The 576,716-nt window shown below is 41.8% G+C and overlaps 4 protein-coding genes and 2 non-coding genes across 7 annotated transcripts; 2 read left to right on the top strand and 4 right to left on the bottom strand.

Moving 5' to 3' along the window:
- The first annotated feature begins 108,455 nt into the window (after window positions 1-108,455).
- On the top strand, window positions 108,456-389,297 carry cacng2a (calcium channel, voltage-dependent, gamma subunit 2a). Its single transcript, XM_051934466.1, has 4 exons — window positions 108,456-108,709; window positions 330,357-330,440; window positions 364,327-364,467; window positions 388,326-389,297. Exons 1-4 carry the CDS (start codon window positions 108,484-108,486, stop codon window positions 388,859-388,861), a joined length of 987 nt encoding a protein of 328 aa, XP_051790426.1. The 5' UTR covers window positions 108,456-108,483; the 3' UTR covers window positions 388,862-389,297.
- Window positions 389,298-434,946: 45,649 nt separating this feature from the next.
- On the bottom strand, window positions 434,947-468,306 carry ift27 (intraflagellar transport 27 homolog (Chlamydomonas)). Its single transcript, XM_028815128.2, has 7 exons — window positions 468,025-468,306; window positions 460,789-460,868; window positions 454,834-454,893; window positions 443,042-443,101; window positions 442,388-442,505; window positions 439,276-439,385; window positions 434,947-435,308 (listed from the first exon to the last, which is right to left on the bottom strand). The coding sequence occupies exons 1-7, from the start codon at window positions 468,056-468,058 to the stop codon at window positions 435,210-435,212; spliced, it is 561 nt and encodes a 186-aa protein (XP_028670961.1). The 5' UTR covers window positions 468,059-468,306; the 3' UTR covers window positions 434,947-435,209.
- Window positions 468,307-471,197: 2,891 nt separating this feature from the next.
- rpl3 (ribosomal protein L3) lies at window positions 471,198-482,988 on the bottom strand. The gene is made up of 10 exons (XM_028815127.1): window positions 482,922-482,988; window positions 481,006-481,198; window positions 480,186-480,354; window positions 479,377-479,512; window positions 479,004-479,190; window positions 477,181-477,341; window positions 475,149-475,250; window positions 473,244-473,339; window positions 472,882-473,001; window positions 471,198-471,324 (listed from the first exon to the last, which is right to left on the bottom strand). Exons 1-10 carry the CDS (start codon window positions 482,922-482,924, stop codon window positions 471,280-471,282), a joined length of 1,212 nt encoding a protein of 403 aa, XP_028670960.1. The 5' UTR covers window positions 482,925-482,988; the 3' UTR covers window positions 471,198-471,279.
- On the bottom strand, window positions 474,998-475,093 carry LOC114663301 (small nucleolar RNA U83B). The gene has a single exon (XR_003718115.1). It is a non-coding gene; the product is annotated as a small nucleolar RNA U83B (small nucleolar RNA).
- Window positions 475,980-476,073, bottom strand: LOC114663300 (small nucleolar RNA U83B). Its single transcript, XR_003718114.1, has one exon. It is a non-coding gene; the product is annotated as a small nucleolar RNA U83B (small nucleolar RNA).
- Window positions 482,989-490,533: 7,545 nt separating the features above from the next.
- LOC114661898 (synaptogyrin-1-like) lies at window positions 490,534-565,640 on the top strand. 2 transcript variants are annotated; one of them, XM_028815126.2, is made up of 4 exons: window positions 490,534-491,386; window positions 546,591-546,828; window positions 559,587-559,732; window positions 559,886-560,979. In XM_028815126.2, the coding sequence occupies exons 1-4, from the start codon at window positions 491,288-491,290 to the stop codon at window positions 559,973-559,975; spliced, it is 573 nt and encodes a 190-aa protein (XP_028670959.1). In that variant the 5' UTR covers window positions 490,534-491,287; the 3' UTR covers window positions 559,976-560,979. The 2 variants fall into 2 exon arrangements, with proteins under 2 accessions (XP_028670959.1, XP_028670958.1); XM_028815125.2 differs by lacking the exon at window positions 559,886-560,979 and adding an exon at window positions 563,046-565,640 and having other exon boundaries at window positions 490,641-491,386.
- The last annotated feature ends 11,076 nt before the right edge of the window (window positions 565,641-576,716 follow it).

The raw sequence follows: 576,716 nt of genomic DNA, 5'->3' as shown, positions 1-576,716 counted from the left end.
ATCTATCTATCTATCTATCTATCTATCTATCTATCTATCTATCTATCTATCTTATCCTGCCTACTATCCTAAAATTAACATCTACCTCACTGCCTGTCTCCTCCTTGTACTCTTTGACTTATTTGTAATAATCTTATATAGTGCTGTTCCTGTCTATCTACATCACCACCCATTTCAGATTGGGAGAGGTGCTTCAGACCTAAATAATCATAGCCCTATCGACCTGGTTCACTTTTGTCCAAGTGTTATTCAGGCTTGACCCCCACACACTCACGCCGGACCAGTTGAGAGTTGCCAGTTGTCTTTACAAACACATCTTTGGGGTGTTTGATCAAAGCACCCCTAGAACACTCCACACGGACAGTCAGCAGAACATTTGGCCCAGTCTCCTCTCCCTATATAAGTCATAAACACTAACCTCATGTGTTGTTCATTTTCACAGCCTGTTGTATTACGTGCAGATAGATTCACCCCGTTAAACCACAAGATGGACAGGGGACTATCCCTAAAATGAGGACGGCATGTTCCTTCTTATTAACCACATAGCTGTTCCACTGGTAGTGAAGCCTGGCAGTCGGGTGCTTAACAGCTTAGACAGACGAGGGGCGCATTAGCTACAGTTTCAAGCTTCAGAAGTCATCCGCTGGACTTTCTCAACAGTGTTATTCACTCGGGCCACACGTCCGCTGCTTTATGACCAATGCGCATGCGCAGATCTGAAGACGCGCCGTCCTTTGAGGCGCTCCTCAGTTCTGAATGGAGCTATATATCTTTAAAGATGACGGCTTGTGCTAACTGCTGGAAATCTGCCCGATTTAAAAAAAAAAATCTCCGGGATTTAAATTGGTTAACACTCTTCTTTTCTCGTTTGAGGTCGTCTCATTGGACACCCCACCGCTGTCGATCGATCGAGCGCGCTTTGTGTGTTTAGAAAGAGGGAAATGTAAATATATTGATCTGTAAAATGAGTTTTCGAGGGAGTCTGAGATAACGAACAGATCAGCAGCGGTCGATCAGTGGGAGACACAGGGATGCACAGCTGAAAACGGCTTAAACTGCACTTTTCTTCTTTAAAAAAAAAAAAAAAAAAAAAACAGTTCAAAATAAGAGGCCATTGCCTGCGCTTGTTGTAGGGCGCCCCCTGCTGGTGCGAACATATATAACAGCCCAGCATGGTATGGGCAACTCGTGAACTCCTCCCAAAGAGATATTTCAAAGTGCATCCATCCATTATCCAACCCGCTATATCCTAACTATAGGGTCACGGGGTCTGCTGGAGCCAATCCCAGCCAGCAAAGGGCGTAAGGCTGCACTCATCCAGTTACGACTAATTACACATAAAACGAAATCCTCCTTAACAATAATCTTAGTGTTATTAAAGCAGACGAGTATTGAGAATAAGTTGTAGTAACTACAATCAGAAGTACAGGGCGCAAGGCTTTTTTAATATTTGAATTCAGCGTTAATGACATATTCTCGTATTATACAGAGCCGTTTTTAATCCACCGCATTACAATGTATTAATTGAACTGCGGGATTGGTAGTTATATGTTCCCCTTATTTTATGGGGCACTATTTTTGTACATACAGCATATGCAGAAAGCTTTTATTTGATCCAAATCAAAGGCTTTTACTTGCCCTCACCGATTCCAGGAAAGAAAAGCTGGAGCGGCTGTCGCACGCGTTGCCCGCCAGGCTCGATTCCCTTCGGACGCCCCTGACAGTTACCTATTGATCCCGCCCACTCTCTGACATCATCGATCTCTCTGGCGCATCCTGCCTCCTTGCAGACAGCAGCAGGGCGCCGGCGTCTAACACGCCAGCTTGCCGCACTCCCGGAGAAAAGGCGTTCAGAATCGGCGAAGAGAGTCCAAGCTTGTAGAGCGCCCTCTGCTGACCAATGGTGGGTTTTGTTTGAGTCGTCAGTTCACATGGACGGCCTGATGAAACGTTATTCGTGGTGCGACGCTGTTCCTGCCTTGAGATCCTGCTCTGGTTTAGAAAACTGAAGAGTGAGAATGGAATGGATGGAAGAGCAGAAGAAGTCGCTGTGGCCACACAACCCTGAAGGGTTGGGATGGAGGCGATCACAGTTTAATGTGCTGAGCAGCCATCCCCTGCGAGATAAGAAAGAGCTTCTCATAGCCTCCATTACTACTGGTAGGGTGTGAGCATTTGGAAGTGTTCTACCATCGTGTTCCCACTAGTGGTCAGAATGTAGGGTTGTTGATGTGGAAAGTACAAAAGCTTGTCAAATGTATTGGAAGAGAAAGACAAATAAATATCAAAGTCCTCTGTTATGGAAGAAGAAATCAGAGAGGTGTGTGTGTGTGTGCGATCACCCTGTCCAAGCCCTGGCGTCATTCTTGCCTCATTCCCAATGAAACCTTTGCACAGGATATGCAGGTCTGGAGAATGGAATGGACGGATGACATCAGGGATCAAGAGCAAAGTCCTCTTAGTTTCAAGTGACTTATTAAACTTCAAGATGATGAAGTCATGTAAGGAGCTATATCAGTGTGCCACCCTTTGGGGTCAGGACTAAGTGATGGGGGATAAACATACGACGAGCATTCAATAGCTCATTGACCTTACTAAGAAAATAAAATCTGATGGTCAAACTCACCTCATTACTACTCGGTATAATCCCCGTTGACTTCAACCCACTTCAAGCGATTTAATCCCTTCAGAATAGAAGAAGTCATCTTGGTCCTCCAGCCAACTCGTTGCCATCTCATTGAGGTCGTTATTATCAAGAAATCTCTATCCACCTAGAAGTTTCTTCAGGTTTTGAAAGAGAAGATAATCTCTTGGTTGGTCTGGATTGTACGGTGGATGATTAAAATCTACTGTATGAAGCCACATTCCCTGATAACATCCTTTGATGTTTGGGGATTTGTAGGATGGCGCATTATCGTGAAGCATCTACATGCCTGCAAACAGTTTTCCATGCTGTTTCTGTTTGAAGGCTTCAGGTGATGACTACATTGTGGTAGCGTAGGTTTCTCCAGTGATGGCTGACTTGTGTGGCATGAATTCCAACAGAAGAACCCCCATACAGAAAATGAAGCCATGATGATTTGTTTACTGAAAGAGTTGTGGGAACCTGGAAAAACCTACTGAGATGTGTAGATAGATTGGTAGGTATAGATAGGAAAGGCACTATATGAGACTGACAGTCAAACAGGACATGTAGGAAAGGCACTTCAGTGACAGATAATTCTTGATACACTTTACAAACAGCTGACAAGAACGAAAACTAAACAGACTCCCTCACGAACCAGGTGTCCTATGTTAGATTCTCATGCCCTGCTGTTGTCCTTGTGCAGTCTGCATGTTCTCCCTGTTTCACATAAAACGTTACTCCCGCTACTTCAGTTTTCACTCGAGTTTTCATAACAGTTTTAATCGCGCACCCCTAACATTTTTTTGAAAGGAGCCCTCTAATACCAATTTGTTCTTTTCAAATTAATGATATATCATAGATGCATATTTTATTATACCTACATAACTTTTATCAACATTTATCTAACTCTATATTTATTTTTCTAGTATCAGAATGTAGTTTAAGTTAATTTGTTATGGTTTCAATAGTTTTATTTTTCATATTTTCGATTCTTTTCTTTTTTTCACATCTTCGTGCCCCTCTTTTTGTTACTTCACGTCCCCCTAGGGGGCCCACCCCACAGTTTGAGAACCACTGTGGTATAGTATGCAGGAACAGATAAATAGATAGATATGACTTTAATTTTAGTATATATAGATAGATAGATTTGAATTTTAGTGTAGTAGGCAAGATAGATAGGTAGATAGATAGAAAGAAAGAAATAATTTGGTATAGTAGGCAGGATAAGACAGATAGATAGATACATAGAATTTGGTATAGTAGGCAGGATTATAAAGAAATAAAAAAAAGAATTTGATATAATGGGCAGGATTATAAAGAAAGAAAGAGAGAATTTGGTATAGTGGGCAGGATTAGATAGACAGATAGAATTTGGTATAATAGGCAGGATTAGATAGATACATAGAATTTGTTATAGTAGGCAGGATTAGATAGATAGATAGATAGATAGATAGATAGATAGATAGATAGATAGATAGATAGATAGATAGATAGATAGATAGATAGATAGATAGATAGATAGATAGAATTTGGTATAGTAGGCAGGATTAGATAGATAGATAGATAGATAGATAGATAGATAGATAGATAGATAGATAGATAGATAGATAGATAGATAGATAGATAGATAGATAGATAGAAAGAAAGAATTTGGTATAGTACTCAGGATTAGATAGATGGATAGATTTTGGTATAGTAGGCAGGATTGAATAGATAGAAAGAAAGTAATAATTTGGTATAGTAGGCAGGAAAAGACAGATATATAGTTGCATAGAATTTGGTATAGTAGGCAGCATTATAAAGAAAGAAAGAATTTGGTATAGTGGGCAGGATTAGATAGATAGATGATAGAAAGAATTTGGTATAGTAGGCAGGATTAGATCGATAGAAAGAAAGAAAAAGAATTTTGTATAGTAGGCAGGATTAGATAGATAGATAGATAGATAGATAGATAGAATTTGGTATAGTAGGTAGGAATATATATATATATATATATATATATACACACACACACACACTATAGTCTGAATGCACACCATATTGACTAAAACAGAAGAAAATTAAGAGGAAAGATTAAGTTCTGACTTGGCAGTGCCAGTCACAGTGAGGTGTTATGCAGCTGTATTCCTGTTGGTATAAAGGAGCCCCTGTTTCTTGACAAACTTGTGCTGAATGATTCTTTTCTTGAAAGCCCTCAGTGTTGGTGTGTCAGAGAGAGGATGTGCAGCATTGTTCATATAGGCACTCAGTTTTGTTTAAATTCTCTCCTTTGCTAAAACCTCCGAGGGGGTCGTGAGTGCATCCCATAACTGAACCTGCCCTTTAAATTAGCTGGTTGATTTGGTAGGCCTTTCTTGAAGTGATGTTACCAGCCCAGCACACCACAGAGTAGAAAAATTGCACTGACCATCAGAAGAGTTGCAGAAGATGTGAAAGATTTCACTTCCTATATTAAAGGAACACAGTCTGTAAAACATCAGAGCCTGACCTGCCCCTTTCTTTCATAGTTCCTCTGTGTTCTCAGACCAGTCCAACTTGTCACTGATGTGGACCCCCAAGTACTTATAGCAGTGCACTCCCTCAATACTGACCGGGCATAAAGGTTATTTGGTTTTACTGAGGTTAAGATGTAGACAGTTCTGCACCAAGAAACAAAGTTCTCCCCCTTACTCCTATTCTCTGTATGTAGTTGAAGAAGAAATCTTGACAGCCATTCAGAAGGATCTGGATGAGATATTCGGACAGTGTAGCTATTAGCTTAACAAACCAGACTGATGCATTGAACGGTATCCCCCTTGTTTGTCAAATTTCTGATGTTCTTGTCTTATTTTGCTTGTTAGGATTCTCTAGTTCTCCAGTCTCCATCCATCCATCCATCCATCCATCCATCCATCCATCCATCCATCCATTGTCTCCCGCTTATCCGAGGTCGGGTTGCGGGGGCAGCAGCTTCAGCAGAGATGCCCAGACTTCCCTCTCCCCGGCCAATTCTTCTAGCTCTTCCGGGAGAATCCCAAGGCGTTCCCAGGCCAGTCGAGAGACATAGTCCCTCCAACGTGTCCTGGGTCTTCCCCGGGGCCTCCTCCCGGTTAGACGTGCCCGGAACACCTCACCAGGGAGGCGTCCAGGAGGCATCCTGATCAGATGCCCGAGCCACCTCGTCTGACTCCTCTCAATGCGAAGGAGCAGAGGCTCTACTCAGAGCCCCTCCTGGATGACTGAGCTTCTCACCCTATCTTTAAGGGAGAGCCCAGACACCCTGCGGAGGAAACTCATTTCAGCCGCTTGTATTCGCGATCTCGTTCTTTCGGTCACTATAGCTCATGACCATAGGTGAGGGTAGGAACATAGATCGACCGGTAAATTGAGAGCTTTGCCTTATGGCTCAGCTCCTTTTTCACCACGACAGACCAATGCAGCGCCCGCATTACTGCGGATGCCGCACCGATCCGCCTCCAGTCTCGTACATTGAAATTGGCCTGTTCTGAGGGACCGAGTGTGCCGCCCCATTCGGTGTCACAAAACACCTAATGAGCATCCCTTTTTGTGCCATTAATAATGTACAGTAGATAGAACATTCAGGGACACTTCTGCCTCCTGGATCCATTATCCTGGGTTGGACTGACAGTTGGTGCCTATGTGGAGTCCGAATGTTCTCCCAATGCCTTTGTAGCTTTTCCACCAGTTGTTCGTATCACCAAGGTGCAGGTTAGGGTAACTGGCAACACTAATACATAGGAGAGATGGTGTATGTGAGTGGTCTCTGCTAAGGGTCAGCACACCATCCGGGGTTTTTTCCTGCCTTGTGCTCACAGCTGCTGGGATAGTCTCTGCCCCCCCCAAAAACCCTGAATTTGATTTTTTCAGGTTTGACAATGTTACATCATGAATTGTAGGTTTTTTTTTATGGTAGTGTCGACTACACCAGGTGCTGCGTGAAGCTGAATTGGACTAACATGATTGTAATGAGACTGTCACATTAATTACTTCAAATGAAGTTCATGAAAGGTTGATGAATCGATTATTTCTGAAGTAGTGTTCACGGTGAAAGAAAGACAGGCCAATTATTAATATAATGTGTTTTGTGATAGAGCTCAGTGTCGAGGGTAAAATAAAAAATGACTTTTGTTCAATCAACCTAATAGGTCTGCTGCCTTATGGTTTACAGAGTCCAGAGTTGAAATCCCATCCTTGTTGCCTACGTGGAGTTTACATGTTCTTCCATGACTTCCTGGATTTTCCTCTGGGTATGCAGGTGTATAATGCATTGCATTTGTCATTCCAACAGATGGTGCATCACAAACATTTGATGGTTACCAAACTGGGTGACACCAGCCCTAGTGACGCCGCTAAAATTTACCTATCCATCCAATATTTTTAAATAAAGAATCGTGGAGAGCCCACCCAGGTAATGTCGAGTGGGAGCAGGCCATCACCTGACATCCCTCAGCCCGAACACGCAAGACTTTGCAATCCCAAGCAAAGCGCACAGCCAAAGGAGGAGGACGCGCCAGCTCAGCGCGGGGATGGAGACATTCGGCGCTAACTACTGCGCCCCCTATGCATTAAATATAAGTAAGTAAGTCGATTTTTCTTTATAGCATGCTGGTTGCCGAGGAAAAGGAGAAATTAACAATTTGGAATTCCCTCTTTCTGGCTGACTGGTGGAGCGCTGCCTTACTGGCAGCACCCCCTAAGACTTATCTTATCCACACGCACAAACCCGCATCAGCAGCGCATGGTCTGTCCCGACGTAATTGAACTAGACGCGCGGTCAGTCGCTGCATGGCGGACACCAAATGCAATGAAAGCCGCAAATGAAAACATCACTAGTTAAATACGAGAGGAGGCTGACGGTTTTCTAACGTTTATTTTGTATTCCCGATATTTAAATTCCACAGACGCGGATTGGGGAAACGGCGCATTCGCGCCCTGCAACCGCATCTCTGCATTAAAGAAGATGGTGTCAATTGTAAGGTTTTTACATAGCAAGAGCATGGCGATTACATGCGAACAACAAAACAATGTGGTTTAGGTGAGCCAAGCCTGCAGTGTCATTACTAGCATTGATGACAGATTTTCATTATGAATTCCCGATTCATCTCCAGGCGTTCTTCAGATTGTCCCCCCTCACTAAAGCGGCTTGTCCGCTGTCAGCGAAAGGGTTAAGCCTGTGAGCCGCGCAGCTGGCAGGCCGGAGGGACTTGACAGTTTCCTTTCCCTTCTTAAATCCAAATTGATGTCACCTGCTCCAGCTAATTGTCTCAATGTGGCTGTAAAATCGAGGACAAGGAAGGTCACCCCTCCTTAAATATCTTTCTACTCTACGTGAGAAGCCTCGAGCAACAACTTGGTCTGTCTTGGCACAGGAGTTCTGTCTAGCGAAGGCTGACCCCGCCATGGTGGCTGCTTTCCTTTTTGGGGTAAAGGACAGCACTGTTTGAAGACCCTGTTCGCCGTGACCTCATGGGAGGAAGACTGTGGAGCATAAAGGAAGGTTCACGTGTGCCCGCCAGGGTGCGACACAAAGACCTGCACGTGGTGCTCTCATCGTCCTAGTTTTAACTAAGGGATAACAGTGACCCCTAGTGGACATATTCCTGACAGTAATAAAACTAAGATAAATTAGTAAAATCCGGGCCCTCGGTCCTAAAATAAAATGCAAATAAACACCGAGGTAAAGATAAGGAGTTCTCTGTATGTCTCGATTTTTCTAAATAGTCACTTCTTGCAGTTGCTGTAGAAATCATAATGTATTTTATTACTTCTGGTGTGTTCAATACTTTCTGTCTTGGCATCTCACTCTTATGTTGTGAAAATTAAAAAAGTGCAGCTTGACGTTGACGATTTAACTTAACTAAGCAGCGTTCTTTAAAGAAGCTGTTATGTAACGATGTACAATTTTGATTATTTGATGATCTTCTCTACTGTTGCTGTGCAATTCTCCCTTGTTCTCTTTCTTCCACTTTATCTCAAATGCCCACGAGCCATCGTGTTCGCCTGATGCTGAATTGCTCTGAATTCAGGATCAAGTCTTGCTTGTCAATATGGCTTTGCCTCTTATTTTTTGTAACTTAATCACCTTCTGCAATGCGCCTGACACTCAGCAGATGTATTTTCTTTTTCTTTCTACCTTTATGGCAGTTAGCACTTCATTTTGTGATTACTTTGCTGTAAGCACATGAGCACAGGTCACTTTGCTATCCTTAATTTACATAAAACTCCATGTTGGATGATCAACAAACACAATGCTTACACTTGATTATGATTTTTGAACACACACGTACCATGTCCTGGGTCATCATCAAGAGATGGTCTTGATACAATAACTTGAGTGACCACCAGTAAAACAGCCAGCAGGTTGCCATGACCTTTTTGTTTTGTGAATTTCAAGAACATTTCAGGCTTTATGCGTTGTCTTTTTGTTCTTTCTCATTCTTCATCAATTAATCACCTTCTGCGATTTGCCTGATGCTCAGCAGATGTCTCAAGTCTTCTTCTTTAGTCTACCATTATGATGGTTATCATTTCGTGTTGTGATTACTTTGCTGTAAACACATGAGCACGGGTCACTTTTCTTTCCTTAATTTACACGAAGCTCCATGTTGGATGATCAGCTGATTATGAATTTTGATCACACACGTACTGTGTCCTGGATTTTTATTAAGAGATGGTCTTGATAAAATAAACTTGTGTGGCCACCAGTAAAACAGCCAGCAGCTTGCCATGACCTAGTTTTTTTTTTTTTTTTAATTTCAAGAACATTTCGGGCTTTAGGTGTTGTCTTTTTCTTCTTTCTCATTCTTCATCACTCGATCACCTTCGGCAATGTGTGTGGTGCTCAGCAGATGTCTCTACTCTTCTTTTTCTTTCTACTTTACCATTATGGTGGTTATCACTTTGTGTTGTGATTAAATTGCTGTAAACACATGGCCACAAGTCACTTTGCCACCCTTAACTTTGGTAAAGCTCCATGTTGGATGTTCAATAAACACAATGCTTATACTTGATTATGAATTCTGAACACACATGTACCGTGTCCTGGGGGATTATCAAGAGATGATTCTGTGACAATAAACTTGTGTGGCCACAAATAAAGTAGCCACCAGGTTGCCATGACATACTGTATCAGGCTTTATATGTTGTCTTCTTGTTGTTTCTCATTTTGCATCACTTAATCACCTTCTGCGATGTGCTTGACGCTCAGCAGATGTCACTGCTGTTGTTTTTCTTTCTGCCCTAATGGTGGTTGTCTCTTGCTTTCTCCATCAGTTTCAAGTAAACACATGACCACAGTCATGGCCACTAGATTGTCAATACCAACAATTTTATTTTCATTTCCAGAACATATCAGGTCATAAGGCTTCGAATAAGAGCACTATCAAGGTTATAGCACCCCATTAGTTTGAGAATAATTACATGACAGACCTTAGCCTTTTATGTATATATGCAGATGTTCTCCAACACACTGGATCAAATTCAGGGAGTCAGGCTCAACAACCTCATGTGCAGGGCAGGAACCATTGGGCATCAGTCATACAATAACACAAATAATAACTTTCATGGGTCACCGCTTATGTGTAATGCTTTTGTGTAATGGTGTATGGGCCGGTAGGCCGGCATGGTGGTACAGTGGGTAGCGCTGCTGCCTCACAGTTAGGAGACCTGGGTTCGCTTCCCAGGTCCTCCCTGCGTGGAGTTTGCATGTTCTCCCCGTGTCTGTGTGGGTTTCCTCCGGGTACTCTGGTTTCCTCCCACAGTCCAAAGACATGCTGGTTAGGTGCATTGGCGATCCTAAATTGTCCCTAGTGTGTGCTTGGGGTGTGTGTGTGTGTGTGCCCTACGGTGGGCTGGCACCCTGCCTGGGGTTTGTTTCCTGCCTTGCACCCTGTGTTGGCTGGGATTGGCTCCAGCAGACCCCTGTGACCCTGTAGTTAGGATATAGCGGGTTGGATAATGGATGGATGTATGGGCTGGTGCGCTGTCACGGTGCAAAATGCTGTTTTGCATTGTCATAAGCACAACAAAGAGCCACCATTATATTGTTCCTGGCTGCAATGGATAACGGTAAGGAACAGATTGGTTCAGCCAACAACTGAACTGATTTACTGGCACAGAGATGGTGGTTTGAAGGGACAGTGGAGGAAGAGACATCATCACTGGGGCCAGGACCAGAAGTGATGTCATTGGGCCATGGACCGCATTTGACGTCGTCACTGGGGGCGGAAGTGGCGCCATTGAGACCGAAATTGGAAATGAAGTCATCGGGGCCAGGTGGAATTTCCCATAACTGGTCAGCACAGAAGTGAGACAAAGAGTTAGTGCAGTGCGCCACCCCCTGGTCTGGCATGGAATTCCTCTCATTCAGGCCCTTTAGCTGCATCCCATGTGCACGTGTGTGTGACAGCATGCATCCCTCCTAGATGTCTTTCCTGATGCTTTCCCGTTGACACCTCAGCCCATCAGTGTAATGTTGTTGATTGACAGTCTGTTTACGGGAAATAAACTCTTTGTGCCGAAAACACGATTAGGATTGTCTCTTGAAATTTTGCCACGGTGGCTTGAAGAGAAAAAAAAAATGACCAAAGTTACATGTATGATTATAGAATTAACACCAGAAATACGCACTCCATCAACTCAGTGGACGGATTTACCGGACCGTATCCATACGATACCTAGTGGCAAATTCAATAACTACACCATACCCCCCAGTATTTACAGCAAGTGTATTGATCTATTACTTATTTGAATACTGGAATATTGTACTGGTGATACTTCTTATTTAGTCCTTCTTGAGTTGTGAGGTAAATTACACCCATTTTCTCATCGACTCCCCCAAAAACTGAAGGGTCACTTAAGCACATTAGAGGATTTCCTTACAGGTTCTGTCGAGGTATGTAATAACCAGCAGGCATGAGAGAGGGCGCTAAAGCTAACATTGTTATCTCTCTCCACTGAAACTGCCCAGTGATGGCAAATCTCTCTGCCCCTTCCACTTCACCCCCCCATAAAATCTTTGGCTTCCCGGAAAGAGGGGTCATCTGGTCATCTCAATTCTATTATTAATGCACTTCATATGAGCAGTCATTGAAAACTGCAACATACAGACTGAGGGCTGACTGATTATTCTTGAAATGCAGTTATTTTCTACTGTCTGGTGGACCTTCAGGGCAAATACTCTGGAATTTTCCAGTCTAATCAGCTCTTTGTTGGTTTAGCTAATGCATTGTCGTTCATGTTTCTAGTTTAGTTCCTTTGTTTGTTGGTGAAATGAGGATCATTTCGTTGATACCCTGCATTTTTACACTCGGCGGTGACACCTATCCCTCCATTAGTCCAAATTTTAATAGTAGAGATCGGGGTGCTGGAGCCTTTCCATACAACATTAAGTGACAGACAGCAAACAGCTAGTGGGGTGCCAGGCCATTGCTGAGTCACACTGCTTTCAGAGTGTTCTCCTTAGCTTATATTTATTCTTCTGCTTTGTGCCTTTCTTGTTTATTTGAATTACTATTTTTATTCTAATTCTTATCATATAACATATACAATATTGTGAATAGCTTCTTAATGATAGTTCTTAGAAGGTATTCATTCCTTTTTCCCATATTTGTATTACTCCATATTTCCAAATGTCATCAATAAGAGTGTTGCTTTCATTAAACCTGCACAAGTTGGCTTAATGTGTTAAAATAAGACATTTGAACTCTTAAATGACACTTCAAACCTTCTACAGTTAATGAAGCCAGTGAGGTTGCATGTGTGCTTTACTTGTTGGGATTTGTAATAAGGCAAGGAAGGTGAAGGAGCAGGCAACATAAATAGAAGGGAAAGAAGGGAACAAAACTGGGGAGAGCAGGTCAGACAAAGCTGACAACCGAGAAGATGAAGGGAGAGATTACAAAGTTAGTCCGTCATTAAGACCTTCAGAAATGTGTGACCCCCGGGCTGAAAATGAGCTTTGCTTCTTCTGGTCATCTTTCCAAAGTGTCTTTGAAGCCCTGTGAAAGAGCACAGATAAAGAGAATACTGGGGCTGCGATCGAGTGATGTGAAGTGATCCGATTTTTAAAAGCTCAAGCAGACTCCCTGAAATGGTCAACTATCCCTGCTTCAGCTATGTAGACAGTTAGAGACGTCCTACAAGAAACGCAGGAAATACAATTTTTTTAGTCTGGCAGGAGGCTCATGTCTTAATATTGAATTTAACAGATGGACCAGATACAAGGTGTTGTTGGTCACATATTTGCAAGGGACACAGTGGCCCCTGTTACAGCTCAGAGTGCTGGCAGAGGAGTTTGCAAAAGGTAGGAGGTCAATGGAATAAAGACTCCTGTGGAAGGACGAGTCTGTTGGATGACTTGTGGGAGAGTGGAATTGGAGGACCAGCGGGACGTGAGTATCATTAATGAGGTACTTCCTGAGAGCCCTGTCTACATTATAAGAAGGGCAATCTCTACCAAAAAAAGAAACTCCTCATTCTGAGTGCTTCCTTACAAAAGTCAACCTGAACATATCTGAACATCTATCTATCTATCTATCTATCTATCTATCTATCTATCTATCTATCTATCTATCTATCTATCTATCTATCTATCTATCTATCTATCTATCTATCTATCTATCTATCTATCTATCTATGTTATCCTGCCTACTACACTAAAATTCATTTCTATCTATCTATCTATCTATCTATCTATCTATCTATCTATCTATCTATCTATCTATCTATCTATCTATCTATCTATCTATCTATCTATCTATCTATGTTATCCTGCCTACTACACTAAAATTCATATCTATCTATCTATCTATCTATCTATCTATCTATCTATCTATCTATCTATCTATCTATCTATCTATCTATCTATCTATCTATCTATCTATCTATCTATCTATGTTATCCTGCCTACTACACTAAAATTCATTTCTATCTATCTATCTATCTATCTATCTATCTATCTATCTATCTATCTATCTATCTATCTATCTATCTATCTAATAATATAATATCTTTATTATAATTATGTTTTCAATTGATTTTGTTTTAGTACTGTTTAGTTTCTATGTATTTTTTGCACAGCCCTCCTGTGTTGCCTGTTGTTTTGGGGTTGAACTCAAGAGGCGGGGCCACAATGACATCACTGCTGAAGCTCCGCCCTCTGCCCTTATATTCAGAAGCTGAGAGCAGCTCCTTCAGTTGGGTCATTGAAGTTCATGGAGTGTGTCTCAATGTATGTACCAATTTTCTGGATTTATTGCTTCTGTGTTTGACTTTCAGTTTTTATGTTGCCATTGGGATTTGTTTGCTTTGGTTTGTTTTCTTTTTGCCTGCTTTTGACATTTTGTTTTGTCAAATCAAAAAAAATGTAATTATTTCCTTTAAATGTTCTATTTAATTTAAGATTTTTTTTACTTGTCAGTCAAGCCAGAGCTTATGCAGTTCTTTTGCCTTCTGGACATTTACGCTCATTTTTGAAACACTATAGTTATTTTGAAGTTTGACACAAAATAAACTTTTTTTAGGCCAGTGTAGGCCAAAGCCGACCAGCAGGGGCTTTACTAGCTTATGATGGTATTTGGGTCTTAGCCTTCTTTAAGGATTTGTGGTATTATTCTCAACTGAGCTTTTGCACCCACATTCAACCTCAGAACGATATCTTAGTCAGTGATTAAAATGGAACCAACTTACCTTCGCTATTCTGTGTTTGTTGGTGTTCCATTCCTCCAGTTTATCCATTTTATCCATCCAAATTTTATGCAAACTCTTAGCCGAGTTTCTGTCCGCCTTGACCTTCCAGTGTGTTGATCTGCACATGCTGAAGAGCAGTTGGTTGTCCCCTTTGCTGATAAACATAACCCCAACACATCTGATCTGCAAAACACACATAGAAGGGCACTAGCAGACCACACAAAGTCCATACAGCTGATGAACTTGGATTCCGGTCACTCTGGTGCCCATTAGGAGGTGATGTACAGTGTCATGCACCAGGGAGCTGGTGAGGCCCTCTGATGGAGGCTCAAAATGGTGCTTAACTCAGCAGCATGGTCACTGCCACTCTTCTAATGGACATTTTACACATTTAGCTGAATGCAAAAGCTAGCATTGCAGGATTTGTCCATGGCTCAGTGGGAGAGTGGGTCCACATTTCATTTGGAGTCCAACAAGGCTCTATTGTGTCACAAGTATTTTTTAACATCTTCCATGAGCATGCCATTACTTATGCCCTCAAAGATCATCAGGGTACCATGAGCATAGCAGGGCACACTATTATAAACCTGCAATTTGCAGATGACCTTGATGGACTGGCAGGAAGTGAAACCGAACCTGTCCACTTGGTGAAACACATGGAGAAAGCAGCGTCGAAAATATGCCGAAAGTGGAAAACCAATGACAACGAGGACCACAGGCCATGAGCATGACAGGGTGACTGTTCAAGCATCTGGGTTCTGCCATCGGCTAAGTGGGCTCAAGAACTGATTTCTTATGGAGGGCTTGCCAAATTGAAACCAATCTGGAGAGACAAACGGATCAGCCTTGGGACCAGGGTGAGATGATTACATGTCATGGTCCTTTCAATATTTTTTCTTAAGAATGCGAATCCTGGAACTGGACAGCAGAACTGCAGTGTGAAATTCAAGTGCCGAAGGTGAGGTGCTGCGGAATTGTTCTGAGGATTAGTTGCTTTGGTCGTGTTGCCAATGACGAGACCCGTTGAATCACCCACCTTCTCATGACAGTAAAGAGAAGGAAGCTAAAGTGGTATGGTCAGGCCACAAGATCTGAGAGCTTCTCCTAGACAGTCTTGTAAGGAGTGGTCCAGGGGAAAAGGAGAAGAGGCAGACAAATATAAAAGCGGATGGACGACACCTTTGAGTGGACCCGACTGTAAACACTAACTCAATTAAGGGGATGGTGTGGCGACAGCCGGCTGAATGTTCAACTATGTAGCACTACAATAACTACAAAAACTGATAAAGAGATAGAAATGAAACGCTATATATAATGAAGACAGAGAGAGTTATCTATCTATCTATCTATCTATCTATCTATCTATCTATCTATCTATCTATCTATCTATCTATCTATCTATCTATCTATCTATCTATCTATCTATCTATCTATCTATCTATCTATCTATCTATCTATCTACACTAAAATTCATATCTATCTATCTATACTAAAATTAAAGTCCTAACTAACTGCCAATATGAAATACACTGCACATCCTCTCTCTGACACACCAACACTGAGGGCTTTCAAGCAAAGAGTCATTCAGCACAAGTGCGTCAAGAAACAGGGGCTCCTTTATACCAACAGGAATACACCTGCATAACACCTCACTGTGACTGGCACTGCCAAGTCAGAACTTGATCTTTCCTCTTAAGTTTCTTCTGTTTTAGTCAATATGGTGTGCGTTCAGACTATTCCTGCCTACTATACCAAATTCTATCTATCTATCTATCTATCTATCTATCTATCTATCTATCTATCTATCTATCTATCTATCTATCTATCTATCTATCTATCTATCTATCTATCTATCTATCTATCTATCTATCTATCTATCTATCTAATCCTGCCCACTATACCAAATTCTTTCTTTCTTTCTCTTTCTTTCTTTATAGTCCTGCCTACTATACCAAATTCTATGTATCTATCTGTCTTATCCTGCCTACTATACCAAATTATTTCTTTCTTTCTATCTATCCAATCCTGCCTACTATACCAAATTATTTCTTTCTATCTATTCAATCCTGCCTACTACACCAAAATCTATCCATCTATCTAATCCTGAGTACTATACCAAATTCTATCTATCTATCTATCTATCTATCTATCTATCTATCTATCTATCTATCTATCTATCTATCTATCTATCTATCTATCTATCTATCTATCTATCATGCCTCTTCCTGTCTCTATTGCAGATCAAGATGTCTTCAATAGTAACTTGAAGACCTGACAGAGCCTGGTGTTGTTTTCCACAACCTTTATAATGCTAATAATTGCCAATTTCCAATTTCTGGCCCAGCTCATTCACATTGGCCTTGTCTCTTTCTTTCAGGCAGTCCTCCGTATTATCGAGTGATGGGAAGGGCGCTACATTAAACAGACTGGAAAGACACTCCATAATAGACACTACATAAATCAGCAGGTGACCCCTGGCCCTTTTCTTTGTCTCTAAGGATCTCTAATTTGCCCACAGAGAGCCCTCCAGTTATTTTTACCCAAAATTTGTGCTGAAATGTCTTATGCAAGAACTCCGCACCAGGTGAGACGCGTTCTCCTCCTCTTTGACTCGGAGCAATTCCCAGTCCTGCCGGGAGTTTCAGGAGCAGATGGCAGGAGTGGATGCTGAGGATACAGAAAGCTGTCACAACCTGAGGGACAAGTGGCATTGGCGTGCCGAGTCAGAACACCAAGATAATTGCCTTCCTGTTCATTGTCGATGGTTTGAAAGTCTTTCTGTGATGAGCCCTTCATTTGATAATCTCCATGTCTCTCTTTTTTTTATTTTTTTTTCCTTACCTTGCACAACCCACCCCCCCCCCCCCCCCACACCCCCCCCCCCCCCCTTAACTAGTGGCCTGGTCAGAAGTTGTGCTGCTGTCGGCCGTTGCCCCTCCTGTGTCATTCCATCCAGGGTGATACGGGGAGTGTGGCATGATGTGACAAGCTCGCATGTGCCTGTTTTTCTGTCTGATCCATGGCAGCCGGGCTTTTCTGCTCCCTTGCCCTTGGAATGGACATTGATTTAGTGCTCACGGCTGTGAGAAGCACTCAGGCTGATGGAGTCCTGTATCTCAGCGCCATCCCATCTCTCTCTGGCTGTCTCATTGCTCTCCTGATCCGCTTAATTAAAATAAAAACACTGCCTCCCCAGAGCCCCCCCAGACACCCAACCATCCACTTTTAAACTGCAACCAAGGATGGAGAGCTACAGGCTCTTTTAAAATCTATGAAAATCACAGAAAGTCCTAATGAGATGGAGGGGAGCCTGGCATTACGCTGAGAGCTGAGAATCGAGCGACACCTCTCTGATGACCTCGGTGTACCCAATTGAGGACTCAAAGCCTCACATTTATTTTTGGTGAAATTCTTGTAAAGTGCAGCATTAGTGGCCTTGAGGGGGCGCTGTTGAAACATCACTCAAGCCCCTGATATCACAGCACAGCTCCCCACCCCATGCTCAGTCACGCTGATGCATTTCCTAATCCGTGGTGCCCACTGTCAGCCTGGCATTGTCCATGTGTCTTCTGATTGAATGGTGCAGGTTCTTAGACGCCAGGTGCTTTGTATCTCACAGAATGGCTGTAAATGTATGACACACTGTCCATTGTGTCGGAGTCGCCACGCTGTGCAATGTAGAAATGGCCTCCCATTGTTTGTGGCCTACGGGAACAAGCAAACCTTCAGATGTTTTGGGCGAGATTTCATGGAGAAGGACTGGCTGGCATAGGGAGAGGCACTGGCATCATTGTGGCGGTGAGTTTTAATTGTCTCTGCAAAGTTAGTATGTTACCATGAGAATCTGCTCCTTAATTTTCTATCTGATCTCAAGGGTCACAATTCAGAATTCTTTACTGTTATTTCTTAATTTTGTTTTTAGCAGAACACCAACATTTTGTTATTTTCTGATTATAAAACATGAGATCACAAGAAGTTCGACCAGTGAGAGGAGACCATTCAGTCAGGTCAGGTCAGGTTGGGGAGCATGCACAGGTAAAGTGCGTTGCCGCACCCACCACACGATGAAACAACTCCGGATCCTGGTTGGCAATCCCCCAGGCAGCCACGAGGTCCAGTCCCACCCTCCAAAAATGACCCTCTATCTGCCGCAGCCGGGTGTTACCCTTGGCCTGGTCCAGCCACTTGGGTCCTCAGCAATGAGCCGGATCATCCTTGGGTAATGACGTCACATGGTCATAGTACAGTAACTGACGCTCCCTCACAATGCAGGTCATGTGCCTCATTCAGGACCTCGTGAGCAGCACAAAATCAAACCAGTGGTACCTGATGACCCTCTGAAGAGACACAGTACTGTAGGAGTCCAGTCTTCATTTAAGGCCACTGCATAGCGTCCATGTCTCGCAACCATATATCAAGGCAGGAAGCACCAGGACTCTAAGGACTTGGACCTTCATCCTTTTGCATAGATATCGGGAGCACCACACACCCCTTTCCAGCGACCTCATGACCCCCCATGCTCTCCCAATCCGTCTACTGACTTCATAGGAAGAGTCACCAGAGACATGAATGTCACTGCCGAGGTAAGTAAACCTCTCGATGAGGTCAACACTCTCTCCGCAGACAGACACACGGCTGATGGCCATGCCCAAGAGGTCGTTAAAGGTCTGGATCTTTGGTTTTATCAGGACACTCGCAAGCCCAGACACTCGGACCCCTCACTCAGTCTCTCAAGCGCACTGATCAGAGCCTCCATTGACTCCGCAAAGATCACAGCATCGTCATCAAAGTCAAGATCAGTGAATCTCTCTTCACGAACAGATCCCCCCCCCTGCCGCTGGGCCCCACGATCCTGCCCAACACCAAGTCCATGAAAATATTGAACAGAGTAGAACAGAACACACCGCTGACAAACCCCAGAATCAACTGGGAAAAACACAGAGGTCCTGCCTCCACTCCACTCTACATAGCACTCCCAGTACCAGTGTACAGGCCAGCCATGATATCCAGAAACCCTGAGGAGATCCCACAATCCCTCAGGATGTCCCACAGAGCAGCTTGATCAATTGAGTGAGTCCATCGAGCTAATAGCTAATCTGTCCCATTCTCTCATTCAGACACTGCTTGAAGGTTCTCTGGGTTTCTGGTTTACCTTCATATCTCATTAGCATGTTCCAGATTCTTGCAACTCTTTGAGTAAAGAAGTTCTCCCAGGATTAAGTCCTAAATGCTCTTCCCCTTAATTTCCATCAGTGTCCTTGAGTACATGATTCACTGTTAGGTTGAAAGAATTCAGCTGGATCTGCTGTATCAATGCCTAGGAGGTCTTTGAAGATCGGGATGAGGTCCTCACAAAGTCTCCTCAGCTAGAAACTAAACAGGTTTAACCCACCAAACAAACTGACTTTGGGCCAGCGTGGGCAAACATATTAGCCCTATTTTGGTAGCCAACAATGGGATTTACATATCGGAGCAACTTTGGCCCCAAATCTCTGCCTCCAGTGTGGGCAAAAAGACGGAAAACTCAAATTTAGTCATGAAACTGAAAAAAGTTCATACCTTACTCGTCTGTCCGTCCGTCCATCCATCCATCCATCCATCCATCCATCCATCCATCCATCCATCCATCCATCCATTTTCTGTACTTGCTTAAGCAGGGTGGAGTTGCAGGGTACCTCGAGTGTATCCCAGCAAGCAGTGGGCACAGGTAGGAACAACCGCTGGACAGGGCTACCAGCCCATCACATGGTGAACACACACACAATACAGGGCCAGTTTAGCACCACCAGTTCACCTAACCTGCATGGTTATGGACTATGGGAGGAAACCAACATGAACACGTGGAAAACATGCAGACTCCCCACAGCGATGTGAATCTCAGTCTCCTTATCCAAGGTAGCAACACTACCATTGTGCCATCCTTTACTGGTCCTTTTCTTGAAACTTCCTTTTACTGTTGAGTTGTTAATTAAATTTTGTGTCATGAAGGGCCAGGGGTTTTGGTGGTTTCCCATTTCCTTTAATGAGCTTTGCATTTCCAGCCCAGCCTTTATTTGTTTTTGGATATACAAATGTGGACAAATTTGTTGGTTCCCTTATAGCTCACTGAATAAGTGCAGTATGCCTTGTGAAAAGTGAGGACGTAAAAGGCCCCTGTGTCCCTGCACGCCTTGGATATATCATCGAGTAAAGTAAAGCAAGAAATTCTAAAATTGACCTGGATACATTTGTTGATACCCTTAGGAATGATCCTAAATAATTGGATTTTGTGTGTTTGTTTACTTTCTCATATGCAAAATATAGAAAAAGTATTAGAATTGTCCAAAGATTTGATGTCAAAATTTTGATGAACCTCAATGTTTTAGACTTCCCTGACTTTCTCGTATACGAAATATAGGAAAAGTATTGGAATCGTCCAAAGATTCGATGTCGAGATTTTGGTGAACCACATCGTTTTAGACCTCCCTGACTTTCTCGCATACCAAATATAGGAAAAGTATTGGAATTGTCCAAAGATTCGATGTCGAGATTTTGATGAATCTTGACATTTTAGACCTCCCTGACTTTCTTGTATACTAAATATAGAAAAAGTATTGGAATCGTCCAAAGATTCGATGTCGAGATTTTGATGAATCTTGACGTTTTAGACCTCGCTGACTTTCTTGTATACGAAATATAGAAAAAGTATTGGAATCGTCCAAAGATTCGATGTCGAGATTTTGATGAATCTTGACGTTTTAGACCTCGCTGACTTTCTCATATACGAAATATAGGAAAAGTATTGGAATCGTCCAAAGATTCGATGTTGAGATTTTGATGAATCTCAACGTTTAAGACCTCCCTGACTATCTTATAAACGAAATATAGGAAAAGTATTGGAATCGTACAAAGTTTCTATTTTGAGATTTGGATGAATTGACATTTTAGATCTCCCTGAGTCCGAAAATTATGTCTGTGTGTCTGTCTGTGTGTGTGTGTATGTAAACACGATAACTTGAGTTTGCTCTCTCTTAGGTCAGCCAAATTTTACATACAAGTATTAGGTACAAAACATAGATTTCTATCAACTTGTGGGCTATTTCCACTAACCGGAAGTGGTACAGTGATCCCTCACTATATCGCACTTCGCCTTTCGCGGCTGAACTCTATCGCGGATTTTATATGTAAGCATATTTAAATATATATCGCAGATTTTTTGCTGGTTCGCGGATTTCTGCGGACAATGGGTCTTTTAATTTCTGGTACATGCTTCCTCAGTTGGTTTGCCCAGTTGATTTCATACAAGGGACGCTATTGGCAGATGGCTGAGAAGCTACCCAACTTACTTTTCTCTGTCTCTCTTGCGCTGACTTTCTCTGATCCTGACGTAGGGGGTGTGAGCAGGGGGGCTGTTCGCACACCTAGATGATACGGACGCTCGTCTAAAAATGCTGAAAGATTATCTTCACGTTGCTAACTTCTGTGTGCAGCTGCTTCATGAAGCGACATGCTGCACGGTGCTTCACATACTTAACAGCTCAAAGGGCACCTATTGATTTTTCACTGTTTTGTTTTTCTCTGTCTCTCTCTATCTCTCTCTCTCTCTCTCTCTCTGTCTCTCTCTCTGCTCCTGACGGAGGGGGTGTGAGCTGCCGCCTTCAACAGCTTTGTACCGGCGGTGCTTCGCATACTTAAAAGCCAAACAGCTCTATTGATTTGTTTGCTTTCCTCTGTCTTTCTGACAGTCTGTGCTCCTGACGCGCACTCTTTTGAAGAGGAAGATATGTTTGCATTCTTTTAATTGTGAGACAGAACTGTCATCTCTGTCTTGTCATGGAGCACAGTTTAAACTTTTGAAAAAGAGACAAATGTTTGTTTGCAGTGTTTGAATAACGTTCCTGTCTCTCTACAACCTCCTGTGTTTCTGCGCAAATCTGTGACCCAAGCATGACAATATAAAAATAACCATATAAACATATGGTTTCTACTTCGTGGATTTTCTTATTTCGCGGGTGGCTCTGGAACGCAACCCCCGCGATGGAGGAGGGATTACTGTACTTTACCTTTTATTCATGCAGGTGCAGAGTCCGATTTATTCAACTTTACTTTTATAATAATTGTTCAATATATTATTCATTTGATTTGATTTGTTGCTGATGGTCTTTTAATGTACATAATATAAAAATATAATCATTGTCTTGTGGTTTACTCCTCAAATATCCATCACCATATCTGAGTCTACGAGAAAGTCGAGGGGAGACCACTCCCGATTTCCTCTTTTCTTTTTCAAATTCGCTGTTTCCTTGAATTCGTATCACACATGTCCCCAGTCATGCAATCAGACATTCGGCCAATTGAAATGGAGTAAAGTCGTCACTCTGCTGTTTGGTGTCACCAAATGTCCCTCAACCTAACATGGACCAGAGAAAGCCAAGGAGAGCATTGTGTAAGAAGATCAGAAAAATAATCGTGGCTTAACTGCAGCAAGGAAGCTAACAATGGCGCTGAAACTAGAGAGCTTCACATCTCAGCTTGACTTTAGTTTGAGCCCGTCAGATGAATGGGAATTGACAGGCTAAGCCAGGCTGAATGGTCGATTTTTCCTTAAAATCTTTTCTTATGTTGTAAATGGTGCACTCATTACGCATTGTGCCTTAAGCAGAAAGGAGAGAAGCTGTTCCCAGTGAAGCAGAGGTACTTGTCATTATTCACTTTAGCGTAAGGGCAGGTGAATGCTCCACGGTGGTTAGAAATGTCGCCTTCCTTACAAAGTTTACAAGAAAGCATTCGGCACGAAAAAAGGCAAAACTGGGTAAATATGTAGCATTTGTGTTAAGGTTTAAATAAGCTGCTGTAATATCTGTGCAGTAAAAGTCCTAAGACATTAGTATAAATGTTGAAATCGCTTGCCCTGCCACTCTGCTTTGGAAAATATCATTAAAAATGGACTGGTAAATTCAAAGTGTTTAGCTCAGGGTCAGTAAATTAATTCAGAAATATCAGACATTACATAAGTAAATGCTGTCACACACATGTGCCTTGAGGACAGCTATAAGCCTCTGGTGGTGCTAATTCCTCGCCAATCCATGGTGTGGCGCTGTATCCTAACACCTCTTCACTTCTCTTACTCCAGCTACAGGTCTGAGTGATTGACAACCTCACTACCTCTGATGTCACTTCCAGTGCCTGTCCACCTGGACCCGCCTCTTCCTGCTTGGCCTGGCATTTAACTGGAATTCAACTTGGATAGTCTGATCTGAAACTTGCATCCTTAGTGACTTTTTGTTTTGATGAAAAGCTGCATTTGTTTTTGCCTTTACAAAATATGGGATCGCGGTGTCGCCCCTAATCTTTATCTTTGTCTTGTATTCTATTACAATGTTGTTATTTTTGGACTCTTGGCTTGTATTTTATGGTTCTGATTTGTGGTTTGGCACATTTAGTTTAGTTAATTTTAGGATTTTACCTTTTTCTTCAATATTTTGGCTTTTTTTATTGTTTTTTTATATAGTTTGGTTATTTTTTTTTTCTAAATTTGAAATGTAATCTTTATTTTTGGAAAATTTTTGGCTTTCATTGGCATTTTGAATGCTTGTTAGGTTTGCCATTATTTATTATAATAGACTAAATTAGGTATTAGATTAGGGTTAGGGGATATGGCCTTATAGGCATGCTCTGGCACACTTAGTCTAAAATAGCAGAATTAATTTTATAGAAGGTCTTAAACCAGCCTGGCTGTCTCTTTAAATAAATAAATATAAAGCTTATTTTTTATGATGTGCATAAAACCCTCATATTAAAATGTACCGTTTTTATGTCCCTTTTCACTATTAAATAAAGGTTATAAGAGAAGAATCTAAAAACAGATATCCCCTCACCTATTTGCCTTAATAAATTAATTTAAAAGATATAGGATATATTATACAGTAAAAGCTATTAAATTCTCAATAAATAAATGAATAAATAATTATCTTCATATACATTTATCAAATAATTAAATTAGGGTTATAAAAAAAGAAAATCATTAAACTTAGTGGTACCAAAAGAAAAAGGAATAAAATTAAAATCACAGACTTTACAGTAGGGACCTAATTCAGACAAACCTTTAGGTAAGGGTTAGGTGTAAGGTGTAGACCTTATTATTTTTTTATATAAAAAAAGACAGATTGTAAGATTAGGGACCCTATAGGGAGTCCTATTAACATTTGGGATCTTTTCATACAAACTTTGAGGTTCAGGGTTGGGGGTAGGGTAGACCTTAAAATAATATTCTTATTAGGTTAGGGTTATGCATACAACAGCAGAAAAATAAAAACAAAGATACAAATTCACAGGACAAATAATACAGCCAATCAATCAATTGATATGTAAATAAATAAATGTATATGTGTTCATATATAGATCTTGTTCATTTGGGCCAGGGGTTTTGGTGGTTTCCCATTTCCCTTTTTTAGGCCTCGCCTTTCCAAACCTGATCTGGATGTACAGACGTGAGGAAATTTGTTTTCCCCCCACTTACAGTTCATTGAAAAAGTGTTCTGCCTTCTGAAAAGTGATGACATGAAGAGCAGTTGCCCCCTGCATTCCTGCAAGTCTTTGATACGAGTAAAGCAAGGTAAGTGGTCTAGAGATGAAGTGGTGCTTATTCTACAAAGATACTCTGAAATGGCCTGGGCACATTTGTTGGTACCCCTAAAAAAGATCATAAATATTTTGAGATTTGAGTGATTTTCCAAACAATCTGTTTTCTTGAATTCATATCATACACGTGTCGCCAATCGTGCAATCAGTCATTCAGCCGATTTAAATGGAGAGAAGTCGTCACTCTGCTGTTTGGTGTTATCGTGTCCCCCACACTGAGCAGCGACCAGAGATAGCAAAGAATAGAGTCATCTGAGGAGATCAGAGAGAAAATGACAGACCAGAAGACCATCTCCAAGCAGCTTGATGTTCCTATGACAAGAGTAGCTCAAATTATTAAGAAGTTTAAGGTCAATGGGACTGTGGGCAACCTTCCAAGGGGAAAACCTGACCCAAAAATGGGCAGAATGATAGTGGGAATGGTAGACAAAATAAACGAGTAGAAAAAGAGATACATGCCGATTTCCAAGGTCGAGATCCATCAGTGTCTGAGCACGCTGTCTGTTGCTTTTTGAGTGACAGTGAGCTCAATGGAAGAAGACCCAGGAGGACTCAACTAATAAAAGAAAATTATACAAAAGCCACACTGGAATTTGCTAAAAAGCATATTGACAAGTCGGAGTGCTTCTGAGAGAATGTCCTTTGGACAGATGAGACGACTGCAGTGGGCTGGCGCCCTGCCCGGGGTTTGTTCCTGCCTCGCACCCTGTGTTAGCTGGGATTGGCTGAAGCAGACCCCCGTGACCCAATGTTAGGATATAGCGGGTTGGAAAATGACTGACTGACTGACAGATGAGATGAGACTGGAGCATTTTTGGCAAGTCACATCGGCTCTGTGTCCACAGGTAATAAAATCAGGAGTGGTCTCCCCTTGACTTTCTTGTATACTCAGATATGGGGATGGATATTTAAGGAGTAAACCACAAGACAAGGATTATATTTTTATATTGTGTACATTAAAGGACCATCAGTAACAAATCAAATCAAATTAATAATATATTGAATGATTATTATAAAAGTAAAGTTGAATAAATCGGACTCTGCAGCTGCATGAATAAAAGGTAAAATAGATAGATAGATAGATAGATAGATAGATAGATAGATAGATAGATAGATACTTTATTAATCCCAATGGGAAATTCACAGTATCACTTCCAGTTAACGGAAATACCCTATAAGTTGTTAGAAATCTGTTTTCTACCTAATACTTGTATACACAATTTAGTTGACTTAAGTGAAAGCAAACTCAGGTTATCATGTTCACACACACACACACACACACACACACACACACACACACACACACACACACACACACACACACACACACACACATAATTCCAAAAATGGTATTTTCAGACTCAATGAGGTCTAAATCATCGAGATTCATCACAATCTCAAAATCGAATATTTGGATGATTACAATACTTTTCCTACAAGAAAGTAAATCGAACTCAGGGAGGTCTAAAACATCGAGATTCATCAAAATCTCGAGGTTTAATTTTTTGGATGATTTCAATACTTTCCCAATACTAAGTATACGAGAAAGTAAAAATAAAAAATAATGTCATATTCGCAATCACTGAGCTTGAAATATTCTATGACGATACGCCACATGCTTAGGTTTGTAAACTGTCATTTTTAACCTTCTGGGGGAGACTCTTATAGGGCTGGGACCACCGGTAAAGAATCAAACATAACAAATATGATCATATTTATTGTTGCCAGTGTTGATAGAAATCTGTGTTTTGTTACCTAATACTTGTATGCAAAATTTGGTTGACCTACGTGAAAGCGTCCTCAAGTTACTGTGTTTACATACGCACAGACGCACACACACAGACAGACACACAGACATAATTCAATTTTCGGACTCAGGGAGGTCTAAAACGCCAAAATTCAATAAAATCTCGACATCTAATTTTTGGACAATTACAATACTTTCCCTAAACTTTGCATCTGAGAAAGTAAAAATGAATTTTTCAAAGGAAAGGACACCAGACCTATTGTGAAATATGGAGGATGCCCGGTTGTGTTTTCGGGGCTGCCATGCTGCCTTGAGTCTGAGCAGGAAACAATGAAATCTTGAGACCAGCAAGACATTCTTAAGTGAAATGTACTGCCCAGCGTCTGAAAGGTCAGCCTCAGTCATAGGTCATGGATCCTCCAGCAAGATGATGACCCAAAATACATGGTGAAAGCATTGAAGAATGGCACTGGACAGTTCTGAAGTGGCCTTCTATGAGTCCTGATTTGAGCCATCTCTGGAAAGAAGTGAAACATGGAATCTGGAGAAGACCCCCTTCACACCTGGCCCAGGTGGAGTGGTCCAAGCAGGTACAGGTGCAGATGGCTCATGGGGAGCTCTAGGAGTTCCTTGTGTGCACTAATTACAAACTCTTAACGGTTGTGAAACAACATATTAGGTGAAGGGTCCCTCATCTGTGCCGATGGCATTTTCATTTTTTGTTATAATTTGAAATATCCCGTTGAATCAAAACACTAAGGCAAAGTCTGATTTTAGTTAAACATGGAAGAAACAATGAAGGGTGCCATTTACTTTTATCAGTGATTGTGGGTTCTTCTTATTTGACGCAGGGGTACCAACAAATGTGTCCACTTCTGTACATTTTGCCCGAACGGCACAAAACTCTCCGCTCCAGAAGATGAGCATGGTTCATAAAATCATCATTCATTATGCAGGCTGCTCTAATATAATAATACTTGGGGTTATAAAAGTCCCGTGTCTCCAGTTATTTTTTTTGGGCACTGAGAAGATGAGGACTTTTTTTTTGAGACTTTACGGGTGGGGGTTGGGGGGCTTTACTCAGATTCTGCCAGCTGGCAGAAGAGGCATTTGAACGCCGCTATGCCCGCTCTGCGCTGTCTCTCTGCTGACTGATGTTGCGGGCAGCCCCCGGCTGTACATGAAATTCTGTATGCAATTAATGTGAACACAGGGATCTAAAGATCAATACGCTCCTCGTTACCGTGCACCTGAAGTAATCCAAGGTTTCAGTGACAAACCTGCTGGGAGACGAGAGCGATGCAAGTTGAGCGCCTTCAAAACTAAAAAAAAAAAAAAACAATTCCCATCCTTCTAGTCAAATGATGAAGGGCATACAACGTTCGGTGGTACGGAGAGACAGGTAGGTAACCCTTGAAGCTTGAAGCTCTGATGAAAGAATGTTGAAAGAGAATGAGTGAAGCAGGGGGAATAGAGAGAAAAAAACGGGTGTTGAAGAAGACCAAAGCCCATTCTTAGTTCTAGGGAGCTCAGTCCAAATGTGAAGGTGGTGGGCAGCTATTGGCTGCAAACTCCTGCCCATCAGCAAAAGATTCAAAGGGCACTTGTTTTGTTAGTAGCCCTGGTCATTTCAGCAAACCGGGTGTTACCTGGGCACAATTTGGAGGGCCACAGCAAAGGGGTCTGAATACTTAACGGGAATGAGAGATTGCGGTTTTTGAGTGTCAACAGAAACCTCTCATTCCTTTGAGTGTTCGCACCGCTTGCTGTGGCGCCCCAACGTGAATTCAGGTGCATCCTGTTTACATGACTTCTCCTTGTGATGCGCCTAGAATTTGATTGTGGCAAATTAAATCGACTGGCCATCATCTAGAATGGCACACATGTACCTGTCATCACACCCATGTGCATGGGAGGCAGTCGATGGGCTTAACTGGGCATAAAAACGCGGAGTCTTTGCCTTTTCTCCTTCCTCTACAGATCACCTGAAGGCAAGACGAACTAAACCCTAACTAGTTTCCTCATCTCTCTCCAGACCACGCCCTCCTACTGACCTCACTTCCGCCACCTCCCTCTTGGACCCGCCTCCTCCTCCCAACCATTTATCCATTTCCTTCAGTCCCGTTTTTGGACTCAGTCCTTTGTGATTTCTCGTTTGCTACAATATACAATATACTGGGGGGGGGGGGAGTTTGGGGGGAGTGGATCCCCAAACCTTTTCTGTCTTTTGTCTCTTGTAGTTACATTGTATTTGGAGGGTCCCACAATTCACAAACACCAAGCCACAAAGTCCAAGGAGCTCTCTGTAGACCTCCACGATAAAACCATAGTGAGCCGTAGATCAGAGCAAGGGGATACAACAATTTCTAAAGCTTACAATCTATGAATGAGAGATTTCGGTTTTTAATTTTTAATACCTTTGTAAACCTTTCTGAAGACCTGTTTTCATTTTATCATTATGGGTTATGAAGTGTAGATTGATAGGCAAAAAAAAAGTAAAAAAGGCAAATGTATCCATTTAAAATGAAATCTACATCACGATAAAGTGTGCAGAAACTGAAGAGTGTATTCAAACACTGAATGCTGGCAAAATTTTTTTTTTGTAGTGTCATGGACACCAGGCGTGGGCTGGCATTCTGGCCAGGATGGTTCAAGGTACTTTAGGCCAGTTTAACAGAAGGGCAGGGGGAAACTAATTGCATGGACTGTTTGCTCTGCCGAAACGGTAGGTGGCAGTCTTTCTAGGTTATGGCATCTGCATGGATACCAGCAGGGTAGGCTGGGAATTGCCGTCCTGTTAGACAGTCCTGTTGTGGTCCACGGGTGCCACCAGGGGGAGCTGCAGGAACAGACTATCCTCATGTTAAAGAATTTGTGCCTGACCCAGAAGCATTTCCCAGATGCAATGTGGCGGCACTGGAAGTACTCCTGGGTCTGGCATAAAAGAAGCTGAGCTTTCTGTATGGGAGGACAGAGAGTGGATGAGGTGTGGGGGGAGACAAAGAGATTTTTGTGGAAAAAAAAATTATATATATATATTTATATACTACTGCGGTGGGTTGGCACCCTGCCCAGGATTGGTTCCCTGCCTTGTGCCCTGTGTTGGCTGGGATTGGCTCCAGCAGACCCCCGTGACCCTGTGTTCGGATTCAGCGGGTTGGAAAATGGATGGATGGATTTATATACTATATATATATATATATATATATATAGTATATATAAAGACTTCATGACCAACACCTTCCAAAGCCCATCTTGTTAATTTGCGTCTCTGCCGCTCGCGTATGGGGCAGCGGAAGTACAATTTAAACAGATTGTTATTTTCATGGGAACTGTTACATATCAATAGAACTAGCTATTTTACATTACAGTGAGTAATTAACCACAGTTAAAAATAATAAAATGTAATAAATTGAAATAAAATTATGTTTCATGTTGCGTTAGAGGTATTCGTTGAGTTTTACGTTTTCTTTCTGTTTGGCTTTGAAATTAACACACAAATACTTTTCAAACTTCTGTCTTTGATATCTCCGTCTTTCGAAACTATTATCGTTGACAATTTGTCACATGTTGGTTTATTATAAATGCGAGTGTGATCTTTCAGAATCATATAGAAATCCAAGAAAACTTCTTTGTATATGTTTTGCAGATAAATTTCATGTAAAGTGCGATACTTTTGGATTTATGGATTTGTATCCATTATTGGTTGTAGAATTTCTAATACATCCGATCGTTTAACTCTTTCGATTCTGTGTTGCATCGCTTCTCTATGATCATAAATAACCTGACTGAATTGTGGTTGTTTCGGAATTAATCTTGTAGTAGCTTTAATTGTTGCGGGACCACAGATTCTTGTAGTGTATGGTCCAGAATCGTGTAAATCTAAGTTTTGAGCATTGAATGATGCGAATGCAAACAGATTATTATAGATTCTGATATTTTGTCTGTATTGTTTGTGGATTTCACTTTCACCAAATAACAAATCTTCTAGTTCTCACCTCTTCATTGGGAAGAAACACTACTTTTCCCTGATGGCAACAAAAATTAGACCAGCGTTTCTCAACCTTTAAGTATTTGCGACCCGAGTTTTCATAACAGTTTTAATCGCGCCCCCCATAACGTTTTTAGAAAGGAGCCCACTAATACCAATTTGTTCTTTTTTAATTAATGATATATCATAGATGCATATTTTATTATACCTACTTAACTTTTATCGACCTTTATCTAACTCTATATTAATTTTTCTAGTATCAGAATGTAGTTTAAGTTAATTTGTTTTGATTTCAATAGATGTATTTTTTATATTTTCGATTCTCGTTTTCTTTTTTTCACATCTTCATACCCCCTTTTTTTGTTACTTCGCGCACCCCTAGGGGGTCCCGCCCCACAGTTTGAGAACCACTGTATTAGACGATCTACAAGTCTCTGACTTAAAGTTTAAAGCCGAACAATATCTTCATACTTCTGTCATATCACCTATGTCCATATATTCGATTTCTTTTTGCTGTTCCTTCATTTCACCGAGTGATAATTTCCATTTGTTAGCGCTAATGTGATCTTTACTATCAGTTTTTTGAGACTTTCGAATTTTAGTACTTTCATAATCTCTAACCCACTCTGCATGTGTATCGCACCAACGTTTTTTGAACCTCTTTACGACGTTCTACTTTGTCTTCTACTCTTTTTCTTTTATTTCCGACCCTGCTTGGACCTGATGGGTTTTTAATTCCACTTGGTCTGAGTTGATTATTACTTTCCTTATTTTCCGAATTTGCACTTAGATTATTATTGTTCTTTTTTTGAATTCTTTTCTATCCAATGCATTTGGGCTTCTTTGTGACATGCTGACCTTTCTTCTTTGCTTAGTCGTTGACGTGTCATCTAGAAGGTATAAAATAATTGTCCAGAAAAGGACTACATCAAAGGAAAGAAATAGATTTTATGTCTAAAAATACTGTTCAGAAAAGCTACTTAGGACTTTTCATAAACGACTTTAAATGAGGAAAATGTAAAAATTTATAAGAACTGAGAGTGCAGGAACTGTGTCTGACAAAAGCATTCACACGAATGAGAGTTCAGTGGACTGTAAGTGTGTTTGAAAAACAGTTAAGAGGAGGGCGGGGCTTGAAAAAATCTCATGGCTAAAGTCTCATCTCGCGGGACTTGAAAAAATCTCTTAAAAAGTCTCGTCTCGTCCTAGGATTTTACAGTATATATATATATATATAAATATATATTTACATATATATATACAAATGTATATATATATTGATATATATATATATATATACCCAGGACTGTGTTGTGTAATTGTATGTGGTGCCCTACTGGTCACAGCAGTGTGAACATTTTGTAGGGCCGAGATTTCTGTAAAATTTCATATACACCTTACGTAGTTTGTGAACACATCATTTTAAAAACTCTGATGCTAATGACTTCTGTGTTCAATGAGTGGATCTACAAATAAAAGACCGATATTAAAAATGTTTGTATTTTGTTATAGATGCTAAGCCATTATAGGCAGCGTAACCAAGTTCTGTCCTTTAATTAAAACAGTTTAATCTAATGATAATGCAGAGAGAATTTTAATTGTATGCTGAATTCATTTGACTGATACCAACAGCACAGCCATCTACACTTCTGACCTTTTTTGATGACTGAATGATTGGCAGTGCAGCTGTCATTAATTTAACTGTTAAATTATGGTAATTTAATAAAAATTGTGCATTGCATTCAAATTGAAACAGAATATACCGTAATGTTAAAGTGCCTTTGCAAAGTCTGCTAAAGGTCACAACGTCTGCACAAAGACCCCTGCGATCCCTAAGCATTGTCGAAACCAACGCATTGTGCACTGGCCCAAAAGAATAACAGAGGGCACCATTTTAAAAAGACACTCCTTCAGTGCACATGCAAAAGTGAACTGCATTTAGCAGTGTGATGAGACGAACCAGCATCCCAGCTGGTATGGCCCCCTCTCTCCTACCTGGCCAGGAAACCCCGAAAATAGGAGGTCATGGAAGGGTGTGACAAAGCTTTGGTGACGTCAAAAATTTCAGACCTGTGCAAGGTAGAAAGATGCCATGGAACTGATGCAGCACCTCTCAAGCTCCATCAGGTTGGATGGGAAGCGTCGGTGCACAGCCATTTTAAGATCTCTCCAGAGATGTTCAATCGGATTCAAGTCTGGGCTCTGGCTGGGCCACTCAAGGACATTCACAGAGTTGTCCTGAAGCCACTCCTTTGATATCTTGGCTGTGTGCTTAGGGTCGTTGTCCTGCTGAAAGATGAACCGTTGCCCCAGTCTGAGGTCAAGAGCGCTCTGGAGCAGGTTTTCATCCAGGATGTCTCTGTACATTGCTGCAGTCATCTTTCCCTTTATCCTTACTAGTCTGCCAGTTTCTGCCGCTGAAAAATATCCCCACAGCATGATGCTGCCACCACCATGCTTCACTGTAGGGATGGTATTGGCCTGGTGATGAGCGGTGCCTGGTTTCCTCCAAACGTGACGCCTGGCATTCACACCAAAGAGTTCAATCTCTGTCTCATCAGACCAGAGAATTTTCTTTCTCATGGTCTGAGAGTCCTTCAGGTGCCTTTTGGCAAACTCCAGGCGGGCTGCCATGTGCCTTTTACTAAGGAGTGGCTTCCGTCTGGCCACTCTACCATACAGGCCTGATTGGTGGATTGCTGCAGAGATGGTTGTCCTTCTGGAAGGTTCTCCTCTCTCCACAGAGGACCTCTGGAGCTCTGACAGAGTGACCATCGGGTTCTTGGTCACCTCCCTGACTAAGGCCCTTCTCCCCCGATCGCTCAGATTAGATGGCCGGCCAGCTCTAGGAAGAGTCCTGGTGGTTTTGAACTTCTTCTACTTACGGATGATGGAAGCCACTGTGCTCATTCGGACCTTCAAAGCAGTAGAAATTTTTCTGTAACCTTCCCCAGATTTGTGCCTCGAGATAATCCTGTCTCGGAGGTCTACAGACAATTCCTTTGACTTCTTGCTTGGTTTGTGCTCTGACATGAACTGTCAACTGTGGGACCTTCTATTGACAGGTGTGTGCCTTTCCAAATCATGTCCAACCAACTGAATTTATCACAGGTGGACTCCAATGAAGCTGCAGAAACATCTCAAGGATGATCAGGGGAAACAGGATGCACCTGAGATCAATTCTGAGCTTCATGGCAACGGCTGTGAATACTTAATGTACATGTGCTTTCTCAATTTTTTTATTTTTAATAAATTTGCAAAAACCTCAAGTAAACTTTTTTCACGTTGTCATTATGGGGTGTTGTGTGTAGAATTCTGAGGAAAAAAATGAATTTAATCCATTTTGGAATAAGGCTGTAACATAACAAAATGTGGAAAAAGTGATGCGCTGTGAATACTTTCAGGATGCACTGTATAAATACGATGGACTCTGCCTTGCACCCCGTACTGCCAGGATGAGCTCTGGTCCCAGCTACCTTGATTTGTTTGAAGCAGGTTCAAGAATGTTATGCTATAAATTTGTATTAAAAATTTACCAGCACTAGGTAAACAAATGAAAATGACCTTGCCTTCTCATTTTCGACTGTCCGATAGAATTAAGGGGTTTACAATGGAGAACGTCTGCACTTCAAATGAGAAATAAGAAAGTGCGCTTTGCCGATTGGAAGGAGGATATGATTTTTGCATGGACTGTCCTCAGCCCAGCGGGATGTGCTACAATCCCAGCCACCCCGGCCAGCGCGCCATCAGGCCGTCCAGCGTGCTGCCCGAGATCCCACAGCAGCATTTAAGTTTCTTGCTAATTAGGATGCGAGGGAGTGAGCCGCTGCTGCAAATTGAAAACATATCGATTTTTCTTGCCTTTCAGTCCTGTCGTTTCGTGTGCAGACGGATTCAGAGCCCTGGGACCTGACTGCTGTGTGCTCAGCCTCCATTCTATCCAGTGTGAATGATAAAAGAGGAGAGGAGTGGACTCACTGTGAAAATGACTGTGACGGAGAAGCGGCAGTGCCGGGGTAAAAGCGCAGTTTAGAGACGGACAAAACTTAAAAGGCTTTCATATCAGATAATAAAGGCTGTCAGGTTGGCAGGGGCATTTCGGAGGTCCAAGTACCCCCGACACTTAATGTAGCCTTTCAGTTCCATGGCATCTTTCTACCTTGCACAGGTCTGAAATTTTTGACGTCACCAAAGCTTTGGATCTTTCCCCTTCAATAACCCGTGCTTGCAGATTTGAGCCCTTTAAGCTTAACTGATTCTGGCAGATCTTTCTCGCTTGCATCTTTATCACCTTAGCGTCTGATCTTTTCAGATCTCAGCATCCTGCGGATATATCCCTGGAGGCCTGATCCAGTTACATTTTTCAGTGGCGCAGAATTTCCTCTTTTGAGTGTTATCTTATTATTATGCTGCTTTTTTCACCTTGCTCCGAAATAATCTCTCAGCATTATGCGGGGCTGAAATCCACGAGCCTGACCAAATCTACAAATTTTGCACCTCGAGCCAGATCATGGAGACGCTCCGTGGGACTGAAACTCGCGATTCTAAGTGAGATCTCCTCCTTCAGAGACTAATTCAGCGAGCTGTCAGTACTCTGTAGATGTGAAGCGTTCTCAAACCTGGTCACGGTAGACCTTGATGTCCTGCAGATTTTCGTTTTAGAGCCTGATCCAGGGAGTTCCTTGTGGGCTGCATAATTAGCATTCATAATCCTTGGTGACGTCACCATAATCTGCCAGTTCTGACAATTTAACACTCGAAGTCTGATCCTACACCATCATACACCAGTGCCTCCCAGTTCTTTAGTTTATAACCTTTAGAGTCTGATCTCGTTAGCTCTCAATATGGTATAGAATTATCATTCATAAGAGTGATCAAGTAGGATAACCATATTCTGCAACATTAATCCTTACAGCTTAATTTGATAAGATTTCATACCCTGTAAGATTTGCATTTATATACCTTAGTGCTGTACAAATGTGACATTTAGAGGCTGACTCAGTAAGCTCTCTGTATTCTGCATAATTAGCATTCATGATCCTAAATGAGAGCAACTTATTCTGAGGATGTAACCCTAAGAACCTGATCCAGTGAGCTCTCAGTATCCTGAAGGATTAGCATTCTCAAACCTGGTCATGGTAGATCTTAGCATTCTGCAGATTTTCCACTGAGAGCCTGATCCAAAGAGCTCTCAATATCCATCATGATTGGCATTCACAATCCCAGGTGAGGTCAAAGAGCTCTCAGTGTCTGGTAAGATTAGCATCTGTAAGCCTCATCAAGTGAAACCTCCATGTTCTTCAACTTTACCATTCAGAGTCTGATCAAGTTAGCTTGAACCTCCAGATGCACAGTTCCAGAGGCAGAGAATGTAACACAAGTGGTGACTTCAAAGTGCCAGGTGCTTCAGCTCTCAGCGTCCATGCTCTGTGCACTTGTAAGGTCCACTGCTTTGTGGCTGAGCTGTTGTTTCTCCTTGACGTTTCCACTTCACAATAAAAGGTCCTTACAGTTGACTGGGGAAGATCTAGCAGCAGTGACGTAGCTAGGGACGGGTGGAGGGGGTGGTCCACCCAGGGCGGCACATTTTTGGGGGCAGCATTATTGGCCAAAAGGCTCAGAACACTTCACGTGTAAGCAGCAGGGTTCGGAAAAATATCAGTCATGAATGAAAAAAAGTCAAATTCTCTGATTTTCATCCACAAATGCTTCAAAAATAATTTTCAGACGGTCCTTCTGTGACGGCATCAGACACGGCAGTTGAAATTTATGAGGCAATAACAAAAATAAACAGAAACATTACACCGATAATAATTTCTAGGAAGATAACTAATTTACAATGAATAATTTCCTTTCGTTATCAATCCGAATGCATTTTTGCTCATCCCCACCTATCTCTTGTACACTACACTGGTTCTGGTTTTTGCAGCGTAATTATATTAAACTAATAATCAGAACACGGCTTATCAGTGCATCTGTACTATATTCTTGTCTAGTTGATGCTTATAAATAATTATATGTGAAAAAAATATTGCTGTTTCTCTATATATAAATAAATCTATGCAAAATGCATCTTAATTTTTCTCAATACGTCATTTTAATTTTCTATATAAATAAGTTAACATATTCAGATACGTTGCAGTGTGGTAAATTGAAGCCCCGTCCCGCCCCGAGTGGCGCGAACTCGAGTTACGCCACTGCCTAGCAGAGCAGAAATTTCACATACTGACTTACAGTATAGCAAAGGTGGGATCTGATGACAGTGCCATGTTTAAAGTCACGGAGCTCTTCTTCTACTGCCAATGGAGATTGCATGGCTGTGTTCTGATCTTATGTACCTGTTAACAATGCAGGGGGCCGAAACACCTGAACTCAAATATTTGAAGGGGCATCCACATTTTTTTAAATTATTTTTATTAATAATTATATTATATTATATTATATTATATTATATTATATTATATTATATTATATTATATTAGCTGTGTAAGCCCGTGCTGTAAAAAGGCCGGGGTCCTAGAAACTATTGAAATCATCAAAAAAAACTGAAATGTAGAGATGTCTGGTAATTGAAAGGAACTTCTCTGGACGCCTCTCTCCTAGGCTTCATTGTGCCGATGTGCTTGCCTCGCTTGTGTTATTAGCAGCTAAACGACTTTCTGTTTCCTCAGAGGTGGACCCTAACCCTGACTCCACCTCTCACTTCCCAGGCCGGACTGACAGACATATACACTTCCATCCGTAGATGTTTATATATAAGATTACATATATATATATATATATATATATACGCAGTGGGTAGCGCTGCTGCCTCGCAGTTGGGAGACCTGGGGACCTGTGGTTCGCTTCCTGAGTCCTCCCTGCGTGGAGTTTGCATGTTCTCCCCGTGTCTGCGTGGGTTTTCTCCGGTCGCTCCGGTTTCCTCCCACAGTCCAAAGACATGCAGGTTAGGTGGATTGACGATTCTAAATTGGCCCTAGTGTATGCATGGTGTGTTTGTGTGTTTGTGTGTGTCCTGCGGTGGGTTGGCACCCTGCCTGGGATTGGTTCCTGCCTTGTGCCCTGTGTTGGCTGGGATTGGCTCCAGCAGACCCCCGTGACCCTGTGTTCGGATTCAGCGGGTTGGAAAATGGATGGATGGATATATATATATATATATATATATATATATATTTATATATATATATATATTTATATATATATATATATAATATATATATATATGTATATTATATATTATTTATCTATTATACATCTATTTATCTACATATAAATTATCTATATATTATATTATACCAGTAATGGTACACTATACAATAGCATGCAGTGAATACACTTGACTTATAATTTTCCTACGGTTTCTCTGTACATTCAGCATTTGTTTGCTAAGAGGTTATCTATTATCTATCTATTATCCATCTATTTATATATAAGAATATATATATATATATATATATATATATATATATATATATATATATATATATATATATATATATATTATCTATTAATTATATATTATACATCTATTTATCTATATATAAATTATCTATATATTATATTCTACCAGTAATGGTGCACTGCACAATAACATGCAGTGAATCCACTTGACTTGATCATTCCTAGTTTTCCTCCTCTTTCTCTGCACGTTTACCATTTATTTGCTCAGAGGTTGATGCCCTTGCTGCTTCCTGAGCAGCTCTTCTTTTCTCCACCCTAGCAGTCCGCTGCTTCTCTTCTTTCATCGACATCTTTTCACGTTAAAACTGATTAAGTCAGTGTTTGTGTTGCAATTACTTAGTACGTTTTCCTTAATTTTTCACTTAAGCTGGCACTTAAGTCTTCAACCTGCCTCAAGAATGATTTAAGATATGAAGAGGTGGAGGAAGTGATGGTGAAGGTGGTAGGGATGAGAACGGTGCCCATACCCATGCCCCGCACAGCCACCCGCTGGCCACTGCTGAGAGTTGATTCTACACTAAAATAATATAAAAATATAAAGAGGAATAATCTTGGAGGACAGTCATCACCCTGAAAACTGACAGTAGAGGTCCTGTAGTATATGTGTACCAAATTTCAGGTCAATAGGTCAAACGGTTTGTGAGCTACAGGTGATTTAAAATCCTGGACAGACAAACGGACGGCCGCGGTAGCATATTATATTATATTATATTATATTATATTATATTATATTATATTATATTATATTATATTATATTATATTATATTATATTATATTATCTCTTTATAAGTATTATTATTATTATTATTATTATTTTAGAATTTGATTGATTCTAATTAGAAACATTAAATAACATTCCCTATAGCTAAGTCAAATTTAACAAATCAAAGCAAAATTCAACCCCTAACCAAGAGAAAAAGAGGAGTCAGCAACAAGTGATAGTGCTCACCAAGAGACCTAAGAGAATTCTGAAAAGTGATAGCAGATCTCGGCCAAGTGGTCAAATCCAATATGATTGATCCCATAATTATTTAATATGACACCCCTAAATCATCAATGGTGCAACTCACTGGTTTGAGAAGTCACCAAATTATTTTAATAGAGATTATCAGTCTGGTGTTTTGCACCTTATCAGGAAGGTCCAACTTGTGGTGAGTCACTGTGGTGGCCTAACTTACACAACGAAGAGTACAAGAACACTCCGAGCAACTCAGCTAACTGAAAAGCACCAGTCAGGGAATGGAGAAAATGTCCTAGACACTTAAACATCCACTTGCATAATATATTAAGAAATGAAAAGAGCACTGGACAGCTGTAAATCTGCCTGGAGCAGGCCATCCATAAAAACTGAGTGATCGTACAAGAAGAAAACAAGTGATGATGGTCACCAAGAGACCTACGAGAATTCTGAAGGACTTACAAAAAATAGAATCATCGTAAGAAGAGAAGAAAACAAGTGAGGGAGGTCACCAAGAGACCTATGAGAATTATGGAGGACTTGCACAAAACTGAGTGATCATATGAGAAGAAAACAAGTGAGTGAGGTCACCAAGAGAGCTATGAGAATTCTTAAGGAGTTACAAACTACAAGTAACCATAAGACATTTGACAAACGACAGGAGACCATTCAGTCCATCAAGCCCGTTTGTTTAGTTGATACCTAAGCTGTCCCCATAACTCATCTAGGTTTTTCTTAAGGGTTGTCAAGGTTTCTTCATCTCCATGTGTCTGTAGTTTGTTCCAGAGTCGCACAACTGTTTGCATGGCTTCAGTCCTAAAAGATCTTTCCCTTATTTTCCACCGATGTCCTCGAGGTCGAGATTCACCCATAAGCGAAGTAGCTCAGACTGGAGAGACTGTGTCCAAGAGTTTTACCAGCCGCACCTTTATAGGATAGCGGCAAAGAGAAAAAACACAGAGATCATCCATCTTTGGAAGAAGACACATAGGAGATTTTGAATTCACCTGGAAGAAGTCAATCAGTCATTTTCCAACCCGATATATCCTAACACAGGGTCACGGGGGTCTGCTGGAGCCAATCCCAGCCAGCACAGGGCGCAAAGCAGGAACAGATCCTGCAGGGCACACACACCAAGCACACACTAGGGACAATTTAGGATCGCCAATACACCTAACCTGCATGTCTTTGGACTGTGGGCCTGGAAGAAGTGAGACCTTTTTTTTAAGCTTTTTGTACCTCAGACTAAACTGTGTTTGATTTTTACACCTTTATCAAAAACACCCACCATGAAGCCTGATATTGGCAGTAGCAGGCTGTGGCGATGCTTCCCTGGAAGGTTTGAGAGGGGAAAATGAAGTCACCAAAATAGAAAGAAGTCCTAAAGGAAAACCCAATGGAGTCTGCAAGGAAACCGGCACCTTGGGTTGAAGATTTGTTTTGCAGCAAGATAACAAACATAAGCTTAAATCCGAAAATACCCAGGAACGGAAGTCCCAGAGTCCCTTGAGCACGGAAAAGGTGCTATATAAATAGAATGTATTATTATTATTATTATTATTATTATTAGAGTGGGCCGAGTCAGAGTCCAGACCTCAGTCCATTTTGTGGCAGGGCTGTCGACTCGCAGTCCTCATTGCAACCTGACAGAGCTTTTGTGAAGAAGAATGGGAGAAGACAGCAGTGATAAAGAAAGAGAGAGCTGGCCACACCGTCTCAAGGCTGTCATGGCTGCCACCTCCTAAATGCTGACTTGAAGGGGGTCGATACTTATGCGATCAATGATTTAGTGTTTTCTATTTGTAATTTATTTAGATCTTTGGCAGAGATCTGTTTTAAAGAGCCCAAATAATTCCACTTTGATTCAATGTTGTATAACACAAACAAAAAATGCGAGAAATGTCCAAGGAGGTGACTACTGTCTGTTTCAAATGTCCCGTGCTGTCCATTCAGGACACTGCATTGTTAATTTGAGGGTCGCCTCCTCCTCCTCCTCCTCCTCCTTCTTCTCCTCTGCTGACAGATTAGGCAGCAGTGAGCAAAGACGGATGAGTGTGTTAGCTGGCCGAAGATGGATTGTGGCAAGCAGGGCGATGAGAGGAGAGGAGAGGAGAGTTATTTGTGAGAAGTGGAGTGTGTTGGTGGTGTGGATGGGGGGGCTGCACACGCTCAGACTGGACCGATCAGGACATAATAGGGTTACGCCTTAATGAATGGGGGAGGCTACTTCCAAACTCTTGGTTAATGCTCGCTGGCCTTCACGTCTTTTGCTGGTTTGAGAGCCGCAGATCCTCTGCACACCTCGGTACTCATTCTACTGGGCACTTCATCATTCAGCGCAGCAGCAGCAGTGCAGAGGCCCTTTGATCTGCCAGGAGGTAAACAAAGATGAAGTGATCTTTGCACCCTGTCTACCTGTCAGACTGAGGCTCTTGCATGACGTCTAAAGAGCAGGCACATCACTTGTCAGTTCGGATCTTTGACATATGTAAAAAGTGACATGGCGTGACTCAAAAAGATACGGCTAGTGTCAGACAGAGGCTCGCACACATACAGCGGCTGTCAAGAGCAGTCACTCACACCCATGGCATGTCACGACGAGTGCCACACAGGTATGCAATCAAAGTCTCCTACACACACAACATGTCAAGTCACCTCACGCACATAGAGACAAACCGAGCAAAACGTGTCCCCCAAACGGGAAAAGATGCTGAAATGAGTCATGCACAAAGGGGTCGTGAAGATTAAACAAAATGCCAAAGAACGTGAATCTGCATCACATCAAGAAACGGATCATAAACCAGCAATGTGAGGACCACACAAATGAGTAAAGTCAAAGAGAATCCCAAACCAATACACACAAAGTTTGAATCTGTGCCTCACACTGAAAGTGCTAAACTGTCCGATCTGCTCTCATTTAATAATAAGGGTTTTTTAGGAGATGTGAACTGGGGGGAGGGGGAGGGGGGGTCGCTCATGAGCCAAATCCTAACTCCAAAACACAGACCCAGGGGCCCAAAGTATTAAATGAAAGGAAGTTTAGTACACAGACACACAGAGAAAGTAAGAGAGCAGGAAATGACAAAGTACAACAAAGAAGTGAAAGGATGGACATCTGTGCCAGGAGGCCCGCCTAAAAAGCAGAAACCGTCAAAACTCAACTTGATGTTACTTTGGAGGATTTAACTGGATAGCACTGGCAAGCTTTGTTGTGACTGAACAGCCTGATCTTGTTTAAATCTTTTTTAGTATTCTAACAATAGTCGTCATTTTCTCCTCTACCACCAGTGCACTTCCTGCCTGCCTTTCCAATACGTCGTTCAATGCTGGATCTCGTATGTCCGTTTGCCAGCAAGAACTACCAGCTGCCTCCACACTCTACATTTCTCCCAAACCAATTAGCCTTATAAGTTGTAAGAGGGATGTATTTTTGGGTACCCCCACAGTAAGCCCTTTTAGTTAGATTTTCCTTTCTTTTGGTAAGATATCCGCAAACTTGGACAACAAAGTGACTCCAGGAAAGAAAAGTTTTACCCTGCGACTCCTGATGTTACTTCATTCTGGATCTTAAATTGTGAGAGGGCTGTATTTTTGATACCCCACAGTAAGCCCTTTTAGTTAGATTTTGTCTTCTTTTTGGGAGATATCCGTAAACTCGGACAACAAATAATAATAATAGTAATTCTTTGCATTTACAGTGCATCTGGAAAGTATTCACAGCACATAACTTTTTCCACATTTTGTTATGTTACAGCCTTATTCCAAAATGGATTAAATTCATTTTTTTCCTCAGAATTCTACACACAACACCCCATAATGACAACGTGAAAAACGTTTACTTGAGGTTTTTGCAAATTTATTAAAAATAAAAAAACTGAGAAATCCCATGTACATAAGTATTCACAGCCTTTGCTCAATACTTTGTCGATGCACCTTTGGCAGCAATTCCAGCCTCAAGTCTTTTTGAATGTGATGCCACAAGCTTGGCACACCTATCCTTGGCCAGTTTCACCCATTCCTCTTTACAGCACCTCTCAAGCTCCATCAGGTTGGATGGGAAGCGTCGGTGCACAGCCATTTTAAGATCTCTCCAGAGATGTTCAATCGGATTCAAGTCTGGGCTCTGGCTGGGCCACTCAAGGACATTCACAGAGTTGTCCTGAAGCCACTCCTTTGATATCTTGGCTGTGTGCTTAGGGTCGTTGTCCTGCTGAAAGATGAACCGTCGCCCCAGTCTGAGGTCAAGAGCGCTCTGGAGCAGGTTTTCATCCAGGATGTCTCTGTACATTGCTGCAGTCATCTTTCCCTTTATCCTGACTAGTCTCCCAGTCCCTGCTGCTGAAAAACATCCCCACAGCATGATGCTGCCACCACCATGCGTCACTGTAGGGATGGTATTGGCCTGGTGATGAGCGGTGCCTGGTTTCCTCCAAAAGTGACGCCTGGCATTCACACCAAAGAGTTCAATCTTTGTCTCATCAGACCAGAGAATTTTCTTTCTCATGGTCTGAGAGTCCTTCAGGTGCCTTTTGGCAAACTCCAGGTGGGCTGCCATGTGCATTTTACTAAGGAATGGCTTCCGTCTGGCCACTCTACCATACAGGCCTGATTGGTGGATTGCTACAGAGATGGTTGTCCTTCTGGAAGGTTCTCCTCTCTCCACAGAGGACCTCTGGAGCTCTGACAGAGTAACCATCGGGTTCTTGGTCACCTCCCTGACTAAGGCCCTTCTCCCCCCGATCGCTCAGTTTAGATGGCTGGCCAGCTCTAGGAAGAGTCCTGGTGGTTTCGAACTTCTGCCACTTACAGATGATGGAGGCCACTGTGCTCATTGGGACCTTCAAAGCAGCAGAAATTTTTCTGTAACCTTCCCCAGATTTGTGCCTCGAGACAATCCTGTCTCGGAGGTCTACAGACAATTCCTTTGACTTCATGCTTGGTTTGTGCTCTGACATGAACTGTCACCTGTGGGACCTTCTATAGACAGGTGTGTGTCTTTCCAAATCATGTCCAGTCAACTGAATTTACCACAAGTGGACTCCAATGAAGCTGTAGAAACATCTCAAGGATGATCAGGGGAAACAGGATGAACCTGAGATCAATTTTGAGCTTCATGACAAAGGCTGTGAATACTTATGTACATGTGATTTCTCAATTTTTTTATTTTTAATAAATTTGCAAAGTCCTCAAGTAAACTTTTTTCACGTTGTCATTATGGAGTGTTGTGCGTAGAATTCTGAGGAAAAAAATGAATTTAATCCATTTTGGAATAAGGCTGTAACATAACAAAATGTGGAAAAAGTGATGCGCTGTGAATACTTTCCGGATGCACTGTAATCAGAATAATATGTTTAATGTCACTGTGCTCTGTACAAAAATTATTTTATAAATCCACTCACATGTACAGGCCACGGGCTCTCAGCATTTAGAACTGCTAGGCAAGCATTCGAAGAGAGAAAGGTACAACTACGAAAATGGCCATTGTGCTATTTCTGTATGTTAGAGATGAAATTGAATCCTCTCCTTGCCTTGTTTGGAACCTAACTAAGGGCCTGCACGTGGAGAATACAGTATAAAAGACTGCAGCCAAACATTCTGAAGCTGACGGACGGATGGGTGATAACATCATCCGTCCCGAAAAATCCTTTCATTGCAGCGACGAAAAATGGCAGACTGTATACATCAAGATCCCACCTTGGTAATGTCTTGCTATGGCTTCCTTTATCTGTAATGCCGAGTAAATCATCATTAAAGAAAGCTAAGTTATTTTCTCTTATGTGATTTCTTACCGCCATATTACTATGGGAGAGATATGGCCTTATAATATTATATCTATAGAGTTTCGGGTTACTTAAAACGCTGCAATTACAAAAGAACTTATTCCAACTGGGGAGTTAGCGCCCCCTACAGGAAATATATGTGGGTTAGACGGATGGATAGACAGAGTGATTGAGTTACCGTAATCGTGTGTGGATTTTCATGGCTTTGGCCTTCCTCGTTTGGGTGTGCTCACCACCTTCCTTGTAGATGCCACCACTTTTATTTTTTTTTAAAGGTGGCTCCATTCATCTGCAAAGAATTCCCAGTAAAAAGCTACGTTTCCTGAGAGATTTTTCTTGCATTTTGTTCCACTTTGTTGGTGCAGAGAACTGCAAGGGGTTAAGTGCTCTGGCCTGTTTAGTTTTCCCATATTGATTTCTGTCAATTAGGACAGGGAGGGGGCGTCTGTGTCTCTGTGTGTGTGCGTGTGTGTGTGTGTGTGTGTGTGCGTACTCCGGCTCAGCTTGTGTGAGTGTTTTCTCTGTGTGTTCAGCTAATGGTCTGCACTCATAAATTTACTGCTCCAGGCACCTTTTCATTATTTCAAAGTTAACATTTTAGTGACACGTTTTGTTGTTATTTATTTACTTATTAATTATTTTCCCAAATCCTATTGTGTGCCAAATGTGGGACAATCTGGCAGCCATAGTGTTCTTATCTTGAACCTCTCTATTTCTGCACTGATTATAGGTGATGAACAAACGGACTGTTGGAAATGTGTTTAGCGGAATTAGGAGGGTTTTATGTATGAGGGAAAGAAAGCTAAGTGGTGTCCTCCATATTTTAATGTATTGCGCTTACCCACAGTCAGTTTGGATTTGGTTTCTTTGAGGGAGTACTCTTTATTGTCATGATTGCTTATTTTGATTGTTATACTAAGCTCACCGGACAAGAAGATTAATCAAGAGCCATGTGAGTGGTGATACATACCTCAGTCACCAAGAGGGGGCGCCCCAGTAGAAACACCATCCTACAAATAGCTGTGTCGTGTGTTACACAAAGGGTTTGGATCTTCCCATGAAGAATGGGTGGCACAACAGGCCTAAATGGGGTGTGCCAAAGGGCATGCTGTACAGCAGTGGTCTCAAACTTCGGTCCTGGAGGGCCGCAGTGGCTGCAGGTTTTCATTCTAACCCTTTTCTTAATTGGTGACCAATTTTTGCTGCTAATGAACTCATTTTCCTTTCATTTTAATTGACTTGTTTTGTAAGATTGGTTCCCCTGAATTTCTTCACTGTTCCCCTGAATTGCTTCATTTCTGTCCTTAACGCTTTGAGGGCTGAATGTTCCATCCATCCATTTTCCAACCCACTGAATCCGAACACAGGGTCACGGGGGTCTGCTGGAGCCAATCCCAGCCAACACAGGGCACAAGGCAGGAACCAATCCCGGGCAGGGTGCCAACCCACCACAGGACGCACACAAACACACCCACACACCAAGCACACACTAGGGCCGATTTAGAATCACCAATCCACCTAACCTGCGTGTCTTTGGACTGAGGGAGGAAACCGGAGTGCCCGGAGGAAACCCACGCAGACACGGGGAGAACATGCAAACTCCACGCAAGGGGGACCCGGGAAGCGAACCCAGGTCCCCAGATCTCCCAACTGCAAGGCAGCAGTGCTACCCACTGCGCACCGTTCCTCCCGGGGCTGAATATTTTTTTCCATAAACCACAGTTCTCCGAAAAGCACACAAAGCAATGTTTTCACACCGAAATCAACATAAAACGTCAAGATAAAATGTTGCTGTGTGCCTTGACTGCCAGTGTGCCAGGCTGTCTTCGTGGGCCTGAGAGTCATTGGCTGAGCTTACAAAGTAGCAACTTCCTTTTAATATCTGACATGCCTTATGGAAACTGTAGGATTTCAGCAGTGACATTAAGTTTATTGGATTTACAGAAATATGCAATATGCATCATAACAAAATTAGACAGGTGCATAAATTTGGGCACCCCAACGGAAATATGACATCAATACTTAGTTGAGCCTCCTTTTGCAAATCTAACAGCCTCTCGACGCTGTCCTCCTATAGCCTCTGATGAGTGTCTGGATTCTGGATGGAGGTATGGTTGACCATTCTTCATACAAAATCTCTCCACTTCAGTTAAATTTGATGGCTGCCTAGAATGGACAGCCTGCTTCAAATCATCCATAGATTTTCAATGATATTCAAGTCAGGGGACTGTGATGGCCATTCCAGAACATTGTACTTCTCCCTCTGCATGAATACCTTTGTAGATTTCCAACTGTGTTTTGGGTCGTTGTCTTGTTTGAATATCCAACCCCTGCGTAACTTCACCTTTGTGACTGATGCTTGAACATTATCCTGAAGAATTTGTTGATTTTGGGTTGAATTCATCCGACCCTCGACTTTAACAAGGGCCTCAGTCCCTGAACTAGCCACACAGCCCCACAGCATGATAGAACCTCCACCAAATTTGACAGTAGGTAGAAGGTGTTTTTCTTGGAATGCTGTGTTCTTCTTCCGCCATGCAAAGTGTTTTTGTTAGGACCAAATAACTCAATTTTTGTCTCATCAGTCCAAAGCACTTTGTCCCAAAATGAATCTGGCTTGTCTAGATAGATAGATAGATAGATAGATAGATAGATAGATAGATAGATAGATAGATAGATAGATAGATAGATAGATAGATAGATAGATAGATAGATAGATAGATAGATAGATAGATAGATAGATACTTTATTAATCCCAAGGGGAAATTCACATACTCCAGCAGCAGCATACTGATACAAAAAACAATATTAAATTAAAGATTGATAACAATGCAGGTAAACACAGACAATAACTTTGTATAATGTTAACGTTTACCCCTCCGGGTGGAATTGAAGAGTCGCATAGTGTGGTGGAGGAACGATCTCCTCAGTCTGTCAGTGGAGCAGGACGGTGACAGCAGTCTGTCGTTGAAGCTGCTCCTCTGTCTGGAGATGATCCTGTTCAGTGGATTCTCCATGATTGACAGGAGTCTGCTCAGCGCCCATCTCTCTGCCACAGATGTCAAACTGTCCAGCTCCATGCCTATAATAGAGCCTGCCTTCCTCACCAGTTTGTCCAGGCGTGAGGCGTCCTTCTTCTTAATGCTGCCTCCCCAGCACACCACCGCGTAGATGAGGGCGCTCGCCACAACTGTCTGATAGAACATCTGCAACATCTTATTCCAGATATTGAAGGACACCAGTCTTCTAAGGAAGTATAGCTGGCTCTGTCCTCTCTTACACAGAGCATCAGTATTGGCAGTCCAGTCTAATTTATCATCCAGCTGCACTCCCGGGTATTTATAGGTCTGCACCGTCTGTACACAGTCACCTCTAATGATCATGGGGTTCATGAGGGGCCTGGGCCTCCTAAAATCCACCACCAGCTCCTTGGTTTTGCTGGTGTTCAGGTGTAGGTGGTTTGAGTCGCACCATTTAACAAAGTCATTGATTAGGTTCCTATACTCCTCCTCCTGCCCACTCCTGATGCAGCCCACGATAGCAGTGTCGTCAGCGAACTTTTGCACATGACAGGACTCCGAGTTGTATTGGAAGTCCGATGTATATAGGCTGAACAGGACCAGAGAAAGTACAGTCCCCTGTGGCGCTTCTGTGCTGCTGACCACAATGTCAGACCTGCAGTTCCCGAGTCGCACATACTGAGGTCTGTCTGTAAGATAGTCTGCGATCCATGCCACTAGGTATGAATCTACTCCCATCTCTGTCAGCTTGTCCCTAAGGAGCAGAGGTTGGATGGTGTTGAAGGCGCTAGAGAAGTCTAGATGAGCATTGGCATACAACAAGCGACTCTGTTTGTGGTGTGAGTACAGAAAGGGCTTCTTTCTCATCACCATGCCATACAGATGTTCTTTGTGCAAATTGTGTTGAATTGTAGAATGATGTACAGATTCTTGCAGGTCTTTGGAGGTGATCGGTGGGTTGTCTGTAACCATTCTCACAATCCTGCTCATATGCCGCTCCTGTATTTTTCTTGGCCTGCCAGACCTGCTGGGTTTAACAGCAACTGTGCCTGTGGCCTTCCATTTCCTGATTCCATTCCTGACAGTTTAAACCTCTGAGATAGCTTTTTGTAGCCTTCCCCTAAACCAGGAGACTGAACAATCTTTGTTTTCAGATCTTTGGAGAGTTGCTTTGAGGATCCCATGCTGTCACTCTTCAGAGGAGAGTCAAAGGGAAGGAAGCACAACTTGCAATTGACCACCTTAAATCCCTTTATATCTCATGATTGGATACACCAGTCTATGAAGTTCAAGGCTTAATGAGCTCATCCAACCAAGTAATCAGCATTGAGCAGTGACAGGCATTCAAATCAGCACAATGACAAGGGTCCCACATTTGTGCACAGCCAGTTTTTCACATTTGATTTAATTTCATACAACTAAATACTGCGTCACTAAAAATCTTTGTTCGAAAAACACCGCAGTACTCAGATGTTCCTAGGAAATGAAACACATACCACTGTTATCTTTTCTGTTGAAAGGAGAGTCAATTATTATACAGGCTGAGAGGGGGTCCCAAACTTTTTCTTATGACTATAACATGCAAAATGTCGTCCACGGAGTATTTTGCTTTATGCATTCAGTTTGATCTCTTGCCAGATGTCAATGCCATTTTTTTCATTGTTTGCTCCTCGCTACTGACACGGGTGTAAGGAATCTCAGTCAAACCAATGAAACTAACTTTACTTCTAGTCCAACTAAAACATAACGGCGGGTTTTGTCACCATTTACAGTTGCTTACCACTGTCAACGCCTCCTTTTGACAAAAGTCGACATCCGCACTGACAGAGTTAAATGGCACCCAAACAGAAGTGAAATGTGAAGTGAGGGAGCCAACAGAAGACCCACTAAGTCAGGGCCTCAAACTCCAACCAGTTTCACTCCAACCAGCTGCTTAATTAGGAGCCAATTCTTGTTGTTAATTAAACTTGTTCTTTAATTCTGTGGCTTGTTGCTGTTTTCATTGTGCAACAGCAGACATTTCTGACATTGTTAATTTCCTTTTTTCTAAGAGCACTGGTAAAATGTTTTGTGGACCTGAGCAGATGAACATTCCTGAGACCTTCATCTTTCTTTATTTTCAGATATTGTATGATGATCACAGTTTGCTGGTCACGTTTTGGTTCATTTTGTATCTCATTATTGTTTGAGAGATAATTACGGAAAAAAAAAACAATTGAGGGGACTGAATCTTCAAGAACAAGTTAATTAAAAAGAATTCAAAAGAAGTTAATTAGCAGCAAAAACAGGTCACTAAATAAGAAAAGGGTTAAAAGGAAAACCCGCAGCCGCTGTGGCCCTCCAGGACCGGAGTTTGACAACACTGGTGTACAGGAACTTGACGACTTTCTGTTATGTCAAAGCATACCGTCCAGCAGTGGCGTCCATCACAGTCAACGGAACTGAGGTTGAATATTATTGCTCACAGACAAGGGCCGTGGCACGTGTATTACACATTGTGACACTAAACAATTCCTTTAGGTGTTCCAACATTTGTTGATTACTTACAAACCTTCTGCCTTTGGTCGGACAAACTGTGTTACCTTTTGTGCTTCATCTCCAGAGTGAACAGAGAATGTCTAACGTAGTCTTCCAAGATGACAAATAGGTGTCGTAGGCTCGAAGAACGTTGTAAAGCATTCTCGCACTTCAAAAGATTTAAATCCCATAGAAAAATCAGGGGGACTATTTGGAGAAACGAGTGAAACGCCAGCAGAGCCAACTGAGCAAACTTGGCCTGAAACATGGGATTTTCACATGAATTGTTTCACTGTTGTTATTGCATACAACTTGAGAGAGTGGCTTCCTGGTGTTGGGCAGGTAAGATAGACAGAGAAGGCTACTGGTGACACAGCTCCCATTGCGTGTTCCTCTAGATCGGAGGAAGACTTTGCTGGTAAACTTTGATGTCACTTCCGGCCTACAGCTTGAAACTGGACCCCTTCTTCCCTCCATCTTCTAAAAGCCAACATACCACCAGAGGTCAGAGTTTCCTTTAGACCCCGATCCCAACAAGGACAGACCTGTTTCATTAAAGGCTGGACAGCCTGTTATTAATGGTTGACGTTCGCAGAGTTTGGTTTCTTTATCATTGTATTCTTTAGTTAATCCGTCCCATTTTAAAATGGGGCTTCCCCCATGGCCCTCCGACACCTTGACACTATCCTTTCTCTTCCTTTACGCTGTATATACGTTTGAGCTCCACTTTGCTGTAGCCATTCCTGACTTTAGTTTTTCCAATTGGGGTTTGTTTTTCACATTCTTATACTGTGTATTTCTCCCGTGACAACATATCGTTTTGCTAGGAAGTCGCAGGTTTATTTAATGGTTGCTAGTGGCTTCATCGGAGGTTACCAATGACTCAGTGTCAGGGGTTACAGGGAATTGTCCTGTCTAAAAGACAGTTAGGGGACTAGGAGAAAGGCATAAACCAGAGACTCACAAGGACTGAACACCAAGAATCAAACACATCTTTCATCAGAAAGTGGGAGAAACAAGAATCAGAGTTCCCGAAAAATAAACCTGTAAGAGGCATTTCCTAGTTACATAAGATTAATAAATGTTTTACTAAATGATAATGTGCATAATCTATGGGAGGTTCCTATAACCCCCTGTGATAAGTGTAATTCTTTAAAAATAAATAGAAGTGCCACAATAACAAAGTTCTGGGGATCATCCTGTATAATGTCCGTAGGACAAGAAAAAAACACAAAAAAGATGATTTAGTAGTGATCAAAAGCATATATACCGCAGATGAATGGTACATGAGAAAATGGCGTTTTTATACAGAAAACAAAATAGAGATGGGAAATGAGTTGGCGGGATATGACGTTGAAGCTGTGGGACGGATACGACGTCATCAATATAGGACCGGAAGTGATGTCATCAGAATGAGTTGGATGTGTCGTCATCAGGAACTGCCGGAGTGATGTCTTGGTGGCCATTTTGCAACCCGGAAGTAAGTATTCTATTTTTCTTTGGATTTCCTGATGAGAAGAACGAGAGAGTCAGGTTAGTACCTTATGTTAACCCTTTGTCTCATGATGTTTCACTCACCTTTAGGCTTTTTGACTGCCTCCTAAGCGCACATGTGTGACACTCCCATAAGCAGAATTGAATTGGTATATTCCAGCTATTTCTAACTGCTCTGACTAAACATTATTCTCAGTTAGTGATCAGCCTTGCCATGTGTAAGGTGTAGAGGGCACAAGGTTTTAAACCGGGCCTCTCATGCCTTTTGAGCATTGCATAACTTGTGTGCGTGTTTTGTGTGCTAAGAAACATGTAAGACAAAGCACTTAATTGAAAGTGTGGTGCCCTACGTTTAAAGCATACAGAAGAAGAAATTAAGAATCTTTAAGTATAGAAGAAGAAGTTAAGAATCTTTAGAAGAAGAAGTTAAAAATCTTTAGAAGAAGTTAAGAATCTTTAAGTGTAGAAGAAGTTAATAAACTTTAAGTATAGAAGAAGAAGTTAAGAATCTTTAGAAGAAGAAGTTAAAAATCTTTAGAAGAAGTTAAGAATCTTTAAGTAAAGAAGAAGTTAAGAATCTTTAGAAGAAGAAGTTAAGAATCTTTAAGTATAGAAGAAGTTAAGAATCTTTAAGTAAAGAAGAAGTTAAGAATCTATAAGTATAGAAGAAGAAGTTAAGAATCTTTAGAAGAAGAAGTTAAGAATCTTTAAGTATAGAAGAAGTTAAGAATCTTTAGAAGAAGTTAAGAATGTTTAAGTATAGAAGAAGTTAAGAATCTTTAAGTATAGAGGAAGAAGTTAAGAATCTTTAGAAGAAGAAGTTAAGAATCTTTAAGTATAGAAGAAGAAGTTAAGAATCTTTAAGTATACTGTAGAAGAAGTTAAGAATCTTTACGTATAGAAGAAGTTAAGAATCTTTAAGTATAGAAGAAGAAGTTAAGAATCTTTAGAAGAAGAAGTTAAGAATCTTTAAGTAAAGAAGAAGTTAAGAATCTTTAGAAGAAGAAGAAGTTAAGAATCTTTAAGTATAGAGGAAGAAGTTAAGAATCTTTAAGTAAAGAAGTTAAGAATCTTTAAGTATAGAAGAAGTGACGAATCTTTAGAAGAAGTTAAGAATCTTTAAGTATAGAAGAAGTGACGAATCTTTAGAAGAAGTTAAGAATCTTTAAGTATAGAAGAAGTTACGAATCTTTAGAAGAAGTTAAGAATCTTTAAGTATAGAAGAAGTGACGAATCTTTAGAAGAAGTTAAGAATCTTTAAGTATAGAAGAAGTTAAGAATCTTTAGAAGAAGTTAAGAATCTTTAAGTATAGAAGAAGTTAAGAATCTTTAGAAGAAGAAGTTAAGAATTTTTAAGTAAAGAAACAACTACAAGAAAAGCTAAGTTTAGAGAAGATACGTTTTTCCTTTTTTTTTTTTTGCCTTTTATTCTACATGTGTAACAACTTTTTTCTTTATTCTTGTGAATTTTCACTAAATATTTTGAAACGAAATTTTAGACTGTAAGATTTCTTTCGGCACACATTTTACCCGCGCTTGAACTCACCTTACACTCCGGCGGCTACAAAAACTTAAAAAAGAAAAGCACGAAAACATTTTGAGGAGGCGTTAAAAAAAAAGAAGTAAAGAAATCAATCACGACAGGAATAAACATAGTTAACATCTTCATTATGAAATGGAATAAATTATGTGGCTAAGTATAGTGCAGCGTTTTGTGAACCTTTGTGAACCTGATGCCAGTGGGATTTGCTACAACTCTAACCATTGGGGAGAGTTGGTGTCAGTTGTGGGCTTGGGGATGAGGATGCCAGAGTGTTTACTGTTGGGCCTGACGGACGTGTCATGGACCCAACTCAATGAAACACCAAGGAAGGAGGAAAGACCCCCACTTGATAACCCCCTGAGAAATACCAATGGTGACCCTTGAGGGGAATGGTAATATTTCACTTGATACTGTTTTTTGGGAGACTTATGACGACAATGTCTGATGTTCACCTCTTGGGTGAGGGTACACGTGATTGTAATGGGCTTTATACATAACCCCCTGATAGTTTACACAAAGGGATTAACATCATAGCTTATGTAGTATAAAAAAAATAAGATGGACCAAGGAGTTCAACTGGATTGTATTGATTGTTAACTTCTTCAATGGCTACCTGGGCTTGAATTCCAGCCTGCTCATTCTTTTTGAAGAGTTTGCACGTTCCCTTTTGTGTTGGGTCTTCCTCCTACATCCCCAAGACGCACACGTTAGGTACATGGATAGCTCTTTATAAATGAGTGCGGATGTGCCCTGTGTTAGGTAGATGCCCCTTCTGGTGGGCAGGCGCTGTTGCTGCCTTACATCGGATCGCATCACTTTGGACTCTGTGACCTTTAATTGGATTCTTGAAAATGGACGGAAGGTTTTTGCCTGATTATCATAAAGCGAACAGGATCTGAACTGACTTGACCCATGTGGAACGTGAATGAGCTAAATGTGACCTGCACTGGAAGGACAGAAGTAAACCAATCGAGTCAGAAACAAACATGGCATGAATTAGCAGGACAATGAAAATGCAATGAAAAACACACTTGGAATAAAAATGAACTGGCAGGTTGCAGAGGAAGAGTGTACTGTCAAGAGAAGAAGGCATGGAAATGAATATACTGTAGCGTAGGAGAGACAGAATGAGAGATCAGCGGTGCTTAGGGCAATGGGTTGGGGAGGAGGGAGGGGGGTCAACATGGCCAGCCTTATGTAACACGGAACTGGTAGAGAAATGCCCTTTAGTCAAGTCAGGAGTTCAGCCATCTACACTCTTTGATGCTTCCCACGGCCCTCTAAGGCTGCTGTGCCCGTCTCTTATTGGTAATCCCCTGCCACCAATGCATCACAGTGACGGTGCGGAGGAATGAGCTTCAGCTGCATGGCTTCGTTTTTTTTCTATTTTCATCATTTCCTATTAACCTCGATTGCTGTTTCAACACACAGTTTTATTTCAGAGCTCTAGTCATTACAATCGCCCGGCTTCGCTGAGATTTTCCAGGTTACTTCTTGAAGAAATCACTCATGGGAAAAGATGCTTCCAGAATTTTCATGCTGAGGTAGAGAGTGGGGATGTGTTATGTGTTGGTGGTGCAGCCAGTGGGCGCCGACCCCAGTTGAAGTTCTCATTTTGGCTTTTCTGAGTAGGAAGAATTTCAATAACGGCGTTCCTAAAACGTGTAAACATAATGCCACAGAAGTGCTTCTTATTGTGTTTTAGGAGTAGCAAAAAAGAACGTCCTCTTAGGAACTTCTTTAATAGCTTACAATACAATACAATACAATACAATACAATACAATACAATTTATTTTTGTATAGCCCAAAATCACACTAGAAGTGCCGCAATGGGCTTTAACAGGCCCTACCTTTTGATAGCCCCCCAGCCTTGACTCTCTAAGAAGACAAGGAAAAACTCCCAAAAAACCCTAGTGGGGAAAAGATGGAAGAAACCTTGGAAAAGGCAGTTCAAGGAGAGACCCCTTTCCAGGTAAGTTAGGCATGCAGTGGGTGTCAAAAAAAGGGGGGGGGGGGGTAAATACAATACAACACAATACACAGAGCAGAACACAAGTAATCCTCAATGCAATATAATAGTACAGAGCAGAATTCAACAGTAGATGATATCACATAATAGGATTTGGATTTGTTCAGAGTCCTGGAGACCTCAGCCATCAAGCTGCCTCCCCCTATTGGCCACTCCACAGATGAATCAGCGCTGGGCCAGCCAATCTGATGAAAGGACCCCTCTACTTGATGATTCCTTTGATCCTCCATCAGAGATGACTTTACCTTAGGCAGGAAAAACAACTTCGCAGGTGGGCCGTGGCACCAAGTGGCACATTTCAGTAACCGAGAAGAGAAACAGAAGAGGTGAGGGTTAGTAACAATTCTAATTATCATGTTACTTATGTTTTAGTGCTAATGACTAACAGCAGAGATGCAGTCTGTACAGTTAATCAGCAGCTCTAGTCAGGGTGTGCTAAACTGAAGTAACACTAATCTCTCTATATATAAAATCCAATGTATGCCTGTCTCTATGTCTGTTCGCTTTTCACGTGAGAACTACTTAATAGATTTAGATCGGAATTTTTTCAATAATTTGCTTCAACATTCCGGTTAATCTTGCAACTTCTCTCATCGTGCTAAGTATCATACAGTATCTCACAAAAGTGTAATTTTTTAAATTTTTGTAAATATTTTATTCTATCTTTTCATGGGACAACACTAAAGATATGACACTTTGATACAATGTACAGTAGTTACAGGTTGCCACTGGGATCCTCTTCCACTCCTCCATGATGACATCACTGAGCTGGTCGATGTTAGAGACCTTGCGCTCCTCCACCTTCTGTTTGAGGATGACCCTCAATAGGGTTTAGGTCTGGAAACATGCTTGGCCAGTCCAGCACCTTTACCCTCAGTTTCTTTAGCAAGGCAGTGGTCTTCTTGGGGTCGTTATCATGTTGGAATACTGCCCTGTGGCCCAGGGAGGGGGTCATGCTGTGCTTCAGTATGTCACAGTACATGTTGGCATTCATGGTTCCCTCAATGAACTTTAGCTCCCCAGTGCCAGCAGCACTCATGCAGCCCCAAACCATGACACTCCCACTACCATGCTTGATTGTAGGCAAGACACACTTGTCTTTGTACTCCTCACCTGGTTGCCACCACACAAGCTTGACACCGTGTGAACCAAATAAGTTTACCTTGGTCTCATCAGACCACAGGACACGGTTCCAGTAATCCATGTCCTTAGTCTGCTTGTCTTCAGCAAACTGTTTGCGGGCTTTCTTGTGCATCATCTTTAGAAGAGGCTTCCTTCTGGGATGACAGCCATGCAGACCAATTTGATGCAGTGTGTGGGGGGCGTATGGTCTGAGCACCGACAGGCTGACCCCCCAATCCTTCAACCTTTGCAGCAATGCTGGCAGCACTCATACGTCTATTTTCAAAAAACAACCTCTGGATATGACGCTGAGCATGTGCACTCAACTTCTTTGGTCGACCATGGCGAGGCCTGTTCTGAGTGGATCCTGTCCTGTTAAACCACTGTATGTCTTGGCCACTGTGCTGCAGCTCAGTTACAGGGTGTTGACAATCTTCTTATAGCCTACGCCATCTTTATGTAGAGCAACAATTCTTTTTTTCTGATCCTCAGAGAGTTCTTTGCCACGAGGTGCCATGTTGAACTTCCAGTGACCAGTATGAGAGAGTGTGAGAGCGATAACACCAGATTTAACACACCTGCTCCCCATTCACACCTGAGACCTTGTAACACTAATGAGTCACATGACACCGGGGAGGGAAAACGGCTAATTGGGCACAATTTGGACATTTTTCACTTAGGGGTGTACTCACTTTTGTTGTCAGTGGTTTAGACATTAATGGCTGTGTGTTGAGTTATTTTGAGGGGACAGCAAATTCACACTGTGATACAAGCTGTACACGGACTACTGTACATTGTGTCAAAGTGTCATATCTTCAGTGTTGTCCCATGAAAGATATAATACAATATTTACAAAAATGTGAGGGGTGTACTCGCTTTTGTGAGATGCTGTAGTTCGTTTGCTGTGCCGATTTATTTGCGCGAACCCGAGAGACACACAGTGGGTCGAGAGGAGAGGGGGCAGGCCCTCCTCACTCACGCATGCACACACCAGCCTCGGGGCATATCTTACATTAGGGTTAGGGTTACATAACAGAACTACGTAACAGATTTAGACTGGGTTTTTTTCTAGAATTTGCTTGAACATTCCAGTTGATTTTACGACTTCTCTCATCGCAGTAAGAATCATACTTCGCTTGCAGGAGCAATATATTCGTGCTAATCCGAGACAGAGGCTGCGGGCCTAGGGGAGGGAGAAGCATGACATCAGGAGTGGGGCACCAGGCGAGCCCTCCTCACTCACGCACCAGCCACTGTTCAAATCTCTCTATCTCTCGCCACGTTTTTAGAGCGGACCTTGCCTCCACTTAGCTAGCGATACCTGTTTGTTTATTGATTTTTAAAGTTTGTCCTGTTTCACTACAATGCGGGCAGAGCCGCGGGGACCGGCTAGTATGTAAAAATATGGACACACTCTGGACTCCCTGGAGGTCGTGGCAAAGTAGAGGATTAAAACAAAAGTGAGTGCCATTATGAACAATATGGTGCATCCTCTTTGTGACACGCTAGCACTGAGGACGTGTGTCAAAAAACGCAGTGGGGGGGCTCCTTTACACCAAAAGCAATACGCCTGTATAAGGCCACACTGGGACTGTGTGACTGCCAAGTCACAAGTTTTCTTTCTTTTTAAAATTTTCTTCATTTTTAGTCATTGTGATATGTGTTCAGACCATAGTGTGTGCGTGTGTGTGCGCGTATATATATATTTTTTAGCTATCTATTTATGCATTTATTTATTTAAGTGGCATCTAAAAGAGAAATTTTCCACTGGGGACAAATATGCAATAAAGTTGTGATAGGAAATGATAATGTGTGCACCATCGTCCAGTTCTGTCTGGGATGTTGAGAACAGTGAGCACACCTTAAAGTAGGTCAGCACCCAGACCTCCTCCTCTTCCTCTCCGGTGCCTCCACGGTTTCATTTTGGACTGTGAATTGTATTAGCTTGAGAGCTGCACAAGCTGTGAGTTTTTCTGTTCCCGATGGGGTACAAAGAGCTTTTTTATTTTTAAATTGTCCTTGGGGGAAAAAGAAAACAAAAAAAAAAAGAAAAGATTCAAAGATACCGTAGGGGAAGAAGGAGAGAATAATAATAATAATTATTATTAATATTACTAATGACTACAATATTATGACTTCATGGTTATAATATTAGAAATATCAATAGGCCAAACTGAGCTCTGTGTTTTCCATAGTAATGTTTTAACCATATTATATAATCACATACACGAGGAGACTGGCATTTTATTACAGACGTAGCGTTTATAATGACGGAATTATTAGATACAATGTTGTTCAATAATACACTTTATTTTGATTACTGTATATATACAGTATTATTAAAAGGTTAATTAACTATACCTGCACATCCGGAAGCAAAAATAGAAATTAAAAAAAATAAATAAACAGTACTAATAGTTATAATAATCATCATCATTATCAAAATAGAAAAATGGTTAGAGGAGATGGAAAATAAAACAGAATTATTATAAAAAATATAATTATGAATTATTAATTTCAAAATAAATAAATGCATTTATTTTGATGGGCGGCATGGTGGCGCTGCTGGATCCAAGTAATGGAGACCTTGGTCCGCATCCCGGGTCATACTTTTGTGGAGTATGGATGATCTCCCTGTGCCTGCATGGATTTCCTCCGGGTGGTCAGGTTTCCTCCCACAGTCCAAAGACATTCTGGTTAGTTGGACTGGTGACACTAAATTTTCCTGTGTAAATGTGTGTTTGCTCTGTAATGGACTGGCACCAAGTCCAGGGTCTGTCCCTGCCTCATGCCCTTTGTTAGCTGGGATAGACTCCAACTCTCCCCACAAACCAGTTCAGGACTACGTTGGTTAGAAAATGACTGACTACAAAAATTAAAATTGATGCCGATTTCCATCTGTACTCCGCATCTCATGCTTCTCGTTTCCAATGATAGTCAGCCAGCATTGATGGAGTCCACCTGCCCCAATACAACTTTTCAGTTGTTGCAATACCCTTGTTGACCTCTCACCGCCACAAATCGTGGGGACTCAGATAGTGAATCTTTAGTGACACTTGTTGAATCATGTTGTCAAGCAGCTGGGCATAGTTTGGTGCTCTCTACATACCGAGAAAATTCTCAACAGCATCCCCTTGAACCTAGGGCTCTAGAACAGCAAATCACTGCAACACCACTTCCTTCCAAATCCAGAGATAGCTATCTGATACTAGCAGAGTATCTGCAAGTCTAACCGATTAGCTACACGCACCATAATTTGAAGAAATCCAATCCCCATAAATGTAATCAGCAAATTCAAGGAGGGCCAGATTTGTGTGGAATTGCTGCATTTCTTGAAATCAAAGCTGTTTACAACGATACTCTAGAGACCTGCAGATATGTTTTATATTGTTGCAGTTGGTACAGCTACTGTTGTTGTCATGGTGACAGAAGCAGTCAAGAGTGAAGGGTACAAGGATCAAAGTTAAGAACAGAGGTCATGCAGCGCGAGATCAGTCTTTAAGACACAAGACACACAACCAGGTAATCGGAATTGGTCCTTTATGTCTCGCGAGTTGGAGAAGTCGCAGCAATGCCCCCTGAGAGACACGTCTTCAGTAAAGAAGCGTCTCTAAAACGGAAATGGCGTTAACCATCCTCTGCACACATACACCGAAGCGCTCATGTAGTGGCAAGAAACAGTATGTGAACACTTTGTGTTTATGTATAAATGTGCTTTAAAATATTATCTCATCTTCAGCTAAATTACAAGAACAAACAATCGCCATCTGTTTTAACAAATAACACACCAATTATTGCATTGTTCTTGAATATAATGAATTCATCATTCAAATACTCACAGGTGTGGAATGGAAAAAGCCTGAACACCTAGGCTGTTAACTTCAACATAAGCTAATTGGAGTCAGGAGTCAGCAAACTTGGAGTCCAACCAATGAAACAAGACTGGAGGCGTGGTTTAGAACCACCTTGACCATTTACAAAAGACTAAAACATTTTGTCTTTGCTGTTCAGAAGAAGCACCAGTTGATGTGAAGCATGTCTTACAAAAAAGGAGATCTCAGAGGATCTACACACAAGAATTGTCGATTTGCATTAAGCTGAAAAAGAGTACAAAGTCATTTCAAAGAGTTTAGGTATTCATTAGTTTACAGTTAGACAACCTGGGCTCAGGTGGAGATGAAGATGGAATTTAGTTCGATAGATAGATAGATAGATAGATAGATAGATAGATAGATAGATAGATAGATAGATAGATAGATAGATAGATAGATAGATAGATAGATAGATAGATAGATAGATAGATAGATAGATACTTTATTAATCCCTAGGGGAAATTCACTCTCCCTATGAATGATCACCCAGCCAAGTTGACTTAAAAGGCACAACAATGAACGTTCAATGAGATAAAAAAGAAGCCCAGAGTAACAGAAACAGAAAAGGGGTCTACCATATGCAAAACATTAAACAGGCGTAGTGTCCATGGCAGGACTCCAAAGAGAAAGCTGCTGCTATCCAAAAAAAATAGCATCACTGCATGCCTGAAGTTTGCCATCAGCCATCTTGAAAACCTCCACAATGCCATTGTGAAAATGTTTTGTGAATGGATGAAACTAAGGTTGGACACTTCGGGAAGAATACACAACATAATGTGTGGCATAAAAAGGACACCTCATAGCAACATGAAACCATCAACCCAATGGTGAAGTACGGTGGAGGAATCATTATGACTTGCAGATGCTTTGGTGTCTTGGGGCTTGAACATGTTGACAATATAGAGGGGCAAATTAATTCAAATGTTTATCAAGGTATCACACCTGCCACTGGGAAGGCAGCTAAAGGGCTCAAAAGAGGGTAATATCATGCCGGACCAGGGGGTGGCAGTGTGCACTAATTCCTTCTCTCTTTCTTCTGCAGACGCTCCAAGGGAAATTCCACCTGGGCCCCGATGACATAACTTCCGCCTCCAGGCCCTGATGTCACTACTTCTGTTTCCGGCTCCGATGTCACCACTTCTGTTTCCGGCTCCGATGTCACCACTTCTGATTCCAGGCCTGATGACATCACTTCCTCCATCCGGCTTTAAAGATGCCATTTTGTTAGCCATACACCAGTTATGTTCTGGACTCAACTCTGTAAAGAGGTATTGACATTTTACTCCTTTTATCACCCAGTCTTCAAGTATACAGGGTGGCCACCTCAAACCCTTTTCTGTGTTCCTCGCTTTATTTGACAATAGATAGAATTTTATTTGTCCTGTGGGAAATTTGACTTTTTATTACCCTCATCGGGTCGAGTGCGTCCCATAATTGAGCCTGCCATTTTAATTAGTTTGTCAATTTGGTGGACCTCTCTTGAAGTGATGTTACCAGCCCACCGTGCCACAGCATAGAAAAACACACTGGCTATCAGAGAGTTGAAGAAGATGTGAAGGATGTCACCACCCACATTAGAGCAACACAGTCTCCGAAGAAAAAGAAAAATAATTCTGACGTAAGCGTCGGTAGGCTTTGAGCCCCAGGAAAAAAGTTACCCATATTCTCTAACATTTCAGTAATTATTTATCGCTCTGATGCTGATCTTTCTGATCATAAACTAGGTCATTATGATAGCAATTGACAAGAAGAATTCATAATTAAATCGCCGAATTTTGGTATTTGAAGGCTCCCCTAGAGTGTCTCTTTCTCTTGCACGATTTGGCTCAAAAACTAATCAGCCCGTCATCATCTCACAGCTGGCTTAAGTTTCGAGTTTGGTATTTTTCCGTCTAGCCATTTTAGCTCTGAACTGTCCTTAAGGAACTGTGCTACACAGACACACAGACACACCCATCATCAAGATATCGATGTTTTCAGCATCAGGGAACCCTAAATCATCGGATCCGTTGAAAATCTGAGATTGAAATTTTTCACAAATCTAAAGCTTTCAAATAGATGATAGGTTATGGTGGGTGTGGGCGCAAAATAATAATGTAACGATGGTTGAAGATAAGTAGAAGTTGGGTGATGCAGCCATACAATGACCTTAAACGTTAAAGTAATTCTACTACAGAATAGCTTTCAAAAATTGAAAATCCATCTTTTTGGAGATGCCCAGTCAGATCCCAGACCCTAACCCAATAAAGATGTCCTCAAGAGAGCAGTTCACACCAGACGTCCTAAGGCTATGGTTGAGCGTAAGCGGTTCTGTAAAGAGGATCGGCCCCAAAAAACCTTTTACAGGACTAATTTGGAGCTATCGGGACCTCTTGTGTGAGGGTATTGCTGCCAAAGGAGGTTCAACCAGTCATTAAATCCCAGAGTTCACTTGAATTTTTTCCCACAGCACACTGTGCATATATGATGGGTGTTGTCAATAAAGACAGGAAAGATTTTACTTGTTTTTGTGTTATTAGCTTAAGCTTTGTCACACACATGTGTATGGAAAACAGCTAAAGGGCCTAAATAATAGTAATTCTACGCCAGACCAGGGGGCGGCGGAGTGTGCTAACTGTCTCTCTCAGTCTCTTGCAGGCCGTTCTCGGGAAATCCCATTTGGTTCCGGCACCAATGATAACATCACTTCCGGGCACGAAAATGCCACTTTCGGTTCGGGTGTCGACGATGACGTCACATCCGGTTCCAGCGCCGATGTCATCATTTCCCATTCAATCTGTTAAAACGGCCATCTTGTATCAATGCAAGTCAGTTCTGTTGTGGACTCTGTTCTATGCACATCGTGCTTACTTCAATTCAACTTTTGCAGCCAGATAACAATATACGGGTGGCTGCCCCAAACCTTTATGATATCTCTGAGTCCTTAATATGACAGAATATAAGATATAAGAGGACTGGAGATAAACAGGGAGTTGAGGTTTAACTCTTTGAGGGCTGAGTATTTTTTCGGCAGTTGGCAAGAATGCGCAGCAGAGCAGTTGCCAGCCACTGGAGCTAAAGGCGGATCTGGCAAGAGAGATAAGCGAATGTGCAAAGCAAAATACACCGTTTTGCGTATTATTTCTGAATCGGACTCTGATTTTTCGTGCTCCTATTTTAATGCTAGGGATCTGGAGATTGAAAACGAATGTGATGTACCAGAATCAGGGGATCAGTCACCAGCTGATCGTCGTGCTGAATGTGTTTGTGTAGCGACTGGCAGCTGCGTGTAGACACTAGTATATGTCGTTATAAGTCAACACTTAACCTCGAAAGAGTTAATGGTGATCAGGATTCTGAAGTTAGCCTGCAGGGAGAGAGCTTCAAAAAGAACGGGTAAGTTTAAATATCTAGGATCAGTGGTAACCCAAAGATGGACACTGAAAAAGAAATCGGTCTCAACACACGAAAAAAAGGTTTTGGGCAGCCACCTTTATATTGTCCCTGGCTGCAATTGGGTAATGGAAAGATAAGCACTGTTGCTCTGTTGAGTTCTCAGGTTGAACTGATGAGTTTGAAAGATGGAAGTGATGTCATCTGGCCAGAACCGGAAGTGACGTCAGTTTGGGCACCGGAAATGGAAGCGATAGTAAATCAGGCCAGATTTCCCATATTTGGCCTACAGAGACAACAGAGGTAGGTTTAGTGCACCCCACCACCCACTGGCCTGGTGGATAATTACCTCCACTTGGTCCACTCAGCTCCTTCCTAGTCGCACATGTATGACAACACTTAGATGCAGAGACAACCCATAGAGTGCAATATGGATGGAGCAATTGGAAGAAGGTGTCAGGAGTAAAGAATTAAGAAAGGTTTTTAAGATGGTGGTAAGACCAGCAATGGCATTTGAAGCTGAGGCAAGGGCAGTGAAAGCAGCACAGGAGAACATGTTAGATGTGTGAGATGGATGTGTGGATTTCTCAAAAAAGAACAGAAGAAAAAATGAGACCATCAGAGGTTCTACAAAAGTGGGAGAGACAGATATCTAAGAAAGTACATTGAAGTGGTATGGACACGTGATGAGGAGAGATATGGACAGAAGAGCGATGGCAATGGAAGTACAGGGGAACAGAAAGTGGGGAGGGTTCCTGAACTGGAGGTGGATGGATTGAGTAAAAGAAGGAAGGGTTTGACTTGGGAGGAGGTGCAGAAGAGGACCTCATGGAGAAGGTTGATCAGGCACATTGACCCCACACAACAGCAACATTTATTTCTATTGCACATTTTCAAATAAATGATGGAGCTCAAAGTGCTTTACAAGATGAAGAAAGGAACAAGAAAAAATATAAAAATAAAATCAGGCAATACTAATTAACAAAGAATGAAGTAAGGTCTGAGGGCTGGAGAAAAAAAACAAAATCTGCAGGGGTTCCGAGGCCACGAGACCACCCAGCCCCAACTAGGCATTCTACCCAACATAATGATCTCCATCAGTCCTCATTGTTTTCAGGCTTCACATGGAAGTATTAGACGATGATGATGGTCATGTGGACCTCTGGCCTTCAATCACACACAGAGGAAGAAGATATTGTCTGTGTATACTTATGAATTGGATGAAGATCTGATCACATTTTATGACCCAGGTCATTCCAAGGGGCTCACATACCTTTTCTTGCCACCATTTTTGCTCTTATGAACACATGTGGCATACCACTGCTTAACAGCGCCTCCTTGTGGAGCGAGGTATCAGGAGAACATGGCTCACAACAAACAGAGGTAAGTTGTCATAGGATACTGCCCATAACAAATGGATCAGGCTAACGCGCCTTTGAGATCGGACCGTCATGCAGATATTGGTTGATCTTCCGTCTCATTGTCCCATAGTGGTAGACTTCATCACTGTTTAATTCAAGTCCCCAGTAATTACAAGTTAAGCCTCCTTGAATTTATTTCATCATCTATGAATCCTCAGGGCAATATTTCACCACTTTCCACACCCCGATGCCCTTTGCATCCCTGAAGAGCTGCAATCTTCTTCGTTCTCTTTTTTATTTATTTATTATTATTTTTTTTTTAGCCTCTAATGATTTTTTTAATTTAGTTCCCCGATTTTAATGCTGCGTTTGGTGACTGATTTCAATTCTTGGTTTCTATTAATTTTGTTCTCTGTTGCTGGCAGTTCTACACCCATGGGCTAAAACCTTAGACATCTGGCTGATTGCCTTGTAATTCGGGCTCCCTGAGTCAAATTGCCTCTAACAGGCAGTGTTAACAAGGGCTTTCGAAGAGGATTAAAGGAAGAAAAAAAAAGAAAATTACCAGGATGAAGAAGAAGAAGAAGTGTGGGATGGGAAACCTCTCAGATCAGCCAGCAGGGGCCACTGTGGTACCCTATGCCTTCTCCCCGAGTTAAGGACTCCTCTGGGTTTGCGTCTCTCTTTCCTTCCACTTCATGTGCTCGGTTTGTCTGTTTGCTTCACTCCTTCAGTCTCTTCAATGCTCCTTTCCTGAACAACACACTTAAACTGAGCAGCTGAAGACGAGCAGAAGCATAAACACCTTGAAAAGGAGAAGCTTAACCCACCCTCTGAAAAAACTAACCATCCGCTGATCCACTTTCTAATCCACTAATCCAGTTAGAGGTAAAAATGTATTAAGAAGGAATAGATGTACAGTAGAAGGAATTAAAGGAATAGAAATAAAAGTGAAAAAGAAACAAAGCAACACGCTGTCATTTCTATTACTGTACAGCATACGATTATTTTCCTCGGCTACATGAGTGTAAGCAGGCAGACCTGGCAGATAAATGTGGTGCTTTTTAAAGCATTTGTCACAGTGCTTGTTATGAAAGGCACTATATAAGACAAATGTTTGTTGATGGACTGATCTCCTGGCCTGAGGTGGCTTTAAACTCCCTCTTAGGGACACTCCTGGCAAAGCCGCAGAATCACTTCAGTGACATAGCCAGGAGATTTGACCTTCCAGTGCTACCTGATGACGATGAACAATGGAGCTTTTAAAGAGTCTGGTCTCTAAGAGAGCTGGAGAACTGCCATAAAGAACCAACACACCACTCATCCATGGAGGGGCCTGCATACTGGCCCCTAATATAATATTAATGAAATACTGGGCTCCAAAATTTTTATTGACTTTGCTGTTGAACCTGGTTACAGATTCTTATACCCTATTTAATCCTGGAGTATATTGTTTGTGATGTCCAAAAGGGCCGCTCTTGCTATTTTCCTTTAAAAGCTAATGAGGGATAAGGAAGACACCAGTGGCCACCAGGAGGAGTTTGTCATTGCCCTTTACACTTCAGAGGTCCTGGTGTTGATCTTTGTGTCTGGTGGACTTTACATCTGCCCTGTTCTACCTTGTTGGTGCCTGTGTTCCACCAGCATCTCGTCAGATGGGTCCCCTTATAGATAGATAGATAGATAGATAGATAGATAGATAGATAGATAGATAGATAGATAGATAGATAGATAGATAGATAGATAGATAGATAGATAGATAGATAGATAGATAGATAGATAGATAGATAGTGTGGAGACTGGCCCGGACACAGACAGGCAGACACTCTTATGTCACCCAACACACGTTTATTTACAATACTATTTACAATTATTGTGCCACAAACCCCAGCCTTCCCCAAAGTCCAGGCCAACCACTCTGCCTCCTTCTCTCTTTCTTGCACCTTGTCCTGCTTCCACCCGACTCCAGCCTCGAATGAAGGGAGGCGGCCCCTTTTATCTGTACGCGGATGTGTTCCAGGTGTACACCGGCAATCCCGCGGACACACTCCAGTGTGGCGGAAATGCCGGCTGTCCTCCCAGAAGCACTCCGGGTGTTCCCTCTCTTCTTCCCCCCAGCACTTCCTGGAAGTACTGGGGTCCAGGGTCCTTCAGGCAGGGGGATGCCCCCTGGCGGTGACCACGGGCCCCTACAGGGTTGGGCTTCCAAGCCCCGTACCCGTGGCCTCCAATACAACCAGGGCGGACACCCCCTTGCGGTCTGGAGGAGGAATGAGCCCTCCTCCTGTCTTCCTGGGCGTCCCAGCCGGGCATGAGCCCCGTCTGAGTGCCACAATAGATAGATAGATAGATAGATAGATAGATAGATAGATAGATAGATAGATAGATAGATAGATAGATAGATAGATAGATAGATAGATAGATAGATAGATAGATAGATAGAACTGTTGGTATAGCTGGCAGGATAACACAGATAGAGTTAGCAAAATTACAAAATATAAGTGAAAATGAAAGGTGCTATACAATATAACATATAGATAGATGGGTATTATCTTTTTAAGTGTAGCTGGCAGGATCATAGAGATATTAGATAGATATATAGGTAGTATAACATAGATCAACAGATGTTCATTTTAATATAGCTGACAGTAAAATAGAGGCAGATAAAAATTAGCTTTGGTATAGTTGGCAGGATAACATAGTAACAAAATTACAAAATATAGGAGAAAATGAAAGGTGCTACACAGTGTAACATATAGATAGATGGGGATTAACTTTTTTAGCATAGCTGGCAGGATAATAACTAGATATTAGCTATACAGGTAGGATAACATAAATCGATAAATATTAATTTTGGGATAGATAGATAGATAGATAGATAGATAGATAGATAGATAGATAGATAGATAGATAGATAGATAGATAGATAGATAGATAGATAGATAGATAGATAGATAGATAGATAAAGGGCAGCAGAGTGAAGTAGCTGTCCCTTTAGCTGCTCAGCCTGGGCTGTCCCCTCACGTCTATAAAAATGATGTGTGTGCGGCTGCAGGTGCTTTAACAAATAATTTAATTATGGCCTGAGTAAATTGTTAGCTCTCTGCTCTCCTGCCGAGCTAATGGTCAAACATCTATTGATTGTTTTTTGCTCTCAGAGTACATCGACCCGACTCTTAGATTATATAACGTGGTTGGGGGTGGGGGTATGGGGTTGATGGGACTGTATGGGACTGTGAGAGTGCTGTCTTTAAACTCGGTGACCCCTCCTCACATCATGGACTTCTTTCTCTATTACCTCTTTATCCTTCGTCCGTGTCTTGAATGTCTCCTACCTCATTTTTCATTGATTTAAATCTTGAACCTCATTTTTTTTTTGACAAACTTTAAATGTTGTTTAGTCTTTTACTAGGTGGGGTAGAAAACATCACCTTTAGATCTTGCCTCCTTCTGAGACTTCACAGAGTGTTTCCAACAAAGTTGAGTCGCCACTCATCAGCACCTCCAACAGACATGCTGCTAATATCAATTCTGGGTCCAAATTGGTGATTTAGGTGTCGAGGGATTCAGTAATGTTAGAAAGACGATTCAAAGTTCATTCATTCAGCATTGATTAAAAATTGCTACATAAAGAAGGACAAATGGGAAAGCATAAGGATCTGAGTGACTTTGACAAGGGTCAAATTGTAATGGCTACATGACTGGGTCAGAGAACCTCCAAAATGGCAGGTCTTGCGGGGTGTTCCCAGAATGCAGTGGTTAGTACCTGCCAAAGGTGGTCTGAGGAAGGACAACTGTGTTCATGGGTGCCTAAAGATCTTTGATGTGTGTGGGAGCTAAGGCTAGCCCGCCTGGTCAGATCTGCCGGAAGAGCTATGGTAGCACTAATTGCTGAGAAACATAATGCTGGCCATGAAAGAAAGGTGTCAGAACACAAGTGCCCTCAGAGCTTGCTACAAATGGAACTGTGTATCTGCTGACCCCTGTCCACTACCAAAAGCACCCCACAATGGGCACATGAGCATCAGAACTGGACCATGGAGTAGTGGATGAAGGTGGCCTGGCCTATTGAATCACATATTCTTTCAGATCACGAGGACGACCGGGTTGCATGTGCGTTATTTAAATGAGGAAGAGATGGCAGCAGGATCGTGCAGTATTGGCTTCAAAGTCTAAAATTATAGGCACCTTATCATAAAACGGACTTGAATAAATGTCTACCATTAAGAAAAAGTTTCTAGCAACATGTTTAGTTATTCATTTTTCGCCATACTCTGAATAGCATGACCTAAAAATCACATTTTATTCTGTTGTATCATGGCTTCTTTCTATTATATTTAGTAGCGATATGAGAGTGTCAGAAAGCTCAAAACGTTAAGGTTTATTCTAAATAAAATGTAGCGTAATCAGTTAATTTCCAAGTTATTGTCACGTGTACACAGTGCAATGCAATTCCTACCTTCACCCTTCCTACCATTCTTTGCCATCACTGTCCTTAGCCGGCAGGCTGAATTTTGGTCCGTTTGTTATGTAATAAAAAAATAGGCAGTGGGGAGAAAAGCAGCCAAGTTTTCTTTCGCATACAGTTTTGCGAAATTGACACGTAACGATTCGCATACTATTTTACCACTGCAAAACTCACTCAAAACTCAAAAGTTTCTTGATGGGTTGAAAGAAAGGGATTTTTCTTCTTAAGGGGTTTGCAACCCTCTTATACCCCATTTTGGACCTTCTTTATCTGTCAGAAGAGAAACAAACAGGACAAAAACAGTCCTCTGGAGATTCAACTTGAGGTTAACACAAGCACGAATGGCGTAATCCAACGAGACATTAAAATGGTTATCCGGATTAGTTGAGAAGAAACTGCAGTACCTGCAGTCTTACATTAGATTTCCCCTTTAGGTGGTACAAAGCTGTGGGCGTGCTGGTAATGGTGTCCTGCCATCAGTGACGTCACCAGGGTTGGTTTTTAGTCAGTGCGGTAACCAACACCAAGATAGGACCCCCACCGGCGACTGAGTGACTTGATGAATGGTGTTCCTTAACAGACAGTTCATGATACTTGAAACAATCCAGAGTGTGGACACCAGGCCATTTAATGCGCCATGGTAATACCTACTATCAATGGCACATGGACAATCCATCGTTTCATCAAGTCAACTCATGCCAGTGGGTCCTCCTGGTGATTTCAGCACAAATATGTTACAGACAGTCATCTGGGTGTCTCCACCCCCTCTGATGATGTAACCATGATGTGTGGACCATGTCCCCTCAGTGACGCCAATGCTCCCATCAGCCACAGCACACTCCTGCTGCCTGATGGTTCTGTCGGACTGTGTTCTTTGCTCTCCCTTTAAGTTCTCTTTCAATGTCTTCTCTTTGTAATTTAATATTTCATGTTTACGTATTATGGTTATATATTTTAGTTTATAATCATTTTTTTATTGTGTAGTTTAGTTTCTATGTGTGCTCAGATCTTCTGTTCTCTTCCACGTGTTTTGTGGGGTTTTTCCCAAGGAGGCGGGGCCACCTGTCTATCTCTGTGTGGAACCACCCCTGGACCTATAAAGGCCGGGAAGACCACCTGGTCAGACGTGGTTTATATGAAAGAGCTTGGTGGTTTCAGTGAGTTGCAGTGATTGTTATTATAATTATTATTATGACCATGCTTTTGTTTTGTGGAAGTACAGGATTTTGACCTCTTGCTCAGTTTTTTGACCTCTTCTGGATTTATGTTTTTGGGACTTGTTTGCCTGGGGCTGCTTCTGTTGTGTTAGGCAACTCCTGCTGAGCCTTTTGCACTGCTTGGAGCTTTTCGTGTAAAGAAATATTTTTACTTTGTCATATACAAAAAATAGTGAAAGTATTGTAATCATGCAAAGATTTGATGTGGAGATTTTAATGAATCTCGAAGTTTTAGACCTCCCTGACTTTCTTGTATACAAAGTATAGGGAAAGTATTGTAATCGTCCAAAAATTCAATGTTGAAATTTTGATTAATCTCTACGTTTTAGACCTCCCTGACTTTCTCGTATATGAAGTATAGGGAAAGTATTGTAATTATGTAAAGATTTGATGTCGAGATTTTAATGAATCTCAAAGTTTTAGACCTCCCTGACTTTCTTGTGTACGAAGTATAGGGAAGTGTTGGAATCCTCCAAAAAATCCATTTTGAGATTTTGATGAATTTCAATGTTTTAGACCACCCTGAGACTAAAAATACCATTTTTGGAATTATGTCTGTGTGTCTGTCTCTGTGTGTGTGTAAAACACGATAACTTGAGCACGTTTTCTCTTAGGTCAACCAAATTTTGCATACAAGTATGAGGTACAAAATGTAGATTTCTGTCAACTTTTGGGCTATTTCCGCTAACCGGAAGTGGTACTTTACCTTTTATTCATGCACCTGCACAGTCCGATTTATTCAACTTTACTTTTATAATAATTGTTCACTATATTATTAATTTGGTCTGATTTGTTGTTAATGGTTCTTTAATGTACACAATATAAAATTCTAATCCTTGTTTTGCGGTTTACTCCTAAAATATCCACACCATATCTGAGTACTATATATGAGAAAGTCGAGGGGAGACCACTCCCGATTCTTCATTTTCCCCTGGGTTGAATTTTTGACGGTCCCTTCCTCTTGTGACAGTTTTGGGACTTTATGATTGGGTACTCCAAAGATCATGACAATGGGAAATGTAGTCCGGGCGACACCACTGCTCATGTAGGTTTCCACCTTTACGTCATATAGCCTATTGACCAACGCGCATGAAACACTGTGTGAAAATCGGTTCCTTCATTGTTTCTTAATCGGCGAACAAACAAAGAGACAAATGAATAGCTTACGATTTTATTAATGTACATAAGTTTCGATGACATTTGTACGTAGGGTTACCAGACGTCCCAAATATATATGACATGTCCCATATTTGATCATTTTTTTCCCTTATCCCATACTGACCTTTCCAGGACACCTAAATGTCCCGTATTTAGTTCATTTTCAAATTTCCTAATAAACATAAATTTTTATTACCATCACGGAACCTTAACTGCCGATGTAAAGAATTTTATAGACAGGTGTTGGGATTAATAAAGTATCTATCTATCTATCTATCTATCTATCTATCTATCTATCTATCTATCTATCTATCTATCTATCTATCTATCTATCTATCTATCTATCTATCTATCATTATCCTGCCTACTATACTAAATCTATCTATCTATCTATCTATCTATCTATCTATCTATCTATCTATCTAGAAAACAAGGACCTGTTAACAGAAGCCAAATCATCAGTGAAATATAACTAAAGGTACAAGTTCAATTCTCGTGCGGTCTGTTAAGAAAATTTTGCATATAAATTTGTCAGTTTTGTTTCTTTTCATACTCTCCATATGAAACACAATTTTCAGTTAATTTTCTGCATTGTTTGTAGTAAATAATAATTTTCAGAATTATTTTCCTTTACATTTTTATATTGTCTCTATTGAATAAGAATTCTGCAATGATTTTACTTTCTCCGAATTTCTTTTAGTTATCGGTATTGCCTGTATTAAATAATAATATTTCTCTGTTGTTTGTATTAAATAAATATTTTCAAATGATTTCACTTTTACAGAATTTTTTTAGCTCGTATTAAATAATTTTCAAATGATTTTACTTTTGTTTTCCTCATAACTCATTAAAATCCTTGCTTTATGTTTTTAACTTATGTCTCTACTTTTATATAATATATTGGTTTGGGTGTGTAGGGGGCATGTATAAATTTATATATATATATAGTAATATAGAGAGAGATTTTAAGAGTCTGCGGTGGGCTGGCGCCCTGCCCGGGGGTTTGTTTCCTGCCTTGTGCCCTGTGCTGGCTGGGATTGGCTCCAGCAGACCCCCGTGACCCTGTAGTTAGGATATAGCAGGTTGGATGATGGATGGATTTTAAGAGTGTCCCGTATTTCTAATTTTCTAATCTGGCAACCCAATTTGTACGTAGACGTCACCCTTTAATGTGGAGCTTGCAGGTTGTTCCCTGCTCCTCCTTCTCCTTCCACATCCCAAAGACGTAAAGATAAGTTGCACTGGCCTCGAATCTGCCCTGACGTCCCGGCCTCTGCTATTTTCTGTCTTAAGCCTAATGCTGCCATTAGAGGTGGATGTGTAATGACAGAAGCGTATTTCTGAATATGAATGAATGTTCACGCCAGATGCATCTGCATAAAAACACTTTATTATGTATTTCTCTTACGTTTCCATGTAATTGTCTCCCTAAATAATATTTTTTTTTCAATAAACCTCAACATTTTAAACTAACCAAAGAACTCACAAGTGACGGCTGCATCTTAAAAAAATTGCTGAGTTGCAGCACTTAAGAAAAGACATTTTTTAACACAAAAGTGCTATCTGGGTAATTTTTTTTTTCTCGTGAATCGCCTCCAATCCCCGGCAGCTCTTCTGTAGCGTGTTAACTCAATGGTAGGTTTATCAGTTATAAACACATTTTACAAGCAAAAAAGAGAAGAGGGGGAAATCTAATTATGAAATTACTTTCCAAAACTACTTTATTTTTTTTTTCCTCAGTATATTCAGCTTTGAGGAGAGACAGAAAAAAAAAGAAGAAGTTCAGATATGGGAGAACGGCAGCAGGGGGACGGAAATCCTGTTGCTCGGAAATGAAGTTTGGCGGCGGCCCCTATTTTATTTTATCGTTTTTACACTTCGTTCATTTTTTTTTTTTTTTTTGATTCTTAAATCAATTTGGTTACGTTAGTCGGTTCTTTCCTTTTATTTGAGTGCTTTGCTCCATTTGCATTCCGGCTCCTTCTGTGTTGAGACCTGCCTGCGTTTATCCAATCAGCAAAGCAAAGCAGTAAAGAAGCCTGGTCAGCAATCCATGTAGTGAATAAACACGCATATCCAATGAAGGATTTGCCACAAGACAAGAAGCAACCCTGGACGGGGTATGGAACACGTTGGGCCAGTTTAGAATCGACAGTCGACCAACATCCATTAACGTACCATAAAACACGGCCAAAAAAAACGTCTGAATGTGTGTAAGCCGTCCTAATTTGGAATGTCCATAAGACATATAATGATTTACTTCAGCAGATCCAATCACATTTTATTCATCACAATCACATTATCCTCTTTAATAAAATCCCTGTGTGCGTCCAGGTGTCCGTGTGTGTGTGTCTTCTGGTGAAGTGCGCATGCGCGGGGCACGGTGTCATGCGCGATATTACTGTCAGAGAAAGTTACAGGCGTTTTACAGAAATATAAACCAGCATTACTGTGAGAGGAAATTAAAGGTACACAATACAGTGATGCATATTACAGCCACATACAAGCCAGTATTACTGTCAGAGGAGATTAAAGGCATATTACCGACACGCACGCCTGTATTACCGCCAGAGAAAATTAAAGGTATATTACGGACGTACAAGCCAGCGGACGTACAAGACAGTGTTACTGTCACAGAAAATTAAAGACACACAATACACGGCGGCAGCCCACGAAGAACAGTCACCTCAGCAAGTAAACATCAACAAAAGAAAGGCTGAAAGAAAGAAAAATACGACCAACAAAAAGAATGAGGTCAAAGTCCCTTGCCATTTAATATAGACTGTTCCTACTAATGTTATGCACTGCTGTTCTAGCGCCCGTTAATGTAACAGGCTAAATGACTAGTACATACAGAACAATATGGAGTGAAGTCCTCAGTTGGTCAACTCCAGTGACTGCATTTTTAAAAATCGGGAGTGGTCTCCCCTGGACTTTCTCGTATACTCAGATATGGGGATGGATATTTGAGGAGCAAACCGTTATATTTTTATATTATGTACATTAAAAGAACCATTAACAACAAATCAAATTAATAATATATTGAACAATTATTATAAACGTATATAAATCGGACCTATACATGAATAAAAAAATTTGCAAGGATAATTTTATTTGGGCCAACAATTCAGGTAAATTACCACTTTTAGTAAGCAGAAGTCGTCAAAAGTTGCAAGAGACTTTAGTAATGTGTGTAATGTAAGACTTGTACACAAAATTTTGATTATGTAAAGCAAAAACGTTCTCAAATATGTATTGTCACATACGTGTGCATGGGAGGCAGCGAAAGAGCTTGAATCAAAGTAATACAATCCCAGACCAGGGGGAGGCGATGTGCATTGACCCATTCTCTCACTTCTCTGCAGACCAGTTTGCGAGAAATTCCGCCTGGCCCTGATGACGTCACTTCTGGTTTCCGGCCCCACGGATGACCTCACTTCCGGTTCTGACTCCAATTATGTCATTTCCTCTGGTGGGCCTTAAAACCGCCATCTTTCCCACACCTAATCTGTTTTGGACTCGACTCTGTACACATCAGTGTGCTTAATAAACCATTTGCAGCCAGGAATAACGTAGGGGTGTCTGCCCCAAACCTTATTTGTGACTCCTTGCCTTGCCTTTGACAGGATGTATTACCATTTCAACGTCAAACGGAAAATTGAGATTATCTCGAAAACTGGTCGATTTCGAAAAAAAGCTTAGAATCTGGTGGTTTACCATAATCCATCCATCCATCCATTATCCAACCCGCTATAACCTAACTACAGGGTCACGGGGGTCTGCTGGCACCAATTCCAGCCAACACAGGGCGCAAGGCAGGAAACAAACCCCGGGCAGGGCGCCAGCCCACCGCAGGGCACACACTAAGGACAATTTAGAATCACCAATGCACCTAACCTGCATGTCTTTGGACCGTGGGAGGAAACCCACGCAGACACGGGGAGAACATGCAAACTCCACGCAGGAAGGACCCATGAAGTGAACCTGGTTCTCCTAACTGCGAGGCAGCCGCGCAACCCACTGCGCCACCATGCCACCCGGTTTACTATAATATGATGTGAAATGATCCATCCATCTATTATCCAACCCGCTCTATCCTAACTACAGGGTCACAGGGGGTCTGCTGGAGCCAATCCCAGACAATTTTTAATATTTTTGGGGAAACATTTCAGATAAAGTACCACTTCCAGTTAGCAGAAAATAGCTCAAAAGTTGCTAGATATCTACGTTTTGTATCTAATACTTGTATGCAAAATTTGGTTGCCCTAAGTGAAAGCGCACTAAAGTTATCGTGTTTACAGACACACACACACACACAGATAATGGCATTTTCGGACTTAAGGGAGGACTAAAACGTCGAGATTCATCAAAATCTCAAAACTGAATTTTTGTACGATTCCAATACTTTGTATGCGAGAAAGTAAAAGAGAATGAGGTAGAAGTACATAAGCAACAATAACAGTTTGGTCAAATATTTGAAATGTTAAAATGTGTCCAAGCCAATAACAGGCTGATACAACAGCAAATATTTGGTGTGCCAACCTGGCTGTCCCTGTTCACTACTAAGGAAAATAACAATGCCCGGTGGCATTGAAAAAAATAAATAAACTAAAATAACAAGAAAGGATGCCCTGTAACACTTGGGCTAGTCTAAGCGGTATTATAAGACTAACACGTGCAGGCTTTTGCTTAGATTGTTTAAGTGACGTCTCCTTTCGGGTGGTCTCACTTTTATGGCCTGGGGATCGGAAGGGGCAGAGTCAGTTGCCCTCACTGGGCAGCTTCTCTGAGCTGTGGACATAAAAGAAGACCAGGCAGTTAATGGTGGCGCCCCGTCTCAGCTTAGGGTGGTTGCGCATACCTGTGAAAAACTTGGAGAGTGACTCTCAAATGTTTATTGCATGACATTTTAACCCTAAATATTTTCAGTTATTGTAGTATTAGGGTGCTGTACCCTGTTAGCCATTATGAATGTAGTGAGAAGTCAAGCAAAATGACATCTTTTATTGGCTAACTAAAAAGATGACAATATGCAAGCTTTTGATCCCAGCCACTCCCAGAAGGTTAAAAATGACAATTTTTAAACATAAGCAACTGGATTGTGTGACTTCATCTCGCCCAAAGAAGGGGCCTGAGTTGCCTTGAAAGTCTGCATATTGTCATCTTTTTAGTTAGCCGGTAAAAGGGGTCATTTTGCTTCAGTTATTATAGAAATGTGTAATTTTTCACTCTCAGATAGAAGTCCATAGCTGAGATAGATCCCCACTAAAGGATCGAAAATAAAAACTTTTTCGCAAATGCTGACCTTGAAATAGTCTTAAACAATATCCAGTTTTTTATGTTTAAAAATTGTCATTTTTAACCTGCTGGGAGTGGCTGGGACCACCAGTAAAGAAATCAAATATCGAAAATTTGATCATACTTGGGATTTGCAACATAAAAAAAAAATGATACTTCACTTGCCTAAATTTCCAATCCCCGTATTGTTTTGTGAAAAGGAGTAATTCGGACCCCTCGTACTCCATTAGGCAGTGAACCCCTGGGGTTGGTGGATGTGATGTGCAGAACTTCAAGTCCACCTGATCGTTTTTTGTTGAAGACTCTTATTGGTTTACTCTTTATCATAAGAGTGTCATTTCCTGCATAAAATATGGTTCAAAAATGGTCTAAAAATGAGGGCTTATTGGGTCTAAAGGTCTAAAAATCAAGGGGGGGGGGGGGATATTTTCTAGACATCAAGACGAGTCGAACGATATATCATGTGTGAGGGTTCTCTCCTACTGATGAGTCAGGAGGTGCTGGCAAAAATTTGATTTCAAGTAATTCTTATGAACATGTGAGACAAACAAAACAACGTTAAACAAAACCAAACAAAACAAATACAGGATGGCGTTACAGGACTGAAACAAAGGCTGCAGCCAATGATTCTGCTTGGTTCAGCGGATCTTGTCTTTTTTGTGGAGCTCCATCCCTTTGTCTGACTCGACTCAAAGTCTGACACCTCCTTCTGGGGATGCCTGGCTTTATAGGACCTGGACCACAAGGGGCGGAGTCAGTTGCCCTCACTGGGTGGAGTCTTCTCAGAGCTGTGGAGGTAGAAACATTTGAAGAAGTTAGCAACAGCACCCCCTCTCATTCTGGAGTGGTATTGCAACCCTCTGACGCGCATGTGTGACACCGTATTACAGCATATACAGTATCAGGCCAGCCTCATTCAGGGACAGTCAGTCAGTCACTCAGTCATTTACAAACCCATTATATCCTAACTACAGGGTCACAGGGGTCTGCTGCAGCCAATCCCAGCCAACACAGGGCACAACGCAGGATCAAATCCCCAGGCAGGGCGCCAGCCCACCGCTTGGCACACACACACACACCAAGCATACACAAGGGACAATTTAGGATCACAAATGCACCTAACCTGCATGTCTTTGGACTGTGGGAGGAAACCCACGCAGACATGGGGAGAACATGCAAACTCCACACTGGGAGGACCTGGGAAGCAAAGACAGAGGAACATAGTTTCAATTAACTTCCTGAAGAATTTTAGCTGGAGCCACAGCAGCAATTGACACACACACTGTACTCCTTCAGGGCTTCTGGTAGGTGCCCATCAGGATGATCCTACTTTACACTGTGCATAAAATGGCATGTTCATCCAAACGCTCCTTTCATTTTTTAAAGCTGCCCCATGTACCTCTTTGTCCTGATTAGTATAAAAACAAGTAGTCGGGCCCTAGAGAGAAAAAAATAAATAAACTAGGGTCCTAGTGTGAAAATTACATTCACTATTACCATTTACAATTAAAGGTACTCTCGCAATAAATGAGAGATTACAGTTTATCATTTTTAATACATTTCTAGACGTTTCTGAGATCAATGTTTTCACTTAGTCATTATAGATTATTGAACATAGACTGATGGGCAAAAATGGCACATTAATCCATTTAAAATTAAATGTACAACACAATAAAGTGTGCAGGAAGTGAAGGGGTCTGAATATTTTCTGAATCCACTTTGTAAATCTTGTTGGGTTGCTAGAATTGAATTGAGCCATAATGATCCTTTAGAGTTAAGTCTAAATACTTAATAAAAATAGTAATAAAAAATAAGCTAAATTCAAAGAAATGTTATAATCAGCAAATCAAAATAATCTGCCTGCAAACCAACTAACATGATCTTGTAAGTTCCCTTGGATAAAGGTGTCAGCCAAATAGATAGTAACAATAAATAAAATACATTTCCATTATCCTCCGCACGCTATGCAACAGGGACAGCAGTCTGACTGGTAAAGCCCCTCTCTATTAGAGTATATCTGAAGAGTAATAGGATGCCCAGGGGCATAGTGCTGCCAGAGGCAGCAAGCTGTGCAAAACTGAATAATGGCTGTTATAGTAAGTATACAAGAGTGAAGTCTGAAAAACACCTCCTAAAGGGAGCTTCCGGGGTGCATAAGACCTGCATGGCATGAGGCAACTCAAATCAGAATCTTCGATAATAAGAGACATGCCACGGTACATGCCAACATGCCAACATTACTCTTCTCAGAATAAGAGATTGGAGGTCAACTTTATATGCAGGAGTGTACATCCTTCTGGGGAGAGTAATGGGGGACAAATAAAGTGCTATCTATCTATCTATCTATCTATCTATCTATCTATCTATCTATCTATCTATCTATCTATCTATCTATCTATCTATCTATCTATCTATCTATCTATCTATCTATCTATCTATCTATCTATAAGGGGACCCATCTGACGAGATGCTGGTGGAACACAGGCACCAACAAGGTAGAACAGGGCAGATGTAAAGTCCACCAGACACAAAGATCAACACCAGGACCTCTGAAGTGTAAAGGGCAATGACAAACTCCTCCTGGTGGCCCCTGGTGTCTTCCTTAGCCCCCATTAGCTTTTAAAGGAAAATAGCAAGAGCGGCCCTTTTGGACATCAAAAACAATATACTCCAGGATTAAATAGGGTATAAGAATCTGTAACCAGGTTCAACAGCAAAGTCAATAAAAATTTTGGAGCCCAGTATTTCATTAATATTATATTAGGGGCCAGTATGCAGGCCCCTCCATGGATGAGTGGTGTGTTGGTTCTTTATGGCAGTTCTCCAGCTCTCTTAGACACCAGACTCTTTAAAAGCTCCTTTGTTCATCGTCATCAGGTAGCACTGGAAGGTCAAATCTCCTGGCTATGTCACTGAAGTGATTCTGCGGCTTTGCCAGGAGTGTCCCTAAGAGGGAGTTTAAAGCCACCTCAGGCCAGGAGATCAGTCCATCAACAAACATTTGTCTTTTATAGTGCCTTTCATAACAAGCACTGTGACAAATACTTTAAAAAGCATCTACAGTATCTACAGTATATGAATGTAATTCTTCTTCTTCTTCTTTGTCTTCTTCTTATCATAATAATAATATTATTATTATTATTATTGTTATTATTAATAATAATAATAATATGTGTTATCCTGCCTACTACTCTAAAATTAATAGCTAATGTTATCCTGCCTACTATATAAAAATTAATATCTATCTATCTATCTATCTATCTATCTATCTATCTATCTATCTATCTATCTATCTATCTATCTATCTATCTATCTATCTATCTATCTATCTATCTGTCTATCTATCTATCCTCTTCCACTTATCTGAGGTCGGGTCGCGGGGGCAGCAGCTTGAGCAGAGATGCCCAGACTTGCCTATCTCCGGCCACTTCTTCTAGCTCTTCCGGGAGAATCCCAAGGCGTTCCCAGGCCAGTCGAGAGACATAGTCCCTCCAGCGTGTCCTGGGTCTTCCCCGGGGCCTCCTCCCGGTTGGATGTGCCCGGAACACCTCACCAGGGAGGCGTCCAGGAGGCATTCTGATCAGATGCCCGAACCACCTCATCTGACTCCTCTCGATGCGGAGGAGCAGCGGCTCTACTCTGAGCCCCTCCCGGATGACTGAGCTTCTCACCCTATCTTTAAGGGAGAGCCCAGACACCCTGCGGAAGAAACTCATTTCGGCCGCTTGTATTCGCGATCTCGTTCTTTCGGTCACTACCCATAGCTCATGACCATAGGTGAGGGTAGGAACATAGATCGACCGGTAAATTGAGAGCTTTGCCTTATGGCTCAGCTCCTTTTTCACCACGACAGACCGATGCAACGCCCGCATTACTGCGGACGCCGCACCGATCCGCCTGTCGATCTCACACTCCATTCTTCCCTCAATCGTGAACAAGACCCCAAGATACTTGAACTCCTCCACATGAGGCAGGATCTCGCTACCAACCCTGAGAGGGCACTCCACCCTTTTCCGGCTGAGGACCATGGTCTCGGATTTGGAGGTGCTGATTCCCATCCCAGCCGCTTCACACTCAGCTGCGAACCGATCCAGAGAGAGCTGAAGATCACGGCCTGATGAAGCAAACAGGACAACATCATCTGCAAAAAGCAGTGACCCAATCCTGAGTCCACCAAACCGGACCCCCTCAACACCCTGGCTGCGCCTAGAAATTCTGTCCATAAAAGTTATGAACAGAATCGGTGACAATGGGCAGCCCTGGCGGAGTCCAACTCTCACTGGAAACGGGTTCGACTTACTGCCGGCAATGCGGACCAAGCTCTGACACCAATCGTACAGGGACCGAACAGCCCTTATCAGGGGGTCCGGTACTCCATACTCCCGGAGCACCCCCCCCACAAGATTCCCCGAGGGACACGGTCAAACGCCTTTTCCAAGTCCACAAAACACATGTAGACTGGTTGGGCGAAGTCCCGTGCACCCTCCAGTACCCTGCTAAGGGTATAGAGCTGGTCCACTGTTCCGCAACCAGGACGAAAACCACACTGTTCCTCCTGAATCCGAGGTTCGACTATCCGACGGACCCTCCTCTCCAGAACCCCCGAATAGACTTTTCCAGGGAGGCTGAGGAGTGTGATCCCTCTGTAGTTGGAACACACCCTCCGGTCCCCCTTCTTAAAGAGGGGGACCACCACCCCGGTCTGCCAATCCAGAGGCACTGTCCCTGATGTCCATGCGATGTTGCAGAGGCGTGTCAACCAAGACAGCCCTACAACATCCAGAGCCTTTAGGAATTCCGGGCGTATCTCATCCACCCCCGGGGCCCTGCCACCAAGGAGTTTTTTGACCACCTCGGTGACCTCAGTCCTAGAGATGGGGGAGCCCACCTCCGAGTCCCCAGGCTCTGCTTCCTCATTGGAAGGCATGTTATTGGGATTGAGGAGGTCTTCGAAGTACTCCCCCCACCGAACCACAACGTCCCGAGTCGAGGTCAGCAGCGCACCATCCCCACCATATACAGTGTTGACACTGCACTGCTTCCCCCTCCTGAGACGCCGGACGGTGGACCAGAATCTCCTCGAAGCCGTCCGAAAGTCGTTCTCCACGGCCTCCCCAAACTCCTCCCATGCCCGAGTTTTTGCCTCAGCAACCACCGAAGCCGCATTCCGCTTGGCCTGCCGGTACCTATCAGCTGCCTCCGGGGTCCCACAGGACAAAAGGGACCGGTAGGACTCCTTCTTCAGCTTGACAGCATCCCTCACTGCCGGTGTCCACCAACGGGTTCAGGGATTGCCGCCACAACAGGCACCGACCACCTTACGGCCACAGCTCCGGTCAGCCGCCTCAACAATAGAGGCACGGAACATGGCCCATTCGTTCTCAATGTCCCCCACCTCCCTCGGGACATGGTCAAAGTTCTGCCGGAGGTGGGAGTTGAAGCTACTTCTGACAGGGGGCTCTGCCAGACGTTCCCAGCAGACCCTCACAACACGTTTGGGCCTACCAGGCCTGACCGGCATCCTCCCCCACCATCGAAGCCAACTCACCACCAGGTGGTGATCAGTTGACAGCTCCGCCCCTCTCTTCACCCGAGTGTCCAAGACATGTGGCCGCAAGTCCGACGACACGACCACAAAGTCGATCATCGAACTGAGGCCTAGGGTGTCCTGGTGCCAAGTGCACATATGAACACCCCTATGCTTGAACATGGTGTTCGTTATGGACAATCCGTGACGAGCACAGAAGTCCAATAACAAAACACCGCTCGGGTTCAGATCAGGGGGGCCATTCCTCCCAATCACGCCCTTCCAGGTCTCACTGTCATTGCCCACGTGAGCATTGAAGTCTCCCAGCAGAACGAGGGAGTCCCCAGAAGATATGCCCTCTAGCACCCCCTCCAGGGACTCCAAAAAGGGTGGGTACTCCGAACTGCTGTTCGGTGCATACACACAAACAACAGTTAGGACCCGTCACCCCACCCGAAGGTGAAGGGAGGCTACCCTCTCATCTACTGGGGTAAACCCCAATGTACAGGCTCCAAGTTGGGGGGCAATAAGTATACCCACACCCGCTCGGCGCCTCTCACCGGGGGCAACTCCGGAGTGGTAGAGAGTCCAGCCCCTCTCAAGGAGATTGGTTCCAGAGTCCAAGCTGTGCGTCGAGGTGAGCCCGACTATATCTAGCTGGAACCTCTCGACCTGGCGCACTAGCTCAGGCTCCTTCCACTTCAGAGAGGTGACATTCCACGTCCCAAGAGCCAGCTTCTGTAGCCGAGGATCGGACCGCCAAGGTCCCCGCCAAGGTCACCACCCAACTCACACTGCACCCGACCTCCTTGGCCCCTCCCATAGGTGGTGAGCCCATGGGAAGGGGGACCCACGTTGCCTCTTCGGGCTGTGCCCGGCCGAGCCCCATGGGTGCAAGCCTGGCCACCAGGCGCTCGCCATCGAGCCCCACCTCCAGGCCTGGCTCCAGAGGGGTCCCCGGTGACCTGCATCCGAGCGAGGGAAAACGCCGTCCAAATTTTTTATTCGTCATAAGAGGTTTGTATAACCGCTCTTTGTCTCATCCCTCACCTAGGACCAGTTTGCCTTGGGTGGCCCTACCAGGGGTATAAAGCCCCAGACAACAGAGCTCATAGGATCATTGGGACATGCAAACCCCTCCACCACGGTAAGGTGGCGGTTCGAGGAGGGGCTATCTATCTATCTATCTATCTATCTATCTATCTATCTATCTATCTATCTATCTATCTATCTATCTATCTATCTATCTATCTATCTATCTATCTATCTATCTATCTATCTATATTGTTATTGTTGATTAATCTGTGGAAAGCACCTTGAGTTGCATGTAAATGTATGATAAGGTGCTATATAAATAAAGTTATTATTATTATTATTATTATTATTATTATTATTATTATTATTATATGTGTTATCCTGCCTACTACTCTAAAATTAATATCTAATTTTATCCTGCCTACTATACTAAAATTAAAATCTATCTATCTATCTATCTATCTATCTATCTATCTATCTATCTATCTATCTATCTATCTATCTATCTATCTATCTATCTATCTATCTATCTATCTATCTTTATTGTTTTTGTTGATTAATTTATGGAAAGCATGTTGAGTTGCATGTAAATGTTTGATAAGGTTCTGCAGTATATACATATAATTCTTCTTCTTCTTCTTCTTCTTCTTTTTCTTCTTCTTCTTCTTCTTCTTCTTCTTCTTCTTCTTCTTCTTCTTCTTCTTCTTATTATTATTATTATTATTATTATTATTATCTGTGTTATCCTGCCTACTACTCTAAAACTAATATGTCCTTTAAGCTGTCCACTATATTGTACTGATTGAGTGTGGCGGTGACCTGAGCACTGCCCTTGGAGGAAGTACAAAGTGAGGTGGTTTAGTGTAAAGCAGCACTTTGAGCTGAGCAAGTGGAGAGCAATGTTTTTCATTTGGTCGCCTTATTTAAAGGCTAATCATTATTTTAATGTCAGTTTGATCGCTGTTTTATATTTCCACCTGACTCCTACACTCTGTCTCATCCCTTTTATCAATTCTCCAGCCTTGTGGAGCAGACAGATAATTGCATCCTCCTCTCCAATCCGTGTCCCATAGGCACACTGCAGTGGGTCCAGGTGGTCTACTACAAGAGGACCATATAGTCCAGGACCATCCTCTCAAAGATTTTCATGATGTGAGACATAAGTGCCACTGGTCCCTTGGCAGATACACAGTGTCTGGTAATTCTTTAGAGTCATCAGCTTTATTTCAAAGTAAGGCCGAGTGTCAAGTTTTGGTTTTGATTCCTCTTTTGGGTTTGCCCCTCGACTCTCATTTTGTCTTTTTAATTCCCCAGTTATTACAATCTCCCAGTTCTCATTTCTTGCCTACCCTGATTATGTTTAGGCTGTATTTATCGTCTTCTGTTTCTTTTTCACTTTCTCGCCCCAATTCTTGAACAGACCTGTGTCCCTTCACATTCACTTTTATCCCCTTTGATGTGGCTCCCCTGTAAGGCACTCGGGGGAATTCCAGTCGCCAGAAGGCATTTCTCGGTCTCTCGGGGTGCGGAGGGGTCAAATGTGTCCTTCGGATGAGTCAGGTGACGCCTCTAGCGAGCCGCAGGAATGCCTGAAAAGCAGGTCAGCTGTTACTTCCAGGAAGTCTCGATGGAGAGTTAAGAAGGAGAGCAGGTCAGAGCATGATGGGAGCTCCAGGAAGGTAAGGCAGCCTGAGGAGCTGTGAGTTTTTTTTTGTTTTTTTTTTACGACTTATTGATATCCTCTGGAGTAAGAAAAATATAAATAATAAAAATAAGCACAATAAACTGTTTAAAAAAGAATACAGCCTCGATTTCAAGCACAACGAGTAATGTAGGCCGTTTCGCCACTCGCCAGATGTGCTGCTCCTTGAGCTCCTCAAACTTCAAGCCTATCTTTAGATCGCTTACATCATGAATCAAAGTAGGCCAGCTTAGACACTGCAGCACACAAGTATGAGGCCGACGCCGGACTTTGTGGGACTCGTTTTTTTTCCTGCGATGCTCTGCTTTAGACTTTTACTTGTGTGATGTAGATTAGGGTTAGGGTTAGGGATATTTATCACTTGAATCATGTTTTGCAAAATGCTATTTACAAAGTATTTAGAGGCTTAAGGAAGGAAACAGCTTCCTTTAAGCAAGTCATTGTGACCTGCCCAAAGATTTAGGAGGGCTATGACTGATCAGAAACCTTCTTGTTAAGTGTGTTGCTTTGGGAGTGTAACTTGCGGAAGCATCCATCGTTCTACTTTTGCTACAAATCAGTGCAGGACATTCTGCGAGCCATCCTCACAGGTAGGCCCTAAACTGGCCCGCTAGTCTTAGATGAAGGGGCAATCCAACTGAATGGAATGGCATAAGGGTCTTACCAAAAACAAGAACTGGCATGAAGCAGGGTCTGGGGGACTAAGGTGTGGCTGATTAGGAGGGCAACTCCATACCACAACGCCATATTGGTCGATGACGTGTGACAGGAACAGGCAGTTCAGACTGTCATCCTCTGTGTCTCTCATTCTGCCATTTTCCGTCCTAAAAGAGAGCAATCTATAGTGCCATCCATGACGTTTGGGACAAAGTCACATTTTTACCTTGATTTACCCCTCTGGTCCGTAGCTTAAACTTATAAATCAAACAATTCATGACATTGTGATTAAAATACACATTGTGGACTGTCATGGAAGGGGATCTGCATACATTTCAGTCACACCATGTAGAAACGACAATGCTTTTCATACCCGGTCCCCATCCCATTTCAGGCCACCAAAATGTGTGGGACAATTGGTGATACAGGTGATGGTGATTACTCAGATGGGCTTCATTCATGCAGGCATACGGTGTCTATGAGTCACAGACACATACATCAAAGAACTAAATACAACTGCTTGAATAAACCTTCCATTGCCACGTCCCAAACGTTATGGTGCCCTTCACCTCCACTCCAGGTGTGCCTTTGTCCTTCTTCACTCCTGACTCCAACTCTTCTTCTTTTGAAGATACTCCTGGGGGTACTTCCACCAAAAAGTGTGCCCCAATAGCATTTCTGGGGTAGCGATCTCCACCTGTCATGGGAGTCTACACATGGCGGCCCCATCCAGTAGCACCCAAGGACTCCAACAGGGCTGCTCATTCTAACTGAAACTCCTGTGCAGCCCTTCTGGTGTCCAAATAGGAGCGTCGCCACAGGAACGCCCCCACCCAGTTTAAAGGGGAGCAGACTCTCATTGTGCTTCCCTTCCTCTAGCCTCCCAAATGGGGTACGCAGACCACCAACCAACCTGGCAGAGATGTCAGCCCATCCATGTGCAAATATTTTTTCACTGGACTGTACATATGTACGTACTACTGGAACACAAGGGCTTCCACATACTAGAAATCAGTCAGTCAGTCAATCCAACCCGCTATATCCTAACACAGAGTCATGGCCGTCTACTGGAGCCAAACCCAGCCAGCACAGGGTGCAAGGCAGGAAACAAATCCCGGGCAGGGCGCCAGGCCACCGCAGGGACCTCACACACACCCACACACTAGGGACAAATTAGGACTGCCAATGCACCTAACCTTCATGTCTTTGGACTGTGGGAGGAAAATGGAGCATCTGGAGGATACAAGGAGGACCCGGGAAGCGAGCCCAGGTCTCCTAACTGTGAGGCAGCAGCGCCACCGTGCCGCCCTCATACTAGAAATGTTCTCCTAAACGGTAAATCAGATTATTTGTTCTCAGTTTCATGATGTTTTATATAACAATGTCAAAATCTAATAAGGCCAAACCAGGAAGAAGGGTGTCCTGAAATATTACCCCATTGTCCATTGTCACACACATGCGCATGGGAGGCAGTTAAAGGGCCTAAGTGAGGGTGGTTCCACGCCAGACCAGGGGGTGGCAGAGTGTAATGACCCTTTTTGCTCTTTCCACTGCAGACTGATTACGAGAAATTCCACCTGGTTCTGGGGACACCACTTCCGGTTCCCGCCCTAATGACGTTACTTCCAGTTCCCGCCCTGATGACTTCACTTCCTGTCTTCTCCTTTAAGACCGCCATCTTTGCCTCATCAAGACAGTTGTGTTCTGGACTCAAATCTGTACTCACCTGTACACAATACTTCACTCTTTTGCTGCCCCAACTCTTTTTGTGGCTCACTTGTCACTTCTGACACATTTCATGACTTGCCGGTTCTTTGCCAGGGCCAGACATAAATTATATAGCAACGTCCTGAGAAGAGAGAAGGACAGCCTGTTCCTCATCGTGGTGCCTTTGAGACCATTGCTCAACTTCATTCTTTGGTTCCCTGGCTTTGGCCCTTCTGGTGTTAGGGTTCAGTCAGGGTACCCGGGGCAGGGGTTTAATAGATGGTATCCTTTATGTCTGTTTTGTTCATTTTTTTATATGTGAACACTGTTCATCATTTAATTTCTTAATGTCTAAGTATGTTTGCCTAGGTGCCATGTGTTGGGTGTGTGGTGCCCGCCAAGAACTGAAGACGCCTGCCCATCACCATCAAGGGGCTGGCGTTCAGCTGTTTAAAGGCTGAAGAAAACCCACAATCCCTTGCAGTTCATGGAATGTGCTGGCGTTGGAAAGTTTTCCTGGTGATTATTATTATTTCTGGAGTTTTGACCGATGTGCTCTGCTCTGGGATTTTGTATGTAAACAATGTGTTTCTTTTAGGATTGTCTATTTTGATGGCATTGACTTCTGTGCCATTGGGCTCCTTGGAATTTAGGTTGTTCCACAGAGCACTTTTGGATTAAAATAAGCAATTTCATTTAAAAAGAGTCAACATCTGCACTTTTTTGTGTCCAGCCAGGGATTTTGATGAGCCCCACCCTCTGTAGGCATTTTTAGGACTTACTGTGCCCCATGGTCATGACATTTGGGCCATACAGTACATTCACACTGCATGCCACCCTCTGGTGGTGCCCTTCCTTCTGCCCTGGCATGACGACATTTCCCTTTCTAGAACCTTTCCGGTGCTTGTTCATGTCCAGTGCCACACTTCCCTCTCTGGCACTACTTCTAACATCAGGCAACCTATAATAATAAAACACTAGAGTATTCAGGTATTTAGTTAGACACGAGAGAGATGAAGTGTAAATATATTTTTAGGGTCATTCGCTCCTCAATTAGAAGTGGCAATGAGAGTAACAGTCTGCAGTTTTTTTCTCAAGCTTTGCTCAGCATGCTGTCGGCATTTCAATGAACATTTGCAACAGAGAGAAGGCTGTGCAATTTAGCAATCAGCATGTTGATTCCACACAAACATATGGCAGGGTTTCCTCACAAGAGGGAAATCAGGAACTTGCCGGGAATTTCACCAGGCCAGAACTTTGGAAAGGATAAGATGGCAGTGAGGAAAGAGGCCCAAAGGAATCAGCAGCCCAACCCTTGTGTATGTAAGTTACGAGGGAAGTCAAATGAAAAATAAGAAAGAACAAAAATGAATCGCATAAGTGAGGTATTTAACTGAGGAGAGCGGCATGATGGTAGAGTGCTGGGCGGCGCTGCCTCACAACGCAAGAGACTCTGCAGTCAGATCTGACCTGGTGAGTCTCTGTCCCCTCGTGTCTGTGTGCTAAAACTTCCTGCTGTGTCACAAAAACAGACCGAAAAAAGGGAGTTGATCATTCATCCTTTGGCGTTACTGCTCCGATAGATATTAGTATAGTAGGCAAGAAAACATACATACTGTAGATAAATAGATAGACAGTGTGGTGACAAACAGTATTCATCAGTTTATTTACACAACAATTTAAGGGTTTTCAAAGTCAAGGATTATATATACAGTATATATACTATAATATATATTGTAAAATAAACACAATAACACTGTCAAAGGTTAGGGGGATACCCCATATACTGTCGGAAAAAAAAAAGGAAATGACATCTTTACAGACAGAGTTCAAAATGGAACTGACACAAAAGAAAATCAGGATAGTACATATAGGTGGGTATAGAGGAGGTGATGTTATGAAGAGGCGTGATCTGGAGGGTTGGAACCGGAAGTGATGCTATTGGGTGATTTCTTCAGTTCTGCCGAGAGAGAGGAAAGAAGAGTTAGAGGGCAGTGCCAGTCCTCGGTTCAGCGGGTAAATGTATCTATATGAGCTCGTAAACTGTCTCCTGAAAGCACATGTGTGAATATATATATATATATATATATATATATATATATATATATATATATATATAGTCACACACATATATACAGTAAATAAAACATTTTATTATTATCTTTCAATGCCATTCTGTTTTATTATTGATTATTTTATTATTTCCCAAAACACTCTGGAACTGTGCTATGTGTGATGTCATCACAACAGCCATATAAAGATCACCCAACATACCTCGTGGAACTCATATTGGTTTAAAATGTTGTTGGTGTGCAACTCTTCATATAGTTAAAAGGACTTCCTGGTATTCTAACTTACTTCATTTGTTTAGACATTTGATTTGGCCTTGCGTTTGTTGCATATATTGGGTAATACGAGTGTAATGGTGACTAAAGGGTGTTATTTCATGTCTAGAGGGCTCTAATAATGTTAAAAAACGTATTTAGAAGGTCGTAAACAGGTTTTCTATACTCTAACTGCGAAAATATTCGATTTATAAATAATCCTACTTCACGAAAATTCATTTATCACGGTTGAGTCTGGAACAGATTAACAGTGATAAACGAGGGTTCACTGTATACTGTATATAGCCCTTGGTGCAAGTGCATTGCAACTCTCAACTGAATATTCCCAAAGGCTGGTAAGTATAAGAGTAGGCCAACATGAATTGTGATAGATAGATAGATAGATAGATAGATAGATAGATAGATAGATAGATAGATAGATAGATAGATAGATATCCCCCATTTTGGACCTGTGAAGGCCCTGAAGCCTACTTTTTGAATTTGGGGTCAGGCTGTCAGGAGTGAGCACTAGTTTTGGGTTCAGACATACTGAGGTCTGGCTGGTGGTATCTGGGAGCCTTTTCACTTTTAGATAGAAGACAAATACATGATAGGGACAATAACAACAACAACAACATTTATTTCTATGGCACATTTTCAAACAAGTGATGGAGCTCAAAGTGCTTTACATGATGAAGAAAGAGAAAAATGACAAGAGAAAAGATAGAGAATTAAAATAAGGGAAACTAATTAACATAGAATAAAAGTCAGGTCCGATGGCCAGGGAGGACAGAAAAAACAAAAAAAAAAAACTCCAGATGGCTGGAGAACGAAAATAAAAGTTGCGAGGGTATCGAGGCCACGAGACCACCCAGCCCCCTCTAGGCAGAGCTCTTTTCTTAGTTAAGTCAATCACAAGTGAGGAACTCATAACAATCCTAAACGAGAAGCTACAGTGATAGTCATACCTGGGTGACGTCTGATGGTAGTGGACTACAGTGATCCCTCGCTATATCACGCTTCAACTTCTGCGGCTTCACTCTAGCACAATATTTTCTCATACACTCTTGCGTCACTACGCATGCGCTTTCTGAGAACTTTTATCAAAGCCCCATGATGGCTCCTAAACGTGCTGCTTTTTCTAAGCCTTCTGACAATGAAACTAAGCGCCGGAGGAAGATGCTTACCATCCAGGAGAAGGTGAAACTGTTGGATATGATCAAAGATGGCAATACCCTACAAAAGCCTCTTCACGCACATGAAAAGACAGCGCCAGCAACTGCCTATCAAGATGTTCTTCAGCCGCGCACCCAGACACCCACTGCCTACTCCTAGTACTCCTTCAGCGGAAGAAGACAACGACGCACCTGCTGAAGATACGGCACCACCTGAAGACTCTCAAACTGAGCTCGTGCCTTCATAGGTTAGTGGTTGTGTGTAAGAACTGTGTGTGTGTGTGTAGTTAAATGTACAGTACAATAATAATAATAATATGATATTTGTAACATCTAATATGTTATATAGATAGATAGATAGATAGATAGATAGATAGATAGATAGATAGATAGATAGATAGTGTTATGACCAGCATGTTTTAAATATTTTTCTTATGTATCCAATTAGGAGTTTTAGAACTCCAGCAATAATGAATACTGTATATGTATTTTTCCTTCAAGGCTTTCTGACAAAGTTGTATTATTGTATTTCTATTTTGCAAAGCCATTTTTTTTCTTTTGTTATTTTGGGTACTATCATTTTTGTCTCTTATATTCTTGTGTTGTTTGCTGGACCACACAGGAGTGACGAAGTAAAGGTGTTACTGCACAGTATCTGAGATTGGATAAAAATGGTGTTGATGTGCGATTCTTTCACAGTTAAAAGTCCTCCTCAGAGTTTTCTTCTTTCTGTGGACCTTTGGTGTTACCTAGCATTTTGAACTTGACAATTGATTGGTTTGCTTATATATATGTTGTGAAGAAAGCAAACGACACAGCATAAAGTTTTAGGGTTTTAGCCCCGTATACTGTAACCAAAAAAAAGAGTAACGTCTCTACTATACAGAAATATCAAGGTCAACATAAGACATTGCATGAAGGGAATGGGGACAGTTTATACAGGGGGACCGGAATTTAGAAGGTGGAATGCTGGGAAAACTGAGATACAGGATGGGTGATTCATGTCATCATAGCGGAACTGGAGGGTAGAAGGGAAGCCGGAAGTATGGCGGCGTTTTGTTTTGTCCGGGCGTTGTTGCGGTGGCGATTCTTCGTTCTGGCTGAGAAAACAAGAAAAGAAAGGTTAGTGCGCCGTCGTTGTCCCTCGGGACGACCTGTCGTGATGCGGCACAGGTCCTTAAACTTTTTCCCATGCGCTCGTGCGTGACAATATATATATGTATTGTCACACATGCGCTTACGAGGCAGCCAATAAGTCCTGAGGTGAGTGAACTATCGCAAGACAAGGGGGTGATATCAGGCATTAACGCCTCTCTTCTTCTTTCACCAGAGCTGCCAAAGGAAAATAATAAAATAATTCATTCACCTCCAGCAGTCCCGAACTCCCTAAACGGCTTACATTCCATCTTATCACTTCCTCTTCCAGCACCTGAAGATGATGTCACTTCCGATGACATCACTGATGATGTCACTTCCGTCCTTCAGTTATGACATCATTTCCATCAGTACTTCCTTCTGGTCACCAGTTTCTATAAAAAGCCACATCCAGCTTTTGTGTGGTGTCAAATGTTATGGTTTTGATCAATTTTTGCAACCAATTTTTGTACAAGATCACCGGACATTACAGTATAAGATGACAATTTCCCAACTCTTTTTGAGTCTCTTGTCCATTCAATTTTCCCACAGTATGTATGTATTAGTAATAATATTAGTTTTCTTATGCATGTGTTTGTGTATTTTTGGATTTTCGAATGCGTATTTCCATTTTCATTGTGATCTTGTTCTGAAAGGTTGATTTTGTCTGTCATCTTGTTTTACTATTTACTCGATGCTGCAGGAGGCACAGCGAGGCCCCATTCTGTGCCTTAATAATGTTGAGGTGGTGACCTTAGAAATATGCACTGGTTTCTGTATTCGCTCTCCTTCACTGGATAAAACAACATTTAGTTTAGCATATTCTTTTCACGTAGGCCCTAGTGATTAGATGATTTTTGGTTTCCTGACTTTGAATTTTCAGCTTTTGTATTCTGGGTTTATTTCAAGTGTCTGATTATGACTTTGTTTCTCATCCCCGACTTCATCAAGTTTCCATTGAAGTTTCCTGGCTGGACAATATTTTTGCGTTTCAAGTGGCGTATGATGGTTCATGCATTTTGCCTTTTTTGTTAGGTATTTTTAGAATTGAGAATCTATTTATGGACATATTTTTTGCAGTTTAAGTTTCTTTTTGCTTATCCTGTTGTTTGTTTACGCAGCACAGGACAGTAGTCATGTGACCACAAGTAGTGATGATCTGAAGATGGCAGTAATTGCACACTCTAGTATCCTTTGATTGGCGAAACAAAGAAAGACTTTGGAGTAGTTGGTATCAAAACAAGTAGGCTAATTGTTTCAGTTTTTCCGTTTGTGCATTTGACATTTCAATTCTCTGGTTTGCCCTTGTATCTTGTTTGCTCGGCTCCTCTGATTATTTTGGCTCTGGACACCTTTTCTGTCACTCATTATGTTTAGCCTCACATTTTGTTTTTCCTGGTAATCTAAAAGGTCCTATATACAGTAAATGTATTATTTAATTATTATTACTATTATTACTATACCTGGAGATTAATGTCTCACTACAGTTAGTCCTTTAACAATTCCTCACCTATTTAAGATGGCGGTACACAGCAACTCTGAGCACTGGATAATTTCTAATAGCAACTATGAACATAAGTGGTAGCCACCAAGATGGCGTCCTTGCAACATGCCCACAACATCTTAACTGGTAACTCTAAGGCTCTTCTGGATTGCTGAAGCTCTCACCCTGCAGAGAAACTCATTTGAGAATCACCTTACCACAACACCTCATGTTGCTTAGACTTGCAATGTCATTGTTTTGGTCATTACCCACAGCCCGTGACTATAGGTATGGATTTGGATGTAGTTCGACCAGTAAACATGTAGCTCTTGGCAGCTCCATCAAGGTTGTCTTGTCACCTCTCCAATTTGTGGTTCTCCTGAAGAGGATATCGAGGCACAGCCGAGGATGTGAGGGTGTCCAGTCGGACAGGTTAGTTAGTTGTTGCATTATGCAGATGATGTGGTCCTCTTTGCCTCATCTGACTGTAATCTTCGGCACACACTCGAGCGATTCACTCCTGAGTGTGACACCGTGATTTCATATTAAAATTTCTCAGGCCTTTGCCTCCTTTTCAAGTGCCGCGCTCCATTATTTTGAGTAATTAATGAATTATTTCTTGATGCCTGACATCCTTTGTATATCTCTGATGATAATTAGCTTCCCTTTCTGCTTTGCTGCCAATAGCTTCTGCCAGTGGATTATTAATGGAAGGGAATGGGGGGTATGAATTGTTTGCAAAGTGATCTGCTCGTTTACTCAACTCTTAAAGCCTTGTAATCCGGAAGCAATCTGTTTGCATGCTTTCTTTCCATCAGGTTGCGGTGTAAACACAGAAATGGCTCTTTTTCAGCTGTCAGCCAGGAGAGTGACTAGAGAACGAGTCTTACAGTCCTGGCCATCCTCGCAGCAGCCAGCGTAAGAAACAGAGAGCCTGCTGGTCAATGGCCACAAAGACTTTAAGAAGAAATGTGCGATGATAAACATTCAAACATTCAAAAACATTTTCTGTTTTTAGAACACTCTAGACCAGAACGGGCCATTCAGCCCAACACAGCTCTCCAGTCCTCTCCACTTATTTCTTCCAAATAAACATCAGTTCGAGTTTTGAAAGTTCCTAAAGTCTTACTGTCTACCACACTACTTGGGCACTTATTCCACGTGTCTATCATTCTTTGTGTAAAGAAAATCTTCCTAATGTTTGTGCAAAATTTACCCTTAACAAGTTTCCAACTGTGTCTCCGTGTTCTTGATGAACTCATTTTAAAATAACCGTCTCGATCCACTGGACTAATTCCCTTCATAATTTTAAACACTTCAATCATGTCACCTCAGTCTCCTTTTACTTAAACTGTAAAGGCTCAGCTCTTTTAATCTTTCCTCATAATTCAACCCCTGAAGCCCTGGAATCAGCCTAGTCATTCTTCTCTGGACCTTTTCTTGTGCTGCTATGTCCTTTTTTGTAGTCTGGAGACCAAAACTGCACACAGATGAGGCCAGTGTGTTATAAAGCTTGAGCAGAACCTCCTGTGACTTGTACTCCACACATCAAGGCGCTAGCATTCTGTTAGCCTTCTTAATGGCTTCTGAACACTGTCTGGAAGTCGATAGCTTAGAGTCCACTACGACTCCTAAATCCTTCTCATAAGGTGGACTCTCGATTTTCCGACTGCCCATTGTGTATTCAAACCTAACATTTTTACTTCCTATGTGTAATACTTTACATTTACTGACATTAAATTTCATCTGCCACAAATCTGCCCAAGCCTGTATGCTTTCCAAGTCCTTCTGTAATGATATAACGGATTCCAAATTATCTGCTAATCCACCTATCTTGGTATCATCTGCAAACTTAACCAGCTTGTTCCTTATATTCCTATCTAAATCATTTAAATATATTAAAAATAGCAGCGGCCCTAGCACTGACCCCTGTTGGTCACCACTCTTAACATCGGCCAGTTCTGATGAGATTCCACACACCATAACCCTCTGCTTCCTGTGTCTGAGCCAATTCTGCACCCATCTACAAACATCACCCTGAACTCCCACTTCTTTTAGTTTGATGCCCAACCTCTCATGTGGCACCTCATCAAATGCGTTCTGAAAGTCCAGATAAATAATATCATCTGCTCCACTTTGATCATATCCTTTTGTTGCCTCCTCATAAATTTCTAGCATGTTAGTAAAACACGTCCTCCCTCTTCTGAACCCATGCTGACTGTTCCTAATAACTTCTGTCCTTGCCAGGTGTTGCTCAATCTTATCCTTAATAATTCCTTCCATTCATTTTCCTGTGATGCACGTTAAGCTTACTGGCCTATTGTTGCTTGGATCTGCCCTGTCACCCTTTTTATATAATGGGATGATATTTGCCATTTCCAGTCCTTTGGAATCTCTCCAGTGCGCAGTGACTTCCTAAAAATATGTGTCAAGAGTTTACATCTGTACTCACTAGCCTCCTTAAGAACACGAGGGTAAATATTATCTGGTCCTGGTGATGTGTTTGATTTCAGCTTATTTAATCTGAGCAGCACTTCTCCCTCAACAATTTCCAAATCCCTCAGTACCTCCTTAGTAGTCCCTGTTACCGCTGGGAGGTTATTCACTTGCTCACTCGTGAACACCTCAGAAAAATGTAGGTTTAGGGCATCCGCTATTTCATTGTCTGCATCTTTTAATTCCCCTTTACTATTTCTGATGCACTTGACCTCCTCCTTGACTGTTCTTTTGCTACTAAGATACTGAAAGAATGTCTTAGGGTCGTCTTCTGCCATATTGGGGCGGAGTGGTGGCTCTGCGGCTAAGGTTCTGTGCTGGTATCCAGAAGGTTGCCAGTTCGAATCCCCGTCACTACCAAAAGAGATCCAACTCTGCTGGGTCCTTGAGCAAGACCCTTAACCTGAAATTGCTCCAGGGGCGCTGTACAATGGCTGACCCTGTGCCCTGACCCCAAGGGGTATGCGAAAACTAAATTCCTAATACAAGAAATTGTATAAGGTGAAATAAAGAACAAAAAAAATTAACAAAAACATCTGCTATATTCCTCTCCAACTGTCATTTAGCCTCCCTGATATCCTTCTTAATGGTTGCCGTCATGTTCTCATATGCTCTACGATTCACTCTTATACACCTTATAAAGCAGTTTTTTCCTTTGCAACTTCTTTTTTAAATCTTTATTAATCCACCGTGTTCTCCCCGTGTCTGCGTGGGTTTCCTCCGGGTACTCCGGTTTCCTTCCACAGTCCAAAGACATGCAGGTTAGGTGGATTGGTGATTCTAAATTGGCCCTAGTGTGTGTTTGTGTGTGTCCTGTGGTGGGTTGGCACCCTGCCCGGGATTGTTTCCTACCTTGTGCCCTTTGTTGGCTGGGATTGGCTCCAGCAGACCCCCATGACCCTGTGTTTGGATTCAGCGGGTTGGAAAATGGATGGATGGATTTTTACTCAATACAATTATTATTATTATTATTATTATTATTATTATTATTATTATTATTATTATTATTATTATTATTATTATTATTATTATTTTTAGTAGTAGTAGAAGTAGTAATGTGCATTCCCCCAACCTATGAGCTTGTTATGTATATTAGAAGATAATGTGGACAGCCAGAGTCTATCATGGAAGCAAAGTTGCAGATAAAGGACTAGAAAACGTGGAGACCGTTGGTCCTCCCAAGATCAATGTCCCAGCCCCTGCAATTCATGAGTACCAGCAGGTTGCCACACCACACGTATTAAATGTGTGGTGTATGTCGAGATTGTCATTCTTTGTCTTCCTTTCCTGTCTTTCTTCGAGCCTTAAATAATCTGCTCCACCCTAAATTTCAGAATGTCTTTCACCTTACACTCCAAATCGTAACCTTAGATCTTCAAATGAGGGTCTGCTTAGAATTCCAAGAGCTAAACTTAAAAGAAGTGGTGAGGCGGCCTTCTGCTGTTATGCACCTAAAATCTGGAATAGCTGACTGATAGAAATTCACCAGGCTAATACGGTGGAGCAGTTTAAAAAACTGCTGAAAACACATTACTGTAATATGGCTTTCTCATAGCTTCATCTGAGTTTAATCCTGATGCTCTGTATACAGTAATCCCCTACTTATCGCGGGCGGCCGACCGCGATAACTGAATTTCCGCGAAGTAGGGACACCATATTTATTTAATTATTTAACGTGTATTTGGACGTTTTTAAACCCTCCCTGTATTGTTTACAATCCACCATTTACTCTATTAAAAACAGGGACAACTGCTAAGCAATATGAAATCGGTAGATAAGTTTACACTTACTGTATAGCGTAGTACACGTAGCAGCTTGTAGGCTGTCATGACGTCGTCGACCTTGTTGCAAAGATTCCTAAAGCAGATTCCATCCAGACTACTGCCTTATCACGTCCACTTGCAACTTGTTTTGCGCCCTGGTTAAAGGACACTGCGGCCGTAGATCTTATATGCTTTTCCTCCTTTTTAACCCTTTAACCGCCAACTCCCTAAATATTCCCCACGCCAGGCGAAATCTGAACAATTTTCGTTTTTTTACTTTTTTACATTTTTTTTACATTTTTTACATTTATTCAAGCAGTATTGACCACTAAATGTTGTGCAAGTTGCCAGTGTATACACGAAATCTATAAATGTAACCTGAATTCTCAGCTAAGCAAAACATCTTGATACCAAACCGTGCCCTTTTCAATGGTAGATACTGTCGAAACTGTAAGCGGCCCTTCCACGACAATAAACTTTCATCAACTGCAACTGACGGTCCTGGCATGTAGGGCAACTGAAATGCTTCAAATAAATGATCAATCAAAGGACGTAGCTTGAACAAGTGGTCGCGGTTTGGATCTTTCTTATCTGGCTCGTTTCTGTTGTCATTCAAATGAAAGAATTTCAGCAGCAAAGAGAATCGGTTACGTGTCATGACAGCTGCAAAAATAGGTGTTGCATACATAGGATCTGTAGACCAGTACATCTCAATATCTGGTTTTCTGATTATTCCCATCAACATCAAAATCCCAATGAATTTTTTCATTTCGTTTTCATCAGTGTCAAACCAAGCACGAACACAGGAATGTGGAGGTAAATTGGGATTTTTCTCAATAAACTGTGCTGCATACAGATTTGTCTGATGAACAAAATGTCTGATCAAATCAGGTGACACAAACAGCTCATAAAACTGCTCAGCAGTGTAATTGTTTACATCAACAATAAAGCCACACGTTCCCTCAAACGAATGCAGAAAAGGTAGTTCACCACGGGCAGCAGCCCAGCTGAGATGCTGGGGATACAACCACTCAGCGCCGTCATCCGATGCGTCTTCATTCATAATATCATGCAGCGCACGTTGCTGCTCATCACTGTCACTAAAATCTTCTTCAGAACTGCTACAATCATGATCAGAACTGTCCAAAATCGCCTGCAAAGCCTCACTTGAAGTCAGTTTACGTTTCGCCATATTCACAGCTGTTACATGCGAATCACGTCACATGACCGGCCAAAACAACCACAGACTTGTCGAAATACAACGTAGTAATAATACCCACGCCAAACCGTCAGTTATACTACTTGCCAGGCATTCATATAACCACAGGCAAATGTGCCGGATAATTCCGGCAGTATGGCGTTAGCAATAAAACAACGGTGCCGGATATATCCGGCAGAGGGCGGTTAAGGGGTTAAATAAAAAGAATCGATGTCCTGCAGCGGTGTAGCTGTTCCCTTCCTTAAACATATCCAAAACTTTTACCTTTTCTGCAATCATTTGCATCTTCTGTTGGTGCTTGGACACGGCCCCTGAAGCAGTAGCACGTTAATGATGAATGAGTGAGATGAGACTTCCTGGTTAATGCAACACTCCGTCGCTGAGCCAATCAGCAGCACACAGGAACTTAACTGTGTGCTCTGATTGGGTAGCTTCTCAGCCATCCGCCAATAGAATCTCTTGTATGAAATCAACTGGGCAAACCAACTGAGGAAGCAAGTAAAAAGACCCATTGTCCGCAGAAACCCGCGAAGCAGCGAAAAATCCGCGTTATGTATTTAGATATGCTTATATATAAAATCCGCGAAGTCGTGAATCCGCGAAAAGTGAACCGCAAAGTAGCGAGGGATTACTGAATTCAATTAATTATCATTATTATTCACGGTGGCTCCAAAATCTTTACTAACCCCTACTTTCTCTTCTGTTCTTTTTCCAGTTTTCTGTGGTGGCGACCTGCGCAACCTCCACCTAATCAAAGCACCGTGATGTCCTTACATTGATGGATTAAAGGCCAGAAATGCCAGATCAGAGAGCAGTTAGCTTACTAAGATGGTTACCTGAACATATTTAATGCCAAGACTCCACCAAGGTTGTATTTGGATATGATTCGTCACACTCCTCACTTTGCTTACATTTGAGGTACATTAGGAATGTTAAGGAACCTTTAATGCACGAGTAAAAGTTTAAACTTTCACTTCCATTTGTTTTAATTTGTGACAGGCAGGCAAGTGTAAACATATAAGGGCTATTGAGAGGACGTGGGACACTCTGGTCAGCCCTTCATAATAAAGAGTCGAAAAGTTAGAACAAGGTAACCCAGAGACTCTTCCATGTTTGTCAAGTTATAAAATCAAAATTGTCCTGTTGGCTCTCTTGAAGTGCATTATCACGGGGAAGGGTTCTGGAGACGCCTCTCCTTTATACATAAATCCACATTAATTAATAAAGTATCTATCTATTTATTCTTGCATACTATACCAAATTATTTCTATCTATCTATCTATCTATCTATCTATCTATCTATCTATCTATCTATCTATCTATCTATCTATCTATCTATCTATCTATCTATCTATCACAATTCATGTTGGCCTGCTCTTATACTTACCAGCCTTTGGGAATATTCAGTTGAGAGTTGCAATGCACTTGCACCAAGGGCTATATACAGTATACAGTGAACCCTCGTTTATCACTGTTAATCCGTTCCAGACTCAACCGTGATAAATGAATTTTCGCGAAGTAGGATTATTTATAAATCGAATATTTTTGCAGTTAGAGTATAGAAAACCTGTTTACGACCTTCTAAATACGTTTTTTAGCATTATTAGAGCCCTCTAGACATGAAATAACACCCTTTAGTCACCATTACACTCGTATTACCCAATATATTAGACTAAATAAGAGAAAATAAGACATATTAGATGTTACAAATATCATATTATTATTATTATTGTACTGTACATTTAATTACACACACACACAGTTCTTACACACAACCACTAACCTATGAAGGCACGAGCTCAGTAGGAGAGTCTTCATGTGGTGCAGTATCATCAGCAGGTGTGTCGTTGTCTTCTTCCGCTGAAGGAGTACTAGGAGTAGGCAGTGGGTGTCTGGGTGCGCGGCTGAAGAACATCTTGATAGGCAGTTGCTGGCGCTGTCTTTTCATATGCGTGAGGAGTCTTTTGTAGGGTATTGCCATCTATGATCATATCCAAGAGTTTCACCTTCTCCTGGATGGTAAGCATCTTCCTCCGGCGCTTAGTTTCATTGTCAGAAGGCTTAGAAAAAGCAGCACGTTTAGGAGCCATCATGGGGCTTTGATAAAAGTTCTCAGAAAGCGCATGCGTAGTGACGCAAGAGTGTATGAGAAAATATCGCGCTAGAGTGAAGCCGCGGAAGTCGAAGCGTGATATAGCGAGGGATCACTGTAGTCCACTACCATCAGACGTCACCCAGGTATGACTATCACTGTAGCTTCTCGTTTAGGATTGTTATGAGTTCCTCACTTGTGATTGACTTAACTAAGAAAAGAGCTCTGCCTAGAGGGGGCTGGGTGGTCTCGTGGCCTCGGTACCCTCGCAACTTTTATTTTCGTTCTCCAGCCATCTGGAGTTTTTTTTTTTGTTTTTTCTGTCCTCCCTGGCCATCGGACCTGACTTTTATTCTATGTTAATTAGTTTCCCTTATTTTAATTCTCTATCTTTTCTCTTGTCATTTTTCTCTTTCTTCATCATGTAAAGCACTTTGAGCTCCATCACTTGTTTGAAAATGTGCCATAGAAATAAATGCTGTTGTTGTTGTTGTTGTCCCTATCATGTATTTGTCTTCTACAACTGGCCTCATGCTCAGCTGATGTTGCTGCCCTTCTTTTTCTGTCTGTCATGTCACCTTCTCAATCAGTTTGCTGTCTGAAAGTTATGAGACTGGAGCTGTCATTCTTCTTTTTCTTCTTCTTCGTATCACATAATCTGCTTCTGCAATTTGCTTCAAGCTCAGCAGCCACGTCACCTTCTTGATCATTTTGCCTTTGAAGTTTGTCGTAAGAAAGACACAAACCTCGATAACTTTGCAGAGGAGTGGTCATTTATCTTCTTCCTTTGACAAAACTGGATTCTGCAGTTTGCTGCACCGCCAACAGCTAACACCCCGGTTATTTTCCTGTCTGCAACGCCACATGCCCGTTCTTTCTCTGTCAGCTACGGTACGTAGCCATGCCATCATTTGCTGTGAGAAGGTTCTGAAGCTCAATTACATGGCTGAGGTGGTATGCATCTTCAATTAGTGGGTTGTTTCATGTGTATCGCATTATATTCTCTCCGTTAAGACCAAGATCGAGGTTCAAGATCCAGTGGTTCATCATTTTTTGCATGACAGAAGTAATCGAAACTTATTCACAAGATATATGAATGGAGTTTGGACTGGGCGCATGTAAAACAAGTTATGTAGAGAAGGGAAGGTGAGGATACCCTTGAAAATGTCACTCAAACTGAGACCATTGCAGATGACTTGGGTTCCAACGGGACAAACGTATACAACACAAGCAAATTCAATATATGACTATTACACAAACATATACATCATGTCTTTCACAAGTACCAAAAACGCACCTATATTCACACCACAAAATTAAAGCCATCACACTTCACACTGATCTTCTTGTACTCCTCCAGAGGTATTCATTAGTCAGAAACAGGCCTACAACACGAACACAATTCACAAACCACAAAGAGCAGCACCCCAACATAGCCATAGAACCACTTGCTCTCTGTCATGCTGATGGAGGAAGGGCTCTCATAGACATCATTAGTTTACACAACACACCGATTCATAATTTATGAAACTCCTTCCACACAAACCAGCATCCATCATCAATACACAGAGAAACAGTTGATGTAGACACAAACTACACCTCATTTAACCTTCATACCACGGATGACATAACAATCACACATTTCATAACAGACATCCTCATGAACTTGACCAACTTTGTATGGATAAGACAGTGTCAAATATCTGGCCAAGCCAAGGTGATCTGTTTGGTGGGACAGAAGGGTTTGTGCTGGCCATACAAGATCAAGTTAGAAACATTACAGACAATCCAGGCAGATCCTACCACAAGGAACAAGAAAAATGCAGCTGAGCACATCGGGATGTAAACTTCTGACGCAGACCGGTGACTTGACAGACACAATCCAATGGCAGGTATTAGACATCAAGAACTGGCACTGCAACAAAAACTAGCAGACACAGACAAACCAGGCTATACCAGAGTGCTAGAAAAAGCCACACACAACCTTTACTGGGACAGAACTAACCACCATAACAGACCGGACACAACACTGGTAGAAAAGACAAATAAAATGACAGATAATATTGACATTGCCGTGCCAAACCCACTCAACGTACAACACACACACACAAACGAAATGCTGAAGTAAACAGAACTGACAGAAGAAATACGTCACTTATAGATAGATAGATAGATAGATAGATAGATAGATAGATAGATAGATAGATAGATAGATAGATAGATAGATAGATAGATAGATAGATAGATAGATAGATAGATAGATAGATAGATAGATAGATAGATACTTTATTAATCCCAATGGAAAATTCATTTATTGGGAAATGGACAAGATGATAATTGTGCTTGAGCGATGTTGTATCCTTCACTTGTGTCATCCCACATACAAATGGCAACAGATATTACATGGAAACCAACACAGTAAAAGAAAGCGGCCATTTTTAACACATATCACATAGTGAGGACATTTCTTAGCACAAACACAGTCCTCTAAAACATATACAGGCATACGCACACCACATGAAATGGCTCAGGAACAAGACTATTCCAGAATAAACTTTGAATAATAATAAAAAATAATTTAGCATCTCCAATCCACCAAACCTGCAAGTCTTTGGACTGTGGGTAGAAATCAGAGTACCTGGAGGAGCCAGCACGGGAATCTCAGTCAGGCATAAAGATATTAATAATAATAATAATAATAATAATAATAATAATAATAATAATAATAATAATAATGTTTTATATAAATGTACACTCTCAATGATACATTACATGATAAACTTATAATGTTATGTCATTCCCTCTCTTTCAAAAACAGCATAAGTAATTATGGGGAAATGCACAAAATCATATTTGGAAATAAAAATAAATGTATACAGATTTTAATTCAGTATTTTAACATTGAAATAAGTAATAATAATGAGATTTATTTTTATAGACTGCCAACATACTTTTCATTTAAAATGAAATAACATAACAAATAAAAACTTCATGCTTTAATATAATAATTACCATAATAATGCAAAATATATTTTGATAAAAAAGAAAAGGAAGAAGACAAAAATAGACAAAAAATGCATAATATAATATAATATAATATAATATAATATAATATAATATAATATAATATAATATAATATCTGCGGTGCGTTGGCGCCCTGCCCGGGATTGTTTCCTGCCTTGTGCCCTGTGTTGGCTGGGATTGGCTCCAGCAGACCCCCGAGACCCTGTGTTAGAATATAATGGGCTGGATGATGGATGGATGGATGGATGGATAATTCCAATGATACTCTTTTTGAACAAGTAAGTTTGTCAAATGAATAAATAAAAAATATTAATATGAATAATTTTGATCCTCTTCAATTTCATTATTATTATTATTATTATTATTATTGTTGTTGTTGTTGTTGTTGTTGTCGCTACTGCTGCTGCCGATGATGATGATGATTGTTATTATTGCTTATGTTGGTATTATAATTATCATTATTTTTATTGTTGTAGCTATTATTAAGCTGAAACTTATCTCAGAATTCAGTGTTCAAGGCAGGAAAAACACCAAGTAAGAGGAGCAATTATTATTATTATTATTATTAAGAAGAAGAAGATTTGAATTATTGCTATCATTATTATTGTTGTTTTTGGTGTTTCATTCTCATTATTGTTATTGATGTTTTTATTATTATTATTGTGTTTGTAGCTATTATTATTATTATTTTATTATTATTATATAGTTGTTTTTTTTGGTTATTATCCATTCATCAATTCTCAGACCCACTTATCCAGAGATGAGGTAAAACTGGTGCTATCCCAGTAAGCAATGGACACAAGGCAGAAAAACACATGGTCACAAACCCAGTTATGATGACGATGATGATGATGATGATGATTGTTGTTGCTCCCGTGTTTGGATCCTGGGGTTTGTCCTGGTGACATCAGGTGTTTAGTGCGCCCCAACACTGGGTGAGACCCGACTCTGTGTCACCCCCCAGAGTCACACGGAGCCTCTTCAGAGTCATTAATAAACTTAAAATAGACGTCCACATGCAGAAAAGGGGCAGTAATCAAGCCGGGATTTGGACACAAGACGCGAGAGGAGGCATCAACACGTAGCACTGAGCAATTATGCATTGCTTTTAATATTAAGTTTAATATTTCGGATATTATGTCAGACGTATTGTTATCATTATTATAAAACACACATTCTCACACAAATACAGAATAGCCTTTTCTTCCATTACTATTCTTGTTATCGCCCTCGTCGTCATTGTGCTCTTCATTATTATTATTATTATTATTATTATTATTTATTATTATTATTTTTTTATTATTATAACAATTCTCATCGCCATTATTCCATTATTGGTGCCGTGCTTATCGTTCAGCATTAAACGGCACCCTGCTGTTGCTCAATTTTTCCCCAGCAGTGCCTGGTCACAGCTGATGTGTGCGCCGCCCGAGCCCGTGTGTGCGTCTCACTGAGTCGAGTCTCGATGTGATGCGTTGCTCCTGCATTGGAAGCGCTGTGCACGTATTGCCAGAAAGAGAGGAAAGAGGAGGAGGAGTAGAGAGGGAGAAATAGAGAGGAATCAGGCTACGCCTTTCTCTCAGCTCCGTTAGCCAAAGGGGAGCTCTCATCCTAGAAGCCCAGGGATCAGGGCTGAAGGAAAGAAACGGGGAAGATTGGATGAGAGGGAGTGTGGTGTGTGCGAGGCGGATCGAGAAAGCAAGAGAGAGCGACCGGCGGGGCATAGAAGACAAGAAAGGACGACGTTAAGCGAGAGAACTGGGATATTATTGTTATTTTAGAAAAGGAAAAACATCATCATATCCTTGTTTAAGAGGGTTTTTTCTTTTTTTTTTTTCTTTTTTTTTTTCTCCTTTCTGGATCCCGTGAGAAGGGTCGTCGCCCTCACAAGCCTCAGCGTCCCGATCATTCTCGTTGCTTTCCAAAGGGGAAAATAAATCCATAACAAAATAAGAATTAAAAATTGGCAGATCACAGACGAGGAAAGAAGGAGGACGGAAAGAATATTTTAGAAGCTGCAAAGATCTGAAGCACCCGGAGGAAAGGCTTTGTCTGTCTGACAGTTTGCCTAAGAAGGTATCGCCGGAGCTGTCCGTTCAGCACCACAACATCAGCAAACGGACTGAAGCGAGAGACGGAATATTTGACACCGTCGGGACAATGGTGACCGACTGTCGTTGGTCTGCTAGTGCCGGAGACAAAATTGGCTTTTTTAGCGGAGAGACGGCGCATGCTGGCTTGTAGTCGGATACAAGGACGGAGAAAAGCAAGAAATCACTGAGAGAAAAAAAAAAAAAAAAAAAGGCATCACGCTCGTGTTAAATGTAAGGAGACGTTAGAACCGCTAAGGGAAAAAAAGGTGAAAAGCGAGCCCTCCCCCACTTCTCAAAAAGAAGAAAAAAGAAGAAGAAAAAAATGGAATTAATATCATCAACGTTTCGCCAAGCTCTTTTCCCACGACACGCTTTTGATAACCTCGTCTGTTGCAACAAATCCCAGGAAGGGCAAAACAAATACAAGCTTTTGAGCTAAGTAGGGTGGCATTTTGTTATTCTGTATTGACACATACTCTGATAGAGTATCTACCCTCCTTCCACTTTTTTTTTTTTTTTTTTGTGGCGTGGGCTATTTCTGATGACAATAACAACCAATTTTATTGTTATGACCATTTTATGAAGGAGGACCAAGGGATCAAAATAACGGATTTTCATGGCGCAAGCCGAAGATCTGGACCAGCGACTTGCTCTCGGAAGAAACTCGCTGCCAGGGACCTGCTCCGGTGGATCCCCTTCATTAAATGTCGAGTGATGCTCGCCTCGTCTTGGCTGCTGTTGCTGCTGCTGCACTCTGCGTTTGCATTTCTCATTTCTCCGTGGAAAGCCACTACAATTTAGCCGTTACATATGGAAACTGGGGATCAAAATTTTAGGAAAAAGGATTAACGGCTCTCTTTGACTTTTTCTAATATTTTTCTCTTATTTATCCATTTCTTTACTTTTGTTTCTTTTCTTTTTATAATTTGTTTTCATTTGAGAGGAAAAATAATCATTTAACTTATTTTCTTTTTATTTTATATATTTCTGTTACGGGGGAAGTGACCTCTATTTTCCTGTTTCTCCCTTCTCACCACCCAACACAACAGACAGACAGGCAGATAGACGAACAGACAGACAGACAGATAGATAGATAGATAGATAGATAGACAGACAGACAGACAGACAGATAGATAGATAGATAGATAGATAGATAGATAGATAGATAGATAGATAGATAGATAGATAGATAGATAGATAGATAGATAGATAGATAGATAGATAGATAGATAGATACTGAAGGATTATATCACAACCAAACTCGTTGCTGCTGATTTTTTTCCAAACTAGACAATGTAATTAAGATTTTTTTTTCTTTCATATTATGTTTATTAATTATTAGGTTTCCTTTCTGCCAGGACATTTTACTTCTATAGTGGTACTCGACAAACCTAACTGGCACTGATTAAGACCACTAAGTCCGATCTGAATCGTTGATTTCACAACTGCATGTGTACCCACCCGGCTGTGACGGGACAGGACTTGTAGAGAAGCCCCCGTGTAGAATTCATTTCCTGGACCCTCTGTCGCTTTCCCCCCCTTCCGTCCGTCCCCTGTTCTCTCTCTCTTTCTCTCTTTCTCTCTCTTTGCCTTCCTCCCCCTTCTACAGGATTTATTATTATTATTTTTTTTTCTTTCTATTTCTTTTCACTTTAATTTTCAAATATTTATTTCCTGTACGTCAAACGTAAAGGGGGTCCCCCTTTCATGGAATGCGGCAACATGGGACTTTTTGACCGTGGTGTTCAAATGCTATTGACGACCGTGGGCGCCTTTGCCGCTTTCAGCCTGATGACAATAGCGGTTGGCACTGATTATTGGTTGTACTCCCGCGGAGTCTGTAAGACCAAAACCGTGAGCGAGAACGAAACCAGCAAGAAGAACGAAGAAGTTATGACTCACTCTGGGTTGTGGAGAACGTGTTGCTTAGAAGGTAAGACGCTTTTTTTTTTTTTCCTAATTTGAATTGTTCGTTTACTAGCTTATCCTATCTCTTTGCATGAGCATCCTAATCTGAAACTCAGCAAATGTATCGAATGTTCAAAGCTCGTCTCGTCCCAGGGCTCGCGGTGCCGACAGCCACACGCACAGGCCTCTCGCGCTGTCTGCGTGCCGCTCGGGCTTCAGAGCGGATGGGATGTCAGCTCACTGTCATGCAAACGTAGTTGGAGTCGTTTCTCTGAAAACAGTGTGCATATGCATTTGTTTAGTGCTTTTAGCTTGTATTTATTTAGCCCGCGTTGAATTTGGAGGGTGCTGTGTATTGTAGTCAGGGGAGGTGCATGGGTGCTGGCGACTTTACGAAATTCTTGACAAACTTCACTGGCAGTGCGGGGAGACACTCGGCGGTGTGGATTCCGAGATAACGGCACTCATCTCCGAGACACCGATGAGCTGAAAATGCGAACCGTCCGGCTTGCTTGTGAAACGGAAGTAGCGCTTTATGTTACCTGAAGCAATAATGCAGAGCCATTAATGCATCAGCACAGAATATCATACTCTACAAAACGAACGGTCCAAAGGGGGTTTTGATTTTAAGAAAACCCTCACACCATAAAATTACACAGGCCAAGTTCAGGCTTCTTCATCATCACCCCCAATACTCAGCCTTTAAAACTTCAGTTTAGCCAACTTTTCAAGGCCAAACCCCCAAACCAATTTAAATTTACAAAACGACCCTTGCAGACTGAAAGGTTTCTTTCTAAAGCAATGAAACCACACGACCCACTAAAATGCCATTAAAGAAGCAACATTTGAGAGAGTATAGGAGGGCATGGTGGAGTCGGAAAGTTCAAACAAAACGGAAGAAAAGAATGAAAATGAAGAATCTGAATGAAGAAAACCGCCTAATAGAATAAATTTAATAATAAGTACAATAATAATAATGAAGAGCACGATGACGATGATGGTGATAAGAATAGTATTGGAAAAAAGGCTATTGTATGTGTGTGAGAGTGTGTGTATGCTTTTATAATAATGATAACAACATGTCTGACATAATATCAGATATATTAAAGTTAATATTAATAGTGGGAAAAAACAGAGTAATGATCAGAGCTACACTATTAAAATATTCAGGTAAAGAGGAGGTGTAAGAGGATGAAGAATGATACACATATATATATATATATATATGTGTGTGTGTGCTCTTTTGTATATATATTGTGCCACCACCATCTACCCAAAGCACCATGATGTTCCAACAATGATGGATGGGTTAAAAGCCAGAAGTCTGTATAACCATCAGCATAAAGTGACTCTGTGAAAACCCGAACTACAAAGAGGACTATTTCATTTATGTTAGGTAGAATGCCCAAAGGGGACTGGGCGGTCTCGTGGCCTGGAACCCCTACAGATTTTATTTTTTTCTCCAGCCTTCTGGAGTTTTTTTTTGTTTTTTCTGTCCACCCTGGCCATCGGACCTTACTCCTTCTTATGTTAACTAAGGTTGTCTTATTTTAATTTCTTATTTGTCTTTTATTCTTCTTTTCTTCATTATGTAAAGCACTTTGAGCTACTTTTTGTATGAAAATGTGCTATATAAATAAATGTTGTTGTTGTTGTTGTTGTTATATGTATAATTCTTCATCCTCTTACAGCTATATATATATGCTGTACTGTATATATATGTACAGTACAGCGCATGTATATATACAGTATATATATATGTATAATTCTTCATCCTCTTACAGCTATATATATATGCTGTACTGTATATATATGTACAGTACAGTGCATGTATATATACAGTATATATATGTATAATTCTTCATCCTCTTACAGCTATATATATATGCTGTACTGTATATATATGTACAGTACAGCGCATGTATATATACAGTATATATATGTATAATTCTTCATCCTCTTACAGCTATATATATATATATGCTGTACTGTATATATATATATGTACAGTACAGCACAGTATATATACAGTATATATGTACAGTATATATATGTATAATTTTTCATCCTCTTACAGCTATATATATATATGCTGTACTGTATATATATATGTACAGTACAGCACAGTATATATACAGTATATATATGTATAATTCTTCATCCTCTTACAGCTATATATATATATATATATGCTGTACTGTATATATATATATGTACAGTACAGCACAGTATATATACAGTATATATATGTATAATTCTTCATCCTCTTACAGCTATATATATATATGCTGTACTGTATATATATATATGTACAGTACAGCACAGTATATATACAGTATATATATGTATAATTCTTCATCCTCTTACAGCTATGTGCTGTACTGTATATATATATATATATGTCTGTACAGTTCAGCACAGTACATATATATATATATATATATATATAAAACCACAGGTATGATTGTTTATAATCACTAATACACTTTAAAAAAAGAAAGAAAACTTCAGAACGATGCCATTGGGGAACTATTCTGGGTTCCAAAAAGAACCCTCCACATGAAGGTTCCAGAAAGAATCTTACTGTATTTACATCAGTAACACGTTTCACAAATAGCTATGAAGAGGTGATAAGAGATTTGTGAAATCCCAGTGGGTTCACGTGAAAGTTCCAGAAGGAACCTCTATTGATTTACATCCATAACAAATAGCTCAGAATAGATCATGGATTTGTGAAATTGCAATGGTTTCCTGATTTTTAAAAGGACTCTCGCTGCACACAGTCACATAGGCTAAGTTCAGGTCTTCTTCATCTCCTGCTAGGCAGTCCACTTTACATTAAAGATTTCTATTTTTCCCATATACAGTATTAGGAACCTTTACAAAACCATTCCATAGACCATAACATCTTCAGACCCCACAAGTCCAACAGAAACAATCTCCTATGTCAAGAACCCTTCCCAAGATGAAATGGTTCCTTGAGAAGCGATGGCTCTATGAATAACCATGAAGAGTGTAGAAGGTTTGGCTTTGCATGGATAGGATGAAAGGAATGCGAATAAAGAATCGGATTACTGTACTCAGCACTCATTCAAAAAAACTGCCTAATAAAGCAAGGCAGGGCAAACGTATCAATGGCATAGGCAGGAAGAACGTAAAGTTTGTAACCATTTGCATGTTGTTTGCGTCATGAAATCTATGCTCTGTAAAAGTTAGGGACCTGTGAAAGACCTGTAATCCCACTGGTGACTCTGTGTGAGCTCGAGCAAGTCACGTCAGTCTGCCTGTGCTCCTGCTGGAATCACGGAAGGAACGGAAGCAAAGGTACCTCTCAAATGCTGTGAGTCACCTTGGATAATAATAATAATGATAATTCAGGAAATGGATGAATTACATAATTTAATAATCCAAAACAATTAAGTCAAAAAATAATAACAAAATAATGATAATTAAAATAATATTTTCCTTGAATTCCTAATAAGTGGATGGAATGGAAGATAATAAAACAAAAGTAAACAAAGAAGTAAAACTAATGATAACAACACTAATAATTGGTTAAGAGGATTCAGGAAGTGAGTGGTTGAATAAACAGATGGAATGAAGGCTAATATATATATATTACTTATCTTATATATAAATGTCTACGCATGGAAGTGTGTCTGTCTGTCTGTCTGTCCGGCCCGGAAGTGAGAGGTGGAGTCGGGGTGAAGGCTCCGCGTCCGAGGAAACAGAAAACTCGCTTAGCCGCTAATAACACCAGCGAGGTCAGCACGTCGGCAAAACGAAACCTCAAAAGAATGACAAAGTCGCTTAGCCGCTAACATCGGTTAAACGGTATCCCTTTTACTTTTCCTCTCGCCGCTAATGCACAAGCGATGTGAGCACGCCAGCAAAACAAAACCTCCTCGGAGAGAGACGCCCAGAGGAGTTCCTTTCAATTACCCGACATCTCTACATTTCAGTTTTTTTTCAGACAATTTCAATAGTTTCTAGGACCCTAGGGTTTTAACAGCATGGGCTTACACAGCTAGTATGTATATAAAATGCTAAGTGTTGTTCATTTGTTACGCAAAATCTCACAAACCATTGGACCTTGAACCTCGATCTTGTTCTTAATCGAGAGAGTATGATGTGAAACACGTATTACGACCCACGAATTGGAGATCTGAGCTACCTCAGCCATGTAAGTGGGTGTTGGGTCCTTCTCACAGCAAACAGCAGGACATCTAAATGCCATACTTGACGGGAAAAGAACAGCGGTAAACTGCCGAAAGTGAAGCAACTTGCAGAAGTCAATTACGTGAAAGGAAAAAGAAGAATGGCTGCCACAGTCTTGTATCTTTCGTATGGCAAACTGCATAGGTAAAATGAGTGAAAAGGGGACAGGGTGGAAAGAAAATGAAGAGCTGCAGCATCTGCTGACCACGAGGCAAATTGCAGAAGCCAATTACATTATAGGAAGAAGAAGAAGAATGACAGACATGGCATCCACTGCTTGTCAGATACACATGGCATGGCAACTCACAAATTGCTGGGGCTGGGACATTGATCTTAGGAGGACCGAAGGTCCTCAGGTTTTGTAAAACTTTACCTGCACTCTTTGTTTCCATGATAGATTCAGGCTTTCCATATTATCTTCTTGTATACACAGTAGGCTCATAGGTTGGAGGAATGGACATTACTACTACTACTGTTGATAATGATAATAATAAGAATAGTAATAATAATAACAACAATAAAAATAATATGATGCTACGCACAGAATTCACTCGAGCTCCATATGTGCAAAGCATTCAATTATTCAACTTAAAATCTTTTATCGAGCACATCTGCCTCGCTTAAAATTGTCCAAAACGTTTCCAGGGCAAAATCCAACCTGCGAACATTGCAATCGAGCTCCAGCCTCATTAGGCCACATGTTTTAGGCCTGTACCGAATTAACATCATTCTGGACCAAAATCTTTTAAATGCCGTTCAGACAACCCTGGTGTCACAATCCCTTCTAATCCACTAACAGCTGTGTTTGGTGGGCTCACAGAGGGGCTTAAAGTGGAGAAGGACAAACAAACTGGAATTGCCTTTACTACGCTATTGGCACGCACACTTATCTTGCTCAACAGGAAGAATCCTAATTCTCCTCTCTTCAGTCAGTGAGTAACTGATGTTATATACTAACATATATAAAATATATATATATATATAAAAATCTAATTCTCACTTAGAGGATCTGTGCAGAACTTTTTCAAAACTTGGCCTGAGCTGATAAATAACATTTTTGAATAAGCTTTTAAATTGGGAAATTGGGGGGAAAAGACTCCTTTCTCTCTTTACTACTCTCAATAGTTTAACTTTGGCTGTTGGCCTTCCTCTCTTTCTCATGGGTGGGGGATGATTTGAATTTAGTTTTGACTTGATCATATGGAATGTTATATGTTTTTAATAAATTCAATAAAAGATAAAAATAAATACATAAATTAATTAATCAATTACTTAATTAATATTATGTTGCCTTTTCCCATGCTACTCTGTAATGGAATGTATGAGCTGGGAAACATACAATCAAAAACTATAAAGGTGATAAATGATAAAGGTGTCAGGCAATTAATAATACTAATACTACTACTACTACTACTACTAATAATAATAATAATAATAAAATAAAATAAATAAATAAATATAATAATAATAATAATAATAATAATTTTAGGGGCGGCACGGTGGCGCAGTGGGTAGCGCTGCTGCCTCGCAGTTGGGAGACCTGGGGACCTGGGTTCGCTTCCCAGGTCCTCCCTGCGTGGAGTTTGCATGTTCTCCCCGTGTCTGCATGGGTTTCCTCCCACAGTCCAAAGACATGCAGGTTAGGTGGATTGGCGATCCTAAATTGGCCCTGGTGTGTGCTTGGTGTGTGGGTGTGTTTGTGTGTGTGTCCTGCGGTGGGTTGGCACCCTGCCTGGGATTGGTTCCTGCCTTGTGCCCTGTGTTGGCTGGGATTGGCTCCAGCAGACCCCCGTCACCCTGTGTTTGGATTTAGCGGGTTGGAACATGGATGGATGGATGGATGGATGGATGGATATTTGAAGGTTTATAACAGAATACTAAATTTTAGGAAGTGAGGTGATGATTAGTGAGCAGCAGGATGGTTTCATGCCAAGAAAGAGCACCACAGATGCAATGTTTGCTCTGAGGGTGTTGATGGAGAAGTAGAGAGAAAGCCAAAAGGAGTTACATTGCGTCTTTGTGGACCTGGAGAAAGCATATGACAGGGTGTCTCGAGAGGAGCTGTGATATAGTATGAGGAATTCGGGAGTGGCAGAGAAGTACGTTAGAGTTGTACAGGATATGTACGAGGGGAGTGTGACCGTGGAGATCTCCTGTAGGAGTGACGGATGCATTCAAGTTTGAGGTGGGATTACATCAGGGATCGGCTCTGAGCCCTTTCTTATTTGCAATGGTGATGGACAGGTTGACAGACGAGATTAGACAGAAGTCCCCGTGGACTATGATGTTTGCTGATGACATTGTGATCTGTAGCGAGAGTAGGGAGCAAGTTGAGGAGACCCTGGAGAGGTGGAGATATGCTCTAGAGAGGAGAGGAATGAAGACCAGTAGGACCACCAAGACAGAATACATGTGTGTGAATGAGAGGGAGGTCAGTGGAATGGTGAGGATGCAGGGAGTAGAGTTGGTAAAGGTGGATGAGTTTAAATACTTGGGATCAACAGTACAAAGTAATGGGGGTTGTCAAAGAGAAGTGACAAAGAGAGTGCAGGCAGGGTGGAATGGGTGGAGAAGAGTGTCAGGAGTGATTTGTGACAGACGGGTATCAGAGTGAAAGGGAAGGTCTACAGGACGGTAAAGAGACCAGCTATGTTATATGGGTTGGTGACGGTGGCACTGACCAGAAAGCAGGAGACAGAGCTGGAGGTGGCAGAGTTAAAGATGTTAAGATTTGTATTGGGTGTGACGAGGATGGATAAGATTTAAAATGAGGACATTAGTGGGTCAGCTCAGGTTTGACGGTTGGGAGACAAAGTCAGAGAGGCGAGATTGTGTTGGTTTGGACATGTGCAGAGGAGAGATGCTGGGTATATTGGGAGAAGGGTACTAAGGATAGAGCTGTCAGGTAAGAGGATAAGAGGAGGGTCTAGGAGAAGGTTTATGGATGTGGTGAGAGAGGACATGCAGGTGATGGGTGTAACAGAACAAGACGCAAAGGACAGAAAGATATGGAAGAAGATGATCCACTGTAGTGACCCCTAACGGGAGCAGCAGAAAGAAGAAGAAGAACAGAATACTACATTTTAAAAAATGAAGGTGGAAAAGGGGTTCTTCAGAGTGGGCTCCTGTCTAGGATTCCTGACCAAGCTCAGGAAAGTTCAAGATGGGTCCTCCATTTACTTCGATCCATAATAAATAGCCAAGAACACATAATAAGTGTATAAGATGCCAATGGGCTCCAGATTTTCCAAAGAGCTCTTGCTGCATACAATAGCACAGGCTCAGCGCAGCCGTTCTTTAACTCCTGCTAAGTAGAAAAGATTTCTGTTTAGCCCCCCAACCAGAGAGAGACCCTTCCCAGACTGAAGTTCATCTTCGTGAAGCAATGGAAGCACACAAGCCAGTAAAGTGCTGTTGAAGACCCAGCGTTTGTAACAGTATAGGAGGCTTGACTTCACATGGTAAAGTGGGAGAGTTCAAACAAAACTGAAGAAAAGAATGAAAATGAAAAACAATCATTGAAATAAACTGCCCTAATAAAGTGAGGTGTGGAAGATGTATGGCTCGGGTAGGGAAAATAGAATAATGATCACTACTACACTCTTAAAATGAAAGGTGCCAAAGTGGTCCATAGGGGAAGATGGTCCTCAACGTGAAGATTCTAGAAAACGTATGAATGGAGTAGAAAGAAGATTTAAACTTTGTAACCATTCACATGCTGTTTGCTGTGACTTACAGCTTTTGAGATACAACTGGTTCCGTTTCTTTTGTTTTTTTCCAGTTGGAGTGCAGGCAGGTGGAATGACTCACTCGGGGTCACAAAATGTCAGTCGCAGGATTTGAACCCACAACTTCGGGGGTTGTTATTAACAGATTGTTTGCAAATAAACAGGAGCGGTAGGAGGAGGACAAAGAAGTTTCTATATTTCGCTGTGGGTATTTAGGAACTTGATGGTTTATAATAGTTAGTGATCACTACTACACTCTTACACTTATAAATAAGGGTGCCAAAATGGGTCTTTGAAGAAATGCCGAAAAACAATTTTTGGTTCCCAAAAGACCCATCCACATGAAGGTTCTAGAAGGAGCCTTTTATGTATTTAGATCTGTAGCAGGTTCCATAATTAACCACAAACAGACAATAACAGATTTGTGAAACACCAACAGGCTCCCAATTTTAAAAAGACCCCGGCTGTCTTTTTTAGTTGGGTGAAGCCCCCCCAAATATCAAGTCAAGCCCAGCCCATCCATACTGTCATGTGTAATGATATTCGGTGGGTTTATCAGATCATGTCCTCAAAGTATTAATATTTTGATCTGGATTTGGAGCTGCCTATCAACACCCTGCTAGGCAGCTCACTATACATTATACAGATTTCTGTTTTGTCCACAAATTAGGAACCTTTTCAGAGTCCAAAGAACTCATCTCATATGCAATGGGATGAAGAGATGTTTTAAAAGCTCTTTGAGGAACCACACAGCCCTGTAAAGTGACTGTAGAGTAAGTGGCTGGACTGAGGTCGGTATCATCAACATCATCATTATCATTAGGGAAATAAACGATCAGGAACACTTAGGGTAGAGGCGTCAAAGGAATTTGAAAATACCTAAAGTATACATCTAAAAATATACAGCACCTCCCATATGGGAGTATTATGAAAATAATTTGTGATCCTCACTGCTGAACAAGTCAATCACGTAGTCTTTCTTTCATAAAGCACAATCTTAACATCCTATGATACTCAAGTGCAATTTAAAAAGATACATATATATATATATATATATAGAGAGAGAGAGAGATAGTGTATATATAGTATAAATTATTAGGAAATCTGATTGTGGCCTAAAAACATTCCATGCAGGGAGTTTAACATTTCATGTTCAGCACTTTTACTTCCCTGTCCATATTAGACTTGTTTCAGCGTTTCTGTTCCTGCATGTCCTTTACACATGTACATCATGAATATTCACAAAATGCTACCAGTGCCAAATTGTATGACTCATACTAGCACTCTCAAACCAAATACTGGAAGTGGTTGGGTTACGATGTTATTTGCAGTCACGGCCTTGAGGGCAAAGTAAATGCAAAAAAAGTCACATAAGTGAAAATGTAAGAGTCAAAGATAGATAGATAGATAGATAGATAGATAGATAGATAGATAGATAGATAGATAGATAGATAGATAGATAGATAGATAGATAGATAGATAGATAGATAGATAGATAGATAGATAGATATTGTAGTATAGTAGGTAGGATAGATAGATAGATAGATAGATAGATAGATAGATAGATAGATAGATAGATAGATAGATAGATAGATAGATAGATAGATAGATAGATATTGTAGTATAGTAGGTAGGATAGATAGATAGATAGATAGATAGATAGATAGATAGATAGATAGATAGATAGATAGATAGATAGATAGATAGATAGATAGATAGATAGTTTTAGTATAGTAGGCAGGATTACAAAGATAAATGGATATTAAGTATTATATACTGTATTTGGAAATATATATATATATAAATTGTAAGTCTCATTTGGGTACCAATTTGAGGATGAACTGGAGAAGGGATGTCTCACAGTTGTTCCCCCAGTTTCCTCTACTGCTCTGAGAATGAAAGAGAACATCACTGAAGGAAAAAACTGACATAACATCTGCTCCACCTTCAATCCCACTTCCGGGTAGAAAGGATAAAACACAAGTGACTGTTCTTTGATTGAATAACTATCTTCTTGAGCAAATGGTGTCATTTGAGACCACTACTTTAAACCACTTATTTTTAAAATCAGGTTATAATACTGGGGCCACAACTCTTCATATTTTTGTTGTTTCATTTCTTTAACAATGGATAGATGTATATATACTGTACATTGATAGATATTAGTTTTGGAGTAATTGGCAGGATAGATAGATAGATAGATAGATAGATAGATAGATAGATAGATAGATAGATAGATAGATAGATAGATAGATAGATAGATAGATAGATAGATAGATAGATAGATAGATAGACAGATAGATAGATAGATAGTGAAGGCGACCGCACTCACTCAAGTATGTCTCAGTAACGGTGCTCGACTTGCTTAAGAGGAGCGCCTTCTTTTTATGAGCTACCGATAATATTGCTTGCAGAGGGCAATTGCATTTTATGGGTGGCGTTGTGAGCTTCGCTTTTTACTTCTAATCGCTCCGTCATGCACACGATGTGGAGATTAAAGCTAACCGTGGCCGATGATTTTGCCTCAATTCCTCCTTCGCTCTTTCTTGCTCAAACCTCAGGCTCTTTCTATTGAACGCGCATTTTTCGAGCTGTCGGTAGTAGAGAGGAGAAAAACAAAATGCGAGAATGTGGTTTGATCAAAATAACGCAGTGTTAACCCTAAAATTTCCCCTCCCCCAAAACACATCCAAAACCCCCAGACCATCCTTTCCTTCTTGCTCCGTTTTCATTCATGCTTTCCCCATTAAGCGTCATGATACCTGATACGACTGAAGAAAAGAAAAAATAAATAAATAAGGCGCCAATCATCTTTTAATTGACCATGTAACAATAAGGGGATTAGTAAATATTAACAGAGGGCATCTGCGGCTCCGTTTTATCCCAAGCCAGCACACGGATCGCGCATTTCGATGCGCTGTGCTCGCTCGTTCGCTCGCGTGCCTGCGTGTTTCAGTGTAGGTGTGCGCGTGAACGCGCCTGTGCGTTCATTTGATCTTCTGCGCGAAGGCAGCAACATTTAAACCACAGCAACTGCGAGACACACTAGAAGCCGCACACTCAGCATTTGCATCTCCTTGCTCGGTGTGTTTGTAATTAAATATACAGCGCCTTTTTAGTGTAATTACCGCCGTTTGGTTCTTTACGTAGTAAACATGTTTACAGCATAATAAATTAATGAGAAAACAAGTAGGACAATACTGGTGACAGATTTATCAAAGGGGATAAACAAAGAACAGCAGCATTGTCCGGTTTGGACAGAACGGCACAGTAAAATGCTCTCAGTCCACACAATGAAGGATAGAAGGATTCTCAATTTGTAATGTAATGAATTGCAGCTATGAGAAGTAATGAACCGGTCTGGGTTTCTTTTTAAATTTGACGAACCCAATACACAGTTCTCCCGAGCAAACGACGCGCTCAGGTGTGAGGGAATACGGGAAACGTAAAAGTCAATTGATGATTGGCCAGTTGAGAATGGGTGTGGCCGCAGCGCTTGGTCTGAGTGCAGACTGACTGTAGCACTCCGAGAAAGGGGGGGGGGATGGATCGTTTGTGAGGAGGCCGTCATTCGAGCAGCGCCGCTGAGAGATCATTAAAGCAGTGAAAAGCTTTAAACATCAGAGAGGTAGCTTGAAAGCATAGCTAGGTGATCGCACAACAGTTTGAGTGAAGTCAAGACGCGAGAAAAGCCGATCAGGCTACTGTCGAGTATGATTGCATCAAGCAAGTCGAGGCTTTGCTCATCTCTTTCTTTGCTTTTCCTCTTTCACTGTCACAGCATCTGTCTGAAGTGTTACAGGCAATCCCTTCTTTCTTTCTTTCTTTCTTTCTTTCTTTCTTTCTTTCTTTCTTTCTTTCTTTCTTTCTTTCTTTCTTTCTTTCTTTCTTTCTCCTTCAAGCATTGCCTCCCTCCCTTCCATATCCTGCATGTGAATGGCAGCAGGGGTGAGTCAGCCTTTACATAAGGCAGGTCGCAGAGGGCAGCGAGGCGTTGTGAGAGGACCTGGACAGTCAGTTGTTGTCAGCAGGTGCCTGTAATTTGTTGGCCTGCGCTTTTTTCTTTTTTTTTTTTCTTTCTGGTAATTAAAGGCACTGCTTGGAGCAGTCATTTGCCTTCATTTCCAAAGATGCTTTGAAGCTATCCATCTTCATTCATCTCCATTCTTCTTTCAGTTACTTGCTGATCAATGCTTCGCTGTCATAATGTCAAGACTGGGACGCTGTGCCATCCAGAGCATTTTGCTGAAGATGGGGAAGGAATAAGACATTCAATTAATCATTTCCGGCTTGTTAAAGTATACCGTTACTCTCAAGCCATGGATTGCTCTTTTATGTACGCTGGTAGAATTGCTGCTGGTTCCCAGTTTCACAGTTTCCCACTGTAGGAACAAAAATATCCGATCCTTTCTTCCAAGTATCACTTTCTATGTCCACTTACAGCTGGTAAAAGTAATTATCTGCTATTTCTGTAGACTAGGCTAGCTTCTTAATGAATGTTCTTAGAAGGTATTCATTCCTTTTTCCCATATTTGTATTACTCCATATTTCCAAATGTCATCAATAAGATTGTTGCTTTCATTAAACCTGCACAAGTTGGCTTAACGTGTTATTAAAATAAGACATTTGAACTTTTAAATGACACTTCAAACCTTCTACAGTTAATGAAGCCAGTGAGGTTGCATGTGTTCTTTACTTGTTGGGCTTTGCAATAAGGCAAGGAAGGTGAAGGAGCAGGCAACATAAATAGAAGGGAAAGAAGGGAACAAAACTGGGGAGAGCAGTTGAGACAAAGCTGACAACCGAGAAGATGAAGGGGGAGATTACAAAGTTTGTCCGTCATTAAGACCTTCAGAAATGTGTGACCCCCAGGCTGAAAATGAGCTTAGCTTCTTCTGGTCATCTTTCCAAAGTGTCTTTGAAGCCCTGTGAAAGAGCACATATAAAGAGAATACTGGGGCTGCGATCGAGTGATGTGAAGTGATCTGATTTTTAAAAGCTCAAGCAGACTCCCTGAAATAGTCAACTATCCCTGCTTCAGCTATGTAGACAGTTAGAGACGTCCTACAAGAAATGCAGGAAATACAATTTTTTTAGTCTGGCAGGAGGCCCATGTCTTAATATTGAATTTAACAGATGGACCAGATACAAGGTGTTGTTGGTCACATATTTGCAAGGGACACAGTGGCCCCTGTTACAGCTCAGAGTGCTGGCAGAGGAGTTTGCAAAAGGTAGGAGGTCAATGGAATAAAGACTCCTGTGGAAGGACGAGTCTGTTGGATGACTTGTGGGAGGGTGGAATTAGAGGACCAGCGGGACATGAGTATCATTAATGAGGTACTTCCTGAGAGCCCTGCCTACATTATAAGAAGGGCAATCTCTACCAAAAAAGAAACTCCTCATTCTGAGTGCTTCCTTACAAAAGTCAACCTGAACACAGCAGAGGCAGCAGAGGCTAAGGAACTGTGAGTATGCCTGGGATGGAAGGAGCTGTGGAGAAGGTCTCACCCTCACAGTGGTCCCATTTGAGACTAAACAGACGTCTATACTGATATGCCCTTATATATTCTGTTCTGCCAACTAAAACAAAATATCTATCTATCTATCTATCTATCTATCTATCTATCTATCTATCTATCTATGTTATCCTGCCTACTACACTAAAATTCATTTCTATCTATCTATCTATCTATCTATCTATCTATCTATCTATCTATCTATCTATCTATCTATCTATCTATCTATCTATCTATCTATCTATCTGTCTGTCTGTCTGTCTGTCTGTCTGTCTGTCTGTCTGTCTGTCTCTCTGTCTGTCTGTCTGTCTGTCTGTCTGTCTGTCTGGTGAGAATACAGAAACAGGAAATCAGAGATTACTTTTCCCATAAAAAAGAAAATAAGTTAAATAACTTTTTTCCTCTCAAATCAAAATAAATTATAAAAAGAAAAGGAAACAAACTAAAGAAATTGATAAATAAGTGAAAAATATTGTAAAAAGTTAAAGAGTGCCATACTTTTTCCTAAAATTGTGATCTCCAGTTTTCATGTTATCCCACCTACTACACTAAAATTCATTTCTATCTATCTATCTATCTATCTATCTATCTATCTATCTATCTATCTATCTATCTATCTATCTATCTATCTATCTATCTATGTATGTTATCCTGCCTACTACACTAAAATTCATTTCTATCTATCTATCTATCTATCTATCTATCTATCTATCTATCTATCTATCTATCTATCTATCTATCTATCTATCTATCTATTTATTATATAGTGCCTTTTCTATCTATCTATCTATCTATCTATCTATCTATCTATCTATCTATCTATCTATCTATCTATCTATCTATCTATCTATTTATTATATAGTGCCTTTTCTATCTATCTATCTATCTATCTATCTATCTATCTATCTATCTATCTATCTATCTATCTATCTATCTATCTATCTATTTATTATATAGTGCCTTTTCTATCTATCTATCTATCTATCTATCTATCTATCTATCTATCTATCTATCTATCTATCTATCTATCTATCTATCTATCTATTTATTATATAGTGCCTTTTCTATCTATCTATCTATCTATCTATCTATCTATCTATCTATCTATCTATCTATCTATCTATCTATCTATCTATCTATCTGTTTCTTTGTCTGTCTGTCTCTTTTTGCTGGATACTTACATTTTAATTATATATTAATATCACTTTATATTACTTTAGGAAAATTATTAAACATTTTGCCAAAAAGGAATCCAGTCCAATTCCAGTCACTAAGTCAATTAAAACATTTCCTCCTAAAAGTAATTTTTGTGTTTCAAGTCAGTGTCTGACTAATGGAAAACACTGAAATGCGACCTTTGAATAAGTCCTGTGTAAGAAGAAAGGAGCAGCATCAACGCGTTGGGGTAGCAGCCTGATAGCCCTGTTTAATACAAGATATTTAAAAGGAAAAGTCCATGATAAAGTAAATCACAAATGTCCTGTGGTACTCTATGGCATTCAGAGTGATCAAAATAAGGTCTCTGGGGAAGGAGGGTCCACATTGAATACTCACGATGTCCCAAGCACGTGTATTTTTACTGAACTATTGGTGAATAAACCACAAACAGCTGCACAGACCAGCACAGGCAAACACAGAAGTGTGAGGGTGAAGTTTATACCCTAAGAAAACTTTTAAAATCATCAAAACACGTCTGTTTTTCAAATTCTGAAATCACCTGCAAAACAAATTTTCCACTCAGTTTCTCAAATGATTTCTTTTCAGTAATCATTGTCAGGAAGGTCAGAAGAGTTTTTAATAAACGTTCTGACTTGCATAGAGTGAAATGCATGCTGTAATGTATTTTAAAGAAAAGCAAGAACATCAGGATGATACACGGGCCTGCCGTAAAACAAGAGCTGAAAGCCTGTAGACTTGAATGTTATTTAAAGTCTGTGGACTTTGCACACGAGTTATGGGACTATACATCTCGAAGCTGAATACAGAATGCTGAGCATTTATGCATTTAAAAATCCCTGGAGCTCGGATGTCATTGTGATACATGACCCTAAAATAAAAGCTAAATATCTGTGGATCAGGAATATGTATTTAATGTTTAAACAAATGGTGTACTTAAAGTTCTGTAGAAGCAGAATGTGGCATGTGGACGTACGGTGGAAACAAAAAGCTACAGGTCTGTAGACGATAAAACACTAAACTGTCAGTGGCGCTACAAGATGAATGTGATGAGCAGGCCTAGCAGAACGACTGGAAGTCTCTGGATATGCAATTAAACAGCTGGGCTTACATCTCAGATATCAGAGCAATGTGAGTCGTCAGAGTGATTGGAAACACCGAACTCCATGATTAGTTAGCCCTGCTAGTTTACTTATGCAGTTGTGGATCTTGAGTTGACTTATGACGTTATAGAAGTGAGGGGTCAGTTAGCCGGTGTAAGCAGAACTGTTATTTTGTCCGTTATAAATAGCCGTGGAATCCCCAGAATTCTGTAAACTAGAGATTTTGTGTTCCTCTCCTTCATTGTCAGTTGGCCATATCTCATACACGTATGTTGGGGTAGAGACAACTTAAAGTATCGCAACAGTCATGAAGACGCTCAGATTCTCACTGTCTTTAATTGTGATTGGTTTATCTTGCTTAGGTACACCAGGAACACACCCAGCCTTGGCCCAGCTCGCACACTCCCACATACAGAGACGCAAGAAAAGCTGCTCAAAATGAGTAAATGAAAAAGAATATGTTAAACAAATAAAGAAAGAAAACAATTATTAAACAACTGAAGCATACGCAAAAGCCATCCCCAATTCCCAGATAATGCTAATTATTAACTAACACAGAATACAGTAAATCTCGAATCAGAAAATGGTTAACAGTGAAACGCTCACCAAATAATCCACAAACAGTCGCGTTCCGGAAATACAGTAATGGTGAAGATGAATCGAGATGCCGAGTGAACAGTTTCCTGAATGTTATGAAAGTTCTGTCCTACTATGACCCAGTTGTTCTTTATTATTTCGCCTTATACGCTTTCTTGTATTAGTAATTTGTTTGTTTTCGTATACCAGTTGGGGTTAGAGTTGGTTCTGTTTTGGCAGTAACGGGGATTCAAACTGGCAGCCTTCTGGATACTGGCACAAATCCTTAGCCTCAGAGCTACCACTCCGCCCTAGATCTGAAGAAGTTAGGAGCGTTCCCCAGAAAAAGATGTTTACCAACCAAGACAAAATCACATGAAAAAGAAGCCACAGAACAAGCACCTAAATCCAAAAAGAAACCATAATGCAGAGTTACGGTGAAGTGTAGAAACGCAAAAGACGGACAATCGACCTTTTTTGCTAGGTTCTTCTGGTGCAACTTTAAAGGCAACACCATTGTTATTTCTCCCAGCAACCCCCAAAGCTGACCACTGGTGAAGGACTACCAGGGCTGCTGGGATTTGTAGTTCATTGAAGTAGAGCTGCTGCATACGTCTGACTTTCTTAATACTTAAGCTTACTGTTTGTTGACTTTAACATTTGTGTTTGGGTATATACAGTGGCTTCAGACTGTTTTCAGATCCCATCACCTTCTGCACATTGTATTGTGTTGTGAATTTTAACTGAATTTGCCAGTTTTTCCCATCAATCTACACTCTATAGCCCATAATGACAAAGTGAAAACATGTTTTCAGAAAGGTTTCCAAATTTGTTAAAAATCAAAAACTTAAAAAAAAAAAATCCCCCAAACCACTTCTAGAAATACACAGAATCATAGCATAACCAAACAGAGGTCTATATACAAGAAACAGAAGCACTCGTAACAGTCCAAAGTTGAAAACTACAAAATTCAATAAAACAGTATGAGGTTTCTGAACTATTTTAGGACCCCCAACAACAGAACGACAAGCCGAAGCACACCTGCCGCGTCTTTGGAGGACTGCTTGTCCATCACCGAGGCAACCGCAGGTTTGCAGCGCAGCAGCATAGCACATCGGAAACAACTCAGAGCCAATCGAGATTGCGCTATACACTCCTGTCGCCAAATGGTGATGCAAGGCACATTATAAATGCAGAGAACAGTATAACTTGGCCACGACTTTGCCCATTTGCTGTGTCAGTGTCTAGGAGAGTGGTAGCTCCTGCTGCAATAAATAACCCTGCTGTTCCTGTTCCAAGTTGAGTCAAGCTGGTTTTGCTAAATTTCTGAGACTCCTCCTCGTGTTTTAGGGTGCAAGACAGGGACTCACGCGTCTCAAGAGCTAAACAAACAACAGTGAATGAGCAAACTCAGACTAAGGCAGGCTCTCTGTAGGACATGGCTACTGTACAGGGGGGGCCCACCTCCTTGGGCTCAAGGTAAAAAGAACAGTGTAACGTATATACGGTAATAAATAAACCTAATGAAAACACAAACAGAAAATGTGCAAAATAATATTTACCAGGAAAGGATCTGTAAAAAGAAAAATCACTTAAGCCTAGGGATGAAACCCCAGCTGTGACATAACACATTTGATAGCGAGCTCTAATATGGTTGCATTAAACAGTAAGTGTTGAGAAGTAGTAATGACAAACTAAAGAGTGTAATTCACGTCAAGCACGATTTCTGAATTGCCAAGCAACAAACACCGAAACGTGTCAAACAACACAATGCTTGCGGGAAACGTAGCTTATGGGCGAAGGTTTTGAAACAAAAAATCAAACTCTACAGCTGAACAAGACCCTTCATCTGCTAGTCATCCAATAAATGAATATGTATTTTATAAAAAAACGCAGAATCCATAAAGTACAGGGAGATTCACTCGAAAGAGGCCCTGAATATTCTGTAATAACTCTCGCTAGGATGAAACAACATGCAATGAGCTCCTCAGTATATGGACTTTCGAACAAGCCAGGATGCCCCTGCGTCAGAGCGATGAGGTAGGCACCGGGCAGCTGTCATGACGTTTAACCTCCGTTTGCAACTTCTGGGTGCATACTGCCCGTACCCCTTCACTCAGTCACTCGATGGTGGTGTACGGTATTGAGCAGCTCATCTTCACAAACCTATTGGGTCACCAATTCGTTTAAGCGATGTCAGAATCAACTGTTAACGGAAGGTTACTTCCAACAAGATGGAGCAACGTGTCACACGTCGGCAAGAACTTGAGTCCTTCTTCGACAACAGGGTAATTTCAAAGGGGCTTTGGTCACTGTGGTCGCCAGATGTGACACCACCAGACTTCTTCCTTCGGTGTATGCTCGACGGAAAAGTCTATCGGATCAAGCCTCGCATTGTGGGAGATTTGAAGGAAAACATCTCACGTGAAAATGCTGCTAAACCCGAAACGTTTGCTGACACGTTCAGGAACATGGAGCGCCGCATCGAAATGTGTCTGGCAGAAAATGGAAACCACTTCCAGCATCGCATGTAATGCAATCGATTACACGTACGTCAAGGTATTAAACATATTATGTTTGGTTCAGAGCTAAACAAACATCAGTGAATGAGCAAACTCAAACTCTGGCAGGCCTCTATAGGACATGGCTTATACAGTGCATCCGGAAAGTATTCACAGCACATCACTTTTTCCACATTTTGTTATGTTACAGCCTTATTCCAAAATAGTTTAAATTCATTTTTTTCCTCAGAATTCTGCACACAACACCCCATAATGACAACGTGAAAAAAGTTTACTTGAGGTTTTTGCAAATTTATTAAAAATAAAAAAAACTGAGAAATCCCATGTCCATAAGTATTCACAGGCTTTGCTCAATACTTTGTCGATGCACCTTTGGCAGCAATTACAGCCTCAAGTCTTTTTGAATATGATGCCACAAGCTTGGCACACCTATCCTTGGCCAGTTTCTCCCATTCCTCTTTGCAGCACCTCTCAAACTCCATCAGGTTGGATGGGAAGCGTCGGTGCACAGCCATTTTAAGATCTCTCCAGAGATGTTCAATCAGATTCAAGTCTGGGCTCTGGCTGGGCCACTCAAGGACATTCACAGAGTTGTCCTGAAGCCACTCCTTTGATATCTTGGCTGTGTGCTTAGGGTCGTTGTCCTGCTGAAAGATGAACCGTCGCCCCAGTCTGAGGTCAAGAGCGCTCTGGAGCAGGTTTTCATCCAGGATGTCTCTGTACATTGCTGCAGTCATCTTTCCCTTTATCCTGACTAGTCTCCCAGTCCCTGCCGCTGAAAAACATCCCCACAGCATGATGCTGCCACCACCATGCTTCACTGTAGGGATGGTATTGGCCTGGTGATGAGCGGTGCCTGGTTTCCTCCAAATGTGACACCTGGCATTCACACCAAAGAGTTCAATCTTTGTCTCATCAGACCAGAGAATTTTCCTTGTCATGGTCAGAGAGTCCTTCAGGTGCCTTTTGGCAAACTCCAGGCGGGCTGCCATGTGCCTTTTACTAAGGAGTGGCTTCCGTCTGGCCACTCTGCCATACAGGACTGATTGGTGGATTGCTGCAGAGATGGTTGTCCTTCTGGAAGGTTCTCCTCTCTCTACAGAGGACCTCTGGAGCTCTGACAGTGTGACCATCGGGTTCTTGGTCACCTCCCTGACTATGGCCCTTCTCCCCCGATCGCTCAGTTTAGATGGCTGGCCAGCTCTAGGAAGAGTTCTGGTGGTGTCGAACTTCTTCCACTTACGGATTATGGAGTCCACTGTGCTCATTGGGACCTTCAAAGCAGCAGAAATTTTTCTGTAACCTTCCTCAGATTTGTGCCTCGAGACAATCCTGTCTCGGAGGTCTACAGACAATTCCTTTGACTTCATGCTTGGTTTGTGCTCTGACATGAACTGTCAACTGTGGGACATTATATAGACAGGTGTGTGCCTTTCTAAATCATGTCCAGTCAACTGAATTTACCACAGGTGGACTCCAATGAAGCTGCAGAAACATCTCAAGGATGATCAGGGGAAACGGGATGCACCTGAGATCAATTTTGAGCTTCATGGCAAAGGCTGTGAATACTTATGTACATGTGCTTTCTCAATTTTTTTATTTTTAATAAATTTGCAAAAACCTCAAGTAAACTTTTTTCACGTTGTCATTATGGGGTGTTGTGTGCAGAATTCTGAGGAAAAAAATGAATTTAATCCATTTTGGAATAAGGCTGTAACATAACAAAATATGGAAAAAGTGATGCGCTGGGAATACTTTCAGGATGCACTGTATGTAGATAAATATATATATATAATTATATTTAGGGGGCCCACCCCCTTGGGCTCAAGATAAAAAGAACAGTGTAACATTCTTTGCTCCATCCTCATGGTAGTTACAACAGAATATTCAGGGCTCTTTTGAGTGAATCTCTCTGTACTTGTAAGAGCCCAAAAGAAATATTTGGCATAAACTAATCTAGGGATGGGATGGCTTGCTAATTAAAAGACAGGCAAGGACGTCATAGGAAATCCACCCTGGCCTTTCATTTTCATTGCAAGGCAGTGAAAATTAGCTGCACCAGATTGGAGGTACCAGAGTTCGCCAGACTGCCCGTCTCCCTGATCACCCTGAACGTTTGATTGCTGAGAGAGCTGCAGGATGCATTGATTAAAAATGGCCTCCTGGTTTGTTTACCGGGCTATTTTATAATCTGCAACAAAAGAGAGAAAAGCAATATCTCTCTTGGACGATTTCGCTTTTCTATTGAGACTCTTAAATCCAAATCTCAATCAGCCACACGCAAGGGAATTAAAAAAAAAAAAAAAAAGTTCCAAGCAGGCAACATTTGGCGCAGTACAAACGTGTTAATGTATTGCATATTTGCTGGAGTAAGAAACGCATGGAGTTTATATTAAATGCCTGATTGGGAAAAAAAAGAAGGAAAAAAAAGGCACAGATAGTGTTACAACACCAACCTCAAACCGTGTCCTCTGTAAACACCAGCGACGAACTGTCAACTTTCAATAAAACAAGCTGTTAGCAGACACAAACTGCGTCTGTTTCAAAACACAAAAAACAAGAGGCGGCTATTAAAATAAATGAGTCAGCTCTCAGTGCAAACTGCGATGCGCCGAGACGCGACTGCAGCCGTCTTTAGCCTGCAATGAGAAGCACGCTTGGCACTGAGCGTCGTTCGCTTTGACCGGGGGTCCAAATCTTGTGAGTTCAGCACAACGGAGAACAGATCAGGTGGCTTCCACATTTGGTAAATGGCGCAGAGGTCTGAGATGGATGGACGGTTTGTCTGCAGGCTCGCTATTGAGAGATGAGGAACGTAAGCAAGCGGGCTCAATACTTAATTTGAGCTATATGGTCTCGCTTCTTTAAAAGAAGGGTACTTTGTAATGTAATAAAAGTGTGTTAAAAGCCTAGTGCTTACTAAATAAAAATACACACATGTAACTAATGGGTGGCACTGCTGCCTGGCAGTGTGTGAAGACCAGAGTGTGTGTCCCAGGTCCTCCCCATGTGGAGTTTGCATGTTCTCCCAGTGTCTGAGTGGATTTCCTCCCACAGTCCAAAGACATGCAGGTTAGGTGAGTCCTAGTGTGTTGTTTGAGTGGGACTGTGTGTTTGTACTTCGATGGACTGCCGCCCTCCCCAGGGTTTGTTTCTGCCTTGTGCCAAATGCAGGCTGGGATAGGCAACCCTCTTCAGGACTGAGTGGGTCAGAAAGCTGACAGACTGATTGACGTGTAACCGATTATTTATTTTTAGGTTGAGACAGCTGAAAAAAAAATTAATTATCCAACATTCACTTTTGTTCTAACCCACATCTGCATGTTAGGTGCCTATCATATCAGCACTGGGCACAAAGCAGTAAGGCACGTGCCAACGCGTACACATTTCAGGTCAATTTAGAATTGTTGATTCAGCTTTTGGACATGGGTGGAAACCAGAAAATCATACAAAATCCCATTCGGACCAGGGGTGGAACTTGCTTTAAAGAAGCAAAAAAGAAGATTCAAAGCCAAAAGTCCTTGATGTGTGAAACAGCAGTGCCGTGCCACCCAAATTGTTAACACCATCAAAAACACACCAGACACTGAAGCAAGAAACACGAGATGCAAACTACAAGTCGTATTTAGAAAGCAACAGCTGGCCTTACAAATCATTGCCACTCCTTTGTCATATTACAATTTTTTTTTACTGGACTCCCTTGTCTTTTACTTTGACACATTTTAGGCTTTTTGGGTGCCCCATTCAAACATTTTGAGAAGTTGTTGTTATAAAATGAATTAGGGTAACCCTAACCTTAAGCGTAACCCTAATTATACAGGCTTGAGAAGTGTTTGCAGAAGCTGGCTACGCGGTTATGTTGGTCTCAATCAGGTATTCCAGCATAAAGTCTATACAATGGCTGTGTACCCAGTTCTAATTCCTCCTAGGCAGGAGTCTTTGTACTTCAAACACTTTTACGCAGATTGCATACCTGTAATGCACCAGTATATCCTGCTTGTTCACTCCCAGGAAAGTCATTACTAGCGTCTGCAATGGTGTCAGATCAGCAGAATATCTGTGGACGGAGTGGGGAGCCATCTGATGCTGCATTTTGTCTAGACTAGCACAGGCTGCACTGTATGAAAGGCGGGCATTGTATAGAATGCCTGGCGTTTTTGGGCAAAGTATGAAATATCCAAATTATTTTAATATTATATGTACTTTCCCTAGGCATTGTATGCAATACCTAGGTATTATATAGAATTACGAATGCTATTTAGGCAAAGTATTAAAAGAGAGTCATGAAAAGGATTTGATTGAAAAGACGTATATGAAAAAGAAAGAAATACAAAATAAAGTATAGGACTTTCTTATTGAGGAAAACAAGAGAAAATAAAATATGAGCCTACTTGTTGCAACAAGGAAGGAAAACATTTTACTTTAAATTGCACTGAAATGCAATTGGGGAATTCTCCATCTGAGGCGAGCATCGAAAGTCACGTGACATTAGAAACATCATTAGCGGGAGTACTTTATACTTTGTCTTTTGGCTTTGCATAGAATGCCTAGGAAATGTGTAACAAATTAATTGTTTCATACTTTGACGTCCAGTTTTTGGCATTCTATATATCGCCTAGGCATTCTATACAATGCCTGCATTTCATACATTGCCGGTAACATATATATATATATATATATATATATATATATATATGGGCGGCACGGTGGCGCAGTGGGTAGCGCTGCTGCCTTGCAGTAAGGAGACCCGGGTTCACTTCCCAGGTCCTCCCTGCGTGGAGTTTGCATGTTCTCCCCGTGTCTGCGTGGGTTTCCTCCGGGCGCTCCGGTTTCCTCCCACAGTCCAAAGACATGCAGGTTAGGTGGACTGGCGAAGCACTTCCTGGTAATCCTGACAGCCAGGGCTCTTCAGGCATCTGGGCACCCCCTTAGAGGTGACCACGGGCCCCTATAGGGTTGAGCTTCCATGCTCTGTTCCCGTGGTCCCCATACCAACCAGGGCAGCTGCCCTCTTGTGATCCGGAGGAGGTGTAGTCCCTCTCCCGGTCCTTCCAGGTGTCCCGGCTGGGTACCGCACCCAGTCGCTTGCACAATATATATATATATATATATATATATATATATATATATATATATATATATTATACCAGTAACTGCGCACTGCACGATAACATGCCGTGAATACACTTGACTTGAGCATTCATAGTTTTCATCCTCTTTCTCTGTACGTTTACCATTCGTTTGCTCAGAGGTTGATGCGCTTAATGTTTCCTGAGCAGCTTTTCTTTTCTCCACCCTAGCGGCCTGCTTCTTCTCTTTCTTTTGTCGGCATCTTTTCACGTTAAAACTGATTAAGTCAGAGTTTGTGTTGCAATTACATTTCCTTAATTTTTCACTTAAGCTGTCACTTAAGTCTTCAGTCTGCCTCAAGAATGATTTAAGATATGAAGAGGTAGGGGAAGTGTCAGCGAAGGTGGTAGGGATGAGAACGGTGCCCATACGCATGTGCCACACAGCCGCCCTGCTGGCTGATGCTGAGAGCTGATTCTATAATAAAATTAAATAAAAAGTGGAGTAACCTTGGAAGTCAATCATCACCCCAAAGCGGATAGTAGAGGTCACGTAGTATATGTGTGCCAAATTTCAGGTCAGTCGGTCAAACGGTTTGCGACCTACAGGTGATTTAAAATCCTGGACAGACAAATGAACAGCCACGGTAGCGTATTATATAAATATATATATATATATATATAAATATATATATATATATATATATATATATATATATATATATATATATATATATATATATATATATATATATATATATATTGTGGCTAGGTGTGGGAATGACAGGTCTCCAGACAGCAAGGAATTTTTGCAGTAACAACCGGGTCATCCATTTTATTGTCCATGGACAGTGAAAAACTAAACAAAAGAAATTATGTTCTTTGGCGTATGTCCCATGTGCAGGAGTTTAGCCAAAGAAAGAGTAGCAGGCTTGCAGTCACTGCCAGTGGAGCTCCGTCCTGTGGGTCACTTGAGCCTGTAATGATGTCTCGTTCTCTGAGTTTTTTGGTGATTGGACTGGAAGGAGTGGAATCAAATGGTTTCAGCAGGAAGCTTGTAGGCACTCGTGGGGATAGAAGGAGGATTAGCAGCAGCACACCCTGTCCCCACTCGTCTCAGTGGGCTACTACATACCTTGACTGAGCCTGCGAGGAGGTCCTCTGATGCAAATGTATATATATGTGTGTGTGTGTGTGTGTGTGTGTGTGTGTGTGTGTGTGTGTGTGTGTGAGAGGGATGTTGAAAAAGGTTCCACACTTTCACATTTTCATTGGAAACAGTGAAGGTGAGAGGAGTACTAATTGGGCATTATAAAGTTGGTACGACGTAGGAAAATTGCATCACAAAGGAAGGTGACTAAGTAAAAAAGTGTTGACATTTGTTTTTGAAATTCTTAATAAATAGAGTTAAGAAAAAGTGCAGAAACTTTTTGAACATCCCTCGTATATGTGTGTGTGTGTGTGTCTGTGTATGTGTGTGCATTGTGGAAGACAGAGGACCCCACTGAACACCAAACCTCAGACGCATCTTACATGCACACAGTCACAACGGATTTGATTACCTCCAGGTATCTTCTAGATAACAGAGTACATATATTGATGGTGAATTCTTCCTTTTCTCTTCTCCCTACTCCCTACTGTTTTATGAGGCTTTATAACACACTGGTGAAGATTCATCTGGAGTCCTGTGTGCAGTTTTGGTCTCCAGACTACAAAGACGACATAGCAGTACTAGAAAAAGTCCATAGAAGAGCAACTAGGCTGATTCGGGACTACAGGGGATGAATTATGAGGAAAGACTAAAAGAGCTGAGCCTTTACAGTTTAATCAAAAGGAGAGTAAGAGGAGACCTGACTGAAGTGTTTAAAATTCTGAAGGGAACTAGTCCAGTGGATTGAGACTGTTATTTTAAAATGAGTTCATCAAGAACACCGGGACACAGTTGGAAACTTGTTAAGGGTAAATTTCACACAAACATTACGAAGTTTTTCTTACTCAAAGAACAATAGACATTTGGAATAAGCTACCAAGCAGTGTGATAGACAGAAGTACTTGAGGGACTTTTAAAAGTCAGCTTGATATTATTTTAGGATCACTAAGTGGATAAGACTGGTGAGCTTTGTTGGACTGATTGGCTTGTTCTTGTTGAGATTGTTCTAATGCTCCAATGTTCCTCTGCCTCCTGACTCTGACTTGCTGAGTGAAAACACCGCAGTACTCAGATGTTCCTAGGAAATGAAAGACGTACCACTGTTATCTTTTTTGTTGAAAGTAAATTATTATGCAGGCTGAGAGGGGTACCCAAACTTTTTCATATGACTGTATATATATATATTATATACATATATATATATATTATATATATTGTGGACGCTAGGGGTCGCTGTTGTCACGTGAAACCCAACAGACAGACGTCCAGGACACACGTGTAAAAGCACCAAGAAGAATTTTTAATTATTTTCTTCAAATAAAGTGCACAAAGCACCACACACGCCACAATTCTCCAATAATCAATAATCACTAAATACAATAACAATAATCCTCCACTCCCAGCAGCTTCGTCACCCAACCTCCCAACTCCGGCTCTCCTTGCTGGGTCTCCAACAGTCCTTAATATATTCCATGATCCTCTTCTTCTGGGTCAAACGCCACATCATCCTTCATTAAGCATCCTGGAAGTACTGTGGGCTTCCGTCCTCATGACTCCGAAGTACTTACGGGTTGTAAGAAAAGTAGGAGTCCCCAAGTCCGTTATTAGCTCCCCCTGGGGGCACCCACGGCACCCAACAGGGCTGAGAAAATGGACTCCATGTCCCATGATGCTCTGCTGGAATCCAGGGTACATTTACTGTCCAAGAGAGCTGCCACCTAGCGTCTTAGGGGAGGCAGTGTCCTGGAAAGGCCGCCCTTCTCCACTCTTCCCATTCTGGGACGTTCCAACAAAATGCAAAGTGAGCGAACAAAAGAAAAATCTAAATCAAATCAATATTTGGTGTTACTACCTTTTGCCTTCAAACCAGCATCAATTCTTATAGGTCCACTTGTACAAAGTCAGGGATTTTGTAGGATTCTAGTCAGGTGTCTGATCAACCAATTCTACCAAACAGGTGCTAATGATCATCAATGTCACACGTAGGTTGAAACACAGTCATTAACTGAAACAGAAACAGCTGTGTAGGAGGCTTAAAACTGGGTGAGGAACAGCCAAACTCTGCTACCAAGGTGAGGTTGTGGAAGACAGTTTCATGTCATGGTAAGATTGAGCACAGCAACAAGACACAAGGTAGTTCTACTGCATCAGCAAGGTCTCTCCCAGACAAAGAGTTCAAAGCAGACTGGGGTTTCAAGATGTTGAGCTGTTCAAGCTCTTTTGAAGAAGCACAAAGAAACGGGCAACGCTGAGGATCGTAGACGCAGTGGTCGGCCAAGGAAACTTAGTGTAGCAGATGAAAGACACATCAAGCTTATTACCCTTCGAAATCGGAAGATGTCCATCAGTGCCATCAGCTCAGAACTGGCAGAAATCAGTGGGACCCAGGTACACCATCTACTGTCCGGAGAAGTCTGGCCAGAAGTGGTCTTCATGGAAGAGTTGCAGCCAAAAAGCCATACCTCCGACGTGGAAACAAGGCCAAGCGACTCAAGTATGCACGAAAACATAGGAACTGGAGTGCAGAAAAATGGCAGCAGGTGCTCTGGACTGATGAGTCAAAATTTGAAATATTTGGCTGTAGCAGAAGGCAGTTTGTTCGTCGAAGGGCTGGAGAGCGGTACAATAATGAGTGTCTGCAGGCAACAGTGAAGCATGGTGGAGGTTACTTGAATGTTTGGGGCTGCATTTCTGCAAGTGGAGTTGGAGATTTGGTCAGGATTAATGGTGTTCTCAATGCTGAGAAATACAGACAGATACTTATCCATCATGCAATACCATCGGGGAGGCGTATGATTGGCCCCAAATTTATTCTGCAGCAGGACAACGACCCCAAACATACAGCCAAAGTCATTAAGAACTATCTTCAGGGTAAAGAAGAACAAGAAGTCCTGGAAGTGATGGTATGGCCCACACAGAGCCCTGATCTCAACATCATCGAGTGTGTCTGGGATTACATGAAGAGACAGAAGGATGTGAGGAAGCCTACCTCCACAGAAGATCTGTGGTTAGTTCTCCAAGATGTTTGGAACAACCTACCAGCCGAGTTCCTTCAAAAACTGTGTGCAAGTGTACCTAGAAGAATTGATGCTGTTTTGAAGGCAAAGGGTGGTCACACCAAATATTGATTTGATTTAGATTTCTCTTTTGTTCATTCACTGCATTTTGTTGATTGATGAAAATAAATGATTAACACTTCCATTTTTGAAAGCATTCTTTGTTTACAGCATTGTTTCACACCTGACTAAAACTTTTGCACAGTATATATATATATATATATATATATATATATTCATTGCATTCGTAGTCTGTGTCACAATCTGATTGTATGGGTGGTTACCTACCAGGTAACGCTTGTGGTTGGTCAGCAAGTCGGCTAACATCAGCCACGATGCCCTCAGTTGTGAGAAGCAGATCAGAGAATAGTTGAAATAGTTTTACTGTCAAATAATAGTTTACTGTCTTTGCATTATTTGACAGTAAACTATTTCAACCATATATATATATATATATAGAGAGAGAGAGAGAGAGAGTATTTTTTATTATATATATATATATATATATATATGGCTGAAATAGTTTTACTGTCAAATAATGCAAAGAGTACGCGACACGTGTTTCGCCCCTAATTCTGGGCTCATCAGGCGTACACACTCACTGCACCCCCTCTCGGGGATCGAACCTCGGACGTCAGCATCAGAGGCGAAGCCACTTTATGTTGCGCCATGGCGTGTGGTTCATTACCAGGTAACGCTTGTGGCTGGTGTGCATGTCGGCAATTATCCACCATGGTGCCCTCTTCAGTTGCAAGAAGCAGATCATATATATATATATATATATATATATATATATATATATATATATATATATATATGTATATATATATATATATATATATATATATATATATATATATATATATGTATATATATATACAGTGGTGTGAAAAACTATTTGCCCCCTTCCTGATTTCTTATTCTTTTGCATGTTTGTCACACAAAATGTTTCTGATCATCAAACACATTTAACCATTAGTCAAATATAACACAAGTAAACACAAAATGCAGTTTTTAAATGATGGTGTTTATTATTTAGGGAGAAAAAAAATCCAAACCTACATGGCCCTGTGTGAAAAAGTATTTGCCCCCTTGTTAAAAAATAACCTAACTGTGGTGTATCACACCTGAGTTCAATTTCCGTAGCCACCCCCAGGCCTGATTACTGCCACACCTGTTTCAATCAAGAAATCACTTAAATAGGAGCTGCCTGACACAGAGAAGTAGACCAAAAGCACCTCAAAAGCTAGACATCATGCCAAGATCCAAAGAAATTCAGGAACAAATGAGAACAGAAGTAATTGAGATCTATCAGTCTGGTAAAGGTTATAAAGCCATTTCTAAAGCTTTGGGACTCCAGCGAACCACAGTGAGAGCCATTATCCACAAATGGCAAAAACATGGAACAGTGGTGAACCTTCCCAGGAGTGGCCGGCCGACCAAAATTACCCCAAGAGCGCAGAGACGACTCATCCGAGAGGTCACAAAAGACCCCAGGACAACGTCTAAAGAACTGCAGGCCTCACTTGCCTCAATTAAGGTCAGTGTTCACGACTCCACCATAAGAAAGAGACTGGGCAAAAAACGGCCTGCATGGCAGATTTCCAAGACGCAAACCACTGTTAAGCAAAAAGAACATCAGGGCTCGTCTCAATTTTGCTAAGAAACATCTCAATGATTGCCAAGACTTTTGGGAAAATACCTTGTGGACTGATGAGTCAAAAGTTGAACTTTTTGGAAGGCAAATGTCCCATTACATCTGGCGTAAAAGGAACACAGCATTTCAGAAAAAGAACATCATACCAAAAGTAAAATATGGTGGTGGTAGTGTGATGGTCTGGGGTTGTTTTGCTGCTTCAGGACCTGGAAGGCTTGCTGTGATAGATGGAACCATGAATTCTACTGTCTACCAAAAAATCCTGAAGGAGAATGTCCAGCCATCTGTTCGTCAACTCAAGCTGAAGCGATCTTGGGTGCTGCAACAGGACAATGACCCAAAACACACCAGCAAATCCACCTCTGAATGGCTGAAGAAAAACAAAATGAAGACTTTGGAGTGGCCTAGTCAAAGTCCTGACCTGAATCCAATTGAGATGCCATGGCATGACCTTAAAAAGGCGGTTCATGCTAGAAAACCCTCAAATAAAGCTGAATTACAACAATTTTGCAAAGATGAGTGGGCCAAAATTCCTCCAGAGCGCTGTAAAAGACTCATTGCAAGTTATCGCAAACGCTTGATTGCAGTTATTGCTGCTAAGGGTGGCCCAACCAGTTATTAGGTTCAGGGGGCAATTTCTTTTTCACACAGGGCCATGTAGGTTTGGATTTTTTTTTCTCCCTAAATAATAAAAAACACCATTTACAAACTGCATTTTGTGTTTACTTGTGTTATATTTGACTAATGGTTAAATGTGTTTGATGATCAGAAACATTTTGTGTGACAAACATGCAAAAGAATAAGAAATCAGGAAGGGGGCAAATAGTTTTTCACACCACTGTATATATATATATATATACATATATATATATATATATACACACCCACATATATTTTGGTAATGACAATCACAGGACAGAGCTCCTGTTTCGACCTTGGCTTCAGTTATCATTACCTCTCCCCATTTCTCAGTCAGCCTTTCATTGTACAAATCATAACGCATACCAGCTTCACAAATCTCAAGGGTTTCACCCTAAAAATTAGGCTTGAAAACTCTATGATACCTGGAAATAAAAAGTAGGCCTTCAAAACACAAAGTAAGTCTGACCCTCAAAGTCAAGAAGCAGGCACAACAACAACAACAACAAAAGAAAGGCAAACTAATAAGGGAGAGGGGAACTTTGGAAACCCTAAAAAAATAAAGGCAAAGCTTCTAATAATTTACAAAAAATACAAAGTAGTGAAAATACAAGAAGGTTGCATCTAGAAAGGAAAATTCCCTATACAGAAAATGAGATATAAATGTGAAATCCTTAAAAGAAATGAGAGTCTATAATTAGAAAATCAAAAGAACAATGTATTGTTACTGTGGAACAGCAAACAACATGGCTAAATTGTGAAAGACTTCAAGAAATACCAAGAAAACAGGCCAGTGCCCTCCCTAGTCTGCCCAGAAAAGCTTCACCAAAGGCAGTCTGACCTACTAACTCCACATGCTGGCTTCAGGTATGTTCAGGGCCCAGCAATGAGGAGCAGGCTTTTAAAATTCAAATTACTTTAAATGTCCCAGAATGTATCAAATTGCATCTTAAGGGAAAGGATAACCATAGAAAAGAATGTTTGTCTTGTGAAATTAAGTCAAGATAATCTTTATAAAATAAGAAATAATTTATTAAGCAAAGAAGAACAAAAAAAAAATGGCAAAAACAAAAAATAAGGCTAAAGGATTTGCCCTCATAGGCAGTCCAAGTCTATCAAACCAAAAGCAAACTCCATGAACAAAAACAATAATTCCAGAAACTGGAAAAGTCACAGCAAACTCCAAATGACAAGGAGCCACTGAAGGACCTGCTCACAGCTTCTGAAGATAAAGACAGGGGGCATCAGGGTAGGCCTGACTCTTGAGGCTCCATCAACAAAACACAAGGAACACAGAGGAACATAGCACAATACATAGATACTAAATAATAAATAAACAGAACAATATTAGCAAAAATACACAATTACAATAAGCACATGAACATTCATTTAAGAAAAACAAAGAAGGCACAGAAAGGCAAATCCTGGCTGTAACATAACACCTACAAATGTTAAAGGGAACTCAAGAATGAGCCCAACAAACACAAGCAGCTGAACAAATGTCTTGGCACTGAACTGAGGCCTCCTCAGACTTTATAAAGGACAAGGCTGCAATGTCAGAGGGCCCCACCCCTTGGGCTCAACATATAAAAGTCAAGGAACAGCACAAACACAATCACTGACAGAATCTACATAATATATAAATAAAAATGAATAGTAATCAAGATACTATTAATTAACATGTTGATTACCAGGGTGAAACTCATTAAATTTGTTCTTGATGTCAAAGTAAAATCCAGGTGTTGTTTTAATATGCTAATTAAAGTCATTAAATGCACCGAGCAAAGTTCACAATCAAAAATTTTCTCTAAAAAAATAAATCAATTTCAGTTACCTCGTAGTTGACTCATGAAAGAGAAAATTCTTCAGGCAGGTGAGATAACTTGGCTGGGTTAACAACTTTGATCTTGCATAATCTGTGGCAATTGAATGTTGCAGTTTCCATTTGAACTTTGCAGTGCTGAGACACTAACTGTTAGGAGATATTGACATGGTTGTGGTTTTAAATATTAAAATTATTTGTGTGAAAAATACTTTTTAATCCAAAATATGGGAACTAAGAAAACTCAAACTGAAAATGAAATACAAAGAGGATGTCAAACATGTCTGGTAAGGTGGCCTACACATTAGATAGATAGATTAATCAATGGTGGTATAGTAGGCAGGATAGATAGATAGATAGATAGATAGATAGATAGATAGATAGATAGATAGATAGATAGATAGATAGATAGATAGATAGATAGATAGATAGATAGATAGATAGATAGATAGATAGATAGATAGATAGATAGATAGATAGATAGATAGATAGATAGATAGTGTGAGATGTGGCCGGCTTTTCATTCCGGCCAATACCCCCAGGCCGCCAGGTGGAGCGTTCCCTGCAGCATGGACGTGCCCCGAGTTCCAGCAGGGACTCATGGACTATGTAGTTTTTATGCACAGCCCTGCTGGATTCCTTGGGGACCACCAGGAGTCGCTGTAGGGAAGCCCGTCGACTCTTATATGCCCTATAACCCGGAAGTACGTCATAATCCCAGGACAGGAGAAAACGGTGTACTTCCGGGGTGAAGAAAAGGACTGTTTACCCTGACCTGGGAGGAATAAGGACTTGTGGGTTGTGCCAGGAACCACTTCCGGTTCAGGGAATATAAAGGACTATGGGAAAGCCCAGTACGCCAAGCTGAGCTGGGAGGTAGGGTGGCGACGTGTCTGGGAGTGGTGGTTATTGTGTATGGATTATTGTTTATTGATTTGTTATATGAGTGTTGTAGAGTATAGGGTGCTTGGTGCACATATTGGTCTAAATAAAAGTTATATTTGGACTTTTATATGGTGTCTGACGTCTGCTCAGAGGGTTCAAGGGGTCACGGAGACCTCAAACATTCACAATAGATAGATAGATAGATAGATAGATAGATAGATAGATAGATAGATAGATAGATAGATAGATAGATAGATAGATAGATAGATAGATAGATAGATAGATAGATAGATTTAGTATAGTAGGCAGGATAATGGGATAATGATAGATAGATAGATAGATAGATAGATAGATAGATAGATAGATAGATAGATAGATAGATAGATAGATAGATAGATAGATAGATAGATAGATAGATAGATAGATAGATAGATAGATAGATAGATAGATAGATAGATAGATAGATAGATCTTTATTTGTTCCCAGAGGGAATTAATTACACAGTAAAAAAAACAAAATATTTTCAATAAAATGAATTTCATTAAAAATGTCAATATATAAAAGGGGGAGAATCTTAATCCAGTGATGGAGCCCTCATTGAAATTTCATAAGATAGGCTTTTGATCTCGCTCTGGTTTCTGGTTTTGGATTACATTTTAATATTGATGTTTTGTCTAGTTGTTTCTCGCCATTTTGATTAAAGCTACGATTCACCATTCTGTCCGTTGCCTAAACTCTGTCTCTTGCTATTCATTCATTAGTTAGCAGTCTGTCGTGAATTTATGTTTTGATGGTGGTGTAATTGCAGTGCCATACTGGACAGGTTTTTCATGGTTTATGATGTTTTCTGATGGCTGTAGCCACGTTGTTCATAGTGAACACATCCATTGCTTGTTTTATGAATGTGCATTAATAATTTCAGAGATGATTCAAAATCTTCTGTGTTATCAGTCCTTCGTTTTTGATCTCACTGCAGTGTAGGAAGCAGAGGTTGAGCTTCAGACAAGGAGCAGGGAGTTGTGATGGTGCTCTTTACCTCTAGTTATGCAGCACTTTCTCTCAGAAGTTGTTTCTGGCAAAATGAAAGTATGACACAACAAGCCAGAAGGCTTTAGCTATAAATTGGGTAGTTGAAGTCTTGCATCGCTGATTAGAATTGGTAAATCTTCTTTTAGGGCAATTAATAGCTTTAAAGAGGAAGTCCAAGGCTACAAACGATTTAACGTCATTCATGACAGGAGCTGAGCTTTAAGACGCCTCGTTTGTCAGGCACATGTTACCTTAATGAACCCACAGCCCCTTTTGCCCCTGCAGGGTTAGCTGGAATGTCCCAACAGTGCAGTGTGATATGGTAATATTGCAACTGTGGATGAGCCAAAAGGAGAACAGGCATTGCAAGAAGACTGATTTCAAGTTGGTTTAACTAGCAAGTCCATTTTATAGGAAAAGTGGTCAAAAACAGGCAGATGGTCTTATATGAGCAAAAGAGTGACAGGACCCAGAAATGGCATAGACACTACCTGAGTCCTAACAGCAGACAGGCCATCATAAGACTGGATTAAATTTATTACCCCACTACACAAAAATCAAAAAGAATGAAACAAGGGGAAACCGCAAAAGCATTAAGGAAAAAGCCAACAACAGAAAGATACCAATGCACAACACTCAGGCAATGCCACCATTTGAGCGTCTATCATTTAGCACTGCTGCTGTCTGTGCCAGGTTTCGCTCAGATTGTGTGATTCATTTTTGAGTTATTATGACTCACATCCTGACACTCAGACAAACAAACATTGCCGAAAACTCTGTTCAAGGATGACTAAAACTTAGACTTTTACATTTGAATCGGAATACTTTGCATGTAGCTCTTCAGAAAGTATTCAGACTCCGTCATTTTCTGCACACCTTGTTTATTGTGTAATAAATTCATTTTAATGGATATGTTTGCCAATCAATCCACACTCAATAAACCCAGAATGACAAAGTTTGCAAATGTATTAAAAATCAAAGATTGAAACCTCTCAATTATTTTAAGTATTCCGACCCTCAATTCATTACTTTGCAGAAACCACTTTGGCATCAATTCCAGCTTCCAGGCTTCTTGAGTTAAGTTTCTGCAAGCATTTCACACTTGGATTTGGACAGTTTATCCCAATCTTCCCGGCAGATCCTCTCAGGCTCCGTTAGACTGGATGGGAGACATCTGCAAAGACCTCCATCTTCAGGTCTCTCCACAGATGTTCTATGGGGTTTAATTCTGGGCCACTCAGGAACCCTCAGAGACTTGTCCTGATGCCACTCCATTGTTGTCCTGGCTGTTCACGTTGGGTTATTGTCATGCTGCCATCACCCCAGTCTGAGGTTGTGTGCACTCTGGAGCTTCAAGGACCAAAATTCTGACCAGTCTTCCTGTCCCTGCCACTGAGAAGTGCCCCCATAGCCTGATTCTGCCACCACCCTGCTTCACCCTAGGGATGGTATTAGACGGGTGATGAGCAGTGCCTGGACTTTGCCAGACGTATTGCTTGGAGTTTTGCCCAAAGAGTTTTTGTCTCATCAAACCAGAGAGTCTTTTTCTTCATCCCCTCAGAGTCCTTTATTTCCCATTTGGCAAACTCCAGGCAGGTGTTAGGCAGCCTACCATAAACGCTTGATTGAAGTAGTACTGCTGAGATGATCATCCCTTTGACTGGTTCTCCCATTTTAGCAGAGGACTCCAGAAGCTCTGTTAGAGTGACTGTTAGATTGTTGGTCACCTCCCTGACTAAAGCCCTTCCTGCCCGGTTACTCAGTTTGTCCAGATGACCACCTCTAGTTTGTTCAAACCTCTTCTGTTTCACAATTGTTGAGGCCGCTGTGCTTCAAAATCTTTACAAAGACTCTGATCTCCTTGCCCTGATCCATAGTTCAACACAATTTGATCACGGAGGTCTACAGAGAGTTCCTCAGACGTCATGGCTTGGTGTTTGTCCTGACATGCAGAGTGAATTGTGGGATACTTCTACACAGAGGTACACGTCTGCCTTTCTGAACGATGGCCAATTCAGCTTGCCACAGATGGGCTACAATCAAGTTTGAGACACATCTCAAGGAGAGTTAAAGCAAACAGAACGTACTTAAACACAATTTGGAGTGCCACGGCAAAGGGTCTGAATACTTAGAATGGAAGATTTGTTTTTCATTTGTAATAAATCTGCAAAACCATTCAAAAAACACGTTGTTCACTTTTATCATTATGGGCTATTGGGGTAGATTGATGGCAAATGTATCTATTTAAAACAAAATGTGGCAACACAGTCATATGGGTTGCAAGTGAAGGGGTCAAAATACACCGTACATGCACCGCAGTAGAATCCACACATGGACCACAGTGCAGTGCTGATGGCCTCACACACAGCTTTTCCAGCAGTAAAGCCAAGCTTCCCTCAGTGGTCTTCCATCAAAGTACTGGCTGGGCCTAAACATGTTTATTGTCCGGTGGATTACCTGTTCTGAAGTACAGGGGGTATGGCTGGTGGCTACGCAGTGAGGTGTGCACAATTAGTGTGTACCCTAGTCTGGAACGTATTTGGTTTATGGAGATTGCAGACGGTCAGAGCATTAATAAGCAGAGGTGCTAGCCACTCTCATGTTCTCCTTCTTCTTCTCCATCTCCTTCTTCTTCTTCTCCTTCTTTTTCTTCTTCTTGTTCTACTCCTCCTCCTTCTTCTTCTTCTTCTTCTTCTTCACCTCCTCCTCCTCCTCTTCTTCTTCTTCTTCTTCTTCTTCTTCTTCTTCTTCTTCTTCTTCTTCTTCTTCTTCTTCTTCTTCTTCCCCTACTTTCTCTGCTGTTCTTTTACCGGTTTTCTGTGGTGGCAATCTGCACCACCACCACCTGATTAGGGCACCGTGCAGTCCCTACATTTATGGATTGAAGGCCAGAGATCCACATGACCATCATTAACTAACTCTTCCACGCGAAGCCTGAAAACCATGAGGACTGACTGAGATTATTTATATTAGTTAGAATGCTCAGCTGGGGGTTGGGATTTTGATGAATCTCGATGTTTTAGACCTCCCTGAGTCTGAAAATACCATTTTTGGAATTGTGTGCGTGTGTGTGTGTGTGTGTGTGTGTGTGTGTGTGTGTGTGTGTGTGTGTGTGTGTGTGTGTGTGTGTGTGTAAAGACGATAACTTGAGTTCACTTTCACTTAGGTCAACCAAATTTTGCATACAAGTATTTGGTACAAATTTGGTACAAAACGTTGATTTCTTTCAACTTGTGGGCTATTTCTGTTAACTGGAAGTGGGACTTTACCTTTTATTCATGCAGCTGCAGAGTCCGATTTATTCAACTTTACTTTTAGAATAATTGTTCAGTATATTATAAATTTGATTGGATTTGTTGTTGACGGTCCTTTAATGTACATTTGTAATGTATACAAATATAATCATTGTCTTGCAGTTTATTCCTCAAATATCCATCCTCAAATCTGAGTATACGAGAAAGTCGATTTTTTTTTTGTTGTTGTTTTTTCTGTCCTCCTTGGCCATCGGACCTTACTTTATTCTTTGTTAATTAATATTGCCTAATTTTTATATTTTTCTCTTTTCTTTCTTTAACTTATAAAGCACTTTGAGCTACATCATTTGTATGGAAACGTGCTATAGAAATAAATGGTGGTGTTGTTCTTGTTCTTCTTATGCATCAATTATACAATATTAAGCAATCCCTTACAGTGCTGCACCTCAGTGGTGTTGTCACACTTTCTTTCTTTCTTTCTTTCTTTCTTTCTTTCTTTCTTTCTTTCTTTCTTTCTTTCTTTCTTTCTTTCTTTCTTTCTTTCTTTCTTTCTTTCTTTCTTTCTTCACAAACATTTTTATTGATTAGAAACAACAAGCTCTGCACCTCAAGTCATATTGTTCAAATCAGACCTCAAAAAAAGCAAAACGTCTTAAGACTTTGGTTTCGGAAGCCGCTGCCGAGTACATTGCTGCAAATGCGCCTCTTCCCCAATGGCCCGACATGCTATTTTATTTATTTCTACTTAAGAGATGAACACTCTCATACATAAATTCCATTGCCTCGCTTTTCATTAATTTGGACAGCTAGACACTTGGTGGATCAGCACTTCCTGCCGGCAGGGAAACAAATCAGCTAATCAAAGACAGCATAAAATCCATCCATCTGTCCGATTTCACTGCTGCTTATCTAATTTGGGGTCTGTGGGAAGGGGAGAGGAAGAGTTGGGCCTTGCTGGGGCAGCGAGAGTCACAAAGCAGGTGTACTCCCTAAAAATGGTGGGCCGCCAGAGATGGCAAGAAATCTTTGTTGTCAAAACCACTTGGCAGAGATGAGGCAAACAGTCATTTTCTTCTTGGCAGCCTCATCGGGTAATCTGAACCCAGAATTGTTTGACTTGAACGTGGGGTAAGGATAGACTGAGAGGTTGGCGACTCTCCTGGCTGCAGGTTTAGGTGTGGATGGACTTCACTTTCATGAGCCCACATTATCTAGAGGTTTGAACCAGAAATGGCTGGAAAGTGAGGGGATGACTGAGAAGGTGTGAAACATGGTGAGGAAGGGCAAAAAGAACTTGTGTGTGGTGGAGAACACAGACACAAAGGGAAACCCTGAATGGTGACTGGTAATGATGATGGGACAACGTCCCGTGAAGCTTTTGAGACTTCTTCCTGATTGTTTTGGAAAAAGAGAACACAGCATAAGGATAGACAGAGAGGTTGGCTGCTCTCCTGGCTGCGGGTTTAGCCATGGATGGACTTCACGTTCACGAGCCCACATTGCATGGTTGGATTATCTGGAGGATAAATCAGAGTGAGTGAAACGTGGTGAGGAAGGCCAAAAGGAACTTGTGGGCGGTGGAGAACACAGACACAAAGGGAAACCCTGAATGGTGACTGGTATTGATGATGGGATGACATCCCATGAAGCTTTTGAGGCTTCTTCCTGATTTTACCCTAAAAACAGAACATGGTATAAGGATAGACAGAGAGGTTGGCTGCTCTCCTGGCTGCGGGTTTAGCAGTGGATGGACTTCAGTTTCATGAGTTGACATTGTATGGCTGGATTATCTAGAGGACTGCAGCAGAGATGGCTAGAAAGTGAAGGGCTGACTGAGAGTGAGTGAAACGTGGTGAGGAAGGCCAGAAAGAACTTATGTGTGTGGTAGAGAACACAGACACAAAGGGAAACAATGAATGGTGACTGGTAATGATGGTGGGACGACGTCCCGTGAAGCTTTTGAGGCTTCTTCCTGATTGTTTTGGAAAAAGAGAACGCAGCATAAGGATAGACAGAGAGGTTGGCTGCTGTCCTGGCTGTGGGTTTAGCCATGGATGGACTTCACATTCACGAGCCCATATTGTATGGTTGGATTATCTGAAGGATGACTCAGAGAGAGTGAAACGTGGTGAGGAAGGCCAGAAAGAACTTGTGTGTGTTGGAGAATACAGACACAAAGGGAAACAATGAATGGTGACTGGTAATGATGGTGGGACGGCATCCATTAAGGTTTGGAGGCTTCTTCCTGATTGTTCCTAGCAAAAGACCTGAAGTGTGGAGCTTTGAAAAAAATGCAATATGGTGTGCTGCAGAAGTCATAGCAGCCATCAGTTCGAAACAGCGGGAGAAGCTCACAGAAAGCCCCTTGCTGAGTGTATAGTTTCAAACCAACAGGTGCCCTCAAAGCTGTGTGTTCATTCTGGTCTGGTGATGACAATGTTGTCATTATTATCTCATGTACCTGTTAGCATTTGTGACATTTTTCAACAGTAAGATAACGTTTAATTGTGTCATCCAACAGTTATGAATACATTATGAGCCACCAATGATTCATAATTATGTAACTCTTTAATTTGAGGGGATTTTTGTTGTGAAGCAATGCGAAGGATGGATATCTGTCTGTCAATATTTGGAGAGTAACAGTACTAATGGGCAGAAGAAATCATAATGGGGTTTAGGGAACAGCCTTGTGGAATGAATGCATTTCAGGAAGTTTAGTAAATATGCCTACACTTACCTACAGCATTAATGCCACAGTACAAGCCAGTGGTCTCAAACTCCAGTCCTGGAGGGCCACAGTGGCTGCAGGTTTTCATTCTAACCTTTTTCTTAATTGGTGACCAATTTTCAGTGCTAATTAACTCCTTTTCCTTTCATTTTAATCGCCTTGTTTGTTTAAGATTTGTTCCTCTGAACTGTTTAATTTTCTTTCCTTAAATGGCACCCAAACAGAAATGAAATGTGAAGTGAGGGAGCCAACAGAAGACCAACTAAGTCAGGGAGTCAAACTTCAACCAATTTCATTCGTACCAGTTGCTTAATGAGGTGCCAGGCCTTGTTGTTAATTAAACCCGTAAACTTGTTGCTACTCTCGTTGTGCAATAGCCGACATTTCTGAAATTGTTGATTTTCTCTTTTCTAAGAGCACTGCTTTGGGGACATGAGCAGATCAGCATTCCCAAGACCTTCATCTTTCATTATTTTCAGATAACCTACGGCCACTGCAGCCCACCGGGACTGGAGTTTGAGACCACCGGTGTAAGCTCTGTTTCAGAAGAATAGCAGAATATTTTCGTTATTGTTAGAAAACAGGTCAAAATGTTCCCACGCTCTTTTATGCTCATTTCCACTTTGGCAGTCCGTATTTCATTCAAGGTCATCTCTGTATAAAATACGACTGGTCATTTCACATCCCCTCTAATAGCCTGCAGAAAACTTTCAGGCAGCCTGTCCGCTCCCGATGTTTCAGTGACGTCCAAAGCTTTGGACGCCATTGGTCACATGGCGATGGGGATTTCATACAGGCTCCACCACACCAAAAAAAGTGAGTGGAGCCTCGATGTCTAACGTCTCATCCCTCGTGACTGGTGACAAGGCCGGGCAGCCCAAAACTGTGAAGGGTCACCTTGCTATTCATGTACACGCTGATGGTATTGAAGGAGTCTTCCAAGATGTCAGGATTCTGTAGGTGAACCCCACCAGAGCCAACCTTAAACAAGAACGGGCATCCCAAATACATGCTTATGAAGACTTAAAGAAGGAATGAATGATAATAATGATAGTGGTGATGAAGAAACATAAGCCATAATATTCATTAGCTCTTTCTGGACTGATGTTGACTTTTGTCAAAATTCAAGGGTAGAGGACGGTAATCAGCTGTAAACTGAGACAAAACTCTCCCTTACGTTTAAGTTTGACTCTCTTTGGTAGAAGGAAAATTAAGTAGCTTTGTTGATTTAACCTCGATTCCCTGCATGTGTAGTGAAGAGCAAACAACCTCTAAAATGGAATCGACATCTGGCGAGAGACTAAATACTCCATGGATGTTTTACACATTATCGCTGAATCGGACGCTGACTTGTCAGACTTGGAATTTTATGCAAGTTATCAGGAGATCATCGAAAACGAAAGTGAGGTACCAGCATCAGCTGATCAGTCCCCAGTTGATCATGGTGTTGAACACGTTTGTGTAGCTAATACACCTACAGCTACGTTCGCCTGGGAGGACCACCACTTATGATGACAAGAGGTACAAACCATATTGCGTCGCACTGTGACTGCCACCGCTGCCCACCCACTGTGTGACGACAGCCAGGCACTGCCACCAGAGTTGCCAAACATGCACCAACAGCAGCCACAGCAGGTAGCAACAGACGATAGATAGATAGATAGATAGATAGATAGATAGATAGATAGATAGATAGATAGATAGATAGATAGATAGATAGATAGATAGATAGATAGATAGATAGATAGATAGATAGATAGATAGATAGATAGATAGATAGATAGATAGATAGATAGATAGATACTTTATTAATCCCAAGGGGAAATTCACATACTCCAGCAGCAGCATATTGATAAAAAATAATATTAAATTAAAGAGTGATAAAAATGCAGGTGTAACAGACAATAACTTTATATAATGTTAATGTTTACCCCCCGGGTGGAACTGAAGAGTCGCACAGTGTGAGGGAGGAACGATCTCCTCAGTCTGTCAGTGGAGCAAGATGGTGACAGCAGTCTGTCGCTGAAGCTGCTCCTCTTTCTGGAGATGATCCTGTTCAGTGGATTCTCCATGATTGACAGGAGTCTGCTCAGTGCCCGTCGCTCTGCCACGGATGTCAAATGTCCAGCTCCATGCCTACAATAGAGCCTGCCTTCCTCACCAGTTTGTCCAGGCGTGTGGCGTCCTTCTTCTTAATGTTGCCTCCCCAGCACACCACCGCATAGAAGAGGGTGCTCGACACAACCGTCTGATAGAACATCTGCAGCATTTTATTGAAGATGTTGAAGGACGCCAGCCTTCTAAGGAAGTATAGTCGGCTCTGTCCTCTCTTGCACAGAGCATCAGTATTGGCAGTCCAGTCCAATTTATCATCCAGCTGCACTCCCAGGTATTTATAGGTCTGCACCCTCTGCACACAGTCGCCTCTGATGATCATGGGGTCCATGAGGGGCCTGGTCCTCCTAAAATCCACCACCAGCTCCTTGGTTTTGCTGGTGTTCAGTTGTAGGTGGTTTGAGTCGCACCATTTAACAAAGTCATTGATTAGGTCCCTATACTCATCCTCCAGCCCATTCCTGATGCAGCCCACGATAGCAGTGTCGTCAGCGAACTTTTGCACGTGGCAGGACTCCGAGTTGAATTGGAAATCCGATGTATATAGGCTGAACAGGACCGGAGAAAGTACAGTCCGCTGCGGCGCTTCTGTGCTGCTGACCACAATGTCAGACCTGCAGTTCCCGAGACGCACATACTGAGGTCTGTCTGTAAGATAGTTTCATGTTGATTTATGTGTGAAACCATTTGTGTGGGTTTCAGAAAACTGAGTTTTTTGGAAAAAAAATTCAGCCCTCAAAGACATAATAAACACTGATGGACCCCAAATTCTTCTTGAATTGTGAATCAGATCACAGCATATAAAGAAGCAGTGTGACTGCTCCCAATGTGTCAGTAACGTTCAATGACCACAACAGTCAGTCGGTGACCACTTAGCTAGACCCGAAGCATCACTGCTGTTTGTCACCTACTTTAATTCATTTTAAGGTAAACGATTTCTTGTTTTATGCTTCATCGTATTTTTTGGGAACTTTTTAGCATTTGTACATGTTGTAATGATCCCACTCTTATTAGTAGATGTGATTGGAGCATACAAGCTGAAAGAGGGTATGTGTGAGAGTGGGGGGGGGGGGGGATACGCAGGTGTGGATGTGTGGGTATGACAGGCTGTGCCATTCATTGGGGGTGCCGAGTATCATCAACATCAACAACAATAACAATTTATTTTTTGTGTAGCCGAGAATCACATAAGGAATGCAGCAATGGGCTCTAACAGGCCCTGTTTTTTTGACAGGCCCTCAGCCTTGACTCGCTAAGAGTACGAGAAAAAACTCCCCAAAAAAAGAGACTCTTACAGGAAAAAAAATATAAATATATATCTATATATAAAATCCAACGTCAGTCTGTCTGTCCACTTTTCACGAGAGAACTACTTAACAGATTTAGATTTTTTTTTTTCTATAATTTGCTTGAACATTCCGGTTGATTTAGTGAATTCTCTCCTCGCGCTAAGTATCATAGTTCGCTTGCGGTACTGATTTATTTGTGCAAATTTTATGAGAGACACAGCAGGACGAGAGGGGGTGAGGCCATCCTCTCTCACAAGCCAGCCTCGGGACGTGTACCTTGACCTCTGCTTAGCTAGCAAATGAGAGAACTACTTAACGTTTTTTTTTTCTATAATTTGCTTGAACATTCCGGTTGATTTTCCGAATTCTCTCCTCGCGCTAAGAATCATAGTTCGCTTGCAGGAGTGATATATTTGCGCGATTCTGAGAGAGAGGCAGCGGACCAAGGGGCTCCTCACTCAAGCGCCAGTCTCGGGTTGTAACTTACCTCCATTTAGCTAGCAAACGAGAGAGCTACTTAACGGTTTTTTTCTATAATTTGCTTGAACATTCTGGTTGATTTGGCTACTTCTCTCGTCATGCTAAGAATCATAGTTCGCTTGCAGGAGTGATATATTTGCACTAATCCGGGGAGAGGAATGCATGATGTAAGGAGTGGGGAGCCGAGCAGGGCCCTCCTCACTCATGTGCCAGCCTCCGTTCGAGTCGCTGTACCTCTCGCCCCATTTCAGAGTGTACCTTGCCTCCACTTAGCTAGCGATACCCGTATTGTTTATTTGATTTTTAAAGTTTGTCCTGTTTTACTACTACGTGGGCAAAGCTGCGGGGGACAGCTAGTATATATATATAAATATATATAAAAATAAAAGTCAATGTGAATACTGGAATACAAGCTGAAAGAACACAGAGGTACAAAGGAAGAGAATGGGAGTAAGGACAATGGCACAAGGGCTTGTGCATCTATGAGGCAGTGAGAACACACGTGCTGGTTGAGTAGCCGCGTGTAAAAGTGGGGCATCTATACCACTACTGTCCTACATGTTGTAAAGGGCATGATTGTAAAGGGATGAAAGTAAGCAAGGTTCATGGTGAAAGGGACTACGGAAAGAAAGATGGCAGAGGCGGGCATGCTCACTTGTGTGAGTGTGCTATTTTCAGTGCAATCTAAGAAGCAGTAATTAGGGCTGAGTCAAACAGAACACAAAGCTGACATATTAAAATCAGCAATAATCCCCCATCCCACCCTTCGACCCCAGTAATTAGATCAGCCCAACTGCAGGGTGATTATCATAATACGTTTGGATCGTTTTTTATTGCCGGGTGCCTGAATTGAGGAATACTGTCGGGATGTTGACAATAGCCGAAGAGCAACCAAAATTGAGAGGAGCCATTAAGCCACCTGTTTAAGCAATAATATCCCCACCACCACCACCTCCCCTCCCCATCCAATTGTCATATTAATCTGCATTCGGGGAATGGGACAGTGATTGAAGGGGCTCAAGTTTTGGCTGAACGCTTTCGTCTCCCTCTGGGGAGCTGTAGCCATTTCAGAGTGGTTTGATATATAATGCAGCGTGTGTCTGACAGACGTCGTCAGCAGGCTAAGTAAGAGGAGGAAAGAAAGAAATAAAGAAATAATAGACGGGTCCCAATGGCTGTGCTGCGGTGGCCGCCGGTGCTGGGATTGAGCCACAGATGGGGGATGTGGGGTCATGGTGGGGACAAGGAGGAGGAAAATATCTGCTCTGACTTCTCAGCAGCAGAGCTCAGGAACTCATTGTAGAAAACTGGAACAAATTCCTCTAACTTTTCACACATTAAATTGGAATTCATTCCTTAAACTAGGTATGCATTAAATTAGAAGAAATTCCTTATACGAGGAACACATTACAGAATAATCAGACTAGTTTTGAGCCAAATTCAACCTTTCTGAGAATCGCAAGCGGTCGTCGATTTCAGGTAGGTTTGTAATCGACTGTCTAACCTGCTTATCGTGTAATCTGAGGTAATTAATTTGAATGTCCGCAATTAACTCAAAAGCTGATCAGAGTCATCCTGATCTCAAACCGAAAATGTGGAAGATGTATGAATTCTGGTAGGTATCTTTTTTTTTTTTTTTACTTTCTTGTATACGAAGTAAAGGGAAATTATTGGAATCGCCCAAAAATTTGATTTCGAGATTTGATGTATTTCAACATTTTAGACCTCCCTGATTCCAAAAATACCATATTTGGAATTATGTCTATGTGTCTGTCTGTGTGTGTATGTAAACGCGATAACTTTAGTACGCTTTCATTTAGTTCAACCAAATTTTGCATATAAGTATTAGGTACAAAACGTAGACTTCTATCAACTTTTGAGCTAATTCCACTAACCGGAAATGGTACTTCACCTGAAACGTTTCCCCAAAAATTTTTAAAATTTGATCATTTCACATCATATTATGGTAAAGCACCACATTCTAAGTATTTTTTTGTCTTTGCATTTTTTCGGAAAACCACTAGTTTTCAAGATAATCGCAATTTTCTGTTTGACGTTCAAATGGTAATACATACATATTTGCTTTACGTAAACAAATTTTGTGTACAAGTATTACATTACACACATTGCTAAAGTCTCTTGCAACTTTTGACCCATTTCCGCTTACTAAACGTGGTAATTTACCTGAATTGTTCGCCAAAATAAAATTATCATGGCAAATTTTTTATTCATGCAGTTGCAGAGTCTGATTTATTCAACTTTACTTTTATAATAATTGTTCAATATATTATTAATTTGTTGTTGATGGTTCTTTAATGTACATAATATAGAAATATAATCAGTGTCTTGCGATTTATTCCTCAAATATCCATCCTTGTATCTAAGTATACGAGAAAGTCGAGGGGAGACCACTCCTGATTTTTTTTATATGCAATGCACCTTGATGTCACATGATAAGGATCGATAGGCAACGACAGACGATCTGAAGAATTTCGCTTTACCTACTTCATTTTTTCTTTTCAATTAACCACTAGAAATATTCATAAAATATCTGAGAAAACTGAACTTGACTATCGTTCACCGAGGTTGTTTCAAAACCACAGCTTTGTTAGTGAGAAATTCTGTGAGATTCCAGGGTTGGAGAGTGGGAACCCTTCAAATCCTGTCAATTTGCAATGTTGGTCGTAGATATAATCGTCTAATGTATGCGCCAATAAGTGAAAAGGGATTTAGCATTTTATAAACGTCTAGTCTGTGCCAGGCATTATCAGACATCAACACATTACTTTTTCAGGTTTTTGATCTCAACTCTGTCTCTTCCTAGGTGAAATTTGCTTTCTTCTTGTATTCTCTGCATAATAAACCAACAGCATAAGAAGAATTTAAAGTATTAGAGGACTTCTGGTACAACCCCCTAATAAATGAACAACGGCCACACTGGCGGTACAGCAGGTAGCATTCCGACTCTACAGCCTTTTGCTCCTCATTACTGAGTTGCTTTTGACTTTTCTCATAATCATGTTGGGTGTCCCCCCGACCAATACGGTGACAGGTTAGTTAGTGACGCAAATCGATCCACTGTGAGCATGTAAGAACTACTCTACTCTTTGTCTTTAATTTCTGACCCCGCTTGGAGCTGATAGCACAGGAACTGCATGTCTGACATTAGCATTCAGATGAATGAGGAGTGACTGGACCGCGGGCGTGGGTGTAAATGTTTGAGAGGGGGCGGGACTTGTCAAAATCACTGGGCATAAAGTCCTATCTCGTGGGACCTGAAATGATCTTTCACAGGAGTTGAAATTATCTCTGAGAAAGTGTTGTCCCAGGATTTCCTTTTATTTTATATATATATATATATATATATATATATATATATAATATATATATATATATATATATATATATATATATATATATATATATATATATATATATATATATATATATATATATGTAAGGAGCTATTTTAAAAAGCCAAATGGCCCCTGGGGACAAATACATTTTTACATATTTGAAATGTTATTTAAGGTTTGCATGTCAGTCAGACATGACAGTGACAGTTTCCCCTGTTCTCTGTCCTAATGACAATAACCACAATTCATTTACATATTTTTCCAATTATTTATGTGCTTGTATTTGTTCAATGATTTTTGAAATATTTTACCCATTTATTTATAATTTTATTTAGTTAATACTTTTATTAAGCAAAATTTCCCCTGCAGACAAGTACAGATTTACCTATATTATCCTGCTGACCACATTTACTGTATGTCAATATCTATCTATCTATCTATCTATCTATCTATCTATCTATCTATCTATCTATCTATCTATCTACACTAAAATTAATATCTATCTATCTATCTATCTATCTATCTATCTATCTATCTATCTATCTATCTATCTATCTATCTATCTATCTATCTATCTATCTATCTATCTATCTATCTATCCTGCCTACTACACTAAAGTCACTATATGTCTGTCTGTCTGTCTGTCTAATGTGTAGCCCACGTCTTGCCAGACATGTTCGACATCCTCTTATGTATTTAATTTTCAGTTTTAGTTTTCCTATTACCCATATTTTGAATAACATTTATTTTTCTCACAAATAATTTAAATATTTAGAACCACAACCATGTCAATATCTCCTAACAGTTAGTGTCTCACCACTGCAAAGTTCAAATGGAAACTGCAACATTCAATTGCCACAGATTATGCATGATCAAAGTTGTTAACCCAGCCAAGTTATCTCGCCTGCCTGAAGAATTTTCTCTTTCATGAGGCAGCTACGAGGTAACTGGATTTTTTTTTTTATAGAAAATTTTTGATTGTGAGCTTGCTCGGTGCATTTAATGAATTTAATTATCACGTTAAAACACCTAGATTTTACATTGACATAAAGAACAATTTTAATTTATTATATAGTGCCTTATCTATCTATCTATCTATCTATCTATCTATCTATCTATCTATCTATCTATCTATCTATCTATCTATCTACTGGACTGATGGCATTTTGGATTGTATTTTATTATAACAATCCGGTTTTGATTGTAGTATTGTAACTCTTCTGTTGTAATGCATAATTCCAGAAATTTCATTACAAAGATAATTGAATGCATACACAGTGTAATTTATTTGTAATATAAAAATACATTAAGTAAAACAGATCTGAATCAATAAATTCATGATGGAATGAACATATGACCAATTTACAATACCCTGTAACAAGAAGTGAATTGATGAAAAGTTCAGCCAGTTATAAATCGCTGAATGAAAATACAATGATTTGTAAAACTGTACAGTGTAAATGAATAAAAAAGGACCAACTAAAGAACTAAATCAGTATAAAAATGATTGACTGATATTACAAATGTATATTACATGAGTCAATTAACTGAAAAAAAGTTGGAGTAATTATAAATTATTGAATTAAAATGGGGTGGAACAGTGGCGCAGTGGTAGCGCTGCTGCCTTGCAGTAAGGAGCCCTGGGTTCGATTCCCGGTCCTCCCCGTGTCTGCGTGGGTTTCCTCCTGGTGCTCCGGTTTCCTCCCACAGTCCAAAGACATGCAGGTTAGATGCATTGGCGATCCTAAACTGTCCCTACTGTGTGCTTGGTGTGTGTGTACCCTGCAGTGGGCTGGCACCCTGCCCGGGGATTTGTTCCTGCCTTGTGCTCTGTGCTGACTGGGATTGGCTCCAGCAGACCCCCGTGACCCTGTGTTAGGATATAGTGGGTTGGAAACTGACTGAATAAAAATGCAATTAATTTGCAATATAAACATAAATGATTACAAAAAGATCAAATGAACTGTGTCAAGGCCTGTATAATTGATTGCATTTTTAACAAATCTTAAAATTGTCTGAATAAGCGTAAGCCGGCCTAATACTTCATGAGGCAGAAGTACATAATAAAAAAAAATATTTGCATCAAATATTTGAAATATTAAAATGTGTGTTTCAAATTAAATGTTTCAAGTCTAAAATATTCTCAATTGTAAATATACATTTTTAATTTTATTTTTGCCCTCTGGTTGAGGTCCCTAGAGGCCTAGTTCACTAGTAAAGATCAAAAATCACCACATCATGGCCGTCTTTACAGCACTGCACTGCGGCTCCTACCTACACAACCACTCAGCAAGTCACAATATACGCACATAGATTAGCATGGGGACCCTATGCTCGTGGGACCCCCGGACAAATGTTAAGACGGCCCTGTCTAGCATGTCTTTGGAATGAAGGATGCAAACTGGAGTAACAGAAGAAAAATCCCCCATAGATGCAGGGAGAGAGTCGTATTGGAGTTCACAGTTTATTCAGACACTTATGGCCAGTGTCCCTCTCCATTTATCACTTGCTAATGTTCAGTTCTCAGTTGTTTTATGTACTTACATGTCACCAGCTGTTGCTTGGTATCTGTACAGCACCATAAATAAAGTTCACAGGTGTGTCCCTCAGAATAAATGCTCAGAAACAACAATAAATGGAATTCGGCGGAATTCCACTTCCTGAAACGCCAATTCAATTCCAATTCCATCTCCTTCTTTGAATTTTAATTATTGCGTTCATTCTTGAATTGACCCCCAACCCTGCCATGCGTGCAGAAGCATAAGCTGCGACTTGGTCAACGGGAACTGAAACGCAGAATCAGCTTTCATGACCTCCCACCCCTGACGATCTCAAGATGACAACACCCTCAGGTTTTTGTCGGGATCTGTAAGCCATTCAGACGAGGTCAGATATACATACCCTCATACCTTGACGTTACAATCTTTAACGACGTTCTTGAGATTTTGTGTTGATTTGAAAAACCAACTTGCTCCATAATCACCTAGGGTGGCTGTCCAAACCTTAAGCCCCATTTTGTTTTGGCATGGAGACTTTCAGGAGGAAAAAACTGAAATGGGATGAACGCCCAGACTCATCGCTGACCTGACATTCCATAATATTTACAGGCCTCTGCCTTCCAAAAATATCACAAGATATGATTGCATAATGTTGTATTTACAAAATCCAAGCTGTTACTTTGATATGTGATCCCTATGATGTTTAAATCTATAATGTTCTGCTTCTCTTCTCTCTCTCTCAGTCTGTGTCTCTCCGGCTGTCTGTAGTAGTCCTGAAAATCAATATCACATCGCCAGCATTTTACTAAAGAGTACTCTAATATTTACACACACAAAAAAAAGATTTTAATCCAGATAGATTTGAAGAGGTAAAGTTGGTTGCAGTTATATTTGCGAATGATATCATGAACATGAATGAACGTCTTTTAAGTTCAGTGCATTAAAATTGAATTTGTGCTTCCACTCTAAGTCAGGCTGGACTGAAAATGTTCTTGGTCAAATGACGAATGAAGACGCAAGACAGATTATCTTTGGTGCTCCTAAATGAACAGCTCTTTATTTCTTTACCGCAGTCCTCTTGAATCTGACATATAATATGCTACGAAAAGGCATATTATAGCTAACCCTAACCCTATCCCTACCCCTAACCTGCTTCATGTCTTGGGTTATTACTGTATAGCACCCAGTGCAGCTACAACAGGCCCCAGCTCCTGTGACATAGCGTCCATACACCGTATTGCAGCATACACTGGTACGAAATGGCATTCCCCAGGACCACAGTGTAACATGTACTCAGTGGCCACTTTATTAGGTACACCTGTTCAACTGTTTGTTCAGGCAAATATCTAATCAGTCAATCACATGGCAGCAACACAATGCATTTCGGAGTGTAGACAATGTCAAGATGACCCGCTGAAGTTCAATTCGAGCTTCAGAATGGGGAAGAACGGGGATTTAAGTGGTTGTTGGTGCCAGACGGGCTGGTCTGAGTATTTCAAAAACTGCTGATCTACTGGGATTTTCAGACACAGTCATCTCTAGGGTTTACAGAGAATAGTCCAAGAAAGGGAAAATGTCCATCGAGCGAAAATGCCTTGTTAATGTCAGATGTCAGAGGTGAATGGCCAAACTGGTTCCAGCTGATAGAAAGGCAACAGCAACTCAATTTAAGAACTCGTTACAACCGAGATATACAGTACAGAAGAGCATCTCTGAACAAATAACATGTCCAGCATTGAAACAGATGGGGGGCTACAGCAGCAGTCGACCACGCTGGCTGCCACTCCTGTCAGCTAAGAACAGGCAACTGAGGCTACAATTCTCACAGGTTCACCAAAATTGGACAATAGATGATTGGAAAAACATCACCTGATCTGAGTCTCAATTTCTGCTGTGATATTCAGATGGTAGGGTCAGAATTTGGCGTCAACAAAATGTAGGTATGGATCCATCCTGCCTTGTATCAACAGTTCAGGCTGGTAGTGGTGGTGTAATGCTGTGGGGGACATTTTCTTGGCACACTTTGGGCCCCTTAGTACCAACTGAGCATCGCTTAAATGCCATGGCCTACCTGAGTATTGTTGCTGACCATATCCATCCCTTTATGATCACAGTGTGCCCATCTTCTGATGGCTCCTTCTAGCAGAATAATGTACCATGTCACAAAGCTCAAATCTGGTTTCTTGAATATGACAATGAGTTCACGAAGCTCAAATGGCCTCCACAGTCAGCTGATCTCAATCCAATAAAGCACCTTTGGGATTTGGTGGAATGGGAGAATCGCATCATGGATGTACAGCCAACAAATCTGCACCATCCACGTGAGGCTATCATGTCAATATGGACCAAAATCCCCGAGGAATATTTCCAGCACCTTGTTGAATCTGTGCCACGAAGAATTAGGGATGTTCTGAAGGCAAAAGGGGGTCCAACCAGGTACTAGCAAGTATACCTAATAAAGTGGCCGGTGAGTGAATACATAAACACAGGACACAAGTGCAAGACAAGTAAAGAATTCAACCGTAGTATAAATAAACAAATCAATAAATAAATAAAGAAATAAAAAAAACAAATAAATAAATAATAACAACTAATAATACAAACCACAGTAGTAACAAATATACTGCATATAAATAAGCTTCTAGGAGCAAATCTGAGGACAGGGGGCAGCACCGAGTTCAGAGTCCAGACCAGCCAAGAAGTAGAAGCTGTGGCAGAACCTGTTAGAACTGGTTCAGTTGCTAGGATACCTTCTGAGAAGATGGAAGTGGGAGAAAGAGACCATGGGAAGGGTGGGAGATGTCCTCCTCAAAGCTGTGCCTTTAATGGGGGGGGGTGGAAGGATCCCAGTGATCTTTTTCTGCTAATTTGCACTGTCCATTGTCAGACCTTATGATCAGAGTCACTGCAGTCCCCAATCTAGACGGTGATGCTACTGGTCAGAATGCTCTTGACGGTGACATTGTTGTAAATATTAGAGTACTCTTTAGTAAAATGCTGGCCATGTGATCTTGATTTTCAGGACTATGATGGAAAGCTGGAGAGAGACATAGAGAGAGAGATAGAGAAGCTGAACATTATCTGTAGAAAGTGTTGGAAATGGAGGGAGGTAGCTTTGTCTTTTTCGGCTGCCAAAGTAAAGTGGAGATGCCACTGTGCCTTCTTGGCTATGGACGTGGTGTCAACTGACTGAGGTCAACTGCCAGGTGCTCTTGACAAATTTCACTGCAGAGCTGTTGATGTGCACTGAGGTGTGGCTGGCATGGCCTTTCCGAAGTGGACAATCATCTCTTTTGTTTTGTCTATTGTTAAGAGTCAGATTGTTGCACTTGCACCAGACCACCAATCATTCTGTATGCTAACTCATCCTCAATGTGTCATCGACAAACGTAATGATGGTGTTAAAACTGTCCTGTCCACAGCCGTACAGTCATGAGTCAGCAAAGTAAACAGAAGAGGGCTGAGTACGCAGCCCTGTGGGGCACCAGTGCTCAGAGTGATGGTGTCTCTGATCCAGACTGTCTTGGTGGGGCTATCTGTCAGGAAGTCCAAGATCTAGTTGCACAGGGCAGTGTTGCAGCCTAGCAGACTCAATTTATTTATGCTAATCAAGGTGGGCCGTAATTGGATTAATGAGCTTGATAATGTTATGTTACACTACAGGGTGGCACACTAAAATGTAACCCAACACATGATAAGGACTTCCATCCTGGCTTCAACAGCAGCTAACATAATCAGGTGAAGCTAGCAGGAAGTGTCCAGGCACATTTGGTTTGTTTCGTTAGTCCTGTTATCTGTACGCTTGCTGGTGTGAAGACGTAACATATTCATTGGAATGGCAGGTTTTGATTATTGACGGGTTTGACAATGCAGACTCCTTCACAGATCTGTGACAGATCTGTGGAGCAAAAACCTTTTTGCGAGTGCCGCTGTGAAATGTACAATTCAGAAATTGGTGAAAAAATGTCGTGTAACATTGAGAAACCTCCCCTTCCACCTTTACCCCAGGGGTTATCACCAACACTGCGAATCTTACGAAAGTCAACAAGGCAATTATCACAGGACGGATGTGTCGCAACAGTCATGTCTGTGTCTGATCCATAATTTGTGGGCTGCTTTATTTTATTATTATTATTATTTACTTGATGGATAAAGCTTGTTTCTGGGATTCTTTGTATATTACAGAATGAGGGTCTCCCGGTACTACAAAATATGTAACAGGGATTTGGAAGACTGTGCATATCATTTAACACATATATGATGCCTGGCATCCGCCTCAATAAAAGGATAAGTATATGTGTGTCTGCCTGCTTGTTATGTCTCTGTCATTTAAACAGGTGGTGCATCACAAGCATTTATAGTAATAAAATGCATTGCTCTTGCCATTCCAACAACATTAACACTGCTTTTATAAATCCCACACCAAGTGGCATATAACAGGGACGTATGCATTGCATTTAGCGTTCCAACAGGTGCCACAAATCACAAACATTAGAAAGATTTAGATGAGAACAGGCCATTCAGCCCAATAAAGCTCGCCAGTACTATCCATTGAACTCTTCTAAACTAACATCAAGGTGAATTTTGAAAGTCCCTAAAGGCTGACTGTCTACCACACTACTTGATAACTTATTCCGCGTGTCTATGATTCTCTGTGTTTTATTCCTACAAATGATTGTGATGCACCATCTGTTGGAACGCATTCTACTACAAAATTCATTCCAGTCGATGGTGCGCTGCAAACATTAATGCTGATGTCTACATTGATTAGTCAGGTTTCAGCCTGTCTTTGATGGGTAACAAAGCTAGCATTATATAACAGCCTTCTGCAGTTCCTTACATATCTGAAAGCTAGTATCTCTTGGTTTCTTACATAGGGGGGCCACGGGGCATCTATTCAATATCAAGAGTCTCTGTGGGATGTTCATGTTATATAATGAGTGTCTGGCATTCCATGCATGTTATATATTGTCTGTCTTATGCATTGCTCAAAGTATGTATAATGGGAGGGCGGGGGTCACAACAACTTACATAATGGGCTCCTCTGGGGTTCCTTTCATATTCTATTAAGGATATCTGGGGTTCTTTTAATATTTAAAAAGACATTATTCATTACGTATGGCATAAAAGCATCTGTGAAGATCCTTGTGTATTCTGTAATGGAGATCCGGGGCCCCTTATATACTGCACATGTGTCAAGAGTTCCCCCAGTAATGTTGAATCGTTTTTCGGCATTCCGTGCATATTGTCTAAGTAGTGTGTTTGTGATTGCTTTCTAATTATGTAGTAGATGTCTCCAGGGTTTCTCGCGTATTATTTGACGGGATTCTTGGTTTTCTTATATGTTATGTAACAGACACCACTGGGGTTGTTATGGATTATGTTCAGGATGTCTGGGGTTCCTTAAATGTTATATAAAGAGTCTCTCTGGGGTTCCTTAAGTATTATTTTAAAAGTATCTCTAGGGCTCCTTACAGTATGTATTACATAATGTGTGACTGAATTTCCTTACATATTATACTATTACATTTACATGCATTTTCTTAGTAGTTGCTTTTGCCCAAAAATGACTTATGAAAAGGTCACCGTAATCATCAATGCAGGGGGCAATGTTTGGAAATAAGGGTTACCTGACAAGGCTACAAAAGTGAGAAGCGCAGAATAAAATACAATTCCGAGATAATTGAAAACCTAACAACTCATATCAGTCAGATGGAAATTCAAACAAAAGAGTCTTCAGACAAGTCTTAAACACCCTGTGGGAGTCCGAATTCCGAATGGAGGTTGGCCAGCTTGTTCCATCAGCTAGAGTCTGGGCTGAGATTTAATACCACAGAGAGGTGGCATCAGCAGATACCTCACAAGTGTCTCCATACATAGAGGTGCACCTCTCAATGGTCAGCAAAGATCCAAGTCTCTCGTGTAACTAACCAGCTACCACATTGCTCAGAGGCATGGTGTAAGTATATCCATATTGTGACTGCTGCTGCCGGGGGACGTGGCCCGCCCTTCAGAAACCCCCTCTTAAACAGTTTTTCAATGGGAAGACAAACACACTCTTCAGCTCCTCTTTGCGGGATCTGCTGCTGGCATGGCTTCAAACATTTAAAAGACCGAGCCGCGGCCGTCCTGTGTTCTCACTCTCCTGTCTCTCTGCAGACTCCCTCTGCTCCGGCTGCTGCTTCCAGGCCGCAGTACCCTCCTTGATGAAGAAGACTTTGTGTTCTTTTGAGCAGGAATTGGAGCCGAAGCGTCAAGTTTGACAGCTAGACCTTGTGAAAGAGACTTGTGTTTGTACCCCCAAAACAGGAATGAATGGTTTAACAGGTCGAGGGAGGCCACTGACAATTTTCCCTCCTCATCTGTTTTTTCACTCGTTTTGCATTTGGCTATGGTCAGTGTCACTACTGGTAGCATGAGGCCATACCTGGACCTTACAGAGCTGGCACAGGTAGTCCAACTTCTCCAGGATGGCACATCAATACCATGTGGCATTGCCAGAAGGTGTGTTGTGTCTCCCAGCACAGTCTCAAGGGCACGGAGGAGATTCCAGGAGACAGACAGTTACTCTAGGAGAGCTGGACAGGGCCCCTCATAGAAGGTCCTTAACCCATCAGCAGGACCCACCGGTACCTGCTCCTTTGGCCAAGGAGGAACAGGATGAGCACTGCCAGAGCCTACAAAATGACCTCCAGCAGGCAGGCCACTGGTGTGAATGTCCCTGATGAAACAATCAGAAAGACTTCATGAGGGGGGCCTGAGGGCCTGACATCCTCTAGTGGGCCCTGTGCTCACTGCCCGGCCAACACTGTGGAGCTCAATTGGCATTTGCCATAGAATACCAGAATTGGCAGGTCCACCACTGGCACCCTGTGATTTTCACAGATGAGAGAGCAGGTTCACCCTGAGCACATGTGACAGACGTGAAAGGGTCTGGAGAAGCCATGGAGAATGTTATGCTGCCTGTAACATCATTCAGCGTAACCGCTTTGGTGCATTTTGAATTGTCTGTAGTAGTTTGGTGACGCGTGCTGGCAGAGTTGTAGTAGTCCAGACGTGACAAGACCAAAGCCTGGACTGGGTGTTGTGCTGCATACTCTGTCAGAGAATATTGTAAAGAGTGAGAGACCCTATCAATAGGACAGCTGGTCATCAATCACCACCTCAAGGCTGCATACCGACTTGGCAGGTGCTGGTGATCAAGAACCAGGCGGAACGGGGAATAAGCAGATGTGCAAGCTGGGATAACAAGAAGGTCAGTCATTACCATACTGAGCTGGAGGTGGCGTTCCTTCATCCAGATTGCAGTATCAGTGAGACCTCTAACTGAAGCTGTGTGGTCCTCTGCAGGGCCCAAAAGGTAGCAGCTTGAATCCGTTTTACTTTAACTGGGTGTTTAGGGTTCTTTCCATTTTATTTAGTAGCTGTGCTTCATTTTTACTGTTAAGCAGGAGTCAAGTGTTCCTTATCGATTATTTAATCAGCTATCAGGGGTTTCATTTGTATCATCATAAAGAGATAATGGATTGCTGTAGCTGTGTCTTTTCTAGGTTGCCAAAGTCAACCAGATACTGAGATGGCAAGGCAGGATCCAGTATGAGTCAAATGCGTGACAAATAAATCTCTCAGTCCAAACAGGTTTAGTTCAAATTTAAAAAGGAGCAAATCACACAAATTCAGAAAAAGGCAAAGCAGGTCTCTTCTCTGTTTCATCCCAGGTCAGGTCAGGAGCATGCACTGGTACAGCACACTGCCGCAACCACCACACAATGAAAGAGCTTGGGATCCCAGTTGGCAGCCCCCCCAGGCAGGCATTCAGTACAGTCCCACCCTCCAGAAATGACCCTCTATCTAACGAAGCCAGGTGTTACATGGGCGACCCCTTGGCCTGGTCCAGCCACTCCTTTTGTCATCCACGCAGAGACCATTTCAGAACACTGAAAGCTGAGCCCTCCCTCTGTCTGCGCAAACCTTTTCTGTGCAACGTCACCACTACAATCCACCTATCAAGTCAAGTTGGAGAGCATACACTGGTACAGCGCATTGCCGCCCCCACTACACAACCCCCCAGGCAGACACGCAATCCAGTCCCAACCTCTGGAAATTACCCTCGAGCTGTCACAGCCAGGTGTTACGTGGGTGACCCCTTGGCCTTGTCCAGCCACTCGGGTTCCCAACAATGAGGATCTTACCAGCCAGATCACCCTCGGGGAAAAGCGCCACATGGCAGTAGTGCCGTAACTGACGCTCCCTCACAATGCAGGTCATGTGCCTCATTCGGGACTCCATGAGCAACACAAAGTCAAACCAGTGGTACCCAAGGACTCTCCGAAGAGACACAGTACCAAAAGAGTCCAGTCTTCGTCTCAGGTCACTGGATAGAGTCCATGTCTCGTAACCATATAGCAAGATAGGAAGCACCAGGACTCTAAAGACTTGGATCTTCATCCTTTTGCAGAGATATCGGGAGCGCCACACACCCCTTTACAGCAACCTCATGACCTCCCCATGCTCTCCCAATCTGTCTACTGACTTCATAGGAAGAGTCAACAGAGACTTGAATGCCACTGGCGAGGTGGTGTTTCATTACAACATTAGCTTTCTCCCGTTAAACGTCAGTTACTTTCCATTCTTAAAGATTGTCTTATTTCTGTATGGCAAAGTTGCACGCGCTTCGCTTAGTACATTCAGCGCGTTCGTTATGTGCGACACATATAGCTTGAAACTGCTTGCCCTCCATGCCTGACCAACTGCAAGGCAGATCATAAACCGGAACTTCTTTGTAGTCGGAGGGACAAGAAATAATTTGAATACTCGTGGGGTTGTATTAGAACCTTCCATTCACTATGAGGTAATATACAGGCAAAGATTTTAATGTAAATAAAAAAATATTTCTAGAAACTTAACCTTACCTAACTAACAAATGGATCCTTCATATTGCTTATGTATTATGCCAATAGTGTCTCAGCAGTTCCATATATATACATTTTATATGATCAACCTATTCTGGGTTCCATACGTAACAGGTGCCTTAGGGGTGTCTTATGTGATACACTAACATTTTCTGGGGTTCTTTTTATATTAAACTAGCCGTCCCTTGTTGCCTCTGTCCACGTAGTAGTGAAACACGGCAAACATTAAAAATCAATAAAAAATAAAAATATAATTCTGACCAAGCTGAAGGTCGGTACACTCTGACATCAAACGTTGGCACTGTATCTGATCGTGTTCAGGTCTGATGGGACAGTGTCCCCCGAGTGGGGAGAAGAGCATGTGGCCGTGATATCTCTGCCAATGAGCAGGTACCCTCTAAAACACTCGTGGCTCTGATCTCTCACTCATAAATGTCAAACGTTACTCCTTAACAATCTGTAGATGATATTATCTGCTGAACAAACAGGTATCGCTAGCTAAGCAGAGGCGAGGTGCACTCCAACACGTGGCAAGAGGTAGAGCGACTCGAACAGAGAGTGGCCGCGTGAGTGAGGAGGGCTCCACTTGGCTCTCTACTCCTGAGGTCAGGCCTTCCCTCGGCTTGCAGTCTGTTTCTCTCGGATTTGCGTGAATAAATCAGTGCCACAAGCAAAACTATGATACTTAGCGTGATGAGAGAAGTCGCCAAATCAACCGGAATGTTCAAACAAATTATAGAAAAAAAAAATAAAAAACAATCTAAATCCACTAAGTAGTTCTCTCATGAAAAGCGGACAGACAGACGTTGGATTTTGTATATATAGAGATGAAGAGTTATGGTGTTTCTTACACATGACGTATCGACAAGGCCTTCAGAAACTATTCAGACTCCTTCAGCTTTCACACATTTCATTTATATTGCAGCCGGATGCTAAAGCTGTTTAAATTAATTTATTTTCTCATATCAAGCAACACTCAATACTCCAAGAACAACAAAGCGAGAATGGGATTTTAGACAATTTTTGCAAGAAAATGAGTGAAAAAGATGGTTACTCTTTTGTGCCTAAGCGTGCATTGTGTTAAAACCTCACTTGATATCGGTTGATGATAACGAACCAAGGTGAAGAGGTGGGGGCACTGGGATAACAAGAAGGTCCATCTTTGCTCAACTGAGATGGAGATGGTGGTCTTTCATCCAGGTTACGGTATCGGTGAAATGTGCAGAGATCATAGCTCATAACTATGCAGTCCTGTGGTGGGACCAAAGCGAGAATTTATTCTGCTATAAAATGGGTGGTTGTGGCTCTTTCTGTTTTATTTAGCAGGTGGCCCCGGGTGTCTTTTTTACTGTTAAACAGGAGTCAGGAGTTCCTTATCAATTGTTTAGTCAATTTTCAGTTATTTCATGTTTAGCATTATAAGCAGATAATGGATTGCTTATGTGTTATGCCATCAGTATCTCAGCTGTTCCATGCATGTGTATTATATGATCCAAATATTCTGGGGTCCTTACATTACTGGTGCCTTTGGGGTGTCTTATGTGTCACACTAATATTTTTTAGGGTTTTGGTGTCTCTTATACCTGATGTGGCTACAGGGCCTCCAGAAAGTGTTTAGAGGCCTGCGCTTAGTTATACTGCAGCTTGATGCTAGATTGTTTAGAAAGAAAGAAAGAAAGAAAGAAAGAAAGAAAGAAAGAAAGAAAGAAAGAAAGAAAGAAAGAAAGAAAGAAAGAAAGAAAGAAAGAAAGAAAGCCTTCAAATTACAGTGAGAGAGCAGAGAGAAAATGTGTGCAGCCACTCCGGCGGCTTGATGTAATCAATCCATGAATTTGAAATTAGCCGTAGCCCACTCTTAGCATGCTGCCCCTGCGTGTTGTAACACATGCGCTGCTTAAGAGGAAAAACAGCCACATCCCCATTGAGATGAAACCCACTACATTGGACTTAAAAAGACCCCCATGATCCTGTAAATAGTGTTTGGTTAGCCTCATGCTGGAAGTATCTGAAGACTTCCCAGTAGGGTAGCAAAACTCTTTTTGGAATAAAGGAATATGTGTTAATTTTTTTCTTTAAATTTTCAAAGCTGTTATACATTATTTTTACATGTTTTTTTTTTTTTGGTTGTTAAATACATTTCCCTTTTTTGTGACCTCACTTGCCCCCACCACCTGTACCAAGTCCAAAAATAATTTATTCATAAAAACGATTTTGTACCTGTAATGAAGAAACATGCAGTAATTCAATAAAACTGATATTTGAAATTGGTAGATATATTTTGTATGCATCCACTGAATCGTGAAAACCTAATTAATACTTAGCCCTATTCTGAAGCAATCTAATTACAGAATGAAAGCAACAAACAAGCGTGTGGGGGGATGTTGAGTCTCCGGGAATATAAATAGAGAAATGCTGCTGTCCCCCCTCTCCCTCTACACCTGGGCAACTGTGTGGGCTAATAGACAAATGTAAATGACACACACGTTATGTACTGCATATATATAATTCATATAATGTGAAGCAAGAATCTATCTATCTATCTATCTATCTATCTATCTATCTATCTATCTATCTATCTATCTATCTATCTATCTATCTATCTATCTATCTATCTATCTATCTATGTCTTTTTTCTTTTAGCAAATTTTTATTTCTATACAAGTTTTGACACGCTGCAAACTTCAGTAATTGTAATACCAAATAAACTCAAACAAACTGCAAACAAGAAACACACTTGGGTAAGACTTTTGCATTTGTAAATGTTCAGCCATCCCATATGCTCTGCGCCTCAGACAAGGTGCATCACTTGCTGCCGCTCTCTGATAAGCAGGTGCTCTCTGTCTCAGTGGGGGTGAGTCGAGCAAATGCATTAGAACACATGATTGATCATTTTTTCCTATCTCTGGCAAAACAAATGCCATGATGAATTTCACTCATTAAGGACTGAGTAAAAAATGAGACAGAACAAATGGTACCAAGTGTTTTCTACACAAAAAAAAAAGAAAACTTTAGAACAATTTAATTTGTTGCAGTTCAATTCCATTTTGATAAAGTGCCTATGCAACTTTAAGTCCAGCATCATTGTAGAAACACAAATGCATATAGTAAGCATTTCTTACAATATTAAACAAGAATCTATCTATCTATCTATCTATCTATCTATCTATCTATCTATCTATCTATCTATCTATCTATCTATCTATCTATCTATCTATCTATCTATCACTTGTATTAAAATTGTTTATTAAATAGCAAAAAGGTTGAAAATATCACCAGCCAGACCCATGCCTCAAGATGTCTAATCCCAAAACTAGGGCTCACCCCTGACAGCCTTGCCCCAAAATCAAAATGTAGGCTTCAGGGCCTGCACAGGTCCAAAATGAGGGCCAATGTTTTGGGTTTAATATTTTTGGCACACTGATCTTTCAACTCAAGGCCCTTTCTTGTTTCAGATCTTGCTTTTTTTTTTCCTCTTTCCATCTTCTGGTACATTTTCATTTAATGTGTCCGTTTCTTGTACCGTCACCATCTTTATTCTGTCCGGCTCATGCCGACTCACCACACCTTTAAATGATCTCCTTTGAAATATATATGCCTCACTCAGTGAGTAGCTATGCTTTCTAAAACATTTCAGCTGAAGACTGTTTTACTGATGCTTGCCTCGTTTTACTGAGATGAAGCCAAATAATTATTTTACAGGGAACATATGGAAATATCAGAATTCATGATTAGAGCATAGCATTACACTATGACACATCAGCTACCCAATTGCAGAACTGTGACCTATCTATCTATCTATCTATCTATCTATCTATCTATCTATCTATCTATCTATCTATCTATCTATCTATCTATCTATCTATCTATCTATCTATCTATGATCCTGCCAGCTACGCTAAAAAAGTTAATTCAAATCTATCTATGCGTTATACTGTTGAGCAGCTTTCATATTTACCTAAATTTTGTGATTTTGCCAATTCTACCTATCATATACCTAGATCTATCTATCCTGCCTACTATGTTAAAATTCAAGCATGTCTATCTATCTATCTATCTATCTATCTATCTATCTATCTATCTATCTATCTATCTATCTATCTATCTATCTATCTATCTATCTATCTATCTATCTATCTATCTATCTATCTTAGGTACTGCATTAGAAGATCTTTTTACGCTGTTACATTAAGGACTCAAACATATTAAACACAATGATAGGATGCCTGGGTGTGTTGAAACTTAAAGTTATATGATGTATGTCTTTTATTTCCCTTCTTTTTTGTAAACTGGACTTGGACCAAAAAAGATGTAAAGACATTAGCTCTCTGTAATTCTGTCAGAGCAAAAGTTGCAGTTTTGGAGAGGCCAGTTACTTTAAAGCCAACTGCGTTGCTTCACTTTTTCATAACACATCTGAGGAGGTTTAAGAACTTCTGCTGGGTCACTGGATCTACTCCCGAGTTGTTCACCATCCTTTTTTTTCTCTAACCCTCAAATATAAACATAAAATATGAATTTTACATTCTTGGCTGATCCTATATGTAACTAAGCTTTAGACTAACAGCACGACTATGGATAACATTAATATGGTATAAGACATATTTCACATGGGCAGTATTTGCTTGCTGTTGCTATTTCATGAATTCATCATTCTGAGTTCTAATTCTGCAAATGTTGCCCTTTTGAATTTTCTATGTTCTCACCATGTTTGCGCTCTCTGGTGTTCCTCCATCATTCACTAGAGATGTTCAAGTTAGGCTGAATGGCATCTCCAAATGACGTAGGTGTGTGAGCCCCTGGCATAGATCCTGATCCTCCTACCTGGGTGGCTTCTTAAGGGCGCACTCTCATAAAGTGGTTCACTGAGCACAGCTGATTTCTATCTTACATCTAACAGTAGAAAGAAAGAAAGAAAGAAAGAAAGAAAGAAAGAAAGAAAGAAAGAAAGAAAGAAAGAAAGAAAGAAAGAAAGAAAGAAAGAATATATTAGGATAAAATCATATTCCTTGGACTCAGTGATACCAGAATAGGTTCCAACACCTGGACCCTCTCTTGGAGGAGGCTTGAAAATGGAGAAAATAACAAAATAGTCCGCTAATCATACAATAGTTCCCTATCTGATGAAGGTCATGTTTGTCTGGATTCAAGCTGATGCAGACATAAGAACAATGCAAGCTTGAGCACATGCTGGGATTTTTGGGTGCCTGACTCCTTCAGATGTGGGGAATCTGTTGCCTGATCCAGTTAATGATAAGAAATCCTCTGCTAATCCCAGACACGGGAAAGACTTATTTTATTCGTGACTGACTCTTCATGCAGCTATTTCAAGTGTCCGCAGCTTGTTCTTTCTTTCTTTCTTTCTTTCTTTCTTTCTTTCTTTCTTTCTTTCTTTCTTTCTTTCTTTCTTTAGCAATCGATATTCTGCACACGCGCGCTCCCCTCCAAACCCGCCGCCCCGTTCCCACTTCGCCTTCCTACAGAAAATGGTTTTGCCACGAAGGCTGCTTCTCTAACGTGCTCCGGACTGCTTGTTTTTTAACAACTGAATGGGAAGAGCGAGCGAGTGAGTGGGCGCAATCGTACGACTGAGAGCGTGAAAAAGAAAGGAAGGAGAAGAAGACGAGTGAGCCCAGAGAGAGAGAGAGAGAGTGAGAGAGAGAAGCGCCACGGCACTTTGACGCATCCGAACTGCAATCGCCGGTCTTTTTCTCCGCGAAGGAGCGGCTGCTCCGCAGAGAAGTGTGCTCATGAATACTGGATGCTTTCTCATGCTATCGTTCTCGCAGGCTTGCCCTCCCCCATCTCGCTGTCTCTTGGCCCCCCTCTGTCACCCACTCCCTTCCTCCCTCTCTCTCTCTCTCTCTCTACTCGCAAATCAATAGCCGCAGTTTAATCGTGGTGGCACTGGCGGTTTGGAGAGTATGAGGGGGAGCAAAAGAGTGTGGGTGGAGGTAAACGCAACCGACGCCATGAGAAAGAGCGAGAGAGAGAGAGAGAGAGATGGTAGAAACATAAAGAACTACGCATTTATAATTCTAAAGTACACTTTACACAGGCGAGAGTGCGCAAGTCTGCACAGTCTGAGAAGGGGCAGCGTGGGGTGAAGGGACGGGCATGGGGGCACCGCAAAAATAACATGAAGTTGGATCGCGCGCGCGCGTGTGTGTTGCTGTATCGGTGTAAGAGAAAAAGACAGGGCTCAGTGACTGAAAAGCATCAAATTGTGGTAGGATGAAGGTGAGTCAAAAAAAAAAAACTGATGCTAACATTAATAATGCATCAACATGCAAACACGTACTTAACTGGTAGTGGGTGGCACAGGTATTGGATTTTTTTAGTGTAGAGTGGGTGGCTATGCTTTCTAAAACATTTCAGCTGAAGACTGTTTTATCGATGCTTGCCTCCTTGTTTTACTGAGATGGAGCCAAATAATTATCCGTTTTACAGGGAACGGATGGAAATATCAGCGTTCATGATTAGAGTATAGCATTACACTATGACACATCAGCTACCCAACTGCAGAACTGTGATCTATCTATCTATCTATCTATCTATCTATCTATCTATCTATCTATCTATCTATCTATCTATCTATCTATCTATCTATCTATCTATCTATCTATCTATCTATCTATCTTTTCCTGCCTACTATACTAAAATTCAAGTCTATCTATCTATCTATCTATCTATCTATCTATCTATCTATCTATCTATCTATCTATCTATCTATCTATCTATCTATCTATCTATCTATCTATCTATCTATCTGATCCTGCCAACTACTCTAAAACTACTCTATCAATCTGAAGCAAGTGCTTAAACATTTTTATTACAAATTTTAAACCCTTTCTGAAAAAGATCTAATTGCTTCAATGAAATACATCTTGGGTGGCATAGTGGTAGCGCTGCTGCCTCGTAGTTAGGAGACCTGGGTTCGCTTCCCGGGTCCTCCCTGCGTGGAGTTTGCATGTTCTCCCCGTGTCTGCGTGGGTTTCCTCCGGGCGCTCCGGTTTCCTCCCACAGTCCAAAGACATGCAGGTTAGGTGGATTGGTGATTCTAAATTGGCCCCAGTGTGTGCTTGGTGTGTTTGTGTGTGTCCTGCGGTGGGTTGGCACCCTGCTTGGAATTGGTTCCTGCCTTGTGCCCTGGGATTGGCTCCGCAGACCCCCGTGACCCTGTGTTCGGATTCAGTGGGTTGGAAAATGGATGGATGGAAATACATCTTTCTGTTATTAAGCCGTAAATGAAGGTTTCTTTAAAATAAATAACATCTATCTATCTATCTATCTATCTATCTATCTATCTATCTATCTATCTATCTATCTATCTATCTATCTATCTATCTATCTATCTATCTATCTATCTATCTATCTATCTAAGCACTTATATATTGAACAAATTGTTCGAATACAAACATGTTGTTCTCCTCCCAGTTACAAATACCACTGTACAAAAATAAACTGAATTTAAAAATGTGTGCTTATTTGATTTGATTTGATTTTTGCAATCTAAATAGCAGCATCAGTTTTTCTATCTTGAAATGAGTTCAGTTCTGGCAAGGTGCTGATTTAATGAGATTTGGATAGAAGCTAATTAGAAAAATTAAGGAGAGTTGTCTGTAAAATTAGAATATCATACAGTTCTAGGTTATGTGCTTCGAAACCGTATAAAAATGTCTTATTATATATTGGATGAGCTCTCTCTTTTTTTTTTTTACTTAAGTAATATGTGACACAAATTTCCTTTCAGAGTAATAAAACATGGAGGCATCTGTTGAATACAGCTGCAGTGAGAACCTAATTAAAAGCAGGCCATTGAAACAGAGCAGTCAGCAATTAGGTGACATGTTTAAAATAATAAAGAAGAAGGTTAAGAACGGAGGTTAAGTCAGGCACATTGGAGGGTGGCCTCTGACTGCAGCCAGCTGATGTAATGGGATTACAAGAGTCTGAGCCCGGACGGCCTTTGAAATGACATGTCAGCTGCTCAATCAGATGGCGAGACGCTCTGCGGTTTTGCTGTCCAGCGTCCACTGCACTCTGAGTGCTGATAATTAGGGCAGAAATACCTGCATGAAGCCAAGAATCATTATTAAACTGCAAAAGGTCAATTTTGCACTCTTCGGCTTAATTATTTTAATATATGAAGTTCATTTTTATTTGAACACTGTTTTGTTAGATTCAGTGATATTTATCTAGAATTCTGAACTAGATTAATGGATGGACTGATCTCACTTGTTTGAAGTAACTCATTGAATATTTTGGTCTATAGTTTGACATTTGATGCCATTGTTACAACCTGCAGTAATATATGGGAACACTCAATCATCCCAGTTTAAGACCAAGTCAGTGAAGCTTCAGGGATATCAATCTGCCCACTTAGGAAGCACAAGTAATTGTGAATCAACTTCGTCTGATTTGGTGCAAATGAAAGTGACAACAGGTGACCTGCAGTGGTGGCCACAGACAGTTGTTCTCCCTCCTTATCCTTCCTGACTGATTGTCCTCTAGTTTTGCATTTTGCTAGTGTCCTTGTCACTACTGGTAGCACTAGGCTATACGTGTAGGCAAGTAGTTCAGCTCCTCCAGGATGCCACATCCATACGTGCTGTCACAAGAAGGTCTCAAGTCCATTAAGGAGACAAAAGGAGATGGGTCATTTCACGAGGAGAGCTGGGGGACATGGAGCACAGTCATTGGAATCAACGCCTTCGTCCTTCAGGAACTGCCAACACACTCTGGCCACATGAGGCCTGGCATTGTCCTTCACCAGGAGGAACCCAGGGCCCACTGCACAGTGTAAGGTCTGACAATGGCACTGAGGGTACCTAATAGCAGTTAGGGTACCATTGCTTAGCACGCAAAGGTCTGTGTGACGCTCCAAGGATACACCCCTGTAGACCATCAATGAACCACCCGCAAACTGGTCATGCTGGATGATATCTATACAGTAGATATATATATATATATTGTGACAAACTTGACAAAAGCCACAGAAAGGTTTGGGGCAGCCACCTGTATATTATTTTCTGGATGCAAATTTGGATGAATTATTGTACTAATGTGTACAGATTGGTGTCCAGAACAGAACTGATTAGCGCTGATCAAAATGGAAGTTTTAATGGCAAAAAGAGGAAATGATGACATCAATGGGGCCGGAACTGGAAGTGGTGTCATCAGAGTTGTTACTGGAAGTGACGTCATCAATGAGGCCGGTACTGGAAGTGACATCATTAGGGCCAGGTGGAATTTCCTGTAACTGGTCTGCAGAGGAGTGAGACAAAGAGTCCATGTACTCCGCCACCCCCTGGTCTGGCGTGGGGTTACGCTCATTCAGGCCCTTTAGCTGCCTCCCATGGGCACGTGTGTGATATATCTTATATGTAAACGTCTACGGGTGGAAGTGTGTGTGTCTGTCTGTCTGGCCCAGAAGTGAGAGGTGCATTCGGGGTTAGGCCTCTACCTCCGAGGATACACAAGCGAGGTGAGCACATCGTCAAAACAAAACCTCCAAAGAAAGACAGTCACTCGCTTAGCCGCTAATATAGAAGTGAGGTGAGCACAACAGCAAAACGGTACACCCTTTACTTTTCCTCCTGCCACTAATAACAAAAGCGAGGCGAGCACGTCGGCAAAATGAATCCTCCTAGGAGAGAGATGCCCAGAGAAGTTCCTTTCAATTACCTGACATCTCTACATTTCAATTTTTTTCTGACGATGTCAATAGTTTCTAGGACCCCAGGCTTTCACAGCATGGGCGTACACAGCTAGTATACTGTATATATATACACACACACAAGTGCAAAGAGTTGTCTCTTGTCAATTCATTTCTTCACAAAGCTTATTTTTGTCGATTAGGGACAGCTTGCTTGCTTGAGGTCGCTCCATTTCATTTGTACTTTTACTACATACATACTCTTCTGCAGGGCTCTTAACTCGGTAAGTGATTAGTAAATACCGTATATACTCGCGTATAAGTTGGGTCTTGAATCCTGAAAAATTGATCATAAAATCAGACCCCGAATTATATGCCCGTTCAAAAATACGACCCTTAAATTTATTATTTTTTTTTTTTACATCTTATTGCCTCTTCCAATCTCACACCAGTTTCTCAGACACATTGAATTTTGTTGCAGCAGCGTAGTTACCGATTTCTTTCGCCACTTCGATGACTTTTAGTTTAAAACCAGCTTCACATTTTCTTCTGATCGAACACTCCATCATAGATAAGGGATGCTCTTACAATAAAGGTGTATGAGGGTGTGAGATACAAAAAACACAAAACAGTGCAAACGTCACTTCAGAATAGTTTCGGGTATTATCGTGTGGTGATGTAGGCACAATACATAGAATAAAAGGCAGAGTGCTCCGTGGTTACTCTCTCAGGCAGGCGTTAGCATATCGTAATCTCTTGGATCAATAGCGTGAATTTTCCGCATTCAACTTATACAACCGACATTATAAAATACCGGAAATTATACGGTAAAATCAAGTTCCGACTCATCCACAGGAGAACTTAAACGCGAGCCTATACAGTAACAACAAAAAATTAAACTAAGGCCATTCTAGAACTGAGGTGAAGTTCCCAGAACATTCTAGTTGCGAGTGGAAGTTTCTATTTTTGCCCTTTTTGACATCAGCATCTGAGTAGAAACAAAGGAAAAGATGACGCGAAGCCACCATGGCCACTGTTAGCAGACGTAAGCTGAGAAATGAATCTGAACAGCTGATGTTGGAGGATCTGGTAAGAGGAAGAACAGCAACCTTCTTTGATGTTCTCATGGAAAAAGGCAAAGAAAGGTCTCAGTCGTTTCTCCAGAACCCCCCCAGAACAGAGGAGACAGATGATCCAGTCTTCAATGAAGTTTTGGAACTGTCAAGCACACATGACAGAAGTGAATGACGCCTCTTACCGTCTAATATATCCCTGACTTTGACGCACACCACTGTTATGAGATAGTCAATGTCATATGGGAGCGACTGTAATGTTTTGGCTCATCAGCGTATGTTTGCACAGATTTCAGTCTACGGCTTTTGATTAAGTGTGTAGACCTGAATGAGGACAATATGATTGTGCTGAATTAGACGACACTCGTTCTTTACGTCCTACTCCAATGAATCTTTTGCTGTATTCATCCATGTTTTCTTTCTTCCTTCTCGGCTCACTTAGTCAGTCACAATCATGAAATGGCTTTGCTCTATAGGATTAATCAAGACGCGTTTGGCAGGATCTGATTGGAGTTAATTTATTGTAAACACCGCAATGCCATTTGATTAGATCACAGTTGATGCTTATGAAGTTGCTTTGGTCTAATTCAACGATGATTTCATCTCACTGGATTAGATTGCTTTACAGGGAATACAATTAGTGTGAAGGCATTTTGATTAAGCGAGATTAGATTAGATCGTGCTAGATTAGCGTCGATTGGCCTTCTCTCTTCTCGTTCTGAATTTTCATAATGTGTGAATATTATCGTAGCTCTGGCCGGTTGAATCTTTCACGTTTGTTCCACAACTGGACTGTAGGGTTCCAAAATGTTGTTACCTGAATTACAAATAGCTTTCCTCTCCCAAGATATGCACTCAACCAACATTGGAAAGTCTGCTGGAGGGTGTTCAGCAACAGCATTTTTGTACAGTTTGTTCGATAAGATTAAATTTTGTTAATGGACGTGGAAGGCATTGCATCAGATGCCCTTCTAGGATCTCAAATAACCGTTGAATCGTGATCCTATACTGGTGTCAGGTCAATCATACGGATGTGATGTTCATTGAGTTGGTTGACCGAATGCACTCCCATTCTTGAAGGCTGGAAGTAATCACTCTGAATTATGAAATAGTTTTCCTTGTCTGAACCTTGTTGTGTAGGACCACCAAGTTTTCTTTGGCTGAACCAAGTAGTCGTGGCCTTATTACAGTTAATTCTCTTTATCAGAGAGGGTTACGCTCCTGAAAAACCACAGACACTGAAGAATTGATCCTATGGGAGAAATGGGGAGAGGGTCCAACGAGATGGTAGATCGGGAGGAAGACTGGCGGGAGGAGACCAGGTCGTACAGATGCTCTTGCCCCTCAATCCTTGGTAATGATCCTATTGCAGTTTCATCTACAGAAACCTATTTACGACTTTTACTCGCTCTATAGACAAGTTTGGTCAACTTCTAGTTGTTTTACCAGAGGCCTCAGGAGGATCTCACAAAACCATCCAGTCAGTAGTACAGGAGCTGATGATCAGCACTTATTGGGAATTCTTTATTTGTGGGGAACAACCACAAGTCCCAGTCCCCATTACGAGCGTGTTTCAAAGGCTTACCCATGCCATGTGGAGTTGGGCGGACACACATTGTTTCATTCACTGTAGCGTGCGTGCAGCCCCAGACATCTAAGGGCATCACAGTCCTGTTATTGCTCAATGTCACATTTCACTGCTGCGCGATAGGCCTCACCGAATTTGGAAATACTTGAGATTAGACTGTTGTGAAACGTCTGTAAAAGCAGATAAGCGAGTCTGTGGGAGCGGAATCCGCGGATAACGAGGACTTACTTCATACTCAGAACGCATACGCGCACAAATCATGGCTGCCACGCTTTCCTTTGACGCATCCTCTGTGATACTCTGAGCACATCCTCAGAAATTATTGCGAGGAGTTGCAGTACCAGCAAAAAGGCGGGTGGCGCAGTGTGATAAAAGTTGGAATGTGATGTCAGAGTCTCTGTTTACTATCCACATGTGACAGAAAGCCGCTTTGAAGATCCTCCGGGATCGATGTGCCTGCTTCGATGTTTGATGAACGTTTCGATGTGGTGAAGCAAAATGCCGACATACAAATGCATTTGTGGTGCTTTTATATTCAAGCGTCGCATATTCCCGATCGTAATGAAATGATAGATTTTAAAGGTCTCATATGCCATCTTCTATGTCTTCTCTTTCTTTTTTTTTTTGGCACCTTCACAACAGCATCAGAACGTACGGCAGAGTATTTAAGCCACTGTTGTGATGTGAGATTTTACATATAACTTGAAAAATATTTTGTATGTCTTTATTTGTAATTTAGGCAAAGCAATGTAATTTAGTTTTTACCCCATAACCCCCCCCCCCCCCATCCTTAGGAATGGGTCTGTTTGAATTTTACGACAGGATTTGGGGATGTGTCTTAAACCAGTTTGCCGAGTGTTTCTTTGCTAAAGTCATTTCTACCCCCCCGCAAGTAGGCTAAGGTGTACTTTAACATACGGTTTGGGGGCAGGTGTTAAGATGTTCTATTCCCCCATTGGTCTGAGGTATGGCTGTTTGGAATTTGTTTGTTTCAGAGTCCTTTAAGTACCATGATGTCCTATTGGCTGTAGGGGTTGGACAGAACATCTATAAATGTACGTTTTTAATCTCACAATCTCTCTCTTGCTAACCTGTGATGATGAAGACAACACAATGAAGAGCACAGCTCAGCAGCCATTTTGAACAGACATGTGGCTGAAAGCTGAGCACCAATGATGCCTTAACTAGAGACATTTAAGTAACTACAAGTCTGTGTGCCGCGTGAACTACACATCACCATTTAATCAGGTTGTATGGTTGCCAATATTCAAATGTACTTTGCATTTTGTTATTATTTATGAATATTATCAGTAATACATTATTTTATGTGTAACTTAACTTCTGCTTGTCTTTTTACTACATCTAATTGCCTGAGGTTATAGATATAGAAGGGAAAGTGGGGAGAAGTTAAATACAATAATACCTTATAAACAGTGGTAAGTCTGTGAGATTAGGCATTCTGACAAAGGCTACATATTAATGATACAATAGGGGAAAGTAGAGCAATATATTACTCTACCAAGACAAAACAGCCACAGAGAAAAAAATTAAGGACACGGTGAAAAGGTCTATTTTGTGATTAAAGTGGAAATTTCGGCTTTAATCTTGAAACGTTCACTTTAACCTCGAAATTTACTTTATCATTGATGTAGACAGTCATAAACGTCATTTTAAAACTGACCCAGTTGTTAATCGCTAGGTGCGCTTCAGGGGTTTCCTCTTGACCTGACTGCAGCAATCGCCACCCAGAACACATTAAATTTATGATATTCCAGCTCTCTGCACATTTAGAATCCTTAGATTTATACTTGATATCACTTTCATGATGAAATGCATTAAACTAAGTATATTACATTTTACAGATAAATCGCTACCTTCATTTAAATAATGAATACTGATAATACTGCGGTGGGTTGGCGCCCTGCCCAGGGTTTGTTTCCTGCCTTGCGCCCTGTGTTGGCTGGGATTGGCTCCAGCAGACCCCCGTGACCCTGTAGTTAGGATATAGCAGGTTGGATAATAGATGGATGGATGGATACTGATAATAACTACACATGTGGGGATGGCACGGTGGCAGAGCAGTAGCACTTCTGTGTCGCAGGGAGTCCTGTCCCTTGTGTTCCCTGCCTGGAATTCTCATGTTTTCCTGGTGGGTTTCCACATTCTGCTCCAGTTTCCTTCCAAAGACATGAAGGTTTGGGGATTTGGTGGCGTTAAAATGATGCCATTGTATGTGTATGCTTGTGTTCACCTTGCGATGAGCTGATGCCCCGTCCAGGGATTTTGTTTCTTTCTCACACCCGATGCTTGCTAGAATGGGCGAATCCCTTGACTGATGGCTGTAATCATTAAACATCTATCCTTTTCAGAGATATTGTGGTGTCCTCGGAATTTAATGGATGTTTCGGGCAATTCACAACACAGCGAAGCCGAATGTTTGTTCACCGTAGTGATATTTCGCACTGCCACCTGGTGGAATCTTCCAGATTTATATAAAGTAATAAACAGCACAACACTTGCGTAGAAGTAGTGTCCGCTGGAGCGTTAAGTATAAACCCGGCCTTATGGTGTGTGTGTGTGTGTGTGTCTGTTTGTGAAAAACACCACGATGACTGTCGACCATTTTCTAGCCCGTTGCTTGAGCTTGCCACCCGACAGTGCAAGCTCTTAAGCTCATTCTCATGGGTAATGAGAGGTGCATGTGCTTTGCAGTCGGTAAGAGGAACCAACGCTTGTACCAGGCAGTGATCCATACTTAATGTGAGTGAAGCAAAACATGGAAAGAAAAAATGCACTTGCAGGTGCAAAAGGGTTGGCATCAGCCATTTCAAACAAAATAAGGGCCGGGGAGACGTTCCATCCTTTTCTAAGTCTCGTTGTTTGCTGAACATCTACATCTGGTGGGTTTGAGATCTTTATATTGCTATCCAGGAAGAGCGGGGCTTCCCTGCAGAAACTGGGTCACTCGTCGTCTGGCTGGTGAGCTTCTAGACTGTGGATGGAAAAGGAGATGGAGTTAATGATAATGCCGCCTCTCCACTCAGGGTGGGATTGCTTACCTTACCGGAGCCTTGAAGGCGTCCTCAAAGTGCTTGACAAGTCATATACTGTAGTAACTGAACTCATCTTTATTAGATGAAGATCCTACAACTGATTTGAGATTTTAGCTTTAGCAATCATAGTCACAGACAACAAGGCCTCTTCACACGCATCCTCATCCTGCTGATTGCTGTGAGCACCACCATCAGCCTGTGAATCGACCTATGATCTTGTTAGTCAGGAATGATGACGATTCTCATCTGAAAGAAGAAATAAGCAGTTATGTCTTGATAACAATTTCAGGTTCGACTTGTTCTCATTAATCACTAAAAATATGTGCAGTGGCAACGAGTGAGGAAGAAAGTGGGAAAGAAATAATCATGAGAAGAACCAACCAGGAAAGGAAAAGTCGGAGAGGAAGTCACAGAGAGTCAGAACACGGAAATAAAACAAAAAAGGACAATCAGCAAAGCCCTTAAACTCGAACAGGAAACAGAATTCTACCACTAAGATCTTCTTGATAGCTCAGTTTAGGTTTCTCTTTCACTAATAAGAAAGAAAGGTTATGTCAGAGAAAGTTCAAAACTAGAAGAATAAAGAATATAACCAAGTAAAGCAAGAGCAAAATCAAAGCCAACATCCAGACTGAAGCAAAGCATAGCGCTCGGCCTACCTGAGTCAAAGTTAATTATCACTAAAGATTTTTTGATTATTCAACTAAGGGTAACTTTTGGATGGCATAGTTGCCTGGTAACATCACAAACATGATGATCGCACTTCTGTGATGCACCCACTGCATCGCACAAACAAAAAATGGGACAAAATATAACTATTTTTAAACCTCCTCACTGTTCTAAAGCTCCAAAAATTTGTTCTAAATAAGGAATTGTGATGAGATGGACTTTTAAACATGGTGAAGTGGGGTCGAGGCCTCTAAAAAGAAGTTGGGAAGCAAGCCAGATCCTTAACTGGCCCAGCCCAGAAGAGACTCCCCCAGTCCACTCAGTCCATTATGATCTGTAGGCTTTCGATTTAGGAGCCCCCAAACGAGGAAAGGCTTAGAAAATTTAGAAATGTCTGAAAAATAAAACAAAACTCCCACAAGGAGGAGGGTTACCATAAACCACAGGCCTGTGCACAACAGGGCAAACAAAGAATCTTTATAAGTTAAGATTAGAAAATGATAAAGTAATGCTCAAAAGAGCAAAAAGAGGTGACAACAACTTGACCGAAAGGCGATTCTCAGCAAAACAAGTCCCAACACACAATCCAGAAGTCGTAATCCGTAAACCTAAGCAAGACGTCAACAAAACGAGAGGAAATCAAAGAAAAACAGAAACACTCACAGAACTCCAGTGAATAAAATGTTCAGTGCTCTGACTTAAATAGGCAGAGGGAGGTGTCAGGAAGTGACGATGCCACGGTGGCCCCGCCTCCTGGGGGCTTGTGGTGTTGTGGGTCCAAAGCTCTCTTTAGAAAAGCCGTTTTAAATAAATAATCACCGCGCTCGCAGCTTAGCGAGGGGGTGTGGTAGTTGTGGCTAGAGCGGGTCTCAGGACGATCTGCGGTGTGGGCGTTTCTCACCTAGGTACACAGGTGAGAGACTGCCCACATCCGTGATTGTTCCTCAGACTGCTAATGTGCTGCAGATGCTATGCCCTCTCAGCATATATAGAAGCGTGAGTCGGCTAGAAAAGGATGGAAAAAAAGACGAAAGAGAAAGAAAGACGGAGGTTGCTAGAGAGTAAGGAGCAGGAGAGAAGAGAGAGAGAGAGCCGGTGCGAGTGAGTGAATGCTCGCAGGCCGCTGAACGGAAGCCTGGGTGTTAGGCCGACACCCGGGAGTCGTAGTAGTGGTCGCTCCAGCTGAGTGATCGAGTAGCGGGAGTGACCAGTGAATGGCGACTGGCCGCGTAAGGCCGGGATGGCAGCAGGAGTCGGGAGGCTTGGTGGTGAAGTCCTTGGTGTGAGCATCCTGGTCATCAAGGACTCCAAGTCTCAGGCCTGGGATGAGAGCGCGACCGAAGCCAGGATCGGGAGGCCTCCAGACCTGTTTGGAAAGGAAAGGCGGACAGCTGCAGAGAGAGAGAGCGTCTCGCCTGCTGCAGGGCCCAAATGGGAGAAGCAGGTGAGACGCTAGTTTAAAAGAAGCACTGGGCTCGTCATTGTTTTAAAGGACTGCTTCCAGCATTGTTTTAACCTCGGGTTTTAAAGGATTGTTCTATTGTTGCCTCACTGTCTAGCTCATCTCGGTAACATTATTGGCGGTGTTGGGTTCAAGGGCTCCCGGACAGCAGATGGGAGCATGGAGCAGAACCCGAATCGTCACAGGGCTCCACCCACAACGCATAAGGAACGGCAGAGCATCTCAAATGACAGTTCATAATCGGAAATGTAACAGAAAATTCATAAAAAGTGCAGCTGTCTCCGGCAGATAGAATGTCGTTTCCGGAGGGTGGGACTGCACCGCGTGGGAGTTGCTAACCAGGACCCTGAGCTGTTTTGTCGTGTGGTAGGTGACTTGGCTTGACTTGACTTGATACTTCCTCGCCTGATACCCCTTTTTCTATTAGATCCCCCTACACACAGTTCACTTTCTCTTGGGTCTTCCTCTTCTACTCTGTCCCAACACCGCCATATTCATGATTCTTCGCCTCACGTTGCTGGCCTCTGTTCTCAAGACATGCCCGTACCACCTTTAACCATCTTCCTTGTGTTTTCATTGAGATTTCCCCCAACTTTAACCAAACCTGTGATTCTCTCATTCCTAGTCTCATCAAGTGGTGTTACTCCACACACACACGCGTCTCAACGTCCTCATATCTATAGCGCTTCATTTCCTTACATGAAGCAGGCATGAGAATGCTGCGCTGTATTATATTACATTGCTCATCAATAAACTGTTAAGATTTGTTCACATTTTCTAAACAAAAAACCCCTACTGTGATCTTACACGTAATAATAAATCTTTAAATGTTTTAAAAAAAAAAAGCAAAATGCAGGCACACGAAAGAGGAGTCCAGTTAAGAAACTATTTCCTCCAATGGTAGAAAAGCAGGTATCGGGTTTAATGAAAGAAAATGACATTCTGGGCCTGACCTGACCTGACTTGTATTATGTCCCCATGCAGTTTCTTCTCCTCGAGACTAAACAGGTTTAATTCTATGATTCTGTTTTCCCTGCCAGATCCCAAAGACATGCATGTTTGGTAGTCACTGGAAATTCTACACTGGCCCAGTAAATGTGAGATTGCCTTCCAAGCAGGATATCTAATGCCTTAGAACTGCCTGTGGGCATTAAGTGGTTTGGAAATAAATGGTATGGTATATGGCCGGCCAGTCATCCCGGCCAATACCCCCAGGCCGCCAGATGGAGCTCTCCCGGCAGCATGGAAGTTCCCCGAATTTCAACAGGGCCTCATGGACCTTGTAGTTTTTATAACCAGCCCTGCTGGATACCATGGGGACCACCAAGGGACGCTGTAGGGAGGCTCAGGGAATACTACGTGCCCTATAACCCGGAAGTGCGTCCTGGTCACATGGACAAAAGGAACGACGTACTTCCGGGATGAAGAAGAGGATTTTTATCTGACCTGGAAGTGATAAGGAATCACATGGACTGAGGGATTGAACACACTTCCGGGTCAGGGAATACAAAAGGACCATGGGTAATCCCAGACGACGAGCTGATTTGGGAGGCAGGGTGGCTAAGCGTCTGGGAGAGTGGAGGATCGTGTATTTGTATTGTTTATTTGAGTATTGTGGAGTGGAGGGTGCTTTGTGCACATTATTATTATTATTATTAATAAAGTCATTCTGGACTTTATTCTGGTGTCTGATGTGTGGTCTGAGGGTTCAAGGGGTCGACAGTGCCTCTATCTGTCACAATGGATAAATGGATTCCAAGTTGTTCATATAGAGCAGAGAAAGCTTCTATCAACAATTAAATATCAATTTTCTTCTCTGGAATTAGTCTTATTTTTTAAAATCTATGTTTTATGGAAAGCTGCAGAATTTAAACAATTAATGAAGCACCTTTCTTTTGAAGAACACCAGAGAAACCATCTGGTGTAAAATGAGCGGGCACAAAGCTCTTCTTAGATAACAAATGCTGTGTAGCCTTGTTTTAATCTCCGGAAAACGTGGAAGCAATAATGCCACATTAATTAAGGACTTGCTTTAGAGAAACGAATTAGCCAAAAATTAAATGCTAATCTTCAAAAGGAGCTTGTGGCCATTGATGTCATCCAGAGGCAGAGAGTAGGCACTAATCGTGAAGACATGCAGTAAGTGACACCAGCAGCAGGTCCGCATGCTGCTGCCTAGAAGGGGGCAGTTTATGCTGTGGGAATGTTTGGAGCTGCCAGTTCTAGAATTTCACCTTCTCTCTTCGTTGTCTGCATGTGAATTTCCATGTGGCATTTCGGAAGAAATATGGGGTTGCTGCTTGGTGCTAATGAACCACAATTATCCCTAAGCTCCAGTTTTGTTTTTTGTGAAAATGTTAAGCAAATTAAATGTCAGTTGCATTGCTTCAAATACAATTCTACCAAAAAGATTGTAAAAGGCTTCCACAAGACACAGAAAAAGGCTTGTGGGCAGCCACCCATATGCTTGAAAGAGGCGGCCAAGTTTGAAGAGTTTCAGTCCAACAATCGAATGAATACAGACAGGCAAACATGACGGTTTAAAAGTAGGCCAGGGGAAGTGACGTCATCGGGCCCAGAATCAAAAGTGACATCATCGGGACCCGGGAACCAGAAGTAACGTCATCGGGCCCGGAACCAAAAGTGACATCATCGGGACCTGGGAACCGAAAGTGTAGTCATCGGGACCTGGGAACCGAAAGTGATGTCATCGGGACCTGACTTGAAAGTGACATCATCGGGACCTGACTCGAAAGTGACGTCATCGGGACCTGGGAACCGAAAGTGATGTCAGTGGGACCTGACTCGAAAGTGACGTCATCGGGACCTGGGAACCGGAAGTGAAGTCATCGGGCCCTGACTCCAAATTGACGTCATTGGAACCTGGAAACCAGAAGTGACGTCACCAGGCCTTGTCTTAAAATTGCCGTCATCAGAACCTGGAAACCGGAAATGACGTCATTGAGCCCTGACTCAAAATTGACATCATTGGAACCTGGGAACCGGAAGTGACGTCATTGGGCCCTGACTCAAAATTGACGTCATTGGAACCTGGGAACCGAAAGTGTAGTCATCGGGACCTGGGAACTGAAAGTGATGTCATCGGAACCTGGGAACCGAAAGTAATGTCATCGGGACCTGACTCGAAAGAGACGTCATCGGGACCTGGGAACCGGAAGTGAAGTCATTGGGCCCTGACTCCAAATTGACGTCATTGGAACCTGGAAACCAGAAGTGATGTCACCAGGCCTTGTCTCAAAATTGCCGTCATCAGAACCTGAGAACCGGAAGTGACGTCATCAGGCCCTGTCTCAAAATTGACACAATTGGAACCTGGGACCCGGAAGTGACGTCATCGGGCCCCGACTCAAAATTGATGTCATTGGAACCTGGGAATCGGAAGTGACGTCATTGGGCCCTGACTCAAAATCGACGTCATTGGAACCTGGGAACCGGAAGTGACGTCATTGGGCCCTGACTCAAAATTGACGTCATCGGAACCTGGGAACCGGAAGTGGCGTCGTTGGGCCTTAACTCGAAAGTGGCATCATTGGGACCTGGGAACCGGAAGTGGGCCATGACTCGGGACCTGGGAACCAGAAGTTACATCATCTAGCCCTGGGTATCGGAAGTGATGTCCTCAAGTCCAGGCAAAATTTCCCATGGTTGGTCTGCCAATGAAAAAGAGGAAGGATTAGTGCACTCTGCCACCCCCTGGTCTGGCATGGAATCATCCCCTTCTGAGCCCTCTAGTTACCTCCCATGCACACGTGTGTGACAAGATAAATATTTCCTCTCACCCTGGCAGTTCATGATTTTATTTAACATAAGCGGTAGTCCCCCTTGTTGTCGGGCACAATTGTATAATAGGTTAAGGTAAGAAAGCAAATATTGATGTTTTCTTTTTTTTCAAATGTTGATCCTTTTGTCTCTCTGAAATGCTGGCCATCCCATCCATCATCACCACTACCTCTCTATTCATGTCTCAGCTCTCATGAGTTGAGAATTCGTTATTTGTTTGTACGACTGGATTCCATAATTGCTGTAATTTCCTTGCTGGCCTGGAATGGTGAACGCTATTTCTTCATATTTTCTGATCTATTCTGGTATGAAGAAATAAATGTTTAATCACAACTTAGTAAACTGGGTGGCTTGTTACATATGTGAATTTATGAACCGCAGAAAGCCGGGCAGATTGGAATTCACAGAATTTGCTTCCAGTTTCGGATTTATTACAGGAGACGGCACCAGTGTTGGTGTTTGATAATGTTATCAGGATGATTCAAAGTTGATTTAGATATACTGTACTACTAATTATGACATGATAAGCCTAAAGTTATATGTGTCTCATCATAAAATTGACTTAAATAAATATCGACCATCAAGAAGCAATAAAGGTTACTAACACAATCCTCAGTTGTTCTCTTTCTACCATATAGGGAACAGCGACTCGGCCTGCGCTAAAAAATCACATTTCTTTCTGTTTTATCCTGGCGTATCTCTAGCAACAATATCCAAGTGTGTAAATTATGGGCTTTTTCAACAACATGAGGTTCGGCATTGATAACAAAATGTAGTCTTATTGTTTTATTTCAGATTTTTTGTGATGGGTACAATTTTTATTTGCACGTTTAATCAATGAGTACCATGCCACTATTGTTCTTGTTTGGTGGCCCTTCATTATGTGCAGTCATATGGAAAAGTTTGGGAACCCCTCTTAATTCTTTGGATTTCTGTTTATCACTGGCTGAGCTTTCTTTTAATATATGACATGTCTTATGTAAACAGTCGTATTTCAGCAGTGACATTAAGTTTATTGGATTAACAGAAAATATGCAATATGCATCATAACAAAATTAGACAGGTGCATAAATGTGGGCACCCCAACAGAGATATGACATTAATACTTAGTTGAGCCTCCTTTTGTAAATCTAACAGCCTCTAGACGCTGTCCTCCTATAGCCTCTGATGAGCGTCTGGATTCTGGATGGAGGTATTGTTGACTATTCTTCATACAAAATCTCTCCAGTTCAGTTCAATTTGATGGCTGCTGAGCATGGACAGTCTGCTTCAAATCATCCCATAGATTTTCGATGATATTCAAGTCAGGGGACTGTGACGGCCATTCCAGAACATTGTACTTCTCCCTCTGCATGAATGCCTTTGTAGATTTCGAACTGTGTTTTGAGTCATTGTCTTGTTGGAATATCCAATCCCTGCGTAACTTCGTGACTGATGCTTGAACATTATCCTGGAGAATTTGTTGCTATTGGGTTGGGTTGAATTCATTCGACCCTCGACTTTAACAAGGGTGTTTTCACCATTCAAAAAAGACTTTGAAATATCATCGAAAACCAATGCAGTTATCACTGCAATTCTCCATTAAAATTGCCCAGACCATGGAACATCTGTTACATAGTTGTAGTTACATGCCCTAATGTTTTAATTACATTTTGAAAGTACAGATACAATGTAACTATGTAAGTACACTTGTTTTGGATCAGTGATAAATTGTTACATTGTAATTATATAAACTGTGGAATAACAATGACAACTAAGTAATTAACTATAACGTTACTTTGTATTACGCTGCAAGTACGGAGTAATAACTTATAGTTACACTGTACTTATACAGGTAATTACATAGTAGTTACAGTGTAATTACGGTCACTTAATGTAAAGTGTTACCCAATATTCTTCCTTAGTGGACTGTTTCAGTCGCATTTGTTGTTCTCATAAATCTAAACAAATTCTTCAGGTTCTTTTTTCTGAAGGGGGAATGAATACTTCAAACAATTGCTCTGAATATGTCTGCAGAGAGTTATAACAAATGAGCATTGTGAGACAGTTTACAAGTAGATCGATGCAAAGCCTTCTCCCCCTCTCCAGTTTTGTTGCTGGTCTGTTAATGGCCTTTCATCTCAGCTCACCTGTATTCCCCTAGGCTAGCTGGCCAGTCATTTTCTGAGATTTTATCATTACTAGTTTTAACCGGCTGTATGTTTTAATCATAATACTATATATTCATATATACTTCCTTAGAAGGCTGGCGTTCCTCAACATCTGCAATAAGATGCTGCAGATGTTCTATCAGACGGTTGTGGCGAGCGCCCTCTTCTCCGCGGTGGTGTGCTGGGGAAGCAGCATAAATAAGAGGGACGCCTCACGCCTGGACAAACTGGTGAGGAAGGCAGACTCTATTGTAGGCACGGAGCTGGACAGTTTGACATCCGTGGCAGAGCGACGGGCGCTGAGCAGACTCCTGTCAATCATGGAGAATCCACTGCATCCACTAAATAGTGTCATCTCCAGACAGAGGAGCAGCTTCAGTGACAGACAGCTGTCAATGTCCTGCTCCACTGACAGACTGAGGAGATCGTTCCTCCCCCACACTATCTGACTCTTCAATTCCACCCGTGGGGTAAACGTTAAAATTATACAAAGTTATTGTCTGTCTGTATGCCTGCATTGTTATCACTCTTTAATTTAATATTGTTCTTTATCAGGGGCGGCACGGTGGCGCAGTGGTAGCGCTGCTGCCTTGCAGTTAGGAGACCCGGGTTCGCTTCCCGGGTCCACCCTGCGTGGAGTTTGCATGTTCTCCCCGTGTCTGCGTGGTTTCCTCCGGGAGCTCCGGTTTCCTCCCACAGTCCAAAGACATGCAGGTTAGGTGGATTGGCGATTCTAAATTGGCCCTAGTGTGTGCTTGGTGTGTGGGTGTGTTTGTGTGTGTCCTGCGGTGGGTTGGCACCCTGCCCAGGATTGGTTCCCTGCCTTGTGCCCTGTGTTGGCTGGGATTGGCTCCAGCAGACCCCCGTGACCCTGTGTTCGGATTCAGCGGGTTGGAAAATGGATGGATGGATGTTCTTTATCAGTATGCTGCTGCTGGAGTGTGTGAATTTCCCCTTGGGATTAATAAAGTATCCTATCTATCTATCTATCTATCTATCTATCTATCTATCTATCTATCTATCTATCTATCTATCTTAATATTATTGACACATCTTTAGCAAGGATAAAACTTTCTGCATGCTGATAACGGTATCCTCCCATCAGACCCAGCGCACTGGGGACACCAATTGAATATCCTACATGGTGCCTCTGCCTCCTCTGAATCTCCGTTCATTGCAATTTATTCATTTATTGATCAGATAATAAAAAAACTGCTTAAACTATTGCATTATTTTAATTTTTCACAGTGTAATTCTTCAAAATTAATGCAGATTGTAGAGAATCAGAGTCGGTATTAGGCGCAGAATGTCATCTCTGGCGAAGGGAGGATCCGGAGGTGTGTGCAGCCAAGCTTGAAATTAAAATGTTCTTGCTTATTTGTTCACTGGGTCTGTCCAACTGTTCGTCTGTTTGTCTGTGCTTGCGTTACTCCCTCATTTATGGGACACTGTAAAGGATTTAGATGTTTGTGTGTTGTTTTATTTTTTTTGGAATTGATGTAATATTTTGTTTTGTGGATTATATAGTGGTGGTAAACTCCTCTGTGGTGGGTTGGCACCCTGCCCGGGATTGGTTCCTGCCTTGTGCGCTGTGTTGGCTGGGATTGGCTCCAGCAGACCCCCGTGACCCTGTGTTCGGATTCAGCGGGTTGGAAAATGGATGGATAGATGGATGGTAGACTCCTTATTATTGAGGAAAAGAGTCCCAAATTAAAAATGGACAGATGACTAAGTGAAATGTTTGCTAGAAACTCAAAGTTTGAGCTGTTAAGTCTTCATTATGAATGTGCCTAAAATAGAACAAACAGATAAGATGTACAGGTGAGAGATACAGAGATGGGGAAACGCGGTGGATATCTAAAGGAGGAGAAGAAGAGTGGATGGCCAGAATGAATGCTAAAGGCAGCCATCAGAGAAGGTGAGGTTAAACAATTCTGTAGTCGTTCTGTGGTGGGGATGGCACAAGCATAGTCTAAGAAAAATTTGAACTTCTTCCGTTCTTCATTCTAGTGTGTTTTTGAATCCATGTGACAGAACACAGACAAATCACTTGATATGATCAAGAGAAGTGAAATGTGTTCCAGAAAGCATGTAGGGATCTTTGAGTGTGACAGCTCTGACAAGTTTCTTTAAATTTGTAAACTGAATGACACTTTCTGCAAGAAATCGAGTGAGGTTTATGGATACACAAGACCCTCTGTGTTAGATTCAAATCTCTAGATTAAAGAGATATTTTAAGATATGACATGACCTGGTTGTGGATCCAGGATGTGGATAGTAGTTTGAGATTGGATCAGACGTTTGCATATGTGAGGTATTTGGTAGTAAGGCATCATGGGTGGATTTAAGGTTCCCGTGGAAGAATAATCTTCAAGAGTTAGTATGGTAAGGAAGGACCGTTCTGTCTCAGCAAGAGATGGTGAAAAAGATTTAAATTTAAGGATCAGGAGATGAAGTGTAGTCAAAAAACAATCATGCATAAGGTTTAAAACCAAGTCAAGAGTATTTATTGTCATTTCATCCATATACAGTAGTACAGCATACAGTGAAACGAAACAACGTTCCTCCAGGACCATGGTGCTACATAAAACACAGGACAACGAAGAACCCATGACACATAACATAAAGACACATAATATATAACAAGGTACATGTGAGTCAAATGTGCAAACATGTGCAACCATGTGCAACACTGCAGAACAGAACACATATATCAGATATCAGTCCGGTCCATGAGTGTTCAGAAGTCTGACTGCTTGGGAGAAGAAACCGTTACACATTCTGGAGGTGAAGGCCCAAATGCTTCTGTAACTTTTTCCCAATGGCAGGAGTGTAAACAGTGAATGTGAAGGGTGTGTTGGATCTTTCACAATGGTGGTGGCTTTGCAAATGCAGCGTGTGGTGTAAATGTCCATGATGGAGAGAAGAGAGACACTAATGATCTTCTCAGGTGTCTTCACTATCTGTTGTAGGGCTTTCCGATCCCTGACCGTGCAATTTCCAAACCAGACAGTGATGCAGTTGCTCAGGATGCCCTCTATGCTTCCTCTGTAGAATATTGTTAGAGTAGCTGGTGGAAGATGGGCTTTCCTCAGCCTACGCAGCAAGTAGAGCCGCTGCTGGGCTTTCTTGACCAAAGAGCTGGGGCCTCATGCATAACGCCGTGCGTAGAATTCGCACTATAACATGACGTAAGCACAAAAGCCGAAATGTGCTTACGCACAGAAAAATCTAGATGCAGGAATCTGTGTGTTTGTCAACTTCCGCGTTCTTCCGCTACATAAATCCCACTCAGCGTGGAAATAAACGCTCGTACACGCGCCTTCTGTCCCACCCCAACTCCTCCCAGAATTACGCCTCTTTGAATATGCAAATCAATATAAATAACCCTTAAGCCCAGCGTTCTGTGAAAAGGCAATGGCAAAAGTACGAGGAACAATAGAAGAATTTCAGCGAATACCAAATGGAGGCAAAGAATAATGTACTATTTGTTGGTTTAAACAGTTATATAAGCAACAAAAGGAAGTTTATCGAGTGACATAGCATGTCGGAGAAACTCGAAAGCTCAAGTTCACAAAGTCGCACAGTGCCCGAAATAAAAAAGTTGTCACATATCAAAGTCGCCGTGAAAAGGCGAGTCATAGCCCACCGTCTGAGTGTCATATGAAAGCTTATTAGGGTACAGTGAAAAAAAAGGCACACAGTGTGAAAAAAGCACGAAATGTTAACTTTAATCTCGGAATTTCCACTTTAATCACGTAGTTTATTTTGCCATTAAAGTAGAACATCATAAACTTCATCTTAAAATCGTTTAATTTACTAGTTTCTCAAATCAGCATTGTCATTAGAACATTCTAGACGAGATCAGGCCATTCAGCCCAACCAAGAATCAGAATCTGGAGGGATCATTCAAACAAGTAACTTAGTGGGCTTGGGAGGTCCATTATGCCACTTCTTGTGTGTGTGGCTCATTTTCTGGTCTACAATATCCATTATGGCTCGTCACTTGAGTTGTCAGCTCTTGTCCCCATCAGCTCCGTATCTTCTAGATTGTAACCACAGCTCATTAGGCTCTTTATTTTAGGGTGCTATACGTGGATTAAACTGGGATGGAAAACAGCTTGAGGGGTGGGAGTAGGGGAAGCACATAGCTGGCTTCTTTTTTCTCCTCACAATGGGTTTTGCTGGTCTTACTTGAATTAAGCAGCGTATTTTTCAGAGATGTGTTTAAGAACACGCGTTGACTGTAAAGTGCGCCGATGTTTGAATCATCAAAGGCTTCTTTTTTTTTGCACTGAATATGCTGACAATAAAGCGAGGAAGGAAGAGAAGCTTCAATTTCTATAGCTCAATTTTGCACGCATTCATTTCTCAGAGGGCTTTGCAGTCATCAGACATGCAGTTTATGATAGAAGGATCTGCAAGTGGCGGAGATTATGGGAAGGTTGTTAACTCTTTGGATTCCTACGTATCCCTCGTTTGTCTGAAAATTCTGACTCTCTTTAACTTAAGATGTCACCCCTTCGATTCCCTGTTCATTACACACCAATCGGCGCAGACAAATTACTGAAATGCTGGGCACGTGTGTTTGTGCGCAATGTCTATAAGAAGGATTCACCACCTTGGGATTTTTCACTTAAAGCTGAATAACAGTGGATTGAATTGGGCTTTTCTGATTGACTCCGATCATCAGAAAAAGACTCCTTAATGTTAAAGTGAAAACAGATCTCTGCAAAGTGGTCTAAATTATTTACAAATTTTAAACACAAGATAATCAATTTCATAAATCAATGCCACATGAACTACCACATTGAACAGGTCATCCACGTGAAGCAAAGCATGTTCTCACCCAGCCGGGAGACCAAAGCTTGGTTTGCTGCTGGAAGCGGTGGTGGTGAGGTCAGCAGGGGCTGCTTACACTGTGGTCTGAATGTGGATCCCAATGCAGTGACGAGGACTCTTGTTCTTGTTGTTGTTGTTGTTCTTCTTCTTCTTCTTCTTTCAGCTGCTCCAGTTAGGGGTTGCCACAGCAGATCATCTTCTTCCATATCTTCCTGTCCTCTTCATCTTACTCTGTCACACCCAACACCTGCATGTCCTCTCTCACCACATCCATAAACCTCCTCTTAAGCCTTCCTCTTTTCCTCTTGCCTGGCAGCTCTATCCTTAGTACCCTTAGCACATGTCCAAGCCAACGCAATCTCGCCTCGCTGATTTTGTCTCCCAACCATCCAACTTGAGCTGACCCTCTAATGCCCTCATTTTTAATCTTGTCCATCCTCGTCACACCCAGTGCAAATCTTAGCATCTTTAATTCTGCCACCTTCAGCTATTTCCTGTTTTTCGGTCAGTGCCACCATCTTCAACCTTGGATCCGGAAAAATTGCCCCTCACATTTCGCCCTTGATACAATTTTGCCCCCCACATTTCGCTCCTCACACTTCACTCCAGATATTTCTTCTATCACCTACCCGGATCATTTAAACTTTTTTTTTTTAATTATTATTATCTGTATTTTATTGTTTTTTTGTTAAATTATGATTCTATTTTAAATGTCAAAATAGCATTCCATAGAACTAGAGTTACTGGATTTTGCAGTTTTTTCATCAGCACCGTTACTTAATGTGTCCGAACATACTACGGCCGTTACGCAGTGCACGTTTGCTGTTTTCGACACCTGACTATCGGTGGTGCATCGCAGTGCTGAAGAACAAGCAGCACGTCGCAGACAGTGCAATATCAATATATACGCCGCCACACCACGCACCGCGCCGCATAATATGAAAATGTACAATGACAAAAAGAGTTCCGTCAATACGAGGCAAAAGAAAATTGGTAGATGCTGACAACCACATTTATGTGTTTTCAAAGAGAACGGTAGATGAACAACATGGAATCTGGGTTTGTGCAAAACGTTCCACCTGCAAAGGGTGTTTTTAATTTTTTGGCAAGAAATTACAAGATATAAAAATAACTAGGTGCATTTTTTTACATTTCTGTCACCTACTCATTATCTACAGGGGGTAAATTGTGGAAGGTGAAATTCGGTGGGGGTGAAATGTGAGGGGCTAAATGTGGGAAGCGAATTATTGGGGTTGATATGTGATGGGCGACTTTTCCGTTAACCCTCCAACCCATATAACATAGCTGGTCTCACTACCGTCCTGTAGACCAGGGGTCCCCAACCCCCTGGTCCACGGCCCACTACCGGGCTGCAGCCGTCTGACAGCCGGGCCGCGAGAGAACTGCCGGCAACGGGGACTCGCTCAGACTTTTCAGAACGCTTGGCGTGCAGGGCTTTGCAGCGGTGCAGAGAGAGGACAGAGACTGAGGTGAGAGACTATTACAACAAAGTGTTGTTATGGTCCCGACAATTTCCCCATATGACACGAGTCTATAGAATTCTCATTACTATGAAGTACATTCAGCAGATACTTCTATTACAACGAAGTGACCTTGAAATGCTTGAATGAATCATCCACAGAGCAGTTACATCTGTGGTCGCAGCTCAGTTGCGCACAGTTTGAACAACGATCCCCAAATAGATACATTGTAATAAAAAATTCTTTCTTCGAACTTTCCTCGTACTGTTTTTTTTTGTTGCTGTTTTTGTTTTCTGTGGTTTTCAGTGATACCTTTTGCTTATTGCTTGTCAACATTTGATAAACATCCATTGGAATTTAACTCATTGTCACCCTCCTATAGAAATGGCAGACACGAAAAAATGATAACAGTGTTAATGTTTGTGATGTGCAATCTGTTGGAATGACAAATGCAATGCATATGTCTTTGTTATATGCAAAAATAAAGAAAAATCTCGGGTTGCAAACGTATGCGAACTGCTTAATAACTTAATAATAATAGAAATGTTATGTAAAGTGTGGATAAAACTGCCCTACGAACCCACCCCGAATCCTCAACCCCCTAGTAAAGTGGTTCTTGCTGTTAAAAAGGTCGGGGACCATTGCTGTAGACCTTCCCTTTCACTTTGATACCCGTCTGTCACAAATCACTTCTGACACTCTTCTCCACCCATTCCACCCAGCCTGCACTCTCTTCCACAATCCCCATTACTCTGTACTGTTGATCCCAAGTATTTAAACTCATCCACCTTCACCAACTCTACTCCCTCATCCTCACCATTCCACTGACCTCCCTCTCATTCACACACATGTATTCTGTCTTGTTCCTACTGACCTTCATTCCTCTCCTCTCTAGAGCATATCTCCACCTCTCCAGGGTCTCCTCAACCTGCTACCTACTATCACTACAGATCACAATGTCATCAGCAAACATCATAGTCCATGGGGACTCCTGTCTAATCTCGTCTGTCAGCCTGTCCATTACCATTGCACATAAGAAAGGGCTCAGAGCCGATCTCTGATGCAATCCCACCTCCACCTTGAATGCATCTGTCACTCCTACTGATAAAATGGTGGACTTCCTTTGGATGAGATGTAAAAGCAATATGCTGACTCTCTATACTGGGTATCCTTCATAAAGAGTACCCCGATGTGCTGTCTAAATTACCCACCTCAGCCTCATCATTCTGACCCCCTAATCATTCCCTGTCTCTAACTGGTTTTCTCTGTCTCTCATCACGTCAACACCTAATAGCTCGTGTGGTGAGTGCTCTGGCTCAGTAATGGCTGCTGTCGCATCATCCAGGTGGGTGCTACACATTGGTGGTGATTGAAATGGTTCCCCACTCACTTTAAGTAGTGAAAAAAAAGCACTATATAAATGTAAAGAGTTATCATTACTAAGTATTCACCCCACCTTTAAGTCAGTAGTAGATGCACCTTTGGCCGCCATGATGGCCTTGAATCTTTGCAAAACTGATATTCAGTGACTTGATAGATAGATAGATAGATAGATAGATAGATAGATAGATAGATAGATAGATAGATAGATAGATAGATAGATAGATAGATAGATAGATAGATAGATAGATAGATAGATAGATAGATAGATAGATAGATAGATAGATAGATAGATATCAGCTCGCCACAACCGTCTGATAGAACATCTGCAGCATCTTATTGCAGATGTTGAAGGACGCCAGCCTTCTAAGGAAGTATAACTGACTCTGTCCTTTCTTACACAGAGCATCAGGATTAGCAGTCCAGTCTAATTTATCATCCAGCTTCACTCCCAGGTATTTATAGGTCTGCACCATTTGCACACAGTCACCTCTAATGATCACAGGGTCCATGAAGAGTCTGGGCCTCCTAAAATCCACCACCAGCTCCTTGGTTTTGCTGGTGTTCAGGTGTAGGTGGTTTGAGTCGCACCATTTAACAAAGTCCTTCATTAAGTTCCTATACTCCTCCTCCTGCCCACTCCTGATGCAGCCCATGATAGCAGTGTCATCAGCGAACTTTTGCACGTGGCAGGACTCCGAGTTGTATTGGAAGTCCGATGTATATAGGCTGAACAGGACCGGAGAAAGTACTTGTGTATGTTCTTGTCTCCATCCCCTGACTTTGCTTTTCCTGGAGTTGCTTGGAGTGTTTTGTCTGTCCTCACCGTGGAGGTTTGTCTGCCATAGTGAGTCACCCGAATTTGGCCCTTCCACATTGATACAACGATTAGCTGAAATCCCAGACATCGAACTAATTATGGGACTTCCAGAACGAGATTCGTTCAATGGGTCGCCAGATGGCATATCCTGAGTGACATCATCAGCACAACTCATATAAGCTTGTGGTATTAAAGAAAACAAGGAAACAACATAAAGGTTTGGGGATTTCACCCCGTGTACTTGTCAAACAAGCAAAGAGATTTGGCAGCTATGTCTTTACAGCCTCGAGGTCACAAGAGAACTGATGAGAGGCGTAAAATAGTTGTCAGATTTATGCAACAGACAGGAAGAGGCGGGATTAGGGAAGTGATGAAGGTTGAGGACGGAATCCTGGGGAGCAGAAGAGGAACTGATGTCATCTGAAGGCAGGTTCTGGATTGTGGGAAGAGGAAGTGATGTCACCGGAAGAGGCAGGATTTAGGGAAGTGATGAAGGTCAAGGGCAGAATCCTGGGGGACAGTAGAGGAAGTGATGTCTTCTGAAGATGGGTTCTGGATGTTTGAAAGAGGAAGTGATATCATTGGAAGAGGCGGGATTAGAGAAGTGATGAAGGTTGAGGGCAAAATCCTGGGGAGAGGTAGAGGAAGTGATGTCCTCTAAAGGTGGGTTTTGGATGGACGGAAGAGGAAGTGATGTCACTGGAAGAGACAGGTTCTGGTTGACTGGAAGAGGAAGTGTTGTCTGAATCCTGAGGACCGAATGAGTGGTTAGTGCGTGGAATCTCCTCCGATTTTGCAGGGGAAAAGGAGAAAGAGTTAGAGGGCAGCGCCCACCAAATGAATACGTATATTTGAGCCATTAAGTTGTCTCCTATGTGCACATGTGTGACAGTGGATAAGCATAATAGCCAGCTTTTGTTGTTTGAGCATTTAATAGAACCTCTGGTTTGGAACTCTTTTCTGGGCCTCAACTACGATTTATGTGTTGCGTTCTGCCTTTGGCTCTGTTCAAGAATACTGGTGACTCTAAACTGACCCAGTGTCAGTCAATGGTCCCTGCTTTGTACTGCTAGGGTGGTCAGTGACTCTCTTAATGGTTAGCCATGTAGTAGCGGGAGCTGCTGCTCTCTGTCAGTTGATGGTGAAATAAGCTAAACTCACTTAAAACTGACGAGAATTCCAGACATCACCCTATTTACTTTAGCACTGCTTATGATAAACACGATCATTTAGAGATTCACCGAACACGAGCGTCTTCAAATGCTTCTTTGAGTCCAAATTTCAAATGGAGGAGGGCATCTCATTCTACCAGCCAGGAGTTACACATGAAAAGGGTCCTGACTGAGATTTAATACCACACAGAGGGCACCATTTATCGGCAGACCTGCGTGGTTGAGATGGAGCATAGGACCCCAGAGGTGTCTCCATATATATATATAGGTGCTAACCCACCGATGTAAGTATCAAGGATTTCAACTTAATACTTGCTGCTACAGGGAGTCAATGTAGTGACCTGAAAAGAGATGTGACATCTGCCTGTTTCGGCTGGTTGAACACCGGACATGCCACTGCATTATGAGACACCTGCAGTGGCTTGGTGACACATCCAGCAGAGAGCTTCAGTAGTCCAGACATGACAGGACCAAAGCTTGGACTAGGAGTTGTACTGGATACTCTACCAGATACAATCTGATCTTGCAGTTGTTGTAAACAGCGAATCTGCAAGACCATTTGACAGCATTGGACCCCAGATACCAGAATCCTTAGAGGCTCGAATGTACAGCGTCCTGCAGAAGTGGGGCAGGAAAGCACCAGCCTCACATGGACACTATGCTGCTAAAACTCCATAGACTGGTCTCGTTATTCTCCTGCCCTTTCAGTGCACACTTCATCCGAGGCGCCATATATTAAGACTGAGCAGCTGATCTCGGCTCAGGTGCTCATCCTTCACTGTTCACTTTCATTCCAAATCAAACTCTTTGCTGCTAAAAATGATCATTCCGACTGAAGCAGGCTCTGCCCTGACTACACTGTTTTCATTCCATCTGAGTTCATAATCATTGATTAATGCCATCCTAAAATATCCAATCTGACCTCGGATGGCTGCACTTTTTTGCCATTGCTTCATTCTCTTCATGCTCCTTGTCACTACAAATGCCCATTCTGAATGAAACAGTGTTTAGGACCTCCGATTTTCTTGTATTTGTGTCTTTACTGGTTTGCTTCCTTTTAACAAACCTCCAAACACTGTGAAATGCGGCGAAAGGCCGAGTCCTCCTCACCCAATGCTTTTGATGGAGCTGGTATAAACCTGGCAAGGTGTGTAATCTCGATCTGAGGATGTTGCACCTCTTTAATATCCATCTTTTTATTTAATGTCTGTACAGCCTTGGTAGGAGCAGTTGACATGACACTTCTTAGTTAACAGCATGACATACTGACGTATAGGAAAGTTGATTAGGATGGAGAGCGCTGGGCACAACAAGCTGGGCTTAGACCAGGGCAGGGGGTGATGGCACAGACTGTGAGTCAGGCTCTTTGTGTGATAATCAAAGTGGAGTTTACGTATACTTGTTCACTTCGAATGATTATAATGCATAAAGTAAATCTACTGAATTTAATTTAAATAGATTAAATATTACTGAGCAATTTAGAAGAGATCCAGCAAATCTCATATTTTATACAACCCCTTACATAATGAGCCTCAGCTCCGTCAACTCTACAGTGCCACTTCACTTCTGATTCTTGAGTGACTTGATGAGTTGTTGAATTGACAGAGTGCTGGTCTGCGAGGTTAGGGAGTTCAGCAGAATTGTGGAGGAACTTAGGATCGGAGCCTAGAAGAGTGCATCTGCTTAGCCTCAGCAGCTGTCGTCAGCTCTTTGTCACTTCACAGTAATGGTGTTCATCACTTTCCAAGGCATTGTTCTTCTTCATGAAGCTGCTGCGCTTCTGCACTATGCCATTTGAATCATTATCATTTTTTTTTCCTAATTAATTCAATTTGTCTGTGAGCTATGATAGTGCTTTCTAGGAGCCTGGAAGACAACTTGGACTGGATGTGTGACTCTTAGCACGTCATTTAAGCACTGTGTGAATGCCAGCTGTAGCAAGGTGTCTCCAAGACTTGCGATCTAATAATAATATAAAATGCTAAATAATGGTGTTTGCTGGAAAAAGTGCTAAAGTAAATACTGCACTGCCCTCGGGAGTAACGTCTGGAATTCTTGTCAGGGGTTTTCAGAGACTGCAGCTTATTCCCATTTCACCATAAACTGACTGAGATGGAGAGCACATGTGGGAATAGCTGAGTAACAGCTTCATGATATCAAGTGTAACTTTTAAATACATCTATCTATCTATCTATCTATCTATCTATCTATCTATCTATCTATCTATCTATCTATCTATCTATCTATCTATCTATCTATCTATCTATCTATCTATCTATCTATCATATAGTGCCTTTCATATATCTATCTATCTATCTATCTATCTATCTATCTATCTATCTATCTATCTATCTATCTATCTATCTATCTATCTATCATATAGTGCCTTTCATATCTATCTATCTATCTATCTATCTATCTATCTATCTATCTATCTATCTATCTATCTATCTATCTATCTATCTATCTATCTATCTATCTATCTATCTATCTATCTATCTATCTATCTATCTATCTATCTATCTATCTATCTAAGAGTGAAAAGGCTCCCAAATAGCACCAGCCAGATCTCAGTATGTCTGAACCCAAAACTAGGGCTCACCCCTGACAACCTTACCCCAAATTCAAAAAGTAGGCCCCAGGGCTTTCACATGTCCAGAATGGGGGCTAATGTTTTGGGCTATCTATCTATCTATCTATCTATCTATCTATCTATCTATCTATCTATCTATCTATCTATCTATCTATCTATCTATCTATCTATCTATCTATCTATCTATCTATCTATCTATCTATCTATCTATCTATTTATCTATCTATCTATCTATCTATCAGAATATTTATCATGCATCTCAGAATTACTCCTAGAAATTGCACCCATAGTGTGACTAGGATAAGAATTTGTTCCACTCTAGAGTAACTCATAAGAAACATCCTACACTTACCTCCAGCTTGGAGTAAAACTTGTTTGACAGTGAATGACGTTATGATTTTATGGCACCCGGAGTTGCAAAATGGCGCTCATAAAGGTGTTTTGTAGTTTCTTTGGATCACCTGATGATGTTTTGTAGTTTTCTGATGCTAACGCTAAGGCTGCACCAGAAAGATAATAAGAGGAAGAAGAAGAAAAATAGAAGGAACTCTTTGAACTCGGGCCACTTTGCAACAACATCAAGAAAAATGCAGTTTGCATCAATGACTACCCATGTGCTGATACTTCTCTATGTATGTATCGTCAATCACAAACACAGCTTGATTTAATATGACCTCACAAGGTAGTGGTAAGGAAGTGTACCTCACGTGTTGTATGGGCGTTCGAATGTAAGTGGTTGGTTGTGACGTACCCAAGTCATTACTATTGCAAAGCTTCATGTTATATGTAACATTAGCAACACTTAAGTAGCAGCAGCCTAGCTGGAGTGATCACGTAATGTACAAGATTTATTATGAATATTACACAATCTCTGTCAAATCATTATCTTTTTTGCAAGTTCAATGTTGTCCAGAGTTTAAAGAACATTCCTGCCTTTCTCAGGATGTGTGTGCTGATCTCCACCTGAATGCTATCTTCTCACAGCTCCTAGCGTGTTAAGGCATCTCACACATTCTCCTTAATCCTGGTGAAGTTAGGAGCAGTTTCCTAAATTACTAAATTTGCTAAAAAACCCCTGCGGTGGGTTGGCACCCTGCCCGGGATTGGTTCCCTGCCTTGTGCCCTGTGTTGGCTGGGATTGGCTCCAGCAGACCCCCGTGACCCTGTGTTCGGATTCAGCGGGTTGGAAACTGGATGGATGGATGGATGGATAAAATGATTTTGCTCCTTCTGCTAAGACTTAGACCAAATTTGCATCACTTTGAGAGTTTTTTGGCCAGTTACGACCATTTCCCTTTTCTGAGACGTTTGATAAATGCGGGCACCGGTTTCCAGTTTACTCTTAGGACAACTGGACTTCTTTACGTCACCAACTCAACATGGCATCAACACTGTGGCACAGGAAGTTCAGCCTAGGTGTTGTTACACACATGCGAATGGGAGGCAGCTAAAGGGCATGAATAACATCAATTCCATGCCAGTCCGGCAGGTGGCGAGGTGCACTGAATTTTTCTCTCGATCCTCTGCAGATCATTCATGGGAAATCCCACAGGGTTCTGACACCCATGAAGTTGTCACATTCGATTCTGGCGCCCATGAAGACATCATTTCCAGTCACGATGACGTCACTTTCCGATTCTGGCGCCCACAAAGACGTCACTTCTGGTTTCCGGCGTCCACGATGAGAGCACTTCCGGTCACGATGACGTCTCTTTCCGATTCTGGCGGCCACGAAGACGTCACTGCTGGTTTCCGGCGTCCACGATGAGAGCACTTCCGGTCACGATGACGTCACTATCCGATTCTGACGCCCACGAAGACGTCACTTCTGGTTTCCGGCGTCCACGATGGGACACTTCCGGTCACGATGACGTCACTTTCCGATTCTGACGCCCGTGAAGACGTCACTTCTGGTTTCCGGTGTCCACGATGACAGCACTTCCGGTCACAATGACGTCTCTTTCCAATTCTGGCGTCCACGAAGATGTCACTTCCCGTTTCCGGTGCCCATGATGACAGCACTTCTTGTCACAATGACGTCACTTTCTGATTCTGTCGCCCACAAAGACGTCACTTCCAGTCACGATGACATCACTTCTGGTCTTGGCCTTTAAACCCTCCATCTTTACGCATTGGAATCAGTTCTGTTTTGGACTTGAACCTGAACACAACTCAACGAAAATAAACCCATTTTGCAGCGAGGGCATATTATATGGGTGACTGCCCCAAACCTTTTGATGTCTCTTGTCAATTCTTCTTACAAGTGTATACCAAATTTTTTTTTTAACATTGACCGATGGAGGTTTTCACCCAGGCATAGCTGAATAGTTTCCACCCAACAGATACTAAACTGGACTCTGATTTCGTGGTTTGGATGGTCGCTGCATGAAGATGAATTATCTGTCACGTTCCTGTAGGCCACTGTTGAACCTTCATAGCCTTGTAGGACGGAACACCATCCTAGTAAAGATTCAGATGGGCGTAGCTCTGCCAGGAAGTTGAGGAACCTGATTGTTAGATTTCCCCAACCCCCCCAGAGCATTTAAACTTCTGCTCTGCTCCCTTGCACATCTCAGAACTGTTGTTATACGTTGCGGTTTTTGTGTAAGCTTAGAACCCGGATCAGTGCTTTTAAGTGACAGACCTGCTGTTGCGTAGTGTGTGCATCACAATGCAGGAATTATACTCTTCGAGCCTTTATTTTGTAGCGTGTGTCAGCGTGGGTGTGTGGGACCGTCCCGACGTTCCAGATGCTAGCAATTAAGTGAATGTTAAATGAGTTAAGGCAACCTGCTTCCCCTCCAGGATTACCTATATCTCCTCTCGACCAGCAGGTAATCACTTAAAAGACCTATACACTCTGGAGGGATAACTCCTGTCTAAGAATAATTAATACTACATTTCTTTAATGAGTTCTTGAGGAGATTGCAGAGTTTTATTAATCAATCATTTCATAAAGCAGTGAGATTATTGCTTGCAGCTTTTATTTAAATAGTAGAGGAGCCGTGTGTTGGTTTCAAGAGGGTACCGGAGCTCAGGGAGAAACAGAAGAAGCCATTCTGGCTGGCTTAGCTGGGATATTGTAAAGCTAGCACTCCTAGAAATCCTCTCGGGTGCCACCATCAAGGAGTGCGGAGAGTAATAAATGAAGGGACTTCTAGAAGATAATGCAGGAGGCATCCTTCTGTATTATTACTGATGTTTAGTTGCATATGCCGCTTGTCAAGCTGCCCATTTCTTGAACCTGTTTGGAATCAGGAATCAGGTCCAGATAGGGTGCCACTCAGCTTTCTCATACTTGGCCAGATTACGGAGCAGATGGAATCCACTTCTAAGTCAGGTAGGTTGAAGCCTATTCCAGAAGCTGCAGGACGGAGGTACGGGCCGGGTTTCATGCAATCACTTACCTCAGCGCCATTAGACACAACATGGACACCTAACCATCACACCACACTGTGAGCTTCTGGAGTATCCCATTGCAAAACCATAAGCATTGATATGGAGTTGAGTGAGTAGACTCACTTGGCAGCTGTGACAGCCACCACTCTTCTGGGAAGGCTTTCCACAAGATTTTGGAGGAGTGAGTCTATGGGAATGTGGGCCCATTCTGCCAAAAGAGGGGTCAGGTGCTGATGATGGACAAGAAGAACCTGGCTTGCAATTGGCATTCCAGTTTTGTCCTAAAGGTGTTTGGTAGGGTTGAGGTCATGGATCTGTGCATGCAACTCATGTTCCTCCATGTCTTTATGAACCCAACTTGAAATTGTCATTCCAGTTTTGTCCTAAAGGTATTTGGTAGGGTTGACAGCGTGGATCTGTTCTTGCTACTCAGGTTCCTTAATGTCTTTATGGAACTGGCTTGCAATTGTCATTCCAAACTTCTCCTTAAGGTGTTTGGTAGGGTTGAGGTCATGGATCTGTGCATGCAACTCATGTTCCTTCATGTCTTTATGGACCCGGCTTGAAATTGTCATTCCAGTTTTGTCCTAAGGTGTTTAGTAGGGTTGGGGTCATGGATCTGTGCTTGATACTCAAGTTCCTCCATGACTTTATGGACCCGGCTTGCAATTGGCATTCCAGTTTTGTCCTAAAGGTGTTTGGTAGGGTTGAGGTCATGGATCTGTGCTTGCCACTCAAGTACCTCTATGTTTTTAAGGACCTTGCTTGCAACCGGTAATCCAGTTTTGTCCTGAAGGTGTTTGGTAGTATTGGGGTCTGTGCTTGCCACTCAAGTTCTTCAATGTCTTTATGGAACCGGCTTGCAATTGTCATTCCAGTTTTGTCGTAAGGTGTTTAGTAGGGTTGAAATCATGGATCTGTGCTTGCCACTCAAGTTCCTCCATGTCTTTATGAATCTGGCTTGCAATTGTCATTCCAAACGTGTCCTAAAGGTGTTTGGTATAGTGGAGGTCATGGATCTTTGCATGCAACTCATGTTCCTTCATGTCTTTATGGACCCGGCTTGAAATTGTCATTCCAGTTTTGTCCTAAGGTGTTTAGTAGGGTTGGGGTCATGGATCTGTGCTTGATACTCAAGTTCCTCCATGACTTTATGGACCCGGCTTGCAATTGGCATTCCAGTTTTGTCCTAAAGGTGTTTGGTAGGGTTGAGGTCATGGATCTGTGCTTGCCACTCAAGTACCTCTATGTTTTTAAGGACCTTGCTTGCAACCGGTAATCCAGTTTTGTCCTGAAGGTGTTTGGTAGTATTGGGGTCTGTGCTTGCCACTCAAGTTCCTCAATGTCTTTATGGAACCGGCTTGCAATTGTCATTCCAGTTTTGTCGTAAGGTGTTTAGTAGGGTTGAAATCATGGATCTGTGCTTGCCACTCAAGTTCCTCCATGTCTTTATGAATCTGGCTTGCAATTGTCATTCCAAACGTGTCCTAAAGGTGTTTGGTATAGTGGAGGTCATGGATCTTTGCATGCAACTCATGTTTCTCCATGTCTTTATGGAACCAGCTTGCAATTGTCATTCCAGTTTTGTCCTAAAGGTGTTTGGTAGGGTTGAGAGCATGGATCTGTGCTTGCCACTCAAGTTCCTCCATGTATTTATGGAACTGGCTTGCAATTGTCATTCCAAACTTGTCCTAAAGGTGTTTGGTATGGTTGAGGTCATGGATCTGTGCATGCAATTCATGTTCCTCCATGACTTTATGGACCCGGCTTACAATTGACATTCCAGTTTTGTCCTAAAGGTGTTTGGTAGGGTTGAGATCATGGATCTGTGCCTGCTACTCAAGTCCCTTAATGTCTTTATGGAACTGTCTTGGAATTGTCATTCCAGACTTGTCCTAAAGGTATTTGGTAGGGTTGAGATCGTGGATTGAAGAGGCCTGGCCCAAACCATCACAAACAGCCCCAGACCACCATCATCCCTCCTCCACCAAACTTTACAGTAGGGACAAAGCAGTCTTAAGGTAGCATTTTCCTGGCATCCACCAAACACAGATTCATCCATCAAACTGCCAGATATTGAAGTGTGATTCATCACTCCACTGCTCCAGAGTCCACTCCAGTCGACACTAGCATTGCACAATTTGATCTTAGGCTTGTGTGCAGCTGCTCAGCCACGGAAACCCATTTTGTGAATCTCCTGACACACAGTTCACATGTTGATGATGCTTCCAGAGGAAATTTGCAACTCTGTTGTGACTGATGCCACGGAGGGTAGGTGATCTATGGCACGGGATTTCCTGCGGATGGTCTGCAGAGGATTGAGAGAGAAAGTCAGTGCAGCTCGCCACCCCCTGGTCTGCTGTGGAACTACCATTATTCAGGCCCTTTAGCTGCCTCCCAGTCACACGTGTGTGACATGTGAGACACACGAGGTGGAGTAGAGGTGTAGGAGGCACGCTGAGAGTCGTCTTCAATGATGGGGAAGTATAAAAGTAGCCGGGAGGCGCCACAAATTGAGAGAGTCTGAGAAGCAAGCTTTAGGTTCAGACACATGAGGACATCGAGGAAAGGTGTTGATGGTACTGGTAGGGAGAGACATATTGTAATATTCTGAAATGTATTCTATTACCTGTATTGTTTCTAGCCTGTTCTGATACTCTTTTTTGCTTCTTGAGGTCATAAATATAAAAGGTAATGTAACATGTGAGGGCCATATCAGGAATTTGGAGGCATTTTGGTCAGGTCTACATAGTGGAGAGTTCAACAGGGAGAATAGTGTCACCCTACAAAAGTGGCATTGTGGTTACTTTACAAATCCACTACCCTAGGTTTGAACGCTTATGTCCACTAGATGTCACTATGGAGTCTGCTCATCATCCCCATTTCCGTATGGGCTTTCCTCCACCGTTCTCAAAGACGTGCGTTAGCCTCATTGGTGACTAAATCAACCAAGTTGAGAATGTGCAAGAGAATTTGCAAGCAGTTCCCTTTCTGGCACCCATTGCTGCCCATGTGGCCTCTGCCTCACTGAACTGGATTACCTGGTAATGAACACACTGGATTAGTAGTTGAAGGAGATAAGCGTTTAAACAAATTGCCTCCCTTGCTGTGTGAAAGCACAGTTTCCACTATGGCTGCTCGTTGGCTCGTGCAGATCAATGGGAGTTAATGGCATGAGCGTTTTGCCTTGATATAACCTTAAAGGAAAAAAGGTCAACAGATCGGCCTACGTGTGGCCTGGCGAGTACCGATTCATTAAAGGGTCTCTGAGGCTGGCATTGGGTGTGCGGTGAAGGATGTGCAGTCAGTGACCTTACATGAGGGCCACACTCATTTAGAGACACCACATGACAACTCAGATGACTAAAATGCTGAGGCCATTAAGGCTAAGTTTATATGATTTATTTTTCATTATGTTGCTAGCTGTTAGGCAAACTAAGACGTTCAGAATTCAATTCAAGATTAAATTATTGTTTTGTTCAATCAGTGCATTGATATTCTTACTTGCGTGTCTCCTCTGAACACAATAAAACCGTTCCAATAAAAAACACAAATATACAAAGCACATATATATGACGGGTGGCATGGTGGCGCAGTGTTGGCACTGCTGCCTCGCAGTTAGGAGACCCGGGTTCGCTTCCCAGGTCCGTGGAGTTTGCATGTTCTCTTCATGTCTCTGTGGGTTTCCTCCCACAGTCCAAAGACATGCAGGTTAGGTGAATTGGCGACCCTAAATCCAACCATCCATTATCCAACCCTCTGTATCCTAACTACAGGGTCACGAGGGTCTGCTGGAGCCAATCCCAGCCAACACAGGGCGTAAGGCAGGAAACAAACCCCAGGCAGAGTGCCAGACCACTGCAGGGCACACACACCCACACACCAAGCACAATTTATGATCGCCAATGCATCCAACCTGCATGTCTTTGGACTGTGGGTGGAAACCCATGCAGACATGAGGAGAACATGCAAACTTCACGCAGGAAGCAAACCTGAGTCTTCTAACTGCGAGGCAGCAGCGCTACCCACTGTGCCACCATACCTCCCAGGTTAGAAAATGACTGACTGAAATATATATGACACTGAGTGACCTGTCTGTGCTCCATCTGTAAACCCAAAAGAAATGTCACCAATTGAATCATCAAATGTTATAAGCCACCTTGGATGAGCCAAATAAGTAAATGCAAATAGATAGATAGATAGATAGATAGATAGATAGATAGATAGATAGATAGATAGATAGATAGATAGATAGATAGATAGATAGACTTGAATTTTAGTATAGTAGGCAGGAAAAGATAGATAGATAGATAGATAGATAGATAGATAGATAGATAGATAGATAGATAGATAGATAGATAGATAGATAGATAGATAGATAGATAGATAGATAGATAGATAGATAGATAGATAGATAGATAGATAGATAGATAGATAGATAGATAGATGCAATAAACCATAGAATGCAATCAGGTTGGAAAATCTGGAAGAAGGTATTAGGAGTGTTATGGGACTGAAGAACCAGCACAAAAGTGAAGGGTATACTAAGTAACATAGGTTTAAGGTTTCTTTACATGCTGGTCAGACCAGCATCCTTTAATGGATCAGAATCCTGGGCAGTTAGAAAAGCACATGAAAGGAAACAGGACGCTACAGAGATGAAGACATTGAGATGGGGGTGTGTGTGGAGAGTAGCAAAGCTTGATGAGATCAGGAAATCGAGAATCACAGGCACAGTTAAATTTGGGGAAATCTCAAACAAGAGAAAGTTAAAGTGGTCCGGGTATGTCACAAGAAGACAGGTGAACAATGGCGGGGCATAAGAATTATGGATATGGTGGTGTCAGAATGGAGGGGTAGATGGACTAAATGAAGGGGGATCTGAGTCGTGTGAGGCTAGAAGGTGGGACAGAAGGAGGAGCCTGGTCGAATTTAGTGATCCCACATGAAAGTTTGAGAAGTAGGAGAAGAAGTATATTATGGTGTTGCTCCTGCTGCTTATTGTACTCTATAAGGTCTGGCACAGGTATGTCATTTCCTAACCCGCTTAATCCAGATCAAGGTTTGGGGTGCTGGAGCCTATCCCAGCTAGCATAAGGCACAAGACAGGAACAAACCCTGAATGGGGTCCAGGTGGCCACACACACACCAAACACAATTTAGTGTTGCCAATTCACCTCACCTGTATATTTCTGGATGGTGGGAGGATACCTGTTCAAATATACACGGACACGGGGAGACCACCCAGACTCCACGCAGGGATGTGAACTCTGGTCTCCTTACTGTGACACAGCACTGCACCACTGTGATATTCTTTTTAATTAATATTATTTTTAATGCTTAGCATAGTACCTGTTGAAGTTCTTCACTGTGTAGAGTATTTCCTAGTAGAGCCTTAAAATGTGCAGCCCATGCAACGGTGGTTTCATCTTATCAGTATTGCACCATAGAGAAAGAGCAAATAAAATAAATAAATAAATAAACCAACACTGTCTGTAATTTCAGCACTGCCAGGAGCACAGAGATAGCCTGCTGTGCATTTGCATGCATCAACACACTTCTCTTTGATGACCCCATTACTTTGGACAGCACCAGGATAGCCAGTGACGTGCCAACGTTTATAAGAAGGAGCCCCGTTTCCACTTGATGATCTCAGCACTTTGGATAGTACCAAGATAGCTTGTCACATGTATTCTGAACAAATACATTTTTTTTTATTATTTTTTTGATGATTTCAGCACCTTGGATAGCTTCAAGACAGCCTGTCACTGGCTGTGCAAAAATCAGTAAGTCCCATTTTATTGTTTCAGCACCCTGGATAGCTCCAAGGTAGCGTGTCACTCACTGCCAGTAGAGGCCTAGTCAGCTTACACACCTCAGTGCCTAGGACAGCGACAGCGTTTTCAGGACTGTACCCCTGCTGTAATTCAATTATACCAAAACCTCTCTGGCACATATCTCAGGATATCTCTTTAAAGATGCATGCATGAATTTTGACTCATTTCACTGTGTCTACACTCACCCTTTGGATGATTTCAGCACTCTAGGCACTAAAGATGCAGCAAACTGAAGTGTGCTTTAAAACGCATTTCAATGTGCTGCTTCTTTAGATTTGTATCTCATGTTCATTGATTGACAGTTGAGATAGCGCATTCATTCTAAATTGATGTTTTCACCTTCTGTCAGCTTCACCCACATTTTATATCCACCGCCATTAAATCACAATTGTTTAAGCAGATTTAAAGACAACATGTCTGCTGGCACATACCTGACACACCGAAACATACAGGGATATATTTTGTGTCAACAATGCAAGGCTACATTTGCATTCTCGTTACTTTCTTTTTGCTACCTTAGTGCCATCCAACAAATAACGCAATTTTGCATTCATTCACAGTATTTACTAATACAACACAATTTTACTAGTTATAAGAGATTCAGTAAACCCTAAACAGGTATAATTATTTGGGAATGTTGGTGGATATGAGAAGCAAATCAAACAGTCAGAAACTATTTCGCCTGTCACCTTTATCTAAGGATGAATAGATTGCAACAGTTTTCCATTTATGGTTGAAGCCCAGGAAAGCTGAGTAAGTTCTTAAAGTTTGCAAAAAATGGCCAAAGCACGAAATGAACCAGCAATGACGTTAAAATCCACCACCTTATTTACTACACCTCATAGATAGATAGATAGATAGATAGATAGATAGATAGATAGATAGATAGATAGATAGATAGATAGATAGATAGATAGATAGATAGATAGATAGATATTAACATTAGTGTAGTCGGCAGGATAGATAGATAGATAGATAGATAGATAGATAGATAGATAGATAGATAGATAGATAGATAGATAGATAGATAGATAGATAGATAGATAGATATTAACATTAGTGTAGTCGGCAGGATAGATAGATAGATAGATAGATAGATAGATAGATAGATAGATAGATAGATAGATAGATATTAACATTAGTGTAGTCGGCAGGATAGATAGATAGATAGATAGATAGATAGATAGATAGATAGATAGATAGATAGATAGATAGATAGATAGATAGATAGATAGACATTAACATTAGTGAAGTCGGCAGGATAGATAGATAGATAGATAGATAGATAGATAGATAGATAGATAGATAGATAGATAGATAGATAGATAGATAGATAGATAGATATTAACATTAGTGTAGTCGGCAGGATAGATAGATAGATAGATAGATAGATAGATAGATAGATAGATAGATAGATAGATAGATAGATAGATAGATAGATAGATAGATAGACATTAACATTAGTGTAGTCGGCAGGATAGATAGATAGATAGATAGATAGATAGATAGATAGATAGATAGATAGATAGATAGATAGATAGATAGATAGATATTTACTTTAGTGTAGTAGGCAAGATAGATAGATAGATAGATAGATAGATAGATAGATAGATAGATAGATAGATAGATAGATAGATAGATAGATAGATAGATAGATAGATAGATAGATAGATAGATAGATAGATAGATATTAACATTAGTGTAGTCGGCAGGATAGATAGATAGATAGATATTTACTTTAGTGTAGTAGGCAGGATAGTAGATAGATAGATAGATAGATAGATAGATAGATAGATAGATAGATAGATAGATAGATAGATAGATAGATAGATAGATAGATAGATAGATAGATAGATAGATAGATATTAACATTAGTGTAGTCGGCAGGATAGATAGATAGATAGATATTTACTTTAGTGTAGTAGGCAGGATAGTAGATAGATAGATAGATAGATAGATAGATAGATAGATAGATAGATAGATAGATAGATAGATAGATAGATAGATAGATAGATAGATAGATAGATAGATAGATAGATATTAATGTTAGTGTAGTTGGCAGGTTAGATAGATAGATAGATAGATAGATAGATAGATAGATAGATAGATAGATAGATAGATAGATAGATAGATAGATAGATAGATAGATAGATAGATAGATAGATAGATAGAAGGATTACAAAATTAAGATAAATATGAAAGGAGCTATGCATTATAATATGTACATAAATGTGCATTAACTCTTATAGTGTAGTTGCCAGGATCATATAAGTTAAGTAGACACCACTAGGTCTGGAGGGTAAGGAAATAGGGAAGATGAAATCAAATGGGTGAGCTGCTTCATCATAACAGAAGGTGGTCAAAACATATACTTACGTTTGGCATGTATAGATTTGGCATATATTTTCTTGTATTTTATCATTTGGCGCTTTGTAATTGTTTGGAAGTTATAACCTCTTTGTCATTTGTATTATATTTAGCTGATAAATTACTGAGTAATAAGTCACAGATTCTGAAACTGTTTAGTCCCATTGGGGATTAAGCTTGAGTCTATCTTAACAGAAGTGAACACAAGGTATAAACAGATACCAGCATACTTCTGGATACACAGACACCAACTCTACAGTCACCATCCATCCATCCATCCATTATCCAACCCGCTGAATCCGAACACAGGGTCACGGGGGTCTGCTGGAGCCAATCCCAGCCAACACAGGGCACAAGGCAGGAACCAATCCCGGGCAGGGTGCCAACCCACCGCAGGACACACACAAACACACCCACACACTAATCACACACTAGGGCCAATTTAGAATCGCCAATCCACCTAATCTGCATGTCTTTGGACTGTGGGAGGAAACCGGAGCGCCCGGAGGAAACCCACGCAGACACGGGGAGAACATGCAAACTCCACGCAGGGAGGACCCGGGAAGCGAACCCAGGTCCCCAGGTCTCCCAACTGCGAGGCAGCAGCGCTACCCACTGCGCCACCGTGCCGCCCTCTACAGTCACCAGTTTATACAAAATGTATTTCTTAAGAATGGAGGAAGAAAACTGGAAAAGCAAGCAAAAAAACACATCATGAAGCCACATAGACAATATGCCATCTTCTTACAGTGATTGACCAGCCCAAGGTTTATATTATTTGCAGCAGAAATGGTGCACCCAATGTACAACTAAGTTGCCCAAGTAGTGGAAAGAATGCTGTGGCACACCAACCCGTCCCCTGGTAGACCTCAAGCCACAGGAAATGGTGTAATAGATCTTCACATTCACACCCAAGTCACTCCCAACCAAATTGCATCCCATCTCGCTGCACTGATCAAGGATAGAGGAGCTTTCATCAGGCTGTTCCATGCTGGTCTTTTACTTTGTGGACCACTTTTTGATATCCATCTTCAGTTGGTTTCTATCTTCATGGATCTCCTGTCTTCCCCTCATGGTCTTGCCACCGTTGTGTTTTCTAACATGATATGGTGGTCTAGTCTTTATCTCCATCCGAAATGACTAACGGCAGTCCTTAAATGTTGCCTGCGCGGCCCTTCAGAATCGTTGAATTGTGATTTGTACCGTCATGGCCTGCAGAATTTCTTCTAGAGGCACAAAACACGTTGGAGTAGGAGTTGGATTTTCTACATATCATTCTCCAAAAGGAAACGGATATTCATGTTCAGGCCGGATCAGCCTGGCTAAATCCTGTATTTTCCCCACTCCAGATCTTTAAGAAGAGTCAATTGGGCCCCCTTCCAGGCTTTTTGAAAGCCTTTTTCTCACACACACAAACACAGTGAGGAAACCTGGGATTAGTAATGCTAGACTGCCAACAGACTCGAGCAAGATTCATCTGTTTTGGAACACGACCCAGCAGATTTACAGAGTGAAGGCAGAAAGGCACCTACATATGTTGTGTGTGTGTGTGTGTGCAGCAGGAAGCATGCATACACGCGCGTGTGGCGGTGTGTGTGTGTGTGAGCACACGCTCGTTTTGTTTCAAACGCGTCTGCCTAATTTACTCCCTTTCTGCTTCAGAGCAGAGCATTGTAGCAGAGAAACTGGGTTGTTTGTCAGTGTGCGATGCCAATAGCTATAATTACTTTGTACAGAAACATGCATGCAGACTGAGAAAAACAGTTTGGCAACATACAGTCCATTATTTTAATGACATCCTGGTGGAAATCAGGGAAACACGGCTTTTGTTCGAGGCCTACAATGTCGCCGGGACTGCAGCGTGAAACAAGTGCACGCGGTTAACGGCAGACTTCAAAAACAAAGCGTCTGCTCTTTATAGGTAATTATACTTGTCATACGCCGAGTTAGAGAGGGAGAGGGGAAAACATTTCCAGGAATAAAAAATATAGTGACGGAGAAAGTAGTCTGGAAGATCCTTCATTCATTCATTCAATCGTTCATTCGCTCACAGGCCTGTTTAATCCAAAGCAGTAGCACTGGGCTCCAGGATGAAACCAGCCACGGACAAGCGGCACGAGGCCAAAAGCATTGGAAGACATACTGTGTTCTGTCATACAAGTACACAAGCATCAGTTTAGAGCAGCCATGCAACAACTGGACCTGCGCATCTTTAGGATGTAGGAGGAAAATTTATACTCTGTAAGCCGAGGAAGGAGAACCCCACACAGAAGGTGCAGGAAGGAACACCAGAAGTGATTATTATTTGGTGCCATCCCATCCAAGTTGGGCTCCTGCCTGGCACTCTCTAATTCTAAGAAGGCTTCTGGTGCCCCTCATCCCCATCTTGGAAAATATATATATATATTTATGAATGGCTGAGCTATAGCATTGTAATGGGGGGGGTGGTCCTAGGCCTGGCCTCCTCATGCCCAAAACACCCCGTCAGGGAGACCTCCTACAGCCTCGGCTGGCCCTCTTCAGTTTCGTGATTTGGACAGCCTTGTTTGTTTTACAATCAGAGAAATAAACAGCTTAACCGACTTGTGCTAAATTTTTCCAGTAGGTTGCTGTTGGCCCCCACCTAGTCATCCCAAGTGGTCACCCAAGTCTGCCTCCCAACTCCAAAGTATCGCCTATGTTCTTCAGATAAGGAGTTCCCCCCTTTTAGCTCACCCTGAAGGAGACCATTTCTGAGTCAGATGTTGGTGCTGACCACCAGCAGTTCACCACTGTGCAAATCTACAGACTCAGAGGCTTCGTGGTGTGAGTCCACCACAGTGCACGTGGCGGCAAGGCTGGGATTGGGTGGTGTTGGGCAGAAAAGGTGGGGGAAGAGTTGGGGGGGATTAGCTGATGTCACCAGAAGGTGCGCCACTTGCAGTCCTCAGAAGCAGACTCAGCACAGCTGGCACGAGGAGTTTCTCCTACAAGTTCACACTATGAGGAGACCACTTGTGAATCGGGTGTAACAGGTCCACGGCTGGCCGCGGTGCAAATCTGCAATCTGAGACGGTTCATGGCACGAGTGCACAGAAGAACAATCTATTGAAGGCCAAGCCAACCCCAGGGTACCTACCTGCTCATCTGATGAGGTGACAGGAAGACATAGGTCTTTACCGCCATCGTTCAATTTGGAGTCTCCGCTGTTGGTGTTCCCACTTTTCCATTGTATGGCCATCTGCCGTACTGCATCACCTTATTTGTGCTACCATGGAATTCCCTTCCTGCTCCTCCCTTATGCCATCCATTATAATAATAATAATAATAATAATAATAATAATAATAATAATTATTATTATTATTATTATTATTGTTGTTGTTGTTGTTGTTGTTGTTGTTGTTATTGTTGTTGTTCTCGTATTTAGTAGATTTCCTGCTGAAAAAGAACACGTTTTCCACCAATACACCACTCTGGACTGAACTATAATATAATAACACTACACACCACTTTTCAACAACACGATAAACTGCTTCACACCACTATACAATAACACTATACACTGCTATTCAATAACACTGCACACCATTATACATTACTATACAATAACACCATAGACCCAAATCCAATACCACTGTACACTGCTGTATTATAATATGCTACTCAATAACACTACACACCATTACACATCAGTATTCAATACCACTATACACATCACTATACAATAACACTATACACTGCTATTCAATAACACTGCACACCATTATACATTACTATACAATAACACCATAGACCCAAATTCAATGCCACTATACAATGCTACACACCACTATACATTAACATTATACACTGCTATTCAGTAACAATACACACCCTTATACATCACTGTGCAGTAACACTACAGTCTGCTACTCACCATTATAAAATGACACTTCACACTGCTAATCATTAACACTGTACACCATTAAACACCGCTATACAATAAACTATAAACACTAATTCAATACCGCTATACTCTGCTACGCACCATTATACTGTACATTAACACTATATACTGCTAGTCATTAACACTCCACACCGTTATACATCACTATTTAATACCACTATACACACCACTATAACATAACACTATACACCGCTATTCAATAACTCTGTATACTATAATGCATTACTCTACAATATCTTATAAACCTTATATCAATACCCCAATACACGCTATACACCACTACAGTATATAATAACATTATACACTGCTATTCAATAACATTACACACCATTTTACATTGCTGTACAGTAACACTATACTCTGCTACACACCATTATAAAATAACACTGTACACCATTATACATCACTATACAATAACTAATAAACCCTTATTCAATGCCACTATACACTGCTACACACCACTATACAATAACATTTTACACTGCTATTCAATAACAATACACACCCTTATACATCACTGTGCAGTAACACTACAGTCTGCTACTCACCATTATAAAATGACACTCTACACTGCTAATCAGTAACCCTATAAACCATTAAACACCGCTATACAATAAACTATAAACAATAATTCAATACCGCTATACTCTGCTACACACCATTATACAATAACTCTATATACTGCTATTCAATAATACTACACACCCCTATACTTCACTATACAATTCCACTATACTCTGCTACACACCATTATACAATAACACTATACATCACTATTAAATAAAAGTGTACACCATTACACACCAATATACAATAACCTATATACCCTAATTCAATACCACTATACACTGTTACACACCATTATAAAATAACACTACACTCTACTATACACCACTATTCAATAACACTGCACACCATTATACATTACTATACAATAACACCATAGACCCAAATTCAATGCCACTATACACTGCTACACACCACTATACAATAACATTATACACTTCTTATCAGTAACACTGTACACCATTAAACACCGCTATACAATAAACTATAAACACTGATTCAATACTGCTATACTCTGCTACGCACCATTATACATTAACACTATACACTGCTATTCAGTCACGCTGCACTTCATTCTGCACCACTATATAATAACATTTTTTTCCAGGCTGGTGTGGCAGTGCCAGTCCAGGAGACTCAGGGGGTTTCATGCCCATGCCTTCCTATCTATGCCTTTATGGGTTTTTCTCCAGGTGCTTTAGTTTTCCTCCTATGCCACATGTAAGTTTAACTGGGATTTCTGAATTGTCCAAGTGAGCACATGTCCCATGAGAGACTGACACCCATGTCAGGGAAGATTCCAGCCTTATGCATGGAACTACCAGAATACGCTACAGCCTCCCATTTCTCTAGAATTAAGGACATTTGGTGAACAGATTAAATGTTTTACTTGTAATGTCGATCATCTCATGTACTATCACATCTCAAATCTTCAACTCTTTCCACTGGCCTGAGCTCACCAGATTAACGACACCTTTCTGTTGCCCCACCAATCACTTCTGATTCCTACTCTCCGTGGCCTCTCTTAACTTCTACCCCTCACCCTTGGTGTTGCTGTCTTTGTCTCTTGGTAATTCTTGGTTATTGCTCATTGCACTTTAACTAGAACCTTCATTGACACAATAAGGTCACATTATTGTTTGCTCAATCTTGTAGACTCTGATTGCTCTCAGAATTCAGGTCCTTATCTTCAATTCAGTACATTTGCTTATCTGTGTTCTTCTTGGATGTGAGCACAACATTTCCATATATTACCATATTAACTGAGTAAGCACTAATGCTGAGTAAAACTGGAACACTAACAAGTAAATTGCATACAGTGAATCGATAATGAAGATGAAACTGGGCACAATTAGCAAAAAAGTCACCCATCATTCCCTTCAATTTTTACTCCTTTGGATGGCATCTTGGGTCACAGTGATTCCTGTCCATAGAAGTGACACCTGCTGTGAAGCAGTGAATCCCAAAGAGAGTCTCAGTGTTGGGGTCTTCCATAGTGTGCCACATGAATATGAATGAGTGCAGTACTAGGAGCCAGTTTATACCCCTGAGACTGACTTTGTTAATAAGCACCCAATGACAATTTGACTTCATTAGTACATTCAATGCTATACAGCCCACCTGCTGGGGGACAAGCTCTGGGCCAATGGGAGCTGATTTTATCACAGTGTCCTGGATAATGGACAGCCTAACAGGTGGACCACAGTTTCTGTGGCTCAAGAACTGTGCATTGGACAGGGAACTGCATATTCACAGGGAACTGCGTGGATCCCTTCCTGTTTACCCTGCACACCTCAGACTTTTCTGATGACACCTCCATAGTTGAGTGTATCAGCGGTGGGCAACAAAATGAATACTGAGCACCAGTGAAGGCTTTTGCTGAATGATTTAAACTGAGCCGACTGCAGCTCAACATCAGTAAGACAAGGCAGGAGGGTCAAGCCTACTCTGCCCTCTTTGGCCAAGGCGGTATTATGCTCTGGGTGCTGAATGGTACTGAGCTGGTGGAGCAGACATCTTAATAGACAACGACACCATCTGCAATATACTGTACCAACATACTGTGCCAATGAATTACTGTACATCCTGGACTGTAAGTGATAAGTATATGCAACTGAAATCACTTTACACTTAGAAAATACCAATAGTTATAGATCACTCATGTTATATGTGTAATCTTCTTAACACGCTTAAGTTTAAAATTCTTGTTATATAGTAAGTCAATCTATCTATCTATCTATCTATCTATCTATCTATCTATCTATCTATCTATCTATCTATCTATCTATCTATCTATCTATCTATCTATCTATCTATCTATCTATCTATCTATCTATCTATCCTGCCTACTACACTAAAGTCAAAATCTATCTATCTATCTATCTATCTATCTATCTATCTATCTATCTATCTATCTATCTATCTATCTATCTATCTATCTATCTATCTATCTATCTATCTATCTATCTATCTATCTATCTATCACTTGTATTGAAGCTACAGTTTTAGATGGCAAAAAGATTGAAAAGACTCCCAAATACCACCAGCCAGACAGACCTCAGTATGTCTGATCCCAAAACTAGGCCTTCTCCCTGACAGCCTTGCCCCAAACTCAAAATGTAGGCTTGAGGGCCTGCACAGGTCCAAAATGGGGGCCAATGTTTTGGGTTTGATGTATTTTGGCGCACTGATCTTTCGGCTCATAGTTGTTTCTTATTTCAGATCTTGTTGTTTTTTTTTTTCTCTGCATCTTCGGCAACATTTTCATTTAATATGTCCCTGTTTTTTATGCCTTCACCATCTTTATTTTGTCCAGCTCATGCCACACCTTTAAATCGTCACCTTTGAAAGTCTCCGTTGTTTCACCCATAAGCCTCACTCATTGAGTAGAGAACAAACTGGTAGCTTGTTTTACTTGGCCACCCACTCATGATGTGTCGTGGAGACTGAAGTGAGTCAATGAGAAAACATCTGAGAAGAGGAGTGATAACAAAAGCATATGGGGTTGTAGCCAGGTGATAAATAATTGTATCCTTTTAAAAGGTCAGAAAGTGGTCAAACTGAAACTAAAGGTTAAAGACACCCAGACAGTAAATCGAGAACAACGGGCACAGACTCTAAGGGTTTTGAAGACACACTGCGGGAGTCACACCTGAGGATTTGACTCTTATTTTATTCCTTACCTCTCCCACCACTTAACTACCATGTAGTGTTGCCAAGCAACAGAACTATATGGACAGGATTAGAGGAAATCATCAGGAGTAGTCGTGGGAAGAGCACAAGTTCTGCAAGTTTTTCTCATTCTACCGCCTCATAACGTATCTTCGATTGTCAGAGGCTTTTTGTCACAGGGTTTGTTTTGAGTGCGGTGTTAGTGTGGCATGGTCCTAGGGTGACCCTACTTTAGGCCTTAACAGAATACTCCAAATCACATCCATCACCCTTGTATGTTTATTATTACTAGCCTGATTTCTGTCAGGGTGGGCAGCTAAATGCAAACTCCTTTCTTATACAGTACATTTATGACCACAGGGGATTAGATGAGTGTACTAGGACAGGCCCATACTGTAGATTTCTGCAAGATTTTCAATTGTGCCAAAAATCGAAGTGGTGTGATGATAGTATTAACAGAATCTGGATAATAATCAGTTCATCGTGCTTAGGCTACCAGGTGGCTCTCTATCTTAGTTCGTTGATTGGTCTTTACTGATTTGACCCAGCATGGCTCTTGGATGGACATCTGCATGAATTGAGTCAAAAGAAGAACCAGCAGGCACCAATCTAGAAGCATCAGTTTAACCAGTCCATGACACACCTCTTGGACAAGTGGGCTTTGTTCATTGTCTTTCATTTCACTCACAGGCCTGGCCTTTCAACTCAGCCACCTGTATTCCTCCAGGCCATCTTGCTGCACACACTTCTATAACTTGTCCTCCTTCTGGAAGCTCATAAATTCAACTTTTGATAATACAAATAGAGTATCAAAGCAGCAGCTGTGCATTATCTTGGGGTGCAGGTGAGCCTTCAATCAGCCTGCCATAAATCGCAGCACCTAAGAGAAGTTCACATCTGATCTAGAAGGGTCACAAATGCACTCCAGCAAACAACTCACTTATCCAATTTCCCTGCCAGTATTTTAAAATCAGATATTGCTTGGCATTAATAAAACCCATTATCAGCCTATGTGCTAGATATTACTCTCCATTACAGTCCTTCCTCGTACGCATCATGCTGGAGGATAAATTTCTTGGACCGAGCAAATAGGAAAGAGAAGCCTCAATTATCGTGTTCTGTAATATGTGTTCTGTTTCAATTAATTTATATACTCTGTAAATATTTCCGTATTGTTTTGTTGTGATCATTTTTGTAGTCAAATGTAAATATTTGGGCTGTGTGGTAGTTGCTGTGGACAGCGTTGCTCACGTCATGCTGGATGAGCATGGTGTGGTCGTTACTGAAGATGGTGGCTTGGGATCGTAGACACTTTGGGGAAATCCTCTAACCAAACTAACTTTGTACATTGCACCTTCATTAGTTTAAGGTTTATTTTTGGTGTATAAAGTCCTGGCTTCTGATATCGACCTTGTTAAATATTCTTTCGGGTTTGGACAATCTGTACTGTTGACTTGTAATGTTATGCCTGTTCCTGTTCATATCTCCAACCTTATTTCATTTATTTATTTATTTATTTATCAGATCGGTGCGGCGTCCGCAGTGATGCGGGCTCTGCATTGGTCTGACATGGTGAAAAATGAGCTGAGCCGCAAGGCGAAGCTCTCAATTTACCAGTCGATCTATGTTCCTACCCTCACCTATGGTCATGAACTATGGGTAGTGACCGAAAGAACGAGATCGCGAATACAAGCGGCTGAAATGAGTTTCCTCCACAGGGTGTCTGGGCTTTCCCTTAAAGATAGGGTGAGAAGCTCAGTCATCCGAGTAGAGCCGCTGCTCCTCCACATCGAGAGGAGTCAGATGAGGTGGCTCGGGCATCTGTTCAGGATGCCTCCTGGACGCCTCCCTGGTGAGGTGTTCCGGGCACGTCCAACCGGGAGGAGGCCCCGGGGAAGATCCAGGACACGCTGGAGGGACTATGTCTCTCGACTGGCCTGGGAACACCTTGGGATTCTCCCGGAAGAGCTAGAAGAAGTGGCCGGGGAGAGGTAAGTCTGGGCATCTCTGCTCAAGCTGCTGCCCCCGCGACCCGACCTCGGATAAGCGGAAGAGGATAGATGGTGGATGGATTTATTTATTTTTTTATTTATTTGCCTAATGGTGTTCTTACGCCTCTTAATAAAATCACCACAGATAAATCATTATTATTATTGTTGACCCCGACTGTATTTTGTCTACCATTTGTCCCAATCGTTGGTGCTTCCACGTTCTATGATCCCGGTCTGCTTTTCTAATTACCATTTAATTCAAATTGTCTCCAACAGTTATTTAATTAAATATCTATTTTAATTGGATCTGTATAGACAGATGAATGTGATCTCAAAAATTAGTAGATAATCTGAAAGGATTTGACAAACACAGGAAAAGCTTTGAGTGCAGCCGCCCGTATTTTTGAAATAGGCGGCCAAAGATGAAAGTTTGGTTCAATGAACAACAGGTCTCAACAGTCAGGCAGGGGAAGTGATCACTGGTGTAGCTAGGGGCTGTCCGCCCCGGGGTGGCACATTTTTGGCGGCAGCATTATTGGCCAAAAGGCTCAGAACACTTCACGTGTAAGCAGCAGGGTTCGGAAAAATATCACTCATGAATGAAAAAAAGTCAAATTCTCTGATTTTCATCCACAATTGCTTCAAAAATCATTTTCAGACGGTCCTTCTGTGACGGCATCAGAGACGGCAGTTGAAATTTATGAGGCAAAAACAAAAATAAACAGAAACATTACATCGATAATAATTTCTAGGAAGATGAACAACTAATTCACAATATATAATTTCGTTTCGTTATCAATCCGAATGCGTTCTTGCTCATCCCCACCTATCACTTGTACACCACACCGGTTCTGGTTTTCACAGCGTAATTATATTAAACTAATAATCAGAACACGGCTTATCAGTGCGTCTGTACTATATTCTTGTCTAGTTTATGCTTATAAATAATTATATGTGAAAAAAATATTGGTGTTTCTCTGTATATCAGGGGTGGGCAATGTCAGTCCTGGATGGTCGCAGCGGCTACAGGTTTTTATTCCAAACCAATTGCTTAATTATAAACCAATCCTTGCCAATCTCAGACCTTATTTAATTCTATGGCCGGTTAGTCTGCAATGTAAGGTTCTTATATTGTAGATTTACTCCTTTCCAAGGATGTCATCCAAACGACTTGAAGCCTAAAACGGATCATTTTAAGTGTTTTATTAAATCAAACAGTGCATGATGAACACACACACAGATGTAAATCGAAACAAGCTAGATGGAGAACTGCTGGCTGCTTTGTCATTTACATCTTATTGCTAATAAAGAGCCATTAAAACCCTGAATACAACTGTTTCAGATTGAAATAAGCAATTAAGGGTGGGGAACCTTAACAAGCAAGACCACTAAAATGAAGCATCAAAATGTCACTTAAGCAATAAGTGCTCCATCAGCAATAATTGACATCTCATTAAGAAACTGGATTGGAACAAAAACCTGCACATACTGCGGCCCTCCAGGCCTGACGTTGCCCACCCCTGCTGTATATAAATAAATCTATGCAAAATGTATCTTAATTTTTCTCTATACGTCATTTTAATTTTCTATTTAAATAGGTTAACATATTCAGATACGTTGAAGGGTGGCAAATTGAAGCCCCGCGTCGCCCCGAGTGGCGCGAACTCGAGCTACGCCACTGGAAGTGATGTCATCCGGAACTGACGTTCTCCACTCCAGGCGAAATTTCCCGTGGTTGGTCTCCTGATGAAAAAGAGGAAGGATCAGTGCACTCTGCCACCCCCAAGTCTGGCACGGAGTTATCTGCTTATGAGCCCTTCAGCTGCTTCCCATGCACACGTGTGTGACAACAGATACCGAACTGTCCCTAGAGTGTCTATGTGTTTAGCCTGTGGTGGGTGGGCTGGTGTTTCTGTTGTCCCTACCTTGACCCCACTGATAGGCTCCAGCTTCCCAGCGACCTTGCCCTCGATAAGTCCATCCATCCATCCATTTTCCAACCCGCTGAATCAGCGGACCACAGGGTCACGGGGGTCTGCTGGAGCCAATCTCAGTCAACACAGGGCGCAAGGCAGGAACCAATCCTGGGCAGGTCGCCAAACCCACCGCAGGCCGTCGATAAGTGAGTTAGCAAAGTGAATAGATGGATAGAAGGATGAAGACCAAACTGTGTCTTCAGATGTGGCTACATCATAACAAAAGGTGTAAGAAGTACACCATTTATGGAAAAGCATTCAACAAAAACAACAATAGCATTCTGCTAGAGTTCAGAATTCCTAAATTTTCCATTTTTAGGGGATTTTGTTCTTCTACTACTCTAAACCATCTCCACTGTTGGACAACTGGGTTTAGGGTGTTAATTCCCACCACGGGGTCCTCTGCGGTGTATGTGTCTCAATTCATTTGCCATTTTCACATCAAATTGCCGTTTAGTTTAATTAACACTTTTACCGGCTTCTTTAAACTACACAGTATTACCAACATGTACTGAAAGTGCTGATATATTATATACATTGTGGCGGACGGCCGGGTCCCATGCCTGGCCAGGACGCCCCTTCGATGTATGTCATGGGCTGCTCAATACCTCCCCCGGGACGCTTGGTGGCAGCCTCCCTGGCTGATGGTGGTACCTCAGCTTCCCGCAGGGCTCCATGGGAGATGAAGTTCTCCACAGCCCTGTTGGGATCTGGGGTGGCCGCCAGGGAGCGCTGCATGGGTCCCTGAGCCCGGAAGGACAAGTCTTCAGCCTCACCTAGAAGTGCAACCAGAAACAGGTGATCAAGCACCTGGAGCACTTCCGGGTGGGCTATTAAAGGGGCCAACAACCACCACTCAGGGGCCAGAGTCGGGAGGAGGAGGATGAAGCTTGACAGGAGGAGTGATGGTGCCAGAAGGGAGTGTTGGTGTTTGTTTTGTTCTGGACTGTGTTGTGCCTGTGGGGTTCACGGGGAAGACGTGCCCCGCAGGTGAAGAAAATAAAGTCTTGGTTGTGTTTTTACACATGCCTCCGTGTGAGTCTGTGCCAGGTAGGGAGCAATACAGCACCTATTTTACAACATATATATATAAATATATATTGTCTAGGTGTGTTTCAGTATTGGTGAATATATTTGATGTTTTAGATAGATAGATAGATAGATAGATAGATAGATAGATAGATAGATAGATAGATAGATAGATAGATAGATAGATAGATAGATAGATAGATAGATAGATAGATAGATAGATAGATAGATATTTACTTTAGTGTAGTAGACAGGATAGATAGATAGATAGATAGATAGATAGATAGATAGATAGATAGATAGATAGATAGATAGATAGATAGATAGATAGATAGATAGATAGATAGATAGATAGATAGATAGATAGATAGATAGATAGACTTACATTTTAGTACAGTAGGCTAGATAGATAGATAGATAGATAGATAGATAGATAGATAGATAGATAGATAGATAGATAGATAGATAGATAGATAGATAGATAGATAGATAGATAGATAGATAGATAGATAGATAGATAGATAGATATTTACTTTAGTATAGTAGACAGGATAGATAGATAGATAGATAGATAGATAGATAGATAGATAGATAGATAGATAGATAGATAGATAGATAGATAGATAGATAGATAGATAGATAGATAGATAGATAGATAGATAGACTTACATTTTAGTACAGTAGGCTAGATAGATAGATAGATAGATAGATAGATAGATAGATAGATAGATAGATAGATAGATAGATAGATAGATAGATAGATAGATAGATAGATAGATAGATAGATATTTACTTTAGTATAGTAGACAGGATAGATAGATAGATAGATAGATAGATAGATAGATAGATAGATAGATAGATAGATAGATAGATAGATAGATAGATAGATAGATAGATAGATAGATAGATAGATAGATAGATACTTTATTAATTCCAAGGGGAAATTCACAAAATTTTAGATTTGCTGCCATAATTCAGAATGGTTGTCAGTGCTTCAGAGAGTCCAGATGGGAGCAGCTGTTACTTACAATGGCAGGAGGAGTTGCTAAGAACACATATTTTTTATTTTCTTTGGCAGAATAAACTGTAGATTGTAATTGGACATAAATCATAATAACAGTAATAATTCTTTATATTTCTATAGCACCTTTCTCACTAGTCAAAGCTCTTTGCACAGTGAGTGGGGAGCCACTTCAACCACCAGTAATGTGTAGCATCCACCTGGATGATGTGATGGCTGCCATTTTTACGCCGGTACGTTCAACAAACATTTAGCTATTAGGTGGTGAAGTGGTGAAAGAAACAGCCAATTAGAGACAGGGGATGATTAGGGGGGCAGAATGGCCAGGCCATAGAAGGCGATTTAGCCAAGACATCAGGATACACACTGCCTCATTTCAAAGTTGATTCAAAAGTGCTGCCAAATAGGGCCCTGTAAATGACCAGTCGCCCACTGCCGGTGGCCCCAGCAGGATTGAGCTTCCATGCTCATAACCCATGGCCCCACTATAGGCCAAGGGGGACTTGAAAATACTCTCTCTCCCAGTCCTTCCATATTCAGGGCAGTCCCGGCTGGGTAAGGGCTCCGGCCGTCCATCACGATATATATTGAGTTTGGGGCAAGGCTGCCAGGGAGTGGCTCAACACCACTTTGCTTGTTGATTTCAGATGCGAATGACAGATGCTGATCTCCAAGGGGGAAGCTCGTCACTTTTATATGTAATCGCAAGCATGCCAGTCTCCAATGGGATCCCCCCACTTTGTCGATTTCAGTTAATTGCGTATCTAAAAGAGGAACTCTATTTTGGATGCTTACTAAGGGTACAATGTACCCTACATATTCTAAATGAATAGAAGATAGATTAATAACATGAATATAGTACAGTGTCAATCTGGAGGATAATAGTAAACTATAAAAGTTCTGAATCTCCTCTTTTGGTGAACATTACTGTAACCACCTGTGGTCTATGGTCATCATAAAGTGACTTAAAAACTTTGGTAGTGATGTTCAAAATTTAACAGGGAAGAACGCAACGTCGTGGTGAGAGACGTATCAGATCTACAGCAAGGTGGTTGAAATGTGGTTTGCTGCTTAACATCTTCACATTCCCCTGGTCTTTACCACAAACTTTAAACACCAACCATCTCTTGTAGAAGCTGTAGAGCCTCAAAACACCACAGTCTGGTGGTTTCTCGCGAACACATCCCAGATGTTTTTAATGTGGTTGCTCTAATTCAATCAGTTTAGTAATGTGTGACAGACAGGCATAGCAGATCCATTAGCCTTCTTCTCAGTCTTGCGGGTCCTGCACTGTGATGGATTCCTGGATGTTAGGCTCTGTCCATTTGTGGAGGTTGTATCTATTTTGAATAATTTACATAAGAACATAAGAAATCTGACAGATGAGAGGAGACCATTCAGTCCATCCATCTTGTTTGTTTAGCCGATAGCTAATGGGAGCTGATTTTACAGCACGTTGCCAAACCCACTACACGACGAACCACCAGGAGAGCTAAGCTGTCCCAGTATCTCCTCCAGGTCCTTCTGAAAGGCTGTCAGGGTTTCTGCTTCAACTCCATGTCTCAGTAGTTTGTTCGAGATTCTCACAACTCTTTGCGTAAAGAAGTGTTTCTTGGCTTCAGTCTTAAATACCCTTCCCCTTAATTTCCAGTGGTGCCCTTAAGAACGCGATTCACAGTTTTGTTGGAAAAATTCTGCTGGATCTACTTTATCGAGAATTTTGAAGACCTGAATTAGGTCTACATGTGTGTCTCCTCTGCTGGAGACTAAACAGAATTAATTCTCTGAGTCTTCCATATTAGATCACGTCCTTCAGTCTTGGGATACCCTTATGGTTGCTCTCCTCTGCTCACCTTCAGGTGATGCTCCGTCTCTCTTCTAGCATGGTGACCAGAATTTCGAGATGAGTCCAGCTGCAGACCTCCACAGCTCCTGCGATTCAGTAACTCCACTGGATTGCAGATTTACTTGACTTGAATCAGATACCTCCAACCCTGAAATGGGCTCGGGGATGAGAAGGGGATAGCAGTTTGTCTTTTGGGATGATTTAACAATTGAAAAATTGTTGGAATTTCTTGAAAAAATCAAAGTCCAACCACAGGTCAAAAAAATGGTTGTTTTGGCAGGTGTGTCGGATTTGGTGCAAAGCCCGTTGGAGGACTATGACAACATTATAATAATAATAATTCTTTAATGTTCTCACTACTCAAAGCACTTAGCAATCGCAGGTTAAGGACCTCGCTCAATGGCCCGACAGAGCAGAGTCCCTTTTGGCATTTTACGGGATTCGAACCGGCAACCTTCCGATTGCCAGTGCAGATCCCTAGCCTCAGAGCCACCACTCCGCCTACATTGTCACCCAGATGATTAAGGGCATCATGAAATATTTCCCAAACGCATGATTGCTTTCTCTCTTTGATTCCCCTAGCTCCTACATCGAAGCAAAATCATTTGATTCTGGAGTTTAATAAGGCTCTGCAAAGATAGGCGAGTTTGGTAGAGGGCGCTTGGCCCAATGCTTCTCTGGATTTGCACAGGGTGCCAGGAAACCTTGTTTGTCTGACACGAATAGATGCCGGCCGCTTGCATGGCTCATGGTGAAGTAGGGTTTAGACTGGCCTGCCCCTACCGCAAACCCTGAACTTAAGGTTCGTGGGGGTCCCTGCTGTTAAAACCCAGACTGGGCACCTAATCTTAAATAGTCTAAGGGTGCCTAATCTTAAATTTATTGTCCTCCTTTAATTTTTGGTAGAGTCCCTAATCTTAATTTAATATCCCAAAACCCTACTTTTTAAAATTTTGAGAACCCTAATGCACTTAGAATTATTAGTTTATTTAATAATCCAAAAATATTTATTTCGGTATCTACAACTTTGACATATCTTATTTATTCCTTCTCTTATTTTGCTTTTTAGACCGAATGAATAGTTTTAAGTAAATCATTTTTTAACTGTCTAAATTATGCAATTTTAAATATTAATATATTTTGATGCAAATTTTGTACAGTTGTTTACAGAATCATATTTCTAAATTTAAAAAAGGGTCTTATGGCAATTTCTTTTAAGGTGTTTATAAGGTATTTTAAAAGTTTGGATTTTACCTAGGGTCAGTGTTGTTAGCAGGGAGGGGAAGTATGGTTTACCCACACAGTGACGTGTACCCGTACACCTATTGTCCTTTATTGTTACCCTAACTCAGTGTTTCTCAACCTTTAAGTATTTGCCACCCGAGTTTTCATAACAGTTTTAATCACGCCCCCCCACTAACGTTTTTTTGAAAGGAGACCACTAATACCAATTTGTTCTTTTTTAATTATATATCATAGATGCATATTTTATTATACCTACTTAACTTTTATCAACATTTATCTAACTCTATATTTATTTTTCTAGTATCAGAATGTAGTTTAAGTTAATTTGTTTTGGTTTCAATAGATGTATTTTTCATATTTGTGATTCTTGTTTTCTTTTTTTCACATCTTCGTGCCCCCCTTTTTGTTACTTCGCGCCCCCCTAGGTGGGCCCGCCCCACAGATTGAGAACCACTGCCCTAACTTAACCATAGTGTAACCAGGTGCTATCACTGACATACTCTATAATGTAAAGAGGAGCTCTATCTATCTATCTATCTATCTATCTATCTATCTATCTATCTATCTATCTATCTATCTATCTATCTATCTATCTATCTATCTATCTATCTATCTATCTATCTATCTATCTATCTATCTATCTATCTATCTATCTAAATGTTGTTGTTGTTGTAGTGTGGTCTTCAAATTTCACACATTTACTAACTTTCCCAAAATCCGTGTCATTAATATAAATCAGAAAAAGTAACAGCAGCAGGACAGACCGTTGCTGGACTTCACTAATGACGGCTCCTCTCATCTGCACTCTTTGTCTTCTGCCAGTTAACCAACTTGAGATCCAGTTTTGTAGGTTACCTGTGATGCCAGCGGCTTCGAATTTCAGAGTTTCCTACCTTGGCCTTGTGATTGCCATTGGGATCAGTGCAGTCTTTACTCTCACCAACAGCTGGGCATATGCGGGAATGGTACAAGGAGGAATATGGAGGAATGGGACCACTGGGGGGTCTCGTTTGCATTCCTCAGCCTTTTCCTCTTCTTCTTCGAGTTTGCGCCACCATCTCTTGTTTTCCCTTACAAGTTCCCAGTCGCGCCTACTGAAGAAAACACTCGGGAGGCAGCGCTCTTGCTTCACTGCCTTCCCTCCATGAGTCAAACAATCGGTTTCTGTTTGATTGTGTACCATTCAAATCAAATCCCATCTTAATAAGCGTTTTAGTCTGGAATGTGTTGAGTTAACTTTCCTTAGGGTGTCTCTTCAGAACATTTGTGGAGTCCCTCAAGTCATCTGTGGTGATGGTGTCCTCTCTTTTGCCAGCTGTCGTAACTTGATCCTTCTTCTCTAAATTGACCCAGACAACTTCTCAATTTTCTGCTTCAGCGACTCCAGTTTTTTAGATATCATTTATTTATGCAGCAACATTCATATTAAGTATCACCGTTCATGTCTGATGGACAGCAGGGTAGATGGGTAGCTCTGACACACGAGCTGACCACCTCAGGAGAGCTGTTTTAACTCGACCCTCTTCCTGTTCTAATACAAGGTGAGCCAAAATGAAGTACCCCATTTCTCAAGTGGGTTGGGGTTGGAGGTCCTTTGAGTGGCGATCCCTTGTAGTTTTCAGTCGGCAAAATGCCTTGGTCCAGTGCGGACTGTGCTTTCGCTTTTGAATCATTCTTCAAAAACAACAAATCCATCATCACTACACAACGCTCTTCAGCATTTCCGCTAATGGTGACGTCCCAAGTCGGAAAACAATTCTTCAGTGGGTGGCTAAATTAAGACAGACGGGTACAACATTGAACAGAAAATCTCTAGGCCGTCCTCGGACTGTACGAATGCCTGAAAACAAAGCAGTAAGGGCAGCCATTTTTCAGTCTCCTGGGCGTTCAGCGTGCTTCTGCCTTTGGCATTTCCAACACGTCTTTGAGGAGGATTTTGCATGAGGACCTTCATTTCCAACCATACAAAAAGATGTTAGTGCAGGAACTCACTGAGAGAGACAGGGAGAGCCGTACAGAGTTGTGTGCCAACATTCTGCCAACCGTTCATCGAGATGCCGTCGTCACGTGCAGCGATGAGGCACATTTCCATTTGGATATTGCTATTGCTATTGGGCTGAAACCAACCCTCGTGAACTCATCAGAGACCCCTGCACAGTGAGCAGACGTGTTACAGTTTGGTGTGTCGTTAAAGAATTTGGCATTGTAGGCCCTTATTTTTTTGAGGAGGGGGGGGTGCAATGGTCACTGTCACTTCAGAACGTGACATTGTAATGCTAGAGAACTTTTTGTGGCCTCAACTAGAAGAAATAAATGTGGTGGACACCTGGTTTCAACAGGATGGCGCAACAGCTCATATCCATGCAAGTTTTGCGGGAGATGTTTCTGGGGAAGTGGATCTCCTTGCGCGGTGATGTCAGGTGGCCTTCACGTTCACCTGATCTCGCTCTGTGCGATTTCTTCAAATCGAAGGTAAACACACACCAACCTCAAACCCTTGAAGCCCCTCAAGGATGCCATTCGCCACAAAATCGCTGCTATTCCTCTTGAAATGGCTGAACAAGTCATGCAAGCGTTCAGAAATTATCTCGAAGAGGTTATCGCTAATGGTGGCCACCACCTTGAAGACAGTGAAAAAAAATCTATTTTGTATACCGTTTCTTGTGTGGTAATGAAATTTATTGTATCTTGTGGCATCTGTGGTATCTTCTTTTTGGCTCACCCTGTGCCATCTCAGATATGTCACATTGAGATGAAAAGATTGGAAGCTCAACAATCCATCCAATAAATCAATCTTTATTTTAAAAAGAAGCATCATATCAAATATTTGTGGGGTAGACTCTCTGGGTAACTCACACTGGAGGCCATTAGTTAGGTTCAAGTTGGTGACCAACAGCCTGCCTAGACACTCGAATCTGTCTGCCATCTGTCTGGAGGACCTCTCAGTGCCCAGCATCACGTGCTTCCTGTCTTTGACTACCAATCAGTGTTGTTAACAACGTACGTTATCTTATATATAAACGTCTACGTGTTGGAAGTGTTTGTGTCTGTCTGTCCGGCCCGGACGTAAAAGGTAGAGTCAGGGTGAGGGAAGAAACAGAAAACTCACTTAGCCACTAATAACGCAAACGAGGCGAGCACATCAGGAAAATGAAACCTCAGAAGAAAGACAAACTCGCTTAGCTGCTAACATCAGCAAACGGTATCCCTTTTACTTTTCCTCCCGCCGCTAATGCACAAGCGAGGCGAGCACGTCGGCAAAACGAATCCTCCTCGGAGAGAGACGCCCAGAGGAGTTCCTTTCAACTACCTGACATCTGTACACTGTCGATTTCAAAAGTTTCTGGGACCCCGGGTTTTTTACAGAATGGTCTTACATGGCTAGTATGTTAAATATGACTACACTTGCAGGCTGGCTGGGTAAGTATTCAGCTCATATTCGGGCCAAGTTGTCCCCAAAAAGCAGTTTGCCGTCACCTCTGTATACTCTCACCCGCTTGTTTAGTTCTACGGTTTGCTTTTGCTTCTTGGTTATCAAGCCCACCAGCCCCTCTGTGGTCAAAGCATGACATGTTACCAGGAGAGGATCGCATTTCCAAAATTGAGATGTTTATTAAGCAGAGGAGTCTGTTGAATTCTGTCAAGATGAGGATGATTCATTGCAGACGGCTGTGTGAGTGAGTGAGTGAGTGTGTATGTGTGCATCGTTTTAAAGTTCACTTGAAAATGTCAGGAGTTTTTGTGACGACACTCTGCTTTTCTTGCCCCAGGATGATGTGCGGCTATTTTTGTAAAAGCCGTCTTGCGTCCGGGTGAGCGAGCGGGAGGCTGTGTTTCATGTGGAAGCCTCCTTACTTGTCACTTCTGGAGCTGATCAGCATGCATTCAGACAGGCGGGCACACTCGAATGTTTTGTGTACATTTTGTGTTTTCATTTCAATACCAAAACCGTCTGCGTTTCTTGCCCTTTTTGTCAGCAGTGGTGAGGGCCAGTCCCATGCTCCTTCACAAGATCTGGAATCTCTGCATGCAGAGAAAATGACAAGGTGAGACAGCACTCTGGACCGGGAACGTCACCCAGAGGTGGACCATCAGTAAGGGCAAATGGCAAACCAGAAACTTAAACACAAAAACTACGATAACATAGGTAGCACAGACACGCTGAAGAACAATGAAAATTGACTCTTATTTTACAACAGGTAATGCATCGTATCAACCAATCCATCCATTATCCATTATCCTAACTAGAGGGTCATGGGGGTCTGCTGGAGCCAATCCCAGCCAACACAGGGCGCAAGGCAGGAAAAAAACCCTGGGCAGGGTGCCAGCCCACCATAGGTATCAAGCAATCAAACTGAGCAATGAGAAAAGTGACAAACTTCAGCACATCATGGTACAGCAGGAAGTGCATCAATAGAAATACAGAATTGTATTGGGTAATGTATCAGATAATAATAATCAGACAGAAAACAGAACAATTACATCAAAATGACTCACAGCTGCACAACAGTCAGTCAAGCTGGTGTGCCAAACTAATAGATAAATCATCTCATCCTGAACCGATTTGATTTTTCATTAAAAGTTGATTGGCGGAGGTCCATTAAGGGCAAATCACGGAGAGTAGTTTGAAAAGAAGGGGTCGATTTCCTAAAGGTCGAAGGAAACAAATGGACAGGACATATTAAACAAGTGAAAACCAACCATTGCACCATGAGAGCAACATTAAGTCATGGAATTAATGAATGGGTTTAACTGTGTGATAATCAAGAGTCCAAGACATCATAAAGGTTTGGGGCAGCCACCCGTATATTGTTTTTCCCAGCTGCAAAAGGGTTGAAATAAGTAGCATGATGTGCATATAACAGAGTCCAAAACAGAACTGACTATAGTAGCGCAAGATGGAGGCTTTAAAGGCCTGTAGAGGAACTGATGTCATCAAAATGGCCGGAACCAGAAGTGACGTCAGCAAAGGGGCCGGCTTTGGAAGTGACGTCAGCAAAGGGGCCGGCTTTGGAAGTGACGTCAGCAAAGGGGCTGGCTCCAGAAGTGATGTCTTCTGAGGCACCAGAACCTTGCAGGATTTCCCGGGAAAGGTCTGTAGGGAACTGAGAAAGACAGTCAGCGCACTCTGCCGCCCCCTGGTCGGATGTTTTATTACCATTACTCAGACCCTTTAGCTGCCTCCTACTCAACAAGAATCGGTGCATAATTGAGCAACTGGTTGGAGTGAAATTGGTTGGAGTTTGAGGCCCTGACTTAGTTGGTCTTCTGTTGGCTCCCTTACTTCACATTTCATTTCTGTTTGGGTGCCATTTAAAGAAAGAAATGAAGCAATTCAGAGGAACGATGAAGAAATTCAGAACATATGAATATATATAAGAGGTGGCAGAGTTAAAGATGCTAAGATTTGGGGGTGACGAAGATGGGCAGAATTTGAAATGAGTACATTAGAGGGTCAGCTAAGTTTGGAAGGTTGGGAGACAAAGTCAGAGAGGTGAGATTGCTTTGGTTTGGACATGTGCTAAGGGTACTAAGGATAGAACTGCCAGGCAAGAGAAAAAGAAGAAGGCCTAAGAGGAGGTTTATGGATGTGGTGAGAGAGGACATGCAGGTGATGGGTGTGACAGAGCAAGATGACGAGGACAGTAAAATACGGAAGAAGATGATCCATTGTGGTAACTCCTAATGGGAGCAGCCAAAAGAAGAAGAAGAAGAAGAAATTCAGGGGAACAAATATTACAAAAAACAAGTCAATGAAAATGAAAGGAAAAGGAGTTAATTAGCAGCAAAAACTGGTCACCAATGAAGAAAAGGGTTAGAATGAGAACCTGTAGCCACTGCGGCCCTCCAGGTCTGGAGTTTGGGACCACTGGCATAAAGTGTCATCAAGCCATCTTTTAATCCTTGGTACATAAATTAAGTTGCTTGCACTTCTTACCTTTATAGAGATAAACATGTCACTCGCCTGCTCTGATTTCAAGGAACGGGTGAAGTGTGTTGTAGCAATTGAGGTTTTCACAAATGCCCATGAGGGTGAGATGGGTTGGAGGAAGAAGTCAGATTGTTAGCATATAACGAGACCTACCGCTGCATTCTGGTAACGGATCACTACTTACCTTGTACGGAGATGAATAAATAAGCAACATCATTACTACTATATTGAATAAATAAAAAATATCATTATTACCAAATTGAAATGCACATCTAAAGTTGTACATTTCTTATATGGTAATATTTGGTCATCCAACCCCACCTCCTTTTGACCTCGGCCCATCCCGTATTCAGCAGCTTTAGCACACACTTACTGCTGTTATTTCACTGTTTTGCCATCAGGAGTGGCTGTCAAATGAGTTAAAGAAAAAGTATCAAAAATAAACAAGTCGAATTTACTGCTCTCAAGGTAAATTTGAAACAGTAAAGTCATTTGCAATTGAAGTCAGAATGTTTCTCTGGTTTAAAACTGAGGAGTTCACAAATTTTTCAATGGGAGGTTTTGATGTGTACAGTGTTCTTTATTCAAGATATCTCAAACAAAAAACAATGTGACAAAATTGGTCCATTGGAAGCTGAGTTGTTTCATGCGAACAGAGAAACAGACAGACAGGCGTGACTATTGCAGTAGGTGCTCTTCTCATTATACGCACCTCAGAAGACAAAGAGACAAGAGAAAGTAATGAGCAGTAATGAATTCTGTAAAACTCCTGACAACTCATGTGACAAATCTTCAGTTTTCCCAGGGTTTAATCGGTCACATAGGGGAAAAGAAACTGTTCATGGGGTCATATACAGTATGACTGGCCGACATGCCTTAACAGAAATGCAAAAGAAAAGACTGAAAATAATTCTTAACATAATTTGTCAGGATGCCTGTAGAGCTGGCGGTGACACATCTTTCTTTCTTTCTTTCTTTCTTTCTTTCTTTCTTTCTTTCTTTCTTTCTTTCTTTCTTTTCCCCTTGCCAGATGACTTTAACTGCATATTTTTTATCCAATTTTTTTTATCATTTCTTCTCACCATTAAACCAACCCCCTTGAATGTGACACTTTTTGATATACTTGGCTGCGGCAGAGAAAAAACTATTTCCAAAGAGGTTATTCAGTTTAGAGATGCCAAGGAGTCACTTCAGTGAGCCTGACCTTGTCATATCTGAGCGGCGCCCCCTGTCAGGTATGAGCCACAGTCTCAGTCACAAGCCCAGCAAGTGCACAGATGTCAAGTACACATCTCGCTTTTAGTGACAGGACCAAGCTGAATCAATATCTGCTCCTCGTGTGTTAGTATTGCGTTCCTTTTCGAATATGCACCTGGATTTAAATTACTTGAATGTACTGATGTGGTTAATCTGGACCTCCTGCTGGGAAAAATACCTCAGATGTTTAATAAAGAGAAGAAATAGGCAGTGTAATTCAATTGGAATGACAATCGAGATCAGACTTACTCTTATTGCTTGATACAATTTTGCCCTTTCATTCAGGGTCCTACTACCGATCGGACACAAAAACGAGTAAACGAGAACATTTAAAGATCTTCGGACTCCTACATGTTAAGCATTGTTGTTGTCTAATATAGGACGGTGATCTTTCCATAAAAGTTGACTGGTGGAGGTCCGTTAAAGGCAAATCGGGGTCGATTTACCAAAGGTCTATTGAAACAAATGGACAGGACAAATTAAACAAGTGAAAAGCAAAAGTCAGAAAACAACCTCGTAAACAGATTACCAGAAAAAACAAATTTTCTAAAACTAACAAAAGACCCTTCGCCTGAAACACAGGTAGCGCAATAACGGAGCACATCTTAAATAAGGCGGCAGCCGTAACATCCCAAGCACGCGTGGTCACATCCTCTAGTGAAGTAATGCCCTCTAGCAGTGTGTGATATCACACTAACTAAAAATGAAGAAGACAGAATGATTATGTTATAAGTGGGAGTCATAGAGTTTGAGGTGTACAAACAGACATGCAAAGCAGATTAATAATGATAATAATTAGCAATTCTTTACATTTATATGGCACTTTTCTCACTACTCAAAGTGCTTTACATAGCAAGTAGGGAGCCACTTCAACCACCAGACGTGATTAGGGCCTTCACTGGCCAGTCCGGAGAAGTCTCACCCCAATCCAGCAATTCCTTTAAAGACTAGCAGCAATTATGGCAGCAAAAGGAGCTTAACTTATTCCTTGTGTCTGTGCGCCTCCGTGGAAAGAAGAACCTTCTAACCTTCTTGCAAAATTTGCCTTATACAAATTTCTCTCCCCCGTCTTCTCACTGTAACTAAAATCCAACCATCAAAGTTACTTGCTTTGATAGCACTCTTACAGTGTATACTCTCCACCACGCTCCACATTAAGCCATTACGCGCTCAGTGAAGGACATGTCAGCTTTGGAAAAACTGAGATCGGGTATTCTGTAACACACGTCTTTGAGATCGTACTTCGCCGTAGACCTGATACACAATTGACATTATTGGCTAAAATTTTTTTGAAACTCATTCTTTTAGCACCCATGTTGCTACACTTTAAAAGACTTTCATGCCCCATTAAATTTACCATCCTCACTGAGTGGCATCTCCCATCTCTAACAGTCCTATCATCTCAATACCATCATTTGGATGAGACGTAAAATCAAGGTCCTGACTCTCTAGTTTTATAAAAGATCTCTGGGCATCCTTTGTAAAGAGTACGGTGTATCCCAATGGCCAGGCTAAATTGTCTGCCTCAGCCTAGTCATTCTGGCCCACCTAATCATTCCCTGTCTCTAACTGGCTAACTATCTCTCACTACTTAACTGGTATTACATGCTGGTGCAAAGATGGCTGCCATCTCATCATCCAGGTGGATGCTACACATTAGCACTAGAATTCCTGAAGCCTATTTAAAAACTCATAATCCTGGCACACCTTAAATCCCTTCGCACCTCTCCATCAGCGTCTTTTGTTTTGTAAATGTCTACATTTTGCCAGTTATTACTAAAATATGAAAAACGTTTCTTTTTTAGTTATGTGTTCAACAATTCCTGCCTCGCATTTCATCCCATGAGTACACAGATTGCTGTAGATATGGAGCACACATGACATGTAGGTATTCCAAATGATGATATATTATTTACCCTATTCAACACCAGGTACCTCACACGCAGATAAGGAGCCTTGGCTTGAGCTGGGAGAACTTTTTCCTGAGGTAAACTCCCGTGGGGTAATAGGATAGCAGGCTGCTTGCTGCTTGTGCTGATCGACACAATTACAAAGCAAAAGACGCTGATGGAGAGGTGTGAAGGAATTTAAAGTGACTGGGATTACGAGTTTTTTTGTAGGCTTCAAGGATTCTAGTGTTAATGGTGATTGCTGTGGCTCCCCACTCACTACATAAAGCACCTTGAGTAGTGAGAAGAGTGCTATATTAAGGTAAAAAATTTTATATATATATATATATATATATATATATATATATATATATATATATATATATATATATATATATATATATGGTTGAAATAGTTTACTGTCAAATAAATGCAAAGAGTACACGACACGTGTTTCGCCCTCATTCTGGGCTCATATATATATATATATAAAATCTAGCATTTGTCTGTCTGTCTGTATGTTTTCATGTTTTCTTGTGTAAACATGACTAAATAAAGAAACCTAAACCTAAACCTAAACCTATGTCTGTTTGCTTTTCACAAGAGAACTACTTAACGGATTTAGATTTGCTTGAACATTCCAGTTGATTTTGTGACTTCTCTCATCGTGCTAAGTATCATAGTTCACATGCGGTACCAATTTGTTTATGTGAATCCAAGAAAGAGAGAGAGAGGCTGCGGGCCGAGGGGCGGGGCCTCAGGAGTAGGAAGCCAAGCGGGGCCCTACTCACTCACGCGCCAGCCCCAGTTCAAGTCGCTCTACCTCTCGCCACGTGTTGGAGTGCACCTTACCTCCACTTAGCTAGCGATATCTGTTTGTTCAACAGACATTATCATCTACAGATTGTTAAGGAGTAACGTTTGATGTTTTTGAGAGAGAGATCAGAGCTCCGTGTGTTTTAGAAGGTAGCTGCTGATTCCCAGAGATATCATGACCACGTGCTTTTCTCCCCACTCGGGGGACGCTCTCCCATCAGAGCTGAACACCATCAGTGTCAAAGTTTGACATTGGAGCGTACCTACCTTCTGCGAGTTCATAACACAGCCATAGACCAGGTCCAGCAGATTAGCTCAAATTTTGTTAAATCCTCTTATCAGACGTTGATGTGATCTGTGGTGGCAGGTTAGTAGCTTTCTTATATAAAAAAAAAAAATCGACACTTCAAAGTCTCTTAAATTCTCACTGGGTACATTTGTTGCCCTCAGTAAACATCACTCCCTGCTTTTGGCACCACTGTAACCAAGTAAAGTTTTGCTCTTAGCACCTGCCATGGCTTTTCTCCTACGTGCCATTTGAGATCATAACTTGACCCCAGGATACAGTTGCCTGCTCACTGCCTCGCATCTTCAGAATCCTTTGAATTAAGCATAAACGTAATCTCTGGAGGTGGGCTTGTGACTGCACTGACACAGTACTCTGATATTTCCCCCCATTATGTTTGCCATCCTCACAGAATCTCTAACAAATTTATAACCAGTGCATAATCATGGTTGATTCCGGAAGAAGCCTTTCAGTTTACAGATTAAATCGACTCATTAAAGACCATCCATAGGTATCACAGTGAGGACCCCTGAGGTCTGCAATGTCGACAGTGCACTGCCAAAGATGGTTTGATGTCCTCATAGAATGGCATTTCAATTTGTAAACCCTTTGTAACAAGGACTCGAACTCGCAGGTATCTTAATGCAACCACAAGTACAATTTTCCCACTACTGACAAGTGATCAAACTCTCATTAAAGATCTTCCATGACCAATGCTGTTAGAATAGTTGTGATCTGAGGCGGTGGGGAAATAGAAGGCTGGTAGAAACTCCATTACTAAATGGCAAGAAGCATTCCAAATGTTGAAGTCTTATCAACATTTTTGTCTTGGTAGAGTTCTCTATTACTCATCTTTCCCCTTTTGTATTCTTTATTGTGTAGCCTTTGTCAGAATGCCTCAAATCCCATAGACGTACCACTGTTTATAAGGTATTGTACTTTATAGCTTCTCCCCACGTTCCCTTCTATATCTATAACCTCAGGACATTACACAGAGTTAAAGACAAGCAGGATTTAAGTTGCAACTTTAAATAATGTATTATTGATAATATTCAGAAAAAAATAACAATAAGCAAAGTACAAGTGAATATTGGCAACCATACAACCTGATAAATGCTGATGTGTCATTTCAGACAGCACACAGACTTCTTAGTTACTTAAAATGTTTCAAGTTAAGTCATCACTAGCAAATCATGCTTGCGAAAATAAAAGCGTTAATGAAATGATGATGAGGGAGAGAAGAAAGTCACACATTAAGCAAGAAAGATTATTTTAATAAGATAGATAGATAGATAGATAGATAGATAGATAGATAGATAGATAGATAGATAGATAGATAGATAGATAGATAGATAGATAGATAGATAGATAGATAGATAGTGTAGCTGCTGAAATATAAGGTGTCATCAGGCACGGGTAAGATGCATGTCAAAAGAATTCACAGAGTCCAAGAGTTCATTTTAAAGGTTTTTTAGTGAAAGTTAAAAGCAAATAATGCAAACAAGAATAAAAGAAAAAATAGTTACACACGTAGAATAAAAGGCAAAAAAAAGGGAAAAAATGTATCTTCTATAAACTTAGCTTTTCTTGAAAGACTTTAGTTATTTCTATACTTAAAGGTTCTTAATTTCTTCTTCTCTACTTAAAGGTTCTTAATTTCTCCTTCTCTATTTAAAGGTTTTTAATTTCTTCTTACATTTACATCATTTAGCAGACGCTCTTATCCAGAGCGACTTACAACAGTGTTTGTTAGTTTTCGCATACCCCTTGGGGTCAGAACGCAGGGTCAGCCATTGTACAGCGCCCCCTGGAGCAATTACAGGTTAAGGGCCTTGCTCAAGGGCCCAGCAGAGTAGGATCTCTTTTGGCAGTGACAGGGATTCGAACCGGCAACCTTCGGGATACCAGCGCAGATCCTTAGCCTCAGAGCCACCACTCTGCCCCTTCTTCTGTACTCTTTACGTACGGCACAACACATAAATTAAGTGCTGTTTTCTTACATATTTACTTCTCACACTCAAAAGGCTCGTAAGCCGGTTGCCATATAGGCAAGTGCCCAGGCACGGTAAAGTGCGGTCACGGTTAAAAACTGTATGCCTCTACACCTTATACAAGGCAAGGCTGTCACTAACTAACTGAAGAATAATGTTTACTCCAAGCTATTAGAAATGGCAAGAATATACCAATACGATTCTATTTACAGGGGTTATAGGAACCTCCCATAATTTATGCATTGTCATCTAAGAAATATTCATGAATCTTATAGAACAAGGAAAATGGCTCTTACAGATAGATAGATAGATAGATAGATAGATAGATAGATAGATAGATATAGATAGATAGATAGATAGATAGATAGATAGATAGATAGATAGATAGATAGATAGATAGATAGATATGAAAGGCACTATAGATAGATAGATAGATAGATAGATAGATAGATAGATAGATAGATAGATAGATAGATAGATAGATAGATAGATAGATAGATAGATAGATAGATAGATAGATATTTTATTAAGGGGAAATTCACATTAAGCAGTGACTTGTGAGAGGACTCCATATTAGAATAGTCACATGATTAATATGGGATGTTATTATAGCCATTTTCAACAGCACGAATATTTACAATACAAAGTGTAACATGAACAGGTTAACAGAACATATTGGATAAGAAAGGAAACGCAGGGCACATGTGTGGCAGAATGTGTGAAGTGTGGCCGTCAGATAATGTACGTCTATAATAATTGTCTGAAAACGCAATTTGTTGCAGAAACATTACTTTCAGCGAAAATATTCCCCAGTGTGCAACCCGCAAATACCTGTACGTTTAACCTGGGTTTCGATGTAACTCTGGAAAATGTAGTGTACAACTGGCCATGGGTGAAAACAGGGCCTGGCAAATAAACTCTGACGTTATTAAACGTTTGTCGTTGTGACTTGGTGATAGTCATACGATATGCTAAATGAATGGGGAATTGCGTATGCCGTAATATACAGTAAAACGAATAACTTGTTTGGAGTTGTCTGTGTTATGGAATCCCTGTAGTTTTTCCGTCGTAATGTTTATTATCGTCTGGCAGTTTGTCACTGCTCTTCAGAAAGGTTGTGTGTGTAATTCGTTTTTCGTTCACTGTCAAGATGCGAGACTGCCGCTGATCTTCGGATAATGTCGCTCTGTGGTCTGTCATACGTTGTCTTTGTTGTTGCCTGTGCTGATTGGTCTGCCGTGATGTCGATGTATCTGCCTCTGTGTGTTGGTGCGAGTATGTAGGCCGGAGAGACCATTTCTGTTGGTCACAGGTACACTGTATGTGCCTCTTCATTTTATCGGGAGGCTTACGTTGAAGTGAAGGAAAGATGGTGGTGTCATAATGTGGTTTCGGTCAATAACAAAGTATGCACCGAATTAACAATAAAAAACCACAGTCAATAATTGGTGCCTAAGACCAAAACACTGCCAGGAACATGGATTCCTTGCTATTATTGTGGAGGGAGACAGTAGTTGTGGTAACCATTGTTTATATAGAGCACAGACGGACACAAGTGAAATAGTAAAAGGATTTTTAGTCAACTTTCTTGAGGACAGGCCGCATGCCTGTCTCAGTATGGCTGCCAAGATGTGCTTCTCAGTGTGGTCTTCTTTTCAGTCCATGGTGTGTGAGATGCTCTTTCATCATGAAGGTGTGTGAGAGAGAGATGGAGAGGTAAAGCAACTGAATTTATTCATTATTTGTCCAAATCCTTACACCAATAGGGCGTCGTGCTACAGAATGGCCTCTGATTCAAAACCAATCCCAAACAGCCAGACTTCAGACCAGTGGGGGCACACAATACCTTTCACACCTGCCCCCCAAAACCATTTGTTAAGCTGATGCTTGAATGCCAGCTAGGTAGTCTGGTTTTCGTGTGGGGGATGACTGAGAGAGTCCTGCAGAGAAGCACTGGCCAAACTGGTTTTAGGCAGTTCCCCCAACACTGACCTAAAGACTGGTTGGGGGGGGGGGGATTCATAAACATTGAATCATCGCTGTTCTTCTCAATGACATAACACTAATATTACATTGCTTTATCTAAGTTACAAATAAAGACATACAAAATATTGATCAACTTATACATAAAAATTCACACCACAACAGCAACCAAAATGCCATTGGTGCATAATGTGGCTGGTCTCCTGCTTGTGATGTAATCATCCGGGACCCTCACCCTCACAGCCCTGCTGCTGATCAGACACTCAAGGGACACAACTGACCATCGGATTAAGGTCTTCTGTAAAGTGAGTAGTGCCATTTGCTGTGGGGGTCAGCGAGTCAAGATGGATGACCGTTGTGATTTCAGCTATTTCTGCTGCTCACACTCACACAGCGGTAAAGACGTTTAGAAGAGAAGAAGTCCGACAAGTGATAGGAGACCATTCAGTGCATTCCGTGCTCGTTTATTTAGTGTGAGACATGCCCGGACACCATCAGACTGACACCACATCTTTATCAAAACGCACACGTTTATTAATCTCCAATAAACACAGTCCCGCACAGCACACTGTGCTCCCAGCACCAGTCACCCCGACTCTGGGCTTCTTTCTCACTGTCCGTGGGCCGCCTTTCCTCTCTCCCCCACTCCCGACTCTAGCTCCCCGATTGTAGGGAGGCGGCCCCCTTTTATACTCACCCGGACGTGTTCCAGTTGCCTGATGACATCCTTCCGGCAGCACTTCCTGGTGTGGTGGAAGTGCTGCCCTTGCACCCGGAAGTGCTCCGGGCATCCCTGGAAGGCTCCTCATCCATCTTCCCAGGTGTGGTGGAAGTAAATACCTCCCGGACTCTCTGAGGCTCAGGGCGCCTCCTGGCGGTGGCCACGGGCCCCAACTGGCTTGAGCCTCCTTGCTCCTCTCCCAATCCAGGGTGGTTGCCTCCTCGTAGCCCGGAGGACGAACATGCCACCTCCCGGTCCTTCCAGGCATCCCAGCTGGGTCTGTCCCCCAGCCGCTTGTGACACTAGCTAATAGCTAAGCTGTCTCAATGTCTTATCAAGATACTCCTTAAAGGTCGCCAGGGTTTGTGCTTCCACTACATGGCGTGTTCTAGATTCTCACAACTCTTTGAATAAAGAAATGGACCTTGGCTTCTGTCCCAAATGCACTTCCCATTTAATTTCCACTCGTGTGCTAAAGTACTGGAGGTGATTCACCGTTTACTTGAAAGAATTCAGCTGGATGAACTTCATCGATTCCTTTGAGAATGGTGACAACCTTTAGGGTTTATGGTTAGTTATGTGTTAGCTAGTGTGAAGGGACACAGGTATGAGCGAGCGATCCACCCGGGATTGGTACCATTCCCTTAACAGGCTGGAAATCTAATATGACTGAACAGTCTCAGAAATATATGCCACCCCAAACCGCTAGATGGCAGCATCCCTGGACTTCAGAGATGCAAGGCATCATGGGATTTGCAGTGCCATGAGGCAACCCTGCTGGGGTCCATGGGTGCCACCAGAGGGTGCTACAGGGAGTTACACTCCCTGCTTTGGGGAACTTCCAATTGACCCCGAAGTACTTTCATCAGGCTATGCCCTGGCACTGGTCTAACATTAAAGGATCCACTTGATGTTACTCAAGTTAAGGCGAAGACGGGAGGAAGAGGGCAACGCTTGTGGGAGGAAGAGGAATTTAAAAGAAGCAGAGAAAACATAGAAGAACAGTGCACCATTGTGACTGTGAAAAGTTTTTGGAGAAATAGAAAACCTTTCATTTGAACCCTCCCAGTGTGTGACTCACTTGTGTCTGGGATTTGGAGCTCAGTGGTCTTCCACACTAGACTTGGTAATTTAGGAACATATACCTCTCTGGGTTAGTACAATTATAATAAACACCTCACCACCACCACCTGCCCAAAGTCGAGGTTTATCCACTCTCCTGACCAGCAAATTAGTTTCATGTGTGTTTAGCTCTGCCTCTCACCATTCACTTTACAAGTAAGCCCGCGATTCGCTAGCGAATCGTAAATCCTAGAATGGCAATCAGTTTCTGTTCCGTCCGATATGTGAATGGATGACATATCATGGAGGACGGGTGCGTCTGTGGAAATGTCATTGAATCCAATAAGCATATCTGTACTAAAGCGGTTTCGTTTTGTGGAGACGTGAGTCTGTTACCTGTTTGGGGGCCACCTACTGACTCTGGGAAGCCGCTGTGTCTGACCGTGGGGCGAGCGCTACAGTGCAATATGCGCCTCGGTGGGAAGCCGCTGCGTGAAGACATATCATGGAGGGTATATGTGGTGGTGTGGGCGGTTGTGTCCGGGCGGCTGTACAACCTGTCATGCACGCTTTACCTCAGGTGTAGTTCACAGGTCGTAGTCTCGTTTCTGTGTTTTCTTTGGTTTGAGCCGTGACTCCTTTCGCAAGTGCGTTGTAGGCGCACGCGGCAGGCGCCACAGCATTTTGGGACGCCACTGCGTTTGACTCTGGACTCTGGGGCGGGCGCCAAACTGAATGACCGTTATGTGATCTACATTACTGGCACAGTGGATTAGAGCAAGTGTAGTTTACAGGTGGCGGGTTCGTTGCAGTGCGGCAGTGCGCGTGACATCCGGTTTACAACCTTCTCATTTCTGTGTTTTCTGTGCAGTGCAGCAGTGCGCGTGAGCCTCGATGTGCCCAGCGCCCTACGTCCATATCCGGTTTACAACCTTCGATTAGTAAGATGGATAATGGCCTTTTACCATATACTAGGACAGGCCTGAGATGTTTTGTCCCTAGTTGTTTTGTACTAGATATCCGGCCCCTACCTCAAGAAGGTAGAATGGTTCAGGGGTCTCCTATCCATGGGTGCTACTGTATTGGCATGTAAATTCTGTCATTCTTAAACCGAGTGGATACCCTCAAGTGGGAGGACTTCACTCTTACAGGTTCATGAGGTAGGACCTGACAGCAATTTGTCTCCCATAAGGACTGTAGTTGTTAAATTTTGGCCTACCCAGGGACCTATTACTGTTGCTGGTGTATGTCCTTCCACTTAAATCCTTCCTCAGTGTTCCTTACCAAGAATATGCCACTTAGGCGGAGTGCTGGCTCTGAGGCTAAGGATCTGCGCTGGCATCGGAAAGGTTGCCAGTTCAAATCCCGTTACTGCCAGAAGGGATCCCACTCGAGGCCCTGAACCTGAAAATTGCTCCAGAGGTGCTGCACAATGGCTCACCCTGTGCTATGACCACCAAAGAAGGTCATGCAAAAAGACAATTTCTCCTGAGGGATTAGTCAAGCAAAATGACACCTTTGATTGGCTAACTAAAAAGATTACAATATGCAAGCTTTCGAGGCAACTCAGGCCCCTTCTTGAGGCAAGATGTAATACAGAAACTGGAATTCTGTGTTTATTCAGACACCAGGAAAACTTTAAGTGAGATATCTTAAATGTAAAAAGGTTAAGATTCATTTACCCAGAGAGGAGAACAAAGTATGGTGAAGATCTGTGGATAAGATAACTGTCCAACAAAGTCTTCTGAAGTTTCTGATGAGTTTTTCAATACAATGTGAGGAGACCCTGGAGAGGTGGAGATCTGCTCTAGAGAGAAGAGGAATGAAGGTCAGTAGGAACAAGACAGAATACATGTGTGTGAATGAGAGGGAGGTCAGTGGAATGGTGAGGATGCAGAGAGTAGAGTTGGTGAAGGTGGATGAGTTTAAATACTTGGGATCAACAGTACAAAGTAATGGGGATTGTGAAAGAGAGGTGAAAAAGAGAGTGCAGGCAGGGTGGAATGGGTGGAGAAGAGTGTCAGGAGTGATTTGTGACAGACGGGTATCAGCAAGAGTGAAAGGGAAGGTCTACAGGATGGTAGTGAGACCAGCTATGTTATATGGGTGGGAGACGGTGACACAAGAGACAGAGCTGAGGTGGCAGAGTTAAAGATGCCAAGATTTACATTGGGTGTGACAAGGATGGACAGGATTAGAAATGAGGACATTAGAGGGTCAGCTCAGGTGGTACGGTCTGGAGACAAAGTCAGAGAGGCGAGATTGCATTGGTTTGGACATGTGCAGAGGAGACATGCTGGGTATATTAAGGATAGAGCTGCCAGGCAAGAGGAACAGAGGAAAGCCTAAGAGAAGGTTTATGGATGTGGTGAGAGAGGACATGCAAGTGATGGGTGGAACAGAACAAGATGTAGAGGACAGAAAGATATGGAAGAAGATGATCCACTGTGGCAAACCCTAACGGGAGCAGCCAAAAGAAAAAGAAGAAGAAGTGGGTCTGTAGTCAGATTGTCTGTGTCAGTCCGAGAGATGCAAACAATCTTCATACCTGGCCATAAAACTCTTGTCTCTATTTAAACCAGGTTGTATTGAGAAGACTTTGTTGGACAGTTATCTTATCCAAAGATCTTGACCATACTTTGTTCTCCTCTCTTGCTAAATGAATCTAAATGACCTGGAGAGCTCTATTCATTTTTTTACATCTAAGATGCCACACGTAAAGGTTTTCCAATGTTATTTGTCCTAATGTCTATATAAACACAGGGAACTCCAGTTTCTGTATTACATCTTTGCCTGAAGAAGAGGCCTGAGTTGCCTCGAAAGCCTGCATATTGTAATCTGTTCAGTTAGCCAATACAAGGTGTCATTTTGCTTGACTTCTCACTACATTCTTAATAGCTAACACGGTACAACACCTTAGTCCCTCGGGGATTAGTAAAATGTATCAAAATCAATGAATGAGCTCAGGTAAGTTACCCCAAAGCTCACCTGGCTATTTAATACTTCATCCTGTGTTCATTATGGGCAACCCTGACTGTTTATTTAACTTTATGTGCTCCAAGCAGGCTGAGCAGACCAGGCCACTGGACCAGGCCTCTTGACTTTGTGTGAATTCTAAACCAATTGGTGGCACCAGTGGGGTTTTGGGGTATCTTATTAAAGTGGGGGGGAATACCTATGAGATCAAGTATTTTGCGTTTTACATTTGTAATCTATTTAGTCCACATTTAGAACTCAGTGTCCACTGGGCTTCAATGTTGTATAACAATAAAATGTAATAACGTGCAAAGGGGGTGAATACTTTCATGGCCACTGTTCAAAGAGTAGCCCTGCCGATGTCCAGCTCCTGAGGTCTACATTCGTTTCTAAGTCCAGTCACCCATTGTGTGGGGTTTGCATGTCCCCCTCGTGTCCGCGTGCGTTTCCTGGTACGTCTGCTTCCGTCCCTCATCCTAACAACATGTATGTGAGGTTAATTGTTGACTCTCTTAATCTGAGTAGTGAGAGTGGATGTACCCTGTGATCGAGTTGATCAGATTTATCTCTGCCTGCGTAAAATAAAAGTAGACTACCTGGAGAGATGGATGGAGACAGAGGGACTTAAATGACAAGTTTAACTAGTTCCACACCTGGCATGCTGTCAGGGTCACCTAATGAACCAAAGCTGAAGTTTAAACCGGTGGTCTCGTGACTAACGTTCCAGAGTCGCCTGGCCCCCACGGTCTGCTGAACAGACAACTAAACGCAGCTTGTGACTTTGCTCATCTTTCCACAGCATCTAGTAAATCAATGTGCTCTCACCTTTCCGAATGACTTTGAACCTCAGGAGACCTTTCGTTGTTTTGACAGATGTTGTTCCACTCTGTAACAAAGACACAATGGTGCTCATCCTCCTCATCACTGACCCCTCTCTGAAACGCTGCCTTCATCTGGCTGGCAGTGTAGAGCTGCAGCTTATTACATAATCTCCATTGCCATAGGGACCATGAAGAACGCCTACTGTTACAGAGTGAGCCAAGGCTCGCCTTTCAGAAGTTGATTTAACACGTTGGCAGCGCACAGGCACTCGTGGTGGAGTGTGCTCAGGTGGGGGAATTGTCTTCTTTAGTGGAAAGAGAAAGAGCGAGAACAATGACAGAAAACAGAGGGTGTGGGGGCCGGAAACCGACACACAGATACCACATTTAGGACAAGAGGGGGTCCCGGACACAAAAAAAGTGATAGCAGAACGTCTCCTAAATTGGTTAGCCATGTGACTCTCTTTGTTGGTAGATCACATATACATATGAACATCAGATTCACATGTTGTTTCATGGCAGCTAGTAAAGGATCAATTCAGCAGGCTGATGCTCCACACCACAATGTTAGGATAGTCTAAGAGTGATTAATGGGGGATTCTGGTAAATGCAATGGCCTACTCCTTAACAAGGTCTCCTGGAGATGAAATGGAGCAAATTGTTTTGAAGGTTGGACTGGCAAACCGGACCGGGTGGTCGGTGGTACCTTGTTTCCAGATGTTAAACCCGAGTAATGGATGAGGAGGGGAGGACTGAGTGCCAGGGTACTCCTGGGTGGCAGGATGACATTGGCACTGCTCCAGTTTGGACTCCTTGAGCGCATCAATGTCAGTCGAAAAGTAAATCAAAAGCTTTGCCTTTCAGGTCAGCTCTCTCTCCACCATAACTTTTACAACTGGATAATCACCCCAGTCCGCCTATCGATCTCTCTCACCCTTCTCCCTTGACTCACGAGACACTTCAACTCCTCAAATTGAGGTAGCACATCCTCCTCAACCTGAATAAGGGCACTTCATCCTCTTCTGGCTGAGAACCCCGTGATCTCTGACTTGAAGATGCCAATCCTCGTTCCAACTGCTTCACACTCAGCCACCAACTGCTCCAGTGAATGCACTCAATCACCACCAGTACTGCCATTTGCTGTGGGGTTCAGCGAGTCAAGATGGATGACCGTCACAATTTTAGCTTTTCCTGCTGCTACAAGTACAGGCTGACACAGTGGTAAAGACGTTTAGAAGAGAAGAAATCTGACAAGTGAAAGGAGACCATTCAGTGCATCCCGTGCTCGTTTGTTTAGCTAATAGCTAAGCTGTCCCAATGTCTCATCAAGATACTCCTTAAAGGTCGCCAGGGTTTGTGCTTCCACTACATGGCGTGTTCCAGATTCCAACAACTCTTTAAATAAAGTAATGGACCTTGGCTTCTGTCCCAAATGCACTTCCCCTTAATTTCCACGGGTGTGCTGAAGTACAGCAAGTGGTTCGCTATTTACTTGAAAGAATTCAGCTGGATCAGCTTCATCGATGCCTTTGAAAATTGTGGCAGCCTTTAGGTTTATAGTTAGTTATGTCTAGTGTGAAGGGACACAGGTATGGACAGGCGTCCCACCCGGGATTGGTACCATTCCCTTAACCAGCTGGAAATCTAATATGACTGAACAATAGATGGAGGCTCAGTCTCAGAAATGATATGCCACCCCAAACTGCTAGATGGCAGCATCCCTGGAATTAGGGGATGCAAGGCCTCATGGGATATGTATGTTATCCTGCCACCTGCCACTTGATGAAACCAGCTGGATCCCATCTTCTGTCTCATTTAAAAAAACTCTAATCGTAAAGAATCGTCTGAAATCGAAGTTTCCCTTCTAATGACTGAACTCCTGGCATGGGTCTTGACAGCGATCGTTTCTCATTTTCATGATTTTCTTTTTTCACTTCTTGCTCCTTTTCTGGCATCTGCATGCATTCTGATAGCATCATTTCTTCACTCCCAAACTAATAACTCTTTACATCTCCTGGCCTTTGTATTATTGCAGTCTTTTCCTTGCCTTAATATGATGTAATTTAATTGAATCTTTACAATACAAACTCCAGTTTTTCCCTTCAATTTCAAAAATGTGCCCAGAGATGCACTAATATGTGGGGCCACTTTGGTGAGTCATCTCCAAGACTTTCCAAAAGTGTTCTTCACCCTTGAATTAATTCAATAAACTGGCCCAAGGATATGAAGTACAATACGGGGTCACATTGGTGGGTCTTCTCCAGGTCTTTCCAAACGTGTTCCTCATCCTTGAATTAATTTGATAAACTGGCCCTGGGATGCAGTAGAATATGGGGTCACACTGATGAGTCTTGTCCAAGTCTTTCCAAACATGTTCGACATCTTTGAATTAATTCAAACACAGGCCCAGGGATGCCATATTATATGAAGCCGCATTACTAGGTCATCTCCAAGACTTTCCAAATGTGTTCCTCATCCTTGAATTCATTCAAAAACAGGCTTAGGGATTCAGTAATATATGAGGACACACTGGTGGGTCATCTCCAGGTCTTTCCAAATGTGTTTCTCAACTTTGAATTAATTTAAAAAAATGGGCCAAGGGATATGCAGTAGAATACAGGGCTACTTTGGTGGGTCATCTCCAAGACTTTCCAAAAGTGTTCCTCACCCTTGAATTAATTCAATAAACAGGCCCAATGATATGAAGTAGAATACAGGGTCACTCTGGTGGGTCTTGTCCAGGTCTTTCCAAATGTACTCCTCATCCTTGAATTAATTCATAAACAGGCCCAGGGATGCCATATTATATGGAGCAACATTAGTGGGTCAACTCCAAGACTTTACAAATGTGTTCCACAAACGTGAATGAATTCAAAAACAGGCTTAGGGATTCAGTAATATATGAGGACACACTGGTGGGTCATCTCCAGGTCTTTCCAAATGTGTTTCTCAACTTTGAATTAATTTAAAAAATGGGCCAAGGGATATGCAGTAGAATACAGGGCTACTTTGGTGGGTCATCTCCAAGACTTTCCAAAAGTGTTCCTCACCCTTGAATTAATTCAATAAACAGGCCCAATGATATGAAGTAGAATACAGGGTCACTCTGGTGGGTCTTGTCCAGGTCTTTCCAAATGTGCTCCTCATCCTTGAATTAATTCTTAAACATGCCCAGGGATGCCATATTATATGGAGCCACATTAGTGGGTCAACTCCAAGACTTTCCAAATATGTTCCACAAAGGTGAATGAATTCAAAAACAGGCTGAGGGAGTCAGTAATATATGGGGTCACATTAGTGGGTCTTCTCCAGGTTTTTCCCAAAGTGTTCCTCATCCTTGAATTAATTCGATACACTGGCCCAGGGTTGCCATTTTATACGGGGCCGCTTTGATGGGTCATCTCCAGGACTTTTTCAAATGTGTTCCTCATCCTAGAAAAATTCTGGTTACTGTATCAGAATTAACTACTAGGTAGAGCTGAAAGGTACTGGAGGACTCTACAAGGACCCCGCATCCCTAGTAGTTACACTGAGTTAGATTAGCTGGCCAGTATCGGTTCTCTTTTTTTTGACATTCATGGATGTCCCTTTATATGTTTTGGTTTAATAAAACTCCTTTTTATGTAATGTGGCATTTCATTACCCTATCTCTCCCCCCCCCCCCCAAACTTGCTTTTTGGGTCTTAGATAAGCTGGTGACATAACTCTCTGTGCCTGCAGTGGAGTCATTGAGGAGGTCTGTATCTTTAACTGGACCCTTGTAAATGTGCTCTTCCGCTTTTTGTGTTCCACATTAACCTGCCTAGAAAGTCGAAAATGTCCTTCACACGTCCTTTACAAACAAGGGCAGCACAAACGGCGAGCGCTTTCCAGCAAAGCAATTCCTCGTTCTTCTTCTTCTTCTTTTTTTTTTTTTTTTGATTAGTGGAAAGCAGAGAAATGTCCCAGATAATGAAAATCTGCCTGAGAATAAAATGTCATTTTTTTTCTCCCATTCTTCTTCACTTTTTTAATTATTGTTTTGATAAAAGGAGCACAGAGCCTCACCGGCGTATCAGCACATGAGTGACGACTCTTTTGTGAGATTCCGCCGACTGTAGGCGCAACACGGAGGAACTGGAAGTCAGACAAAGCAGAAGGTGCCCTTAACTCATTTGGGGAGAAGCTTGACCCCTTAACAAATCACGCTAGACGTAGTCACCATGCCACTCTCACTCTCGATCGCCCCCCCACCGCCGTACCTCTCTGCCCTCCGTTAAAGACATCTTTGTCAAGCATGGCATCCACAAAGCCTATGACATTGTGAAGGGTCGCCCCCAAAGCTCCCGCCGTCTCTTTGTCCCATCTGGCAGAAGGTACTGTCACATCTGAATGGGCTTCTGCACCTTGGCTGTCTGGACCCCGACCTCTGTGCTGCCCTCCCAGCCTCAGATGTGTTCCAAGTAGTTTATCATATAGTACATTTGCTACTAATGCTGTTTTTTTATTATTAGTTATTATTGATTTATTTATTACTATCTATTTCAAGTTATTACTCTCTATTCACTTACCTTTTATTACTTAATTATTTATTTAACTATTTGTAACACAGTATAATCCATCCATCCATTTTCCAACCCGCTATTTTCCTAACTACAGGGTCACGGGGGTCTGCTGAAGCCAATCCCAGCCAACACAGGGCACAAGGCAGGAACCAATCCTGGGCAGGGTGCCAACCCACCGCAGGACACACACACAAACACACCCACACACCAAGCACACACTAGGGCCAATTTAGAATAGCCAATCCACCTAACTTGCATGTCTTTGGACTGTGGGAGGAAACTGGAGCGCCAGGAGGAAACCCACGCTGACACGGGGAGAACATGCAAACTCCATGCAGGGAGGACCCGGGAAGCGAACCCAGGTCCCCAGATCTCCCAACTGCGAGGCAGCAGCGCTACCCACTGCGCCACCGTGCCGCCCACAGTATAATTCTATACTCTAATAATTCCTTACCTGTTTATATATATATTACAATGCAGTCCTGTGGAACGTTATTTCATGCCTCAGTATGTTGCCCTATGGTGTTTGGGTAATGCGACCAGTAGGGGGCGCTGCAGCACTCCAAACCCCAGACACAACCTCATCAATACAAGTCCCGGTATAATAAAAAGGCTGTGAAATTACAAATAACACAATTCTTTCTCTCTGTTTCTCTCTCTTTATTCCTTCATCTTCTCCTTCCACTCCTCCCAGGTGAGCTTTGTCCTCCACTTCCACCCAGCTCCCACCCCTCTGAGGTGAGCCCATTAATGGCAGACCCCCGGGAGTACTTCCGGTGTTACAACACATCATGTCGGAAGCACTTCCAGGTCAAGTGGAAGTTCCTAAAAGAATTTAAAGGGGGCAGGCACCATCCTCACCACCCCACCAGGTGGCAGCTATAGAACCCAACAGGGACTACAATTCCCAGCCTGCCCTGGGAACCATAGCCCAGGGACACTGCCACCTGTTGTATTGGGGGGAGCAAACAGTCCCCGTGAGTGGACTCTCCCTATCTTTCCTTTAAACTGGCCTCCCTGCCAGGTAAGGAGCCTTGAACTATCCCGGCCAGGACGCCAGTCCGTGCTTGGTGCCCATGACAATAAAGCCACTTGGCCTGATTAGTAGATAGATAGATAGATAGATAGATAGATAGATAGATAGATAGATAGATAGATAGATAGATAGATAGATAGATAGATAGATAGATAGATATTTTATTAATCCCAAGGGGAAATTCACATACTCCAGCAGCAGCATACTGATACAAAAAACAATATTAAATTAAAGAATAATAACAATGCAGGTATAACAGACAATAACTTTGTATAATGTTAACGTTTACCCCCCCGGGTGGAATTGAAGAGTCACATAGTGTGGAGGAGGAACAATCACCTCTGTCTGTCAGTGGAGCAGGACGGTGACAGCAGTCTGTCGCTGAAGCTGCTCCTCTGTCTGGAGATGATCCTGTTTAGTGGATACAGTGGATTCTCCATGATTGATAGGAGCCTGCTCAGCGCCTGTTGCTCCGCCACAGATGTCAAGCTGTCCAGCTCCATGCCTACAATAGAGCCTGCCTTCCTCACCAGTTTGTCCAGGCGTGAAGCGTCCTTCTTCTTAATGCTGCCTCCCCAGCACACCACTGCGTAGAAGAGGGCGCTCGCCACAACCATCTGATAGAACATCTGCAGCATCTTATTGCAGATGTTGAAGGACGCCAGCCTTCTAAGGAAGTATAACCGGCTCTGTCCTTTCTTACACAGATCATCAGTATTGGCAGTCCAGTCTAATTTATTATCCAGCTGCACTCCCAGGTATTTATAGGTCTGCACCATCTGCACACAGTCGCCTCTGATGATCACGGGGTCCATGAGGGGCCTTAGTCTCCTAAAATCCACCACCAACTCCTTGGTTTTGCTGGTGTTCAGGTGTAGGTGGTTTGAGTCGCACCATTTAACAAAGTCCTTGATTAGGTCCCTATACTCCTCCTCCTGCCCACTCCTGATGCAGCCCACGATAGTAGTGTCGTCAGCGAACTTTTGCACATGGCAGGACTCCGAGTTGTATTGGAGGTCCGATGTATATAGGCTGAACAGCACCGGATAAAGTACAGTCCCCTGTGGCGCTCCTGTGTTGCTGACCACAATGTCAGACATGCAGTTCCCGAGACGCACATACTGAGGTCTGTCTGTAAGATAGTCCACGATCCATGCCACCAGGTATGAATCTACTCCCATCTCATACTATGTATACATCTCATCTCATAGTACTGCTGCCCCACAGCTCTAGGGACCCTTGGTTCAAATCCCAGCCTGGCTATCCACTTTGTTGAGTTTATTCAGTCTCTACTCAAGTCTGGATTCGCTTCCTCCTGCACCCCAAATATGGCTAAGTGCAGGTAATGGAAAGCAAGGCTGGCCTGGCATTCTGGCTGGGAGGGAGGCATCTCTGACCAGGATTGATGGTTGCTGGATTATTATATAGGCAGATATGGGCAAGCAGGGGTCCTAGCGAGAAGTGCACAGAGAAGACCTGTTGACTGAGGTATTGGTTAATTAATCAGGCAACTATGGAGGCAACATAAAAAAAAGGGATCCTAGCTTTGAGGTACATAGAAGAAGCAAGTTGATTTGGGGTTTTAAATGTGGTTACGTGTTCTAATAAAGTCCTAATAAATTTGTCACTGCTAGTCATTGGAACATTACAGTGGTGTTTTCTTTCCCACTGTTTTATTAAGGTAAGGTCCTAGATGACCCTATATTACTTTGTAGTCTTCTGTTATGTTCATAATATAAATGTTGCGGCCTGCAGGGGGTGCTCAGCTCTCCAAACCTGCAACAGACACATTCAGGGTACAAATTCAGCACAACACGTTTTTTAGATTTTGGCTGTGGGAAACGCTTCCCTCGCTTCCTACCTTCTCAGCACAGTTACAGCACAATATGCAACACACAGCAATGTCTTTTTCTTCTTCCTTCTTCTCGCTCTCTCTCTTCTGCCTCCATTCTTCCTCCAGCCAGCTTTGTCTTCCACCTCCTGACTCTGACTCCCCAATTGGAGTGAGGCGGCTCCTTTTAGAGAGAACCTGGAAGTGCTCCAGGTGTTCCGTAGTCTCCTTCCAGCAACACTTCTGGGTGTGGTGGAAGTGCTGCAATAAAGGGCTCTGCATTTCCTACAGCACCCCCTGGTGGCACCCACGGGTTAGAGTTAGGGGTAGGGTTAGGGATGTACCAAACTTCAACTCCCAAAAAGCCCTGTGGGAGCAGCAGCAGCCCAGGGGAGTTGCTCTCTAGCATTCTCTAGCATGCTCTCTTTCTCAGTCCTTCCATTAAAGAGACGTCCCGGCCAGGTAAGGGCCCCAGCCATCCGATAGATAGATAGATAGATAGATAGATAGATAGATAGATAGATAGATAGATAGATAGATAGATAGATAGATAGATAGATTACAATACAATACAATTTATTTTTGTATAGCCCAAACACACAAGAAGTTCGCAATGGGCTTTAACTGGCCCTGCCTCATTACAGCCCCCCAGCCTTGACTCTCTAAGAAGACAAGGAAAAACCCAAAAAAAAAACCCTTGTAGGGAAAAAATGAAAGAAACCTTGGGAAAGGCAGTTCAAAGAGAGACCCCTTTCCAGGTAGGCTGGGCGTGCAGTGGATGTCAAAATAAGGGGGGTCAATACAATACAGATACACAGAACAGAACACAAGTAATCCTTAATATAATAGTACAATAGAAATATTACAAGTACAGAGGAGAATTCAACAGTAGATGATATCACAAAATACGATTTGGATTTGTTCAGAGTCCTGGAGACCTCAGCCATCAAGGTGCCTCCCCCTATTGGACATTACACAGCTGAGACAGTGCTGGGCCAGCCAATCCGATGAAAGAGCCTCTCTAACCTGATGATTCCTGCGATCCTCCATCAGAGATGACTTTACCTTAGGCAGGCAACAACTTGGCAGGTGGGCAGTGGCACCAAGTGCCACATTTGAGTACCGAGAAGAGAAACAGAAAAGGTGAGGGTTAGTAACACATTATAACTATAACATTACTTATGTTGTAGTGGCAATGACTAACAACAGAGACGTAGTATGTACAGTTAATCAGCAGATTAGTCACTATATGTTTAAATGTACAGTTTATAACCAATCTATAATCATGGTATCTGTCTTGCCTGTACTCTTCCGTCTACTGCCTCTAGTCTCTACTGTCAGACCCAGCATCTGCCACTCTGGCCTAATTTAGATATCACTTCTGATTAGCCCCACCGTTGGAGTTCGCAGCTTAGCAGAGGGGTAAGGACAAGCTCCTGGCACTCCAGCCGAGAGGTTCAGGTGTTCCTGACAGCAGGCGTGAATCTTCACTGCTGAAATGAGCAAATCTTTCCTCAGGTGGACCAAGAGACTTTAGCAGCACATCCCGACTGTTACACAGTGATAGTGGTTTTTGGCATTGTGAGATTGCCCAGCTCCAGGGAAATAATAAAGCAAGACGTGACTTTTAAACTGCTGCAGGAGAAAGCATCTTCCTTGCCTGTTGCCCTTCACTGCCCAGCACATAACGGTGGTAGATCGGGTGCTGCCATGGTTTTCTCAAGGCATCTGACACCGGCGGCCTGTGATTCTAGAATGGTTTTTAGTTTCTCTTTTCCGTTGCTGGATTTAGAATGTTTGTGATCAATAACAGCTCCTTTCTGTCTGGGAAATCTGTAATTGTTCTTTCTTATAAATACGGAGACCTACAGTAGATTAAGTAAGAAATCCAGGCTTGAAAACTTTAATAGCTTGCTTCATCAAGTCTCAGCAGAGGTTGGAGTCCTTGAACAAAGTCAGGAAATCTACCAGTCAGGATGGTGACGGCTTGGGCACACCAGTTATCACTCAGTTATTTTAAACTGAAAACAGGGAATGTTTATGTTAAATTGGGGTATCAAATTAAAGACGGTGGCACCACTGTTTTCTCTGGTATCCTGTTATGTGGCACCAAAACAAGTATAAAAGCTTCTTCTTCTTCTTCTTCTTTCGGCTGCTCCCATTAGGGGTTGCCACAGCGGATCATCTTCTTCCATATCTTTCTGTCCTCTGCGTCTTGTTCTGTTACACCCATCACCTGCATGTCCTCTCTCACCATATCCATAAACCTTCGCTTAGGCCTTCCTCTTTTCCTCTTGCCTGGCAGCTCTATCCTTAGCATCCTTCTCCGAATATACCCAGCATCTCTCCTCTGCACATGTCCAAACCAACACAATCTCACCTCTCTGACTTTGTCTCCCAAACGTCCAACTTGAGCTGACCCTCTAATGTCCTCATTTCTAATCCTGTCCATTCTCGTCACACCCAATGCATCTTTAACTCTGCCACCTCCAGCTCTGTCTCCTGCTTTCTGGTCAGTGCCACCGTCTCCAATCCATATAACATAGCTGGTCTCACTACCATCCTGTAGACCTTCCCTTTCACTCTTGCTGATACCCGTCTGTCACAAATCACTCCTGACACTCTTCTCCACCCATTGCACCCTTCCTGCACTCTTTTTCACCTCTCTTCCACAATCCCCATTACTTTGTACTGTTGATCCCAAGTATTTAAACTCATCCACCTTCGCCAACTCTACTCCCTGCATCCTCACCATTCCAATGACCTCCCTGTCATTTACACACATGTATTCTGTCTTGTTCCTACTGACGTTCATTCATCTCCTCTCCAGAGCATATCTCCACCTCTTCAGGGTGTCCTCAACCTGCTCCCTACTATCGTATAAAAGCGATTATAGTCAAACGAGCAAGCAACTGTCAAGTTCTGTAACTATTGTAAACCACTTGCCATTCTGAGAACTCCCTTTAGGGTTCCACTTTGACACATCACAGGAAACGAAGAGGCTTCTGACACAGGATCCGAGTGTTAGTTTCATACCAGACCAGAAGAAGAAACGTAACACGAGCTGAGAGTCAAAACCCAACGTCAGTTCTATTCACAATTAAAACTTGAAGTTCATAAGCAAGACGTCAATCGAAAGCATAAGTCAAAAACTGGGAAATTTTCTGTAATAAGTAATGCGCGCATGTTTTGTTTCCTTAGAATATTCACCGACTTGACCAGTGATGCAGCCGACGCACTGATGATGTCAACAGCATAACTTCCAGGGCTTACATGCCATAGCAACCACCATCATATCATGATAATGGTGACATAAAATTGTTCTGCCCACAGAAACGCAAAATGGAGATGAAAGTAAAACACAATATTTTCTAATAGCTGAGAATAATTTCTATTATCAGATTCAGTACCTCATAAACCATTAAGATGAAGGGCAGAAAAAGTTTGCAATTGTTCACCACGAACAAGGAATTCCCAGGAAGTGTGGGTCAAAAGCTCAAACTGACAAAGTCCCTGGACTTTGAACACATCACCTATCACTATTACTGATTGGATGGCTTAGTGAGGTCCTCAGATTGGTGGCAAAGTGCCTAGAAGTTGATTGGACCTGATTACAAAGGAATGTGTGGAAGGACAATCACTGAATCTCGAGGGAAAAAAGCAAAGGTCTGGAACATCCAATGACCCTATCGGTCTCCCCGCCGAACCTAGAAACTAACCCCATTTTACCCATAAGATCAATACTTTAAAATTCACAGTTCCCGTGAGTTCTTTCAGGAATATATCTGTCGCAGATAATGAAAACTGACTGTGTTGTATATTTACACCTTGTTCAGGAAGTTTTGTTTTTCCATCTTTTTTGTGTTTAATGTTCCATCTTTCTATATATAAAATCCAACGTCTGTCTGTCCACTTTTCACGAGAGAACTACTTAACAGATTTAGACTGGGTTTTTATCTATAATTTGCTTGAACATTCTGGTTGATTTTGCGACTTCTCTCATTGCACTAAATATCATAGTTCACTTGCAGTACCAATTTATTTGCACGAATCTGAGAGACACTCACATGCCAGCCTTGGGCCGTGTACCTTTACCTCCGCTTAGCTAGCAAATGAGAGAACTATTTAACGATTTGGCTCGGGTTTATTTCTATAATTTGCTTGGACGTTTCGGTTGATTGTGCGACTTTGCTCATCGCGCTAAGAATCAAAGTTCGCTTGCAGGAGTGATATATTCATGCTAATCCAAAACAGAGGCTGCGGGCTGAGGAGAGGTGGAAGCGTGACGTCAAGAGTGTGGAGCAGAGCAGGGCCTTCCTCACTGTCCTGTTTCACTACTACGCAGGGGATGACCTGTGTTATATATATATAGATGTAACTGTATCATTTATTCACTTCTGGTTCTGATTTAAATTTTAGGGTTGTGGTGTGCATTATCAAATGGTGTGTAAAATGGGGCTTATTGTAGGCCTTGTCCTGTTTGAAACTCATATTATAAAGTAGCTCCCAACAGAGAGGTGCCATTAATTGTGACTGCTACATTATGTGACTAGCAACAAGCAAAGTAACTTTAAACAACAAGGCAGCTGCCATGAAAATCAACATAAAATGGCAGTGACCATACCAAAACAAGAAACAAAATTGCGTCTCTGGGGAGTCGATGAAATGAATAAACAATTAGAAAATGCTTTCAAAAATTCATGGAAAGAGAGAAGCTCAGTTTAAAGGTTACAGAAACTGAGCAAGAATGTATCTATGAAGAATTTTCAGATTATCTGCTAAACACTTTGCCATTGTAAATTCATTCCTTGAAATGACAAGGATTGAGTGAAACAAATTAGAAAAATGGAAATGTACATTTCATTATCAGTTGTTAACAGAACCATCACTAAGTAACAGGGAATCATATTGTAATCATTATTTAATAGTGTCATTGACAGACAGATAGTAGAGAACAGTCGTTTTATCATCTTATTAGCATCATTTAATGACACTTCTTTCAACAAATGGATTGATTACACATTTGATGAAGCTTGTCATTTTAACAACAACCTCTCAAATGATGCCACTTGCTCGGATGTCAGCCGACAGTGTAGCGCTCACATTGAATAGGATAATTTCTGACCTTCTTTCACATTTGTTTCCCATTCACTAGGCAGTTACTTGATGTCCCTTTTGTGTCTCTAACTGACATCTAAAATTCCTGCTTTGCGATTTCTTAAACAGGCCATAAAAGAAGGCAACCAAATTCCAAAGAATATGATTGTCTTCATTATTCAACAGTCTCTTTGGTTATTATTCCTTTTTCATACCACTGATTGATTGCATGCTTTGCCGAGGCTGTCATTTTACTGGTGACAACTCAAATGATGCCAGCATCTCTAATGTCACTTCACAATGAAGTGCATAGAATCAAAAAGACATTTTTTTTTTCTTGAACCTTTCTGTTTGTTTCAGAAAATACTTTCTCATCATTAGATTTGTATCTCACAAAGTTTATCCACTAATACATCCAAGTGCTGTACATTCATTGTGATGAAATTACAGTTTATCATTAGCAGCGGGAAACTTTGACAGTGAATAACAGCCATAATAAGCTTTGAACATAATGGGTGGGCAAGGAGTGGAGAGCTTTTCAAGTAAAAGTCTTTCGATACGGCAGGATTCAAAATTCCTGTTCATGATGGCGAGAAGAAATGGTATCTCCTAGCCCAGAAATGACTATGGCATTTACTGATCTTGACCCCTTAGCTGTCTTATTATGAATGTGTCATGGCAGGGACCTACGATCTATGAGTTGTGAAATGAAAACAAGCGATCACCGGTGGCAATGAAGAATGCACAGCAGTTTGTGCTGACAGAGGTCCCAGTAATGGAAACCGGGATGGGTAGGGATGAGCAAAGCTTCAGAGTTTAATTTCGTGTGCAGTTTCATCCAACTTCTCCCTAAAATTTGTGAAATACAAAACTTACTAAAATGAGGTTTTGAATTGAAGGAATTGTCATTCATTTATTTTGCACTTTCTGAGTGCATTCCACACAATCCAGCCATTGAATCAGGGGGTTTTGATAAACAAGATTTTGGAATACCAGAAATGGTGTATCTGGCTTATTTAGGAAGGTATATACTACTTTTAGAACACCTGTTTTTCTTCTGATTTAATCTGAAGGAGCTAAAATGGTGCAAACAGCAAACTACCAGAGGTGTAAATTTAAAGTACATTTTAGCAAGAACTGAAAAAAGAGGAAATCTAAAAATATTACTAATAGGTCTTAATCAGGTAACAACTAATAGCTTACAACCTACAAATGTTCTTCAATAATTAAAGTATATGAGGTCTTGCAGGTTGAAGCAAACAATTTGCACAAGTGTCCCATCTTCTGTTGATTACTTAAAAAGCCTCTGTTTTAAAGCACAGTTGGCACAGACTGTGTTACTACACCTGCTGAAGTCCTACTTGGACAATATTTCACTCTAGAAAAGTAAATTCCAGTGATAATGGCCAGAAAATGGCAATTAACAAATGAAAGGAGACAGAGCATTATTACTCTTAGAAGTGCAGGCCTTTCATTTAGAGAAATTGGAAACAAAAAAAAATCAAAGTGTCAGTGAGTCCAGTGGTGTCCTACATAATCCAAAGGCAACGAAGAAACTCTGATAGGAAGAGATCTGGCAGACCCAAAAGTCAAAAACCAATCAGAAGACAAGTTTCTGAGGGTGACCAGCTTGTGTGATTGGCACCTAACAGCACAAAAGCTACCAGCACAGCTTAACAGAGCAGGTCGACAAAAGCCAAGTTTCAGTTTCTACTGTAAAGAGGAGACTTTGTGCAGTAAGATTGATATGGTGAGCCATTCTTTAAAGGACAAAATAGGATCTTGAAATACCCCCTGTGGACTACTGTAAACTGGACAAAGTCTATGTAATTGTATTTATTGCCTGTTTTACCATTTTGCATTTATTGATTTCCCTATCCTATGGCTTTTGTAATTGCCAGATGTCTAAGTCAAAGTCAAAGAGAACTTTATTGTCATCTCAACCATATACAAGTATACAGATAGACGAAATTGCGAAGCTCAGGGTCCACAGTGTAACAACATGAAGTGCAAATAATACATTCAAAATAAATTAAAAATAGAATTAAAATTTAAATTTAAGATTAAAACACAAACAAGATAAGACATTGTGAAAAGACAAGACAAAGAAGTAGCAGCAATATTGACGTGTAGTAAGCAATGTATGGTATTTGCATTCTAGATACATAAATATAGTCAATAGATATGTAATATAATAAATAAATAAATAAAAAACATCGATAGTACAGAAATTATCAGTTGTAGCAGTAGAAGCCCCTATCGACCTCTTGAACCCTCAGGTACCACGCCAACCACCGGGTAAAAGTACAATGATTATTTATTTTATAATAATAACGTGCACAAAGCACCCTGCACTCTACACTACTCATATAACACAATAAATCAATAAACAATCACCAATCCTCCTCTCCCAGACGCGTTGCCACCCTTCCATCCAGATCAGCTCACTCGTCTGGGGTTTTCCAGAGTCCTTTATAGTCCCTGACCCAGAAGTGGTTCCAGCCCTGCAATCCATAAGTCCTCATCACTTCCGGGTCAGATTAAAAGTCCTTTTCTTCAGCCCGGAAGCACATCGTTCCTTCTGGTCATGTGATCAGGACGCACTTCCGGGTTATAGGGCACATAGCACTCTGCAAGCCTCCCTACAGTGGCTCCTGGTGGTCCCCATGGTATCCAGCAGGGTTGTTTATAAAAACTACAATGTCCATAAGGCCCTGCTGGAATTCTGGGAACTTCCATGCCGCTGGGAGGGCTCCATCTGGTGGCCTAGAGGTGTGGACCGAAATATTTGGCCGGCCATCCCTCACACAGTGTATGATAATAGTTGTTTAAAACGTGTAAACAATGACAGGTCAGAATGTTTCACAGCAGAAGGATATCAAGAATGTCAAAATACTTAAAGGTCAGTATGAGATTTTCAGTTCTTTTTACATGCACACTCGTCTTTGCAGGAAAGTGGCTTGCATGTATAAAAGTTCTGTTTTTAGAATGCTCCCCAGCATTGGAGCATTGGAGTGACGGCCAGAAAAGTCGTCTTTGGAAAATTTTGAGTAATCAAGTTTTCTGCTTTTGCTACGTTCAAAAACTTTACTTTTGCCCTTCTTGGTTGTTGGATCTCTGCTCCTGTTCTGTTGACTTGAATTTTTGATTCTTGCTTTGGTTTTGATGCTCAGTTGTGTTGTCTACTGATTTTCACCTTTGGTCCGGTTCTTTGGTTACAAGTCTACTGATCGGTGTTTTCTTCGAACTGTCAATCGCAAATCAGTACAGGAATTTTGCTCTCTGAGGGTTATTCTGCACTTGAAAGCACTATCTGGATCCTCAGTCAGCCCTTAGCTCCACCCACAACTCTTTGCATGTGACTCCACCCACTCCCATTTGGCTCGTGCGTGCCTTGTCTGTACACTCACACCACCAGGCGTGTCTATTCGTTTGGGTCAGAGATGGCACCATCTGCCATCAGTTTCCACATTTCCCTTAAACTGATTAAACTCACCGGAAGCCACATTTCCAGGCCGACAGATTTTAGCAACGGAGCAGTACTTGCAGATGCATAATCCGTAGCGGTGCCCCCAACCTTCAGCACTCTGGGCCGTAATAAATGGGGTAACACTTTTGATCATGAAGAAGAGAGTTGCAGATGAACTACTGATTCACTTGTGGAAAAACACAATTTCCTTTATGAATTCTTTTTGCAAAGTGAATTTATAAGTTTCATTGAATTAATTCACTCATCACTATTAAGCAGGCAAGATGGGTCACCTAACAATTAATCACATCTTTATTAGTAACTAATGACAATACTCATGAAGTGCTTCAAGAAACTCTAAGTTTTGCTATAAACATGACGTCACACTAGTGATAGGTAAGCAAGCAAGATGGGTCACCTAACAATTAATGACTCCTTTATTAGTCAGGCTCCAAAGAGATAGTTATTGATGACAAATCTCAAAATATTGATAACCATTTCAATAATAATAATTAATGATTACATTTACATAGTACTTTTTTCACTACTCAAAGTGCTTTACTCCTCAATCAACACTAATGTGTATCATCCACCTGGATGATGTAACGGCAGCCATTTTGCACCATACGCTCACCACTGGTGGGAGAAAGATAGTTAGCCAGTTAGAGACAAGGGGTGATGAGGGTGGCTAAAATGACTAGGCTGTGGTGGGCAATTTATCCAGGACATCGGGATACACCCTACTCTTTAGGAAGGATGCCTAGGGATGTTTTAATGACCACAGAGAACTGGGACCTTGATTTTAAGTCTCATCTGAAGGAGGATGACACCATTGTTATAGCACTGGGTCATTGAGATCAACATTCAGCCCACAGGGTAAGCCCCCCTGCTGGCCTCACCAACACTTCTTCCAGCAACAAATCCAACTTTTCCTGCTTGGCCTCCCACCCAAGTACTGGCAGCTCCCAAATATGATCACCTTCGGGTAGATTTCTTTTTCTGACGTGCAGGTGATGTAGCTTTTTTTTTTTTTTTCAAAGAAGCTATTAGTTTCGCTACAAATACAATGTTGTGCAAATCACTTTGCTTTTCACTAGTGGTAGGTAAGCAAACAAGATGCATCACTTAACAATTAATGATGCCTTTATTAGTCAGGTTTGAAAGAGGCAGTAACTGATAACAGCATTGAAGAAACACATGACAATTTCAACAAACCATAAGTTTTATTACAAATACAATGTTGTGTGAATATTTGTGTTCTTCATTAGTGATAAGTAAGCAAGCAAGATGGGTCACCTAACAATTAATGGCATCTTGATTAGTCAGGCTCCAAACAGGCAGTTACTGATGTTAAAACTAATACAAGATTGGAGAGAAACCAGGCAAACCTTTCCAAGATACCAGAAAATTATTGGGTAGCTTATTTAAGTTCCTGGAGAATCAGGTATTTAGCAGTTTATTGACTAGTATTTTGTTAGTTTTACACCTATGGTTATTCCACTCCAAAGCAAATAGATATAATGCCAAAGTAACTTTAATACTAAGTAAAGCCACATAATATTAAAAACTATTTGTTTTGACCAAAAATTATTTAGAGCCACATAATTTCTTGAAGCAGCCATTTTAACCTCATTGCAACACATGAATGATCTTATTTATTTTCAAAATAGTTGTGACCAATCAGAGTCATGGGAAACCCAGGACCTATATCAGTAGTGTGACTAAAAATATAAAGTAAAAATAATTAATAAAGTATCTATCTATCTATCTATCTATCTATCTATCTATCTATCTATCTATCTATCTATCTCTAAATAAATAAAAATAATATTGCTATTATTACTTCGTACTGTTATGAATAGATATCATGAAAAACATTGTAATCATTATTTAATAGCAAAATTAGCAAACTGCAGTGAATACTTTCCATTTATCTATGAGTTATTTTAGATTATGCCCTTATCCAAAGCAAATAGATATAATGGCAAAGTAACTTTAATACTAATTAAAGCCATATAATATTTTTTTAAAAACTATTTGTTCTGACCAAAATAATTTATAGCCAGATCATTTCTTGAAGCAGCCATTTTAACCTCATTATGACACATGAATAATCCTATTTATTTTCAAAACATTTCTGACCAATCAGAGTCATGGGGAACCCAGAGGCTATAACAGTAGTGTGACTAAAATTCAAAAAGGAAATAATAATAATAATATTGTAATTATTACTTTGTACTGTTATGATTAGATAACATGAAAAATATTGTAATCATTATTTAATAGCAAAATCAGCATACAGCTGTGAATACTTTCCATTTATCTATGACTTATTTTAGATTATACATTTGTCCAAAGCAAATAGATATAATGCCAAAGTAACTTTAATACTAAGTCATATAATATACAAACTATTTGTTTTGACCAAAAAATATTTATAGCCAGATCATTTCTTGAAGCAGTCATTTTAGTCTCATGGTGACACATAAATAATCCTATTTATTTTCAAAACAGTTGTGACCAGTCAGTCATGGGGAAACCAGTAGGCTATATCCGTAGTATAACTAAATATATAAAGGAAAAATAATATTATAATTATTACTTCATACTGTTATGAATTAATATCATGAAAAATATTGTAATCATTATTTAATAGCAAAATCAGCATACAGCAGTGAATACTTTCCATTTATTTTAGACTAGCAAAATACCCGCGCTTCGCAGTGGAGAAGTAGTGTGTTAAAGAGGTTATGAAAAAGTAAAGGAAACATTTTAAAAATAACGTAACATGATTGTCAATGTAATTGTGTTGTCATTGTTATGAGTGTTGCTGTCATATATATATATATATATATATACATATACATATAGACATATTATATATATATATATATATATATATATATATATATATATATATATATATATATATATACATATACACATATATATATACACATATACACATATAATATATATATATATATATATATATATATATATATATATATATATACATATACATATACACATATATTATATATATATATATATACATACATATACACACATACATGCACTTACAATAACATAGAAATCAATATACACAACATTAACATCATTATCATATGAGAATATGAAGTAATATATAAGAAGCACATTTCATATAAATATAAATTATTAAACAGTAAAATCTTCTTCTATAATTTGCTACCGTGGCTATTGGTTTGTCTGTCCAGGATTTTAAATCACCTGTAGCTCGCAAACCGTTTCACCTATTGACTTGAAAACTGGTACACATATAGTACGTCACGTCTACTATCCGCTTTATGGGTGATGATTCTATTGGGCGGATGCGTATAGTGTATTCACTCCATGTTATTGTGCATTGCGCTGTCACTGGTATTTTGATAAAAGAATTTGAAGAACATATAAGAAGCGTATAAATTATTAAACAGTAAAACATTAACATTTAAGAAGTAAAGTTACATTGAGTACTACTGCAGTGCCTTCGGGTATACCTCATTTTTTGTTTGCCCATTACATGCTTAAATGTATACATTTTTTGTTGTACCTACCCGAGAACACGCGACATATAACCGAGCGTGGGAGAAGCATGGATTTTAAACACGCGTTGAGTTCATCTTCTGGTCTCCCTCATGGAATAACTGGTAATGTTTGACTAAAATCTACAGCGAGTAAAACGACATTACCTCCTTTTTTTTTTTTTACGATCTCTGAGATCTTGCTTTTTTCGGTTCAAGGCTTCATAAGCTCTTTTGTGTTCCATGGTGTACTTATCCCAAACCATCATCTTTGAATGTTGCAAGACTTTCGCCTTGTATGTAGATCGGGGTAATTACATTCATTGCATTCCTAGTCTGAATCACAATCTGATTGTATGAGTGGTTACCTAGCAGATAACGCTTATGCTTGGTCATCAAGTCGTCTAACATCCGCCACGTGCCCTCTTTTAATTGCGAGAAGCAGATATATATAGCCAAATTCTCGTGCTTCGTTGCGGCGAAGTACTGCTTTTAATTTTTTATTAAGAAGAAAAGAAAACCTTTTTAAACGGATCGAAAATATACCAATAACAATTTGTTAAGGATCTGTTTTTTTGTGAACCTCCCTTTTCACAGCTGTCGCGCTACGGCGTGTGTTTCGTTTATTTGACAGTATGTAGATCATGGTAATTACATTCATGGCATTCGTTTTCTGAATCACAATCTGATTATATGGGTGGTTACCTGCCAGGTTACGCTTGTGGTTGGTCAGCAAGTCGCCTTACGTCCGCCACGTGCCCTCTTTCTGTTCCCAGAAGCAGATCATAGAATGGTTTTAATTGTTTACTTTCAAATAATGCAAAGAGTATGCGACACGTGTTTCTCCCTAATTCTGGGCTCATCAGGCGTACACACTCACTGCATCCCCTCTCGGGAATCGAATCTCTATCGTCAGCGCCAGAGTTGAAGCCCCTAACGTTGCGGTCAGCAAGTCGGCTAACATCCGCCATGTGCCGTCTTTCAGTTGCGAAAAGCAGATCATAGAATGGTTGAAATTGTTTACTTTCAAATTATGCAAAGAGTATGCGATACGTGTTTCGCCCTAATTCTGTGCTCTTCATGCGTACACACTCATTGCATCCCCTCTCGGGAATCGAATCTCGAACGTCAGCGCCAGAGGTGAAGCCCCTAACGTTGCGCTACGGCGTGTGGTTCGTTTATACCTCGTGTCTTCTCATTAAACTTTTATCTCGTGAATATGTTATTGCAATCCGCAGCGGGAGCGTTTCTATAAACTTAATTTAAACTTACGTTTTACACCATGCTTTGTTTCCCTTATGAAGATGCTTGTATGCTTCAGTCGCTCGCTTCTTATTGTTTCACTCCCTTCTCAATTGTTTAATGAATTTTTTGTTCTTCGCTGTTTGCGGCTCTTCCTTCATTTCTCCCTATTGCGTTCACAGTCTTTTCACGTGATTACGTGGGAGGCGTGATGACGTGACACTCAACTCCGCCTCCCACGGCCATTGAGCTGCCGTCCATTACAGTATATTGTCAAAAAAGAGGTTCCAGTTATGACCATTACGCGTTGAATTTCGAAATGAAACCTGCGTAACTTTTGTAAGTAAGCTGTAAGGAATGAGCCTGCCAAATTTCAGCCTTCCACCTACACGGGAAGTTGGAGAATTAGTGATGAGTCAGTCAGTCAGTCAGTCAGTGAGTCAGTCAGTCAGTCAGTCAGTGAGGGCTTTGCCTTTTTTTATTATAGATTATGCATTTATCCAAAACAAGTTGCAAAGTTTCATATGTGAGCACTCTTAGGTGAAGTGAATTGCTGAGGAGAGGGAGAGAGAAAGAACTTCCAAATTCAACGGGTGTGGATTTTATATATGAGGCTCAAGCACTTGCCATTAATCATCCTCGAGTTTTGTGCACTCTTGCAGTTGATTGCATTTTAGAGACTGGATTGAAGGTTGAAAAAGTAAGTATATCATTCCCTTTTTAAATTCTTTTGAAAAAAAAAATTGTGCTGTAGCAAGGCAATCAGCCTGGCATATGGGGGTGGGGGGGGTGGGGGGGTAAGGTGAGGAGACTTCCCCCTGCTCCTCCGAGCCCTTTGCCGTTAATAGGGGGGGGGGGGGGGGGTTGGGGGGGAAGGTGAGGAGACTTCCCCCTGCTCCTCCGAGCCCTTTGCCGTTAATATTCTGCACTTGCAAGGTGAACTTTTTCAGTTTTCAAAGGAACCGTCTGCCTATTCAGCGGTGAACCGCTGGAGCCGAATCAATAGCAGGATTAACTGGGCTCCAGCGACCCATGTGAAAATCCACTGCGGTTAGAATGCAGCAAGGAGTTTGCTGCAGCTCTGGAGATGTGCGGTTCACATTTTTAACCCCTAGTGCCTCTCCTTCTACCCTACGGTGCAGCACATGCCAAATCAATTCAGTTGCTTTCTCCCAATGAGTCGCAATGGTAATGATCATTTTCCCAAATGTTTTCTAATTGACTGTTTATACACAGCATGCATTTATTAGCGGTTTGTTTCAGATAATCGAGTAAAATGAGTTTGCAAATTGAGTTTAACTGATGAATAGATTAAAAAAAAAACGAAAGTGCTTTCAATAAAAAAAGAGGGTTGGTGTCAAATCTACAATTGCAAAGGCAATTCTAATCATCATTCTTGATCCCTGTTGAATAATCATAACACATTCATTGCTAATTAGTTTATCTTTGATTATCTTACAGTTGGAAAAAGATATTGCTCGTCACATTCAAAGGAGCTGTTAAATATCAATGGAGTGCAAATTAGCCCACTGATTATTAGTTTAATAGGACTTGTAATTGTCAATCACTTAAATAGTTGTTGCCCATAAAGCAGCTCAAAGGGGGCAGTCCACAAGTGTTGGCGTAGTTAATGGGGGCGTCATGTACCAGAGTGCAGACACTTTCAGTGGAATCCTGTGAAAAGGTCGATTGTCCTGGATGGTGTGTCTACCCAGAATGCTTCAGTTAGTGCAGTGGATTTGCAATGGTATTCAGACTCCTTCACTTTCTGTACACTTTATTGTGTTGAAGATTTAACTTTAAAATGGCAAGCTAAACTCAATGACCTATATTGACAAACTGAAAAAAATTTTTTTTTTTTTAATAAAGGTTTCCAAATGTATTAACAATCAAAACATGACATACAGTATCTCATTTCTATCAGTATTGAGATCTTTGCTATTTTCTTCTTGTTCATCCTTTCCTACTTCTATGTGGGGTCGATGTGCTTGATCAACCATCTCCAAAACAGCCTGGTCCTGCACTTCCTCGCCCTTCTTTTACTTTATCCTTCCCACCTCCACGTTGGCCTCCCTTGCTTTCTCTTCCTCTGTACTTCCATTCCCATCGTTCTTTTGCCCACATATTCATGGTCTCTGCCCTCATTACATACCCATAGCACTTCAAACTGCTTTCCTGTGCCAGTCAAGCCCTTCTTTTACTTTATCCATCCCAGTTCCTTTTTGACTTCCCTTGCTTTCTCTTCCCCTGTACTTCCATTCCCATCACTCTTTTGCCCACATGTGTATGGTGTTAATGTGTTGAAGCTAGGGGGTCACTGTTGCCCCTTTTAACCCCAAAAGACAAATGCAGGACACAGGCTAAAAACACCAAGAAGTTATTTAATTTCTTCCTTTTTTTTTAAAGTGCCCACAAGTACCACAGCCATAAATAAATAGGCAAGTGATCACTAAATAGCACAATACAATTCTCTCTTTCCTCCACCACACCTCCCATTAAGCTCTGTTCTCCACCTCCCAGCTCCAGCTCCCTGCTGGGTTCCCAACAGTTCATTAGTCTTTGACCCGGAAGTGCTTCCGTTCTTCCAAACACGTAACTTGTCCGTATTTCCAGGTCAGATGGAAAACTCAAGTTTCTTCTTCAGAAATACTTCAGGGCTTCAGTCCTCATGATTTGATTGTACTTCCAAGCTATATAGAAAATGGAGGTCTTTGTATGTTTCTGCAGCATCCCCTGGTGGCGCCCAGCAGGGTTGCAATACCGAAACCCAAAGTCCACACTGCCCTGCTGGAGTCCGGGGCACCATTATACTGTAGGGACACTGTCATCTATCGTCTTGGGGGAAGCAGTATCTCAAATTAGTTGCCATCCTCCATCCTTCCACTCTTGGGGTTCTTGGACGTCCCTCACAATGTCGGACGTCCCTCACAATGGTCTCTCCCTCATAACACCTCAAACTACTTTCCTGTACTTCCTTAGATCTCTCTCCCACTTTTGTTGTACCTCTGATTGTCTCGTTTTTTTTTTATTCTGTCCTTTATTGTAATGCCACACATCCATCTCAACATTTTCATTTCTGTCACATCCAACTTCTTCGCCTGTACGTCCTTTATTGCACATATCTAAGCTCCATACATCATTGCTGGACCTTCACCTCTTGATTCACTTCTTCCAACTGTTGCATCCATCCTTGGGTTTTCTCGGCATCTAGATTTCCATCTTGGACTACCACTGATCCCCAATATTAAACTTATCCACTATTTTCTGAAGCTCTCCCTGCAGGCTAACTTTGACATCCTGATAATCAGTAAACCTCATATATTCTGTCTTCTTCCTGCTTATCTTCAACCCTCTATCTTCCATTCTTCCAACATCCTCTCCACACCCTCTTTTCTGGTGCTACACAACACAACATCATCAGTACACAGCTTGCAACAGGATGATTGGCCTTTTATCCCATGACTCAACACGTCTATAACCAGATCAAAGTTGTAAGGACTTCAAGAAGATCCCTGGTGCGGGCCTACTCTAGCTGGGATCTATCCCTGGTGCGGGCCTACTCTAGCTGGGATCTTACAGTATCTGTTACCCCAACACTGCTTTTAACCAACTCCTTGCACCTGGACAATCCTCACACACGTCTCTGGTCCTTTTTTCTCTCTCATGGACATCCAGATCTCTTGACGTGACACTCTGTCATAAGCCTTCTCCAAATCAATAAACACCACATGCAGACATTTCTCATTTTCTCAATGCTTCTCTATGAGTTGTCTCAATGCAAAGACTGCATCAGTTGTCCTTCTCTCTACCATAAAGCCAAACTGCTAATCCCCTATGGTGGTCTCTTCCCTAACCCTTATCGCTGTAACCTTTTCTGAAATTTTCACTGTGAGTGACATCAGCTTTATTCCTCTGTAGTCCTTCTCCTTATAAATGGGTACAATCCCATTGTTCCTCCACTCCTCTGGTGTTCTCTCCTGTTCATAGATCTTCTGCATTCAATCCCACAACACATCTCCTCCTTCTTCCCCTAAACTCTTCCACAATTCTGCTGGTATTTCATTCTGTTGCCTTTCCATTCTTCCTGCTTTTCAGTGCCTCCTTTTACTTCCTCCCTCCTTATGCTCGGTTCTCACCCCTCATTTGGGGCTCCATCCCCAAATACTACCCTTGGATTTTATTCATTCAACAGTACTTCTTCCGTCTATTCTTGATCCTTTGCTATGGCACTCCAAATTGTGGTCAGGTGCATTCTGTTTGCTTTAATTCTCCTTGAGATGTATCTAGAACTTAATTGTAGCCCGCCTGTGGCAAATTCAATTGTTTGGACGTCGTTTAGAAAGACTCACACCTATGTATAGAAGATCCCAAAATTCACACTGCATGGCAGGACAAAAGCCAAACCATGAAGTCCAAGACACTCATTGTAGACCACCCCAATGGAATTGTGATGAGGTAAAGATCAGGGTGATGGCTAAAATCAATTTGTACAGCTTTGAATGTTCTCAGGTGGACAGTGGCCATAATTATTGTAAAATTAAAAAAAGTTTGGAAAGGTTTTCTTTGTCTTTTTTATTCAGATTTCAGCACTATCTCTATTAAGTTTGCCATCTTTTATATCTCCCCTTCTCTGCTGTGCTTTAGATTACTCAATTACATGGCGATAATGGTCTATTTGATTTTCAATCTTTGCATTCAAGATCTTTGCATCTCTCATCGTTGTTGTAGCTCTCTCTTCTCTGTATTTATAATCCTCAGAGGCATTGATAAAGTAGATCCAGCGACATTCTTCCCGCTTAAGAGCGAATCACAAATGCGGGACATCAGTGGAAATTAAGGGAAAGTGTGTTGACAACAGAAGCCAAGAAGCACTTCTTTAGGAGCCAAAGGAAAGAAAGTTAGCACGAGTGGACCTGAGATGGTAGTACTTACTTCAGATGAGCCCAGAGAGTGACCCACAGACGTGACGTGAGCTGATCGGCTAACTCATCCAGATGCTTCCTAAAGGTTTTTAATGTTTCTGGTTCCACTCCTTGACTAGGTAGTTTGTCGCAGATTCCCACAACTGTTTGCATAAAGAAGTGCTGCCTGACTTCGGCCCTGCTTCTCTTTCCCTTAATCTCCACTGGCGTCCACCAATATGTGATTCCTCGTTAGGTTGAAAGAATTCTGCTGGATCTACTTTATCAAAGCCTCGGAGAGTTCTGAAGACCTTAATGAGGTCCCCACACAATTGAGACTAAACAGGTGTAATTCTCTGAGTCTGTCACAGTACGACATGTTCTTAAGTCCTGGGATGGACTTGATTGCTCTCCTCCGCACAGCTTTACGTGCTGTTATGTCTTTCTTGAAGTGTGTTGACCCAAACAGCACTTAGGACTCCAGATGGTGCCTCCACTGGTGCATTATACTGTACTGCCCAAGCATAACATCCCTTGATTTATATTCCACAGTTTTGATGACGTAACCTGATATTTTATTTGCCTTTTTAATGGCTTCTACACTTTACTTGATGATAAAAATGTGTCACCATAAACCCCTAAATCCTTTGAAGAAGGTGCTTCCTGCATGACAGTGTCTCCCCATCTTGCCTTTCCAACTGATGCTTCTTTTGCAATGTGTTGCACTTTCCGACCTTAAACTGTGTTTTTCAAGTGGTTATCGCTTGTCCAATTCTTTCTGCTGCCCCCCTCGGTGTCTACCACTCCTCCATTTTAGTTTCATCACAATACACCGGTAATCTATGCCATTAAGATAAATCAGAAAGCGTAACTGTCCCCCACCCTGAGGGACTCCACTGATGACCTCACTCCATTCTCCTCTTTGTCTCCTAAACCAGCGGAGCTCCAGTTTTGTCTGCTTCCAGACTGAATCTTCGGGGCGGGACTCAATCAGTGGGCTTTGCCCTTCCTCATTTTCTCTTCCATTTCTCCAAAGTCGGGGTCTGGCTTTCTGGAATGCCTCCTTTGGCTTTAATGGTTTCCCTTCCTTTGTGTGAATTTTGTCCCGTGTGGAGTTTGCGTTAGTGTTCTGTTCACCTCATATTAAGAAAGTCCGGTGCACTCGGGTCCTGAGTGTGGTGGGTGCACTACCCTCCTCCTCCTCCTCCTCCTCTCCCATTCCCAGCATGATGCTTTCTGTTTCGTAACGTTCACCTTTTCGTATCGAGCTTTGCTGTCTTGCGTCTTTGTAGTGTGATCTCTGTCACGGCTCTCACGCTTTGGAATTTGTACGTGTCTGTTTTTTTTTTCCTCATTAATTTCCCAGTATCCTGAAATGAACTTCCTGAAATTTAAACCCACCATTCGTTTATTTTCCATTTTTTTTCTTCATCTTTTTCCTCTGTCTGCTTATCAACTCTCTAGTATCAGTTGCCCCTTTATGGCTTGCTATGTTTTTTTATATTTTTGCTGAGAGGGGGTCAATGGTGCTGTTGCTGTTTTACTGGAGTCTCATCTGACCTACAGTACCCTGTATCAGCAGCACAGCCAGTGCTTTTCACAATTTTGACATGTTTTGGTGTTTTATTTACTTATTTTTGCCTCAAAGCTGTTGATTGCCATGCATTTTTCAGTCCTCCAAAGACTCTCGAGCATTTTCGCATTGCCGATTTACTCTGAATGTGGGACTGAATAACGTTTTAAGCAATCAGTATATTATACAAGCAGGAAAAAATTGATATGTGTCAAATGATCCAAATTCTCAGCAGTAGTTGGTTTTCAGCTTCCAGTTGTACTAAATTACCGTTACCCTCATGTGCTATGCTAACGCAGAAGTAAAACTGACAAAAACACATTCCTTATCTAAAATAAAGTTCACGGCTCTGGGAGGCTGGAGCCAATCCTGGCACCATTTGGTGCAACGCAGGGGGCAACCCTGGACGTTAAGGTCAGGCTCGCAATTCCAGTGTCTAAATTGGCTCCACTGTGTGGTTGGGGTGTGCGTGTGTGTGTGTTCACCCTGCAATGGACTGGCACTCTGTCCAGATTTGTTCCTGTCTTGTGCTCTGTGCTAACTGGGATAGGCTCCAGTACCCTCCGTTAGCCTATTCAGGACTAATGACTAACAGTTTGCAGTTGGAAATTAGATTTTCTACACCAGAACAAGCATAAAGCTGACCTTTTAAGACATGTGCAGGAGAATGGTGTCCATCGTGTCCATGTTCAGAAGTTAAAAATGCCAGAGTAGCTAGTACCAAAGGCGAAAACGGAGACTCATGTCTACATTATTAAATGGGGCTACAGTCAACAGACTGTCATGCATTCCACCAGTCTTGTCTCTACCAAAACTCCCAGCGAGGGGTCTCACCCACTGCCTCCTCTCAACTCTCTCTTTGCAGAGAAGGCTTGATCTTGAATTCCTCTATAGCAGGGGTGTCCAACTCCGGGCCTGGAGGGCCTCAGTGGCTGCAGGTTTTCATTCTAACCCTTTTTCCTAATCTGTGACCAGTTTTCACTGCTAGTTAACTCCTTTACCCTTCATGTTAATGGCCCTGTTTTTAAGGATTCTGTCCTCTGAATTGATTTGTTTCTTCATTAAATGGCAGCCAAACAGAAATGAGACTTGAAACGAGTCGACAGATTGTGACGTCAAACCAGCTAGTTTCACTCCAACCACTTTCTTAAGGAGAAGCCAATTCTTGCTGTTAATTAAAGCCGTTCTTGAATATCGTGACTTGTCACTGCTCTCATTCTGCCACAACTGACTGTTGATTTTCTGTTTTTTCTAAGACCACCGTCAAGATGTTTTGGTGACCTGAGCAGCCCAACATGACTGAGACCTTCATTTTTCTTTATTTTCAGGTTAGGCTTGTTTTGTGTCTCATTATTGATTGGTTGCAAAATTAAGGAAAAAGAGACAACTGAAGGGGTCTGAGTCACGTCAATTTAAAATAGTCAAACAAGTTAATCAGCAGCAAAAATGGCTCACCAATTAAGAAGATGGTTAGAATGAAAACCTGCAGCCACTGGGGCCCACCAGGACCAGAGTTCGACACCCGTGAACTAAGGGGTCTGAGTCTCGTCAATTAAAAATAAGGCAAACAAGTTAATCAGCAGCAAAAATGGCTCACCAATTAAGAAGATGGTTAGAATGAAAACCAGAGTTCGACACCCGTGAACTAAGGGGCCCGAGTCTCATCTATTAAAACTAAGGCAACCAAGTTAATTAGCAGCAAAAATGGATCACCAATTAAGAAAGGAAAGAAATGAAGCAATTCAGAGTAGCGATGAAGAAATTGAGGGGAATAAATCTTAAACAAGCGAATTGAAATTAAAGGAAAAGAAGTCAATCAGCAGCAAAAACATCTCACTAATTAAGAAGTAGTTAGAATGAAAACCTGCAGCCACTGCGGCCCACCAGGATCAGTGTTCGACGCCCGTGAACTAAGTGGCCTGAGTCTCGTCAATTAAAAATAAGGCAAAACAGGTTAATTAGCAGCAAAAATGGCTCACCAATTAAGAAAGGAAAGAAATGAAGCAATTCAGAGGAGTGATGAAGAAACTGAGGGGAACAAATCTTAAAAAACAAGTGAATTAAAATGAAAGGAAAAGGAGTTAATTAGCAACAAAAACTGCTCATCAACTGAAAAAAGGGTTAGGAATGAAAACCTGCAGCCACTGTGGCTCACCAGGACCTGAGTTCGACACCCGTGAACTAAGGGGCCTGAGTCTCGTCAATTTAAAATAGTCAAACAAGTTAATCAGCAGCAAAAACGGCTCACCCATTAAGAAGAAGGTTAGAATGAAGACCTGCAGCCACTGCCACCCACCAGGATCAGAGTTCGACACCCGTGAACTAAGGGGTCTGAGTCTCGTCAATTAAATATAAGGCAAACAAGTTAATTAGCAGCAAAAGTGGCTCACCAATTAAGAAAGGAAAAAAATGAAGCAATTCAGAGGAGCGATGAAGAAACCGAGGGGAACAAATCTTAAAAAACAAGTGAATTAAAATGAAAGGAAAAGGAGTTAATTAGCAACAAAAACTGCTCACCAATTGAGAAAAGGGTTAGAATGAAAACCTGCAGCCACTGTGGCCCACCAGGACCTGAGATGGACACCCCTTGCCACCCCATATCTTAAAAGTATTTCTTAATGTGGGGTTCTGCTTTTCTGGATGTGGTGGATCCAGTTCCTAAGTCTGGAGCGATAGTAAAGGCCCAAGGTGGTCACTTAGAATTCTCCCAAGCGCCCTTTGGGTTTCCTCTCTTGTCCTCTACTTTCCAGACAGAGAAAGCAACCCCTGAAATAGCCCATTTACGTACTGACGCCAAGTTCCTCAGCTTTCAGCCAAAAAAATAATACATCAGAGTCAGTGACTGTCTATTTGCACGCATCTCTCGCTGTTTGTTGCGACACCAGAAATACGTGATTCAAACAGAATCGCTAAACAGGCAAAACACAGCAGGAGGAGCTCGCCGAGGATGGCAAGGGAGACGGAGCAAGGAATTATCTTCGGGGCGATGTAGCTTGTTGGGCTCCGTCTTTGATCCGACAATTAAGGCAGCTCCCTCACTGGGTGTCTACACTTGTAGCAGGTCTCAGATCCTGGGAAGGCAAAGTGATTCAGCCTCCTCGAACGTCACGATGAATCTAAACTTGAGGAGTTACAGAAGAAGGCTTTTCTTCCTCACAGACACACATAAGCAGAGAGGCGGTGAAGGGACAGCGCTCGGAAAAAGAGCCCCGTGTTTCTAAATTAAGAGTTTGGAGTTGCTGTTACACAACCAGTACCTCCGTGAGTCATCCGTGTTTGCAGTCTCACCACAGAATACAAATATAGAACTTCAGCTCCTGAATCAAATGTGTTAACTGTTTATTCACATTTGCCGATCCTATGAGAGCATACATTTAAAAATAAACAACATAATTGCAGTTGCGTGCGTTACACTTGCTGAGCAAGGACTCCACTGTTTGGGGAAGAGTCATTTAGAATGACATTCTCTGCGGGATGCCCAAGTCATCCAATTAAATCTGAGGAACTTCATGGCGGGGCGGCGTCAGTGCTACTGTACGTGGAAGATGCATTAGCTACAAGCGGCTGGCAGCAGGTCAAAGATTTCTGAAAGGAAAAAAATTTAGAATGCATTTAAATAAAATGTCAGATAAAAAAAGGAGAGCGGTACATCAAGGAGGATCTGTCATCCATCCTGGTAGAAACTATCCCGGAAGAGAAAGGTTTGAAGGGATGCCAGGTGTCAAATGAGCAAACCGTTGCTTCCCATGACCTACTGACGTTGGTTTCGATATTGTTCTCTGACTCGTGTAGTTTTAAGCCTCTCTGATATTCCCTCCTCGGTTGTCCAGGGATTCCTTTTAGAATGCACTTTTAAACCCATAATCTCCTGGATCATGGACTAGCTGACCAACAGACAGCAGTTTATGAGGCTGAGGGGCTGTGCGTATCAGAAACGGTGGTGTGTACCTCAGGGAACTGTCCCGTCTCTCTTCCTGGTTACCCTCAACATAACAGACTTCCAGCACAAGACCAGTACTTGCCATCTACAGACATTTTCAAATGACTTGTCCATCATAAGCTGCGGAGACGAGTCAGAGTACAAGAAGGTTTGGGAAGACTTGGTCTTGTAGTGCAGGGACAAAAACTTGCACCTCAACATCAGCAACAGAAAAGAGCTGGTCGAGGACTTCTGACATGCCAAGGAGCCTCTGAGACCAGGCACCATCCTAAGTGGTGTAAAGCTAGAAGTACCTGGGGGCCCACATAAACAACAAACTGGACTGGTCTAACAATACAGTCGTGCTGCACAAGAAGGGTCACAGCAGACTGGGCTTCCTAAGGAGACTCAGGTCTTGTGATGTGTGCAGCAAACTGACAGAAGCTCCATAGTAGCCCCTGTGGTGTTCTGCGCTGTGGTCTCCTGGGGAAGCCACCTGAGCACAAAAGAAACACAATGTCTGAATAAACTTATCAGGAAAGCCTGCTAACCCTGGACACACTGTTTGGAGGATTGGATGCCATTATGAAAAATCCCCTCCAGAAGGCGCTGAGGTGGAGCACTTTTAGCCACAGGCTCACTCCAGCACGGTGTGGTAAGAATCGCCATTGGGGGTCTTTTCTAGGTGTCAGGCAATTGAATGCTTCTACCTGATTAAGTTTATTTTTGTTTATTTATTTATTATAGATTGATTGGCAGTATTATCTGTGAGTCTGCATCTTTGTTTCTACTTTCTCGTATACAAAGTATAGGGAAAGTATTGGAATCGCCCAAAGATTCAATGTCGTTTTAGACCTCCCTGACTTTCTCGTATACGAAGTATAGGGAGAGTAGTAGAATCCTCCAAAAATTGCATTTCGAGATTTTGATGAATCTCGACATTTTAGACCTCCCTGACTTTCTCGTATACGAAGTGTAGGAAGAGTCTTGGAATCCTCCAAAAATTCAGTTTCGAGATTTTGATGAATCTCGATGTTTTAGACTTCCCTGAGTCTGAAAATAATATTTTTGGAATTATATCTGTGTGTTTGTGTAGACGCGATAACCTGAGTACACTTTCACTTAGGTCAACCAGATTTTGCATACAAGTATTAGGTATTGTAAAAGATAGCCCGGCCACAGACAGACACAACAACACAATGTCCACCACATACATGTTTATTTACACATATATTATATTTACAGTTATTTAGAGTTCAGTCCTTGGTTCTCTCGGCCGCCTCCACTCCTGCCACACAAGCTCCGTCCTTCTTCCACCCGACTCCGGCTCGCTGATTGGAGTGAGGCGTCCCTTTTATCTCATCCCGGATGTGCTCCAGGTGCCTGATGATGTACTTCCGGCAGCCCTCCCCAGTGTGGCGGAAGTGCTGCCCTTGCACCCAGAAGCACTCCGGGCATAAGCCATCCCTGGTCTGTCAGCACTTCCTGGTGTCCCAGAAGTGCTGTCCCCCAGGGAGCAAGGACCAGCCGAGTGTCCAGGGAAAAGAAGTGACACTCTCCCAGTTCCTCCTTCCTCCAGGCCTCCCGGTGGGGCAGGGTTCCTGGCCATCTATCACACTATAAATTGTAGATTTCTATCAACTTTTGGGCTATTTCCATTAACCGGAATTGTATCTTACTTTTAACTCTTTTAGGGCTAATTATTTTTACTTCCTTTTGTCCCAGGGCTAAATATTTTTCCAAAAAACTCTAAAAAGTACACAAAGCAAAGGTTTCACACGTAAATCAACATAAAATACTTATTTATGACAAATGTCACTCTTTTTTATGTTCCAGGAGCCCCTACAGTAGGCATATTCAAATACTTATTACCTACGTGTTTGTCCCATCACTCATAAGCTGAAAGGCACGTTCAGGCAAAAAATGGCTTGAAGTAATCGAGTCGCTGCTAAACCGTTGTATCCACCAGCAGGCCGCCTCGTTTGGTGAAGTCCAGTTGCCAGCTTGTCCATGTAGTCCTCCCAGGGAAAACGTTTTCGTTGGCACGTCATCTACACAAGCGTGTCCAGCACTACGACCATTCAGGGACCGGTCAGCTGATGCAAGTACCTAACTTTCGTTTTCAATCTCCAGATCACTTGTATCAAAATCGGAGATCAGAGTCCCATTCAGCAATAATACGCAAAAAATAAATGAATAAATAATACACACCGAGTATTTCACTTTGTGCATTTGCTTCGCTCTCTCGCCCAATGTCGATGCCATTCTAGACGTTACTTACTTTACGATTCGCAACGTCAAGTCAACAAGTCTAACAGTCCTCCGAGCAAAGAGGGTCGCCCTCTGCCTCGGATATCCATTCTCAACCCCTTGTGCCAACAGAAGTCGACATCCGCCCTAAAAGAGTTAATTCATGCAGCTGCAGAGTCCGATTTATTCAACTTTACTTTTATAATAATTGTTGAATATATTATTAATTTGATTTGATTTATTGTTGATGGCTCTTTAAATAATATAGGGTGTCCCAAAATTCATGCAAGAAGTCATTTTGATTGAGAACACAGGTTTTTAATTAAAAATTGTAAATTTTTAATTGATTCATAAAGTATACAGTATAGGTTATGTATGGAATAGCATATCGGGTAAATGGTCTCCACAGCTTTGCTGGCACATACGCACTCTTTTGTCGAAATTTTCCATGACCGTTTTGCATAAATGTGGCTGAATTTCGTTGATACAGCGCTCAATTTCAAATTCACTTGTTGTTGTTCCAAAATCCATTCAACGAACTCTCTTCGCTGTACGTGGTCAGTAAGCTTCAGTTCTTGACTCAATTGAACTTTGTAAGGATAAAGATGCAAATCTTCCGTGAGAACACGCTGTAGAGAGCTTCTGGAAATGTTCAATTCTTGACCACGGTGCCGAATTGATGTTCCTGGACTCTCAGCAACACTCTCACGAACTGCTTAGATGTTTTGTGTTGAACGACTTGTTGAAGGACGGCCAGAGTGTCTAAGATCGCTAATTGATCCAGTCTCCCTGGATTTTTTAATTAATCTCTTCACAGTTGATGAAGTTAAATCACTATTCCGTCCATATTTTGTACGAAAATTGCGAACTGTAGCTGCCAAACCTTCATTATTTTAAAAATATTGCTCAACAGTGAAAACGCATTGTTCTTTCGTGTAGCACTCCATTTTTAATAACCCTGAATTGTGAGCTGTCACGCTGTCTTTTTTTTTCGTTGGCAACACTTTACCGCACAAATGGCACCAAATTCAAATCTTGCGTGAATTTTGGGACACCCTTTTATATAAGAATATAAAAATATAATCATTGTCTTGTGGTTTACTCTTCAAATATCCATCCCCATACCTGAGTATACGAGAAAGTCGAGGGGAGACCACTCCTGATGTTTTCTGTATGCATCTGAATTTCCCCTTGAGATTAATAAAGTGGGCGGCATGGTGGCACAGTGGGTAGCGCTGCTGCCTCGCAGTAAGGAGACCTGGATTCGCTTCCCCTGCGTGGATTTTGCATGTTCTCCCCGTGTCTGTGTGGGTTTCCTCCTACCATCCAAAGACATGCAGGTTAGGTGCATTGGAGATTCTAAATTGTCTGTGTGTGTGTGTGCCCTGCAGTGGGCTGGCGTCCAGCCCGGGGTTTTTTTTCCTGTGTTGGCTGGGATTGGCTCCAGCAGACCCCCGTGACCCTGTAGTTAGGATATAGCGGGTTAGATAATGGATGGATGGATTAATAAAGTTAATCTAATCTAATCTTCCAGTTGCCTGAATTCCCTTAATTCTCCCAAAGCTCCCTACTTCTAAACTGATGGACATGTGCCAGTTCACGACAGACAGAGACAGGACACAATCGGACCTCCCACTCCGTCTCCCCTAAACAGAGTGCATTATGGTTCCAAGCAAAGCACATGACATCTTTATCTCCGGAACAATTCCTCCGGCCCCTGGCGAGTTTTCTTAGCAAAGCCACTCAAGAGAGATTCTGCGCAATGACTCTTTATGGCCAACGCGTATTCCCTCCTGGAGATCCATTTGCCACAACCGGTCTGCTGAAAACAGCTCATTAGGGTATTTATTTATTTATCTCTCTCTTCTTTTTGTCCTTTTCATATCAGGCCAAGGAATTGTTCTGCTTTGTATTTAGTGTGTGTTATTCTCTATAAAATAATAGGCAGATTAGCAGAGTCTGAGGGAGCCCCTTGGGATAAGCAATAAAATTTGGGATTTGTAGTTTCAGTGCATGAGTGAGCAGGACTGTGTGTGTTTGAGGGCTGGCCGAGTCCGGGTGGACCACATAGAGCCAGAAACACAAGACGTCCCCCTAGAAAATAGTGACACGCAGCTCATTTTTTTTTTTATTTCCCATCCCTTTCCCGTTGTGTACCACACTTTCACACATATAATATGAAAGGTTGGGGGTCCCAGATGGAACGATCCCCATGTAATGTTAATCCTGTCAGATTGAAGGTGTGCTGGTGCTCTGCTGGCAGCCATTATCACTCGGCTGGAGCTTTAACTCTTGCAGGTCTTCACACTGCCTGCCTTTTATTAGTCAGGTTGGAGTCACAGTTCTTCGTTCAGGGTGGGGGGTGAAAATGGATAACTGTACAGGTATCACACTTCCAGGTTTAGCCATTGCTCCTTCCTGTGCCCCCCTGAAGCGCAGTAGAATGTCCGCGTTTGAGAGACGTTTGAAGGATCAGGTCTGCTGCGACAGCTGGCTCTTTTATACTCAACACTCTTATTGCATGGTGAAGCGGACATCGCATTACGTGACTTCTAGTCGTGGGGTAAATCAAGCTTGCTGACAGAGGTTGCTGATCCCGTGATGGACTGGTATTAAACTTTTGACTTAGGTATGGATATCAGCTTTCAGAACTGAGTACCAGTACCAAAACAGTTCTGAACCAAATAACCAAAACTCCTCCTCGTGTTACTCCAGCCTCCCTGGTGGGCCGTATAATTGTTCCATTCCCTGGTGCACACCATGCAACTCCTCCCTCTTGGCAGCCGTGAAGACCTGATTGCTTTAAAGTAATGTAGGCGGAAGTTCAGGTCGTGTTGGAGCAATGGTATCCCCTATCTCCTTGAAGCAATAATTCCCCTTTGGTGTCCCAATCCTTTTGAGGCAACAATAGGAAAGGAGGGTGCTGGGGTCCCAGCATGGCGACATGATAATATGACAGAACTGGAAGGGTTGGAGATGCCATGAAGTCCCGATCGCTCTAAAGCAACGTGGGGCTGGTGGGATGTGAAGCAGTGGTGTCCCACCATGAAATTCTGATTTTCTGGAAACAATTATTCCCCTGTGGAGTCCTGATCTTGTTGAAGCAACAGTGAGTGTTGGAGAGAGGGTGAACTGGGATTCCATGAAGACACAATCGCATTGAAGAACTGGGGCGCTTGAAAACAACGTGGGGGTGGTGGAGTGTGAAGTTCAGATCACGTTAAAGTGATGGGAGTCCAAGGTGAAATTGTGAATTCTGTGGAGTCCCAATCTTGTCGAAGCAATAATGGGTGTTTGTTGGGGTTCCATGAAGACACCTTGAAGGTGCTGGGGTCCCACACTGAAAAAAATAAGGTGATGATTCACACTTACTATTTTCAATCTGAACCAATATAATTCTTTTTAGCTTATTGATCCCACAATTTTTAAGTTGAGGCAAATCATTTAGAAGTGATTGGGTGCAATTCACTTGTTTTGTGACTGAAGTAAATTTATTTTTTAAGTTGTTCTTCTTTTTTGGCAGTTGGAAAGCCATCACACTGGAAAGTTCGACCGAAAGAATATACAAACGGCCCCTCAAACACAGCACATGAACACCCTAAAATATTAAGTTAACTGAAATAGGATTTCTGTGGTGGGTTGGCACCCTGCCCGGGATTGGTTCCCTGCCTTGTGCCCTGTGTTGGCTGGGATTGGCTCCAGCAGACCCCCGTGACCCTGTGTTCGGATTCAGCGGGTTGGAAAATGGATGGATGGATGGATGAAATAGGATTTTTACGTTTATTCCCTCCACCATAACTTACTTTGGTACAAACAAATTTATTTACTTTGATTGAGATCTGAAACCAAATATTTCAAGCTGCAACACTAAATGACTAATCTTAAGTTGCTTGAAAGAGAAAATTTACGTTGAATGAACAACATCAATGTTATACTTTTTTCAGTGCATGGCGACATGATAATATCAAAGAACCTGAAGGGTTGGAGATGCCGTGAAGTCCTGATCGCTCTAAAGCAATGTGGGGCTGGTGGGGTGTGAAGCAGTGGTGTCCCCCCATGAAATTCTGATTTTCTGGAAACAATAATTCCCCTGTGGAGTCCTGATCTTGTTGAAGCAACAGTGAGTGTTGGAGAGAGGGTGAACTGGGATTCCATGAAGACACAATCGCATTGAAGAACTGGGGCGCTTGAAAACAACGTGGGGGTGGTGGAGTGTGAAGTTCAGATAACGTTAAAGCGATGGAGTCCAAGGTGAAATTGTGATTTCTGTGGAGTCCCGATCTTGTCGAAGCAATAATGGGTGTTTGTTGGGGTTCCATGAAGACACCTTGGGGGGGGGGGGGGGGGGCTATGGAGTCCTGATCACTTTAAAGCAATGTGTGTGTGTGTGGGAGGGAGGGGAGAGCATGACGTTCACATTGTATTGTATTGTGTGAAATTCAGATGTCCTGAAAGCAATAATTCCCCTTTGGGAAGTATGGGGGGTTGGGGTAAACAGGGTCCCATGAAGACCCACAATCGCATTAAAGAATTGGAATTGGGGGGGTTGTAAAGTCCCGATTGCACTGAAGCAATAGGTGTTGGGGTCCAGATTGAGTTGAATCCCGTTGTTTCACCTACAACAGTCTACGAAACAGACGTTTGTCCACAACTACAATAGCGATTGTCAAGGGAAGGGATTGTGGGGGATTGAGAGGAAAGATGACATTTACCTCTGGTACCGAAAATCCTGAAATGCTGGTAACCATGCTGTTTTATTATTTGTTTTATTTTTTTATTTGAAGATACCATTTTCAAATTTGGGTTTTGCTGTATTTTTCCAGTACTGGTTTACCATTTAACCCTACGCCAAACCATGCCAATTTAAACGACTGAAAATCACTTTAGGGACTGTGTGCCAACCTTCCAGCACAGTCCTTCTCGCCCCGGTTTGTTATGGCCAATAATGTGTTTCCTGACGGAGCTGGCGCTGTACGATGGGTTAACAGGTTGTAGATAGATAGATAGATAGATAGATAGATAGATAGATAGATAGATAGATAGATAGATAGATAGATAGATAGATAGATAGATAGATAGATAGATAGATAGATAGATAGATAGATACTTTATTAATCCCAAGGGGAAATTCACATACTCAGCAGCAGCATACTGATACAAAAAAACAACTTTAAAGAGTAATAAAAATGTAGGTAAAAACAGACAATAACTTTGTATAATGTTAACGTTTAGGAGCCTGCTGAGCGCCCGTCGCTCTGCCAAAGATGTCAAACTGTCCAGCTTCGTGCCTACAATACAGCCTGCCTTCTTCACCAGTTTGTCCAGGCGTGAGGCATCCTTCTTCTTTATGCTTCCTCCCCAGCACACCACAGCATAGAAGAGGGTACTCGCCACAACCGTCTGATAGAACATCTGCAGCATCTGCAGATACTTTATTAATCCCAGGGGGAAATTCACAGGTTGTGGAAAATATTCGGACCCGGGACACAAACAAGCACACACGTTTTATTGTGCAACACACAATAACACCACAAACGGTGCACCAACCACCAGTCCTTTAGACTTTCTCGCTCTCTGTCGCCTCCACTCCTCTCTTCCAAGCTCTGTCCTCTTCCACCCGCCTCTTTTATAATCACCCGGACGTGATCCAGGTGCTCTCCGATGAACTTCCAGCGGCACTCTGGGTGTCCCTGGAATTTCTTCCTTCCAGTACAGTGCTGGCCTCCAGGGCTCCACAACTGTCCAGGCCCCCCTGGCGTTGGTCCTCCTGTATTGTCCCTCTTCTGGTCCTTCCAGGCGTCCCGCCACAAGGTATGGAGAGTTCATCCGCAATCTCGGTCATCTTTTGTTTTTTTCCATTCTGTTGTGGTATGTACAACACAAGACAACAGACAGAGGAGCTGCTTTTCGGTTTATTGTATTTCTCATCGCAGCATTCTATGCATTGGACGTCCAGATGATCGTTCAATGCTTGTCAGCTCTCTCATGCACACACAGAGCCCACCGCTACAGCTAACGACAAAATCAAACCTGTTTGATGTTATCGTTTCGAGTCGTAGACCAGTTGGTCTGAATTGCTGGGAATGTCACATTAAGTGATAGATTTCACGGGAGCGCACCACAGACTGCCACCAACTCACTGACATTATGTATGTGAATGGGAAAGGTGCTATATAAATAACATGTATTATTATAATGTCTAATGTGATGTGGCCTTTGGACATGCTCCTCTGACAAAGAGTGGAGAGAGGAGAGGTTAGGAGCCCACGCTGATACAGCGCATTGCCGCACCCACCACATAACAAATCACCTCAGGATCCCAGATTAGAACCCGAGTGCAGCCATACAACGGGTGACACCTCAGCACCACACCAGTTCAGATGGAATGGACCAGTGGAAGGTTTGTCATGGTGACTGGAGTGTCAGGTCTGCCACCAACCCCGAGGTTGAAGGACCTACATGCAGGGCTGGATGCAGATTAACGTCATACCCAGGACCAAACAATTGCTAGGCCTCTGGCAAAGTTAACAGTCAAATTGGCGGGATGTTTAAAAATGTTGTGCCAGGCAGACTGGATTCTTTTCGTGTGAAGGTGTGGTCGTAATGGACATCATAACAAAACAAACCATAATATAATAAGGTCTGTAATGGCACATAATGCTTAGCTTAATGTTGCCCTGGTATGGTGGCCAGTCAGAAAATGTCCTCATAGTAAGTACATGACAGTCGGCATGGCAGCATGCTTTCGTGACCATTCGGCATGTAGCGTGACATCCCCAATGACTCGTCTGACACACAGGTTTCGTTTTGTTGTAAGTCCTAGGGGCGGACTTGTGAGTCTGTGAGAAAGCTGACAACCAATGAGCACAAAGCTGGAAGAACCATGCAGATAATGCAGCTACAAAGAACCTGACAAACGGAAGTGAGACTCGTCTGTCTGATGTCACGTGGCACCGAATGGTAAAAACAGAAAAAAAATAAAAGGGCAGAGGTTGTAGTTGAACTCGCCGTACCTCTAAAGCCTTTACACGGTTTACACAGCTGGCTGTCAGGAATGTATTGTCGCCATCTGATTTGACTTGCACTGCATGATATGGTTGTGTAATCTGACATCCTCGGGCAGAGCGATCAGCAATGACAGTCGTCAAACTAGACTAGAAATGTGAAATGTAACATTAGCGTAGCTTCGCCCCATCCTCTACTCTCTTCACACTGTAAGTAGCCTTTGTGGTTGGATACTCCATCCTTTTCATAAGAATTGATACTCTGATTTCTATCATATAGTGCCTTTTTTGGAGAGGAAGAATCTAGAAGTTTCATGGTAAGATCCTGTGGAGTTCGGACCTGGACACAAACAGACACGGATGCCGAATATCCCAACACGCTTTACTTATTCAGCACACAATGCACAGACAATACAGTGCTCAAATCACCGTCAATTCAGTCCTTTCTTCCTCTTTCCTTCTCTTTCTCTTTGGACTTCCTTCTGCCGCCTCCACTCCTCCCGTCGCAAGCTCTATCTTCTGCCTCCCGACTCCAGCTCTCCGAATAGAGTGAGGTGGCCTCTCTTATAGTTCACCCGGATGTGCTCCAGGTGCTTCCTGATGCTCTTCTGCCAGCACTTCCTGGTGTGGCGGAAGTGCTGCAATCCAAGGCTCAATAATCCTCTGGGCGCCCCCTGGTGGTCGCCACGGCTCCGACAGAAATGAACTTCCAAGCTCTGATCCCGTGGCCCCCATGCAGACCAGGGTGGCTGCCCTCTCGTGGACCAAGAGAGGTATTGTCCCTCTCCCGGTCCTTACAGGTGTCCCGACTGGGCAGGATCCCTAGCTGTCCACCACAATCCGTATCTTCAGATGGTCCCTCTGTGGGTCCTCGATTGAGTAGCTCCGCTAGACAGCCAATTGGATTACAGGCTTCTGTCCCGTGGTTTACTCAACTTGACCCCCCCAACCCTAATCTTGACCATACGTTAACCAGGTGTTACCGACCTCAGGCCTGGGGAAGCCTGGGCCAGGTACAAGCCACTGTTGCTACAGGGTGTAGCCACAGTGATATGGTGGAAAAGCATATCAGAAATAGGCAGCAGTCCCAGACCATACTTCTCTGTTCTCCTTTATTCTCCTTTACCCAGAAATATATACCGCATTTACTCGTGTACCACGCGCCCTCGTGTAAGACGCGCACCCTAACTTTTACAAAGAAAATCACAAAAAAAAAAAGTTTCCCTGTGTACGACGCGCGTTGTGATTGTATAGGAAGACTTTAGGGCACGTTTTCCGCGAAATGCCCTTCTGTTTTTGTTGCATGACGAAAGAGCAAGCAAGCAAGAGAGGGAGCGAGCGCGCGCGCACGAGTGAACAAGCAAGAGAGACAGAGAGCGCACACGAGAGAGCGAGTGAGAGAGAGAGAGTGCGTGAGCAAGCGCGCATGAACGAGCAAGAGAGAGAGAGAGAGAGAGAGTGCACGAGCATGAATGAGCAAGAGAGAGAAAGAGAGAGAGCGCGCACGAAGGAGCAAGAGAGAGAGAGAGAGAGCGTGCACACGAGCGAGCAAGAGAGAGAGAGAGTGTGCGAGCATGAACGAGCAAGAGAGAGAAAGAGAGAGAGCGCGCATGAAGGAGCAAGAGAGAGAGAGAGAGAGCATGTGCGCGACCGAGCAAGAGAGAGAGAGAGCGTGCGCGCGCGCGCGAGCGAGCAAAAGAGAGAGTGCGCGTGCGAGCGAGCAAGAGAGAGAGAGAGAGCACGCATGAACGAGCAAGAGAGAGAGAGAGCGAATGAGAGAGAGATAGAGAGTGAGCAAACGAGAGAGAGAGAGAGAGAGAGCGCACGAACGAGCAAGAGAGAGAGAGCGAATGAGAGAGAGATAGAGAGTGAGCAAACGAGAGAGAGAGAGAGAGAGCACGCATGAACGAGCGAGAGAGAGAGAGCGAATGAGAGAGAGATAGAGAGTGAGCAAACGAGAGAGAGAGAGAGAGAGCACGCATGAACGAGCGAGAGAGAGAGAGCGAATGAGAGAGAGATAGAGAGTGAGCAAACGAGAGAGAGAGAGAGAGAGAGCGCGCACGAACGAGCAAGAGAGAGAGAGAGCGCTCACGAACGAGCAAAAGAGAGAGAGAGAGAGAGAGAGAGAGCCGAGCGAACGAACGAGAGAGAGAGAGAGCGAGCGAACAAGAGAGAGAGAGCGAGCGAACGAGAGAGAGAGAGAGCAAGTGAGCAAGAGAGCCCAAGCAGAAGAAGTAAACATTACAGAAAAAAAATTTCCTCGGGTATGACGCGCACCTGATTTTCTAATGCTAATTTTCGGGAAAAAATGTGCGCGTGGTACCCGGGTAAATACGGTAACTGCTTAAATTTCTATATAGATCAACATGGCAATCAGTGAACACAATGGTGCAAGCCAGTTTCCTCTGCAAAACAAATAGTGTAAACACATTTACTTTGAGTACTTGATTAGAAACCAATGTCCCCAGAACTCGTTAATTTTCCAAGGAAGCAGGCAGTTCTGTATCCCCACATTGTGTGTAGATGAGATGCTAACTCAAAGTAGTCTGACTATTCAAAGCAGGTGACTCTTTAGCAAGACAGGTAAATATTTATGTCCTGCAGATAGCCATCAACAATGACCTGTAGCAGAATTTTCCAGAAATTCTGCCTTTTCTTTAAAACACTGGTTTATAGCCCATTACACTAAGCAACACACAGAAATGTCATTTTCTTTAGAATACTGAATTCTAGCCCATTACACAGGCATATCACTGACGTATAATATAAGGCGACAACATCCTCTACCGTGTGGAGCTCTGGAGGTCTGCAACTGGAGTCTACTGCATATCTGACCAGTTACAGTTGTTAATAATGACTCCACAGGGTGCCAACATCTTGCGTGTACATCAGGGATGCAAGTAAAAATTTTGCTGCATTCTTTGTGGATAAGTTGATAAATCTGAACTTGATGTCTTCTGAGCTGGCAACATACTGACATTACTAGGACTTGAATTTCAGAATATAGATATGTCTTCACGTTTTATATCTCTAAACATCTCTACAAACATCTGGTCTGCTTTAAAACCTGCAGCTATGGAGTGAGTGAGTGTGTGCGCGAGTGAACACTGCAATGGACTGGCACCGTATCCAGGGATAGCTCCCACCTAGTGCACTGTGCTGCCAGTATAGGTACCATCTCCTTGTTACCGTTAGTCGGAATAGCATTTAGAATATTAGTGGATGGATTTTTTACAAGAGCTGGTACTCCACCCCAACCCCAGTACCGGACTATCTCACTTGCTGTGCACCTTCCACTCAGCGTAGCCATGATGGACATCAGCTCCCTCCAACCCAGAGCTAGATGCATCTGCTAGAAAGTGAATGGAGGAAGCACAAAATCCTGCTTTCGTGCAGCTAATTTGAATTATTATCGTGTACAGACACTTCACGTATTCTCATTAGATGGAGATTATTTGAGGTGGGACCCCATCACACTGCCTGCCCCCAGTCTACGGATCTCTCATGAATCACAATCTATTCCTATCTTTCTTTTATGGCTCCCTATGGGCATTTTCTTTGCTATAGTATACTATAATAAATAAGTTAAAGTCGTCTACACTAATTAAATTAATTTTCAGAGCTTTGACCTCTATTCCCCAGAAGCCCAAATTTCTGCATATGATAGCTTAATCTAAATGGCCCGCTCTACACAGTCAAATTTGTTTTTTAGGCTTCTCTTAAATTTGGGATTTAATTTAGCTCATTACCATGTGGGGAACTACTCACTGAAGACAAGTGTCCCGTATTTATCAAGCGTCTCAGAGTAGGAAAGCAGTCCCCAAAACTCTCAGGGTGACGCAAATGTGGTCCGACTCTTGGGAGTAGAGTAAAAGTGTTTTCTCAATTTTCCTAAATTAGGAAGCTACTCCTGATTTCACCAGGATTTAAGAAAGTGCGTGAGCTCTCCTAACATGGTCTCGATTGTGGTTGACCGAAGAACCAATGAGAAACTGAACAGTCAGACCAAAGCCAAACTGACCAATCAGATTTTTGCAGAGGGACCAAACACACACACATAGATGGCAGTGTTTGATTATATAGTAGATGCTGTTGTGAAGTGGCAAAAATGAAGTGCAATATCCTACCATATTATGTTTTCATTCTTCTTCTTCTTCTCCTACTACTTTGAATATTATTCTTATTATTCACATTATTAAGCCAGCAGCCATGCCACATGCACTTCATCCACCTGAAGCTAAGCATATTTGGGCCCAGCCAGTACTTGGATGGGAGATCATCTAGGAAAAGCTTGGGTTGTGGCTGGAAGAGGTGTTGGGGAAGCCAGCAGGGGGCGCTAACCCCGTAATCTAAATGTGGATCCCAATGCCCCAGAGCAGTGACGGGGGCACTGTGCTGTGGAAATGGCGTGCCAACACGGATAAGATGTAAAACTGAGGTTCTGACTCTCTGTAATCATTAAATTATCACTGGGCATCCATCATAAAAAGTATCCCGATGTCCAGGCTAAATTGCCCTGCATGGCCCCCTAAACATCTCCTGTGTCTAATTGTCTCTCAGTCTCACCTCCTATTAGCTCATGTGTGGTGAGCATACTGGCACAAAAATGGCTGCCGTCGCATCATCCAGGTGGGTGCTACCCATTAGTGGTGGTTGAAGCGGCTCCACACTCACTATGTAAAGCCTTTGAGTGGTGAGAAAAGCGCTATATAATTGTAAATAATTCTTCTTCTTGTTATTATTATCTTCATGATGACACCTTAGTGTTAGTTACAAAACTTCATCGCAAGTGCCATTTAGTGTCTAGGGATGTCATTCATTCTCTCCGCTGGGAGTGGGTGCAAGACGCTTCATAACTTCTTCTAATATCCTATGCTGGGGTGGCACAAATTCTTATCCTATTCAGACTCTTAGTGCAATTCCTAGGACTAATTCTAAAAAACTTGATAAATACAAGCCACAGGTCAGAGTGATTATTACAGCATGGAGACAAATGAGTCCTTTCCACTCGTCGATCTGTAGCCAAAGCCAGAATATCATTATAGTGTCTGCCATCGTCATGTGACACGACACTTCACCGTAAAATGAGGAGCTCAAAGCAGCATCTCGTTTTGCTGTCACTATGCCGCCTTGCCTTGTGTGGTTGAAGGACGGTCAGAGACCTCATCGGATTCTCATGTGCCGCAGCCCCACTCTGAGGTTGTATTGCTGACCGACTTTTCATGTGGTGGTCCTGTAATGACCTGCTATTTTGTTTAAAAGGTTTCGACTGCATTGAGAAAAAAAAAAGTTGTCTCTCGCTCTCTTTTTTTTTTTAATTTGGCTGCTTTGCCTCGGCTAATTGAAAGGGAAGGCGAGTGCGGCAGAATCTGCACTCTTGTCCGCGAGGCTTTATTGATTTTCTGGGAGATAAGCAGACATGCGCGGTATGTAGGATCTATGTTTAACTGGGGGAAAAGTTACGCATGTGTTTGGCCACTCACTCGATATTACCCAGCATCAGCTTAGTCAGGGCTTCAGTAATGGCTTTCGCTTAATTATCTTGTGCCGGATGACACTGTACTGAATATATGCTGTAGTAAGAAGAAACGCCATTTATGGTTGTGACTCACTGCAAGTGCTAGGCAGGGTTATTTGGCATCCCATCCGAGATGTGTATGGTACCCTAACCCAGACAGGAGGACAAAACAAAAGAGCAATAGCGGAAGGATGCTATCTGGGAATATTTGTATCCCCCATCCACTAGATGGCAGCAACCCAGAACCTCAGTAACCTTGTGGACACCTGCATGGCATGATGGGAGTTGTAGTGCTCAAAAGGCCCCTTGCCATCACGGGCCCCAGGATGAGCACCCTCCATCCACCCCAGAGGCATGAGCTAGGGATAATATCACTATGTAGGTGAGCCCAGATAGGCCCTTTTGTCATCTATCTATCTATCTATCTATCTATCTATCTATCTATCTATCTATCTATCTATCTATCTATCTATCTATCTATCTATCTATCTATCTATCTATTATATAGTGCCTTTGAAATTTATCTATCTATCCTACCTACTATACTACAATATCTATCTATCTATCTATCTATCTATCTATCTATCTATCTATCTATCTATCTATCTATCTATCTATCTATCTATCTATCTATCTTATAGTGCCTTTGAAATCTATCTATCTAATCCTGCCTACTATACTAAAATGAATATCTATCTATCTATCTATCTATCTATCTATCTATCTATCTATCTATCTATCTATCTATCTATCTATCTATCTAATCCTGCCTACTATACTAAAATGAATATCTATCTATCTATCTATCTATCTATCTATCTATCTATCTATCTATCTATCTATCTATCTATCTATCTATCTATCTATCTATCTATCTATCTATCTATCTATCTTATAGTGCCTTTGAAATCTATCTATCTAATCCTGCCTACTATATTAAAATGAATATCTATCTATCTATCTATCTATCTATCTATCTATCTATCTATCTATCTATCTATCTATCTATCTATCTATCTATCTATCTATCTATCTATCTATTATATAGTGCCTTTGAAATTTATCTATCTATCCTACCTACTATACTACAATATCTATCTATCTATCTATCTATCTATCTATCTATCTATCTATCTATCTATCTATCTATCTATCTATCTATCTATCCATCCATCCATCCATTTTCAAACCCGCTGAATCCGAACACAGGGTCACGGGGGTCTGCTGGAGCCAATCCCAGCCAACACAGGGCACAAGGCAGGGAACCAATCCCGGGCAGGGTGCCAACCCACCGCAGTCTATCTATCTATCTATCTATCTATCTATCTATCTATCTATCTATCTATCTATCTATCTATCTATCTATCTATCTATCTATCTATCTATCTATCTATCTATCTAATCCTGCCTACTATACTAAAATGAATATCTATCTATCTATCTATCTATCTATCTATCTATCTATCTATCTATCTATCTATCTATCTATCTATCTATCTATCTAATCCTGCCTACTATACTAAAATGAATATCTATCTATCTATCTATCTATCTATCTATCTATCTATCTATCTATCTATCTATCTATCTATCTATCTATCTATCTATCTATCTATCTATCTATCTATCTATCTATTATATAGTGCCTTTGAAATCTATCTATCTAATCCTGCCTACTATACTAAAATGAATATCTATCTATCTATCTATCTATCTATCTATCTATCTATCTATCTATCTATCTATCTATTATATAGTGCCTTTGAAATCTATCTATCTAATCCTGCCTACTATACTAAAATGAATATCTATCTATCTATCTATCTATCTATCTATCTATCTATCTATCTATCTATCTATCTATCTATCTATCTATTTTTTGCTGAAAACGTGCACAGGGTGGCTACCTTTCACAGGCGCTGTATGTGGCATGGTGGCGCAGTGCTCTTGTCAGAGTTCTTGTCCCTGCTTCTCCCCACGTGTTTCCACCCACTATCCAGTATATGCATGTTAGGTGAATTGGTGGGTGGGTGTGTGTGTTTGCCTCGTGGTGGTCTGATACCTTGTCCAGGGTTTATTTCTTGCTTTGCACCCTATGCTAGCTGGGATAGGCTCCAGCACCCCCCACCCCCTGACCCCCCATGAGAGACTCTGATCGGGATTAAGCGGATTAGAAAATGTCATGGCCTGCATGTGACTGTCACCCTTGTCACCCTAAGCTTTTTTTTTTTTTTTTTTACAATTCTACCAAGCCCAGTGGAAGTGTTTAGCTCAAGGTCACATCATGGCTTGGTAGTAGGAATTGAACCCGCAGCCTTGTGGCTTCACCTCCAGGGTCTTAACCCCCCCACACACACCTCACACATATCTCCACATAAGCCGTTGAGACCTCTGAGTGCCCTCCGCAGGTTTTTGGTAGCTTCAAGTCGGCTGCAATAAAAGCTGAAAGTGATCAAATATTAATGAGGCCGGTTTCCTTGCAAATCTGTACCCACGTTGTCTCTGAAAATGATGATGATGTTCACTCAAGTGCGACTGTCAGTTGGCAGAGCTTTCTGATGTCCTCTGCTTCTGTAGGTAGCTCTTGTTTCTATTTTCGCAGAGCAGTATGGCAGTTTTGAGTCTGCACAGCTAATGGGTTGCGGTTTCCATTGAGGGGTCCTTGCCTGCCGTGCATGTGCACTCTGTGCTTCTGATGAAGGCACTAAGTACCCTTCAGTGAGCTTCTGCCTCCTCCTCATGTCAAAAACGTTATGAATGGAATCCATTAAATGCCCACATTAAATTTCTTTATCAGCTTCATTGCATTTTTTTTGGCCCTTTGTATGAACGTTTACTGCTGATCTGAAATGACTAACGTCCCGCCACTTCAGGGGAACTTATTTCCCTTTGACACCCCCAGTTCACCGTTTACTCAAGCAAGTTGTCTAAAAGTGATGCTAACTCAGGGCAGCCCGTGAGTCTCTGTCCGGTACAGCAAACCAGAGATGATTGTGAAACCTAATTCTCCTTCCACATTCCCAAACCCTAAATCCCACGCGAGGTTAAGCCTTACACCCAAATCCTGGTCCAGCCAAGTGCTGCAAACCAAGCGGCGAGTACAAGAGCGGACCCTTTAATTGAGTGCATCATAAACCTCCGGCGAAGACTGCATTCGCACATCCGATTCCTGATAAACGTCCCCATGTGAGCCCCCTGCACGCGTAAAATGCCGTTAATGAACTGTTAGCGGCTGCATCAAAGTCGGAGGCTCGTTCAGCCCGCGCCACATCCCTACAAGGTGATAACGCTCACTGACAGACTGCTTTATGTCTTACTGCGGGCAGACGGCATTCTAATGTCTTTAATTATTTGCAAAGTGTCAATAGTCACAACAGCGGAGAGGTGTGCTGGCTTGTCGTGCGCCTCAGACAAGTTGAGCACATCCTTCACGCAAACTCACAGAAGGCTACGTCAAAAAAACAAAACAAAAACTCTTCAGTATGGGAGTGAAACGGAGCTTGATGGTGTCCCAGTCTGGGCAGATCAGCACTTTCACATACAGTCATATGAAAAAGTTTGGGAACCCCTCTTAATTCTTTGGATTTCTGTTTATCACTGGCTGAGCTTTCAAAGTAGCAGCTTTCTTTTAATATACGACATGCCTTATGGAAACAGTAGGATTTCAGCAGTGACATTAAGTTTATTGAATTAACAGAAAATATGCAATATGCATCATAACAAAATTAGACAGGTGCATAAATTTGGACACCCCAACAGAGATATGACATCAATACTTAGTTGAGCCTCCTTTTGTAAATCTAACAGCCTCTAGATGCTGTCCTCCTGTAGCCTTTGATGAGCGTCTGGATTCTGGATGGAGGTATCGTTGACCATTCTTCATACAAAATCTCTCCAGTTCAGTTCAATTTGATGGCTGCCGAGCATGGACAGTCTGCTTCAAATCATCCCATAGGTTTTCGATGATATTCAAGTCAGGGGACTGTGATGGCCATTCCAGAACATTGTACTTCTCCCTCTGCATGAATGCCTTTGTAGATTTCCAACATTGTCTTGTTGGAATATCCAACCCCTGCGTAACTTCAACTTTGTGACTGATGCTTGAACATTATCCTGAAGAATTTGTTGATATTGGGTTGAATTCATCCAACCCTTGACTTTAACAAGGGCCCTAGTCCCTGAACTAGCCACACAGCCCCACAGCATGATGGAACCTCCACCAAATTTGACAGTAGGTAGCAGGTGTTTTTCTTGGAATAAGGTGTTCTTCTTCCACCATGCAAAGCGTTTTTTGTTATGACCAAATAACTCAATTTTTGTCTCATCAGTCCAAAGCACTTTGCTCCAAAATGAATCTGGCTTGTCTAAATGAGCATTGGCATACAACAAGTGACTCTGTTTGTGGTGTGAGCGCAGAAAGGGCTTCTTTCTCATCACGCTGCCATACAGATGTTCTTTGTGCGAATTGCACTGAATTGTAGAACGATGCACAGATACACCATCTGCAGCAAGATGTTCTTGCAGGTCTTTGGAGGTGATCTATGGGTTGTCTGTAACCATTCTCACAATCCTGCACATATGCCACTCCTGTATTTTTCTTGGCCTGCCAGACCTGCTGGGTTTAACAGCAACTGTGCCTGTGGCCTTCCATTTCCTGATTCCATTCCTTACAGTTGAAACTGACAGTTTAAACCTCTGAGATAGCTTTTTGTAGCCTTCCCCTAAACCATGAGACTCAACAATCTTTGTTTTCAGATCTTTGGAGAGTTGCTTTGAGGATCCCATGCTGTCACTCTTCAGTGGAGAGTCAAAGGGAAGGAACCACAACTTGTAATTGACCTCCTTAAATACCTTTATATCTCATGATTGGACACACCGGTCTATGAAGTTCAAGGCTTAACGAGCTCATCAACCAACCAGCATTGAGCAGTGACAGGCATTCAAATCAGCACAATGACAAGGGGACCCACATTTTTGCACAGCCAGTTTTTCACATTTGATTTAATTTCATACAACTAAATACTGCTTCACTAAAAATCTTTGTTCAGAAAACACCCCAGTACTCAGATGTTCCTAGGATATTAACGACATACCACTGTTATCTTTTTCGTTGAAAGGAGAGTCAGTTATTATGCAGGCTGAGAGGGGGTCTCAAATGTTTTCATAAGACTGTATCATAGCTTGAGCGGGTCAGACCTTGGTAATTTGTAAGGCCTGATCCGGTTACATCTCGATGAGATGCATTAATATTTAATCTCAATAGCATGGCGAGCTGCAATTCAAATGTCAGGAACAAGCATAAGTACACCACAGCCATATTCAGTCCGGATTTTATCATCAAGAACCTATCGAACAAGAGAGCCTGATCCTGTCAGATTTCAATAACATGAGCCTTCTTAGCACCAGGGACTGATCTCGCCAAAATGCCAGTAACTTGCTAATCAGGACCTCATCCTGTTAAAAACTGTTAAAAACGAGGATCCTCCTCCTGTCATTAAGATGTGTTACTTTATGAGATCTCTGTAACGTGTAGAATTCTCCAAATTAAGGCCTGATCCTGTTAGGTTTTTACTATAATTAACATTAACATTCTCCTCACCTGTTTAATCTGGTCGAACCTTAGTAGTGTAAGGAATCGCAAATTAAATGAGATGATCTCAGTGACAGATGTATGCTCAACAATAGAGACAAATTGGTCAGGCACCTATAGAAGGACAGCCTGATCCTGTCAGATCTCAATCACATGAGCCTTTTCAGCACCAGAGACTGATCTCACCAAATGCCATTCACTTGCCAGTCAGCCTGTTAAACATTGGCACTTTGTAGGAAAGTTAACTGCTGATCGGAAATGACTAATGTCACACCACTTCAGGGGAATTAATTTCCCTTTGATACCCCCAGTCAGATAAGCAGAAGAGGATGGATGGATGGATGGATGGATACCCCCAGGTCACCATTTACTGAAGCAAGTTGACTTAAAGTGATACTAACATCAGTGGAGCCTGTGAGTCGGTGTCTGGTACAGCAAACCAGAGATGAATGTGAAATTGTTCATTGTAAAACTTGTCAAAAAATGAGGATCCTCATCCTGTCATTAAGATGTGTTGTTATATGAGATCTCTATAATGTGCAGAATTCTCAAAATTAAGGCCTGATCCTGTTAGGTCTTACTACAGTTTTCATTCACCTCACTTGTCTAATCTGGTCTAACCTCAGGAGTGTGAGGAATCTCAGATTAAATGCGATGATCTCAGTGACAGACGTATGCTCAACAGTAGAGACAAATTCATCCGGCACCTATAGAAAGAGACAGATGGATCCTGTCAGAGCTCAGTAATGTGATCCTTTTTAGAAGTAGGGGTTGATCTTGCCAGTAACTGTGACAGCATTTGGGACTAATCCTGCCATCCCTGTCAGACATGAATGAAATGCGTTGTCCTTTGAGATCCCCATAATGTGCAAAACTTCACAATTAAAACCTGATCCTGTTAGGTCTTACTACAATTCGCATTTGCCTCACCTCTCTAATCCTGTCTAACCTCAGGAGTGTGAGGAATTTAAGATTAAATGTTCCATCCATCCATTATCCAACCCGCTATATCCTAACTACAGGGTCATGGGGGTCGGCTGGAGCCAATCCCAGCCAACACAGGGCGCAAGGCAGGAAACAAACCCTGGGCAGGGCGCCAGCCCACCGCACCCACACACACACACACCAAGCACACACTAGGGACAATTTAGGATCACCAAAGCACCTAACCTGCATGTCTTCGGACTGTGGGAGGAAACCCATGCAGACACGGGGAGAACGTGCAAACTCCATGCAGGGAGGACCTGGGAAGTGAACCTGGGTCTCCAAACTGCGAGGCAGCAGTGCTAAGATTAAATGTTTCATCTTTCAAATCTCAGCGGCAGACATATGAGCAAAAATAGAGACAAACTCATCCGGCACCTATAGAAAGAGAGAGGCGGATCCTGTCAGATCTCGGTAATGTGATCCTTTTTAGAAGTAGGGGTTGATCTTACCAGTAACCGTGACAGCATTTGGGACTAATCCTGCCATCCCTGTCAGACATGAATGAAATGCGTTGTCCTTTGAGATCCCCATAATGTGCAAAACTTCACAATTAAAACCTGATCCTGTTAGGTCTTACTACAATTCGCATTTGCCTCACCTCTCTAATCCTGTCTTAACCTCAGGAGTGTGAGGAATTTAAGATTAAATGTTCCATCCATCCATTATCCAACCTGCTATATCCTAACTACAGGGTCATGGGGGTCGGCTGGAGCCAATCCCAGCCCACCACAGGGCACACACACACACCAAGCACACACTAGGGACAATTTAGGATCGCCAATGCACCTAACCTGCATGTCTTTGGACTGTGGGAGGAAACCGGAGTATCCGGAGGAAACCCATGCAGACACGGGGAGAACATGCAAACTCCACGCAGGGAGGACCCGGGAAGCGAACCCGGGTCTCCAAACTGCGAGGCAGCAGCGCCAAGATTAAATGTTTCATCTTTCAAATCTCAGCGGCAGACATATGAGCAAAAATATAGACAAACTCATCCGGCACCTACAGAAAGAGAGAGGCGGATCCTGTCAGATCTCGGTAACGTGATCCATTTTACCATTAGGGGCTGATCTTGCCAATAACTTTGACGGCAAATCTTCTCAAACATCGTTGAAATGCGTTGTTCTTTGAGATCTCTGTAATGTGTGGCACTTCACAGCTAAGGCCTGATCCTGTTAGGTCTTACTACAATTTGCATTTGCAACAAGGACCTGGTCTCTTCTGATCTTAGGGATGGGCAGACTGATCTTACTAAATGCCAGTCAGCTCTATTAAAAAGGTGTGTTCCAGTGTGGTGCTGAGGTGGCACCCACTGCACTCGGGTCCCAATCCAGTAATTGTGTCTGCCTGTCTGTGGCGGGCAGGGTAGCTTGTACCAATCCCCCCCCACGGGCATCATACTGTCTAATCTCAGTTGTGTACAGTTACATTTATTTAACATAATCGAATATTTGATGCTTTCAGCTTTTGTATGCATCAGCCAGCAGTTGGTTTTCCTCTTCATGCAACTGTACGGCAAGAGAGACAACAGCAGCAGCCTCTTAAAATTAGGAACAGACGTCATTAGTTTGTAAAAGTTCCGCTTTTCAGCCCTTAGTGTGTGAAGTCTCCTTATAGTCCATCGCCATTTCCTTACACTACCATATCCCTCATTTTCAAATGAAGGTCTCATTCTGTCAAGACATTCACGGCGGCTATAACTGCGTCTAAATCTGAAGCGAAAATCCATCTGAAGCGTTTGATCCTTGAGGAGTTCATTAATATCTAAAACATCACCATTGAAGCCTGATCTTATGATATCTCATTGTTATTGTGGTTTTCAGAAATATGTAGAATTTCAGGCTGAAGGACTGATCCAGTAAGATTTTATTATTAGTTCAGTGTCCGATCCTTTTGTAAATCTCAGCAACATACAGCACATCCGTTGAAGTATTTGATGCTTGGACCATCCAAGGTTAGTTCCTGCCTTGTTCCTTTACGTGTATTGGCGTAGCAGACACTTTTATTCCAAGTGATTTGTCAATGAGTTCAACATAATCGAGAAAACATCTGTCTGAGGGACAAGTATGACGGGACAAGGTCGCAAAATTGACCCATCCCAAGTGAAGAACTCAGAACAAAATACAAGCTGGTTACACATCACCAAGTCATGAGACACTTAGGAAACACAAGAAGGGGGTCCGAATTTGGAGTACGAGTTGGGCAGCTCATCCCACCAGTTAAGCAGCTACATATAAAAAGAGTCTGGACTGAGACTTGGAGCTGGCATCACCCGGTCATCAGGGGCGATGGAACCTCACAAGGGTCTCCATATTCACAGGTGTCGACCAGTTGACAACTCGGTAGGCAAGCGTCAAGGATTTGCACTTTACATGTGCTGTTACAGGGAGCCGAGGCAGTGATCTAAAAAGAGGAGAGTGACTGGCATCCCCCTCAGCTGGTTGAGCATCAGATGTGCTGCTGCATTTGGACTCATGTTGGTGACACTCCTGCCAGCAGAGAGCTGCAGCATGGGACAAGACCAAAGCCCGGACCAGGGGCTGTGCTGCATACACTGAAAGAGAAGGCCTGATCTGGTGGATGTTGTACAGAGTGAATTGGCAAGACCGAGAGACCATTAGATAGATAGATAGATAGATAGATAGATAGATAGATAGATAGATAGATAGATAGATAGATAGATAGATAGATAGATAGATAGATAGATAGATAGATAGATACTTTATTAATCCCAATGGGAAATTCACATTAGGACATGGTTAGCCTGGTCCTCAGTGCGGCTGTAGGGTTTTGCCTCCATTACGTTGAATTGGACCAGCAAGTGAATGGATGTTGTGGATGTTTGACTGCTTCCATCTCAATGACACAAATGCACGCAGCAGTTAGGCTGTGCCTGGTCATATTTCAGCATTGTTCACCTCTCTCCAGCAGAGAAGACTGATCCTGTGAGATCTCAGGAGCATAAGCCGCTATAACAGGGGTGTCCAACTCTGGTCCTGGTGGGCCGCAGTGGCTGCAGGTTTTCATTCTAACCATCTTCTTAATTAATGAGTCGTTTTTGCTGCTGATTAACTTGTTTTGCCTTCATTTTAATTGACGTGACTCAGGCCCCTTTAGTTGTTTCTTTTTCCTTAATAAGCAGCCAAACAATAACGAGACACAAAACAAGCCACCACATGACCAGCTCACCTGAAAATAAAGAAAGGTGAAGGTCTCGGTCCTGTTGGTCTGCTCAGATCATCAAAACATCTTGACGGTGGTCTTAGAAAAAAACAGTAAATCAACAGTCTGTGGCTGTGGCAGAATGAGAGCAGCGACAAGTCACGAACAGCTTCCATTAACAGCAAGAATTGGCATCTCATTAAGAAACTGGTTGGAGTGAAACTGGCTGGAGTTTGACGTCACAATTTAGCTGCTCATCTGTTGGCTCGTTTCACATCTCATTTCTATTTAAAGAAGAAACAAATCAACTCAGAGGACTGAAACCTTAAAAACAGGGCAATTAAAATGAAGGAAAAGGGAGTTAATTAGCAGTGAAAACTGATTAGGAAAAGGGTTAGAATGAAAACCTGTGGCCCACCAGGACTGGAGTTGGACACCCCTACTCTATAACAATACGGTTCAATTGTGTTAGATATCGTGTAACATTTCAACATTAGGGTCTGAACCTGTCTAACCTTTTCGAGATGTATTGTTATACTGTCATCCTCTCAGGTCTCAGAAGTTTAATTTAAATGTCTGATCCTTTGAGATCTCACTAACAAGCCATATGTTCAACATTAGGCCGGCATCCCACCACATTTCAACGTAATGCACCTGTACAGCAATGGAGGCTGATCCTGCCAGACCTCAGAAGCATGAGCCTCTATAACATTACAGTTCAAATTTATTAATGATTATTTCAGTATTAGGGTCTGATCCTGTCTAACCTTTTCGAGATGTATTATTATACTGTCATCCTCTCAGGTCTCAGAAGTTTAATTTAAATGTCTGATCCTTTGAGATCTCATTAACAAGCCATATGTGCAACATTAGGCTGGCATCCCATCAGACTTTAATGTAATGTTCCTGTACAGCAATGGAGGCTGATCCTGTCAGATCTGAGGAATGCTGAGCCTCTATATCATTACAGTTTAATTTTGTTAGATATTATTTCAGCATTAGGCTCTGATCCCGTCTAACCTTTTCAGAATGTATTGTTATACTCTAATCCTCTTCTACTGTCACACTCTCAGAAGTTTAACTTAAATGTCTGATCCTTTGAGATCTCATTAACAAGCGTATGTACAACATTAGGCCAGCATCCCACCACATTTCAATGTAATGTGCCTGTACAGCAATGGAGGCTGACCCTGCCAGATCTGAGAAGCATGAACCTCTATAGCATTACAGTTCAATTTGATTAGATATGTTAGATAACATTAGGCTGGCATCCCAGAAACACACCTGTACAGCAACGGAGGCTGATCCTGTCAGATCTCAATAGCGCTGAGCTTCTATAAAATTACAGTTCAATGTGGTTAGATATTATTTCAGCATTAGGGTCTGATCCTGTCTGACATTTTCGAGATGTATCATTATACTGTCATCCTCTTCCACTGTCATTCTCTCAGATGTCAAAAGTTTAACCTAAATGTCTGATCTTTGAGATCTCATTAACAAGCATATGTTCAACATTAGACCAGCATCCCACCAGATTTCAATGTAATGTGCCTGTACAGCCATGGAGGCTGATTCTGTCAGATCTGAGAAGCATGAACCTCTATAGCATTACAGTTCAATTTTGTTAGATAACATTAGGTTGGCATCCCAGTAACGCACTTGTACAGTAATGGTGGCTGATCCTGTCAGATCTCAGGAGTGCTTAGCCTCTATAACATTACAGTTCAATTTTGTTAGATATCATGTAACATTTCACCATTAGGTTTCATCCCATCTAACCTTTCCAAGATGTATTGTTATACTGTAATCCTCTTCTACTGTCATGTTCTCAAACCTCAGAAGTTTAACGTAAATGTCTGATCCTTTGAGATCTCATTAACAAGCCATATGTACAACATTAGGCTGGCATCCCAGCAGATTTCAATGTAATGTGCCTGTACAACAATGGCGGCTGATCCTGTCAGATCTGAGAAGCTTGAACCTCTATAGCATTACAGTTCAATTTGATTAGATATGTTAGATAACATTAGGCTGGCATCCCAGAAACGCACTTGTACAGCAATGGAGGCTGATCCTCTCAGATCTCAGTAGCGCTGAGCTTCTATAACATTACAGTTCAATTTGATTAGATATTATTTGAGCATTAGGGTCTGATCCTGTCTGACATTTTCAAGATGTATCATTATCCTGTCATCCCCTTCTACTGTCATTCTCTCAGATCTCAAAAGTTTAACCTAAATGTCTGATCCTGTGAGATCTCATTAACAAGCATATGTATAAAATTAGGCTAGCACCTTCTTCAGATTTCAATGTAATGTGCCTGTACAGTAATGGTGGCTGATCCTGTCAGATCCCAGAAGCATGAGCCTCTATAACATTACAGTTCAATTTTGTTAGATATCATGTAACATTTCACCATTAGGTTTCATCCCGTCTAACCTTTTCAAGATGTATTGTTATACTGTAATCCTCTTCTACTGTCATGCTCTCAAACCTCAGAAGTTTAACTTAAATGTCTGATCCTTTGAGATCTCATTAACAAGCCATATGTTCAACATTAGGCTGGCATCCCAGCAGATTTCAATGTAATGTGCCTGTACAACAATGGCGGCTGATCCTGTCAGATCTGAGAAGCTTGAACCTCTATAGGACTGCAGTTCAATTTGATTAGATATGTTAGATAACATTAGGCTGGCATCCCAGAAACATGCCTGTACAGCAATGGAGGCTGATCCTGTCAGATCTCAGTAGCGCTGAGCCTCTATAACATTACAGTTCAATTTGATTAGACATTATTTCAGCATTAGGTCTGATCGTGTCTGACGTTTTCAAGATGTATCGTTATACTGTCATCCTCTTCTACTGACATCCTCTCAGGTCTCAGAAGTTTAACTTAAATATCCGATTCTTTGAGATCTTATTAACAAGCATATGTACAACATTAGGCTGGCATCTTGTTCAGATTTCAATGTAATGTGCCCATACATCAAGGGCGGCTGACCCTGCCAGATCTCAGGAGCATGAGCTTCTATAACAATACAATTCAATTTTGTCAGATATCATGTAACCTTCCGGCATTAGGTCTGATCTCGTCTAACCTTTTCAAAATGTATTGTTATACTGTAATCCTCTTCTACTGTCATGCTCTCAGATCTCAGAAGTTTATCTTAAATGTCTGATCCTTTGAGATCTCATTAACAAGCCATATGTGCAACATTAGGCTGGCATCCCAGCAGATTTCAACGTAATGTGCTTGTACAACAATGGCGGCTGATCCTGTCAGATCTGAGAAGCATGAACCTCTATAGGATTACAGTTCAAATTGATTAGATATGTTAGATAACATTAGGCTAGCATCCCAGAAACGCGCCTGTACAGCAATGGAGGCTGATCCTGTCAGATCTCAGTAGCACTGAGGTTTTATAACATTACAGTTCAATTTGATTAGATATTATTTCAGCATTAGGGTCTGATCCTGTCTGACATTTTCGAGATGTATCATTATACTGTCATTCTCTTCTACTGTCATTCTCTCAGATCTCAAAAGTTTAACTTAAATGTCTGATCCTGTGAGATCTCATTAACAAGCATATGTATAAAATTAGGCTAGCATCTTGTTCAGATTTCAATGTAATGTGCCTGTACAGAAATGGAGGCTGATCCTGTCAGATATCAGGTAAACCGAGCTGTTTCACATTTTAAGCAGTTGTCAAAAGTGCGTAACATTTGCAGTTTTCACAGTTTCCTCATTAAGGCTTCTTTCTGTCAGCCTGAGACTGTCTAACCTCAATAACATGCAGAATTTCAAATTCAATTTTTGCGCTTCGGTCACATGAAGAGTAGACTTAGCTAGCCCAGAAAGCGTCTTTGTACAGCATGGATGTCTTTCTTGTGCCCATGTGGATGTTCTACAGGGGCTTCAGTTTCCTCCCATGTCGAACTGCAAACTGACCACAAGTGAGTGAATACTGCATGTGTGTTCGTCTGCCCCGTCACGGAATGGCAGCACATCCAGCATGCCACATCACATCTCCCTGTAATCCTTAGAATGACTGAGCAGGCTCACAAAGTGCATGAACGAATCTCGGGTCCTTCTGAACTTCAGAAACAAGCAGGTCTAATAATGCCAGACGTCAGAAGTTTGCACTTACAAAACAAAGGAGAGTAAAAATGCAACGTGTCAGGTATGCTATAACATTTGGGACTGATCTTACCGTCTTCAGTAGTTTGAGTCTGACAGCCTGATCCTGTTGGATCTCATCTATTTAGCAAAAAGAGCCGTAGCCTGTCAGGTCTCATTTCGTTGGGCATCCCATCTCGGTATCACACAGAAATTCACATCTTAGTCACCAGCTTTCGTTCATTTTCGAGTCTGATCAGGTCAGATTTGAGCAACATGCACCTAGTCATCATAAAGAGACTGATTCTGTAAGGTATCAGAGACATGCACCAGCATCAAGGCCTGATCTTGTCAAATCAGCGACAGGAGCATTTTTGTCAGCCACAAGGGCTTACCATGTCAGATCTCAGCGGCGCACAACACACTGGCGGCTGATCCTGGCAGTAAGAGAACCTTATACCGCCTGCTGAATTTCATCTGAAATTGAATAACAAGCACCTGTAGAGTCAGATCTGGTCGGATTTCAGCCTGGTGTATCGTTATAACATTAGCACCTGATCCTGACAGATCTCATTAAGATGCATCTGTCTAACCAAAGAAGCTTACTCCGTCACTGCTCTGTAATTTTGGTATTAAGGACTAATCCTTTTTGGATCTCCCTCTCTCTCACACGGACGTCTCGTAAGTATCTAATCCTGTATCAGCGGCAAAGTTTCAAGCTGACTGTTTGATCCTCTCACATCTCAATAACAAGCTCTTTACTAATAACAGGATGACACCTTGCTATGGCGGTTATCTTTAATTCCTCACATCTTGTGTTTCGATCCCCCATGCATGACAAACCAACAGTCATGTTAAAGCCATGTGGGGCTCGGCCACTCTGTGTGTGGAGTTTGGACCCCCTCTCCGTGACCTTCTGGCAGTGCTGTGTGTGTAACGTGAACCTGGTGTCTAATGTAAGTGGGTCTGGGTCACCGTGACGTTTTCTTTATATTTACAGTATGTACCTGTAGTACTGGGGTGTTGTACCATCTTAGCCAATAACTAAGCCAATTACAATATTCCAGCTTTTGAGGAACTCGGGCCCCTTCTTCATCTTGACTGGGGCTTTATGCACTTGTAAACTGAAGATTAGCTGAATTGTTTTTTTGCTGCCTCCACAGTATTTACTACCACATTTTGATATCATCTGCAGAATTTATCAGCTTGCTCATTTTCTATGAATATATTCCATTATATATTGTAAATAAGGAGAATAATGATCCGAAAGTAAATCTCAAAGACAACCTTTATTAGCTGCCTATTAGCCAGCAGTTTGTTAATGCTGATGCCTGTGGATTTCCACTTCGAGATGTGCTGATGCTTTCAGATCGCGGTAGCATGCAGGACTTTGAAAGTCGGGGACTGATCCTGCAACACCTCAGTTGTGCGACTCTTTAAAAAAAAAAAAACCTTTTTGCTGTGATCTACAAGTGAACAATATGGTGGCTGATAGTGTTGAATGAACTTCCACGTCATTCAGGTGTCTGTGAGACTGAAATAAGATAAAGAAGATAACATAGACTTGTGGAAATTGGTAAAATTGTTAATAGAGACACAAGGAAATTTTTATATCAAAAAAGACACAGACACGAGGAAACTGTTAAACTCAACATAATATACAAGCGAAAATTTTTAAATTGAAAATCATGTATAAGCCATTGCCTTCAAGACAATACAAAAAATTGGAAATCGCAAAACGGAACAAAACATAAGCGAGTGCAAATTGTAAAATTGAAAATAACATAGACATGTGGAAATCATAAAAATTGGAGATAACAGTCAAGTGCAAAATGTAAAAATGGAAAATAACGTGACGTGGAAATCATAAAAATGGAAAATAACGAGACATGTGGAAATCATAAAAATAGGAAGTAATGTAGATATGAGGAAATCGTAAAAATTGGAAATAGTGCAGACATGTGGAAATCGTAAAAATGGAAAATAATGAGATATGGAAATCATAAAAAAAAAGAAGTAACGTAGACATGTGGAAATCATAAAAATGGAAAAATACAGACAGATGAAGAGAAGAATGTTTAATTGACACTAATGGTGCAGCATGGAATTTAAACATTTCAAAATAAATAATAAAGACATGGAGAAATCGTTAAACTGAACATAACATGGGCAAGTGCCGATTGTCAAAATGAAAAATCACCTGACATGCAAGTCGTTACAAACAAAACAGTGCAAGCATATGGAAATAATAAACTAATTTAGAATAAAACCAGCCAATCATTAAATAGAAAATATCACAAACACGTGGAAAGTGTAAAAATTGAAAATAACATAGACATGTGGAAATCGTAAAAACAGAAAATAATGCAGACAGGTGGAAATCGTAAAAACAGAAAGTAACACAGACATTTGGAAATTGTAAAAATTGAAAACAACGCAGACATTTGGAAATTGTAAAAATTGAAAATAATGCAGACATGTGGAAATTGTAAAAATTGAAAATAACACAGACATTTGGAAATCGTAAAAATTGAAAATAATGCAGACATGTGGAAATTGTAAAAATTGAAAATAACACAGACATTTGGAAATTGTAAAAATTGAAAATAACACAGACATTTGGAAATTGTAAAAATTGAAAACAACGCAGACATTTGGAAATTGTAAAAATTGAAAATAACACAGACATTTGGAAATTGTAAAAATTGAAAATAACACAGACATTTGGAAATCGTAAAAACAGAAAATAACACAGACATTTGGAAATTGTAAAAATTGAAAACAACGCAGACATTTGGAAATTGTAAAAATTGAAAATAATGCAGACATGTGGAAATTGTAAAAATTGAAAATAACACAGACATTTGGAAATCGTAAAAATTGAAAATAATGCAGACATGTGGAAATTGTAAAAATTGAAAATAACACAGACATTTGGAAATCGTAAAAACAGAAAGTAACGCAGACATTTGGAAATCGTAAAAACAGAAAATAATGCAGACATTTGGAAATCGTAAAAACAGAAAATAATGCAGACAGGTGGAAATCATAAAAACAGAAAGTAACGCAGACATTTGGAAATCATAAAAATTGAAAACAACGCAGACATTTGGAAATTGTAAAATTGAAAATAATGCAGACATGTGGAAATCATTAAAACAGAAAGTAACATAGACATGTGGAAATCGTAAAAACAGAAAATAATGCAGACAGGTGGAAACTGTAAAAACAGAAAGTAACACAGACATCTGGAAATCGTAATAATTGAAAACAGCGCAGACATTTGGAAATCGTAAAAATTGAAAATAATGCAGACATGTGGAAATTGTAAAAATTGAAAATAACACAGACATTTGGAAATCGTAAAAATTGAAAATAATGCAGACATGTGGAAATTGTAAAAATTGAAAATAACACAGACATTTGGAAATCGTAAAAACAGAAAATAATGCAGACAGGTGGAAATCGTAAAAACAGAAAGTAACGCAGACATTTGGAAATCATAAAAATTGAAAACAACACAGACATCTGGAAATCGTAATAATTGAAAACAACGCAGACATTTGGAAATCGTAAAAATTGAAAATAATGCAGACATGTGGAAATCGTAAAAATTGAAAATAACACAGACATTTGGAAATCGTAAAAATTGAAAATAATGCAGACATGTGGAAATCATTAAAACAGAAAGTAACATAGACATGTGGAAATCGTAAAAATTGAAAAAGATGCAGACATGTGGAAATCATTAAAACAGAAAATAACGCAGACATGTTGAAATCATAAAAATTGAAAATAACACAGACATTTGGAAATCGTAAAAATTGAAAATAATACTGACATGTGGAAATCATTAAAACAGAAAGTAACACAGACATGTGGAAATTGTAAAAATTGAAAATGATTCAGACATGTGGAAATCGTTAAAACAGAAAATAACGCAGACATTTGGGAATCGTAAAAATTGAAAACAACAGATGGATGAAGAACGTTTAAGTGACATTAGTAATGCTGCATGGAATTTCTTCAATTCAAAATAACACAGACATGGAGAAATTGTTAAACTGAACATAACATGGGTAAGTGCCAATTGTAAAATTGAAAATCACACGATATGTGCAAGTCATTACAAACAAAACAGTGCAGGCATATGAAAATAATAAACTAATTTAGAATAAAACCAACCAATCATTAAACTGAAAATAATGCAGCTACGTGGAAACTAAAAATTGAAAGTAACATATTCATATGGAAATTGTAAAGACAGAAAATAACGTAGACATGTGGCAATTGTAAAAATTGAAAATAACGCAAGTGGAAATTCTTTAACTGACAATAATGGTGATGAATTGAATTTGTTAAGCTGAAAACAATACAATTTAAACTGAACCTAATATAGATATGTGTCAAATCTCAAATCATAAACAATGTTGATATGTGTAAATCATAAAAATGAAAAATAAAAATAGACAAGTGGAAATTGTTTAATTAAAAATCAATACAGATATGTGAGAGTCATTAGATTTAAACTAATACAAGTATATGGGACTCGTTAAACTGAACATAACATACACACGTTTATTGTCAAATTGAAAATAAAATAGACATTTGTAAATCATAAAAACGGAAAACAACAGAGAAGTGGGAATTGTTTAACTGGTAATAATGCTGATATATGCCAAACATCAAAAATAACGTAGAAAATTTGTAAAAATGGAAAATAATCTCGATAAGTGGAAATTGTTTAGTTGAAAATAAAGTCGATGTGCGAGAATCCTCACTTTCAAAATAACAGAAGTAGATGGAATTTCTTAATACGTGATCATAGGAGAGGCAAATGCTGATTGTCAAATCGAAAAAATGTAGACATGTGGAAGTCATACAAAGTGGAAAATAACGCAGACATGTGGAAACAGCTTAATTGACAGTAATTTGTTACACTGCAATTTAAACAGACACTTCAAAGTTTATACTGAACATAATATAGACATGTGGAAAGTGTGAAATCAAAAATAGTGTGGAAATTGGAAAACTTGAAAATAATATAGACAAGTGGAAACTGTTGAATTAAAAGTCACACAGATATGTGAGAGCAATTACATTCAACATAATACTAGCAGATGGAGATCGTTAATATATGAACGCAATATCAGCCCGTACTAATTAGCATATCAAAAATTACATAGACATGTGGAAATGGTTTAATTGACAATAGCAGCGATGCACTGAATTTGTTAAATTCAACATAATACAGATATGCACATTTCATTAAACTGAATATAGGCATGTGTCAAATATTACATCAAAAATAACATAGCGATCAGAGAAAAGAAAAATAATATAGACAAGTGGAAGCTATTTAACTGAAAAGCATGCAGACATGTGAGAGTCATTAAAATCAAAATAATACAGACTTGCGGAAATCGTTAAAATTGAACATAATACGGGCACAAACCGATTTGCAAATGGAAAACGTAGGCACGTGGAAAACGTTTCATCGACAACAATGATGCTGCACGGAATTTGCTGAATTCATGATGACGTAGACTTGTGTAAAGTACAGGCAGTACTCACCCACCACACTCTTCAAAATGAAGGTGCCAGGCCGGTGATTCAGAATAACGCCAAAGGGGAACCATTTTGCTTCTCAAGAGATCCATCCTACACGTAGGCTCCTGAAAGTGCCATTTATTTATTTGTATCCATAATAGGCTCCATACAGTGAATAACCACGAACAGATGGTAACACATTTGTGAAATATCAGTGGCTCATGATTTTGAAAGGATCCTCGCTGCATACAATCACACAGGCTAAGTGCAGGTTTTCTTCACCTGTGAGGGTCCTGCAGCCTACCATACGTTAAAAAAGTCGGGTTTCTTCTGCTGTACATATTAGGAGGTTTCTCCTGGCACAGAACCAACTTCATACGCAAAGAGTCCTTCCCAAAATGAAATGGTGCTTTGTCAAGCTGTAGCTGTACATGGGACCACACAACCCAGTAAAGAACCATTAAGTACCTTTTAAAGAAGCAGCATTTTTGAGAGTGGAGATTCATAATTTCACTTGTTGCCATCAGGTCACAGATTTGGGTTTTCACAGATAAACCGCGAATGCTTCAGAGACCCCTTCAGTCCTCTAAATAAGGGCGAATGAAAAATCCACAGGTCTAACTGGTGGGCTGCACTGTTGTTATTCTTGTCAATCGCTGGTCACATCTCACTGGTGTTGGAGCTTTTACATGTGAATCTTTACTGTCTGCTGTTACGTGACAAGGTATATCCGCACTATTCTACTATTATTTATTTATTTCTACCACTTAGACGTGATGTTTGAGCTCTTGTTGTGTTTTTAGTGTGATGGTTTGGTCTCTTTGTAAAACACATCATGCTGACAAAATAAATTTCCCTCTTGGGACAATAAACATGAATTGAATTGTATTGTTACACTGACACAACATAGACATGTGGAAACTGCTCATTTGAAAATAAAGAGTTGACATATGGAAGCAGTTAAATTCAAAATGATACAGACATGTGGAAACTGGGTAATCAAAACAATGTAGACAAGTGGAAGTCGTTAAATTGAAAACAACGTAATTGTGTAGACACGAGGACGCTGTGACACTGATGATAGCACAGACATAAGGACGTTGTTAAATTGAAAGTTAAGTTAGGTTAGGTTAGGTTAGGTTTCTTTATTTAGTCATGTTTACACAGGAAAACATGAAATTTGCCTTCTCAGTTGCATCTAATAACAGGTAACAGACAGAATGAAATAAAACAGACAAATAGAAATAAGAAAGCTTAAGGTAAGGCAGTTAGATAAAAAATATTTATACCAAAAAAAAAGGTAACAGGATATAAATCAAAACCTTAAACATTATCTCCGATATTTCTTATTGAAAAGTCGTATGGCACTAGGAAGAAAGGAGTTTCTGGAGCGATTTGTGTGGGTTTTCAAAGCATCTATCCTTCCTGATTTACTGAAGTTTAGTTCTACATGTAATGGATGTCTGTCATCATCACCGCTGACATGTGAAATTACATGGTTAAAGTCATAGTTAAAGACGTTGAAATCATTAAACTGAAAACAACATGGACATGCAGAAATTGTTGAAATGAAAATAAGTCAGACATAGGGACTTGATTACTTTGGAAATAATGTAGAAGTGTTAATGAAACTCGAAATAGTACAGGCTCATGTCGACCGTTAGAAAATAACGCAGACACACGGAAACAGTTAAACTGAAAATAACGCAGACAAATGAAATTGTTAAATTGAAAACTTTGCAGATATGTGAGATTGATAAAATAAAAAACTAAGACATGTGGAAATGATAAATTGAAAATGACGCTGACATGTAAAATCATTAAATTGAAAATAACAAAGACGTGGAAATTGAGAAACTGAAAATGACACAGACGTGAAAAATCATTACATTGAAATAACACTGACATGTAGAAATTGATAAACTGCAAATAATGCACACACGTGGAATTATTCAATTGAAAATGATGCAGACATGAAAAGTCATTAAATGAAATAGACATAGATACAGTGGAACCTCGGTTCACGACCATAATTCGTTCCAAAACTCTGGTCGTAAACCGATTTGGTCGTGAACCGAAGCAGTTTCCCCCATAGGATTGTATGTAAATACAATTAATGCATTCCAGACCGTACAAACTGTATGTAAATATATATTTTTTTAAGTTTTTAAGCACAAATATAGTTAATTAAACCATAGAAGTCACAGCGTAATAGTAAACTAAATGTAAAAACATTGAATAACACTGAGAAAACCTTGAACAACAGAGAAAACTAACACTGCAATAGTTTGCGCTATAGCACTACAAACCACTAAACACTTTTTTTAATGAGTTTTAAGCACAGGGAAAAAAATGAACATTTGAAAAAATCCGTAATTTAATAAACCACCAAGAAAAGTAACATTGCAACAATGCAAGCTACGAACCGATCGCTGTAAACAGAAGTGAAAACAAAATCAAGCCCAGTGCATTCTTTAACTGCCTTCCTACCTTATGAGTCCAGCTCTCTCTCTCGCGCTGCCTCTGTGTGTGTGTGTGTGTGTGTCGCGCTCTCTCGCTCTCTCTCTCTCGCTCACTGCACAGGAAATGCACAGGGAGAGACTGAACATGTACAAACCGAAAGGGAAACTGGCTTGTTCGTATACCGAGTGTGAGGTCGTGAACCGAAGCAAACGTTTTGGTCGTAAACTGATTTGTACGTGTACCGAGACGTTCGTGAACCGAGGTTCCACTGTATGTGGAAAATATGAAACTACAAATAAAACAGACATCTGAAAATCATTAAATTGAAATAACATTGACATGTAGAAATTGTTAAATTAGAAATAAATTAGAAATAACGCAGATGCATGGAATTGTTAGATTGAAAATAACACAGACACGTAAAATCATTACATTCAAAACAGCTTAGAGATGGTCAATTGAAAATACCATGGAAGTGTAAAATCTTTAAATGAAATAACATAGATATGTGAAAATCTTAAATCTGCAAATAATACAGACAGTAAAATCATTAAATTGAAAATAATATAGACGTGAAAAATCGTTACATGGAAATAACATTGATATTTAGAAATTGATAAACTGGAAATAACGCACATACGTGCAATAATTCAGTTGAAAATTCCGCAGACATGAAAAATCATTAAATGAAATAACATAGATATGTGCAAAATATGAAACTTAAAATAACAAACATATGAAAATCATTAAACTGAAGCAATACTGACATGTAGAAATAGTTAAATTAAAAATAACGCAGATGCGTGAAATTGTTAAATTGAAAATAGTGCAGACACGTAAAATCATCAATTTCAAAAATAGCATGGAAATGATGAACATGGAAATAATATTGATGAATTGAAAATACAACAGAAATGGAAAAGCTTTAAATGAAGTAACATAGATATGTGGAAATCTTTAATGTGAAAATAACACAGACACTAAAATCATTAAATTGAAAATAACACAGACATGAAAAATGATCAAATTTAGTATAACATGCAGAAATTGTCAAATTGAAAATAATGTAGACATGTATCATCTTAACATAGAAAGTGGAAATTGATCAATTGAAAATAATGCAGAATATTTTAAAAAGGTGGAAATTGTTAAACTGAAAATCATGCCGAAAATTGAACTTTACACAGACATACACAAATCGTTAAATTAACAATAAGAATAATCACTGAAATGAAATAACCTAGACATGTAAATTGTGTTAAATTAATGCAGACACGTGAAATTGCCAAATTAAAAGTAACAGGGATGTGGAAATTGGCACCTTTATGATAATGTAGGCGCATGGGGAATCATTAAAATGACAGTAACCTTGATGTGTAAAATTGTTAAACTAAATTGAATGTTGACGCATGAAATTTTTAATTTGAAAATACCAGACGTGTGACTTTTTTAAACTCGTAAATAATGCAAAAAGGGAATTTGTCAAATTGCCAATAACATTGAGACATGGAAACTGTAAACAAAAAATTACACGGAAAAGTGAAGTCATTGGATTGAAAATAAAAGAAACACATGGAAGTTGTTAAATTGAAAAATAACACTGACACGTGAAACTGTTAAACTAAAAATAATGCTGACACGTGAAATTGTTAAATTGCAAAAGTCTTAGACATTTGGGTCGAGTGCTGACTCTCAATTTGCTCGTTTTCTTTTGCTTCTCTTGTGTTTAAAGTGAAGTAAGTAAATAGTTGTATTTGTATGTTAATATTTGTTTGATTAGTAGAATACTATTGCATTGTTTTGGTTTTCAAAAACAAAATAAAAAAAGAAAATAACAGACAAATTTAAAATAATGCAGACAAGTAAAATCGTTAAACTGAAAATAACTCAGACGTGAAGATCATTAAATCGAAACAGCATAGACCTGTGGAAATTGTTAAACTGAAAACAACACAGATGCATGAAATCATAACTTAGACAAGTGGAAATTGTTACGTTGTGCGCTCGGGTTGGAAAGCACAGAACCTCGGCTTTCCTCCTGCGTGATCTTTAGAGACCTGACAACTCTCAACACGAGACGGGAGAAGTTGCTCCGTTTATAAGAAGGACTGGTATAGAAAGGTATGAAAGGTTCAGTGTTGACTGACTGACTGACAGACTGACTGATCAAAGTGGCCATTTATTGATTCGAGGTAATCTGCTCTCCTCCGATTCGAGGTAATCTGCTCTCCTCCTCCTCACTTACAAATGACGCAGTATCCCACTCAGGAGAAGAGGACCTCTTAAGTACCTGAAAGTCTCCTCTCTTAACCCAACGCTGTTTACAAGCAGTGCGACCTTTCCGATTCCAGAGGCTGCGCAGTGCAGTTTGCAAGTGCTGCTGCCAGGATATGACTGCTGGGGATGAGTGAGGAGCCAGCCACCAGGATGGTGATGCATCACAATGTGAGATAACATCACACACATCAGCGAGCCTTTGCCGCAGGCAGACCTCATTCAGAAGTCCACACATCTGCTGCTGAGGCAGACGCCAACGCCATAAGAACCAACACACCCAGAAGCATCACCCAGTGAGTGGTCCTCATCAGTTACAACCTGCATGCGCCTGCCGTGGATTTCAGCCTGAGCATCTTTTGACCTCCTAAAGCCACATGAATTAAAAAATATATTTATATTTATATATATATAGTAATAGTAATGGTGCTTCCTCCCAACGGCCAGTGCTGCGGCACTTTAGGGGTTAAGGCAGCTGCTTGTGTCTTTCAGCTTGTTTGGTCATTAGTGATTCAACTCCCCGAGGCTCTCTGTTTGTGTATCAGCATTTGCATGTGTGTGCGCCGAGCGAGCGAGTGAGTGAGTGAACGTGTGGGCCCCTCGCTGTCAAGAAGCAACCCTTATCTGCAAAGCCAAAATCATCAATTACACGGCCCCTCTTTAATTGCACTTGGGCGTGAAGAGGGAGGGCAATTAGTGCATCCTCTAACGAAGCGTAAACACAGGGCATTTATCTCCTGCGCCCTTCTCTCCGTCGTGCGCGTGTGTGTGTATGTATGCGTGTGTGAGCGCTCATCCCCTTGTCACACACCTCTCTCTGACCCCCCCGCCCCCTACAGCTCTCTCTGCAGTGCAGGCGCAACAAATCAATGGCAGACTTTCCATTTACATGATGCCAGCTGGGCAGACTACAGGTGCACTTAAACTGACACATCTGTCTGCTTATCCGTCTGTCTGCACTTCAGCTGGCCATCGCTGGACTGGCGCTCATTTTGCAAATCTGACAATTGGATAACATTGTTCATTCATCTGACTAGTTATTGTATAGTGTCTGTCTGTAGTATTTATTTATAAAATGCATCATTTGGTGCCTTTTATAAGATGGAGGCTTTATATCTACAATAGAATGGCATACCTGTCATGAGCCTTAGATAAAAAGTACTGTTTGAGATTGATTTATCTAGACACCATACAAAATACATGGAAACAAAAGGCAAAGTAAAATATAAGTAGAATCTATCTACATTTAGCCTTAAATAATGGAAGGCATGATATAAGGTATATCTGTCTTGAGTTTAAGATATAAAGCTCCATATAAGACTGATCTATCATGGCACCATATACAAGATGGATGCATAAGGACATGTAAAAGACGGGCAGAATCTGTCTATCTTCAGCCTTAAATAATGAAAGGCACAATCAATCTGTTATCCTGCCAACTACACCAACATTTCTATCTATCTATCTATCTATCTATCTATCTATCTATCTATCTATCTATCTATCTATCTATCTGTCTGTCTGTCTGTCTGTCTGTCTGTCTGTCTGTCTGTCTGTCTGTCTGTCTGTCCTACCGACTATACTAAAATCTGTCTGTCTGTCTGTCTGTCTGTCTGTCTGTCTGTCTATCTATCTATCCTGCCTACTACACTAAAGTCACTATCTATCTATCTATCTATCTATCTATCTATCTATCTATCTATCTATCTATCTATCTATCTATCTATCTATCTATCCGTCTGTCTGTCTGTCTGTCTGTCTATCCTACCGACTATACTGAAATCTATCTATCTATCTATCTATCTATCTATCTATCTATCTATCTATCTATCTATCTATCTATCTATCTGTCTGTCTGTCTGTCTGTCTGTCTGTCTGTCTGTCTGTCTGTCTGTCTGTCTATCCTACCGACTATACTAAAATCTATCTATCTATCTATCTATCTATCTATCTATCTATCTATCTATCTATCTATATCTATCTATCTATCTATCTATCTATCTATCTATCTATCTATCTATCTATCTATCTATCTATCTATCTATCTATCTATCTATCAAGACCTGTTGCTTAATGATTGTTTTCCTCCATCTACCTTTCATAATTTCTTTAAAGCATACAAATAGTGTTTTTCCTATGTTTTCTACAATCTATCTATTGTAATAAGCAAGAATTTCAAATATCTATCTAACAGGACCTGGTGCTCCATGATTCTTATCCTCCACCCACCTTTCATAATTTCTTTAAATTTTACAAATAGCTGAACCTTTCTATAACCTAAAGGCTGTTTCTCCTTCCATTTTCTCCTCCTTCTCCTCCTCCATCATGCCAACTTTGCTCGTAAAAGTGAAGGTGCCAAAGTGGCACTTCAGAAATACTTTATGTTATACTGGAGCCATTTTGGTTTCTTAACAAAACTGAGCTTGAGAAAGAATATTATATTTACTTCTGTAACAAGTTTCATAAATATCAGAGATAACAGATTAGTGAAGTACCCGTGGGTCCCTGACTCTTTAAGGGCTCTTCCTTCAAACACATAGCACAGGCTAAGTTCATGTCTTCTTGATCTGTTAGTATCCTCCTAGATGTCTTACGGTACATTAAAGATTTCAATCTAGTTCCACATATTAGGAATCTTTTCAAAGCCCAAATGTCACTTGTATATGCCATGAACTCTTTCCAGAATGAAATTACTTTTTCTCCAGCCCTGATTCTATAAGGAACCACATAAGCCAATAAGTAGCCATTTTCGGACCAGTATTTTAAAGAGTGTGATCGGTTCTTAATTTCTATCTGAGGCCTTCTGGACTGAAGTTTGTGTCTGGCCTTCTGAGTTTGGACTCCAGCAGAGGTCAAGTCAGTCTTGGAGGCTTTCCTTTTCCAAGGCAGATCTTTTATGTTTCCCTTCTTGTATGATTGCAAGTCAATCTTTATACAAAAGCAGAGAAAATATGTCAGCCTGTCCTGTAGTGTATAATCCAAACTGCTATCCCGTCATTCTCCTCCTTTCCTGATGCATCTCCAGCCATGGCTGATCTTTGTCTCTCATCTCCTGCTCTGATTATCTACTTATTAATTAGATTTCAGAACATATCCCAGTCTATTTATAAACGTCCCATTTTCTGCGTCTAATTAATTCTCTATATATTGCCTGGCCTAGCAAATTCATATAATTCATTAAGTCTTCCAGGGCAGCGACCGTCCTTACAGCCCCTCCGCCCTCCTCTCTGTCTGTCAGTCTGTCTGCCTCCCTTGAGGTCCCCAGCTGTCTCGGTCTCTTCAGGATTCGTCGGTCCAGGACTCAAAACACTGTGCCTCTTGGTCTGGTGAGGATGAGTGTGAACAATAAGTGAAAGTACAGACTTGTGATAAAGTAAGTAGACCCCGAGGAAAGGATTGATGTTTTCGACACTTCTGAACAGCCAAACAGTAGAATATCATGCAAACGGTGCCTACAGATAAAGTTAATATACTTGAATAAAAACAGAATCATTTGTTTAACAGAAATATCAACAGGTGTAATGGTCTACTGGGGAAAAAAAGTAAGTCCCCCAATTGTCTCAGACGCTGGTGTTGCCCTTTTAAGAAGGAATGACTTCTTGTAGGCATTTTGTATAACTGCTCACCGGTCCCTGACATCGATTATCTCTCCTCAATGCAAGACGTTGGTAGGTTTTCTTGCATGTGCTGCCGACTTCAAATCCCCCCATTCCACTACATTTCAATGGGATTCACATCGGGGCTTTGACTAGGCCCGTCCATAACCCTCCATTCCCTCTTTTTGAGTCATTCCATGGTAGGTTGGGATCATTGCTCTGTTGAATGGTTCATTTCCGGTTCAGCTTCAACTTTCAGGCAGATGGACTCATGCTCTACTCGAGCACACTTGGTGTTTTTGTCGTGTTTTATTAGAGTTTTTTATTACTCTTCTTTCCCTTGCTCCGGAAATTTGTGTGGTTGGGGCTGAGATGTTGTTGCTCCTTTATGCTTCCCCTTGACAATAAATTTGCTTACAGATCCAGCAAAACAGAAATTTCACATGCTAACTGTTTTGTCTTGGTAGAGTTCTCTATTACTCTTATTTCCCCTTTTCTATTCTTTATTGTGTAGCCTTTGCCAGAACGTTTCAAATCCCATAGACTTACCACTGTTTTTAAGGTATTGTACTTTATAACTTCTCTCCACCTTCCCTTCTACATCTGTAACCTCAGGCAATTACATGGAGTAAAAGACAAGCAGGAGTCAAGTCACAACTTTAAATAATGTTTTATTGATAATACTCATAAAATAATAACAATAAGCAAATTACAAGTGAATGTTGGCAACCATACAACCTGATAAATGCCGATGTGTAGTTTCAGGCGCCACACAGACTTGTTAGTTACTTAAAATGTCTCAAGTTAATTTCATCTTTTTTAGTCAGCTTTCTTCAGGATAGGCCGCATGCCTGTCTCAATTTGGCCGTCGAGTTGTGCTTCTCAGTGTGGTCTTCTCTTTCAGTCCATGGTGTGTGAAATGCTCCTTCATCGTGATGGTGTGAGAGATAGAGAGAAGGAGGGATAAAGCAAGCAAATGTATAGATTCTCTGTCCAATCCCTACAGTCAGTAGGGCATTGTGGTATAGAATGGCCTCTGATTCAGAACCAAACAGCCAACTTTAGACCAATAGAATTCTGGTGCAACCCAATGGGTTTCACAAGTGCCCCCAATACCATTTGTTACTTGCTAGGTAGTTTGGCCTCCATGCTGTTGAGAATCACTTGCCAAACTGGTTTTAGGCAGTTCTCCCAACTCAGCCATGAAATTCCTCACTTAGTCCTAAAGACCCAATGGGGTGTTAAACATGAAAGCCTCTCAGCAATGAAACACTAATATTACATTGCTTTGTCTAAGTTACAAATAAAGATGTACAAAACATTTAACAACTTATATACCAAACTTCACACCACAACGCTTTGTGGGCTTGGTAACTGCAGGCTGCTCAGGCCCAGAGACAGAAAGGCAGCCCCAAACCAAACATTTCCACCACCATACTTCACAGTTGGTATGACGTTCTCCTCCTGAGAGGCTGTCTGAACATGTCTACCGTTAATTGTGGCCAAATTCTTGCACTGTTCTCACCTTTTGCTTGATTTCAACCTCCAGATCTCGGTATTTGGTAATATTCTCCACTTCCTTTGTTAGTAGACTAGCATCTCCTGAGATGACAGCACCAATGAGCAGGCAGGTCATCGCCTTTCTGTTGTGGAGCACAACATCTGGTCGATTGGCTGCCATTGCTCGATTGATGTTGATAGCCACATGAAGGTAACGTCACTAGCATTTGTGACACAATGTGACTTGTGCTCATACCAGACATCGGGTACTTCATGGCTGACTTTCCTGCGAATTGACCAGAGCAGATCACTGGCCACTTTCCTATTCCTGTGCAGATATTTGGTAGGCGTTAACACTGGGCAGCCAGCCATCATGTGATTTATGTCCTCTTCAAATGCGCGGCACATTTTGCACTTGCCATCAACATTCATCTTAAGGATGGCATTTTAATGGAGTCGAGTATTGAGGGGCTGTGAATATGAGACCCCACGTCTCTCCTCTGAGTCCTGAGCTTCACAGATATGCACCAAATGCTTCTTTATCTACATGCAGTTCTTCTGATGGCATAAAGAATCGAGCAAGTAGTGGCTTCTCCTTCAGTCTTGCTGCCTCCTTGTGTCATGGCGTGTGCTCTTTCAAGGGTACACATGTAGACTCTTGTCACTGGAGTTGTTCTCGGGCCTCTTGTGCGTCCCCCGGTCGTGAGCCTGACTTTGCCTGACAGGACGTAGCTGTTGAGTCTGACGATGGCAGAGTTGACAGTAGGCGCAAGGCCGTGTTTCCATTATCTTGTCTCCAGATAATTCAGGGTGATGGGGATGATGAAGATGATGATCATGAAGATGGTAATGATTATTATTGCCACTACTATTTATCAGTGTCATTAACTGTCTTGAACTTAATATAAGAGATATAATAAATATCATTATTATTCTGCCATTTTAGAAGCCACTGAAATGAAATTCAGGGTGGCAGGGATTATTATTATTTCACTTATTCTGATTATTACTGTATGATTTCAGATCATAAAATCAGAAGTAAACCAGGTCTACATCACAGCTGACAAGGTCATTCAAAGTCAAAGGAAGTAAAAGTGAAATAACAATAGCGGTTCAATTAGACAGCCTGAGAGGGAAAAGCAGAATCAAGCCGTCGTGCCCCCTGCAGCCCCTCCTGCACCCTCTTCATTGTGCACACCTGATTCCACTCCATTTCTGATTGAGGGCAACACCCTCATTAACTCGGAGCCAGCCAATCAGATGGCCTCTCCTCGCAGCTCTGGCCCCCGTAAGACGCACTGATTCCTGTCTGCAGCTGTTAAGGTTGCTCTCCCCCTCTCTGTGTCTTTCCATGAAACTGACCTTTTCTGATTAGGCTCTCATTCTCCATTCCATGGATCTGCGTGTGTCAGTGTGTGTGTGGGTGCGTGTGCGTGTGTGTGTGCTCTGCTTTGTATTCCATGGATGTCCAGACAGCCAGCTCACTAAGCCATCTGGCTCGCCGAGTACATTCCTGTGGAAGATGCCTCCGCCAGACTCCTCCACCCACCGCTTTGTCTTCTTGAATCCGTGGCGGGTTTTAATCACCTGGCTGGAATCGGACTAGCCTGGCACACACTGCTGGTGTGGGGAGTGACGCCATATTAATGAAACAAAAGTGCAGCTTTGTCGCCAGGAAAATCACAGAAAAACAAAATTACCAGGTATGTAGAGTGTTTAGAGGGTGGGGGTTGATAGTGAGGATCAATCAATCAGTCTTCATTTCTGTAACCTTTGCTCGCCCTAAGTGGCAACATAGGCAGTGGACCTTTCATCCATCCATTCTTCCATCTGTTTTAGCTTAATAATAATAATTATTATAACTAAAAACACACAGACCTCCAAGATAACCCTAACCTAACCTAACTTCAAGATTAGGGTTAAGGTGCTGTCAATCTTCTTCTTCATATCACATAATTTGCTTCACTCTTAGCAGATGTCGCTGCTCTTCTTTTCCTCTCTCTGTCATGTCTCCTTCTCCACCAGTTTGCCATAAGGAGAGACGGCACACTGGGTTCCATACCCTGCTGGGATGCCAGTATCATGGAAGAACAGGGGAAGCCAATGTTTTCCGGTCATTGCCCATACACACACACACGTTAGGTGGCAGCGTCCCTGAGATATGGTAGCCCTGCGGATACCCAAGGGGCATCATGGGAATTGTAACTCTTTGCGTCAGCCCTGTTGGATTCCGTGGATACCGCCAGAGGCCGCTGAAGGGACGTACCCAGAAATACCCACAAGGCACAGTTTCGGAACATCAGAAGTACTCCGAGGTTTTCCATAAAAGGAGCAGCCTGCTTCCATATGGAGAGCCAGAGTCAGGAGGAAGAAGACAAGGCTTGTGTGCAGGAGAGATGGGAGGATTGCTGAGAGTGTGATTTATAGTCTGTGACCCCAGGAAATGTGTGTGTGTGTGTGTAAGAGTTTCACACAATAAAAACCTTTGTCCTTACTGGAACTTGTGTCTGAGCCGTCGTGTTGGGTGTTTGGGGTGCTGCAACACCCCCTGGTGGTCACACCCAATAACTGCAGTTGTTGCCATCAGCCACATTGTTTGCTTCATCAGCTCATAACATCTCGATTAAAGACCAACATCGAGATTCTAGCCCTTGCATGACAATTATGTGACAGATAGACACAACCCTTAGCATTTTACATCTTTAGATAACACATTTCGTTTGGTGGATATTAGAGTCGGAATTGGCACAACATAAAGAAAGTTATTGAGACCCCGTGAGCCCAGGGGAGGTGCCCACTTGAAGACCCCTGGAATCGGATTTCTCTCAACAAGCTTGATAAGGAATTTTTTTTTGAAGTGGAAAATAACAATGGGGATATTCCCTGGTATTGTGGTTGAGAACTATTGAAAGTATTTCATTTTGTTGGGGGGGGGGGTTACCCCCTTGGAGATCCTGTGCTGATATACAGAAATGATTTTGGACAGCGGGGGTGTACTCTTGTAATTGTGAAAGGACAGATTTTGTTTGGTTGGATTTGGTGTGAAGTGCCAGTACACAAACATTAGGGGCAGAATGGGAAAGTACCAATATGGCGTACTGGTGAGTAGTGACCTAATTCAACCATTGGTTCTGACTACAGTTTTTGTCATAAATCTTGGCTCTGGTTGCGTGAACGTCTGGTTTGTGATCCTCTCACTCCGCTCCTTGACCACATATTATTGTTTCACGTCTTGGGTTTATTAGTCTCTTTGACATTTCTGCTTACAACCTTGGCTTCTTCCGCCCTCATTCTATCACCCAATTCTAATTCCATAAACAAACGGCCATTTCAGTACACCTATTGAGCGTAAAACAGTAAGTGAACCTCTTTTTGCATTTCTCCTTGCCTCTTTTTTTATTAACTTCCAAATTTTTCCACCCCAGTCCCCTGAAACAAACGACTCGGATGTCTCTGTATCCTAGCTGGTCCTCGAGTGGCGCGATACAGTATCACATCATTAAACAAATGGAGGGCTCTCAAGCTGTAAAAGGGTCAGAGACAGTTATACTGATGGCCTGCGGCGGCTGCTTAAAGCAACTCAATCCATTTGCTTTCAGGGAAAAGGGAAAAAAAAAATAGAAATAAGGAAGATAAAAACGGGAGAGACTGATAAAAAATGCATAAGATATTAGATCTTCTGACAGGCTCAATCTTTCCGTCATTTGTAACTCTGGCCACTTAAGCAGCAGAGTGGGTGAACGCTGACATCGGTTTGACCAGCAGCGGTTAAACTGGGTAAAGGCTGACATCATCCTGGGAAGTTATGGGGGGGGGGGCTTCACGTTGAGGTGGCGGGGTTGTGTTTCTAATGCCCTTCTACTCCTCTCTTCCAGGGAACTTTAAAGGCCTGTGCAAACAGATAGACCACTTCCCTGAAGATACAGACTACGAAGCGGACACCGCTGAGTATTTCTTACGTAAGTAGAACCTGAAGGGGTCTGTGGGGGGGGGGGGGGGGGGAATGTGTCATTTTGCAAATAACTCTGAAAAATTTTTTTTTGTTTGGTTCCCTACATGTGTAGGCCTCCGACCACAAGTAAACTTCATTTTCGTGTTTTGTCCTACCATCTCCATGGCACAACATGAAGGGTATATAAGGGATTTTCATTATGGTCGTCACCTAGTGGTGACTTATCTTAGAGCATTGTTTGTGCAATTTGTAGGAGAACTGCTTATCAGTCACCAGCTGCACTTCAACTATAAACTACTGAAAAGACACAAAGATTTTAAAAAGAATGGATTTGTTGGAATATCATATTATTGCTTTAGCACTTTCTGGAGTGTGGATTCTGGCTAGTTCTCGATTGTGTGACTGAAGGTTACGATTCCTGGTTAGTGCGTATGTGACAGAACACGTCATGAGATTCATTTTGTATAATTACTGATAACTATTATAGCTTATCTGTGGTGGGCTGGTGTCCTGCCCGGGGTTTGTTTCCTGCCTTGCACCCTGTGTTGGCTGGGATTGGCTCCAGCAGACTCCTGTGACCCTGTAGTTAGGATATAGCGGGTTGGATAATGGATGGATATTATAGCTTATTTAGTTTATTTATAAGTAGTCTTCAAGGAGGCACTTACCACATCCACCATAAGAGTATGAAAGGGGAGATCGGTAAGCAGACGGTTGTACAGTTGCATGGCTGCTAATCCACCGTCACAGACTACTATGTGGCTCGCGTGTGTCACAGGACAGGAGAAGATGGCAGAAGATCAGTTTGCTGGCACATATGAATGGCGATGGGCTCAGGTAAAACGGTTTACCTAATTTTTCTTACCGGATGGACGGAGAGACAGAGAGGGGGAGAGAGATAGCGAGTTGCTCAGTTTGCTAAAGGGCAGGCGTGCGTGTGTGGGAGAGTCCAATAATGTGCAGAGTCTTGGATGGCGAGCGTTGCTCATTGGTGTTAACAAGACTTACATTGGTTACGCCACCTGGAGATTAGAAGGAGTCGTCTTTTGTCGACTGGCAGGTGGAGTGAAGGAGAAGAGGGGATTGTGGTGGGGCTGATTCGTTGAGAGAAACCGATCATTATTTTTTATAAATTTTTTTTCTTCTTTATCATCTGGAAAGTGTATTATAATTGATTTTAGATTTCCCTTTTGGAGGTTGTTTAAATCCGATGTAAGTATAGAAGAATTGATTTTTCATTCTTATCCTGTCTGTGTCTCAGTTTCCTCCAACACTGAGCCTCTCGGGTGTGAACCCAGGTGCCCGGAGGGTGTGAGTGTGTGCCAGGGTTTACCTGGCACCGTGTATCACAGAGTATTCATCTCTACCTCCCTCAAACCTTTGTCAGGTGATTCTTCCTTTTCACGGAGGTACCCTCTCAATGGTCACACTTCAAATTCCTCATCCTCTTTCTAATTATTCTCGGGTTTGGAGCATTTTCATTTCTTCTATGTTGTGGACTGCTGAATTTATTGTAATAATTCTCCAGTAGTTATTTTTTAATAGATACTTTGTAATGGCCGACCCAATCGTCTGGACCGGCAACTACACCCGTGGCCTGGCAGCCTGAGAGAACATTAGACTAGATGAGCCGTACTTCTTCCAAATCACTTCCCCAATCGACGATCAAAGTATGTAAAAAGGCAAACAGTATGTAAAATAATAAAGTGAATATAATATTAAAAAAACGAAGAGAAACAAACTCCAAACAATACACACACACATATATATATTATACAGTAATCCCTCCTCCATCGCGGGGGTTGCGTTCCAGAGCCACCCGCGAAATAAGAAAATCCGCGAAATAGAAACCATATGTTTATATGGTTATTTTTATATATTTTAAGCCCTTATAAACTCTCCCACACTATTATAAACATTTCACGCACAGTTATACAGCATAAACCCTTTGTATTCTCTTAGATATTAGGTAAGATTCGTTGAAATTATGTATGTAAACACAGTTTACATACAGTAAAACCTAAATATTATTTTAAAGATATCGAGCGTCTCCGATATCACATATGTTACAGCCATTACAACAGACAGGCCACCAGCAATAAATACGTACAATGCAAGGAAAATTGTATACAGTAAAATGTGTGTACAGTGACACTAAACTATGTACATGTAATAAGTACTGTACGTAAATAATTAATTATGGTTACTCACCAACAATGACACGACTACTTGTCCGATAACGATGAGTTTAATTTTACTGCACAACAAAGGATAGCGTTACAGCTCTTCTAAAGGAGCCTCTTCAGGCGACTGTTTAGCACCGCCGTTGTTCTTCTTCCATCACTCTTCAATCCAAATCCCTAAAGCAGATTCCATCCAGACTACTGCCTTATCATGTCCACTTGCAACTCGTTTTGCGCCCTGATTAAAGGACACTGCGACCGTAGATCTTATATGCTTTTCCTCCTTTTTAAATAAAAAGAATCGTGGACTCATTTATGCTGTAATGGTGTCCTGCAGCGGTGTAGCTGTTTCCTTCCTTCAACATATCCAAAACTTTTACCTTTTCTGCAATCCTGAAGCATTAGCAGTAACGTGCGTTAATGCTGAATGAGTGAGATTAGACTTCCTGGTTAATGCAGCACTCCGTTGCTGAGCCAATCAGCAGCACACAGGAACTTAACTGCGTGCTCTGATTGGGTAGCTTCTCAGCCATCCGCCAATAGCGTCCCTTGTTTGAATTCAAAGGCGTCCCTTGTTTGAATTCAAATGGGCAAATCAACTGAGGAAGCACACGTACTGTAGACCGCAGACATCCGCGAAGCAGTGAAAAATCCGCGATATATATTCACATATGCTTACATTTAAAATCCGCGATGGAGTGAAGCCGCGAAAGACGAAGCGCGATATAGCGAGGGATCACTGTATATATATATATATATATTGTGATGGACAGCAAGCGGTTCAGTCCGGCAGGGACGTCCCTGAAAGAAAAGAGTGGAGGAAAGCAGCCTTTTCAGGGCACTGCATCCCCCGGGATGCTAGGTGGCAGTTCACCTGGACAGCAACGGTTCCCCGGATTCCCTCCAAGCATCCTGGGACGTGGAGTCCGTTTCCTCAGCCCTGTTGGGTGCCGTGGGTGCAGTAAGGGGGAGCTCACAAAGAACCAGGGGACTATTACTCTTATGACAACCCGGAATTACTTTGGAGTCATGAGGACGGAAGCCCACAGTACTTCCAGGCTACTTGAGAAGGATGATGTGGCGTTGAACCTGGGAGAAACACTTCCGGGTCATGGACTATTTAAAGGACTGGTGAAGACCCAGCAAAGAATGCCGGAGTTGGGAGGTTGGGTGACTAAGCTGCTGGGAGTAGAGGATTGTGTTTATTGTATTACTGATTATTGATTTGTGAATTGTGGACTGTGTGGTGATTTGTTCACTTTATTTGAAGACATAATTAAAGAATTCTTCTTGGCACTTCTACAAGTGTGTCTTGGACGTCTGTCTGGTGGGTTTAGCGGGGCAACAGCGCCTCTAGCGTCCACAATATATAAATATATATATATCCATCCATCCATTTTCCAACCCGCTGAATCCGAACACAGGGTCACTGGGGTCTGCTGGATGCCAATCCCAGCCAACACAGGGCACAAGGCAGGAACCAATCCCAGGCAGGGTACCAACCCACCGCAGTATATATATATATATATATATATATATATATATATATATATATATATATATATATATATATATATATATATATATATATATATATATTAGATCCTGGCCACAATGTTGTGAAGAACTGATCAATCGAAAAGAATAATCCTTATTCGCTTTCATTTGAAAGTGCAAATCCCAAATGCTGGGCAACGAGGTAATTAATTGAATTTATTCTTACATGACACTCTTCACTGATTTCAGGATTGGAGTATTTACCCATATTTGCAGCTATAATGCGATAACAGTGAATTAGTAAAACATACTTATTTACTTTCGCAAACATATCAACGCACACAATTACAAGTGAATGTCAGTTCTGTGGCTGTGAAATGCAAAGTCAAAGTCGCTAAACTCTCAACAACCAAAAGTGTTGTGAATGGAAAGCAGAACGGGGATGGGGAAACCAGCAAAACCCTGACCCAAATGATGAAAGAGGAAATTGAAAGCATGAAATACCAAAAACCCAAAATAATCCAAAAAATGAAGATGGAAAGAACAAAATTGAGAACAAAGCCCAAAAAGTACCATTTTTATTTTCTCTGTTATATTTTTTGCTCTTTTTTTTTACCTTGAGGAATTTGAAAACGATACTTAAAATTTTACATTTCGAAATGGAAAGTTTTGAAAACACATATTCTCGTCGTACACTTATTACGTGGCCCTTTCTCGATTGAATCCAGCACATTGCCACCAGTGTCGCCAGGTCCGCAACTTTCTTGCCCTAATTTCAATCAATGTTCACGTGAAAAAAATGGACTTTCGCAAATTCTCAATTTTACGTATTAGGTGCCAAGGTGGATGGATAGGCATCCTGGTCAGGTTGATTGATGGTGGATTTCCTGGCCAGGAGGCCATAGTGGATGGACAAGTAAATGTTGTCTATCCAAAACAATTCCTGCCCCTGTACAATAGGTGGCAGTGCTCCTCTCACGGGGGTCCATGGGATTCGTAGTCCTGAAGGACAATCCTGTTAGGGTCCTTAGATGCTGCCAGAGGGCGCTGCAGGGTGAAGAACTCCGTGTTTTGAGGGACTTCCCCGGGACCCAGAAATGCTTATGGCACCAGAAGTACTCCTGGGTCCAACATAAAAGGAAGCCATTCAGACTCCTCCAGCTGAGTCAGAGTCAGGAGGCAGAAGGCAACTCTCACTTGGGGGAAAGGAAGGAGGGAAAGGAACATTTTATAATTGGTGGCCATAAAACTGGATCTTGTTTGTGTGTAAAGGTGCCGTTTAATAAGCAAAACTGTTTATTTGAATCGGCAACTGTGTTGGGTGTGTTGGTGTATGGGGTATGGCGCCCTTCCACAGGTTACAACATTCACTGGGGGATTGGGACCATCTTCTTCTGTCTAATACACCACCTTTTTGATTCATCAAGGAGTTGTTTGGTCCACCTAAAGTGCAGCTGTTAATACAGTAAGTGTAGAGATAGACGTGTCCAAAGGGAGGTGATTAGCACAGCCACACGGGTCAATTAGCAAAGGGGGGCCACCTGAGTAATGTAGAGGGGTATTGGGAAGAAAGACCATCGATCGATGTGGAGATTGGGAAAGAAAAGGAGAAAGACATTGGGGCGGAAGTATTGATGGTGCAGAATACCTGACGAGTGATGGAGATTGATGATGAAGGGGCCAAACAGATTGTGTTTCCTTCAGTAATGGCATACCAGTGGTGATGGCAGGCTGGAGCACTCAATGCAGATACCGAGGAGGGCAGTTTGGAGCAAGAGCTCAGGAGTCTAAGTTCACTGGTGTAGTTCAGTCGTGAGGCATGAGGACACCAGAGGGGACCAGCGTACTTGTAAAATTTGGAAGCAATGAGGCGAGATGAAGGAGTGGATGAGTGAACAGAAAGTCGCTAGTGTATTCGTCACGTGGTGGAAGATGGTTGTGACGTGCTTCCATCCAGAGGTCGAGTGTCTATGGGAATTGCTTGGAATATTGCTGCTCTGAGAAAGAACTGCTGATTTTTAAATGATTTTACATCTGTAATCCTCATAGTTTGGTTTTAGAAATTACTGATTACTATTATTATTATTACATACTTTTTTTCCACCTTATATCCTCTTGACTGTTCTAGTCCATTCTCAGTCACAAATTATGACATGCATTCTAGAGCGGCGCTCCTCAACCACTGGGTGACGATCCACTTTAGGGCCTCGGCCTGCCAGCGGTGGATTGCGAGTTGCTATTGTCGCTGTGAGTCATGAAGTGGGTTGTGAGTGGGTCTCGAGTGGGTTACTGCTCTGATGACAGTGCTCCTTCTCTTCCATCTCAGATGATCGTGCTCAATACACCCACCCCAACCCACTGGCGTGGGGCTGTGAAGACACTTAAAAAGGAAAAAGTACGTCACAATGGCAGAAAGGTGACAAGTTGCCCAGGCATTACGCATTCACACTATCTATCTATCTATCTATCTATCTATCTATCTATCTATCTATCTATCTATCTATATAATGAATGGTGCCCACCATGAAAGTCACTTTTTGAAAACAAAGACAGGTGTTCCTTTGTCTCCTTATTTCTTAAAAAACTATGTCTAGGAAAAAATATGTCTAGGGACTGACGACAAACCTACCAATACTAGATAGATAGATAGATAGATAGATAGATAGATAGATAGATAGATAGATAGATAGATAGATAGATAGATAGATAGATAGATAGATAGATAGATAGATAGATAGATAGATAGCCTTGATCTTCATAGACACGTGTGTCCAATCATGAGATATAAAGGTATTTAAGGTGGTCAATTACAAGTTGTGCTTCCCTTTGACTCTCCTCTGAAGAGTGACAGCATGGGATCCTCAAAGCAACTCTCCAAAGATCTGAAAACAAAGATTGTTGAGTCTCCTGGTTTAGGGGAAGGCTACAAAAAGTCATTTCAGAGGCTTAAACTGTCAGTTTCAACCTTAAGGAATGGAATCAGGAAATGGAAGGCCACAGGCACAGTTGCTGTTAAAGCCAGCAGGGCTGGTAGGCCAAGAAAAATACAGGAGCGGCATATGAGCAGGATTGTGAGAATAGTTACAGACAACCCACCCATCACCTCCAAAGACCAGCAAGAACATCTTGCTGCAGATGGTGTATCTGTACATCGTTCTACAATTCAGCGCAATTTGCACAAAGAACATCTGTATGGCAGGGTGATGAGAAAGAAGCCCTTTCTGCACTCACACCACAAACAGAGTCACTTGTTGTATGCCAATGCTCATTTAGACAAGCCAGATTCGTTTTGGAACAAAGTGCTTTGGACTGATGAGACAACAATTGAGTTATTTGGTCAAAACAAAAAGCCCTTTGCATGGTGGGAGAAGAACACCGCATTCCAAGATAAACACCTGCTACCTACTGTCAAATTTGGTGGAGGTTCCATCATGCTGTGTGGCTAGTTCAAGGTCTGGGGCCCTTGTTAAAGTCGAGGGTCACATGAATTCAACCCCCAGTAGCAACTAATTCTTCAGGATAATGTTCAAGCATCAGTCACAAAGTTGAAGTTACACGGGGGTTGGATATTCCAAGACAAAAACCCAAAACACAGTTTGAAATCTACAAAGGCATTCATGCAGAGGGAGAAGTACAATGTTCTGGAATGGCCATCACAGTCCCCTGACTTGAATATCATTGAAAATCTATGGGATGATTTGAAGCAGGCTGTCCATTCTAGGCAGCCATCAAATTGAACTGAAGTGGAGAGATTTTGTATGAAGAATGGTGAACAATACCTCCATCCAGAATCCAGACGCTCATCAGAGGTTATAGGACGACAGCGTCTAGAAGCCGTTAGATTTACAAAAGGAGGCTCGACTAAGTATTGACGTTATATCTCTGTTGCCCAAATTTATGCACCTGTCTAATTTTGTTATGATGCATATTGCATATTTTTTGATAATCCAATAAACTTAATGTCACTGCTGAAATACTACTGTTTCCATAAGGCATGTCAGATATTAAAAGGAAGCTCAGCCAATGATAAACAAAAATCCAAAGAATTAAGAGGGGTTCCCAAACTTTCTCACATGACTGTATGTGTAATGGTGTCCACCACAAAGGTATTGTTTGAGAACAAAGACAGAGTTTATTTTTGTCTATTCGATGCTTAAAATTCGGGACAAAGTATGTCAAAGAACTAACGACATACCTTCCGGTACGAGATGCTTTCTTTGTAAGCCCCGATCCTGAATTATTCAGTCTGACTGTTTAGCGCGTCCCAGATTAAGCGTCATCACACATCCCAGGGTTGAGAAGACGCTTCTTTTTCACCTGCTCCTTGTGTGTGCAAGTCTCAAGGACACAGCTCCAGACTTTATCAGAATTTGTCTTCAGGTGCTCGAGGCGGATTTGCTTACTGGTGTTGATTAAAATTTCGGAAAACAGCCTTTTCAGTAACGCTGCATTAAGCCGGCAGATTGCACAGATCCATCAAGTTAACGCCTCGATATTTGCTTTCTTATGAGAAGACATCTTAGGAATGTGTCAGCTCCTTTTTTTCTCTCCTTGTGTCCTTTTTCAGAATAATACCCAGCTTAGAGAAATTCTGTTTTGTGTGGTTTTTATTTTTGCATTAAGTAGCTCCACGTGAGAATTTGTGTTTTTCGTGCTCCGCAGTGGGTGTAAGGTCAGTCCTTCAAGAGTGACCTTAACTTACACCCACACCTGACGTGCTGGCTGCCTCTGTTCTTTTCTTTTCTTATTGGATGGAGTCACTCAGTATTTCCTCTGGATTTATTAGGAATAACGCAGTGAAGTGCACGACCCTGATTTACTTTTGTTGTGCCATAAAGTTCACCTTCCTGTTTACTTTGCCCCCATTAAAGTGGTGAATGCTGTTGCTTTTAAAGTAAACAGCTAATTAAAGCTAACAATTGTTTTTTAAAATTGAGAAGTGATGGTGATTAATATTCAGGATTGCTTCCCTTACCTTTCAAGGATTTCTTTTATAGACTCTAGCACTGGATATCTTGCCACCTAACTGCTTGCTTTCCATGGGCACTCCAAAAGTTTGCGCTATAAATTTCCCAACACTGATGTTCCTTTTCTAGGTTTGTACGGTCGTTAAAGTCAAGTGTGTCGAGTACGATGAACTACTTGCTCGCTTGCACTAATCAACATGCCACACAAACGCTTATCAAGTTAGAGAAACAAATATGAAGAAGCACAAAGCAGAAGACGACGAGTGGAGGTGTGAACGTGATGTGACATGGGGGACGCTTTCAGCTGTCAGTGACTGAGGCACTTTCTGGATGTTTGTTTAAAACACAAAGCTTGTGTTCAGCTAAGATAATGAAAGAGTTGTTGGTTTACATAACAAACTAAAGACGCTAAAACTTTCTGATCTTAACATTATGCACTTAGGCACATGGAGTATTTAGAATTTTGAATGGAAAAATAGAGTGGATCTCATTTGTTACTTTAAAATAAATTTAACAAGAACTCTATTTGGACACAGTTGGAAATTTTTCAGGGCCGATTTCAGACAAATGTTGGAAATAATTTCTTTACACAAAGAACCACAGACACTTGGAATAAATTACCCAGTAGTGAGGAGGACTACAGGACTTTAGGGGTCTTGAAAACCGTGATCTTGGTGTTATTTTGGACAATCTATAGGATGAACAAGTCTGTTGGGATGAACGGCCTGTTCTTGTCAAAATTGTTTGGATGTTCTAATGTTCTGCTTGCGAAGGGAATTAGTAAAGTGAATCACACATGTGCCTTCAACAAGAACACTGGGGCACAAATCAAAAATATGCTACTGGTGAATTCCACACAAATGCTACAAGGTTCTTATTCACGCAGGAACTGCAAGCATGAGGATTCGGTGACTAAGTAGTATGGTAAAGAGTAGACTTTAAAAGTCAACTTGATGTTGTTTTGGAGAAATTACATGGATAGGACTGGCAAGCTTCTCAGGCTCAATGGCTGACCGAAGAGGGAGATCAAGCAAGCAGGGACAGCAAAGGCTGCCAGTCCTCCATTGTTTACAGAGGAAATCGTCACTGGGTCACTCTCCAGGGTCATGATCAGTGGGGCTACTGTACATTAGGAGGAGCAAACCTGGCATATCTATTATATTATATTACTAGTCATTTAGCCCGTTACAATAACGGGCGCTAGAACAGTAGTGCATAAACATTAGTAGGAACAGTCTATATTAAATTGCAAAGTACTTTGACCTCATTCTTTTTGTTGGTCGTATTTTTCTTTCTTTCACCCTTTCTTTTGTTGATGTTCACTTGCTGAGCTGACCGTTCTTCATGGGCTGCTGCCGTGTATTGTGGGTCTTTAATTTTCTGTGACAGTAATACCGTCTTGTACGTCCGCTGGCTTGTACGTCCGTAATATACCTTTAATTTTCTCTGGTGGTAATACAGGCGTGCATGTCGGTAATATGCCTTTAATCTCCTCTGACAGTAATACTGGCTTGTATGTGGCTGTAATATGCATCGCTGTATTGTGTACCTTTAATTTCCTCTCGCAGTAATAGTGGTTTGTATTTCCGTAAAACGCCTGTAACTTTCTCTGACAGTAATATCGCGCATCGCACCGTGCCCCGCGCATGCGCACTTCACCAGAAGACACACACACACGGACACCTGGACGCACACAGGGATTATATTATATTATATTATATTATATTATATTATATTATATTATATTATATTATATTATATTATATTATATTATAATGAATCCCCCTCTTGGGACAAATACTTTAAATCCTGCCAACTACACTGAAATTGATATCCTTCTACCTATGCTATCCTGCCTACTATACTACAATTGCTATCTATCTATCTATCTATCTATCTATCTATCTATCTATCTATCTATCTATCTATCTATCTATCTATCTATCTATCTATCTATCTATCTATCTATCTATCTATCTTTATTGTTTTTGTTGATTAATCTGTGGAAAGCACCTTGAGTAGCATGTAATATGTATGATTAGGTGCTATAAAAAAGTTATTATTATTATTATTATTATTATTATTATTATTGTCTATATTATTCTGCCCACTACTCCAAAATTAATACCTCATTTTATCTTGCCTACTATACTAAAATCTATCTATCTATCTATCTATCTATCTATCTATCTATCTATCTATCTATCTATCTATCTATCTATCTATTTATCTATCTATCTATCTATCTATCTATCTATCTATCTATCTATCTATCATTTGTGTTGATTAATCTGTGAAAAGCACCTTGAGTTGCATGTAAATGTATGATAAGGTGCTATATAAATAAAGTTATTATTATTATCATTATTGTCATCTATGTTATCTTGCCTACTAAAAATAATTATCTATCTATCTATCTATCTATCTATCTATCTATCTATCTATCTATCTATCTATCTATCTATCTATCTGTCTGTCTGTCTGTCTGTCTGTCTGTCTGTCTGTCTGTCTGTGCTGTCCTGCCTACTAAAAACATCTATCTATCTATCAAATTTAAATTATATTATAGGTGGCCCATATGGGCTGAAGTTTAATGTCAGGCTGCCTGGGGTGAGGCCTGTTTTTAGGCTCCAGAAGACTCTGGCCTGAGTTTGTGTTTCTTCTGCTATTTTGAGAGCACACAATCCTAACACAGACTGCTATCCTTGATAGGCTGTGGCTCCCTATGGACCTAAGACTTTATTAAATGGCTTCTTGATGCACCCTAGCCCTAATTCCATCTAGCGCTCCCCAACCTAAACCTTACCATAAGGCTGTTTACATCAGACACCCTAGTGCTCTTAAAGTACCTTGGTGCCCCACATCTTGCTTAATTTTGGGGTGACTGGGCCACCACACCCCACCTTTCCACCTCATGGTGGTTTACTGTGGAGTGGCGCTCCTTTGCCTGGTGTGTTTAATCCACTGGAGGATTTGAAAGTAAGCGCCTGAAGATGCAGGCAGTGGTGTTGATAAAAGGCGACAAATCAAAATTCTTGTCACTGAGATTTACCAGCTTTTATTTTTATTTTTGTAATTGGTCTGTGAAGTTGTGGATGAAAGAGCTGGTGAAAGACACTGTCAAAATATTGGTTATTTGCAGTTTATTTGTGCAGCTGTTTGGTTTTTGTAACGAAGCGTTTTGAAAATGTTAAGCGGCGGTGTTAGTTATATTATTAGCAGCAATTTTTTTTTTTGGTGTAGCAGATGCACCGGCCTGCATTCTCTTGTGATGATACCCTGGATAGTGATAGGGGTAGTTGGTGGGCGAAGCAATGAAAACACTGTTTTTTTCCTTGACAATCAGAATATATAAATACGAGTGGTTTAATTCATTTTTGCAAAATAGGCCTATAGTGAACATTTCAGCTTTCTCCACTCATTCATTTTGAAAACTTGTGGAAGATACAAACTGTGAGTTCATCAGGCACAAAGCTGGAAAGAACCTTGGATAGGCCACTTCATGGAAAGCTTTAGTTTTTCTAAAAGCTTCTGTACAGGACAATATGATGTCCCCGTGTTATATGGCTGCAATCACACCCATGCAACATCAGACCATGAGGGCCATGGCCATGAAACGCAGCCATAACATGGTGTTGTCATAAAATGATCAGAGATTTCAGGTCCTGACAGGCTGAGTTGAAGATGATGTTCCTTCATCCAGGCTGCGATGTCACTGAGACATGCTGAGATTCTACCCTCGGACTGTGTCATCCTCAGAAGGGAACAACAGGGCCAGCATAGCAGAAGATGTGGGACGTATGGAAGTAAGGAATAGGTCAATCAATCAGTCTTTATTCAGTCACAGATTCATGCGTTGCAAGGCAGAACACCAAAGTTCTGCTTTTCAGTCGGCTTCAGTCCCATCCCCTTACTTATAAAAAAGCATAACATCATTTTACCTAAGAATTTCATTTTATATTCCGCAAATTGGCCAACCGATTCCGTTTTTTGTACGCATCAGATGGGGCCCTAAAGAAGGAAAGGTCATCTTTCCTGTGTCTATCAGACGCATTCCTAAAGAGGAAGTTGTCCTAAGGTCAGCTTACTGCACCCTGTCTTATGACAGACACTTGCCGTTAGAGCAAAACAGCTTTGTCGGCTTTTAACCCTTAGTAGCTTGCAAGCAGTTAAATTTTCTTTCACAGATGTAATGATAGAACCTAGTGAGGTGGCATACAAGAATAACAGGAGAGGACCCCGGGGGCATCTCTGTGCTTACCTGATGACGCCATACAAGTAGGACTGAAACCATCTGAGGGCACTCCTAGTGATAATAATAAAGAGGGTAGCAGTGAGGACCTGATCGCTTTTAGTATCAAACACAGAAGATAAGTCAAGAAGAATGAGAAGCCAGCTGTTGAATGTTGACAACAGTCAGCGGAGCAGTGGAATAACTTCTCTTGAACCCGGATGAATTAGGATTGAGCTCGTTGTTCTTCAGGAGACAAAAAACAAACAAACAAAGACTTGGGTGAAGACAACAGGTTTAAAACAGAAAGAAGAGACACTGATCTGTGATTATGGGGCTCATGTGGGCTTTTTGAGCAACGGGGTTATTAGAGTCTGATCACACCTTGTGGGAAATGGAGCTATGCATAGCAAGGGCGCTGATGATATGCAGGGTGGTACAGAAATGAGTGACAGGGACATGGCATGGAGAAGGTGAGATGGTATTGGACCTGGAGGACAGCTAGTGGGGCATCTGGAGAGGAAGATGGAAACATCAACTCTCACAGAATTCACTCTGGGATAATAAAGTCTACCTAACCTAGCCTCTGAACAATTTTTCAGCTCATTATTATTAATTGTTAGGTGAGGGAGTAGAGTTGGCAAAGGTGGATGAGTTTAAATACTTGGGATCAACAGTACAGAGTAATGGGGATTGTGGAAGAGAAGTGAAGAAGAGAGTGCAGGCAGGGTGGAATGGGTGGAGAAGAGTGTCAGGAGTGATTTGTGACAGAGGGGTATCAGCAAGAGTGAAAGGGAAGGTCAACAGGATAGTAGTGAGACCAGCTATGTTACATGGGTTGGAGACGGTGGCACTGACCAGAAAGCAGAAGACAGAGCTGGCAGAGTTAAAGATGCTAAGATTTGCATTGGGTGTGACGAGGATGGATAGGATTAGACATGAGGACATTAGAGGGTCAGCTCAGGTTGGACATTTTAGAGACAAAGTCAGAGACGTGAGAGTGCGTTGGTTTGGACATGTGAAGAGGAGAGATGATGAGTATATTGGGAGAAGGATGTTAAGGATAGAGCTGCCTAAGAGAAGGTTTATGGATGTGGTGAGAGAGGATATGCAGGTGCTGGGTGTGACAGAGCAAGATGTAGAGGACAGGAAGATATGGAACAAGATGAACCGCCTGTGGCAACCTCTAACGGGAGCAGCCGAAAGAAGAAGAAGACGTTTCTCATGGTAACTTGCTGGAGGCTGCTGAGGTCTCTGTGCCCCAACCTGGGACCTAAGGTTTAACTCGGTGGTTTGAGGAGAGTGTGAGCCGTTCCCATCTGTTCTTCTTGGGCTGTGTGGTGCCCTGGAAGCTCCCTGTATATTCTTTTAGAATCCCCTCTTGTTGGTACCAAGAGCCCCAACCACCATGGGCACAACTCTAGTATTGGTATCCCACATCCTTCAGATCCTGATGTCTGCTCTACTTTTCAGCTTCTCTGAATAAGACGTTGTTGTCATCTGGATCTGAAACATCAGCCAGCAGGTGTTGTTTCTTCTTCTTGTGATGGACCAACACATCAGGTCGGTTAGCTGAAATGTGATCATGTCCCATCATGATAGCAATGTCTCGAAACTTGATGAGGGCCTCTGGCATGTGCTGGTATAAATTTCCAGGTGTTTGTTCACCATAGTGCCAGTTGAAGCCAATATGGAGCCCTAGGTCCCTCCTTGGTGAAAGGGGGATTTCAGAGTGAATGCCACTTGAGTTACATAAATGCTGCCCTTTGGTATCTGGAGCATGTGTGTGCCCCTTGAATTTCATAAACAGTGCCCCTCGGGGAATGGTGGCCTAGATGAATCTATGTTGTCTAATGCATTTACCGACTCTAGTCCCCCTAACTTACCATAGATGAACCATTGCAGATGGTAACCTTGTTGTTCCAGTTTATGTGTTTGTTAAAAGCCAGCATTGTATGATGATATGGCCGATCATCTCCTCAGCACTGCTGCACATTCTACACTTTCTCTCATCCTGCTTCTGGTAGACTTGCTGTTGAGTGCCTGGACCTGAGCTGCAATTTGAAGTTGAGAAGTTCAGCCCTGCCACACGTCCACTTCTGTCCACAAAACGTTCTGTCATGGCTACAGAAGTATTGACCGTGTAGTGGGCTTTCTTTCAGCAGCTCCATCTTCTCAATTTAATGACGCTCATGTGTCTCAGCTTCACTGCAGTTTGGTCAACGGGTTTCAGTGGAAAGTACCTGCTCTTGATTTTCTATGCTGTTTTACTATGAGCGAGTATTTTACCCTTGGGGCCTCAAGGGTCTTCACAAGGTGGGAGAACTTATCTCTGTCAGCAACAGTGGCACTGTTGTATGCAGATGTGAGCTTGACAGGTCCATCTCTTGATATGTCTGCTTTTAGATGGTGAAGTCACTGCATGGTTCCTTGATTTTGGTGGCCATCCTTTCAATCTCTGATCTCTTCCAGTTGATAATCCCAAAGTGATGCACGTGGACTGGAAGGTTTAGACTGTTGATGTCTGAGATCTTCTTCTTCGAGTGGATCTCAGGGCAGACGTAGCTGTTGATAGGATTTCTGTTGATATTTTCATCTTTGTGTGCAGAATATCATCGCTTTCATCAGCTTGCTGGTACTCATAGGTGTCTTCCTGGTGGAGGCTCTGAAACCCCATCTTGTTGTTCAGCTGGATGCTTTTGCTTTTGACAAGTTAGCCAGCCTTCAAGACAGTGGTGGCCCACTTGCCCAAGCTAAACTTAATTTTTGATGCCATCACTAAACACTTTAATGTTTATCGGGTCTTCTTCTTCTTATCATCTACTGTATGTTGTCCTGCCTACTATACTAAAATATCTATCTATCTATCTATCTATCTATCTATCTATCTATCTATCTATCTATCTATCTATCTATCTATCTATCTATCTATCTATCTATCTATCTATCTATCTATCTATCTGTGTTTGGATGTAGCCAACAATTTTAGAGTCTTTATTTAATCCTGCCTACTATGCTATGCTGCAATTGATTGGCTTGTCATCCAGGATTGGATCTCATCTTGTCCCTGATAGGCCCTACCTACTTGTGATTCTAAATAACAGAGAAGAGGGTTCAAGGAATGGATGAATGGGTGTATCACTATCTCATTATGTTCACCCCTCCGTCAATCCGTCCTTCCAGTTCCTGATCCTGCTATGTCCAATTCAGAGTCACAGAGGCCTGAAGTCTATGCCAGCAGCAATGGCCTCCTCTTTTATTATAGCTAATTTCATTTTTGCTGTTCCATTTCTCACATATTATACTTCTCACTAGTGTGATTGTCTCAAGTACATATCAAGTCGCTTTTGTTCCTTTCAGATTATTGTGAGAATTGATCATTTTTGTCTTGACGCTCCTATAAATAGAGAAGACGCTGCACTTATTGTTATAATGGCTCCTTTTATTGGCTTTCATTGCTATGAATTGTTTTGAACAGCTTTAATTGAGGAGACAGGAATCAGACATGTAGTTGTTTATGTGTGTGTGTGTGTGTCAGCCTACAGTGTAGTGACTGGGGGCTCGATCGAGGGATAGATTATATTATTAGAGCATGGCCTTATCCACTATGGTAAGGTACTATATAGAAAGTAAATCAAAATAAGAAATAAGTGCCAGCAGACAGTTGTACAGAATGGCGTGGTTGGTAGGATTAGCCTGGCGGAGGTGCCATTCTATAAACACAATACGGAGCCACTGAGCCACTTCCTTCCTCTGCGACTCTTTTACACCTAGCCGGCTGTTCTTTAACACTCAGGACCGTGTTTACTTGTCTCTTTAAAAAGCCATCCTTATTTCCGCGGCGTCATGCTCCCTCTGTTAAACTATTCAACACTATTATTACCTGCTGAGCAGGAGAAAAAAAAAAAACGCTATTTTCTACCTGCCATTCTGCGCCAACGTCCGCTCAGCTTCTGTTTTGGCCTTTCAGCCCGACGCGTTGTGTTCTGTGTGCTGAATCTGAAGTGACACTACTGGGGGTAGCATTATCTGAAGTGTTCTCTATTTTATTTACTTCAATTGAGCTATTTCCTCTTCGGCATACCTTTTATTTATTTTTTTTTTTCTCCTTTAGACTAAAGATGAAATTGCCCTCCCCTGTTATCAGCGCTCACAAGAGACGAGCCGAGCCATTTACTCCGCCGTCTTTTCTGAGGCACAAATCTTTACCTTGCACTTGGAAAGCATGGCATGGAGAGGCACGGGGATGATCCGGGATGGTTTAGCTACTCCAGCCCATTTTAGTGCAATCATTTCAGATTATATATAAAAATTAAAAGCTTATATGAAAATTAAAAAGGCTGCAATGATGTACTGTGGAAGACTAAGCAGTCGTACAGAGTTAACATTTCAGGTGGCGTCCCAGAGCAGCCCGAACGTCCACATCTTTGATCCTCTTCTGCCCAGACACCACACAGTTAGGATCCTTGTGTCTGATCCTGTCAGATTTTAGATGCCTGCACTCGGCCTTGTCCTTGTCATAGGAAACAGAGCTACACCTTCTTTGACAGTATGAGGTGTGACCCTGACCACTGAAGAGCAACGCCAGTGAAGCCACAACAGTTCTGTCTATCCATCTGTTATACAGTGACTTGCAAAGCTACGAGTCTCTCTCTTTATATAGTGCCTTTCTGTCTATCTTTTATATAGCACATTTCAAATCTATCTATCTATCTATCTATCTATCTATCTATCTATCTATCTATCTATCTATCTATCTATCTATCTATCTATCTATCTATCTATCTATCTATCTATCTATCTATCTATCTATCTATCTATCTGTTATCCTGCCTACTATACTACAATATCTACCTATCTATCTATCTATCTATCTATCTATCCATCTATCTATCCATCTATCTATCTATCTATCTATCTATCTATCTATCTATCTATCTATCTATCTATCTATCTATCTATCTATCTATCTATCTATCTATCTATCCTGCCTACTATACTACAATATCTATCTATCTATTTTTCTATCTGTTATCCTGCCTACTATACTACAATATCTATCTATCTATCTATCTATCTATCTATCTATCTATCTATCTATCTATCTATCTATCTATCTATCTATCTATCCTGCTTACTATACTAAAATATCTATCTATTTTTCTATCTGTTATCCTGCCTACTATACTACAATAATCTATCTATCTATCTATCTATCTATCTATCTATCTATCTATCTATCTATCTATCTATCTATCTATCTATCTATCTATCCCTCTCTTTTATGAGAGTCTTTCCATCTATTTATCTGTTATATAGTGCCTTTCATATCCATCTCTCTATGTTATTAGGGCCTTTCCATCTAGCTTATCTGTCTGTTATAAAGTGTCTTTTCTATGTATGTCTATCTGATGCATAGTGACTTTCACATCTATCTCTTTATATAGTGCCTTTCTATCAGTTAGAGAGTCTATTTTTATCTACTGCCTTTCATATCTCTCTGTCTATTATATATAGTCTTTTCTATGTATGTATCTGTTATATAGTGCCTTTCATATCTCTGTCTCTTTATATAGTGCCTTTCTGTCTATCTGTTATAGTGTCTTTTCTATCTGTTATATAGTGCCTTTCATATCTCTAAATGTTATCTTAAGTCTTTTCTATGTATGTATCTATTACATAGTGACTTTCACATCTAGATAGATAGATAGATAGATAGATAGATAGATAGATAGATAGATAGATAGATAGATAGATAGATAGATAGATAGATAGATAGATAGATAGATAGATAGATACTTTATTAATCCCAAGGGGAAATTCACAAATATCACAAATAAATAGTGCAATAAATAAATTCACATAAATATTGCCTTATATTGTGCCTTTTTATCAGAGCGTCTTTATATCTGTTTTATAGCCTTTCATTAGTCTATCTGCTATATAGTGACTTTCATATCTATGTCTCTCTTTATATAATGCCCTCCTATCGATCTGTTACAGAGTGTCTTTTCTATCGGTTATATAGTGCCTTTCACATCTCTCTATTTGATATATAAAATCATTTCTGTGTATTTGTCTGTTACAGAGCGACTTGCACAAATATCTCTTTATATAGTGCCTTTCTATCAATTAGTCTTTAATTTCTATTTATCTGTTGTATAGTGCCTTTCATAACTATCTATTATTTAATGTCTTTTCTATCTTTGTATCTGTTTTATAGTGGCTCGCATATCTCTCGCTCTCTTTATGTAGTGCCTTTCATATCTCTCTTTCACTTTTTTCAAAAGGGCATTTTCATCTATCTCTATTTACATTTATGATTCAATTTCATTCTGAACAATGCTATTACACTTGTTATAACAGTCAGTAAGCTTTTACTGCTTGTGCCCCCTAATCTTCTGTAGCTGACTCATCCCTCAATGACAGCCTTTCAGCTTGTGGAGTAGATGAAGCTGATGTCGTGTTACACGACTTGTAGTCCATTTTTGGACCATATTTTGTACAGGAAAGAATAAACCGATAGGTGTCCGCAGAAGGACATGAACCGACCCCAGGGGTTTATCCCCTAATGGGATGCGATGTGTCAAAGTTACCCCTTTTCAAAAAAGCTCAAAGAAGATGGGGAGAGGCATGTGGAGTGTTGTTTTATGTTATTTTGAGGTTGCCGATCACAAATACAACCCTATTTTTGATATTTCATTCTTTACTGGTGGTCCTAGACCTCTAAGAGCCACTTCTTAATGTCTTTGAGATTCAGTCCCTCATGACCGTCAGATTGGGGGTCACTGACGGTCATAGCGGTGGAATATCAAATGCTTACTCTGCCTGTGGTAATCCATTACGAGACACTCCACAAACCCTATGCTCTCTTTCCCACTGAATATGACGTCGAGTCACGGCATGACCCAACAGCTGGCAACCCGGTTTACATTGTTTCGACTGTGTTTTTGAACGCGGGGTGATATTGAGGTATCCCAAGCGTCATCCCCTGGCGTGAAACTCAACTTCGCTCAGTCAGAACTTATTAGTTAGTCCCTGGAGCAATGGACCATTTCAAGAGTAAACATTCTGAGTGCTCAACATTCACAGATTTTGCTCATGCATCATTGTCCCGATGCTTGCTGGGATAGCACCCAGCTTTCTCACAACCCTACTCAGGGTGAGGTGGTTTGGAAAAGAATGGATGGATGGATGGATGGATGGATGGATGGATGGATGGATGGATGGATGGATGGATGGATGGATGGATGGATGGGTAATTTTCATGAAGGATGGATTCATCCACCCCATGACTAACAAAAGCAGTGTCTGCTGCCTCAGACGCGGTAACTTTTTGATTATCCGTTACAATTCACTCCATTAGGAGAACATATTCCGAAGTTCTCAAATACTGAAGGCCAACTAGGTCTTGAGTTATCGTCAAGAGGCGTCTTGCCTCGACTGATGTGGTATATGAAGGGGAATGGTCCTGAAACACATTATCCAAAAGAATGAATCTCTGAAAGCATAATGGTATTTGGTGTCCATTTGGTGTCAGGTTCACCTAGACCTGAAACCAGAAGCACAACAGAAATGCTAGAACTTTATGCTTAACATAATTCAATACACAGGTTTCAGCTAATCTTTGGTTTTTTTACAAAATAATCAGGGCAGAATACCCATTTTCAGGATCCAAATAAAATCTAAAGAACCCCCCAAATCACAGTAAGATGGAGCACATCAGAATACTGACGCGATGTTGAATAGACATTTATCCAGAACAACCGTTTTCCTTCATTTCTTGAGGCTCGACTCGTTGACTCGTTGGTTTTCTCTGTCTGAGCACTGAGTGTGCACGGGTTGTCAGCTCTCGCCCACACGGGGGTCCGACTCAATGGCACGTGGGTTCGATTTTGTCTTGGATAGCCACCGAGTGCTATGACAGAGGCGCTGTCACGTGCCACGACATGCTAACATTACGTAAGTGAAGGCCGTGGCTGAACGTCATGGAGTGTAACGTGGGATGCCAACAGTGGTTGATGTTAATTTTGACCATCTCATGTACATTTTTTTGAACGTTCAATTGGTGTCCAGATTGTTCAGTGAAGCCTCCGTTGAATTTCTGAAGGTTAGCCGGCAGTCCTGTCGAGCACCAGAGCGCGGACAGCTTGGCTCTTTTAAAAGAAGACTTTCTTTGCGCTTCCTCCCTTTTCCTCACACAAGCACGTTTCCTTGACATGAGGGCCCAGTGAGGCCGACTTCTTCTCTCCGTGTGATCCAGTCAGTTATCTGCTAATCCAAACCTTTCAAGAAAAGTCAGTCAGAAACAGTTAGAAGGCACATCTGATTGCCAGCGCCACCATAGCTGACTCGCTTCGAGCCTCACTAACAGAATCCAATAAGCGAAAAGGTCCTCCTTTGATTCTGTATCTGTGTTACTGCGGCGCATATGAGGCCAATGCTAAAGGGCACGAAGAGAATTAAAGAACAGATTTCTCCTCCTAAGGGAAGAAGCCAGGCTTCCTGGGTTGCCTGAATGCTGAACACAGCCCCCAAGCAGCTGCCGCATTTGGCAGATAAAAAAAATGGCCTGCTTCTTGATTAAAGCCGCCGAAAAAGAAAACAATGAAGCCGCATCGTTTTCACGACTCTCTGCTTTGAAATTCTCTGTTTCTGTATGCGCCATTAGAACGGGGACTTGGATTCTTTTCCTCGTCTTTGCTGCAACTTTCCCTTTCTGGCTACCTGGAGGGAAAGATTTGCTTAATCAGATTTGAAAGTCTGAAGTTTAGCGTCTTTTATCTTCAACCTAATTTGATCTTTATGATGGTCACGTCTCCATCTCACATCTCTAGCTGAGAAAACAACCACACGGGTTCTCGTCGTTGCTTAGATATCATTTGATCCTCTAAGCACAGTGGGATCTACAAATGTCCTTGCGTGAAGTTCTCAGCCTGACAGACCTCAGAGGCCTGCAGTTATGCCAGCTAGAAATGTGATTGCGAAGTACCAGTTATCATCACGGAACAAAATCCAGCGTCGTCGTAATAAGGAGTGTAGCACTACACGGTCGAAACAGGCCAATTCTGTAAGCCCTTTGGTGTTACACGTGTATCGAGTTCCGAGGAGCCCGACTTGCATGAGAACCCCCTACCCTTGGTAAGAGATTAATTCTAACAGGTTCGGAAACGGACAGAACCTTAGCTCTACTTTGATCCCCTGTGATGGAGGTGTCCTTTATAAACAGAAAAAATGACCACCAGACTAAAGTAAAGCAACTAAACAAACAGAGAATACATGATGAAAAACCCCAAACATAACTACGGTATATAATCGTGTTTAAGTAGAATGATTTTACCGTATAATTTCCGGTATTTTATAATGTCGGCCGTACAAGTCGAATGCAGAAACCTCACGCTATTGGTCCAAGAGATTACGATATGCTAGCGCCCACCTGAGAGAATCACCACGGAGCACACGGCCTTTTTGTTTCTACGTATTGTGCCTACGTGACCACACAGTAATACCGAACTATTCCGAAGCGACATTTGCATTGTTTTGTGTTTTTTGTATCTCACATCCTCGTACACCTTTATCGTAAGAGCATCCCTTTGCATTCAATTTGAAGAAAATATGAAGCTGGTTTTACATTAAGAGTAATTGAAGTGCTGAACGAAATTGGTAACTGCGCCGCAGCAACAAAATTCGATGTGTCTGAGAAACTGGTGCGAGATTAGAGGAAACAAAAAAATTAAGTGTCGCATTTTTGACCGGGCATATAAGTCAGGGTGTGATTTTATGATCGATTTTTCGGGTTTCAAGACCTGACTTATATGTGAGTATATACAGTATAGACATATTCCCCAATCAAAAATCACAAATACTGATTTGTAGGACCATACCCGTGAATCACCCCCTTTATAATGAACTGTGCAGAAAAAACGTCAAAGCAGGGAAGGAAAAGAGACAAATAAATATGCCTACTTACAGACACCACAAGAATATAAATGGCACATACAGTCAGTCAGTCATCTTCCAACCCACTATATCCTAACTACAGGGTCATGGGGGTCTGCTGGAACCAATCCCAGCCAGCAAAAGGTGCAAGGCAGGAACAAACCACGGGCAGGGTGCCAGCCCACCACAGGGCACACACACACCAAGCACACACTAGGGACAATTTTAGGATCACCAATGCACCTAACCTGCATGTCTTTGGACTGTGGGAGGAAACCCACACAGACATGGGGAGAATATGCAAACTCCATGCAGGGAGGACCCAGGAAGCGAACCTGGGTCTCCTAACTGCGAGGCAGCAGCGCTACCACTGTGCCACCGTGCTGCCCTGGCACATACATATATATATTGTAGCAGTAGAGGCTTTGTCCACCTCTCGGACCCTCAGGTACCACTCCAGACACTGGATAAAAGTCCAAGACTTCTTTATTTTCTTGCACAGTGCACAAAGCACCCTCCACTCCACACTATTCATATAACAAATAAACTCTCTCACAAACCAATCCTCCTCGCCCAGACACTTTGCCCTCCTACCTCCCAGCTCAGCTCAATGTCTGGGCTTACCCATGAGTCCTTTATACCCCCTGACCCGGAAGTGGTTCCTGCCCAACAGTCCACAGTTCCTCATTCCTTCCCGGTCAGGGTAAACAGTCCTTTTCTTCACCCTGGGAGCACGTCGTTTCTTCCCGTCACGTGACCATGACGTACTCCCAGGTTATAGGGCACATACGAGCCCCCCTACAGCGACGCCTGGTGGCCCCCAAGGTATCCAGCAGGGCTGTGTGTAGAAACTACATAGTCCATGAGGCCCTGCTGGACCTCGGGGCACGTCCATGCTGTCCGGAGAGCTCCTCCTGGCAGCCTGGGGGTGAGGGCCGGAGTAAGAAGCCGGCAATCCTCCACAATATATATATATATATTGTGGACACCAACAGGCTGACACAGAACGTCTTCAATCACACACGTTTATTTACAACCCGCACCCCCAAAGACAACATATAGTGCACAATCACCAAAACACAGTCTCTTAGGACTCCTCTCTGCTTCTTCAGCCGCCTCCAACTCCTCACTGGCAAGTTCCGTCCCACTACCACCCAACTCCGGCTCCCCAAATGGAGTGAGGCAGTCCCTTTTATTCAGTCCCCGGATGTGTCGCAGGTGGCCCCTGATTAACATCTGGCAGCACACCCAAGTGTGTCGGAAGTGCTGCATACCCCAGATCAGGGGCTATCCAGGCGCCCCCTGGCGGTGGCCCACGGTGTAGCATAGGGTTGGATCCCCCACCTTTGTGGCCCCCTGTACAACCCAGGGGTGCTGCCCCCTTGTGGCCCAGGGAAAATACTGCCCTTCTTCCGGTAGCCTACTCGTGTAGTTCCGGCATCCCGGTGGGGCAAGGTCCCTGGACATCTGTCACAATATATTTATTTATTCATTTATTTATTTATTTATACTAGCTGTGTAGTCCCGTGCTGTAAAAAGCCCAGGGTCTTAGAAGCTATTGAAAATGTCAAAATAAAATCTAAATGTAAAGATGTCAGGTAATTGAAAGGACCTCCTCTGGGCGTCTCTCTCCTAGGAGGATTCATTTTGCAGACGCGCTCGCCTCGCTTGTTCCATTCGCAGCTGGAGGAAAAGTAAAAGGGATACCCGTTTTGCAGATGTTAGCAGTTAAGCGACTTTGTCTTTCTTCTGAGGTTTCGTTTTGCTGATGTGTTTGCCTGGTTTGTGTTATTAGCAGCTAAGCGAGTTTTCTGTTTCGTCAGAGGTGGAGCCTTTCCCACGACTCTCATTTCCGGTCTGGACAGACACACACACTTCCACACGTAGACATTTATATGTAAGATATATAGACTAGCCATCCCGCGCGGCTCCACCCACGTAGTAGGGAAACAGGACAAACTTTAAAAATCAATTAAAATAAAGGTAGCACTAGCTAAGCGGAGGCAAGGTACACTCTAAAACGCAGATGTAGACTGATTCGAACAGACCCTGGCGCGTGAGTGAGGAAGGCCCTGCCCGGCTCCCTACTCATGATGTCACGCTTCTCCTTCCCCTTGGCCCACAGCTTCTTGTCTCGGATTAGTGCAAATATATCCATCCTGCAACCAAACTATGATTCTTAGCGTGATGAGAGAAGTCGCAAAATCAACCGGAATGTTCAAGCAAATTCTAGAAAAAAACCCGATCTAAATCCGTTAAGTAGTTCTCTCATTCGCTAGCTAAGTGGGGGTAAGTTATGCCCCGAGGCTGGCGCGTGAGTGAGGAGGGCTCCGCCCCGCCTGCTGCCTATCTCTCAGAATCGGTACCGCAAGCAAACTATGATTCTTAGCGCGATGAGAGAGGTTGCAAAATCAACCAGAATGTTTAAGCAAATTCTAGAAACAAATCCGTTAAGCAGTTCTCTTGTGAAAAGCAGACAGACATACAGACAGACAGACATTGATTTTATATTTATATTCTCGTCATTGATGATGGAACTGCTGACGGTAGTGGCACAATGAATTCTGAGGTGTGTAGAAACATCTGATCTGCTTAAGTTCCAGTAAATGCCTCCAAACTCATTGGACGGAGCTTCACCCCACAACAACATAATGATCTAAACACACCGCTAAGACAAGACAGGAGTCTATCAAAGCTAAAAAAAAATAGAAAATTCTTGAATGGCCAAGCCAGTCCAATTGAGCAGGCCTTCCATATGCTGAAGAGAAAACTGAAGGGGACAAGCCCCCCAAAAACAAACAGGAGCTGAAGGTGGCAGCATTAGAGGCCTGACAGAGCAAAGACCCTCAGCACTTGCTGGAGTCTATGAATCACACACTTCAGGCAGTCATTCATTCAAGAGATATGCGACAAAGTCCTAAATATGATGGCTTCAATAGACCTGCGATTGCTGTGTGACAAACATTATGGTGCCCTGAAATGGGGGAGGCAATGTAGAAAAAGTGTAGTGTGACCAAATTGTATGCAAATTCCCTTAAATGAGCGTCTGCAGTGTGCACTTTAATCACAATGTCTGATTTGCTTGATTTGTAATTTTTAAATCTTGGTGCAGAGGGGTAAAATCAAAGAAAAAATGGATCTTTGTCCCAAACATTATAGAGGATGCTGTATGTATGTGTATATTTATTGTCATACATTCCCAGCAGAAACGTTTCCCACAGTGCACAGCGTTTCCTATTGTTCGATCAGGCCTGTGACTTACAATATTCATACCTCATGCACACGTCTGCTGTATCTAGATGCTCATTGTCCGGTCCTGCAGGTACAGTGAAAGTGGTGATTGTGCCAAATTGTAACATGTGTGATTACCCTAACTCTAACCCTAACCCATACACTCGAGTACAAACTACAGGCAACTGGAGGAAAGATCATCACCAGCCGAAGCCTCCCTGTCGGATCTCCTCGTTTCATCTCTTTCCTTTCTGCCTCCTAGCTTAGAGGCAGTAAGACTGTCAAAAGTAGACTCCTCTTATTTTTCTGATGAAGTCAGCCTGCCATGAGTCAGCTCAAGCCTTTTACTATCTCTCTCTCTCTCTCTCTCTGTTTCTTGGTTTGGGCCTCAAGGAAACAAATTTCTCCTTCACCATTGGCTGAGGTCCGTTGCCTGCTTGCATTTAATTGGCTCACATATTCAGGGGTGAACAGTCCATCTGTGCAAACAAAACAGATTTTTCGATTAGGAAGAGCGTTGTTCCTGAAGATCTGAATATTGACGAAACGTTGAGAACATTTGTAAATCCCTACTGACTCCACCCCCCCCCCCCCCTCACCTCATCCCCCTCCACCCCCTCTCACCACCGCTTGCTTCTTCTGTCCCCAGAATGCTATCTCATGTTTGTGAACACCGTCCAAGAAGAGACAGATGCTCCAATGTCTCTCCAGGGACACGTGTTCACCTAGCCAAAGAGCAAATGTGAAAAAGAAAAGAAGCCGAGGACATGACAGATGAATGTCATTAACTCGTTGAAGTGACATAAACACCACAGCAGGCTCAGAAATGGATGGAAATTGCTTAATGCGGAATATAAATGAAGAAAAAGATAAACCCACTATGAAGAGAAACAAAAATGGCCTCCAGATACCCTGTCCAGTCAGTACCAATATGTGGATTTTGGGCGTTAAATGACCCCAACGTACCTTAAAAAGCAGGGAATTGTAAAGAGGGGAGTTTATTGTCATAAGCTTGCCCATTAAAGAGAGGATACTAACAGTCAGCGGACCACTGAAGGATTTCCACCATCAAGTTATATACCATCTTTATGATTCAAAGCCCAAAGGGGGAAGAAAACCATCAAAATCCCTGCTCTCGCAAAGGAAACTTTTATTGATAACAGCAGATTTAGTTAAGAGAGTAATTACACCGTTATAAAGTGTGTGGTGAGATGTAGACCTGGATTTAAGAGAAAGGGAGTTGAAGAACACAAGATGAAAGAAACCGCAGATTAAATATACTCAGTGGTCAAGCAAGGGTTAAACGTTCCACAAAAAGGAAGTCAGAACAATTGTGTAAAGCAAGAACACTAAATTAAAATCGAGGCTGAAACAAATATATCAAAAAGGTCCTAAGCCAGACTTTCTAGAATATTACAACTTTTTGGAAGAGAACTGGTCACTCCACCCAACAAAGCATGCCAATCCTACCCATCCAGTTTCCCCAGTATAACAACAAGTTGAGTTTTGAAGGTACCTAAACCCTTACTTTATTAGTCTTAAAATCCTGCTATCAAAGATTTCTTATAAATTTAAGATTTAGAGTAAGGAGATTAGGAGCTGTGCACCACCATCTTATATAGGTGGAGCATGATGAAACCTTTATGAGATGATGGATCAACTAGAGGTGCCCTGGAAACTGGCAAGCCTTGTCCATATTAGGCTGGCCAATTCAACATGTATGGTGAAGGTGCAGAATGACATGTCAAGAGAGTTCCAGGTGAATCATGGACTACTGGAGGGAGACTTTGTCCCGTTCAACCTGATGTCCGAGAGAGACATGAGGAGCATCGTCATCAACAGAGGTGGCACACTGTTCAACTACATCCTGCACTATACGACATATGTGGATGACTTGAACTCACTCGGAATGCTGGATAAACATTCATTTGTTTGTGTTCCAACTTTTAAAACTGTATACGTGAACCACCAGATCATATCCTGATCTCAATGAGCAATATGGAAAGGCACACCATGAATAAAACACAGTGCCTTCAGAAAGCATTCAGACCCTTTCACTGTTCACACATTTTACTATGGTGATTCTTGTGCTAAAATTATTTTAATTCGCTTTTTTCCCCACTTCAAGCATCACTAGATACCCCAGAACGACCAAGTCAAAACACGATTTTACAAATTTTTTGCTAATGTATTAAACATAAAAACTTGACACAGGTTTTTATACCCTTTCTCAGCACTTCATTGAATCTCCTCTGGCAGCGATTCCAACTTGAAGTGTTCCTGGGTTTGATAGGTCAAGTTTCACCTGCTTGTTTATGAAGATTTTCTGCCATTCTTCTCTGCAGACCCTCTCTCAAGCTCTGTCAGGCTGGATGGAGACCTTTGGTAGACAGTTATTTTCAGGTCTCTCCAGGGATGATCACTTTGGGTTCAAGTCTAGGCTCTGGCCAGGCCACTCAAGACCATTCCTAGCATTGACCCAAAGTCTCTCCTGTGTTGTCTTTGGTTGTCCTGTTGGATGGTAAACCTTCAGCCCAGTCAGAAGTCCAGAGTTCTCTGGAGCAGGCTTTCATTAACTCTGTTTAGATTTCTAGCTGTCTATTCTTTCAGTCCCTGCTGCTGAAAAACAGCCCCACAGCATTTTGCCACCACCACCACCATGATTCAACCTTGCTGTGGTATTGTCCAGGTTATGAGCAGTGCATGCTTTCCTCCAGACGTGATACTTAGAATTGAGGCTGAAGAGTTCAATCTTGGTTTTATCAAACCAGAGAATCTTGTTTCCAACTGTCTGAGAGTCCTTTAGATGCCTTTTTGCAAACTCCAAGTGGACTTTCATTTGTTATTATGATTAGTAGAGTGTCGCAGTGATGGCTGTCCTTCTGGAAGTTTCTCCCGTCTTCACCCAGGTTTCCTGGAGCTCAACCAGATTGACCACAGGGGTCATGATCACTTTTCTTACCAAGGACCTACTTCCCTTCAAGTGCTCAGTTTGGTCAAGTGGCCAGGTCTAGTAAGTGAAGTGGCTCTTCCAGATTCTTTCCATTTAAGAATTATGGAGGCCACTGTGCTCTTGGGAAACTTTGATACTGCAGACATTTTTTGTAGCCTTACGAAAATCTGTACCTCGACACAATCCTGTCTCTAAGCTCAGCTGGCAATTTCTTCAACCTCATTGACTTGACTTTTGCTCAACTGTGCGACATTCTACAGACAGGTGTGTGCCTTTTCTAATCATATCCACAGGTGGACTCCAATGGTGATCAATAGAATTGGATGCAACCCCTAATTTCAAGTGTCATAACAAAGGACCCGAATACTTGCCCCAATGTGAGATTTGCATTTCTTAATTTGAATAAATTTGCACTCAGAAGAACACTGCATCCACGAAGACCAAAAACAATGGGCTACCAGACAAATGTAAAGCCTGGATTTACCAGTATTGCATTTTACCCAGAATTCTGTGGCCTTTGCTTGTGTGTGAATTCCCACTGCCCACTACTGAGGACTTTGCGAGAAGGATCAGTCCTGATGCTGCCACACAGAGAGTCCTACGACCCAAAAGTCTCCCAGGCCAGCATTGAAGTGAGGATTGGGAGGATATGTAGGGCACAGGATCAGGTAGAGCCATGGCTACGTCACAGGGTGCTAGTGGGGTCAGCAGGCCAAGCATGGTTAGGCGGCATTCCAATACCCTTCTATGAGAAATCCCAGAGCAAATATAAGTGACAACTGGTTTAAAAGAGGGTGAGAGTTAGAGTTGAACAATCAATGAATCAGATGACGGGTATATGGCACCACAGTGCATGGACATGAAGGGAACAGGCAACAAACCGGAAAGTCTCCTGGTCTGAGTTGTGGCAGACAGAATCTTACCACATTAAGATTCTCATTCAGTTTGTGTCTTATATTCCATAAAGCTCACCCAACCTCATTTATGAGGGTTAAGGTTGACTCACCGGCGTGCCCCTAGTGCCTTTGGAGAGGAACTCTTAAGCATATCCTCAGCTGTTGCCCTAAAGCTCTAGGGTGAAGGATGCTATTGCTGGTGCAACAATCAGGTGCTGAATGTACTTGGTGAGGCCATCTGTAGTGCAATAGCCCAGATTAAGTGCCAAGTACTTGCAACATGCAATCACCTTCATCAAAGCAGTAGAGAAACTCAAGCCTGAATAAATATCAACAGTAAGGCTATCTGGCAGATGAAGGTGGACCTGGAAAAACAGCTTCACTTCCCGGAGAAGGTCATAGAGACCACTCTGGGTCCTCCCTGGCCATCTGCCAAATTATGGTCCCGAAACCCAGGCAGGTGGTCACACTGGAGTTCACGGGTCCTTGGCAGGAATGGATGGAGGAAGCCAGTGAGAGAAGGAAAGCCAAGTTTACAGACTTGGTGAAGGAGTGGGATAGACAGGGGCGGCATGCGCAACATGTGCCCTTTAATAAAATATACAATAGACAGGTTTGGGGATGACCACCCCATAATACTTGAAAAAGAATCAGTCAGAATGTAAAAACGTCTTCACAAACATGAGTTCACGACAGAACTCAGTAACATGATGACACAGGGTTATCAATATGGTGGAAGACAGGAAAAGGTGAAGTCAGGGAACTGATGTGGCAGGTAGATGGATTATGGGTACTTGGAAATGAAATCATCATCATATTGTGCTGGGAAGTGACGTCATCAGTGGGTGGACCGGAAGTGATGTCACTGAGGGGGCACAGTGTTCAGCTGGACTGCAGAGGGACAGAAGGAGAAAGATGATCAGATGACAGTGCCAACCCCTGGCTCGCCTTAAAAACTGCACTATTTGAGCCTGTAAATTGTCTCCCATGCGCACGTGCGTGACAGTCCATAGAAGTGGGCAGCAGAGGCTTCTGCAAAGCCTTCAGCCTCCTTGGCATTATGGGTGCAAACAGAGGAAGAGCCTTCGGGCAAACAACAGGGGGAGCAAAGAAAGCCTCCATTTTTGGGGGGCCTTCAGAAATCAGTGGGACGATTTGTGGTCACATGCTGCTCGGACACAGACTGAGTCACGTGGATGAGGGTGTCTGATGCTGAAAGATGTGAAACACCTGGGGACCCCAGGTAGTAGCACCAGTGATGTATGTTAGAAATGAAAATAAAGTCCTGTTTTTGCGTTGTCATTCTGGGGTACTGAGTGTCACTTGTTTAGGTAAAAAAAAAATGAATTTCAGCACAAGGCTCCAACATAACCAAATGTGAAGAAAGCAAAGGGGTCTCAACTTCTGAAGGCACTATATTAAATTAGAAGTATGGGAGCGGGACTGCGCTTCAGGATGAAAGGACAAAGTGATGGGAAATGAAGTGTCCGATCTCGGTCAGACAGCACCAGACTCCCCACCTTAACCTTAGCCTTAAGCTTGCTTGGGGGCTCGAGTCCCCTGAGGCTTAACTGGCCGGCCATATACAGTATGTATGTATTTATATATTTTTTTAATGACTGAAAATGCCCTGCGGTCTCCCTGGGCTAACGCTGTAGGTGTTGCAGCTGCTCGCTCTCTGACCTACTTTATACACTGAAGGCCGTTACTTCATAATCGGCCTAGATGGCGTCCCAGTGGCTCTTTGGATGCTCCCTCAGTGGTCTCCAGATCACAAGTGACGCTATCCTGTGTCCGCACACCGTGGAAACCTTCCATTTTTTTGGAGCATCTTGTAGTTTCGGAATCGAGGATGGACTTGGGCGAGTGGGGACACCACAAGATTAAGGTGCCAAACGTGCAGAGTGCATACGACAACACCAACAACAACGGCGCCCATTCTGCAGTGCAATAACGCACTCACAAAAAGAATCCATAAAATAGTGCAGAGGATAAAAAAATTCATCAAAACCGAAAAAGAAATCAAATCCAACAAATAGTTAAACCCAGGAATACAAGTAGAATCGTCCTTTTCCCGTTGTCTGTATCCCTAACCCCTTTCCCTCGTTGGGTTTTGTTCAGCAGGTGAGACACACTAATGGCTCATTTAGTCTACCGTCGACCGCGTCCTGGCACTGAGGGTTCTCATGGAGTGCAAACACGAATATCGGCTAGAGTTTCTTTGCAGTCTGTCGATTTTTGTAAAGCGTCTGACTCAGTTGATCGAGCTGCCCTGTGGGACACCCTAAGGGTTCGCGGGATCCCCTCGAGGTTGCTGGATATCATGGCCGGCCTGGACACTGGTACTGTGAGTGCTGTGCAGAGTGGAGGCAGGACCTCTGCGTTTTTCCCAGTTGATTCTGGTGTTCTGTCAGGGGTGTGTTCTGCTCCTACTCTGTTCAATGCTTGCATGGACAGGGTGTTGGGCAAGGTTGTGGTGTCCAGCGGCTGTGGGGCATCTGTTGGTGAAGAAAGATTCACAGATCTTGACTTTGCTGACGATGCTGTGATCTTCGCGGAGTCAATGGAGGCTCTGATCGAGGAGTGAGGAGTCTGAGTGTCTGGGCTTTTGAGGGTCCTGATAAAAACCAAAGATCCAGCCCGTTAATGACCTCTTGGGCACGACCATCAATAGTGTGTCTGTCTGCGGAGAGAGTGTCGACCTCGTCGAGAGGTTTACTGACCTCAGCAGTGACATTCATGTGTCTGGTGACTCTTCCTATGAAGTCAGCAGACGGATTGAGAGAGCATGGGGGGTCATGAGGTCACTGGAAAGGGGTGTGTGGCGCTCCTGATATCTCAGCAAAAGAACGAAGGTCCAAGTCTTTAGAGTCCTGGTGCTTCCTGTCTTTCTACATGGTTGTGAGACATGGACGCTATCCACAGACCTGAACTCCTTTGGTACTGTGTCTCTCTGGAAAATCCTTGGGTACCGTTGGTTTGACTTTGTGTTGGAGATCCGAATGAGTCACATTACCTGCATTATGAGGGAGCATCAGTTATGGCACTACGGCCATGTGGTGCGTTTACCCCGAGGGTGATCCAGCTCGTAAGATCCTCATTGCTGGGGACCCGAGAGGCTGGACCAGACTAAGGGGTCGCCCACATAGATAGAGGGTCATTTCCGGATGGTGTCTGCCTGGAGGGTTGCCAACCAGGATCCCGAGCTGTTTCGTCATGTAGTGGGTGTGGCACCGTGCTTTACCAGTGCATGCTCCCCAACTTGACTTGACTTGTCGAGTCTGCAACGTGTGCCACCGAAAGGAGTTTAAACTTGTACGTCGTTCCACGCTGCAGACACACACCTGAACGCCAGTCGGCGGTGTTGTTAGAACGCAAGAAAAGCAAATGATTCATTCAAATACAGGGAGTTGTCACCCTCTACGATCACCGCTTCCTCTTGCCACACATATTCTTCCAAAGGTCGAACGGATTTGTCCCTCGCGATTTTCCACTTTTTTTTCGTACGCCCGTCGACTCCCAAACTGATGTTGGTTGATATATCGCTCCATGAGTTGGCCCACCATCTTGTTGTCTTTGTAGCGTTGTGAGGAGGTACCACATAAATGTCTATATCTTCTAACGTTTTTCGACGAGTCTTTTCCTCGATCTGCTCCATGTTTACTTCAGAATAGCGGAAGATGAACGGAAACGCGTTTCAGGAAGTACGTACTTACTAAACTGACCAATGAGAGGCGTGCGTAGATGTGACTTTGTAGGAGGTGCACGTCAGGCTATAGGAGTTTCGGCGAGCTATACATTAACTTTACCTACACAGGAATGAGTAATCGGCCTATTCCCCCATCGAGTGCTCTGGGCCACACAGACACCAACACTCACGAAAGGGGTTATATTATTTTTAAAAAAGCAAACCTGCCCCTCGCTATTCTGTCCCGGACCCCTGACATGCTGTGCCATGCCTCCTTTAACTCTTTTCATTTCTTTCCTCCTCCACAGGTGCTGTCCGCGCTTCCAGCATTTTCCCAATCCTCAGCGTCATCCTGCTCTTCATGGGTGGGCTGTGCATCGCTGCCAGTGAGTTCTACAAGACGCGACACAACATTATTCTCAGCGCTGGAATCTTCTTCGTTTCTGCAGGTACGTTCGATTTCCTTTCCACTTTTTTAACATTTTATTGCTTCCTCTTCTCCTCTGACACGACGTTATAAAAATGACAGCACATCCCAAAACCCTGCACGAGAAGGGTCTTCAAAAAAATCTTTCGGTGCAGTTTAGATCCATTCCAAATGGTGTCCTGCGATGACTTCTTTCACCCGAGGTGACAAGGTCAGAATTGTGGTGTAGCTGCCAACATCGGGCTCCAGTCTGGTGCCACCCAAGACAAGCCTGATGCAGGCTGATCAGATTTCAGCACAGCTCTCCCCACAGGCGGCCGTCTCAAACATTTCTGAGAACTGGTGAGGCCATTTTAGTAAACTCCAAGCTGAAACTGGAGACGTTTCGGTTTTCACTTTGGCTGAGTGACTTCATGGGAGCTCGCAGAGTCAGAAACCAATAATGCTTAATGAAAGTCCTGAGAAGACCTCTGGAATATAATCATGTGAAAAGATATGTACACCCCATGAAAAGTGTTGTTCTTTTAGCATATTTGAATGTTATTAGTGACACAAACAATAAATTGTCATGGATCCATTTATAAAAGATAAACAAGAGCAAAAACCTTAAATTCCAGATTATATATTTTGAAATAACAAATAATAGTCATTTAGGCACAAAGCAATCAATTCAATGACCCGAGTCTATATCAGCTGTATTGTTTAAAACATAGCCCCCTTACTTATGACAAGGCTCTGTTTACTGTTGCCACTTACAAATGTTTGTGATGCGCCATCTGTTGGAATGACATATGCAAGGCATTTCATTTACTACATGCATTACAAAATACATTCCAACAGACGGTGCAACTGCAAACGTTAATGCTAAGGTCTATGTTGATTACTTATATTTTGAACCGTCATCAACCAAGAGGGATGCAAGAGTCCAAATGAAATGTTGGTGTCCCAATCTGGGCACCCCATTTACTGAAATAATAAGATAAATAAAATAGAAGGCGCATGATGGCGTTATATTGAGCAGAAAGTGCGGTCAGCCATCAGGAGTGAGGTAAATATGCTCAAAAGAATGGTTAGGCTTCAGAGTCAGAGCTCTGCCTTGTAAGCTCCGCCTCCGCTTGCATGCCAGAAGGGGCGGGGTCACTGGGCATCTCCTCGCAGCTATGGGTGGAAAAAGAGACAAGACATGGAGGAGAGCTCAAAAATGTCACCAAGTCAATGACAGTGCAAAACACCTACAAGAAGTCATTTCTGCTAAAGTGGACAATGCCAGCTTCTGAAGCCAAGGGTGGACTTACATTTCCCTAAGCTTCACAGATTTGGTCATTTCAAGGCACCTTCCTTACCTCCAGTCCACTTTTTGACAAAATCCAATGGTAGATACACTACCCCCCGTCCCACCCCCATACCCCCCCCCCACACGCCCACAACCACCAACTACTACTAATTGTGAAAACATAATTTGTATTCTGAAAACTTTCCATCCTTGAAATCAAATCTCAGTGCTCCTGCTATGGCTGTCCTTGGTATCCATGTGTGTCTTAAACTGTCTTGCCCAGACCTTCCTCTCTCAGTCACACTTGACTGAGTAACTGAAGCATAACTGACCAATCAGATCAAAGCCAAACTGACCAAACAGATTGCTCAGAGGGACACATACAGTAGTGTTTTATTAGATAGATAGATAGATAGATAGATAGATAGATAGATAGATAGATAGATAGATAGATAGATAGATAGATAGATAGATAGATAGATAGATAGATAGATAGATAGATAGTGACTTTAGTGTAGTAGGCAGGATAGATAGATAGATAGATAGATAGATAGATAGATAGATAGATAGATAGATAGATAGATAGATAGATAGATAGATAGATAGATAGATAGATAGATAGTGACTTTAGTGTAGTAGGCAGGATAGATAGATAGATAGATAGATAGATAGATAGATAGATAGATAGATAGATAGATAGATAGATAGATAGATAGATAGATAGTGACTTTAGTGTAGTAGGCAGGATAGATAGATAGATAGATAGATAGATAGATAGATAGATAGATAGATAGATAGATAGATAGATAGATAGATAGATAGATAGATAGATAGATAGTGACTTTAGTGTAGTAGGCAGGATAGATAGATAGATAGATAGATAGATAGATAGATAGATAGATAGATAGATAGATAGATAGATAGATAGATAGATAGATAGATAGTGACTTTAGTGTAGTAGGCAGGATAGATAGATAGATAGATAGATAGATAGATAGATAGATAGATAGATAGATAGATAGATAGATAGATAGATAGATAGATAGATAGATAGATAGATAGAAATGAATTTTAGTATAGTAGGCAGGATAACATAGATAGATAGATAGATAGATAGATAGATAGATAGATAGATAGATAGATAGATAGATAGCAATTTTGGTATAATAGGCAGGATAATACAGCTAGAAAGATATTAACTTAAGGATAGACAGATTTTTTTTTATTAGATACACTTTGCTAATTCCCGAGGGGAAATTGTCATTTTGCATGACCTTTGGGGGATCACAGCACAGGGTCAGCCATTGTACAGCAGCAGAAAGTTATTTTCAGGTTTAGGGCTTACTAAATTAGCCCTAGTGTGTGTGTGAATGTTCACCCTATGGTGGACTGGCACCCTGTCCAGAGTTTGTTCCTGCCTTGTGCCTTATCTTTTCCCAGATAGGCTCCAGCTTCCTAATAGCACTGCTCAAGATAAATCAGTTTTGGAAGATGAATGGACTAAATGCATTTCTGCTGAGGTTAGGTATAAAATAAATAGCTTCAAAAAAGTTTGACTTTGCTGAGATAAAAAGATAGCACTTAAACTGCAGATCATGTACATCAGACAGGATCAACATTCTCCCGATGGAAAAGCTGCAGGCCCCTGTGACTTAACAGGAGCAGCCTTTTGGTTAGAATATGAAAACTGGCAGATTTATCAAAAGTAACTCACAGAACTCCGCACGATGCCCGAACCTGATTCCCAGCAGTAAAAGCTGCAGACTTTATATGTCTGACAGGAAAAACTTTCACCACGAGTGGGCTGCGTGGCCCCCATAAGGTAGTAAAATTGTCAGGGTCTGTTTTAAGAGTGGCTAAGCTGCAGATCTCTGTGGTGTGACCAAATCAGACACCTACAGCATATGATAAATTACAGGATCGGACTTCAGTGGTAAAGCTACAGGTCACAGTTCTGACAGCATCAGGCATTAATCAGGCATTAAACCTGTAGAATCAGGCTCCCTGTTATTTAAGTGAAAAACGTTCAAAGTCATGCAGGATTTGCTTTCAATGTGGCAAATTTCCAAACCTTCAGAACATGACAGGAGCGTACACCTAGTTAAAACCCCAATCGGCAGATGTCTGACAGAATCATCTTTCAATACAGCAAAGCTGCAGACCTCTGCAATATGACAAAATCATTCCGCCAGTTATCAAACATGTAGACATGTGAAGAATTATGGGTTTAGCTTTCACCACGATAAAGGTGCAGTCGTTTGCACGCTGACATAATCAAGCTAGTAATGGCATAGACATGTGACGTTTGACGGGATCCGTTTTCACAGTGGAAAAGCTGCAGGCGTCTGAGTTCTGATAGAATCGGCTACTCCAATATTACAGCTTTCAAGAGATGGAGGCTTGCAGGATCAGCTCAACGGTTAATAATAAAAGATGCAAATATGAGTTGAAGGACAGCAGTACATTTGGAGGAGTCAACCTGCAGATCTTTGTGATCTCTGGGCTCCCAGTTAGTGGTGAGGCAGACGTTTCGGGGATCGGCTTTCAGTACTGGGGGAGGTGCTGATGACCCATCAGCTGGAGAAGAGGGCTTGAGAATTTTATGCCTTTTTTTTCAGTGTGGTAAAGTTGCAGTGTTCTGGAATGTCTAAGGAGTTAAACAAGCTGCAAACCTCGCAATCTGACAGAATCGGGTGCTGATATTTTAAAGGAATAGGCCAAGCAAAAGTTAAATTCTTATGTGATGTACCCTAAGTGGATTGTAGTGACAGCCGAGAAAAGGTTTAACTCTTTTACTCTCAAAAAGAAATAAATCAGAAAGGTAACTGTTTGAGAACAAGGTGATAAACAACATAGATTAACAACATTTAGATTTTTTTTTGAACAGGCAACTGCTACGTTTGGCAAAAACAAAGCATACAGCAGAATTCACAGAGACGTTGGAAAAGCCTTTGACTCAGTTGTGTCACCATCCAGTAACTAGCAGCTGTAGGCCTACAAAACTGGAGCTCAAGATGGTTAACCGGTAGGAGACAAAGAGTTCAGATCAGAGGAGAATGGAGTGAGGTCATCACTGGAGTCCCTTAGGAGTCTGTTACTTTTTCTGATTTATAATAATGGCTTTGATTCTGTATCTCTCACCCCTTTATCTCATTGGGTTTGTTCAGTGGGTGCGAAACACTAAAGGCTCATTTTTACGTCTGTGTCAAGTCTCTGACGTATGCCATCAACAGGAGTTTAAATTTGTACGTTTACACGTACACCTGAATGCTAGTTGACGGTTTTGGTAGCACGCAAGAGAAGCAAATCTTCTGCTTTCGGCTGCTCTCGTTAGGGGTCGCCACAGCGGATCATCTTCTTCCATATCTTTCTTTCCTCATCATCTTGTTCTGTTACACCCATCACCTGCATGTCCTCTCTCACCACATCCATAAACCTTCTCTTAGGCCTTCCTCTTTTCCTCTTCCCTGGCAGCTCTATCCTTAGTGCCCTTCTCTCATTATACCCAGCATCTCTCGTCTGCACATGTCCAAACCAACGCACTCTCGCCTCTCTGACTTTGTCTCCCAACCGTCTAACCTGAGCTGACCCTCTAATGTCCTCATTTCTAATCCTATCCATCCTCGTCACACCTGATGCAAATCTCAACATCTTTAACTCTGCTACCTCCAGCTCTGTCTCCTGCTTTCTGGTCAGTACCACCGTCTCCAATCCATATAACATAGCTGGTCTCACTACCATCCTGTAGACCTTCCCTTTCAACTCTACACAAGTAAAGCGAATGATCCATTCAAATATAGGCAGTTGTTAGCCCCCAGGATCACCGCTTCTTCTTGCCACACATATTCTTCCATAGGCGAACAGATTTGTCCCTCATGATTTTCCACTTTATCATTCATCCGTCAACTCCCAAGCCAAGAGTGTTGGTCGATGTAATGCTCCACAAGTTGGCCGCCATCTTGTTGTCTTTGTAGCATTATGATGAGGTATCACATAAATGTCTATATCTTCTAACGACGAGTCTTATCCTCGATCTGCTCAATGTTTACTTCAGAATAGCGGAACATGAACGTAAATACGTTTCAGAAAATACATAGTTACTAAACTGACCAATCAGAGTCGTAGGGGCCGGCGTAGGATCCACGCTGATGCGACTTGTAGGAGGTGCACATCAGGCTTATAGGAGTTTCGGCGAACTATACATTAACTTTACCAAACACAGTCCCCTCTGTCTGTGCCCGCTGAGTCCTCCTCAGCCTGGCTCACTCTCTACCACCTCTAACGGATAGTTTCTTTGGGGTCCTTGAACACCCCTGCTACCTTTCTTTGAGCAGGTTTGATCTGCTTTCTCTCAGAATGGCTCTCCTTGCCCAGTCTGCGGAACTTCTCCCGACTTTTTCCCTCTATAACTCACACACTTGTTTCCAATCCCAGATTCTCGCCTTTATACCCTGTGAGACATGCCCAGATACCACCTTTAACATGGGCCTCTTCCCCAATGTCCTTGGACCACCTTTCCTTTCTCCATGGGAGTTTCATCCTGCTCCCACTCCCGACTCTAGCTCCCAGACTGTAGGAAGGCGGTCCCTTTTATTTCCACCCAGATGTGCTCCAGGTGCCTGATGACATCCTTCTGGCAGCACTTCCTGGTGTGGCGGAAGTGCTACTCTTCCACGCGGAAGCACTCCGGGCATCCCTGGAAGGATCTTCCTCCGTCTTCCCGGGTGTGGCAGAAGTGAATAGTTCCCATGCTCTCTGAGGCTCGGGGCACCCCATGGTGTTGGCCACGGGCCCCAATGGGCTTGAGCTTCCTTGCTCTTCTCCCATGGTACCCTCAAGATCCAGGACGGTTGCCCCCTCGTGGCCCAGAGGACATATATGCCACCTCCCGTTCCTTCCAGGTCTGTTCCCCAACCTCCTGTGACAACCCATGAGCGTAGGTGCTGCCCTAAACAACCCACAGAGCTGCTAATGAGGGATGACTGAGCTGGGCTGTCACACCCAGGAATGATTAATCTGCCCATTCCTCCATCAAGTGCTCTGTGGCCGCACGTTTTTACTACAAACACCTCCACTCGCGAAGGGGGTTATACTATTTTTAAAAAAGATGACACTAAAATTGCAGCCATGGCAGACACCTAGGAGGCACCAGAAAGGATTTAGAAACATCTGGAGAATCTTGTTTACTGTAGAAAAGTGCATTAAAGTGCTACCTGTGGCTAACAGGAACATCAATTATAAATACAGGATGGCGGGCACTGTCTTACAGGAAGAAACCAAAGTATCTACGGCTTTACGTCAACACGTTTTCAGAATGTAAGCAATGTGCAGAAGCTGTTAAAAAGGCAAAAAATATGTCAGGCTATATCATAAAAACTGTTGAAAATAAAGCAAGGGACGTTACGCTCAAACTACGCAATGCACTAGTGAGAATACGTCTGGAGTACTGGGTGCAGTTCTGCTCATCAGGCAAAGAAAAACTTAAAAGACATAACAGCACCTGAAGCTGTGCAGAGGACAGCAACAAAGTGCAACTGAGTACTTCAAGATGCGTCCTACTGCGACAAACTCCGACAATTAAACTAGTTGAGTCTTGTGTATAGGAGATTGTGTGGGGACCTACATCCAGGTCTTCAGAATTTTTTAAAAGATATTGATAAAGCAGATCCAGTTGAAATTTGTCATCTTGTGCGTGAATCAGGCACATGAGGACACCACTGGAAATTTAGGAGACGTGCAATTAGGACCAAAGCCAGGAAGCTCTTCTTTACGCAAAGAGTTGTGGGAATCTGGAACAAACTACCGAGCCGTGTAGTGGAAGCAGAAACCTTGAGGACTTTTAAGGAGGATCAGAAGGAGATATCGGAGGAGCTGAGCTATCAGCTACAAAAATGAGCCGGATGGATGAAATGGTCTCCTCTTGTTTGTCAGATTTCTTATGGAAAACAGAGAAACAAACATTCTAATAGGATAGGAAACCATCTATGGAGACCAAACCGCTAAAGTGAGGTCTTCTTAGGACTACACAAGGAGCCACCTGGATTGAGGACCCGAGTGCAGCAGGTGACACCTCAGCACCACACTGGAAAAGTCTGAGGTTTTTTATAGTGGCTGGTGGGTCAATCCTGCCACCAACCTCCAGGATTCAAATAATGTCAAAGACATCTGTGAAAAATCATCTCACATTATTCGTGTCTCATAAGGTAAAAGTCAGGTCATCCAGGAGTACATTCACAACCAGCCAGTGGAGGAGCTCTTAAAATCTGTGAAGTCTTACAGGATCATCTCTCAGATATTCCTTTTAGAGTGGTACATCTGCAGTCCTGTCTGATCTGACATATTTTAAGCTCTCAGTGAATAATTGTGGGACCCTCACAACTTTCAGTGGGGTAAAGAACATTAGAACAATCTAGAAGCGAACAGGCCAGTCAGCCCAAACAAAGCTCACCAGTCCTATCAGCCTAATTCTTCCAAAATCACATCAAGTCGAGTTTTGAAGGTCCCTAATGTTCTACCATCCACCATACCATTTGGTAAAGCTACAAGTGTCTGAGATACAACAGAGCAAAGCTGTAAATATTCAAAAATGTTAACAGGACCAGCTGTAGTTAGGGGTTCCGATCCTTGTTTTTGGTCTATTATTTATGTGACTGCTGTGCTTGTTCATGTGGTTTAGCGGGGTCCGCGGCTCTAAGTGGATGGTCAGTTTTTAAATAAATAATCATCGCACTTGCGGCTAAGGAGGGGGCATGGTAGTGTGGCATGACCAGTTCCCATGCACGATGTGGGCATTTCCGCACTGAACTGCACAGGTGCAGGATCACCCATGTCCGGAATCGACGCTAATCGCCACACATGTACCACGTCCCCATTATAAATCGAAGGAGGAAAAAAAAAATTTAAAAAAGGAGAAACAGAAGGATGGAGGTTAAGGGAAAAGAAGGCTGGAGACGTGGCGAGCCGGTGTGGTGCGAGCGAATGAGAGCAGGTTCACTGGTGAAGGCAGGCAGCTAGGAGAAGAGCCCCTAAAGAGGAGTGGGTGGCCGACACTCGGCAGGCCAGGGCTGAAAGAAGAAGCAGTCGCTCCAGCTGAGTAGTTTTGGGGAGCTGGAGTGACCGGAAGTGTGGAGGATTCTCCCCGTGAGGCCGTGGAAGTTAAGGAGTCTTGGGAGAGTGAGCCTCAGTGTGAGCGACCTGGCTGTTGGGGAAGCAAAGTCTCGGTCTGGTAAAGGAGCCAGTGGACAGAAGGCCACTGGACCAGGAGAAGGGCAGCTGCAGCTGCAGGTAGGGTAGGGCGTCTCCCCTGTTGCAAAGCCTGTTGGGATAACACAATACAATACAATTTATTTTTGTATAGCCCAAAATCACACAAGAAGTGCCACAATGGGCTTTAACAGGCCCTTCCTCTTGATAGCCCCCCAGCCTTGACTCTCTAAGAAGACGAGGAAAAACTCCCAAAAAAAAAACCTTGTAGGGAAAAATGGAAGAAACCTTGGGAAAGGCAGTTCAAAGAGAGACCCCAGTCCAGGTAGGTTGGGCGTGCAGTGGGTGTCAAAAGAAGGGGGTCAATACAATACAATACACAGAACAGAACAAATCCTCAATACAGTATAAAAATAAAAATTTAGAAGTATGGAGGAGAATTTAACAGTAAATGATACTGTATCACATAAGAACATTTGGATATATTTAGAGTCCTGGAGACCTCATCCATCAAGCTGCCTCCCTCATTTGGCCATTCCATGGCTGAAATAGTGCTGGGCCAGCCAATCCGATGAAAGGACCCCTCCTTCCCATGATTCCAGCGATCCTCCATCAGGGATGACTTTGCCATAGGCAAGCAAAATAACTTGACAGGTGGGCCGTGGCACCAAGTGCCACATTTGAGTACCGAGAAGATAAAAAGAATAGGTGAGGGTTAGTAACAATTATAACTATCACGTTACTTATGTTTTAGTGCTAATGACTAACAACAGAAATGCAGTCTGTATAGTTAATCAGCAGCTCTAGTCAGGGTGTGCTAAACTGAAGTCGTGAGTCTTCAACCGGGATTTAAAAGCTGATAAGCAGGGGAGCCTCCAGTTAGAAGGAAGAAGGCACCGGGTATTTGACAAAGGGGCTGTTTCCAGTCTGTTGAACTTTAACCTTGTTTTAAAGGATTTACTTATTATTGATTTTTAACCTCCACTTATCACTTGTGGTTATTTATGGAACTCTGGAGAACTGCACTATTTATTTGAACGTTGTTTTGATGGTTTGATTATTATTATTTTTTTGTTTTAATAAAAGCACTGCAGATAGATAGATAGATAGATAGATAGATAGATAGATAGATAGATAGATAGATAGATAGATAGATAGATAGATAGATAGATAGATTTAGTATAGTAGGCAGGATAATGATAGATAGATAGATAGATAGATAGATAGATAGATAGATAGATAGATAGATAGATAGATAGATAGATAGATAGATATTAACTTTAGTGTAGTAGGCAGGATAATGATAGATAGATAGATAGATAGATAGATAGATAGATAGATAGATAGATAGATAGATAGATAGATAGATAGATAGATATTAACTTTAGTGTAGTAGGCAGGATAATGATAGATAGATAGATAGATAGATAGATAGATAGATAGATAGATAGATAGATAGATAGATAGATAGATAGATAGATAGATAGATAGATATTAACTTTAGTGTAGTAGGCAGGATAATGATAGATAGATAGATAGATAGATAGATAGATAGATAGATAGATAGATAGATAGATAGATAGATAGATAGATAGATAGATAGATATTAACTTTAGTGTAGTAGGCAGGATAATGATAGATAGATAGATAGATAGATAGATAGATAGATAGATAGATAGATAGATAGATAGATAGATAGATAGATAGATAGATAGATAGATAGATAGATAGATAGATATTAACTTTAGTGTAGTAGGCAGGATAATGATAGATAGATAGATAGATAGATAGATAGATAGATAGATAGATAGATAGATAGATAGATAGATAGATAGATAGATAGATAGATAGATAGATAGATATTAACTTTAGTGTAGTAGGCAGGATAATGATAGATAGATAGATAGATAGATAGATAGATAGATAGATAGATAGATAGATAGATAGATAGATAGATAGATAGATAGATAGATAGATAGATAGATATTAACTTTAGTGTAGTAGGCAGGATAATGATAGATAGATAGATAGATAGATAGATAGATAGATAGATAGATAGATAGATAGATAGATAGATAGATAGATAGATAGATATTAACTTTAGTGTAGTAGGCAGGATAATGATAGATAGATAGATAGATAGATAGATAGATAGATAGATAGATAGATAGATAGATAGATAGATAGATAGATAGATAGATATTAACTTTAGTGTAGTAGGCAGGATAAATAGATAGATAGATAGATAGATAGATAGATAGATAGATAGATAGATAGATAGATAGATAGATAGATAGATAGATAGATAGATAGATAGATAGATAGATAGATAGATAGATAGATAGATAGATAGATATTAACTTTAGTGTAGTAGGCAGGATAATGATAGATAGATAGATAGATAGATAGATAGATAGATAGATAGATAGATAGATAGATAGATAGATAGATAGATAGATTCCCTTGCTCCACGTGTGATTTGTCCTCATTGCACAGCTCATCCAGTTACATTACCGACGGTATTGGGTTCAAGAGGCTCCCAAAATTGGAAGAAGAAGCAGGAGGCAGGACCCGCACCATCACAGTTCGTTATTTACCAGTGTTAGGTTCCTTGAGAATTGTAGGTTGGTTCCCCAAGAGGAAGGCCCACCTGCCCATCACCACATGTGACTTCCCTCATCCCTGTAAAGGCGAGGAGAACCCACAGACATCTGCAGTTCCTTCAAATGTGCTTAGGAGTTGGTGAGTGTTCCGCTGTGTGGTTTTGCTGTCTTTTTTGTGACTTACTGGATTTTTGCCCCCCTGTGCTCTGCTACTCAACCATTCTTCTGGAGTGGTGAGAGGGACTTGTCTGCCTTTGCACCTTTTCAGGCAACTCCTTTTTGCCTGTAGTGCTCCACCAAGTGAACTTTTTGCGTTGAGCATACATCTTTTATTTTATAAAGATACTGTGTTTGCCCTAATTACAAGATGGGGCTAGGTGGGATTTTGAGCATTTATTGGGACTTCTTGTGACGATGCGGGTTCGACACATGCTCCCATCATCTGTCCGGGAGCCCTTGAACCCTACACCGTCGGTAATGTTACCGGTGAGCTTAGCAGTGAGGCACAACGTAGCAAGGGGATGGTGCAAGGTGCTTTTATTTACAACAATCAACAAAAACAAGGTATTCAAAATCAAGTGCAGTGCATTCAGACAGTCTCTTAAATAAATAATCCATAAAAACAGTTGTGAAACATGGAGGTTAAAAAAACAAATAGAAATATCTTCTAAAAACAATGAGGTTAAAATAGCATAGGAAGCAATCCTTTAAAAACACAAAGCCCGGTGTCTTCTTCTTACCATGGCGGCTCCCCTGCTACTCCCCTCTGGGCTACTCAACAGGAGAGTCGCCTACCTACAGGAACAGCTGCCTTTCACTCTGGTCCGGTAGCCCTCCGATCCCTGGCTACGTCGAGCTCCAAACTGGACCGAGACTTGGGTTATTTTCCCAGCGGCCAAGGTGCTCACGCTGGGGCTAAACTAGCCCAACGCCTCCTCGACTTCCGCTCCTTTCAACGGTCAGTGGTCTCCTCTGCTGGTCATTCCAGCTCCTAAATCGCTCAGCAGGAGCGACTGCTTCCTTCAGCCCCACCGAGTGTCGGCCAAACACTCCCCTCGTGGGCTCACCTCCCAGCTGCCTGCTTTCTCTCATTCGAGCCTGCTCTTCCTCGCTCGCTGGCTCTCCTTCTTCCTCACACCAGTGCTCTCTCCACCTGTTTCCTGCCTTCTCTTGCTACCTCCTGTTCTCTTCTTTCTTTCCTTTTCTTTGTTCCTCCTTCCTAACCGACTCGCACTTCTATTTAATAAGAGGGCATCGCAGCTGTAACAAATTAGCAGCCCCAGGAACAATCACGGATGCTTGCGGCCTCTCACCTGTGCACTTAGGTGAGAAACACCCACACCGCAAATCACCCTGAGAACTGCTTCAGCCATACAACCACCACACCCTCACACTAAGCCGCGAGCGTGGCGATTATTTATTTAAAACTGGCCTTTGCTGAGAGCTGTGGACCTGCTATACCACACTTCTGTGTCTGGGAACTCTCAAGTTCACAACAGCCAGTGCCTGAATTAGAAACACATAGGTGAAGACACTCTCAGTTTTTGTCGACTTTTCGGTAATCCTTATAAACAATTTCTCAATCGAGTTGGTTGCTGTTTGAGTTTCGAGTACAATGACATTATATAAGAGAGAGGTGGGTTAGGGGTATGCTGATAATCGTACAGTGCATCCGGAAAGTATTCACAGCGCTTCATCACTTTTTGCACATTTTGTTATGTTACAGCCTTATTCCAAAATGGATTAAATTCATTTTTTCCCCAGAATTCTACACACAACACCCCATAATGACAACATGAAAAAAGTTTACTTGAGGTTTTTGCAAATTTATTAAAAATAAAAAAACGGAGAAATCCCATGTCCATAAGTATTCACAGCCTTTGCTCAATACTTTGTCGATGCACCTTTGGCAGCAATTACAACCTCAAGTCTTTTTGAATATGATGCCACAAGCTTGGCACACCTATCCTTGGCCAGTTTGGCCCATTCCTCTTTGCAGCACCTCTCAAGCTCCATGAGGTTGGATGGGAAGCGTCGGTGCACAGCCATTTTAAGATCTCTCCAGAGATGTTCAATCAGATTCAAGCCTGGGCTCTGGCTGGGCCACTCAAGGACATTCACAGAGTTGTCCTGAAGCCACTCCTTTGATATCTTGGCTGTGTGCTTAGGGTCGTTGCCCTGCTGAAAGATGAACCGTCGCCCCAGTCTGAGGTCAAGAGCGCTCTGGAGCAGGTTTTCATCCAGGATGTCTCTGTACATTGCTGCAGTCATCTTTCCCTTTATCCTGACTAGTCTCCCAGTTCCTGCCGCTGAAAAACATCCCCACAGCATGATGCTGCCACCACCATGCTTCACTGTAGGGATGGTATTGGCCTGGTGATGAGCGGTGCATGGTTTCCTCCAAACGTGACGCCTGGCATTCACACCAAAGAGTTCAATCTTTGTCTCATCAGACCAGAGAATTTTCTTTCTCATGGTCTGAGAGTCCTTCAGGTGCCTTTTGGCAAACTCCAGGAGGGCTGCCATGTGCCTTTTACTAAGGAGTGGCTTCCGTCTGGCCACTCTACCATGCAGGCCTGATTGGTGGATTGCTGCAGAGATGGTTGTCCTTCTGGAAGGTTCTCCTCTCTCCACAGATGACCTCTGGAGCTCTGACAGAGTGACCATTGGGTTCTTGGTCACCTCCCTGACTAAGGCCCTTCTCCCCCGATCGCTCAGTTTAGATGGCTGACCAGCTCTAGGAAGAGTCCTGGTGGTTTTGAACTTCTTCCACTTACGGATGATGGAGGCCACTGTGCTCATTGGGACCTTCAAAGCAGCAGAAAGTTTTCTGTAACCTTCCCCAGATTTGTGCCTTGAGACAATCCTGTCTCAGAGGTCTACAGACAATTCCTTTGACTTCATGCTTGGTTTGTGCTCTGACATGAACTGTCAGCTGTAGGACCTTCTATTGACAGGTGTGTGCCTTTCCAAATCATGTCCAGTCAACTGAATTTACCAGAGGTGGACTCCAATGAAGCTGCAGAAACATCTCAAGGATGATCAGGGGAAACAGGATGCACCTGAGCTCAATTTTGTGCTTCATGGCAAAGGCTGTGAATACTTATGTACATGTGCTTTCTCAATTTTTTTATTTTTAGTAAATTTGCAAAAATCTCAAGTAAACTTTTTCCACGTTGTCATTATGGGGTGTTGTGTGTAGAATTCTGAGGAAAAAAATGAATTTAATCCATTTTGGAATAAGGCTGTAACGTAACAAAATGTGGAAAAAGTGATGAAGCGCTGTGAATACTTTCTGGATGCACTGTACATGAGATCGAATAACGCTGAGGGGGTTTCAGTCGAGGTGAAGTGTGAACCGCAGATCAGAGACAGTGGGGTCCCCATTGAAGTTTCAATCAGGAGAATTCCAGTGCATACCGACCCAGTGATGCCTTACATAATCAGACACCAAAGTATTAAAGCTGTTGATATCTGAAGCCTTCTACACTCATCTCCTAGTAAATAGGATGTGTGGAAAATTTATTGAATACCAGCTATACTTTCAGGTTAATTAACTTTTCAAAATGGAGTCTTGAACTGTCAAAGTAAAACACTAAGCCTGTTCAGGAGTTCATCGTCAGGCCTGATTTATGTTTTTGGGTCTCAAAACTCCATTGAGGCCTAAAACTATAAATTAGGGCCGACAATGAACTCCTGAGCAGGCCTGACAGCTCTACAAAAACAAAAAGGGCCACACTTAAAAAATACTAAGAGGGAGAAGGAAACCATTAAAACCCCTGGTCCATGAACAAAAGCATAATTTTAATTTATTAATATTTTATAAAGTTAAAAACAAAAGAAGAAATTCGGAAATAACAAATCTAAAAGCACATCCTTAAATGAGATCAGAAAGTCCAAAACACAGAATATTAAAACAGGTATTTGCAATCATAGGTAGAGCTTCCGGGAAAATGAGAGCACAATATGTAGAAAAAGAAAACGCACGATATAAAGAAATGATAGGAAATAATAAAAATGTTAATGTAGGAAAGGAGACAATAAAAAGTAAGAAAACAAATAAAGATAAGAAAAGCAAACCGAGACAAAGCCCTGGCTAAGCCTTAACACCAACCTGCAGGCCGCACTGAGCTGACAGAATCAGGCTGACAGTTAGTAGACATTTGAATTGTGACAAATTTATCTCTTACTGTGGCAGGTCGTTGAGATTGAACTCAAGCACTCATATACTAAAAGCACAAAAATGTATTATAAAGAGTTTTACATAATCAGTTTTCATCGGGATAAAATTGTGAGCCTCCATTGCCTGACAAAGCCAGTCACCCAAGATTCTGGATTGCCTTTCATGTCACACGCGTCTTCTGTGGAGAAAGAACATTCAAGGTCAGCAGAGGAGCAGAAGCCGAGTGGCAGACACAAATCTGCCGTTAAGCCGGAGAGAGTCTGAGGCCGGCACCAGTGGTGTGGAACGGCACACCGAACATTCCTGGTAACATAAATAACGCGACTCTCTGGCCTGACTTCACTTCAGAGAAAGCATTTACTCACCTTGGCTTTGTGCCGCCTTCCCAGAAGCGCTCAGGAAACAGGTCTGCTGTTCGTCAAGCGGCCTGATATATAGGACACCAGAGCTCATCATTCTAAAGCAGTGGGGGATTCTGCTTGAAATAGGCCACATGCTCGCTGCCAGGAAAGCAAAACCATCAATTCATCCTCCCTGCGCTGGCCAAGCAGAAAGGGCACTTTCTTAGCATCTGTCTGATTGGTTGTTTAAAATAAAGACCCCCAAACACCCAACCCCCTTATCACCATTACCACCCTTACACAACACCAACAAAGCATGACTGGTGGAGACAACTGAAGCTTCATAGACAATTCATTTTCTTAGAGTACCAGCAAATGGTAAAAGGTATACAGTCAATCCTAATAAGACCCTAACTAATTAGAGGGTTTATTGAAGGGTCTTTCACTGTACATCGTCGGTTCATGCACAGCTCACTCAAACCAATGAAGGTCTCATGATGTCTCTCTGTGTAGCTGACTGAGTAGTCAAGCTTTTCATTGTAACGGTTTCACCAGATTAGAAAGATGTCATATCGCCCCCTACCATCTCAAGGTATTAGTGCATATGGGTGAACGCAACAGATAGATAGATAGATAGATAGATAGATAGATAGATAGATAGATAGATAGATAGATAGATAGATTTGAATTTTAGCATAGTAGGCAGGATACGATAGATAGATAGATAGATAGATAGATAGATAGATAGATAGATAGATAGATAGATAGATAGATAGATAGATAGATAGATAGATAGATAGATAGATAATTGTGAAAGGCACTATATAATACACATAGATGAAAAAGAAAGGCACGATAGATAGATAGATAGATAGATAGATAGATAGATAGATAGATAGATAGATAGATAGATAGATAGATAGATAGATAGATAGATAGATAGATAGATAGATGTGAAAGGCACTATATAATACACATAGATGAAAAAGAAAGGCACTATAGATAGATAGATAGATAGATAGATAGATAGATAGATAGATAGATAGATAGATAGATAGATAGATAGATAGATAGATAGATAGATAGATGCTTTATTTATCCCCAGGAACAAATCTGGCTTTTTACATAAACTCACAGTGTCCCTCACCTTCAGATCAGGAGGTGAACCAACTCCTGTAAATTAATAAAATCCCCCTTTACATCAAACCCTCCGATAGTCCGGTGAAAGCCAAGGGCAGACCAGAATGGTACAAACTGTCCAGATGTTCAGCACAGTCAGCTGGAGGTGATCATTAGCAGTGCACAGTGAGCATGTTTCAATTTAAAGATCATATTACGGAACAACAAAAAAATCAGTTTGTTTCAATATACAGTACCTGTAAAAAGTGTTTACTCCCTTGAATGTTTTCACAGTTTATTGATATATGACATTGAATCCCAGTGATTTTAATTTGGCTTTCTGATCCACAGAAAAATTTGTTTAATGTCAAAATGAAAGCAGATTTCTACAAAGTGATCTAAATTAATTACAGATACACAACACAAAATCATTGATTGCATAAGTATTCACCCCCCATCGAATCAGGATTTAGCAGACCCCGTGTAGGTGGGCATGGCTTGGTGGTGCACTTATTTGGAGTTGTGTGTGTCATTAATATAACCAGAAGCATTTGATTAGAATAATATTTTTACTTGATTCACTTTTACAATAAGTCTGTGTGTGTTAGCCGCCGTGTTCAAAGTCTGCAATGCAATTTCTGGCTTGTTGCATTTTTGTTTTTGGTGGCCTTACCTTCATCCTGTTCTTAGGGTGGCAACTAGTCTGCTTCCCAAGTGGCACCAACCTCTGTTTACAAATTATCACAGTAAAATTGATTGAGTAATCCATCAACATTGTTATAATTTATTTTAAAATCAATGCTCTGTTACAATAGTTTAATAGGATTCATCACCAGTTAATCCAAATCCACAGATTGATAGATAGATAGATAGATAGATAGATAGATAGATAGATAGATAGATAGATAGATAGATAGATAGATAGATAGATAGATAGATAGATAGATAGATAGATAGATAGATAGATAGATAGATAGATAGATAGATAGATAGATAGATAGATAGATAGATAGATAGATAGATGGCGCTACACCAGTGCTTAACCTGACACAGACAGACACGGGAGGGACACTACTAAAAAAAAAGTGCTTTTATTTTTCCTCGCTCATGTGGAACGTCTTCCTCATTCCCAATAGCCCACAACACAGTCCAAAGCACAAATCCCAATCACAATACTTCTCTTCTTCACTTTCTATCTTCAACACTCCTCTCCGGCAAGCTTAGTCCCTCTCCTCCCGACTCTGGCTCCCAGAGTGGTGGCTGCTGGCTCCTTTTATAGCCCACCCAGAAGTGCTCCAGGTGTTTGATGACCTATTTCCGGTTCCACTTCTGGGTGTGGTGGAAGAACTGCCCACACGGGCTCAGGAACAACTGCAGTACCCCCTGGCGGCACCCACAGATTCCAACAGGGTTGTAGAGAACTCCATCTCCCATGAAGCCCTGCGTGAATCCGAGGCATCACTGTCACCCAGGGCGGGCTGCCATCTAGTGTCCTGGGAGAGGTACTGCTCCCCCGGTCCATTCAGTGAAGAGGCGTCCTGGCCGGACAAGGACCCCGGCCGTCTGTGACAATAGATAGATTTTAATTTTATTATAGTCGGCAGGATAAAATTGTACCCATGGTACGTTGCGTCTTCACTATTGGAAAGGGGTGGATCTACTATGGAAGAAATGAAGCTTAGACTTTAGGGTTCCTAATATCAGAGGGGCCCGATACAGGACTTAGATAGACAGACTTGAATTTTAGTATAGTAGGCAGGATAAGCGTAGTTGTGGCTTTCGGCTTGGGGTTGTTACCTTTCCTGGAGAAGGTGTCGATTTCTTGCAGACTGCATCCAGTTTTCATCCTGGATTCCCCCGTATTTTGTTGCATTCGTTTTATTCTTACCAGCCTTCCATGGCCTGCTGCAGAGAAGATTCTCTACAGACTGATGGTGCAACCACAATGCTTCATGGTGAAAATGTTATGTTTTTGATAATATAAAGTGTTCAAATATGACATTTAGGCTGATGGTCACAGTTTTGATCTCATCAGATCATAGAACCTTCTTCCAGCTGACCTCCAAGTACCCTGTGTGCCTTCTGCTGGGATTTCCTGGGCATTTTCTCTTTTCCATTTTCCCATAAAGCTCAAACTGGGTGAAGCAGCTGGGCAGCAGTTGTCGTCTGCAGAGTGTCACCATTCTGAGCTTGTATCTCACAGGTGGCGCAGTGGTAGTGCTGCTGCTTTGCAGTAAGGAGACAGCGGAAGATTGTGGGTTCACTTCCCGGTTCCTCCCTGTGTGGATAGCGCTTTGAGTACTGAGAAAAGCGCTATATAAATGTAATGAATTATTATTAATTATTATTGTCTCTTTTCGGATTCTCAGAGGTCTCTCGTGACCTCCCTCTGTCATCTTCGTCTTGCAATTTTGTGGACGGCCTAGCAGATTTACACCCCTGCCACAGTCTTTCCATGTCCTCCTGATTGATTTAACTTGACGATCAGTGACTTGGACCTTCACTCGTCTCCATCTTCTGACTGGTGCTTGTCACAGAGTTACTGGGAGTGTTCTTTTGTCCTCATTGTGTTGGTTAGCCCACCATACTGACTCACCACAAGGTGGACCTTCCATATTCAGATGGGTTTAAGATGACATTTTTTTGAAACATCAGATAGGTGGTCTCCATTGAACTAATTCTATGACTTTTAAAGCTGATTGGCTGAACTGTTGATGGTTTAGGGGTGTCCTATTAAAGTGGGTGTGTATTTGCGGTATGTGATTAATTACTTTGCGCTATATTTTTGTAATTAAATTAGACCACTTTGCAGAGATCTGTTTTCACTTTGACATTAAAGGGTCTCACTGTGTTGTTCAGTGTCAAAAAATCCAAATCCAATCCCCTGTGATTCAACGTGGTATAACAATAAAATGTGAAAATGTCTAAGGGGGTGAATACTTGTTATAGGCACCGTATTGTAATGCATTGAAATATTTATAAAATAAACGACAATCTAAGCTACAGCTTACAACTTTAAACCATCCGTGAATAAGCATTAAGCCTTCCATCCTGGCATTAATCGACCGGCCCTGTCATTTGAGACGGCTATTTACGGCAAAGTACGAGCAGCTGGGGTGGGTTTGGGAAAATGAAACTCAACCCTACAGTTGGGTGGGAGGAGCCCAGGGAGATGCCTGCTTGATTTGAGCGCTGAGTTCGACGGAGGAGCTCTGCTTAAGTTCATTTTCGTTTCCAGCTCTACACCATCTCGAGGTTTTCGTCTTCCTATGCCTGTCTTGAGGTTTGCTTTGTCTGGATTCTAGGCTTTGAAGATCCAATTGTTGTCATTCTACAATAAAAATCATATTTTGTTTTATTTTAACTTCTTTATTCTGAAGACAACATTGGATTTCATCTTAAAATGAAATATCTCTAAAATTATTAAGATGACACAATCAGGACCCACCAAATCCAATTCTGGGTTGTGGAGAAGCACAGTTTTGTCCCAGCCGCATTGGGTGCCATGCAGGAAGCGGCTCTAGTCAGGGTGGGCTAGGGGGTCATTTCATCACAGGATCTACTCGAATATACATGCACAGGCCCACTTAGGACTAACCATTTAACCAAACCTGAACTTCTTAACTGCTAGCAGGGCTATGAATGTACAGCTTGAGTAAGTTGATGGCAGTTCTGAGAGAAAATGGAATCAGAAGATGGCATGGAGGAGTCGTTCGGAAGACGATAAATAAATAAATCGCAAAGCTCATGACTACTGTTCACCGGCACAATTGACCTCGTTCGGCGAAATTGGTCATGCAGCTGGGTTAGACAACACTTTAGTTAAGGTACTGCAATAATACATCTGTTACTCGTTTACTTTTATGCAACAAGGGCTAATCAACACTTCATTGGGTCTTCATAACAATTACAAAGCTTTAGGTCTTCATAACGCTTAACAAAACTTCATTTTGTGGTGGTCTGAGGTGGCTTCAGTGAGACTCAGTTCTCTTGATGTTACGTATTTAGTATCAGAGCCGTGAATCCTTTTTATTAACAAGTAAATTTACCAGCATGTCACAGCACTGAAATGAATAACCTGATGCTTTATGAGTGTTATGTAGGCCGAAGAAGCCTTTGCAAGGTATTGTTACATAAAAGTAAATAAGTTGCAGTACCTAAACTACTTAATTACCAACTATTTCTTTTGCCGGCGCTCCATGATGCTTTGTGAGGCCAGCGTGGCATCAAACAGCTGTGTCAGCCATTTTGGATGAGGATGTCACTACCCGATCTGCACTACCAGTTCAATTTGTGTTGTGTATGCACAGAACTTTTCATGCATGCAGAGTACTCCACCTCACACTTTACGAAGCTCCTCAATCTGATCCGTGCATGCTTGAATAATTTAGGCGTATATATATATATATATATATATATATATATATATATATATATATATGTGTGTGTGTGTGTGTGTGTGTGCGATGTCACCACCCGAGTGGTACTCCAGACGGATTTCCACCCTGCATGCCTTTCAGAAAATAAAAAAAATCAAAAATTACATTTAAGATGTACATAATGTTCTGAAGATATTTGTGTTCTGCATAGAGTCATTTGTCAACACAATTGATGAGTCGGCGCACCAGTTGGTGATTCCATATATTGTGAAATAATTTGCGCAAATGAAAAATAGATTAGAATAGAAATAGAAAATAGAAAAATAGAAACAGAAAAATTTTCACAAGAAAATAGAATCACCCTTCTAGACGCAAGTCCATGAACCAAACTCGCTTCTTCAGAAAGTGGTGGCCATTAAATGCGTTCCACCCAGGATGGGAGGGACTTTATGCAGAATGGGCGTGTCTTCAGTTATCCTTGATTCTTGTATCCACTGGTATGGAGATAAAAGAAGAGAATGTGTAAAGGACAGCATCCTCTCAGGTCTGTGTTGGTATTATATGAGATACACAAGCCCTGAGACTGCCCTACTCACGTGTAGGTATGTGTGTAGGTATGTGTGTGTGACCCATTGTACGTTGCGTCTTCATTATTGGAAAGGGGTGGATCTACTATGGAAGTAATGAAGCTTAGACTTTAGGGTTCCTAATAACAGAGGGGCCCAACGATGTGGTCATCACTGGGGGTGAGGTTTGGCAACTATGGCTTAAGCGGTAGACATTCAAAATACAAGACCTCAATGGTTCCAACCATTTCATGAGCAGTATGGCTCAGAGCTTTCTAATGTTGCAACAAGACACGTCTACTCTGAACCTTCATTTGCCAATGAATTTCTATAGATTTGACCTTAGCATAAAGAAGAGGGATGCCTCACGCCTGGACAAACTGGTGAGGAAAGCAGGCTCTATTGTGGGCAAGGAGCTGGACAGCTTGACATCCGTGGCAGAGCGACGGGCACTGAGCAGGCTCCTGTCAATAATGGAGAATCCACTGCATCCACTAAACAGTATCATCTCCAGACAGAGGAGCAGCTTCAGTGACAGACTGCTGTCACCGTCCTGCTCCACTGATAGACTGAGAAGATCGTTCCTCCGCCAAACTATGCAACTCTTCAATTCCACCCCATGGGGTAAACGTTAACATTATACAAAGTTATTGTCTGTTTTTACCTGCATTATTATCAATCTTTAATTTTATATTGTTTTTGTAAAAGTATGCTGCTGCTGGAGTATGTGAAGATAGATAGATAGATAGATAGATAGATAGATAGATAGATAGATAGATAGATAGATAGATAGATAGATAGATAGATAGATAGATAGATAGATAGATAGATAGATAGATAGATAGATAGATAGATAGATACTTTATTAATCCCAAGGGGATTACGAATAAGTAGCACTGCTGGAAGTCCCAAAGCTACAGCATCAAGTGGCCCCGCCCCACACGGCTCAACATAAAGAACATAATTTAAAGGACTACAAAACATACTAGAGTCATAACAGAATAACGTGACATTAAAAACATAATAGCATATTTCATAACAAAATACGTCAACAACAACAAAGACATCTGAGTCACGAAGAGAGCCCTGGCCAAACTGTAACACTCACCTCTCAGGGCTTAGGAGTTCATTGCAGTTTTGGTGGTCTGAGCTCTTCATCCTCTGAACTTTCCTGGGTTCCCATTCGTCTTCGGACCTAACACGGAGTGCTTTATCATCTATAAATTACTGACATTTGTCCCCTCATCTAGGCACTCTGGACTCTAATGAGTTCTTTTCACAGACTGGACTCTTAATTCTGTGTACCTCGAGAGGCATTGATCGCAGCCCTAAGAGTTCGCAGTATTTATTGACTTCACTGCTCTCTTCCTTCTTCAGATTTTATTGAATTTTGTATGATGTGACCTCATCTTCCCGAGTCCCGTGCATCAAAGCAGGCAGCAGTCAAGGTGTCTTTTATAGTCTGAACTCTGTACACACCAAGGTGATCTTGAACTTTTGAGGTGCTGTTGCCCTGATCTTTCAGGTTTTGTCACGGGTTCTCCTCAATCTACACTCCACGTTGAGTGTTTTCCTTTTGACCGACACTCAGAGCACTCTGTTTCTTCTTATTCGTGTATTCATTTTTCATTCCTTGATCTCAGCACTTGTTCTCCGCTCGGTGTTAAATCCATGTTATTTCCCCAGTACTCAAAATTAAAATGAGCTGTTTGTTGCTTTGCAGCTGCTCCCTCATTATAATCCACGCTGCAATGATTTCTCCAACCTTGGCGGAGTACTTCAGCACGTATATTTACATATATTTAAATACCCTAATGCTGGTCTCTTCTCACCAAACACTCTTTTTAAAACGACAAAAGATCTTCTTTTCATTTGCCCTGAAATATGACCATCTGTAGTCTGTTTGTGTCTCTGTCAGCCTTTTCTCCAACCATTCCCTTATTTTGGGTAATTCTTGACTATCGACTGCTTCTCATTTTGTTACCTGTTTTTTTTTTATGTAAAAACAATAATTATGAAATATTATGTAACACCTTTTATCGGCATTAAAATATCTAAAAGCCCTTCAAAGACGAGAGGGTGAATTGTGCATTAGCCAACGCACCATACGTGGGGTGGGCACTGCAAATGTCCGCACGTGTAAGCACCACAACAGGTGCCAGTTCTGCTGTTCAAGCATCTAAAAATCACTTCTTTCTTTTTTGTTTCTTCAGGCCTGAGCAACATTATTGGGATCATCGTGTACATATCAGCCAACGCGGGGGACCCTTCCAAAAGTGACTCCAAGAAGAACAGCTACTCCTACGGCTGGTCCTTCTACTTCGGAGCCCTGTCTTTTATTATTGCCGAGATGGTGGGAGTGTTGGCGGTCCACATGTTCATCGACCGGCATAAGCAACTGCGGGCTGGAGCCCGGGCCACTGACTACCTTCAGTCATCCGCCATCACCCGCATCCCCAGCTACCGTTACCGCTACCGACGCCGCAGTCGGTCCAGCTCCCGGTCGACTGAACCCTCTCACTCTCGGGACGCCTCTCCCGTAGGCCTGAAGGGCTTTAACACCCTCCCTTCTACTGAAATCTCTATGTATACTCTGACCCGGGACCCCCTGAAATCTGCCCCCACTCCGACAGCCACTTACAATTCGGAACGAGATCACAATTTTCTGCAGGTGCACAACTGCATCCAGAAGGACTTGAAAGATTCCCTGCACACGAACACGGCGAACCGGCGCACCACTCCTGTATGAGCAGTCGAGCAAAGTAGAGCAGGAGGAGGAGGAGTGTGTGGAAAAGAGAGAGTGTGAGAAAGAGAGGACGAAAGAGAGAGAGTGAGTGTGAGAAAGAGAGCGTGAGAAAGAAAGAGAGAGAGAGAGAGAGAGTGCTACCCAAACCCACCGAGCCCAGGCCTAAAGTTACAGAAACGCCGGATTAAGTAGGAATAAAAACAGAAGAGTTTCCACTCAAAAACACACAAGAAAAGTCCAGAAAAAAACATTTACTATATATATATATATATATATATATATATATATATATATATATATATATATATATATATATATAAATGCCACATTTCAAGATTTACTGATTAATAAAAACAACAAATGATGCATGGTTTCCCATCTACCATTATTTAAGTCGACAAAGTTTGCTAAACAAAAAAAAAAATCACCAAAAATAAAACAAAGAAAGAAACAGAATTAAAAAAAAAAAAAAACACAAATACAAAATAACGCCGATGTACTATTGGTGGTTTAAAAAAAAAATTAATAAATCACAGAAGAAAAGGAAAGGCTTTACAAAAGAGGCAAAAAATTGGGAGGATGAGACTTTTCTGCAGAGTGAGAGTCGCTTTACTACTTTTTTTTTGATTTTTCGTTTCGTTTCATCTTGTGATCGAGGAAGACGAAGATGGCGGAAGTCACGCTCACTTTGTCTGCTGCTGGCAAAAATATTTAAACAAACAAGCAAAACAAAAACAAAAATTGAATTTTGGACTTCATTGAACAGGGGTGAGATCAGAACTTCTGTTGTTCTATATATATATATATATATATATATATATATATATATATATGCACTCATATATAAATATATTTATATATATATATACACATATATTTTACATGCATAGACATATAAATGTGCATACATAAAAATATGTATCTATATATTTTGAAATATATAGAAATATGCGTATGTATGCATAATATATGTATTTGCATTGATATATCTATATGTGTATATAAAAATGTTTGTGTATATATATTACAGTATATGTGTGTATACATGAAAATATATATGTATATAACAACACATATTTATATATACATATATACATATATATATATTTATATATCTATAAATACACACACATGAATGAATGAATCTAGACAGTATATTTCCTTGCCTTTTTTAGTTTTACCTGTATCCAACTGTGAATTATGGAACTGTGGAGAAGGACTGCAAAAATTTTTGGCAGTAACCATGAACACGGAAATTGCACGAGGACAGTATTCTTGAGGAAATTTTGCCTAAATGCAAAACTACTGAAATGGATTTAAAAAAAGAAGAAAAAAACAAAAAACCTAAAAACTGAGTTGCCATAGGAGGTCGTCAAACTGTGAAGATTCTACTGAATATTATTAAAATAGAAAAAAAAAAATTAACAGAACTTAAAAGACAAATTCTATTCTTTTAAAAGTGTTTTTTGGGGTTTTCTTTTTTCTTTTCTCTCTTTTTTTTTTGAAAGTGAGACAGAGAGAGAAGCTGCTACCCAACATAAAAGGCGGGAAAACAGTTTTTTGGACTCCAAAGAAACTATAAAAAAGAAAACAGAGAAAAAAAAATTCAAGTGGGCAATTTAAATAAGTATTTCAAAGTAAAAAAAAAAATGACATGCATGCTAAAAAAAAAAAAAGAAATCAGCAGCTCTGCTCTTGAAGAAACTACGTTTAAAAAAAAAAAAGTTCTGAAATTTGTGAGGATGAAGAAATGTTTTTTTTCTTTTACTCTTGGGATATACAGTATTTCAGAATGATCATACAGCCTTACTTAGATTTCAATTGCTTTCTTTCTTTTCTTTGTTGTGATTCAGCCGCATCTCTTTTTTTTTTTTTTTTTTTTAATTTTTTTTAAAAATATTTTCGTTATTCTGATGTCACCACCACTTACAAACCACAGAAGACAGCAGCGGCTTTTGGATAAAAAGGGGAAAAAGAGATGGCAGAAACAAAAACAAATGCAAACGCGGAGAGAAGATAATGAAACGAGAGAAGAGAAGAGAAGACGTCGCTTGTAATCGAGAGATTTAAAAAAACAAAATAAAGTGTTGTTGTTGCGGCTCCATATCCTGCCTCGCAGCTAGAGGGCAGTGTGGAGTTGTGTTGATTAGCTTCTCTTCCAAACCAGTGCAGCCTTCTCTTTCTTTCTTTCTTTCTTTCTTTCTTTCTTTCTTTCTTTCTTTCTTTCTTTCTTTCTTTCTTTCTTTCTTTCTCTTGCTAAAGCTGCCTCCACACTCCCCTTTATCCATTTGCTCCATTCGGACAGCTTGAAGAAAAAAGCCTTCCATTTCATTCCATTGGTTTTGCTCATTTACTTTGTTCAAATGTTTTCTTTTTTTTTCAGACTGTTAAAAATTTGAGATCAAACTAAAAAAAAAATAAATAAAAAATACAAAAAAAAAAGGATAAAATATCCTGGGGCATACAATAAAGACTTTTTAATAGAATGTTGTGTGTGTATAATGCTACTTTTATTTTGTCCTTAATCTCTAATAGAAGGTTCCAAAGCAAACAGGAAGGCCGCCTTCAGACCATGTGCTGAATTTCATCATTCAGTTCCTACACCCAAATATTGTACTCTTAAATCTATTTTTCTTTTGAGTGCAACCTATAAAAATGTCTATATATTTCTAAAATTATGCCGTATCTCTTTCCACAGTCATGTGAAAAAGTAAGTGCACCCCATGGAAGTTGTTGGCCGCTTTTAGCGTATGAGATCTTCACACAAGCAGCGTCTACAGCTAAAGGTGACCTACTTAAACAACTGACACAGTGTATTCATCTTCATACTGTAAATGAACAAAGATGCAGATTTGTCACCTGGAAAAAGTAAATCCAACCCTACATGTATTACCCCTTCAAATCCATCAGATCAGAATCAGGTGTTCCACACTTGGCGGCACCCATTAGAGCCTCTTTAGGTGGAACCTGTCCCACTTAAACCACAGATTCTCCTTGTTACTGACTTGTGTGGGGTCATCATGCCAAGATCAAAAGAACTCTGTAAGACCCTCAGAATTAAAGGTTGTGGGGGTCTGGCAAAGGGATTTATAAACATCACCAAATTATGTGAAATGAATTGTTCCACTGTAAGGAGAATCGTCTACAAGTGGTGTAGATTTCAGATGACTCCTAATTTGTCCACGATTGGCTGGCCCAGCAACTTCAGGTCATGAGCGGACTATTTGATTTTAAAAGAAATCCCCAAGGACTCCAAAATGTCATCATGGGGTCTGCAGGTAACACTCACAACAGTTGGTGTTCAAGTGAATGCATTCACAATCAGAAAGAGAGCTGCGTGCAAAATGGCTCAGGAAAAAGCTTTTGCTGCCCAAAAGGAACAGCAGAGCAAGACGACAGCTTCTCGTTGAACGTTTAGACAAAGACCAGGCCTTCTGGAACAATCAGAGACAGAGTTGTATAGTCACAGTAACAGGGGACAAGTTTGCTGCGAACGGAACGCGGCATTTCAGGAGAAGAACGTCATTCCAACTGAAATATGGCAGTGGAAATGTTCTGCTTTGTAGTTTGCTACATCAGGGCCACCTTGCGGTCATCAAGTCAACTTTGAATTCTGCATCATATCAAGGTGTGCTTGAGGAGAATGTTGAACTAGAAATTGGCCTAGAAAGACACAATAATGATCTGAAATATGCAAGCAAATCCACCAAGGACTGGATTGGCCTAGTCAAAGCCCTAATTTGAATCTCATTGAGATGTCATGTGGGGATTTGAAACGGCCGGTACATACAAGAAAACCCACAAACCTCTTGTAACTGATGGAATTTTGCATGTCAGAAACTGGTGGGCAGTATGAGGGAAAAAGCAACATCCTCGTCGGGGTAAGCTCAGCTCCCTTCTTTGGTCAAGAGGCCGTTATAAAAATTCAGGTCAGAGAGGGAGCTGCTAAATTCCTCTTTTGTGACAGAATGTGTAGCAATTACACTGGAGCTGGCAGCCCTGTAGGGACACCCTAGTTGGGTCTGGGATGCTGGAAGGACAGGACAATGGGTGACTGTCAGCTATGAGCGGAGCATGACCCTCATACTGGGCAGCATGGGAGTTATGGTCCCATGAGGCTGTCCTGAAGGGTTCTGCGGGAGCCACCAGGGGGAGCTGTCAGATTTTGACTACACAAGGACCACTCTGATCCTGCCCAGCCTGAAAATGCTTCTCAGAGGTGACTGACTGAGCACCAGAGGTACTTCCAGGGTGGGTGTTAGAAGAAATCTCTCCACTTGGTCCAAGGAGTCAAGTCACGAGAAGAGTCAGATGAAGCTGACCTGGGAGGAGAGGAGGAGGTAAGGGACAGCAAACAAAGGAAAAGAAAAGAATCATTGGTTATTTCTGGAAGGAGAACTGGCCATCAAAGGAGAATTGTAATTGAGTATTTGTTAAGAGCTTTAGTTTAACCTGGAACTGTGTTTGTAGTAATTGTGTCAAGGGTTTGTGGTTCTGGTATGTCCTGTAGTGGCCATAACAGTTTTTCAAAAGGCCTACAAGAAGTCATTTCTGTTAAAGAAGCAACACTGGCATCTGAGGACCAGGGTGAACTTACTTTTTCCCCAGTAGACCATTGTGTCTATTGATATTTTGGTGGGACAAATAATGGAAAAGTCACATTTTCCTTCTGTTTTCATTCGAGTGTATCACTGTTTGCATGAAGATGTACAGATTTCCATGGGGTGAACTTACTTTTTCACATGACTGTAAAATAAATGAAATAATGGGGAGAAGTAAACAAATAGAGATAGTGGAGCTCCGTATGTGCCTGGGCTTGTAATGTGTGTGTGAAGTGATACACTTGGGCTTCTTCCCACATTCCAAAAACCAGCAGTCAAGGCTAACAAATCCCATAATGCCCAATGAAGTTCACACCCACTCACCCTGACCAGTTTAGAGTTGCCATCCACCTGACATCTGTGTCTTCGAGAAGTTCAGTCCCCTCGGAATACCAATTCATTTGTTTTTGCTATACACTGAAAACAGTTGGGTTCAAAATCAAGAGATGAGGATGAGATGAGAGTTCACAATTTCAGGTTTTCTTTCCTGGTATTGATATTAAACCGCGTAGAAGATTGCATCTTTTGTAGTTAACCAACCTCTTCTGGCAACAATCCGCAGACCACCTGCACTAATGGCATCTCTATGGACAGACGGCCTTGGTGTTTCAGCCTTTTCATGATAATAGCTTACTTACAGTCTGGTGACAGTGACTTTAGGAGAACAACTTCTTCCTTATCCTCTGGAATACGAGGGGGCACCCAAAAATAACAGGAATCTGTTCCTGGCATGCAATCTCAAATTAGCTGCAAATTTCGCCGCTAGGTGTAGCATACTTACAGTATTCTGTAGCAGTCTGCCAAGTGGCATTGCTCTGTATTGTTCCTACGGCATTCCATGTCGGTTATTTTGGTGCTTATTAAACGTGTTCTGCAATTTTTGTGATGGACATTCATAAAGAACAGCGAGTCTACGTTAAATTATTCAAGTTATTGTCTGTTTTTTACCTGCATTTTTTTATTACTCTTTAATTTAATATTTTTTGCTGCTGGAGTTTGTGAATTTCCCCCTGGGATTAATAAAGTATCTATCTATCTATCTATCTATCTATCTATCTATCTATCTATCTATCTATCTATCTATCTATCTATCTATCTATCTATCTATCTATCTATCTAGATAGGTTCCAAGGCCGATCGCGATAACTGAATTTCCGCGAAGTAGGGACACTATATTTATTTAATTATTTAACGTGTATTTGGACGTTTTTAAACCCTCCCTGTATTGTTTACAACCCACCATTTACTCTATTAAAAACAGGGACAACTGCTAAGCAATATGAAATCGGTAGATAAGTTTACACTTACTGTATAGCGAAGTACACGAGGCAGCTTGTAGGCGGTCATGACGTCGTCGACCTTGTTGCAAAGATTCCTAAAGCAGATTCCATCCAGACTACTGCCTTATCACGTCCACTTGCAACTCGTTTTGCACCCTGGTTAAAGAACACTGCGGCCATAGATCTTATATGCTTTTCCTCCCTTTTAAATAACAAGAATCGATGTCCTGCAGCGGTGTAGCTGTTCCCTTCCTTCAACATATCCAAAACTTTTACCTTTTCTGCAATCATTTGCATCTTCTGCTGGTGCTTGGACACGGCCCCTGAAGCATTAGCACGTTAATGCTGAATGAGTGAGATGAGACATCCTGGTTAATGCAACACTCCGTCACTGAGCCAATCAGCAGCACACAGGAACTTAACTGCGTGCTCTGATTGGGTAGCTTCTCAGCCATCCGCCAATAGCATCTCTTGTATGAAATCAACTGGGCAAACCAACTGAGGAAGCAAGTAAAAAGACCCATTGTCCGCAGAAACCCACGAAGCAGCGAAAAATCCACGTTATGTATTTAGATATGCTTACATATAAAATCCGCGAAGTCGTGAATCCACGAAAAGTGAACCGCGAAGTAGCGAGGGATTACTGTAATAGGAAATGTCACTTGAAGACCAATCAAGATCTGGCCAACCTTCCACAATTAGAAATGATGAAAATCTTGAAAACATTTGCAATGCAGTTTACGAAGATTGTCGTTGGACTATTGAAGAGATTTCCGAATTGACTTGTGTGTCTTGGAGTTCTTGCCACCTTTCCTACTCGTCTGCTCTTTGCACCATGCAACTTTTTCTTGTTCCTGCACATGAAGAAAGAACTCAAAGGAAAGCGTTTTGTCATGGAGGAAGTCGAAGAAAGAATTGCTGCAGGCATTGGACAGTGTTCCTCTTCAGAGATTCCAAAAATGTTTCTACCAGTGGGAAAACCGTTAGGACAAGTGCATTCATACATATGGTGAGGACTTTGAAGGAGACTAAAATTTCAGTAAGTAAAAATTATTATTACAATTCTGGTTATTTTTGGGTACCCCCACGTATGCTTTAAAAATCTTCAGTTCCATCATCAGACCATCATCAATAGAAGCGTGAAGGTTCAAACATAGGCTTGTGCTAGAGATCTCCTTGAATATTGGAATATAGACCAGCACTCTTCATTTTCTTGGACTGGAGGTGCTTCTCCATAAAGGTAACAACTTGCTCTTTGATTTCAGGCCTTTTGTTGAGATAACATCATATGGATGTAATGCAGGAGAAGGTACATTCTCCTCTACCTAAAAGGTGAGCGGGTAATCCAGCTGTTGTGTTCATCTCTACAGAACACTTCTCACATGGTCTTTAAGAAGAGCTCATCCTTGAAGGACCTGGCATGCTTGATGTCATTTACAGTTTTTCATGAACACCTTGAGAAAGACTCCATCACGTGGCTCCTTGCTGTAGCTCGGCCTCTCTTTCATTCTGATGTGTTTCTGGCAAGGAGAAGGAAAAGATGGGCATCCGTTCTGCAAAACATTTGTTGGAAAGACACTACGAGCTGGCTTGGGATCATTATCGACTGTAAGAAGGGAAAACACAAACAGGAAAGGTATGGGGATCCACAGAGTATATTGAGAGGCAATGAATTCACAAGAGTAATCACAAAAGACTGAGTCCCGAGCAGAAATGAACTAGAAGGTGAGGTGTTTGGCTTTTATAAGCGGTGGGCAGAAAGAGACAAGACTGTGAGGGAAGTGGCGGAAGTGCGGTTGGCAGGAGGGGGAGGTCTGGAGGAGGGTGCGGAAGTTGCTGTTGGTTTAGCTGGGCTTCCCTTCCGAAGATCTGTAGTAGAGGGAGAAGAGACATTAGTGCACTTCATCAACCCCTAACTCGGCATCTTACCCTCAGTTAAGCCCTTTGACTGCCTCCTATGCGCACATGTGTGACACAATGCAAACCTCTCCCACAAGTACCCATCCTAGATCCAAACGCAGAGCAAATGGTGCATTGCAGGGTCTGTTGATTTGTAGCCTCCCCCTGTGTACTCTAATATCTGAGTGTCTGGATGCCTTTTTCATGAGTGGTCATGAAAAAGGGGCAACCTCTGGTGAAGGAATCTCATCGATGTTACTCATTATTTCATTACTACACTCAATAAGTGTAGCACTCCATTTACTGCTTCACTTTGGTAGTCAGTCACCTTCCTGCCAGTGATCTCTCTGACAACAACACAAGTCTTTATCAGATAAGGTGTCAAGCTGCCCCGGCTTAGAAACGGAGAAACTCAGATCTGGCCATTGAGCGATTGCTTTGATCATCGAGGATAACATACAATCTTAAAGTAAATTAAATCCCACTTAATATTTGGTTGCATATCCCTTGCTTGCAATTAATTCATCAACTCTGCGACTCATTGATGTCACCAAGTGGTTGCTTTCTTCTTTTGATTCTGCTTTTCCTGCCGGTTACCGCAGCCTCTTTCGGTTCTTGTTTGTTTTGTGTAATTTTTTCAAACCTCTTCAGTCTCCTCTTCAGGAGGTAAAACGTATGCTCAGTTGGGTTAAGGCCTGGAGCCTCATGTATAAAAAGTGCGTACGCACAGAAATGTTGTGTACGAACGTTTCCACACTCAAATCGTGATGTATAAAACCTAAACTTGACATAAAGCCACGCACATTTCCACGGTACCTCATACCCTGTTGTACGCAAGTTCTCCGCTCGGTTTTGCAGACTGGCAGCACCCAGTGTCAAAACAGTGCTACTGTTCCTGTGTGGTTACCCTTTCTTTCTTAGATCCACATTCCTGATGTGGCTTTATAAAATACACTGAAACTAACTGCATATTGTTTATTAGTGTAATGCATCTGATTGTAATTAACCTGTAGCAATATAATGGTCCAGGGAATAGCCATAGTATTCCAAATACCATAACTGCTTTAGCGTTCTTACTCTCACTGCATCTTCTTTCAGCTGCTTCCGTTAAGGGTTTCCAAAGTAGATCATCTTTTTCCATATTACTCTCACTGCACCACTCGGAGTATTTATATCACTGTATCTGAGTGGGGAATCACAGCAGCAGCTGATCGGAAAGAAAATTATCGGTATACAGCATCAAGCACACGCTGCCTCAGCCACGGCAAAACACTTCAGAGCCTTTCCTGTACGGACCTTGCGATTCAGAAACAGTTTCAGCCCAAGAACTATAAACGCACTCAATCAGTCCATCAGGTGCTCCTTGTAGAACTTTTTGGACTTATAAGTACAATCACTTCACTGTAAACTTGCACTGCAGTTATAATATTGCATAACCTGCGGCACTTTATAAACCGCGTATTTACATATGATGACGATATCATTTTTAAGATGAAATGCAGCAAAATATTAAATAATCTGTATTGTTAATAATTAAACAAGTGAGGACACGGTGCCGCAGCACTAGCTAGTTCACGGATTGTTCCTGCATTGCGCTGTATTCTTGCTGGTGCTGACATGACACTGGAAGGATAGACGGATAGAATAATTAAACATGTACTACGAAGATATTTCAATGTTCCTTAAAAGTTTTGAAGAATCAGAGTTCTAAACTTACAGATGGCTTAACGTCTATTACAGAGCTGATTGTGTGGCGATTGGGTATTTGGAGAAAGAAAAGTAAGGATAGGAATTGGAGGTTAGTACGTTTCATCGAAGGTCGAGCATGGCGCAGCAAGCATCTTACGTGAGACATGAACAATCACTAAGCCACCATGTTCTCATGTTTAATAACATGCTTTCATTCCTATCATCACGAAAAAGATATCACGTATACATCTCAGTATTTTAATTATTCAGAGAGCTGTAATATCACGATAGCAATGGATTCTGCGTCCAGTCAGAGAAAGAGAAAGAACGGAAGCACGTAGTGATTCACACACATAGAAGATCAAATACAAAACAAAGCATTTTAACGTGCTACTTTAGTTACGATGGGATTTGAGAAACTAGTAAAATAAACGATTTTAAGATGAAGTTTATGATGTTCTACTTTAATGACAAAATAAACTATGTAATTAAAGTGGAAGTTTTGAGATTAAAGTTGACATTTTGTGCTATTTTTCCCACTGTGTGCCTATTTTTTTTCTCTGTACCCTAATAAGCTTTCATATGACACTCAGACGGTGGGCTACGACTCGCCTTTTCATGGCGACTTTGATATCTGACAGCTTCTTTTTTATTTCGGGCACTGTGCGACTTTGTGAACTTGAGCTTTCGAGTTTCTCCGACACTATGTCACTCGATCAACTTCCTTTTGTTGATTATACCACTGTTTAAACCAACAAATAGTACGTTTTTCCTTTGCCTCCACTTGGTATTCGCTGAAATTCTTATATTTCCCCCATGCTTTTCCCATTGTCTTTTCACAGAAGGCTATTTATATTGATTTGCATATTCAAAGAGGCGTAATTCTGGGAGGAGTTGGGGCGGGACAGAAGGCGCGTGCACGTGTGTTACTTTTCCCGCTGATCGGGATTTATGTAGCGGAAGAACGTGGAAGTTTGCGTACGTACAGATTCCTGCATTTGGATTTTTCTGTGCGTACGCACATTCCCGCTTTTGTGCTTACGCCATGTTATAGTGTGAGTTCTACACATGGTGTTATACATGAGGCCCCTGGTGATTGACTTGGATGATCTAAAACCTTCTACATGAAGTGCTTTGTAGAGTTGACAGTGTATTTGGGATCATTGTCTTGCTCATTGCTTCCTCCCAATTACCCTGGAGGCATTTCTCCATAAATTGGCAGACACAATGTTTCTGTAGTCTTTGGAAATCATTCTGTTGCTGCCATCATGAGTTACACCGTTAATAAAAAGAAGTGAGCCTGTTCCAGAAGCAGCCATGCAGTCCCAAGCCAGGACACGACCTCCGCCGTGCTTCATAGATGACTTCATGTGTTTTGGATCATGAGCGGATCCTGTCTTCCTCCACACTTTGGCCTTTCCATCACTGTGGTAGCAGTTCATCTTGGTCTCATCAGTCCATAAAACTTTGTGCCACAACTTTGGTGGCTCACCTTTGTACTGTTTTGAAAATTCCAGTCTGGCTTTCTGATTCTTGCTACTAGTGAGTGCTTTGCACCTTGTGGTGTGGCCTCTATAACACTGAACTTGAAGTCTTCATTGAATGGTGGATTGTGATACTTTCACCCTTACTCTGTGGAGGTTCTTGCTGATATCACTGACTGTTGTTTTTGGGTTTTTACTTTCTCATATATGAAGTACAGGGAAAGTATTGTAATCGTCCAAAAATTGGACCTCGAGATTTTGATGAATCCCAATGTTTTGGACCTCCCTTTTTCCATTTTTTGGAATTAAGTCTGTGTGTGTGTCTGTGTGTGTGTGTGTGTGTGTGTGTGTGTGTGTAAAGATGATAACTTGAGTACGCTTTCACTTTGGTCAACCAAATTTTGCATACAAGTATTAGGTACATAAACGTACATTTCTGTCAAATTTTGAGCTATTTCCGCTAACGAGAAGTGGTACTTTTTTATTCCTGCAACTGCAGAGTCTAATTTATTCAACTTTAATTTTATAATAATTGTTCAATATATTATTGATTTGATTTGATTTGTTGTTGACGGTTCTTTAATGTCCATAATATAAAAATATAATCCTTGTTTTGCGGTTTACTCCACAAATATCCATCCCCACATCTGAGTGTACGAGAAAGTCGAGGGGAGACCACTCCCGATTTTTTTCTAAACAGCTCTCACTATGTTTCTGTCATCAGTTGTTGCTTTCCTTGTCCATCCTGTACATCAGTGGTTTTATGTTTGTTCACAACCTCCCATGTTGTTCCACCGACTATGCCAAATGTTTGTGCAATGTCTCTGATTGATTTTCCCTCTCGTCTCAGCTTGAAAATGGCTTGCTTTTCTCCCGTAGACATCTTGCTGGTCTTCAGGTGGGGTTTTCTTTTTCAGCAACTAAAAGCCATACTTCAAAAGATGAAACCCAAGGCTAAAACCGAGAGTTTGCATTCAGAAGTTTTTATTGATTAAACAGTCAATCGAACAAGAAATACCTTTCAGTCACATGGTCCTATACTCGTACTCTTCCAAAAAATTGGATCGTCTACTGCAAAAGGTGCTATCTTTTATATCGTTTAACACATCTAGATGTCAATACTAGTAATTTAAAGCTGAAAATATCGAACTATCTTGTCATACTCATTTGATTTCCAACCCAGATGTCTTCAGAGTAAAGCAAAAACAAATTAATTGGCCTTGCTGATCCAATACTTCCAGAGGGGGCCTGTAAGTGGAAAACCATAGCAGCAAGTCATGGAGAGAAAATGGCTGCTCCCGACACACTAGACTCGAGTCAGCATTCAAACCCAGAAGGGTTAAGGCCATAGCTCTAACCTCTACAGCACTGCTGTTACGTCTATCTGCCATTCTACATTTGATTTTCATAAGGATGTGTGTTTGTAGATACGTATGCCTAGTAACATACTGGCATCTGGTCCAGGGGCAGCTCCTATCATTTATTTAGAACATTTAAGCCATTCGGCCCAACAAGCTCTTCCATTCTGTTCACTGGGATGGTCCAAAACAACATCAGGTCGAGATTTGAGGGTCCCTATAGTCCTGCTGCTCTCCACCATACTACTTGGTAATTTCTTCCATGTGTCTATGTTTCTATGGGTGAAGAAAAGCTTGTTAACATTTGTGCCTTTAACAGGTTTCCTACTGTGTTCTTGTTGAAGAATTTATTTTAAAGTAACAGCTGAGATCTGCTGTACTAATTCATTTCATAATTTGAAACACTTTGATTATATCACCTGACCCAACATCTCCCCACAATACTCTCATGAAAAAATACAAGTTCAACAAATCTGTGGGTGGCACGTAATTATGATCCATGACTAAGGTGGGAGTGGTGAGTCAAATGAAAACCATATACTGTATATACATATACTGTGTATATATATATATATATATATATATATATATATATATATATATATATATATATATATATATATATATATATATATATAGGGTGAGTCAAAACTATGTTAACATTTGAATGGCGGAGACAATTGGATTGGTTTGGATATTCGTCATTTCGGCTAAAATCCAGCAGCATTTCACACGAACACGCTTTTGAGCCGCTGTCAAAGCTTGGATGACTTGGATGTGGCACGGGTACATCCCGAGGTCTTGCGTCAAGATTCGCCACATTGTTTTTTGCAGAATCCCTGTTTCCAAACTGCATCGTTTGGTCGATTTTGATGGACTCTGCAATATGGCTTGCTGCACAACAGCAATGTTCAATTCACTTCTACCTGTTCTGGACCGCCCCGCATTTTCTTGGTAGTTGTCTGCTACTGATCCAGTCTTCACAAACTTTGCGTAGTCACGATAAATTGTTAAATGGATTGCCGGGTCTCGTCCTGCAAATCGTTCCGCAAACTTTTGACGAACTTCACTCAGTGAACAATACACTTCCATCAAGCTTGCAACCACTATTCTTTGCTCTAGTATTAATCTGTCACCCAAGGTGTACATCTATGTACAGAAGAAAAATAACCCATTGGTGTTAACATAATTTGGACTCAGCCTGTATATATATATATATATATATATATATATTTTTTTTTTTTTTTCATAATTTACTGCAGCAAAGTCGTCCACCAACTGTTTCATTTTTCTCCATAATCTCCATAGCTTTCAATATAAGTCCTCCAGTGCTGTGGGTTCCTAGGTTTCATTTGGGGAGAGGTAAGTATCTTCAGGTTACTATTACTGATTTGCACTTGTGCTTTACAAACAGCTCTCTACGTCTGGTCACTTGCAGCAATCAACTTTTGTTACTGTTCCTACTACACTTGCTGAACAAACTGGCCCAAGCCTAATATTACTCGATTCTGTTTACCTCTTTTGTAAGTCGCTTTGGATAAAAGCATCTGTCAAGCAAATACATGAATGGTAAATGTACAAAATGTATGGATTCCTCTAGGAAAATTAAAAAGTCTTGATTTTGTGCGCAGCCACTTATGAACCTGCTTCACCTCTTTATCTGACTTGAAACTCTTTCCACCCATTGCCTCTTTGAGTGGTCCAAAGATGTGGTCATCACTGGGGGTGAGGTTTGGCAACTATGGCTTAAGCGGTAGACAATCAAAATACAAGACCTTGATGGTTCCAACCATTTCATGAGCAGTATGGCTCAGAGCTTTCTAATGTTGCAACAAGACACGTCTACTCTGACCCTTCATTTGCCAATGAATTTCCACAGATTTGACCTTAGCATAAAGAAGAAGGATGCCTCACGCCTGGACAAACTGGTGAGGAAAGCAGGCACTATTGTAGGCAAGGAGCTGGACAGCTTGACATCCGTGGCAGAGCGACGGGCGCTCAGCAGACTCCTGTCAATAATGGAGAATCCACTGCATCCACTGAACAGGATCATCTCCAGACAGAAGAGCAGCTTCAGCGACAGACTGCTGTCACCGTCCTCCTCCACTGACAGACTGAGGAGATCGTTCCTCCGCCAAACTATGCGACTCTTCAATTCCACCCCTTCGATAAACGTTAACATTATACAAAGTTATTGTCTGTTTTTACCTGCATTATTATCAATCTTTAATTTAATACTGTTTTTGTAAAGGTATGCTGCTGCTGGAGTATGTGAAGATAGATAGATAGAGATAGATAGATAGATAGATAGATAGATAGATAGATAGATAGATAGATAGATAGATAGATAGATAGATAGATAGATAGATAGATAGATAGATAGATAGATAGATAGATAGATAGATAAGGTTAAGGTTAGGAGCAGGCTCTGATACAGCGCATTGATGCACTTACCACATGACAAACCAACTCAGGATCCCAGATTAGGACCCGAGTGCATCCATACAACAGGTGACACCTCAGCAGCACACGAGTTCAGATGGAATAGAAAAGTGTTAGGATTTTTATGGTGGCTGGAGTGCCAATGCTGCCAGCAAACCCTGAAGGTAGGAGGGCCTCCTTGCAGGGCTGGATGCAGATTAACGTCATACCCAGGACGAAGCAATTGCAGGTTAAGGACCTTGCTCAAGTGATAGATAGATTTATTATTTGTCACCAGTGGGCCTAATATCAGTTTTATTACTGTTAAAAAATTTAGATGGCCATTCATACTTCCTTAAATGACAGTTGTTTTTTTTTCACGTCTAGTCTGAATGGTTTTTGTTATCACTAATTTAAACCGACAATGAATTAACTGCCTACTTTTCATTAATACATAAAACATACCAGCCCATCGCATGGCACAAATGGCCAAATGATATCTGCTCTAAATTTAATCGGTATTTGCTGGTTAAGAGTCTAATTAACCTTTATTTATTCCTTGCATATCTGTTCCATGCTTTTCTGGTCTCTGAATATGTGAGTAAACCTGTCCTCACCTGGATTATTACAAAAATGAGAAAATCACATCTTCCGATATCCCGTATTCCACCCACACTCTGCTATTTTCTGTATCAATGAGCCGCAAAGCTGCGCGCCTTACCAGCTGTAACAGAATGGAGAAACGCTAACACGGATTGGGCAGGTGACTCGTGGATTTCAGGCAAATTCTGTTTGACATTTTGGCAGCTGTAGTCTTTCCGGCATGCTCAGTAGTCATGTTGGTTGCACACCCATCGCTTAAGAGATCCCAGCTGATGGTGGGTTCTTCACTTGCCATTGGGGCACCACCAAAATTTTTAGTGCTGAAATCAGACTCATTTCGCGCTTCTTTTTGTTTCCTTGTGCTAATAAAACTTAAAAAGGCTGTTTGTGAAGACGTCGTTGACGTTTCCCTCCAACAAGACTTAGCAGTGAGTGACGGGCATTTCACAAATGATTCGATTTGGTGGAGCTCTAGAATAGCTTGAGTAAGTGACTCGTTGACAGCCTCCTGTTAGCGTCATGTGCTTTGAGCAGCTATGATTAGTAACAGTTAAAGTTGATCTCATTTTCTACACCTACGTAGATATACGCCTATATAATCGCCATCCATAAATGCACTTTCCAAATACTTTTTAAATATTGAATGAACTTTATTTTTAGTGATAAACCCAATACTGGTGATTTTGCAGTGTAAGTTTAGAACCAACGGAGATGTCTATTAAAATGTGTGTATGCAGAATCAGCTAATTTCAATTTGAGGAAAAATAAAATGTTAAAACCTAAGTCATAGAGTTGGCCAATGAGGAAAGTGGCTGGGCCCAATACTGGGGCCGCCCCTGGTGGTTTCAGAAGAAAACTAAGGTTGGTAGAAATAAAATGGACTTCTCATTTGGATTCAGTGTTTATAAAGTACAAGCCACGGTACCCGTCATGGGACAGTAACAGAATAATTAAAAAATATTTGCTATCTGCTACTTATGTGTACCTCATATTCATGCGTAGGTGGGCACCTCTCTTGAGTGCGTTTCTGTAAAGCCTGCACCTCATACTCTTTCATTATTTGTGAGGAACCTTTTTCACCTTTTGTCCGGTTCTATACTTGCCATCTTCGAAGGCGACTCTCTCCTGCACCTTTACTCCTTCACATACATCTCACACTTGCACTTCATTTTTCATCGCATCACAAGAGCCACACTAACCAATTAAACGAAAGTCACACTGACCAATCAAACCAAAGCGACACTGACCAATCAAACCAAAGCCACACTAACCAATCAAACCAAAGCAACACTGATCAATCAAACCAAAGTCACACTGACCAATCAAACCAAAACCAAACTAACCAATCAAACCAAAGCCACACTAACCAAATCAAACCAAAGCGACACTGACCAATCAAACCAAAGCCACACTGATCAATCAGCTCTTTCAGAGGGACTGGACAGCCAGGCCTTATAGAGTTTTAATACATAGTAGATGCTTAGAGCAGCCATCACAATCCTTCGCACAAACTCGCTGACCAGCATTATTCCACATTTTTATTACCTAAAAAATTAAATGCACAAATTACTGTTTTTTTTGGCAGCAGAGTTGCAAAGCAGTTGGCTCTGCTGCACTCACGCTTATCAATAACACCCTATGAATGTACCAGACTAATAACTCGAATGACTGACTTTAAAAGACCTTCTTGCCAGTCCGCCCCTACACAAGACTTCAAATGATGAAGAAGGGCTTTCCATTTTAAAGAAACAAACTGGAAATCTTCTCACCTCCGCCCATCTGCAGTCTAAAAGTGCCAAGTCAAGTCATTGACAAGTGTGCCACGCTGTGAGTGGCACCTGTGGATCAAAACCGCTCCAGATCCGACTGGGAGAGCTTTGATCAGCTTCTGACAAACAGGGGGAGTCCTACTGGGTGCAAGGGAGGCCGAGAGAAAGACGGAAAAAGAAAATGGCTTACCCGAGGACTCGAGGGAGGAAGGTTAAAATAAAAAAGTGACAGACCTTCAAACAGGGGCAAAATATTTGAACAATAAGCAAATAAAGTGTTTATTTTCTATGAGGTAACATCAAAGGATAAATTGTTTAAGGTTGTGACCGTTAGAACAACAGTGGTGCAGGACTTGATGAAAAAGAAATGAAGAAGTAGAACTGCTATTACAGGGTGTGAAGCCATTGTAAGAATATAGAAAGATATGTAAGGCACTAAATATAAGAGCTAGACAGAAAACAATAACTAATAGTAGATAGGAAAATAACTGTAAAAAGTATTCATCCCCCGGCAAGTTTCCACATTTTCTTATTACACGAGATCGAGTCACAGTGGACTTCATTTGACTTTTTTGACACCGATCAAGAGAAAACATCTCTTTAATGGCAACGTGATCTAAACTAATTACAAATGAAATACACAAAAATATTTGATTTGCATAAGTATTCCCCCATTTAATATGACAACCCTACATCGGTGCTGTGATCTTCACGGTGTCAATGGAGGCTCTGAGAGACTGAGTGAGGAGTCTGAGGGTCCTGATAAAAACAATCCGGGCATCAGATAGATAGATAGATAGATAGACAGAATTAAGGAACTATATAATAGACATAAATTTTAGTATAGATAGATAGATAGATAGATAGATAGATAGATAGATAGATAGATAGATAGATAGATAGATAGATAGATAGATAGATAGATAGATAGATAGATAGATAGATAGATAGAATTAAGGAACTATATAATAGACATAAATTTTAGTATAGATAGATAGATAGATAGATAGATAGATAGATAGATAGATAGATAGATAGATAGATAGATAGATAGATAGATAGATAGATAGATAGATAGATAGAATTAAGGAACTATATAATAGACATAAATTTTAGTATAGATAGATAGATAGATAGATAGATAGATAGATAGATAGATAGATAGATAGATAGATAGATAGATAGATAGATAGATAGATAGATAGATAGATAGATAGATAGATAGATAGATAGATAATTTGACTTTTGATGGTCCCAAGCTCACCAATGTCTGTGCTCTGCTGGGTCAGTTTGTTTTTATGTTTGCTGTTGTCCTTTAAACACATCTAATTTCGGCCCTGCCATCTGCTAGTATGTCTGTAGAAACACATTGTACAACAATTCTAAGTAACACCCTAGTTTTCTCCACTGTTAGTATTGCCCTATTTTATGTAAAAGGCTATTGTAACATGCAAAACATTTATTTACTGTAAAGCCAAATGGCTGCATTTCTCTCAAGTAATATGAGACCACTCAGTGGATCATCTGTGTGATCTTCTTTCCAAGCAGATCACGAGAGTGCCGCTGTATTCAGTTACAGGCTTCCTCTCAGTCCTAATGGTGTTGTGATGAACTGCAGCAGTGAGTTGACAGTGCAGACCTTCAAAGCCAAACACACAAATACAAAATTTTTCCCATAAGTCTGGAGGTGTTAGCCTTTCCCGACTTCCCATGAGTCTTTGTTAGTATGTGACCTTGAGTTTTCATTGATCCTTTCTCTTTCTTTTTTGTCATTTTAATACATTTCTCATACAGACAACAGCTAATGACTCTTTTTGCAAGTAGCATGTTATCTATACATGAGATTTTAACATTATAGTATTTATCTACATGGAGATAGATAGATAGATAGATAGATAGATAGATAGATAGATAGATAGATAGATAGATAGATAGATAGATAGATAGATAGATAGATAGATAGATAGATAGATAGATAGATAGATACAGTGGTGTGAAAAACTATTTACCCCCTTCCTGATTTCTTATTCTTTTGCATGTTTGTCACACAAAATGTTTCTGATCTTCAAACACATTTAACCATTAGTCAAATATAACACAAGTAAACACAAAATGCAGTTTGTAAATGGTGGTTTTTATTATTTAGGGAGAAAAAAAAATCCAAACCTACATGGCCCTGTGTGAAAAAGTAATTGCCCCCTGAACCTAATAACTGGTTGGGCCACCCTTAGCAGCAATAACTGCAATCAAGCGTTTGCGATAACTTGCAATGAGTCTTTTACAGCGCTCTGGAGGAATTTTGTCCCACTCATCTTTGCAAAATTGTTGTAATTCAGCTTTATTTGAGGGTTTTCTAGCATGAACCGCCTTTTTAAGGTCATGCCATAGCATCTCAATTGGATTCAGGTCAGGACTTTGACTAGGCCACTCCAAAGTCTTCATTTTGTTTTTCTTCAGCCATTCAGAGGTGGATTTGCTGGTGTGTTTTGGGTCATTGTCCTGTTGCAGCACCCAAGATCGCTTCAGCTTGAGTTGACGAACAGATGGCCGGACATTCTCCTTCAGGATTTTTTGGTAGACAGTAGAATTCATGGTTCCATCTATCACAGCAAGCCTTCCAGGTCCTGAAGCAGCAAAACAACCCCAGACCATCACACTACCACCACCATATTTTACTGTTGGTATGATGTTCTTTTTTTGAAATGCTGTGTTCCTTTTAAGCCAGGTGTAACGTGACATTTGCCTTCCAAAAAGTTCAACTTTTGACTCATCAGTCCACAAGGTATTTTCCCAAAAGTCTTGGCAATCATTGAGATGTTTCTTAGCAAAATTGAGACGAGCCCTAATGTTCTTTCTGCTTAACAGTGGTTTGCATCTTGGAAATCTGCCATGCAGGCCGTTTTTGCCCAGTCTCTTTCTTATGGTGGAGTCGTGAACACTGACCTTAATTGAGGCAAGTGAGGCCTGCAGTTCTTTAGACGTTGTCCTGGGGTCTTTTGTGACCTCTCGGATGAGTCGTCTCTGTGCTCTTGGGGTAATTTTGGTCGGCCGGCCACTCCTGGGAAGGTTCACCACTGTTCCATGTTTTTGCCATTTGTGGATAATGGCTCTCACTGTGGTTCGCTGGAGTCCCAAAGCTTTAGAAATGGCTTTATAACCTTTACCAGACTCATAGATCTCAATTACTTCTGTTCTCATTTGTTCCTGAATTTCTTTGGATCTTGGCATGATGTCTAGCTTTTGAGGTGCTTTTGGTCTACTTCTCTGTGTCAGGCAGCTCCTATTTAAGTGATTTCTTGATTGAAACAGGTGTGGCAGTAATCAGGCCTGGGGGTGGCTACGGAAATTGAACTCAGGTGTGATACACCACAGTTAGGTTATTTTTTAACAAGGGGGCAATTACTTTTTCACACAGGGCCATGTAGGTTTGGATTTTTTTTCTCCCTAAATAATAAACACTATCATTTAAAAACAGCATTTTGTGTTTACTTGTGTTATATTTGACTAAGGTTAAATGTGTTTGATGATCAGAAACATTTTGTGTGACAAACATGCAAAAGAATAAGAAATCAGGAAGGGGGCAAATAGTTTTTCACACCACTGTAGATAGATAGATAGATAGATAGATAGATAGATAGATAGATAGATAGATAGATAGATAGATATTTCTTTAATAAGCTTTCACAGATGGACAGTTGGTACTCTGTGCTCATAACGCTGGCAGCAGGTGACAGCGCCTCCTAGTGCTGGACAGTCTCAGCACCGTGTAAGACAATGGAGTAAAGAGCGCCTGACAACCCCAGCTAGTTAGCACTCACTGCTGCAGTCAGCCGTATGTAAATAAATGAATTTGTTCCACTTGAGCTGCCCTAGGGCTGAGAGAGAGATGTGTGTGTTCAGCGTGTGTGTGATGGAGAGGGAGTGTGGGAGTCAGGAAAGAAAAGAGTCACAGAGAGAGAATGCGATAAGACACAAGGAAATCCAACAACAGGCACAAATGTTCAATCCCGAGTACCATAAGAAACAGAGATGGAGTGACGACACTGAGGATGTGAAGGAGGAAGCTGAAAAGGTGGGGGTGGGGGGGGTCGTACGTCAAGAAATAAATGAGCCGTAGACCCCTCACCAAGTGCTGTTCGGAGTAGGACTGACCCAATCTCTTTGCTTCCACACTTGTCCCCATGTTCTATCACACCCAGATATCAATGCAGCTGTGTGACATTATACCTTGATGTCTCTGCGTCCACCATGGTGGCTCAGAGAGTAATGGATTGTGCAAGCTGTCATATTTTGTTTCACTGTGTATAAGCTGGTGATTAAAACAGGTGAGAGCGGAGGAGTGATGTGGTAAAAGTGATTCAAATCGGTTTCAAAATTGGCCGTGTAAAAAGTGTAGATGATCTCCAGTTTAATCTCCCTACTTTGAACCGGATGCTACCAATCCAGCCTCCAGCCCCCATGTTTTGTCATGGTAGGGTCCTATGTGACCCTGTGTTCCCTTTCAGACTTATAATTATGTTAAACTTCATAGAACATTTCTTGTATGTTTATTCTTACCAGCCTGCTCACTGTAGTTCAACACGTCCCCCTTATCTTTGAAATCTGTAAGTCCAGGAACTCAGAGTATCAGAACAGTCAGGAGAGAAGGTTAAGCATTTATTCACGTAATGTAGATATTATGCCCAAATTATGAAAGGTCCACAATGAGTGTGACAACATACCAATACATCCTGGACGATTGGCTACTGTGATGTCCCTTGTCACTTAACCTTAGCACAACTACACCCTGGGCATCTTGTAGGTCATGACCAGTGGGGCAGAGGAATGACACACAGATTATAAATATAAAAAAAACAGAACAAAATAGTGATCAAAACAAAAATTATATCAAAAGTCAGGGTCAGGTCATCTACAGAAATGTCACAAACAGTCCTAGTGACACACTAAACCATGAAATGTCTGTTGTGTTTCTTCAATGTTTGTCTGGCCTTATTGTCGTATATTTAAAAAACTACCAAAGAAGAGCCTCCCTCTGCAAACCGCAAGGATGCCACCAATTACAATTCTTGCCCTTTTTTGGAGGTGAGGGGGTTTCATGTCATCAGTTTCTGGGTTGCATACATTAAAAGAAAGGACCACACATTTCAAAACTGGTGAGAGAAAAGGATGCATCACAATACACTATGTTGGTGCCAAGGTGGATGGATTGGCATCTTGACCGGTAAGGAGGGTGGCTCCTTGCCCAGATGGGAGGCCGTATTGGAAGGCCATGGTTGCTGGTAGCTTTTGTACCTGGGATGCCTTAATGGATGGACAAGGGAAGATTGTGTATCCAGAACAATTCCTTCCTCAGTATGCGAGATGTGGATATTCAAGGTAAAACATCTGCAGGGCAGTATGGGAATTGTAGTTCCAATGGGCCCTGTTGGGTTTCTTGGGAGACACCGCAGGGTGCTGTAGATCCAACTATCTATCTATCTATCTATCTATCTATCTATCTATCTATCTATCTATCTATCTATCTATCTATCTATCTATCTATCTATCTATCTAATCCTGCCAACTACACTAAATTATCTTATCTATCTATCTATCTATTGTGGCGGATGCCTGGAAGGACCGAGAGAGGGACAATAACTCACCTGGACCACAAGAGGGCAGCCGCCTTGGTCTGCATCTGGGCCACAGGATCAGATCTTAGAAGCTCAGCCCTGTTGGGGCCTATGGCCACCGCCAGGTGGCACCTGGAGGATTATACATCCTTAGATTTCAGCACTTCTGCCACACTCAGAACTACTGATGGAAGATATTCCAGGCATACCTGGAGTGCTTCCGGGTGCTCATGCAGCACACCAGGAACTGCCGCCGGAAGAGCATCATGAAGCACCTGGAGCATCCAGAGCATTATAAAATTGGCCGCCTCACTCCATTAGTTGAGCTGGAGTTGAGAGGAAGAGGATGGAGCTTGTGTGAGGAAGAGTGAGGTTGGCAGAAGGAGAAGAAGAGAGAAAGAAAGAAGGGACTGAGTATTTGGACTGTTTAGTGCATTGTGTGGTGCTGTAAAGGCAAGAACAATTCCTTCCTCAGTATGCTAGACGCAGATATTCAAGGTAACACACCTGCAGGGCAGTATGGGAATTGTAGTTCCAATGGGCCCTGCTGGGTTTCTTGGGAGCCACCACAGGGTGCTGTAGATCCATCTATCTATCTATCTATCTATCTATCTATCTATCTATCTATCTATCTATCTATCTATCTATCTATCTATCTATCTATCTATCTATCTATCTATCTATCTATCTATCTATCTATCTATCTAAGTCTGACCTAAAAGTGCTTAATAGATTTAATATGGTGGCACCAGAAGCACTCTCAAGTCAGGCATAAACCTCATCAGGTGAAAGAGGACAACGCTTGCCTGGAGGAGTGGAAGGTTGAAAGACAAGACTAAAAGTTAAATAGTTTTTTCTGTTAATTGTGGAAGAAGCCTGTTTAAAAGGTATCATGTTTAATAAAAGGAGCACATTTGGTACCAAGGACTTGTACCTGTCGAGTTGAATTTGGGGTTAATGGTGCCAGCAGTGCCACCTACTGGTTCACAATCAGGATTTAACATAACAAATGTAGCAATCATTTCACTGAAAGGAACAACAGCTCATCACTTGTCAGCCAGTCACACACAACATTATGGTGTTCTGGACTTTTCATCATCCACGGACCTATCTGGACTCAAAAGTGTTGTGGTTGTCAGAATATCCCCACCTATCTATCTATCTATTTCACTGTTTGGATTTTTACGGCTTCCCTACACTTTCCATGTTTTCACAGTGGATTCTGTGTGTACGTGGATGTTTGTTCTTCATTTTGGAATTATTTACGTTTCATAGTTACCTTGAGGGAGGTCATGAGCTATCTGGTGTTTTTCTTATCTAGGAGGACCTCCTGTTGGGATGTGGGAATTGGGGGATGTGTGCAACATTTCATCTTTTCTAAGATATTTATTTTACATTTACTTAACCTTTATTTTTGAGTCATTTATCTGGTTTTGTCCGTCGACTAGTGAGATTGAGTGCGGGACGGGTGGAAGACTGAAAGCTAAGTATGGTTAAGTGTGGCCGAGTTTGGACTTCACTCCGGTAGGACTGCGTAACTTGCCGATATTCAAGCTGTGAGTGCGGTTGTTATAGACTAGTGAAAAGAAAAATATGAAAATGGGGAAAAAAAAACTTACGAAACAGAAAAGAAATCCCCTTCCTTAACAAAAAAGAAAAATTAAAAAGGATTTTTAAAAAAGCAGTAATGAAACCAGACAAGCAAACAGCTCACCAAACCCACCCTTACTGGCGTCTTCTAGGATTTTGGCTTTTCCCAGTTGATTCTGGGGTTCATCAGCGGTGTGTTCTGCTCCTACTCTGTTCAATGCTTGTACAGACTGGGTGTTGGGCAAAGTCGTGGGGTCCAGCAGTTGTGGGGCATCTGTTAGTGAAGAAAGATTCACGGATCTTGACTTTGCTGACGATGCTGTGATCTTCGCGGAGTCAATGGAGGCTCTCGATATCTATGCAAAAGGACGAAGGTCCAAGTCTTTAGAGCCCTGGTGCTTCCTGTCTTTCTATATTGTTGTGAGACCTGGACGCTATCCAGTGACCTAAGATAAGGACTGGACTCCTTCAGTACTGTGTTTCTTCAGAGAGTCCTTGGGTACCGTTGGTTTGACTTTGTGTTGCTCATGGAGTCCCGAATGAGGAACATGACCTGCATTGTGAGGGAGTGTCACTTACGGCACTACGGCCATGTAGCATGTTTCTCCGAGGGTGATCCAGCTCATAAGATCCTCATTGTTGGGGACCCGAGTGGCTGGACCAGGCCAAGGGGTTGCCCACATAACACCTGGCTGCGGCAGATAGAGGGACATTTCCAGAGGGTGGGGCTGGACCGCGTGTCTGCCTGGGGGGTTGAAAATCAGGATCCCGAGTTGTTTCATCATGTGGTGGGAGCGGCAACGTGCTTTACCAGTGCATGCTCCCCAACTTAACTTGACTTGACTACAGTTTTGTGATAAATCCCATGGCTGAGGACATTACAATATCTTCAGGGATTTTTTCCACCGGTGCACATGTGTCCAGTGCAGGCCAGTAGCTTTGTCACGGTCATTTTCAGTTGGTGCATTGTGGGAGGAGATACTTTCTTAAATGATATGAAAACATTAGTCCCTGTCGCTTGGATCGAATAGAGAATCTTCACATTGGTCTCAGTAACTTGAACTAGTGACTGTAGTTCCCCTCGGCATGAAGTGTTCGATAATAACTCTGGTGCACAAGTGGTGGCGAGGACAAGACAAAACCTTTCATTGTGCTGGGGTCCTGGCACTTCTAGGCAGGTGGCACAATGGCATTGAGAAGGGTGGGGACTACACTGAGAAATGACAGCATCAGTTTTGTGAAGGTGCGTTCCATTTTCTAAAAAAATCCCATTTTCTAACTTTAGCTTGACCCTCCATCCTCACCTCATAAAAAGGTTTACCTACCAGAAGCACAAAAGGCAGAATGGAAACCAAACAAAAACAAATCCCAAAGAGATCAAAATGCAGAGAAGAAAGAAGGTAAAAGAAATCCAGAATTTTACAAAAGCCACAAAGCACATTGAAAGACACACAAACTCACCAACTCCGGAGCGCATTCACAATTCACAACATTCCACCAGGCAACTGTAGAAGGCAGAGGAGGGGCAATTCCTGGCAGTGATGGGCAAATGGCCCACAACACCTAAGCCATTGAAACATAAACACAATCAACAGAAAATATACAGAAATAAAACTAACACATACAAAAGACAGAATCGAAACTGAACCTAAAACGTGAATACAAACCCCAGCCAGGAGGCACAACATGAAAGTGCAGTCACTTGTCATTAGATGTGACAGTTCATCCAACCTTTTTGAAATGACTGAACCTATGGAGGCAGGCCAGTTCTGAAACTACCTTACTTTTTATCCTTGCTCAAGATAGTCGCCCTTTCCATCTTTGGAAAGAGCTGCTCCTCATATAAAGTGTGTTATAATGTATAAAATCTACAAATTATTCTCTATATTTTTATTATTATACTAGACAAAGAGCCCATTTCGACAACGTAAGATGAAACGGGCACGAGTGGAATAGTAAGTAATAAGTATAAGCACCACAAACCTGATATAGGTGTACTGAATGAATGTGTAATTAGGCCTGGAGCTGTAGTCGAAATTGCCTTTCAGGCCTCTCGCCTGCCGCCATGTTGGTCGAAGTCACCTTTCTCCTTGCATTTTCGCGGCCGTAAATCCGCCGCCTGCCGCGATGATGGTCGATGTCGCCTTTCTTTTTGAATTTTTGCGGCCGTAAATCCGCCGCCTGCCACAATGTCGGTCTCGTAAGGTTTTTCAGGCAGCTGCGCAGAAGGCAACTGCACATTCAGCTTCGGACGTGCGCATAAGGCGACTGTGCATTCGGCTTCGGACGGACCCTGCCGCGATGTTGGTCGAAGTCGCCTTTCTCTTTGCATTTTCGCAGCCGTAAATCCGCTGCCTGCCGCGATGTCAGTCTCATAAGGTTTTCCGGGCAGCTGCGCAGAAGGTGATTGCGCATTCGGCTTCGGATGGACGTAAGTGAGTGAGTGAGTGAGTGAGTGAGTGAGTGAGTGAGTGAGTGAGTGAGTGAGTGAGTGAGTGAGTGAGTGAGTGAGTGAGGAGACTGGCAAATTATATATAAGATATTGCTCAGTCCCAACAAGATGAATTCAGATACAGGACACTTGTATAGGCATTATAATAAAAAGGCATATCCTCTTCCCTTACACCTCACTTTTTATGTTTTACAGCCTGGGAAAGGAAGACTGAGCCGATACCTCAGGCTATTGATTACTTTATGGATGGACATCTGGGACAACAATTTGGTTTACAGCCTGGAAAAGGAGGACATGCCGATGTTTTAGGCAACATCAAAAAAACCTTATTATCTGGGAAAAGATAGATTAAAGAGTTTGAGCAAAATTCATCCGTCAGATTGACAGCCAGCCAATCAGGTGCATGCAGCAATCATGTGTTGTGAAACCACGGCAGGAATTTTATATTAAATATGCCTCATTTGAAAGCAACGTCAGATGAGAAACAGCGACAATGGAAGAGCAACGTCAGAAGAGTAAACAAAGACACGTATGACTAGTTTTCATCCGATCGTCAGTTAACAGCATTTTCATGAACATCGATTGCTAAATCAAATGCCTCCCTGGGACTTTCATCCTTGACATCACTGATTCCTTTCAGTAAACTTTTTCTAAAGACTATATATATCCAGACTTTTCTATCAGTCCTATTTTCTTTTATTCCGTGTCCCTGTGATATTATTATAATTCCTGTAATAAATACCATGCTGCTTTTAACTTTCTATGCTTTGTCTTAATGTCTATACAGTGATTGAAGTAATAAGTTAGATTTCTTTGAGCACCTGGTGCAGCCGAAGATTTGCCATTACCTCTGTGCTGTGAGGTTTATTAAGGCTGAGGGTGTGAGCTCCACTCAATAGTAGGGAACAGTACGTAAAGTAAGGCATTCTTTGGCTGATAAATGGCCTATAGTCAAGGATGCTGAGCCTTTGTATGTTTAAATGTATTCTTGTAGACCAAAAATAATATTTAGGTCTGAGATATCATTAAAACATTGTATGTTGTTCGTGCCAATAATAAGTAAGTCCCTTGAAGTGCTGAGAGAGTGTTAGGCTGCGTTATTCCTAAAGCACTTGTGTGGTTTAAAGTGCCGGAGGTTAATCAGTTGTGTGTGTGTCATTCATGGGGCACTGTTGTGGATAGGGTCTGTGTGTATGCATATAGCTATGTATGTGTGTGATAATCTTAAAGTGCAACAGTAGACCAACCTGATAACGAACTTGACGAGTACACTTATCCTTGAGAAAATGGGTAAAGGGTAAGTAGAGAGAAATATTACGATAATACAAGGTTAAAAGAGCTCCATAGGAACTAGTTACCGCTGTGCTAGCAGCCGACTATGGGAATGTTTCTTATCCCCCGCCTTATGTTCCTCAGTGTCTCTCACATGTACAGATCTTGCAGGTCTAAGACAGCCTTCAGATCCTCTTTCCTCTCCCTGTGACTTTGATGCTTGGAACAAAAGCCACTTGAGATGTGCCGAGATTTGCGTTTGCGATGACAGCAGCATATCGTTAATCGAAAATAACCGTAACATGTGTAATTATTAGCAACTACAAAGAAAAAGCCTACAAGGTGGCCAAAAGTGTTTTCCTTGCCTCCTATCTCCCACCTTGACCTCCATTATAAATTCCACTGTCCTATGCTTATAAGCAACCCAGTCCACATATTAGTGTTTCCCACCTCACACCCCTTCACCCACCCTAGTCTCTCCCCTCTCACACCATCTAATTACCCCAACGCTCAGCACAGACCTGGTGCCTTCCAAACCCTCATCAGATCTTCATTAATTGGTACTACACTACTAAATGCCTGTTCGAGACCTCCTGTCCTCCCATTTCACCAGCCATATTTTTTCGCTTTATTTATTTTTGTTCATTCGTTCCACCCATTCTTAGTGGTGCGTTTGCTCTGTGCAGCTGGACCCTCAAAAATGCAGGTGTAAGCCCTTTGCACAGATGAGGTCTTGTGGCCTCCATACTGCTTGTGTTCATCAGCTGTAATAAGTCAAGAGTCAGCTCATTGCTGCGGCCTTGTCACAAGCCACCACGGTGCTGCCTCGGTCAGTGCATTACCCGGCGTCCACACTTAAATCCTTGTCACCCATTATGGAAAATGGTAAATCTAACCCAAAAATAAAAAAATAAATGAAAGAAAGAAACCTGACCGGCTTCCACAATACCTAAAGAAATCTCATCAGGATCGGTCAGCTGCAGGGAGATCCGGCCTTAATTTTAAGCAACCGTTAAATCTGAGCGGCACAGACTAAGTCGTCATCCCCTGCAGATATCAGGGTCAAGTGGGGTCACGCTGTCTCTCAACAACCCCCCCCCCCCCCCTCCAATGTAAGCCCCCCCCCCCACTCTCTCCGCTGTCCACTTATTTCCAATAACAGGCGATGTTATTCCTAATCAGCCTTCAGTGATAAATGGCACTCTGACTTTAACGTATTCCAAAATTTAAATGATATACCAATGGAAGTGCCTGAACTGATGAATCTGCTAATCCCTCACCCCATCCCAGCCTGATGCATGAAAGCGTTGAGATCAGCATTGCTGTTTGACTTAGGGGCCATCTTTCTAATGCATGATGATGTACAATTCCTTTGTGATAATTGCTCTGGAGATTGGATATGCAATGCGCATCCATAGAGCGATGCCTTGTGCTCGGCTTAATCTATGTTCACGCAAACTGCAATATGGCATTTAAAGGGAAAGGAGGCCGCTCTCTGAAAGGTCTGTAGAGCAAAGGGGCTGAAATAATACAGCACACTTCAGGTGCCCCTCGTGAGAAATGGCTTTTCTGTAATGCGTCTCCTTTCAGCGAGCTAACCAAGTCAAGCTATGAGGTACTTAAATATGCGGCATTGTGTAAAACATCCATAAATATTACAAGAAAAAAAAAGAAAATCACACATTTTTACAACACTGGCCCTTTAAGACCAAAATGAATGTGAAATGGCAGGAAGAGAAATGAGTTGCGCTCTTCTTCCCCCAAGTGGCCTGAGGCGGTACTGCAATGAAGCTTTCTTTCTTTAAACGCAAGAGAAGCAGCAGCCTGATCAATTCTGTGCGGAGAGCTGGCTCTGCAAGGCAAGCAAAAAGCCGGCTGATCTACGGAGCGTTTTGACAGCAGATGGCTACGTTCAGGCTATGCCGAGGAAGTGCTCTCCTGAACAGTTTTCCAGGGGGCCGAGTGTTGATAGGTTGCATGTGTGGAAAGATAACACACACAGAAATGGGCCTGGTGTTTTAGTGAAAGGGAAAGCTTAAACCTCCCAACACTGTGGAGATGTGGCATGATTGAGTTAGTGTGGCCGGCAGAACACAAAGCAAGAAAATTGGGAGTGGTTTCCCGTAGACTTTCTTGTATACTCAGATATGGGGATGGATATTTGAGGAGTAAACCACAAGACAATAATTATGTTTTTATATTATGTACATTAAAGAACCATTAACAATAAATAAAATTAATAACATATTAAACAATTATCATAAAAGTAAAGTTGAATAAATCGGACTCTGCAGCTGCATGACTAAAAGGTAAAGTACCACTTCCGGTTAATGGAAATAGCCCACAAGTTGATAAAAATCTACATTTTGTACCTAATACTTGTATGCAAAATTTGGTTGACCCAAGTGAAAGTGTACTCAGGTTATCATGTTTACACACACACAGACATACACACAGACAGACACACAGACATAATTCCAAAAATGGTATTTTCTGACTCGGCGAGGTCTAAAACGTTGAGATTCATCAAAATCTCAAAATGGAATTTCTGGACAGTTCCAATGCTTTCCCTACACTTTGTATAAGAGAAAGTCAGGGAAGTCTAAAACATCGAGATTCATCAAAATCTCTAAATGACATTTTTGGAGGATTCCAATACTTTCCCTATATTTCGTACATGAGAAAGTCAGAGGGGTCTAAAACGTCGAGAATCTTTGGACGATTCCAATAGTTTCCCTACACTTCATATATGAGAAAATCAGGGAGGTCTAAAACATCGAGATTCATCAAAATCTTGAAATGAAATTTTTGGAGGATTCCAATACTTTTCCTATAATTTGTATACAAGAAAGTCAGGGAGGTCTAAAACGTTGAGATTCATCAAAATCTCAACATCGAATCTTTGGACGATAACAATAGTTTCCCTATACTTCATATACGAGAAAATCAAGGAGGTCTAAAACATTGAGATTCATCAAAATCTTGACATCAGATCTTTAGATGATTCCAATAGTTTCTCTATACTTTATAATCGAGAAAGTAAAAATGGAGGTGTGAGGGGAAAAAAAAAACTTAACAGAATCTAGAAAAATAAGTGCCAATAGCATAGAACAAAGCACAACATGGCCGACTGGAAGGCTGTAATGCAAGAATCTCAATAGACGGAGAGCCATCGGACTAAACTCAATCTGGGGAACTGAAGGTTAGTAGTCCTCACATGAGTGAAATGAAACACAAGAAGACTGAACCCTGAACGCACGCTCTCAAAGAACCCAACGCGAAGATTTGAGCGCCGATACACTGCATGCAGTCTACTGATATAAGTGTGAGAGTTTAAGATCAAGACCTGTAGAACTGAAAGAATTCAGCAGACATGACCTGACGTCCAAGAAAAATCCTGCAGAGTGTTGGTAGAACTGGGAATGGACATCATCCTTTTGTGTGCACGGGTCACACAGTCAGTGAGTTTCGTGTCAGCAGTGTGTCTCTGAAATGTGCATCCAGTAAAAGTGAAGGAGAGTAATAACACTGAGGGGGTAAAAATGGATACGATAAGGCAGAAAGTAGAAAAATGGCATTACAAAAAGGACTTCTGTAAGTTTTGGAGCCATCTAAATCTCTCAAATGACGGTTTTACTAACATTCTCTTGGGACTAGCTTAATTTGAGATTATTTTTGCAGAAGATTAAAATGTTCTGTAACGTTTACTGAGACGGGAATATGCTGTCGGTAAAAAATTACTGACATGGCCGATTCGGATGGGACCATAATTATCGAGGTGCTCTGGTAATAATTACTTTACCATGCTTCGTAGTGTTAAAGTTATCCCATCAAAATAGCCCTTTAGATCATGGACACATTCTCCTAAAGGTCTTTTGCATTTTCAGTTTAAACTCTACAGAAAACGATTAAAGAACCGTGTTTCCAACTTGGAATTTTGTGTTACGTTTTTGCTTTAGTCAAACGATGGGTGTTTACATTACTTTCTTACGCTTCATTTTCTAATCCATCTTTCTCTGTCTTTGCAGTCAGTCACTTTCTAAAGTGTTCTGCGAATCTGCAACAGGCCACAACATAGGAAAGCAAACAAAACCAAAGACGGGAATCTGAAGTCGTTATCAAAAAGATAAAGGAAGAGGAAGAAACTTCTGCTTGGAAACAACATTTCACTTTCCTCTAATGAAATAAAACAACTGAGAGTTCTAGGAAAGAGAGACAAAATTTGGATCTGAGAAGCTGGGTGCCACCATCTTATATAGGCAGGCCAAGCACCCACAATATGTCAGATGACCTCTGTGTCATGGCTGCTTCCATGGAAGAAATGTCCCAAAATGATGACAACTGTCCATAAAAAAACAGAATAAAAATTGAGTCACCAGAATAATTAAAAAAATTACAGTGGTCCCCCTGTTTTTTTGTGAGGGATACATTTCAGGATATTACTGAAGCTTATACGTACAATCAATCCATGGGGATTTCACTCCTGAAAAACCCCAAAGACACCGAAAACGCATGTAGATACAGTAATCTTATGGGAAAAATGGGGTTAGGCTCTGGTGGGATGCTGATTTGAGGGCAAGACTGGTGGGTGGAGGTACGGCCCCCTATCATCACCCCTCAAGGTTTGATAATGATTCTTCCTCAAGTCACCAACTGAAAACCTGTTAGGACGTCTACTTCATCTATGGTCAAGTTTAATCATCTTCTAGGGCTCAACCAAAGGATGTGAGTGTCCACAGCAGCAATCTCACTAAACCATCCAATTGGTAGTAGTGACGGATGGTGTGTACAGAGGGCAGGGGGCTCAGAGTGAGCTTACGATCCCCACTTACTAGAAATTCCTTGTTACCAGATAACAATCGAAAGCTCAGGACCCCATCAAGAATGGGGTTCAGCAGCTTACTCATGCCTTTTGGCGCCAGGTAGATGCACATTCATCCATGCAATGCAGCATGCAGCAGCCCCCCAGAGGTCTAGGGACACCACAGACCTGTTTTTGCTGTTTCTTGAGAGGCATGTCAGATTTTTTTTTCTATGGTGCATCACTGCAGAAAGGCATGAGTAAATCACAGGTGTCGTAAAATGGGTTACATTTTGGTACACAAATTACAGCGGACCCCCTGTGTATGTGAGGGAAATGTTCCATAAATCACCACAGATAATACCAAACTCTATATGTACAGTCAATTCATGGGGATTATGCTCCTGAAAAACCCCATGGACAGTGAACAAGCCTTGATCCTATGGGGAAAACGGGATAAGGTCCCGGCGGGATGTCAACTCGAGGGTGAGACTGACAGGTGGGCATGAGGCCTGGCAGATTCAGTGGCCCCCTGCTCTCACTGCTCAAGGCTTGGTAACAATTCTTCATCAGGTTCACCAAAGATAAACTTGTTAAGACTTTCACTTCATCTATAGTTAAGTTCGATCATCTTCTAGGGCTCCACCAGAGGGAGCTCTAAGGGCACCACACACCTGTTATTGCTGCTGCATGGGAAGCCTCTCCAATTTTCGGTGCATCACTGCAAATAGGTACAAGTAAACTGCGGGTGGGTTACACTTTTGTAGACGTGGATAAGCAAAAACTAGAAATCATCTCAACTGATGACAGACATCCATTACATGTAGAACTAAACTTCAGTAAATCAGGAAGGATAGTTGTTTTGAAAACCCACACAAATCGCTCCAGAAACTCCTTTCTTCCTAGTGCCATACGACTTTTCAATAAGAAATATCGGAGATAATGTTTAAGGTTTTGATATATATCCTGTTACCTTTTTTTTTTTTGGTATAAATATGTTTTATCTAACTGCCTCACCATAACCTTTCTTATTTCTATTTGTCTGTTTTAATTCATTCTGTCTCTTACCTGTTATTAGATGCAACTGAGAAGGCAAATTTCATGTTTTCCTGTGCAAACATGACTAAATAAAGAAACCTAAACCTAAACCTAAATCTGTAGCGAGGTTTTAATGTATTGAGCAAAATAACACTTACATTTCTAGTGATGCCATGAGTGCAGATGCTGTAGCATGATGAACAGTGAGAGGGAGCGGGCGACATCAAACACAGTGGACAAGGGGATCATTCCTGCTGGATGTGGTACGACAGGGGGTCGCGTGTTTAACTGAATTTTATGACGTTTTTTTATATTTTCAACTATTGGAAAACTGAAACTGTGTGTTGAGGGGGGCACTCTGTAAACCAAAAAGGTATAAAAATGAGTAGATGAGGTTCCGAAAAATGTATCACAATAGGGAAATGTTTCCCAAAAAATTCCTCCAAAGTGGAAGCCACATACATTAAAACAAAACAATCCTGTTATTTGCCTTAACAAAACCATAATATCCCGTAGCGCTCCATGCTAACTTTGGACATCTAGGAGGAGAAACCAGAGTGGTAGACAAAAGAATTAGTAGGAAATTATAAAAGAAGAAAATAAACACAATGCTCGGTAAATTCAGAATTCTGTGCCAAGCAAGAATCAAGCAAAACAACACACATGCTTTGATTTGACAAAACCGCATATAACAAAACAATAAATTGAAATATAAAAGATGAGCCTTAAAGGCCCCAGAATCCTTCTTTTCTTGGAAGACAATCTCCTACAAAAACAATTGTGCAAAAAAAAGTCAAAAAACAAATTTGCTGTTTCGATGTTTTCCAGGAGCTATCGCCACTCTAACGGGTTCTTCGGGGGTCTCTTCTCCCGACAAAAAACCCAACATTCTCTACAGGCGCGTCTTTTCCAGGCACTGCCACACCTTGCTATGAAGTGGCTTTTTACTTTCTAACTGTCTTTCCTGGCTCCAATTCTGAGACTTGACACTCGTTTTGGGGGGTCTTTGGGGTTGCAGAATCGAACTCTAATTTTAAATGTGTGAATTCTCCATCGTCCATTTTGTTAACTATTTGTGATCTCCACCGTTGTTAGGGGCATGTCCTCAGAGGTCGTGGCCTTTGAGTTACGACGGGGGCGGGTTAACAGATCGGCCAGATGTTCTGAGCTGCAGATCACAAACCTACTTCAAAACACCCGCTACGATCCTTAATCCACTTAATACTCTCTTCTGATTTTGACTTCCGCTACTGTTATTTGCGACTACGACTTTTCTCGTTTTGGCTTTAACGTGCTAACTTTTTTTTGTGTTTTGATCTCTCGTTTTTGACTCTTTTTCTGTCTGGCTCCTGGCTGCCTCACAAGTCCTTGTCGGTTCACTGACATTAAACGCCTTTGGGAAAATTAGAAGGATGCTGGGAACGAGCAGAGACAAGAGTGAAATGAACTCCACTCTGTTCACTTCTCCCTGACTAGCGACTTCAGCAACATTTTAAACGCTCGGAAGATTCCTTGAGCCAATTCCGAAAGAAGCTACAACCACCCCTTCAATCGGTGGAGCTTTCTCTGCCATACTTGTGACGTACTGTAACTACTCAGCCGGAACTTCTGTAACTACAGCTAACAATTCACTCCTACACACCGCGTCCACACACCTTATACAGGTAACCTTTCTCCGGACCCTCTATTGCCTCAATGGCTCTTCTGATCCACTATAGAGACAGCGTCATGCCAAGATCTCTACATCCCTGCCCATCATGCATGTACCCAGCCTGGCAGCTCCTGGACCACTGAATGAATGTCTGCATGAGCCGCCCAGACACTTCTTCCTGCTACACCACCATGGAAACAAACAGTTGAGTTTAAATAAAAAGATTTCAAAAGGAAAAAAAATAAATCCATAAATGGCTCTGTCTACAAAGCCAAACCGTGGCCTTGTAACCCAGCCTTCCATAAGACTCAGACCCCTTCTCGCCCAGCCACAGCTTCACATGGACCAGCCGCCCCATCAGAGTTACAACGGTTAATGCAGTGCCAGTCATATGAAGTGCTGACTCCAGTTTAATCACCGCTGCTGATGTGGGGGGTGGTTTGCATCTCCATGCCGCTTCTAATTAACGTGCAAGTCAGGTACGCCAGTGTTGAGCGATGAAAACGCAAAGATGGAGAGACAATGGGATACAGATGGGCCTCAATTATACTCTCGAGACGTGGGCATTCATATTGCAACGTCTCCTCCGTGCTTAATAGCCGCCTCCGTGTTATACCACAATCCTGAATCACTCAAAACTGCTGCAATCCGACTCAAGGCCACATGCAAGTCAGCGCATGGGGTGACCTCTGTCATATTCCACAGTAAAATCCACAATCCCACTCCAGGATTTCAGAACTCCTCCATTTCTAAAGAAGGGCCATCTGCACCAATATTTACTGCCGTGGTGCCCTGTATGTGTAAACACATCAGCCCTGACGTACCAGCTTCTCTTCTTCTTAAGTCGTGGCCAAAAATGTTGAGAATGACACAAGGATTGGTTTTCACAAAGTTTGCAGCTTCAGTGTTTTTAGATCTTTTTGTCAGATGTTTCTATGGTATACTGAAGTAGAATTACAAGCATTTCAAAAGTTTCAAACGCTTTTATTGACAATTACATGAAGTTTATGCAAAGAGTCAAGATCTGCACTGTTGGCCCTTCTTTCTTTTTCAAGACCTCTGCCATTCGCCCTTTCATGCTGTCAACCAAATTCTGGGCCAAATTCTGACTGATGGCAGGCCATTCTTGCAAAATGAATGCTTGGAGTTTGTCAGAGTTGCTGAGGTTTTGTTTGTCCACCCACCTCTTGAGGATTGACCACAAGTTCTCTATGGGATTAAGGTCTGGGGAGTTTCCTGGCCATGGACCCCAAATTTTGATGTTTTGTTCCCCGAGCCACTTAGTTATCACTTTTGCCTTATGGCCCGGTGCTCCATCCTGCTGGTAAAGCATTGTTGGTCACCAAACTGTTCTCGGATGGTTGGGAGAAGTTACTCTTTTAGGATGTTTTGGTTCAATTCTTTATTCATGGCTCGGGATCAGGGGACCGCCAGTGCAGATCTTTCTCAGGAATGGCAGCAGGCAGGTGGGAGTGAGGCGAAGACTTTAGGAGGATGGCCTGGTGGGTGCCAAGAAGGGCAGCAAAGAAGCCACTTTTCTGAGTCTCCACCCAATGAGCAAGTTATGGGTGAGCTGGGGAGAAGAAGAAGGAGGTGGGTTGGGATCTGAAGCCACCAGTGACTGCATCTTTTAACCTCTGCCTTTAAAGGATTTATTTAGTGTGGTTTATCTCTTACTGTTCACTCATTTTTACAGATTATTTATGGACATTTTTGAAGCACTGCACTGTGGACACTATGTATGGTTTTGTTTTGAATTTTTTTTTTTTAATAAAAGCATAGAGCACTTTTTACACCCTCCCCTTGCTACATGTGTGATTTGTCTCCATTTGTTAGCTCATTCGGTCATAACTATCAATGGTGTCGAGTTCAAGAGGCTCCCAAATGTAAAGAGGGAGCATGGAGTGGACCCACATCATCACAGGTCTAAGCACGCAAAGATGACATGCACCTCATGATCCAGGAAACCCACCCAAGTGTCCTTCATGGAGATACTATTCACCCCTAGACTTTGGGGTCTAAGGCGTCTAAGACAGTATGCACTCCTAGACTCTGGGAACTCACCCAAACGACCTACATGGAGATGCTATGCACCCCTAGACCCCGAGATCTAAGCACCCTAAGATGCTATGCACCTCATGATCCAGGAAACTCACCCAAGTGTCCTTCATGGAGATACTATTCATCCCTAGACTTTGGGGTCTAAGGCGTTTAAGACAGTATGCACTCCTAGACTCTGGGAACTCACCCAAATGACCTTCACGGAGATGCTATGCACCCCTAGACCTTGGGGTCTAAGCCGTCTAAGACAGTATGCACTCCTAGACTCTGGGAACTCACCCAAACGACCTTCATGGAGATGCTATGCACCCCTACACCTAGGGGTCTAAGGCGTCTAAGATAGTATGCACTCCTAGACTCTGGGAACTCACCCAAACAACCTTCATGGAGATGCTATGCACCTCTAGACCCCGGGATCTAAGCACCCTAAGATGCTATGCACCTCATGATCCAGAAAACTCACCCAAGTGTCCTTCATGGAGATACTATTCATCCCTAGACTTTGGGGTCTAAGGCGTCTAAGGCAGTATGCACTTCTAGACTTTGGGAACTCACCCAAACGACCTTCATGGAGATGCTATGCACTCCTAGACCCCGGGGTCTAAGCACCCTAAGATGACATGCACCTCAAGATCCAAGAAACTCACCCAAGAGACCTTCATGGAGATTCTCTGCACCCCTAGACCCCAGGGTCTAAGCATCCTAAGATGATGTACACCTCAAGATCCAGGAAACTCACCCAAGTGTCCTTCATGGAGATGCTATTCACCCCTAGACCTTGGGGTCTAAGCCGTCTAAGACAGTATGCACTCCTAGACTCTGGGAACTCACCCAAATGACCTTCATGGAGATGCTATGCACCACTAGACCTCCGGGTCTAAGCACACTAAGATGACATGCACCTTGAGATCCAGGAAACTCACTCACTTCACATCTCGTTTTTATTTGGCTGCCATTTTAAGGATAAAAAGAAGCGATTCCGAGGACATTTAAATAAGAAGGGCGATCAAAATAAAGGAAAAAGAAGTCAGATAATAGCAGAACCTGGTTACTGATTAAGGAAGTGGTAGAAGTGAAAACCTGCAGCCACTGCGGCCCTCCAGGGTCAGAGTTGGACACCCCTTTTCTAGATGCTCCCAATGTTCAGGTCACATCCAAACCCACCCACCTTAGAATTCAATCCTTCCGAGTGCAGGAATGACATGTGATTGCATGGCGGAGGGGTTACTATAATGTCCGTGGCCAAATCTATCGATTAGAAAGGAAACTGAACACTGACAATGCCGCCCTTGTTAAAGATAGATAGATAGATAGATAGATAGATAGATAGATAGATAGATAGATAGATAGATAGATAGATAGATAGATAGATAGATAGATAGATAGATAGATAGATAGATAGATAGATAGATAGATAGATAGATAGATAGATAGATAGATAGATAGATAGATAGATAGATAGATACTTTATTAATCCCGATGGGAAATTCACAAAAGGGGCATAGCAAGAAAGGAGGATGTCATTCTTGATCCTTAATCCCGATCCCGCCAACCCTGTGGTCCATGTATTGCATGCCAATCCGTCTGCACTGAGCCAGTAGCAGACAACTTGCTTGCAATGCGTATTAGAAAGCGGGCAACACAGCCTGGCCCGCCCGCGCAGGCAGCTGGCAAAGACAGTTTGCTGGCAGCTGCTTGCACAAACCGTTTTTTTTTTTCCCTGTTCCTTCTCATTTTTAAACAGATTGCTTTCATTTTTGAGCCGAACGGCATCAACATCTTGGAATATTTCTCGCCTGTCAGGAGACTACCCCTCAGAAAGCAGTGTGCCTCCGAGTGTATCCACAAGAGCTCAATGGAATAAAGAACTAGGGAGGCCCACCTGAGGCACTCCAACAGACTTCAATTTCAAGCCTCCCACAGCTTTCAACCTGCATTATAGACCACCTTCGATCAAGCTTTATACACAAAATGACACAGAAGTCTTCTCTCGTACCTTAGCAAATGACAGCCGCAGCTTAATTTAACAGAAAACATTGCTAAAGACAGGTCATGACTGCCAGAGAGAAGTGCCAGGATTCAACATTCACACTAACGGGCTGTGGGCACCCCTGGGAGAGTGGTGAGTGTTTAACTGGGGCTACCGCTAAAGAGCCTTCACAAATTGGGGACGTCCCCTTACTGATATACAAGCACATGTTCTGGTACTGGATAAATGATAAATGAAATCAGTGAACTGTGATGGTGAGGTCCTACAACTGGAAAGTTCAAGTTCCCCATTGAACCCGGCCTTCGGAATATTTCTTGCGCACTGAGGGCAAAGGAGAGAAAAATGTCCTCGACTATACTGATCTAATGGATGCAATGCGCAATGCAATTTATTTTTGTACAGCCCAAAATCACACAAGGCTTGCCACAATGGGCATTAACAGGCCCTGCCTTTTGATAGCCCCCCAGAGTTGACTCTCTAAGAAGACAAAGAAAAACTCCCAAAAAAAACCCTTGTGGGGAAAAAAATGGAAGAAACCTCAGGAAAGGCACTTCAAAGAGAGACCCCTCTCCGGGTAGGTTGGGCGTGCAGTGGGTGTCAAAAAAAAGGGGTAAATACAATACAATACACAGAACAGAACACAAGTAATCCTCAATACAATATAATAGTGCAATAGAAATATTACAAGTACAGAGCAGAATTCAACAGTAGACAATATCACATAATACGATTTGGAGACCTTGGCCATCAAGCTTCCTCCCCCTATTGCAACGTTACTCAACCTTTAAGTATTTGTAACCCGAGTTTTCATAAGTTTTAATCGTGCACCCCTAACGTTTTTTTGAAACCGTAATAAAATTTATTCCTATATTTTTTGCTGCCGATACACCACTACAAGTTTAAAATTTCCCTACGAATAGCGAAATAACGCCACATATGGCAACATTCGCACCCCCTTTTTTGTTACGCCCTAGGGGGGCGCGCCCCACAGTTTGAGAACCGCTGCCCTATTGGCCATTCCAAGCTGAGTTAGCTCTGGGCGAGCCAATCCGACAATTCTTGCGATCCTCCATCAGAGATGACTTTACCTTAGGCAAGCAAAACAACGTGGCAGGTGGGCAGTAGCACCAAGTGCCACATGTGAGTGCCAAGAAGAGAAACAGAATAGGTGAGTTAGTAATAATTTATAACTATCATGTTACTTATGGGGCGGCACGGTGGCGCAGTGGGTAGCGCTGCTGCCTCGCAGTTGGGAGACCTGGGGACCCGGGTTCGCTTCCCGGGCCCTCCCTGCGTGGAGTTTGCATGTTCTCCCTGTGTCTGCGTGGGTTTCCTCTGGGCACTCCGGTTTCCTCCCACAGTCCAAAAATATGCAGGTTAGGTGGATTGGCGATTCTAAATTGGCCCTACTGTATGCTTGGTGTGTGGGTGTGTTTGTGTGTGTCCTGCGGTGGGTTGGCACCCTGCCCAGGATTGGTTCCTGCCTTGTGCCCTGTGTTGGCTGGGATTGGCTCCAGCAGACCCCTGTGACCCTGTGTTTGGATTCAGCGGGTTGGAAAATGGATGGATGGATGGATGTTACTTATGTTTTAGTGTTAATGACTAACAAAAGAGATGCAGTATGCACAGTTAATCAGCAGCTCTAGTCAGGGTGTGCTAAACTGAAGTCGTGAGTCTTCAGCCGGGATTTGAAAGCTGAGACTGAAGGGGCATCTCTTATAGTAGCAGGCAGACAATTAATTCCACAGTTTAGAGGCCCTTTAACTAAAAGCTTGACCTCCCTCTGTTATTTTATTAATCCTTGGGATCATAAGCAGACTGGCATCTTGAGATCTTACTGTACTCTCTGGTTTGTAAGTCAAGATAAGTTCAGATAAGTAAGCTGGACCTTGGCCATTTAAGGGTTTATATGTTAAAAGGAGGATTTTGAAATCTGCCCTAAACTTAACCAGGAGCCAGTGTAAGGATTTAAGAACTGGGGTTATGTATTCGCACTTTCTTGTTCTTGTAATAATTCTTGCAGTAGCATTTTGGATTAACTGGAAGCTGTAAAAAGAGCAGTGAATATGGCTCTCAGTGATGTGGGCCATTTTCATTAGATCATCCATCATTTTCACTCCTATTACCGTGCTGAGGGTTATGAGCTGGGCTGACCAAGTCACTTTATCCTCCAATACCTGCAGGCAAAATCAAACGCGAACACTGTGCTTCACAGAAAAAAAAAAACGGAGACACATGAAATAAATGACCAAATAGTGTGGAAGACTGAAGAACTTTACGGACCATCAAATCTCGATTTGATGTTATTTTGAAGAATCTAGGAGAATGTGATTGGAAAGCTTACTGTCCTGTTCTCATCAAAGTGGTTGTAATAATTCTTCCAGAGTGTCATGATTGTGTCCCTCAACCTTGACCTCATTCTTACTAAAGGTGTTACAAGATTTGAGAGAAAACCAACAACCTCCACAAAACTGCTGCTGCTGTGGCACTGATCCACTTTTTAACCATCTTGATCACCTCTACCATCACAAATAAAAGGGACCCCTAAGATAGTTGAACTCCTCAACTTGTTACCTGAAGGCAAAAAGCTGCTCTTTTCCAGGAGACCATAGATTTGAGAGTGCTGATTTGCATCCCAATCACATTCCAAAGTGTGTCAGAAATCACAATCTGATGAGACCATGAGGACGGTATTATGTGCAAACAGCAGGAATGTAATCCTTAGGTTCTGAAACTCGGATACTCTCAATCCTATGCCTCAATATCTTGTCCTCGAACATCATGAACAGGACAGAGGTCAAGATACACACGTTGGGAGCTCCAGTGTGCACTTTTACTCCACAGATACAGGAAACTGAATGGCACACAAATGCGGTCCCAGAACCCGATACTCAAGCACCTCCTACAAGATACAATGGGCTACACGGTCATAAGCTTCTTCCAAATCTAGAAATCACATGGAGACAGCATTGGTAAATTCCAAAGACCACTCAAATACCTATGCAGGGGTAAAGAGTTGGTCCACTGCTCCACAAATAAGAATGAATCTGTACTGCGACATAACACAAATGCTTCCAGAGTTATCAAGTGGTTCACCAAAACTTCACCCAACTCCTACCTCCACTACTGTGATTCTGAATAGGGTCCTTTCAGACTCTGACCTTAGTCCAAAGTTGTGGAAAATGGTCTTCCAGATGTACAGTTACCAGTCACCAATTAGTCACTCCCGGTATAGCAGGTTGGAGTTTTCCAGGTCCGCTTGAGGAAGCTAACAACCAAATGATAGCTTAGCACCTCTCTTCATCCAAAAGTCCAGAATATACAATCACAGTACAGAGGACACAAATATATTGCCGATCACCGACCTTGTTGTTCAAGGTACTCTGCTATCAGGTTTACCTATGAGCATCTATGTTTGTGAAGATGGTGATTGTTACGGGCAGTCCAAGACTATCACAGAAATCCTCACTTGAGTTTAGATCAAATTCCTTTAAATCATGCCCGTTCAGGCATTTCCTTCATTCTCTGAGTCAGAGCTTATGTCTCCCTGTAGGACCACAGAGTCAGTAGATTGTGTTCCTTCACACGCCAAATCCAATATCTCTGAAAAGGAAGAACAGTTTTTTGTGCACACATGCAAACAACAAAGTTTTCCAGTCTACAACTCAATGACACTTTGACCCAACCATTTTATCTACCAGTACAAATTCCAAGGGTATATGCAGCCGGGGACTTGCGAGTGTCCAAATGCACTTGTTGGGCCTCTCCTGTGGTGTAATTCAAAACAGACATGAGACCACCTTGATCTAGAAGTTTGGTTCCACAATCAATGCTGTGAATAGAAGCAAGCCCAACTATATCTAAGCTGGTACTTTTCAACCTCCCATACAAGCCTCAGAGACGTTATTTTGCATGTCCAAAAGCCAGTTTCCATCGTCAAGACAGAGAATGCCTAAGTCTTGCCTGTCAGCGGTTGGACACTGTAACCCATTCTTATCTTTCACCTTTTGTTTTGTTGGTGAGCCTACACAACAGCTCTGTGCAAGTTTTTATATCTGAGCCTAAGTGGGATATGTGGGTCTTCTGACCACCAGTATTACGAGGGTCATAAACGGTCTGTTTGTTGTTTGGCCTTTCCTGTATGACCAATTTGCCATGAGGAGCACATACTGCCTGATGGCCTGTTTCTAAGGATTACTGAAGCAAATAACACTAAACGAGCCACCATAGCAACACAATTATGGGGTAGTGTGTAGCAAAGGCAGATTGCCAAATTGAGAAAGAAATCAGAAAATGAGGAATACCGGTACCAAAGTATTTCACACTCCTTAACAATCTTTAGTTTAAGGTAAAAGGTGGAACTTCAGAAAATGAATTCTGGCAATGGACAAGATCAGGGCTGTCTTAACGCATGGGCACACTGGGCAGTTGCCCGGGTACGTCCCATGCTAATCTATGTATGTTGTGACTTGCTGAGTGGTTGTGTAGGTAGGGCCCCCAGTGCACCGCTTTGCCCGGGGGCCTATAATGCTGTTAAGATGGCCCTGGGCAAGATACCAGCTCATAATTAAAAAATAAATAAATAAATACATGAAAGCATAAACAACTATTTACCAATTAACACATTCACCTCGTCAGGTCACACTGCTACTTGCACCATCCTGCTGCTCTTTAACTTATCCCTCCCGTTCACTTCATGGTAATCATTTACGTTGCCCTGTTGTCGGAACCATATCGGCCTACGTCACGCCACGTTTCAATATACACACACTTTGTATGATGAATACATGGAAAAAAATGTTTGGAAAATAAGCTTTCAGATCCTATAGAGGGATATATTTATCTTACTGTTGATTAATATATATTCAAAACGAATCATGAGCACATAAAAGAAATAAGTATTAAATTTTATCAAGCACGAGCACTGTAACAATTCAACTGGAAAGGCTTAGGCCTGTTATTTTTTATGTATCTGAATAAGCTAGAAACCACCAATATACAGTGGGTACGGAAAGTATTCAGACCCCCTTCAATTTTTCACTCTTTGTCATATTGCAGCCATTTGCTAAAATCATTTAAATTAATTTTTTCCCTCATTAATGTTCACACAGCACCCCATATTGACAGACAAAAAAAAGAATTTTTGAAATTGTTGCAGATTTATTAAAAAAGAAAAACTGAAATATCACATGGTCCTAAGTATTCAGACCCTTTGCTCAGTATTTAGTAGAAGCACCCTTTTGAGCTAATACAGCCATGAGTCTTCTTGGGAAAGATGCAACAAGTGTTTCACACCTGGATTTGGGGATCCTCTGCCATTCCTCCTTGCAGATCCTCTCCAGTTCTGTCAGGTTGGATGGTAAACGTTGGTGGACAGCCATTTTTAGGTCTCTCCAGAGATGCTCAATTGGGTTTAAGTCAGGGCTCTGGCTGGGCCATTCAAGAACAGTCACAGAGTTGTTGTGAAGCCACTCCTTCGTTATTTTAGCTGTGTGCTTAGGGTCATTGTCTTGTTGGAAGGTAAACCTTCAGCCCAGTCTGAGGTCCTTAGCACTCTGGCGAAGGTTTTTGTCCAGGATATCCCTGTACTTGGCCGCATTCATCTTTCCCTCGATTGCAACCAGTCGTCCTGTCCCTGCAGCTGAAAAACACCCCCACAGCATGATGCTGCCACCGCCATGCTTCACTGTGGGGACTGTATTGGACAAGTGATGAGCAGTGCCTGGTTGTCTCCACACATACCGCACATCTCCTCAGTGCAAGACACATGACAGCCCGCATGGAGTTTGCTAAAAGACACCTGAAGGACTCTGAGATGGTGAGAAATAAGATTCTCTGGTCTGATGAGACCAAGATAGAACTTTTTGGCCTTAATTCTAAGAGGTATGTGTGGAGACAACCAGGCACTGCTTTTTGTCTGTCAATATGGGGTGCTGTGTGTACATTAATGAGGAAAAAAATGAATTTAAATGATTTTAGCAAATGGCTGCAATATGACAAAGAGTGAAAAATTGAAGGGGGTCTGAATACTTTCCGTACCCACTGTATTATAGACTGAAGGATGGGGGGAGTGAATTTCACTATTCCAGATAAGAGATATGAACTCGAGGTTGTAAATATTGGCAGCGACAACTGGACCAGTATCAGGCGGGGTTAGGCCCTGTCAAAGCCGATGTGATGTATGGGAAAAATGCAACGCCCAGTGAACTGGGAAGTATTGGTTGAACCAGTTGGAGGCAGGAGAGCAGGGAATGGAATGATATGGGAGTCAGATGACAGAGACGAATGTGTTGAGAGATAAGAATTATAATAAAAGTATGGTTTGCCCATCCTTGGACGCTCATTTCACTTGATTTGAGTCTGTGTATGCATCAAGCCTGACTCTGCTGCCTTCCAGAGACTCCGTGTGCCTTCTTGAGAAAATTCGGGCTGCCGTGACGTCCACCACGACACCCCAAACCACCCCACACAAGAAAAAAGGAGAAATATAAAGCACAGTACTGGGGGAATTTTATCAAAAAAGTTTTTTTTTATTTGTTGACCCTAAACTGGTACATCTTCTGAAAGAGGAGCTCTCAACGGGCTACTAAGCATCCAGTGAAGATTGGGACCACTAAAGAAGATAAAAGCATCTTCAAGTATAACAGTGGTAATAAGAACACCAACGTGTTCCAACAACCCCCCACAGTTTTTGCATGAAGACCAGATCACAATCCATCTTACCCTCGGTGGGCTCCTTGGGAGTGCAGTTCTAATGTTTGGGCCCAATGGTGTGCTTGGCTAGGCAAGGGCTTGGATCACTTCCAGTTTTTCCCGATAAATATTATGGAAGGCCAGAGCCAGGGTTCGAAAAGGTACCTCATGGTTCTCCGTTTCTTTCTGCAATACAAAGCAAAAGTGAATGGGACTAAAAAGAATAGCAAGGCCTAAAACAGAAGGAGAACAAAGTGATCCCTAAGCCAGGAGCTTATGGTCTGACAATAGTGCAGCTGAGGCCACCTGGGAATTGTCAGTTCCCTTCAGCATATACACACAAGTGGGAATTTCCTTAAATCCAGACCTGAAAAGAACAGCTTTACCAAAGGGATTTGACCCATCCCTACAGACCCAGTGCCAGTACTTGTAAAGGTCAACATCAGCAGAGTTTCGTCCTTCCTCATTATCCAGAAATGGCAGCATCTCTAAAGCAACAACATCTAGGCCTTTCAAATAAACCCCGATACCCCAGTGATTTTGAGAATGGTTTGGTTCACCTCAGTGACCTACAAACTATGGTATCTGAGAGTCCATGATATTTCCATAAACCCCAGAGCTTGTAAAACATAAGCCATTTAAGACTGGTGCAGATCAACAGACCTCAGTTTCTGGCAATTCATGTCAATGTAGAATTTCCCATTTCCATTAGAATACACCCAGCAGTGGAAATGTAGTCAATTCCCATAGACCCCGAAACCTCTGAACCTTAAGAGGTCAATTACACCAAGCTGACCCTGGCCTGACTGAAGTGCCTGGCAGTGTTACTTTTTATATTTCCATAAGCACTCACAGACCAGTAGCTGTTGTCTATTCCCAAAAGCACCAATCCCACAATACTTGTTCAACCCAGTTGATCCAAATGTCTGTTAAGGTCTGCCAAACCAGCTTGGTTTGTTAAATTCCTGATGACTCGGAGATCGAAGGTCAGTTATGCCATCAAGATCTGGTCCGTTACTATAGACCCAGATAACACAGTGCCTGGAACATTCTCCTACACCAATGCTGGGTCTCATCCAATTTCATATACATCAGGTCACATACCCCAGCAGGGATTGCTTCTTTCACACTGACCTTGTAATCTTGATACCAGTAAATGTCAGTCACGTCAAGTCAGGTTGAGGAGCAGGCACTGGTACAGCGAGTCGCCACACCCACCACATGACGGAACAGCTTTTGATCCTGATTAGCAAGCCCCCAGGAAGACACACGGTCAAATCCTTCCCTCTGGAAATGACCCTCTCTCTGTGTCAGGGCAGATGTTACATGGGCATCTCCTTGGCCTGGTCCAGCCATTTGTGTCGTTAACAATGAAGATCCGAGCCAGATCACCCTTGGGAAATCCCGCCATGTGGCCATAGTGCCATAACTGACGGTCCCTCACAATGCAGATAATGTGCCTCATTTGGGACTCCTTGAACAACACAAAGTCAAACCAGCGGTACCCAAGGACTCTCCGAAGATGACACAGTACCGAAGGAGTCAGCTAAACTAAAAGAGTTTGGTTACTTTCCACAAAGCCAGATGTTACAGGACTTGTAATGTTAAGCTAAACCAACAAGGTTTAGTTTATCTCCATTGATTCATGTATACAGTGGTGTGAAAAACTATTTGCCCCCTTCCTGATTTCTTATTCTTTTGCATGTTTGTCACACAAAATGTTTCTGATCATCAAACACATTTAACCATTAGTCAAATATAACACAAGTAAACACAAAATGCAGTTTTTAAATGATGGTGTTTATTATTTAGGGAGAAAAAAAATCCAAACCTACATGGCCCTGTGTGAAAAAGTAATTGCCCCCTTGTTAAAAAATAACCTAACTGTGGTGTATCACACCTGAGTTCAATTTCCGTAGCCACCCCCAGGCCTGATTACTGCCACACCTGTTTCAATCAAGAAATCACTTAAATAGGAGCTGCCTGACACAGAGAAGTAGACCAAAAGCACCTCAAAAGCTAGACATCATGCCAAGATCCAAAGAAATTCAGGAACAAATGAGAACAGAAGTAATTGAGATCTATCAGTCTGGTAAAGGTTATAAAGCCATTTCTAAAGCTTTGGGACTCCAGCGAACCACAGTGAGAGCCATTATCCACAAATGGCAAAAACATGGAACAGTGGTGAACCTTACCAGGATTGGCCGGCCGACCAAAATTACCCCAAGAGCGCAGAGACGACTCATCCGAGAGGTCACAAAAGACCCCAGGACAACGTCTAAAGAACTGCAGGCCTCACTTGCCTCAATTAAGGTCAGTGTTCACGACTCCACCATAAGAAAGAGACTGGGCAAAAACGGCCTGCATGGCAGATTTCCAAGACGCAAACCACTGTTAAGCAAAAAGAACATTAGGGCTCGTCTCAATTTTGCTAAGAAACATCTCAATGATTGCCAAGACTTTTGGGAAAATACCTTGTGGACTGATGAGTCAAAAGTTGAACTTTTTGGAAGGCAAATGTCCCGTTACATCTGGCGTAAAAGGAACACAGCATTTCAGAAAAAGAACATCATACCAACAGTAAAATATGGTGGTGGTAGTGTGATGGTCTGGGGTTGTTTTGCTGCTTCAGGACCTGGAAGGCTTGCTGTGATAGATGGAACCATGAATTCTACTGTCTACCAAAAAATCCTGAAGGAGAATGTCCGGCCATCTGTTCGTCAACTCAAGCTGAAGCGATCTTGGGTGCTGCAACAGGACAATGACCCAAAACACACCAGCAAATCCACCTCTGAATGGCTGAAGAAAAACAAAATGAAGACTTTGGAGTGGCCTAGTCAAAGTCCTGACCTGAATCCAATTGAGATGCTATGGCATGACCTTAAAAAGGCGGTTCATACTAGAAAACCCTCAAATAAAGCTGAATTACAACAATTTTGCAAAGATGAGTGGGCCAAAATTCCTCCAGAGCGCTGTAAAAGACTCATTGTAAGTTATCGCAAACGCTTGATTGCAGTTATTGCTGCTAAGGGTGGCCCAACCAGTTATTAGGTTCAGGGGGCAATTACTTTTTCACACAGGGCCATGTAGGTTTGGATTTTTTTTTCTCCCTAAATAATAAAAACCACCATTTACAAACTGCATTTTGTGTTTACTTGTGTTATATTTGACTAATGGTTAAATGTGTTTGATGATCAGAAACATTTTGTGTGACAAACATGCAAAAGAATAAGAAATCAGGAAGGGGGCAAATAGTTTTTCACACCACTGTATAAAAAGATCAGCTACACCAATGAGTTTGTATCTAAAATGGTAAGCTACACCAAGAAGATATGACTTCCTCCCACAGAGCCAGGTACCCCAGTGCTTGTAGAGGTCAGCTAAACCAATAGAGCCCATTGCCATCCCTTAGAGCCCAGAGCTTGTAAACATCAGTTAAAACACCAGAGACCAGTTACTGCTGTCCACAGAACTCAGTGAGCCTGCTGCTTAGCAAAGTTAGGCAAGGATGTGTGCATTTCAACAACAACAAGCAAAATCAAAACTAATAAGAATGAAATCCATTCCTATAAACACGAACACCAGAGTACCTATTAAAGTCAGCCATTCCAGCCAGGCTCTGCTCACTGCTAAAGAAAGCAGCAGATAAGGCCATCTAGTACACCAACAACTGGTCCATGTCTATAGAGCCCAGTGCCAAGCAATTCTAACCATGCTTCATCAGACTGGTCCATTCCCACAGATTCCAGTGTAATGTTTTGCTGGCCTGAATGGGTATACAGTTTTGCACAACTGCAGTAGATTAACACATTTGATGAGTAGTCACATTACCTTCAGATTTCTAGCTGAATCTGTTCCAAGGCCTACTAGAACAAATAAAAATGAGAAGACGAAAGACCCACCAGTTTGTCATTTGCACCTTGGCTTTATTTACTTATCTCCTCTTTACAGGCTGTGAAATATCACACAAAGTGTTTTTCTTCATTTTAGCAGCTAATTCCAAGTGTTACTTTCGAGTCACTTCGTTCTTATACGCGGTCAAGTGCTAAAGTCAGACGGGCACAGTTTGGCTAGGTGACAAATTCAGCAAAAGCTGTAAGGTGTTATAAGAGATTTGGGGGGGGGGGGGGTCAAGAGTGAACAGGATACTTACAACTGATGTTTCAAAGTATTCCAGCCCCTGACTCAGTGCCCACTCTCGAGCGCTTTCAGTGTCCACAGTGCGTCTCACCGACAGATCTGTCTTGTTGCCCACTAAAACCCCTGTTCAACACAATTACAAAGAAGAGGCAGGAAGTTTAATAAACAACTCTTAGAAAAATTCCTCAAAATGCTATTACAATGCTCATTTAAAAGGCAAGATTTTCAAAAAACACAGTTAAGGTATACCTGGTAATGGAACCAGTTATATATAGTACTGTGCAAAAGTTTTAGTCAGGTGTGAAACAATGCTGTAAACAAAGAATGCTTTCCAAAATGGAAGTGTTAATCATTTATTTTCATCAATCAACAAAATGCAGTGAATGAACAAAAGAGAAATTTAAATCAAATCAATATTTGGTGTGACCACCCTTTGCCTTCAAAACAGCATCAATTCTTCTAGGTACACTTGCACACAGTTTTTGAAGGAACTCCGCTGGTAGGATGTTCCAAAAATCTTAGAGAACTAACCATAGATCTTCTGTGGATGTAGGCTTCCTCAAATCCTTCTGTCTCTTTATGTAATCCCAGACACACTCGATGATGTTGAGATCAGGGCTCTGTGGGGACCATATCATCACTTCCAGGACTACTTGTTCTTCTTTATGCTGAAGATAGTTCTTAATGACTTTGGCTGTATGTTTGGGGTCATTGTCCTGCTGTAGAATAAATTTGGGGCCAATCATACGCCTCCCTGATGGTATTGTATGATGGATAAGTATCTGCCTGTATTTCTCAGCATTGAGAACACCATTAATCCTGACCAAATCTCCAACTCCATTTGCAGAAATGCAGCCCCAAACGTTCAAGGAACCTCCACCATGCTTCACTGTTGCCTGCAGACACTCATTATTGTACCGCTCTCCAGCCCTTCAACGAACAAACTGCCTTCTGCTACAGCCAAATATTTCAAATTTTGACTCATCAGTCCAGAGCACCTGCTGCCATTTTTCTGCACTCCAGTTCCTATGTTTTCATGCATACTTGAGTTGCTTGGCCTTGTTTCCACGTCAGAGGTATGGCTTTTTGTTTGCAACTCTTCCATGAAGACCACTTCTGGCCAGACTTCTCCGGACAGTAGATGGGTGTACCTGGGTCCCACTGGATTCTGCCAGTTCTGAGCTGATGGCACTGCTGGACATCTGATTTCGAAGGGTAATAAGCTTGATGTGTCTTTCATCTGCTGCACTAAGTTTCCTTGGCCAATCACTGCGTCTACGATCCTCAACGTTGCCCGTTTCTTTGTGCTTCTTCAAAAGAGCTTGAACAGCACATCTTGAAACCCCAGTCTGCTTTGATATCTTTGTCTGGGAGAGACCTTGCTGATGCAGTAGAACTACCTTGTGTCTTGTTGCTGTGCTCAATCTTGCCATGACATGAAACTGTCTTCCACAACCTCACCTTGGTAGCAGAGTGTGGCTGTTCCTCACCCAGTTTTAAGCCTCCTACACAGCTGTTTCTGTTTCAGTTAATGACTGTGTTTCAATCTACGTGTGACATTGATGATCATTAGCACCTGTTTGGTAGAATTGGTTGATCAGACACCTGACTAGAATCCTACAAAACCCCTGACTTTGTGCAAGTGGACCTATAAGAATTGATGCTGGTTTGAAGGCAAAAGGTAGTAACACCAGATATTGATTCGATTTAGATTTTTCTTTTGTTCGCTCACTTTGCATTTTGTAAATTGATAACAATGAACAATCATTATTTATATTTCTGAAAGCATTCTTTGTTTACAGCATTTTTTCACACCTGCCTAAAACTTTTGCACAGTACTGTATATATATTTATACATATTGTGGCGGATGGCTGGGGGTTGTGCTCAGCCGGGACACCTGGAAAGACTAGGAAAGGGACTACACCTCTCCTGGACCACGAGAGGGCAGCTGCCCTGGTTTGTATGGGTGCTATGGGAACCGAGCATGGAAGCTCAACCCTATTGGGGCCCGTGGCCACCACAAGGAGGAACCCAGAGGACTGAGGAGCCCTGGATGTCAGCACTTCCGCCACATCCGGAAGTGCTGACGGAAGGAATACAAGGGACACCCGGAGTGCTTCTGGGTACTCATGCAGCACTTCTGTCTCACCAGGAAGTTCCGTCGGATGGTCGTCACAGAGCCCCTGGAGCACATCTGGGTGATTATAAAAGGAGCTGCCTCCCTTGAGCAGGAGAGTCGAGTCGGGAGGAAGAAAGTGAAGCTCGGGAGGAGAGGTGGAAAGGCCGAAGGAGAAGTCCAGAGAGGAGAGAAAGGACTGAACTAAAGGTGTTTGCTGCAAGAGCACTGTGTTGTGTGCCGGACTGTATTAATTAAAACGTATGTGTTTGGAACATTCGGTGTCTGTCTGTCTGTGTCCAGGGCTGGTTTACCACAATATATATATCTATTATAATAAAAAAATCCTGGGACGAGACAAGACTTTTTCAGAGAGATACTTTCACCTCCCACGAGATGAGACTTTGTGCCAAGAGATTTAACCACGCCCGGGGCTGGAACTAAAAGACAAAGAGCAGATGACAAAGTAGAACGTCAAAAGAATTCAAAAGTGTTGGTGTGATACACACGCAGAGCAGGTTAGAGATAACGAAAGTACTAAAATTTGAAAGTCTAAAAAAAAAAATGATAGTAAAGATCGCATTATTACTCGGTGAAATAACAGAACAGCGAAAAGAGATTGAATATATTGTTCGGATTTAAATTTTAAGTTGGAGACTTGTAGATTGTCTTAATTTGTGTTGTGGGAAAAGTAGTGTTTCTTCCCAATGAAGAGGCCTATCCACAAAAATTAAAAGATTTGTTGTTTGGTGAAAGGAAAATCCACAGACGCGAGCGGCAGAGACATGAAGTTGCTGGTGCGTAGTGCAGGCAGGGGGTTGGCGAGCGAAGAAAGCAGGAGGTGAAGCCCCCTAGTATATATATATATATATATATATATATAGTAAAACACTAATCTAAGCACCAAAAGAGTAAATGGCAGACTAACGCTACATCTTTTCTCGCTAGTAGAGACAGGAGATAACAAATGTGTAACGTCAAAAAGTGTTGAAAGGGTTCACTACGCACCTGGCATTTGAAGGCCCTGGGTGTGCGCCCTGGCTCTCTCCAGCCACTTAGCACAGCTCTTAAAGGACTGCTCGCTGGTGACATCAAACACGAGGCACAGGACTGATGGCTGACCCCACTGTACAGAGAAGAGAAGGCTAGGAATTAAAGGCAGGAGATAACTGCAAGAAAACACCTCGGAAAGAAGTTCCAGGTGCTGTGGACCCATCTGGAACTAAACAGATAGCCCCTTAATTCTTGGACCCCCTGTTGCTTAGATGACACTGTTCTAGTCAATCCTCTGGAAGGAGGTCACTGCTGCTTCATGAACAGTCTACTGTAGTAACGTCCTGTACCCATAACTGCCAGCACACCATCTTATCTACCATAACAGAATGGGCCTTGTTTTTATAAAATACCAGCCATTTAATGTTGTCCTCAATCAAATAATCATGCTAAACCATTAATAGAGGATTTGGATCGTCAGTATCTTTAAGTGATGATTTCATATTATCTTGTTTTCTGTCTTTACTTTCTAAATGGGTAGGGGAAGAGGTATTTAATCTAAACAAAATAGCATACTGTATGTCATACTGATTTTAATTAATTTATTGCATCAATTTTAAGGATTTCAATGTACTGTATGTCTATAAATAACATAAATGTTCCACTCACCAGCTTTTCAACCGAGTCCAGAAAGATGTCTTTGCCTGCAGAGTCAAAGATGAAGAACTCCTGTGCAAGAAAAACAAAACACACAAAAAATAAAAAACCATGAACACACTTGAAGTTTACTGCGCCAGTAATGGAGCCGAGCTGTTTAGTTACTCAAGGGATTGCACCACCATAGGCTGACCTGGTCAGAGGAATCAGGGGATCAAGTTAAGATGTACAATTACTTAAACACTACTGGGTATGTAAGGACACCACGAGAAAACAGCGATATAAAAACTGATCTGTAAATAATGGTGGTGGAACCTGGTAACTTCTAGTGAGTTTCACTTACAAAGCTACAGATAAGAGTGTTTCACAAAAATCAGTGATGGAGACTTTGACAAGTTAGTAGAACACAGCGATTCTTTCTGGATTTAGGTTTTCCTTTATTTAGGTGCACCTTGGTGAATAACAGATACATTAATTAATCCCTGATGTTTTACCACTTAGCATTTATGGCAGTGAGGTTTATTTTTCAGATAGCCAGACAGACAGCATTGGGTGAAAAAAAGAAATTAGCCCTAAATGGGGGCATCAGTCCACCTGGATAAAATAAGCTGTGTCATCCTGCTGCCCTCCGTTGTAGATTTAGTGCCAATTGCAGGTTGAAATAAAAGTCAAAATTGAATGCAGCTGATCCGCAGAAAAGGTGGCACACAGTGGTTAGGTTTGCTGCCTCACAGGTCCGGTGTTCATGGTTTAAACTCCACAGAGTTCTTTCTCCTTTATTCCGTTCAGTATCCTATAAACATGCCGGGTGTTCAGGTGGTAGCTGTAAATTAACCCTTTATGATGAGTGTGTTCTGCAGTGGACTTCTTTCGGCTGCTCCCGTTAGGGGTTGCCACAGCAGATCATCTTCTTCCATATCTTTCTATCCTCTGCATCTTGCTCTGTTACACCCATCACCTGCATGTCCTCTCTCACCACATCCATAAACCTTCATCTTCTCCTCTTGCCCATCAGCTCTATCCTTAACATCCTTTTCCCAATATACCCAGCATCTCTCTTCTGCGCATGTCCAAACCAACGCAATCTCGCCACTCTGACTTTGTCTCCCAACCATCCAACCTGAGTTGACCCTCTAATGTCCTCATTTCTAATCCTATCCATCCTCATCACACCCAATGCAAATCTTAGAATCTTTAACTCTGCTACCTCCAGCTGTGACTCCTGCTTTCTGGTCAGTGCCACCGTCTCCAACCCATATAACATAGCTGGTCTCACTACCGTCCTGTAGACCTTCCCTTTCACTCTTGCTGATACCCGTCTGTCACAAATCACTCCTGACACTCTTCTCCACCCATTCCACTCTGCCTGCACTCTCTTTTTCACTTCTCTTCCACAATCCCCATTACTCTGTACTGTTGATCCCAAGTATTTAAACTCATCCACCTTCGCCAACTCTACTCCTTGCATCGTCACCATTCCTCTGACCTCCCTCTCATTCACACACATGCATTCTGTCTTGTTCCTGCTGACCTTCATTCCTCTCCTCTCTAGAGCATATCTCCACCTCTCCAGGGTCTCCTCAACCTGCTCCCTACTATCGCTACAGATCACAATGTCATCAGCAAACATCATAGTCCACGATGACGCCTGTCTAATCTCGTCTGTCAACCTGTCCATCACCTTTGCAAATAAGAAAGGGTTCAGAGCCGATCCCTGATGTAATCCCACCTCCGTCACTCGTACCGTAGACCTCACCACTGTCACACTTCCCTCGTACATATCCTGTACAATTCTTACATACTTCTCTGCCACTCCCGACTTCCTCATTCAATACCACAGCTCCTCTCGAGGTACCCCGTCATATGCTTTCTCTAGGTCCACAAAGATGCAATGCAGCTCCTTCTGGCCTTCTCTCTATTATTGGAATAAATAAGCTGCTCAAACACAATGAAAAATAAAAACTCAGTGCCCTAGGTGACTTAGTCATGTCTAATATCACTATTTTTAAAAGGCTTCATGTCAAGTTTTTACAGTGAGCCAAACGCAAGCGACCCCATTTCTATTAGCATTTCAACCGTTTAGATTTTAAAAATATTGTATAACAACATTACAGCGGCTATATTACTGCTGTAAACTGCTGCTATGGATGATTACAACAACTTCTGAAGTCACTTAAATGACACCTCAAAGCTCAATGGCACATTGCAGAGACAAACATGTGCATTAAAATGCACTACGCTGCAATAAAACACATTTCTTTTATAGACAGTTATTCTTGGGTCTCCAGAAGTCAGACATGCTTACCTCTCCATTCATCAATTTTCCATCCTGCTTTTTTCTCATCAGGTTCATTTTCGCTAAGCCTAGCCCAGCCGCAGTGAGCAGATGATAGACAATAAATCTCATACAAAAGCTCTATTTAGTGTCGCAAATCAACACACGGGAAGAATTCTTTTTTTTGTTCAAAGATGGAAGGCTGATAGTTGGCAGGTCTCTTTTCCACACATACGTTACAAGTGTGAATTTGTGAATTTCCCCTTGGGATTAATAAAGTATCTATCTATCTATCTATCTATCTATCTATCTATCTATCTATCTATCTATCTATCTATCTATCTATCTATCTATCTATCTATCTATCTATCTATCTATCTATCTATCTATCTATCTATCTATCTATCTATCTATCTATCTATCTATCTATCTAAGTTACAGTGGGCACTCCGACATGGGAGCATGAAGTGACTGTATATCAATATGGCCAATCTTTTTCTTCCTCTTTCGGCTGCTCCTGTTAGGGTTTGCCACAACAGATCATCTTTTTGTATCGTCCGCATATTGATTAGGCAAAATTTCACGCCGGATGCCCTTCCTGACGTAACCCTCCCTATTTATCCAGGACTTCGGACCGGCATAAGGAAACACACTGGTTCATGCATCCCCTGTGGCTGGGTTTGTGTCAATACTCACTGTAAATTAGGGGATGACTGGGAATTCTCATGTAACCAGTAACCTAACTAGGTAACAACACTCTGCTACCTGTAGGACAGGCATGTGCCTTTATCCATCTTCAGAATCTGTGGGAGCCAGGTTAAAAAAAAAGTGAAAACTCACGCACATAGTGGCATAGTGTTAATTCATAGTGCCCAACCTGCCTATCCCTAGCATATGGGAGCAAACCAGAGTGCATGAAGCCCAACAGACTAAGAAAATCACAACTAACAAGTTGATTTGCATTGATACTGTGTGGCACAGCATGGTGGCAACATGTTTCACTTCCTGGGTTTGTTGTCGATTTGCAAATTGTATCCATGTCCGAGTGTGTGTGTTTTCTGCATGTACTTTGGCCACCCTCCACACAACATCCCCAAAAATGTGTATGTGTGTGTGTGTGTGTGTGTGTGTGTGTGTAAGGTTGAGCTACAACTCCATAGTGACCCTCTGTGAGCACTGTGGTGTGTGCGTAACTTACCCAGCAATGGTCTGACCTATGTGCTATGCCAACTATTGCTAAGATCAGTTCCAGGCCCAGTGTTCCTAAATTATATTTAGCGGGATTGAATATTTTAAGGCATTTGTGATGGTTGCTGTTAAGCTGGGTGGAAAGGTGGTGTGGCGGTAGAACTTCTGGAAGTTCCTTGTGTGACGTTTGCCCCATGTTTACAGGGGTCCTTCTCCACAGACCAAATACATGCAAGTTAGGTGGATCAGCATTGCTAAATTGACCCCTGATGTGTGTGCATGTGTGCTTTCACCCTGTGATGGGCTGGCACCCTCTACAGGAATTGTTCCTGCCTTGCGCTCTGTGTTGTGCTGGAATAGGCTCCAGCTTCCTTGATGGATGGAGGGATGGATACTATTGAGTTCTACATAGCCTTGAAGTAGATAATGGATTGACAAATTTGTGTTGCAACTCACTTGGCACAGTACGGTGGCCTCTATGGTTCCATGCACAGGTCTATGAAAGACACCCATCAATCACTAGCTTTCCAGTACAAACGCAGCAATCTAGCAATGCTAGAGCTATCAGGGCTGAGCTAACTTCCTCAGGTTTCTGTCGTTCCTGAAACGATGTTAAGGTTGGTACAAACCTGCCTTTTATAATCAACTAATCTATTTTAGAGTTTTTTAAATGTATGAGACTCAACCCATTTACGCCTTTTGGGTCACACATAGTCGTGAATCACCTTTGTACTCAGAAAACAAGTCGCGTACGGTTTGCAAAGTGTCTCGCGATGGGTTGCAGCAGGCAGTTTAAGCAATCAATGTTGCTATGCAATGGTGGCAATTCTCTGAGGGGGCATCCCCAACTGACCCCAAATCCAATTGGAGGATGGATGACTGTAGGTGCTAGAAATCTGAGGGTCGTCATGGACTGAGTCATAAAAACAAAAAGAAGGACAAAATTGGGTTGTGAGGAAAAACAAATTAAAGCACACTAGCCTATAACATTATAAAATGGGGACTGTGTGCACAAAGGCTCACCCTTTCATATCATTTAAGAACCACCCAAGACAAAACTGTATACCTTAGAAATGTAAAACTTCCCCCAAGGGCAGAGGATGTCACACATGTTGTCTCAAATAACAAAGGAAGGGCTGTTTTCCTCTTCCAACAAGCGATTTTGGGTGCTGTTTGTTCCTGTCTTGTGATGTCACATGTTGACTGAAAAGCTAATTGGCTGAAGGCAAACAGCTGTCCTTGAACATCAGCTTTGATGAAACCCAGAAATAAGATCCACCAGCATTATGTGTTATTGAAAGATAGCCATTCAAGGGGAAATCTAAGATGACGCAGCTTGGGGAGATCCACAAGATGTTCATCCGGCTCCCCAAATGGTTTACAGGGAGGTGAGCCGAATCAAACAGCTAATTAACTCAAGGGTTTCATTCAGTTTCGTAAGGCAAAAGGCAGCAGAGCAAGTGAGTGAGTGAGACGCATTGGAGCTGAAAAAGAAGAAAAGAAAAAAAAATAACATGCAGCACAGGGGTCGTGTGCATTTCAATCTTGGGCAAAAGCCTTCAAGCTGCCATAATTATTGTCATGCTTCTCATTTTCCACGGTAACTGATTTCTTTTAATAAATACGCATTCCATTAAAGGTACCATCACTCATAATGCAGCACCCAATATTTCACCTGCCTGCAGAAAAACAGGATCTGTGCGACAACTAGACAGACTGGAGTCAAAGTCAGAAGACTCGGTGGAACCCACAGAACTAACTGGTGAAACCAGAAATAACAAAGAATTAAAGCATTAAAAGGAAGAAATGTTCTTCGTCACTGACAACAGGACCTACAAAAAGATTTCACCCCCTTGGAAGTTTTCAAATTCTGCTGTTATAAAACATTGAATCGCAGTGGATTTAATTTGGCCTGTATGACAATGATCAAGAGAAAAAGACTCTTTAAGTGAAGACAGATCTCTGCCAATCAATTACAAAGTTAAAACACATACAAAATGATCACACAAGTATGCATTCCCTTTAACATCAATATCATAAAATCAGTATTCAACAGAAAAATGCTATTAAGTTAAATTAAAATCCACTGGGATTCGATAGATACAGTGGTGTGAAAAACTATTTGCCCCCTTCCTGATTTCTTATTCTTTTGCATGTTTGTCACACAAAATGTTTCTGATCATCAAACACATTTAACCATTAGTCAAATATAACACAAGTAAACACAAAATGCAGTTTTTAAATGATGGTTTTTATTATTTAGGGAGAAAAAAAATCCAAACCTACATGGCCCTGTGTGAAAAAGTAACTGCCCCCTTGTTAAAAAATAACCTAACTGTGGTGTATCACACCTGAGTTCAATTTCCGTAGCCACCCCCAGGCCTGATTACTGCCACACCTGTTTCAATCAAGAAATCACTTAAATAGGAGCTGCCTGACACAGAGAAGTAGACCAAAAGCACCTCAAAAGCTAGACATCATGCCAAGATCCAAAGAAATTCAGGAACAAATGAGAACAGAAGTAATTGAGAGCTATCAGTCTGGTAAAGGTTATAAAGCCATTTCTAAAGCTTTGGGACTCCAGCGAACCACAGTGAGAGCCATTATCCACAAATGGCAAAAACATGGAACAGTGGTGAACCTTCCCAGGAGTGGCCGGCCGACCAAAATTACCCCAAGAGCGCAGAGACGACTCATCCGAGAGATCACAAAAAGCCCCCAGGACAACGTCTAAAGAACTGCAGGCCTCACTTGCCTCAATTAAGGTCAGTGTTCACGACTCCACCATAAGAAAGAGACTGGGCAAAAACGGCCTGCATGGCAGATTTCCAAGACGCAAACCACTGTTAAGCAAAAAGAACATTAGGGCTTGTCTCAATTTTGCTAAGAAACATCTCAATGATTGCCAAGACTTTTGGGAAAATACCTTGTGGACTGATGAGACAAAAGTTGAACTTTTTGGAAGGCAAATGTCCCGTTACATCTGGCGTAAAAGGAACACAGCATTTCAGAAAAAGAACATCATACCAACAGTAAAATATGGTGGTGGTAGTGTGATGGTCTGGGGTTCTTTTGCTGCTTCAGGACCTGGAAGGCTTGCTGTGATAGATGGAACCATGAATTCTACTGTCTACCAAAAAATCCTGAAGGAGAATGTCCGGCCATCTGTTCGTCAACTCAAGCTGAAGCGATCTTGGGTGCTGCAACAGGACAATGACCCAAAACACACCAGCAAATCCACCTCTGAATGGCTGAAGAAAAACAAAATGAAGACTTTGGAGTGGCCTAGTCAAAGTCCTGACCTGAATCCAATTGAGATGCTATGGCATGACCTTAAAAAGGCGGTTCATGCTAGAAAACTCTCAAATAAAGCTGAATTACAACAATTATGCAAAGATGAGTGGGCCAAAATTCCTCCAGAGCGCTGTAATAGACTCATTGCAAGTTATCGCAAACGCTTGATTGCAGTTATTGCTGCTAAGGGTGGCCCAACCAGTTATTAGGTTCAGGGGGCAATTACTTTTTCACACAGGGCCATGTAGGTTTGGATTTTTTTTTCTCCCTAAATAATAAAAACCACCATTTACAAACTGCATTTTGTGTTTACTTGTGTTATATTTGACTAATGGTTAAATGTGTTTGATGATCAGAAACATTTTGCGTGACAAACATGCAAAAGAATAAGAAATCAGGAAAGGGGCAAATAGTTTTTCACACCACTGTAGATAGATAGATAGATAGATAGATAGATAGATAGATAGATAGATAGATAGATAGATAGATAGATAGATAGATATGAATTTTAGTGTAGTAGGCAGGATAGATAGATAGATAGATAGATAGATAGATAGATAGATAGATAGATAGATAGATAGATAGATAGATAGATAGATAGATAGATAGATAGATAGATAGATAGATAGATATGAATTTTAGTGTAGTAGGCAGGATAGATAGATAGATAGATAGATAGATAGATAGATAGATAGATAGATAGATAGATAGATAGATAGATAGATAGATAGATAGATAGATAGATAGATAGACATGAATTTTATTGTAGTAGGCAGGATAACATAGATAGATAGATAGATAGATAGATAGATAGATAGATAGATAGATAGATAGATAGATAGATAGATAGATAGATAGATAGATAGATAGATAGATAGATAGATAGACATGAATTTTATTGTAGTAGGCAGGATAACATAGATAGATAGATAGATAGATAGATAGATAGATAGATAGATAGATAGATAGATAGATAGATAGATAGATAGATAGATAGATAGTAGGCATGCCTAGCTAGATGTAACCACAATAAGACATCAGATTCAAATGCAGTCACACATTCTGTCCATGGCGCCATCATCCATCCAGTCTGTGAGTCTAGTAAAGTAAGAAATCGGGAGTAAAGCGTGTCGCATAACACGGACACGGCAGCCACCTCAAGTCTGCTAGACAGGTTTCTAATGCAGGAGTGAACGGGTGTGGTGGTAGGGGGGGTGCGCATCTTTCTTGCTGGCATCTTTCTCTTATTAGCAATGCATCCCAAGCTGCTGACAGGCAAGCAATTAAACTGCAGCCCTCAAAAAACAATTTATTGCTCGCAGTGGCGTTTTTTTAAGTAGTATGCTAATATCTTTTGGGAAATGTCCTTGTAGTACACAGAACAGTTTGTAAAGTCTTTCAACCCCCGCTACCCCCTTAATTGATCGGCCAAGCCACTCTGCAGCATTAACTAAAGCAGCACAGGGTAAAACCGAAGACAATTACATGTGAAGCAAGTCCTTCGCTATTGCCTGCCACAAGGGTCTTTTCAGTAATTTATTTCTAAAGAAAATGGATGTTGCCTGCCACAGGTTCACTTATTATTTTTAGGAGTTTACTCAGCATTGCACGGTGATCCAGTCCCCCACCGCCCCCTCCATTGTTGTCAAGCCTTTATTAAGTGGTGCAAATTTTTAATTTCATAATTCCACATTTGACTTAATTTATGTATGGGTGGAAAGGATGCATTGGATATTCATCCACAGTACCGTAGTAATTATAAATGTTATGTGAATATCATGTTACTCAAATATTCAGAAGAGCATAATAGGAATAGTGGCACAGAAGCCTGATAAATAATACTGGATAGAAATGACTATCTGAGCATTAAATGCCAGGTAAAAGATGAGAAATGAAAAACCAACAAAAGAAAACAAAAAACAGGAACCTAAAAGACCACAAGTCCGAATTGCTGTAAGTTGGTCTAATTTGAGGTGCTCATCTCTCTCTATATATATATATTATATATATACATACATATATAATCCAACGCCTGTTCGCTTTTCACGAGAGAAGTACTTAACGGATTTAGATCGGGTTTTTTTCTATAATTTGTTTGAACATTCCGGTTAATTTTGTGACTTCTCTCATCGCACTAAGTATCATAGTTTGGTTGTGTCACCGATTTATTTGCACAAATCCGAGAAAAAGGCTTCAGGCCGATGGGAGGGGGAAGCAGGACCTCAGGTGTAGGGAGCCGGACGGGGCCCTCCTCACTCACGTGCCAGCCTCCGTTCGAGTCGCTCTGCCTCTCGCCACGTGTTGGAGCATACCTTGAGAGAGAGATCTCAGCTACGCATGTTTTAGAGGGTACCTGCTCATTGGCAGAGATATCACAGCCACGTGCTCTTCACCCCATGTGGGGGCCACTCTCCCGTCAGTGCTGAACACGATCAGATACAGTGCCAATGTTTGACGGCCGAGCGTACCTACCTTCCGTTTGGCCAGAGATACCTTGCCAACTTTTGACTTTTTTGGCAAAGAGATCACAGCTGCATTCTCGCCCCTGATAGCAAAACCAAAAATATTGTATATCAAGAGGCCCTCAGATATGAAAGCTACCAATATAAATACGTCTCAATACAAATTATGACTTTTTTTTTATTATTGATTTTTAAAGTTTGCCCTGTTTCACTTCTATGCGGGCGGAGCTGCGGGGGACAGCCAGTATGAAATATAACAATTTAGTTCATGAGGTAGAAATACATAAGCAAGAAGAATTGCATCAGATATGAACAATATTGGAAATGGAGTGGTTCGTGGCTATGAGGCTAAGGATTTACACCAGCAATTGGATGATTGCCGGTTCGAATCCCGTAAAGCACCAGAAGTGACTCTACTCCATTGGGCCCTTGAGCGAGGTCCTTAACCTGCAATTGCTCTGTCCTGAGTATGACGTCAATCTGCATCCAGCCCTGCAAGAAGGTCCTCCAACTTGATGGGAAAACCTGGGGGTTGGTTGCAGGATTGGCACTCCAGCCACTATAAAAAAAACTCACACTCTTAAGTGTGGTGCTAAGTGTGGTATAGCGGGTCCGCGGCATCCGAAAAAAGGTTGTTTTTTAAATCCGTATAGTCGTGCCGTTCTCCGTGGGCATGATTGCACGACCGCGGGGAGTTAATGAGGTGATCGGAGCGTGTTGCACCTGCACATGTGGGTACGGTCATTCTTGTTTGCATCATTGGCTTCCTGCGGCGTGTAATTAAGGCGCTGCGCCCACAGCGGCACCCGTGGGTGTGTATATATAGATGGACATATACGAGAGGAGGGGGATATAAATCAGGAAGACAGAAATCGTGGAAGAGGGAAAAGGAAAGAGAAAGGTTGATGAAGAGAGAAAAGCGGAAGCGGTAAAAGGTCGGAAAACAGCAGTCAGGTGGTGACAATCCAGACACCTGGAAGGTGGAAGACGCCATGAGCTGGGGCCCCGCGAAGGAGCGTTATGCTGATGCGCTCTGGGGGCTGGTTCGCCCCACTGAATGTATGAGTGAGTGGGGTGAGCAGGAGAGGTGCCCTCCCAAAGGATTTGAGGAGCGACTGCGGGTGCACGAAGGATCGAGGGAGGAGAGTTGACCTTGGCGGTCTGGCAGTGACATCCTGATAGGGGGCCAAGACGAAGGTTAACTGAAGGAGCTCATTTTCCGTGGAGCAGAAGGTGCAATGGGAGGAGGGCTGGAGAGTAAGGAGAGATTGCGTTTTAATTACTGCATATATTAACCTTGTTTTATGGATTTATTTATTGTTGGTTTTTATCCTCACGGGCCCTTTATGTTATGGATTTATTTATGGAACTTTGGACACTGCACTTTTGCACTTTTTGATTGTTATAATAAAAGCACGTCTTCACCTTTGAATATATCCCCTGGCTTCATGTGAGATTTGTCCCCATTTGTCAGCTCAACTCGGTGACATTACTGACGGTGTTGGGTTCAGGGCTCCTCTAAGGACATTGGGAGCCTGAAGAGAACACGCATCATCACACTAAGGTGTCACCCGTTGCACAGCTGCACTCGAATCTCAATCCGGGGGGTTTGTCGTGTGATGGGTGCGGCAACCTCCTCCTCTATAATATTACAATGCGTGCTTCTGGTTAAATTATTAAAGTCCAAATATCCTTGAACATAATAGAAATGTGTCATTTTTCACCCTCTGATGGAGTTCCATAGAGAGCTAGAACAGGAAGGATCAAAAATAACACCAAATTCATAATCACCGACCCTGAAATCGCCTAAAACCATAAACACGCATGCTTACGCTTAACATTTGCCATTTTTAACATTCTGGGAGTGGCTCTTAGAGGGCTGAGACCACAAGTAAAGAATCAGACATTAAAAATATTATCAGATTCCTGATCAGTAATCCCGAAATAGCATGACACTCCACATATCTATATGTTAACCAAGTTTTGTGGAAAAGAATAACTTTGACCTGTCATATCCACTTAACTGGTAAACCCTTGGACTCAGTTGATGTGACACATGATACTTCAAGTCCTTTTGATCGTTTTTTGTTAAGGACACCTATTGGTTTACTCTTTATCATAAGGGTGTAATTTCCTGCACAAACTATGGCCTATAAATGAGGGGTTTTCAGGTCTACAGTGACACAATAGATAAAAGGCTGAGCGATTTCTCACCATTGACAGGCTTACAGCTTACTCACTGTGTGTGAGGATTTTCCACATCCCACCCTTTGTCCCATATTGGTTATCAACGTGCACTGCTGTTAGCCGCACATCCAAGCATTGTGAGAGAGGAGCTGGCTGTGTGCATGTGCTCCCTACGGTGGACTGACATTACCTTCAATATTGCCAGTAATCAGCCTGATTCTCCCCGTAAAGGGATGAGTGCCTTCAGAAAAATGAAGGACGGACAAAAAAAAAATATGACTGATGAAGGACTGGTGTACACCCGAACTCCACTTAGATTTTAATTTGTGGCTCGGGTGATCAAACGTCATCAACCACTTGCATCTCAGGCAGGTGGCGTCAATCTCTCAGGTACTCACCACGCTATCATTGCTCTCCGGAAGGTTCACAGATTTGACCACAACTTCTACTCCTGTTGTCTTTGGAGAGAGAAAAAGAAAAAAAAAAAGAAAATCAATATCAGGGTTGAAAGCCAAACAAATGTGGTTGTTACAAATTGATGTCATCAATCAAATGAAGCAGGTCAAAGGTTCAAACAATCTTCATGCCAAATGTGAGAAATGATAATTGAGAGATATCCTTATGTAAAGATCAGAAATTCCTGGCACTGGTTGGACAGGACTGAACACTTTTTTAGGGAGAAAAAAAAATTACAGATTTAAAGAAAAAAAAATTTAGACATGAGCATCAGTAGGCTTTGCACCCTATGGAACCAAGTTACCCAAACTATTCTATAACATTTCAGTAATTATTTACCACTCTAATCCTGATCATAAAATAGGTAATTACGATAGCAATCAATGAGAAGGATTCATAATTAATTTCAGAATTACGGTATTTGAGGGTTCCTCTAGAGGGCCTCTTTCACTTGCACGATATGGCTTGAAATCTAATCAGCACATCGTCATCTCATAACAGGCCTAAGTTTTGAGTCTGGGATTTTTCCATCGAGCTGTTTTAGCTCTAGACTGTCCTCAAGAAACTGTGACACACAGACACACACTCATCATCGAGATATCGATGTTTTCAGTATCAAGGGACTCTAAAATGTTGAGATCTGTTGAAAACTGGAGATTGAAATTTTTGACAAATCTAAAATTTTCACTACCCACCCCCATAGATGATTGACGGGAGTGAAAATCAAAAAAAAAAAAAAAGTGTGTGTGTTAAACAGTCACAGTCGAGACCACACTCCGTGAAAACAAGAAATTATACGATTAGGAATGCAGCAATGTTATCTATATGAAGTGACATAGCAAGTTACAAGAATGGAATCCGATGGAGCATTTATAGGATCTCTCGATACAAAATCCAAAAAGCTTTTTCCACTTACGTGGACAAATAATGCTTTGCCTTTTGTCAAGAAACAATGGAAGCTCTAGTCAATAGAGCTGAGGTGCACTTCATAATAATGATCAAGTAGAAGTTTACTGTCATGTGTGCATAATACGATTAAACTCTTTGTTGCCTGACACACCTCACAATCAAGAAGTGAGGACTGCAGAGCACAGTTGTCTTTTCCTGAAGATGCCCTCCTCTCCAAGTTTCGGTGAAACACTTTCGTACACATCTAAACAATATGCAACAAAGCAGTGTCTAGTTCATTTAGAAGACAACGTCAAGGTTAGGAGTAGCAACCAGATCTGCTCCATCCTGTGATCTGAATGCTGCTACAAAGACAATGGATTAAAGGGCGTGTCCAATAGTCCATCCGTTCATTAGCTGAACTTGCCTAAGGCATTAGGCAGGGAGTAGGCCACTGAAAGACAGACATTCACTTATGCTGGGCCAGTTTGAGAAGTCGAGTTTCACAAAACAATAGCAAATTCTTATCATTGTGCTGTAAGGATCTGTGACAATGAACTATAATCGTGATGCTCGTTCAGCAGCCGATCCAAATTAGCTAATTTTCACTGTTCGATAAATTGATATTCAGAGTGGTGGCTCTGAGGGTAGGGATCTGAACTGGCAGTCGGAAGGTTGCCGGTTCGATTCCCGTAAATGCCAGTAGGGACTCTGCTCTGTTGGGCCCTTAACCTGCAATGGCTGAGCGCTTTGAGTAATGAGAAAAAACGCAATATAAATGCAAAGAATTATTATTCTTAAGGGCGGAGTGGTGGCTCTGAGGCTAAGGATCTGCGCTGGTATCCCGAAGGTTGCCGGTTCGAATCCCCGTCACTGCCAAAAAGAGATCCTACTCAGCTGGGCCCTTGAGCAAGGCCCTTAACCTGTAATTGCTCCAGGGGCGCTGTACAATGGCTGACCCTGCGCTCTGACCCCAAGGGGTATGCGAAAAAACTAACAAACACTGTCAAACATTGTAAGTCTCTCTGGATAAGAGTGTCTGCTAAATGATGTAAATGTAAATGTAAATATTGTTTTTTCATCATCTGCTTTTCTATATTTTACGGTAATTTAGTTGTAGAACTCTTTTGCGTTAGGTGTTCAGTAGTGGAGTCAGCGCACGTCTGTTTCTGCTGTGAATTTCCTGTTAACAGAGAGCAGCAAGGCTGACTTTACCCGAAAGGGAGAAAATTGGAATATTGGCCTTTATGTTCAAGAAAATGGAGTAATACTCAAAAGAAAAAAGGAACTGAAGGAATCATCCCGAGCAATTACACCAATGGCAAGAAAAGCTGATTTAATGAATTCAGACCTTTGAATTTTGTCCTTTAATTAAAACAAATTCCGCCTGTCTGAGTCTGCATGGTGAGCGAGCTTGTGTTAAGCACAGCAGCCCACATTTACAAATAGAAAAAGAAAAGATAAAGAAGAATTTGAAATTGCTGCTTAGTACACAATAATCTTGTTAGCTTAACAATAAAATGTGTCTGTTTTACTTGTAAACTTGTTAAGGATGTCAGCCTTGTATCTTCTCAGTAATCACCTTATGAACATTTGATAGATCTGCGGCTTTTTAAACATTCGTACCACGTTTATTACTTGTCTGTATGTGCCATACACTATACGTTTTGGTAAGACACAAGTACTACATAATTAAAATGGTAATCCGAATTTACAATTACACCTCTAGAATTAGGAAGGACTAGCTGAAACACTCTTAAAAAATATAAATAAAATCCACCTTTATAATATAGTAAATGTATATTTTAACAGCAAAAAAGATGCAGTGCAAGTAATGAGATTAAAGTTATTAAAACCTGTAAGTGCATGTTGTCATGCATACTCGTCAGAGGGTCACCCTCCGGGGTTCCTCCCAAGTATGTAATTCCACCATGGTCTGAGAGGGGGCGCAGATGCTGTGTTGTTTTCCTTTGCCTCCACATTGCCAAAAAACTGCCAGTGAGGACAATTGACTCTGCCCCTTTATCTGTTCTGTCCATAGAAATGAGTGGCTGTAATGTACCTGCCAACGCTAACCACTGCTAGTGGGAGTTTCTCACGTTAATCAGCCTCACACTGTTATTGTTGAACGATCAGCAGGTGTAAGCGGCTTACTTATGGTGGTGTTGTCTTGTCCTACGCTGTACTTCCAGCCTGCTCCTGTTTCAGCACTGAACTTGGGCTGCCATGGGACCTTATCTGTTTTTTTACATAATAAGCAATCAACCATTTTGTCTGATTTTCAGGTGAAATACAGAAGAGGCGTCACTTGCTGACTGGAAACCTGAAGAGACGAAGCTCCTTCAAACCCCAGGCAAAGAGATAAAAGGAACCTTGATACGCGGTGATTTTGTTAGCCAGAACACCAGAGGGCGGTATTTGTTTTGTTTGAAATGGCGCCATTGAATGATATTTCGTTAATAGTTTGGAAGTAAATGGGGAGAGCTGGGTTGGCACCCTTTTCTTTTCTTATGACCTGTCACTCCCTCAGACAACCACAATGTACATTTACATTAAAGCTGTGTTTAACTTCTAATACCAATTAAATAAATCAATATGTTAGACAAATATTATGTGTATACATATTATCAAACATGTGCACATGGGAGGCAGCTAAAGGGCTCGAAGAAAGGTAATTCCACCCCAGACCAGGGGGTGGCGAGGTGCACTGATCCTTTCTCTTTTTCCACTGCAGACCCATTACGAGAAATTCCGCCTGGTCCCCATGACGTCCCTTTTGGCCCAGAAGGTGCCCCTTCTGGTCACGAACCTGATGATGTCACTTCTGGTTCCGGGCATAACAACCTCACTTCCTCTATCGCATTTTAAAAACCCACCATCTCAACTTCACCAGTCAGTCCTATTTTGAACTTAAACCAGTACACATCTGTGCTAAAAAATTTCCATTCTGAAGCCAGGAAAATTATACGGGTGGCTGCCCCAAATCTTTTTATGGCTCTTGTCTCATCTTTCATTAATATATACTGTATATTATATTCATGGCATTCGTAGACTGAATCACAATCTGATTGTATGGGTGGTTACCTACCAGGTAACGCTTGTGGTTGGTCAGCAAGTCGGCTAACATCTGCCACGGTGCCCTCTTTCAGTTGCAAGAAGCAGATCATAGAATGGTTGAAAAAAGTTTTACTGTCAAATAATGCAAAGAGTACGTGACACGTGTTTCGCCCTAATTCTGGGCTCATCAGGCGCACACACTCACTGCACTCCCTCTCGGGAATCGAACCTCGGTACAAATGCCATGAATGTAATTACCCCGTTCTACATGCTGTCGAATGAATGAACCACACGCCGTGGCGCAACGTTAGGGGCATTGCCTCTAGCGCTGACGTCCGAGGTTCGATTCCCGAGAGGGAGTGCAGTGAGTGTGTACGCCTGATGAGCCCAGAATTAGGGCGAAACACGTGTTGCGTACTCTTTGCATTATTTGACAGTAAAACTATTTCCAACTGTATATTATATATATATATATATTGCATAGTTTACTGTCAAATAATACAAAGAGTACGCAACACGTGTTTCAACCATTTTTTTCGCTCATCAGGCATACACACTCACTGCACCGAACCATGGACCTCAGTGTCAGAGGCGAAGCCTCTTTACGTTGCGCCACGGCATGTGGTTCGTTTATTTGACAGCCTGGAGATCGGGGTAATTACATTCATAGCATTCATAGTCTAAATCACAATCTGATTGTATGGGTGGGCGAAACACGTGTTGCGTACTCTTTGTATTATTTTAACAGTAAACTATGCAACATTCTATGATCTGCTTCTCGCAACTGAAAGAGGGCACCGTGGCAGATGTTTGCTAACTTGCAGACCAACCACAAGCGTTACCTGGTAGGTAACCACCCATACAATCAGATTATGATTCAGACTACGAATGTTATGAATATATATAAGTGTGTGTGTATATGTATGTACTGTATGTTTATAGATAGATAGATAGATAGATAGATAGATATCTATCTATCTATAAACATACAGTACATATATAAGGCGCCACCATTATGTTTTGAGATAGATGGATGCCAACAATAATTATATATATATATATATATATATATATATATATATATATATATATATATATATATATATATATATATATATATATATATAAAATGTATGATCAAAAAACTAAGGGAACACTTAATCATCCCAGTCTAATACCAAGTCAATGAAGCTTCAGATATTTCAGCCTGTCCACTTAGAGAGATTGTGACTCAACTTCTTTGCTGCTAATGAAAGTGACAACATTTGCACTGCAGAAGCAATGGCAAGACACCCCCCAAAAAGGGAATAGCGGCCACAGATAACTGAACTCTCTCCTTATCATTCCTTACTGATTCTTCTCTAGTTTTGCGTTCTGCTAGTGTCCTTCTCACTACTGGCAGCATGAGGCGGTACCTTAAGCCGGTACAGGTGGCAAAGGCAATCCAGGGTGGCACATTCATACATGCCGTCACAAGAAAAAAAATTAATCAATGTGACAGCTTGTAATTATCAGATGCATTTTATTTTCTTTAAAATAAATTTATATGTGATTTATATGTAATATACTGTATATGTACTATTGATATTTTCTCTACATATTTTAAATTAGTTTAAAAAGCATTTACTTTAAGGGGTTTGCAGTTTTGTTTTTAGTATTTTTAGGGTCACTAAATGATAAGCCCACAGAATTTAATTTTGTTAATAAAACATGGACAGGTGAACACATGTGGTCTAATTATAAAAACACCCAAGTTAACACAGAACATAAGGGTTTACTTTGTCTAGTTATGCAGGAGCTTAGTGTAAATGCTTTATTATTTTTATTAAAGAGATAAAGAAAACAAAATCTGAATCGGCTCATCCAGCAACATGATTATCGGTATCGACTCTCAAAAGCCTGATCAGAGCAGCCCTAACTATAATAACTATAATAAAATCAAAAGTACCCACCATTGTGTAATTCTTCTGAAAGTGTGTCCCATCACTGCGAAAGAGCTGGCATAAGGCACTCTTTCCTACTGTGGCATCACCTGCAAAGTCCACAAAAAGAATGTTAGTCTCAGTCTGCGTAAGTAATATCAAACCGCGTTCATGTTTGCACTGTGAAGTGCACGGTGTTACTGATGCTATCAAAGGGGTAGTTTGGTGCTGATTTTAGAAGTGGCCAAAGGTCTGGTCCCCTTACTAATACTCTGCATGTCAAATACAAAGGGTCTATCGTATGCGGTTCCCTGCTTCATAAATTGAGCAGCCCTACAACAGTTTACTGAACAGTCAATCATAAAAACAAGTACTGCAACATAACAAATAGTGTAGTGTTTCCCAGTAATAAAAAATAATAATAATAATTTTCCTCCACTGCTGCTGCTGCCACAGAATTACATTAATAATCAAAATCTATAACCATTTCCCACAATTAGATGGTTCACCGAGTGTAACATTTCTTAACCAATACAAAGTCTGATAAAGGCAAAGCTCAGAGTGAAGGCAGAAATTTAAACAGCAAAGAGCGACCCTACTCTGAAAAACCTGGTGCAACCAACAGCAGGCCTGTAGTTACGATGAATGAACCTTCTGTGGCTGAAACGTCTCCTAAAAGGACTTCTGCTAAACATATAAATAGCCGCTTAGCAAATGGCGTCCTTGGGTACGTGCTGCACTCCCTGTCCTGTAGGCTTCTTCTTATTGTTTTATGTGCCATACAGTAAAGCACACACAATTTCGTCTGGGGGGTGAGTTGTTGCACTTGGAGTACATATATACAGTATATATAGTCACAAACGTGCACTTGGGAGGCAGTCTAAGGGCTCGTTTATACTTCACGCTCAGAACGCGTACGCGCCCGCATTATGGCTGTCACGCGTTCCCAGCGTTCATCTGAGGCGTCCTCTGAGCAGGTCCTCAGAAATTAATGCGACACATGCGTGAGTTGCAGTACCGGCAAAAAGTCAGGGAGCGCAGTGTGCTAAAAGTTGGAATGCGACATCAGAGCCTCTGTTTACTATCTACAGGTCACAGAAAGCTGTTATGTGGATCCTACGGGATCGGTGTGCGCGCTTTGATGTTTGATGAACGGTTCAATGTGGTGAAGCAAAATGCCGACATACAAATGTATTTGTGGTGCTTTTATATTCAGGCGTTGCATATTCCCGATCGTAATGACACGATACGTTTTAAAAGTCTCACATACCATCTTTTGTGCCGTCTTTTTTTTTTTGCAACCTTACAACAGCAACATAATGTACAGCGCTGTATTTGAGCCACAGAGAAAAAAAATTAAGGACATCGTGAAAACGTGTATTTTGTGATTAAAGTGGAAATTTCGCTTTAATCTCGAAATGTCCAATTTAACCTTGTAGTTTACTTTATCATTAAAGCAGACCGTCGTAGATGTCATCCCAGTTTTTAATCGCTACGGCAAGCAGCAATAGATCACCACACGGAACACATTAAATGTATGGTACTCCAACTCTCTGCACATTTCGAATCTTTAGATGTATACTGGATATCACTTTCATGATGAAATGCATTAAAGTATGTATGGTACATTTTACAGATTAATCGTTAATTACGTTTAAATAATGAATACTGTTAATAATTACACACATAGGGGTGACACGGTGGTGGAGCAGTAGCACTGCTGTCTAGCACGGAGTCACGTCGCTGGTATTCCTTGCTTGGATTCCACACTGTGCTCCGGTATTCGTTCCAAAGATATGCAGATTTGGTCCCGCTAAATTGACTCCAGTGTATGAGTATGCTTGTATTCGCCTTGCGATGAGCTTAGGCCCTGTCCAGGGACTGTTTCTGCCTCTTGCCCAATGCTTGCCAGAATGGACACATCCCTGGACTGATGGATTTAATCATTAAACATCCTTTTCAGAGATATTGTGGTAAGGTGTCATCGGAATTTAATGGGTGTTCCAGGCAATTCACAACACAGCGAAGCCGAACCTGTTCTCACCGTGATAATATCTCGCACTGCCACCTTCCACCAGATTTACGTAAAGTACGCACGCGAGTATAAACAGTACAGAGCTTGCGTAGCAGGAGCGTCCGCTACAGCAAGCATCGTGTCGCGTCGCATGAAGTATAAACCTGGCCTTAGTCTAAGGACTCAACTGACAGTAGGATACAGAGCCAGGGGTTGATGAAAGGCACTAGCACCATTTTTTCCCTCTTCCACAGACCACCAGAAGGAAAAGCCAATTAAGACTCCACTTACTTCCACCTCTTCGTCATGCCCCGCTGCAGACCTCACTTTCACCTGAGATCCTGCCCTTTCCTGTCTTCTTCCTATATAAACCCAAGCTTTCATTTTGTTAGCAGTCATGATTTTTGGCTCAGTCTAATGTTACTACTCTTGTGTTCCCAAAGTTTTCCTTCAGAGTATACGGTGTGGATTCCCCAATGCTTTACAGTGGTTCTCTTGTTTATCACTGTATATATATATATATATATATATATATATATATATATATATATATATATATATATATATATATATATACACATACATATATACACACACACACACGCACACCACACATATCTATATATATAAAATCCCTATGTGCGTCCAGGTGTCCATGTGTGGGTGTCTTCTGATGAAGTGCGCATGCGCGGGGCACGGTGCGATGCGCGATAATACTGTCAGAGAAAGTTAGAGGCGTTTTACGGAAATACAAACCAGTATTACTGCGAGAGGAAATTAAAGGTACACAATACAGTGACGCATATTACAGCCACATACAAGCCAGTATTACTGTCAGAGGAGATTAAAGGCATATTACCGACGCGCACGCCTGTATTACTGCCAGAGAAAATTAAAGGTATATTACGGACGTACAAGCCAGCGGACGTACAAGACGGTATCCTTCAATAAGGGTGCGCACAAAAAGGCGAGCCTCAAAAGGGCGACCTCAATTGGGCGCAGTGAATAAAGGCGCACGTAAATAAAGATCTGCACCTTTGGTTGCTCTTCACATATTCCAGAGCCATTTGAACTAAATTATCTACGAACGCCTTTATTCGCCGCGTTCAATTGAGGTCGCCCTTTTGCAGCTCGCCTTTTTGTGCACGCCCTTATTGAATAGAGCCATACAAGACAGTATTACTGTCACAGAAAATTAAAGACACACAATACATGGCGGCAGCCTACGAAGAACGGTCAGCTCAGCAAGTAAACATCAACAAAAGAAAGGCTGAAAGACAAAGAAAAATACGACCAACAAAAAGAATGAGGTCAAAGTCCCTTGCCATTTAATATAGACTGTTCCTACTAATGTTCATGCACTACTGTTCTAGCGCCCGTTATTGTAACGGGCTAAATGACTAGTCTTATATATAAATGTCTACGCAAGGAAGTGTCCGTCTGTCCGGCCCAGAAGTCCGAGGCTACAGCAATGAAGCTCAAAGGGTCAGCAAGGCGGCCCCAAATTAATGAGTCGGAAGAAGAAAGAAGTGTGAGGCTACAGCATGAAGCTGAAAGAAAATGACTCTGTCGCCAAAGTGAAACCACCGCGAAAAGACAAACGAGAGAGAAACTGACTTAGCCACTGATAGACAAGGGGGGCGAGCACATCCGCAAAGTGAAACTGCAGACTCTGCATTTCCATTTTTTTCTGACGATTTCAGCAGTTTTTAGGAGCCCGGGCTGGGTTTACATGGCTACTATGTATATATCATATACATATGTGTGTGTGTGTGTGTGTATATATATATATATATATATATATATATATATCTCAATCATATATATTTATATATACATATATAACAAATACCCGCGGTGGGTTGGTACCCTGCCCGGGATTGGTTCCTGCCTTGTGCCCTGTGTTGGCTGGGATTGGCTCCAGCAGACCCCCGTGACCCTGTGTTCGGATTCAGCGGGTTGGAAAATGGATGGATGGATGGGTAAGCAGTAAATTGACAGAGGTTCAGATTGAAAATTCAGATTAACAAAAACTTAAAAAAAGGAAAATTCAGACTACAGTATTGCAAATGGGCCTTCTTCAGGGAACAACTAACAGGTTCCAACTTACAGATGTTGTGCAGCAATTAAAGTAAATGAAGCCTTGTAAATTGAAGCAGACAATTTGTATGGGTGTCCCAACTTCTGATGGTTACTTAAAAACCCTCTGTCTGTCTTTAAAGCAGAGTTTACTTTTTCACCATTTTAGGTCATTCATTCCACTCGTTCCAAAGGATTAAATCTGGAGGAACACTGAGGTGTCCTAAAACTTTTGACTGGTGGTGTGGCCACCGCACAGACATACACACAGACACTTGTCCATTTATTAAAGTTGGATGCTTGAAACAAAAAGGAGGGTGAGATAAAACACATGCATAATATATTGCAGACCCCTTTGGTAATGTTTTAAACATTTCCTATTAATATGTCTATATTAATGGTTAATACTCAAATATTGAACATCTGATTAATTATTAAAATAAACTCTGCATTAAAAAAAAAAATCATTCAGACATTTTTAATTGGGTCTGAAAGCAGATGGCCCTTTTTCTGAACCTGCGTTTTCTATTGCAGCAACCCAGAGATTCAAAGTCTAACCTTTCAAGATCAGAAGCAATGCTGCTTCATAAAAAAAGAGTCATAATTCAAAACTCAACTTATGAACATTTTGCAAATTAAATAGGATCACAAGGCATTTGTGTTTTTTTGGGGGTTATTAGGGGGCTCGGCCCCCTGCTCGCTACGCTCGCCAACCCCTATGTGGGCGAAACACGCTATCCACTTTACGGCTCTGCCACTCGCACATGAAGAAGCGGAAGTACAATTTAAATAGATTTGTTATTTTCATGGGATTTGTTACTTAAGCATAATAGAACTAACTATTTTACATTACAGCGACTAATTAACCATAGTAAGAAATAGTGAAATGTAATAAATTGAAAGAAAATGATGTTTCATGTTGCGTTAGAGGTATTCGTTGTACTATATGTTTTTGTTCTGTTTGGATTTGAAATTAACAAGCAAATACTTTTTAAACGTACACTTTTACTGTAAAAATTCAGTAAAAACAGTATTTGGAATTAACTTTTCATCAATATTGCTTGGAATTGTGATTCTGTGTTTGGACTTTCATCGTGGCAACGCAAAACTGCCCTTGAGTGAATATCGTTTCTTTCTCTTTAATAAATAAACCGACTTTTTCGAATGTTTGTCCTTGTGATTTGTTAATTGTCATAGCAAAAGCTATTCTAACGGGAAACTGTGAACATTTTAATACGAATGGCATATCAAGATCTCCTTTGCTGTCTCATGTTATCCCATGAAGATGTACTACATTACCTTTCTTGTCGCCAGTTAAAATTTTACATGTCAGAATTGTTTGACAATTGTTAACCGGAAATGGTTGAGCGGAGGGCGTGACTTGAAAAAATCTCTTGGCAATGGTCTGGTCTCAATTTTCAATACAACTAATCTTGTCCTATTGCATAGCCCATCACTCAGACATAAATTGCGCAATAACATTACGATACATCTTTCTTTCTACAGTAATGGAAGACCGGACGGTGTTAACGGTTGTAGATATTCTTCATGATGTTGTAAGTTGATGTTTTCATCTTCTGCACCATCACCACCAACTGTTTCAGCAGAGTCTATTGATATGCATTTAACCAATTTGCCGAGTAACCGATCGACAATTTTCGCGTAAATTCGTTTGACTTCATCGTTTCTCTGTGCCAGGATTGCCCGTGTACTCATTTCTTCTGTCGATAACCCTTTGGGATGAAATTCTTCAACAAGATTTGGACATAATAAGTCTTCTTTTATGATGAAACCATTAAAATTTATAAGAGCTGAGAGGGCAGGAACTGTGTCTGACAAAAGCTTTCACACGAATGAGAGGTGAGGGACCTCGGGCATGGGTCATTAACCAGAAAAGGTTGAGCGGAGGGCGTGACTTGAAAAAATCTCTTGGCAATGGTCTGGTCTCAAGATTTTCTTTTATAATAGAGAAATTATTTTTAAAGCACAACTGACTGGGTAACAGGTATAAAAGGTGCACCCTAATTAAACCAATTCTTTTATCAAAGTCAATTTATTTACAGAGCACATTTAAAACAACATCTGTAATGTTAAACATTAAAACATGCAATAAACAGAAATAAATTAAATAGAGTAAAATACAATAAAACTCAATACTGTCGAGTTTTAAACAAATCAGCTGAAAGTGACCCATTTATGTAGTAAGGTAAAGAATTTAACAGATGAGGTGCAGCAGCTGCCCCCCTTAGTACGAAGGTTCCCAAGAGACCACTGACCAGTAGATCCGAGCTCTCTGGATGGCTGGTGTACAGCGCACAATTCAGATAAATAGGCGGGAGCAAACCGGTGCAGTGAGTTAAAAAACCAGCAGTACAATTTTGAAATCAGTTCTAAATCTAACTGGCTGCCGGTGTAAAGAGGCTAAAACTGGAGATACAGAGGCAAACTTTGTTATGCCTCACCCACAAAAACGAGCAGCAACATTCCGTGCGCATCAGGGATTTACTGACGAGTTACAATAATCAAGCCGAGAAAACATTGAGTAACTTTCTCAAGATTCCTTGGAGATTTTATAAAAACAGGCTTAATCTTGGCTAAAAGATGAAGTTAACACAGCAACTCTTGAACTCAGAATGAATCGGTTTCTCGAAAAAAGAAGTTACTGTCAAAAATAACCTCAACTTGAAGTTTGCAAAAGTCCACCGAAGAGCTAAGAAGTTCAAAATCGATTCGAGTTCTGGCTGCAGGACCAGCTATCAACACGTCCGCTTTATTTTGATTTAGTTCGAGAAAAATTATTAGGTAATTTCTGGAAGAGGTGGACGTGAAATCGTGGACATACTAATAATTTAAAAAGGAAATCACACCACAGCGTAACTTAACAGATGTCAATTGGTCAGTCCTGATTTTACGGCGGCTTTCATTGCTAATGTTATGCAAAACGACTGCATGTTTTCAGATGAACTGACAAGTTTCATATTTGACAGCGTGAAAAAAAATCCGGTTACGGCACGGGTGGGTTTTTGAGTTTCTTGCCGAGTTTTTTTTTGTTCAACCGCCTGGCAGTTGGATGTCACTGTAAACCCTGACGAGGCTTTTAAAAGAGAAGAGGTTTAATTACCATGAGGATGTCTAAACTTACGGCTACTCCAACCACGATCAGTTAGTCTTACCTGCCAAAATGCACTTCGCTCTTAGTTTCACCATTTGAGCAATGCAAACGTCTCCACAGAACAGTCGTGGCACGTTCTTCCAACTTTTCAGTTAACAGTCTAGTAAAGGACGCCGGTGCAATCTAAACTACACTACTCGGTACTATAGACTTAGTGTGCTAACAGTAAACTAATACAACCATAAGGATAAATTATGCGGGCTTCTCTAAGCACAGTTTTGCACCACCGTATTTGTCGCTCAAACAACTTCCGCTTGCCAACGAGTTGCCGCTTAGTTCCTTAGCAACCTAATCTTTGCATTCCGAGAAGCCAAGACTGCTGCCACTCACAAGCATAACTGTTCTCATTTGACAAACCTTTTTAGTCCCGCCTACCTTTGAAGCGCCTATTTCATTGGCTTAATGATAATACACAAAGGCTTTGATTGGCTACCCTAGTAACGTAGGCTGACGAGAAACATCGACGCAATTAGAGAAAGTTGTTCAGTCCCCGCCCACATTTAAACGAAAGGTTTTTGGGGTTTGAAGGTCACGCTGTGCGACACTCACTGCGGCAGCGCCCGGAGGGAACGTGGAGGTCAGTAGTTCAGCCACTGGACGGCGCGGTGCATTAAAGCAGGTCTTATAAAATGTATTTTATGTAACAACTCAAGTTTAATACAAGCAAACGACAACCCCCCGTGGTTACTCAATGTATCTGAAAATGAATTGCCGTATACACAAGCGGGCGTTTGTTGAAACCGTATTGTTCACGTGCGTGCTTACCGTTAAGTAAGCGAGAAGAGCGCGCCAGGGTTTAACCGACGACATTTTCAGCGTTAAAATAATGCGGTTTAAATTTGCTAGTATAAATGAATCCTTAAAATTAGCGGAAAATGTAATGGCTTTTCCAGCAGTGACCATACCGCTACAAAACATCAATCATTGCATTTTAAAATATAACTACGAATGCTAAATACGGTCAAGGTGCAATAATTACATCTGGGTCAGATGAAAAATAATTTACAGGCAAATGATGCAGTTACAATATTAACAATTAATGAGTTTTAGCAAATATAAATCATAATGAACGACCCTAGCTGATTTTCTTTTGCTATATTTCTCATGATAATCACCTATAGGCTCATCCACATTATGCACAGCTTCAAATAAAATTCTAATATTTAGATGCAGCCCGGGCAGGCTGAAGGGCACCAAATAAGGACCGTCGACCCAGTGGGCTACAACTGCCGGAAATTCATCAGCAGTGCCCGTGTTTGCAAGTTGGCATACTTTTATAAATGTGCCAAATAAACTGTTCACATTTGTCTTTGTGCAAAAGGACTTTTAGTCCATTTTCACTCGTGTAGGATATTTAGAAATAGTAATAATTAAAACAAAAATCACTGTGGCAAAAAACAATTATACCAAAAATCAACTACTGTGCCAAAAATCAATTACTGTGCTCTGTAGAACAATTAAGAGTTCACAGAACTTGGTACTTCTGACCATTCTACGATTCACCTTATTCCTACTTACAAATAAAAACTGAAAACTGTAAAGCCGGTCAATAGAACAGTTAGAAAGTGGACCAGTGAGACAACAGATGAGCTTCAGGACGGCTTTGCCTGTACAGACCAGAGTGACTTCAAAACTGCCATCTCCAACATACACTCGTACTCCTGATGCTGTAACTTCCCATATTGGTTTTTGTGAAGATGTTTGCATTCCAATAAAAACAACTGATGTTTAACAAACGTTAAGACTTAGTTCACCCCATAGCTCAGAGGACTATGCCAGGAACAAGACTTTGCTTTCAGATCTGGCAACTATAGAAAAGCCATGTACATCTTGGAGAGGGCATTAAAGGTGCTGAAAGACAGCATTCGGATAACTGAAAATGGCAGCAAATCAGTCTGGAGAGTCCTTTAACAGGTCACAAACTGCAAGAAACAAAACTGGCTAGTTATTTTAAATGAGCTGTAAAACTGATTTAACTAAGACAATGGGACATAAATCAGCCCTATGGTCTGTTACTACTCTACACACCCCTCTTCTCAGCTTCCCTCTCCTGTCTTTACTGCAAAAAGTTGTCTGTAGTTTATTGCAAAAGCAAAATATTAAAAATAAAATACCTGCAGGCCCAGCCCTTATTTCCCCCTCCACACTTGGGCACTGCAGACCAGTTGTCTACAGAATTGGCAGACATTTTCAACCATTCTGTTTCTGCCTGCTTCAACATCTCCACCATCACTCCAGTAACAAACCACAAAGGTCACAAGCCTAAAGGTCTACAGACCAGGAGCCTCTGTGGTAGTGAAGACTTTTGAATGCGTTGTTCTGACGTACATCAAGATTGCTAAAAAAAAAAAAAAAAAGACTTCCTGGACCCTTTTCAGTTTGCATACAGAGCCCACCTGTGAGGATGAGGCAGTGAATTGAGGTCCAAGCTTTACTTGCCACCACCTTGACAAGCCAGGAGCAGATGTGAGGATCACATTTGTGGACTTTAGCTCTGCTATCAATATAAATCGTCCCAGAGCTCCTAGATAAGAAACTCACCCAGTTCAACCTGCTGTTGGATCACAGTCTTCTACAGATAGGAAACAGTAGGCAAGGTGGGCCGCACACACATATCTGACCCATTAACCCCCAAGTCCTTTCCCCCCACTACTCTTCTCACTTTATACAATGGACTGAATCTCTGGCAATTAGTCTGTCAGACTTCATACATTTGCACAGGACATCACACTAATTGTGCAGTCCCAAAACCTCCAAGTAGGACAATAGCACAAATTATTAAAAATCATCAGAGAATGTTCTTTTTTGCATCAGCCAAGGAATTTTGGGGTAAAATGTCAAACTTGGGATCATCCTAGAAACTAGCTATAAAACCTGAACTGTAAAGTGACTTTGTAAGCTTTAAATACTCTGCCATCTCAATTCAAAGGGTTAATGAGTCAATAAAACCTCCAATATCCTCTAGTATTTAAAAACCTACACTTAATTTGCAAAGCTACTGCCCTAATATTACTGCTTCAACAAAAAACATCTATATCTATTTATCTATATATAGACATAGACACACTGGCAAAATAGGGGAAAAAACATTTTCTGACTTGAATCAGATGGCTCTTAATGGGGAGTAGGAACATGTCCAATTTGTTAGAATAGTTGAGGTAAAAGAAGAACAGGTTTGTTTTGGAGCATTTTTATTGTTAAATTCCGAGTAGCAGAAGACAGAAAAATCCAACACCACTCCAGCCAATCATCGGCTCTAAGCAGTCTCCTCTTTGGCAATACGGTCTTTCTTGAGTGGTCCCTGTAGACAAAAAGAAATAGGTCAGATGCTTCAAAGTGTTCAGCTTTACTCAGTGCCGAGATTCAAAACTGCTCAACATACAACAGTCAAATCATTACAAATGAGGAGCACAAAGTACAATAGTCCAAAAACCACACACAACTGTACACAAAGTGAATCTAATGACACATTCACAAATAAAGATTCATACATCAACTAAATGTGACAGTGGAGAGGTGGGGCTGGCTGTGTAATAGTACCTATACAATGCCTCAGCAAGAAGTAATTCAAACTAAAAAAAATGCAATTGTTCTTTTCAACAAAATCCTACTTGATAAAAGGATGAGAGTGGGTTCATCTCCATCCAGATGCTACATGTCTATCATTCCAAAAGAAGCTGCTATCAAACATTTTGTAATGAAACGCATTGCATTTGTCATTCCAATAGCTGGCACATCACAAACATTAACACTGCTTTTATGAACTCCATTCCAAATGGCATACAACAGAGACATGTACATTACATAATACCCTGCAAATGCTGCCAATACTGAAGGGGCCAGAAGTACTAAAATGCATTACCACATTTGGTTATTTGTTGCTGCTCGGTTTTGACAAGCACACTCACAGATTTTGCAGGCAAGGAAGACAGAAGTTTCAATGTAGTGTTACTCCCTAACCACGGCGTCAGAGTGAAACGTGTTGCATTTAATAGAAAATACAGAGATAATAATTTCATTGTACATGTGACAATAAGCCTAAAAACCTATAAAAGGTACTGTAGCGTTTTCAAAGTCTCAGGACTCAGAGTGGCACCATACCGAAACATATTTAAAAGCTTTGATCAGTTATCAAAATGACTATACAATGTCTCTGGAGAGACATAACTACTGATAGAGAGCTTTCCAAATGCTTAATAGAAAAAGCCCAGAACCAGAGCAAGATATTAATTCACCAAGCTCTAAATGTTTGCACAACCTTGTCTCTATATGGTACATACACCCAACATGCTACATGGTAAGTTTACCATGAACTCAAGGCACCTGACCACACACCTTAAGAAATGAGCAATGCACTTTGATGCCGCAGCAGAGTCTTTACACAAACAGAAGTTTCAATAACAGTGATGAAGGAATAAACCAAACAAGAATATCTTGGCAGATGGTGAATGCACCTTTGCCTACTGAGCAGAAAAGGCCAATGTGACTGGGGCAAGCAGCAGCAGCCTGGCATCCTATTTTTAAATGCTGCTGCTGACTCATCAGAATTGCCTGGGACTTGCCCTCAGGAAAGGCTGCTAAGCTGGAATCAAACTGAAGTTTCCCTCCCTCCAGGCACCTGTCAAAATAGACTTGCTATTCCTGAAGATGTGGGCCTGCTTACCAGGATTACTGGAGCTTCTAAATTTACGTTTCTTATACAGACAGACACAGATTTGAAGGTGGGAGGGGGAGGAATCTTGAACATCAAGATGTAGGAATAAAGATGCTACTCAAGAGCTATCAAACTGTACCATGTTTTCATGTGCAAGCCAAAATAAACCGTTAGAGGATGATAACGGACAATAAGGATTCTCACCATGAATGCTTTCTTTTCTTCGATAGTCTGGAAGCGACCATGTCCAAACTTGGAGGTGGTATCAATGAATTTCAGGTCAATCTTCTCCATTGCACGACGGCTTGTCTGCACCAGTAAAGACTGGATATTAAAAAAAAAAAAAAAGTTTTATTTAGGGGGCTGGTAGCTATTGCTATTTTGTATTCACAATACACAGGAATCATTTCTGACACTTTTATTGTACCTTTTAAAAGGGCAGTAAATGAGAAACTAAACAGTCTTGTCAAAATTTAATAATTCACAATGAGTACTGAACAGGTTATTGATATTCCAGTGGCTGACCCTACCTAACCAGGACTTTAATTCGAAGCTTATCTGATTACCTTGCGCAGAGTCAGCACCCTTTTCTTGGTACCAACAACACAGCCCTTCAGCATGACAAAGTCATTCTTCACCTCACCATAATGCACAAAGCCACCCTAAGACAAAAATAAATAAATGTTAAGAGCTGGGTAACATGAATTGCCAAACATACTAGAATATAAACTAGTCAAGCATTGCAGAATGTGTTATTTACTGCAAAAAATGATAAATTTGAAGGTAATCATTAGCAATGGCAATTTTGAGTAACAGTAAGTTGCAAGCAACTTTACACAGCTGCAGTGGAATACTCACAAATTCATTTCAGTTCTCATGGTTGTTAAAGGATACAGAAAAACTATATTTCAAGTGCTACTTAAACCTAAACTAGTAATTTAATGATTCAGTTTGGACTAGTTAATTAGATCAAGCACTAATAATACAGTATATTTTCTCTATAACCTCATCTTTAATCTTAAACGTGCAAAAGCCACCGAGGACTCCAACATTATTATGTCAGATATGTAAAAACATATTTTGAAAGTCAGTGAGTCTAACATGTTAGGCCTGTTCCAGAGCCAGCAGTGGTAAGCAACATAAAAGACCCAGTAAAACCAACGAATGTTCTTGTGGTACTGTGTGTATACAGAAAGGCAGAATGCAGTTGCCATATGGTTATGCAATGTCTGCAGACAAAAACTAAACCGAATTCTATAATTAAGCAGCTTTAGGTCTAAATATCTTTGTGGAGTGCATTATGAATTCTATCCCCATCATTGCTTTCTTTGTAAAGCAGTCCACAATAAACTCATTAGGAAGTGTTAAAAATATACAGAATGGAAAGTCAGTGATTTACAAAAGGCAGAGTTTGTTGTTTTGTAAGATAACAAGCCCTCCAAGTAATGAGCACTTCTTACTTTGGACAGCTTGACACTTTCATCTTGTGCTTCCACACAATTGACTTACACATAACCATCAAAATGCAAATAGTATGTACAATTTGGTACGATTCTGCAAATTGCTGTACTTAACACTGTTTCATATACAGCATTACATCTGCCTGAAGGTTCCAGATTTGATTACAGACCACTTGTCTACAGTGTTCCATTTGAACAAACACACTGCTGAAAATGGCTATACATTGGTGACACTCTAGATCAGGGGTATCGAACTCCAGTCCTGGAGGGCCGCAGTGGCTGCAGGTTTTCATTCTAACCATCTTCTTCATTAGTGATCAGTTTTTGCTGCTAATTAACTTCTTTTGCCTATGTTTTAATTAACTTGACTCAGACCCCTTAGTTCTTTCTTTTTCCTTAATGAGGAGCCAAACAATAATGAGACACAAAACAAGCTGCCACATCACCAGCTAACCACATTATCTGAACATAAAGAAAGGTGATGGTCTCAGTAAGGTTGATCTCTCAGGTCACCAAAACATATAGATAGATAGATAGATAGATATCGACGGTGTTCTTCGAAAAAACAGAAAATCAACAGTTTTGGAAATGTCTGCTGTGGCAGAATGAGAGCAGCAACAAGCTGTGGAATTAAATAACTGGTTTAATTAACAGCAAGAATTGGCTTCTCATTAAGAAGTTGGAGTTTGAAGCCCCAGTTTAGCTGGTCATCTGTTGGTTTGTTTCACTTCTCATTTCTGGTTGGCTGCCATTTAATAAAGTAGTGAATCAATTCAGAGGACTGAATCCTTAAAATATCCATCCTGGATGTTGTGCTTTTTAACATTCTATCCACAACACTTTTAATATTTTAGGCCAAGCTGTTTCTCAGAAGGAAGGCAGCATGGAATATTTCCTCATGCATTATCAGGCACCACTAACAGGTGCAACATTCCTTTCCCTCATCATAGAAACAACAATTTCACAAAAAAATATCTAAATGCTTTTTTTCCCCCCACCTCAGAAACTTACCAATGGGTTGATGCTTTTGTTTGAAAGATCATATTCAGTGGAGGCATTATTCTTCACCAGTTTTCCATCCTTGGTATGATACCCTGCGCCAATTTTGTAAATCTAAAGAAAAAAAGAAAAAAAAAAAAAAAAAAAGATTGTTTTATAGCAAAGATGATTTGTGTGATCCATGCAAAGACAGCAAGTTACTGGTTAATATGTGGTAGTTTACCCAAGTGTCCAGGACCCATTAACACTGAATCAGAACAGCGGAACACAAGGCTTATTTCTAACTGGAGACACAGGAGAATCCAAAGATTAAACAATGACTTTAACGCAGAATCCAGTGAATCCCTTCATACCTACCCATGTACATGTTATACATCCCTAATCTAAGCTAACCTTTTCCACTGTTAATGCCCAGATGTTAAATGGACAACCTTGTGCTAAATCTTCAGTCTTTTTGTGTAAAAGGAATGAAGCTCAAAATACAATTTCCTAAAACATGAAAATCTGCCTCGAGACCACTTAAAAGTGTTATGTTACCTCAAGATTGTAGTTATTTTTAGATTGTAGACATATCTAAACTATATTTGCAGAGGCTTTAAAAGCATGCAGCATTTACTCTGCTTTCAAAATACTTCTTGTGTAACTCAAATGTTATGGTAATATAGAAACAGAGTTTAAGGGTACCTCCAGCAGACCTACAAATTGAAAATGGCCAAATCCCCTCCCCCCATGGGATTAATAAAGTTTACGTAATCTGTTCAAAATGAAACCTTCAGCATCAAGAAATGTACATAAAGACTGCTGACAAATGAGCAATTCAAAGTAGAAGAAAGAATGAAGCAGTAGTTTCTCAGAAGGAAGGCAGCATGGAATGACTCATCAGATTGATCAGGCGCCATGCCTGGCGCATCATTCCATGGAATCATCACAGAAACCACTCTCCCCATATATCAGTCTTTCAAATCCTACCGCTAGCCTTCCAACCAAAGATCTTTTTACTCATCCACTAACATTTGACTTTGAGGAAACGGAATACTCTAGGCAAAGTAAACCCTTCCTAGTTATGTTAATTAAATCAAGGCTTTTTTTTTAAAAATTCTCAGTCTGACTACAAAAGTGTATGGCTACTTTAACTAGAGTTAAAGCTTTACACTACTAGTACAAAAACAGCAGAACTGGCAAAAACACCCAAGTCATCTTAAGGTCAATGATTGCTTCATAATGTGATAACTAAACTGCCTAGTTCATTTAAAGACTGAAGTATTTTTTCACTCTGCTATAATTTAAAGAGCAACAAAAAAACAAAGTCAAACATGCGTAATATAATCTCACAAACTGCTGCACTTTCCAACTACCTATCTGAAAAACTGGCTCTGTAATATGTCTCTTTATAGCTTACTAATTATAAAAATAGTTAGAAAAGGCACAAGTGAAAGTCAAGTTTACTACACAGATAAAACCACTATGGATACGAATTCAATAGGATATAAATGAAACAATGGCTTAAATATCACTTCAATCGAGTATTGGAATTACTTTTGATATATTATACTATATAAAAATATGAAATATAGTAATTATATATACATACACACACTAATATTATATGAATATACTAATAAAATACAAGTGCCAAAATAGTCAATTTTTGAGCAGACTTTACTTCCACTAAGCCAGCACCATGTTTAGGCAGGTAGGTTTCATTACAAGTGATGCTTTGCCACAGAGTGTAATGTCTCTTTTGGATGAGTCCTGCACTATTCACTCACTAAATTGCCATATATGTAGGAAAAACTTTATATTGGGAAAAAAAAAAAACCTCTCTCACAAATTTAACAAAGTACTCCATAAAAATACTGAAATGCCTTCCAGAAATATGAACATAGCCATTATTAAAACTATGTGCAAACACATTAGACAAAGGTATACTGAAAAGTACTTGCAACAAAAATGTATTTGGTTCTCTCAAGAGTGAAGAGGCTCTAAAATTAACTCATGTGAAAGGGTACCAGGTGGGCTCCCACCGTTTTTCTCAGGTACTTACCTTCTTGTTGATCTCTGTGCGGTGGTGGTATCCCTTCTGACCGGCACGGGCCACTGAGAAAGCCACACGAGCAGGATGCCAGGCTCCTATGCAAGCCACTTTCCTCAAGCCTCTGTGAGTCTTACGGGGCAGCTTCTTGGTGTGCCAACGGCTAGTGACACCTGAGGGAGAATTTGCAGACTTTCAGCTGTTTGGTTATATCTCATTACGTTATGCAGCATTTATGGCCGTAATTAATGTATTACATCTGGGAAAAGTGCAGTGGTCTAATTTACTCCAAGGGCAAGGGTGCTCACAGTCAAAATCCGAAAGTTCCACACTCACAATGTAAAAATAAGAATTGGGGTAGATTAGTATAAAGTCATCAACAAAAATGCTAAATGTGTCCATTTTTTGTGCTCATTTTGTTACCTTTTAATTGAATGCAAGAGACTTTCATGACTCTCAATCAATTAGAACCTTAATTAATCACCAACCTTAATTACAAAGGGAAATATTCTTATTAATTTTATTAAGTTTAAAAATCCTACCACTACTTTCTCTATTAAAATACCAAGTTTGGATACCTGAAAGCTAGCTGATAAACACCTATACAAGATAAAGGAAGCAAAGCTTGTCTGCAAAAAGATTACATGAAAGAACTTCAATCTTGAGAAATTCATAGCTTGGTACGCTTAGAAAAACAAGGATGGTGCATTTATCTGTTTTAAATTTTAAAAAGCAACTCTAGTTCACATATAGATCAATCCTCGACATTTGTGTGTTCAACCATTCACACAATATACTTTTTATTTTCGTATTGGGAACCATGCAGATTCAGATTTTGAGGCTGTGCGGAGCAGAAAAAAAAAATGATTTGGGGTGCGGCTAGTATCCTGCTAGGGCACTTCACTGGTTTTCTTCATCTTACCGCTGTAAAGTATACAGCTCCCCATGTGTTTGTTGCAGAAAAGGGTGTTTTGAGAAAGATCAACTTTTGGTGGTTGTGGAAATTTAACCCATTTCCCCTAAATTCAATGAGTTAACTCTCACAGTTTTCTATTAACATTACCACCACAGACATTAATGACTGACTGTATATAGTATTGTGAGGAAATCTCCTATGTACATTGAAAATGTCATTTAGAGTAAGTTATATCAAAATCGTTGGCAATTAACAGGGCTTTATAATTTTAATAAATAATTATTGGGCAGCACAGTAGTTTTTACTGCTGCAGCCCAGTTCTAGAGTTAAGCATTCGAATGCTCGCCCTTATATACTGCTTGAGGAAGCCTGCACTCTCTCCTTAACTTTACGTGAGTTTTGTTAGGAAGCACAGTCCTTTTCCCATAACTTAAGCAGTTTTAGTTTATTTATGACTAAATTGCCTGATATAAGTGAGTTTTGGAAGTGTGAAATGAGTGAGCCTTGCAACCAACTGGTATCCTGTTCATAACTGGTTTCCACTCCACCTGATGGGCCCCTGAACAGTCGTCTATTAGAACATGCTTGGAGGAATAAAAATACATATTTCTTTTACATACAAGAGCTTACAAATATTATTCACTATCCTTACTAGATATATTCTGTACAGGTTCTTTACATATACATATATAGGAGTCAAAACGTTAGTATTTCAATTTAGATTTTGCGGTTACAGAATTCTTCTGAATGGGAGCAAAATAACTATTTCAAGAGATACGGTCTAGTTTTCAAGGTCATGTCATGAGCAATTGATAGAAATTCTACAATCAAAAGCAACCTTACAAATGATCAAACTTGCTGCAACACACTTCAGGCAAACATCAGACATTATCATTATATATATATATATATTTCTCACCTTTGTATCCTTTGCCCTTGGTGACCCCAATAACATCAATCATCTCATCTTGCCCAAAGACAGTAGAGATAGCCACAGACTGCTCTAGCTTCTCACGGGCCCAGTCCACCTTTTCAGCTATGGTGCCACCATTTACTTGAATCTCCATCAGATGTGATTTCTTTTGGCGGAGTGGCAACAGGCGCATCTACAACACAAGCTAAGAGTTAACTTGCCAATATGCTACAAGTGTTACCCCAATAATTGGACACAAACAACTGGTCATGTGAACTTTAAAGAAAAAGTCAAATATTTTGAAAGCCACCATTACAACAAAAAGTTTCCTATTTGGAGAACAAAAAAAAAAAAAGTTATACCAAAGGAAGTTACTAACCTGTGTGTGGGCAATAACCCTGATGACCTGGCAATACTTCTTAATGGAGGCAAAGTCCTTCTCCAGCTGCTTCTTGCCCTCCTCATCCTGCCACTTTTTGCAATACTTGGTGAAAGCCTTCTTCTTGGACTTGTACCTTCAGGATGGCCAGTAGACAATGAACAAAAAGAAAGAGGGAAGGGAAGGACCGACCAGCATGAGCCTTCGTTACACACTGCCAGTAAAGCAGGGCAAGAGGAAGGGTTCATGGAGAGCAAAAAAGGCCGATTCCTTTAGGTGAACTGGCTCATAGCACGGCTTCTAAGGAGCCCTTTCCACCGGCTAGCGGAGCCTGGAGCTCATCTGAGAGCAGCAGAGAGTAAGCTGCTCCCGAGCGGAGCTGCCACAAAGACGGCACCCAACAATTAGTAACAGGTAGTGAATGACAAATTAAAAAAACATGAAGGTGAAGAGGCTCCATTCACTCTGCCAAGGCCTCAGTACATTTAGAAGTGCAAAACTAACAATTATTGGCTTTCATGATCTAAGCATTGATTAGCAAACAACAATAAAAAATAAATTACTAATTACAAAAGTGGATTCTGCTGGTTTGTTATGCGTAAGATGAAAACATTCAATTTAAAGAGCCATACATATATATATATATATATATATATATATATATATATATATATATATACACACACACACACACACACACAATCTACAACACCAACAATATGCATCACTCATCTACTGAGGCCTTCTGGGTTTTTTTATTAATTAATTTTTTAGTAATCTCTAACCAGCTATCAAGAGTTTGAACTCACCAGTTCTTGTAAAAGCGACGCTTGCACTCATCACTGATGTGCTCAGCAAAGATGGTCTTGAAACTGCGTAGACCACGAGGGGTTTCCACATATGCTGTTAGTCCCACAATCACCATGGGAGGAGTCTCTACAACTGTCACTGCTTCAACCACCTCCTTTTTATTCACCTCTGAAAAAGAAAAAAAAATGTCAAAAATGCAAGTATCCCTCTGAACAAAAGTTCAAACTGTTAGCATTTAGTGAAGTAAAGCTGCACTGAAATGCTGCTATAGATTAAGACACCACAAGGACAAAGTAAGAAAACTACAATCAGCACTCGACATTCAGCAAAGACATCCAAAAGGATGTTCTATTAAGTCCGCCCGTCGAGATGTTATCATCACATGTAGTATTTAGAACGGTCACTAGCCATATATTGCATTTCATCGTTGTAACAGTCAATAGCTTGAGAGCAAGTCTGTCCTCCAAAAAGTGAATGACGACACAGCCTATGCTCTAAACATGAGTTTATGGGAAATGTTAATGTAGGTAGCTGTACCTTTGTGTTTACCCTTAAACAAACATGGCAAGTACATATTACACCGTAAACATTTGTGTACAGCCATACATTCAAACAGAAATCTGTATTGCTGTTATAGTGGCTGATATTAGCAAACCTGGCTTGTCAAAATGTAAAAATGAAGGCTCGCATGTACAACTTCCACCTTTGTGGACTATTGCCTACCCTCGCCAGGACCTAATTTTGCAGGATCAAGTCATTACATAAAACATTTCTCAAATCTAACCTTGAAGAAGCAGTACAACTAATCGTTAAACTTACTTGAGCCAGGCCTGTCGACTTCACGCACAACGTGTGTCATTCCTGCTTTGTAACCCAAAAAGGCAGTCAGGTGAATGGGTTTGCTGGGGTCATCCTTTGGGAAGCTCTTGACCTTTCCACGATGACGCCTACTCCTCTTGCGGGGCAAGAAGCCCAAAGAGCCATGTCGGGGAGCTGAAAATTTACGGTGCGACTGTCGAAAAGAATAAAAAAAGTTAGAAAAAGATTCACAAGCCTAAAGTTTACAGCAGTGCGTTAAAAATTGAGGGTAGGCCTTTTTCCATTTTAAATCCCCAAGGTTATCTTGTACATTTTCTCAAAAGAAAATGAACCAAATTGTACATTAAGACTACAGTCAGTACTCGACATTCAGCAGAGACCACCAAAAGGCAGCCTACTCTGTCCGCCCGTCGAGAATCTCATCATTTGTAGCCAAGACCCTTACACTAATGCACAATTTAATCACAAACTGACAAGGCTGCCAGGATTCATAACCTCTTCAACGGATACTTGTCCGATATCAGGCATTCACAAAAAGTGTGAAATAGCTACTAACATTGAGTGTGGTTAACATAAGGCAAGCACTTCAGTTAAGTCAATTTCTGTGGATAACAGTTATAAAAGCACATGTAAAAATGCACTCAAGGCAAAACAACCAAAAATCATATCAAGCTTGTTTTAAGTAAAGAGATTTTTTGTTACTTCAAGAGATGAAGGCTGACAAGTTTTAAGATCACAGGTACAATATGCATGGAGACATTAAAACTCACCATGTGAAAATTAACAAAACTGTACACTCATGGTAAGAAACCCAAAATACATCAATAAATACTTCATCAATACAGGAGAACAGCAAAAAATTGGAGTTAAGTAGATAAAACCACACACAAAAGCACACAACGATGTTACAGAATTGCAAGTTGCTATATTGGATATTTCACACCTCACCAAACATGCTTTACATTTACACGTCATTCACCTAATAAATGTAGAAACAATTTACAGCCTTAAATATAAGTAGCAAAGTCTTAAACACTCCATATTGCAATTTTATAAGGTGTGAAAATTTGCCTAAAAGAGAAAACGGATGCGTGCAAGTGAACCTATCCCACAGTCCAAAGGTGCCCACTGCAGGGTTAGTTTCCAGCCTGTACACGAGGTCACAACTGATGCCATTCTGTGCGTCCCCCAACATGTGCGCCAGAGGTGCTTATTAGTGCTCATCGGCATTTCCCACCATGCACTGCGCGCAACTTTACAAACCTTCATTTACAGCATGGCAGCAGAATATTCACTTTTTAATTATCCAATTATGTTTATTGCAAACATTCGCCGCTTCGATTACAGCCTTACATTTAATATGCGCGTTTAAGGCGGAGACCTACACAGAACCTTGGTCATTTGTAAAGGCGGCCTCGGGTATGTATTGACCACTTCGATAATTACTTAAATACAAGTTATGAACTCATCACTAATATTTAAACACGCTAAGAAACAAGTCAGCAGGTGTCCAACAAAGTCATTTTAAACTCTTTTTAAAAAACGAAATGACATCTAATAACGTTGATTAGATTCCTTATCAAATCGATATTTAAAATAATTTATGAATCGTGACATTTAATTTGCTTTCCTTCTAAAGATCTGTTGGATTCATTGGCGTCAATACTGCCCTGTACACCACATTTTGACTGCCAGGTATCGCTGACTAAACCTGTGACGGCCTTCCACCACTCACTTCATGAAAGGGGATAAAATCTAATATTTACACTTGCTGAGGAGCCTCAATATACAAAAGACAAGTTTAAACATCTCCCTTGATATGTGCAAAAATTGCTATACATGGAGCAGAGGACGGATGGCTGTGATATTGCAACGTTATACCAAACACGCCGGTTTCACATTCAGCTCTCACTCACCATTTTGTGTCCCCTCCGACCTGAAAGAGAACGGCGTCATGGCGTCTGACGCTTTTATATGCGCACGTCGCACGTATATCCGTCATGACTAAAGTCCCGCCTTTCACGCTACTAACCAGTCTGCCGCTATGAAATCATTGCACTTCTGATCGGGTATAGGATGAAAAGGGCGTTCGAAGTCGAGTTGGCACCGAAATAACCGAATTAATAAATAAGCCATCATATCAAAGAACTAATAATGCATTTTTTTTCTGTACGTGTTTATTCAGAACTAGGAGAAGGGCAATAACCGAGTCGGGATTTGTCGGCAAAACTGTGAGCTGTGATAGAGCTAGATAGAGCTGTGATTTCGATCTATCAGTGAATAACATAAATTAGACTAAGTGAAAAACTGAATGAAAGGATTACTCGATTAAGTAGATAATTAAAAAGAAAAGCTTTTCAAAGCAGCATTAGGTGCTTTGCGAGATCGTTTTGATCCAGTGTATACTAGTCCCCAAGCCCCGCAACTCTAAATGGATGGAAGAATGCTACATATATGCTACAAGAAAATTGAACTCATGATCTAACACAGCATTTACAGTGGTGTGAAAAACTATTTGCCCCCTTCCTGATTTCTTATTCTTTTGCATGTTTGTCACACAAAATGTTTCTGATCATCAAACACATTTAACCATTAGTCAAATATAACACAAGTAAACACAAAATGCAGTTTTTCAATGATGGTGTTTATTATTTAGGGAGAAAAAAAATCCAAACCTACATGGCCCTGTGTGAAAAAGTAATTGCCCCCTTGTTAAAAAATAACCTAACTGTGGTGTATCACACCTGAGTTCAATTTCCGTAGCCACCCCCAGGCCTGATTACTGCCACACCTGTTTCAATCAAGAAATCACTTAAATAGGAGCTGCCTGACACAGAGAAGTAGACCAAAAGCACCTCAAAAGCTAGACATCATGCCAAGATCCAAAGAAATTCAGGAACAAATGAGAACAGAAGTAATTGAGATCTATCAGTCTGGTAAAGGTTATAAAGCCATTTCTAAAGCTTTGGGACTCCAGCGAACCACAGTGAGAGCCATTATCCACAAATGGCAAAAACATGGAACAGTGGTGAACCTTCCCAGGAGTGGCCGGCCGACCAAAATTACCCCAAGAGCGCAGAGACGACTCATCCGAGAGGTCACAAAAGACCCCAGGACAACGTCTAAAGAACTGCAGGCCTCACTTGCCACAATTAAGGTCAGTGTTCACGACTCCACCATAAGAAACAGACTGGGCAAAAACGGCCTGCATGGCAGATTTCCAAGACGCAAACCACTGTTAAGCAAAAAGAACATTAGGGCTCATCTCAATCTTGCTAAGAAACATCTCAATGATTGCCAAGACTTTTGGGAAAATACCTTGTGGACTGATGAGTCAAAAGTTGAACTTTTTGGAAGGCAAATGTCCCGTTACATCTGGTGTAAAAGGAACACAGCATTTCAGAAAAAGAACATCATACCAACAGTAAAATATGGTGGTGGTAGTGTGATGGTCTGGGGTTATTTTGCTGCTTCAGGACCTGGAAGGCTTGCTGTGATAGATGGAACCATGAATTCTACTGTCTACCAAAAAATCCTGAAGGAGAATGTCCGGCCATCTGTTCGTCAACTCAAGCTGAAGCGATCTTGGGTGCTGCAACAGGACAATGACCCAAAACACACCAGCAAATCCACCTCTGAATGGCTGAAGAAAAACAAAATGAAGACTTTGGAGTGGCCTAGTCAAAGTCCTGACCTGAATCCAATTGAGATGCTATGGCATGACCTTAAAAAGGCGGTTCATGCTAGAAAACCCTCAAATAAAGCTGAATTACAACAATTTTGCAAAGATGAGTGGGCCAAAATTCCTCCAGAGCGCTGTAAAAGACTCATTGCAAGTTATCGCAAACGCTTGATTGCAGTTATTGCTGCTAAGGGTGGCCCAACCAGTTATTAGGTTCAGGGGGCAATTACTTTTTCACACAGGGCCATGTAGGTTTGGATTTTTTTTTCCCCCTAAATAATAAAAACCACCATTTACAAACTGCATTTTGTGTTTACTTGTGTTATATTTGACTAATGGTTAAATGTGTTTGATGATCAGAAACATTTTGTGTGACAAACATGCAAAAGAATAAGAAATCAGGAAGGGGGCAAATAGTTTTTCACACCACTGTACTTCCTATTATTTCAGTTTTTGGTTATTTTATATATATATATAATTTATGGGTACGGTATTTAGATGAATAAATACATTAATAAATATCACGTATATTAACAATCAGTCCAATATGCAGTCACAGGAACATGGGTGTGTGTTCATTAACGGTATACAGAGGCTGTATGTAGGCCTAAATAGCCAGTCATTACAATGATTTCCTTTGCATTTGTTGCAATCAATCAAGAATAAAAGGAAAAGAGTTGACCGTCGCCTTCTACTTTTTGACAGAGGCCTCGCTCACACTGCATGACTTGCAACTGTAAGCCTAAGGAGATGACGCTACATATACAGTATGAGCCTGATACACATCAATTAAGAGAAGAAATAATCACGGGGGTTGGCATGGAGGCACAGAGGTAGTGCTGCTAACTGGTAGTCAGGAGACCAGAGTTCACCTCCTGGGTCTTCCCTGCGTGGAGTTTGCATGTTCTCCCTGTGTGTGTGTAGGTTTGCTTTGCTTTTCTTCCCACAGTCAAAGACATGCAGATGAGGTGGATTGGTGATGCTAAATTGACCCGTGTGTGTGACTGCACTGTGATGGTTTGGCAACCTGGACAGGAATTATTCCTGCATTGTGCCCAGTGCTTGTTGGGTGAGGTGCCAATATCTCCACGATCCCCACTGCTCAGACTAAAGCAGGTTTGAAAGATGGATGGATCTTCAAAGTGATATTGTTATTAAGCATTAGAAGTTGTTTTGTGATTCCTGTGTTAATTTGGTCCTGTAATAAAAAACAAAAGCATACACACATGCCATAAACTACAAAAGATAGAAACTTAGAATTTGAATATTTTAGAACACAATCTTTAGCTACTTAAAAGGAATATATATATATATATATATATATATATATATATATATCAGTATATATATATATATATATATTTATATACTGTATGTATCTGACGTCCGAGGTTCGATTCCCGAGAGGGAGTGCAGTGGAGTGTGTACACCTGATGAGCCCAGAATGAGGGCGAAACACGTGTCGTGTACTCTTTGCATTTATTTGACAGTAAACTATTTCAACCATATATATATATATATATATATATATATATATATATATATATATATATGTGTGTATATATATATATATATATATATATATATATATATATATATACACACTGTATGTATAGATAGATAGATAGATAGATAGATAGATAGATACTTTATCAATCCCAAGGGGAAATTCACATACTCCAGCAGCTATATTTTATATATATTATATATATATATATATATATATATATATATATATATATATATGTGTGTGTGTGTGTGTGGTTGAAATAGTTTTACTGTCAAATAATGCAACTTGCTGACCAACCACAAGCGTTACCTGGTAGGTAACCACCCATACAATCAGATTGTGATTCAGACTGCGAGTGCCATGTATATATATATATATATATATATATATATATATATATATATGTATATATACCCCTCAAATATCTTACATATATGGAAAATAATAATAATTAATTACATTTATATAGCATGCAACCTTGGTGTGTTGATCAGTATCCAGCTCAAAATCCATTCATTTTGTCAAATTGTAGGAATACACACACACACAAAATGGGCATCTCTTGCTCTATTGCCTCAGTTTATATTGATCAATTAGTGGTTGCCAGCAGGGGGCGCTACAGCACCCCCAAACTCCCGACACAACGGCACGGACACAAGTTCCACTGTTGTTTCAAAGTTTAATCCCGTGAATACCTTATACACAAAGGTTTCTAAGAACTCAAATTAAGCTCGCCACAATCCTTACATTCCTTACATCTCTTCCTTAATAGTTATAATAATAATACGTTTTATGTATATAGCGCCTTTCACATGCTCATTCCTCCGCTCCTGCAGGCAAGCTTCATCCACCTCCACTCAACTCTGGCTCCATGTACTGACGCTGCCTGCTCCTTTAATATAAAACCCGAGAGTACGGCCCTCCAGCACCGTGACTGAGGACCCCTGACCTAGAAGTTCATGGCGTGACACCAGAAGCATTGCCAGGTCTGGCTTTAAAGGAGCCCGCTGTCTAACAATTTCGAGTCAGAGTCGGGAGGCAGCAGGCAACACTCAACAGAGGACGAGAGGAGGATGAATTGTGTATTTCTTGTAAAATTGTGGCTGATTTCTGGAATAGTGATTGTGAAGAAGTGTATTGGAGAAATATATATCTTTTATTTGATTCCAGTAACATATTAGTATTACTGTGTCTTGTGTTTGTGGCTCAGTGGCGCCCCTTGTGGTCACATCATTCAGTTTCTTGTGTTTAGGATTGCATGAAGCACATGGTCTATTGTAGAAGCCCCCCAAGTCTTTATTTAATCTTTGACTTACAATCTTCAGAACAGTAAAGCCAAGTGCCACATCTGACTGAAAGTTGTCATCTAGGGAAAAACAAATGTAACAGGAAAATACAAGAGATTTACTTAAGGAATTGGTCATCGAAATTTCAAAAGGCCGATAAGGTGACTACGGTCTGTCGGACTCATTTTGGTTTAGTTTACAGCTAAGCTTTTTCAATATCTTCTCCAGCCATCGCGGTTTACAAGGTGTGTCCCAAATGTCATCCAAGTTGTTAAGGTTTCTGCTTCAAGTACATGCCCTGGTAATTTGTTGCTGATTCTCATGAGCATTTGATGTTTCCTGTCGCCACGGTCACATGCACTCTTAAAAGTCAAGGCGTCAGAATGGTACATCAGAGTGGTGCCATAGGGGAACCATTTTGGTTCCAAAAAAAAACATCCACAGGACGGTTCCAGAAAGAATCTTTGCTTATTTAGATCCATAACAGACTCCATAGAGTAAATAACCACGATGGTAACAGGATTTGTGAAATATCAGTGGCTCATGGGTTTAAAAGGATCATATATACAGTAGGATAAATCCAGATCTTCTTATTCTGTTAGTGTCCTGCAAAGGGAGCCTACATTAAATGATTTTGTTTTGGTGTTTTTCTGCAAATTAGGAAAATTTTCAAAGCACAAGAAACGAACTTTATATGCAGAGAACCCTTCCCAGTATGAAATGGCGCTTTGTCAAGCAATGGTTCTATAAAGGAGACCCCAACCCGGTAACGAACCCGTTAAAGAGCCAGAATTTTTATGAGTGTTACCTGACGTTGAAACCTCTGGATTCATCTTTTCTCAGATAAAACTGTCAGAGAAACGTTAACTCGAATCAATTGCAAAATGAAATGTTACAGGCGCATGCATTACACATGCAGAGAAAAAAGTTTGCCCCACGCCTGCCATGCATGTTTTCTTTCACGCATCCTCCAAAAGATCAAATACCATTTTATAAAATTAGCCTTAAGCGGCTAGCATCACGCATCGGAATGTTATTATTTTTGGGGACTGCGATTCCAAATAATCCAAGGTTAACGTCTTTCCTTAACAGTGTTACAAACCAGCCACGCGGCTTTCTCCGAGTAGGTGCGCCATACTGCAGTGATTTTCCCGAATTGTTGATGGTTGCGGGTCAGCTTGCCCAGATGTTCTCCGACATAGCCAATCAAAACGCACCTCTGGTCTCGGAAGTAGCCAGTGCGACAGCTGTAGCTCATTTTGAAGTTGCCATGGTGACGACTTCGCCGCCAGTTGCGCCCTGATGCTTACGAATGGAGGAGGCGCACAGGTAGCACAGGTCACGTGCCCTAACTACAGAGTGACGCGTCAGGTTGTTATGCCCACCACGCCGTTTGCCGGTGACCTCGTCCAAATCCCATTTCAGTGCACAAACTAAGGGTCAGCTATAGTGCTTTCCAAGTACGCGCTCTGTTCTGCTGCACTCCGAACCCCTTGCAAATTCAATTCAATTCAATTTTATTTGTCATTTAACAGAACATCCAAGATGTGCTGCAGAACGAAAATACGATGCACAAGACTTTAATAAAAACACATAATTAAAATCAGCCTACAATAAAATACTAAAATGCTTCATTTAAAAGACGAACGGCAGTAGGAAAAAAACTGTTTTTAAACCTGGTAGTTCTCCAACTACAAATAAAATTGCTTCATTATGGAGAAAATGTTCCAAACTTGGCGTATTTAAGGGATGTTCCAGCAAAATCACATACCATATTTCAGGATGATAGCGCCGAGGTTACGCTTCACGAATCTTGGGCTCATCGTCTATGTCCGTATTCGCGTTGGTTTTCATCTTCATCCCCCAATGAAGTACAGCAGGGTCGTAGCCAGGGTGGGTTCAAGTAGGTCACCCGACCCAACACTAGTCCAAAAGAAATAAAACATAATTGGCCCACAGTGTTCGTAAAATAGCATTTACTTGTTATTAAAAAAATAAATGCTCAAATTAAAACCGCTACGCATATATGCTGAACATGCTTAGCTGCCGTACCCTTGAAGGTGCCTTGGAGTAACCGGTAATTTTTCAAAATGGGGTGAAAGAAACGATGGAAAAAAAAAGGAAGCGATTGTCCCAGAACAGCAATTCCGAAAATCAAGAACACAAGGTAGGGCTTTCAACTGGATCCATCATTTATATATCCAGCTCCACTGGGCTGCAAAGAGTGCAGGAAAGCCATTGTCTAACATCTGCTAATATTTTGTTAGTTAAAATGAACCCATTACTGCTGCAAATGTTGTCAGCTGATAAAATGCAGGCTGTGTGTCCCTCGCGATTTGGAAAGAAAACTGAAATACAAGAATCGGTGTATTGAATTAGCCAGGAGTGGAACGCAATTTGTGACAACATGGTCAATAAAAGGTAATAAATAATCACATGAAAAAGAGCAATTGAGTCATTACATTGTGAAAAACTGCAACAGTTCATATGTAAGATTGGTTGATTGATTGATTGGCGATAAAACCCTCTTAAAAGAGACATTTTCAATTCAATAATGAGTTATTTTAAAAATGTGTCGTCTTGAAAAGTCCAACTGTGAAATATAAGCAGCCATAAAAATAAGGTATTTTCTTCAATACAACATGCAAACGTCAAATGAAAAATTACTTTTATTGAAATTGAATGAAACGCTGTGTGGTATAGCATGGTAACTCTGAGGTTCAGTATCAAATATTGTGTTCTGTTTTACAGTTATTTTACAAGATGCATTTAGAACATTGACTGCTTTTTGCTTTGACATTATCACTAATTTGACATTGTTTTCAGAATTAGAATGAGAGACAAAGCCATGCTCTGAATAATATCACAGTTCCAACAATGATACCTTTTCACTAGAAACCCTTATAGTGGGGAAATACATAACGTATATTGAAAATAAATCAAATAAAGCTAATTAAATAAATAAAGTCAGTCCAGTTTTTTGGAAAAAGGCACACCCCACGGGCAGGGGTCTGGCTATGCCCCATGTACAGGGTGGGTTATAAACTGTTGCGTGTGGGTAAGTCCGGTTCAGGTCGGTGACCCCCTGAATTGGACGGGTTTATCAATTATAATGGTGTCTCCACAAATTGAAGCAAAATATATTTCCAATGTATTCCCATGTGAGGTTAACTGGTGGTCCTAAATTGGTCTGGACTGGTGTATTGGAAAGAAATGTGTACACGTCAGAGAAATTCATTAACGATATCTCAATAGAATATTAACATGGATGTGCTTTAGTCCATAAATTCAAAACTAACGGGAAAAAAAATTATAGTCGAATTCCTTAGACAGGTGCGCCCCTACGGTGCTCCTTTCTGGTGTGTGCAGGTAGTGAGAACGGTGTGTGTGTGAGCGCGCGCGCTGATAATGATCAGCGCGCCCACGTAAACGCGAACGCGCACCGCCTATTTTCTCTCTCGCTCGCTCGCTCCCTCCCACTTTCCTGCCTCTGTTGTGTGTGCGCATCTGTGATTCTCCACCCTTCGCAGCAATCTCCTGCGAGGCTGAGCACTACGTAGAAAGACTAGAATACCATTATCATCGTCAGCTCAGACATTAGATTCGGAGAAGCGAAGGACAAGAAGGGAGGGGTGAGAGTGTGTTTGTGAGGGAGAGAGAGAGTGAGAGAGAGAGCTGGCGACCGCATGCACGGTGTTGCGGGATTCCGTTAATACTAGCCACTAGTGCGTTTTTTTTTTTCAAAAACGTTTGCAAATACACAATAAGAAGGACAGATTGCGTATCACCAACCGGTCAGCAAAAATGGAAGGAATGGCATATGGAGCCGGGAAAGCGGGCGGAGCGTTCGACCCCCAGACCTTCTTTCGACAGCCATATACGATATTAAGAATGGTGTCATGGGTAAGTAAATGCGCATAATATTTACAACGAATGGACACAAGCATGTATTTGAATAGATCATTTACATAATTTTTTAAAAATTTTCTCCATGTTGAATTGAATGGCAGGTGCGCTTTCAGTAGGGGGTTTGGGCATGATGGCAGGTAGGGGTACGCTGGGCCGCACCTAACCCTCCCAGCTGTCGCCCACCTGTCACGCGATGCACCGATCCGATTCATTTATTCGAGAGACACTTTCCGTGAATGTTTCCTGGGCAGCTTTATCTCCGTTCAGCTCCTGGCACCGGTAGCCGGCCATGCTCTGTCAGTAGACACCGAGTGCGCGCGCGTGCGCGTGTCTGTGCTCATCCTGGGGCAATGTCACCTCTGACTGGTCTCCTCAGAAATAAAGATGTGCGATGTAGTTTCGGATTTGTTTCACAAAAAAGCACAGGAAATTGGGGATACGAGCGCAGAAGCACCATCGCCAATCCGTACCGCATTTAGTTCAAGAGATTAGAAATGAAGAAAACAGCACCAAGGGGGCGGGGGGTTCTCGAGCACATGATTTGTCTTAAAGTACGGGCAGCTGAATCTCTGGAATTAACGTAATAGAAGAACTTTGTGTTTTTAAATCTAAATAATACGGGTTTGTTTTTCGTGTGGCTGAAAATCGGAAAAGGGGGAAGGATAGATAAGTAGCACCATTCGCTTGCAAGATTTGCCTAATAACCACAGGTAAAAAAAATAATAACGGCGGTGAATACGAATGTAATGGGGTTTACCCGGGAAGCATAAGTAAAAATAAAGGTGAACGTAAAGTACTGCATTAGAGATACGATTTATCGATACGAAGAGTGCGCACGCCTTTTATTTGTCTTTGAGGTTTTTTTTGCCAGACTCGTTGTCAAGGTGAAACTCTAAGGAACCTAACGGTACAAATACAAAGCGTTTTACTCGTTTATATCTGAAGCGATCAGATTTTAGCCACACCCCCTTCGCGACAGCGCGCACACACCCCACGATGCTTTGCTCTCGAGTGCCCGCCCGGTGAATCCGATTTGGCCGGACTGTGCAGAAGACAAACGAACGCGGCTCTCTGTTTTCTTCTCTGTTAGAATCGATACAAGTCTGCACGAAGAAACAAAAGCTTAAACAATAATCCCTAACTGCAGCCACGACTCAAGAGGGACATAGCAGCGCTGCGTGGTTACTGGGATATTTAACGCTTAACTGCACGAGAGCGCGCTTTGTTTTTTTTGTTTGTTTTTTTTTATGATGATGCTGCTTATTGTTATTGGTGGAGGAAGCGGCGATGGTACTGCTTGATCATTTCTGAATCACCGCCGTGTGTGGCTGTTGCCAGATATTAATAGAATATCAGCTTATTCACGGAGACATAAACACCCAGGACTCATAATGATGCACTTATGACTTGGAGGCTCATTAATAAGGGGGAGAAAAAGAAAAAACTCGCGTTGGGATGTCTTGGGTATTAAAGTGGGACGTATCATTCCAATCACATGACTGAGAGAAAGAGCAAAAGCTTTGCATTGACTAGTCAAGCCTCCTCCCAAATAAAAATAGCCCAGAGAGATTTTGCATTATGGCTGCATTTATTAATACTATAGGATTAATACTGCAAACATTATGGAAACCCAAGTACAGTACACTCTTAACAAATACTGATTCTTTAATGGCACTTTACCGAATTGTATGATTGCTTATCTGCTTCAATTGAGCAGGTCTAGAAAATGGACGCATTTGGTTACAGTTTGTATGATTAGTAATACTAGGGTGTTGTACCGTGTTAGCCATTATGAATGTAGAGAAAAGTCAAGCAAAATGACACCTTTTATTGGCTATCAGCAAAACATTTAATGATTTAAAGTCACCACTTTAAAGGTTTCTGCTTTAACCACATATGAGGCACCTTTTCAAAACCCAATTTGCCAGTTTTATCTGTGGACAACCCAGCGTGATGTAGTTCTTTGTCAAGCAGTGAATCCACACAAACCAGTAAAGTGCCACTAAAGAACCAGTATCTGTAAGGCCGTCTTACCAGCATCATAGACCCACCTGGCAAAGTATTGAGCTGGGGTCCCTGTTTTGATAGCAGAACAGAGACATGCATGGGCATCAGAAACATCATGGGCCCCCGGCCAGTGCCCATATGTTAACATGGCCCTGTTTTTAAGAGTGGGGGGCTACCATTAGTAATATTTTAAAGTAAATTCTAAATGACACGGGTAACCAATGTAACGATGCTAAAACTGGTGTGATGTGCTCTGATTTCCTTTAAAAATGCTGTTTCTTTAATTGTACTTTCTGGTTCTTTACTGGGTTGTGTGGTTTACCATTGAACTATTGCTTGACAAAAGAAATTATACATATCTGCGGTGGGCTGGCGCCATACCCGGGGTTAGTTTCCTGCCTTGTGCCCTGTGTTGGCTGGGATTGGCTCCAGCAGAGACCCCCGTGACTCTGTAGTTAGGATATAGCGGGTTGGAGGATGGATGGTTGGAGTATATATATAAAAATATCCATATTAGTAACCGAGAATGATAAACCGGATATGGACGCAGGTACATGGCATGCCCATGGACGCAGGAGACATAGTGCGCATGCGCCGACAGCGAGCAAAGTCTGATCCACCGAGAACGAAGGAGTCACAGCTCAATAATGAAAGAGCTCAACTGAGCACAGGCAATACGGAACCCTAACCGTCCACACTACACAGCATAGTCAAACCCGACATAGAATGGAAGGTGCGTGCGCCTACAACGCGCGTCTAACACACAGCAGGCAGACGCCCCAGAGATACGGACTCCACAGCATATGTGAATCACATTACAGTAATACAATAATATGTGTGCTCACTGACAAAACAAACACAACAGGCTTCGGCGTCCCGCCCCACAATCAAACCGGAGAGAATACGGCATCCCCAAACGTCCACAAAACACAGCATAGTCAAACCCGAGATAGTACGGAGGGCGCATGCGCATACAACGACTACCACATGAAACACACACACGGCACCGGAGGTATAATATTAGCTCAACTAACGTAAATAAGCGCCTACAACGCGTCACGGCTGAAAAACAAAGGAGCTCAACTAATGTAAATAAGAAATGAAGCAACGCTCCCATAGGTAATGACACAGCCACACAAAAAAGAGGATTCAGCCCCCCGCCCCAGAGTGAAATGGGAAAAAGTACGGAGTCCACAAAGGTCCACCATACACATCATAATAGTACGGAAGGCGTGAGTTAGTACGAAAGCCGAAGGCACCTACAACGCGTAATAAGAATAAACAACACGCTCCGTTTTAGACGTACGTCATCCTCACACGTCCAAACTATACAGCATAAGTGAATCACATTACAGTGATGCATTATTAACAGTACAATCACAGAAAATGCTCCGTATTAACAGTAAGTGCCATTATTCATATTACTAACGGTAAACAACGGAGAACTAATGGAGTCAAACTCATTCAAGGACAACACACCATCTTTACTACAAATGTTGTTCATGAAGACATATTGCAATAAATCTTTGTAATGTGCCAAGCTATGGGTTCTTTACTTCCTATGTGCGTCATCTACACCTTTACACTATCTCATACATACATCAATGTATTTCAGGATACCCAATGCCAGGGGTTGGCGAGCGAAGCGAGCAGGTGGTGGAGCCCCCTAGTGTGTGTGTATATATGTATATATATATATATATATATATATATTCACGGCATTCGTAGTCTGTGTCACAATCTGATTATATGGGTGGTTACCTACCAGGTAACGCTTGTGGTTGGCCAGCAATCTGCTAACATCCGCCACGGTGCCCTCAGTTCATAGAATGGTTGAAATAGTTTACTGTCAAATAAATGCAAAGAGTACGCAACACGTGTTTCGCCCTCATTCTGGGCTCATCAGGTGTACACACTCCACTGCACTCCATACAATTAGATTGTGACACAGACTACGAATGCCGTGAATGTAAATTACCCCGATCTACATGCTGTCAAATAAACGAACCACATGCCGTGGCGCAACGTTAGGGGCATCGCCTCTGGCGCTGACGTCCGAGGTTCGATTCCCGAGAGGGAGTGCAGTGGAGTGTGTACACCTGATGAGCCCAGAATTAGGGCGAAACACGTGTCGTGTACTCTTTGCATTTATTTGACAGTAAACTATTTCAACCATATATATATATATATATATATATATATATATTATATATATGAGAGAGAGATATATATTGTATATTGTAAAGGTTTCTCTGCATAAGAAGTTGGTTCTTTGTGCTTTGAAAAACTTTCTAATATGTTGAACTCCTCAGTGTTAAGTAGGCGACCTCGCAGTACACTATTGGTTATGCAGGGAGCATTCTTTTGAAGTCGCTGGCTATTGGTATTTCACAAGTCTATTACCACTTACCATATTTGTGTTTATTTGCTTTATGGAGCCTGTTACGGATCTAAATAAATGAAAGGTTCTTTCTGGAACCTTCATGTGGGTGGGATTTTTTGGAACCCACACTGGTTCCCTTTTGGTGTCACCTTGAAGAACAACGATGGCAAATTTTGTTTTTAAAGAGTGTAGCAAGATAACAGATCAAGAAAATCTCAGCTTACACTGGAAAAAAAATGAATGTATATTTCTTATCTAACGTAAGTTCATCTAACTTAAAATGATCACATTTATCAGTTTGTTGTTATTTAGATGTATACATTTTATTCATAAAAATCTATTGGATGTCTCACTAACACAATTAATTAATTTTGAAACCATGGCAATGAATTATTTTCTTTTAATAATAATAAAACTATATATTATATACTATATATAAAATTAAAAATTGTGAATTTCCCCTTGGGATTAATAAAGTATCTATCTATCTATCTATCTATCTATCTATCTATCTATCTATCTATCTATCTATCTATCTATCTATCTATCTATCTATCTATCTATCTATCTATCTATCTATCTAAATTTTATTTATATAGCACCTTTCCCATGCTCAAGGTGCTTTTAAGCAGAGGCATAATCTGTCTCGGGGACTGTTATCATTATTCACCAATTTTATGTTAATTTTTACTCATAATATAACATTTTACTTATGAACACTTTTTTTTAATACTCAAAACATGGTACGCCTATTTTCACTCTACATGCTTGCATTAATTGTGAATTTCCCATTGGGATTAATAAAGTATCTATCTATCTATCTAAGTTGATTTCACGTAAAATAAACAGTTTTTAATGTACGTGACAATCCTATCTTTTATTGTATAATAAAACGCCAAGGTCTGTGTGTGTGTGGGTGTGGTGGGTGGGTGTGTCCAGTCACTCAGAGCAATCTGATTGGCCAGTTTGGCTTTAGAGTGATTTGGCAGGTTTGGCTTTGGTGCGATTGGCCAGTGAGGCTTTGGTGATGCCATCGAAAGGGGAAGAGCGAATGGGAAACACCCGAGGAGGAGAAAAGGCACAGGAGGCGCACCGAGAGAGAGTTGCCCTCAAGGACACAGAGGTACAAAACCAAACAGGAGATTAGAAAGGTACCACAAAAGTAAAGACGAGAGGTGGGATTTACGGGAACGCGGTCAAGAGGAGATAGGGCTGACCGCAGACGCATGTGGATACCGAGGAAAGGCGCTGAAGGGACGCATAGGGCAAGGGACCGCAAATAATTTGACATTATTTGAGTAGTGAGAAAAGTGCTATATAAATGTAAAGAATTATTATTATTATTCTAATAGCTGTCTTCAGCAGGTAGCAGTGCTAGTATCTCCATAAAGTACGAACAGTTGGAAAGCATATGTTTAAAGACTCTGAGAAGACTTATTTTACTTTTTTTATTTATTTCACCTTAAACAATTTCTTGCACTTGGAATTTCCTAGTTTTTGCGAACCCCTTGGGGTCAGCCATTGTACAGCACCCCTGGAGCAATTGCAGGGTAAGTGCCTTGCTCAAGGGCCCAGCAGAGTAGGATCTCTTTTGGCAGTAACAGGGTTTCGAATTGGCAACTTTCTGGATACCAGCGCAAGCACTTTCAATTCTATTTATGTATATATTGTGGAATATTAACCCGACCACAGACAGGCACAGTGAGACAAGTCCAAGCACACATGCTTTTATTTCTTCTTCTGCTTTTACACAACACACTGCACAAATCGCCAACCAAATTTCTCAGTCCCTTCCTTTTTCTCTCTTCTCTGCTGCCTCCACTCCTCTTCCGCACGCTCTCTGTCCTCCATCTCCCGACTCCGGCTCCTCGAATGGAATGAGGCGGTCCCTTTTATATTGTACCCGGAAGTGCTCCAGGCGCACTTCCACCACACCCAGGAGTGCTGCCGGAAACTAATGGAAGTGCTGCACGGGCTCCTGGAAATACTGCAGGTGACCCCAGATCTTCATCTGGCAGCACTTCTGAGTGTGGCAGAAGTGCTGCCATTCAGGGCTTTGCAATTGTCCAGGCACCCCATGGCAGTGGTCATAGGCCCCAGCAGGGTTGAGCTTCCAAGCTCCAATCTCGTGACCCCGATGCAAACCATGGGAGCTGCCCTCTTGTGTTTCAGGGGATGTATTGTCTCTCTCTCTCCTTGTCCCTCCATCTTCAAGGGGTCCCGGCTGGGCAAGGCCCCCAGCCATCTGCCACTATATCTATATCTATCCATATATATTCTAAAAAGGACGCTATATAGTGCCCAGCCAGGCGCAGACTTGCACAGAGGCACGTGTAAAAACACAAAGACTTTATTTCTTTCTTCAGCTAGAGGGCATGTCTTCCCCGTGAACCCCCCAGCCACAACACAGCCCCAAGTACTAAGCACAACCCTCCTTCTGGCACCACCACTCCTCCCAGGCAACCTCGTCCTCTTCCTCTCCCGATTCTGGCCCTGAGTGGTGGTTGCCGGCCCTTTTTATAGCCCACCCGGAAGTGCTCCAGGTGCTTGATCACCTGCTCCTGATTGCACTTCCAGGCGGGGCTGTAGAGATGTCCAGATTGGCTCTGGGATCCATGCAGCACCCCCTGGCGGCAACCCCAGATCCCCACAGGGTTGTGGAGAACTCCATCTCCCATGAAACCCTGCGGCAAACAGAGGCACCATCGTCAGCCAGGGAGGATGCCACCAAGCGTCCCGGGGGAGGTACTGAGGAGCCCATGGCTGCTCCCCCGGAATATAGGAGCGGTGGCTCTGAGGCTAAGGATCTGTGCTGGTATCCCAAAGGTTGCCGGTTCAAATCCCCGTCAAAGTCAAAAAGAAATCCTACTCTGCTGGGCCCTTGAGCAAGGCCCTTAACCTTCAATTGCTCCAGGGGCGCTGTACAATGGCTGACCCTGTGCTGTGACCCCAAGGTGTATGCAAAAACTAACAAATTCCAAATACAAGAAATTGTATAAGGCGAAATAAAGAACAAACAAAAAAAAAAAAGTAGCAGGGGCGTCCCGGCTGGGCATGAGACCTGGTCACCTGCCACTATATATATAATATATAGATATATATAGAGAAAGATATATATATATATATATATATATATATCTATATATATCTATATATAGATATAGATATATAGATATATATATCTATATATAGATATATAGATATATATATAGATATCTATAAGATAGATATAGATACAGGGGAAATTCACATACTCCAGCAGCAGCATACTGATACAAAAAACAACATTAAATTAAAGAGTGATAACAATGCAGGTATACAGACAGACAATAACTTTGTATAATGTTAATGTTTACCCCCTTCCCAAGTAGAATTGAAGAGTCGCATAGTTTGGGGGAGGAACGATCTCCTCAGTCTGTCAGTGGAGCAGGACGGTGGCAGCAGTCTGTCGCTGAAGCTGCTCCTCTGTCTGGAGATGATCCTGTTCAGTGGGTGCAGTGGATTCTCCATGATTGACAGGAGTCTGCTCAGCGCCCGTTGCTCTGCCACGGATGTCAAACTGTCCAGCTCCGTGCCAACAATACAGCCTGTCTTCCTCACCAGTTTGTCCAGGCGTGAGGCGTCCCTCTTATTTATGCTGCCTCCCCAGCACACCACCGCATAGAAGAGGGCGCTCGTCACAACCGTCTGATAGAACATCTGCAGCATCTTATTGCAGATGTTGAAGGACGTCAGCCTTTTAAGGAAGTATATATAATATACACGGCCGGGATGCCCCTTTGACACTAGATCCAGGGGAGCAGCCATAGGATGCACAATATATCCCCCGCAACGCGTGGTGGGAGCCCTCTTGGGTTACATTGAGCCACAGGCATTGGAGTTCGGGGCTCAGCCCTGATGGGCTCTGTGGCCACCACCGGGAGGAGCTGCACAGCTTAATGAGCCCACGTGGGCTATATAAGGAGCCAGCAGTCACCACTCCAGGCGCCAGAGTCGGGAGGAGGAGGAGGAGGATGAAGCTACCTGGGAGGAGAGGAGGAAGAAGACTGTTTTTGATTTGTTTTGTGTGGTGCGTTGTGGGAGGACTGTGCTGCAGCTGAGGGACACGGGGTAGACGTAACCCCTCCGCAGAAGAAAATTAAATCTTTTGTTTTTATTTTTACCTGTGCCTCCGTTGTCTGTCTGTGTTGGATTGGGCGCCTATATAGCGCCTTTCACAATACATATCTATCTATCTATCTCTCATATATATAATATATATACAGTGGTGTGAAAAACTATTTGCCCCCTTCCTGATTTCTTATTCTTTTGCATGTTTGTCACACAAAATGTTTCTGATCATCAAACACATTTAACCATTAGTGAAATATAACACAAGTAAACACAAAATGCAGTTTGTAAATGGTGGTTTTTATTATTTAGGGAGAAAAAAAAATCCAAACCTACATGGCCCTGTGTGAAAAAGTAATTGCCCCCTGAACCTAATAACTGGTTGGGCCACCCTTAGCAGCAATAACTGCAATCAAGCGTTTGCGATAACTTGCAATGAGTCTTTTACAGCGCTCTGGAGGAATTTTGGCCCACTCATCTTTGCAAAATTGTTGTAATTCAGCTTTATTTGAGGGTTTTCTAGCATGAACCGCCTTTTTAAAGGTCATGCCATAGCATCTCAATTGGATTCAGGTCAGGACTTTGACTAGGCCACTCCAAAGTCTTCATTTTGTTTTTCTTCAGCCATTCAGAGGTGGATTTGCTGGTGTCTTTTGGGTCATTGTCCTGTTGCAGCACCCAAGATCGCTTCAGCTTGAGTTGACGAACAGATGGCCGGACATTCTCCTTCAGGATTTTTTGGTAGACAGTAGAATTCATGGTTCCATCTATCACAGCAAGCCTTCCAGGTCCTGAAGCAGCAACACAACCCCAGACCATCACACTACCACCACCATATTTTACTGTTGGTATGATGTTCTTTTTCTGAAATGCTGTGTTCCTTTTACGCCAGATGTAACGGGACATTTGCCTTCCAAAAAGTTCAACTTTTGACTCATCAGTCCACAAGGTATTTTCCCAAAAGTCTTGGCAATCATTGAGATGTTTCTTAGCAAAATTGAGATGAGCCCTAATGTTCTTTTTGCTTAACAGTGGTTTGCGTCTTGGAAATCTGCCATGCAGGCCGTTTTTGCCCAGTCTCTTTCTTATGGTGGAGTCGTGAACACTGACCTTAATTGAGGCAAGTGAGGCCTGCAGTTCTTTAGATGTTGTCCTGGGGTCTTTTGTGACCTCTCGGATGAGTCGTCTCTGCGCTCTTGGGGTAATTTTGGTCGGCCGGCCACTCCTGGGAAGGTTCACCACTGTTCCATGTTTTTGCCATTTGTGGATAATGGCTCTCACTGTGGTTCGCTGGAGTCCCAAAGCTTTAGAAATGGCTTTATAACCTTTACCAGACTGATAGATCTCAATTACTTCTGTTCTCATTTGTTCCTGAATTTCTTTGGATCTTGGCATGATGTCTAGCTTTTGAGGTGCTTTTGGTCTACTTCTCTGTGTCAGGCAGCTCCTATTTAAGTGATTTCTTGATTGAAACAGGTGTGGCAGTAATCAGGCCTGGGGGTGGCTACGGAAATTGAACTCAGGTGTGATACACCACAGTTAGGTTATTTTTTAATAAGGGGGCAATTACTTTTTCACACAGGGCCTTGTAGGTTTGGATTTTTTTTCTCCCTAAATAATAAAAACCATCATTGAAAAACTGCATTTTGTGTTTACTTGTGTTATATTTGACTAATGGTTAAATGTGTTTGATGATCAGAAACATTTTGTGTGACAAACATGCAAAAGAATAAGAAATCAGGAAGGGGGCAAATAGTTTTTCACACCACTGTACATACAGTGTATATAATATCTCTCTCTCTCTAATTAATATATATATTAGATATATATATAATATAATAGATATATCTCCACACATATACATACATACTGGCAGACTTATTACCCACCCGACATCACAAAAGCATCTTTTTCTCCTTTTCCGATCCAACATGATGGGTAATTGCAGGATTCCCCAGAAAGTGAAGCCGTGAATTTAAATCCTGTTAACTTTATCCAATGATCTTTGAACCATTGCACAGATGTATTGTGTTTTATTGCTTGTGTTTATTAAATGTATGCGGTGTTTGAAGGGGATCAGTTGAAGTACTTGTACGTGCGCATATCCATCCATCCATTTTCCAACCCGCTGAATCCGAACACAGGGTCACGGGGGTCTGCTGGAGCCAATCCCAGCCAACACGGGGCACAAGGCAGAAACCAATCCTGGGCAGGGTGCCAACCCACCGCAGGACACACACACACCCACACCACCACACTAGGGCCAATTTAGAATCGCCAATCCACCTAACCTGCATGTCTTTGGACTGTGGGAGGAAACCGGAGCATCTGGAGACACGGGGAGAACATGCAAACTCCACGCAGGGAGGACCCGGGAAGCGAACCCAGGTCTCCTAACTGCGAGGCAGCAGCACTACCACTGCGCCACCGTGCCGCCACATGCGCATATTCACTTGTTAAAAGATAAGCCCGTTGTAGCTCCGCAGCAACACAAACTTGGACTAACTGAGCATACGTATGTAAAAGTGCACATCAAAGTTTCTTACAAACTAATTATGCCAGTGGTGCCAACTTTAAGAAGAGTGTGGATGAGCTATTGAGAGAGCTTAGCTGTTAGCGAAACACACGGGCTCGGCGGACATGTGTGAGGAAGCCGCAGTATCCGGGAAGAATATTCAGACCACCTTAAAGGAGGCCAGGTCAGAGTTCAAACGTCAATGCCTGGGTCTGTGAGGATGCCCCACTAACCGCTGCGCCACTATGGCACCTTATGCATTCTTTGAATTAATTTATTATTTTTGTTATTCATCCATCGAGTTTTGGCAGCTGCTTGATCTGAGCAAATGAGTCAGTAATTTGTTTTTATAAGAAGATACAGATCTAGCATGCAGGTTATGGCTAATACCTCTAAGTGTTTCTTATTTATTTATTCTAATGCAAATTTAACTCGCCATCTGCTGGATGTTAACATCGTCCTTGGCTTATATTGGCATCTGAGAAAAAGCTTTTGTGGTTCTTCAGCACAAGAAGTCGCCACCCGTCAGGATTATTTTCGTCCTCTTTGCACTGCTGTGCAGATAACGAGGGTCTCCTTCTTGGTGTAGGCCGTTATGTGATCAACATGCTATAAGGTTTGTATTGAATGACAAAAATAAAACACATCTGTGATAGAAAACCAAATGTCTTGTAGCTTCTTCCAAAGTCTTGATGTGTGTGTATTTTGTCTTCAATTCTTTTATGCCAGTTTATTTAATATTTCACATACCGCGGATGTCCTCCTGTATGTGAATTCTTTAATAAAAGTGCAAACCGCTTTGCCACCGGCAGCCCCAGACCACCTCGGCCTTAATTGTGGCTTATCAGCGCAGAACAGCCGTGTCTTGACGTTGATGGTCTGTTTGAGGTTGAATGCCTGCTCACTCGTGAGTTTAGAGGAAGCAGATAAAGACTCGCCTCCGTGCCTACAGGCTTTCATTCACGTATGTCTTTAACTTTTAATGTCTGATGGTATCAGAGTGTGTTAGAAACAAATAGTAAAAGGTAAAGCAAATTTGAATCTGGACATCGACAGCATGTCTGCTCTTATCCATTCTAATTTTAATTACAGTTGCAAGGAAAAAGTAAGTGAACCCTTTGAACTGCCTGGACATCTGCATTGATGACGAATAAAATGTGCTGTGATCTTCATCTAAGTCACGATTCTGCACAAATGCTTTCTGACTAAACTAAGAATGCGCAAATCTCTGGACTTTTCATGTCCTCGTTCAGCAGACTGAGGAATTAATCGCATCTCTGGATCCTTTCCTTGCTGTTTGCGTCCTCTCTGTCATCTCTGATGTGACAGAACATCCTTTCCTTCAGTCCATCTATCAATCTGAACCCTCCTTACACCCCCAAATGTATCAATGCACCTAGCTGACCCCATATTTGAATGGGAAGCAGTCTGAATTTTGACATCGGCAATGGGGCGCGTGTTGGCATTAATGCATCCCATAGTTGTTGCAGATTAGCGAGTGGTGAGTCTCACGAGATTAGTGGAGAGAGGTGTCGGCACACATCTGCAGAAAAAAATAAGTTATTCCCACACTAAAAAAAGAAACAAACTTAACAGATGCAGTGTTTTAGCCGTATCGGTCCAAATGTAGCTAAAGGGTGTTTCTCACCTATGATTCCAGAGATGGAAACATTTATTTGCTTTTGTATTCATTTTTGGTTTACCATCTTTTGTCTTTGCTTGCTGTGCTACTTGTCTAAGACGGGATGAAATCACAGTAATAAACATAAACCTCAGCGTTAACATTTGTAGTGCACCATCTTTTGAAATGAATTTTGTGATGCATTGCATTTGTTATTCCAACAGATGGAGCATCACAAGTATTGTAATAATTAATTGCATTAAAAGAAAGGTTCCATCTGTTGGAATAACAAATTAAATGCATATGTCTCTGATATGTGCCATTTGGTGTGAGATTAGTAAATGAAGTGTTAATGTTTGTGATGTGCCATCTATTGGAATAATGCATTTATTACTAAAAATGTTTGCGCCATCTGTTGGAATGAAGACATAGCAACTAGGCAGACACACCTTTCACTAAACTGGACTAGCTGTGCTACTCATCTAAGATGGGTTTAAATTTACCTAATCAACTTAGACTTCAATGTTAATGTTTGCAGTGCACCATCTGTTGGAATGTATCTTGTAATGCAAGTAGTAATTTAATGCAATGCATTTTGTCATTCCAACAGATGGCATATCACAAACATTGTGGAAATAAAATGCATTCATACAAATGTTTGTGATGTACCATCTGTTGGAATGACAAATACATTGCATATGTCTCTGTTATGTGCCAATTGGCATGGGATTAGAACAAGCAGTGTTAATGTTTGTAATATGCCATATACTGGAATGACAAATGCGATGCATTTTATTACTAAAATGTTTGTGACGTGCCATCTGTTGGAATAACAGAGACACAGCAACCAGACAGATACACATTTAATTAAGGTGGACTAGCTGTGCTGCTCATCAAAGATGGGCTGAAATTTAACTAATCAATGTAGACCTCAGTATTAACATTTGCCTTTTATCCATTTATTGGAATGTATTTTGTAATGCGTGTAATAATGCATCGTATTTGTCATTCCAACAGATGGCACGTCGCAAACCTTCTTCTAATGAAATGCATTAATAGAAATGTTTGTGATGCACCATCTGTTGGAATGACAGGAATGTAGCAATCAGATGGATGCACAGATACAGACATTCCCCCTTTTATTAAGGTGGACTATCTGTGCTACCTGTCTAGGATGGGTGGAAGTCTAAGCAATCAATGTTGGCCTCAGTGTTAACATTTGATGTGCACCACCTATTGGAATATATTGTGATATTCATGCAGTAATAAAATGCATTGCTACAAATGTGATGCTCCTTCTGGTAGAATGAAAATTGCAATGCATATGCCTCTGTTTTTGCTGTTTGGTATGGGATTCATAAAAGCAGTGTTAATGTTTATGATACGCCATCTATTGGAATGACAAATGCAATGCATATGTCTCTGATATATGCCATTTGTCATGGGATTCATAAAAAAGTGGTGCTCATGTTTGCGATGTGCCATCTATTGGAATAAGAAATGCAATGACAGGTATTGATGCGCCATCTGTTGAAATGACAGAGACATTGTGGATACACAAACAGACACACAGACGCTTATGCTTTTATTAAGTTCGCTCTCTGCTATATTGTTAAATTAGATCTTAATGTTTCATAGTGCATATAGAAACACTATTCTCCTACACTGTGTGTACTTGAAGTATAAATTTAACTCTGGGATCTTTCTAACTAGCTGTCTGTCATGTGCTTTGAAGTGACTACAAATCCTGTGCTAATGAAGCTTTTCTGCCCTGATGCTTTGTTCTCACATTTTCAAGTGTCGGATACAAATATGTCACTCATAAACCGTATTTTCTGGCAGCCGGTTACAGTAACACACAGATGTCCAACAGTTTAAGCTACAGCATCGGCTCTGAAATCGGGAAAACGCCAACACTCTAAAAATCTGCACAAAAAAGCCCTAAGATGAAGTATTTTAGTCTTTACGTTTGTTTTTTTTTTTTGTGTTCATTTGTCACTTTGTCATAGACATAAAATAAACAGAATGTGCCGTTTGGCTTAGGCACAGAAGAATGGGTTGTAACAAGCATATGTGGATGAGAGCTGGCTTCATCTTAATTGCTTTTGGCAGAGGGTCTGTTTTTAGATGTGTGTGTGTGTGTGTGTACTGTGTTAAGTGTATTTAATATATTTATATCTATCCGTCCATTCATTTCTTTAAAACTTGCTTATTCAGCGCAGGGTCACAAGGAAACTGGAGCCTAAGCCAGCAAACATCAGGCACAAGGCAGGAACAATCCCTGGATGTGACGCCAGTCCATCACAATGTGTGAACATGTACAAACGCCCATCTTCTTAAAATTACAAGTGTCTGTGTGTCCGTCCAGTTTCTATATCTCTGTCATTCCAACAGATGGTGCATCACAAACATTTGTAACAACAAAAAGATGCAAAATCCATCTGCAGAAGTCATGGAAATAAAATGATGTTGGAGAGACCGAGGAGCAGACAACACTGTGGGTGTAGAGCAGCAGTTCAAGTCTCGCAGGTTTGGGAGGGTAGCTAAGATTAGGGGTTTGTGTGCTTAGTGTGTGCCACGCTCGTGAGGTAACATCGCTTCAGGTCTACAACTACTGCTTATGCTCAAAATGGCCCAGTAGAGTCTTAATTTGGAGACATCAGGCTGGTTTACCTTCTGTTGCTTTGAGGGCACTGAAGTGTGCAGCTGAAGGAGGTGATTTTTATTTAACAATTGGAATAACATAATATTCAAAACTGCATAATCAAGATAATATTGATGGGGATGCTGAAGTCTGTCCCAACAGCACAGATTGCAAAGTGGGACAATGTCCTCCGTTTGTCACAATGCACACATATACCCAGAGTGGAGTCAAGGTAGAGTCACCATTCCACCTACCATGCATATCATCTGGGGTGTGGAAGGAAAACCCATGCAGACTCAGGGGGCATGGGGTTCAAACCCCAGATGTATGATTTGTGAGGCAGCGACTCGAAGCCCTGCCCAGAGATTTGGAATGCATTTTGCAAAAGGTGGCATGTGGCAGGTGGTTTTGCGTCCTGGGTCCTCCCTGCGTGGAGAGCACTTTGAGTAGTGAGATAAGCACTATATAAATGTAAAGAATAAATTATTATTATTAAAGGTTCTTCAGGAGCCCCTATCAACCTTCATAACAGAACAAGTGTGCATATGTTTTTGTATCTGTGTGTCCATCTGGTTGCTATGTCTCTGTTATAGTGCATCCAGAAAGTGTTCACAGCGCATCACTTTTTCCACATTTTGTTATGTTACAGCCTTATTCCAAAATTTATTAAATTCATTTTTTTCTCAGAATTCTACACACAACACCCCATAATGACAACGTGAAAAAAATTCACTTGAGGTTTTTGCAAATTTATTAAAAATAAAAAAACTGAGAAATCCCATGTACCTAAGTATTCACAGCCTTTGCTCAATACTTTGTCGATGCCCCTTTGGCAGCAATTCCAGCCTCAAGTCTTTTTGAACATGATGCCACAAGCTTGGCACACCTATCCTTGGCCAGTTTCGCCCATTCCTCTTTGCAGCACCTCTCAAGCTCCATCAGGTTGGATGGGAAGCGTCGGTGCACAGCCATTTTAAGATCTCTCCAGAGATGTTCAATCAGATTCAAGTCTGGGCTCTGGCTGCGCCACTCAAGGACATTCACAGAGTTGTCCTGAAGCCACTCCTTTGATATCTTGGCTGTGTGCTTAGGGTCGTTGTCCTGCTGAAAGATGAACCGTTGCCCCAGTCTGAGGTCAAGAGCACTCTGGAGCAGGTTTTCATCCAGGATGTCTCTGTACATTGCTGCACTCATCTTTCCCCTTATCCTGACCAGTCTCCCAGTCCCTACCGCTGAAAAACATCCCCACAGCATGATGCTGCCACCACCATGCTTCACTGTAGGGATGGTATTGGCCTGGTGATGAGCGGTGCCTGGTTTCCTCCAACCGTGACGCCTGGCATTCACACCAAAGAGTTCAATCTTTGTCTCATCAGACCAGAGAATTTTCTTTCTCATGGTCTGAGAGTCCTTCAGGTGCCTTTTGGCAAACTCCAGGCGGGCTGCCATGTGCCTTTTACTAAGGAGTGGCTTCCGTCTGGCCACTCTACCATTAGAGCCTGATTGGTGGATTGCTGCAGAGATGGTTGTCCTTCTGGAAGGTTCTCCTCTCTCCACAGAGGACCTCTGGAGCTCTGACAGTGTGACCATCGGGTTCTTGGTCACCTCCCTGGCTAAGGCCCTTCTCCCCTGATCGCTCAGTTTAGATGGCCGGCCAGCTCTAGAAAGAGTCCTGGTGGTTTCGAACTTCTTCCACTTACGGATGATGGAGGCCACTGTGCTCATTGGGACCTTCAAAGCAGCAGAAATTTTTCTGTAACCTTCCCCAGGTTTGTGCCTTGAGACAATCCTGTCTCGGAGGTCTACAGACAATTACTTTGACTTCTTGCTTGGTTTGTGCTCTGACATGAACTGTCAACTGTGGGACCTTATATAGACAGGTGTGTGCCTTTCCAAATCATGTCCAGTCAACTGAATTTACCACAGGTGGACTCCAATGAAGCTGCAGAAACATCTCAAGGATGATCAGGGGAAACAGGATGCACCTGAGATCAATTTCGAGCTTCACGGCAAAAGCTGTGAATACTTATGTACATGTGCTTTCTCAATTTTTTTGTTTTTAATAAATTTTCAAAAACCTCAAGTAAACTTTTTTCACATTGTCATTATGGGGTGTTGTGTGTAGAATTCTGAGGCAAAAAATGAATTTAATCCATTTTGGAATAAGGCTGTAACATAACAAAATGTGGAAAAAGTGATGAAGCGCTGGGAATACTTTCCAGATGCACTGTATATGACTTTTGGTATGGGATCTATAAAAGTAGTCTGTTTTGGGATGCACCACCTGTTGGAATGAAAAACTACAAAAGCCATTCTAAGAAGTGGTGCATGACAAATCCACAACGAGAGTTCAGGTATATCTGTTCACTTTAAAAAAATCATAATTCTGTGCACAGATGACCCACCTATTACCTGAGCCATCAATTTGCTTTCAAGATTTTTCCAAAAACAGGCAATTATTTGGAGGGATTATAAAGTCTTTCTAGTTTATGAGGGTTTAAAGATAAAATGTGGAACGTCCTTCTTGTGATCTGTTTTATTTATTAATTACAGACAATTCGCTTATGCTGCTGTTTGACGCTCGAGGGACTTTATTTTCAGTCGAAACTTCGCTTGGTGTAACAGCCTGCCATCTGCATATTGTTTGTCATTTCCTTTGGGGACGGGAGTATTTTTGGACTGCTCCTTTCCAGAACGTCACACTTTTTAAGCATATACACAAACAATTGCAGCTTTTATACTTCCATGATAAGAGAGTTAACATTACAGGACACTAAATATAAATCATTTCTACAGCAGCTTGTGACAAGGTCCTGTCATTGCTCTGGAGAGACATCATTCCTGACATCTGGACTCCAAACTGTTGTCACGTTGGATCACATTGACTGTCCAATCTCCAAGTTGACACCCTGAAAACCTAATAACTAAGACAAATGGGTCCTGACAATTCTCCATTTCTTAACTTGATCCTATCAGTTTCCTAAGCTTTGATTAGTAAGCCATGATCCTTGATCACAGACCCTCACTCCCGTGTCCTGTACGAGTAGTGCTCAACTTTACTGTTACGACAAATAAATTTGATTAAACGTGTGCTTGCCTGAGGGAATCACAGGCTGATACTGTGGCAAATTTTTTCTGGGCTGTCCCCGTTTTACTTGAAGAATTTTAAACAAGCACAATGCACGATGGCGTTGAAAAAGAAACATGAATGCTGCCACCGTAACACTCGGGCTAGCTTGGTCAGAGCGACGAGACTGACCATAAATAGGCCGTGGAGCTCCTCTTCTTAGGTCACTTGAACGAAAAAGTGACGCCTCCTTCCACTGGTGGGGGAGTGGCATTAGGTTTGGGCTCTCTCTTTTATGGTCCAATGACCTAAAGGGGCGGAGTCAGTTGCCCTCACTGGGCGGTTTCTCTGCTCTGTGGAGGGAAAAGAAGACCAGACAGTTAGCCGCAGTGCCCCCTTTCTGCTTGGGGTGGTAGCGCATACTTGGGAAGAACTTGCGAGTCAGAGAGTCATCCTGCATGTGTAACAAATTCTCTGCCTAGTCCATAGTCTTCATTACCCTTAGATGTCAGGATTGATGCTGATCGAGATTGCCATGCCCCAGATATTCACTTTCCTGACAACTGGACCCAATTGTCCAAAAAGCATAACTTTTATGTCCAAAATTCTATAAAATAGCCCATGTTATAGTAACATCGATATTCATCTTCTTATAATGGGTGGGGGAGTAAAAAATAAAGAGTAATTTTGAAATGTACAGTCGATGTATGCTGAGGCTAAATTATAAGGATCCAACAGCTGTAAAGCTGAATTCCTGACGTTCTTGTTATTTCTTCAGTGATGAATTTGTTTTCCCCGATTTTGTTCCCTTTTGTTCAGAGGTATGTTGATGCAGCCTTTAGTACCCAGTGTCTCTTTATGGAATCCTAAAATGATCCATTGAGTCCAGACTATGCACTGAGGTTCCTAAGCACAAAATGTCCCAAAGATAACCTAAAATGACCACTAGAGCGAGGGGTTGGGGGGGGGGGGGGACTGTCAAATCTAGGCTAGTAACAAAACAGGCAAACGTAGGATCTTTACAAGTAAAGGATGTACAGTCATGCAAATGCTCTACACTGCACTCAAAAGCACAAAAAAAATTACAGAATGACTTGCCCTTCTACAAATAGACAATCCAGTGGCAAACAACTCCCAAGAATCATCAAAAAATAGAACATGGAGGTCAACATCCAACATTCAATGAACCGCAAGGGACTGTGGGTTTCCCGCAGTCACTATAAGACGGTAGGACAGTTTCTTAATGGTGATGGGCAGGTGGCCCTGCCTCCTGAGGAACCACCCACAAAATACATAGAACATAGTAGAAAGATACAAATTAACCAGATGACTGATAACATTAACATAAAAGAACTGAAAATGAACAAAATAGACATAAGAGGAATATGAACCCTAGTTGGGGTGGGGGTTCCTAGCTGAAATCTAACACATGGCTCCTATCAGTGGGCAGCCATGAACCTGTGACATCATAGATTACATAGGCTTTCGGAAGCAGCTTGTTTATTCCATGAACCAACAGAACAACTATGATGCTCGTATGATGCAGGGACCTCCTCTCAATGCTCCATAAGCAGAGTGCTTCCTGGTGACGTCAACTGAGCTTTCTCAACAGTGCCCACCTTCTACGCAGCACCCCCACTACACTCCACCCATCCGCAGTGTAAGTCCTGCCCTCTACACCAAGTGTTTTGTCAAGGAGTCGCACCACTATTCATTTTTTTTTAATATTTTACTTGCCTCATGTGATTTGTAGTGATGGCTGTTTTAATTTCTGTTTTCATGTGAAACGGAGAGAGCAAACTTTCTGATAGAAGGAGCATCATTAGAGCCCAATGCTGGATCACAGCAAGCAATGTCTGTGCAAAAATATCCAGACTGCATAACCTACATGTCAAGTAATCTAGTCGTGAGTTCACAGAGGACAAAATGCATGCATTTGTTTTTTCTCGCTAAAATATAATTAATTAAAATCCTCTAGAAAATCCAATAAGTGCATGCAATGCTAACACATTCATGTAGGATTGAGCTTAGGAAGTGAAGACCTGCTTCTTCCACTCATTGATTGGTGAATTGTTCTGTTGTCAATTCACAAGTTATTGTAATCCACTCTGTCCTGAACAGGGCTGCGGGTTGTGCCAGGCCTATCCCAGCTAGCATTGGGCACAAGGCAGGAACATACCCTGGACAGGATGCCAGTGTATTGCAGGGTGAACGACACACACACACATGAGGGCCAGTTTAGTGTTTCCAATCCACCTTACTTTTGTGTCTTCAGACTGTGGGAGGAAAGCCACGCAGATATGGGAAGAACATGCAAACTCCACCCAGGATGTGAACCCTGGTCTCCTCACAGCAAGGCAACAGTACTACCGCAGTGCCACGATGCCACCTGGTCCTGACGTATTTAGTCAGTCAGTCACTCTCCAACCTGCTATATCCTAACACAGGATCACAGGGGTCTGCTGGAACCAATCCCAGCCAGTACAGGGCGCAAGGCAGGAACAAATCCCGCAGGGCACACACACCCACACACCAAGCTAGGGACAATTTAGAATCGCCAATGCACCTAACCTGCATGTCTTTGAACTGTGGGAGGAAACCCATGCAGACAAAGGGAGAACATGCAAACTCCACGCAGGGAGGACTCGGGAAGCGAACCCAGGTCTCCTAACTGCGAGGCAGCAGCGCTACCCACTGTGCCACCATGGCGCCCCTGATGTATTTTTTTAAAATATATTTTAGCAAAAATGCATTCATTTTGCATTTTGTGAGCATACAACTGGATGACCCAACATGTGGATCAGGTGAAATGAGTAACGTACGTTTTTTGTCTCAGATTTTTTTTTAATTGTTTACTGTGGTCCAGTGTTGGCATCCATTGGCACCTAATCTATCAGAAAGCTTATGTCATGTCTAAAAACGTTTTCTCAGCTATCACTATAAAGTGCATGGGGTAAGTAACATGTAAAATCAAACTGTCATTTTTGAGTGTGGTGGTATAGCTAGGAGGGGGTGGTCCGCCCCGGGTGGCATTATTGGCCAAAAGGCTCTGTACAATTCATGTGTAAGCAGCAGGGTTCGGAAAAAATAGCACTCATGAATGAAAAAAGTAGAATTCTCTGATTTGTATCCACAAATGCTTCAAAAATCATTTTCAGACTGTTCTTCTGTGACGGTATCAGACACAGCAATTGAAATTTACGAGGCAATAACAAAAATAACATAAACATTACAGCGATAATAATTTCTAGGAAGATAAACAACTAATTTACAATTTTGTTTCGTCATCAATCCAAGTGCGTTCCTGCTCTGCACTGAAAACATCCCCACTTATCACTGGTACACTACACTGATTCTGGTTTTCGCAGCGTAATTATATTAAAGTAATAATTGGAACACAGCTTATCAGTGTGTCTATACGATATTCTTGTCTAGTTGATGCTTATAGATAATTATATGTGACAAATTATTGCTGTTTCTCTATATATGAATAAATCTATGCACAATTTATCTGAAATTTTCTGTATACGTCATTTTAATTTTCTATTTAAATAGGTTAACATATTTAGACACGTTGGGGGGCGACAAATTGGAGCTCCGGCCCGCCCCAAGTGGCACAAACTCAAGCTACGTCACTGGTGGAGTGTTCCTTTAGTACATTATACTCATTTTACGATGTTTAGCAGCAGAAAGGAGTTTGTTCTTGGATTCCATATACTGAGTTTTCAATCCTCTGGTAAATTTTTGTGTGTATCTCTTAAACTTTCACTGAGTAATTCAAGTACAGCTTGGCTTGACTGTACTGGACCCCCATGCTGTAACTCGTTTCTCCTCTGTGGTCTGATCACGACATTGACTATAAGACCACTGTGCATACATTTCTTTCCGTTATCTTTGGATTCCTCAGAGTGATAATAGTAATTGATTCCTAGAGTAGTTTGTTTTGACGGCTTGTGTCCTTATAAAGCTTCGGGATGAGATTTTTGGACCACTTAGCATTTAGCTAAGCACCCAAACTCGATGGTCTCTTTTCATTTATGAAACATCTTATGCTCTGCTCTTATCTCTCGGTCATCATGACACACCAACCACTTAGGCTTTGATTCCTTCCAGTAATTTTTCATTTCCTTGCAGAATCTCAACAGCCTCCATTTAGGATCTTTTCCTGAAGGTCATGCATAGATTTATTTTTTCCCCCCTTTTAATTCCGTGATCACGTACTTGACATTTATCTCCCTACAGATTAGTTTGTTTTGATCTTTGGGCTGTAAAGCATTATATCCTAGAATGGGAGGAATCACACTTCTTAAGGCTATCCATGACATTTTGCTTCAGCAGCAGTGGAATCGGAAAGTATTTTGACCCCTTCGTTTTCTGCACACTTTATTGTGCGGTAGGTTTAATTTTACATGGATATATTTGCTATTTTTGCCCAGCATTCTACATTCAGTAACCCATAAGGACAAAGTGAAAACACATTTTTAGAAAGGTCTGCAAATATAGTAAAATCAAAAACTGAACTCTGTCCTTCATGTATGTAGTTAAACCCTCAATTCAGCACTTGGTAGAAGACTCTTTGGCAGCAATTCCACCTTTTCAAGCCTTCCATATCTGATTTGAGCAGTTCATCCCATTCTCCGACCTTCTCAAGCTCCGTTAGACTGTATGTGAAACCAAGAAGGCCTCAAAGTTAATCAGTGAAATTAACAGAATAGATCAAGAACGCGACAGGTTTCCAAATGAGGCACTTTATAGGAAAAGGCAGGATTTGCAATCTGAACTCAACCTCTTGAAAACAAAAACTGAACAATTCACTTTGAAATTGCGACATCACTACTATCAACATGGAGGGAAGGCTAATACGATCTTAGCTCAACAAATCCACAAGCAGGAAGTTTACAATGCAATATCAGTAATCACCGACACAGACGGAGATAAAATCATTGGCCATAAAAATATAATGCACACATTTAGAGACTACTAAGTCCTTATATTCTACTTGGTTTAAAGAATACAAGACACAATCTAATACATTTTTTGATACATTATGGATAACACAGCCAGATATTCACAGTGCAGAAGAATTGAATAAACCTCTGACATTATCAGAATTACTAGACGCTATAAACTCCCTTCAGAGCGGGAAAGCACCAGGCCCTAATGGCTACCCTGCTGAATTTTATAAAGTTTCCATTAAGTTCAAAGGCGTGACTCACTATAATGTTCAGTAGGAAAGGGTCACGTACGGCTTGCAAAGTGTCTCACAATGGGTCCTCAGGGCAAGCAATCAACATTCCTCATTCTGTTATAACGGTTGCCAGTGATTCTCTAAAGGGCAACTCACTCTGACATGAGGATCATCACGCATTGGGTCTTGAAGATACAAAGAAGGGCAAAAGTGGATCATGAGGAAAAAACAAAAGTTTGAGAAGCACTCCCATAAAAGCCTGATTCAGGGAGTGCTGCTTAGGTGGTTGTCTTTGTGACAAAGGTCTCCCATCTTAGTAGAGGAGTTCTGATGTTCTGTTAGAGCAAACATTGGGTTATTGGTCACCTCCCTGACCAAGTCCCTTCTTGCCTAGTTGCTCGGTTTGGCCAGATGGCCAACTCTAGGTGGAGACTTGGTGGTTCCATACTTCTTCCATTTCACAATTATTGATGCCCCAGTGTTCCTAGAAACACCAAAAGCTTTAGAAATGGTTGTATACACTTGCACATATCTTTGCCTCACCACAATTTGATCATGAAGGTCTACAGAGAGTTCCTTGGAGTTCATGATTTGGTTTGTGCCCTGACATGCAGTGTGACTTGGGGACCTTCTATACACAGTGTGGACCACCGGGGCCCACTGAGCCCAACAGGGCTGCTCTAAATTACAACTCCCGGCATGCCCTGCAGGGATGCATGGTGCTGTACCAACGCAAGGTGCTGCCCTCTAGTGTCTTGGGGACTATAATGACTCCAACCTGGTCTCTCCCTCAGTCCTTCCACGCAGCTGACATCCCGGCTGGGTAATGGCCCTACCTATCTGTCACAACAGGTACATGGGTGCTTTTCTAAATGTCAGTTTGCCACAGGAGGACTCCAGTGAAGTTCTAGAAACATGTCAAGAAGAGTTAAAGTAAACCGGATTTGCAACTGAGAAATTTGGATGTTTACAGCAGCAGCAGAAACATTAAAAAACAAGGATATAGGACAAATACAGCCAATCAATCAATCCATAAATAAATAAATGTTTATTGTGCAGGTATTTTAAAACTAATTTAGAGTATGTCCTGAGGAAGTATTGAATTGCCTGACAGCAGTGGGCAGAAAAGGCTCCTCAGAAGTACTTTAGCACACTGTGCAGGAATAACCCTCTGGCTAAAAGTGCTCCAAGAGAGCGCCTCCTTGAGGGGATTTTTCATGATGGCATCCGATTTTTGTCACCCTCCTCTTTTCCAGAGTGTCCAGGGTTAGCAGGCTTTCCTGATAAGTTTGTTCAGTTTGTGCTCAAGTTGCTTCCCTAAGAGACCACCGCGAGAACACCACAATGGCTACTATGGACTGGTAGAACATTTCCAGTAGCTTGCTGCACACATTGAAAGACCTGAGTCTGCTTAGCAAGCTTAGTCTGATCTGACCCTTTTTGTCCAAAGCCACTGTGTTGTCAGACCAGTCCAGTTTGTCGTTTGTGTGGAACCCCCAGGTACTTGTAGCTCTACACCACTTCCACATCCTCCCCATGAATGGTGACTGTTCTCGGAGGCTTCTTGGCCACCACCGGCTCTTTTGTCTTGCTGATGTTGAGTTGCAGTTGGATATGTGTGTGTTAGAAATGTGTCTGTCTATCCATTATTGGATATTATTTTAATTCCATGCTGCCTATCCCAAGTGGCAACAGACAGACATTTGTCACTACCCACTTCTTGTAAAGTGACGGGGTCTGAATATTTTCCGATTCCACTGTATGGTGGCTTCATGATGAAGAAAAAATAAAGAGAGATGGTGCAGAGTATTCCTGTCTAGGTGGAGCACAATTTTCCACCTACAGATAAATTAAAGATGCACAAGGGCACCTCAGAGCTCTGATTACAACCTCGAGAGAGAATGACGGGCTTTAAACAGCTCCTGCATCTCCTCCACGGGATGAGAGCGCAAACTCATAAATATCCACATACAACAGCATGAATCTGAAGAGCATGAAGGCTCTCATTGGATCTCTGAGTCCGGTCCCCAGAATTAAGAACAGAAAATTTAATTCTGCAAGAAGCAAAAGGATCAGCAATTAAAACGAGAGCAGATCTGAGTAGCCTCTGAAGCTGAAGTGCAAGAAAACTGCAGGACGCAGACTTCTATATTCTGCCAGGCTAAGTCTAAAATTTCATATGTGAGATGATGTTTTTGCTGTTTCGAAGTCTTAGTTCTGTTTCCGTCTAAGCAGCTGGGTAAAAATGCATTGTGTTTTACCTAGTGGGCTAGTCTAAGGTGATGACCACATCAGGCACAGCATAGGAAATCTAAAATGACCCACGGGACCCACCTGACTGCAGCACTACATGAAATGTACACTACATCTACAGGAGCTCTCAACATGCGCATTCTTCATTTTAGTAGGCCTGGTTTGTTCTCAAGCAACGTCCATACTACTATGTTTTTGTTTAAAAACTTGGACGTTATTCTCCAATTTCATCTTCCATCCACACTACCCCATTGTTTATCACCCCTGAGGGCAAAGACTTTTGAAAGTGCTCTCCAGAGACCTCATTTGTAAAAATATGCACACACCAAAAAAAAAAAACCACATTTTTGGCAGCAATTCCATCTTTTCCAGACTTCCATACCTGGATTTGAGCAGTTCATCCCATTCTTTCTGGCAGATCTTTTCAAGCTCCATTAGACTGTATGGGAAACCAAGAAGGCCTCAGAGTTAATCTGTGAAATTACTAGAATAGATCAAGAACACGACAGGTCTCCAAACGAGGCACTTTATAGGAAAAGACAGGCTTTGCAATCGGAACTCAACCTCTTGAAAACAAAACAAACTGAACAACTCCTTTTTAAATTGCGACATCATTACTATGAACACGGAGAGAAGGCTAATAAGATCTTAGCTCAACAAATCCACAAGCAGGAAGTTTGCAATGTAATATCAGCAATCACCAACACACACAGAGACAAAATCATTGGCCATAAAAATATAATGCACACATTTCAAGACTACTACAAGTCCTTATATTCTACTGGGTTTAAAGAAGTCAAGACATAATCTAATGCATTTTTTGATACATTATGGATAACACAGCCAGGTATTCTCAGTGCAGAGGAATTTGATAAACCTCTGACATTATAGCATTTGGTAATTCTTATTAACTCACTTCAGAGTGGGAAAGCACCAGGTCCTGATGGCTGCCCTGCTGAATTTTACAAAAAACTTTCAATTAAGTTAGCTCCCCTTTTATTATCAACATTTATAGAAGCCAGGGACAAGAAAATTCTAACTCAAACTCTTCGCCAAGCATTAATTACCATTTTTCCTAAGAAAAATAAGGACTTATTACAATGTGTAAGGAGCATACCAAAGAAATATCAGATTTATAAAGCCTGCTTGTATTATCGTGATATTTCCCTCTACTTATCCTTTATCTATTTTCTTCAGTGATAAGTGTATTCCTCAGGTTTGTTACTGCGTTGGTCTACTGTCGCACCTTAAGATTAGCACACACATACATAGATATACGCATACACACCGAACCTCAACAGTGCCCTATGAATGACATACACACAGCTGGTTAATCTCTAGCACTTTAAACCACACAAGTACCGTATGAATAACACAACTTGTCCCTCTCCTAGCACTTCAAGAGACTTACTTATTATCGGCATGAACAACATTCAATGTTTGAAATATATCTCGGACCAAATATAGCCCTAAACCTCTATAGTCTGCAGTTCTAGAGTACTAGGCAGTACTTGGCAATATTTGAGTCGGAAAACCCTCCCTCAACTCTGCTCTTAAGAATCGTGTCACTGGGCGGAGCTCTGGAGGTCTGTAGCAAGACTTTATTACTGCCCATTGAATTTGACACCACCCCTGTGGACCACCCATTGGAGTCAACCCTGACTACTTGGGCCACCCATTGGAGTCAACTCTACCAATTCACTCAAAATGTATACTTAATAAAATAATAATACATTTTATTTATATAGCGCCTTACATGGAGTGTGCAGATGATGGTTAACGTATGTCTACATTTTGCGTAGTGAAATCTCATAGCCCTGTGAAAATCATATATCCATGCACTTTATGAACTTTCTAAATCCGGGTTCCCCAACTCCAGTCCTGGACGGCCCAAGTGGCCTCAGGTTTTCATTCTAACCCTTTTCTTAATTAGTGTCCTGTTTTTGCTGCTAATTAACTTCTTTTGAGTTAATTTTAATTAACTTGTACTTGAAGACTCAGGCCTCTTAGTTGTTTCTTTTTCATTAATTAGCAGGCAAAAAATAATGAGATATAAAATGAACTAAAACATGACCAGAAAACTGTGTCCATCATACAATATCTGAAAATAATGAAAGATGAAGTTCTCAGGAATGTTGATACGTTCAGATCAACAAAACATTTGAACAGTGCTCTTAGAAAAGAGAAAATCAATAATGTCAGAAATGTCTGCTGTTGCACAATGGGAGCAGCAACAAGCCACAGAATTAATGAATGGGTTTAATTAGAAGACTCGGCACCTAATTAAGGAACTGGTTGGAGTGAAATTGGTTGGAGTTGGAGGCCCTGACTTAGCTGGTCTTTTGTTGGCTCACTTGCTTCACATTTCAGTTCTGTTTGGGTGCCATTTAAGGAAAGAAATGAAGCAACTCAGAGGAACGATGAAGAAGTTGAAGGGAACAAATCAATTATTATCAATTCTAATGAAGTCAATTAGGAGCAAAAACAGTGCACTAATTAAGAAAAGGGTTAGAATGAAAACCTACAGACACTGGGGCCCTCCAGGACCGGAGTTAGGGCCCCCTGTTTGAAACTGTCAGTGCAGGCAAAATTCTGGTTGTGTGTTCACTACATAGAAGGAATTATTAACGAAAACTGATCAAACTGTGACCCATGTCAATTTAATGTGCTGATTATAGTTGAAAGTAACAGTCATCAGAACCGGCGATGGTTGTCTTGTCTTGTATATAAATGTCTACGCATGGAAGTGTTTGTGTCTGTCCGGCCCAGAAGTGAGAGGTGGAGTCGGGGTAAGGGCTCCACCTCTGATGAAACAGAAACTCACTTAGCCACTAATAACACAAGCGAGGCGAACACGTCAGCAAAACGAAACCTCAGAAGAAGAACAAAGTCGTTAAGCCGCTAAGGAGTAGTTCCATTCAATTACCTGACAGCTCTACATGTCAGTTTTTTTTTTCCCCTGACGATTTCAATCATTTTTAGGACCCCGGGTTTTTACAGCATGGGCTTAAACAGCTAGTTTTTAAATTAAAGCAAAGCAAATGTTAATGCGAAAACTCATTTAATGCGAGCCGTATGTTCTTTTCACGAGAGTAGTGATTATAAGCATTGCACCGGAATCGGAGAGCATCTTATACCAAACAAAATTTGGGAAATGAACTCACTAAACAAATAAGTGCCTGCATGCCTCTGTATCGTCACTTTGCTATATCGTCGCTTTCGTGTTTCTCTCGGTCCTGTAATATTGTGAGCTCGCTTGCACTCTTCATCCATCCACTTCAGTATATGCTGTGTTATTAATTTTAGAGCGGATTGCACTCCTCCTTACTGAACAGATTAAACATTTAAGTAATAAACGTCAATAAGAGGCTGTCAACTGAGTTATTTACAATCTCATTTTCACGGGGCTCTGCATTTTTCATTATTACCAGTGTAAATGATTTATTTTTTACACAGGTATGCAGCATTCAAACTTTACAATACTGAGAAAAGCAGCACAACAGGCACCATGGAAAGCAACTCTGTTATGCTGGAAGATGTTTTGCTTCCATGAAGCCTGACCAGTCAGGAAATGAGCCATTTTAGTGTGCAGGGTCCAATCGGGGAAAGGGCCATGAAATAAGTATGAACCGATCTGAACGGGATTAACGGGGTTCAAAACAACACATTTATGCTCATCCACAGTGAAATGCTGACGCTATGTTTTCAGAAGTGTCCGGTCCTGGAAAGCGTTTTTTAAAAAAATTTTTCAGGGTAGTGTGGACAAAAGATGAAAACACAGACAAATGTATGGGTTGTGAAATGAAAATGCAGGAGCATGGACGGGCCTGAGATTTGACCCTCAGAGCTCTGATTACAACCTCAAGAGAGAGCGACGGGCTTTAAACAGCTCCTGCATCTCCTCCTCGGGATGAGAGCGCAAACTCATAAATATCCACATACAACAGCATGAATCTGAAGAGCATGAAGGCTGTCATTGGATCTCTGAGTCAGGTCCCCAGAATTAAGAACGGAAAATTTAATTCTGCAAGAGGCAAAAGGATCAGCAATTAAAATGAGAGCAGATCTGAGTAGCCTCTGAAACTGAAGTGCAAGAAAACTGCAGGACGCGGACTTCTATATTCTGCCAGGCTATGTCCGCGCTAATAAGCGATACCTTACAAAACAGACACACGTATTGTAATTTGTCTCAACACGTAACAAGAATACCACAACCGTGGAAAAGTCCTGTCTTTGCAGTGAGGCAAACCTGCAGGTCCTCCATATCTCCAAAGGATGTTCTTGAGAGACGGTAACATCCTCTAAACACAGTACAGTCGCTAGCCTTTCAGCTCCGGTAGATCTTATTGCCAGGAAGTAAAAGTTCCCAAGTTATGGGCCTTGAGAGACTCGTAAAGATAAAGGAATTAAGAGACAATAATGCGGGTCTCTTAAATTTGACACGATCACGCGACGCTGATACTTTACAGTTATATAAAGCAGACACGATTGGGTGCTGAAGGACTTGAAGTTGCTTCTCAAGGAGCGGTGACATGATCCAGCTCGCAATTAAAATTTTAATCTCACAAGGCCATTAGATGAAACCTCCGGCCCTTTCAGATCTGACGGAATCACTCTTCAAAAGCGTAACGGCTCAAAGACGTTTTGATTTGCTATATCAAATTATTATCCCATTCTGCTAAGGGTTTTACAACTATGACGACTTGCAAAGTAAAAAAGCTTGTAAGGATTTGATCAGCTTAAATGCCAGAAAGGCATATCATCCAGCATCTTAGCATAGGGCGTCATCGTGTGCTGAATAATTTCCTTTGAGCTATTTAAATCTGAAAGATGAGGAAGAAGGCAAAGTGGGGAGGATCGAAGCTATGCTCTAAGGTCAGAATTTATCTTTTAAGGTTATGCATGGATCGTGATATGGTCGCCTCCTTTAGCTGAGATAATTTCAAAAGCTTGAAGTCCACGTTTAAGAAGCAGACCCAGAAAAATGATTTTCGATATGAATTCACATCTCACTCACTCTCTTTGTGACTCAAATGCTGCAACTTCAATTAAACTTCGACTCCTATCTCTCTCTCTTTTATAGTCGTCCAGCCGGCAGAGACATTCATTTGACATGGTCTCTCATTTATCAGATTTTTTATGCTCTTATGTTAGAGGAAGCCTTTTGTCTTATCGTGAGTTGTGCTTAGCCATGCAGACAAATAAAGATCTGTCTGTCTGTCTGTCCTGCCTACTATACTAAAATGGATATATATCTGTCTATCCTGCCTACTATACTAAAATGGATATATATCTATCTATCCTGCCTACTATACTAAAATGGATATATATCTGTCTGTCCTGCCTACTATACTAAAATTGATATATATCTGTCTGTCCTGCCTACTATACTAAAATGGATATACGAGGGGTGACCCAAAAATAACCGGAATTTTGTTGTTGTTAGGTTGGTACTTGTAGTACGTGGTGCAAGCGTCGTTTTTTTACGATGGCCGATTATCGTGAGCAACGCACGGCAGTGAAATTTTGTTTTCTTCTTGAAAAAAGTGTTGCAGAAACTATTGTTATGTTAAAAAAAGCTTACAAAGAAGTGACTATGGGTAAAAGCCAAGTCTACGAGTGGTTTGGCTGCTTTAAGAATGGTGAAATGTCGATTGAATACCACCAACGCCCCGGGCGTCCTTCAACATTGCGAACCGATGAAAATGTCACCACAATCCGAGAATTAATTTATGAAAATCGACGTAGGACCATTGACAAACTTGTTAAGATTACCCAGTTGTCGTGGAGCTCGGTTCAGTGAATTTTATCGCAAGATTTGAAAATGAGAGGAGTTTCTGCAAAATTCGTCCCGCGATTGCTGACAGCAGATCAAAAAGAGCGTTGCCTGGAAACTTGTCGTGAAATGAAGGATCAGTTTGATAATGACCCAGATTATTTTTCCAAAATTATTACAGGAGATGAATCGTGGTGCTACAGTTACTATCCTGAGTCGAAACAGCAGTCCAGTCATTGGAAAACCGCGAATTCTCCTCGAGCAAAAAAAGCTCGGCAGGTGAAATCAAAAGTGAAAACAATGTTGATTTCTTTTTTTGATGTCAAAGGTCTCGTGCATTATGAATTTGCTCCAGCAGGTCAGACTGTAAACCAAGCATGCTACCTAGAAGTGTTAAGAACGTTGCGCAACAGTGTGAGAAGGAAATGCCCTGATTTGTGGGAGTCGGGTGATTGCTTCTTTCATCATGACAACGCTCCATCTCACACTGCTCTCAGCATTCGCCAATTTTTGGCAAGAAACGGTATGACAACCCTGAACCACCCACCCTACTCACTGGATTGAGCTCTGTGTGATTTTCTTTTTGTTCCCTCGGATGAAAAAAAACTTGAAAGGAAGGCGTTTTGCTGACGTCGAAGAGGTAAAACAAGAAACGACCAGAGCATTAATGGGCATTACTTCAGACGAATTTAAAAAATGTTTCGAACAATGGAACAAACGGTTAGATAAGTGTATTTCCGCCAATGGAGAGTACTTTGAAGGAGACTAATTGTAGTTTGTACAGAAAATTAAATTAAACACGTTTTAAAAATATTTCCGGTTATTTTTGGGTCCCCACTCGTATATCTGTCTGTCCTGCCTACTATACTAAAATGAATATCTGTCTATCCTACCTACTATACTAAAATGAATATCTTTCTATCTGTCTGTCCTTCCTACTATACTAAAATGAATATCTTTCTGTCTATCCTGCCTACTATACTAAAATGGATATATATCTGTCTATCCTGCCTACTATACTAAAATCAATATCTTTCTGTCTATCCTACCTACTATACTAAAATGAATATCTTTCTGTCTATCCTGCCTACTATACTAAAATGAATATCTGTCTATCCTACCTACTATACTAAAATGAATATCTTTCTATCTGTCTGTCCTTCCTACTATACTAAAATGAATATCTTTCTGTCTATCCTGCCTACTATACTAAAATGGATATATATCTGTCTATCCTGCCTACTATACTAAAATGAATATCCGTCTATCCTACCTACTATACTAAAATGAATATCTTTCTATCTGTTTGTCCTTCCTACTATACTAAAATGGATATATATCTGTCTGTCCTTCCTACTATACTAAAATTAATATCTTTCTGTCCCTGTCCTTCCTACTATACTAAAATGAATATCTGTATCTATCTATCTATGGGTGTGTGTTTGGGCACCTCGAATAGTTAAGATATACCTTTCATTACATGAGTGATGTTTCCTCATTTCTAAATCTGTTTTCACTTACATTTGTCATAAGCTTCATGCTTGCTATTATCGAAAACAAAATTATTTTAACATAGTAATTGGCTAATTATTGCAGAGCCTAATGCTTGAGTAATTAAACTATTTAGTGTAAAAGTTAATTTTTTTGTGCAGCACCTAAGAGGAATTGGTCTTTGTGGTTTTAACTGATCTCCTTATCCTTTGTTTTTCAGCTTACCGCTTCCTTTTCAAACCTTCCCACCTAACGGTCATGTCTTCTCTTCTTCAGATCCCAATCTCAATTTTTTTGATACAAATCCATTTCTGACTTAATTCCGTTCTTAATTTGCTCTTTCGGTGGTGGGCTAGGGTGGTCTATTTCTTGACAAAAGACACACAGGATCTGAGAGGATCAGGTACTGTTCATAGTTGTTTGGCTCAAGAGAAGTGCATAACACAAAAATAATCTCCGTTCTGAAAGAATGTGACCTTAGAAGCGTAAAAATGAAAATGCGTAAAGTTAACGGGACGCTGACATGACAAGCTCAGCTAATGTAGACATACAGTGACAGGCCTGTCAGTCTAAAAAAGAAACCACTGGGGGGGTACATTTACAAAACTGAAAATCTATAGACTTCAGAGTCCTGGCATAATAGACATACATGGAAATGACAGGATCAGGAAGAGCACATGCTTGTTTATTCTGATGGGGCATAAAATGAGGAGGTCTGACTTGAAATGAATGATACTGTGAATGTTAAGCAGTAGATCCGTCATTAAGACATAGTACAAAGTGATGATATTACCAGGTCCAATAAGATTAGGCTACTTATTAATTTCCATACCTACTTACAGGAATCCAGAGACCATTTTAGAAGCAATTGGGTACAAGTAGAAACAAATCCTGTTGACAGGGTGCCAGTCTATCACAGGGCAATATGCTGTTGTGAACTTGAGAGTCTCAAAATATTCAGAATTCCCACTAAAGGGGATATTAAAAATAAAATCCTGGTTAGTAATAAGGGTAAACACCAGCGCTTTATGAAAAGTTGAAGATTTATTCTTTACAAACATAATCTGTAATAATGTGAAGCTCCATGAAGCACCAAAACGGAAAAAGAAGTCCACAGCAAAGGCAAACAAATTCCAATATGAAATCCAAAGTGTGGTGAAAAACGAAGTTCAAAAAATATAATACATCACAAAAATAATCGCAAGAAACTCTCGCCAACTCCCAAGCGTATTCAAATGAACCACAAGGAACTGTGGGATTGCTCCAGCCTTTATTGGACTAAGGGCAGTCCATTGTGGTGATGGGCATGCGGCCCCACCTCTTATGGAATCACCCACAAAACACAAGAAACACAACAAAGGCATGGATAGTGATACGAGGATGGAGTGGTGGCTCTGAAGCTAGGGAGATGCTCTGGCAATCGGAAGGTTGCCGGTTCGAATACCATAAATGCCAAAAGGGACTCTGCTCTGTTGGGCCCTTCAGCAAAGCCCTTAACCTGCAATTGCTGAGCACTTTGAGTAGTGAGAAAAGCGCTATATAAATGCAAACAATTATTATTAAAGAATTATTATACGTAAAATGAAAAGAATAATGCAAGTCTTGAACAAAAGAATCAAAAATTAGCAATAAAGACATAAAGGAATGAGAATCCCCAACTAGGTAGAAACGTATGCTTTCATACCTCCACATTCTTACTAACCCTTAAGCCAAAATAGCCGAACATGAGCAGTTCTGGAATGCAGAAGGACATGTTGACGTCACAGGCCATGAGTGTGCTGAATCTGAACCCTGGACTCCACTAACCAGTAAGTCAAGTAGGTCAAATTTCAGATCTGCAGGTCTGGGGCATTGACACAATGGCACACTACAGCCTGAAAACTGTTGGAAATGTCAGATCTCAAGATTCAAGATTCTTTATTTGTCACATGCATAGTTATACAGGACAACACGCAGTGAAATGCATCCTGATCCGCTTATTAAAACTGTGCAAAGTTAGAAGAATATCAGTTAGATTAACAAAAAGCCATAGAGTGGAAAGATAACAATATAATAAGACATAGATGAATAAAGTAAAATTAAGTGAAATAAAGTAGAATTAAGTGTTAACGTGCAATAGTGCTGCGATTATTGTGCAAAACTCTGGATTGGCAGACCGGGGTGGTGGTCCCCTCTTTAAGAAGGGGGACCGGAGGGTGTGTTCCAACTACAGAGGGATCACACTCCTCAGCCTCCCTGCAAAAGTCTATTTGGGGGTTCTGGAGAGAAGGGTCCGTTGGATAGTCGAACCTCGGATTCAGGAGGAACAGTGTGGTTTTCATCCTGGTCGCGGAACAGTGGACCAGCTCTACACGGGTGCACGGGACTTCACCCAACCAGTCTACACGGGTTTTGTGGACTTGGAAAAGGTGTTTGACCGTGTTCCTCGGGGAATCCTGTGGGGGGTGCTCTGGGAGTATGGAGTACCGGACCCCCTGATAAGGGCTGTTCGGTCCCTGTACAACCGGTGTCACAGCTTGGTCCGCATTGCCGGCAGTAAGTCGAACCCGTTTCCAGTGAGAGTTGGACTCTGCCAGGGCTGCCCATTGTCACCGATTCTGTTCATAACTTTTTATGGACAGAATTTCTAGGTGCAGCCAGGGCGTTGAAGGGGTCCGGTTTGGTGGACTCAGGATTGGGTCACTCCTTTTTGCAGCTGATGTTGTCCTGTTTGCTTCATCAGGCCGTGATCTTCAGTTCTGTCTGGATCGGTTTGCAGCCGAGTCTGAAGCGGCTGGGATGGGAATCAGCACCTACAAATCTGAGACCATGGTCCTCGGCCGGAAAAGGGTGAAGTGCCCTCTCAGGGTTGGTAGCGAGATCCTGCCCCAAGTGGAGGAGTTCAAAGATATCTCGGGGTCTTTTTCACAAGTGAGGGAAGAATGGAGCGTGAGATCGACAGGCTTATCGGTGCAGCATCCGCAGTAATGCGGGCGTTGCATCGGTCTGTCATGGTGAAAAAAGGAGCTGAGCCGCAAGGCAAAGCTCTCAATTTACCAGTCGATCTATGTTCCTACCCTCACCTATGGTCATGAGTTATGGGTAGTGACCGAAAGAACGAGATCGCGAATACAAGCGGCTGAAATGAGTTTCCTCCACAGGGTGTCTGGGCTCTCCCTTAAAGATAAGGTGAGAAGCTCAGTCATCCAGGATGGGCTCAGAGTAGAGCCGCTGCTCCTCCGCATCGAGAGGAGTCAGATGAGGTGGCTCGGGCATCTGATCAGGATGCCTCCTGGACGCCTCCCTGGTGAGGTGTTCCGGGGCACGTCCAACCGGGAGGAGGCCTGGGGAAGACCCAGGACACGCTGGAGGGACTATGTCTCCCGGCTGGCCTGGGAACGTCTTGGGATTCTCCTGGAAGAGCTAGAAGAAGTGGCTGGGGAGAGGGAAGTCTGGGCATCTCTGCTCAAGCTGCTACCCCCGCGACCCGACCTCCGATAAGCAGAAGAGGATGGATAGATGGATGGATTATTGTGCAAAACCAATGTTAGACAGGTGCATAGTGTTAAAGGACAGTCCAATTTTCAAAACAAGGTAAGGGTAGACATCATGGTACAATTATAGTCCAGTCTAAGTATGCAGAGGGTCATGGATGAGATGGCATGTTCTGATTTAACAGTCTTATGGCTTGAGGATAGAAACTCCTTCTGAATCTCTCTGCCCTGGCCTGGATGCTACAAAACCTTTTTGCCTGATTTTAACAAATGAAACCGGCCGTTGCTGGGATGAGATGAGATGCTCTGGTCCTGCATCTTCTGATGTAAATATCCTGCAGAGATGGTAGAGCTGACCTGCAGATCCGGCAACATTCTTTCAGCCTAAAAGTGAATCTCGTAACTTGAGGACATCAGTGGGAAATAAGGAGAAGTGCATTTAAATTTTTTAAGCACTTCTTTACGCAAAGAGTTGTGGGAGTTGAAACCAAACTACTGAGACATGGAGGTGAAGCAGAAACATTGAGAATTCTTAACAAGAATGTGGATGAGATAACAGGGACAGCTTAGCTATTAGCTAAACAAACGGGCTTGATGGACTGAATGGTCTCCTCTTATTTGTCAAATTTCTTATGTTCTCATGTAATCGTGGAGTCAGAGCCAGTTAACCGTTAATTAACTCTGTTGAGGGCTGAATATTTTTCCAAAAAAACATAGTTTCTGAAAAGCAATGGTTTCATATAGAAATCAACATTAAACGTCTGTTGCTGCATGCTACGGTTGCCAGTTTGCCAAGAATGTGTGGCAGGCTTGCTGCCAGGCTGTCTTTGCGTGGCTGGTGCAGCAGCAGGGGTCACGGCCGCAGTGCATTGCAATCTGGTTTCTACCTCTTACCATTGTTAAGTGGCAGTCTTCCTGGCGAACATTGCCGTAGGCGTGTCAACTACATGAACCTGTTCAGCACCACCATGATTAACTGGGGACCAGTCAGCTGAAGCTGGAAACTCACATTCGTTTTCGATGACTTGTATCAAAATCAGAGTCCAGCAAGTCATCGTCCAGTTCAGAGATAATAGGCAGAACTTCGTCCATGCAGTATTTTGCTTTACGCATTCGCTTTGATCTCTCGCCATTATGTCAGTGCCATTTTTGCTATTGTTTGCGCCTTACTACTCACATGAGCACAGGAAATCTCGGTAAGACCAATGAAGCTAACTTTCCTTCTAGCAACGAGAGTCCATCTAAAAGATAATGCTTGGTTTTGTCACAGTTTACTGTTGATTACCATTGTCAACTCCTCCTTTTGACAGAAGTCGACATCAGCCCTGAAAGAGTTAAGGAGTCTGAGCTGTATTTGCCATAGGCGCAGGAGCGGACGCCACCATAAATTGCACAGCCGGAGCGGACGCCGCCATTAATTGAGGTGTTGGAACTGATTAATTGAGGAGTCAGAGTGGGAGCGGGCAGTTTTGTATACCGACTCTACAGCAATGGTACTGACCAAGATCTAGTCGGGGAAGGGCCATGTAAAAAGCTGAAACAAACCAGAGCGTGACTAGAGTCTGCATTTTTAAAAGTCTACATTACCAGTCTGAGCCTGTGCTTTCAGTAGTATACAGCTGTGGTGAACATTTTCAGGGGTTCAAAACACTGGGGTAGTGTGGACAAAAGGCAAAAAGCAGAAACCAGTGTCTAGTTTTAATTGAAAATGCACTGGTGTGGACATAGACTACAATAACTGCACCCCCCCCATAACAGGGCCAGACTCTTAAAAAGTGGGATATGACAGACTCGGCTATTTAAGAGCAGATACCTCGGTGGTGCAGATGTGTGGGTTTCACAGGATAACAGACTTCCAACATAAAACAGCTGCCCTTTTAAGATCACAAGAACATAAAAAATTTGACAAACACGAGAAGACCACTCAGTCCATCCCGCTCGTTTGTTTAGCTGGTAGCTCTTCCGCCCCCTGAGATATGTCCGAGTCCCTCATGGTGAAGGTGTAGGGCCAGTGAGACGTGACATGTTCAGGTTACTAGGCTCAGCAGTGCATTTTGTTTGAGACTGCTGATAAAGTGTTGAGGCCCTGGTTTCATCTTTCAACGTTTTTTACGTGTTGGCCATCTGTGCGTGAAAAGCATCTCTGACATTAGGAGGTGTGACCAGGGACGGATTTTCCTATACGCTAACTAGGCTTCAGCCTAGGGCCTCAAGATCAAGAGGGGCCTACATTCAAATTGTTAGCAAAATTTTATTATCTCTCATGTAATTTACAAACTTAAAAATGGAAGGTGAAAGGGCCTCATAAGTGGAATAGCCTAGGGCCTCTTTTCATATAAATCCGGCCCTGGGTGTGCAAGCAAGAAACTCCTGACATAAAAGGAAGGAAGGACTCAAGTGCCTTGGCTTGTCTAACAGAAGGCAGAATCACAAGACCAGCAGGAGATGAATGCGTTTATTGTGCAGCACATGGAGCGCGGGGGTCTTATGACTCTCAGTCGATCCTTGAGGCTGCAAATTAAGTGTGACGTCCCGCGTGGGGTCACGTGAAAGGCCCTTTTTTGTTTTTTTTTTTTCCTTTGCACCCTAAGAGCTCTGATGCGGAGTGTTCTTGACAACCAAGAAATCCGAAAAAAAGGGGCCGTGCAGAAGGGGGTTTATTAAATTTCAAGACATAATGTATGGAGAGTGGACTGACTGAGAGGAACAGAATCTTTAAGACCCCCCCCCCCCCTCGACGCTTTCCATCTTCCAACTTCAAGGCCGGTTTGCGTGCGAAGACGTGAGGCGACCTCCCGAGCCGGCTTGCCTGCCACAGGAGACGCCGTGAGACGTGTTGGAGCGGAGGTGGAAGGTCGCGGGTTAATGCAGGAAGCGTCGGTTCCACATGGGCGGCTCTCAAGTGACACGGAGGAGGAGGAGGAGGAGAAGATGGAGCCGTGCACATTTCCGCCAGGCCAGAAATCTAATCAAGCGCGCCTCTGTGAGCTGTTGGCACCTTCAATAACCAGTGAAGTGTGGAGCAGAAATGTCCCTGCGCTCCGGCTACCTGATTGTGTTCTTTTCTCTTTTAATTGTGTTTTGAGATGGACGGATGAAGATCAATGATTAGGGCCCACACATGCGCTGCTGTGTGGCGTGAATTAATTTTCCGAGGGCGGGAGAGAAATTGAGATTGTAAAGATGGTGTAATGAATATATAAAGAGAGGAGAGAAAGTAGAAGCAGTAAGGAATAATGAAGCGAGCGATGAGGTGAAGTAAAAAAAACAAAAGGCAGGTAGGTCGGCGAAGAGAAGAAATGGGCAACGTGGGAGGGGGTCGTGGCCATAAAGCAGATGGAGACTTAGGAAGAGAAATAGGAAGTGAAAAGCGGAAACGCCAACCCCGAAACAGGGAACTGGAGAAACGCGGAGGGAGAGCAGATAGTCATAAATTTTTGATAGGTGCTAATGTGTGCCAACAGCTCGAATGTAAACTGAGACAAAAGGGGAAACCTGACACACATTTACGCGTGCACGAAGGTTTAAAATCCACGCGCGCACATGAAACCTCCCGCACGCGTGATGTACACTTTATTAGGTACACCTTGCTAGTACCGGCTTGGACCCCCTTTTTGCCTTGGCGTAGATTTAACAAGGTGCTGGAAACATTCCTCAGGGAGTTTGGTCCATTTTGACATGATAGCATCACGCAGTTACTGCAGATTTGTCGGCTCCCGATTATACTTTGTCAATCCCCACCCTGGGAAATTGTCTTTTCACGTGACCTTTGGAGGTCAGAGTGCTGGGTCAGCCCTTGTACAGCCCCCTCCCAAAGCCTACTTACCCAGTTTGGCGTCGAACAAAACCAGTGCCAGCACTATTTGCAAAGGAGAGCATCAATCTTGGCAGTGCACTCGCTCACGCAGGATCAACTTAAAGACGCCTGTTAATCTCATGCACTGTAGCACCCCAAACCCCCAAAGATATAAGTTCACAGCACAGCCCTGGGTTCAAATAAAAGGCATTTTGTTTCAGACGATCCCTCCACGAGGATTCAGTTTCCTTCCTTCTAGACCACACAACAAGCGATCCGTTTCTCCTTCTGCACCTTCCATAGAGTCTCGTCCACCTCCTCCAGTGGACACAGGCGGCCCTCTTTTAATCCTGGACCTAGACATATATTCACTGTCAAGGAGGAGGTACTTCCAGGTCAGGCAGAAACCCCTGAAAGTAAGGCCTGCAGCTCCCACTGTTGGCGCCCAGGGAACCCAGTAGGGTTGCCTCCATGGGACTACAATTCCCAGCATGCACTGCCAGGTACAGAAATGGAAATAGTGGCCCAGGAACGCTGCCATCCAGTGTGTGGGGTGAGCATGTGCTCTTGGTAGGCGAGGCCGGGTAAGAGTATGGGGATATCAGCCGAGCCCTGCTGTCTATCACAATATCTTATATAATACTAGCTGTCCCCCCTGTGGCTGCACCCATGTAGTAGTGAAACAGGACAAACTTTATCAATAAATCAATAAAATAAATCAATTAAAATAAAATGTAATTCTGGCCAAGCAGAAGGTACGTACACTCCAACGTCAAACTTTGGCACTGTATCTGATCATGTTCAGCTCTGATGGGAGAGCATCCCCCACATGGGGAGAAATGCACATGGCTGTGATAACTCTGCCAGTGAGCAGGTACCCTCTAAAACACACGTAGCTCTGATCTCGCTCTCAAAAACGTCAAATGTTACTCCTTAACAATCTGGAGATGATGATGTCTGCTGAACAAACAGGTAAGTGGTATCAAGGTACGCTCCAACAAGTGGAGAGAGGTAAACTGACTCGAACAGAGGCTGGTGCGTAAGTGACGATGGCCCCACCCTGTATATCATCATCATCATTTTAAAGGAAAAACTGAAAGCCAGGAGAGAATACAATACAATTTATTTTTGTATAGCCCAAAATCACACAAGAAGTGCCACATTGGGCTACATGATGACATCGAGAGACATCGGTAGAACATGCAAGCTACTCGCATGCAGATTTCACAGAAATGTTAGTACGTTTTTCTTCACGCAAAGTACCACAAACACAGGGAATAAATTTACAGAGTATCAAGATGGAGAGTACGACACCAGGGACCTTCAGTTCTCGACTACATGTGATTTTGGACAATTTGGGTGAATAGAAGTAGACGAGTTCGGTGGTCTGAACGTCGTGTTCTCCCCACAATTGTTCTAATGCAATGGCCAGGCCACAAATTCAAACCTGTCTAGTAAAATCTACAAGCTTTAAATGGAAATATCTCATTCCATGGTGGTCTTTATGTACAGTAAATATATAATATATTGTAGAAGAATGAGTTTCAACACACTGGAAAGGTTTGGGCCAGCCACCCGTATATTGTCTCTGGTAAAAGGGTTTTGAAGTAAGCACTGATGTGCATAGATTGAGCTCCAGACTGAATTGAACTGGTGGTGGACAAGATGGCGGTTTTAAAGAGTGAGACTGGAAGCGATGTCATCTGAGGCCGGAAACTGGAAGTGACGTCTTTCTTGGAGCCGGAACCAGAAGAGGAGACGTCGTTAAATGTGGCGGGTTTTTCCCATATTTGGCCTGCAGAGATAACCGAAGAAGGTTTAGCGCACCCCGCCACTCCCTGGCCTGGTGGGTAATTACCTCCACTTGGCCCATTCAGCTCCCTCCTAGTCACATGTGTGTGACAATATATATAATTATAGTAGAATCCCTCTTAACCGGCCACCTCGGGACTGGACCCATGGCTGGTTAATCTGACGCATACCTATTTTCATGTAGAAAAATATTTCTAAGGTATGTACTGTACCTCTTCGACGTTCCTGAAGAAACCATATCCACAAGGCTTAATCCATGATTTCACAAGCAGGTTTTTTTCACGTACAATGACTGGACAGTGTGGTGTAGCGGGTCCACAGCTCAAGTCAAAAAGGCCACTTTTTAAATAAATAATCACCGCACTCGCGTCCCTGTGATAAACAGAAGCGCGAGGTGGCTAGGGGGAGAGCAGGAAAGAACGGGAGGTTAATGGAGAAGGAAGCAGGTAGAGGAAAGCCGGTGCAGGAGAGAGAGAGCAGATTCGATGGCTCAAAGGCAGGCAGCTGGGAGGTGAATCCCTGCAGAGGAGTGTTTGGCCGACACTCAGTGGGACTGAAGAAACCGGTCGCTCCAGCTGAGCGATCACAGAGCTGGAGTGACCGGTATTGAAGACGACTGGCCATCGAAGGCTGGAGGCTTTGGGCTAATTTAGCCCCAGTGTGAGCACCCTGGCCGCTGGGGAAAGAACCCAAGTCTCGGTCCGGATGGAGCCCGACGTAGCCAGGGATCGGAGGGATACCGTACCAGTGTGGAAGGCAGTGGCACCTGCAGGTAGGGTGACTCCCTGGAAACAAAGCCCGATGGGAGAAGCAGGGGAGCCGCCAGGTAGAAAGAAGAAGGTACAGTGGAAAATTCATAAAGGAATATGTAAACGGAAATCACTCTGAGCATAGGAGCCCTCTCACCTTCCAGGAAAGAAGGAAGTGCAAACATATAATATAAAGAAGAAGTCCGGATTAAAAAAAAATATATATATTTTATTTTATTTTAACATGCCGGTTAATGCGAGGCCAGTTAAGAGGGACTGAACTGTATATAATATCTATTATATAAAAAAATCTTGGGTCGAGATGTGATCATCTCGGAGAGACACTTTGAAGTCCCACGAGACTACTTGCACGTCACGCCCTACTTACAAACAATTTCTCAGAGACACTTTAACGTCCCGCGACACAAGGAAGTGAGACAAAAGGACAGCTGCCGTACAGGTTTTTAAATGATCGACGCGCAGCGCGACAAGCAGAACACGCAGCTCAGTAGCAGCTAGCAGCAAGACAGCAGCTGATCCGTCTTCATCTCCTAAACATGCGTTCAGCCTCCCCCTTCACAACTTCACAACGCGAGTGACAAAGATGCAAAGTGGCGAGCGTGACGCGTGCCCCCCCCTTCCAGGTTGGTTGGAGGATGGGCAAGCGAAATGAGTAACACCCTAGTATATATCCATCCATCCATCCATTTTCCAACCCGCTGAATCCGAACACAGGGTCACGGGGGTCTGCTGGAGCCAATCCCAGCCAACACAGGGCACAAGGCAGGAACCAATCCTGGGCAGGGTGCCAACCCACCGCAGGACACACACTATAATTTTTTTTTTTTTTTTTTTTTTTTACAGATACCTAAGGCTAATGTTCTCTGTCAGCTTTTAAGCGTTCATTTAATACCCTAAGAGTTAATTTAGTAGTGGTGATTGTGAGGTGGGGCGGCACGGTGGCACAGTGGGTAGCGCTGCTGCCTCACAGTTAGGAGACCCGGGTTCGCTTCCTGCGTGGAGTATGCATGTTCTACCCGTGTCTGTGTGGGTTTCCTCCCAAAGACATGCAGGTTAGGTGCATTGGCAATTCTAAATTGTCCCTAGTGTGTGCTTGATGTGTGGGTGTGTGTGCCCTACGGTGAGCTGGCACCCTGCCCGGGGTTTGTTTCCTGCCTTGCGCCCTGTGTTGGCTGGGATTGGCTCCAGCAGACCCACATGACCCTGTTGTTAGGATATAGCAGGTTGGATAATCGATGGTTGGATGATTGTGAGGTGCAGAAGCTTTGAGGCTTTAGCTGAGAGTTTTCCCATGAGCTCCCTCAGCATTGTTGTTTGTTTGTAGTGCAGAAGGGAGTCGCACACACACACACCGATCACACGTACTCCAGCACACACTTCCACTCCTCCAGCTGCGAGTCTTTCACCTACCAATTCCTGTTGGAGTCTCTTCTGCTGTTGCGACATCTCCAATGGGAACTTCCGCGCTGCCGACTGCTATCGGGGTCTAATGGGCTGCATTGTTGGGTGCTGCGCGGTGAGTTGCCAGACCTCCAGTGTAAAATTAATTGTGTGCCTTCCTTTGCCGAGCCATATTTGTGAAACGATGCTGCATTCTCATGTGTCTCACACCCTGGGGGGGGTGGGGTTCTTTTTTTTTTTTTTTCCTCTTCTTCTTCACAGCTGGTCAGCAGTCTGCTCTGAGATGTCACGCAGGCTGATTAAACAGCTGTGATTTAATTAACGGCGGCCTAGCAAACAATGGTCCAGCCACCATTAGCGGGTAATAGCAAAGAAAGATTAATTAAGCCGAAGCTGCACAGGATTCTGAGTGTTAGAGAGAGGAGGAGAGAGAGAGAGACCTGTCCCTGGTGCCCTCCATGCTGCATCAGCGACACGTGAACTGCGGGATTGTCGGCGTCTGATTTTGTACGACAAGCATACTAATGGCAGCTGACGCCTCAATTTGCCCTTAAAATGTTTTGTTTTTTTTTTTGCTTGTTCTTAACCATTATCTGAAGGTGGAAACAAATAGGTGCTAGCATTCGTTGGCATTTCAGTTTTTCCACGGATACATTTGAGTTTCCAGTGAGAGGAAATTCATGCATTTAAATCGGAGAGTGGTTTGAAGGTGGGGGTGTTGAGGGAATCGGGCCGTCGGAGTTTCACTTGGGATCGTATTCGGAATGTAGATAACCCAATGGCCGGAGAATTGACATGGTGGATGGTGTGACACGAGTAATGTGAGCTCTCACAAAATGCTTATTCTCGAGTTCTTTGGGAGGTTAGTGAATAAATATATAAAACATGGATGCATATTTTTAGGAGCTCATTGTGCATTGGGGAAATTTCAAAGGACGTTTTATACTGATCTACGAGGGTGAGTCGAAAATTATCCACACTCTGGTTATATTAAAATTATTGGCAACACTGTCTTTTCATGCGAGGTTCCCGTCTCCCCAGTCACTGCTGTGCAGGTGTGAACGTGTTACGTCAGATCATTTGTAACTGTGGTGCGAGAAAGAATGGCTGCCCCACTTGTGATTTGCACGAAAGAAGAGCAGCGTGCAGTGATTTTGTTTTTTTGTGGTCCGAGGAAGTGCCTGGTGCCAATATCTATCAAAGACTTTGTGGACAGTATGGAGGAAGTGTTTTGTCGTGAAGAAGTGTGTATGAATGGATAGAGAAGTTCAAGGAAGATCACATCCACGACTGATGACAACACCGAGCATGCATGTGAAATGGTTCTGTTGAATAGATGAGTGACGGTAGATGATGTGGCAAATCATTTGTAAACCAGCCAGGGCTCTGCGTATGCAAAATCCACGACAGACTTGGGTTTTCGAAAGAAGCCCTACGAGGGACGAAGATTCACGTCTGATGAAGAGGTGAAGACAGCAGTGCATTCATGGCTCGTGGCTCAGCCTAAAACCATTTTTTTAACGAATGAATATGAAAACTTGTTGAGAGATGGACAAAGTGTATTGAAAAGCAGGGAGGTCATGTCGAAAAATGATGGATTTGTCTTTTCTGAAATTCTACAGATTGAGTGCGGAAAATGTTTGACTCCCCCTCATATAAAAAGGGTGACCGGACAGATCCAAGCAACTATAGACTAATAATCTTAATGAATATTATTCTGTATCCAGCAGGGGGCACTCTTTCTCCCCTGGGATGTGTCCTTTTCTTGATGCAGAACAGATTAGAGCCAATGGCGGTCGTTTTTGTAACCATGGTGGAAATAATCAGACGCGAGACATGTGGTACAAAAAGTAGATAGATAGATAGATACTTTATTAATCCAAGGGGAAATTCACAGACTCCAGCAGCAGTATACTGATACAAAAAATAATATTAAATTAAAGAGTGATAAAAATGCAGGTAAAAACAGACAATAACTTTATATAATGTTAAAGTTTCCCCCCCCTGGGTGGAATTGAAGAGTCGCATAGTGTGGGGGAGGAGCGATGGTGACAGCAGTCTGTTGCTGAAGCTTCTCCTCTGTCTGGAGATGATCCTGTTCAGTGGATGCAGTGGAATCTCCATGATTGACAGGAGTCTGCTCAGCGCCCGTCGCTCTGCCACAGATGTCAAACTGTCCAGCTCCGTGCCTACAATAGAGCCTGCCTTCCTCACCAGTTTGTCCAGCCGTGAGACGTCCCTCTTCTTTATGCACACCACCGCATAGAAGAGGGTGCTCACCACAACCGTCTGATAGAACATCTGCAGCATCTTATTGCAGATGTTGAAGGACGCCAGCCTTCTAAAGAAGTATAGTCGGCTCTGTCTTTTCTTACACAGAGCATCAGTATTGGCAGTCCAGTCCAGTTTATCATCCAGCTGCACTCCCAGGTATTTATAGGTCTGCACCCTCTGCACACAGTCACCTCTGATGATCACGGGGTCCATGAGGGGCCTGGTCCTCCTAAAATCCACCACCAGCTCCTTGGTTTTGCTGGTGTTCAGGTGTAGGTGGTTTGAGTTTGAGTGATATATCTGTTTAACTTGCTTTAAAAGATACAGGGTAACTTCCATTTCCACAAAATAACAAGGTATAATCATTTACACATACATATCCAGACAAGAGAGCGGTCAAGGAACTGTACAGTCATCACAGTCAGTTCTTCAGATGGGGAAATGCTGAGATTTGACAGAATGTTTGGCGGCATGGAGACGACTTCCGACTTCGTGATGGATCCTCATCATTATAAACACTCGCATTTTTACAAATGCATAGAATTCTTGTCAGATATGGGCAACCACCATAGGACAGTCTAAGTTATTTCTGGACGTACCCAAATAACACCCTCACCTGTTCTCATCATTTATGTCTTCTATAGACAGTAGACACGTTTAAAATAGCCAACCTGTGTGTCTTTCGCATACCTCTGTCCATCTTCTCTGGTGGTCTCCCTTTGTCAACTGAATTGCATGGTTGTGAAACATCACAGGTAAATTAATGGATGGAATTATTAAGGACAAAAGTGAGCAACACATGGGAAGAATAGGAGTTTTACTGAACAGTCCGTATGGGTTCGGACGAGGGAGGTCCTGTTTTACTAACATGCTGGAATTCTATGCGGAAGCAACACAAGGATACAATCGGAGTGGAGTAGATGATATTGATCTTGACTTTCAGGAAGCATTTGGTAAGGTGCCACATGAGAGGTTGGCCATCAAACTAAAAGAAGTGGCAGTTCAGGTGATGGGTGCAGAATTGGCTCAGACACAGAAGGCAGAATGTCCCATTCAGAGAGGAATTCGGACCCTCAATCCAGTACCTTGTAAAAGCTCCTCTGGCAGCAATTACAGCTTTGTGTCTTCTTGGTAAGTTTGCACACCTGCATTTGAGATGTTTGTCTCATTTTTCCTGGTAGAATCTCTCAAGCTCCTTTAGACTGGATGGGAAGCGTCTGTAGACAGCCATCTTAAGGTCGCTTTCTATGGGGTTTAAGTATGGGCTTTGGTTGGGCTACTCAAGGACAGTCAGGAACTTGTCCCCAAAGCCACTCTAAAGTTGTCCTGGTTGTATGATTTGGGTCATTGTCATTCTGAAAGATGAACCATCAACCCAGTTGGAGGTGGTGTGCAATTTGGAGCAGATTTTCCTCAAGGACTTCTCTGTATTTAGCTGCCTTTAGCCATCACTCAGTTCTGACCAGACCCCCATAGCATGCTGCTGCCACCACCATGCATCACCGTAGGATTGGATTGGCATTAGCAGGTTGATGAGCTGTGCCTAGTCTTCATCAGACACAGTGCTTGGAGTTCTGCCCAAAGTGTTTAATTTCTGTCTCACCACACCAGAGAATCTTTAATTTCATGCTCTGAAACTCCATTAAACTGTCCTATGCCTTTTTCCCCCCAAGAGTGACATCCAGCTAGGCACTGTACCCATAAACCAAAGTTTCTTAAACTATGGGGATTGGCTGCTTTTGGGTCTCGTAGAGACATCACTCAACGTTGTACTTAATAGGAAGATGTCACATACAGTACGATTTAGAAAGTGTCTCACCACGGGCATTTTAAGCAATCGACATTGCTCATTCCATTACGACTGTCGGTGGCGATTCTCCAAAGGGGAACCTACTTCAATCTGATGTTCGGCATGGATTGGGTCTCAGACACCAAGGACAACTTTGGGTTGCAAGGACAAAAAAAAGTTTAAGGAACACTGCCATAAAAGCCTGATTCAGGGAGTGCTGCCTCTTAGATCGTCATCTTTCTGACAAGTTCTCCAATCGTAGAAGCTCTGTTAGAGCAGCCCGTGGGTTGTTGGTCATCTCCCTAACCAAGGCCGTTCTTACTCAGTTTCTCAGTTTGGCTGGATGGTTCTTCCATCTGGCAAGAACCCTGATGGTTCAAAACTCAATCAAGTGTGCTTCTGGAAACACTTAGATATTTAGAAATGGTTCTATCCCCCTTACCCTAATCTAGGCCTCACCACAATTTGATCATGGAGATCAACAGAGAGAGTTACTTGGACATTGTGGCTTTGTTTTTGTGCTGAGATGCAGTGAATTGTGGGACATCCTATACACTGGTGTGTGTGTGTGTGCCTTTCTAAATGATGTCCAATGAAGTCAGTGTGCTGCAGGTGGACTCTGGTCATGTTCTTGATACATCTCTAGGAGAATTAAAGCAAACGGTATGCACTGTGGAGTGCCACAGCAAAGGGTCTGAATATTTCTATTGACAGTTCAGTTTTTGATTTTTTAATCAATTTTGCAAACCTTTTTGAAAATCAGTTGTCACTAAGGGTTAATGAGTGTGGATTAATGGACAGAAATGGCAAATGTAGATTTAATTTTAAATGGATACAACACAAAGTGTGCAGAAGGTGAAGGGCTTTGAAGACATTCTGAATCCAATGCAAGTCCACGCTGAGAATTCGTCCCTGTTGAGATGCAAGAAAATGTCACATGGAAGGAATCCATGTTTGGAAATAAGTACAAAGTGAGATTAGGGGGCTCCGTGTGAGAGGTACAGAAAACGAACCTTCACTCATCCTGCGTGGAGTAGGGTGGCGATCACCGGCACCCTTTTAACTCCACTGGGAGGACTGCAGTACACACCGTACGGTCATTCACCTCTGTAGGGTGCTAATGGAAACCTGAATTATGATGAAGGAATGGTAAAAGGCTGCAGCAGCACATCTCCCTAATCATATGAAATATTACAGCTTTGTACCTCACTAAATCGGTGGGCTTTCTGACAGGAGCCATGTAAATCAGGCCTGCGAGAGCGCTGCCTCTCATTTATCCTGTAATAATAATAGCTAGCAAATGGAACCATTTGTCATTCTCTGCTTGCTGTTTAATCACCTGGGTAGCCGGAAGCAAAGTACCTTTAAAATATTTAGAAGGTGAACATTAAACTTTCATGCAATGATGATAAATGCTCAATCATATCAATAATTGAACTTCAGCTACAGAAACAAAGGCAAAGTGAAGGATGGCCTGAACTGAGCTGAACTGGCCATCTTTTCCAGTTAGTTGAGTTCTTGGGTCTATGATACTCTTATTGTATGTCTTAACGGAGTGGCAAAGTCAAGAAAAGTGAGGAATCCATCAATCCTTCTAAATTGTATATGCTACCTCTCAATGAGGCAGCCATTATGAGAAGCTTGAATAAGCTGACAAGGATACAAAGCAAGGGTACGTCTTAATATCGATGTGGAGCTGGGATACGATTGCTGTTCTGTGGGAGTCAAATCTGAAGTATCTGGGGTTTGTTATTTCTTCTTTTATTAAATTAGCTTTTAAGGTCCTCAGAGGGAGTGTCTTCCTGACCCGAGTTGGGTCCTGATTTATGCCTGAAGCTGCTAAGATAGACACTGATCTTCCTCCAACCCTGAGTTGACCCTATGAATTTATGCAATTTTTAAACTTTCCAATAATATAATTTTTTTTATATTTTATGCTAGCTATGGTACCCATCAAAGACCAGTAACAGAATACATTTTAAAATATTTGATATCTCTTGCTTTATGTGTAGGCCTACCCCCAGAATTTCTCCAATGCCTTTCCTCTCTATTCTCGTGTGTCTGAACCTCTCTTGCCTGATGTTTCTCCTCTCAATCACATTTCCATCATTTTCCTCAGTCTCAGACTCTGTCATTTTGAGGCACCCTGCTCACCTACGGTCCCCTTTTTGACTACCACCAATGACAAACAGGCCATCATTACCTGCTGTAAAAACATCGGCCATATTCTTGAGAATACTTCCCATCTTTGAAGGTGACTCTCAGTCTTCCTGTTATGTCGTTCCTCAGAGTTCTCCTGTGTTTGAAGTTCTCTTGCCTGGCTCTTCCACTCAGTCGCATTCCTGTAAAGCCTGCTTCTCAGACTCTGTCATTTCAAAACTCCTTCTTCGCCTCCTGCCTGCTTTTTGATGACCACCAATAGTAGAAGGGCCTTCATTATCCACTGTGAAAACATCATTCATGTTCCTGTGAATACTTCCCATCTCTGAAGGCGACTCTCCGTGTTTCTCTTGCGCCGTTCCTCTGTATCCTTGTGTGTCTCAACCTCTTTTGGTCGGCACATTCTTTCTCAATTGCATTTTCAAAAAGACTATCATTTCAAGATTCCTTCTATCTACTTTGTCTATCACCAATGGTAGACAGGCCCTGATTACCTACTGTGAAAACATTATTCATGTTCCTGTGAATACTTCCCATCTCTGAAGGCAATTCTCAGCTTTCCTCCTATGTCATTTCTTGCTATCCTTGAGTATATCAACCTCTTTTGCCCAGCATGGGTACTTCCCCTTGTTGAAGGCAACTCTCATCATTTCTCCTATGCCTTTCCTCAGAGTTCTACTGTATCTGAACTTCTCTTGCCTGGATCTTCCTCTCAGTCGCATTCCTGTAAAGCCTGCTTCTCAGACTCCATCATTTCAAAACTCCTTCTTCGCCTCCTGCCTGCTTTTTGATGACCACCAATAGTAGAAGGGCCTTCATTACCCAGTGAAAACATCATTCATGTTTCTGTGAATACTTCCCATCTCTGATGGCGACTCTCCGTGTTTCTCTTGCGCCGTTCCTCTGTATCCTTGTGTGTCTCAACCTCTTTTGGTCGGCACTTTCTTTCTCAATTGCATTTTCATAAAGACTATCATTTCAAGATTCCTTCTATCTACTTTGACTATCACCAATGGTAGACAGGCCCTGATTACCCACTGTGAAAATACTTCCCTTCTCTGAAGGCGACTCTTTGTTCCTCTTGCGCCGTTCCTCTGTATCCTTGTGTGTCTCAACCTCTTTTTCAATAAGAGTGCTTCTCAAAATCTAGCATTTCAAGATTCCTTCTGTCTACTTTGACTATCACCAATGGTAGACCGGCCCTGATTACCTACTGTGAAAACATCATTCATATTCTAGTGAATATTTCCCATCTCTGAAGGCAATTCTCAGCGTTTCTCCTATGTCATTCCTCACTATCCTTGTGTTTATCAACCTCTTTTGCCCAGCATGTATACTTCACCTTGTTGAAGTCAACTGTCATCATTCCTCCTATGCTTCTCCTCAGAATTCTCCTGTGTCTGAACTTCTCTTGTCTGGCTCTTCCTCTCAATCGCATTCCCGTAAAGCCTGCTTCTCAGACGTTTCGAAGCTCTTCGCCTCCTGCCTGTTTTTGACAACCACCAGTAGTAGACGGGCCATCATTACCTCCTGTGAAAACATCATTCAGGTTTATGTGAATACTTCCCATCTATGAAGATGATTCTCAGCACTCCTCTTATGCCATTCCTTGGTGTTCTTGTGTGTCTCAACCTCTCTTGGTCAGAACATCCTCTCTCAGTTGCAAATTCGTAAAGACCGTTTCTCAGAATCTGTCCTTTCATGATTCCTTCTGTCTACTTTATGACTACCACCAATGTTAGACAGGCCCCGATTACCCACTGTGAAAACATCACTCATATTCTAGTGAGTACTTCCCATCTCTGAAGGTGACTCTCTGAGTTCCTCCTATGTTGTTCCCTCGGTTTCATGTGTCTCAACATGTCTTGCCTGGCACAAATACTTCACCTCTTTGTTCATCCTATGCCTTTTCTCAGTATTCTCTTGCCTTAGTGTATCCCCTCTAAATCGCATTCCCATAAAACCTGCTTCTCAGATTCCTTGCTTGCCTTCTGATGACCACCAATTGTAGATTGACAGTCAATAATACCCAATAGGGAAATGTCTTTCAGTATTCTAGTGAATATCTCCCATCTATGAAGACGAGTCTCTGTGTTCCTCTTGCACCATTTCTCGATATCCTAGTGTGCCTGAACCCTTTTTGGCCAGCGCTTTCTCTCTCGATCACATTCCCATAAAGCCTGTTTCTCAGACTCTGCCATTTCGAGGCACCCTGCTTGCCTCCTGCCCATGTTTTGACCACCACCAATGGCAGACAGGCCCTCATTACCTGCTGCGAAAACATTCTTGGAAATACTTCTAATCTTTGAAGGCAACTCTCAGCGTTCCTTCTACAGTTTTACTCGGTGTCCTCGGGTGTGTCAACCTCTCTTGGCCGGCGCTTCCCCTTTCAATCGCATTCCCACAGAGCCGCCTTCTCCAGAATTTATCATTTGAAGATGCCTTGCATACCTTCAGTCCACTTTTTGACTTCCACAAATGGTAGACAGGCTCTGATTTCCCTGCTGTGAAAACATTATTCATATTCTTGTGAATACTTCCATCTTTAAAGGCAACTGTTCTACACTATTGTTCAATGTCCTCATGTGATTCAACCTGTATTGCCCGGCATGAATACTTCCCCTCCTTGAAGGCAACTTTCAGTGTTCCTCATACTCCTTTCCCCAGTATCCTTCTGGGTCTCAACCTCACTTGAGTACCGCTTTCTCTCTTGATCATGTTCCCATCAACCCTGCTACTCAGAATTTTGTCATTTTGACCTTTCATTCAACACTTTGTTGAAGCTTCTCTGGAAACAATTACAGATTTGAGGCTTCTTAGTTAAGTCCATACAAGCTTTGCCCACCTAGATTTAGAGATCTTTCCTGGAGATGTGTTCCAATTCCATTAGATTTAATGGAAAATTATAAACTGCCATCTTCAGGTCTCTCCACAGGTGTTCTACCTGGTTAACATCTGGCTTTTGCTGGTTTACTTGAGGACAGACTGAGACTTGTTACAAAGCCACTCCAACATTTTCTTGACGGCAGGTCATTGTTGTGCTGAAGGATGAACCGTCTCCCCAGTCTGAGCTTGCATGCACTCTGGAGCAGGCTTTCTTCAAGGACCTCTGTGTATTTGGCGGCATTCTTTCTTCCTTCCTTCATTTCTGACCAGTCCCCTTGTCCCTGCCACTGAGAAGGACCCCCATAGCATGATGCTGCCACCATCATACTCCTCCATAGGGCTGGCACTTGGCAGGTGATGAACAGTGCCTGGTCATTACCAGACATAGCACTTGGAACTCTGACCTAGAGAGTTCAATTTTTGTCTCATCAGGCCATGTAGTCTTCCGTCTAGCCTCCCTGCCTCCTGATTGGTTGAGCACAACTGAAATGGTCACTCTTTAGAGAGGTCCTCTGATCTCAGCACAGGATTTCTGAAGCTCTACTAGAGTGGCCATTGGGTTCTTGGTCACCTCAGGGCCATCTTAAACGCATGGGCATGCTGGGCAGTTGCATCTTGCTGAGTGTTTGTGTAGGTAGGGGCCACAGTGCACTGCTTTTCCCGGGGACCTATAATGCTGTTAAGACGGTCCTGGGTCACCTCCCTGACCAAAGCCCTTCTTGGCCAGTTACTCAGTTTGGCTAATTGACCAAACTATCGGAAGAGTCCTGGTTGGTCCAAACTTCTTCCATTTCACAATTATCCAGGCCACTGGTTTTTTTTTTTCTCCCCTTGCCCTGATTTGCCATAATTTGAACACAAAGGTCTACCGAGAGTTTCTTGGACTTCATGGCTTGTGTTTTTTCCTGACCTGCACTGTGAATTGTGGGACCTTCTATGCCCAAGTACATGTGTGCCATTCTAAACAAATTCCAAATCAATTCAGTTTGCCTTGGCGGACTCCAATCAAGACAGATCGACACATCTTATGTTTCTTTAGTATACGTGTGTTCAGTTTATATTCCCCCTTTTTAAGCATTCCTCTGTCATCCATGTATCTGTGCTCATCTAACATTCCTATTTCTTCCTATTTATCCCACATTCTTGTGTTCAATGAATTATTTGATTTGATTTTCCCCTTTTATATTGTTCCATTTTTACTTTGTATTCATTTTACATTCTGAAATCTTACCTACAACGCTTGTTCCATCATTTACCTCTGTGCTCAACTCTTATGATTTGGGGAGTCTCCTTAATGGATTCTGCTCCTTTCTTGCTTTCACCTTGGTTCACTCTCATAGAATTCTCAAACTTACTTAATCCAATTCGGGGACACAGTTGGTCAAAGCATTTCCTGGCAGGATCTGGTGCAAGGCAGTAGTCAGTCCAAAAATTGGCGTCGGTCTATTTTAATTCCTCGCTATCGCCTTGAAAATTTGAGAAATGCCATTTGCTCCATGGGTCCTCCTTTATGCCACCGTGAATTGTGAATTTCCCATTGGGATTAATAAAGTATCTATCTATCTATCTATCTATCTATCTATCTATCTATCTATCTATCTATCTATCTATCTATCTATCTATCTATCTATCTATCTATCTATCTATCTATCTATCTATCTATCTATCTATCTATCTATCTATCTATCTATCTATCTATCTATCACCTTCATTGCTTTTACTGTCCTGTTTTTCCCCTTTCTTTTCTGGGTTTTGTAAACCCCTTGTCTCTCTTCTGCCCAGGTGTTCTCCATTGTAATCTTCGGCTCCATCGCTAATGAAGGCTACGTGAACCGTCCGGATGAAGTGGAAGAGTTCTGCATATTCAACCGGAACCAGAATGCCTGCAACTATGGCGTGACCATGGGGACGCTGACCTTCCTGACGTGTTTGGCATTCCTCGCCCTTGATGTCTACTTCCCACAGATCAGCAGCGTCAAGGACCGAAAGAAGGCAGTGCTGACCGATATGGGAGTGTCTGGTGAGTGGTCATGTGGAAGGCCCACAGCCAACAATGAGGCATTTTGAACCGTGAAAAGGGACGGGAATCCAATGAGTTTCTCCCCTTCATCTTGTCCGACAGACGTAAAATTCAGTCGGAGGCTGATAGCCTTGTGGCTACATAGCTGGAGCTTTAAAAGCAAGACGACCCATATGTGCAGCGTAAAGCGTATTGTGCTGAACGCTGAAAGTGCTTCACAATTATTGAATTATAAAACGTTCTTTATGAAAGAGGCTGAATGATTTACGGTGGGGGGAGGGGTAACGTTAGAAAATAAGGATTACGAGTTTAAAGAGGAAATTCGGCTTGCTAACTCAATTATTCCAATTACATTTCAAGAGCAAAATGTATTGTCTCGCATGACTTGAACTAAAGCTACAGTCGTGTGAAAAAGTAAGTACACCCCATGCACATTGTTCTTTTTTCTTACATACAGTGCATCCAGAAAGTATTCCCAGCGCATCACTTTTTCCACATTTTGTTATGTTACAGCCTTATTCCAAAATGGATTAAATTTATTTTTTTCCTCAGAATTCTACACACAACACCCCATAATGACAACGTGAAAAAAGTTTACTTGAGGTTTTTGCAAATTTATTAAAAATAAAAAAAATTGAGAAATCCCATGTACATAAGTATTCACAGCCTTTGCCATGAAGCTCAAAATTGATCTCAGGTGCATCCTGTTTCCCCTGATCATCCTTGAGATGTTTCTGCAGCTTCATTGGAGTCCACCTCTGGTAAATTCAGTTGACTGGACATGATTTGTAAAGGCACACACCTGTCTATATAAGGTCCCACAGTTGACAGTTCATGTCAGAGCACAAACCAAGCATGAAGTCAAAGGAATTGTCTGTAGACCTCCGAGACAGGATTGTCTTGAGGCACAAATCTGGGGAAGGTTACAGAAAAATTTCTGCAGCTTTGAAGGTCCCAATGAGCACAGTTGCCTCCATTATCCGTAAGTGGAAGAAGTTCGAAACCAGCAGGACTCTTCCTAGAGCTGGCCGGCCATCTAAACTGAGAGATCGGGGGAGAAGGGCCTTAGTCATGGAGGTGACCAAGAACCCGATGGTCACTCTGTCAGAGCTCCAGAGGTCCTCTGTGGAGAGAGGAGAACCTTCCAGAAGGACAACCATCTCTGCAGCAATCCACCAATCAGACCTGTATGGTAGAGTGGCCAGACGGAAGCCACTCCTTAGTAAAAGGCACATGGCAGCCCGCCTGGAGTTTGCCAAAAGGCACCTGAAGGACTCTCAGACCATGAGAAAGAAAATTCTCTGGTCTGATGAGACAAAGATTGAACTCTTTGGTGTGAATGCCAGGCGTCACGTTTGGAGGAAACCAGGCACCGCTCATCACCAGGCCAATACCATCCCTACAGTGAAGCATGGTGGTGGCAGTATCATGCTGTGGGGATGTTTTTCAGCGGCAAGGACTGGGAGACTAGTCAGGATAAAGGGAAAGATGACTGTAGCAATGTACAGAGACATCCTGGATGAAAACCTGCTCCAGAGCACTCTTCACCTCAGACTGGGGTGATGGTTCATCTTTCAGCAGGACAACGACCCTAAGCACACAGCCAAGATATCAAAGGAGTGGCTTCAGGACATCTCTGTGAATGTCCTTGAGTGGCCCAGCCAGAGCCCAGACTTGGATCCGATTGAACATCTCTGGAGAGATCTTAAAATGGCTGTGCACCGACGCTTCTCATCCAACCTGATGGAGCTTGAGAGGTGCTGCAAAGAGGAATGGGCGAAACTGGCCAAGGGTAGGTGTGCCAAGCTTGTGGCATCATATTCAAAAAGACTTGAGGCTGTACTTGCTGCCAAAGGTGCATCGACTGTGGGGAACAGCCCGGACACAGACAGGTAGACACGATGGTTTCACCCAACACACATTTATTTATCATATTTATAGTGCACATACCCAGTGCCGAAGAACCAATCACCCCTTTAAATCCTGGCCACAACACAATGCCTTATTAGTCTCTGGTCTGCCTCCACTCCTCTCCACAAAGCTTCGTCCACTTCCATCCGACTCTTGCCCCTGACTGGAGGGAGGCGGCCCCTTTTATACACCCCAGAAGGACTCCAGGTGCTTCCTGAGGATTTCTGTAGCCACACCCCTGTGTGGCGGAAGCTCTGCCGGTATATCCGGAAGTCCTGCGGGTGTCCCCAATCCTCTTCCCCCCAGTACTTCCGGGTGTGGCAGATGTACTGAGGTCCAGGGCTCCTAAGGCATCGGGGCTCCCCCTGGTGGTGACCACGGGCCCCTACAGGGTTGAGCTTCCATGCTCTATACCCGTGGCCCCCAAAGCAAGCAGGGCGGACGCCCCCTTGTGTTCTGGAGGAGGCACAAGCCCTCCTCTGGTCCTCCTGAGCATCCCGGCTGGGGTTCCTACCACACGACAAAGTATTGAGCAAAGGCTGTGAATACTTATGTACATGTGATTTCTCTGTTTTTTTATTAAATTTGCAAAAACCTCAAGTAAACATTTTTCACGTTGTCATTATGGGGTGTTGTGTGTAGAATTCTGAGGAAAAAAATTAATTTAATCCATTTTGGAATAAGGCTGTAACATAACAAAATGTGGAAAAAGTGATGCGCTGTGAATACTGTCTGGATGCACTGTATATATATACTGTGTATATATATATATATATATATATATATATATATATATATATATATATATATATATATATAATTATAAAATAATACATTTTCTTTCCTGTATGTTCTGCTACTCCGTCTGGTTGTCTGAGGTCATAAATATTAAAAGTAGTGTACCGTATGAGGACGATAACAGAAATGTGAGGTCTACTTTAAGATAAACAACAAGACAACAATATAGAATTGGGGTTCCAGCCCGACAACCCTGCAGAAATGAATTGCAAGCAAAAAGGAACATTTTATAATTGAGGGGACTTCTTTATCAGACACGAGTTCAAGATCAAACTACCAAAGGTGGCAGACCTTCCAATTTTCAAGAAGTGAGTCCAGGTGGACAGCCACCGGACGTGATGTCAGAGGTTTCATAGTCATCCTGTCTGCAGAGGGAGGAAGAGAGAGAGGCATTAGGACACAGCGCCAACCCCTGGTCTGGCAGAGGAATTGCAGTCACAGTCCCTTCAGCTTTCCTCTATGCACATAAGTATGATAATATGCGATAAAGATTATAAACAGGAAAAGGGTCACCCCTAGGACCCTAACATGACAAATTCCATGTTGAGTCAGAGGTTTCAGTTCTCCCCTTCTCCATTTTTGTGTACAGTTTTGAAACTTTTATTAATTACAAGCCTTATGCTTCATTTTGGGCCAAGTGAGGCCTGGAGGAGGAGAAGGAGGTTGGGAGCCTGCACTGATTACAACCCGCTGCTGGACCCACCACACGACGAACCACCCGGCTTGGGACCAAAGTGCAGCCACGATACCTGCCTCTTAAGTATGGAGCCAGGGTGCCTGGGGTGAGGCCTATTTTGGGGTCAAGCTCACTGAATCCTCGTCTGACTGGTGTTATTTAGAGGCCTATTGAGCCTTTTTGTGCTTTGTTGTGTCAGATTTCACAACACAATTCTAGATTCCTTTTCATGGATTTCTGGCTTTGTGTTTGGTTTACATATTGGGTTTTGGCACACCATCTTTGCTTGTTTGGTTTTAACCTCTGTATGCCTATGATTTATATTTTGTCTCCATTTTCCAGTCCTTGTTTCCCAGTGTTTATACTTTGCCAGTACCAGGCCTGAACATGGCCAATCAATCACAGGGTATATTTATATGCCATCCCTACGTAAGGCCTGTTTACAATTGACGATTAAACTAACAAGCTGATCTTTGCGATGTGGGAGAAAAAGTTTCCAGTGATACGGCTCTAGGGAGCGGAATCTTATCCAGGCAACAAGAGGGACAAAGCAGATAGAAATAGTAGCTTGGTTTTGGTTTGTTACATTAAATTCTCTTTTGGAACATTCAGTCCACCTGGTCCTACGTGTCCTAATTTATACAAAAGATGAGATCCCATTAATTTTTTTGAAACTTTTTTTCTGTGAAGCAGACAAAGTCAGAATAGTAAAAGATGTGGGTAGTCCAAATATAAATGTCCTTGAACAAGTCTGGGATTACCTTCAGAAGAAGAAAACCAGTACATTGTTAAAGTGAAATAGAGAACAAAATAAATCCTGGTGCAGAGAGTTGATCCTCAAAGTAGAAAAGCTGAGGTTCTGAGAAAAAGCTTTTCATTTTCCCGGAGTGAAAACAATGCAGGCCTTTTAATATCACATGTGTGGACAAAGTGTTTATAGGGGTCAGGAGGTAAATGTCCCCAAAACATTCGAAAATTCACTGTTTCGAATAAATCTTCTTTCGGCTGCTCCCGTTAGGGGTTGCCACAGCGGATCATCTTCTTCCACATCTTTCTGTCCTCTGCATCTTGTTCTGTTACACCATCACCTGCATGTCCTCTCTCACCACATCCATAAACCTTCGCTTAGGCCAGGGGTGGGCAGATTCAGTCCTGGAGGGCCGCAGTGGCTGCAGGTTTTTGCTCCAACCCAATTGCTTAATAAGAAACCCTTATTGCTCAAGTAACACTTCAGCTTCACTTTAGTTGTTTCGCTCGTTAACAGTTTGAACCCTTATTGCTTATTTTAGTCTTAAACAGCTGTATTCTTAGTGTTTAATTGCTCCTAATTAGCAATACCATGCAAATGACAAAAGAGACCAGCATTTCTCCATTTAGCTTGTTACCATTTACGCCTGTGTGTATTTATCATGCACTATTTGGTTTAATTAAATACTTGGAAGGAAAGTGAAGAGAAAAAAAGTGAAACACTGAGAATTACTCATCTGTTTTAGACTTCAGATCATTTGGATGATATCCTTAGGAAGGAAAATAAATCTAGGATATGAGAATGACCTGACATGGCAGAGTTAAAACACTAACAAGCCATGCAATTATATAATTGACAAGGATTGTTTTTTAATTAAGCAACTGGGTTGGAACAAAAACCTGCAACCACTGCGGCCCTCCAGGACTGAATCTGCCCACCCCTGGCTTAGGCCTTCCTCTTTTCCTGTTCCCTGGCAGCTCTATCCTTAGCAACCTTCTCCCAATATACCCCTCATCTCTCCTCTGCACATGTCCAAACCAACGCAATCTCGCCTCTCTGACTTTGTCTCCCAACCGTCCAACTTGAGCTGACCCTCTAATGTCCTCATTTCTAATCCTGTCCATCCTCGTCACACACAATGCAAATCTTAGCATCTTTCACTCTGCTACCTCCAGCTCTGTCTCCTGCTTTCTGGTCAGTGCCACCGTCTCCAGCCCATATAACATAGCTGGTCTCACTACCTTCCTGTAAACCTTCCCTTTCACTCTTGCTGATACCCGTCTGTCACAATCACTCCTGACACTCTTCTCCCTCCATTCCACCCTTCCTGCACTCTCTTCTTCACCTCTCTTCCACAATCCCCATTTCTCTGTACTGTTGATCCCAAGTATTTAAACTCATCCACCTTCGCCCAACTCATCCTCACCATTCCTCTGCCCTCCCTCTCATTTACACACATGTATTCTGTCTTCTTTCTACTGACCTTCATTCCTCTCCTCTCTAGAACATATCTCCACCTCTCCAGGGTCTCCTCAACCTGCTCCCTACTATTGCTACAGATCACAATGTCATCAGTAAACATCATAGTCCACAGGGACTCCTGTCTAATCTCATCTAACAACCTGACCATTGTAAATAAGAAAGGGCTCAGAGCCGATCCCTGATGTAATCCCACCTCCGTCTCTCCTACCGCAGACCTCACCACAGTCACACTTCCCTCGTACATATCCTGTACAACTCTTATGTACTTCTCTGCCACTCCCGACTTCCTCATACAATACCACAGCTCCTCTCTCCTTGCCCTGTCATATGCTTTCTCCAGGTCCACAAAGACGCAATGCAACTCCTTCTGGCCTGTTTTGAATAAATATTAAGTATTAATTAATATTTAATATTGATTAATACTTAATATTTATTACTGTATATACTCACGTTTAAGTTCTCCTGCGTATAAGTCAGGCCTTGATTTTACCGTATAATTTCCAGTATTTTACAATGTCAGTCGTATAAGTCGAATGTGGAAAACTCACGCTATTGGTCCAAGAGATTATGATATGCTAACGCACACCTGAGAGAGTGACCACGGAGTCACCACCACCGTGTATTGTGCCTACGTGACTACCGAGTAATACCTGAACTATTCCAAAGTGATGTTTGCACTGATTTTGTGTTTTTTGTATCACACACCCTCATACACTTTTATCGTAAGAGCATCCTGTTATACTATGTGTTTTTATTAAGTTTAATGTCCCTGTTCTCTGTGCCCGCTGTTATGGACTCATTCATACAGGCAGACCAAATATGGTACACAGGGGACAGCATCTTCATTTAGAATTGCCGAGCCAAGCACAGGACTAGATAACCACAGACAACTGGAGAATTGAATAGTCAGCCTAAAGACAGACTAGTATATTTCTGTCTTCTGTCAGCACAGAAACCTTTCCTTGTTGGGAGAATGAGAACTGTATGTAGGCATTGTGCTGTTCCTGTATTTTTTGAAGGTGGGGCTGGAATCCTTCCTGTCCTTGTTTGGAACCAGAGAAACGCACCCTGCACTTGGAACAACCAAAATAAAAGGATGGACCAACGACCAACACTTTGAAGCTTCCGGGAGGAAGAGTATGTCTTCCGTCTGAGGCCGAGCAGAAGATTATGTCTTCTGTCCGGCTAAAATCCTTTCAGCTTGGCAACGAAAAATGACAGACTGCACAGATCAAGAGACCCACGGCTTGATATGTCTGTCATAAGCGTCCTGTTTGTAATGCCACGTGAAACCGTCAATAAAGAGCTAGAATTATCCTAACTTGTCGTGTAAGCTTGTAACCGTTATTTTGCATGCTGGGCGGGATAATACTTTTTTATTTAAATTCAGGTTATTAAAACGCTGCAATTGAAAAGAACACATTTCCAGAGAGCTAATGCCTCTTACGGAAACACATCCCTTATCTGCGATGGAGTGTTTGATCAGAAGAAAATATGAACCTGGTTTTAAATTAAAAGTTGTTGAAGTGGCAAAAGAAATTGGTGACTGCGCTGCTGCAACAAAATTCGACGCGTCTGAGAAACTGGTGCAAGATTGGAGGAGGCAAGAAGATGTGAAAAAAAAAAAAATGAAGTGTCGGATTTTTGAACGGGCTCATAAGTCAGGGTCTGATTTTATGATCGATTTTTCGGGTTTTAAGACCTGACTTATATGCGATGTGGCGGGCGGCTGGGGGTTGTGCCCAGCCGTAACGCCTAGAAGGACCCGAGAGAGGGTCTATGCCTCCCTCGGACCACAAAAGGGCAGCCACCCTGGTTTGTATGGGGGCCACGGGAATCGAGCATGGAAGCTCAACCCTATAGGGGTCCATGGCCACTGCCAGGGGGCGCCCGGACGAGTAAGCAACCCTGGACGTCAACCCTTCCGCCACATCTGGAGGTGCTGGCGGAAGAATTACCAGGAACACCCTGAGTACTTCCGGGTGCTTGTGCGTCACTTCCGCTACACCAGGAAGTGCCGCAGGAAGCTCATCAGGGGGCACCTGGAGCACATCCGGGTGGGAATAAAATGGGCCGCCTCCCTCCAGTCGTGAGCCGGAGTTGGGTGGAAGACAACGAAGCTCGGAGGAGAGGAGTGGAGACGGTGAAGGAAAGACGGACCATTGAGAGGTCCGGACTTGAGAAGGGTGATTGGTGCAGGGGCACTTTGTGGTGTGTGGGACAGTTTTATTGTAAACTAGCCAACCCGCGGAGTAGCATACGCCATATAATTATGTATTGATGGGTGAACACTTCCTGAAAGACACAGTTGTCCAAATGGGGTGGGTTTGAGGATACAACTGTAGGTGAATGAAAAGATGGAATTCTGGAGAGGTCAACATACAATTGTCCGTGACTGACAACTGGAGGACCACCGTCGCACGCTCATTCAGCGATTCACTTCCATGACAAACAAATAGTTTTACACGCTGCATACAGCGATTCACATCCGCGACAAACATGATTTTTCTTAGATGGTCCTGTCGCGTCCACCCTCGCACTCGAAGCATACACACTGCCCGTTCATGTGCCCGCTCGCAAGAGCAACTCACAGAGACCCGCCCACCAACTGTAAGACCATGGGATACCCCTCGCAAACTGTTTTACACGCTGCATACAGCAATTCACATCCGCGACAAACTGTTTTACACGCCGCATACAGCGATTCATATCTGCAACAAACATGTTTCTTCTTAGATGGTCCTGCCTCGTCCACCCTCGTTCTCAAAGCATACACACTGCCTTGTCATGTGCCCACGCTGCATACAGCGATTCACATCCATGACAAACATGCCTCTTTTTAGATGGTCCTGCTGCATCCACCCTCATTCTCGAAGCATACATACCGCCTGGTCATGTGCCCGCTCGCAAGAGCAACTCACGGAGACCCATCCACCAACTCTAAGACCATGGCGTGTAAAACAGTTTGCAATGGTGGACTTGGTCATGCGTCGTAACCGAAAAGAATAATGAAAAGTCAACGTAGCTCAGAGGTGCATGTGGAGTGTAGCAGAGACGAACGTGAATGACACCCTGTTTTGTGAGTTGCTCCGTCTGAGTTGGTGGGCGTGGCTCTACGAGTTGTTGTCATATCCAATGACGCCGTGTTTTGTGAGTTGCTGCGTCCGAGTTGGTGGGCATGGCTCTGCGAGTTGTCGTCGTATCCAATGGTCTTAGAGTTGGTGTGCATGGCTCCGTCCTGCATGCTCCATGGGTGTCTTGCTCGCTGATGGCTTAGTGAATTATATACAGTATATAGATAAACGTGGGTGTTTTTGGACTTACGGTGTCTGCCTGTTTGTGTCCGGGCTGGTTCTCCACAGCGAGTATATACGGCAACTAATAATTAAAATTAGAATTAGTCACACACGTGTAGGACACATAGTAGCATGCAACATTTAAGTCCTGGCCTTCAGTATTTTGGGAGGAAAATGGCTACCCCTCTCTTCCAACACCCTAATCTGGATTGGCATTAACAGAATACCCAAAACTATTTTTTTTATATGTTACTTACACCTTCTAGTCTGTAGCAATTACCGAGAAACATTTTTAATCTCATGTTTCCATGAAAAATGAAGATCACAAAGTTTATGAGAGAATGGGTGTCTATGGAGACAAACGCTGGACAACAGCAGTAAATCAGGCTATGTAATAAGCACAAACCAATCAGAGCTCTCTATGTTTTGGAAAGTCTACGTTTTTACCCATCCACACTGCAACATTCCTACGTGGAGAGTAACTCCAAGACAGAACCCCGCAAAAATTTTTCCACATTTTATAGTCGGCCGCAAGAGATAAGAGGTGTCGATTAATCTGCCCAACAAGCACCATGTAAAGAAACTCCACTATGTTTACTGTGTTGGCCAATCAGGGAATGAGACTTTGTAATGAGCAGGATCCAATCACATGAAATGTGTGAGCCAATCAGAGTGTGATTAAAATTAAAGCTTCATCTTCTCCCATCCACACTTCAGCTTTTCCAGCACTATATGGATCTCCATTTTCTGGGGGACTTGAAACCCATCGGAAAAGTTTACTTTTCAAAGGTTGATCTCTGATGGTTCACAAAACTTAAAAGAGAATTCTCATTTATGTTTAATTTAAAAATCAACTTTGTCACAGATGTTTCTCCTAAAATCCCTTAGGAGAAACGGCTTCAGACAAAAAGGAGACCTGAGATACAACTGAGGCAAAAGCAGTCAAAATTGAAGATTTGGTTTGAAAAGCATGCTGTTTTTTTTGTGAGATCTCTTTCTAGTCTTCAAAAGACTTCATTTTTTTTACTTATGATGGGACTGATGCCTTTATCTGAGGTGACTTACAACATTTTAGATACGATTGGTTACATTTCCCTTAGAACACAGGCAGATAAAGTAACTTGCTTTGGTGTTAGAAGTGGGATTTCAAAACACACAATCTCAGGGTATGAAGCCCAAAGTCTTAACCACTATGCCACACTGCCTGCCTTTGTTTTTCAGATTGAGTGGAACTTAATTGGTGAACAGCAATAAAAATTAAAGCGACTAATAGCTGTAACAATGGAGGCAAAAGCAGAAAAAGATTTGGGGGATCCACCTCGTATATTCATACACCAACAACGCAAGAGTGAGTAGCAACAAAGTAGTCACAAAGGACCGAGTCCAAAACGGGATTAAGGGGAAAGGTGAAGCGGGTGGTCTTTTATAGGCGGTGGGCAGGAAAACGCAAGGGAACTGGCGGAAGTGAGGTCAGTAGGAGGGCGTGGTCTGGACGGGGAGGTGGAAGCTGTTTGAACTTCAGTTGGTTTGTTCTTTCTGATGGTCTTTAGAAGAGCACTGACTCAGTTACAGTGCATCCGGAAAGTATTCACAGTGCATCACTTTTTGCACATTTTGTTATGTTACAGCCTTATTCCAAAATGGATTAAATTCATTTTTTTCCTCAGAATTCTACACACAACACCCCATAATGACAATGTGAAAAAAGTTTACTTGAGGTTTTTGCAAATTTATTAAAAATAAAAAAACTGAGAAATCCCATGTACATAAGTATTCACAGCCTTTGCTCAATACTTTGTCGATGCACCTTTGGCAGCAATTACAGCCTCAAGTCTTGTTGAATACGATGCCATAAGTTTGGCACACTTATCCTTTGCCAGTCTTGCCCATTCCTCTTTGCAGCACCTCTCAAGCTCCATCAGGTTGGATGGGAAGCGTCGGTGCACAGCCATTTTACGATCTCTCCAGAGATGTTCAATCGGATTCAAGTCTGGGCTCTGGCTGGGCCACTCAAGGACATTCACAGAGTTGTCCTGAAGCCACTCTTTTGATATCTTGGCTGTGTGCTTAGGGTCGTTGTCCTGCTGAAAGATGAACCTGAGTCTGAGGTCAAGAGCGCTCTGGAGCAGGTTTTCATCCAGGATGTCTCTGTACATTGCTGCAGTCATCTTTCCCTTTATCCTGACTAGTCTCCCAGTTCCTGCCGCTGAAAACATCCCCACAGCATGATGCTGCCACCACCATGCTTCACTGCAGGGATGGTATTAGCCTGGTGATGAGTGGTGCCTGGTTTCCTCCAAACGTGACACCTGGCATTCACACCAAAGAGTTCAATCTTTGTCTCATCAGACCAGAGAATTTTCTTTCTCATGGTCTGAGAGTCCTGCAGGTGCCTTTTGGCAAACTCCAGGTGGGCTGCCATATGCCTTTTACTAAGGAGTGGCTTCTGTCTGGCCACTTTACCATACACGCCTGATTGGTGGATTGCTGCAGAGATGGTTGTCCTTCTGGAAGGTTCTCCTCTCTCCACAGAGGACCTCTGGAGCTCTGACAGAGTGACCATCGGGTTCTTGGTCACCTCCCTGACTAAGGCCCTTCTCCCCTGATCGCTCAGTTTAGATGGCCGGCCAGCTCCAGATTTGTGCCTCGAGACAATCCTGTCTCAGAGGTCTACAGACAATTCCATTGACTTCATGCTTGGTTTGTGCTCTGACATGAACTGTCAGCTGTTGAACCTTATATAGACAGTGTGTGCCTTTCCAAATCATGTCCAATCAACTGAATTTACCACAGGTGGACTCCAATTAAGCTGCAGAAACATCTCAAGGATGATCTGGGGAAACCGGATGCACCTGAGCTCAATTTTGAGCTTCACGGCAAAGGCTGTGAATACTTATGTACATGTGCTTTCTCAATTTTTTTATTTTTAATAAATTTGCAAAAACCTCAAGTAAACTTTTTTCACGTTGTCATTATGGGGTGTTGTGTGTGGAATTCTGAGGAAAAAAATGAATTGAATCCATTTTGGAATAAGGCTGTAACATAACAAAATGTGGAGAAAGTGATGCGCTGTGAATACTTTCCAGATGCACTGTAAGTCCTTTGACTGCCTCCCATGCGCTCGTGTGTGACAGGTATGATTCAGAAGCAAAGACTGCAGATTTACAATCATAGTAAAGTGTTTTATAACTACTGGCCTTACATTTCACCATTTATTACTAAGCACACAATGCAAGTACATTCAAATTGCCAACAAAATACATTATATGGAAAATCTGAGCCCATAGTGTGACTTTTCAGAGATCTTTGAAACTCCAGAGGAGACCCTTGTGAGAACATTGGGGTATTTTGTCTTAGGAGAAACATCTGAGAAGCAGGAGTCAAAAAAGCATGTCTTTTATGATCTTATCGTTGTCAAGCAGAAACCAAAAAGATATTAAGGAGATCTCTTTTTATGATTTTTTTAATTCCAATGGGAAATGGGTTATGTCGATGAAAGGCAAAAATGGAAATGAATAGCAAAAAAAAAAATTTGCAGTGTGGACGTAGCCTAAAATGCACCGTTCCAAACCACAAATAAAACCCAACTTTGTGCCCACTTCCTTATCAAACATCCACATGGTAGAATGCCTCCATGGTGCACCAGTGGTTACACACCTCCAAGCTGAAGGCCATTTTTTACAAAGCGTGAGGAACCAATCCCAGGTGAGAAGTCCAGTTAAGTTAGACTGTGCTTCGATGAGGTTTGGGCCTTCATCAGATTGAGAAAACTAAATGGGAATACTCCTAATTTTTCCCCCCCTGCTCTCTTCTTCTTCTTCCTCTCATCTCTCCTACCCATCTGCAGCTTTCTGGTCATTTATGTGGTTTGTGGGCTTCTGCTTCCTGACCAACCAGTGGCAGGTATCCAAACGAGAAGACAACCCTTTGAATGAAGGAGCCGACGCAGCACGGGCCGCCATCGCATTTGCCTTCTTCTCCATCTTCACCTGGGTAAGTCCTATTCCTTTGCTACCCTTCTCATTATACACCCCAACCCTATCCTGCTCCTAATCACTGCCAGGTTGTCCCACCACCAGCGCACTAGACCTATAATTGCATTCCACATATTTTTTCTCTTTATGTATTTATTTTTTGTTCTTTCAGGGAGTCCAAACCTACATGGCTGTAGAGAAACTACAGAATATTACTTTTGAGGAAGAGTACAATAAACTTTTCCCTCAGGCGGCCCCCTGATGACTTAACCATCACCCCTTTCCCCTCTCCAGTTTGACACCTTGGTGTGGACCAGGCCCGACTTTAACGAAAAGACGAAAAGAGCAGTGGTGTGGATGTACTGTATGTGAGTGAGTGTTGTTGGACCGTCTGCCCACCTCCCACCATATAACGTGGGGTGTAAAGTGAATTGAAGGGGAGAAGAATTTAGGGCACAGACCACACCGAGGTTCTTGTTCAACACAATGCTGCTGCTTTATCTGGAAATTTCTCTGTGCTTTGCGCTCCTTTCTGTTACTGTCTGTTATATTTTTTCAATGATAACCTTAGAACCCCCCCCTGATGCCCCCTTAACAATGTAAATTGTGTACTGATTTGATTTGCAGCTCTTTGTTCTCATTATTTAAAGAGCAAATACCACGTGAGCCCAAACCCTTAATATTATACCATGAAGACGCTTGTCTTGTGGAGGGCAAAATGATGACGACTGGTCCTGGCTGAGGGGCTACAAATAGATTTTATGTTACATAATCCATACGGCAACCCTTCCCAAAAATAGCTCAGGATATAAATATCATAGAATATGTCAGGGAAAAATTTTATCCCCGTTACATTCAGCATTAAGCTAGTGAGAAAACTTCCTAGACTGAGGCATTGAGAAAAGGCTTTCGTTTTACTGGGACATACAGCAATGCAGACATTGAAGGTTGTGGGTCGGGGGATTAACATTAATGGGGGACCCCCTAACAAAAATGATATCTGAGGGGTATATTTGCCTTTTTCCATCATATATTGAATTGTTGAAGGATTTATTGCTGACCAATAAGAAATCGCCTCTCCAGAGTTAGCGGAGGGCTAAAGGTCTTATGAACCCATTGGGAGAAACCGAAAATTCCAGTTACTTGCTGGAAAAAATGTCTGACATTGTCTCAACCCAGGGTTACCAGTATTAAAGCTCTCGTCTTATCCTGATCATTCTGTCATGTGTGACTGTTATAATAATAAATGAATCCTTATTGTTCTCCTCTTCTTGTGTCCAGACTCTTTACGGGGGTCCAGCACTACAAAGCCATTAAAGCATATGTAGTATTATACAGGGCCCGTCATAATCCTTGATTCTGACGAGATTAAAGTGCACATTGTAGACTTTCATTTAAGTCACACAACCCTTTGTCTACATGGTCCCACAAATAATAATCAACACCATTAGTTTAAATAATCAACAAAATAAACATGAATGAGATTCATGAACCCCAGTCAGGGGAGGAACCCTGGCTGAAACGGGACAACCCTTCGCATGGGCAACAGCTCCATCAAGTGGCACGTTATTGACTTGCAGAAAAAGGGGAGAGCCCGCGATACATTAGAAATGTGAAACTGTGCTGGCAAGTTGTTACCCAGCCTCATAATCTGGCATCCTCCGGCGCCGAGATCGGCAATCTGCAGTCGTCAAGTTTTGCATGTAACGTGACGTTGGCATAAACCGGACACAGCCTCAGAGTTTTGCTCACCTCCTGTGTATTTATTATTAAATATCTGGCTGATAGCTTCCTCTAAGGTGGCTTATAAGTGCAGGAGATGGGACAACTGTTTACAAATCATATCATGAAGGACATGAAGTCACACCATGGGGTTGGAGCCGGCAATTTGAATTGATAATCTTTGGGCTGCGTGGGATTAGAATTTGAGGGTTTCCAAATGTAATCCTGAGTTAAAGTCACTTCTTCTACATCCTCTCACCGTTCTCCTCCCAGAAACGCAACTAAATCGAGATTACCAGTAAAGCAGATGGTACAATCGCTCTGCCTACCCCAGCGTTGATTTACATGTATGAATTAAATACCCACCACTCCTGACACCCTATATGCTCTTCTCCCGAAAACTGCCAATTATTCTGTGGAGGATTTGCTTCCAGCAGGTAGGAACAAGAGGTTAGAGGGCAAGCAATGAAAGAGTGGGATTTGCCTTAAGATCTTTGCACTAATGAATGCTGACACTTTGGCTAAAGCAGACTAATGTGATTAATTAAGGACGCTAATCAAACTGCTTTGTGTCTTCTTTGTTTTCTCTCCCTCCCCAACCTTCTTCTTCTTCGTTTTCTCTTATTCTTTTTATGTGTGAACTCTGATCCTCACGATCCCTGACATTTCAATGTCAATCCAAACTGCTTACCCCATTCTTGTCTTGTCTTGTCACTGCCTTCATGCTTCCACTCACTCCCAAAAACTTATTCTACAACCCTCACCTCTCTTTCCTTTGCTAATTCTTTATACTGGTTTACCATTCCTGATCTCTTGCTACAACTCTCACCCCCTAAACTCCTCTTCGAAACCTTCACCCATTCTTGTTCTTTCTTTTCTTCAACCCTCTGCTCATCCTTCTGCTGTAAACCTCCCTATGTCTACCATACCCTCCTCCTTTGCTCTTCTTCAACACCTTCTGTTGTTGTGATTTTTCATTTTCACCATGTAACGTTGGTCCTCCACCATATTGCCATGAACCTTTTTCACTCTGGTATTTGTTTCCCCTTTCCATAAAATGTCTTCTTTCCCTTGTTATGGCATATTCTGTCTCATTCTGATATGCTCTTCAACCATCTGCTGTGCTGAACACGCCCATTTTATGACATACCCTGTATTTGCTAACCAACTTCCCATCCCTTTCTTTTTGATGTAACCCATCATATGCTTGCTGTACCTTCTTGGTTTCCCTCCATCTTTGCAACACCTTCTTCCATTTCCTGATACTCTCTGATTGTTTGCTGTGTTATTCTCTTTCTTCACTTGTTTCTTAAACATATTAAATGTTCTCTGTCCCCTTGTCCCACATTCTCTTTTTGGTTTCTCACTCACCACTTCTACTTCCTTCTGGTTTTGTGTAACTCCTGCTATAACTTCCCTCTTTGGTATCTCCATAACGGCACTGTCCCCTCTCCCTCCGACTTACACCTTTTGGTGAAACCTCATCCATCTTTACTCTCTCTCTCAATCACACCCATCTGTCTGCTTGTCTCCCTTCTTTAATTCTTTAATCATGGCTTTCTGCTCCCCCCCATTTTAAACCATGCCTGCCTCCACCCCTCACTGTAAAGGCCGCCCAGTCATTCCTAGCATTCCAGAGATACCGGCTTGGAGCAGATTCAGCCCTGTTTTCTCAAGACTACACGGATCCCAGTCAAGATGCATCAGTGCCCTACAGCAACTACACTGGAGGAGACGGGCTGGACAGCCCACCCAACAGCACTCCCTACCAGCAGACTTCCTCGGATGCCTACGATGGCTCTTCTGGCTACCAGAGCCAAGGATACTAACATTGCACAAAGGGTAGGGGGAAAGATGGAGGAAGACCTAATGGACGTCAGTGGGGGGCAAATGGGGCTGTGTGTACAGGTGTGTGTTATTTCCATCAGCCACTAATAAAGCACAACCCCCTCCCTGCCGCCCCCCCCTAGTTAAATTGCCCCCCACCCTCTCCATTTTCCTGCCATTCAAGGTCAGGCAACTGACTTGAAGTTGAGAAGCCAACTGAGTGAACAGGTTTGAGTCATTTTTATTCGTGAGGTCCAGCTCAACCACTCGACCCTACAAGGGGGAGGCGGAGTCAGGGGAGGGGCAGGCTGACATCATTATCTGGATTTCCTGCTTAGGCAGCCAGTCAGAATACACAGCACGGGCTCTTAAACTCAGGAGAAGCCACCCCTCTCTCAATTGATTTAGAACCAGTTTGGACTGGTTGTATGTGGGGCCGCAGGGCAGCCTCCTGGAGGAGGAATACACCAAGGGTCCATTTGGAAGAGCCAGACGTACTCTGTGCAGTTGTTTCTTACGGAGAGGATATATTTATGTGTAGTTATCGGCGATGTGGCATGGCTGCTAGCTGACAGCTACCAGACAATGGTCAGCAGGGGGCCCTTGGAAGTGTGAGGGGGTTGTGATTGTCCTGATGGAAATGATACACCTGGGTAGGCTTAGTCCACTATCTAATGACAAGACTTTGTGTGTTTTCCTTTGCAGAAATGACTACAAGAAGAGAAAAAAATACTGCATGTTATTTTGTTTTATTTTGCAAAACAACATTTAAAAACTTAATGGTTGGTGGCTGCTTTCATTAGGGGTTGATGACTAGCAATTTAGCCAACCAGTGCTACTGTTTGCTTCTTTGACAATTTCAGGTATCCCACTACTGACACCATGTTTGAATTTAGTGAGTAATTTGTCTATCCTATAATTTACATCATGACTCCATAATTATTTAACCCTGTTGTATACCCCACTTTTAACTTTTTTTTATACACCATTCTTTACAATTATGATTTTTGTCTAATTTGTGCATCCCATATGTTGTAGCATTTTGCTTTATTCATTATATGAAGTAACCCACCAGCAATCAACTGAAATCCATTGAGGAGTTAATGTAGCCCACCATTCTCATCTTTTCCTTCACATGGGATTTCATTTTTAACATTCCTGTGTGTCCCTCCCATGACATCCTCACCATTTCCTTCACATAGGATTCCATGAAAGACATGCCAACCTGTCCAAGTCCATGATGGCTATTTTAAATAGATGGACTGCAAACATCATTTTCTTCATATAGAATGTAATGTGTCTTACCACTAACACTTTTCTGCACCATTGAGGAGTTCAAGTATCCTGCCATTCATGCCAACTCTCTGTATAGCACATTATGCATCCCACTATTGCCACCTTTTCTTCTTCTTCTTTTGGCTGCTCCCATTAGGGGTCGCCACAGTGGATCATCTTGTTCTGTATCTTCCTGTCCTCGTCATCTTGTTCTGTCAAACCCATCACCTGCATGTCCTCTCTCACCACATCCATAAACCTTCTCTTGGGCCTTCCTCTTACCTGGCAGCTCCATTTTTAACGTCCTTTTTCCAACATACCCAGCATCTCTCCTCTGCACATGTCCAAACCAAACCTTTTTTCTCATTAAGGATTTTTATTTTCCCAGTGCTAAATCCATTTACTTCTTGTAGCAGTTTTCACTATGTCCCACTTGGGATAGGTTTTCTTTTCCTCCATGAGGATTTTATGCATCTCACTCCTAACCCCACTATTTTCCCCGTTTGTAGTTTATTCATTGCCAGTGCTGGCAATATACCTTCTATATATCATCTAATACCATTTTTTATGCTAATGCACCACTTGCAAATCTTTGTTTTTCTTCTGGAAATATTTCACATATCCCACTGCTAACACCAATTTTGTGAGATGGGAAAATTCAAATTAATAATTTTAATAGTAATATATTTCATTTACTACCTCTGATATCACATATGTCTGGGTAACACAGTGGTGGAGTAGTAAGCAATGCTGCCTCACAGATTCACCATCCAGGTTTTGAATCCCCATTTCTTTGTAGCTGCAAGGGTTTTCCTCCCACACCCCAAAAGACGTGCAGATTGGATTAATACATGATTCCAAATTGGTCCCCCGAGTGTGAATACAAGTACAAGTGAATATAATTGGTCCAGATCTGTTGTTTCCTGCTGGGACAGCACTTAACACCCCGTGACCATGAATTGGATTAAGCAGGACATCACTTAAAGCCACCGAGAAATTCTATCAAATTACCAAATATTTTTTTCTCCATATTGAATCTCCTACATCCCAGTTGCTGTCTCCATTTATATCATTTTTGGTTTCTGAAAAAATTTTGAAACACTGTGTTCCACCATCAGAAAAGTTTTTAAGTCTCATTATGAATCCTACCGTTTTGTTTGCTGTACAATATATATTTTATAGATCTTCTCCTTATATAACTGGAAAAATGATTCCCACCTTTGCTTCATAGGCCATTACAGACAATGCAAGATGCCAAGCATGGTGTCAGCTGACCTTTGAAATTTGTCAGGATACCACACTGGGACAGTGTATTCACAGGCAGTGCAGAAGTTTCCAACTCTCTTCTGTGGGTGTACCCCTGCTGGTAGGGGGGAGGTTCCTTATTAGGGTCACCCAACATGGGAACACATTTCTTCCCAGTTTAGCTTAACAGAATAAGGTTTGCTGTGCTTGTTTTGATTCATTTTGGTATACGCAGGCTAATCAGGTATCCAGTGGGCCCTACTGGAATTGTGATGAAAATTAAGGTTAGGGTTAGGGATTTACTGGAGAGAGTCCATACTCTTCATAAAAGCACTGGAAGGGTCCTTTTAAACTTATAACTTATTATGCATTGTGTTAGTTAGCAGCCACCACCCATTATGTAACAACGTTTTATAATAGGATTCAGTGTTTAAGAGAGTTGTGTGTACCCAGGTGCCATCATGAGAGCTGAGGTACGGATAGGTAGAAGAAAACAGGACTGCATCCTACTTATCAGTCAGAACAGGCCGCAGTTTCTGGGTAACACAACAACACACGTCATATTGCACTGGACAGCAATGTCGAACCAGCAGACAAGAGGTGAGGGCGTCCTTCAACTAGTAAAGCTTCTCCCATAAAAATGTTCAATGAAAAATCTCTTCTCCTTTAACCATCAGATTCTACCACAGGCCTAATAGGTTGTTCCTAACATATTCGCTTATATAAGCTGTGTGATCGAGTGTAGGGATGACAGCCTCGAGACTCCAAGAAATGTTGGGATGCCAACTAGGTCATCTGTTTCATTGTCCAAAAACAAACAAAAGAAAAACTCGGGCGAGTGCTAAGTGGATGGGCTGGGTAGGCAAGTCGTTGCCCAAGCCAGAAAATGGCGCCCCCTTCCAGGATGCCCGAGTTTTTATGCTGGCTGGGGGCGGAAGGGGCGGAGTCAGTGGGCCTCAGCTGGCGGCATCTCTGCACTGTGGAAAAAGTAGGAGATGACGATGTTAGCGGCAGCACTTCCTCTCACTGCGGGCAGGTTATTAAATTACAACATGCATGCGTGACAACTGCATGATGGGATATCGGTGGTGATGGTGATGGTGATGGTGGTGGTGGTGGGGGTTTACATTTAAACATCATGCAGCTTTGGTATATTTTACACTGGGGGAAATAAGCAATCAACACGTCAACATGTTTCCCATGAAACATATTTCCAATTTCTTATTCAAACAGGTACGCATATGCATACGTGAAACCAAGTTAGGCTACATCCAAACTACTACGTTTTTACTTAAAGACAACATTTCTAAATGAAAACGGGCTCCAGCCCCACTAGCATTTGTATATTGTTTATGAAAGTATTGTCGTTGCAGAGGTCACGGCAGCCCGACTTTTCTCAAGAAGGCACACGGAGTCTCAGGTAGGCAGCAGAGTCGGGCTTTTATTACTTGATGTATACACGGTGTGAGAGCCAGCTCGACCACAGACAGACAGACACCGTTCTTAAGTCCACCGCACACGGTTTATTTACACTATTTACAATTAAATGAGTCTCCTCACAGCACACAGTACTCCAGCACCAAACACCCATTTCTGGGGCCTCTCAATGGTCCTCTTCGGGACGTCTTCTCTTCCCATGCCAAAGCCTTGTCCTCTTACTTCCCGACTCTTGCTCCTCGATTGTTGGAAGGCAGCCCCTTTTATGCTCACCCGGATATGCTGCAGGTGCCCCTTGATGAACCTCTGTCGGCACTTCCTGGTGTGGCGGAAGTGCCGGACGAGCAACTGGTACCACTCAGGGTGACCCTGGAATTCCTTCTGCCAGCACTTCCTGGTGTGGCGGAAGTGTTGGCTTCCAGGGCTCTAGGATCCACCGGGCACCCCCTGGCGGTGGCCACGGGCCCCTATAGGGTTCTCAGCTTGGTTCCCGTGACCCCAATAGCAACCAGGGTGGCTGTCCTCTCATGTCCCGGGGGAGGTATAATCCCTCTCCTGGTCCTTCCAGGCGTCCTGGCTGGGCATTGCGCCCAGCCATCTGACACAACAGTTGTGAATTTCCCCTTGGGATTAATAAAGTATCTATCTATCTATCTATCTATCTATCTATCTATCTATCTATCTATCTATCTATCTATCTATCTATCTATCTATCTATCTATCTATCTATCTAACAGACTCAAATCAAGTGAAATGAGTGCCCAAGGATGGGCAAACCACACTTTTATTACAATTCCTACCTCCCAACACATTTGCCTCTATCATCTGACTCCAATATCATTCCATTCCCTGCTATCCTGCCTTCAACTGGTTCCACCAATATTTCCCAGTTCACCGGGCATAGCATCTTTCCCATACATCACATCAGCTTTGACAGAGCCTAATCCCACCTGGTACTGGTCCAGTTGTCGTCACCAATATTTACAACCTCAAGTTCATATCTCAAGAGCCAGGGCTCTCCCTTAAAGATAGGGTGAGAAGCTCAGTCATCCGGGAGGGGCTCAGAGTAGAGCTGCTGCTCCTCCGCATCGAGAGGAGTCAGATGAAGTGGCTCGGGCATCTGATCACGATGCCTCTTGGACGCCTCACTAGTGAGGTGTTCCGGGCACGTCCAACCGGGAGGAGGCCCCGGGGAAGACCCAGGACACGCTGGAGGGACTATGTCTCTCGGCTGGCCTGGGAACACCTCGGGATTCTCCTGGAAGAGCTAGAAGAAGTGGCCGGGGAGAGGGAAGTCTGGGCATCTCTGCTCAAGCTGCTGCCCCCACGACCCGACCTCAGATAAGCAGAAGAGGATGGAAGGATGGATGGATGGAGTTCATATCTCTTATCTGGAGTAGTGGAATTCAGTCTCCCCATCCTTCACTGCACACTTGACCTTTACAGTAGTCTATAAAATATTGGTGGTGTCTAGCTTATTCAGATACATAAAAAAAAAATTACAGGCTTAAATTAAGACTTTCCAGTTTTAATTCTTGCAGTGCTTGTGCTTAATAAAATATAATACTTATTTCTTTTATGTACTCATGATTCGTTTCAAATACATATTAATCAACAGTAAGATAAATATATTCCTCTATAGTATCTCCATCCAAATTACAATGACGGCAATGCATATGATACAGAAGTATGCCCGCATTGGCAGAAAAATGCATGAAGGAGCAGTAGCAGCACCAGCCACGGGATTTATCACTAAACAGCAGCGACTGGTAAATGATTTGCCTTCTGCAGATGTATGCGGCATTCAACCTCAAAACACAATTTAGCACCGTGGTCTGTTATGCTAGAATTTCTTTTGTAAAGGGTGAACAATCGGAAAACGGCCACATCATAAACGTGAACCAATCAGTGTTCGTTTTCACTCATTCGACACACATTCAAGATTTTCATGGGCTCTGTGACAACATTTTCAAAGGTACACATGAAAGGCGAAAACGGAGCAGGATCCAATCAGGGGAAACGGCTACACAACAAGCACAAAGAAATCAGAGCGCGACTAGAGTCTGCGTTTTGAGAAGTCTACATTTTCACACATCCACACTGCCAGGCCGAGCCGGCATTTTCAGAAGTATACGGCTATAAAAACGTATACAGTTCAAAACGTTGGGGTAGTGTGGACGAAAGATGAGAACGGAGTTTAACATCCTCTTTTTTTTAAAGGAAAATGTCAACGTGTGGACGTGGCCTTAGATGGCAAGCTACTTGTCATCTCGTTGATAACTGGAAGATGGATCAGAAAACAAGAAGCAATTAAAACAAGATAAGGGAGCTGTTAAAGACTAAAGAAGGCAATTAAGGGGATTTTAAAAGGCCACTTAACTAAAATGAAGCACCAACGTATTGCTTGGATAATAAATGGCTTCAAATTGAGCAATTAGGTTACAACAAAAAGAACTGCAGCCACTGTGGCCTTCTTCCAGGACTGCACTTGTGGATACCTGGTTTAAGGACGGACATCTAGAGCAGCGTGCCTGAACTTTTAGCATGCTACTTTACTTAGATCAATAAACGTTTAACCATTTGGCTCCAAATGTTGGGAGGGACTTCCCTTTTCAGGGGATATTTATAAGTAGATTGGGTTTTAGGTTTAAACTTGGTTAGATAGATATAGGGTGGTCCAGATCTAACTATGCAACTTTTAATGCAATTTAGGAAAACAATGCAAGACAGAAGAATTGTTTGAAATATCTTGCAATAAACGAATGCAGGGCAGGTGCTACCATCTATCGGCAACAAAAATATTTTTTTGTGAAATTGCTATGTAATAAACTTAAGTTATAGCGTAATGAAAATTGCATAATTAGATCTGGACCACCCTGTAGATTTTAATTTTAGTGTAGTAGGCAGGATAGACAGATATATGGATCTTTATTTGTCCCCAGGTGGAAATGTTTAATAGAAACTCCATAAATAAACAAATGCATATAATAATATTGTGACAAATAACAAATCCTTCTGAAATATACACCAGAACAACTAAAAAGAAATCAAACTAACACAAAAGAGAACTTCTGACTTGGCAGGAGCAGTCGCAGTGAACCATAATAGAGGCGCATTGCTGTCATATAAAGGAGTCCCAGTAGTGTGGCACTGGTCTGCTCTTCTGGTGCTCTTTCGGATTTGCTACGAGAGTTTTAGATTTTGGTTTCTAGTATACAGTACAGGCATACGATTGGTCATATAGGTGGATGGAACTGGAAGCCTATCAGCGAGGACCTCTGCCCTTTTCAAATTCACACTTGCAAATGTCTGCCATGGCTGTGGCCGCAAAGTGAGCTAAATGGGTTACTGAGATTTTCAGATTTTATTTTATTTTTTTATACAAACTATTCAGGGAGATCTCAATATACAGTTTATCAATTATGGAATGAAATTTGCTTTCACTCAGGACAAAATTGCAGAAGCTCTAGTGCAAACTTTAAATTAGTTCTCCACCCAAAAATGATATTTTTTTTATGCTACCTATCCCATGTCGTTTGTAATGATGGGCAAAAAAAAATTTTTCATCTCATATTTTCACACAGAACTGAGATAGAATAAAAGTCAAAGGTGAAAAAACATCAGACAAAAGCAAATGATATCCAAAGATTCCTGAAGAAATCTCATGGTATTGCTGTCGCATGATCCACACGTCAAGTCATCCAGTTGTATGCTCACAACGTCCCAAACACGTGTATTTTTTACTAAATTATTGTTAAATAAACCACCGCCAGAAAACGCACTTGTGCTCAGGCAAGAATGATCATTTGACCTGAAGACCTGTCTGTCGTTGTTCAATTGATATTCATTTCCACATGTGGAGTCCAAACCAGATTGTTTAGCAGCGTTGCGTGAACCTTCATAAAATACGAGATGGATTTACTTCCTGAAAACGGTTTCACGCGCTTTTCTTTCACTTATAATCTTTAGTTATACTCGTCTCCAGTGTTTGACGTGGAACCAAATTACTGGCGGTGTTCTGTTTACGACTTTAGATCAAAAGGTTGGAGTTAGGGGGTCACCACTGATACTTACAGGTACTGTAAGAAAACGTGCCAGTGTGGTGAAATTACGATATAATGACAGTCGTTCAAAGAGCTGTAGGGGCGGGGGAGTCCTGAAGAGATGCCAGTACACACTGGGTATGCTAAGAAAAAGTGCCAGTATGGTGAAATGTACAACTTCAGGGGGTGGGATGGTCCCCAGTGAAGACTTCTGAACAGATGCCAGTACTCACTGGTACAGTAATTAAAGTCACCGCTGTGGTCATTGAGATACGATGACAATCGATCAAAGTGTTTTCCCGGAGAAGATTTCTGAAGAGATGTTGGTATTCACTGGCACACTCAGAAAAGGTGCTGGGATGGTGAAACTCACGTCATTGCAATATCATCATAGAGTGGGGTGATGGTTTGATGGGGCTGTCGTGTGGGTGGTCCCTCATGACAATTAATAGAAATAGCTAGATAGATACTTTATTAATCCCCAAGGGGAAATTCATATGCTCCAGCAGCAGCATACTGATAAAAACAATATTAAATTAAAGAGTGATAAAAACGCAGTGCAAGTTAGAAAATGCAAGGTGGAGAGTGCGAGGCAGGTATAACAGACAATAACATTGTATAATGTTAACGTTTATGTTTAAAATGTGCTGGTACTCACCGGTATGCTAAGAAAAGGTGCTACTATTCTGTGTTGAAGCTGAAACCAGTGAGTACCGGTGATTACCAACCCACTTCAAGCTGCTGAGATCACATAAAGTGCAATGCCAGCCACTGAACTCCATAATGCTCTGAACTCCTGGCCAATGAATGATCCCCGATGGTTAGTCTTCAAATCAAACACTCACGTCCATCTGAGCATCTTCCATTTCAGTTCACAAGATCATTTTCTGAGAGTTTTTTTTATCTATAAATATGAAATGCTAAGCATTGTGACGCTCTTATCGTGCGATTATTTGCGAACCACTGGGGTTAGAATCTTAATCTTGGCCTTAATTGCAAGATGATGATGTGATATGTACAACAAAATGTGGCTAGCAGCAACCTCTGTGAAGGGTTTACATATTTCGTACTGCAAATTGCATAGATAAATCGATGCAGAGTGTGGCAAGGCAGAAAGAAAAAGAAGAGCAGCAACATTTGCTGAGCTTGAAGCAAATTGCACAAGCTGGTTATGTGATAGGAAGAAAGAAGAATGATAGCTCAGGCATATGTGGTGCGGCAGCCTGCTGGTACTCATGACCTACTTGGGCCGGTACCTTGATCTGGGCAGAACCGGAGTTTCCGTGTGTTTCCTAATTTAACAAAATATTAGTAAAAATGCACTCATTTAGAACTTTGTTAGCATATGACTGGACGAATTCACATGTGGATTATGCGACACAAGATTTTTTTTCATGCGTATTTTGAAACAGTTTGCTTTTGTACACCTCTGGTCACCACAGACCTTCTGTCCTATGAGAAACTTTGTTGTCTCGGTTCTGCTTTAAAGTACGAGATTCATTTATTTTTCAGCCATCTTTACCAACTATATGGGCTAACTAAGATTTAAAAAGAAAAAATCATTTTTCAGATGGATTATTCTTTTATCCCATTGCTGTCCAGGGCAATATGAATTAACATTTATACACACATAGTTCCAGGATAAATATAAAAGTCGAAACTCAACAAAAATGTAACAAAAGATAAGTTCTATAAACAAATTCTCAAAAGTGTAAATCCTTATAGTATTTTATTGTCTAAAAAACATATATATATATATATACCTTTTACTAGTGTATAAAAATGAAAACAAATGTTATGATTCATGATGGTGTGTCGTCCTGTTCTTAACCAAATTGGTTTCATTTTGCTTTATTCTTGAGAAAAAAAAATATGTATATATATATATATATATATATATATATATATATATATATATATATATACACATATATATATATATATATATATATATATATATATATATATATATATATATATATATATATATATATTTCAAAATAAATGCTTAAAATGTTGTGACCAAATACACATTTTGAAGTAGTTTTAGGACAACGTAGATTCAGTGTGCCGTCTAAAACAAGATCTTGTAAATGTTACGTGGTTATTTATTTTTTCAAACCTTGAATTTTATGTTTTCTAAATTTTTTTTAAAGAAACCAAATAATGCAAAACAGAAAAGGTGATATTTTTTTTTTAGGTTCAAACTTACAGTTAAGTGGAATTAACCTTTGGGCGGGTAACGGAGAATAAGCAACATTGTACTGAGTTGCTTTACCTGAAAAACAATTGTATGTACAATAAAGTTAATAAATGGGATCTGTGCAATTATCTATATTAAAAAAAAGAAGATGGAAACCTGGATGAATTGTTCCACTGATAAACGGTTTATGAATGACACACAAGTCAGAAATCTTGACAAGAGGTGACACTCAGGGTGCTCCTGGTTATAATGCTGTAGGTGACATGTTGAGGCCATGATGGGGTGGTGGAGGTAAAATGGTAGCTGCAACCCTAAATCTGAGACCCCAACATCAAACTTCAGTGGCACAAACCTGTCACGTCATAAAGTCTGACAGAAGGCAGGTAAAGATCAGGCTTTACTGTTTAGGAATCAGCCTTCGACGGTGAAATCCATCATGATGAGACCTCTGTGAGTTCCCTCCGTTCATTTAAGGCAGTTATGGTTAAGATTCATGGGACAAGAGGATATGTTAATTCATGTTAGCAAACTGCATTAAGGATGAGGTCAGAAAAACAGATACCGAGCACAATCAGCCATTCTTTAGACAGGGAGACAGACTTGTGGGGTCTGATGGCAGGGGACCGGACAACGCGAGAGTTAAGAGGGAACATCTGGATCCATCATGAGTGAAAACCTCAGCCCTCTGCCTTACTTACAGAAGGGCCAATGGCGTGATGGTCTGATGGTCAACTTGAAGTGTGGCAATCAGGCTAACAAAACATTCCTCTGTTGCCGTCCCCTGTGCTACATCATGTTCTTCCCAAAGTGGTACCAATGCTCAGTTGTCGAAATCACAGTTCTGCGGAAAAGAAATTACATAGAGGCTATTTAACAGTTTGAAGGAATACTTCAGCCCAAAAATAGTTTATATCTATATAAATATATATATGTTATGGCCAAAACCTGAAATCAGCCAAGGTGGGAAGTGTTTGACCAAAGTGGGAAATGGCCAATGTCGCTGTAAATTGACCGGCTAATGTTCGATCTTTTCCTTGAGTTTGGGATTTGGCCAGCCAGTTTGCAAAATAACATGGGGCAATCAGCCAAAGTAGGAAGAAAAAAGGCACGAGCAGCGATTTGTTGCACACTTAGTAGTGCAACTGCATCGAGTGTAGCCTTGTAGTTCTTGTTCAGAAAGCGGACGCTGCTTGGTTGTTTCACAATAAGTAAGATTAGGTTTCACATTTCTGTTATCATTTTAGCCCTAAAATAGTGACTTAACATCAGGGACCTATTTTATTGACCTTAAGGGTGAGGGGAAGGCCGTCTCAAGTGGCATCCGCTTGCTGAACAAAACCCGCCTTGAGAAGTTTCTCGTGCAGAATGGAAAACTCACTTCTGAATCTGCATCTGAATGTTTTTAAGCATCTTCGCACCTTGAGTAGACAATCTTACATCAGCGCATCGGATTTTGGCAGGGGGTTCTCGCCACTTCACGAAATAGCCGGCCAAAGTAGCATATATGCCGGTCATTTCTAGTAATTCAGACATAGGGCACACCTCTCGGCCAAAATGCGAAATGGCCAACCAATTTGGGAACTGGCGGAACTTCAGGTTTTGGCTGTAACATACATATATATATATATATATATATATATATATATATATATATATATATATATATACACTAGCAAAATACCCGCGCTTCGCAGCGGAGAAGTAGTGTGTTAAAGAGGTTATGAAAAAGAAAAGGAAACATTTTAAAAATAACGTAAAATGATTATCAATGTAATTGTGTTGTTATTGTTATGAGTGTTGCTGTCTTATATATATATAATATACACACACATAAACATAAATATACATATACATATATACATATCTACATATACACATATCTACATATACAGATATATACATATATATATACATATACACATCCACATATATATACATATATATATATACACATATCAACATATATATACACACATACAGTACATACACACACATATACATATATACATATACACATACATACACATACATATATATATACAAGCAGACACAGTCGATCCTCCGAAACCCCCTCTTAAACGGTGATACAATGGGAAACAAATAGTTTTTTTTTTTACCTCCTCTTTGCTCGATCAGCTGCTGGCTTGCTGCTGCTGCCTTGTTGTGTGATTTGCATCTCACGCGCCGCTTCGAACATTTAAAAGCCTGTACAGCAGCTGTCCTGCTCTTTGTCTTTTATTTCCTGCCCCAGGCGTGGTTAAATCTCTTGGCACTCTTGGTTAAGTCTCGTCTTGCGGGACGTGAGTTCTTCATAGTTTATAATTTAAAAAATGGAATAAGAATCTGAAAATCTAACAACACCACATTAAAGTTTGATAAAATCTGAAAAGAATGATACCAAACATATATATGTAGGTTTTAAAATAAGTCCAAGTTAAAGCGTGACAAAAAACGTGACATAAAATCGTTGCTCTTTTAGGCTTAGGATTTTATATAATTAGAGTAGATATGTGTGTATATATATTACTTACCCCATGGAATTTGTAGTGATGGTTGAGAAAATAAATTAATAGAATGGAGATAAAGTTTCTGATACAATAAAATAGGTATCTGTATTGACCAACGCTAGCCAAAGGCAAACAGTATCAAAAACTCCCATAACTAAAAATCTCTCTTTAGTCGCATGTTCACAACGTCCCAAACATATGCGTTGTTGCTAAAAAACTGTTAAATCAACCTCCTTCATGAATGAAAATGGAACCCGCTCAGACGCCAACGAGCATTTGAAATTGCAGACCCTCGTTCATATTTATAGTAGTGTGCCACAACTCACAATGTCCCAAACCCGTATATTCTTACTAAAATATTGTTAAAGCTAGTGGGGTGTGCCCCCCCGGTGGCCCAATCCCCCCTTGATAGCTCACTTCACTTGCAGGTATATTCCGACACAGTCAAAAATTTGGCCCTGAGATTTATTTTTAGTAATAACAAATGGTAACAAGTGGTTTTGAAGAAAAATGAGCGTTGCATGAAAACGTTACATGAAAATGTTGCACAATGTTGCTAACCTTTTTATATTTATTTAGAGTAGATAAACCACTTGTGAATGAAAATAGAGCATGCTCAGGTGAGAATTAGCCCTTGAACTGAAGACCCTCCTGTCGCCGTTAAATTTATATTAATTTCCACAACTGGAGTACTTAGCGTCAGTTGGTGAATCGATCTTCTCCTCGTTGAAGCATCTCAGATAT

This window comes from Erpetoichthys calabaricus, chromosome 12 (assembly GCF_900747795.2).
Source record: "Erpetoichthys calabaricus chromosome 12, fErpCal1.3, whole genome shotgun sequence".
Taxonomy (NCBI): Eukaryota; Metazoa; Chordata; class Cladistia; order Polypteriformes; family Polypteridae; genus Erpetoichthys; species Erpetoichthys calabaricus.
The sequence above is the reverse complement of the archived record's forward strand: the minus strand, read 5'-3'. Positions and strand labels throughout refer to the sequence as shown.

Excerpts from the sequence above, each read along its gene's own strand:
- cacng2a (XM_051934466.1), top strand. The coding sequence starts at position 108,484 with ATGGAATGCGGCAACATGGGACTTTTTGACCGTGGTGTTCAAATGCTA. Across the intron at positions 108,710-330,356 it reads GAGAACGTGTTGCTTAGAAG|GGAACTTTAAAGGCCTGTGC; the intron begins GTAAGACGCTTT and ends CCTCTCTTCCAG. Across the intron at positions 330,441-364,326 it reads CACCGCTGAGTATTTCTTAC|GTGCTGTCCGCGCTTCCAGC; the intron begins GTAAGTAGAACC and ends CCTCCTCCACAG.
- LOC114661898 (XM_028815125.2), top strand. The coding sequence starts at position 491,288 with ATGGAAGGAATGGCATATGGAGCCGGGAAAGCGGGCGGAGCGTTCGAC. Across the intron at positions 491,387-546,590 it reads TATTAAGAATGGTGTCATGG|GTGTTCTCCATTGTAATCTT; the intron begins GTAAGTAAATGC and ends TCTTCTGCCCAG. Across the intron at positions 559,733-563,045 it reads TCTTCTCCATCTTCACCTGG|GCCGCCCAGTCATTCCTAGC; the intron begins GTAAGTCCTATT and ends CTCACTGTAAAG.
- ift27 (XM_028815128.2), bottom strand. The coding sequence starts at position 468,058 with ATGGTGAAACTAAGAGCGAAGTGCATTTTGGCAG. Across the intron at positions 454,894-460,788 it reads TTCAGAAGAATTACACAATG|ACAACAGGAGTAGAAGTTGT; the intron begins GTGGGTACTTTT and ends CTCTCTCCAAAG. Across the intron at positions 442,506-443,041 it reads TGGACTCGGTTGAAAAGCTG|TGGGGTCAGCCATCAGTCCT; the intron begins GTGAGTGGAACA and ends TTCTCTGTACAG.
- rpl3 (XM_028815127.1), bottom strand. Across the intron at positions 477,342-479,003 it reads CAAGGGCAAAGGATACAAAG|GTGTCACTAGCCGTTGGCAC; the intron begins GTGAGAAATATA and ends ATTCTCCCTCAG. Across the intron at positions 473,340-475,148 it reads ACAAAAGCATCAACCCATTG|GGTGGCTTTGTGCATTATGG; the intron begins GTAAGTTTCTGA and ends TTTTTGTCTTAG.